Source organism: Aotus nancymaae, unplaced genomic scaffold, assembly GCF_030222135.1.
Source record: "Aotus nancymaae isolate 86718 unplaced genomic scaffold, 86718_ANA_hifiasm-v0.15.2.pri h1tg000010l, whole genome shotgun sequence".
Classification (NCBI taxonomy): Eukaryota; Metazoa; Chordata; class Mammalia; order Primates; family Aotidae; genus Aotus; species Aotus nancymaae.
Genome location: NW_026988421.1, coordinates 61,613,059 through 62,186,291, shown reverse-complemented (window position 1 = coordinate 62,186,291; position 573,233 = coordinate 61,613,059). Strand labels below are relative to the sequence as shown.

Here is a 573,233-nt window from a genome sequence, read left to right as displayed (position 1 = left end):
GTGGTGTTGTAATTCTTATTGTTTTGTAGTGTCGTCTAGTTCTGCCACTAAACTGATTTCTAAACCTGCCAATGGCACAACTGGGAGTGGTGGCTGATGCCTACAACCACAACACTTTGGGAGACCAAGGTGGGAGGATTGCTTGTGACCAGGAGTTTGAGACCAGCCTGGACAACATGGTGAGATGCCCCCATCTTTTTTTAAAAAAAATAGCAGGGCTTGGTGATATGCACCTATAGTCCTAGCTAGTTGGGAGGCAGAGATGGAAGGATTACTTGAAGCTAGGAGTTCAAGGTTCAGCAGCAACTTTCAAATCCCCAAAGCAACAGTCTTTCTCAGTCCTCTGCTCCTCACCTCCCTGCAGCACTGGGCCGTGCAGCCCAAGCCCTCCACAGACGCCTTCCAGGCCCCTGCCCTCTGTGAACAGCTGCCTTCTCCTCTCTCACTCCTAGCTCTCACCTTCAGACTTCCCTCTGGCCTCCCTCCTCTGACCTTGCCACTTCTGATGTGTGCACTGTCTCCCCCAACACGAAATTATTCTTGTTTGTTGTGTTTCCACCCACAGTCTCTGACCCATGAGGCTCCAGCCCAGAGCTCCAGCCCTGCCCCCTCTCTGGGGCTCCAGACCTCTATTCCCAAGGCTTTGCTGGACAGCGATGAATGAATGTCTGCTTGACCTCGTTCCCAGCATAGCCTAAATCTTCCTCCTTTTTATCCATCCCTAGAACAGCAAGTCCTCCTGCTAGCTCAATCCCTGCATGGGGCATAGCCACATCTCTCATGCCCAGTATCTCTCCCTGATCCTTTCCTCTTCCATCCCCACATCAATGTCCAAGCCCTGAAGAGTCGATTTCAGATGTATCTTCTTGAGTCTGTCTCTTTTCTGTTTCCTCTATGACTACCTAATCAGGCCCTATCTTCTTCACATAGATGTCAAAAGGGCTTTCTTGTGGGTCTTTCCATGACGTAATAGCTATATTCGTTGGCTATGGAGTTAGAATTCTAATTCAGCCACTTAGTAGCTGTATGACCTTCGGCAACTTCTTTAACTTCTCTTTGCCTTAGTTTCCTCATCTTTAAAATGAGGCTGTTAAAAGGTGTGTGCGTGTGTGTGTGTGTGTGTGTGTGTGTGAAAGAGAGAGTGTGTGAGAGAGAGAATGTGTGTGTGTGAAAGGGAGTGTGTGTGAAAGAGAGAGACAGAGAGAGAGTGTGTGTGTGAAAGAGAAGGTTCAATAAGTAACGGAAAGTTCCTAGAAGAAAAAGTGATAGTTCTTTGGGCCACTGCTATTCTGCCCTAACAGTTCAATTACTGGGACAGTCACTCGAACTTTAACAGAATGAAACATTCATGAAAATGAAAAATTTTTACAAAATCTCATAGGACTCCCCCAAATTTATCTCTCATGGGAATAAACATATTTAATTACATATATAATCATATATATTTATATAATTATATATAATATAACCATATATAATTGTACATTTATATATACTTATAATACATTATATAGTATATAATATATAATATATACTTATATACGGTATATATTTATATATTGTTATATACTATATATTTATGTTATATATAATATACTATATGATTATATATATTTTTCATTTTCATGGAAAAAATATTTTTTTGAGACAGTATCTTTCTCTGTTACCCAGACTGAAGTGCAGTGGTGCAATTATGGCTCACTGCATCCTTGACCTCCTGGGCTCAAGTGATCCTCTCATCTTAGACTCTTGAGTAGCTGGGACCAGAAGTGCATGCCACCAACCCAGCTAATTAAAAATTTTTTTTGTAGACACTGGGCTTTGCTGGTCTCGAACTCCTGGCTTTAAGTGATCCTCCTGCCTTGACCTCCCAGAGTGTTAGGATTACAGGCGTGAGCCACCTACCTTGCCTATTTAATGCCATATTAATAAATCACATATTAGCGTGTAATTTGAGATTGGAAAGAATGAGTCACTGATCTTGTAAATAAAAAGTTCTGGCACAAACATATTATCTGTTTGGCAAACTTATGTCTCCGTATTTTATAATTAGGTCCATGACTCCTTTTCCTCATATGAAGCTAATTTTACTATCAAGTTCAAAGTAAATCTTGCTTTCAAAACAGTAAAGGCTTTCAGTTTGTGTTGAAGTTCAGATAACTGGTTGTTTCAAACATAACTTTTAAGTAACCAATAATAAAATAGGTTATATCAAGTGGATATCCAAATACTGATGCCATAACAAAATGCTATCTCTTTATAAATTTTATAGATGCTTTAAGATAGAATTCACTTCATCTAACTGTTTTTCAAGGCTGCAGACAACTTAACTCAGAGTTTCCTGGGGAAGCTTATTAAACACTCAGGTTCCTGAGTCCTGTTCATGGAGATTCTGTTCCTACGGATCCAAGTTGAGGTCCACTAGCCAACATTTGTTGAAAGGCTTTATAGGCATTACGAGGCCTGCCAGGGTTAGAAAACAGCAAAGTTAGTCCAACCTTCAACTCAGTCCAGAATTCCTTCATTTCACAACCCTAACAAATTGTCACTTACATGTGCTTTGAGCTCTTCCAGAGGGGCGATCCATCTCCATGTAGTTTGTTAACCTTTATTAGAAAGGCCTGCTTGTCAATAGCTTTTGTTTACAATAAACTGAAATGGGTCTGCCAGGATCTGTCCTCTGGCATAACAAGGATTATTATATATGAAAGCCCTTCATGTATTGTAATATGGCTTTCAGGCTCCCTACGAGTCTTCTACATTTAAACAAGTGGTTTCCACAAATAGTTGCTCACGTATTCTTTATCATCCAAGTTATGCCTACACCCTACTGTATCATCCACACATTCTTTCCAGGGCTCTCCCCTCTACGAGTGCTGGACTAAGATCCATAAACCAGCTCATGAGCCACTTGACCCTGCAGAGAAATGATGTAACATGAGCCCATATTAAACTGTACATGCCCTATAGTGGTAGCTCTCAAATTCCAATATGCCAACGATACCACAATGTGAAGAAATTGCCACAGTCCCTGGGGAAATGAGAAATAAATAAGGACAATATGGATACATTTATTTGATCTAAAAGATGGTTCTTTCTTCTTATATTATGTCCTGCCTAGGCTTTTTCAAAATTTAATTTAAAAAATGAGACTATAAGAATAATGGATAGTTTGTTTGGTGCATTTGTTTTTTGTTATAATGAAACAACCGCAGCTGGGCATGTGCCTCATGTCTGTAATCCCAGCACTTTGGGAGGCCGAGGCGGGTGGATCACGAGGTCAGGAGTTTGAGACCGGCCTGACCAACATGGTGAAACCCTGTCTCTACTAAAAATACAAAAATCAGCTAGTTGTGGTGGTGTGCGTCTGTAATCCCAGCTACTCAGGAGGCTGAGGCAGGAGAATCGCTTGAACGTGAGAGAGGTTGCAGTGGGCTGAGATCACACCACTGCACTCCAGCCTGGGTGACAGAGTGAGACTCTGTCTCAAAAAAAAATAAATAAAAATAAAACATCAACAATCCTGTGTTGATGAGCCCTGTTTCTTTTAGAATTGTACTGGTCCATGAAGATAAAAATCTGGAAACCACTCCCCTAGCCTTGCCTCCTTTGCTGCTATACCAGTGTTCTCTAATCCAACCCTTGCTTCTTGAACAGCCATCACATCTCAAGATGCTGTGATTCACAAATCATTTTTAAAAAGAAAGAAAGAAAATGTGATGGTTCTATTTTAAGTCTAAACATTCTTCTTCTTCTTTTTCCAGGTCGCCTTGTGTTCAGTTCCTTTACCCCAAAGTGCTTCTCCATAACATCACTCCCTTGCTCAGGGGTTTTCAAAAGGTTGCCATGACCTACTGTGAGCCATTGTTTCAGTTATGGTCTCCAATATATAATAATCCTTGTCATGCCAGAGGACAGATCCTGGCAGACCCATTTCAGTTTATTGTAAACAAAAGCTATTGACAAGCAGGCCTTTCCAACAAAGGTTAACAAACTACATGGAGATGGATCGCCTCTCTGGAAGAGCTCAAAGCACATGTAAGTGACAATTTGTTAGGGATGTGAAATGAAGGGATTCTGGACTGAGTTGAAGGTTGGACTAACTTTGCTGTTTTCTAACCTTGGCAGGCCTCGTAATGCCTGTAAAGCCTTTCAACAAACGTTGGCTACTGGACCTCAACTTGGATCCGTAGGAACAGAATCTCCATGAACAGGACTCAGGAACCTGAGTGTTTAATAAGCCCCCCCAGGAAACTCTGAGTTAAGTTGTCTGCAGCCTTGAAAAACAGTTAGATGAAGTGAATTCTATCTTAAAGCATCTATGATGAATTCTATCTTAAAGCATCTATAAAATTTATAAAGAGATAGCATTTTGTTATGGCATCAGTATTTGGATATCCACTTGATATAACCTATTTTATTATTGGTTACTTAAAAGTTGTGTTTGAAACATTAATAATATTGTTTGTTTGTTTATGACAGAGTCTCACTCTGTTGCCCAGGCTGGAGTGCAGTGACGTTGGCTCACTGCAGTGACGAGTGCAGTGATCATGGCTCACTGCAGCCTCAACCTCCCTGGGCTCAAGTGATCCTCCCATCTCAGCCTCTCAAGTACCTGGGACTCAGACTTATGTTACTATGCTCAGCTAATTTTTGTATATTTTGTAGAGATGGAGTTTTGCCATGTTGCCCTGTCCGGGCTCCAATTCCTGGTCTCAAACTATCTTCCCACATTGCACTGCCAAAGTGCTGGGATTACAGGCATGAACCACTCAGCTGGGCCTTTTTTTTTTTTTTTTCTTGGACAGGGTCTCACTCTGTCACCCAGGCTGGCTCTGCACCCTCAACCTCCCTGGGCTCAAGTGATCTGCCCACCTCAGCTTCCAGAGTAGCTGAGACTACAGGCACACACAACCACGCTGGGATAATTTTTTAATTTTTTTGTATTTTTAGTAGAGACAGGGTTTTGCCATGTTGCCCAGGCTGGTCTCGAACTCCTGGGCTCAAGCAATCTGCTACCCCGGCTTCCCTAAGTGCTGAGATTTACAGGTGTGAGCCACTGCACTAGGCTCAGGCCCTATTTTTCTTTCTTTTTTTTTTCTTTTGTGAGACACAGGGTCTCACTCTGTCACCCAGGCTGGAATGCAGTGGCACAATCTCAACTCACTGCAACCTCTGCTGCCTGGGTTCAAGCATTTCTCATGCCTCAGCCTCCTGAGTAGCTGGGACTACAGGTGTGTGCCACCACTCCCGGCTAATATTTGTATTTTTAGTAGAGATGGGGTTTCACCGTGTTGGCCAGGCTGGTCTGGGACTCCTGACCTCATGTGATCCGCCCACCTCGGCCTCCCAAAGTGCTAGGATTACAGGTGTGAGCCATTGTGCCCAATCAAAGCCCTATTTTTTTTTTTTTTGAGATGGAATCTCGCTGTGTTGCCCAGGCTGGAGTGCACTGGCATGATCTCTGCTCACTGCAACCTCTGCCTCCTGGGTTCAAGTGATTCTCATGCCTCAGCCTCGCAAGTGACTGGGATTACAGGCGTGGGCTACAACACTCAACTAATTTTTATAATTTTAGCAGAGACAAGGTTTCACCATGTTGGCCAGGCTGGTCCCAAACTCCTGCCCTTAAGTGATCCACGCACCTCAGCCTCCTAAAGTGCTGGGATTACAGGCGTGAGCCACTGTGCCCCAGCCCCAAGGCCCTATTTTTAAGATTATTTTTTATCCATGGCAAATGATACTAGTTTCCACTTGTGTATTGATACACAATTTCTTTTTAAAATAAACTTTAATTTAAAAAGTGAGTTGAAGGAAAAACAAAGTAAATAATACTATAGTGTGTTGGTAAAGCATTTCCTTCAGAAAAAAAAAAAGGTCATGATTTGTAGTGTGTGCTGATTTCTATGGTGTAAGTTTTCCCACCATGCCTATTTCTGGTGATCCAGGTGATGGCACTGTTCCCGGAGCTGGGAAAAGATGGACAGAAATTACTCCAGCTCACCACTGGGGGGCGCTCAGATACAGCAAAAATCAGGAAGATGGACGGCAACAACTGAAGCTTGAGAAAGGCTTTTCGAGTTACCTTTTATTAGAACTGTACTTTCCATAGCACAGCACAAGTGCCTGGAGGGCATTCACTACTTCTTGCTCATTTTTGTAAACCTGCAGCATCTGGCAGGGTAAGAGGGGTGGGCACCCCTCACCAGACTGAACCTTCTGGAAGAGGTACTGGGTGAACTAGTCTGCCTTAGGATGGCAGTGACTTGGAGTCCTGGCTGTTGGTAGCTCAGCTCTAGGGAGAGGTGCGGCCCCAGGTGGAGGACTCAGTGAGAAATAGGATGATGTGGAGCGGGGGTGGGGGGGGGGGTGGGGCTGGTGTCTGACTTACACCTGTGGATGGAAAGTCACAGTTTGTTTTTATTTAAAGGGGCCTGCCTGCCTTCCTCCCTCCCTTCCTCCCTTCCTCCCTTCCTCCCTTCCTTCCTGTAAGGCCAGCTGCCTCGCCGGGAGCTCGGACGCACTCCCCTCCCCGCCTTTTTTTCTGAAAGCTCGGACGTGCTCTGGCATGTTCCCTTCTCCCTTCTCGCACAGCCTGGCTTTCCCTTAAAGAACCCAGTATGCAAGCGGGGTCTTGTGATTCTAGCCAATAGCAGCCGAGTCTTTCTAGCCAATAGCAGCCAAGTCTTTCTAGCCAATAGCAACCGAGTAATTCTAACCAATAGCAGCCAAGTCCTGTATGCAAACAAAGGCTTGTAACCTTACCCAATAGTAGTCCTGCTCTCCCACAACCAATCGAGCTCCTTCACTCCCTATAAAACCCCACGTCTGAGAGGAGTCTGTGAGACTTCTCTGGCCCCTCCTGTTGGATCACAGAACCTCGCCCGGGAGACTGGATAAATTCCTTTATATTGGATCTTCTTGTGTTGGCCTTAGTTTCTTCCTTTTAAACTCGGCAAGAACCTAAGAACAAACCTTACACTTCCTTCCTTTCTTTTTTTGATGGAGTTTTGCTCTTGCTGCTCAGACTAGAGTGCAATGGTGCAATCTTGGTTCACTGCAACTTCCGCCTCCAGGGTTCAAGTGATTCTCCTGCCTCAGCCTCCTGAGTAGATGGGATTACAGGCATGCACCACATGCCCAGCTAATTTTTTGTATTTTTAGTAGAGACGGCGGGGGGGGGCGGTTTCTCCATGTTGGCCAGGCTGGTCTCGAACTCCTGACCTCAGGCAATCCACCCACGTCAACCTCCCAAAGTGCTGGGATTACAGGCATGAACCACCGCACCTTGCAAAGATGCTTTTCTTTCTTTTTTTTGGGCGGGGGGGGGGCAAAACTGTTTATTTGTGTTCTCCCTGTGTGTGTAACTGGGCCCAGGGTGGTTGATCTTTGCCCCAGGCTTTGGCACTTCCAGCCCCAGGAGAGGCGCTGAACCAGAGCTAAGGAATGTGTTCCCGTGGGCAGCCGGGGTCTCTGGTGACTGCAGGTCATTTCCATAGCCCAAGGCTGAAACATCCCTGGGCTCCGGCTGGAGAGGCTGGGCTGGGAGGCTCCGAGGTCACTCGTATTGCAGGAGGGAGAAGAAGGGGACGGGTGCCAGCTTCTCCCTGCCTTTGAGCGAGGTCAGCTCCACCAGGCTCACGCACTCCAGGACCTTGGCCTGCAGGCGGCCCAGCAGCTCACAGGCAGCATGCATGGTTCCTCTAGTGGCCAGCAGGTCATCCACCACGACCACCCTCTGTCCTGGCTCCAGGGTGTCTTTCTGGATTTCCAGGTCAGCCTTTCCGTATTCCAGCATATAGGAGACCCACACAGTGGGGCCTGGCAGCTTCCCTCGCTTTCGGATGAGCATGCAGCCCAGGCCAAGCTCCTGGACCAGGGAGGGGCCAAACAGGAAGCCTCAGGGAGTCTAGGCCTGCGATGTAGTCGATTCGGCCCCGTGGGTCGCCTTCAGGTGTCCCATCATGAGGCCGATGGCGGCGCGGAAGGAGGCGGGGTCCTTCAGGAGGGGCGAGATGTCCCTGAACACCACGTCTGGGGTGGGGAAGTCCGGGAAGCTGCGGATCCGCCGCGCCACCAGCTGCAGCTCGGGGTCCGCCATGCCCGCATGCTCGGCGCCAGCATGGGCAAGGTGCTTTTCTTTCAAGAGGTGTGAGATAAGGTTTTTTTTTTTTTTTTTTTGGAGACCTGGTCTTCCTCCTGGGCTCAAGCTATCCTCCCACCTCAGCCTCCTGAGTAGCTGGGACTACAGGCCCACGCCACCACACCTGTAAAATGCTGACTCATAAAATCATGAACTAAATAAGTAATTGTTGTGTTAAGCCACATCTAAATTTTGGGATGTTTTATTATGCAGGAAACACTGATGGATATAAGCACTGAACATGAGCCAAGCTCTGGTATTTACAATCAGGCAGACTCTTGGGAGAAAAGACTTGTGCAGAGATGATACGATAATGGGTATAATATAGTAAGTTCTCTGGAGAAGCAAACACAGTAGGAATAGAAGAGGTGGCATTTAAGCTAGGGAGGGATCTTGTCTCTGTGGAGTTAGAGGGTCCAGGATGGGGACTGGCTAAGGGAAAGCATGAATGTGGGAAACCCCAGGCTGGGGCCATCAGCCAGCAGTATATACTGAGCCCTTACCATGTGCACAGGAACACTGCACTGGCTGTCTCAGATCTGCATATGAACTAGCAGGGCAGAGAAGACATCCATATGTAAAAGTTGGTGAGAAGTGTCATGCTGGTTTTCACTGAAAACAAGTAGCTATGTGGCTTTGTCTATAGTGACAAGCAGCATCTTGGTTTGGGCAGAAAGGGACTCTATCCATTAGTTATTTATATCTGGTAGTTGGTATATATCTGGCAAGGATATGGTGTTGATGGGTTGAGAGAGGTCTCCATAGTCTTTTTGGGAAGGCACAAGGGGTCAGAAAACATGGCTGCTCAGGTATCCACTTGACTGTTAACCCCTTGAGGCGGGGGAGTCTGTGTCTCATTAATGTTAGTATACCCCAAGACACAGGGCCTTGCATATACTAAGTATTCAGTTTCAAAAGACTTAGTTTGGAGATATTTATCATCCTCTTCTCTTTATTCCTACTAACATATTGCAGTTTTTTCCTAGGGCTGCTATAACAGATTGACATTAACTGGGGGGTGTAAAGCAATAGAAATTTATTCACTCATAGCTCTGGAAGTTATAAGTCGGAAATTAAGGTGTCTGGAGGGTTAATTCCTTTTTGGAGGCTCTGAAGGAGAAATTATTCCATGTCCGTTCCTAGCTTCTGGTCTCTGCTGGCAGTGCTTGGCACTCCTGGCCTTGGAAATGCATCAGCCGATTCCCATTCCCATCATCACAGGTGGTTCTCCCTGTGGTCTCTTCTTCTCTTAAAACTACACCAGTCTCAGTGGATTAGGGACCCACTCTACTTCAGCATGACCTTAACTAGTTACATATACAATGCCCTATTTCCAAATCAAATCACATTCTGATGGACTTTAATATATTGTGGGGAGGAGGGTAGAGAGGACATAATGAAACTCTTAACATCCATCGAGGCCCGAGGGAATGTGTATTCTTTGACTGCCTAGACCCCAGAGGCGGAATTAAATATTCTTTTACTTTGAGAGAGTCTGACTCTGTTGCCCAGGCTGGAGTGCAGTGGCCTGATCTCGGCTCACTGCAACCTCTGCCTCCTGGGTTCAAACGAGTCTCCTGCCTCAGCCTCCCAAGTAGCTGGGATTACAGGAGCGCACCACCACGTCTGGCCAATTTTTGTATTTTTAGTAGAGACGGAGGTTTCGCCATGTTGGCAAGGCTGCTCTCAAACTCCAGACCTCAGGTGATCCATCTGCCTGGGTCTCCAAAAGTGTTGGGATTACAGGCATTAGCCACCGCGCCCCTCCCTCAAGTCATATTTTATACATGAGAATTTTAGGCTTTGGAGATACAGGGCCAAGACACAGGGCCTTGCATATACTAAAAACCTTAATGGGCACCCGAAGTCGTCATAGAAAAAGTTCCCTATTCACCATGTTCACGTGTTTCGAAGTACGCCTGATCTGGCTAATTCAATTCCATTCCTTCGAGAAAAGCCCATCTGGAGCCCCAGTCCTATTGATCCTGGGATGTCCTGCTAGTCTAACTCTGTATCTCCGCCCTCCCAGCGTTCTTCCTCTAGAAGCCGCACACAAAGCCGTTCCTCCCGGCGAACGGGAGCGCGCGGGCTGCCCTTCCGCGCGCACCACACCCGCGCGCGCCAGTCCAGCGTTGATTGGCTGCGCGCAGCCCGGGCCGAGCCTGCTCCCGCCGCGGTGCTGGTCCTGGCGCGGGGATTGGAGGAGCGGCCGCGCGCGCAGATCCTGCAGCCCCGCGCGCCCCGCCCTGCCAGCTAGGAACTCGCCTGGGGCGCCGCCGGCGGCGGAGGGAGCCTGACTGCGCTGCGCAGGGCGCTAGGAGGCATTGTCGCCGTAAGTGGAGCCGAAAGCGGCCCGAAACGGGCCACACTCTTCGTGCCCCGCAAAGTAAACGTAGTCGGAGGCCGAGCGTTGCAGGGGCTGGGGGAGAGGAGGCGAGAAGTGTCCCGGTTTTTGCAGCGTCCCCTCCCCTCCCCCAGGTCACCCGCTGGAAAAGAGCAGCGGTGCACCAGTGGAGGCTCTTGCCGTGCCAGGGTGCCTGGCATGCGCCGGCTCTTGCTTGCCTACTGCGGCTGGACCCCGATGGTTCGGGGGAGTAGGTGCAGCGGTGCCAGGGAATAGGGAGCTCGGAGAAGCGCTCCTAGGCGGGCCTCCTTTCCCCGCGGGAGGCGCCCTTTGCTGGGAGAGGCTCCTGTGCATTTCGTCCCTGAAGCGACACTTTCGGGGTTTGCTTCCGCTCTGGGGAGCTGCAGACGCCTGCTCCAGAGCGTGCCGCTCGGCCTCCGGGCAGCGTGGGAGCCCCCGGCCCTCTGCAATCACTAGCGTTCTCCCTTCTGCCTGCTTTATTCTCCCAGTCCCCGCCTGCCGGGCCAGCGGACGTGGTGCCATTGGCTGCAGGCACCAGGGGTGAGGCGGGTCCTGGCGCACGGGGCGGGGGGACCCTGGCCTGGCCACCGCACTTAGTGCCGGAGGCTCAGTCAGAGGTTCCCTAGATGTTCGTAAGGGAGCGCGCGCTGAGCTTCCCGAACCCGATAGCACAAAAACGAGGCGCCAGCAGGTCCGGCTCACGCCCCAGCAGGCTTCTTTCCCTCTGGTGGGAAAGTGGGTCAACTTTGTTCTGATCTGAAGGGGGCTTTGGGGCTGCTTGGGTCGCTCCTCACCTCCCCACCCACTTCCCGGCTTGGCATGGTCCAGAGCCCAGGCTGGAGCCAGCGGTGGGGCCAGCTTGCACACATGGCTCCGGAGGCTCCGGTTGCTCATCCGAGCCGCTGCCAGGCTCTAAAGTTCCCAACTGACCACACCAGTAACTAAATATAGGAGCAGATGGTGGGGACGGGCTGTCGCAGCGGCTCCTTTGCAGAGGTCTCCGGACTGCAGATAAGGTAGAGTTCTTGCTGGTAAGGGCTGGAGTCGGGCTAGGTCAGGGTTTAAGAAGAATCACCCCTCCCCAAGCCAGCTGAGTCGAGGTGAAACCGGGTTATAGGGACAGGAGGACTGTATTGCCAGCTCCCACAAAGCAGGACAAGGTTTTTGCCTGGCATTAAATTTATTACATCCAAACTTCCTCTCTGCACCTGGTTAATTACCTATTGGTAATGCCTTGGTGTGGAAAACATGATGGTTTGCAAAGTCCTTTCTCAAAAGTTACATATCAGTTACTTTTCACAATAATCCAGCGAGGAAGGTGGTATTTCCATTTTACAAATGGGACTACTCACAACACTGATAACTTTCCAAAACCCTGGATTCCGCTGCCTTCCTCAAAAAACTTCTCTTAGTTCACTACAGAGAAGCAGAGGACAACCTTGTAAGAGGGCAACAGTTTCCTCCCTCAGTAATCTGGGAGCTGACCGGCTCCCTGTCTCTCTTGCTCCTCAACCTCTCTGTGCATCTGCTGCTCAGCCCATCTGTTCGTTCCCCCGATGCCATGTGCCTTCATGCCCCCCTAGGCCTGGCCCTGTAGCCTTACTAGCATCGGGCTCATCCTGCCTCCCAGTGGGAAGCTTGTTGTAATACATACCCTGTCTTTGCCCCTTTACTCTCATTCTGAGGCAACGGGGTTAGGGGTGTGTGGAGAGGGCCATGCCTCGAAGATGTAGGCAGTGTGAGTATGAGCTTTAACCCTGTGCTGAAGTGTGTCTGGGATTTGGAGTGCTTTCCTTGACATTTTCGAAGGCTCACTCTCTAGTGCCTGGGACTGGCTGGGGTGCCCCAAGCAGAGATCTGGCCCACGTGGGCTGATGGTGTCTGTTTCTCCCTTTTGGGACACTGTAGCTCTCCGCTAGCACTACATCTGTGCATGGCACTGACCAGGTACCCCGAGGAGCCCAGGCCTGTCAGCTGGACTTCAAGAAGCAATTCCTCCTTGCTGAGGAAGGGGCAGTTTTAGGTGAAGGGAAGATGGCTTCCTAGCTAGTTAATGAGCGTGGTGATTTTAGGGAGCAGGAATCTTTTGGGAGTCCAGAGCACATTTGTGCTGTACTCAGAGCATCCTCTGGAATAGAAGGGGACCTTCTTCCTATTGAATTGCCCTGACACCTAGAATTTACATGTTGTTTCTATTCCTGTACCTGTGTCCACCCTGACCCACACAATAGGGTGTCTGAACTTGCCACCAGTGGTGAAATTTTTGATCTGACCAGTTTTCATCAGTGGTCTAAGGCAGGAGTCTCCAATCTCTGGGCTGTGGATGGTACAGTCCGTGGCCTGTGAGGAACCTGGCTGCACAGCAGGAGGTGAGCGTTACTGCCTGAGCTCCGCCTCCTGTCAGATCAGTGGCCCCATTTAATTCTCCTAGAAGCCTGAACCCTATTGTGAACTACAAAATGCGATGGATCTAGGTTGTGTGCTCCATATGAGAATCTAATGCCTGATGATCTGAGGTGGAATAGTTTCATCCCGAAACCATCCCCCTCTCCCCCTGAGATGGGAAAAATTGTCTTCCAGGAAGCCTAAAAGGTTGGGGACTGCTGGTCTAAGGCACCACCTCCCCGACCTGGTGGGAGCTAATAGAATTGCAGGCATAGTGCCTGTATTCAGCCCCTGTGATCCTGGGCAGCTTGGTGACTTCCCTTCCTTTCCCTCTCTGCTGTGTGGCCAGGATTGCTTCAGTGCTGTTCTTCAGAAAGCTCTTCCTCATCAGAATGAAAAGTCAGAGCTGTTTTCTGTATTTCTTTCCTCCCTCTTCATTCTTATCCCTTATACCTAGGAGACACTTAGTAAATGTTTGTGATTATTGATGATGAATTGGAGATGGAGAAAGGACAGAGCATGGTATTGTGGAAAGAGTCCTAAGCTGGGACTTAGAAGACCTGGGTTTTTTGTTTTCGTCTAGCTGATTTGCCTCCCCTTTTGGGTCCTCAGCTTTCCCATTCATAAAGGGGTTAGAACAAGTCACCAAGATGGCAGCAACATGGCTATGATTTAGGCTTAGGGGTACGGTCTTCGAGGCAGCATGGTAAAGGTGTTGGGTCCAGTTTGCCACAGTCCTTTCTATTCCCTGCTGCCCTGCTCTGGCTTGCCTTATGCAGGTTGCTCACCTGGCACTGTTAGGCATTTGGATTTTTGACCCTTCTCAATTTAGACAGTGTCTTAGATTTGTTGTAAGAGTCTCTTGACCTGTATTCAGATTTGAAACACAAATGATGTCTGTTGATCATCAGCATTGGGGGATACTAACTGAGCACCTGGGCTCTGTCTGTGGTGAGAAGCACAGTATAGATCTGTTCCCTGCCTCCAAGCTGCCCACAGGCCAGTGGGGGCCACAGGTGTATGTTTGTTTGTTTATTTGTTTATTTTTTGAGACAGAGCCTTGCTCTCGTCGCCCAGGCTGGAGTGCAATGGTGCGATCTCGGCTCACTGCAACCTCCGCCTTCTGGGTTCAAGCAGTTCTCCTGCCTCAGCCTCCCAAGTAGCTGGGATTACAGGCGTGAGCCACCATGTCCGGCTAATTATTATTATTATTTTTGAGACAGAGGTTCGTTCTTACTGCCCAGGCTGGAGTGCAATGGCACGGTCTTGGCTCACTGCAACCTCTGCCTCCTGGGTTCAAGTGATTCTTCTGCCTCAGCCTCCCGAGTAGCTGGGATTACAGGCGCTCGCTACTACACCTGGCTAATTTTTGTATTTTTAGTAGAGATGGGGTTTTACCATGTTGGCCAGGCTGGTCTCGAACTCATGATCCCAGGTGATCCACTCACGTTGGCCTCCCAAAGTGCTAGGATTACAGATGTGAGCCACCGCGCCCAGGTTTTTTTTTTTTTTTTTTTTAGTAGAGATGGGGTTTCACCAAGTTTGTCAGGCTGGTCTCCAACTCCTGACCTAAAGTGATCTGCCTGCCTCAGCCTCCCAAAGTACTAAGATTATAGGCGTGAGCCACCGCACATGGCTGACAAGTGTATATTTAAAAGCTCATAAATAATGGTGACTTGTGCTAAGTCATTAAGTGCTACTGAAACTCAGAGGGGGAAGAGAGAACACTGAGGCAATCAGAGGAGATTTCCTGGAGGTGGAGAGATAGAAATTCCACTCATTCCTCAAAGGTGAGTTCCTAAGTGTTTTGTTCAGAGTCACATGAGTATTAAACTGGGGTTAGATGCTGGTGTTGCATCCACGTGTGCACTGCTTATCCTCTCAACTACCATTTATTGATTATTTACAAGTCCTGGGCTCTGAGCTAGACAGGTATATATGTTTTGTTCAATCCTCATATTAACCTAGCAAGTTGGGTATTACTAGATCTCCTATTCAGATGAAGAAACAGGCTCAGAGTACTTAAGAAACTCTCCCAAGGCTTTTCAGCTAATAAATGGAGGAGTTGAGCATTTGGCCTGTCTCCAAAATCAGTCTTTTCTCACTACACCATGTGCATGTGTCTTAAACCTTTAGTGCCAGCCTCCTTAGTGGAAATGCACACACATATTAAACTCACACTAACTCCTCAAAGCAAATGGGTGGGCTTGGCCAGCCCTGGCTTGGCCTTGCCTGCCCTGCTTGTCCAGTTGAGCACATGGGAACTTTTTCTTGGTGACTGTGAGCTCTTAGCACTGTCCCCATGCCCCTTCTCTCTGCCCTTCTCCTTCTTCTGCCTTTGGCCCTTGGGGTGAGTTCATTGGAGCTCCTTGAGCTGTCTGTGAAGCTGGGACTGGGGTCTAGGGGCAAAGAGGGGTTCTGACCTTGGACTCAAGTTCATTCCTCTCTCCATGGGGTGCTGCAATTGGTGATGTGGGTGATTTTTGTAAAGAAGTGAGCACTGGTTATGGAGCTGGGCTGACCCGATTCTTGCCACTGACTCACTTTGACCTTGGCTAGGTCACCTAGCCCCTCTCTGTGCCCTTGTTTCCTTCTCTGTAATAAACAGGGAGTTGAGGGTGTTTGCAAGTCCTTATATCATTTTGTCTTCCTCACCTTTCTTTCAGCCTCTTCTCCCCTAGTGATCTAATTTCTCTTCTCTCATTTCCATCCCTACCCACTTCCCCTGCTTTTCTTGCAGATAAACTCAGCATCAGGCTGATAATCAGGTCTGCAGGCTAGTACTATAACCTCTCCTTCCTATTGGCACATGGGAAAGGAATTTGTAGAGACCACCCGCCGCCAGTCTATGTGTTCTGATGGGCTCACAGGGCTCTGATTTGCCTTCATATCCCCACTTCCTGCCATGCACAAGGCAGATATGTGTGGGGTGAACAGGGAAGCTGGGGAAATTGTCCTGGGGGTGCATGGATAGGGCACCAGCTCAGAGGCTGTGGGATGGAGGGACAGGTGTCTTTCTCCAGCAGTTGGCTATGCCCTACCTTCTCCCCAGTGCCCGCCTATTAAGTGAATCACAGGCCAGCACACCCATGAGTCCTCATACCTGCCTGGCTGCTGGTTCAGGCCTGGTCCTCGTGTCTGGTGAGGTCACACATGTTGATCCTCCCAGAAAACCAGTAGGACCCAGCTGCCTCCACCCTCTGACTGGCACATCAGTCTGTGCAAAGGCCAAGCTGGACGTGGCCTGAGCTCTGGGCCCTGCAAGAGGAGGTGAGTGGCCTGGAGCCCTCCCTGCAGGCTTCCTGGCAGCCTGAGTCCTGGGGGAGAAGGATGCTGGAGGGGGATGTCTGGGTGGGCCCCTGGCTGGCAGGCGGGCACTTCATGACACTGCGTCTTCCCCAGGCTCAGGCCCTTTTGTGAGCAGCAGACCAGCCTGGGTGCTGGCAGCAGGACATCTGTGTCTGCATGCTGAAGAAGATGGGTGAGGCCGTGGCCAGAGTAGCAAGGAAGGTCAACGAGACGGTGGAGAGCGGCTCTGATACTCTGGGTGAGTGAGGGCAGGGCTTTTCCCAACTTCCCTGGAAGCAGTTGTGAGACCAGCTTAGAAATGAAATAGAAAGAGATGAAAGACACAAGCATCAGTGTGCAACCTCATCCTTAGGGTAAGTGTTTTGTGGAACTTTCATTGCAACAGTTTGTAGTTTGTGTAAGACGTTTCTTACTGTGGGTCCTGGTCAAAGAGGTTTGAAAACCACTGAGTGATGGGACCTGCCTGCTCGTCCTTTGACTGCTGAAGACCTAGTGTGTGTGCCCTTGGACCAGGTGAAAATACAGAGCTGGTCCTGGCCAAGTGGCATCTGTGTGCCGGGCCCTGTGCTGGGCGCCTCCTGAATGTTATCTTGTTAAAGCTTCACAGGCTCCCTGGGGTGAATGATGCTTGCTGGGCATGGCTAGCCTCAGTAATCGCGTGAAGAAGGGTGAAGATGGCAAAATGGGTTTGAGGTTACTTAGCCGAGAGACCCCTTTACACGCCACTGTTTTTTCTTGAATTGTGTCATATATATTATTTGCTTTGAATTGGCCAGGGCATTTTATTCCTTCAATCACCCCAACACTCTCAAGCATTTAGGCAAACGATCCCATTTAATTAAATTCAGCAGATACTTATTGACTGTCCACCAAGTGCAAGGGGCAGCAGGGGATACAGTGCAGTTACCTGTGTGTGTGTGCCTATGTGTGGGTGCTTGTGTTCAAGTGTGTGCGCACACGCGTGTGTGTGTGTGCGTGGGTGCATGTATCTCACCCCTGGAATGCAGGCACCACTGTAGAGGCCTGGAGTGCAGTCCTGCCTTGGGGATAATCTTGCAGATAGGCAGGCAGAATTGAAGTTAGGTACACGGAGAGGAATTTCACAGGCAGGTAGGGGTGTGTGTGCGTGTGCGTATGTGTCTGTCTGTCTCTCTCACAAAGGATTGCTTCCTTCCATGGTGGTTACTGCCTCAGCAAAGTCACAGAGAGAACGCCTTTCCAGTTTCTGCAAGCAGCTGCTCACCAGGTGTGTCTGGACTGCACAGCTCTCTCTGAGACAGAGAGAGGTGGTCCAGGAAGTGGAGAGACACTCAGCCTTCAGGATGCGCTTGATCACTGCTTCTTCCAGGAAGCCCTCTGCCTCACCTCATCCACCCTTTGCCCCCTCCTCCTCTGTATCACCCATTCAGCATCTGTAGAGGGCAGGGACCCTGTGGTTGTTTGCTTCCCCCTACCCTGCCCCACCCCAGAGCCCAGCGCAGTGTCAGGCACTTTGTAAATGTGTGGAAGCGTTTCCTGAGCTTAACTAAGGTGAGAGGCATTTCCTCTCTCAGCAGTCTCACTGAAGATTGTCATTGGTATTGGAGGGAAGCCTTTGGAAGATGCCTTAAGCTAGTGAGCTGATGACCGTGAGCCCTCAGTGAAGGAATTCTGGAATTCTGTACTGGTCAGTAATATGGTTGTTCAAGGCTCTCCACTGATACGGCGGTTGAGAGCTAGGCTTTGAGTCACATGGGCCTGGATTTGAATCCCTACTCTGCCACCCACTTACCTGGTACTGTAGCAGATTGCTTAACCTCTCAGAGCCTCAGTGTCTTCATCTGTAAAATGGGAATGGTAATTGTGTCTACCTCATTAAGGTAATTAAGAGTATTTGGATTGTCTGTAAGGTGTTTGGTATGCAGGGAACTCAGTAAATGGCAGCTATTATTTTTAATTTTTGCTCATTCCCAAAAGCTGGTGGGACCTAAGTCGTTACCCTCGCAAATGTACCTTCTCTGGGTATCAGCCAGCCAGGTCTGTGCTGGGTGTGCTTCTCACTGCTTTCCAATGGAGGGTTCAGTGGAAATCGACAGATCTCTGTGGTGAGTAACGTACCCCTGCTTCAAAATGTCACAAGGGGCTGGGCATGGTGGTGCATGGCTGTAATCTCAGCACTTTGGGAGGCCGAAGCAGGTCGGCCAATTGCTTGGGGCAGGAGTTCAAGACCAGCCTGGCCAACTTACTAAAACATACTAAAAATTCAAAGTTAGCCCGGAGTGGGGGTACACACCTGTAATCCCAGCTACTTGGGAGGCTGAGGCAGGAGAATTGCTTGAACCCAGGAAGTGGGGGTTGCAGTGAGCCGAGATCTTGCCACTGCACTCCAGCTTGGGTGATGGAGCGAGACTCCATCTAAAAACTAAATAAATAAAAGTGTCACGAGAGAGGGACACAGCAGCTCCACTTCATTCAGATATGGTAAGAGTAGAGAGGTGGAGGGGCGGGAAAACTGAATTCTCCCCAGGGGTGTCAGGAAAGCTGCTTAGGGAGTGGGTGCTGTTTGAGAGAGGATGTTTCAGGAGACAGTCACTCCAGGCAGTGGCGGAGGTGTGCCTGAGTTGGAGAGGCCCTGCCCAGTTGCCACAGCAGCACTGGGGCAGGTGGTGAGGGAAGGTGCCCGGCAGGCGGAGAGCCTGGAAGGCTGTGTTGAGAAACCCCTGAACTTCAACCTCTGTGTACTGGAGACTGCAAGGTCAGGTGCCTCTGCAAGGCAGGGGGCATTTCTGTGAGCTGAAGAGTGGGTACCTTGCATCAGGTGAAGTGTGCAGGGTGGCTAGGACAGGGCATGCTGCGACCAGCTCCTCTACACTGCCTGGGGACCATACCCACCAAGGAACCCAAGCAGTCCTCTGGCTGCCCTGCCAGACCACTGCCATGCCTGGGATTGGAACCCTGACTGGCACAAGAGCCTCGGCCCTGTCTCCACCATGCAGCCCTGGGGTGGGTACAGATGTTTGGTGATTGCCAGGGTCATGAGTGCTGTGAAGCTCTAGTCAAGTTGGGAGAACCTTTAGCCATGGTGATCTTGCTTGAAGCTCAAGACTTTCATGTGGAGGGGACTGGGTCTTGAAGTCGTAATTGAATAACGGGGAACCTTTGTACCTATGCAGTGGCCAGAGAAGAAGCAAAATTTCCAACTGGGCCATAGTGGGCACCTGTAATCCTGACCCTTAGAAAATGGAGCTGATCAGGTTCATACAATCTAAGGGGTCTGGGTCAAAGCAGTTATCATGTATTGAGTATCTGATGTATACCAGTTGCTTGGGGGCTCCCAGGAATGTGTGCAGTAGAGTCCTGGACCTGAGACCAGCCCACCACCCACGAGACAGTCTTCAGAGAGCAGTGACACACAGGGTCCATGCTAAGGTGTGTCGGACGGAACACAGGTTGTCCTAATTCAGAGGTGGGAGATATTGCTGGGTATTGAAGTAGTCCAGGAAGGCTTTCTGGAGGAAGAAGTAATTGAATTGAATCATAAAGTAACTATATGGTTCTCACGTAAAATAGCTAAGAATCTGAAGTATCTGAAACACCTAGCACCAGAAAATTGCTTAAATAAATTTGGTTACAGCTATACAATGCTTTTTTTGTTTGTTTTTGTTTTTTTTTTGTTTTGTTTTGTTTTTGAGACAGAGTCTTGGTTGCCCTGTCACCCAGGCTGGAGTGCTGTGGAGCAATCTTGGCTCCTGCAGCTTCCCTCTCCCGGGTTCAAGTGATTCTCCTGCTTCATCCTCCTGAATGACTGGGATTACAGGTGTGTGCCACCATGCCTGCTTAACTTTTGTATTTCTTTTAGTAGAGATGGGGTTTCGCCCTTTTGGCCAAACTGGTCTCGAACTCCTGGCCTCAAGCGATCCACCCGCCTCAGCCCCCTAAAGTGCTGAGAATATAGGCGTGAGCCACTGCGCTCGATCTGTATGATGCTAATTATATAGCCATCAACAATGGTGCGTAGCATTTCATTGTATGATTGAATAAAGACTGGCACATTCTCATATATAATGTGAATCGGAAAAAATCAAGACTGCCAAACCTTATGTAGGGTAAGGTACTAATTATGTTAAACCTGTGCATGTATGTAGGAAAGAAAATGGAAAGAAATCAACCAATATGCAAATGGGAGTTAGAAAATACTACTTTGCATTTTCTAAATGTTCTGTCATGAACCTATTACTCTTAAAATTAGAGAATAGATTTTAGGGAAAGGACCACCTGCCACACGTCCCGACAACAGCTGAGAGTTCAGAGGTTGCTCGTTCTGGAAGCCCAGGCCCCTGGGAGAGGCACAGCCTTCCCTGGCTTTTCCCTTCCTCCTGGGTTCCCTCCTAGGATGGCTCTCCAGAGCCACAGGCGCTGCTGCAGTGGGAGATCCCCTGTAGAGACCGGGCTGGAAGAGCTCAGTTACAGGCTTGCTCTCACCTTACTCAGGCAGGTGACCCTGGTAAGCACTTCTCACGCTCCCCCAGCGTTCATGGGGCACCTCTGGCTACAGCTGGAGCCAGCCCTGCTTCCTCCTGTAACCCGAGGCGAGGATGCCAGCCCTTCTCACTCCACTCCAGGCTTCATCCCCAGAGAGGTGGGCTCCTTTCCATTTAGCCGCTGGGAGGCCCTCAGCTTGAGTTGAAGCTGCTTTCCTCCCAGCCCCACAGCCCTCCTCAGCATCATCTTCTGGAGGCTTCTAAGGAGCAGGCAGAATTGCAAACTGTGCACCAGAGGTGCCTCCCTCCCCTGTGCCAGGCTCTTTCCCTGCCCCTTTTCTATCTCGGCTTCCATGGGTCCTGGACCTCTAAGGGGCTTCCGTCTGTGCCCACCCTTCCCTCCAGCCTGTGGTTGTGGGGCCAATCTTCCCTGCACCCTGCTCCTCTCTGGGTCTTAGGCTTCTAGCTCTGATGTGTGCATGGGGGCTGGCTTTTTTTTTTTTTTGAGATGGAGTTTCGCTTTTGTTGCCAGGCTGGAGTGCAATGGCATGATCTTAGCTCACCACAACCTCTGCCTCCCGGGTTCAAGTGATTCTCCTGCTTCAGCATCCTCAGTAGCTGGATTATAGGCATGAACCACCATGCCTGGCTAATTTTTTGTATTTTTAGTAGAGACAGGGTTTCTCCATGTTGGTCAGGCTGGTCTCGAAATCCCAACCTCAGGTGATCCGGGAGGCTGGCTTTTAAAGAATGATCGTGACTACAGAGGAGTAGGATTTGCAAAGGCCTGGGAGCCTTTCCTCAGGCCTTTTCAAATACTCCCCAAAACTCTCTACCACACATCCCTGTGAGCCCCCAAGCACCTAGTATACAGCAAGTACTCAATACATGCTAACTGCTTATATTTTTGGTAAACTCTGTCTCTATCAAAAATAAAATTTAAAAGATTAGCCAGATGCAGTGGCACACACCTGTAGTGTCAGCTACTTTGGGAGGCTGAGGCAAGAGGATTGCATGACCCCTGGAGGTTGAGGCTGCAGTGAGCCGTGATCAAGCCACTGCACTCCAGCCTGAGTGAAAAAGTTCTATCTAGAAAATCTGATATAATATACTCTACTTCTTCTTTAGCTCCAATAAATCTTTTGTGTCTTACTGAAAAAAAAAATCCGATTTAAGGGAATAATCTTATTGCTTTTTTATGCCCTATTTAAAATTTTTTATTCTTTAATCATTTTAGAAACAGGGTCTTGCACTGTCAAGACTGGAGTGCAGTGGCGCAATCATAGTTCCCTACAGCCTTGAATTCCTGGGCTCAAGTGATCCTCCCACCTCAGCCTCCCAAGTAGTTGAAACTACAGGCACTTGCTACTACATGGGCTAATTTTTAAAATATTTTGTAGAGATGGGGTCTCATATGTTGCCTAGGCGAGGCTCAAACTCCTGGCCTCAAGCTGTCCTCTTTTCTCAGCCTATACTTGTTTTAAAACTGTACTGCTTTTTCTTTTTTTTTGAGATGGAGTCTCGCTCTGTTACTTTAGGCTGGAGTACAGTGGTGTGATCTCAGCTCACTGCAACCTCCACTTCCCAGGTTTGAGCAATTCTCCTGCCTCAGACTCCCAAGTAGCTGGGATTACAGGTGCGTGCCACCACACCTGGCTAATTTTTTGTATTTTTAGTAGAGATGGGGTTTCATCATGTTGGACAGGCTGGTCTTGAACTCCTGGCCTCAAGTGATCCAACCCCCTCAGTCTCCCAAAGTGCTGGGATTACAGGCTTGAACCACTGCACCTGGCCTGCTTTTTCTATAACAGGACATTCTTGGGGGTTTGAGTCTGTTGTTCCTGCTGACTCTAGCTCACAGTAGGTTATTCTGGGTGGACTTTATGTAATAATTTGGACCCTGTGCTCCTGTCTAGTGGACTACCATCTGTGTAATCCTGGGTTGCGGGGCTGTGTCCTCTGGAGGGGTCGTGTTTGCTTTGGTCGGGTGCCTGAGTGTGACCAGCCTAGAAGCACATCTTCTGATAATGTCTCAGCCCTAAGGGTTTCTGTATGTGTATTAAGGGATGTAAATATTCAAACCCTAAATATGAACAGGTCTGTGATTTCAGAATCTTAGTGGAGATTTTTGTTTTTGTTTTTTAAAAATTCACTGCCCAGGCAAAGACAAAACTGCTTTTTGTCTTATCAAGTAGTAGACTTTTATTATTTTATTTTTTATTATAAAGTAGTAGATTTTCTTTTTCTCTGGTTTACCCCTTCACTAAAGGTAGTCCTTCAAAATCCCAGATTTCTGCAGGAGTCTTGGTGTTTAAATCTTAGTCCCTTGGTCCCCCAGACTGTCCTACTTACCCTTGTCTTCCAATTTCTCTAATTTTTTTTTTTTTAATGAGATGGAGTCTCCCTCTGTCACCCAGACTGGAGTGCAGTTGCATGATCTCGGCTCATTGCAACCTCCACCTCCAGGGTTCAAGTGATTCTTCTGCCTCAGCCTCCCCAGTAGCTGGGACTACGGTGCCTGACACTGTGCCCAGCTAATTTTTGTATATTTAGTAGAGACAGGATTTAACCATGTTGATCAGGCTGGTCTTGAACTCCTGACCTCAAGTGATCCACCTGCCTTGGCCTCCCAAAGTGCTGAGATTTGACCTCAAGTGATCCGCCTGCCTTGGCCTTCCAAAGTGCTGGGATTACAGGTGTGAGCCATTGAGCCCAGACTCAGATTCTCTATTTTTGATCTTTTGGACTTACTTTTTTTTTTTTTTTTGAGATGGAGTCTTGCTCTGTTGCCCAGGCTGGAGTGCAGTGGTGTAAATCTTGGCTCACTGCAACCTCTGTCTCCCGGGTTCAAGTGATTCTCCTGCCTCAGCCTCCTGCGTAGCTGGGATTACAGGCACGCATCACCACACCCAGCTAATTTTTGCATATTTAGTAGTGACGGGGTTTCACCATGTTGATCAGTCTGGTCTCAAACTCCTGACCTCGTGATCTGCCAGCCTCGGCCTCCCAAAGTGCTGGGATTACAGGTGTGAGCCACTGCACCTGGCCAACTTGCTCTTATTAAATGCCAGGGATTGTAGCAAACAGTTTGCTGGTTTTGACTCATTTAATCCCCCATGATAACCCTATGGCAAAAGTGATGTTAATACCCCCATTTTACAGATGAGGAAACAAAGGTGTGAGTAGCATCTTTTATCCAGTGTGTGCGTGTGTGTGTGTGTGTGTGTGTATGTGTGTGTGGTTTTTTTTTTTTTTGAGACAGAGTCTCCTGTGGTTCCAGGAGCCCCACAGTTACCAATATTCAAGGATACTCAAGTCCCTTATATAAAGTGGTATAGAATTTGCATGTAACCTACACACATCCTTTTGAATACTTTAAGTCATTTCTAGATTACTTATAATACATGATACAATGTAAATGCTATGTAAATAGTTGTATTGCTTTTTAAAATTTGTATTATTTATTTTCAAATATTTTCTGTGTTTGGTTGAATATATGGATACAAACCGCACAGATATAGAGAGCCAACTGTATATATTAAGTGTATGTTTGACTATAAAAAACGGCCACACTCTTTACCAAAGTGATTGAGAGCTCCAGTTGCTTCACATCCTTTTCAACACTCAATATGGTGTTTAATTATATACATTCTTTAGGGTGTATGTATCTCATTATAGTTTGATTTATTTTTCTTTTTTTATAGTATTAAGAGGTGAATCATTTTAGTTTTAATTTACAGTTCTCTGATGATGAATGAAGGTGAACACTTTTTTTTTTTTTTTTGAGCCAGAGTTTCGCTTCTTCTTACCCAGGCTGGAGTGCAGTAGCGTGATCTCGGCTCATTGCCATCTCCGCCTTGTGGGTACAAGCGATTCTCCTGCCTCAGCCTCCCAAGTAGCTGGGATTACAGGTATGTGCCACCACGCCCAGCTAATTTTTGTATTTTTAGTAGAGATGGGGTTTCACCATGTTGGCCAGGATGGTCTCGAATTCCTGACCTCAGGTGATCTGCCCGCCTCAACCTCCCAAAGTGCTGGGATTACAGGCGTGAGCCACTGCCCCGGCCGATGTTGAACAACTATTCATGTGCTTGTTGGCCATCCATTCATCTTTGATGAAATCGCTATTCACATCTTTTGCCCATTAAAAAAATTGGGTTTTCTTTCTTTTTAGTTTTGTTTTTCAGAGGTGGAGTCTTGGTATGTTGCCCAGGCTGGAGTGCAGTGGCTGTTCACAGGTGCAATTATTGCACACTGCAGCCTGGAACTCCTGGGCTCAAGAGGTCCTCCTGTTTCAGCTTCCAGAGTAGCTGGAACTATAGGTGTGTGCCACCTGCCTGGCTCACATTTTTAATTTTGATGAAATTTAATTTATCATTTTTTCTTTTATAGATGGTACTTTTGGTACTGTATGTGAGAAGTCTTTGGCTAACCCAAGGTCACAAAGATTTTCTTCTATCAGGATCATTTGAGTATTGGTTAAGCATACAGATTCATGGACCCTACTCTAGAACTTTAAAAGTTGAATGTTACCAGTTGGCCTGGGGATCTGCATTTTAGCATGAACTGTGTCTGATTCTTTTCTGCCTTGTATTTTGATAATCACTGGCTTACTAGTTACGATTTGGAGCTTCCTGTCCTGGTGGCTGCCGCGGGGTGGGGCAGGGGCTGGGCTCTGGATGTGCATGTGGGAGATGATGAATGAATATGGACATGGATGTGAGGTGCTCCTGCGGAGGGACCTGAGCAGCTAGGCTGGGAGCTGTGGAATCTAAAGGAGACCAAGGCTAGTGGGAGGGGTGTGTCTGCCTTTCCTCCCGCCAGGCCCACCTGCGCTTTGGCCGAGCACTTGCCTCCTTCTATACTGGCCGACAGATGGCGCCCGGACACAAGCTAAGCTGAGCACCGGAAGCTGAGCCTCGGGACCTGGCCAGGCTGTTGCTGGGTGTGGGCTCCAGGGTCCTGACCAGGGCTCCACTCCCTTCCTGTGTTTATATTCTTGTCCAACCCCTGCAGGGACCTATGTTGCAGCCCCTTTCTAGAACAAGAGTACTCAGGAAGCACTTAATAGATACTCACTGAATCAGAACCTTGTCTTTTTTTGGTTCAGAAACTGCCACTGGATCCTTTTCAAAAAACATACGTTGAGCAGCTGCTGTGTGTGCCCTGCCTGCAGGGCAGTGCATGTGCCCAGGAGTGCCCAGTCTGGAGGGGAGGGAGGCATCTCTCTAGTACACTCTTATATTGAGAGGAGGCAGCCAGGGACTGGAGTGGCTGGCAGCAGCTTTCTGGCCTGGTGGGGTGGTGGTCTTGGCCCTCACTGGGGCTTGCTGACCTATAGTTCCTGGCCCAGAGCTGAGGCTGGCACCTCGTAGGGGTGAGGGGAGTGTGTTTTGCTGTGAGGTCTCCTGGCCTGGCGAGTCCTGAGGGTCAGCCTGGCACAGTCCAGCTCTGAGAGCAGGGAGGAGGGAGTGGGCTCTCACACGGCAGCCCCCAGACGGCTGGGGCTGCCTAGTTGTGTTTGCCACGAGGGCTGAGCCTCAGGTCTGCCATCCTTGGCTCCCTGCCTCTCAGGGGAAGCAGGTGGGAATCTGCCAGGCAGGGGAGGGGGCTGGATGTCCCCAATGCAGGGTCTGTGCTGCTCTCCCAAGGGGACTGAGTTCCCCTGTAAGGAGACAGACCTTTCCCAACTCTGCCTCCTCCGTGGTGTGCTGTGGAGTGGGGTGACTTGGAGCCTTCTGCCTAGCATGCCACCGCTAGATGTGCACTCTGGATTGGGGGTCCTGGGAGGCAGAGAATGACCCTTCTCCATCTCCTCTCCTGTGCCCCCTGGAGAGGGGAGGGCTTTTTTCCCTTGAGGGCTCAGCACCTATTTGAAAGGAAGGCTTTGTATCCCCAGGCAGGCACGTCTCCACCTTGACACTTTTGCTTTTTGAGCAGGGTACTTCTTTGCGGTGGGGGCTGTCCTGTGCTTTGTAAGGTGTTTAGCAACATCCTAGTCTCTACCCACTTGAGGCTGGCTGTCTTAGTCTATTCAGGGCTCTATAGCAAAATGTAAACAGCAGAGATTTATTTCTCACAATTCTGGAGGCTGGGAAGTCCAAGGTCAAGGCAATGGCAGGCTTAGTGTTTGGTGAGGGTCTGCTACCTGGTTCATTAATGAACATCTGTTAATGGCACCTGTTAATGGCAGAGTATCACCCTGTAGGGTGGTGTTCTCAAGAACAAGTCAAGCTTCACCCTTTCCTTACTTACTGTGTGGCTTTGAGCAAGTTCTTAACTTCTCTGGGCTTTTGTTTCCTTATCTACAAAAAGGGACTGATTGCTGCTTTCTTTGCTGGAAGACCTCAGGGCCTGCCCAGGGCTCTTGGCCACATGGCCTCCTCCACTGGGACCAGCTGTGGTCCCTTTAGAGCCATTGGTGGCCACACTGTTAGTATCATCCTGGCTGCTGTTTTTATTTCCTTTTGTATGAATATGTTTGTGATGAGTCATCAGTTAAATTAAAATAATTTAATATTTTATAATTAATATTTAATTTATTATAAAATTTAATATTTTATAATATTTAATAATCCCAAATTGTTGGCTGTGTGTCATTTGATTGTGTTCTGTGCAGGGTTTGCTTTTGATTTTAATTGAATATGGGCTTCTTTTCTTCTTACTGGCTTGCCAGGAAGGAGATTTTTTTTTTTTTTGGAGAGTCCCGAAGTCCATGATAGCACATGCAGTTGTCACCTTGTCATTAGACAAGGGGTCATTAGAATAAATGCAGTTCAGGGGTCCTTTCTCTCCTCCAGGGATGACAGAGCTGAAGCACATCTTTGCCACACATTCTCAAATAAAAACAATATTTTTGCATCCTCATAGTAGCATCTCTTATTTACTGAGCACAAACTACCTGCCAGGCACCGTGCTAAGAGCCTTGCAGACGTTTTATTTCATGCTCAGAACCACCTGTTAGTTGGATCTTGTTGTCCTCATTTCTTTTTGAGGTGTATTCAAATACTGTAAAATTTGCATTTTAAAGTACACAATGCAATGTTTTTTAGTATACTCACAAGATTGTATAACCATCACCTCTGTCTAATTCTAAGCCATTTTCATCACTCTAAAAAGGAACCCCGTACCTGTGAGCAGTCCTTTTCTGTTTCCTGATCTCCTCCCAGCCCCAGGCCATTACCAGTCTACTTTCTGTCTCTATAGATTTGCCTCTTCTGGACATTTTATGTAAATGGAATCATGCAGCATTTGACCTTTTGTGACTGGCTTCCTTCACTTAGCAGAACGTTTTCAAGGTTCATTCATGTTGTAGCCCATGTCAGGATTTCATTCCTTTTTATGGCTGAATAATATTCCATTGAATGGATATATGAAATGTCCTTTATCTATTCATCAGCTGGTGGACATTTGGATTGTCTCCACTTTCAGGCTATTGTGAAAATATTGCTGTGAACATTTACATACAGGTCTTTCTTTTTTTTTTTTTTTTTTGAGACAGAGTCTTATTCTGTCACCCGGACTGGAGTGCAGTGGCACTGTCTCGGCTCACTGCATCTCCGCCTTCCGGGTTCAAGCAATTCTTCTGCCTCAGCCTCCTGAGTAGCAGGGACTATAGGCTTTCTCTGTAGGGCAATCAGATTAGCCACCACTCCCACTAATTTTTGTATTTTTAGTAGAGACGGGGTTTCACCATATTGGCCAGGCTGGTCTTGAACTCCTGATCTCGTGGTCCACCTGCCTCAGCCTCCCAAAGTACTTGGGTTACAGGTGTGAGCCACCATGCCCAGACTGCATACAGGTTTTTGAAAGAGCTCTTTTCCTCACTTTACTGTAGAGGAAACTGAGGTTGGGGTTAAGTAACTTGCCTGAGGTCTCATACCAAGAAAGAGCTGGCCCAAGAAAGAACTCAGTTTAGATTCTGAGAAGAAGATGTTGCTTTCTAGGTCTCTTGTGTGGTTAGAACATATTCTGACTGAGTGGGACAGCCACTGGCTGGAGGGCTCAGTGCTCGGCTTTCTTCTCTGAGGCTGACTCTCGGTAGCACATTATTTCCTAGGGAAGCTGGGGCTTCTGCAGCAGGACGTGAGAAGGCACCTCTGAGATGCAGGATTCGTGTGTGCAGTGTTTGTCAGAGGGGTGTCCACGTAGCCCCTGAACAGTCAGCCGCTCTCCCCAGCAGCTCCCGTGAGCTTTGCCCTGCCAGGACTTTAGCTCTGTTCCCCTGTCCCCATCAATACCCATCTCCACTGATCCAGGTTTTTTGGCATTTGAGGGAAAGCATACTTTACTACATGTTAGGGATGTTCCTTTCTTTAAACTGAAGATATTTGTAAGAAGTCATAAGTGCTTATTGTAAAAATCTTGCACAATATAGAAGTCCATAAAATAGGAAGTGAAAAAAAAATCCCCCTGCACCTATTAGCACATTCAAGTTGAGTGGTTTCCCCCCTGTCTCAGAAGACGCTCCTTCCTGAAGTGCCTTTCTGCCCTTCTCTTCCCGACGACCCACCCAGGCCCAGTAGGTGCTATTGTGGTGGGACGTTCTGGACATGTGGTTCTCAGTGAGCTCTTCCTCCCATGCCCTTTTCTCTATAAGTGGCATGAGACAGGAAACAGGCACAGAAACACTACTCTAGAGATCAAAAGTTAAACACCCAAAAAATCCCCAAAGACCTGAAAGTGGTTGTCCCTGGGGGAGGGGATTTGTCAAGAGGGAGCGGGTCTGGCTGCTTTCTGTCTTAAGCCTTTTAGAGCTAGCCAGCTCTGCAAGCACTACAACAAACAGCTTTGTTAAAGTGATGCCTAATTGTCCCTAGCGATGCACGGCACGGTCCCTTGATGAGCAGTTGTTTTGCTCACTCTGCATCCTGTGTGTCCCTACTTTGGAGAATGAGTGGCATTTCAGAGTCTGGCAGCCCAAGTCACGGGGGTTCCTCTTTGGCAGAGGACTGCCTGAAGAGCCTTTGTTTAGTAGAATCACGTAGTCAGAGGATGTCTGGCCTGGTTGAGACACCAAATCACCTACTCCAAACCCTCATTCTATAGATAAGGGGACAAGGCCCATGAAGAAGTCATGTCTCTGAGCCCCCCTGGCTGATAGTGGAGGGGCTGGGACAAGAATTTGGCCTCTTGAGTTACAGCCCAGGGCGGCCTCCACACCGACGATCACGTGTGCCTCTGAGCACCAGAAGCGTGAACAAAGCAAGAGAAGAGAGTGAAGAGACTCTGTCCTAAAATAGTCTGCTCAGAGGGGAAGCAGGAGGCACCCAGGGCACAGAAAATTTCCATGAGTGAGTAAACCTCACGTCCTTAGGCAGGCAGGAGCAGCCAGCACTCAGTTACTGTCATCATCACCACATTATCATAATCAGTCCAGGAAGCAGCCACAACTGGAGGAAGCCTCGCCCCTCTATGCCAGTGATTCTCCAGCTAAAACACAGATGTCTGGGCCCCACCCCCAGAGTTTCTGATTCTATGGGTCTGGGGTGGTGCCTGAGGATGTGCATTTCTAACAAGTTCTGGTGCGATGCTGATACTGTGGGTCTGGGACCTCCCGCTTGGTGAACCATTGCACTGGACTAGCTGTTGCTACTCAGTGTGGTCCTTGGACCTGCTGGGTGGAAAGGCAGACTTTTAGGCCCCATCCAGACCTGTGGCATCAGAATCTGCACGTTGGCAGTGTCCCCAGGTGGCATACTTTAGTTTGAGCGGTGATGGTATGGTACAGAGTTCACCTGGCTGCACATTAGAATCACCCGGCAGCTTTTACCCTCCCTCCCATTCCCAAGCCCCAGCCCCCACTAATTAAACTGGACTCTCTGTGAGGGAGACTAAGGCATCAAGAGTCTGTAGAGCTCCCAAGGTGCCTCCTGGTTGTGGCCAAGTCCTAGAGTCCACAATGGCAGCTGTGAGGGGCCTTGGAGATGATGAGTTGCAATTTACCAAGATTTGAAAACTAAGGGCATAAGGACCCAAGGTCCCACAGCCAGTAAGTGACAAATCCAGGCTCCTGATACCCTGATGACTCTTTCACCAGCTCTTTCAACTCTAAGTCCCCTTTTATATAGCTGCATGGGAACTGCAATATACCAGTGTTCCCCGAGAACCCATTGTAAATCATGGAGGATCTATCTGCTCATTGGAAACCCACCATCTCCTATTCTATTTCAGCATGGCAGGCCATCCTGAATGCAGGTTACATATTCTAGGGAGACAGTGTAGTATGGTGGTTAAAGCCCAGCTCTACAGCTTACTAACCAAGACCCCTGACTCTGTGTCTTGATTCCTCCTCTATACGACAGGAATAGTAATAATAGTGCCTATCCCGTGGATTATCTGAGGTCAGGAGTTCAAGACCAGCCTAGCCAAGATGGTGAAACCGCGTCTCTACTAAAAATACAAAAATTAGTCGGACATGGTGGTGCATGCCTGTAGTCCCAGCTACTCAAGGGGCTGAGGCAGGAGAATCACTTGAATCCAGGAGGCGGAGGTTGCAGTGAGCCAAGATTACACCACTGCACTCCAGCCTGGGTGACAGAGTGAGACTCCATCTCAAAAAATAAAAATAAAAATAAAAATTAGTGCCCATCTCATGGGGATGTTGTGGGGGTTAACTGAGTTACTGCATGACAATGCTGAGGTCACTAATTGCAGGTAGCAGGCACTTTGTAAATGTTTTTTATTATTTCATTAACTGGTTGACCTTGAATAAGTCATATGACTTTGAACAATTTGTTTAACTTCTCCAAGACTCAGTTTCCTTAACTGTTAAGCAGCGGTAAGCATAGTAGTGACCTATTTACAGGGTGGTTGTGAGGAGTAGAGGGAATTAAAGGTCTGAAGCCCCAGCACAGCTTCTGGGACATACCTGGTGTCAATCAGTGGTGGCTGCAGTTATGTGTTAGAGACTCAACTTTCTCTGCACAGGAGAAAGTTATGGCCGGACCAGAGTGTGAGTTCTGTTGGTCCTGCTCCTCTCACAGGAGCAGCCAGAACCATGGGGACTGAAGTTTCTGGAGATGTTTTCACCTGGAGAAAAGTTGATAGTGTTCTGTGGTTCCCATCAGCTGGGGGATAAGAAGATAGAGGGTTAACAAGTAAAGAGAGTTTCAGTTTCAGAAGATGCAAAAGTCCTGGAGATTGGTTGATTGCACAACAATATAAATATACTTTAAACTATTGAACTGTACATTTAAAAATGGTTAAGATGGCACAATTTAAAAAATGCTTAATTTTTAAACAGAAGGTTCACAGCAAAATTGAGAGTTAAGAATAGACATTTTCCAGTATACTCCCCCCTGCCCGCAAGCATGCATAGTCTTCTCCATGATCAACATCCTCCACCAGAGGGGCATTTTTCCTCCAATTGGTGAACCCACATTGGTGCATCATTGTCACCTGAAGTCCATGCTTCACCTTAGAGTTCACTCCTGGTGTTACACAGCTTGAGGCTCAGATTAATGTATAATGACACATGTCTGCCACCTGTCATTTTCACTGCCTGAGAATCCTCAGTGCTCTGCCTGCTAATCCCTTGCCACCGATAAAATGCTAATTTTTCTTTTTTTGAGATGGAGTTTCACTCCTGTTGCTCAGACTACAGTGCAATGGCGTGATCTTGGCTCACTACAGCTTCTGCCTCCCAGGTTCAAGCGATTCTCCTGCCTCAACCTCCCAAGTAGCTGGGATTATAGGTGTGCACCACCACACCTGGCTAATTTTTGTACTTAAGAGTAGAGACGGGAGTCTCTCCATGTTGGTCAGGCTGGTCTCAAACTCCCAACCTCAGGTGATCCGCCTGCCTCAGCCACCCAAAGTGTTGGGATTATAGGCCTGCGCCACCGCACCTGACTGCTAAATTTTTTTAGCAGTTTTTTAAAGGAGGATTTATTTGACAAGTTTCACTTAGTGCAATATACCTAAAAGGAAGTCATAATACAATGAAAGATCTAAATGACGGCCTCAGAATTTCATACAAATGCCAAGACTAAAATTCTAAAGTGCTGGTATTGCATCTCAAAATTTTCCCATTAACTTAAAAAAAAAAAAAGCTTAATCTTACATGCCTTACAGGTTATTAAAAGAAAATTTAATGAACAAACGTGCCAGATGTTTCCAGACACAGCTCCTATATTGAGTTTAAAAAAAAAATCACTTCTTTCAATATGCATCCTAACAGTGTTCAGTGTAACGTGGCAAGGGTAATATTGAACACAATTCAACTTCTTTCACCTAAATATACTTACTGCTTAAGAACATCCTATAATATAACTAACTTGAGAAAAGCTAGAACTTAACAGTTATAGTTTATTCAGCTTCGCTGTTACATCCTAGATGAGTATTGTGTTCAAACATATTGAGCCTTAAGTCTTCATAACAATCCTGATTTCTACTTAGAGAGTAAGCATAAATCGCAAGCTTGTATTGCAGGAACTGTTAAAGTTTTTTTTTTTTTTTTTAAAGTTGACCAAGAGTCAGTGATTAGGATTGATCAATTACATTTCCCATCCACCACTCATACACTCATATGGGACGTGTTAGATATCCCTCCCGTTCTGTTCATGCCCATAGATGCATGGCTTCCTTGACTGTAGTTGCTGCTATTCATCACTCCTTGGCTGCCTATGCAATGGTTGATTGAAAATCACTGGAGTTTTCCTATAAAACTTGGTCATATCACTTGCTAAATTTTTATGTTATGTATATTTTACCATAATTAAAAAGAAAATGTTACGATGTCCTTTGTCATCATTTATGTAAAGGATTGCCATGCAGAAGAGGGCAGCAGGACTGGTGAGTGGTGGAGGGTGGCAGTTATTAACACAGTTTGTGAAAGAACTGTCTAACAGTTAAACTCATTCTATGGAAGGAGGAGTGAGCCCCCCATCACCAGTGTTGAAGGAGAACTCTATGACCTCAGATGAAGACGTGGAGAGAATATAGGCCTCAGATTGGAGGCTGTGTTACTCAGTGTTTCCCAAGTTTGCCTATTGATAAGAATCACCTGGAGATATTGTTAAAAACAAGTTTCCTGGCACCATCCCAGATCCACTGAGGTAGAATGTCTGGGGGAGGGTGCAAGGACCAGCTTCTTTAGATGATTCTTTTTTTTTGAGACAGGGTCTCACTCTGTTGCCCAGGCTGGAGTGCAGTGGCACAATCATGGCTCACTGCAGCCCTGACTTCCCAGGCTCAAGCAGTCTTCCCACCTCAGCCTGCTGAGTGGCTGGAACTACAGGTGCACACCACCATGACTGGCTAACTTTTAATTTTTTTAGAGACAGGGTCTCACTATGTTGCCCAGGCTGGTTTCAAACTTCTTGGATCAAGCAATCCTCCCACCTCAGTCTCCCAAAGTGCTAGGATTACAGGCGTGAGCCACTGTGCCTCCAGTTGATTCTAACTCGGAAATTTGGCAAATGTGGGCCAAATGACCCCCAGTCTCCTAACCCTAAGATTCCATGGAGAAAGCTTCTCAGTGGGAGTGGGTCACACTGGCCGCAGAGTTCCTCCAGTAGCCTTGGGAGCCTTACTTGTTGGCTAGGTCACAAGCCTATGCGCCTACAGGCCAGAGTCCCTGACACCCTCGCCTCTGGGCTCCGTGACTTGGTTGGCAGGGGAGTCCCTCTACTTCCTACTCTTGGGCCCTGTCACCAGGCCCGCTTCTTGTCAGCGGCTGGCTGGAATCAAAGTTCTGTATTTCTAAGTCACCATGCAAGCTCAACCCGGCTCTCCTGACTTCCAACTGAATGTTTTTCTCTTTCCTGGATTTTGCTCCTTCTGCCCTGGTTCTGCCCACTGGTTACCTTTCATTAGGCATTCATTAGAATTAATGAGATAAGCTTTAATAAAAGACCCAAGTGATTTGAATAAAAGGCTTGTTTATTGACACAAAGTACTGTTCTAATTAGAGGTTTGGGGACATGCAGTTTGGCCTTCTTGCAATAATAATTGTAATTAGGAGGATTATCAGCTTTGTGTTTATTGTACTGCTACTGCCTCCCCCAAGGATCTTTCTGTTCCCTGCTACAGCCCAGGTGTCAGTGGCTGAGGCTGCTGGGGAAAACGATGCTGGAATCTAGCTGCTGTCTACATGGTGCTGGAGGAGCCTGGCATTGTCCCTTGCAGCTAATCACCCACCACGCTATTCCTCATCCCTGTCAGGGTCTGTGGACATGCACCACCACGATGATGCTCATCATTTAGCACTAAATGATTCCAATGACAAGAGCCTTCCTCTTTGAGCATTCATGCAGCAAGGGCGAGGCTCTGGAAACTTGTAGGAGAAGGCAGAGCTCAAGGGGGGAGTCCCAGAGGGGTGACAGTCCTTTGCTCGTGCCATGGCTCACTCCTGAGTTCCCTTCCCTCTATTCTTTTTGTCTGAAGAGCTCTCATCCATCCACCTGAATCTAGGGTGACCCTAAACATCCCAATCTGCCAGTGACTGAGAAGGGCTTCCCCAGGATGCAGGACTTTCAGTGCTAAAATTAGGCAAGTCCTGTTCACCCTACTTGGATCTTTGGTCTTGAATCTTTGCATTCAGATTATTTGATCTTATCCCTCCAGCACCGTGTAGACAGCAGCTAGACTCCAGAGTGCCCTTCCCCAGCAGCCCCAGCCGCTGACCCCTGGGCTGGGAATAGAAAGATCCCTGGGGGAGGCGGTAGCAGTACAATAAACGCAAGGCATGTTACTCCTCCAAAGTATAATTATTACTGCAAGAGGCCAAATGACCATGGACAGTTTACCTATCAACACGGACCTCATTCTGCTGCTGTGGGGGTAACTCAGGCTATTGAAGAAATTAAATCAGTTAATATAGAAAAAGCTCCTAGAACTGTGCCTGGCACATAGCAAATACTCAGTGCTTAGCTGTGTTTGTTTTAATTAATTAATTTATTTATTTATTGAGATGGAGTCTCACTCTGTTGCCCAAGCTGGAGTATAGTGGTACAGTCTCTGCTCACTGCAACCTCTGCTTCCTGGGTTCAAGCAATTCTTCTGCCTCAGCCTCCTGAGTAGCTGGGATTATAGGCATACACCACCATGCCCAGCTACTTTTTGTATTTTTAGTAGAGATGGAGTTTTATCACATTGGCTAGGCTGGTCTCGAACTCCTGACCTCAGGTGATCCACCTGCCTCAGCCTCCCAAAGTGCTGGGATTACAGGCATGAGCCATGACGCCTGGTACTGTGTTTATTAACTTGAATGGGACCTTTGAGATTGCCAGCTCAGCCTCCATCTGGTTTAGGAATTCTCTCTGTGGAGACCCTGCTTGATCATGCTCCATGAAGCAGTCCTCACATCCTCACCCAGGAGCCTTTTCTTTATACCTTGGTGAACTATATACTGTCTGTGCTGAGGACCCATAGAGAATGGGACCTTCTTCATGATATCCCACAGCCACTTGAGGGCAGCGCTCTCCCGTCTGCAGCCTGGATCTTCTCTTCCCTGGGTGGGGCCCCCCTTCCCTAGTGGAACCTGGCCCCCAGTCACATTTTGGCTGTGTTCTCTGGCGGCAGTGCTGTCTGTTTCTATAAACTCAGGGCCCAGCATTGAACTTGGCTCAGCTCATGGGGCTTTCTCCTTCTGCAAACAGGTATAGTGGGTATAGATGGTGCCCAACCTCTGAATTAGACCTGCAGAGGAATTTCCTGAGAACAAAAGGTGACTGGCTCATGCAGAAAGCTGTTGCCTCCTTTCCCCAGAGGGATTGAGGGCTCTGAACTGACAGGGTCTTACAGGAATTTGTAGTCAAGACCTCGGTTTCCCATGGGGGAGCTCAGCATAGACCATTTCTCTGGCCTGGCCTAGAGGCAGGCACCTGGGCATGTTTTTGACTCAAGGGGGCAGTAGAGTGGAATGGTTAGGACCCCTGGCTTCCTGGTCCCCCTAACCTGGGTCCAGATCTCCTCCTCCTCCTCACTTCTAGCTGTATGACCTTGGGCAAGTCACTTTATTACAGTTTCCTGTGTGCAGAGAGGGGACAGTTTGTACTTATAAAGCACATGTGAAATAGTAAATGGTGTTGTTTATGGTTGTTATTATTCCCATCCCCTGTGTGTGGCATCCAGTATGTTGCTCCAGGGGTACAGATGGGAACGTGACTGGGCAAGGTTGAGATTTGCTCCGGGATGTCTGGTACCTGGGTCCCCATTTTCTTGTCCCAGGACCATGGAAAACTTTTCCGGAGATGATGGACCTCTCCTCCCAGTGAGGGTGAGAGTCCACATGCTGTGTCAGGGCTGGTGATGGGGCTGGGATAAGGGGTGTTTGCGTCACATCCCAGCAGGGCCCTTCTGTGGAACTCCTGTATGGCCTTTGCCTTTGGTGGCAGCCGGGCTATCTGGGTAAGAGCTTGGTGGTGCACCCCTCTCACATGTATCCCGGCCTCTGGTGGGCAGTGTAGGGGTCACATAATGGAGGGAACATATGGAGTCCCTGGGGACCAAAAAAAAGTCATATGTAAGTCACAGGATACAGTGCAGATCAGTGCCTGGCACACAGGAGGGCCTTGATAGCTATCTGTGGAGAGTGAATGAAAGAAGCAGGTGTCGCAGGCGACATTCTAGGCCCTCAGCATCCTCTAGTGTTAGAGAAGTGTGGTCTTGCAATGTGCCAGTTGGCCAGATGAAGCTGCAGAGGGCTTGTGTGTTGCTTGTTTTTTATGTGTGTGTATGTTTTTTGTTTTGTTTTGTTTTTTTGAGGTGGAGTCTCCCTCTGTCGCCCAGGCTGGAGTACAGTGGCGTGATCTTGGCTCACTGCAACCTCCGCCTCCTGGGCTCAAGTGATTCTCCCGCCTCAGCCTCCCAAGTAACTGGGATTACAGGCATGCACCACCACACCCAGCTAATTTTTGTATTTTTAGTAGAGATGGGGTTTTACCATGTTGGCCAGGCTGGTCTCGAACTCCTGACCTCAAGTGATCCACCCACCTCGGCATCCCAAGGTGCTGGGATTACAGGTGTGAGCTGATGTGCCTGGCCCTTGTATGTTGCCTAAATCAGAGACTGGAAGGGTGGGTGGTGTGAGATTGGGATGGTGTGTGGATGGCCCAGGTGGTTGGAATGAGACTGTGGGCTGGGCATTTCTGGGCTGATCTACTCCAGAAAGACAGGCTGCTTTGAGGACCCTTGGAAATAACTTGCATGGCTTTATGGCTTTATGGCTTCTTCCTCTGTTGTAAGCATTTTCCTTCCCCTCTGTGGGGAGTGGTGGTGCCTGAAAGCTTCTTTTTACAACTCTGCCCTAGCCCAATGCAGAGTTCCTGTGTTTCTTGGGTCTGTTTTTCCCTATTTCCCTCATTGACAAACAGCTGGCTGCCCTCAATTTATCTGTGAATTTGCCAGGTTGTTTTTTCCAATAAAAGTTAATTTTAGCACTTCAGGAACATGAGGCAGGTGGATCACTTGAGGCGAGGAGTTCAAGACCAGCCTGGGCAGCATGGTGAAACACTGTCTCTACTAAAAATACAAAAATTATCTGGGCATGGTGGTGTGCCCGTGTAGTTCCAGCTACTTGGGAGGCTGAGGTGGGAGAATAGCTTGAGCCCGGGAGGTGAAGGTTACAGTGAGCTGAGACTGCACCACTGCACTCCAGCCTGGGCAGCAGAGCGAGATCCTGTCTCAAAAAGATAGCTAATTTTATGATAAATTAATTTTTTATTTTGAAAGTAAAGTATCTCTATATACAGATACTTGGCAAATGGTTTTATATAAATATAGAACGGTATTTTACTTACTTTGTGTAAAGTAAACAACTGTGAGGGCTATAATTTAGTAACAAATTGCTCAAATTCTTAGAAATAACCACTGTTAGCATTCTGATTATTTTTCTTTCTATTGTCTTTCCCAGGTATGTATCCTTTCATACCTAGTTGGAATTATAGTATGCATATGCTTTTTATGTCCTGCTTCAGAAAAAAACCCTACGCTCTGTAACATGAATGATTCAACAAGAGAAATAGTCAACACATCTGGGTTGATAATGCTATTTAGGGAGCTCTACCACCCTTTGGGAGAAAAAAATGCTAGAATCCAAGTAGAAAAATAGTGAAACATGAATAGGGTTTTCCACAGGGGAAACAAATGGTTAATTGATGTTTATTTTATTTTATTAGAGATAGGGTCTTGCTCTGTTGCCCAGGCTGGAGTGCAGTGATGCAGCCTTGAACTGGGCTCAAGTGATCCTCCCACCTCATCCTCCCGAGTAGCTGGGACTAAACACAGGCACCACCATGTCAAGCCAATTTATTTTATTTATTTTTTTGAGATGGAGTCTGTCACTCTGCGCCCAGGCTGGAGTGCAGTGATGCAATTTTGGGTTCAGGCAATTCTCCCGCCTCAGCCTCCTGAATAGCTAAGATTATAGGCAACTGTCACCATGCCTGGCTAATTTTTGTATTTTTAATAGAGATGGGATTTTATCATGTTGGCCAGGCTGCTCTCAAACTCCTGACTTCAAGTGATGGGATTATAGTGTGAGCCCCCCTCAGAGTGATAGGATTATAGTGTGAGCCCCCCTCAGAGTGATAGGATTATAGTGTGAGCCACCAAGCCCAGCCATATTTTATTTTTTGTAGAGACGGATCTTGCTGTGTTATCCAGGTTGGTTGTGAACTGGCCTCAAGTGATCTTCCAACCTAGGCTTTCCAAAGCCTGGGGGATTACAAGTGTGAGCCACCACACCTAACTGAAAAACAGTTAATTAACCATGTAAGATAATCAGTTTCATTATTGAAAGTATTGCAAATTAAAGCACGGATACCATTTCCCTTGATCAACTTAGCAAGGCTTATTTTCTTTTTAATGATCCAATTATTTGTTGGATAGATTACATGTAAATTGGCATAAATATTCTGGAAAGCAGTCTGGAAACAGATTAGGAGCTTTATATTTGTTTGCTAATTATATTTTTTCATTTGTAAATATCTTACATCTTTTCCTTCTCAAGTGGTCTTAATTTTTTCTTTACTCAATTATATTGAGCATTTTCAGTAATAAAGATGACTCTATGCATCCTACTTACAAATCCCTGTTGTTTGCTTTATTGTTTTTAAGCTTCTAAGTGTTTTACATTTTTTTAATGCAGTTAGTTTTGTTGATCTGTTCCTTTGTGATTCTGTTATACTCCTAGATTTGGGAAGTCATCCTCGCTTAAGAGGTTCTATATGTTCAATTCTGTTTACTTTTGTTTGGTTGGTTTAAAAAAATATTTAAAGTGTAATTCTATCTAGGATGTATTTTGATTCTTAGATTGAATCTTTCTCAGCATTTTTAAGTGGATTCTGATATCAGCTGATCAATCCTTTCTCCCCCAATTTATCTGTGAAGCCTCCTTTAGCATTTATTGAGACACATTATTTCTGGACTATATTTTCTGAACTATATAATTTCTTTCTATGATCTATTTTCCCTTTTGCCCTCTGTTTTAATTATTTTAGTCTTATAATATTGATTATAATCTCACCTTTTTTAGAGATTCTTGCTTACATATTTCCTTAGTTGAACTTTAAAAACATTTAATCAAGTTAGAAAAACCAGTGGGGATTTGGGTAGAAGATATATTCAGCAATATATAAATTAATTTCTTTAAAAAAAAAAAAACAGCATTTCAATATTTTGACTTGTCAGCAAAAGACAGGTTATATCTTCAAATCTGCTTTAAAAAATGTCTTTGTGGGCCAGGCATGGTGGCTCATGCCTATAATCATAGCACTTTGGGAAGCCTAGGTGGGCAGATCACTTGAGCTCAGGAATTCAAGACTAGCCTGAGCAACATGGCAAACCCCATCTCTACAAAAAATAAAAAAATTAACGGGTTTGATGACATGTGCCTGTAGTCCCAGCTACCTGGGAAGCTGAGGTGGGAGGATTGTTTAAGCCCAGGAGTTTGAGGCTGCAGTGAGCCAAGATCACTGCAGTAAGCTGAGATCGTGCCACTGCACTCCAGCCTGGGTGACAGAGTGAGACCCTGTCTCAATAACCAGAACAAAACAAAAACAAATATCTTTGTGAATTTGTCTACTTTTTAAAGATATTGGTCAGATACATTTTCCATTATGCTTATCTGTCTATATTTTATATTGTCGTTAGGCATTGGATCTTTAAAAACTGTATTTTCTTGCTGGTACATAGAAATATTATTGCCTTTCTCATGCTTATTTGATTAGTCATTTTGCTGAGACCATTTTAATTTATGTTGTTTGTCAGATGACTGCTTTGGGTTTCTGAGGTTATACAGCCATTTCATATGCATCTAAGAATCATTTTGTCTGTTTTCAATGTCTGCTTTCTGTTTAATTGGCCAGACCTGACTTTTTTCTTTTCTTTTCTTTTCTTTTCTTTTTCCTTTCCTTTCCTTTTTTTCTTTTCTTTTCTTTCTTTTCTTTTTTCAGACAAGGTCTCACTATCACTCAGGCTGGAGCTCAGAGGCTCACTGCAGCCTTGACCTCCTGGGTTCAAGTGATCTTCCCACCTCAACCCCCCAAGTAGCTGCGACTACAGGCACACACCACCATGCCCAGCTAGTTTTACAGTTTTTAGTAGGGTCTCACTATGTTTCCTAGGCTGGTCTCAAACTCCTGGGCTCAAACAATCCTTCCACCTTGGTCTCCCAAATTACTGCGGACATGAGCCACCATACCCGGGCTGGCAAGATTTTTCACGATGATATTCAGGGATACTGGTGATGAAAGGCATCCTTACTTTGCTCTTTGTATTAAAGGGAAAGCTTCTTCTATTACCTTGATGTTGCTCCTGGAATGTATGATGAGATCTGTCTACTCCTACCCAAAGGGGCTGGTGTAATTCACAACGACCCCAACAAAACTTCTTTCCAAGCCATTCATATGTCTGTTACAAAGCACTAGAGGGCTTGTTGTTGGAAGTATCACTCTCTTTAGAATCCCCAGCTTGCCCCAAACTCTGAGCCCACAGTGCCTGTTTGCTTTCAGCTCAGCCCTTGCTCTCTCTCTTCTGAAAGCCTGACTTTTGGGAACTTGATCCTCTCCGGCAGGACTTAGCACTCTCTCCTGCCACCCCCACCTGCTGATAGAAGAGCTGGTGCTTGACATTGAACAGCCACAGGGCTGGGTTACCAAGTGTAGTCCTGGACTGGAGGAGACATTAACAACACCCCTTATAGGCTGCCTGGCAGAGGAGCCCTGTGGACCGTCAGTCATTGGCCCTTTACCCACCAGTTCCTTCCCCCCCACACCCCCAAACTACCTCTGTGAGGTCAACTTGCCTATGAGCCTGCTGGACTTCTGGTACTATGCTCTGGGGTGGGGTGGGGGGTCTTCCCAGTCCCCTGGGAAAACAACGCAAAAAGGGGTTAATACAATACAGGGTGAAGAGGTCTCATTCACATTATATGAGGCTCAGCTCCTGGAGCAACTGACTGTTTTGGACAGTCAGAGAAGGCTTCATGGAGGAGGTGACATTTGAGCTGGGTCTTGGAGCAAGAGTAGAAGTTCTATGAGAAAGATGAGGGAGAAAGTCTTCAGTTGAGATTATTTCCATGCATTTTGTATTTTTGTTGCTGTTAGGAATAGAATCTTTTAAAACCATATTTTATTGCTGGCATATAGGAATATTAATGAGTTTTGCATATTTATTTTGGAGCAATCTTCAAAGGCTTAGAAGCCTGGAAGAGCCAGGCCTCTTTGGGGAAAAGATGAGAGTTTTCTGAGATAAATGGGGTGGTGCTGTCAGAGTCAACGAGTGCTGCTGGGGTTCAGGGGTTGGGGGCTGACACTAGCAACAGGGGTGACCCAGAAGACTTCTGGAAGAAATGGGATGGAAGCTGGCCTGGAAGCATAAAGAGGCTTTAGTTTGTGTGGGAAGAGGTAAAGTAGAAGGAGAGGTAAAGTGAATGCTACAAATATTGTAGCATTCCTGCTAAGTATCTTCTAGGTGCTTTGTTTTTGTTTGTTTTGTTTTGAGACGGAGTCTCGCTCTGTCACCAGGCTGGAGTGCAGTGGCTCCATCTCGGCTCACTGCAACCTCCGCCTCCCGGATTCAAGCAATCCTCCTGCCTCAGCCTCCTGAGTAGCTGGACTACAGGTAGGCGCCACCACACCCAGCTATTTTTTATACTTTTAGTAGAGATGGGGTTTCGCCGTGTTGGCCAGGATGATCTTGATCTCTTGACCTCATGATCCTCCCGCCTCGGCCTCCCAAAGTGCTGTGATTACAGGTGGGAGCCACTGCGCTTGGCCTAGGTGCTTTGTTAGTCGTTATTTTACTGCTTTTAATTTTTCCCAACAGCTCTGCTAGGCAGATGATAGTACCTTTATTTTACAGTCTAGTGTATACATACCTAGGAGTGAAGTGACTGGGTCACGTGGTAACTATGTGCTCCGTGTTTAACCATTTGAGGAACTGCCTGACTGTTCTGCACAGTGGCTATCTGCTGCTTCTTGCCTTCGGCAAGACAGGACTAGGAAAAAGATAAAACAGAAAGTCTGTGTGAATTGCCTGTTTTCAAAGAAGTAGACTATCGCGAAGCATTCTTTAGACTGCATCTTCGCTGTCAAGTCTTTGATGGTTCTAAAGGGACTTGTGGATTCTGCAGGATCTCAGGGGCACTGCTATGAATGCCGGTGGTCTTGTGCCGGCAGACACAATTCTGGCTAGTGGGCTGTGGCAACAGAGATGGTGCTGGTATAAATCCTTAAGTTCAGGGTGTGAGGAAGGGACAGGTGTGAGTTAATGCCTATGAGGAAGTCTCCTCGAAGATGGAGGGCAAGCTCTGAAGCCTGGTCCAGGGGAGACAGGCGGGAGGGCAAGGTAGCTGGAAGGGGGCATGGAGGTGGGGTCCATGTGAGTCAAGTTTTTGGGTAGCTGTGGCTGATAACTATGGTCTGTCTGTGTTCTTTGACTGCAGACCTGGCCGAGTGCAAGCTGGTCTCCTTTCCCACTGGCATCTACAAGGTCCTGCGGAATGTCTCTGGCCAGATCCACCTCATCACCCTGGCTAACAATGAGCTCAAGTCCCTCACCAGCAAGTTCATGACCACGTTCAGTCAGCTCCAAGGTAGGCCCTGGTCAGCTCCAGTGAGGAGGGCATGGCTAGCCCTCATCCTTCAGGCTCTGACCCTGTCTGGGGAGGGCCACCAGATCCAGTCCATGGTTAGCGACACCCATGAAGTCATTCCCATGGTAGACTTTGAAAATGGACCTGTGTTCTCCCTGCAGCTTGGAGCTCTCTAGGTCACTTCTGCCTCTAGCTGGCTGTGAAGCAGATTGATCAAGGGTCAAGGGTGTGGGTCCTGGAGTGATGCTCTTGTTCTGAACAGACCAGCAGGGGGTTTGGGTCTTAAGGCCCCAGGAGTTGTTATTTCTCAGTAGTCTTGAATGAGCTCCCTTCTCACCTTCCCATCTAGCATTGTTCTCCTGTGTTGCTCTCTCAGTTCAGGAGTGACAGATGCCAGGGATGTTGGCATTTTCTGTGCTGGGCATAAGCAGAGCACATGGATGTGGTGCTTGGCATGGAGGTGGCCCTCATAGATGCTCTAGAAATGATTCCTCTGGATGGACGAGCCGTGTGCCCTGACTGCTGCAATACCTGCCCTCTTCTGCAGAGAGTAGTCCTTCCATCCTTCTACGGGAGGTCACTGCTCTTCAGTGACCCATGTGGCAGAGCTACAGTGTGGGTACCTGTTGTAGATTTCTGAAAGGGTGGAGTGGGAGAATTGCAGGGGACACAGGAAGCCTATGAGGGGCAGATCCTGCTTCATCCCAGACTCACATGGACCCCACCTCCATGCCCTCTTCCAGCCTACTTGCCCTCCCACCTGTCTCCCCCGGACCAGGCTTCAGAGCCTACCCTCCATCTTCTAGGAGACTTCCTCATAGGCATTAACTCACACCTGTCCCTTCCTCACACCCTGAACTTAAGGTACCAGCACCGTCTCTGTTGCCACAGCCCACTAGCCGGAATTGTGTCTGCCGGCACAAGACCACCGGCATTCATAGCAGTGCCCTTGAGACCGTGCAGAATCCACAAGTCCCTTTAGAACCATCAAAGACTTGACAGCGAAGATGCAGTCTAAAGAATGCTTCGCAATAGTCTACTTCTTTGAAAACAGGCAATTCACACGTACTTTGTGGTTTGATCTTCTTCCTAGTCCTATCATGCTGAAGGCAGGCCTCGTACAAGAAGCAGCTGGGAAGCCACCATTCAGAACAGTCAGGCAGTTCCTCAAACGGTTAAACACAAAGTGACCATATGATCCAGTCATTCCACTCCTAGGCATATACCCAAGAGATGTAAAAACATACATCCACGTTGCCGGGCATGGTGACTCATGCCTGTAACCCCAGCACTTTGGGAGGCCAAGGTGGGTGGATCTCACCTTAGATCAGAAGTTCAAGACCAGCCTGGCCAACATGGCAAAACCCTGTCTACTAAGAATACAAAAATTAGCTGGGCGTGGTGGTGGGCGCCTGTAATCCTAACTACTGGGGAAGCTGAGGCAGGAGAATCGTTTGAACCTGGGAGGCGGAGGTTGCAGTGAGCTGAGATCGCGCCATCACACTCCAGCCTGGGTGACAGAGGAAGACTCCATCTCAAAAAAACAAAACAAAAACAAACAAACAAAAACAAAAAAACCCATACTTTCATGCAAAAACACATGACACACTGATATTCATGGCACCATTATTCACCACAGCCTGAAAGCCGGAAAGTGAAAACACCCCAAATGTCCATCAACTGGGAAATGGATCCACAAAATGTTGTCTCCCCATGAAAGGGAATATCATCCAGGATCTGGGAATGCTGTACATGACAGGAATATGAAAAGGGTCTAAGATCCTGTTTAGAGAAAAAAAATATATAAAATGCTGATAGTGCATGAGGGACCTTAGCAAGCCTATCTCATAGGGCTGACTTCAGGCTGGGCAGGCTTCCTGGAGGAGGTGTGGGCATTGGGCACGCCAGAAGGGAGAGGGTGGATGAAGTAGCAAACACAGTGAAGGGACAGTGGCTCAGGAGGAAGCTATAGGCAGGACCTGGAAAGGCCACCACGCAAACAGAAGGACGAGGAGGAGGGATTAGTCTATATAGCTGTTTCTGAGTGAAGCTCACAGAGCTTGTTGCATCTGTGGCTGAAAAGCTAAAATCCTTATGACTTGGGGGACAGGGAGAGGCTCCTAGGGCAAGGATTACTCAGGAACTTTCCAGGCCATGGCTGCCTTTCCAGGCCATCTGTGTTAGTCCAAGGGTCCTTTAGTGCTGTACCCAGCCAATTGGGATTGGATGTTTGCTTTCCCAAGAATAGAATGATTGAAAATGGAGGGTGGGGCTGTATGGGGCTCCCAGGAAGGGCGCAGTCAGGCCCTTTGGGTAAGAGGAGAGCTCACTTGTGCTTTTCCTTCATTCGACATTCCCTGAAACACCTGCTTCTCCCAGACCTGGGTTAGGAGGCTCAGAAACCAAGGCCAGTCCACAAAAGTCTCTCCCTGAGGAGGCCAGGGTTGCAGGACAGATTGTCCTCACCGCTCAGTGCTGTGATACGGGTATGGAGAAAATGCTGGAAGGGACAGCTGGGAAGAGGAATGAATTCTTCCCGAGAGTGGCATGAGTAGGGCCTGGCTGTGGATGCCAGAGCTTTGAAAGTACTTGAACATTTGGGGACTGCCTTGTGAGATGAATAATTAGGCCCTCTCCAGAAGCCACGGGGGAAGGTGCCAGAGAAATGCCACTTAGCCCGGGCATCTGTGGCTACAGAAATGTATTTACGTAGCACCTTCTGGTCAGAAGTCTATTGAAGATGCTGTTTGAACTCCTTCCCTGCCGCCAGTGGCTTCTGACTCCCTCACGCTGCCTCAGATCACAAAGAGAAGGCCAACTGTGCCTGCTAATTGAATTCACAGAGGCAGTGGATTGAAGGATGTGGTGGCCAGCAGGGAGGGGCAGGAGCAGAGCACCCCATTGGATTTTCCCCACAACCCTGAGAGATGGCTCTGGGCCTGAGCCTTTATTGTGGTTTCTCTTTCAAATAGAAAAGCTCTCTTCTTTAATGTGTGAAGGGCCTGGCTGAGCTCAGCAGGCCTTCTGTGTCCTCCTCTGGGTACTTGACAGAGGTGGGCTGCCTTGGTGTGGGGCCGGGGAGGGAACAAGCTGCTTCCTCCCTGCCTACCAAGCTGTCTCCCAGAGCTGCCCTGGGGACTCTTCTGCAAGGCCCAAGGCCCTGGTATGGGTGCATCATCTCTAGGTGATTCCATTCCCTTGAAGTATTTCATCCATTTTATGGAAGGAAAAAACAAGATGTGAGAAAGCCAAGGGCACAAATGGAATTGGTCTGATGGCAGGTGCGCCCTGCAAAGAGTGGGTCCCCATGCCCCGCTGTGGTCTTCTGTCTCTTCTGTTCCTGTAACCCTGATTCCCCTCTTCCTCTAGTCTCAGCTCTTTTTAGTGAGTGTGTCCTGGGACTGCCAGGCCAGAGGTATAGGAGACACACCTATGGCAATAAACAAAGACCACCCAAATAAGAAAAGCAAAGGCTATTTATTCAGAGCTTGTTATAGCGAAGGAGTCAGCCACCATCACTTGTGTTTCGGCAGAGACTCAAAGGCAGGCAAGCGGAGCCGTAGAGTGGAAAAAGGGAAGACCTCAGTTACTCTCTGATTGTTGGCATGGGGGAGTTCTAACTAGAGGCAGAGCATCCTCTGTGATTGATGAGGGTGGCAAGATGGCTTTCTCTGCTTGGTCCTTAATTGGAAGTGGAGACAAAACTCAGGAAGTTGTTAGTTATTAATTGACTCCTGGCCATTTGGGACCCGTTGTTACAGGGATTATAGTTTGGATGATTGCTAGAGATGGCCGTCTGACTTCGGACAAATCTGACGTATGGCAGGCAGGCGTCCTGGTCAGTTACTGTAGATCATGGGTTGTTTCCTGGGCAGGCTTCTGCAGGTTGTGAGTGGAGTTCTGTTTTTATATTTGGCCTGGTCATTGTCTGTTTGTATATTCAGTCTCTCCCACCCCTGCCCATCAACTCAGTCCAGCAGATTCCCAGCAGCATCGGTTTTGGCGTGGCTGTGGGGATGCACAGGTGAGTAATAACAGCAGAGCCCAAATTCACAGGGTGCCCAGCTCTCCCGGCTCCACACTGAGCATTCTCTGTGCATCATGGCATTTAGTCCTGATAGCACCCATGGTCATTTGGGAATGATAAGAAAACTGAGAACTTGACATGGCCCTGGAGGAGACCCATCTTGCAGGGGAGGCAGGTTTATGAGCAGATACAACATCGTAATGTGAGGGGTGGTTCAGCAGACATTTGCCCATGGTCTGTGTGTGTCCAGGCGGTGGAAGTCAGGTCTGCTTTGGATGAGTAGGGAATCAGAAAACCTCCAGAGGAAATGGCTAAAAGCAGGGATTTGACAGATAAGTAGGGGTTTATCGGGTAAATAAGGAGTTTCCAAAGCATCTTTTAGGGACAGTGAAAGATATGTTTGGGAAATAACTAGAAAAATGGCACAAGACTGAGTGTTACACAGCAGAGGACTGATGTGTTGTTAGGGACTGGCTGGAGGGAGTCATCTGCCCGAGCAGGAACGTCTGGGAAGAGTCCTGGGAGGTTGGAAGGGGATAGGTCACGTGGAAAAGGTAGAGAGAAGCATCCTAGCAGGGAGAAGCAGTGTGAGGCCAGGCCGGGAAGGCACGGAATAGGTAGGGCCTCGAAGCCAAGTCATAAGAGAGGTGTGAGCTCCTTCTGCTCTCCAAAGCGATGAGTTCCCTCGCTGGAGAGCCTGGGCCTGGGCCAGGAAGCCAGAGGCTGCTGCTGGGGCTGCTGTAGGTGTAGGGGGGCTTTGACTGGCCAGGAGCAGGCATGTGGGCTTGGGTGGACTGGGGGGTGGGCTGCTCAGGTCAGCTGGCATTAGGTCTCCATGGAGACTTACTGACCCTAAGACCCTGCATCTGGGGTCAACACAGCATCGCAGAGCTGGGCCCAGAGAGCTTGTGAGTCATTGTAGGGGAGCATCCAGCAATGTGGAGTTGAGACGTTCCCTGGGGCTCGCGGCTCATTTTCTTTGGTTTTTCAGCAGCACCAGGCTTCTTTGCCTCTTTGTTTCCCCAAGTGTGTGTTCTTTACACTGTTCCTAACAGGGAGACTCCAGCCAGCTATAAACTCCTGCAGGAAGTGTGGTTTCCTCCTCAAAGCCAGGCACTCCTGGAGGTGGGGAGGACTTCAGAGATGTGCCCAGGGCGAGCTCCACTGCTGCATGGCACTTGCGGGAAGCCTGTCTGCAGAGGGCTCCTGGCTGCTCACCAGCCACACCTTACCCTCCCCACAGGGCTCTCCAGGCAGCAGCTCCTGGTGGCTGCCAGAGAAAATGGGGCAGTTTTCTTTATTATCTCAGCAATTAGGGCAGGCAGGGCTTTATCTTTACCTCTAGCAACCGCCTGGTGCCAGAGGGGGCCACGCCTCAGCCTCAGCTCTATTCAGCACACCTTGGGGAGTGGTTTTCCTACTCCGAGGGTCCTACATTCCTGGTGGCTGGGGGTGGGTGTGGGCAGAGGGCATGGAGAAGCTAGTTTAAAGCAACTGAGTTCATGCTGATAGGCCAGGGTGCTGAGGACGGGGCAGGTCCCTCTGTTCCTCAGGCCATGCCATCACGCCTGCCGCTGCCCATGTGTAGTCAGGAGTCTTAGGCGGTATTTGGGAGTGGGAGGGGGGTGTGCCAGTAAACAGTGTATGTCAGGGCCCCAGAAGGACTTATTATTTTCTTGTGTTCTGGGAAGGGGGTGTCCCCTGGGCATGTTATGTTTCCAAAGTGGGGGAGCAAGGGAGCCGTCCTCAGAAAGACTGTTGGGGTCACAGCATGCTGTTCCTCCCCAACTTCCTACTTCGCTTCAGCCAGCTGGGTTTACTCCTTTTAATAGCTGATGTTACTTAGTGGACAAAAGAGAAAAGAAGAGGGGGGCCCAGGAATGTGCTGGGAGAGCTGGGCAGACATGGCAGCTTTGTGCGGTTGTGAGATGCAGAGGTTTTGGTTGTAGCCCAGGATTAGGCAGATCTAGTCTATCAGAAACACATTTTCTTTCTTTCTTTCTTTTTTTAAGATGGAGTCTCGCTCTGTCACCCAGGCTGGAGTACAGTGGCAGTATCTCCACTCACTGCCACATCCACCTCCCAGGTTCAAGTGATTCTCCTGCCCTAGCCTCCTGGGTAGCTGGAATTACAGGCACCTGCTACCACACCCAACAAATTTTTGTATTTTTAGTAGAGGCATGGTTTCACCATGTTGGCCAGGCTGGGCTCTAACTCCTGGCCACAGATGATCCACCCATCTTGTCCTCCCAAAGTGTTGGGATAGCAGGGCTGAGCCATGGCACCTGGCCAAAAACCAGGCCAGGTTTCTGGTTCCCTCAGTGCAGCCCACCACTGGAATAGTGGGGTTTGGGAGAGTCCATCTCCCCTGAGTTATGCACAGGGGCAGACCCCAATTGCAGATGATCAAGAGTTCCTACCTGATACCGAGGCAGTCACAAGATTGTGGCCTTCTACATTGGTCCTTAAGGGCGTCCCACCGCTGGAGTTACCTGGATGACCTCAGTGAAATAAACGCCAAACTCTGTGTGACCCCTGCATGCCTGCTTCTGGGCAGTGGGTCAGCCCTTCCAGGCAGGGCTAAGGAACCCAAGCGTCGTGGGCTTCAGCATCCTTAGTAGAATCCCAGAGATGGGATCACTGAGGTCAAAGGGCATTTTAAGGCTCTACTATGTACAGCAGAAGAACCACCCATCAGAGACCAACCAACTGACAGAGCTGGAAAAAATAAGTTAAATTCCCTTTGAAGGAGTTGGGGCAGCCTGGAGATGTACTGCTGCTGTGCCAGCAGGAGAGCACCTCTTCCATCCTGTATCTTAACCACCCCTGGAAACCAGCAGACCTCCACAGAGGACATACCTGGAGCACCAGGACAGTGTGGCTCTGAGCCTCTGGTACCTCTGTCCTCCAGGGCCCAAGCTAACACTTCCTGCAACCCTGTGAGGCAGAAGACTTTGCAGTTTCCCTTCACATCCTTCTTCCAAGCTCTATGTGCAGCTTTCCTTTGCTCCCAGCTCTGCGGTTCAGACATTTCCATACCTGTCTCTGCCCTTCTTGCCCATTCCCAGGCATCTCTCTAGTTGCTGTTGATGTCTTTGCCGCACCCACAGAATTCTAAGGCTTCATTTGAAAAATGTATCCTATTTACTTATTTATTTTTGATTAGGCAGTAGATGTACACAATACAATATGTTAAGGATTGAAAGGATAGTAGGGAAAAATAATTCTGCTTTTCTGCTTCTATCCCTAGACATCCAAGTACATGTGCAGAGATGACCTCCGTTACCTGTTCTAGAGATATTCCATGCCTATGTAAATATAAATATACTTAGTAACAGTAACATTTATAATATACCACCATGAATAGGTACTATTGTAAGCAAAGAAAGCGTAAGTAACAAGTAACTTGCCCAAAGTCACACAGCAAGAAAAAAGAGCTACCTTAGTCTTTTTTTTGAAAACAGGTCTCCTTCTGTTACCCAGGCTGGAATGCAGTGGTACAATCTCAGCTCACCAGCCTCTGCCTCCTGGGCTCGAGTGATCTTCCTACCTGAGGCTCCAAACTAGCTGGGACTACACCACACACCATCACACCCAGCTAATTTTTTGTATTAGTTGTAGGAACAGGGTCTTGCCATGTTGCCCAGACTGATCTTGAACTCTAGACTCAAGTGATCTGCCTGTCTTGGCCTCCCAAAGTGTTGGGATTACAGATGTAAGCCACTGCACCTGGCCTGCCTTAGTCTTTTTACCGAGGCGCAATGTTTAGTACTTGTCTTAGTTTGTCTCAGACCTAGGTAAAAGTGCTTTTTCACCCTTTCCCCTTGTCCACCCCCAAGGAGTGACTGTGGCATCTGGAAATGCCCTCTGACCTCTGTGGGCAGCAGCTGTCTCTATGTGAAGTCTCCTCAGCACTGAGCATGGGTGGTTGGAAGGACACTACCCACCTGACCATCTGACTCTGCCCAGGTGGGGAGTCCGTGCACTCAGGGACTGTGATTGCTCATTGACGCAGGGTCAGAGCCGAGGTGCTGATTGAGCTTTGGTGGGCAGGTATTTTTGGAGCTGGCACATTCCTTCGTGCATAGGGGACAGCCAGCCTTGTCTGTCCCCTAATGGGATTGGCAGTTTCTCTCTCGGCTGGTGTTAATCTAAAGCCTCTGAGTCAGCCTTGGCAGTTTTCCAAGATAAGGATGGTACAGGAAGTAATAAGTGGAACTTGGGGAAGAAGAGGTCCATTTAACAGACAGCGGAAACCACAGTTCAGGAGGTGTAATCAATAAGGAAATGTCATGATAGGGGCTGCTCTCAGGCTGGGTACAGCCTTGGGAATGGAATGGAGTGGGGTCTTTTTCCAGAGTCCCGGTCCATCCTAGGAGCCCTGGTTGTTCCACTCTGATCCCTGGTCTGAGTGCAGGAAGAATCTTTGGAACCCCTAATGCAGTCTTCTGGGAGCAGAGGACCTCAACCCTCTCTGTCCAGAAGAGGGGGAAGTGAGACCTTGGGCAGGTGGCCTGGGTGCTGTGACTCCAGGGGTGAGAAGCAAAGCCAGACGTGGCTGTGGCTGTGTTAGGTTGGAAGCCCAACACCCTGGCTGATCCGGTGGCTAGGGCTTCGGCCACACTTTTGTTCTTCCTCTGAACTGGAAGCAATACAGAAAACCTTAAGTGCCCAGTATGGGGCCATATAAGAGATAAAAAGAAAGCCAAGGCATCAGCAGCCTTGCTGGCCCCAGTTGGCCTTTGTGGGCCTCAGTTTCCCTATCTGAGAAATGAGGAAACATCTACTACATTGTGATTTTGTGTGGTTGGAAATAATGCATATAAAGTGTCCTGTGTAGGGTTTGGTGCATGCAAGTGTCTTGATGAACGATGCTTCTGATATGGTGATGGTGAAGACACTGGGAGGCTTAGTTGTAGACATGAGAGGTCACTGGCCAAGTAGTCAGGAAGATGGTCCGGTCATAGGAATCTGTCTCTCCACAAGGAATTTCAGTGCGAACAGAACTGGAGAGATCCCCAAGTCTACGCCTTCACAGATGGGGACCCTGAGGCTCAGAAGGGAGAAGTGGCTTTTCTGATCTGCCTCCAGGCAGATGCAGGGCGAGACCTCAGTTCAGGGTCCCTGGGTCCCCAGTCAGGCTCTTTGCCATGGAAGCAGGTGGTGTGGTCACCTGCTTCTCACCTAATGCTGAGAGGCTGTTTTTAACTGGTTGTATATATATGTATACCCCACCTTACAGCACAGAGGATTTGTGGAGCTTGTGAAGCAGGAAGCTTGGATAGAGCAGTGGACACCATGGTGGGAGCAGAAGCAACTCAGAGACCCCTCTGGGTCATGGCTTCTGAGAAGTGAAGCTGGATGTCTGGGGAGAGAACTTGCTCTCTTGCCGGCCCATCCCACATCAGGATGCATACCCCATTCTGTCCAATTCAAGGCCTTTTTCTGGAATGCTTCCTTCCCATGGTGCTCAGATTTGCTATCTTGAGATTTACTGTAACAATTTTGGTGGAATTTGGCACATACATCGACATTCATAAAGCCCTAGGGGTTGGGCAAGAGGGTTACTGACAGGGGTGGGACATCCATCTCTAGGAACCTGCTCTCTTTGCCTTCCCCTGGGGAGGGGGCCTAGAAGCAGCTCCATGGTTTGGGTCCCACTCACAACCTACCAGGTTTATTATAAACAATTTTATTCTCATAAATTTGACAGCTTAGAAGAAATGGACCATGTTCTTGAAAACCACAAACCACTAAAATTCAGCCAAGATGAAATAGACAACCTGAATAGACCTATGACAATTAAATAAGTGAAATTCATAAACAAAAAATCCCAAAGAAGAAATCTCCAAGCCCAGATGATTGCATTGGAGAATTCTACCAAACATTTAAAATGAGAATTAACATCAATTTTTACACAGCCTCTTCCAGAAAAATAGAAGGGAAGGGCACACTTCCCAACCCATGCTATGAAGCTTATATTACTCTGATATCAAATGTAGACAAAGACAGTACAAAAAATATGGAAAAAAAATTACAGACCAATATCTCCCATGAACATAGGTGGGAAGATTCTCAGCAAAATATTACCTGTCAAATTCAGCAATGTATAAAAAGAATATAAGACATGTGCAAGTGGGATTTACCAATTATTCAGGTGTGCAAGGCTGGGTCCAACTTTAAAAATCAGTCAATATATCTATTATATAAAAAGGCTAGGCTGGGTGTGATGACTCACGCCTGTGATCCTAGCACTTTGAGCTGAGGCTGGTGGATTGCCTGAGCTCAGGAGTTCAAGACAAGCCTGGGCAACATGAGGAAATCCTGTCTCTACTAAAATACAAAAAATTAGCCGGGCATAGTGATGGTGTGCGCCTGTAATCCTGGCTACTCGGGAGGCTGAGGCAGGAGAATTGCTTGAACCTGGGAGGAGGAGGTTGCAGTGAACCAAGATTGCACCACTGCACTCCAGTCTGGATGACAGACTGAGACTCTGTCTCAGAAAAAGCTAAAGAAGAAGAATCATACGATCATATCATTTGACAAAGAAAAAGCATTTGACAGATTTCAGCTCTCAGCACACTAGGCATACAGGGTAACTACTTTTCAACTTGGTAAGGAGCATCTTCAAAAACCCTACGGCTAACATCCAACTTAATGATGAAAGGCTTTCTCCCAGGCTGGGAACAAGGCAGGGATGCTCACTCTCATCCTCAAAGTTCTAACCACTGCAGTAAAACAACAACAACAAGAAGATAGCTCTTCCCTGGGCTTTTGGCAGAACTGGTTTTTTCACCCTGACCTCAAACACCTTCTTAGCATTCTGAAATAACCTTCTTTTCTTGTTTACTATTTCTCCCTGCACTTGTCTGTAAGCTTGTCAAGGGAGGACTCTAGTCTGTGTCATAAGCTATGATTTCCCGCTGTCTAGCAGTGCCTGCCCTGTGGTAGGTGCTGAGTCATATTTGCTGTGTAAGTGGAGGCTGTTTTGGCATCACCGGCTCTGACTTCCTGCAGGCCGTGTGTTAGAGCTGCACTGACCCTCTCTTATTTTCCCTTTTGATTCCTGCTTTCATGTTGGCTTTCAATTTTGTTTCTCCTAGGGTTCCATAATCCAGGCACCAAGTGTCATGGGTCTTGTGTCTCTAACGGAGTCTCGCTCTCACTCTGTCACCCAAGCTGGAGTGCAGTGGTGCAATCTTGGCTCCCTGCAGCCTTCACCTCCCGGGTTCAAGTGATTCTTCTGCCTCAGCCACCCAAGTAGCTGGGATTACAAGTGCGTGCCACCAGGCCTGGCTAATTTTTGTATTTTTAGTAGAGACAGAGTTTCGCCATGTTGCGCAGGCTAGTCTTGAACTCCTGGCCCCAAGTGATCCACCCACCTTGGCATCCCAAAGTGCTGCGATTACGGGGATTACAAGCATGAGCCACTGTGCCTGGCCTTGTTGAGTGTATTAAATTTTCAAAGATTACCCTTTTCTGGCCGGGCGTGGTGGGTCATGCCTGTAATCCTAGCACTTTGGAAGGATAGACTCAGGCCTGAATTGGTTTAATAAAAGGCCATTAAAATTTTTTGAACATGTCAAAAAATTGGGGATAACAAAATCAACCCAGAGGAGATTCTCCCTCCCACCCTCTGGTAGTTATCCTGGTGGCTCTGACGAGCTGTGGGGTCTGGCCCTATAGCATGAGAGCCTGGGCCAGCAGCCTCTGAGATCCCCCAAGTAAATGTGTTGTGCGTCTGTGACACTGGCTGTGTTTATCAGCTTCCTGATGCTTGGTGCTTCAAGCTTAGAGAAATGAACTAAATAAGAACCAAATAGCCAGAGAAAGTGGGCCGTGTTCTCAGCGAAGAACAAAGGTCAGTTCTCAGCGAAGAACAAAGGTCAGTTCCAGGGAAGTGGCTTCTGAGTGACTCTATAAGGCAGCTGCCTCCTGCCTGGAATGTGCTTTTCCCCCAACTCCAGACTGGTATAAAATTCACCTAGGGCCCAGATTCCTCATCTGGCAACAGTGTTCAGAGAGAATTAACTAACATTATTTTCGTGGAATGCAGTAACAACTATTTCCTTCCTTCCTTCCTTCCTTCCTGTCTCCTTCCTTCCTTTCTTTCTTTCTTTCTTTCTTTCTTTCTTTCTTTCTTTCTTTCTTTCTTTCTTTCTCTCTCTCTCTCTTTCTTTTCTTCCTTCCTTTCTTCTTTCTTTCTTCTTTTTCTCCCCCGCTCCCTTCCTCCCCACCTTCTCTCTTTCTTTCTTTCTTCTGTTGATGGAACCTTGGGTTTTGACGTCCCTGAAGATGGAAAAATGGAAGGTAGTCTAGGTCCCCTGCACTATCTATTTGCCTCCTGAGGAGAGAAGAGTCATTATATTTGCTGAGTCACATATTTGCTGAGTGACACAAGGGGCCTCTTGTAGGGACAAAGATAAATCAGATGCAGTTCCTACCTCCCCAGAACCCCAGTGTGCTGGAGCAGGGGACTTGCAGTGGGGCTGGAACCCAGGTGTGTGTGTGTGTGTGTGTGTGTGTGTGTGTGTGTGTGTGTGTGTGTACAAAGAGGCACTGGGAAGCGAGGCAAGGGCTCAGCTTTCACTGTAGGGATACCTGGGAGGGGCTGTGGGGAGCTCAGAGCATCTGCGTTCATTATGGTGCTGTGGAAGAGCAGGGGTGGAGCACTGAGGGAGGGGCAGGGCCAGCTGCAAAATTGGTGGGGCACAGAGAAAAATGATTCCAGAAATCAGGGGTCGTTTTTCTAAAAGTTACATAGGAAGCTTTTTCCTTTCTTTTACAGTCTCTCTCAGCATGTCATGGTGACTTTCATTTACTATTTCATATTTACTACTTTTGAAGATCAACACTTAGCATGAATTTTACCATTTATCTTTATGTTGTGCAATGCCAGTTTTAAGTGCAGTTATCAGAGCATTTAAATCATATGTAGAATCATGAAATTATGTAACTCATATTTTGTGGCTTATTTTCTCCTGAGTAGTCCAGAAGGACAAACTCAAACCAGACTCAGGAAGGTTGGAAGGTGGAAAGGAGGAAGGACAGACGGCCCAGGGGCCCCGTCCATGTTGCAGGGCACCCGTGCAAGCACCCTCAGACCTGACAGCTGCTAGGTTTCTGCTCTTAGCAGATGCTAGAATGGCTGCCTTCTACCCTAGCCTGGGGTGATCTGAGGAAGCTGAGCCAGGTCTTCTCTTTCTAAGAGTCCACCACCCTCAGCCATGGTAGGCAGGCAACTCCAAGGCTCTTAAAACCTGTGCATCAGGACCTGCTCAGTACCTAGGTCCGGAGTGGGTAAGAGGCTCATTCCTGCTAAGCCCCAGGGACCCTAGGTGAGGAGAAGGAGAGCTGCTGCCTGCCTGCTCCACCCTGAGACATGTGGGACACATGTCTGACTCTGACCCTCCGTGCTGAGGTGAAGGCCTGCAGTGCCATGGCAGAGCAGGGATAAGGAGGGGCGGCCAGGTGGGACAGCAGGCCACCATCCTGGGGAGGCAGTAGGAGGTCGGCTCATGTGTGAGCTCAGACTCCATGACTCTAGCTCCACTGACAAAACACAGGTTCAAGGATAATATTGTTAAGACTTTCAAGACGGCTATCCAGGTTATTCCACCCCAAGTGTGGGGCCTTTCTGAGCATGAGACCCTGTGTGAATGCACTGGCCCATGCCCACAAAGCCAGCCCTGGGGAGAAGAACTGGGAGACGTTCTTCAGGTTACTCAGCATTTCTGGGTGTCAGTTTCCCTTGGGTCAGACAGGATGGGGAGAGAGGCACTGTAAGGCCACACATGGATTGGGCTGGGCAGCCTCCGGGGCCTCACCTCCACATCTCCCTGGCATGGTGCTTCACTCGTGTTCACAGACTTAATCCTCCCACAGTCCTGGAGACAGGCATTCTGATGTTAGTTCCTTTCTACAGGTGAGACGATGTCCTTTCTGCGGGGATTAAATAACATCCTAAGGAAGACCAGTGAAAGTAGGGGGCACAGCTGGTGTGCACCCAAGCATGGGGACTCCAGGTCCTCCTCCCATCAGTCCTGGGCTGTGCTTCTCCGCCACCTGCCGCCCTTGCTTCCTGTCCCCCAGCTCTCCTCCCTGCACAGGGCCCTGTGGGCACCTGGCTTCTCTCACTAGATTGAGGCATCTCAGCTTCAGCCCACACTATGTCCAGCCCCATCTCTTGGCACTGCCTCAGCTGGGTTCCCAGCAGAGGGACTCCCCCGGCCCAGCTGCCTTCCCACGCAGGTCTCTGCACAGTTCACTGGCCAGTCTTCAGAGCAGCTGCTATCGGAGCAGGAACCCCCCATGTTGGGTCAGCTGTGATTGGCCAGGAGAGAAGGGGCACATGACACTGAAAGAATGTGACTGCCCCTGGCGGCCCCCTGAGCAGGGAGGGCCATGGAGAGTGGTGTCCCCTAAATGGAGTGTGGGGAGCCCTGAGTGGGAAAGGCTTCCCATCCTGACCTGCCCCATCAGGGCCTGGAGTCGAGGCTTTGTATGAGGGAGGAGCCAGCACCTCCTGACCCCTCACTGAGGCCCAGGCTTCTGCTGGGAGAGCCTTCCATTCCAAAACCAGCAGCAGGTGACCTCAGCTGAAGTGACAGGTGGCAGGCCCTAGGCAGTGGTAGGAGGGTGACCCCTCCTCTAGTGCAAATAAACATGGAATCAGCACTGTGCAGGGCTCTATCTGTGGCTTAGGGCTTCCTCTATGCCCTCCTGGCCCAGGCAGGGTGACAGCCACAGCCGGCAGTCCCTGTGGGCTCGGGTGGCCCCCTCCTCATCCTGTTCTTTCTCCTTCCCTGCATGTGGCAGAGCTCCGTCTGGAGGGAAACTTCCTGCACCGCCTCCCCAGTGAGGTCAGTGCCCTGCAGCACCTCAAGGCCATTGACCTGTCCCGGAACCAGTTCCAGGACTTCCCTGAGCCACTCACTGCCCTGCCAGCGCTGGAGACCATCAACCTGGAGGAGAACGAGATCATAGGTGAGTGGGCCTGGCCCACTCGGCCCTGGGCTGTTGTGCTTGTACAAGGTGCTCATGGGGCACAGGGCTCTGGAGTCGACCTTCACAGGTGGGAGGGGAAGCTTGGGCTGTCTGTCCCACATGCCTGAGCAAAGGGCCTGGGGCCTGGGAAGGTAGACATTTTGAGGCACTGTCGCCTACCTGTTGCTGGGTGGGACACTGGCTTTTCCTGGCAGGTGGATGGCCTCGGCTTTCACCACTGTGCAGCTCTAAACTAGCTGGGCCACTAGGGGCCACAAGCCCTCCCTCTCTGGGACTCTCCTGCCAGCCTAGGTGGTCTCAGACCCTTCGGCTCTGGCCCTCTGTGTGCTTTCTCCTCCCCAAGTCCCCTGCCTTCACCGAGACCTCTTCACAGGGGTGAGCAGGGCCCACTAGAGACTACCACATTCAGCTCAGCCACTCTGTGCCTTCCAGGACAAACACGCTGCTCCCTGTCGGCCCAGCCCACCAGGGCTCTCACTACCAGGGAACCAGGGGTCTGATAGGTGCCTTCTGCAAACAGCAGACCCCAGGAGGGTGGGTTCTGTTGAGGTCAGGAAGCGGCCCCTCCTTCCTGTTGCAGCAATGATGTACCTCCTGTCTCATCAGGACCTCAGAGAGCCGAGCCTCAGCTCCAGCTAGTGGTCCCACCTGCCCAGAGAACCTGGGCACTGGGCGGGGTCTCTGTGTGCCCCCGCTCCTGCAGCGCCTTCCTTCGGTGGCTCCGCCCCAGTTCACCCTCTCTCACATGACCTCTAATGTGGATGCTGTTCTAATGCCAGTGATATTCATAATAAACCCCTTCAGTTATGCTTTCATTTTGACAAGCCCTTTTATAGTCATTATCCCATTTGATGAAAAGCAACAGCCTCCTAGTAGTTTGGACCCAGCTACTGGGGCATGGCCTGCCTCATGTGGAGGCAAGTGCCCATCTGTCAGGGGTGCTGCAGGCAGGACTCTGGCCCTGGCTGGGTGGGAGGCAGGGCCAGCTGACCTTTGAGGTTCTGGGTCTTTTCTTAGACAGATGAATCAACCAAGGACCAAACACATCATGAGAGAACATCGGGTTGCATAATGAGACTCATAGTGCCAGGACAGGTATGTGATTCCAGAACAGCCCTGTGCCCAGGATGGACTTCTCTTGCCTGGACTCTGGGGAGCCCCTGGAGGTGGGCTCTGGTTCAGTCTTGGGTTCCCAAGACCAGAGTCCTCAAGCAGCTTGCCCCTGGATTGGCTCCTGGGTCACTGGGGCTTCTGAGCAGTCTTTAAGCAGAAGGAGCCTGTCCAGAAGTGCCTTGGACTGCACGGCTCTCCCTGCTGCGCTGTACTGCTCACCCAGGGCCTCGCTTCTGAGCCCTTTGCCTCCTGCATTCCTGGCCAGGCCTTTCTTGCCTGGGTCCTTCCTTTCCTGTCTCTATTCATTTTGACCCTTCCTGATGCCTTCACTTCCTTCTGCTGCTCATCCAAATGGGGCAGTAACTGAGCAAGACCAGAGCTGGGTGTGTAGCTGGTAGACAGGTGGTTCTCACCAGCATTGGCCGTGGCTTCCCCACATCCTAACTGTGGCCTTGGAAGGTTCACAGCAGCTGTGTGAGTCTCAGCGCCCTCTCATCTTTCAAATGAAGCTTGTCCCCCACCCCTAGAAGGTGGTTTGAGATAGGAAGGTGGCTTTTCTGCAGGTAGGGGAGCAAGTCAAGTGGGTACCTATGTCAGCTGCAGTCCAAGAAGGGACTTGTACCAAAGTGGGCAGGAAGGGTGGCCCAGATCTCCTGGTCCTTCGCCTTCTAAAAGGTTGACAATATTTCTTAGCAGGCACAGCCACAGAGCAAAGATCGGCTGTTTTGGCTCCTCTTGCAAAGATATACCCCCACTTTTCTGAAGAACGATAATAATAATTTCTACATGTGGAAGCATCTTACGTCTTACCGAGAATGGTCATGTGTAGTCCCACATCCACAGGATGATGGTCTCCCTTTGACACAGGTAGAAACTGATGCTCTAAGCCTTCATGGCCAAGTGCCTGTCACACACCTGGCCAGGTAAGACACATCAGCGACTGGGCTGTGTTTCCCAGTCAGTTCAGCCCCAGACAGAGCCCCTGCTGCCCGGCCTCGGCCAGGCCTGGGTGATACGGAGTTGCCAGGGGCTGCCCCTGTCCAGGAGGGGCTCCTGGATAACCCCAAGTCAGCTGCTCCTGAAAAAGCTTGACTGATCCCAGGGCTCTGTCCAATACAGGAGGCCTTGGTGGTTCTTCTCCTGCCCCCGATCTGGAGAGGGGCATATGGAGGCAGCCACTGTTCCCTTGCTGGTGTCTCCCTGCTTCTATTCGCTACTGCTCCCAGATCCATCCAAGTTACTTGGGTGGCTTCTCAACTCCCAAACTGGCAGGAGGGCCAGGCCACAGCCTTCATCCCCAGGCTGGAGGGAGGTGAGAACGAAAGGGCCTGCAGGAGGAAGGAGGGGCTGCGGTTACAATGAAGAAGGTAGGGCTGCAGGGTCTTCCATTAGGGAAATAGCTCTGCACTCTTCGCTGCTTGTAGCTGAGCTCCTGCAGCACCTCACTGGGATAGTTATAGAAGTTTATGGTGCCTTCAGAGTGGCTTATTTTTTCCTTTCAGAATGCTTAGAGGGTGGTGGAAAAATAAATCAAAATTTCTATGAGAAATCAATTCAAGATTATTAAAGTAGCCTTTAAAGTTTTAGTAAGTAGAGAACAGGCAGCTCTGAAACAAGCCCCCAAGTGAACTATAAGGACAGCCACCCTAAAGGGACCTCCCCCAAAGTGGCCCCAGCCTGGCGCTGGAAAGACCTGGGGGCTCTCAGCATCCAGGCAGCTGCCAGGATCAACTCAGTCATCCTCTTGTTTCCAAATAGAGCTGCCACCTGATCTTCCTCCACCCTCTGAGCCATTCTCAGGGAGAGAAGGAGAGAGGCGTGGGATCTCAACAGGGCATGCAGGCTGAGAGGGATAAGATTACTCTGCTCTCTGATGCCAACCACTGGGAGGTAGTACCTGACCTTGGTGCTCACAGGTAGCTAAATGCCCTCAGGTCAGGTCTGCATGGCACTTGGATGCCCTTGTTTCTACCTGGATCACACAGCCCTCTGGTCTACATGTTTGACCCTTCTCTGCCCTCCTCACCTCTGCCAGCATCGGGCCTGGTATATGGCATACAGCAGGTGCTCAGCTGTGTAGGAGCATCATGTAGAGCAGGAATTCCAAAGCCTTGAAGCTCCTCTGAAATAACTGAGACATGATAGGGCAGAGTTTTCAAGTTGCATACTATAACCTGCTGGTGAGTTGTTAAGTCAGTGGGTGAAGACCAGCAATTTTTTAATGCAATAAAATAGAAAATGTCAGAGTACAATATCACATATAAAATGGTAATTACTATGTTGTAGCTTTTAATTTCACTTTCATCACATATAAAATGGTAATTACTATGTTGGAACTTTTAATTTCAGTTTTACTATGTGCATGCACAGATATAGATAGATAGATGATAGATAGATAGAGATATACTGGGACGTGATGAAAAATGGTTATTTTTTACTCTTAGTCATGATGAAAAATTACTGAAAACTACTCCTATGAGTTGTCCTGCAGAGATTTGGGAGTCTGTTCTCAGCCACATCAGCCACCTGTCCTCCCCAGCTCATGCCCCAACCACATTATCAGACTTCCTCCTCTCGTCCCTCCCCTTCACCCACCCTGCATGGCCCATGTTTTCAGTCTGGAAGTCTTTTCTCATGTCTTACATTTTCTCTGCCTGTGACCAAATCCTGAGTCTGGGCCTGGTTCAGGTGAAAGGGAAGCAGAGTGGGTCAAGGGCCCTCTCCCTCTCCCAGCTGACTCCCTGGCAGACACACAGCTGCAGGTGTCTCCCACCCAGAGGAGAGGCTTCCAGGGTCCTTGGTGACTGGCCTGCCAGGACACAGATGTTTAGACACTCCCAGGAGGGAGGAAAGTGTTTGTAACTTAGATTATTTGTTCAGACAACAGGCATTTATAAGTTTCTGGAAAATGAGATAGTTCCTGTATTTTTCAAATCAGAAAGTGGCGTATGGAAGTTTTTAAGTATTTATAAATAAGACCACCTGGGAAATGTCATCTCTGGAGAAGGAGGGGCTACGGAGATGCAAGTCTCGACCTCAGGTTGCTTACAGATATTAGTGTCAGCAAACACTAGACGGCTAGATAGCACCTGGCCACAGGTGTAGGGGAGGGCTGATGTACTGTGGAGAGCTAGGGAGAGGACTCTCAGTGGGAGGGAGGGTGGCTGTCCTTGTGTCCTTATGGGAGGGTTTCTAAGGAGATGGATGTGAACGATGACATGGGGACGTGATGGGTGGAGACGGTGAGCTCGCTCACCCCAGTAGCCAACACGTGTGGCTTGAACGTAGCCACACACGTGGATGCAGGGGCATTAGGGCCTCGCCACTGTCTCACCACCAGTACTTGGTGCTGCATAGCCATTCAGTCCTGGATCATGTGGGGTGGAAGACAAAAATCACGTATTTGAGAGACGATTTTGCCAAGTAAGAGACTATTATTTCAGTTAAGCTGGAATTTTAACTTTCTGTAACCCTCAGTTCTCTGGGTTTTTTTGTTTTGTTTTGTTTTGTTTTTCTCTATGCACCTACTGATCCAGAGAGCACAAGAGATTAGAGGAAAACAAGTCTTTTGTTAAGAATTTAAGCTGGGCGTGGTGGCTCATGCCTGGAATCCCAGCACTTTGGCAGGCCAGGGTGGGAGAATTGCTGGAGCCCAGAGGTTGAGACCAGTCTGGGCAACATGACGAAACCCCATCTCTACAAAAAAATACAAAAATTAGCTGGGCGTGGTAGTGTGAACCTGTAGTTCCAGCTACTTGGGAGGCTGAGGTGGGAGAATCAATTGAGCCTGGGAGGTTGAGGTTGCAGTGAGCCGTGATTGTACCACTGCACTCCAGCCTGGGCCACAGAGTGAGACCCTGTCTCAAAAAACAGAAACAAATAAAACAGAATTGATTACATAGAGTAACAACACTTTTTTTTTTCCTTTGAGATGGGGTCTTGCTCTGTCACACAACCTGGAGTGCAGTGGCATGATCTTGGCTCACTGCAACCTCGACTTCCCAGGCTCAAGTGATCCTCAGCCTCTCAAGTAGCTGGAACCACAGGTGCACACCTCCATGCCTGGCTAATTTTTGTATTTTTGGTAGAGATGGGTTTTTGCCATGTTGCCCAGGCTGGTTTCAAATCCCTGAGCTCAAGTGACCCACCTGCCTCGACCTCCCAAAATGCTGGGATTACAGGCATGAGCCACTGTGCCTGGCCAATAGCACTTTTTTTTTTTTTTGAGACAGAGTTTCGCTCTTGTTACCCAGGCTGTAGTGCAATGGCATGATCTCGGCTCACCGCAACCTCCGCCTCCTGGGTTCAGGCAATTCTCCTGCCTCAGCCTCCTGAGTAGCTGGGATTACAGGTACGCACCACTGTGCCCAGCTAATTTTTTGTATTTTTAGTAGAAACAGGGTTTCACCATGTTGACCAGGATGGTCTCGATCTCTTGACCTCGTGATCCATCTGCCTCGGCCTCCCAAAGTGCTGGGATTACAGGCGTGAGCCACCGCGCCCGGCCAATAGCACTTTTAAGACGAAAAGTATCTGTGTCACATAGGATGCTTTGGGCTGCATTTACTTAATTCTGCCCTTGTCCTGTTTCACCTCTTACTATCCCTGCTGATATTTCTCAAAGTGTGGTCCCAGGACCAGCAATAACAGCACCGCTAAAAAAACTGGTTAGCGATGTACATTCTCTGGCCTTGCCCCAGACCTAGATCAGAAACTCTGGGCAGGGGGCAGCAGTCTGTTGTACTACCCGCCCCCATACCCCTTGCCTTCTGATTCACATGCATGCTGAAGCCTGAGAAGCTCTGCCTGGGCTCTCGATTCTCAAAGTGTCATCCATAGGTCAGCAGCATGGGCATCCTAGAAGCCTATTAGAGATGCAGAACCTTAGGTTTCACTTCACATCTCCTGAGTCAGAATCTGCCCCTGAGCAAGAACACCAGGTGATTTGTTTGTATAATAAGTCTTCATTTAATGAGCACTGTGCCAAGGCCTGGCCTGCTACCCATCCTGTAGATGCACCAACCCTCAGTAGAATAGGGTCAGCCGGAACTAGGGAATCTTGGCCAAAACAAGTGCTTCTGGACCCAAAGCTCTGTCTCCTGCCAGACAGGACAGTGGCATAGTGGGAGGCTTTAGACCTCCCAGCTTGCCAGGGAGGGTGCCTTGACCTGCCAGTGCCAGATGCCCTCAGCACTTCCTCTGGGCTCACAAGGCAGATGGAACCATGGTCACAAAAGGCTTCTCAGTGTCCCCCAGCACTGCCTACCTGTCTTCAGCTTGGATGACACAGAGAAGGAGACCCCTGACTGGGCCTGGGGACTCATGCCTGTAATCCCAGCAGTTTGTGAGGCCAAGGCAGGAGGATCGCTTGAGGCCAGGAGTGCGAAACCAGCCTGAGCAACATAATGAAGCCCCAATCTCTCCAAAAAAAAAAAATTAAAAACAATTAGCCAGGCATGGTGGCACATACCTGTAGTCCAAGCTACTCAGGAGACTGAGGCAAGAGGAGTGCTTGAGCCAGGAGTTCAAGGCTGCAATGAAGTATGATTGTATCACTGTACTCCAGTCTGGGTGACAGAGGGAGACCCTGTCTCAACAACAACAAAAAAGAAAAAAGAAAGGGAGACTCCCATGGTGATAGCAGAAGCAGAGCAGAAGCCAGGGCTCACTCTTACACCTGCTTCTGCTTCTCTCCTGATGACCTGTGGCCCCCTACAGGATAGCAAGCCTCTGAGTCAAACTCCGCTCAACCTGACCACTTTCCACATTCAACCTGTCCTCCTTTGCCTGTCCTCCCTCCCTTAACCTCCCTTTCTCAGAGTTTTGTAGCAAGAAAGGCAAACGTCTGAAGCCCCACACACATCATTAGCGTGAGCAGGCCTCCTCTCTGCGAGCTTCCATTTCCTCATCTGCAGAGTGGGGAGGACAGTGCCACCCGCTGGAATCAGTCTGGAGGCAGTGTCACTGTGATCACCTCCTGCCGCTCAACCCACCTGGAGTCCTGACCACATGCTGCCTGCTCAGTCCTCGCCGTCTAACCCACAGGGCCACTTGTTGCATATACTTCTTGCACACACCCAGGGGCCAGGACAGAGGAAGCAGAGGGCACTGTTCAGAGGTGTAATGGAGGCTAACCAATGGCTACAGGGTCCAGGGCCAGGGGCAGGTGGCCAGGGAAGGTTTGCTGCAGTTGGCCTTCTGGAACACTCTGAGCGGCCAGCCCCCAGCAGAGTTGTGTCATGCCTTCCCTGGTCCCCCAGAGCTGACCCCAACCTTCCTTCTCCTCATGCACACACTTGGAAGAATGCTGCTCTGTCATTTCAGGTCTCAGTCTTGGGTCCCATTGTGACTCACAGAGAGGGGACAAATAATTTCTGCAGAGAAGGGAGCTGACAGGTGAGGAATCCCCACTTACCACTGTAAGGATGATGCAAAGGATGTTGCGAGGGGGGGCTGCAAATCTGTGTCTGAGTCCCACCTTCAGCACCATCTGTGTGAGGTCGATTAACTGGAAACAGAGACCTAGTTTCCTATCTGAAAAATAGGAAGATAGTCCTTCCCTATGTCCTCACAGCCCTCTCCAGAGGATAACATGAAATTAATGCACGCACCACATTTTATAAAGCATGAAGTCCTTCATGGACTTCCAGGAGATTGTTGACCCTCCCTCCATGTAAGTGTCTGCATATGTAAAGGGACCCCCTACATCCTGGTTGGGTAGATGATGATGACTAACCTTCCCATGCCTGATACCTCCTGGTTATAAAGCGCCTTCCCCCACTGTGTGTCCCCTAATCTCCCAGACACCTGATCAGGAAGTATAGGAAACAGAAACCATGCGGGCATTTTAAGTAAAAAGGGCTTCATGGGGACTTAGGTTCTTACAAAAGCCTGGACGGTGTTGGCAGTGGGTGAGGCTGGGCTGCCAATTGTCACTCTCAGAGTACCGCTGATGAGAGTGAGTTAGTCCCTCCATAGTCAGGAAGCGGAGAGCAGGAGGCCACAGTGGAACTGGTGAGCTCAAGTAATTCTGCAGGACTGCCAAGGAGGGATTGGGGGCCTGGACCCTGAGATGCTAAGGCAGAAACCCACCCCCTGCCCCCTCTGGGGCACTGACTGGCCAACCCTGACTGCAGGGGATCAAGAAAGTGTGGGTTTATGTTTCCAGCAAGTTGTTCAATCGCTTAGTGTCTCCATTTCCTTCTCTGGACAATACTGGATTAAATGAGAATACTGGATTAAGTGAGTCAGTCTATGCAGCGCACTGCGAACCATGCTGACGTGCAGTGAGCTCTCTGTATGGTGGTAGTTGTGCTGTAAGAATATAAGGGGTGGCTCAGACAAGGGCTTGCGGATATAATCATGGTCTGTTAGAGCTGGGCAAGACCTTGGTGAGTTGCCCAAGATCTCAGAGTGACCCTGGTGTATCATGGAAAGATTAGACACAGTAACTGGGCGGTATAGAATGGCAGGCCGGCTGCAAGGGACTGACAGTGCTGGGTGGCAGGGAGTCCTTCCTCCTTCCCTTGCTCCCTCTCTTCCTTACCACATCTGTAAACGGGATTTGAGATGGCCACTTAGTATCTAGAAGAGGGAGCAATCGTGATGCACAGCCTTCAAGCCTGGCAAGAATTTGACTAGGCAGGGGCCCTCTGGGCTGGCACATCTGGGAGGACAAAGTCAAACCCGTGGCACTCCTCTCCTGCGCCTGGATCTGGGGCTGCAAGCCCATCTGGAGGGATGCTGATTTGTTCCCTCCCTGGGCATGGAGTTTGGATTGCCCCCTGAGCACAGCCAGCTTCTCAGAGTCTGAGCCTTGCCTGGACTCCTGTGTGCTGTGTGTCACAAGCCCCATGAAAGGATGACTTGCCCTCCGAGGTGGTAGCTTCCTGCCTTCTGCCCCGCATGCCCTTGCTTGGTGTCTGCAGAGTTCTGAGTTGTGTTCATAGGCATCGAGCAGTAGAGGCAGGCATTGATTATGTTAGCAAGCACTTGGGAGGTAGTCATTAGACAAACAGTGCAGGGAGCGCTTGCCAGCTCTGCAGCCTCACCGAGGGAGAGGCTGGGAGTAAACAAACAGGTGTCAAAGGCAATTAGGGCAAATTAGACATGGCCCCCAGACATGAGGGTTTTGGAAGCTGTTTGCAGCCTTTGCCCCACGTGTATGCACCTGCAGGGAGGTAGCAAGCCACACACTTGGTCTCTTCCCAGATGGCATTCTGTGTGCCAATCACTGTGTGGTGAAGCCTGGATGAACCAAAGCCACCAATTCTCCAGGCTGTTGTTGGTGCTCTGCTGCTAGCACACAGGTCAACAGCTAGAAGTTCTTTGACCCCTGTTTAAAACATAACAAAAAGGCCGGGCATGGTGGTTTATGCCTGTAATCTCAGCATTTTGGGAGGCTGAGGTGGGTGGATCACTTGAGGTCAGGAGTTTAAGACTGGCCTGGCCAACGTGGTGAAACCCTGTCTCTCTACTAAAAATATAAAAATTAGCCAGGTATGGTGGCAGATGCCTGTAATCCCAGCTACTCAGGAGGCTGAGGCAGGAAAATTTCTTGAACCCAGGAGGCAGAGGTTGCAGTTAGCCAAGATCACACCACTGCACTCCAGCCTGGGTGACAGAGCGACACTGTGTCTCAAAAATAAATAAACAAACACAATAAAAGGCTTCCTCCAGGCTCCACTTACTGCCACTCTCCACTACTGACTGTCCCTGTCTCTGTCCAGAGTGCTGGAGAGCCACCTAATGCCCTGGATCTCCAAGCCCAGCCTTGCAAGGATGCCTTCTCTAAGGAATAAAAGGCTTGTGTGGATATGGACATGGATATGTAACCATAATGGGTTTGTTTCCCGATGCACTCAGCAAGCCAGTATGCAGAGACACCGGGTTGCAGCAGAGAAAGAGGTTTAATCAAAAGGTCACTGAACGAAGGCATCAGAGGACACCTCAAATCTATTGCCCCAAGGAATTTGGAATTAGAGTTTTTAACAGTTTTGGAGTGGGCCAAAGTGTGGAGTTCATTGACTGGTGGAAGAGTGCAGGGTGAGGTCATGGGACAGGGAGAGGAAGCAGCTGTGCTTTCATGCTCATCCTGATCCTCTGTGGGGGCCTCCAAACTGGTTGCTAGAATTGGGGGTCTGAAAAACATCTTAAACTACCCTGCAGCAAAAAGTCATGATTCTAATGTTAGAGATCCTGTCCATAGGAACAACGGGGACGTGAATCGACTTGTAAACAGTCTTTGGACCCTAATGTCAGAAATCCTATCTACAGGAACAACTGGGATGCAAATGGTCGGGATCTCGTGCTGTGTGACTTTCAGCAACAAGGAAATGGGCCAAAGTACAGCACGATTAATGCTTAATTATAACTGTTTTTCAATCCAGAATGTGGCATGCAATTCTTGTCAGCCCTCTGGGGGCACTTTTGGATTCAGGCATTGAATGAAGGGAGACGTTCCTTCATTCACCAGTTGCTGTTTTTAACTAAGCGATTTACTTTGTGCTAGAGCTGAGCTGCAGTGAGCTGGAGACGCAAATAGAACAAACACACTACTTGCTCTCATGGAGCTCCTGGCATCGTCCCGTGCACTAGTGACCATTCGCTGCACACCCAGCTCTTCTCTAAGCACTTTTCAGGGATGCTTTTATTTAATCCTCATGACAACCATATGAGGCAGATACTATTTTTCTCTTGAGGTGAGAAAACTGAGGCACAGGGAGATTAAATAACTCGGCCAGGATCACTCCATCCAAGCCAGGGTTCCAACTCAAGCAGTCTCGCTACAGAGTCCCAGCTATTCAGGAAAGTGCTTTGCATGGGGAGAGATTTTTGCACATAGCTATATGGGTAGAAAGCCATAGGAACATTGTGGCTGAAGTGCACAACTTTGGAAGGAAGGAAACACCTTTGGGGTGGAGAGAACAGTATAAGGTAATGAGGCAGGTTTCCCCAGGCCAAGTAGGCAGTCAGCCCCGCTCCTGCTAGCTCCAGTCAACTCTGGAAGTCAGGGGCAGGGGCGGGGTGGCACCCAGAATGGAAGTGCTGTGTGAGCATTTTCACCAGATTCTCATTAATCTTCACCAAAAGGACCAGTGGTACCCAAACTAGCTGTGCATTCAAATCATCGAGCAGGCTTTTAAAACTCCGTATCCTGACCACACTCCATGCCAATTAAATCAGAGTCTCTGATGGTGGGATTTGGGCTTCATGGTTTTTTAAAGCTCTCAATGTAGTTGCCCAGTGGTTTCTTCTTGCCTACTGCCCAGGAAAGCCAATTCATTGAGAGCAGCAAGTTTTGCAACAAAGAAAGAGTTTAATAATCACAGGGCCAGCCAAGCCAGAGGATGGGAGAGAATTCTTAAATCAGCCTTCTTGAGAATTTAGAGGCTAGGATTTTTTAAGGATAGTTTGTTGGGCAGGGGGCTAGGGAATGGGGAATGCTGATTGGTTGGGTTGGGGATGAAGTCATAGGGGGTTGAAGCTGTCTTCTTGTGCTGAGTCAGTTCCTGGTTGGGGTCACAAGACCAGTTGAGCCAGTTTCTTAGTATGGGTTACTGGTTGAGATGGTTTGGCTGTGTTCTCACACAAATCTCATCTTGAATTGTCGCTTCCATAATTCCTATGTGTTGTGGGAGGGACCCAGTGGGAGATAATTGAATTATGGGGGGTGTTTTCCCCCATACTTTTCTCATGGTAATAAATAAGTCTCATGAGATCTGATGGTTTTATAAGGGGTTTCCCCTTTTACTTGGCTCTCATTCTCTCTTGCCTGCTACAAGGTAAGATGTGCCTTTCACCTTCCGCCATGATTGTGAGGCCTCCCCAGCCACATGGAACTGTGAGTTCATTAAACCTCTTTTTCTTTATAAATTACCCAACCTCTGGTGTATCTTCATCGGCAGCGTAAACACAGACTAATACGCTGGTCCAGGTGGTGCCAGCTGGTCCATCAGAATGCAGAGTCTGAGAGATAGTCCAAACACCAATCATAGGTTTTGCAGTTGTGATGTTATCTGTAGGAGCAGTTGGGGAGGTTAGGATTCTTGTGACCCCCAGCTCCATGACTTCAGAACCATAATTCTAACCTTGTGGCTAACTTAGTTTTACAAAGGTGGCCCCTGAGCAAGGACGGAGTTAGTTTTGGGAAAGGGCTGTTATTGTCTTTGTTTTAAGGTTAAGCTATAAACTAAATTCCTCCCATAGTTAGCTTGGCTTATGCTCAAGAATGATCAAGGACAGCTTGTGAGTTTACAATCAAGATGGAGTCAGCTATGTCAGATTTCTCTCCCTGTCGTAATTTTGTAGAGGCAGCTTTATTCAGATGATTCCAGTGTGCGGGCTAGATAGAACCACTGAACTAGACCAGAACTTCTGACAAACCTTCTGCCCCAGGTGAACACCACCAACTCCGAGGCAGGAAACATGGGCACATGAAGGGGACAACAAAGTTGTCATTCTTTTCTGAGGCTCTTCCCAGAGCACCTTAACCAAAGCAGAGGAACTAAGAGAGGCCTGAGAGCAGCCTGTGGGAGGGCACAGGCCTTCCAGTGGCCAGAGTGCAGGAGGGAGGAGGAGGGAGGATGCAGAGGACGAGGAGGATGAAGGTCAGGCATGGACCCAGCAGTTTCAGCTACTTATTTGGCTGTCTCCAGAGTGGTCGATAAGACTGAGTCATTTCTGCAGAAAACTGTTATGATCTGGCTTTGATTCCATGTCAGATCAGGGTGCAGGGGAGTCTTTGGAGGGAAAGGATGTGGCAGGTGGCCCCCTTGATGCTCATTAGCCCACCCTTGCTGGCCAACCTGGGGCACAGAGGAGGAATCAAAGCCAAGGGTTTTTCTCCTTTGCTTTTCTTTCCCTGCAGCTCATATTTAAGGAGAGAAAAATGTCTCTTAAGTTCATTAGTAGATTCTTAAAACAACCCCATGCTTCCTATCCTAACAATGGGAGTGTCTGCCATACTTTCTGCACCTCACTAACCCCATCCTCCCTGGAGAGCACCAATGGTCCCACCCCACAGATCATGAGGTGGAAGGACGGTCTTAAAGATGAAAGATTGAGGTTCAGAGACGTGAAGGGACTTGCCTGAGGGTGCACAGCTTAAAATGGCAGTGCCAAAATTAGGGCCTGAATCCCTATCCCTGTTCACCCTGTCAAATGGCCCTTCGTCAGCAGGGGACTCAGAAGTCCAGTCCACCCAGCAAGAACTCAGTCTGCAAGATTGTCAAGGCTGTGCAGTGTGCTCCTGGCTCTCTGAGGGCTGGAGCTGTTCTATTTCTGTTTGCTTCAGCACCACCCCTGCCAGGATGCCCAGTCCAGGGCCCTGTGGAGGTAGGGAAGGCTCAGCCCCTGCCCATCTGGCTCTGCCCAGCAGGGTGTGGTGTAGTGGTCTGAGAGGGGTGTGTGTGTGTGTGTGTGTGTGTGTGTGTGTGTGTGTGTGTGTGTGTGGTCCCGGAGCCTTCCTGCTGCAGCATGACCCCCCTGTCCCCTCCAGGTTGCCGCAGTCTGCTTGCTTGTCTCGTGGCATTTTGAGAGGGGTGTGCAGCTCGGCACAGCACAGCAGGGCGTCCTTGATCTTAGTTGTTTTTGTGTCCAGACACCAGAGCTGCCTTGAGGCTGAGATGTGGGGCCAGGGCTGACCTGGATTCTCCAGCAATGCTGGAATCAGAGGCCAGCCAGCTCTTCTGGTTACTTCTGTGCTAGGCGCTTACTGCCCCAACACTTACTTGGGTTCCGACCCCCTCCTTCTCGACACAGGATTCCACTCTGGGCACCACATTGGATGAGGAAAGCACTCAGGAGCCATCGTTTGTAATCATCCTGCTTCTCAGCCGGTCTCACTAATATGAGACAAGTTTACCTGTCAATAGCACTAACAATTAGCAAGACGGGGGCAAGCTGACCTTGGGGAGGTAATTTTCTGTAAACACTGCCCATTCTGCTTCTATTATTACTGATTAAACTTCCCACAGACATAGATGGGAGTCCAGGGTGGCTGTCTGCGGTGGGAGGAGGGCCAGACAGGGCATGGTTTCATTCTGCTTGAGGTTTTTGTCCTGCCACAGGCCACTGAGTCCTTGACTTTAGTCCCCACCTAAGACATGAGGCCTTGCAACAGAAGCCTATACACTTGGGGGCCATGGGAAAGGTAAAGGAACATTCCTCTGCCTTCATAAAAGGATTATAGAATCTCACATTCCTACATTCTACAGTCATAGTCTAAAAGAGATGAAGTAACCCCAGAATGCCCTGTAGACTCAAAGACTGTCTTTATTTGGAATAGTAGAATGTTGGAGGCTGGTTGCAGTGGCTCACACCTGTAATCCCAGCACTTTAGGAGGCTGAGGCAGGTGGATCACTTGAGGTCAGGAGTTTGAAACCAGCCTGGCCAACATGGTGAATCCCCGTCTCTACTAAAAATGCAAAAATTAGCCAGCTGTGGTGGCATGCGTCTGTAATTCCAGCTACTTGGGAGGCTGAGGCAGAAGAGTCTCTTGAACCTGGGAGGTAGAGGTTGCAGTGAGCCAAGATCATGCCACTGCACTCCAGCCTGGGCAGCAGAGCAAGACCCTGTCTCAAAAAAAAAAAAAAGAAAGAAAGTGGAACATTAAAAACAACCTGAATGTCCAACAACAGGAACAGGAGCCAAAGTGGTACATCCATCCCATGGACTACGATGCAGCCATAGAAAGTCACCAATTTGTAACCTGAAAAGATATTTACAGTGTGTCATGAAGAACAGCATGTCATGACACGCTATCTGGAGGCCATTTGGAGATATATATGTGTGTGAGTATATATGTATATGTACACTAACACATTAAACAGTGGGGAAGGCCATATCCAAGACATTAACAGTGATTCATTCTAGATTGGTGGGACGTGATGAGTTTGCTTTTGCTCATCAATATCTTTGCATTTTCTAAATTAGATTACTAGTGCCAAAAGGGAAGATTAGGATAAGTATCTTATCATAGCCTTGGTCCACAGAGGCCTGGCCCTAACTGACAAATGTGCACAGAATGCGTGAGGCCGGGGAATGGGCTCCAACTCTTGAGTGTAGCTGTGGTCACTGAGTTGATTAAGCAGCGTTGATGGTGGATCTGTTGTGTGGTCAGCTCAGGGTGGTCTCAGCCTGAAGGGACTCATGGTCTAGTTCAAAAGGTTAGACATTCATTCATCCAACAGATATGGAGCACCCCATGGGCACTGTGCTTGGTGGCACATTTACAGGAGTGAACAGATATATTCACAGGATGCGGAGCATGGTGCATGATACGAGTGTGGTAGAAAGAAAGTGTTCACAGACTTTGGAGGGGAATGAAGGGGAGTGGCAAAGGAAGCAGCCCTTGAGCTGGGGTTTGGGGAGCAGCAGGATGCAGTGAGTGGTGATGGGAGCATGGCCCGTGCTACTGAGGCAAAGCTGAGGTCCCGTTTCTCTCCAGGTACAACAGAGTCCAGAGACCACTGTGCTGCTGAAGTGCTGTTTCGCCTCAGGACATTTATTTAACCTCTCCAAGCCTCAGTTTCCCCATCCACAAAATGCAGATCATTTCATATTCTCCTCTGCAGCCTCCAGCTATCTGCCTCTCTTGTTAGGATGCCGTGGGCGTAAATGATCTTTCAGCTTTTCCCGGAAATTCCCAGTTGCCTTCCTGGGCTTGTCACTTGCTAGCTTGACTGCTCTGGTACATTGGTTCCACGAGCTTTGGCGTGTTTCATGGCCCCATCGCTCCTTCCTCTAAGCTGCTCAAATGACTTTTGCAGTTAAATTAGGGGAAAGAGCTATACCTAATCCCTGCTCTGTGCCTGTGAAAGCTATTACTGGCCTTCAGCAGGGTGAATGCTGCTGAATTCAGAGAATGCCACAGACCCCGGAGAGGCCAGCTCTGTGGCAGACATGGAAACAACAAGCTGAGACCCCGGCAGTGCTGCTCCCACTAGGCCTGGAGTCATGGAGATGTGCTCCAGGCAGGGCTGCAGCGGGTCTTCCTGCCGTGCCCAGTAAGCCTGTGGCAGCAGCATGACAGGGGGACCCCCCCTCCCACCCTCAGGAGCTACTGTGTGGGCTGCTGTGTAGGCCACTGGTCTTCCCAGCTGAGGGACAGACGAGACAGAGTTCAGAGTTGGGAGGGTTCTTAGCCAGCTTCTGTTCAGCCTCCTCTGGAGAAACTGGGGCAGGACCAGGGGTCCTTAGTCATGGATGGGGAGAAGGGGTGACAGCAGCTCTGAGCCCCCATTTCTGAAGTGGGGATATCTGGACAACTGAGCTTGTGATCTCTCACCCACAGTCCAGCCCTTACCGAATCACTCAGCAAAACTTGCCTGTCATTGTTATCTTCTGGGTGCCAGGGGCCAGTGCAAGGGCCAAGACCAGGTTCTGGCCTTGGCCTTGCCCCTCTGCATTGTGGGCTGAAGCATATGGGCTTTGGGATTGGGAACTGTCCTGCCTCCACCACTTACTGGCTTGGCGACCCTGGGCATGAAGAAACTGAGACTCAAGTTTCTTTACCTGGGAAATGGATCATTGTGAGGAACCGTCTAATGTGGGCCTCAAACATCAGTTCCCAGAAGCAGCCCCCTTTGCTGGGCCCATTTAGACAAAGGTAATGTCTATACCGCCTTGCACCTTGATTTCCTTCTGTGTCTAATGGGAGTTGATGGCCCATGAAATAAAAGCCAAGTGCAAGGGGTCTTTCTTATTCTGGGTGATCAGGGGCAGAGGGGAAGACATCTGTACCCCTGCCCACCTGCTGTCTGTGCCGCTGGGGAATGGCTGCAACAGAGATGCTGAATGTGACGATGTGCAAGAGTCCAAGGAGTTAGCCCTTTTCTTCCCAGCCATTATTAATTATTAGCAGGGAAAATGGGGCCCTGCTTGAAAAAAGAGATTCAAGAACTACTGTAGGCAGCACCTTCCTTTAGCCCCGACGCCCTGCAAGGGGCCGGGAGGAGGGAGGCCAGGCTGCTGGCAGCTGTGTGGTGTGACATTTGCACCCGCGTGAACTCCAGAGAAGGCGAAGGAGGTGAGTGGCCACTCCTATTGCCTGTTCTTGCTTTCCTCTTCTCCCAGGAGTCACGTCTGCTCATAACCCTGCCTTCTGAAAACAGCCTATCTCTGCGTCTTTTCCTGCCCAAGCCTCCATTTGCCATGGACTCCCAGCCTCTCCCACCCCTCCTTGCTGGCTCGCAAACTGTCACATGGTTCGTGCTCCAGGCAGGTGGTGACCATCCTCCCACCCCTGGCTGCCTTATAGCCAATCTTCTTGTTGGGGACACAGCTCCTGGATTAAACATTTCCTTTGTTCCCCAGCATTCAAAGCCATAGACTGGGCCCCTGGTCTCATACGCAAAGCCTGCCTTCATGGAACTGAGAGGGCAGGTCACCCCAGAGTCTAAGGGTGGGTGAGCTCCTCCTGTTAGGGAATCTGGCTGCCTGTTTACAGGGCCTGGGGACTCCTGCATAGCGCTCCTCTGTGGTCAAGAGTCTTCTCTGTCTCTTTGTCAGCCCTGCCACCCACTGGCTGGGTGACCCCAGGCAAAATTACTTCCTCCCACCGAGCCTGGGTTTTCACAACTTTGAGGACCCTCCTGCCTCCCGTGGTCTCTCTGCCATGATCTGTACAGCTTCTTGTCAATGGCCCATGAATATAAATGTGTCCATGAACTTTCTAGTTGGTGTTCTCAGCGGAGGCCAATCTGGGGCTTTGGCCTTCTGTGAGGGGCTCCAGGAGCCACAGGAGAAATCTGAGGCTCAGTCCTTGTTCTTTTCTATGTGAGCTGACATCCAGGTTATCTCGGGGGAGAACTCAGACTGAGACTCTGCTGGCCAAGCTCTGTGGGCTTGTCCCCAGGGATCTGGGCTGCTGCTCAATGGATGCAGTCCCCAGAGCAGTGGCAGGGAGCTGGGGACCTGTACTAGCTAGACACATGTTGCTGGAGCACTGTGCTGGTGTACGGTGTGCAGGCGTCCTGTCAACTTCTCAGGCTTCCCTGCAAGGTGGGCAGTGTGACCCCATTTTACAGGTGGGAAAGCTCAGGTGCAGGGATCCTGTCTGAGGCACCACAGTCACTGCAAAACCAGGCATATCCTTCTGACTCCAGAGCTTGTTCATCTTAAAACCACCACCCACCCCCTCCTAACTATCACATGAAGCAAAGGACCTGGGGGCCTTGACCTAAAGAAGTGGTGGTGTTTTCTAAGCTCCAGGCTTCAGAAGTGTCATGGACAAGAAGGGATAGGTTTGTTCTGTGCTGTGACCCACAGCAGAACAAGGAGGCCTGGAAAATTCCAGAACCAATTTGAGAACATCTCCAGGAAACCCTGTCTCTCAGGACAGGTCAGCAGGGAAATGCCTGCCATGGGGACCTTATGGGGCCCAGAGAGTCCGTGACTCCTGCATTGTGCCCTCTGGCTTCTGCTGGGGGTGAGGTCCCTGGCTGTGGAGGGACTGGCTGGGTAGTCCAGGGAGTGGTGAGCGTCCTGGTCAGATAAAGCCAGACACTGCTGCTGGGTCCCGGAGATCCCTGCAAGAAGACTGTTTTCTCTCTCTCTTATCTAAAAGAGCTCCTTGAAAGGCTGCCATAGCTGGGTGTGGTGGAGATGCGAGGTGGGAAGGCCACCTGAGAGGTGGAATGAAGAGCATGGGCTCTGGGGCAGCTGGCCTGGCTTCAGGGCCTGGCTTCAGAGCCTGTCTCCAGCACTTCCTGGCTGGGTGTCTATTCTTGGGCAAGGACTTAACTTCACATTTCATCTTCCTCGTCTATAAGATGGAGATAACGATAGTACTCGGCTCATGCAGCTCTTGTGAGGATTAAACAAACTGAAGAACTTCAGTCAGTAAGCACTCAACATGCGTTACCTAAAAAGCCATCATGAACGACAAACGTGGCGCAGCACAGAGATTCCAGAGGCTCACATCCCTGCAAACTCCCGCTTTTAGCCTGGCAGACAGCTTTGGGGAGAAGAGGCCCCTGGGATCTCCCATGGGTGCTAAGCCCTCTGCCAATTCAGGTTGCTTTCTCTGCCTTTGAGTTGCTTTCTCCCTTCCCATGCCCACCACGTCGGGCATGGACATTGGACATTGGACACTAGGACATGATGTGACATGTGGGCAAATTTTGGCCCCAGCTCTGTGCCCTTCAGCATCAGTCTTTTCCGAGCCTCAGTTTCCTCCTCTGTAAAGTGGGCAGAGGAGCACCTGTACTGCTTCTACCCTCATGACCATGGGGAGGATCAAACATGGAGGTGCTTTATAAAGTCAAGTGTGCATCTGCACATACAAGGGGCTGTCCCAAATCAGTGGCCTCCCATCCCCTTCTCCCCAGGAGAGCTGGCGTGGAGCCACATTCCAGTTGCCAAGCCCAGAGGAGAGGAGAGTATCTGTCTTCGGGGGATGCAGTTGTGTGGGCTCTTTCCGGAGCATAGGGAGCAGAGCTGTCCTCCCTCCTTCCGGGGTTGTGGAACCCATTCCTCACTGCAGGGCTCAAGGCATGGTAAAGGAGGAGACTGCAGAAACCTTGCTGAAGGTCAGGGCTCTGTGTCTGGCAGCCTGGAGGGGGGCCGGGCCTCTGGACAGGTCCAAGCAGCCTCTTTGAAAGCTTTTGTCGGAGGAAGGTTGGGAAGCTCCCAGGGAGACTCAACAGGAATTAGAGAGCAGTTAGTGGAGGTGTATACACATATCCTTAGACAGAGCAATGAGTCCTGCTTCTGGGCATACATCCAAAGACTTTCCCACATTGGCTCCTAAGGACAGATAGAGGCCACTTGAGTGTCATCGCTGGCACAGTAGAGAGGTAGAGTGTGGTGGGCACACAGCATGGTATACTAGGCAGCAGTCACAAGCAGATGGATTCGATGTACACAGGCCTGGTGGATGGATTGTAAAATGTGGCTTGTTCAGTCACACTGGTACTATTGGGCACTGATACCCTTCCCCATTGAAAAGAACCAGGACTTCTTGGAGAAGTGACTGATTCCAGGGCTGGGAACAGGGAAGGCTCAAGATATGTCTTCCTAGAAAGTCAGGCAGTACATCTGAAAAGTGCTGGAGCCATGTCAAAACTGGCTCCCACTGGTCAAATCTAGACAATTTGAGCATCAGAATTGTAAGGAGCCAGCCCCCACACCCCACCCATGGGTAACCTGAGTTCGGTGGTGACAAAGGAATGAGAAAAAGACAGATTAAGAATGAAAGTGGGACCAGGGGACCATCACTTGTAATGGAGGCAGTGAAGGCCCCAAGCTCTGGTTTCCACAATATTTATTGAACACAACCACTTTTATCTATAGTGCAGGTGGTAGGGTGAATTGGTCAAGGGAAGGCTGTTCATCAAACATAAAATTGATAGCAGTGGTGGTTTATGTGAGTTTCTCATGAGCTAAAAGCATATGTTTATCAATAGACGGTGCAGCTGATGGGAGTGGGCTTAGCAAGGAGCCAACATGTCTGGTTAGATTCCAGTGCTTCAAGGGAGTGTTATGTCCTTGGGCACTATGTTTAGAATATCAGAGCTTAGGTCACTCTGTTCCTGGGAACATGCTGGCATAGAGAGGCCTTCCTCTCTAGAGGCCTCCGTGGCCTTCCGCAGTTTATTGTTCCTGATTTCTTTTATACATTACTTATAACTAGTTTATGTAGGCACACTCTAAACCCTTCCTCCATTGCTGCCTCCCCCGACACAGAATAATGAAGTACAATAATGAATTGTAAATCCCTAGAAACATAGGAGTCTATATTGATAATAGATAAATGGAAGAGAAGTAGAATGCTGAGGACTGATGACACTGGAAAATCATTTTGCAGCCATCATAAAGATCAGGTCAGGTGGGAATCTTTAGTGGATGCTAAATCTAAAGGTGATGAATGCTACATGTTGGTGAGAACCAACGTTTGGGATATTTGCACGCACTTAAGATGTGTCCCCACAGACTTCTTGTTAGTTGCAAGGGAGAAAAAAAAAACACAACAGTAATTATATAGTAGAGAAAGCAAGTAACACATTGATCGAGTGATCAAAAGTAACAATAAAGATGATCTTGGCGTGCCTCTGACGTGATGCCCCAGGAAGGACATTTACCTGTGTGAAATCTCGGTCGAATCATGACGAAACACCAGACAAACACAAAATGAGGAACTTTTAAAAAGGGAGAGGGGTAGGGCACTACTCCTCCAATGTCAACGTCATGAAAGAAAAAGGAGCCCAGAGTTAGAAGTAAATGCAATCCTTGATTCCAGACTGGTTCTGGTACTAGAGGGGGATGTCCTGTACAGGATGTTAGGACACCTGACCACACTGAACTGTGGGCCCTGGGTTAGATACACATTCTACCAGTGTCAGCACCTGGAACCCATAACTGCACTGTGGTTATATAAGTAAGAGAGTGTCCCAGTTCCTAGGAAATACACACTGAGGGCCATAATGTATGTGTGGTACACTCAAATGATTCAGGAATAAAGTGTGTGTGTCTGTGTGGAGAGAGAGAGAGAGAAACAGAAAATGCATGCACAAATGATAGAGCAAATAGGATAAAATGGTAACAATTGGTGAATCCAGCTAAAGGGCATCTGGTATCTTTGCTACTGTTTTTATTTTTAGTTTTGCAACATTTTATACACTTGAAATTATTTCCAAATGAAAAAGGGAGGGGGGAAGAGACTTAAGACAATAATATTCAACTTTCCTGAGTAAAAAAAGTTTCAGACTCTCTCAAACCTAAAGTCCTAAAAACATTTAAAGCGCGGCCCATGCTATGTAGTTCCATTTATATGAAGGTCAGGAATAGACTGAATTAATGATGAGGAAGATCGGGGGGTATAAACTGGAAAGGGGCACAAGGAAACTCTATTGGGGGGTTCCTGAAATGTTTTCTATTTTTATCTGGGCGAGGGTCACAGACATCTGCAGATACACCCAGAACAATGGAAAGCAGGGTCTCGAAGAGATATTGGCACACTCACGTTCACAGCAGCATTATTCATCATAGCCAAGCGAGGGAAGCAACCCAGGTGACCGTTGACAGGTGAACCTCAAGGTTCATTCACATTATGGCGTGTGTCTGAAGTTTCTTCCTTTTTATTTATTTATAAATGGAGTTTCCTTGTTGCCCAGGCTGGAGTACAATGGCGCAATCTTGGCGCACTGCAACCTCCGCCTCCCAGGTTCAAGCAGTTCTCCTTCCTCAGCATCTCAAGTAGCTGGGATTATAGGCACCTGCCACCATGCCTGGCTAATTTTGTGTATTTCGTAGAAACGGGGTTTCACCATGTTGGCCAGGCTGGTCTCAAACTCCTGACCTCAGGTGATCCACCCGCTTGGACCTCCCAAAGTGCTGGGATTATAGGCATGAACCACTGCGCCTGGTGTTTCTTCCTTTTCAAGGCTGAATAATCCTGCATTATCAATGCCACATGCCATAACGTGGATGAGCCTTGAGGACATTATGCCCAGTGGCATAAGCCCATCACAAAAAGACAAATACTCTATGATTCCACTTATGTGAGGTACCTAGAGTAGTCAAATTTATAAAGACAGAAAGTAGAGCGGTGGTTGCCAGGTGCTGGGAGGAGGGAGGATAGGGAGTTCTTGTTTAAATGGGTATAGAGTTTCAGTTTTGCAAGATAGTGTTCTGGAGATTGGTTGTACAGCAGTGCAAATGTACTTCATGCTCCTCAACTGTACACTTAAAAATGGTTAGGATGGTAAATTTATTTGATTTTACCACAACTAAAAATTAAAAATAAATTACAAAGAAGATTGTTACTGGTGCTTAGTTAAAAATGCATATATAAAGAAGTGGCCGGAGATCTATAGCACAGATCTCAAGTAAAATATGTGCATAATATTCACCAGTGTGTTCTAAAATTAGAAACAAAACAACCACAGAAACAAACCCCCCACCAACTCTGGCCAATAGTTGGTGCCCAGGAGAGGAGAGGAGCTGGCTCTTGTCGTCACTATTGGCCTGAGGTTGTGTAGGACTCCATGGGGTGAGGTCTGGCCCCATCCTGTGCTGGGGTGGGAGGTTTTATGGGATCTGGCTGCTCACAGAGTTGGATCAGGGGAGAGCAGATGCAGCCAGAGCCTCAGCCTGGATAGAGGGCTTGCATCGAGGCAAGCGTCCTATTCTTGTCTGAGTGATCCTAAAGGTTAGGTGGGAGGAACAGGTTACTGAGTATTAATATAGCTGCTGCCTTATTGTGGTCCTTTAAAAAAAATTGAGGTGAAATTCACATAACATAAAATGAACCACTTAAATTAACCACTTAAAGTGTACAGTTCATTGGCATTTAGGACATTCACAGTGTTGTGCAATCATCACCTCTATCTAATTCCAAAATATTTTTGTCACCCCAAAGGAGTCCCCATTCCCTTTAAGCAGTCACTCCCCAATTTAATTCTGTTTGAGGAAAGATTAGTTATTTCCATTTTCAAGATTACAAGGTACAGGGAAGTAGTAAACATTTTTAGGTGATAAAACTTGGGCATCAGCTCAGGGCTGTCTGTTACATTTCATGTCTATGACACTAGGCTGCGCCGCCTCTTCAATTACAACTGAGAATATTGGACCTGGAATTAATTAGTAGATCACTACGATCTTTATATTTTTTACAATGTGGCATTTCTGATGAGTGTTGGCAAATACCCTAGTATCTTTATGTCAGTTAGGTGGATGACAGCTTGAAACTTGATTTCCATATTCTACACATTAAATTTTGGAAACTAGAGCTGGGACAGGAGATATGTTTGTTTTGATTCCAGAGAACATTCCATCTCTAAGTGATGATCCAACATAGTCTGGAACTTCCCAGATAGCTCTTCTGGAGCAATAGTAGAGGTAGGGCACATTATCAAGAGTCCTGATAAATTCAAAGTAACTAACCTCCCTTAGATAGACCCAAGATAGTCATGTCTGCTTCTTTGGGGACTCTTTAGGGGTATGATGGAGCAGTTGACATGATATAGAATGGCATTCCCATAGTTAAGAAGAATTTCCATAGGCCACTGTATCCAGCTTCCTCTCTCTTGGCTAAAATATTCTTTATGCACACAATAGTCTTTGTTTTTTAATAGCTTTATTGAGATATACTTCACATACTATACAGTTCACCCATTTAAAGTATGCAATTTAGTGGTTTTTGGCATATTACATTATTTTTAAATTGTGATAAATATATATAACATAAAATTTGCTATTTTAACATTTTTTTTTTAAAGAAATAGAGACTGGGGTCTCACTATGTTGCCCATCCTGGTTTCGAACTCCTGGGCTCAAGTGATTCTCCCACCTTAGCCTCCTGACTAGCTGAGACTATAGCCCAGCTGACTTTAACCATTTTTAAGCATACTGAGTGGCATTAATTACTTTCACCATGTTGTGCAACCATCACCACTATCTATTTCCAAAATATTTTCATCACCCCAACAGAATCTGTCGCTATTAAGCAGTAACTCCCTACTGCCCTTTCTCCTCCTCCCTAGTAACCTCTGTTCTGCTTTCTGTTTCTATCAATTTAACTGCTCTATGTACGTCACATAAGTGGAGTCATGCGTTATCTCTCTTTTTGTGCCTGCCTTTCTTTCTTTAGCACAATGTTTTTAAGGTTCATCCATGGCATAGCCTGTATCAGAATTTCATTCCTTTAAATAGCTGCATAGTATTCCATTATATGTATATACCATTTTGTTTATCCATTCATCCATTGGCAGACATTTGACTATTGTAAATGATGCTGCAATGAACATTAGTGTAAAACTGTTTGTTTGAATACCAGTTTTTAATTATTTCTGTTCTACCTATGAGTAAAATTGCTGGGTTATATGGTAATCCTACGTTTGACTTTTTGAAGCAGCTGATTCTTATATTTTAGGATGCTTTCATCCATGTGGTTGTCATATCCTGGTGGGCCTGATGGCCCCTCGCAGAGGGCTGGGCACCAGGAGCTGAGCCCACGTGCAGTGGGTCCTGGGGAGCTGCCCCTCACCATCATGTGCTCAGAGTCCTCCTGGCCCATTGTCCTTCTTTTCTGTCTGGTTGGCCCCCACCTCTCTAACCTGTCCATTCTGTCCCCAACAGATGTGCCCGTGGAGAAGCTGGCCGCCATGCCAGCCTTGCGCAGCATCAACCTCCGCTTCAACCCACTCAATGCCGAGGTGCGCGTGATCGCCCCGCCGCTCATCAAGTTTGACATGCTCATGTCTCCGGAGGGCGCAAGAGCCCCCCTACCTTAGGCCACCCTCCTCATGCCCACCCAGCAAGGGACAGAGGCCACTGGCCTGTCACCCTGGAAGGGAGGGAGGCCCATGGGAGGCCAAGCTTGCGGGCTGGGTGTGGGTGGGCCGATCAGCAAGTGGTGGGTAGGGTGCAACCGGTCTGGATAGATAGCTTACAACAGTAGTGGGCTCTGGAATGCCCAAGGGAAGAGGCAAGATGGGGCCTGCCACCTGGACTCTGGGCACTTACAGCTGCTATGCAAGCTCAGGCAGATCTCCTGCCTTCTCTGCGTCTTGTCACTTGAAAAAAGGGACCTTGGAAAAGGTCCCTACAAAAAGGCAGGGACCCTTTACCTCCTTTGGGCTCCCTCGAGGTTTTTAAGCAGTATGTGCCTCCAAGTTACCTCCAGATCAGCAGGCACAGGTGGGCATTGCTGGGTATTTTCTGGACCCCTGCGGGTTTGAGGCCTTGTTTTTAGTGCTGAGTGCCAGTTGCTGTCCTGAGAAGAGAAGACAACCCCCATCTATTTATTGCTTCCTGAGAACTGACCTGGATGTGGCCCTCTGCAGGGCCCGGTCTTCACCCCTGTGGTCCCTGGACTGGGAGGAGCCTCAGCTAGGAGTCCTGCGAGAGCTGTGGCGGGGCAAGAACATTCATGTAGGAGCCCGAGGACCAGCAGGCTGGGAATGGGGAGCAAGTCATGTCAGCTTTGTCCTTCCTGACAGTTAACAAATTGGCGAGGTGGGAAGTCCTGAGTGCTCCGTCCCTCTGTAGCGTCACCCCTGAGCTGTGGGAGAGGTGGCCCAGAGAACGGCAGAGCCATTTGCACCTGTGGCTCTGGTCTGAAGTGATCAGATGGCCACCCTCGCCTCAGTCCCATCTAGCAGCAGCCTGGCTGCCTTGTCAGGGCCCCTGGGGGCAGAACACGGTGTGAATCACCGAATTTGTAGCCAGCCAGTTCCCAGGCCAACACCCAAACCCCTGATGACCTAGTCCTTTTAAGGACTCAACCTGGCATCTTAGGGTATGATGAGGCAACAGGGTGACCAGCTGTCCTGGTTTTCCAGGATGTGGAACTTTCAGTGCTAAAACTGGGATAGTACCCAGCAAGTGGGAATGGCTGGTCCCCTACCAGGAGAACGCCTGGGGCTTTTTCTTCCTGAGAACACCTGTGGCTTAAAGACTGCTTGGTCCTCAGGCATCTACCTCCCATTTCTCTCATGTGTGGAGCAAGCTGACTCAGTGCCCCAGACCCCATCTGATCTGCACCTTTGTTTGAATCTCTTGAGGCACCTGGGCTTGAGGCAAAGCCAGGCCACCCAATCCTGCATTCTGTGGATGAGTGGCCACTTTAGCACTCCTAGGGCTAAGATGTTAAGAGCTGAGATCACTGCTCAGAGCAGTAATCCCTGCTCAGAAAGCTCCCAGTTCTCCTGTCCCTGCCCAGGTCTCCTGTCTCTTGGTAAGGAGCTGACAGGTTGGGCCACTGTTGGGCTATCACTGAGCTCTCAGTATCTCAAGAAACTGTTCATTCTGCTCATATCACAAGGCCTGGTTGGTCAAACTCTGGGCAAAGAGTTTTCAGGATGAGGAGGTTAAGACAGGATCTCCAGAGCTACCGAGTTCATCTGTGGGTGTTGGGGGCAAGTTGGGGCTGAAGTCCTGTTCAGGCTATGCTGGCCCCACCTGCCTTGTGACCTGGACAGGGTTTCTCCCTGTTGAAGAAGAGGCATGCTTCTCTGATGTGCACAAAGGCAGTGTATGACCAGAGCCTTGCAACTCACAGTGTGGTCTGTGGACCGGCAGTGGCAGTGTCCCCTGGGAGCTTGTTAGGAATGCAGAGTCCAGGCCTCACCCTAGACCTCCCGACTCAGACCCTGCATTTTAGCAGGACCCCCAGCTGATTCCCATAAGCACTTTAGAGTTTGAGAAGCAAGAACCGAGGCTGGGGATATCCTCCGAGGAGAGGGTGAAGGTTCTCTCAGTTCTCCCCCTGCCACTTCCAGGGATCCGAGCCTGTGCTCAGCCTCCTCCTTAACCAGCCCTGAGAGACCCTTGGCCTGTTAGATTGTTCCAGAGTCTGTGTGGCACTCCCAAAGAAGGGAGTGACCTGCAGTCACCAGGAGATGAGGGTTAGGTGTGCCTGGCCCTTTGGACCTGGCCTTTCTGGTTAACCCCTGCATGCCAAGCTGTCTGCTGACCCAGGTCCTCACCTCAGGCCTCTGAAGGGGCAGCTTCTGGAAGTTGTTTTCTCCTCTGCTTGGAGAGTTTGCCCTTGCCTCTCGGGGAAAGCGTGGGCAGCCACGGCAGCCCCCAAATCAGAGCTCACAGTGAGTGAGCCCCTTAGCTTTAGTCTGCAATAAAGAATGCATTGGTTTCATCTGCCTGGTTGGTGTTTAATTCATTCTCACTGTACAGACCTCCTACAGCCTGGGCGTCAAACCAGCCCACATGCAAGAGGGGTGCCCTCTTGTTGAAAGCATGAGGTAGAGAAGGCTAGACTGGGATGAAACATGGATTAGTCACAGGTGGGCACAGGTGCAGCCAAGCAGAATTGGTGCGTGCCCCCCAGCTGCTCTGCTGCAGGATGGCTAAACGTCAGGGGGAAACTGTGCATCTGGGAAAGGATGAAGAGACCTGCTATCTCCAAATTTCTCCCTTATTGGTGCCAGAAATTACTTCTTTAGTCATTTGTTCTGCTGAGTCCATGGTTCTTAAAGAGGGGTCTCTGGGCCAGTAGCATCAGCAGCATCAGCAGCACCAGGAAGTTGGTTAGAAATACAAATTCTTGGCCGGGTGTGGTGGCTCACGCCTGTAATCCAAGCACTTTGGAGGCCAAGGTGGGCAGATCACCTGAGGTTGGGAGTTCAAGACCAGCCTGACCAACATGGTGAAACCCCGTCTTTTCAAAAAAAAAAAAGAAAAGAAATACAAATTCTTGACCCCACACCAGATGTGCAGAATCTGAAATCGGGAGTGGGGCCCAGCATTCTGTCTTAACAAACGCTCTGTGTGGTTCTGACGCTTGCTAGAGAACTGCTGCTCTGGGTTCAATGTTAAAGTCAGGGTTTGCTTTTTTCTAAGTCTGAGAGGCCAACTTAAGTTTGCCTTGAGTTTTAGGCCAGGTACTCCCCTGAGTAGCTGGGATTACAGGAGCCCGCCACCACGCCTGGCTAATTTTGTATTTTTAGTAAAAACGGAGTTTCACCATGTTGGCCAGGCTGGTCTTGAACTCCTGACCTTAGGTGATCCACCCACCTCAGCCTCCCAAAGTGCTGGGATTACAGGCATGAGCCACTGCTCCCGGCTGATCCATTATTTTTATTTAACAAACATACATAGAGCTTAGTGGGTACCAGGCAGTGTCTTAGTGTGTTATAGATATTAACTCATTTAATCCCTGTAACAATCCTAGCTAGCTTTGGGATTTGGACAAATCTCTTCCTTTCCAGGCCCTGTTTCCTGTTTGTAAAACTAAGGGGCTACACCAGGAGACCCCCAAGGGCCTTTCCGGAACTCATATGGTCACTATTTCTCAGCTCCTGAAGGCCCTGTGATCACTTTTAACTGTCCCCTGTGGATTAGCCTGGACTCAGGCCGCTGGCCTCCCCACCCCAAAGGCCAGTGGTCAGAGAGAGGACTCCCACCTGCGTAGTTTCCTGTTGAAGAATCCCTCGCCAAAAACATCACCAGATCCACCTGTTAATCAGGCAAAGCGGATCCTATCCTTCCCTCTCCACCTTTTTCCTAGGGTGTCAGACTGGGGAAGGCAGTCAGGAAGTGACGAGAGATTTCAGTCTGGTTTTAGGTGGGACTTTCAATGCAGGGAAGGAAGCCTCAATTAGGATTGGGTAAAGATCAGGATGTAGTTTAGGATCAGTGGACACAGCAAGGGGGGATTTTGAGGCAAAGGGTTCCAAGAGTCTTGGAGCGTAAACTCTCTTGTGATTAAGAGTTGAGCAGTTTGATGTTGCTGTAAATGATTCCTTCGGAGAGCTCCTGGAATGAACAATAAAGTTATTTACAACTTTTTCTTCCTGGGCAACAGTTTTCTGGACTCGTACTGCTAAGCTGGAAAAGACGGTGGAATAATGTAGACGGGAAGCTGTGTGGGGCTACAGGGTTCTGATGGTAGTCTCCTCCAAGTACTGCATTGTACCCCAGAGCCCTGCTTTGGATCTGCTCTTCACATGAGATGTGCCCGTCCCTTTGCAGAAAGCCAGACCTGGAAAGCGAGCAGCAGTTCTGGGCAAGGCAAGAATTGGCAGCTACCCCAGAAGGCTTCGGCAGAGCCCTGAGCCAGATATGAAGGCCAGGAAGGGCAGGCCTGGGGGAAGGGCGTGACTCAGGCAACTGGGCAGGAAAACCTCTCTGGCCCATGAGCAGCCAGGCCGTGCTCTGACTGTGTCTCCAGGCCAGGCAGGCTGGATCCATGCCTGAGAAAAGGGACACAGCCCAGCTGCGTTAGGTCCAAGCAAGAGCACCCCTGGAGCTCCTAGTGTATCAGCACCAGGCAGGCACTGGTATGTGGTTTTGTTTTGGGTTTTTTGGTTTTTGGTTTTTGGTTTTTTTTGACATGGAGTCTTGCTCTGTCACCCAGGCTGGAGTGCAGTGGCACGTTCTTGGCTCACTGCAACCTCTGCCTCCCGAGTTCAAGTGATTCTCCTGTCTCAGCCTCCCGAGTAGCTGAGAGTACAGGTGTGCACCACCATGCACTACTAATTTTTGTATTTTTTTTAGTAGAGACAGGGTTTCACCATGTTGGCCAGGGTGGTCTCGAACTCTTGACTTCAGGTGATCCACCCACCTCAGCCTCCCAAAGGGTTGGGATTACAGGTGTGAGCCACTGCTCCCGGCCTGTGTGTTTCTCATTTACTGTTAACATCACCCTTCTTGCTGCCCACTCTATGGATGAAGAAACAGGCTTAGCACATGCCTAGGAAGGAGCAGAGCTGGGGTTGGTTCAAACTGGTTTGCTTTGCTGCTGTGAGCCCCGGGCCTCTCAGGAGGCCAGCTTGGACTGAAGTGTTTGATCACTTTCTTCAGCTGACATGGTCCTTCTTCCAACCCATTCCAGTGAAAAGGCCTCTTTGAGCCCTCACTTTCCTTATCTATAAAGTAGATGCCAACACTGCCTTCCCTAATGCCATAGGGTTAAGAACGGGTGACAAAGGTAAGTGCATCAGCATGGTGCCCATTTCACACACCAGTTTCCTCTCTTATGCCCACCCTTGTGTGGGCACAGCCTTTAATACCCAGATAAGAACCTCGCCTCTCTTAGGACCGTGCAGAGCTGCATGCCACACATACCTGAAGCTCATCTGACCAATGGGAGATTTAGCCCCGCAGAGGATGAGAAAACTGGCAGGTCCCTGCTTCCTTCATAGTTCAGGAATCTGCAAAGGCTCTGTCAGGGATGATGAAGCACTCAAGGTGTTGGCTGAGAGCCAACTGGAGCCTGCGCTACCCTATGTGTGTACCCCAAGTTGATGCCAGCAGAAGCACCGGGCACCCGGCTTCCTGCAGCTGGGAAGCACTTAAGTTGGGGTGCCTTCCAGGATGGACTCTGCAGGACTGCATCAGTGCATGACTCCAAGGGGTGACACTCACACTGCAGTCTCAGTAACTGACACCATTTGCATAGAAAACTGTGGATGGGCTACCTGTCACTGTGCAAGGGCTGGTGCTGCATCTCTGGGATATTTGCAAGAGAACCAATCATGGGAGCTTTCTGAAATGCAGATTACCAGGCCAACATGAGCCCCATTACACCAGACTCTGGAAGCAGGACCTATACCTCTGTACCTTAAAGGGTCCCTGCTCACCCTTCACACTGCACCCAGAGGGTCCTTCTAGATCCTGTCTCATCTGGTCCAAGTCCTGCCATGGCTCTCCACTTCCTTCAGCATAAAAGCCAACGCCTTACCATGGTCTTCAAGTCTGGAGTCATCCGCCCTCTGTTACTTCTGTGGTCTCTTTCGTACCAGACACCCTGGCTTCCAGCTGGTCCTCCAACACCCTATGTATGTTCACACATCTCAGGGCCTTCACATTTCTCCCCACAGCCACTCACACACCCACCAGATATTCCCATGGCCAACTCCCTTATTTCCTTCAAGCCTACTCAAACCAAGGCCTGCCCTCAACACCCTACTGCTGTCTGCCCCATTGCACTTCTGTCACTTTTATCCCCTTAATCTGCTTACCTTTTCCTTTATCATCTATAGTGCTTCTCTAACATACTCTATGATTTACTTCTATCTATTGCTTCTTGTCTGTCTACTCTCGCTAGAATAAAATTCCTATGAAGGAGGGATCTTTGTCCTTCTTGGTCTCTGCTGTGTCCTCAGCACCTGGAGCGATGCCTGGTCCACAGTGGGCACACATGTATTTACTGAATGACTGAATGGACAGATGGTTGATGTGCACTGATGCCTGGGGGCCTCAGCTTGTGAAAGAACTGCCATCTGACATCCACCTACCAGCCCAAGCTCAGGTCCCATATTCAATGCCTGTGCTCACCAGCAGAGTTTGCTTCCATAGGTCTGAAAAACAGCAGGAAATCTTCCTCACTTTGGTCTTTCCAGGCACTCGCAGGTCATGGTATTGTGGCTGGGGCTTTTCCTAAGTGAAGTGGCCAGGAGTCTGTATATGACCTGAGTGAGAACAGACAGTCCCCAATGCTGTCCCTTAGCCTGCCACTGTGCCTGAAAGCCCCCCAGGATGAGACTGCTGCTGTTGATAAGGCATTGCCCTGTCCATGTGATCTTATTTTAATCCCCTGCCACGATTCAGAAGGGAATTCCTAGTGGACCAGGCCCTTGCTACCCAAAGTGTGGACCTCAGACAATCAGCATCAACAGCACCTGGGAGTGTGTTAGAACTGTAGTGCCAGCCAGGTGTGGCTCACGCCTGTAATCCCAGCACTTTGGGAAGCCGAGGTGGGTGGGTCACTTGAGGTCAGGAGTTCGAGATCAGCCTGGCCAACATGGTGAAACCCTGTCTCTACTAAAAATACAAAAAATTAGCCGGACGTGGTGGTGAGTGCCTATAATCCCAGGTACTCGGGAGGCTGAGGCAGGAGAATCACTGGAACCCAGGAGGCAGAGGTTGTGGTAAGCCGGGATAATGCCACTGCACTCCAGCCTGGGTGACAGACTCCATCTCAAAAAAAAAAAAAAAAAAAACAAAGACAAGAGCCACCCAAAGCTTGAGGAGAAAGGCAAAAACCAGAGGTGTCAAAAAGAGCAGAGGAAGTGAAAAGCATCAGTAAAAATCTGTGCTAGCAGCTCACACTGTGTCTGCAACCACACTAAGTGCTCTCCACTTCTCACCTCGTTTAACCCTTACAGCAACACGGGAGGCAGCTACTATTATCTCGATTATATAGATGAAGAAACTGGGGAGAGGAGGTGGACAACCTGGCCAAGAGCAGACATTAGACAGGTTGGGGGTGGGGGGGGTGCAATTCAGATTCAATTCAGATCCAAATTCAGCCTTTTTTTTTTTTTAAGAAACAGAGTCTCACTGTGTTGCCCAGGCTAGAGGATAGTGGCACAATCTCACTGCATCCTCGAATTCCTGGGCCCAAATGATCCTCCTGCCTCAGCCTCCCCAGTAGTGGTGACTACACGCATGTGCCATCATGCCCAGCTAACTTTTAAATTTTTTTGTAGAGATGGAGTCCTGCTATGTTGTCTAGGCTGGTCTCAAACTCTTGGCCTCAAGAGATCCTCCTGCCTCAGCTTCCAAAGCACTGGGATTACAGGTGTGAGCCACCATACCCAGCCTCAAATCCAGAGCGGAGTCCGTGTCTCGTAGAATTGGTGTCCAGAGCCCAGGAAATGGTTTACAGAAGACCCTACCTAAGCTGGAGGAGGCCCCAGGGCAGCTGCAGCTATCCCAGATAACTGCACGCCTCTTCCCAAGAGACTTTACCACCTTCCCACCACCTTGTAGAGATGTGTTTTTCCTGACACAGTGGACTCAATCCTTCTTGACCTAGTAGTGCCCACCCCAGAAGCTGTCATTGCCCTTGCCCAGGATGTGGAACCCTAGCCAGAGAGCTGGACTTCCTCAGGACGTCGCAGTCTGCCTCAGGAAGACTCCCTGCATGCGGATTCACCAGAGAAGGTGGGCTGTCCGAGGGAAAAAGTTCTGCTCCAAACCTCTTCTGCTTCATAAATGGGAACACCGAGTTCCAGAGGGAATGTTCCACAGTGTTCCAAGATCAAGTGGAGCGACCCACCCAAGGATGTACAGGGACTTGGTGGAACCCAGACGAATGCCCAGGTTTCCTGGCTGCATGTCCCGGGTTCTTTCTGTGGATCTCACTGGACGCTGGGGTTTGGGAGCTCCTCTATGTGGCACTCCTGGCATCTCCTCCATGGCCACTGCTGCCCTAGCTGTGCTGTGGAAGTGAGTCAGCGATTGGAACACTCACTTGTCATTTATTAATGCAGATAATGACGCTGACCTGCTTCCCTAGGGAGAGCTGACTAATAAGCATTTTAAAAGCTTTTGAAGCGACTGCTCCTCAGAGGCTGGTTAAGGAGGCGGAGGGATGCCTCCTGGCTCCTAGGAAGGGACCCCACTCCTGCCTAGGCCTTAGCCTCTCTGCAGCTCCCCTGGCCTTGCTTTTTAAGAGGACAGTCTCTCCTTTCACATCACCATAAACAAACATGCTGAAAATGCTGGGGATGTGCTGGGGGTCTGACTCCAGGAGCCATATTTTCACCCCATAGAGACCCCCTTCGCTGTGGAGTCTGAGCCTTTTCAAAATGGTAGCTACACCAATGGCCTTCCTTGCCCCAAAGGCCTGTTTCCATTTCCAGCCAGGGATGATAGACTGAGTTTCCCATGGGAGATGCCTGGCTTCCCCACCACAGGAGAGCTATCCCACAGGGCTCTCTTGGGCTTCATGCCAACCCTTCTCCCGGGGGCCTTCCAACCCTCTTAGGCATCTCAGAACACGACTCCAACTCTGCTTAGAGAATGAGGAGTGTGTGTGAGGCCAACACAGGCTGTGTGGACTCCGTCAACACCCGCAGAGGGCCTGTGACCAGGGAGGATGCCAGGACGGGCCCTGCTGCTGTGCAAGAGAAAGGTCTCTGCTCTTGGAGGGTGTTCGGGACTGAATGTGTCCCTCAAAATTCCTATGTGGAAACCCTAACCCCACAATGTGACTGGAGATAGGGTTAGGATTAGGATTAGTGTCCTTATAAAGAAGACACCAGAATGCGCTCTCTCTCTCTCTCTCTCATACACACACACACACCACACACACACACACACACACACACACACCGAGAAAGTGCCGTGGGAGGACACGGTGGGAAGGGGTGTCTACAAGTCAGGAAGAGCGCCCTCAGTTTCAGAATCTTGATCCAGGACTCTCAGCTTCCAGAACCATGAGAAAAAAATTTCTTTTTTTTTTTTACCCCCCAGCCTGTGGTATTTTGTCATAGCAGCCCAAACAGACTAATGCAGAGTGGGAGGCTCACAGGCTAGCCAGAGAGACAGCCGTGGGAAGAGAAATATGACTGGACTGTCCTAGACAGTAATTCTGAAATCTTGCTGCACATTGGAGTCACCTGAGAATCTTTAAAAACTCCTGATCTGGGGCCGGGTGCAGTGGCTCATGCCTATAATCCCAGCTCTTGAGAAATATCGAGTTTATGAACATCGATGAATGCTGAGTGATGATAGAATATATTGTTTGCTAGGAAGAACGATGGCAAGGAAAACCTAGCCGGCCCGCTCCCCAAGTGGAAAACCACTGGGGGCATTCCAAAGTGGTAAAACAATGTATAAATATCGGACACCAGTTAAAACAATTCTTTGCGCTATCGGCCCCTGCCCCGGGGCTCCCTCGTGGAGAACACCTTTTAGTTTGTCTGTAGTCAGTGGTAAGTGGGAAACAGCTGCCTACTTGGAATATTTTTGAGTTATGAGAAAATACAGAACACCTGTTTGTTAATAATAATCACCTGTGCAGAGAGAATAACTACGTGGATCAGACTCTGCTCCGGGCCTTCAGCCTGGAATGCTGGCAGCCCCCGAGGCTCTCAGCTCCGTAGGCTGCTGGCCCCCTGGATAGACCCACTTTGCTGTTCTGTCTGGGTGTCTGCCTCTCATTGTCTTCAGCGCCACCTGGGCAGGGGTCTCTCTGGCCGAGCTGGTACTTGATACCCAAAACTTTGGGAGGCTGAGGCAGGTGGATCACTTGAGGTCAGAAGTTCAAGACTAGTCTAGGCAAAATGGTGAAACACCGTCTCTACTAAAAATACAAAAATTAGCTGGGCATGGTGATGCATGCCTGTAATCCTGGCTACTTTGAAGGCTGAGACAGGAGAATCACTTGAGCCCAGGAGGTGGAGGTTGCAGTGAGCCAAGATCACACCACTGTATTTCAGGGAGACAGAGCAAGACTGTTTAAAAACAAACAAAAAACTGATCTGGGTTTCACACTGAGACATTCTGATTTTACTGGTATGGGGTGTGATGGCTTCATGTCTCCCCAGGAGATTCTAAAGTGCATCAGAGTTTGGGAATCACTGGTCTAAGAGCTATTCTAGAGATGTGGGAGCAGAGAGGATGGGACAAGAGACAGGCTGATTGGCAGGCGAGGAGGGGGACAGGAGAGAGAGCACCAAAAGATAGCTAGATAGAACGCATGGCACATGACAAGCCATGGAGCAGTTAGCGGATCTGCAACTAACCAGTCTCCCGCAGTTAAGCACGAGTTCTGTGAGACCAGGACCCTTGTGGCAGGTGGAAAGCCAAGAAGGGTTGGAGCAGTGATTCTCTATCTTGCCTGCCCGTCAGAGTCGCCTGGAGAGTTTTGAAAAAGCACTGATGTGTAGGCCCTGTCCAAACAGAGATGAATACAGTGGAATTGGTCTGATTCCATAGAGTCGAGTGAGCTTCAATTAGCCTGCATTAGAGGTTCAGTGCCAGTGATTTTTCTTAAAGCTCCCCTATATGATTCTAATATGCAGCCAGGATTGAGAACTCCTGGTCTTTAGAGATGTTAAGAAGTTGCAAGAGGGTTTTGAGCGAAATTCTACTCACAGATCTATTGTTTGGTCTGTACCATGTTTCAAAATAATTGTGAATTTGTTTCCCAACATTTTTAAATTGGGAGCTGAAATTCTTAATGAAAAATATCTGGAGGCCAGGCATGCTGGCTCACCCCTGTAATCCCAGTGCTTTAGGAGGCTGAGGCAGGCAGATTACTTGAGATCAGGAGTTTGAGACCAGGCTGGCCAATATGGTGAAACCCTGTCTGTACTAAAAATACAAAAATTAGCCAGGTGTGGTGGCAAGTGCCTGTAGTACCAGCTACTTGGGAGGCTGAGGCAGGAGAATCACTTGAGCCTGGGAGGTAGTAATTGCAGTGAGCCAAGATGGCACCAATGCACTCCAGCCTGGGCAACAGAGCGAGACTCTGTCTCAAAAGAAAAGAAAAAGAAAAATACCTGGATTTCTGGCTTTCTATTGTCCCCTTTGACTGCCCTCACTACTCCCGAGAAAGTCTGATTCTGAGATCACTCTCTTTTCCTCCTCCACCGCTCCTTTTAGATGCTTCTCCAAGCAGGTGTCCACATGGATTTCAGTGGGCACAGGAGGCTTTTCCCCCTTTAAAGAACTTCTCAATTCCACTTTCTTCCTGCCACCTCCTCGCATCCAGCTTTTCAGATGGAAATCAGTTTCTAGGATGGTGAGGCTTTCTGCAAAAAGCCTCCCTAGGCACAGCATGTGAACCCAGCAGTAGCTGTTGGAGGTGGGATGGGATGGGGAGCAGCTTCCCTGAGGATGAAGGTCCAAGTCAAGCTCTTGGCCAGAATGCATGCAGCTGGAAACCCTGCAGGCCAAGGAAGTGGTGAGGCTCCTCAAGACAGACAGGGATTGCTTCTACATCTTGGATGGGTACACCCTTAGCTTTCTCAAATGCTCTCCCAAAGGGCCAAAAAAGTTGAGGGAGGCAGGCCTAAGGTACAGCACAGCCAGTCCCAAGGAGTGCAGGGGAGTGTTCTTAGCCTCTCTGCTCCACTACAGCTATATTATATTGGGTAAGCCATTTGCGTTGATGTCTGCATCTGTAATATAGGAGCAATGGTGACTTGTTTGACCGAAAGACTCTGCATCCAAAGTTCAAGGCAGAGAAGCGCCCCAGACCTGCAGTCAGGTGAACTTTGGAGAAAAGCGTGATCTACAGTGGAGAATAATGTTGCTTCAGGTTTCCTGGGAGCTGCTTTGGGGTAGGGAGGTGTCTTGGTTCGCTAGGGCTGCCATAACAAAATGCCACAGACTGGGTGGCCTAAACCAGCAGTCTCCAACCTTTTTGGCACCAGAGACTGGTTTTGTGGAAGACAATTTTTCCACAGACAGAGGGTGGAGCTGATGGTTTGGGGATAAAATTCTTCCTCCTTAGATCATCAGGCATTAAGATTCTCACAACAAGCATGCACCCTAGGTCCCTTGCATGTGCAGTTCCCAATCGGGTTCACGATCCTATGAGAATCTAATGCTGCTGCTGATCTGACAGGAGGCGGGGCTCAGGCGGGAATGTTCACTCCCCTGATGCTCACCTCCTACTCTGTGGCACAGTTCCTAACAGGCTGTGAATCAGGGGTTGGGGCTTCCACAACAAAAATTTGGGGACCCCTGGCTTAAACAGCAACAATTTATTTTCTCACAGTTCTGGAAGTTTAGAGTCCAAGATCAAGGTGCTGAAAGACTTGGTTTCTCCTGAGGCCTCTGTCCTCGGCTTGCAGAGAACTGCCTGCTCACTGTGGCCTCATATGGCCTTTCTTCTGTGCATGTAAATTCCTCGTGTCTCCTCCTTCTCCTTCTCCTCCTCCTCCTCCTCCTTCTTCTTTCCTTGAGACAGGGTCTTGCTCTGTCACCCAGGCTAGAGTGTAGTGGTGTGATGTCAGCTCACTGCAGCCTCTGCCCCCTGGGCTCAAGTGATCCTTCCACCTCAGCCTCCTGAGTAACTGGAACTACAGGCACACAACACCACACCTGGCTATTGTTTTTTTCATTTTTTTTTTTTTTTTTTTTTTATAGAGACAGAGTTTTGCCATATTGCCCAGGCTGGTCTTGAACTCCTGGGCTCAAGTGATCCACCTGCTTCGGCCTCCCAAAGTGCTGGGATTGCAGGCGTCAGCCACCACACCCAGCCTTTTTCTCTTCTTATACAGATACCACCCTTATGTCATTAGGGCCTCACTCTTAAGACCTGATTTAACCCTAATTACTTACCAAAGGTCCTATCTCCAAATATAGTCACATTGTGGAGTTAGGAATTCGACATTGCAATTTTAGGGGGACATAGTTCAGTCCACAACAGGAGGAGAAAGAGAGGGGGCACTTTTCTTTATCTGCATGGAGAGACGTTTACCCAATCTGTCTGTTTGGCCTCCACCCATGACTTTTGGATAAGGAAGGGCACTGTATTTAGCGGCCTGTGATTTTATATAGTACTTCTTCTCAAGACACAGCAGCTTTGAGAAGAAGTACTCTACATCCCATTTACAGATGAGGAAAATGAGGTGTATTCATCCATTTTCACACTGCTATAAAGAAATACCTGAGACTGGGTGATTTATAAAGAAAAAGAGTAATGGACTCACAGTTCCACATGGCTGGGGAGGACTCACAATCATGGTGGAAGGTGAAGGAGGAGCAAAGTCACGTCTTACATGGTGGCAGGCAAGAGAGTGTGTGCAGGGGAACTGCCCTTTATAAAACTGCCAGATCTCATGAGACTTATTTACTATCATGAGAACAGCATGGGAGAAACCCACCCCATGATTCAATTATCTTCCACCTGGTCCCTCCCACAACACATGGGGATTATGGGAGCTATAATTCAAGATGAGATTTGGATGGGGACACAGTCAAACTGTATCAGAGGGCTTAAGTGACTTACCCTGGGTCACACAGCTAACAAACAGTAGAGATAGAATTTACACCCAGACACACTGCCCTGCCTGCTCTCCAAGGCTAGATCCACTGAATTTGTTTTGTCTGGTAGCACTTGGACTTGACACTGTAGGAAGGTTTTGATAGCAGAAGAAAAATGTCTGTAGAAGAGGAGGGAGAAGGAAGAAAAAGGCTCTGTGATCTGGAACTCCTCAAATAAAAAAGACGGTAGAACAATTGACCACAAAGCACTAGAATGATGTGGCTGCTTAGGAAAAAAGGAAGGAAAGGAAGAAAGTGGAAAAATAGGCCGGGCGTGGAGGCTCATGCCTGTAATCCCAGCACTTTAGGAGGGAGCGAATCACGAAGTCAGGAGTTCGAGACCAGCCTGACCAACGTGGTGAAACTCTGTCTCTACTAAAAATACAAATATTAGCCAGGCATGGTGGTGCTTGCCTGTAATCCCAGCTACTCAGGAGGCTGAGGCAGGAGAATTGCTTGAACTTGGTAGGCGGAGGTTGCAGTGAGCCGAGATCATGCCACTGCACTCCAGCCTAGGTAACACAGTGAGACTCTGTCTCAAAAAAAAAAAAAAGTGTAAAAGTGAGGCTGCATTATTCAAAGTCTAGTGCCCTGGCCAGGTGCTGTGGCTCAAGCCTGTAATCCCAGCACTTTGGGAGGCCAAGGCGGATGGACCTCTTGACGTCAGGAGTTCAAGCCCAGTCTGGCCAACATGGTGAAATCCTTTCTCTACTAAAAAAAAAAATTAGTCTGGTTCGGTGGTGGGCACCTATAATCCCAGCTACTAGGGAGGCTGAGACAGGAGAATCGCTTGAACCCAGGAGGCAGAGGTTGCAGTGAGCTGAGATCGTGCCACTGCACTACAGCCTGGGTGACAGTGTGAGACCTTGTCTCAAAAACAAAACAAAAGAAACAACTTTTAAAACAAAGTCTATTGCCTCAGTAATTATAGCTCATATTTATTGAGTACCTACAATGTTCCAGGCACTGTTGTCAGGGCTTTACATCTATTAACTCATCTAATTCTCATAACCCTACATGGTAGACAGTATTATCCCTATTTTGTAAATGAGAGGAAATCGAGGCACAAAGACATATAACTTTCCCAAAGCACACCAACTCTAAATGGCAGTGCTAGACTATTCAGACTTTACAGCACAGTGCCTCAAACTTTGCATTGCTCAAGGTGGCTTAATACGACCTGACACACTTCTGGGTTTTATCAGAGGGACTTCAAGAAATGTGAGCACTTCTACAGGAAGATGGACTCAAGATAGTGATGAGATGAGTAATATTTCTTTCATACTGTCTATATGCAAAGCACTGTTCCACGTGTTTTATACATAGTAACTGCTTTAATCTTCACAACTATAGGAGATAAGTGCCATTATTATGCCTATTTTACAGATGAAGAGAGTGAGGCAAGTCACAGATGGAAAAAAGCCCAGTGAAATTCTTGAGTTTCTCCAGTAGAACAGCAGAGTTGAAGGAACAACTTTCCTCCCTCCTGACCTCTGAAGGGCTGCCCTAGGGGAAGAGAGAAGGATGTGACGGCAGAAGTACCCATTGCTGGGGATACTTCTTGCTGGGGATTAGGGTCAGGATGCCTGCTCTGGGTCGGCATTAGACTCAGTGACCTCTAAGGACCTTCTGCCCATTGCTCAGGACAGAGGAGGAACTAGGGAAAGAAGTGAGACTAGGAAGAATCCCGATGCCAACTGCTTCCTGTTTCCAGAGAGCAAACTCCTGACTCCTAAAAAAGGAAGGAACAGACCATTTACTTTCTTTCATCTGCCTAGAACATGGGATCTTTTTTTAAAAAAAGATGTACTTGGGAGGCTGAGGCAGAGAATCGCTTGAACCCAGGAGGCAGAGGTTGCAGTGAGCCAAGATTGCACCACTGCACTCCAGCCTGGGGGACAGAGCGAGACTCTGTCTCAAAAAAAAAAAAAAAAAAAAAAAAAAGATGGTGCATAGTAGGTGTATATATTTATGGGGTACATGAGGTGTTTTGATACAGGCACGCAATGTGAAATAAGCACATCATGGAGAATAGATTCGTGGAGAGTCCATGCCTTCAAACATTAATCCTTTGAGTTACAAACAATCTAATTAAACTTTTTAAGTTATTATGGACTTTAGTCACCCTATGTGCTATTAAATAGTAGGTCTTATTCATTCTTTCTAGCTGTTTTTTTTGTGCCCATTAACCATCCCCATCCTCCCACTGCCCTTCCTTGCTTCTGGTAACTGTGCTTCTACTATGCCCATGAGTCCAATTGTTTTGATTTTTAGATCTCACAAATAAGAAAATGCAATGTTTGTCTTTCTATGTCTGGCTTATTTCACTTAACACAATGATTTCCAGTTCCATCCATGTTGCAAATAACTGGATCTCATTCTTGTTTATGGCTGAATAGTACCCCCATGTGTACATGTACCACATTTTCTTTATCCATTCATCTGCCGATGGACACTTAGGTTGCTTCCAAATCTTAGCATTGTAAACAGTGTTGCAACAAACACAGGCGTGCAGATAGAACCTGGGATCTTTATTCATGTGGCAAAAATTTATGGTGGTGTCTGCTGGGTGCTGGGTGTCTGACAGGGGCTGGAGATGAGTAGCTTCCAATTCAGGTCCAGGAACCATTTGTTGAGCAGCTACTATGGGCTGGGCTGAAACTTTGGCATTACATTTACTCCCCTCAAACCCATTTTACAAATGCAGAAACAGACTTAGGTGCAGGTATTATTATAATAAGAAACTTTTCCAAGGGTACCCCCTGGTGAGTGCCTGAACTGGTCTCCCCGCCCCCCGCCTCCCTCCTGAAGCCCTCCTGTTTTCACAGCTCTACCTTTCATGCCCTTCTCAGGAAGATCCAGGGTATTGGACCCCAGGCTGAGGTGGGCAAAGATGAGGAGGGGGGACAGAGGCTGGCATGTGGGGTACGGGAGATTCGCGCGGAAAAACGGGAGCGGCTGCAAGGGCTGCAGTGGGCAGAGAAGTGTGTCCCCTGCTTCGGAGGGGCGATCGGGCTCTGTGGAGGGAGCGCCCTGCGGGAGACGGTCCGGGGAGCTGTGCGGGCACAGGTACGCGGGTGCCATGACGACTGCGCCGCACGAGCCCCCTCCTTCTCCTGGCCGGGAGGCGCGAAGCGGCGGGTGGCTGAGCCAGGCGGGCAGCAGCGCTGTGCGGGAGCCGGTCAGTCCGAGGGGAGGGAAACTGGCCAGGGTCTGGGGCCTGGGAGCGCATGCCCCCTGCCCACTCCCCGCCCGCCTCTTCCCGGACCGGACCGACCTGACCTGCCAAGAGCGCAGAGGCAGGGGCGCGGGCCCGCACCCAAGTGCCGGCAGACTGTCCCTCGCCCACCGGCCCGAAGGGGCCCGCTGCCTCCAGCCATCGGATACCGCTGGAGCCCGCAACAGGGGGCAGCATGGAGGGTGAGTGGTCCCAGGGCTGGGGGCCAGCGGTGGGGTGGGGTACCGACTCTGGGGCATGGGGCTGAGGGAGAGAAGAGGGGCCAGGCGGCTGATCACCCATGGCTGTCCAGAGCCAGACAATGTGACACTCCGTGTGTGACAGAGACAAAGACACTGAGAGAGGGAGAGAGATACCTGGGGTGCCCATGTGTTCATGAGGTGTGTGTGTGCGTGTGTGAGAGAGAGAGAGACAGACAGACAGAGACAGACAGAAAGAGACAGAGGGAGAGAAAGACCTGGGGGTGCTCTGTATTCATGTTGTGCATGTTTGTGTGTGTGTGTGTGTGTGTGTGTGTGTGACAGAGAGACAGAGACATAGAGACAGACACTGAGAGAGAGACAAAGACTTGGGGTGCCTCTGTAATGTTGTGCATGCGTGTGTGTGTGTGTGTGAGAGAGAGACAGACAGAGACAGAGAGAGACCGAGAAAGGCTCGGGGGTGCCTCTGTATTCATGTTGTGCCTCTGTGTGTGTGTGTGTGTGTGTGTGTATGTGTGTGTGTGTGAGAGAGAGAGAGAAACAGAGACAGAGAAAGACCTGGGGGTGCCTCTGTATTCGTGTTGTGCATATGTGTGTGCATGTATGTGTACAAGAGATGTGTGTACACACACATACGCACACAGAAAGAGAGAGACCTAGAAATGCCTCTATGTCCCTGTTGAGTGTTTGCACACACACAGTCCCTGCTGTCTGGGCAGAGAATCATCTGAGACCAGGTACAGAGGTGAGGACAGCTTGGTTATTAGCTTCAGAGGAATTGTCACCGACTTTGCCTGCTTAAAGGAGTAGAGGTTGTGGGGGAGATGGGATTCTAGAGGTGATATCCTCCATGCAGAGAGAATTTCTCTCCCTAGGGAAAGGAGAGTGAACTATGGACCTCACCTTCAGAATTTTAAGGGATAGTGGCCCCCAAGGCATAAGGCTACCTGCTCCCACCTTACCAGAACCTTTTCTCAGCCATTGTGGACAAGGGGAACCATGTTTAGGCTGACAAACTGGAAAACCAAGGGCTGGTCCACTGTCTTGCTGGGTGTCTTTGAGATGGTGCCTGAACCTCTCTGTGCCACTGGTCACCCATCTGTCAAATGGGGGAACTTAACATTCAGGTGGCTTCACAGGGTGCCTGTGAAGTTAAAATAAGATGTGTTGTATGACACGCCAGTATAAGACAGCTGCTTTAAGAGGTAATAAACCCCCAAAATTCCAACTAGTAATTTCAAACACTGCTGTTAAAAAAGAAAATTGAATTTTATAGAAAATCTTGTGAGGCTGCACTTGTAGTTTTCCAGTGAGCCAGGGTGTGAAAAGCACGCACACGAAAGAGGCAAGAAGGAATCAATAATCCCAGAGGAATCTGGAAGATTGGCAGGATCTGTAAGAATGGCGTTAGCAAAGCGCTGAAGTCCAGTGAACAGAAGTCAGGGGAAATTGGCAAAGACAAGAGCAAAGAGCTTTCAAAATCTAAGTAAGAATAACAGGAAGGAATCTGCTCTGGCTTGGGCTCGAAGGCAGGCAGACAGAGCAAGGCGGAGGCTATTTTACTTCAAGTTGTGGAATAAAGACATAAGGAGGAAATTGAGACCCAAGATAGTCCAGTGATAGGAAGAAAACATCAAGCCACCTACAACACGCTCACTCACTGCACCCCAGACATATGACATCCCAGGGACCCAGAGGTATTTACAGATGTAATCATCACTTTCGAGGAAATTACACAGAATGAAGGAAGTGCCAGAAAACAGAAGATGGGCGAATGTCCTGATTTTCAAAAAAGGGAGGAAATGCAGATTTTTTATTTAAAAAACCTCTACACTGCTAAGATTAGTATTGACCTCTATTAAAATTCCAGAAGAAATTACCAAGCAGTGTGTACACTTAGGAGATAATAAAGCACTCGCACAGCTCAGAATTTTTCGAAATTCCGAGCTATACACTTGCAAAGATGTTTGCCTGACCATGTTCATCGCAGTGCAAAATTGGAAACCACCTAGATATCCATAAACTAAGTAAATTTATTTAATTTACTTACGAGACACACCTGCCATGACATACTATGCAGACATTAAAAACTGTGCTTAGAATTTTCTTTATTGACATGGAAATCTGTTCGCTACCTACTGTGAGTAATTAAAAAAAAAGTTTTTGAATGCATGTGTAGTGATGATCTCCTTTATGCACAATTACGTAGGTTTATTATTGGAAATATGCATATATACATATACAAGTATATAATGCAAAGAGGTGGTCACTAACATCTTTGTTTGATTCTCCTGCTTCTGAAGCAGACTCCAAGACAAAAGCTTGGGTAGAGGGAGTTTATTTGGGAGATGATGCCGGGCAGTGGAAGCGAGGGAATGAGGAGAGTGAGATAAAGAGGCCGGGTGCAGGGTCTTACGCCTGTAATCCCAGCACTTTGGGAGGCCGGGATGGGAGGATCACGAGGTCAAGAGACCAAGACCATCCTGGCCAACATGGTGAAACCCCATCTCTACTAAAAATACAAAAATTAGCTGGGCGTGGTGGCGTGCACCTGTAGTCCCGCTACTCGGGAGGCTGAGGCAGGAGAATCGCTTGAACCCAGGAAGCGGAGGTTACAGTGAGGCCAGATCACGCCACTGCATTTCAGCCTGGTGACAGAATGAGACTCTGTCTCAAAAAAGGGTGGTGGGGGAAAGGCAAGAAATGGGTGCATTAATGAGCTGGTTTTAGCTGCAGGCAACTGGGAGTTCTATCCTGCTAGAGACACTCTGAGAAAAGTGCAGAGTGAACCCGAGTTTACCCACCTGAGAGGTGGCGTTGGCTGCTTCCCCTCCCCACTGGCTGAGGGTTGCCCCACTCCTGCAGTTTTGGGCTGTCCCTGTTTGTGACTTCAGAGAAAGCAGAGTAGAGAGACTCCCAGGTGCAGATGTGGTGGGGTGCTGAAAATTCGAGGAACCATTCATCCCGGCTGAAATCTTTGGGCCAAGAAGATGTGGCAGGCAGAGAGCATCACAAACACAGGGCGTATCTCTGAATGTGAGGATTCTGTCATATTTACTCTCTCTTTCATGGTGCTCAGAATTTTTTGTTGCTGTTGTTGTTTGAGAAGGAGTCTCGCCCTATCCCCCAGGCTGGACTTCATTGGCACGATCTCAGCTCACTACAACCTCGCCTCCCGGGTTCAAGCAATTCTCCTGCCTCAGCCTCCTGAGTAGCTGGGATTACAGGCATGTGCCACCACACTTCACTAATTTTTGTGTTTTTAGTAGAGACGGGGTTTCACCATGTTAGTCAGGCTGGCCTCAAACTCCTGATCTCGTGATCCACCTGCCTCGGCCTCCCAAAGTGCTGAGTTACAGGCGTGAGCCACCGTGCCCGGCCTAGGATTCTTTTACAATAAGCACAACAAAACAAAAAAGCATTTCAAAAAGAAAGAAAATAATGTATTGTTCATTAGGAGTCTATATTAGTACTCACTGAGAACAAATCCAGGAGCTCAAACAACTCAACAACAAGAAAACAAAAAACCCAATTAAAACATGATAAGGGATCTGAATAGACATTTCTCGAAAGAAGACATACAAATGGCTAACAGGTATATGAAAAAATGCTCAATATCACTAACGATTAGGAAAATGCAAGTTAAAACTGCAATGAGACATCATCTCATACCTGTCAGAATGGATTTTACCAAAAAAGACGAAAGATAAGTGTTGGCAGAGAGAAGAGAGAACCCTTGTGTGCTGTTGGTGGGAGTGTACTAAGTTAGCATGGCCATTATGGAGAACAGTTTGGAGCTTCCTCGCAAAACTAAAAATAGAATTACCATAGGATGGAGCAGGCTCATTTCTGGGTACTTACCCCAAAATTTGAAATTAGTTACTTGAAGAAATGTCTGAACCTCACGTTTATTGCAGCGCTATCCACAATAGCCAGGCTATGGAATTCACCTAAGTGTATATCAGTAGATGAATGGATGAGGAAAATGAGGTATGTATACACAATGGAATCCTATTCAGCCTTTAAAACGACAGAATTGTGTCATTTAAAACAACATGGACAAAATTGGAGAACGTTATACTACATAAAATAAGTCAGACACAGAAAGACAAATACCACATGTTCTCACTTATATATTGAATCTAGAACAATAGAACTCATAGAAGCAGAGAGTAGAATGGCTCTGGAGTTGGGGAGAATGGGGTGATGGTGGTCAAAGAGTACAAAATCTCAGTTAGACAGAAGGAATAGTTTTCTTTTTATTGCACAGCATGGTGCATAGAGTTAATAATAGAGTATTGTACATTTCAAAATTGCCAAGATGGCTGGGTGCAGTGGCTCATGCTTGTAATCTGAGCACTTTGGGAGGCCAAAGTGGGCAGACCATTTGAGGTCATGAGTTTGAGGTCAGCCTGGCCAACATGGTGAAACCTCATCTCTATTAAAAATACAAAAATCAGCTGGGTGTGGTGGCACACACCTATAATCCCAACTACTCGGGAGACTGAGGCAGGATAACTGCTTGAGCCCGGGAGGTGGAGGTTGTGGTGAGCTGAGATCGTACCACTGCACTCCAGCCTGGGTGACAGAGCAAGACTCTGCCTCAAAAAAAAAAAAAAAAAAAAAAAAAAGATTGAGGCTGGGTACAGTGGCTCATGCCTGTAATCCCAGCACTTTGGGAGGCTGAGGTGGGTGGATCACCTGAGATCAGGGGTTTAAGACCAGCCTGGTCAACATGGTGAAGCTCTGTTCCCTAAAAATACAAAAATTAGCTGGGTGTGGTGGTATACATCTATAATCCCAGCTACCTAGGAGGCTGAGGCATGAGAATCGCTTAAACCCAGGAGGCTGAGGTTGCAGTGATCCAAGATCTCTGCACTCCAGCTTGGGCAACAGAGTGAGACCCTTAAATCTTACTTAAAAAAAGCAAAAACTAAAACAAAAACTAAATTTCAGATGTTTTCATCACAAAAAATAGGTATTTGTTGGATATGTTAACTGACTTGATTTAATGACTCCACTTTGTATTCATAAATTATACCGTCGCTTTGTATCCTCAAAGTTTATATAATTATAAATTGTCAATTTACAATAAAAAACTTAAAACTTATTTTAAATCTATAAAAAATAAAAATCAAGTCAATACCATTTGGAGCAACTGTTCATGAGACACCACTGGTTGGTAAACGTTTCTATAACTCCATCCAGCTATTAATTTTATATAGCTATTCACAAAGCGTGCATGTTTTACTAAATAGTATTTTCGAAACAGAAGAACAAATCAAGCTAAATCTACTGAATTTCCTCTTCCAGAATGGGTTTCTGAGAGGAAAAAAGATGAATACAAAAGTTCAGCAGGATACTGTCAAGATCTCTCAGAAAAACCTTGTGGCTTGATTGAGAGCCGTGGGAGGGATGCTGGAGGACCAAAACGGGGGCCTCATGAAAGGCTTGATAGCAGCCTACGGCTCCCTAGAAATCCAACCCTGACATGACATTAAGAATTTAGAGGGAAAATAAAAGGTGTGCTTATCAAATCTGTGGATAGGAACCATAACACCCACAAGGCAATAAAGTCAAGATTTAAGGTTATCTCAACATAACAAAATGCTGGATTAAAACCAAGAAAGTGAATGGTACATGTAAGTGAAATGTAAAGTCCTGAATCTAGATCTCAAAAAAATTAATGGCATATATTTAAGATGGGGGAGATCTGGTTTATATTCTTGAGGAAAGTTATAGGGTAGGGTGGGGGTGGGTAGGGGAGGTACCAAAATGGGCTGACCATGAGATAGGCCTGGAGTGCCTCTTGCTGGATATGCTGGGATGTTGGGGTGGGGAGAGGGGGATGATTCTGGGGACAGGGGCTCACTGTTGTTCTGGCTCCTGGGAGCAGAACTGGGACCTGTGGAGGGCAAGTTACAGTAAGACAATTCAACCCAATCTCAGGAAGAACTTTCTATCACTCAGGGTTGATCTAGCATCTATCTCCTCACCAGTTCCCATATCCAGCTTGAGGAAGTGGGGGCTGACAGGTCTGATGACAGACTAGGGGACAGAAGAGAGAATTATTGGGTGGCTGGATGAAAACGATGGCCTGGAGGGGTCTCTGAGGGCCCAGACACCTTCACCCAACACCTAGAGATAGGCACTACAGTCCGCCAAGCCCCCTGCAGAGGTGCTGCGGTCAACCAGGCGGTAACCCTCATTTGCCTTCCTCACTTGGTGCTTGAGTGTGATGTTATGCTTTGGGACAAGTCAGCAGAAGGGCAACAAATCAGATCCATTCCCCAGCCCAAACCCAGCCCAACCCCAGCCTTTCCGGGAGCCCCCAGGGGCCTCCACAGCTGCCTACCCAGGCTGGAAGTTCTGTGGCTGAGAGAAGCCCAAAGGCTGGGAGGATATACACCCACACTGGCTGGAAGTGGGCACAGCTGTGGGGAGGTGGCCATGTGGGGAAGGGGATCACTGGAGAGAAGAGGGGACAGGAGCATACCAGCTGGTGTCCCTCCAGCACAGGACACAGTAGATCTTAGCGGTCCAGGTGGATGCCACTTTTTCATATACCCCTTGGAAATGGTGCTGCCAGAGTCTCTGTGCACTGTCCTTTCCCACAAAGCATATCATCATCCTGGGGCTGCCCACCCAGCCTGGGAGTTGAGCAGGGAGACAACATCACCCCCATTTAGTAGATGATAAGACTGAGGCCCAGGAGGCACAGATTGCCCTGGTTTGAACTACAGCAGGTCTGCACAAATGGTCTAGATTCTGGGGACACTGTGGGGCTGCAGCCTCTATGAAGTCTAGCTTTCTAGCTTTGTCCTGAAGACCTTCCACACCTTCCTGTCTTACTGCGAGGGGAGAATGGGAGGGGCCTCAGCTGCTGCTGGGGAAGCAGAGGCCAGATGGGTGTAGGCCTGGTTCTCACTGGGTCCATAATCTGTTTGATGGCAATCTGTCCTGCTTCCAGCAATGAGTTGAGGAGATATACTTACAATAAGTATTTCTACTACAATCATTGGGTGGCCCATTGTACTGTAAAAACCCTGGGCTATTAGAGCCAGCAGGTCTATGAAGGCAGCTGCTCAACCCTGAGTTAACAAATGAAGAAATTGAAGCACAGTGAGTGGAACTGACAACACAGCTAACTTCAATCAGATCTCTTTAAGACACAAACATAAAGAATTAGCTTGTAATCACAGCACTTTGGGAAGCTTAGGTGGATGGATCACCTGAGGTCAGGAGTTTGAGACCAGTCTGGCCAACATGGTGAAAGCCATCTTTACTAAAAACACAAAAATTAGCTGGGCATGATGGTGGGCACCTGTAATCCCAGCTGCTTGGGAGGCTGAGGCAGGAGAATTCCTTGAACCTGGGAGGTGGAGGTCACAGTGAACCCAGATCACGCCTCTGCACTCCACCCTGAGCAACAGAATGAGACTCCATCTCCAAAAAAAAAAGGATAAAAACATAAAGAATATCTCTCATGCTTAAAAGCTTTTTGTAGCTCTCTCGTTAATAACTGAAATTGCATCATTAGAGCGTTCCTTTTTCTAATTTAATGTCTGACTCCTTTTGAAATGCAAAAGCCCAAAAGAGACACAGCACTTCGTTATAAGTCATTTCCTCATCCATGTGAACAAGTTTATCAGAATATTTCCTAAAAGAAGATTCTGCTAGGGATGGGGAGGGAGAGAACATAAGTAACCTAGGACTCCAAGAGGTGATGCCTCGTTAGGAAGTAACAGATCTCAAAGGGGTTAAGTGTCCTCTTCTATAACTTCTCAGTTGAGCCCAGAGTGACCCTGGTTCTGCCTCTGGTCACTGTGTGCCTGCTTCTTCAGGCAAGGTTTTAGATGATATATGCACTATTCATACAGTGTCAGCTTTGTAGCAGAAGCCTCAGGAAGGCAAAGTTCCCTCCAAATCAAAGATCCCTAATTGCTGCTAATGGACCCTAGAGGTCTTTATATGTGACCTGATGATACCCAAAGAGGATGAGAAAACGGTTGGAGGTGGCAGAGCCTGAGGAGAAGCTCAGACTCAGAACAGGTCTCCTGGCTTATTTGATGCACCCTGAATCCCAGAGCCAACCAAAACCTAGAGGTCCCCACTACTGCACCCTGTATTCTGAGAGCAAGTCTCTTTTGGTCTTTGAGTTTTGATTTTCCTGTGAAATGAAGGTAATTCTCCTTTCCTCGTCAGAGATAACTTGATGTTTTACAAAACATATTTCAATCATAATGGAAATATTGTCTGATAGAGTCTATGGGATACAGCTAAAGCAATGCTTCTAGGAGGATTTATGGCCTTTAGTACCTAACTTACTTATCAACATTCATTAAACATCTTTATGTTCTAGGCCCTGTGCCAGAAAATGAGGAGCATTTTGAGCTGAACAAGGCATGTTTTCTACCCTTAAGACATTTCTAGTTTAATTAAAAGAAAAAAAATCTCTACGCTTAGCTGAAGCAGGAAGTGAAATGTGACCAGCCCTGCAGGCAAACTGAACCTGCGGACCTTGAGGAAGCAGACAGCCATTGAACCCAGAAAGGAGCTTCAGGGCATATGTTTAGCCTTCCCGAGAGAGAGAGGGAAATCTCTACCTGCCCCCTTTACTTTCCCCTCTTCTCCCACCTTAAGCCTCTTCTACCTCCACCTTCCAAGGCCTGGAATTCTTTTAAATGGACTGAGAGTATAGGCTCAGTATGTGATAAAAGCAGTTCAGTTTTCACTGTGAGGGAAATGACTTGTATCAGAACCTTTTCTGAAAACAAGTTTTGATGGGTAAAACCAGAGACCTCCTGGAGGACACAAGGAGATATAAAAAGGCCCCAGAGTAGAAGTATAAAGTTGGGCTCATTTGGGGGCTTCTGATGACTGTATTAGCAACTCAGCCCTCAAAATCTTTGGCCTTTGCCAACCCAAATGATTCTTGGAAGGGCAACCTGCTCTCACTCACCAAAAAGAGGCCAGGCTTGCAAAATCCATGTTGCTGTGGTGGGTGTCTGGGGTGGATGGGCTTTGGTTCCGCCTGCAAGAGGAAGTGTAGGAGGTTGCAGGTCTCAAGAGGCCTTCTTCCTCCTAGATCCCCTGCCACATCCACTTTTACTCTCGTAAGCAGTGCTAAGAAAGGTTTTGCCAAGGCTTGCTTCCCTAGGAACAAACCCAAATGAACTGAAACCACACTGCGACCTCTCGGTTCCCCACCGCTGCCTGGCAGACAGCTAATGCAGTCAATAAGCAGTCTGGAGTTCTGCAATGCCCTTTGTAATTTACTCTGCTGTCTCTCTGAATGTATTAACAACCCCATGAGGTTGGGAGAGGCAAGAAGCCCAGGTCTTCCACATTTGAAAGCCAAGGAGAACACAGGGATGAAGTAGATCTTCCCAGTTTTCTTGGGAATACCAAGGGGTGACATGGGAGCTTAGGGCCTACTATCATCAGTCTCCCAGCCACACCAAACTATACCTCTCTTTAAAAACTGTACAAAAGCAGCTTTAAGACAAGTTCCCAAGCTTCTCCTCCAAACCAAATTTCCCAATCCCCCAACCTCTCTTTTTTTTCTTTTTTCAAGATGGAGTCTCACTCTGTCGCCCAGGCTGGAGTGCAGTGGTGCAATATCAGCTCACTGCAACCTCTGCCTCCCAGGTTCAAGCGATTCTCCTGCCTCAGCCTCCCAAGTAGCTGGAATTACAGGCGCCTGCCACCACACCCGGCTAATTTTTGTATTTTTAGAAGAGACAAAGTTTCACCTTGTTGGCCAGACTGATCTCGAACACCTGACCTGGTGATTCGCCTCCCTCAGTCTCCCAGAGTGCTGGGATTATAGGCATGAGCCACTGTGCCTGGCCTCCAACCTCTTATATGCAGTCAGTGACCAGTCATGCTTTCTGATTCCCAGATCAGTGTCCTTTCCCTTCTGCATCAGTATAGTCTCTGAAAGGTTACGTGGCCTGTTAAGAGACATCATGTGGGATGATGTTGGGGAGGGAGGTGGGCGCAAACATCTAGGGAACAGGAACCTTGGGGGTCTGTGGTGCTACCCCTACCCATCTCTACCACTTTCTCTGACCCTGAGATTCTGAACCTGGACTCTGCAGACCCACAGGAGGTCCATGGATGACTAATTTTAATCCCCTTGTATTCGCCAAGACACTAGGGTTACAAGCAATATAGAAACGAGTGCTGGGTGACCAAACCAACACTGGGAATCCATTGGAAGGGTGTGGGGAGGTCATCCAAGGGATGGAAAAGCTGTATTACAAAGACTCAGAGGCAAATCCAAAGCAGATGGCATCTGATTGGCATCCTCTGGCCAGGGGTTGGTGCAGACTCCTGATGGACAGTCCCTCAAAAGCTGCATGTGAGGAGGAGGCTGACTCCCCAGGGGAAAAATCAGTACTCTAGAAAGAACGGGTCATGGATGCAGGGTGAGCCCAAACCATGATACTCAACATTCCCCTGAAAGTGAGTGTCAATATCCAAGGCTATTTTTGGGACAGATTGCTTTTGGAGACCATAAATTCCTCCAGACAGGAACCATTTATTGGCATAACAAAAGGAAGCCCTAGGAAAGCATCTGTGAAGGAATCAAAATGCATCAGGGACTCAAAGAATTTGGTGAACCCCGCAAAATGTGGGGTTCAGCCGCACTAAACCTGACTGTGAGTGCCCGGAGGGCAGGGACTGTATGGTTCAGTGGTTCTCAAATCTGGCTACACATGGAAATCACCAGGGGAGTTTTTTTGAAAAATACCAGTGCCTGAACAACCCCATCCCCACCCCATCACCCATACCTCCCTACCACCTTCTAGAGATTCTGATCCAGTTGGAAGGGGCAGGATCTGTATTGTTAAAATCCAGGTGATTTTGATGAGTCAGGGCCAAGAACCAGTGACATCGTCAGTATTTTATCTCAGCTATCAGAGTTTCCTTCTGATTAGAAAGGTTAAATGCAAGCTAGAAAAACTGAAAATAAAAATCACTTGAGGAAATACCACCCCTTGTGGACAAACACTGTTATTTTTTCTGTCATCTACAGTTCACATAAACATATGCTTTTTATACAGAATATGGACTTACAATGCATGTACGTACCATTTTTAGGGGGTGGGGGCAGAGTCTCACTCTGTCACCCAGGCTGGAGTGCAGTGGCACGTACCTTGGCTGACTGCAACCTCTGCCTCCTGGGTTCAAGCACTTCTCTGCCTCAGCTGGGATTATAGGTGCCCGCCACTACGCCTAACTTTTGTATTTTTAGTAGAGATGAGTTTCACCATCCTGGCCAGGCTGGTCTTGAACTCCTGACCCTGTGATCCACCCACCTCGGCCTCCCAAAGTGCATGGATTACAGGGGTGAGCCACTGCGCCTGACTGTTCATACTATTTTGTAACCATTGCAATGTCCCATGGTCAGTACTTTCCCTCTCACCCTGAGACCTCTCACTCTGTTCCTTAGGGTAATTATGAGAAGTGGAATGGCTGGATCTGGGGGCGGGTTCCTCACTAGCGCTCTGGACGGATGTGCCTTGACTGCGAAGAGCTAATTTGTTGTCCCCCAACCCCACGCCCCTCCCTACAGGGCACAGCTATGCTCTGGCCCTTAGTGAACACTTCAATCATTGCCAGTCTGATGAAAAGTTTAACCTAAAATTCATTTAAAATTGCATTGCTCGGGATTGATCCAAGATGGCCGCTTAGGAGGAACTCGGGAATGCAGCTCCGAGAGAAAGCACAGAGGGTGAGTGGACGCCGTATTTCCAGACTGATTTTTACTGCCCACAGAACAGGAGATTCACACGCAGAGAAGCCACACGGGTCGCCAGCGCTGCTGGCGCCGCTGGCTTGAACGGCGCAGCCGCTGGGCCGGCACCCTGAGGCAACGGCTCACTGTATAAAGTGAGAGAGTCTGAGTCCCCTATAAGCCAGCAAGGGGAGCTGAAACGGGGAGCCAGGCCAGCGCCACGAATCTCAGAGCCGCGGCTTTAGCCAACGCAGCGGCTCCGGAGGCAGATCGGATGAGACGGTGTCCCCTCTTACCCAGCAAGAAGACCTGAAACACAACTGAAACCGGGACGGTCCAGCTCTGTGGAGGAGGGGCGTTCTCTATAGGCACCCTGCTGTTCTGTACCAAGGCAATCCGCCACTACAGAGACTCCGTCACTACAGGGGCGGGCCAACATAGCGGAAGCAGTTCTAACTACACCCAGAAGTTCACACGGAAGCTGGGTGGAGCCCACAGCAGCTTAGCGAAGCCTCTGCAACCTGAGTGTGACTAGGCTGCCACCTTGTGGGCAGGGAAAACAGCAACCGCACAGGGGAACATCAGAAAACAGTAACTCCCTGGGACAGAACACCTCGGGGGAAGAGCAGGGGGTTTATGAGTTCTGCCACAGCAGACTTAAAATTACCAAAATCAGAAAGACAACAACTACAAAGTCAGCAGGTGGAAAAATCCACAAAGATGGGAAGAAACCAGCGCAAAAAGGATGAAAACACCCAAAACCAGAACACTTCTCCTCCTACAAGGGATCACAACTCCCCACCAGCAAGGGAACAAGACTGGACGGAGAATGAGTGTGAAGAAATGACAGAATCAGCTTTCAGAAAGTGGATAATAAGAAACTTCCGTGAGCTAAAAGAACATGTTCTAACCCAATGCAAAGAAACTAAGAACCTTGAAAAAAGACTTGACGAAATGCTAACAAGAATGGACAACTTAGAGAGGAATATGAGCGAATTGATGGAGCTGAAAAACACAACACGAGAACTTCGTGAAGCATGCACAAGTTTCAACAGCCGAATTGACCAAGCAGAAGAAAGGATATCAGAGGTCGAAGATCAACTCAATGAAATAAAACGAGAAGGCAAGATTAGAGAAAACAGGGTAAAAAGGAATGAACAAAGTCAACAAGAAATATGGGACTATGTGAAAAGACCTAATCTACGTTTGATAGGTGTACCTGAATGTGACGAAGAGAATGCATCCAAGCTGGAAAATACTCTTCAGGATATTATCCAGGAAAACTTCCCCAACCTAACAAGGCAGGCCGAGATTCAAGTCCAGGAAATACAGAGAACACCACAAAGATACTCCTCTAGAAGAGCAACCCCAAGACACATAATCATCAGATTCACCAGGGTTGAAATGAAGGAGAAAATACTAAGGGCAGCCAGAGAGAAAGGTCGGGTTACCCACAAAGGGAAGCCCATCAGACTCACTGCAGATCTCTCAGCAGAAACCCTACAGGCCAGAAGAGAGTGGGGGCCGATATTCAACATCCTTAAGGAAAAGAACTTTCAACCCAGAATTTCGTATCCAGCCAAACTAAGCTTCATAAGTGAAGGAAAAATAAAATCCTTTGTGAACAAGCAAGAACTCAGAGAGTTCATCACCACCAGACCAGCTCTACAAGAGCTCCTGAAGGAGGCACTACACATAGAAAAGAACAACCAGTACCAGCCACTCCAAAAACACACGAAAAGGTAAAGAGCATCAACACAATGAAGAATCTGCATCAACCAAAGGGCAAAACAGCCACCTAGCACCAAAATGACAGGATTGAATTCACACATAACAATATTAACCCTAAATGTAAACGGACTAAATGCCCCAATCAAAAGACACAGACTGGCGAATTGGATAAAAAGCCAAAACCCATCAGTGTGCTGTATCCAGGAAACCCATCTCGCATGCAAGGATACACAAAGGCTCAAAATAAAGGGATGGAGGAAGATTTACCAAGCAAATGGAGAGCAAAAAAAAGCAGGAGTTGCAATTCTCATCTCTGATAAAATAGACTTTAAAGCAACAAAGATCAAAAGAGACAAAGAAGGACATTACATAATGGTAAAAGGATCAATGCAGCAAGAAGAGCTAACGATCCTAAATATATATGCACCTAATACAGGAGCACCCAGATACATAAGGCAAGTTCTTAAAGACTTACAAAGAGACTTAGACTCCCACACAATAATAGTGGGAGACTTCAACACACCACTGTCAATATTAGACAGATCAACGAGACAGAAAATTAACAAGGATATCCAGGACTTGAACTCAGACCTGGAACAAGCAAACCTAATAGACATTTACAGAACTCTCCACCCCAAATCCACAGAATATACATTCTTCTCAGCACCACATCACACCTACTCTAAAATTGACCACATAATTGGAAGTAAATCACTCCTCAGCAAATGCAAAAGAACGGAAACCATAACAAACAGTCTCTCAGACCACAGTGCAATCAAGTTAGAACTCAGAATTCAGAAACCAACCCAGAACCGCACATCCTCATGGAAAATGAACAACTTTCTCCTGAATGTTGACTGGATAAACAATGAAATGAAGGCAGAAATAAAGACGTTCTTCGAAACCAACGAGAATGAAGACACCACATACCAGAATCTCTGGGACACATTTAAAGCAGTCTCTAGAGGAAAATATATAGCAATAAGTGCCCACATGAGAAGAAAGGAGAGATCTAAAATTGACACCCTATCGTCAAAATTGAAAGAGCTAGAGGAGCAAGATCAAAAAAACTCAAAACCTAGCAGAAGACAAGAAATAACTAAGATCAAAGCAGAATTGAAGGAGATAGAGACACGAAAAACCCTTCAAAAAATCAATAAATCCAGGAGCTGGTTTTTTGAGAAGATCAACAAAATAGACAGACCACTAGCCAGACTAATAAAAAAGAAAAGAGAGAATAACCAAATAGATGCAATAAAAAATGACAAAGGCGATATCACCACAGATGCCACAGAAATTCAAACCATCATCAGAGATTATTACAAACAACTCTATGCACATAAATTAGAAAACCTGGAGGAAATGGATAAATTCCTGGACAGCTGCCTCCTGCCAAGCCTAAACCAGGAAGAAGTCGAAACCCTGAATAGACCAATAACAAGGTCTGAAGTCGAGGCAGCAATTAAGAGCCTACCACCCAAAAAAAGCCCAGGCCCAGATGGGTTCACAGCCGAATTCTACCAGACATACAAAGAGGAACTGATACCATTCCTACTGAAACTATTCCAAATAATCCAAAAAGAGGGAATCCTTCCCAAATCATTTTATGAGACCAACATCATCCTAATACCAAAACCTGGCAGAGACTCAACAAGAAAAGAAAACTACAGGCCAATATCCATGATGAACATAGATGCAAAAATCTTCAATAAAATAATGGCAAGCCGATTACAACAGCACATCAAAAAGCTTATCCACCATGATCAAGTAGGATTCATCCCGGGGATGCAAGGCTGGTTCAATATACGCAAGTCTATAAATGTAATTCACCACATAAACAGAACCAAAGACAAAAACCACATGATTATCTCAATTGATGCAGAGAAGGCCTTCGACAAAATTCAACAGCCCTTTATGCTAAAAACCCTCAATAAACTAGGTATCGATGGAACGTATCTCAAAATAATAAAAGCTATTTACGACAAACCGACAGCCAATATCATACTGAACGGGCAAAAACTGGAAGCATTCCCTTTGAAATCTGGCACTAGACAAGGATGCCCTCTCTCACCACTCCTATTCAATATAGTACTGGAAGTTCTAGCCAGAGCAATCAGGCAAGAAAAAGAAATAAAGGGTATTCAATTAGGAAAGGAGGAAGTCAAATTGTCTCTATTTGCAGACGACATGATTGTATATCTAGAAGACCCTATCACCTCAGCCCAAAAGCTCCTGAAACTGATAAGCAACTTCAGCAAAGTCTCAGGATACAAAATCAATGTGCAAAAATCACAAGCGTTCCTATACACCAATAACAGACTTAAAGAGAGCCAAATCAAGAACGAACTGCCATTCACAATCGCTACAAAGAGAATAAAATACCTAGGAATACAACTAACAAGGAATGTAAAGGACCTCTTCAAGGAGAACTACAAATCACTGCTCAACGAAATAAGAGAGGACACAAACAGATGGAGAAACATTCCATGTTCATGGTTAGGAAGAATTAATATCGTGAAAATGGCCATACTGCCCAAAGTAATATACAGATTCAATGCTATCCCCATCAAGCTACCAATGACCTTCTTCACAGAACTGGAAAAAACCACCTTAAACTTCATATGGAACCAAAAGAGAGCCCGCATAGCCAAGTCAATTCTAAGCAAAAAGAACAAAGCAGGAGGCATCACACTACCAGACATCAAACTCTACTACAAGGCTACAGTAATCAAAACAGCATGGTACTGGTACCAAAACAGAGATATAGACCAATGGAACAGAACAGAGGCATCGGAGGCAACACAACATATCTACAACCACCTGATCTTTGACAAACCCGATAAAAACAAGCAATGGGGAAAGGATTCCCTGTTCAATAAGTGGTGTTGGGAAAACTGGCTAGCCATATGCAGAAAGCAGAAAATGGACCCCTTCCTGACACCTTACACTAAAATTGACTCCAGATGGATTAAAGACTTAAACATAAGACCTAACACCATAAAAACACTAGAAGGAAACCTAGGCAAAACCATTCAGGACATAGGCGTAGGCAAGGACTTCATGACCAAAACACCAAAAGCATTGGCAACAAAAGCCAAAATAGACAAATGGGACCTAATCAAACTCCACAGCTTCTGCACAGCAAAAGAAACAGTCAATAGAGTGAATCGGCAACCAACAGAATGGGAAAAAATTTTTGCAGCCTACCCATCTGACAAAGGGCTGATATCCAGAATTTACAACGAGCTAAAAAAGATTTACAAGAAAAAAACAAACAAGCCCATTCAAAAGTGGGCGAAGGACATGAACAGATACTTTACAAAAGAAGACATACATGAGGCCAACAAGCATATGAAAAAATGCTCATCATCACTGGCCATTAGAGAAATGCAAATCAAAACTACATTGAGATACCATCTCACACCAGTTAGAATGGCAATCATTAAAAAATCTGGAGACAACAGATGCTGGAGAGGATGTGGAGAAATAGGAACACTTTTACACTGTTGGTGGGAGTGTAAATTAGTTCAACCATTGTGGAAAACAGTGTGGCGATTCCTCAAGGACCTAGAAATAGAAATTCCATTTGACCCAGCAATCCCATTACTGGGCATATATCCAAAGGATTATAAATCGTTCTACTATAAGGACACATGCACACGAATGTTCATTGCAGCACAGTTTACAATAGCAAAGACCTGGAACCAACCCAAATGCCCATTGATGATAGACTGGACAGGAAAAATGTGGCACATATACACCATGGAATATTATGCAGCCATTAAAAACGAGGAGTTCGCGTCCTTTGTAGGGACATGGATGAACCTGGAAAACATCATTCTCAGCAAACTGACACAAGAACACAAAATCAAACACCACATGTTCTCACTCATAGGCGGGTGTTGAACAAGGAGAACACATGGACACAGGGAGGGGAGCACTATACATGGGGGTCTGTTGTGGGGGAGTGGGGGGGACAGCGGGGGGGTGGGGAATTGGGGAGGGATAGCATGGGGAGAAATGCCAGATATGGGTGAAGGGGAGGAAGGCAGCAAATCACACTGCCACGTATGCACCTAAGCAACAACCTTGCATGTTTTTCACATGTACCCCAAAACCTAAAATGCAATAAAAAAAAAAAATAAATAAAATAAAAAAAAAAAAAAAAAAAAAAAAATTGCATTGCTCAGATTACAAATGAACTTGGACTTCTTGTTTTGTATAGTTAGCAGCCATCAATCCTGTTCGTGCTGCATGTACTTGGCAGCCCTGCGTTGTGTTCTTCAGCTGGTCCAGAGCCGCTCCACCCAGGCCTGGGTTCACTGGCAGCCTCTCAGGAAGACTTGGAGCACCCATTTGTTCCCAGGATCAACAAGCAGATGGTAAAAAAGATGAAGCCATCAGTGGGAGGCCTGTGAACTCAGGGAAACACCCAGACTGATTCTGGGTTAAGCTCATTCATTTAGGGATTCTTCTCTTTCTTTTCTTTTCTTTTTTTTCTCTCTCTCATTCTTTTTTTTTTTTTTTTTTTTTTTGGCAAAGTCTTGCTTTGTTGCCCAGGCTGGCAAGCAGTGGCATGATCTTGGCTCGCTACAACCTCCACTTCCCAGTTCAGGTGATTCTCCTGCCTCAGCCTCCCAAGTAGCTGGGATTACAGGCATGTGCCACCACACCCAGCTAGTATTTGTATTTTTAGTAGAGACGGGGTTTCACCATGTTGACCAGGCTGGTCTTGAACTCCTGACCTCAGGTGATCCGCTCACCTTGGCCTCCCAAAGTGCTAGGATTACAGGTGTGAGCCACCCTGCCTGGTCAGGGATTGTTTTTTTATTTGCACTTCTTTTAGGCTTGTAGGGAGGCCCACACCAAGAGTATTATAAAAACATTATGCTCACATCCATTGTGTGGCTTAAAACTATCAGCACCGCTGCTGCTGCCTCACACCGTGCCATGTGTACGATGTGCTCTCAGTTCCCACACGTTGTCTCATTGAATCCTTGCCACAGCCCTTCTTTGGTAGGTGTTCATTTATCTCCATTTTATCATCTGGTTTCCAGGGAGATGATATGACCTACCCTAGGTCACACCCAGAAAATGTCTGTTTTTCTGTTTTCTTTTCTTTCTTTTTCTTTGAGACAGAGTCTTGCTCTGTCACCCAGGCTGGAGTGCAGTGGTGTAATCACAGCTCATTGCAGCCTTGACTTCTCAGGCTTAAGTGATCTCCCACCTTAACCTCCTGAGTAGCTGGGACTACAGGCAATGGCTATGATCCTGACTCACTGCAACCTGCCTCAGCCTCCAACCCTCATTGCATTTCCAATACAATCCACTCTCCTTAGCAGGGCCTCTGAAACACTGCATGGTCTGTTCCCTGTTGACATCTCTCTGGCCTCACTCAGTGCCACTCTCCCCTTTGCCCATTAAGCTCTGGTCACTTTGCCATCCACTTAGCTCCTCACACACTCCTGCTTCTTCCAACCCCAGGGCCTTTGCCTGCTCCTTCTTTTAGCTCTCTGTGGGAAGACAGCATTTATGTGTAATGGGCTGAGGCAGGTGGATCACCTGAGGTCAGGAGTTTGAGACCAGACTGGCCAACATGGTGAAACACTGTTTCTACTAAAAATACAAAATTAGCCAGATGTGGTGGCATGCACCTGTAATCCCAGCTACTCGGGAGGCTGAGGTAGGAGAATCACTTGAACCCGAGAGGCAGAGGCTGCAGTGAGCCAAGATCGCAGCCACTGCACTCCGGTCTGGGCCACAGGAGCGAAATTTTGTCTTAAAAAAAAAAAAAAAAAGCAATGAGGGGTCTAGGCAATAATCCTTAGTGTCCGCTGAAAATACTGTTAAAAACTCATGGCACAGTGGCTCATGCCTGTAATCTTAGCACTTTGGGAGGCCAAGACAGGAGGATTGCTTAAGCTTAGGAGTTCAAGACCAGCCTGGGCAACATAGTGAGACCTCATCTCTACAAAATAGCCTTAAATTAACCCAGCTTGATGGTGCATGTCTATAGTCCCAGCTACTCAGGAGGCTGAGGCAGGAGGATTGCTTAAGCCCAGGAGGCGGAGGTACCTCACCTGAGTCCCCTAATTGAGCCTAGCACCACAAAGAGAAAGGCCACTGGATATAATCTGATCGAGACTCTAGATCTGACTACCAAGTACAGGGGACAGAGAGCAGAACATGTAAAATGACATCATGAGGGAGCAATTAGCAAAATCCAGTCTGTAGAAGATCCACAAATCAATGACAGTCCATATGACAAATATGCTGCAGAGGGGAAAAGAGACAGAGGGAAAACCTGTGAACTAAAAGAGACTTCGGTGTCACATTGACCAAATGCAATATGGGGATGGTGGTAGATTTTATCATAATGGACCCTAATGAATCACAAATTCCATGTCCACACCTCTTCTGCAATGTCATGTTGCTTTCTTTCCTATCAAGAGGTGAAACTATTTCTCTACTGGCTTGAAACCGGGCATTCCTCATGACTTGCTTTGGCCAATAGAATGTGACAGAGATGATGTGAAAATTCCAGAATCTAGGTCTTAAGAAGCTTGTAGCTTCTTCTCTTGCTCTCTCGGAACCCTGAGACCAGTGTTCTCTGAAGAAGCCACACAAGCTTCCTGGAGGATGAGAGGCTATGTAGAGAACAGGAACATCCCAGCCAATTGCCAGCACTAATCACCAGCCATGTGAAGGACATCTTGGACCTCCCAGCTGAGCCAGCAGATAACTGCAGCAGCTGCACGAGTGTCCCAAGAGAGAAGAACTATGAAGATTGCCAAGCCACAGTGCCATACCATTAAATTTTGGGGTGGTTCATGACATAATAATAGGTAATAGAAACAGAAATCTTGCTTGGATCCTCACTCAAACAAACCAACTATTTAAAAAGTTATGAAACAATCAGGAAATTTTGCTGGATGCTGGATATTTAATGCCATAATGACATATTGTTAATTTTGTTAGGTTTGATGATGGACATCACATTTTTCACTTTTTTTAGTATTTATTTATTTATTTATTTGAGATGGAGTCTCACTCTACCACGCAGGCTGGAGTGCAATGGTGCGATCTCGGCTCATTGCAACCTCTGCCTCCTGGATTCAAGCAATTCTCCTGCCTCAGCCTCCTGAGTAGCTGGGATTATAAGTGCCCACGGCCATGCCTGACCAATGTTTTGTATTTTCAGGAGAGACAGGGTTTCACCATGTTCGCCAGGCTAGTCTTGAACTCCTGACCTCAGGTGGTCTACCTGCCTCGGCCTCCTAATGTGCTGGGATTACAGGCGTGAGCCACCATGCCTGGCTGAGTCCTTATTTTTTAAAGGTACAAACTGAAACTTTTATGGATGAAGAGAAGTAATTTCTGGTATTTGCTTCAAATAATCCAAAGAGAAGTGGGGATGTGGATGAAACAACTCCAGGCCTCAAGCTGATAATTGTTGAAAGCAGATGATGTATACATGGGGGTTCTTTATATGAATCTCTCTAATAACAGCTCATTAAACTTTATATTCTTGTGTATGTTTATTATAATACTCTCTCTTCTACATGTTAGACATTTTCCATATTAAAATAAAGGTGTTTGAGTGCAATTGGAAGTCCTTGGAAGCCCTAAGCTTGGGAGTATCATCTCTCATCACGCACAGGAAGCTTGCAGCTTCTCTGCCTCCCAGCACAGTCCCTCTGCCCCATCCCAACACTCACTGCAGTGCCCCCTCCTGTTCCCTGCAGCCCCGATGGTGCCAGCTCACTGGCCCTGCTTCCACGAGGACCTCTAGCCTCCTGGCCCCCAGCCTCCAATGAGCCTCCAGGCCAGTGGCTGAGTTCTGGATGTGACAAAAAGATTCCAGAGGGACTCTTCATCCCCTGGAACAGGCCACATTCAGTCCCAGAGGAAGGGAGGAGGAGCAGGAGGAGAGTTTATGAGACAACATCATGAGTCACCCCAACTAATGACTTCCCAGAAGAGCTATGGTTGGACACTGAGTCTTCCCTTCGAAACAAGGCTGAGGAAGGACACACCAAAGCCTGGTCCTTATTCAGAGACACACAGAGCAGGGCCAGCTCGGCTGCAGCCTCACTGTGGGACCTTGAGCAAGCCATGGAACCTCTCTGACCTTCATTTCAAATGAAGCTAACACCTCAGGGGAATTCAGTAAGGGTTTTTATTTTATTTTATTTTATTTTACTTTTTTTTTTCTTTGCTCTGGTCAAGATGGCATCAATGAGGGTTTTTAAAAAATACAAAAGAAAACAAATGAGGCTAATACCTAATGACTTACATCATGGGCTGGCTCAGAGAGCTAAATAAAATAGTAGATGTGGAAGTGCTTTGTTAAATGCTATACAGGAGGAACAGCTGATCACAGGACAGGAGGAGGCGAAGGTCGAGCAGGAGCCTCTGTTTTGGATGCTCTACTGAATGTGATGTGCCTCTGTTCCTTAGCCCTGGTTCCGAGTCCCCTTTCTCTACTGCCTTCTTGCCTTTCTCAACTAAAGTTCCATGGAGGAGATGAAGAGGAACGACATCAGAGACTTTGAGAGTGTAATAATTGGGTCGCAGCAGAAAACAAATGGTATACTCAGAAAGAGTTTAACTAAATAGAGTTTAATGGTAGAGGGGAGGAGTAAGAGAACCAGCTAGAAACAGTGAAGCACCCAGGGACTCACAACCACAGGAAGCAGTTACCATTTGCGGGCCTGTGAGTGAAGGAGAGGGAACAGTGTTACTGTAGTCAGGTGAGGGCTAGAGCCACGGAAGGGGAGTCACCCATAGGAGCAGGCTGTGGCCACAGGAAAAAACAGCTGCTGGCAGAACTGGGCCAGGCAGGAAGGGAATCAGAAGACAAATACCCTGACCTTTCTGCTCCTGCCCTCTCATCTCCTTCAGTGCCTGGTATTGGCTGAACACAGCTAGAAGTCAGAAGACAAGGGAACCAGGGCAATGCAGTACTTAGAGGTTAGCCTCTGGGGCATATAGCAGGGCCAAGAAAGTTGGAACCTAAATGGGGTGGGAGAGTTAATAAAGAATGACCAACATTGGGGAATGAGTTATGGGCAAGACAGGCATGAAATACAAGACCAGGGTTTGAAAATCTTGATCAAACAAGGCTGAAAGACTTGGATCAGTGCATCCAGTTGCAACTGGAGCTGGGTACGTGCTTAGGGGACCAGGGCACGGTTAAGATTTGGTACACGAAGAATCTCACCAGTGGTGAGAAATTAGTAAACTCTTCTTTGCCTAAGGTCCTGACCCATATATTTCTTTGGTCCTAGGGGAGCCCTCCCAGCCTCCCAACAGCAGTTGGCCCCTAAGTCAGAATGGGACTAATGCTGAGGCCACCCTGGCTGCGAACCTCACCTTCTCCTCCTACTACCAGCACACCTCCCCTGTGGCAGCCATGTTCATTGTGGCCTATGCGCTCATCTTCCTGCTCTGCATGGTGGGCAACGCCCTGGTCTGTTTCATCGTGCTCAAGAACCGGCACATGCGCACCGTCACCAACATGTTCATCCTCAACCTGGCTGTCAGTGACCTGCTGGTGGGCATCTTCTGCATGCCCACCACCCTTGTGGACAACCTCATCACTGGTGAGTGTGGACAGTCCGCAGCAGGAGTGTCCCCCATCCCCACTTCAGCTTCTCAGCTAAGGCTGGAAATCGAAGCTTGGAAGGCAGACATCATTGCTGAGCTGGCCTCTTGGCCATGCGTGGTCTCAAACTCTCAAGGTAGTCTTAGGGCTGAGGAGTTAGACTAAATAAGAAATAAGAGATATAACAATTCCCCACTTTCTTTGTGCCTGGCATGATGTTACTTACTCTTCACGCATTATCTTAATTCATCCTCACAACAATCCAATGAAGTAGAGTTTATGGTCATCCCCATTTTATGGAAGAGGAAACGTACATGCTCAGAGTGACTAAGAAACTGGTCCGTAGTCACACAGCTAATAGGTGTCAAGGTCCACATTCTCACACCCATACTTCTAATTACTGTATTATACCATTCAGTCTCACTCTCTCATGGAGCTCCCAAGGGCAGAAATAGAGCCAGTGGGAGAAGTGTAAGGGAGACAGGTTTCCTCTGAATCGGAAACTAAAAATTCGCTCATTTGAACTGGGAATTGAGCAGGGCACAGAAGAGAGTCCTGCCTTGTAAGTAATGAGCTCTCTGAACCTTGGAGTGTCCAAGCAGGGACTGACTGGCCACTCAGTGGACCACCTGACCTCTAAATTCCTGCATCTGCAGATGTCAGAATAGGGCCATATACTCTCTACTCTCTCATGCAACTGGCCTTTCTTGTTTCAGAATCAAGGTTCCACCAACCTGAGACTCCTGGCGAGGGACTGGTTTTCAGAGCTATGGAGACCCCCAGAGGTCTGAGCCTGCAGATTCTGAGCTCAGAGCTCAGAGCTCCCAGCAGCTCACTAGTCCTCAGGATCCAGAGCCTAGACAGCCCCATTCGAAGTGACTTCACTGACTTGGAGCAGGGGGAGCTACAGCCTGCATTTCTGTAGGTTCTTGGAACCAGGAATTGAAGCCAGTGCAGAGTCAGCTCCCCTCCACAGTACCGGCTGTGTCCGGTGGAACCGTTACCCACTGCTGAGTCCCAGCTTCCTTTGCCGATGAGGAATATAAACTGCATCCCCTTCCTTTCCAACACTAGACACACACATGTGTACTCAGACACACATGTGCAGAGATGCATACATGCATGCACATAAACATGCATACCAGTCAACAGTGATATGGTGAGGTCATGAGCTGGTTAAGTTGGTGTCTGTCCGTCTTTTTCATATACTCATATTTTAAAAATTGTTTGAATAAATAAAACATTTAGATGATTCAATAGTCAAAGCTACCAAAGTTCTCCAGTGCAAAATCTCCCTTCTACCCCTGTCCTCTGGCCTCCCAGCTCCTCTCCCTCCTGGGAGGTGACCAATTGTTGCCAGTTTCTTGTGTCTCTTTCAAAAAATATTTTATGTGAGTGCAAGCAAATTAAAGATATGCTAAGTTTCCGAACAGTCGGTCCCGTACTTATACTTCCCATCCAACACCACTTAAAAATATATCATGTATACTGTAAATAAGATTCATTAAAATCAACTTACATGTTGTTAGCCCCTATTAATAGATAAAAGAGTTTCTCATTCTTTTCACCTACTGCTAGAATTCCATTGTATGGATGTACTACAATTTATTTTGATGTGTATTTATGTTGTTTCTAATAGAATCTTCTGCAATTAAATAAAACTTCACGTAGCTTCACTCTTTTCCTTCCGTCCTTCCTTCCTTTCTTCCTTCCTTCTTTTTTTCTCTTTTCTTTTCTTTCTCACTCTGTGGCCCAGGCTGAAGTGCAGTGGCACAATCTCGGCTCACTACAGCCTCTGCCTCCCAAGTTCAAGCGATTCTCCTGCCTCAGCCTCCTGAATTACAGGTGCATGCCACCATGCCCAGCTAATTTTTGTATTTTTAGTAGAGATGGGGTTTCACCATGTTGTCCAGGCTGGTCTTGAATTCCTGACCTCAAGTGACCCACCTGCCTTGGCCTCCCAAAGTGCTGGGATTACAGGCATGAGCCACTACGGCTGACTAATTTTTCTATTTTTTGAAGAGATGGGGTTTTGCCATGTTACCCAGGCTTGTCTCAAACTCCTGGGTTCAAGTCATCTGCCCGCCTCGGCCTCCCAAAGTTCTGGGATTATGGGAGTGAGGCACCATGCCTAGTTTTTCTTCTTGTCTTTCTTTTTGTTTTGTTTTGTGTTGGTTTTTTTTTTTTTTTTAACTCACATACAGAAAGTCGAATCATTCATTCAGTCCAGTTCATGGCACTACATGATTTCACTCTGTTGCAAAGCTCTTCTTTTATTTTTATTTATTTATTTCCTTCTATATACCTATTCCACTTCACATCTCTTCTCTGACCCATAGGCAGCCATTCTGTTACATTTCTGTCTTTTGTATGCATTCTTAGAAAATGTGCTGTCAATGTATGCATGTTTTACATGTAAATAGTGTTAAGATATAATTTAACATACGTTAAAATCTGCTTTTTTAAGTATATAGTTCCACAAGGATTTTTTGTTGTTGTTGCTTTTTAAAAAGACTCTGTCACCAGGGCTGGAGTGCAGTGGCGAGATCATAGCTCGCTGTCTCCTCTAACTCCTGGCCTCAAAGATCTTCCCACCTCAGCCTCCCCCATAGCTGGGACTACAGACATTGTGCCACAATGTGTGGCTAATTTTTTTTTAAATTTTTTGTTTTCATAGAGCCAGAGTCTCACTATATTACCCAGGCTGGCCTTGAATTCCTGGGCTCAATCGATCCTCCTGCTTCTTCCTCCCAAAGTGCTAGGATTACTATGCCTGACTGAGAATAGTATTTAGAAGCCAAGATCTGGGTTCTAGATGTGCTCATGGCTACTGGGGTGTCATTGCTTCTAGGTGCTCTCCAGGGACAGAGCTAGGAAATACAAGTATACTAACAGAAATATTTAACACACATAACTTTATTTCTGTATCTGACCATCTGTATGTGTATTAACACGAGTTTAGACTGATACTTCTGATTCCAACCCACTGTCACAGATTCATTTGAACTTTCCCTCTTCCTTATTGGTAACTTCTTTTTCAGGCAGTGAGAAATCTAGCTGTATTTATCTACAATAGATTTACTTATTTGTTCAATCTTAGTATACACATAAGGTAGTTTCATTACTGCTACCATACTTCTGTGATTGAGGTTTGCCTGATGTTTTCCCATAATTAGATCCAGTTGATTACATTTTGTCAAGAGTACCACAAATATATTAATGACAGTATGGAATTTGTTTACAGTTCTTTTTGCTGTTATAGTATACAGTCAAAATACTGCTTTCCAAAGTTACTTCAGTTAGTCTGTTTCTTCTTCACCCCTTCAATGTGAATATGATTCAATTTAAATACAATATTATTCATTTGTAGTACAATTAGTCTTATTTGTTAATGTTTATATTTCACTTTGGGTCCTCTCTCCCCAACCACATCCTGATAGATGTTGATTATTTATTTTTTGGGTAAATGAAACATTGCCATGATTCTAAAAAGTCAGAACCATACAGAGATATACTCAGAGAGACATCACTCTCATTATCTCAACTATCCCATTCATCCATTATTTCTACCCAATTCTTATCTTCTCTCTGTATAGATAGCTAATCTTATTATTCTGATTTATCTTTTCTGTAACTTTGGTACAATGAGAAAATAAGCATATATTTTCTTAATTTCTTTTTTCTTACATGAAGGGGGTAATATCCTATAGACAGTCTTAATACTTTGCTTTCTGCACTTAGCCGTACATCCTGGAAGTCATTTCATATCAGTTCCTAGGGGTCTTCCTCAGTCTTTGTTGCAGCTGTTTAATACTCTACAAATGGATGTATCATAGTTTATTCAACCATTTCTTCACATGAGGATTTAGATTGTTTCTATTATTTTGCAATTACAAACAATGCTACAATGGATAACCTTGTACATATGTATTTTTATCGTTGGAGGTATATTTAGGCTAGAGTACAAGAGTAAGATTGCTGCTGAGAGCAGTGACTCACGCCTGTAATCCCAGCACTTTGGGAGGCCAAGGCAGGTGAATCACTTGAGCCCAGGAGTTTGAGATCAACCTGGGCAACATGGCCAAACCTTGTCTCTACAAAAATAATACAAAAATTAGCTGGGCATAGTGGCACACACCTGTAGTCCCAGCCACTGGGGAGACTAGGGTGGGAGGATCATCTGAATCCAGGAGGTCGAGGCTGCAGTGAGCCATGATCATGCCACTGCCTAAGTGACAGAGTAAGACCCTGCCTCAAAAGCAGAAAACAAAAGTGAGATTTCCAGATCAAAAGGTAAATGCTTATGTAGCTTGTTATGTACCCCAATTCCCCTCCATAAAGTCTGTATCAGTTTGCATTCCTACTAGCAATGTCTGATAGAGCCTATTTCTCCATAACCTTGCTGTGGCCATTTGTATTTTTCTAATTATGAATGAGGTATGAACATATTTTAAAAAAAATTTTGGTAGAGACAGGGTCTCACTATATTGCCCAGGCTGGTCTCGAACTCCTGGGCTCAAGCAATCCTCCTGCCTTGGCCTCACAAAGTGCTGGGATTATAGGCATGAGCCACCATGCCCAGCCTGAACTTCTCAAGTTGCTTATATCTTTTCACACTTCCATCAAGTTTTTAGTTCTTTGTCCCTCAATTTTTATGAGTTCTTCATACATTTGGGGTAAAAGCTCTTTGTCTGTGATATATTATAATACAAATATCTTCTCAATTTGTTGGTTATCTTTGACTTTGTTTACAGAAATTTTTGCTACGCAATAAAAAATTTTAATAATTATCTTTTTTTTTCTTGAGATGGAGTCTTGCTCTCTCACCCAGGCTGGGATGCAGTGGCACGATTTCCCTCACTGGGTTCAAGTGATTCTCCTGCCTCAGCCTCCCGAGTAGCTGGGATTACAGGAGCCCGCCAGCACTCAGCTAAAATTTTTTTATGTAGACACACTTATCAATCTCTTTTTATAATGGCCTCTGGATTCTGAAACATAATTAGAAAGCCTTTCCCTACACATAAGTTAAAAACAACTCACCTGTTTTTTTCTAGTACTTGTACAATGTCTGTTTTTACATTTAGATTCCTATTCCACTTGTAGTTTATTCTTGTGTATGGTGTGAGATATGGATCTAATTTTATCTTTTTCCAGATGGCTACCCAGATGATGCAGCACCATTTATTAAAAAGTCAATCTTTGTCACCGTGGTTTCAGATGCTACCTTCATCATGTACTAAGTTTCTGCTGTACCTGGGTCTATTGCTGGGCTTTGTAGCCTATTCTACTGATTTATTCATCTGTTCATGCACTAGTAGCATACTGTTTTAATTATAGAGGTCTGATAGAATATATTTTTATTTTATTGAGACAGGGTCTTACTCTGTTACCCTGGCTGAGTGCAGTGGTATGATCATGGCTCACTGCTGCCTCAACTTCCCAGGCTCAAAGGATCCTCCCACCTCTCAGCCTCCCGAGTAGCTGGGACTACAGGCAGGTGCCACCACACCTGGATAATATTTTATATTTTTTTGTAGAAATGGGGTTTCACCATGTTGGCCAGGCTGGTCTCAAACTCCTGAGCTCAAGCTATTTACCCACCTTGGCCTCCCAAAGTGCTGAGATTACAGGGGTGAACCACTGCGTTTGGCCTTGATAGTATATTTTAATGTCTGCTTGGTCTATTTCCCTTTTGTGTTTTTTCTATGCCAGGATTTTCCTGTACCAGAATTTTCCTGGTTACATTGTTAATTTAAATGAATGGTTTGTGTCATAGATCTCATTCTATTTCTTCTTTTTTTTTTTTTGTGCTAAGCCTTCTATTCATGTTGCCTTGTGGACAACTGACCTGTGGCTTCTAGCCGCTACCTTGTACTCCGCGGTGTGTGTCTACCACATTTAACCTCCAGTCTCCCAGGGGTGGGCACCAGGATGGCCTCTCCCTAGCAGTGAGGGCCAGTTGTGGACATTTCTTCTCAAGTGATAACATATTGGTAGTTTGAACTTTGCCGTGTAGGGAGGCTTATACCACAGAAACTGGCAAATGCAACAAACCAGGTTTTTTGTTTTGTTTAACTTAAAATTTGTTTTGTTTTCTTGTTGGTTTTTATTTTTTGTTTTTTAAGAGCTGATTTACTGGCATACCACTCCAACTCCATCATTATAAATAACCTGGCAGTGGACACATTTATGGGTCCTGCAGGAATGTCTTCAAGGATATGAACTCAGGAGAGGAACTGCTGGGTCCAAGAGTTTGCACATTCAGTTTTCCAAGTAGAACCACTCCGTTTTCTATGGCAGTGTTAACTTCCCATGACACTGAAACTCCCCAGCACCTAGACCTGACTGACACCACTAATCCATATTGATTTGGGGGCAGAGATACTGTACATTAATCTCCCCTTAATTAATTTTTTCATTTGTAAAACTGGTATGATAATAGCAGGGCTGTTGTGAGGATTGAGTGAGACAGCGCTTGTACTTGTAAGCGTGCAGGCAGAAAGTCAACATAATTGGTAGAAAGAGGGCTACAGGCTCCAGAGGAGACTCCTGTCTCATGCACGAAAGACAAGAATAAGGTGGGCCCCCAGGTCTAGAGGGGCAGAGACACCAGGCTGCTACCAAGACAGCCTCAGGAACAAAGCTGTGACCAGTGATGTGGTTACAGTCCCGAGAGCAGGTGGGGCCCAGGTCTCCTGACAAAGGAGAAGCCCAGGATGTGGGGGCTGGAGCTGCCCATACCTCTCCCTATCTGGGAGAGGTATTGATTGATTTGTCCTAGTGGTTCTCAACTATAGCTGCCACCTGAATCCTCTGGGTTGATTTTTAAAATACTGATGGAGAGCCAGGAGTGGTGGGGTGCACCTGTAATCGCAGCTACTTAGGAAGGTGAGGCAAGAGGATCATTGAGCCCAGGAGTTAGAGACCAGCTTGGACAACATAGCAAAATCCCATCTTAAAAAACAAAACAAAACAAAAAAAAAACTGATGTGAGCTGGGCACAGTGGCTCATGCTTACAATTCTATCACTTTGGGAGGCTGAAGCAGGAGGATTGCTTCAGCCCAGGAGTTCAAGACTAGCCTGGACAACATAGCAAGATCCCATCTCTACAAAAAATAAAAAGCTGAGTGTGGTGGCATATGCCTATGGTTCCAGCTACTCAGGAGGCTAAGGTAGTAGAATTGCTTGAGCCCAGGAAGTTGAGGCTTCAGTGAGCTATGATCACACCATTGTACTCCAGCCTGGGTGACAGAGCGAGATCCTATCTCAAATAAAACAAAACAACTGTTGTCTGGGTCCTACCTCTAGAGATTCTGATTGTAATTGGCCTGGCATGGGTCTGAGCGTTTGTTCTTTGCAAAGCTCTCCAGGTGACTCTTGTGAGCAGCCAGTGTCGAGAACCACTGGCCGAGATCCTGAGACAGGGCTATGGGAGCAGACAGCCAGGCAGGGCTGGATGGTCTAAAGCTCATGGAGATAAATCACTGGTCAACACAAAGAAAATCTCACTAATACTGGTGACCTGTGAACAACATGGGTTTGAACAGCATGGGTCCATTTATATGAGGGTTTTTTTCAACCAAATGCAAATTAAAAATACAGTATTCCCAGGATGCAAAACCTATGTATATTAGCCCATTCTCATGCTGCTATAAGGACATACCTGAGACTGGGTAATACCGGGGGGAAAGAGGTTTAATTGACTTACAGTTCTGCAGGGATGGGAAGGCCTCAGGAAACTTATAATCACAAGGCAGCAGGAGAGAAGAATGAGAACTGAGCGAAGGGAGAAGCCCCTTATAAAACCATTAGATCTCGCGAGAACTTGCCATCACAAAAATAGCATGGGGGAAACCACCCCCATGATTCAATTACCTCCCACTGGGTCCTTCCCGTGACTCATGGGGATTATGGGAACTACAATTCAAGATGAGATTTGGGTAGGTATACAGCCAAACCATATCACCGTATATATACAGAGGACTGCCTTTTTATATACACAGGTTCTGCAAGGCTGACTACAGGACTTGATTATGTGTGGATTTTGGAATACTTGGGGGTCCTAGAATCAATGCCCTATATAAACAGGGCTCAGAGGGGACCTGGCTTGGAGGACTTGTGGTCTCTGGCTCTTGATGTGAGCCTCTCTCACTCTGTGGGGTCCTTTGTCATTGCAGGATGGCCCTTCGACAATGCCACATGCAAGATGAGCGGCTTGGTACAGGGTATGTCTGTGTCAGCTTCCGTTTTCACGCTGGTGGCCATTGCTGTGGAAAGGTAAGAGGTTTCCTGGCTGGATTATCCCTGGGCCAACTAGGGCCTGGCATCAAGAGGAGCCACTGTCTCTAATGCTGGGTTGGCTGGAAGGCTGGGGCTGCACTGTGGTAAGTGGGGCTAACTCCTCAGCCATAAAGAGAAGCGCTGTGGGCCCAGCTGCCCTTTTCCTAAACTTGGGGGACCAGATGAGGACACCACCACCTCCTTCTGGAAGGCCTGAAGGCAGCCTTAGTTGGCTTTCGTCGGGATTCCTGGGGCCTGTGAGGAGCTTGAGAGCAGTTCTCATTTCCTGAGTGTCGAGAATCTTGCCACCCTTGTGAGAGCCAGGAGAGCCAGGGCTAAGGGAGCCAGCTTATGGGTGGGCCTCTGTATGGCTGGGAAGGAAGGGTCTCTCCTTGCGTCTTACTCTCCCCAGACTGGCTCCTTGCTGGTCCCCGGCAGCCCAGGCCATACTCAATCCCCATCTCCACCCCTTCTGGTCTTTCGGCCTCACATTCCATCAGATTCTCTGGTTAAGTCTATGAGTCTGTCATGTGGCCAGAGGTATGGAGCAGATCCAGGGACAAGGAGGCTTTGCAATCAATAAAGCCCTGAACCCAGGAGTCCTCCGTGTTGCACTGTGTGAGTTCTCCTCCCCACAGCATTGTTAGTGGTGGAAGGGTGCCCTCTGGGTGCTTCACCCCAGGGAAGGGTGGGCAGGCAATCAGTTGGAGGTATGCTCATTCCTGCCTAGGTGTATCCTGTTGGGTGGGTCCCCTGATTACTCTAAGCCTCTGTAGTCTCGTCTATAAATGGTAGCTATCCTACAGGATGGTTGGGAGGCTTCAGTAAGCTCCTGTTTATAAAAGCTTATGCACAGTTCCTGGCATAGAGTCCAAATGTCAGTTGCTAATAGTATTTTATTTCTTCTGCACACCCATCCCCTCCTCCTTGTTCTCTCCCCAGCATGGGCATTTCTTAGCCCTGCCCTTTGTACAATCTAGTGTTCACATTGTGTCTCCACCTCAAGCCCAGTTTTTTGTAACCCAGTGATGTAGGCAGTTGGAGTGATAAGGTGGGTTCTACTCTCCACAAGGTCACTAACTAGCTGGGTGATCAGAAGTCCCTTCCCTTCATTTACCTTTGTTTTGTTATCATTGTTGAATGAAATGAGAGTGTACGACTTCTCTCAGTGGTGTTTGCAGTATTCTTCAAGTCCCACCTCATCCAGGAAGCCTTCCTGGATTACCCCAAGATTCTCCTCCACCCATTTACTGCTATTGCACTCATAGCCAGTACTACATGCTTTAAGAATTATTTATTTTCTGGAGATTTCTTTTCTTTTCTTTTTTTTTTTTTTTTTTGGAGACAGAGTCTTGCTGCATTGTCCAGGCTGGAGGGCCGTGGCCATCTCGGCTCACTGCAACCTCCACCTCCTGAGTTGAAGCCATTCTTGCGCCTCAGCCTCTAGGGTAGCTGGGATTACAGGCATGCACCACTATGCATGGCTAATTTTTGTATTTTTAGTAGAGATGGGGTTTCACCATGTTGGCCAGGCTGGTCTTGAACTCCTGGCTTCAAGTGATCTGCCGTCCTCAGCCTCCCAAAGTGCTAGGATTACAGGCATGAGCCACTATTCTCTGGAGCTTTCTTGAGAGTGTGAAGTATGAAGCCAGTAGGTCAGAGTCTTATAGGTTGAGACAACAAGGTTTGAGTCAGGCTATGGGAGAGGTAAAGGTCAGGCTCTCAGGCCAAAAAAAAGTGTAGTTTGGCAGAAGGGCAGGACACAGTGTAATGAATTGGGCAGGACACTTGACTGAGCGTCAGCTCTAGACCTACGTTCCAGGGCAGGCTCTGACTCTCAATAGCCATGTGACCATAAGAACCCCTCTGGGCAAGGTTTCCCCTCCATTAAACAAGTAAGGTTGACTGGACATTCTTCAGGTTTCTATTTTCTGGCATCAGTAGATGACAGAAGCCATTCTGGGGAGTAGGAGCCCCTCTTTATTCTATTAAGCATTCATAATGTCTCAAGAAGTGTGGCGAGTGTCATCTCAATCTTCACAAGTACCACACAGAGTAGGTCATACTATTGGCCTCATTTTAAGATAAGGAAACTAAGGCTCAGAAAGTATTTTGAGTAACTTGCCCTCTGGTCATTCCTGCATTTATCTAACCACACTTAGGAATGTTGAGATTAAAAGTCATAGCACCTGCCCTCAAAGAGCTTGCAGAGAGCAGTCGTCTTGGAACCACACTGCAGAGAGGTTTCTACCTCCACCTACAGCAGCAGTTCTCAACTCTAGTTGCATAGTAGACTTCTCCCAGGAGCGTTTTAAAATTTTTTTGAGACAAGGTCTTGCTCGGTTGCATAGGCTAGAGCAAAGTGGTGTGATCATGGCTCACTGCAGTCTCAACCTCCTGGGCTCAAGTGATTCTCCTGCCTCAGCCTCCTGTGTAGCTGGGAGTATAGTCAAGCATTCCCTTGCCTGGTTAATTTTTTGAGATAGGGTTTTACCATGTTTCCCAGGCTGGTCTCCAACTCCTGGGTTGAAGTGATCCTCCTACCTTGGCTTCCCAAAGTGCTGGGATTATAAGCATGAACCATGGCACCTGACCCCAGGAGCTTTAAAAACAAAAACAACAAATAATGCTAAAACTACTTTCCAGACTAATTAGGATGGAATCCTTGGCCTGGAGGAATAGGCATGGGTTTTATTTCTGTTGTTGAAATGCTTCAGGAGAGTCTCACATACATGGAGGGTTTCCAGTTTCCTTATCTGTAAATAAAGATTGTAATAACTATCTTAAAGGCCTTATCTTTAAAACATAATAAAGTGTGTGATAACTGATGCTGAGTTGTCCTCATGAGGAAATGGTGCAGACCTGTCCTTGCATGGTGGAGATACTGATACTGACTTTGGCCAAGATGTCATAGGGACAGCCTGACATGTAGTCTCTACATCTGCCCTCCTGAGGTTTTCTGGAGAATCTATAAACAGAAACTGTATTATTCGACGCACCTAATCATTCTTCTGAAGGACAGACTGCACATCCTGATTACTCTGCTAGCTGCCAGCTAATCAGTTTACCACCAAAATTACATAAATGACCTCTTGCAGAGGCTCACACCTGTAATCCCAGAACTTTGGGAGGCCGAAGTTGGAGGATCACTTGAGCCCAGGACTTTGAGACTAGATGGCAACATAGTGAGACCTCATCTCTACATAATTTAAAAAAATTAGCCAGGCGTGGCAGTGCATTCCTGTGGTTCCAGTCAGGAGGCTGAAGTGGGAGGATTGCTGGAGTCCAGGAGGTGGAGGCTGCAGAGAGCCGTAATGGCACCACTGCACTCCAGCCTGGATGACAGAGAGAGACCCTGTCTCAGGAAAAAAAAAAAAAGAAAAGAAAAGAAAAGAAAAGAAAAAAGGAGAAAAGTGGAAAGGTGCACACAGGATTCATTGTTCTCATACGGTCCTCCTCTCCTCTCATAAATCCTGTAGCTGCCTTTGTTCTTTGACTACTCAGCCAATTCGCGTCTGAGCTGTTCTTAGACGCTGCTTTAGTGAAGGACAAATGCCCCCATGCCGCCCGCCCTTCCCTCGCGGGACCCCACGTCTCTCTCCCCCGCCCGCAGGTTCCGCTGCATCGTGCACCCTTTCCGCGAGAAGCTGACCCTGCGGAAGGCGCTAGTCACCATCGCCGTCATCTGGGCCCTGGCGCTGCTTATCATGTGTCCCTCAGCCGTCACGCTGACCGTCACCCGTGAGGAGCACCACTTCATGGTGGACGCCCGCAACCGCGCCTACCCTCTCTACTCGTGCTGGGAGGCCTGGCCCGAGAAGGGCATGCGCAGGGTCTACACCACCGTGCTCTTCTCGCACATCTACCTGGCGCCGCTGGCGCTCATTGTGGTCATGTACGCCCGCATCGCGCGCAAGATCTGCCAGGCCCCGGGCCCGGCCCGCGGGGACAAGGAGGCGACTGACCGGCGCGCGGCGCGGCGCAGGGCGCGCGTGGTGCACATGCTGGTCATGGTGGCGCTGTTCTTCACGCTGTCTTGGCTGCCGCTCTGGTCGCTGCTGCTGCTCGTCGACTACGGGCAGCTCAGCGCGCCGCAGCTGCACCTGGTCACCGTCTACGCCTTCCCCTTCGCGCACTGGCTGGCCTTCTTCAACAGCAGCGCCAACCCCATCATCTACGGCTACTTCAACGAGAACTTCCGCCGCGGCTTCCAGGCCGCCTTCCGTGCCCGCCTCTGCCCGCGCCCGTGGGGGAGCCACAAGGGGGCCTACTCCAAGCGGCCCGCGCCTCTGAGCAGGCGGGTCTTCGTGATGGTGCGGCCCAGCGACTCGGGGCTGCCCTCTGAGTCGGGCCTGAGCAGTGGGGCTCCCAGGCCCAGCCGCCTCCCGCTGCGGAATGCGCGGGTGGCCCACGATGGCTTGCCCGGGGAAGGGCCCGGCTGCTCCCACCTGCCCCTCACCATTCCAGCCTGGGATATCTGAGGTGGTCCAGGGAGGGCGGGCCCCTTCCTGGGGGCCCCGACTGGACACGAGATACACGCATGCGACATTGGCATGGTGTGATTAGGAGGGGATGCATGGTGCCTCCCTCTCCAGAGCCAGGCAGTGATGGGCAGCTGCTGGTGATGTCTTCCCTGCTGCCTTCACCCACAGCACAGGGAAATGCGGAGGACAGGAAGGAGCCAATTTGCCCCAAAACCCTTCTGTGTGGTGGGCTTGACAAACATCATCTCATTCAATTGTCACAACGCTTTGGAGATAGGTTTTCTTCTCCTCCTACAGATGCAAAAACTGAGGCCTGGAGGGAAGACGTGACTCGTCCAAAGTTCTCAGGTGGAAATGGCATGCCAGCCTATCTGATTCCAGCGCCTGTGTGGTTTTTATCGTCTCCAGCTGGCTCCAAAAGGGCCGGGTGAGGTAGAACACCATGAACTCAGTAAGTCCTAATTAGGCAACTAGGAAGAGGTGAAAAGCAAAGCCGGTCTATCCCTTGATGCTTTGTGTCCACGTGTGGGAGTCCCTCATGTTCTGTTACTGAAGCCACTCCCCTTGATCCTTTTCTGGAAGAACATGATGTGCCCTTCCTGCCGTCTCTAATGTGTTGGTTTGTCTTGTTTGTTCCAAGAAGTTCCAAGAGGCCATTGTCCTCAGAGCTGAACAGCTTCAGAACGAGCCTCGGGAAGGCTGCCTCAGTTGCAGGGCACTCTAGGTCTTGCCCTCTGAGTCTAGAGAACAGCGGAGGGACTCCCACTTCCATCGTCCAGACCCAGGCAAGAACTTACAATGCTACAGGCAGCTGCAGGGCCAGGGGAGGTGTCCCTGTACTTACTCAAAGACAAGGAGGAAGGGGACACACAGTATGCATTTTCCGCATTGGGAAACACATCTACTCACTGGGACTGAAAGTACAAAGCCTTGTCCAAGGTCTCTCTCCTCCCTGCTTCCTGGGAGGGAGAAGCTGGTCAACTGAAGCTGCAGCCAGAGTGCCCTCTGGGGACTCCTGAAGGACACACACTAAACTCCTCCCTCACACAAATGACTTGTGTACCCTAAAGAGGTACCCGGAGAGCCCCGTTTACTCTGGCTTTCTCCCAGCACCCCCGCATCAACTTGAAGAAATGTGGCTTCTCTCCAGGAGACGGGAGGACGTGGGATTGCCTGGGGGGGTCCTTTCACAGGCCCCCTCATATGGCAGTTAACTGGATATTTCCCCCAACCTATAGAAAACACAGTGTTGCTAGAAATTTAGTAAACGAAAAAGAAAAGTTTCCAGGGGTCAGGGCTCTGAGGCTCTGTTCCCTTCACTGACACACGATGACTGTTTACTGTTTGCTGCACTCTGAGTTCCAAGTACAGGGGCAGAAGCAAATTCCTAAGCAGTTGTACAATACATTCTTCAAGTATGTCCCCAGACACTGTCTCATTTAGTCCATACTAATGAGGTTGAAGGAGATTGAATATTATTGTCATTTCACAAAGTGACTGAAGCTCAAAGGGGCCAAGTTCCCAGGGCCACAGACGGGCAGGATTTAGATGAAAATTTGTCTTCTGATTGTTCTTCCCACCCTGCATGCTGCATGCTGCCTTTCAAGGAACGTGGACATGATCAGAGAACTGAAAATTTCCCCAAAGATTTTTTGCCTGACAGTGAACCAGAATGCCCACTCCTGGTGCCCAAGCTATTGGTCTGTAAAAGAAATCTATCGTGTTTACTCTTGTAATCTCTGAGCTGTTCTTACCCTTGTGCTGAGCAGGCTGCCAAGAGCCATCATGACCCTGTCCTGGTTCTGGGGCTGATGGATGAGAGGCTCAGAGAGGGTGTGCCATCCTGCCCCTCAGTGATATTACAGCTAGTGCCGTGCATTTCTGGTACTGTTTCAGTGTCATGTGGCCAGAGAGTTCCCGGCTGGTTCTGGGCTATTTATTCTGAAGGAGTCTGACTCCAGGCTCTAAAAGTAGGCCAGAGAAAGCACCATTTCAAACCCCAAATGCCTATCCCTATGGCTGGGGGGAAACGGTCTGAAGACGCCATCCGGCATCTCCTCTGGGGCATATTAGCATAGCCTCTTCGAGTACAAAATCAGCATTTGAGGCTGGGGGCAGGTGCGGATACCAAGACACTCACTCAAGCCAGCCTTTCCATCACATCTCCTTTGTCTTCCCTGAAAAATGCCATGCTTTGAAAGGTTATAATTGCCCAGAAAACTCCTGTGTGGCTCACAATTCACATATTTTGCTGTTACTTTTGTTTCTTCTAAAAAATTAATCAGAGGCTATATCTTCCCATTTGCATATGAATGATAATGGGCGTGACTTCACACTTTAATGAAGAGATGCTGTGGATATATGGGGAGTTTGTTTCTTTGTGGATGTGGTTAAATATACACAATGTAAAATTTACCACTTTGCCCATTTTTAAGTGTACACATCTGGAATTAAATATATTCACAGTGTTGTGTACCCATTACCACTGTCTTATTTTCAGAACCTTTTTATCATCCCAAACTGCAACTCTGTACCCATACACAGTATCACCCCATCCCTTCTCCCAGCCCCTAGTAAGTACTATTCTACTTTCTGCCTGTGAATTTGACCACTCAAGAGGAATCATACAATATTATCCTTTTTGACTGGCTTCTTTCACTTAGCATAATATCTTCAAGGTTCATCCATGTTGCGGCATGTGTCAGAGATTTCTTTCATTTTAAAAGCTGAATCATAGCCCATTGTCTAGATAGTCCCCATTTTGTTTATCCATTCATCCATCAGTGGGCACCTAGGTCGTTTCTACCCTTTGGCTACTGTGAATAATGTATGGAGTTTTTAGATGCTGGAAATAGTTCCTGACAACAGTGCCTGTGTGAACCCTGAGGACAGAGACCCTAGGTTGGGAACCAGGGTCTCTCCCAGCTTACCATTTATGGGTGACAAAACAGAGGCTTCCAGGACAGCTGTGATGTGTCTCACTCCCCTCATGCCCACCCTAGTTGCTCTGGGCTTCTGCTGGTCTTTACTGCTTGACTAGAGTGGCTACAAAATTGTATGTTTCTTCCGTGGGATGTTTTTATGAAGCTATTTTATAATTATAGATTTGCTATCCTCACTGGATTCCTATGTTCTGACACCTGGACTCTGTCGGGGCTTTGTGCAGCCAAGGCACCCAAGGGAAGTGGTGTGGACCATTCCTGACGCGCCATCCTCCACCTCCAGGTTGGCTGGGTCTCCTAAGGTGACTGCCCTTTCATAAGCGGAAAGTTCAGAGATGAATGGGATGTGTGATGGGGGAAAAGGGCCAGAGGCCTGTTGACACTGAGCATCCCCACCCAGAGGGCCTCCTGGAGGGACTCTGTGTCCTGTCCTGCCATGTGCAGCATGAGTGGTCACCCTCATCGTGGGTCTCCACTGATGAATGGCCTCTTGACTTTACTAAGACCACGCAGCACCCAACAGACCAATGTGAGCTGGAGGCGGATGCCCGGCCTGGACCCCACAAACCACAGTCTGCCCGGCCGTGTGCTGAAGAGTCTCTCTTGGGGCCTGGAGGACGCATGAGTTGATTTGCGTTGGAATGGAGGGCAAAGTTGGCAAAGGAAGACGAGAGCCCCCTATCATTAGTCTACTGTGTATTCATCCAGAAAGCAAGGTGAGAGCCAAGCCCAGGGCTGGATGGACAAAGCATTGCTATTAAGCTCTGCACCTTTTTGCCTCCTTTTCCTCAGCTCACCCCTCAGAAATGCCACTGATGAAAGATAGATGAGAAGGAGGCAGCCTAAATGGGCTTCATTACAACAAACAATGTTGAATGAACAATGCATTCCTTGTTGAATAACCCAATTATTTACGATTGTGGCATTTTATTGTTGTTTTTCTCTCTCTCTACAAAAGCCCTACATAATTATTGTGGAAATTTTACAAGATTTCAATAAGCAAAGACAAGAAAACGAAAAGCACCCAAATCCTACCACAAGAGATAAGCATAGAGTCCTCTTCTGTGCATATATCTCTCAATATATTTAACATTCTTGGAACAGCTTTATTGAGGCATAACTTACATATGAAAAAATTCACCCATCTTCGGTGTACTGCTTGATGAGTTTTAACAATTGTATACAGTTATGTCACCACCACACTGAAGATATTTCCATCATCCTAAAATGTTTCCTTGTGCTAATTTATAGTCAATTATTCCCCGCAAGCTCCTGATTCCAGAAAACAGTGATCCAATTTCAGAATGTCATATAGATGGAATCAGACAGTTTGCAGCTGAGTCTGGTTTCTTTCATTTAAAATGATGTCTGCAAGATTCCTTCATGCTGTAGCATGTATCAGTAGTTTTGCCTTTTGATTGCTGAGTTCTATTCCACTGTATGGACAGATCACATTTTGTCTATCCATTCATCAGTTGATAGACATTTGTTTTCGCCAGTTTTTGGCTCTTATGAATAATGATGCTATAAACATTCCTTATATGTACAAGTCCTTATATGTCTATGTATGTATGTTTTCCATTTTCTTAGGTGGATACCTAGGATTGAGATCGATGGGTCGCACGGTCTGTGTATAATCTAACTGTGTAAGAAACTGCCAAAGTGTTTTCCAAAGTCGTTGTACCATTTTGCACTCCCACCATGAGTGTTTGAATGTTCCGGTTATTCTACGTCCTTGCCAACACTTAGCAGTATCAGCCTTTTGAATATTTCTGGGCCATCTGGACGTGGTGGCTCACACTTGTAATCCCAGCACTTTGGGAGGCCCAGGCTGGTGGATCACCTGAGATCAGGAGTAGAGATAGTGAAACCCTATCTCTACTAAAAATATAAAAATTAGCCAGGTGTGGCGGTGCACACCTGTAGTCCCAGCACTTGGAGGCTGAAACATGAGAATCACTTAACCTGGGAGGCGGAGGTTGTGGTGAGACGAATTGGGTCACTGCACTCCAGCCTGGGTGACACAGCAAGACTCTGTCTCAAAAAAAAAAGAGGAAATTTTCCCTGATGACTAGTGATGCTGGGCATCTTTTTGTGTGCTTATTGGCCATTCTTACATCTTTTATTGTAAAGTATCTTCAAATCTCTTTTTAAAACGTGATTTTGGCTGAGCACAGTGGCTCACGCCTGTAATCCCAGCACTTTGGGAGGCTGAGGCGGGAGGATCACCTGAGGTCAGGAGCTCGAGACCAGCTTGGCCAACATGGTGAAACCGAAACCCCATCTTTACCAAACATACGAAAATTAGCTGGGTGTGGTAGTATGCACCTGTAATCCCAGCTACTTGGGAGGCTGAGGCAGGAAAATCACTTGAACCCAGGAGGTGGAGGTTGCAGTGAGCCGAGATGGTGCTGCTGTACTCCAGCCTAGGTGACAGAGTGAGACTCCATCTCAAAAAATAATAATAATGATAAAAACATGATTTTATTATAGAAACTTTAGCACAAAAATTTGCCCTAAATCTAAGAGGTATTTTTTGTGTGTGAACAGATGACTTTTTTTTTTTGAGATGGAGTCTCTCTTTTGTCGCCCAGGCTGGAGTGCAATGATGTGATCTCAGCTTACTGCAACCTCCGCCTCCCAAGTTCAAACGATTCTCCTGCCTCAGTCTCCTGAGTAGCTGGGATTCCAGGCGCCCGCCACAACGCTCAACTAGCTTTTGTATTTTTAGTAGGGTTTCACCATGTTGGCCAGGCTAGTCTCGAACTCCTGACCTCAGGTGATCTGCCCGCCTCGGCCACCCAAAGTGCTGGGATTACAGGTGTGAGCCACCATGCCCAGTCAATGATTTAAAAATTCATTAAGAATGGGCCTAAAGCAAAATAAGAGGATATAGTGTGATAGAAGAAGGAGGGCTATTTGAATAGAAGGCTAGGAATGGCCACTGTGAGGAGGTGATATTTGACTGCAGATATGAAGTGAGAGGGGGAGCCATGTGAATAGCTGGGAAAAAAACAAACCCAGACAGAGAGAGCATCATGTGCAAAGGTCCTGAGGTAGGAGTGGGATAACTGAAAAAGGAATTAGTAGATATCAAAATACTATTGAATTTCAATAATTAAATTTCTGGTTAACCCAAAAAATGTACTCAGTGTCTATTAAAAGCCAGGCATAGGCGAGGCATGGGGGCTCACGCCTGTAATCCCAGCACTTTGGGAGGCCAAGATGGATCACTTGAAGTCAGGACTTGAAGACCAGCCTGGCCAACATAGTGAAACCTCATCTCTACTAAAAATACAAAAATTAGCCGACATGGTGGCAAGCACCTGTAACCCCAGCTACTTGGGAGGCTGAGGCAGGAAAATCGCTTGAATCTGGGAGGCAGAGGTTGCAGTGAGACAAGATAGTGCCACTGCACCCTAGCCTGGGGGGCAGAGTGAGACTCCACCTCAAAAAAAAAAAAGCCAGGCATAGATAGTACTACATACTTTCTGTTATTTATTTCTCACAATGGACCATAAGCTCCATGAAGACAGTAACTATGTTCACTTTTACCTTTGTGGATTCAGCTAGGATATTGCCTGGTGCATAGGAGGCACTTAATAAATGTCTGTTGCATGAATGAAGTAATGAACTAAGCAGGTGTTTATTATTATTCCCATACTATAGATTGGAAAAGCAAGGTCCAAAGAAGTAAAGTAAATTACTCTAGGTTATGTAACTAGGAGGTCCTGAAGGTGAGACTCAAACCTTAGTCTATCTGACCACAAAGCCCAGGTTTTTGCCATTCCCCAAGCTACTGTGCTCTCTCCTTCCTACATCTGGGAAACTGAGGTTCAAAGTGAAAGAAAGAGGCTTTATGGAGGTCTCCCATAATTCTAAAAATAAAACCAGCCAGCCACAGGCTCCAGGCTGCTGTTTTGGCCGTGAGACACATTTACATCACTTTCAATGGCTTCCAAAGATTTGGGATAGAAGGAATACCAGCAGTTTAGGTAAAAGGTTTAAATTTAGTTTGACTCAATACCACATCAAGCCCTCAAAGCAGCCACGGGCTCCCCTGACCTGTGGTCACTGAAGGAGCAAAAGCTGCTAACTGGCTGTAGAGTCCTGCCTTGAGTTGTTTGTGTTCTCCTGCTAGCTGCAATGCCCAGGCCTGTGAATCCTGTCACCAACAAATGATGCTGTGGTCATGCACAAGCAACCAAATTAATGTGGGTGGAAAAACCCAAGCTTAGTGATTTGGGCAAATTAGTTTATCTGTCACATAGCCAGTGGTGGTGTTAAATCACTCTCTGTTTGAGGAGTAATCACTCTCCCCCCATCACCACCCTCTCTGTCTTCCTTTCTGTGTGGAAGTTAGAACAGCCAAGTCAATCTGTTTCAGTGACTGAGCGATCTACATTTCTGTGTTTTGACTGCCCCCCAGGAGAAGTATTTTGTGTACCGTGTTTTGTTTATCCAGAGTGCTGTTTCTGAAGCCACCTCTAATGATCATAATCACCTCTTTAATTCTTCTCTTGTCCACGTCTTTGCAAAATGATTCTGTTACCTATGCTATAAATTATGGAAAATAAACTCATAATAAAAGAGTTGTTTACTTTTTACTTTCCATTGCATTCGTAGTTTTTCCCTTTTGCTTCCTGCTGTGAATGAATTTTCAGGCAAAATAGCGATCCTTTCAAAAAAGGTTGACAGTAACAATGTTACCACTAACATAACTGCAGTATTTCCATTTTGCGGATGGGTGATTAACTTGCATGGAGGTGAAGGCATTATTATTGAGTTTCCCACAGCTCCTAAGTGTTGACAGCAAAACAACATTTTAGGCTTTGTGGATTGCAATCCAGTGTTCTTAACACTACACCAAATTACCTGTTTTGTTAACTCCACCTTTATACATGTTCTGACAGTTTAGGTGAAACTTAATTCTAGTATGTTAACACAAACTCAGCATACTTAGTGTTTACTAAGTGTGGGAATGTTGGTCCTCTCTACGTCCAGTGGAGAGACAGAAAAGATAGTCCAGTGAGCAGAGACAGCAAAGAGAAAAACCTACAATCAGGTACCATCGTTGGCCAAAAAAGTCAAGGAACAGCCAGAGAGGTGTCAGAAAAGGGTTCCCATAAGAAGCTTGAAATAAGTCTTAGAGACTGAGTTAGGGACCACCACATAGAGTGGAGGGTTTGAAACAGGAAAGTCATGCATGGAGACCTTCGTCTTTTAGAGCTCATGTTGGCAGCATGTAGAGAACACTAAAGGGAAAGGGAGCTGGAGGCCAGTAAGGCAAGAGGTATGTGCAGGAATTCAGGTGAGAAATCTGGGATTGGCTAAGGCAATAGGGATAGAGAAGAAACAACAAGTTCAAGAGATGTTTGGGATATCAGTTCAATGGCTGGCCTGGAAGGCTGTGGGAGGAGGGGTCATCACCTATGGTGCTTTTAGTTGCCAGTAAGAGAAACTTGACTCAAACTGGCTTAAACTAAAAAGAATATAATGGCTGACATAACAGCTAAGTGCAGAGGATTGGTTGGTCCAGGGGCTTAACAACGCCTTCAGGGACCCAGGTCATCTCCACTCCTCTGCTCTGCCATCTACTGTGTTACCTTCATCCTCGGTCTGGCTTCCCTCATGGTGTAGAATGTGGCCACTAGCAATCCAAGCTTCTTGCTTCCTTGTTTACATCGACTCAGAGAAGAGGGGAGGGAACAGGAATCTCTATCATCATTAATTTCTCTAAGAGCAAGCAGTGGCAAACTCTCAACGTCTCAAATGATTAGGTCCCTAAGGCCAGGGGAATGCCACATTCTGAATATCATGCTCTGGGATGGAGTTCCTGAACAGTTAATGAGGATGAGATTACAATAATTTGGACAAATCAGTGCCCACCCTGGACCTAGAGTCAATCTTCAATTTAATTAGTCTGGGGAGAGGGTGAAAGGCTGTTGAGAAGTTGGTTCCATTAGAATGTTTTTCAGCTGCAAGAAACAGAATACCCTGAATCAAACTGGTTTAAACACAATACACAACAAAGTCAATTTATTATCTCACATGATGAGACCTGAGGCAGGGAAGCTCCAGGATTGTTCATTCAGCAGTTTAGTGACACCATCAAGAGTCAAGATTTTCCCACTATGCACTTCATTGTCGATGTATCAATACTACCTAAGTCTACATCTCCTCCAGCTTGTAAGGCAGTGGTTGGCAAATTTCTGTGACAATGTCCAGTGGAAGAAGAGCGGGCCTCTTCCTATGTATCTCTTACAGAAGCAAGAGAGCCTTTCCCAGAAGCCTCTTTCACAACTTCCCTTACATTGCTACGGCCAGAACTGTGTCACATACTCATGGCCAAACCAGTCATGGGCATGAGGAATGAAACAACTGTGAGGAACTTAGAATGATCAGGATCCTCCCACGGGGTTGGGGGTGGCACCGAGTTAGGGGTAGGTGGATGCACGTCTCTGAGCAGAGTCCTGTTAGAAAGGAGGAAGGGAGAGCGAACAGGTTTTGGATGCACCACCAGTGGCTGCTGCAGAGGTCAACCAGGAAGAACCCAGAGGAACTTCCGGGTTGGCTGACTGGGCAGATACTGCATCATGAACTGAGATAGAAGACTCTAGGGAGAGATGGTAAATTCACTTTTGAACTGGGGGAAGGGGTTGTTTGTTACCACGATATTATCTAGAAAAACTGTCTAATCGAGCAATTGGTGCCAAGAACAGAATGCTGTCCTAAAATGTGTTTTGTTGGCTGTGGGGCCCAGTGGTCGGCAGCAAGGAAAATGTAGCCTTTGATCACCTAGAAGACAGACAATATACCAAATAGCTTGTGATTTTAGGCAGAGATGTGGGAAACAGATGATTACAAGTGTGACTTGGTTGCTTTTAGCTGTGCTTGACAGCATTCTACAATAAATAGATGAACTCAGGAAAGAACTGGGTGTTTTGTAAGCAGGGATGAAAGGAAAAAGAAAGAATCCAGAAGTTCCAGGGTTGACAGATGCAACTGTTGCTCCTCTCCAACCAATAAAGGTAGAGATTGAGAAATGCTTTGATTTACGAAGCTAATTAAATCTCAGCTTAAAACTTAGCCTTGGGACAGACCAAGGGCCTGAGTAATACCTCCTAGTAAGTCCTTTGTTGGATAAAATGCCTCAGGGAAAACAGACCAAAGGCATGGTCCTCCCATGGAGGCCTGATAAGTTCAAGTTACCTTCATAATTATGCTCAGAAGGCAAAGAAGTATATGTGTGGTGATTGACACACGGTGCTGACTAGAATCAGACAGGCAAAGCACTATCCAAGCTTTCAGGAGCGTTGTGAAGCCAAAGACACACCAGCCTGGCTTAAAGGGGACTATGACTATTGGGAAGAAACCTTTGGGCTCTGAAATTTCTGTGGGCAGGAAGGAGGCTGAGAAAGCACTCAGTCCTCATGGAGTGGATATTTTCTGTAATAGTTGTGGCCGAGAAGGATAATGCAGAGGGTAAAGGAGCCCTGAAGAATGATAAGAGGCGGCTACTTCCAGGTAGCTGAACTGGGACCAAATGAAAAAACATTTCCTAGACCCAGAAAGATTTGGAATTCTAAGAACCAGTGATGTTCTTTCTGTTTATGAATACGAGTGTTAATTTCAGTGCTTATTCTGTCTTTGTTTGACCATTGCATATCAGCTATAGACGTGAGGTAGGGAGATCCCTTCTCTATAAAATATAAAAGATTAGCTGAGTGTGGTGGCGTGCACCTGTGGTCCCAGCTACTTGAGAGGGTGAGGTGGGAGGATCACATGAGCTTGGGAGGTTGAGGCTGCAATAAGCTGAGATTGTGTCATTGTGCTCCAGTCTAGGTGACAGAGTGAGAGCCTATCTCAAAAACAACAAAAAAAAGATATAGATGTGGGGGTGATAGGCAACATTTGCTTGTTTTTAAGTTCATACATCTCTGGATGAAGAGGAGCAGTATCTGGACATAATGTGGAAATTATCATGAGATACTAAACTTGATACCATGATTGTTTGAGACTCTTGGGCATCATTCTTTAGGGAGAGTGAATGTGTTTTTCCTGCTAAAAGGGAGAAATGAACATTTCTGTAACTAAGAAGGTGGACCGTAATAGAGGGCATTCCTGTTCCCAGTTAATTGCTTCTCTCCTTGTGGGAGGATTATACAGTCCTAAACATGGTTACACATTTGCAGTTCCCCCAGAGGAGGAGTATTCGTATGTCCATGCCCAAAGTCATAGGACTTTGTGGATAGAATGAGTGAAAGTGACATATACCATTTCTGAGCAAAAGCTGGTGAGCCATTGTGTGGTTTGCCATTTCTTTTTCCCTCTGCAGCAAGGCCAAGATGGAGGATACTACTTCAGCCTGAGCTGAAAATAGGAAGACAGCTGGGGCAGAACCACAACTGGCCCATTGTCACCACTGTGTAACCTCAACAAGAAATATGTGTTCATTCTTATAAACAAATGAGATTTTTTAATACTGTTTGTTACAGCAGCATAAACAGGTAAAAGTTGACTAACACAGCTGGCTTCCATTGGGGCCTAGCCAGTGGAGACACAGGCAGGAGATCGGAGGAGTGGTTGAGGAAGGGAAGGGGCATGTCTCCCTTCCCTTTCTGCCCTGAGCAGCATCTCCAGCAGCAACTCTGTACAGACGAACAGGCCCACTGTGCAGCCAGCTCTACCCAGAGCCCCTGCACACCTCCCTTTGCGTGACTCTGCCTCTTCCTCCCATCTCTCCAGCCTAGAGATGATAGTGGCTTTCTGCCGTCACCAATTTCTATTTGGTTGCTCAACTCTTCTGTTACCCATTGACCAATTCCCTGCCTTAAAGTTCCTATCTTTAACGCTTTGAGTAGTTTTTGTTTCTCTGGTTGACTTTAGCTGATACACCACCCTATGTACAAATTTTGGAGTAATTTAATCTCAGATGTCTCAAACTTTTTGTTTGTTTGGAAAAAAAAATGTAACTGCTTTGATAATTTTTTTTAACCATCTTAACCATTTTTAAATGTACAGCTCAGCGGCATGATGAACACTCATATTGTGAACCATCACCACCATCCATCTCCAGAACTTTTTTCATCTTTCTTTTTTTCTTTTTTGAGACAGAGTCTCGCTCTGTCACCTAGACTAGAGTGCAGTGGCACAATATTGGCTCACTGCAACGTCTGCCTCCTGGGTTAAAGTGATTTTCCTGCCTCAGCCTCCTGAGTAGCTGGGACTACAGGTGCATACACTAGGCCTGGCTAATTTTTTGTATTTTTAGTAGAGATAGGGTTTTGCCATGTTGGCCGGGCTGGTCTTAAACCCCTAACCTTAAGTGATCCAACTGCCTCGGCCTCCCAAAGTGCTGGGATTATAGGCGTGAGCCACTGCACCCTGCCTCCAGAATTTTTTCATCTTCCCAAACTGAAACTCCACATCCATTAAACAATAACTCCTTTTCCCTCTTTCCTTCTAGGCCCTAACAACCACTGTTCTTCTTTCTCTCTATAAATTTCACTATTCTAGGTACCTCATGTAAGTGGAAGCACACACTACTGGCCCTTTTCTTGTTTGGCTTATTTTATTGATCATAATAATAGATTTCAATATAGATTTGAAAGTTTTCATGTTATAGGACCTGTAGGTGGTAGCTGACACCAAAGACATACATGAGATAACCTAGACAGAGAGTATCTCTCTAGAGAGACAGAACATGAGAAATAAGAAAGACAATGATGATTAAGATGATGAAATGTCCTCATTAGTATAGTGGTGAGAAAAAAAAAAGATGATGAAATGAAGAAGGCTGAGAGGGAGAATGAGAAATGAGTAGCAAAGAACATGAGAAGAGAATGTATTCATGGCCAGGCTCAGTGGCTCATGCCTATAATCCCAGCACTTTGGGAGGCCGAGGTAGGTGGATCACTTGAGGCCAGGCCAACATGGCGAAGGTTCATGTCTTCAAGATACATCCATGTAACTTTTTCAAGCTTCCAGTCTATCTTAGCCAAGATATTTTTGGTTTCAAGTCATAGAAACCTTCCATTTAACAGGTTTAAACTATAAGGAATTTATTATCTAATGAGACAAGAAGTTCAGAGTAAAAGTAGTTCCAGGGCCAGTTAAGTCAGTAGCTCAAAAATATCTTAAGAATGTATGTTGGCTGGACGCGGTGGCTCACGCCTGTAATCCCAACGCTTTGGGAGGCCGAGGTAGGTGGATCACAAGGTCAAGAGATCGAGACCATCCTGGCCAACATGATGAAACCCCGTCTCTACTAAAAAATCCAAAAAAAATTAGCTGGTCATGGTGGTGTGCACCTGTAGTCCCAGCTACTCAGGAGGCTGAGGCAGGAGAATCACTTGAACCCGGGAGGCGGAGGTTGCAGTGAGCTGAGATCACGCCACTGCACTCCAGCCTGGTGACAGAGCGAGGCTCCATCTAAAAAAGAAAAAAAAGGAACATAAGTTATTTCTACCTTTCTGTTTTGCTGATCTCTACATGGCAGCTTGGTTTCCAGGCAAACTCTCCTTATGGTGGAGATCTCATAAGAAAACTGCCACTGTTAGCCATTTGTATTAATCAGCTCTTGCTAGATTATGGTGCTATAATGAACAACCCCCAAATCTCTGTGACTTTAAACAAGCATCCAGAATGGTACTCTTTTTAAGATGAAGTAAAAATGTTCCAGAAACCCTCTAGCAGCCTTCCCTTCATCTCAATGGACAGTACTGTATCACATTTACATGACTGAAAAAAATCACTGGCAATCATGATTGTCTTTGCTCATGTAAAACTCATTCCTTGAAGAGGAAGAAAGGGCTGGCTGTCCTGAAGCAAAGGTGTGCACAGAAGAGTAACCTCTTTTTATTTTACTTTATTTATATATTTATTATTTTATTTAATTTTGAGACAGTTTTTGCTCTTGTTGCCCAGGCTCGAGTGCAATAGCATGATCTTGGCTCACTGCAACCTCTGCCTCGTGGGTTCAAACGATTCTCCTGCCTTAGGCTCCTGAGTAGCTGGGATTACAAACATGTGCCAACACGCCCAGCTAATTTTTGTATTCTTAGTAGAGATGGGGTTTCACCATGTTGGCTAGGTTGGTCTTGAACTCCTGACCTCAGGTGATCTGTCTTCCTTAGCCTCCCAAAGTGCTGGGATTACAGGCGTGAGCCACCGCACCCTGTTTCTTGAACAAAATCAGGATTCTGTTAGAAAAGAGAAGGTAATACAGCCATTGGGCAGAGAACTAGCAGTGTTTGGTATAATACCCTCCGTTTCACCTAGACTCTCTTAGTAAATGACACACCATTCAACTCAACCAGTTGTTGTAGACAGAAACCTGGGACTCATCCTCGAATCTCCACCTCTCTCATCTTCCACTCTATTCAACCAATAATTCCATTGATTCTACCTCAAACACAGCTCTGTAATCAGCCTTCTCTTTTGCCACCCAAGTTCAGGATGCCACCATCATCTTTCAACTGGGACCCTGCAGTGGACTGCATTGGTCTCCCTGCCTCTAGTCTTACTAAACCTCAATCCAAATTCCAAGCTGCTAATAGTACCTTTTCTTAATGCAATTCTGGTCGTTATTTTCCCATTAAAACCCCTTCTTGGGGCTGGGTGCGGTGGTTCATGCCTGTAATCCCAGCACTTTGGGAGGCTGAGGTGAACAAATCATTTGAGGCCAGGAGTTTGAGACCAGCCTGGCCAACATGGTAAAACTCCGTTTCTACTAAAAATACAAAAATTAGCTGGGCATGGTAGTGCATGCCTGTGATTCCAGCTACTCAAGAGGCTGAGGTATAAGAATCAGTTGAACCTGGAAGGTGGAGGTTGCAGTGAGCCAAGATCACACCACTGCACTCCAGCCTAGGTGACAGAACAAGACTCTGTCTCAAAAAAAAAAAAGAAGAAGAGAAAGTAGTCAAAAACTAAAGAAGGAAATTAGAGGCACTCAACAGGGTCACCCAACAGGGTCACCCACAAAGGGGACAGGGTATGGACTAAAAAGTGCCACTAGATTTGGTCACTGAGCGAGAAAGATAGTATTTGAGAAGATTTGGACTCCTTTGTTAAACTAATATACTTAAGAAGGTATTTTCCACCTTTTCATTAATTCCTCCACCCATTTGTCCAGCAAAGATTCACTAAACATCTACTCAAGGCTGTGTACTGTGCTAGGCCCTAGGGAGACATAAGTTGACCAATGTCCTTTTGGGCTCACTATACTTGCCTGCAAAAGAAAGTTACAATGCACCAGGGCTGGGTGTTTTACAAGCTGGTACTGACTGGCTCTCTGAATACATTCAATGAAACAAGTGCCAGTGTGCAAGTCCAAAAGTCAATGAGACTTAATCGTCTTGCTCTGAGGTGGCAGGAGGCAAAGGGAAAGTGTGTGCAGAACATTATTGCATTATTGCTATCTTGATAAGTCAGTTACAGATGAGAGTCTGGGTTTTTCCAAGAAAATTGGTTCCATCTGCTCAAAGGCAGAAAAGTGATAGAGCAGTTAATCAAAAGAGCATCCCCTTAAAATATTCTCTGAACTTACTTTTTTTTTTTGAAACGGAGTCTCGCTCTGTCACCCAGGCTGGAATGCATTGGTGTGATCTCAGCTCACTGCAACCTTCACCTCCTGGGTTCGAGCATTCTCTTGCCTCAGCCTCCCGAGTAGCTGGGATTATAGGCACATGCCACCACACCTAGCTAATTTGTATTTTTAGTATGGATGGGGTTTCACTATGTCGGCTAGGCTGGTCTCGAACACCCGCCTCGACCTCCCAAAGTGCTGGGATTAAAGGCCTAAGTCACTGCGCCTGGCCTTGACCCTAATTATTGACAAACTACTTATTTGTCAAATTATTGCTTCACTAATTTTTTTTCCTGCCCTTCTGATCTAACTGCAGTAAAACAGTGTGGTGTAATGTTCAAAAAATCAGTGAATCACAGCCTTCTGAAAATGAATGGGTATCAGTGGGGTTTGGGAGTTGGATGGAGACAAAGGGAGGGACACCATAACTAATTGGAGACCTTACTACATTTTCATTTAATATTCATTTTTTACAATAGACATTATTTTGAAAAAAGTTTAATTCAAAATGTCATTAAGGCACATTATCTTTAATAGTCTGGAAAAACAGTTATTTAAAAAAATCCTGGCCATCAATTAAAAAAAAAAATAAAACTAGGCATTCTTTGAAATGTGAATCATAATTTCCTAATTTATATTGAGGATTTTGGATATACTTTTTTTTTTGGATATACTTTTTTTTTAAAACATGTATGCCTGGGAAGGTAAGTGATGCAAATATTTGCCCACTGCCTCAATCAGACTTTAGTTTTTGGGGTCTGGCCTGATATGATGGAACATAAACAGGAAAACAAGCTCAGAGGAGCCTATCCCTGAAAGCAATCCCTTACGGGACTCTAGCTCACGCCTGGCCCTTCCCAGTGCTTCCATCTGAAGCCCCTGGGGACCCAGGTGGGTTAAGGTGGGGGAGGGGGGATCGTAAATCCTCCCCCACTGGGAAGGGTGACAGTAACAACTTCCAGAGTGTTTACAAAGAGCCAGGCTCAGATCCGAGCCCTTGGCGTGTATTAACTCGGGTAATCATCCCAACAATTCATGAAATAGTTACTATTAATATCTTCGTTTACCAGATAAGCAACGGAGTCAGAGTGGTTATAGAAAGTGGAGGAGTGGGTACCTTATTGGTAGCCACCAGGGGTGTTAGTAACATGTCTCAACTTTGTTAAAACGGATCAGAAAAATGCTCACCTTTAAGACCGCAAGCAGGGCCTGTCTAGGGAAGAGGTGACTTATCAATGATCTTTTAGATAAGGAATAGATCTGCGGGGAGGCGTGTGTAAGAATCAAAAGTGAGTTCCCTGTGTGCGTGGTCGGCGGTCAACTCCTAGCTGGTCCAAGCTGAGAGCTTGAGAGTTTGCCCTCCAAGGTGAAAGCCCAAAGCCAAAGGAACAGAGAGAGCCAATTCCGGCGGCAGCCACGTGGCCCAGTCTACGAGCCAGGGTGGCCGTCGCGGAGGCGGGGCCCGAGGGGCGGTGCTGGGGAGTGCTGACGCCCGGGCCGGGCGGAGTGCGCCTGCGCACGGGGTGGGCTGGGCGGGGGTGGGAACGCGAGCGGAGCCGTATTAACGAAGCTCCCCGCCCCGCCCGCCAGGCCAGTGCTCTCAGTGCGCAGGCGTAGAGCTCTCTCCTTGTCAGTCGGCGCCGCGTGAGGGCTGGTGGCTCTGTGGCAGCTGCGGCTACTGGACTACGGCACCATGAGCGGCTTCAGCACCGAGGAGCGCGCCGCGCCCTTCTCCCTGGAGTACCGAGTCTTCCTCAGTGAGTGTCTGCAGCTAACGGACCCTCCCCTCCCGTCCGCCCATTCATTCCCGGGCCTCTCCTCTCCGGGAGGGTGCGGCCCGCGCTCGGTCCCAGGTCTCCGACGCGGGCCCAGCTCCTCGGACGCGTCTTAGGTCCTGGCCGGCCTCGCATTGCCCACTTGTCGCCGGCGGGGATCGCCTCCGCCATCCCTCCCCGCTGAACGGAAAGAGTCCCTTTCTCACGCTTCGGGGTACTCAAACCTGGGCCCAGCTAGTTTTGCAGGTGTCCGGCTCGGGCAGGGTCTGAAGGGAAAAGGAAATCACCGACCCACCCTAGAAAGGTGCCTGGAGGAAACATAATCTCCGTGAAAGGATTGCTCAGTTTGGAGGAACGGCGACTCAGGGGGGCAGTGATTTCCTAAAGACCTTAATTCTGCCGCCGTAGCTCAGATTATCGGCGCTGAGCGGAGCCAAGTCCATCCCCTCGTTTTACAGACGGGGAAACCGAGGCCCGGATCGGGAGCCGTCTGTGAAGGCGCTGGACCGGCCCTCCAGTCCCCGGTAACGCTCCTGCTTCTCCGCCGCCTGTTTTCTCTTAGCGTTGATGCTGGGAATGCTCCTTATGAAACAGAAAGCTGTTCCCCGCAAATCAAACAGATGACGTCAATCTGGAAGCATGACTGAGAAAGTGCCAAGTTTTTACCTTGTGCAGGATTCGGCGTCTAAGGGGGTACCTACCCCAGGTCCTGCACCCAAGGCTGCACGTGGAAGCCGGGAGGCTGCAGGCTGGCGCCCTCTACGCCCCTAATCGCCGCCACCTTTTTTCTTTACCTTGTAGGTAGAGCAAAGCTACGTGGGGATTTTCTTTATCCTATTACTCCCTCCACCCCCAGCTACTAGGAGTAGATCTTGGGAGATAACCGAGGCAGTGGTCTATGTATCACCAAAGGCGCTTCTATTTTAATCTCTTTACAGTTTTATTTGGAAGGAAATGGGCAGATGCCTCAAACTCTGGGTTGGTGAAGCGGGGAGTAGAGGGGACCAATGGGAATAGGCATTGAAGGAACAAAGCTCCTAGCAAAAAGAGCCTGGTGTGGGAGGAAAAGGAAAGTGAACCGTAAAGCTCACACATCTAGCTGAAGGTTAAAATATCAGATACAGTCCAGGAAGGTGAGAACTACCCCCACTCTCCATTTTATTTAATTTTGCAATGAAACAGCAAGGTCAGTGCAGTAACTTTTGACTAATAGTTCATAGAACTGTTTTTTTGGAAATAGTGTTGACTTCAGAATTTCTCTGTAGGAATGGCTTACAGAGGTGACTGTCTGATTTGAAGGTGAGCGGTGGATCTTCAAGCTATATATGAGCAAACACACTGCTTTTACTTAGATTATTTATTTGCAATGAGTATTTGGTGGCCGTTATGGGAGACCAGAGCTACTCCTAGACTTTGACACTGGCTGAAGTAACTGTTTTTATCAAGTAGAACTCTCTGGAACTTGAGAAATAATAATTAGAATCCACTATCTAGTTATCAAATTTTAAGGGCTTTATCCTTCCTTAATAAAAATAAACTTTTTTTAGCTTTATAATGTTATATTTGTCAATTTCTTTAAAACGGATAAAGGGTTGGGCAGACTGCAAAGTCACAATTGACCCCGAAGGGACTTTTATAGGATTACGAGTGGTCACTGTTCTATTTTTCCTATTGCACTTTGATTTTTCTTTGTTTTTGAGACAGAGTCTGGCCCTGTTGCCCAGGCTGGAGTGCAGTGGTGCAATCTCCGCTCACTGCAACTTCCGCCTCCCAGGTTCAAGTGATTCTTCTGCCTCAGCCTCCCAAGTAGCTGAAATTACAAGCACTTGCCACCATGTGGGTAATTTTTGTATTTTTAGTAGAGACAGGGTTCCACCATGTTGGCCAGGCTGGTCTCAGCCTCCTGACCTCTGGTGATCCACCTACTTCAGCCTCCCAAAGTGCTGGGATTACAGGCGTGAGCCACCACACCTGGCCTCCACTTTGATTTTTAAACTTGAAGGGATGCGATATAGACAGTCCGTAGGTTTTCTGAAGAATACTGAGGAAGTTTTAAAATTACTTTTTGGCTATAGTTAGGCCTCTATAATATATTACTAATATATATCCAGAATATAATAGAAATTATTTGTGAAGGTGTTTGTTGCAACTTGATTATCCTTAAAGAAAGTCATAATCTAAGATGGTTGTCTCTGTCTTCCCAGAACACCACTTTTAGCTACATTGTTTATAATTTAGCAAAATGGTCCCCTCCCTTCCTCCCAAGTACTTCATAATAGTTGTGTAAACTGTTAACTGATATAAGTTCAGTCCAAAACAATTACATCGTCCAAAACAATTTCCTTTTGTGTATTAGGTAGTCTCTGCTGTCAGTATAGAAATTAGTACTTATTAGATGCCTACAGAGTGCGTAGGATGTAAACCCAGCCTAGCCTGGGAGTGCAGTGAGGAGAAGTGAAGTATACAACCAGATTTTCTGGTGTGAGAATAGTATCTTGGTATAAAAAAATGTGTACTGATTGGGTGTGGTGGCTCACCCTGTAATTCCAGCCCTATGGGAGGCCAAGGTGGGCAGACTGCTTTGAGCTCAGGAGTTGGAGACCAGCCCAGGGAACATGGGAACACCCCGTCTCTACAAAAAATACAGAAATTAGCCAGGCTCAGAAGCTCGCGCCTGTAGTTCCAGCTACTCAGGAGGTTGAGGCTGGAGGATCACTTGAGCCTCCAAAAGGGAAGCAGGGGTGGCAGTGGGCCAAGATCACACCATTGTACACTATCCTGGATGTCAGAGTAAGAGACCCTATCTCAAAAAAAAAAGTATACTATGTGCATTTAGCAATACAATGAATTACAGTAATAACTTTTTCTAATTTATTTTGCAGAAAATGAGAAAGGACAATATATATCTCCATTTCATGATATTCCAATTTATGCAGATGAGGTAAGACATCCTTGTCTTTTGGACATAGTCTCTTTACTCAGATCAGCTAGTTCTACATATTAATTTTCTTACATGTCTTTCAACAAGTGCTTAAAATGCCTCGTTGTGGTGTGAGTTAAAGGTTCATTGATTAGGCCGGGGGCAGTGGCTCATGCCTCTAATCCCAGCATTTTGGGAGGCTGAGGTGGGTAGATGGCTTGAGGCCAGAAGTTCGAGAACATCCTGGGCAACATGGCAAAACCCTGTCTCTACAAAATAATAAAACAATTAGCCAGGCATGGTGGCATGTGCCTGTAGTCTCAGCGACTTGGAAGGCTGAGGTTGGAGGATCGCTTGTGCCTGGGAGGCAGAGGTTGCAGTGAGCCGAGATTGCACCACTGCACTCCAGCTTGAGTGACAGAGCGATACCCTGTCTCAAAAAAAAGGTCCATTGACTAAATAAGAAATTAGTCTTAAAACTAGATTATTTAGTTAAAGAAGCAAATATAATTTGGGGAAGGAGAGAAAGAATAAAAGCAAAAGTAAGCTGTCTTGGTAAAAAAAAAAAAAATTACATTGGTCCTTTTTGTATGTGTATTTGGAACTAAAATCTTAATACTTCATTAGTGGTTTTAAAATAAACCAGGTAGCCAGCACAGAATTTTGGCTGTGGGATCTTTATTAAATGGTAAAAAGAAACTGGATTATTCATAATGAGTATAGGAAAATTTAGCCATGGGCTAGTACAGTTAAGATTTGTGCAATTAACATAGTGTTAATAAAGGTAGGCACACAGACTTCTAAAAGGAAATAGCTGTTCATGTATACACCAGCAAGAAGAAACCTAACTTTAGCACAGATTGGTAGGTTTACCACAAATTGGTAAAAATCTTTACTTTTCTAGGGGAAAACAAGTCTATGACTATATACACCAGAATAGCTGAGTGTGGGGTGATTGTAATCCCACTTGGGAGGCTGTGCTGGGAGAAGCACTTGAGCCCAGGAGTTTGAGACCAGACTGGCAACATAGCATGACCCTGTCTCAGAAAAATAAATAATAATAAAAAATATATATCAAAATATTTATGATTCGTGGGACTGCCACCCTTGGTTTTATTTTCATTTTTGTCTTTTTATATTGTCTAATCTTTTTACAAAGAACATGTGTTATAAGTACAACTTTAAACAGTCATTTTAAAAAATGCATCTCTTCTTAGCCTCCTTTCCAATGGAAGCAGTTTGTACTGTATTTCTCAACTTGACACTAGAACAAATATCTTATTCTTTTTATACCTTTACATTTTTTTCCTTCAGTAAGGAAATTTGATTCACATTGAGTACAAAAATTTTTGAGTTGTAGAAGTTACATAGGTTATTGACTTTCCTTAGCTAGATGTCAGTACACAGCACACGTGAACATCACTTTCCAATGCACATCTAGAATAATAGTAAAGATGAAATTTTGTTCTTCTGTGTGCTGTCTTACTGTTTTTCTGGGCGTGACTATTAGACAGAAATAGATAAATTTGTTGCATTTCTACCAGGAAGTTTGCTGCAGTTCTGTACTGCCAGAAATTCCAATTTTTGCATTGCTTACGAGGAACCTGCCTGGGCAAGACTCCAATTAGAGGCAATGGAGCAAACAGCCCCAGGCCAATTATGTGCCACAAGTACAGGAGGGACCTCAAATTGGCATGTGTTTTTCCTGTGGGAATATCAGAGTTGTATTTATTCACAAACTTGAATTTGTTACATCCGATTTCCTGAGAGTTGATACAAACTACAGAATCTTCCCCTCTTGAATTGGCCCCATTAGGTTGGCTTGAATTATCTGCTTGTTGTATAATAGTATATATATATATATCATATTGTAGCATCTCAAACCATTTTGAGCAATGAAGAGGTATAAAATGATGACCCTAAGTTTACTGATAATACCCTGCCATACAGGTGTGCTCAGGAGGGAAAACATTTCCTTGAAATAGAGCTGTTTTCACAGTGTTCTTAAGTCACTGGACAGTATTCCAGCCAAGGACCAGATGATCATAGATGTTTTGGTACCTACTCTTATTGCTGCTTCAAGTTATTCCAAAATAGGAAACAGGCTACATTTTGGTATCCTGTTAAGTGTGTTCACTCAGATTACTCTGGGACACTGAAGTCTTATAAGGGACTGGTCTATAAAGTGGATTACTCAAATGAAGACTCTGCTCTTGGCCCACCCTGTCCCAGCTCAAAAACACAAGCTCTTATGACTCTGGATTTTACCAGTGGTCTAGACCTCAGTGGATCTTGGACAGAAGCCTTCCTGCCTGAGAGGCCGGAAGGAATTCGTTATGTTGTTTTGTTTTTAAGGAAGTTACTTGTTTAAAACATAAATGAAGGTGTGGTAGACATCATTCTGGATTATAGCTTTAAAAAAAAATCCGATTAACTTGAGTGTTTTTCTTTTTTATAAAAAATCCATTGTGATTAAGTTTACATAAATACATTCTCATGGGCTTCGCCTTAGACTTTATTCCTAATATGATCAGTCATCTGAGGGATAATAATGAGGGAATGTCATGATCAAGTGAGCATGTGCCTTTAACACATCTCAGTCAGCTCAACTAAGGAAAAATGTCCAAAGGCTCATATCCATATCAGGCCTTTTTTTTTTTTTTTTTTTTTTTTGAGACAGATTCTCTTTGTCACCCAGTCTGGAGTGCAGTGGCATGATCATGGCTTACTGCAGCTTCAACCTCCCAGGCACAAGTGGTCCTCCTGCCCCAGCTTCCTGGGACCACAGGCACACACTAACATGCCCAGCTAATTTTTCTATTTTTTGTAGAGATGGGGTTTCCCTATGTGCCCAGGTGGTTTTGAACTCCTGGGTTCAAGCGATCTGCCCATCTTAGCCTCCCAAAGTGCTGGGATTATAGGCGTGAGCCACTGTGCCCAACCCATATCAGGACCTTTTAATGTGGATATTCAGTTTGGCATATACCATTAGGTAATCAGTCCAGCCTGTTCTGGAAAATCTTTTGCCTCGGGTACTCTGCTTTGTCCACATCCAGTGGGTAAAGAAGGTAAAAGCAAGGGCTTTCTGGATGTTTTTAAATTGTAGGGATGTCCTTTGCTCTGAGTCAATTTTAGGATCAAATATAAAAGCATCTATAGCTCAGAGTATCTTCTAGCATAGAACTTTTAAGATACCAGAAATTTTAAAAATCCAAAACAGCATAAACAGTATGAAACACTGAGCATATAAACGCTTTCTCTAAATCTTAAAGTGCTCAGATATCATGACCTGATTTTTTAATTTTAGAAATCAGATATTTTTCTATTCTATATCTTAAACTTTCATATTAATTCTAGTTCTGACAATGTAGGGTGCTTTTTTAATTCAGGTGATTGTTGGGAGCATATAGAAGCATATATAAATATGGAATATGTGTTTCTTTTTTTCTCTTCTGAAAGAAAGTCAAGCCTCTAATCAAACAGATTGATGCTTCAGAAACTTCACAGAATATTATCTGCAATTTGGCATAAATGCATTTTTCTTGTGAAAGTTTTCATGGTCAAAATTATTAGACATTGCAAATCAGAAAAGTTTTGACAACTGGAAATGCAGACCCTTTTGCTTGATTTTATAAAGAGAGGAAAATAAACAGATTATGGTTAGAATATCTGTTTTCAAAATTTAGTCATCATAAAGCTTATCTGAAGAGAAAAAAATTGGCAAAAATAGCAGCTTTTTCTTTCTCTCTTTTGAGACAGGGTCTCACTCTGTCACCCAGGCTGGAGTGTAGTGGCATGATATCGCCTCACTGCAGTCTCCACCTCCTGGTCTCATGCAGCCCTCCCACCTCAGCCTCCTGAGTAGCTGAGACTACAGGTGCGCACCACCATACCTGGCTAATTTTTTTTTTTGTATTTGTAGAGACGGGCTTTCGCTGGTCTCAAAGTCCTGAGCTGAAACAATCTGCCCACCTCAGCTCCCAAAGTGGTGGGATTTCAGGCATGAGCTACCACACATGGCCAGCAACTATTCTTAATTATGACATGACAAGTTATTGCCCTACACAGGTACATATGGTAGTGTGTAGTAGCAAATACAGGCATTTGTTTGAGTTGCTATGAGCAGAAAACCTATGTAACTGGAAAACAAATGAGTATTACTAAAAGTTTTGTGTGTATGTCTTTTAATTTTTTTTTACTTTAATAAGTTAATGATCTCCCTTGGAATTTTAACGCAATTTGTTGAACAAATGTTTTTTGGGTTGGTGTAAATCATGTCTTTCTTTGCTAAGTTACAATTCTAAATGAATAAGGGGCACAACAGTGAAGTCTGATCATCATATTTCCTTCTGTTAGCTTCTCAAATAGACTTTTGTCATTGCCAATGAAATAATTCAGGAATCCATATGCTTTTAACAACTTAAAGTATATCCTTCAATAATCATATAACCAACTTTACAGCCAAAACTTAAGAGTTAAGAGCCATTGTCATTTGGTGAGCAGTGAATAAAATAAAATAATCTTGAAAATGGTGAAATTTTGTATACCTTTCTGAAAGCATCTTTATGGGGATGGAACATTTTCTTTTAACTATGTGAGCTCTTAACATTTCCTTTTAACTATATGAGCTCTTCTGATAGGGATTTTGTACTCTAAATCTAGAAGTTATAGTCGAGAAGTTAATTTAAAAAAAAAAAAGGTAAAGCTTGGTTTGTATTAGCTTCTTGCTTTATGTCTATTCTCTAGATAAATTTAGAAGAAAATTCTCTCTCCCTCCACTGTTTCTTCTCCAAATTTTATTGCAAAACAATAAAGATAAGGAAATGGGGGGTGGCCTGGGTGCCGTGGCTCATGCCCGTAATTCTAGCACTCTGAGATGCCTAGGCAGACGAATTGCTTGAGCTCAGTTCAAGACCAGCCTCAGCAACATAGTGAAACCCTGTCTTTACAAAAAAAAAAAAAAAAAAAAATTTAGCTGGGTGTGGTGGCAGGTGCCTGTAGTCCCAGCTACTCAGGAGGGCTGAGATATGAGGATTACTTGAGCCCTGGAGAAGGAGGTTGCATTGAGCTGAGACCATGCCACTGCACTTCAGCCTGGGTGACAGAGTGAGACTCTGTCTCAAAAAAAAAAAGTAATGGGATCAGAGGATGATTTTTGTGTTTCTTTCGAACGCTGATATTTACTTGATTTCTGAAGTTATCTAGAGAAACACATGATAAGTGAACTTGAAAATGCTGATGTTGGCCACTTGTGTAATTCTGTAGTATAGTTCATCGTATTTACCAAATCCAGGGTTAGAAATAAGTCTCAATAAGGACACATTGAACTTTACTGCTAAGATTTAAAGATGAGATGTGATTAAATTAAGAGCATGTTCCTTAAATATGTACTTCACTGTGTTACTAATAACAGCCTACCAAATGGCCATAGCCTATTTATTAATAAATGACTTGTCAGACTACTGAGTTGTTCCACAAGAACCCTAACCAGTTTGGAGATGAGACTGGCCCTCACCATACTACTATAATATTCCTGTTTAATTAGTGAAGTTATAAGCCTAACCAAGATACAGGAGATAGTTCTTCTATTCCTGAAACATTTTGATTTTAAATCTTTTTGATTAATGGAGTGATATAATATAGACTTGTTGAGTTTCCAATTTCCTTAGAATTTGGACATCTTTAAGATTTTGTTGTAATATCTTGACTACTTGATAAAATGATTATAAATCTGGGAAGTGAAATAGACATTTATTTATTTATTTATTTATTTAGAGACAGGGTCTGTCTATGTTGCTCATACTGGTCTTGAACTCCTGGCCTCAAGTGATCTTCCTGCCTCAGCCTCCCAAAGTGCTGGGATTACAGGCGTGAGCCACCACATCTGGCTTGAAATAGACAGTTTTGTTTCTGACTTTGGGAAGTCGGAGCGAAAGTTATAGTTTGCTTTTTCCCATATGCCCCACTGGTTTATCAGCAGGGTAATTACTGGGTTTGTCAAAATCATCCCTCTAGAGAGACTAACTTCCTTCTTTTCTGAAACTGTAAAGTGAGCTGAGAGCTCTGACACCAGAGCACTGACTGAGGCTCAAAAGCATGGTAGGATTGGAGGATGGAAATCCTAGCAATGGGGATAACAAGACAGTAAATACAAGATCCAGCTAAGTAACAGTTGAAACCAGTTGGGATTAAAGAAAGTAGGAATGAATTTATAACTGGTAGTACTTTCTTAAAATCAGTATTTTTTAAGTGTATGAATATTAGAATCATTAGAATGCATAAAACAGTAATAGTTTTTATAGCAACAGCGTTGCTATAAAATTCGTTGACTTTCTCATATCAGTTGCCCTGAAAAATCCTAAATTATCACTGTTGTTCACCTAGTGGCAACTCTTTGAATTGTAACCAGGATGTCTAGAAGTAAGTTGTTCTTCAGTAGTAATTCCTGCTAAAGTATGTGGGACAACTTCTCCTTTTTAAATACCAAAGTATTTACAAACATCCTCTTTTATGTTAATTACTGATGGAGAAAATGGTGACTAAAGGCTACTACAAATTCATTGTTTTAAATAGTAAGTACAGAGCTGGGCAGGATGGCTTGCACCTGTAATCCCAGCTACGAGGGAGGCATAGGCAGGAGGATTGCTTAAGGCTAGGAACTGGAGACCAGCCTGCTCAACATATTGTGACTTCATCTCCAAAAACATAATTTAAAAACAATTAGCCAGGTGTGAGAGTACATATCTGTAGGCCCAGCTACTCAGGAGGTCAAGGCAGGAAGATCGTTTGAGACCAGGAATTGGAGGCTGTAGTGAGCTATGATCGTATGACTGTACTCCAGCCTGAGTGACAGAGTGAGACCTCATCTCTCTCTTCTTTTAAATTTTTTTAAGAGATGGGGGTCTTGCTGTGTTGGTCAGGTTGATCTTGAACTCTTGGTCTCAAGCAGTCCTCCCACCTCAGCTTCCCAAAGTGCTAGGATTATAGGCGTTAGTCGCCACCCCTGGCTAAGACCTCATCTCTTTTTTTAAAAAAAGGAAGTAATTACTACCACATCTACATGCATTTGAAAGTGTGCTAAATATTGATTTTACAGACAAGTCACTCATCCCAAGCTGTAGCCTGAGGCCTACAAGCTGGAAGTACCTGATTTGGAAATCCAACTCTTAGGGAGTTAAAAGAACTTTTATTTTATTCATTGCTAGTCTTTAGAGCCTAGAAAAGTGCCTGGCACTTCCTGGTGGTCCACAACAAATACTTGTCGAAAAAAGAATCTATGAATTGACTCTGGCTTTTGCAGGTACTCCTTGCTGCTTTTCGCCCAGCTAATTTCTAAAATGCACCAGACCTTCAAGCTTTTGTTGGCAGTAGAATTTCTTACCATTTCCTGAAGGATGTTTTCTTCCTTGTTATTTTTTTCCTTCCCATTAATTATGTAGGTTTGTGTTATTAGGTAATATTATTTTGAGGGTCTATACATATTTGTCATTTAATGCCATCAAAGTGTTGAATATAGTTTCCAAACTTTGAATTAGTTATTTCAGCTCTATTTGCTATGTTTTTCTTGAAGCAGTGATTTGGTGGCATTTCAACAAAATTAACAACTAACCTTGGCGAGCTCTTCAGTTGATCTTTCATGTCGTAACAGCTCCATCTTGTGAATCTTTAGGGTACTACTGCTGAAAACTGAAAGCCCCGACTTGTTCTTTTCACAGACGTACACTGATGTCTCATTTTTACACCTGAGCAGTGGTACTAGATAGACACAATTCTTGAAAACTTAGTGGGTAAGGTGAAATTTAGTCAAAGATTGGTTCTGAGGTTTTTCTTTTTTTCTTTTTGAGACAAAATCTTACTCTGTTGCCCAAGCTGGAGTGCAGTAGTACAATTTCGGCTCACTGCAACCTCCACCTCCTAGGTTCAAGTGATTCTCCTGCCTCGGCCTCTTGAGTAGCTGGGATTACAAGCATGTGCCACCATGCCCAGCTAATTTTTGAATTTTTAGTAGAGATGAGGTTTCACTGTGTTGGCCAGGATGATCTTGAACTCCTGACCTCATGATCTGCCTGCCTTGGCCTCCCAAACTGCTGGGATTACTGGCGTAAGCCACTGCACCCAGCCTGCTTCTGAGGTTTTCTACCCAGTATAAACAATTAGTGTTACATTTTCTAAACCATCTGGTTATTTCAGAGAGATACAGGGATAGAGCAGTTTCTCCAGTCCTGAATTTAAGTAATATTTCCATTCTTTTGGTTTTTATGTTTTATTGGGTAGGTACAGTGTCAGGAGGCTTGGAGCAGAAACCCATGGATGCTTTAGTTCTCTGTGGTTTCAGCAGGAACTTAAAATGACAGAAGTTTTACACTTTTGAATTGAAATCAGTGTAGTTTTTCTGCTTAGTTAAAAGTGGCCGGGCGTGGTGGCTCTCACCTGTAATCCCAGCACTTTGGAAGGCTGAGGTGGGTGGATCACGAGATCAGGAGTTCAAGACCATCCTGACCAACATGGTGAAATCCTGTCTCTACTAAAAATAAAAAAAAATTAGTTGGGCGTGGTGGCACGCACCTGTAATCCCATTGTGTTTTTAAACTACGCATCTGGGAACTTACCCCCTTAGTATATCATCCGTTTTATAGTAGTCGATTTAAGGCTATAAGCCAATTACAATAGAAATATCATTGATTAAATTCCTTTTAGAACATATTCTCTTATCTTCAAGGTTAAAATCCTTTTGAGAGGGGATTTATTTCTAAAAACAGCCAAATTGGGAGAATAATGTAGGCAATGAAGCCGATGAGTTTTGTTTGACACTAAAACATCAAACATGGTCATACATGGTCATATAAAGTATAACCAAGTAATTAGGCTGACTTGGAGTTTGTCTCATAAACCGTCTCTGAAATAGAAGCTCCAAAAACATTTTGAGTAATTGCAGTGTCTCTGAAGGAAATAACACTGACCCTTGGAGAGTGTTTTGAAAATGGCCTTCTTCAGAGATACAGGTTCTGTTGTGTTTATTTTGGAACTGCTTCTTTCCTTCCTAGGAGCATTCTTTCCACTCTCAATTTTTATTATGAAAAATTTAAAGCAAACAGAAAAGTTAAAAGATTTATATAGTAAGTTGGCTGGGTGAGGTGGCTCACGCCTGTAATCCCAGCACTTTGGGAGGTGGAGGCAGGAAGATCACTTGAGGTCAGGAGTTTGAGACCAGCCTGGGCAACATGGTAAGACCTTGTCTCTACAAAAAAATTTAAAAGTAAAAGTAAAAAATTAAAAAGAACTATACAGTAAGCAATCATATAGTGACTCACCTTGATTCTATAATTAATATTTTCCTATAATTGCATTATTCCTTCATCCATCATTCTCTTTTTGGATGCATTTGGTTCAAAGTCCAGTTGACTTCAAAGATCTGATACAATGAACAGTTTAACTTTGGAAGAAATAGGGCATGCTCCCACAGAGAACAAACTGGCTCCTGTGACCATCTCACCTTCTCTTTGTTTTTTCAGGGTGTGTTCCACATGGTAGTTGAAGTACCACGCTGGTCTAATGCAAAAATGGAGGTAATATTTCACCTTACATTTGAGTCAGACTTAGGATATTGGTTTTGATCTAGTCACACTGACTTGATCAAGGATGAACCATCTGAACTCCAGGGTTTTCTCTGTCTGGTCCCAGTCTATTTCCTAGTTGTATCTCCCATTGCCTACCAGTCTTCCCCTTGGGCTCCAGCTGAACTAAACTATTACAAATATACCTCCATCTTTCCTTTCCAACATTTTCGCTTCCAATGTTCCCAAAGCCTAGAATTAACGTTTTCTCCTTTTATTATCTTTAAGTCCATCACTGACTCCTCCTTAGTCACCCAGCCACAAATAATCTTATTGGAATTTCAGTTGCGTTGTGTTAGTTTCTTTCTGATGATACCTACCGTCATTGCCTTTTTGTTATGGATATTTATAACATTTTATATCACAAACTCTTTTACAGTAGTCACATGTTTTGTGTAATAAATACCCAAGTATTTGAATAATTTTAAATTCTGTAAAGGAAAGCTGAAATTGGATATTTATTTTGCCCTTTTAATAAAAATTATGGTATTTTTATTACTCAAATGTTAGAATTTATTCCAGCTAATTTTAGTTTGCTTTCTAGGATTAGTAAATGTTCTTTTTCCCTTCTTGATAGTTCCCGTATACCTCACTTAAACTTTCCACTTAGTGACTGATTATGGAAGCACCTTTAGTTCAACTATGAAAGTGTTAGGGATAAAATACATCATTAAAGTGGAATTAGGGAACATAGATACCATAATTCATTTCCTTAGATCCTTATTTGAATAGTATTTCACATCCAAATATGCAACCATTTGAAATTTTTTATTTCAGATTGCAACAAAGGACCCTTTAAACCCCATTAAACAAGATGTGAAAAAAGGAAAACTTCGTTATGTTGCGAATTTGTTCCCGTATAAAGGATACATCTGGAACTATGGTGCCATCCCTCAGGTATGTCTTCATGCAACTGCTGACAATGTACTTTTTAGCTTACTAAATATTAACTTACTGCTATTAGTAAAAAAGATTTAAATACCTGTGGAGAGTTTTTACTACAGTAGATTTTAGAAAACATAAGAAGGGATAATTAACTCAAGATAAACTGAAAGGTAAATATTTACATTGTTTAAATTCCGATTTGAACATGTATTCTTTTCTGAAATATTTCTTCTTTCTATGCGCTGGTTATAAGCTATATAAATTCTCTACGGACTCAGTTGCAAGTCTATTCAGTCAAGAAAGAGTGTATGGTAGTAGTCAAAAGCACTGATTTTTGGTATCAGACAGACCAGAGTTCAAATCCCAAGATGGCCACTTCCTAGCTTATCTAACTTGCCTCCCTTTCTTTCTCCTTCAGACGTTAGTATCACCGCCCTGAGATATTCATAGTATGTAGTTGGTATGGTTATTTCAAAAACTAAAGCACTTCACACCTGCACACACAAGCTTTCATAGCTGCTGACTTTTATGTTTAGAGTCCTGATTCCCTTTTCTTCAGGTCAAGCTCTTTGTGGTAAAGTAATGAGGGGAACCTGTTTTCTTAAATAGTCACCACCTTGAGGAGGGGCATTGTTTACCTATTTATTCCCTGCACAATGTCAGTATTTAGAAGGTTCTTATTTAATATTTTGAGTGAAGAATCACTAGAATCTTGTCTATAATGAATAAATTCTGGTTTGGCTAGGCCAATGCTATGGCACTTATAATTTAATGCTGTGACACTAATTAAATATTCAGTTTAACTTTTTCCTCTTGATAAATGGTATGTTTTTTATTAACCATGAGGTCTGTTAAATGGAACCTACTGTGAAACAACCTATAAGATAGTAGAACATAGGTCCGGCCCATCTAGCTAGTTAGGTAAACACAAAGTCATTTGTTTGTCTTAATTACAGTGTTCACCTTATACTTCAATTGATTTGTTAATAGTATTTAGCCTTGATATATCATCTGTAGGAGAACATTGCTGAAATACTACTCTTCTGTGGGTTGGATTGTGTTTTGTTAATGTTGGATTTGTTAGATGTGATCTTCCTTTATCCCCCTTCTCATTTATCTCTTTGCCTTTACTCTAGCTTAGTAGACAAACAAATCTAAGTAATGTGTTCCAGTTGGAGGAAGAAAGAACCAATGCAACAGCTACATTTTAAATCTAATATCCTGGTTAGCACAGGCTATCAGTTATTTTATGAGATGTTCTGCAAGGACTCCGGCTTACAATTTAGGAAGGAAAGAAAACCAGTCATGTAAAGCTCCAGAAAATCCTGATTAAACTTTTCAGTCTTAGCTCCTGATCAGTGATGATACTTTTAATATCAGGACATGACCTTTTGGCTGGGTGTGGTGGCTCACACCTGTAATCCCAGAACTTTGGGAGGCCAAGGCGGGAGGATCACCTGAGGTCAGGAGTTCAAGACCAGCCTGGCCAACATGGTGAAACCCAATCTCTACTAAAAATACAAAAATTAGCCAGGTGTGGTGGCACACACCTGTAATCCCAGCTGCTCAGGAGGCTGAGACAGGGGAATCACCTGAACCCAGGAGGTTGAGGTTACAGTGAGCCAAGATTGCGCCACTGCACTCCTTCCAGTCTGGGCAAAAGAGCAAGACTCTGTCTCCAAAAAAAAAAAGTAACTTTTCCATTTTACTATTATTGACTACCTACTTCTGTTTTGGGAATTTATTATAAAGAAAGTCTAAGACCAAGTGCAGTGCCTTATGCAAAAAAAAGAAAAAAACCACACATTTTTGTTTGTTTTGTTTTTTGTGGGGTTTTTTTTTTTTTTTTTGAGATGGAGCCTCGCTCTGTTGCCCAGGCTGGAGTGCAGTGGTGTGATCTGAGCTCACTGCAGCCTCTGCTTCCTGGGTTCAAGTGATTCTCCTGCCTCAGCCTCCTGAGTAATTGGGATTACAGGCACACGCCACCACACCTGGCTAATTTTTGTATTTTTAATAGATACGGGGTTTCACCATATTGGCTAGGCTGGTCTTGAACTCTTGACCTCATGTGATCCACCCGCCTCAGCCTCCCAAAGTGTGGGGATTACAGGCATGAGCTACCGCACCCAGCCTAAAACCACACATTTTTAAAGTAAATGTTTGGGTCTATATTTGTGTTTCCCTGTTGTCTCAGTTATTAAGCAGTTGTTTTTTGTTGTTTTAAATAGGATCATTCATTATTTGTTTTAAAGCTTAGATTTAGTTTAGTATTATATGTATAATGGGAGCTCCAGCATTTAATTGAAAATATTGTGTGTAGTTAAGATTCTGAAATGCAAAGAACTAAAACAATGAGAAAAAAATAGCTGAAGAGTCATAGGATGTTATCTGTTATTCTCAACACGATCCATTTTGTCAGTATGTATAGGAACAATATACACTAAGTCTGATTTTTTTTAGACTTGGGAAGACCCAGGGCACAATGATAAACATACCGGCTGTTGTGGTGACAATGACCCAATTGATGTGTGTGAAATTGGAGGCAAGGTAATGAAATGTGACATTTTTTTTTCTTTAGTGTTGGGATATTAATAAAGTATAACAAAGTTCATACTTTAAAAAATATTGTGAATAAAATACATGAATTTTAGTGAAATAATGATACCTCTTTGGATATTAGAGGCTTCTGTTGCATTTTAATAATTTGTATATTATAATTTGTACATTTAAACCTAGTCTGGAAAAAATGTGTGTGTGCATGTATGATTGAACATATATCTAGAAGAACTGGACATGGTCTGCATTGCTTTAGAAGGTGGATAATTAGTCAATAAGTGAAAGATACCAAGAGGGAAATTCCCTCTCAGTACATGGCAAACCTTGCCTAACAATTTAGAATGATCAGTAAATATTGACTCAAACCAAATAACCTCATGAGTTGGAGATTCTTGGTAGTAATTCCTCCATCAAGTAGGGTTGTTCTTAGATTCTGATTATAGTTATTTCTTTATGTCTTTCTCAGGCTCAGAGAAATAGTCAACAACTAAAAACAAAGTTATCATTTTGTTTTTTAAGTCATAAAGTTTTTAAGTCATTGTATAACTTGCTTAACTCAATGGCTTTTATAAAAGGTAAAGCATGTTAAGATACGTATTTGAGATTATGGAGGACTTATTCTTCAGTATAATCAGCGATAATGCAAACAACATTGATTACCTTGAGCTACGTACTGGTTTCCCTATGACCTATAAGAAAATAGGACCTGTCAGTTCTATTTTCAACTTTAATAGGACCAATGGAGCATTTACTCACCTAGGTTTTGGCTTAAAACTCACCTATAAAATTGGCTTAAAGGAACAACCTTCAGGTAAGTTCACAAAAACCTGGCCTCTTTCTTATTCCGTAAGTTAGCCAAGTAAAACTTTCTTCTAGAGTTTTGTTCCATAATATTGTCCTGACTTTGGCTATTGACTCTCAGGTATGTGCAAGAGGTGAAATAATTGGCGTGAAAGTTCTAGGCATATTGGCTATGATTGATGAAGGGGAAACCGACTGGAAAGTCATTGCCATTAATGTGGATGATCCTGATGCAGCCAATTACAATGGTAAGAAAATTGGAAGAGTCTGAAGTCTTTCTAATTAATTCATAAGCACCACCAAACCTAACCTGTAAGGACAGAATTGTAAGCCCATACCTTCAAACCGTTCAAGGATGGAGGAGCAAAGCACCGGACAAGCATTATTTCTATGACTGCGCTTGTAATTAACTAAGTAAACTTTATCCTTCATTCCAGGAAAGAAAAAACATTTAATTGAGATATTCACGTATCAAAAAGTCACCATTGTAAAATGTCCAATTCAGTGGTTTTTAGTATATTCACTAAGTTATACAACCATCACCACTCTCTCATTGCAGAACATTTCATCAGCCCAAAAGAAAATCCTGTGTCCATGGGCAATCACTCCCATCCCCCTTCCCTCAGTCCCTGGTGACTGCCAATCTACTTTGTCCCTATGGATTTACCTATGCTGTCATTTCATATAAATGGCATCATATAGGTGGCCTCTGTGTCTGGTTTATTTCACTTAGTGAAATAAGTGTTTTTAAGGGTCATCCATATCGTAGCATGTATCAGCACTTCATTTCCTTTTTTTTTTTTGGTGGTAGTAAAATTTACATAACATAAAATTCACCATTTTAATTAAAGTGTACAATTCAGTGGCATTTGATTCATTCACAAGGTTGTGTAGCCATTGCCACTAGTTCAAGTCATTCCCTATGCCCTCCTCCTCTCAGGCCCTGGCAATCACTCATCTGCTTTTTGTCATTATAGATTTGGCGATTCTACCTATTCTAGGTATCTCATATACATGGACTGGTACAATATGTGGATTTTTTTTGTTGTTTGTTCCTGGCTTCTTTCACTTAATATAATGTTTTCTAGGTTCATCCATATTGCATATTGTAGCATCTGTCAGTACTCCTTTTTATGGCTGAATATTATTCCATTGTGTGTATACACTACCTTTTGTTTATCCATTCATCAGTTGATGGACATTTGGGTTGTTTTGGCTGTATAATGCTATACTGACATAAATAAATAATTGAATAAACAAACAAATGAGGAAGAATAGACAAATCTCAAAGCAGAAGAATTCCAAATAATTTATGTAGATACTCCATTCTCATGGAGGTGGAGTGCCCCCCAACTCCTTAATTGTGAGTTGTGCATGGTGACTTCCTTCCAAAGAATACAGTGTGGGTGAGGGAGAGGAGAGGATGACTTTATGGCAGAGAAACCTGACAAACACTGCCTCAGCCAGGTGATGGAGGTCAATATCAGCAGTGATAAGAGTCACCTTGAGAGTGTGTTCCCACAAAATGATGTGATGTATATTGCGTGTGTGTGAATTCATTGGAGAAGGACTGGAAGAATGCCAGTCCTTTAATGTTTCATTTCAATTTTGAAAGGTGAGAGTGCGTTCACACCATCTGTTTACTACTTGGTGGTATGGCTCTGTTCTTTTGATCAATGTGTGCATATACTTCTTATACAAGAGAACATGGCATGCCGTGGCCACAATTAGTGAAGCCAAGCCCATCGCTCTGTCAGCACGAATTTACTAAGGCACTATTTCCCTGCAGTTGAGGTGATTAGAACCCTGAAAACTTTCTCGAGGTGGCTGATCCCATGGTGCAAGTAGTGTGCAGCTTTCTGTAAATGTCAACCTAAGGCAATGTCTATTGTTGATACTATCGCTTGCCCCTGTGCCATCTCTTCCATTTGCTGTCCCTGAGTTGTATGCATATAACAGAATGTTAAACTTAAGTGTTTTCCTGAGTTCTGTGAACCATTTTAGCAAGTTAGGGAGCCTGGGAGAGAACTGTGGAAACCCGAAATTTATAGCCGATCAGTGAAAAGTACAGGAGGCATCTGAAGCAGGGCAGTCTTGTGAGACTGAGCCCCTAACCTTTGAGATCTGATGCTAACTCCAGGTAGATAGAATCACACTGAATTACTGAGCACCCAGTTGGTGTCTGAATAATTGGAGACTTGGTTCTTGGTATTGGAAAACATCAACATTTGCATGTTGGATTTCTGGATTTCCAAGTTATTTCTACATCAGGTGACTCTTTTTATGTAAATTATAAGTTCTTTGAAATTTACTAGTGTTTAAACATTTTCCAGTGCATTCTGTAAGGTTTTCATAATTTTAGTGATATTATGATCATAGAATGCATGCTCTTCTTTATGCAGATTATAAATGGATTAAAGGAACGTCATCTTTTAAAAATATCAATAAGCTTCTTTTGCTGTTGAATGTATTTCTCTTCCTCATAATACTTTTCCTAACTGACTTTTTAGCATGTGTATCTCTGCTTGCACTGCAGGAGTTTGTTGTTTAAAGTGCAGTTTGATGACATTAAGGCTAGCCATTGTTGATGGCTATACAGAAACTTAAAAGTTTTTTAAGAAGTACACTTTGTGTTAGCCAGAACTAAAGTATTGTTATGTACGATGCCTGTACTATCCAGCAAAGTCTAGTCACATTTAACATGTAAACCATCAATGGATATCAATCTAACACATTTTTCTTATCTTTTAGTATGTCATAGAGTTGTGATCCTCTGACATGTAGCCTTTGCCTCTGGGCCAGGGATAGTAGCTCAAGCCTGTAATCCCAGTGCTTTGGGAAGCCAAGGCAGGAGGATTGCTTGAGCCCAGAAGTTTGAGACCAGCCTGGGCAACACGACGAGATCACATCTCTGCAAAATATTTAAAAATTAGCTGGGCGTGTGCATGCTTATAGTCTCAGCTACTCAGGAGGCTGAGGTGAGAGGATCGCCTGAGCTCCGGAGGTCAAGGCTGCAGTGAGCCATGTTCGTGCCACTGCACTCCAGCCTGGGCAACAGAATGAGACCCTGTCTCTGAAAAAAAAAAAGATAACCTCTGTCTTTTTCAGTATCTTGTACGCTTCTTATAGGAATTATGTACACTTGCCAAACTGGTTCTTTCATTATGTTGCCACCAGCTGTTTGCTCTTACCTAACAGAGATTACTATGGTACTGATCATTCTCTGTACTTAATGTCAGAGCTATTCTGAACACTACATGATTTCCTTTCAATGTGTATGTGTATGGCTTCTCTTCTCAACAAGGGGCTTCGCTCCAACATAATCTTGAACTCCATAATAAGTCATTCCACAACTCTTTCAAAATAAGTACTTGGAATTTTTGTTGAAAGTATAATTTATGCATCTTGAAATCTGCTTGTTCTCTTCTTTCTTTTTTTTAAAGTCATTCTCACTGTCATCTTATGTTTTTTCTCTTCTTAGATATCAATGATGTCAAACGGCTGAAACCTGGCTACTTAGAAGCTACCGTCGACTGGTTTAGAAGGTATAAGGTTCCTGATGGAAAACCAGAAAATGAGTTTGCTTTTAACGCAGAATTTAAAGATAAGGTAATATGTCATTCAGAACCGTAGTTTTAGGCTCATTTGTATTGAGACTTATAATTTAACCATATTGTTGCCATCTAAAGATTTATAAAACAGAAGTCTGAAAACAACACAGTCTTGGTGTTTATTTATTCACTTTAATGTTCTCTTCTGTTTTTAGTACAAGAAAATGATTCAAAAGAGACAAAGCATCAGGCTTTAGGGAAATGTTGATAATAGAAAAAGAATACCCTGTTATCATTGTAATGCAAATCTCTTCAAATTATAGGACTTTGCAATTGATATTATTAAAAGCACTCACAACCATTGGAAAGCATTAGTGACTAAGAAAACAGATGGAAAAGGAATTAGTTGGTAAGTGTAAACACTTTGCATGTTTAACACACAAAGCACAAAAGGTTTTAATAATCATGACACTGTACTGTTACTTTCACTTAGAAAAGAGATACAAGGCTGTGTGTGGTGGCTCACACCTGTCATTCTAGCACTTTGGGAGGCCAAGGTGGACGGATCGCTTGAGCCCAGGAGTTGAAGACCAGCCTGGGCAACATGGAGAAACCCTGTCTCAGCTAAAAGTACAAAAATTAGCTGTGCATCGTGGTACACACCTGTAGTCCCAGCTACCTGGGAGGCTGAGGTAGGAGGATCACCTGAGCCTGAGGAGGTTGAAGCTGCAGTGAGCTGTGAACACAACACTGTCCTCCAGCCTTGGTGACAGAGCAAGACTCAGTCTCAAAAAAAAAAGAGTATGATAAAATCCTAATGTACAAAAAATAATTCTCCCAGAAACTTTCTATTCTGTGTCAGGTTAATTTCCTATAAACCAAAAACATTTTCCTTCCACAAACAGAAGAAAAATGGAAAAGAGTTATACATTTATGTAAAATGTACAATCCTACGAGTTGACGTTTGGCTGGGTGCTATGGCTCATTCCTGTAATTCAAGCACTTTAGGAGGCTGAGGCAGGAGGATCACTTGAACTTAGGAGTTGGAGACTGGTGGGGGCAACATAGCAAGACCTCATCTGTAACAAAAATTAAAAACATTAGCCAGGTGTGGTGGCGCTTGCCTGTAGCAAGGCTGAGGTGGGAGGATCACTTGAGCCCTGGAGATCGAGGCTGCAGTGAGTGATGATTACACTACTGCACTTCAGCTGGGGCAACTGAGCAAGACCCTGTCTCAAAAGAAAAAAAATGTGGAAAAAGATTTGGCTTTTAAGTTAACTTCTCTATTTTGTGGCATCTTATAAGTTCTATGAAAATGGTCTTTAATGTATATTAAATAACAGGTAAGCAAAGATGATTTCATTTTTCATTTTGATGGGCTATTTCTAATTGGGCACTATGTTAATACTATAATGATCAATATATAGGAAAACTTGAACTATGGATAAACAAAATGTATTTTTTTTTTTTGAGACGGAGTTTCGCTTTTGTTACCCAGGCTGGAGTGCAATGGCGCTATCTCGGCTCACCGCAACCTCCGCCTCCTGGGTTCAGGCAATTCTCCTGCCTCAGCCTCCTGAACAAAATGTATTTTTAAAACATAATCCATATTTTAGATTTAAGTGGGCTAAAAAAACAAAAAACAAATTAGAATTATAATATATATACAACTTGTCTTATGATTTTTAAAATTTAACACTATATATAAGCATTTCCTCATGTCATTAAAAATAAAAGTTTTTTTTCTCCCGCCCAGGCTAAAGTGCAGTGTTACTACAATAGCTCATTGTAACTTCAAAGAAGTGTTCCTCTGTCTCAGCCTCCCAAGTAGCTGGGACTACAGGCATGCGTGACCACTCCAGATGATTTTTATTTATTTTAATTAATTAATTTTTTTTTTGAGACAGAGTTTTGCTCTGTTGTCCAGTGGTACGATCTCGGCTCACTGCAACCTCTACCTCCTGGGTTCAAGCAGTTCTCCTGCCTCAGCCTCCTAAGTAGCTGGGACTACAGGTGTGCACTACCATGCCCAGCTAATTTTTGTATTTTTAGTACAGATAGGGTTTCATGATGTTAGCCAGGATGATCTCGATCTCTTGACCTTGTGATCTGCCCACCTTGGCCTCCCAAAGTGTGGGGATTATAGTTTTGAGTCACTGCACCTGGCCAACTATGAGCTTTTTAAAAGGTTTTGGATAAATTTTACCAAATTATTTTTCAGAAATGTTTGAACCAGGACTGCTGCCAGAAGTGTCTGTTTCAGATGTCTCACCAACACTACAAGAACTGGGTTTTTTTGTTTGTTTGTTTCATTTTTTTTTTCCAATTAGGAAAGATATGTTTCTCATTTTAATTTGCATTTCTCAGCTATTTCAGTGAGAATTACAAAGCACTCAATCTCAGGTTCTTAAATCTGAACTTAAGATATTTGAATAAAATTGATCACAAGAATAGCTATGCCTTGGCAAAATGAATAATTGGAATGTTCGATATAGGTGAAAACGCTTTTGACTAAACTAAACTTGAATGATAACTGGTCAACCACTTTCAACTTATTTTTTAACCCCTAAGAGAGAATTTTTGCTATTTTGTCTTATGACTACTTTTGTTTTATTTAATAGCATGAATACAACTGTGTCTGAGAGCCCCTTCAAGTGTGATCCTGATGCTGCCAGAGCCATTGTGGATGCTGTATGTAAAAGTTTCCTTAAAAAAAAAATACCTAGTTGCTAAAAACTTTGATGCCAAACGAGGAGAGGAAGTACTTGTTTCGACAAATACTTGAGTGCCTTTTGTATACATGTTACTGTGTGAAGTCTTGAAATTAGAAACCATGAACACATATAAGTGGACATTTGACTGAGGGAGAAGCTGAAGGAGTGATTCTAATCAATCATAAGTTGGACAGATAGCAAGGTAGTACAATTTGTAAAAATCAGAATGGTTCCAAATGTATAAAGTAACTCGTGTGCCCATGACCCATCATAAGCCATTTCCACAAAAGAACCATGGGAATTTACTTGACTTGGTTATAGCAAGGACTGAGGAAGTTATCAAGTTTTAGGTAGCATTGCAGGAATGATTTATAATCTAAGAAAGACTTTCATGTGAGGTAGTAAAAGCACCTGTCAAAGCAATAATTTTGTTTTTGTACTATTTTTAATTATTTGGTTTGGATTAACCAAAATATTGAATGAGATCATCTTAAATTATTTTCATTTATACTATTAAATAAGGAAAACAAAAGAAAATGAGGTCTGACTTTTTTCCTGCCTTGTAAATGGAGTAGAACAAGGAAAAAAGGACAATTTAATGATGAAGCCAGTACATTTAGATTTATCTTTATTTATGTATGAATCCTGACAAAGTTGAGATTAATAAGAAAAATTGTAAGGGAAAAGCCAATGGTTAACTATTATAATTTTTCAGTGAGAACACTTTGCCCATATTTTATAAATATGTGTGTATATATAAAATTGTTATATATGCGTAAATCAGTTTTTATTTCAAAAAAATTAATTATTCTGTGTATCATAAAAAGTCAAGCGACTTGAATTTGTTAGCATTTCAGTGGTAGAGCAAACTTTCTATTATTCCTACATATTATAAATTATGTTTAGATTCTAAAATTTAGAATAGTCTTCAGATTTTTAAAAATTTTTAAAAATTTTTGTCAGTATGCCTTTTTAGCTTTTTTAAAAATGAGATTAGACTAACAGATTTTAATATTTTATATTTTAGTTACCACCACCATGTGAATCTGCCTGCACAGTACCAACAGATGGTAAGGTTTCTATTCCAGTAAAATTTCATTAAAAATTACATACATGTATGGAAAAATGGCATTACTTTCATTTGTAGTTGACAAATGATAATTATATATATTTATGGGATACAGTGATATTTTGATACATGTTTACCATGTGGAATGATTAAATCAGGCTAATTAAAAAATCCATCACCTCACATACTTAATCATTATTTGGTATGTGGTAAAAACATTTGAAATCTACTCTTAGCAATTTTGAAATAGACATTTAGTGCAACAGACTGCTAAAGCTTATTCCTTCTGTCTAACTAAAACTTGGTACCCTTTGACCATCACCTTCCTGGTTCCCCATCCTTCAGCTCCTGGCAACCACCATTCTACTTTCTGCCTCTATGAGTTTGCCTTTTATATTCCAAATATAAATGAGATCATGTGGTATTTGTCTTTCTGTGCCTGGCTTGCTTTTTGTTTTGACACAGAGTCTCTGTCACCTAGGCTGGAGTGCATGGGCGCAGTGACAGCTCACTGTACCCTCAACCTCCCCAGGTTCAAGTGATTTTCCCATCTCAGCTTCCCAAATAGATGGGACTGCAGACACATGCCACCATAAACCTGTCTAATTTTTTTATATTTTGTACAGACAGGGTTTCACCATGTTGTCCAAGCTTTTCTCAAACCAGGTCTCGAACCAGGCTGGTCTTGAACCCTGATTGGGCAGGGTTTTGCCATGTCGCCCAGGCTGGCAATCCACCCACTTAGTCCTCCCAGAGTGCTAGGATTACAGGCATGAGCCACTGCACCCAGCCACATACATATTATTAACATACCACATACACAGGAAGAGCGGGAAGGAGGGTGAGAAGAGATACATTTTTAGAGTTCTGTAGTGTACATGGGAAGGAAGATTAGCTGCTACATATCACTTTTAGTGCCATACTGTATCATAGTGGTTTCCAAACCATGACCCATTGTGCCCCTCTGAGTTCCATGGAGGTGCCTGTTGGACACTGGAGAGGACTGTGAGTGGACCGGCCTCCACATCCCCATCTGGCCACAGGCTGCTTCACCCAGAAAACAGTTCTATTTTCCTTAGATGTTAGAATTCTCTGTAAGATTTTTCTGGTAAGAAAATGATTCTGTCACTTAAAAAAACAAGTTCGATGGCTGGGTATGATGCCTCACGCCTCTAATCCCAACACTTTGGAAGGCTGAGGCAGGTGGATCACATGAGCCTAGGAGTTTGAGACCAGCCTGGCCAAGCTGGAGAAACTCTGTCTCTATAAAAAAATACAAAAATTAGCCAGACGTGGTGGCATGCATCTAAAATGCCAGCTGCTCAGGAGACCAAGGCACGAGAATTTCTTGAACTCAGGAGGTGGAGGTTGGAGTGAGCCATGATTGCTGCCACTGCAGCAACCGCCCGGGCAACAGAGCCAGACCCTGTCTCAAAAAAAAAAAAAAATTTGAAAATCACACTATACAATTAACATGGAGTATAAGGAAGCCCAAAAGAAAACAGCTGCATTTGCTGTAGAGAAACTTTGTCTATCTGTTAATTTTCAGGTAATTCATAGTAGGATTAATTAAAGCAAGTATATTAGTCTTTCTGTATGTATGTTAGGTGTAATTTTAATTCTTAACAGGAATTCTAATTTGTTTTCTTTTCTCTGAATACAGTGGATAAGTGGTTCCATCAACAGAAAAATTAATGAGATTTCTCTGGAATATAAGCTGATATTACTGTATCGTATTCATCTGGATGTATTCGATGTAAAAGCAGTAGCTTTTCAAAGCTTTAAATTTGTAGAACTCATCTAACTAAAGTAACTTCTGCTGCGACCTGACCAATCAATACACTCAGAATGTTATCCATCTAAAGCATTTTTCATATCTCAACTAAGATAACTTTTAGCACATGCTTAAATATCAAAGCTGTTGTCATTTGGAAGTACTTGTGAATAGATGTGCAAGGTGAATGCATATTGGATGTATATGTTACCACGTTAGGAAATAAAATTATTTTGCTGAAACTTGGTTTAGTGTATTTTTATTTTAATCTGGAGCCAGCATTAAGTAGATATGGGTACATTTTGGTGTTTGTTTTCTGTTGATGGTCTTATAATTCAAATTTATAATTATTAGACAAAAATTGGGTTTTTGGGGGGAACCTGAGAATGAAATCCCTTATATTTATAGTACTTTTGATACTATATACTCTAGTACCTAAGTCCTAGCATACCATCCTAAAACAAAAGCTTTTAAATTTATATCCCATTAGCAGAAAGCACAATGTTGCTCACCCTTTGAAATTATATATTAATAGTTATTTTTTTACTTCTTCAGTCAACTAATTGGAACCTTAAGTTATTTACATTATATTCTAAGTTATCAGCTGCACAGACCAGAGTTTGAATGCCAGCCCATCTTCTTGCTAGCTCTGTAATCTTAAATCAGTTACCAACCACTCAACTTCACTTTTCTCATCTGTGAAACAGACATTATTCATGTAATGGCATGTAGTATACATTCAGATTTTTTTTTTTTTTTTTTGAGACAGGATCTCACTCTGTCACCCAGGCTGGAGTGCAGTCAAGTGATCTTGGCTCACTGCAACCTCTGCCTCCTGGGTTCAAGCGATTCTCCTGCCTCAGCCTCCCAAATAGCTGGGAATACAGGCATGCATCACCACACCCAGCTAATTTTTGCATTTTTAGTAGAGACGGGGTTTCACCATGTTGGCCAGGCTGGTCTCAAACTCCTGTCCACAAGTGATCCACCTGCCTCAGCCTCCCAAAGTGCTGGGATTAGAGATGTGAGCCATTCAGATTTTTTTAAATGAAACTTCTTTTAGATGAATATAGATTCACCTGTAGTTCTAAAAAAAATTCAGAGATAATTCAAATAATTCTGTACACCTTACCCTGTTTCCCCTAAAAGTAACATTTTGTAAAACTGTAGTATAACAACTAGGACATTAATAAAATCCACCAATCTTATTCAGACTTCCTAGTTTTACTTGTATTAATGAATATTTGTATGGTGTATTCTATACAAGTCTATAGTTTAATCACCTATGTAAGTGTATGTATCCTATAAGATACTGAACAGTTTCAACACCACAAGATCTCTCATGTTCCCCTTTCATAAACGCACCCATCTCCCTCCTGTCTTCCCCACACCACCGTCCTTAACCCCTGGCAACCACTAATCTGTCCTCCATTTGTCTGTGATTTTGTCATTTCAAGAATATTGTATAAATGGAATCATACAGTTTGTAACCTTTTGGGATTGGCTTTTCACTCAGTGTAATTCCCTGGTATTCCTTCAAATTGCTGCATATGTCAGTATTTCATTCTTTTTATTCATTCCTTTTTATCGCTATTTTCCATGATATGTATTTGTGTTACTTGCTGAAGGGCATCTGGGCTATATCGATCCACTGTTTGGCTACTACAAATAAAGCCACAATGAACATTTTTGTACATGTTTTCATGTAAATATAGAACATTTTCATTTCTCTCAGATCTCTAGCAGTATAATTGCTGAGTCACATGATAGATGCATGTTTTATCAGAAGGTACCAAACTTTTAGAGTTGTGGTCCCATTTTACATTCCCAACAGCAATGTCAGAGTGATTCAAGTTTTTCACATCCTTACCAGCATTTGGTTTGTCTTTTTTTTTTTTTTTTTTTTGAGACAGGGTCTCACTGTCAACAGGCTGGAATGCAATGGCACGATCTTGGCTCACTGCAACCTCCACCTCCCAGGCTCAAGCAATCCTCCTGCCTCAGTTTCCCAAGTAGCTGGCACTACAGGTGTGCGCCATAATGCCCAGCAAAATTTTGTAGAGATGGGGTTTCACCATGTTACCTAGGCTGATCTTGAACTCCTGGGCACAAGTGACCTGTCTGCCTCAGCCTTCCAAAGTGCTGCTGGAATTACAAGCATGAGCTGCCCTGCCGGGCCTACTATATTTTATTTTAGCCATTCTGTTGGGTGTGTAGTAATATGTCATTGTAGTTTTAATTTGCAATTCTCTAATAGCTAATAATGTTAAACATCTTTTCATGTGTTTATTTGCCATCTGTATATCCTGTTTGGTGAAATGTCTGTTCATGTCATACTCATTTTAAAAATTGCATAGTTACATTTTTAACTGTTATGTTTTGGAGTCCTGCAGAGCTCAGATATGTGGCTTGCAAATACTTTTTCTCAGTCTGTAACTTGTTCTTTTATTTTTCACATGCTCTTTCATAGAGCAAAATCTTTTAATTTTTAAAAAGACCAACTTAACTACATTTTCCTCTTATGGATCATGCTTTTGATATCAAGTTAGAACTCTGCCTACCCCTAGATCACAAAGATTTTCTCCTGTGTTTTTCTCTAAAAATTTTATAGCTTAAAGTTTTACATTTAAGCCTATGACTCATTTTGAGGTTTTTTTTTTTTTTTTTTTTTTTGAGATGGAGTTTACCTCTTGTTGCCCAGGCTGGAGTGCAATGGCACAATCTTGGCTCACCACAACCTCTGTCTTTTGGGTTCAAGTGATTCTCCTTCCTCAGCCTCCCAAGTGGCTGGGATTACCATGTTGTTCAGGCTGGTCTCAAATTCCCAACCTCAGGTGATCCACCCGCCTTGGCCTCCCAAAGTGTGGGATTACAGGCGTGAGCCACCACACCCGGCCAAGTTTATTTTTATATAAGGTTTATGGTTTAAGTCCAGGTTCATCTTTTCCTGTGGAAGTCCAGTTGCTCCAATGCCATTTTTTTGAAAGCTTATTCTTCCATTGAATTGGTTCGCATGATGCTTGTCAAATATCTGTTGAGCATATTTGTGTGGACCTATTTCTGGGTCCTCTGTCTCATTCCATTGATCTGTATGTCTGACCCTTTGCCGATACCTGCTGTCTTGATGACTATAGTTACATGGTAAGCCTTAAAATCAAATAGATTCTTCCCACTTTATTCTTTTTTGCCAAGATTGTTTAACTAGGGCCTGTACCTCTTCATATATATTTTAGAATAAGTTTTGGCTATGTCTGTTGTCTATGCCTGCAAAAAAATCTTACAGGGATTTTAGTATGCATTGCATTAAATCTATAGATCAATTTTAGTCATGTGTTTAGACATCTCCTAATGTGTTTCTGTTACTAATTTCTAGTTTGGCTCCATTATGGTCAGAGAACACACTATCATTTTGATTCTTTTATTTAGGTTGTTTGATGGTCTGTCCAGGATACTCATGGGTGCATGTGTTTTGTAATTGTTGGGTAGCGTGTTCTGTCAGTGAGATACTGTTAGTTTATGTGTTGTTCAGATCTTCTATACCCTTGCTGATTTTCTCTCTAGTAGTTCTATCCGTTACTGAAATGGTGGTGTTGAAGTCCCCAATTTTAACTGTAAAGGTGTTTGAACTTTTAGCTCTATCAGTTTTTGTTTAATGTATTTTGAGGCTCTGTTGTTTGGTTAGTACATTTTGGGATCCTATATCTTCTGGTGGATTGAACTTTCTGTCATTACGTAATGCCCCACTTTGTCACTAGTAATTTTCTTTGCTCTGGAGTCTACTTTATCAGATATTAATATAGCTACTCCTGCTTTTTGAAAAAAATAGCTAATGTTGGCATGGTATATTTTTTCTTTCCTTTTACTTTCAACTTATTTATATTGAATTTGAAGTAGGTTTCTTGTAAGCAGCATAAAAGCTGTCTTTTTTTGTTTTTAAATCCGCACTGACTCCTTTGCCCCAGAAGTACTCACAGCGGGGGAGGCTTCTGGGCCCTTTCCTGAGCAGTGGTTCCTTTCAGTCCAACATCTTAGCAAAGCTGCAGTGGTTGCTGCTGATCTCTAAGCTTTGCAATGCCTCCCAAGGACGACAAGAAGAAGAAAGATGCCAGAAAGTCAACCAAGAAAGACAAAGACCCAGTGAACAGATCTGGGGGCAAGGCTAAAAGTAGTTCAAAGGCAAAGTTTGGGACAAGCTCAATGACCTAGTTTTGTTTGACAAAGCTATCTATGACAACCTATAAGGAAGATCCCAACTATAAGCTTATGACCCCAACTGTGGTCTCTGAGAGACTGAAGATTCAAGCTTCCTTGGCCAGGGGCTTTTTAGTAAAGGACTTATCAAACTGGTTTCAAAGTACAGAGCTCAAGAGTTTACACCAGAAATACCAAGGGTAGAGATGCTCCAGCTGCTGGTGAAGATGCATGGGCAGGTCCAATCACCTGTATGTTTGGAAATATGAAACTTTACTAAATCAAAAAGAAAAGGAAAATCCATGCTGCCAATCTGTCTTTGGATTGGTATATTGGCATCATTTACATTTTAGGTAATGATGGATATGTTAGCACTTTATCCTGTGAGATTTGCCTATCATCTTGGATCTGTAGGTTTGTGTCTTTTGCCAGATTTGGGGGCTTTTTAGCCACTTCTTCAAATACTTTTTTTTTTTTTTTTTTTTTTTTTTGAGAGAGTCTCATTCTGTTGTCCAAGCTGGAGTGCAATGGTGCTATCTCGGCTCACTGCAGCTTGGTCCTTCAGGCTCAAGCGATACTCCCACCTCAGTCTCCCAAGTAGCTGAAATTACAGACATGTGCCAACACGTCTAGCTCATTTTTGTATCTTTAGTAGAAACGGGGTTTCACCATGTTGGCCAGGCTGGTTTCCAACTCCTGACCTCAGGCCATCCGCCTGACTAGGCCTCCCAAAGTGCTGGGATTATAGGCATGAGCCACTGGGCCTGGCTTCAAATACTCTTTTTGTCCTACTTTCTCCTCTGTTTCTGCGACTCTGATATGAATGTTAGATCTTTTGTTATTGTCCCTTGGGTCAGGAGCTTCTGTTCTTTTTCTTTTTCGCCTGGCTGAGTTCTATTGTTCTGTCTTTATGTTCATTGATTCTATCCTCTGTCACCTCTACTATTGAGCCCATGCAGTGAGTGCTTAAAATTTCCATTATATTTTTCAGTTATCTGATTTTCTTTTATTTATTTATTTATTTATTACTTTCTATAACCAATTGTCTATTAAGTTCTGTGGTTTTCATTTGAATCCTTTTTATAATTTCCATTTCTGAGGATTTTGTTTCTTAATTTGTTTCTACCGTATTTCTAATTGACAGTCAGTGCACTTTTAAGACAGTTGCTTTAAAATCCGTATCAGGATTCACCTCAGTGTTGGCATCTGTTGATTGCCATTTCTCATATGAATTGTGATTTTCTTGGTTCTTAGTATGATGGGTGGTTTTCAGTGATATTGGAGGCATTTTATTGATTAGGTTGAGAGACCATAGGTCCTATTTAAACCTTTTGCTTTAGCAGCCAGCACCTGTTTAGCTTTCGCACCTAGGATGGTCTACAGTTGTGGTCTGTGGTTCCAGTGGTGATTTAGTTTTCAGCAGCTTTGCAGTGTTATCTTGGTCTGCTTGGTTTATCCAGTGCTGCTGGGGCTCCTGTTGGTTCCTGCTGGTGCTCCCTGAGGGGGCTCATTGTTGTCTCTTAGTGATGGAAGGCGGCATCCCTCAACTGGTTCCCCACCCCTGCTGCCCTAGTGTCTGAGTGGGGGAGAGAGTCTTGGTCCACAGGAATGAAGAAGCTTCCTGAAGCTTTAGGCCACTTGCTGTAGCTTGGTCTTTCCTTCAGGCTCAGCCTGCCCACCTACCTGCCTCAGTAGCTCTTGATGGAAAAGGTGTCTCAGGGCTTGCAGGGAGAAGGGTCCCTCCCCGGATGCCTGTTTTTGGCCGAGCTCCCAGTTGATCTCCCTTTCCAGTGGTGTCCACTTCACCAGAACGAACCTCATTTGATCCAGGGGAGGAATGAGCCTTCTGTTGCTAGGTTGAGGGTCAGGAAGCTGGGTGACAGGACGCATGTGCCTTGCTGCGTGCTGTGCCTCTGGTCCTAGGGTCCCAAACCAGTTTGCCCTCTTATTACCTTTCAGAGTTCTTTGGTTGTCTCTCTTGCCATTTCCAGGGTTTACAGTGTGCTTAGCATGGAGAAGCAGGGAAAAAGAGATCCATGCACCTTGTCACCAATATTAATTTTTATTTTTTGAGACTTACTCTGTTACCTGGGTTGGAGTACAATGGCATGATTGCAGCTCACTGTAGCCTCAACCTCCTCAGCTCAAGCAGTTCTCCTGCTTCAGCCTCCTGAGAAGCTGAGACTACAGACACATGCCACCACCCTTAGCTATTTTGGATAGAAATGGGGTTTTACCATGTGGCCCAGACTGGTCTTGAATCCCTGGGTTTAAGCAATCTGCCTACCTAAGCCTCCCAAAGTTCTGGGTCTACAGGTGTGAGCCACCACACCAAGCCCATATTCAGATTTTCTTTTTTTTTGAGATAGAGTGTCATTCTGCCACCCAGGCTGGACTGCAGTGGTGCAATCTTGGCTCACTGCAAACTCCACCTCCCAGGTTTAAGCAATTCTCCTGCTTCAACCTCCTGAGTAGCTGGGATTACAGGTGCCTGCCAACACACCCGGTTAATTTTTGTATTTTTAGGACAGATGGGGTTTCACCATATTGGCCTGGCTGGTCTCAAACTCCTGACATCAAGTGATCTGCCAGCCTCCGCTTCCCAAAGTGGTGGGATTACAGCCATGAGCCACCACGTCCAGCCTGGATTTTAATAATATTTTTCTTATTCCTTTTGTAAGTGCTTCTATTTTTAAATGATGTCTCGATCATTGTAATATGTGATTTCTAAAATGATTTATTTTTGTGGGGGTAGAAATCAGTTTTCTAATGATGATTATACAATGTGAGAAACTTCACACATTGTCCCACTAGATAGGAATTACTCACCCATATGAAAAGGAAAGAGGATGGAATAGTGCAGGAGGAAACATTAGCAATAGTTCTGTGCAAGATCCCCTGTAGAAAGCTGTCGCTCCTCTGTGAAAGCAAGGCAATGTATAATATTCGTGTATTTGTTTGCTAGTGCTGCCATAAAAAGTGGCAAATAATGCATTAAACAACAGAAACTTATTGTCTCATAGTTCTGAAGGCTAGAAGTCAGAGACCAAGGTGCTGACAGGCCATGTTCCCTCTGAAGGGACTGGGGAAGGGTCTGTTTCAGGCCTCTCCTGCCTTCTGGTGGTTGCTGGATTGCGGCAGCAGAACTCCAGTCTTCACGTAGCCTTTCTCTGTGTGCCTGTCTGTGTTTAAATTTCCCTTTTTTATAAGGACATCAGACATATTGCATTAGGGGTCCATCCTACTCCAGCGTGACCTTATCTTTTGTTCTGTTTTTGAGACAGTGTTGCTCTGAGGCCCAGGCTGGAGTGCAGTGGTGTGATCTTGGCTCACTGCAACCTCTGCCTCCTGGATTCAAGTGATTTTCCTGCCTCAGCCTCCTGACTAGCTGGGATTACAGGCGCCCGCCACCATGCCCTGCTAATTTTTGAATTTTAAGTAGAGATGGGGTTTCACCATGTTGGCCAGGCTGGTCTTGAACTCCCAGGCTCAAGTAATCCACCCACCTCGACCTCCCAAAGTGCTGGGATTACACGCGTGAGCCACTGCACCCGGCCCCCCATGACCTTATCTTAACTAATTACATCTGCAATGACCATTTCCAAACAAGGGTCACATTCATATTTCTAAGTGCTTCTATTTTTAAATGATGCCGCAGTCATTATATTTTTTATTCTCTTTTTCTTTTTCTGAGACAGAGTCTCGCTCTGTCTCCCAGGCTGGAGTGCAGTGGTATGATCTCAGCTCACTGCAACCTCTACCTCCTGGGTTCAAGCAATTCTTCTTGCCTCAGCCTCCTGAGTAGCCAGGACTACAGGTGTGTGCCACCACGCCCAGCTAGTTTTTGTATTTTTAGTAAAGATGGGGCTTTCACCATGTTAGCCAGGCTGGTCTCGAACTCCTGACCTCGTGATCTGCCTGCCTCTGCCTCCCAAAGTGCTGGGATTACAGACATGAGCCACTGTGCCGGCCGCCTCAGTCATTATAATGTGTAATTTCTAAAGTGATTTATTTTTGTTGGGGTAAGAAATTCATTTTCCAAACCAAACATTCTACGTTCTCACTTATAAGTGAGAGTTAAGCTATGAGGATGCAAAAGCTTGAGAATGACACAATAGACTGGGGACTCAAGGGGTAAAGGGTGGGAGAGGGGCGAGGGATAAAAGACCACAAATTGAGTGCAGTGTATACTACCCAAATCACCGCTTAAGAACTTACTCATGTAACCAAACACTACCCGTTCCCCAATAATCTATGGAAATAAAAAAAAATTTTTTTAAAGAATTTCATAATACAATTGCAAGTATTAACAGCAAAATAGACCAAGCTGAGGGAAGAATCTCAGAGCCTAAAGACCGGTTCTCCAAATTAACTCAGTCAGACAAAAATAAAGAAAAAAATGAATGAACAAAACCTCTGAGAAATACGGGATTTTGTAAAGAGATCAAATCTATGACTCATTGGCATCCCTGAAAGAGAGGGTGAGAAAAGAAGCAACTTGGAAAACATTGGAGGATATGGTTTACAAAACTTTCCCCAACCCCCAAGAGAAGCCAACATTCAAACTCAGGAAATGTAAAGAATCCTTGTGAGATACTACGCAAGACGACCATCCCCAAAACACATAGTCCTCAGATTCTCCAAATCCTCAGAATCTCCAGGGTCGACATGAAAGAAAAAATACTAAAGGCAGCTAGAAAGAAGGGGCAAGTCGCCTACAAAGGGAACCTCATCAGGCTAACGGTGAACTTTCCAGCAGAAGCCCTACAAGGCAGAAAAGATTGGGGGCCTACATTCAGCATCCTTATAGAAAAGAATTCGGCTGGGTGTGGTGGCTCACGCCTGTAATCTCAGCACTTTGGGAGTCTGAGGTGGGGGATCACGAGGTCAGGAGTTTGAGACCAGCCTGATCAACATGGTGAAACCCTGTCTCTACTAAAAATACAAAAATTAGCTGGGTGTAGTGGTTCACACCTGTAATCCCAGCTACCTAGGAGGCTGAAGCAGGAGAATTGCTTGAATCTGGGAGGCACAGGTTGTAGTGAGCCGAGATCGAGCCACTGCACTCCAGCCTGGGCAACAGAGCAAGACTCCGTCTCCAAAATAAAAAATAAAAAATAAAAGAAAAGAAATTCATTTTCTGAAACAGAGTCACAGGCTGGGCACAGTGGCTCACGCCTGTAATCCCAGCACTTTGGGAGGCTGAGGCAGGTGGATCACCTGAGGTCAGGAGTTTAAGACCAACCTGGCCAACATAGTGAAACCCTGTTTATACTAAAAATACGAAAAAATTAGCTGGACGTGGTGGCAGGCACTTGTAATCTCAGCTACTCAGGAGGCTGAGGCAAAAGAATCGCTTGAACCTGGGAGGTGGAGGTTGCAGTGAGCCGAGATTGCACCACTACATTCCAGCCTGGACGACAACAGCAAGACTCAGTCTCAGAAAAAGAGAGTTCACAAACACCTCACATTCTGAGGTGCTAGGGATTAAGACTTCAACATGAATTTTTGTGGGATGCAACAACACATAACTCTCAAAGAGAAGCTTTGGGTGTTTGGAAAGTTCTTTATTTCATCATTGACGCTAGTAAAAAGTTATCTGGGTACTAGAGTCAAAATATATTTTAACTCCTGGCACAGCCCTCTTAGAAACACTTCTTGAGATGTGAGTTTTCCAGGCACTGTTTTAGACACTGGGGATATAGTGTTGAGCAAGACAGACAAGGTCACCCTGACGGTAGGGTGGGCTTGGTTATGCTCAGCAATCCCCCCAAATCTCAACAGCTTAAGGAAGCAAAAGTTGATTCCTCAGTCACATGAAGTCGGCTCTGCTGTGGGTACCTGTTCCCCTGTGATAGCTTAGCATCGCACCTCTGCGGTAACATGTGCTTTCTCATGTTGATCAGCCTCTCGGAGGAAGAAAGTGGTGGAGTCTTGCACTGGTAATTAGGTGCTTCTGCCCAGAAGTGATGTACATCACAGACTTTTCACTGGCTAGAGCAAGCTGAATGACCACGCCTGACCTCAAGGTGGTAGGGAAGTGCGGTCTTACCATGGACCAAAGGAAATGGTGAGAGTGCCAGGTCTTTTGACACATTATCTCAGTTAACACAGAGAGAAATAAGCTATTTATTTATTTATCAGCTATACAGTGTTTTGCTCTGATGCCCAGGCTGGAGTTCTGTGGTGTAATCATAGCTCATTGCAGCCTCGAGCTCCTGGGCCCAAGCAATCCTCCCACCTCAGCCTCCCAAATAGGTGGGACTACAGGCATGCACCACCATGCCTGGCTAAATTTTAAATTTTTTTGTAGGGATGGGGTCTTACTATATTACCCAGGCTGATCTCAAACCTCAAACTCCCGGGCTCAAGTAATCCTCCCACCCACCTCAGCCGCCCAAAGTGCTGGGTTTACAGGCATGAGCTACCATATCCAGCCTCTTTTAAGTTTATAATTTTTTTTGTAATAAGAAAAAGATGCAGAGAACCTAAGTAATTTAGCCAAAATCACTTAAATGTATCCTAAGTCAGTAAGTGGCTGAAGCAGGACTTAGACCCAGGTCATCTGACCTTGAGACCAGGGATTTTCCTACCAGCTTTATGTTATTTGTCTACCTTCACAATTGTTATTAGTGGGTATTTAACATGTCTGGCCTTTAGTTTTCCCAACTGCATCACAGGGTTGTCAGGAACATATGTGAAGGAGCTTGCCCACTCTCCATGTCATGGTGGGTGTCCAGTGAAGGCCGGTTGTTTGTAGTTGTGATCTCATGGCAATTTGCACAGCATTCTTGTTAACGCAAAAGTAAATTCCTTTCTGCCTTGAGACTCCCAGGAAGCAGTAGGAGCAGCTTTTTCTAAATGTAAAGAACTTTATGTGCAAAAGCACAAGTTAGGCCCTGGTAGAGTAAATATGCTTATCAGATTGAACATAATTGCCATCAGAGCTGCAGCATATGCAGGCCTGACTCTTAGTGTGATCGATGCATTTTCTTCCCCCAGGTGAGTAAACCCGATGCATTGGCCTGGTTATGTAAGGGGTCTGAATGAGAACCCAAATCACTCACCACTGTGCCCAGGCCTGCACGTGCTGCAGCTCTGATGGCAATTATGTTCAATCTGATAAGCATATTTGCTCTACCAGGGCCTAACTTGTGCTTTTGCACATAAAGTTCTTTACATTTAGAAAAAGCTCCTCCTACTGCTTCCTGGGAGTCTCAAGGCAGAAAGGAATTTACTTTTGTGTTAACAAGAATGCTGTGCAAATTGCCATGGTGGAAAAGTTTTTGTGAGTTATAAATCTGAATCAATTGCTATTTAGTTCATTGCTACCTCTGTTGATCTTTGAGGTCTTTCCCTAATTGTTACAAAACCTTTACATTAACAAGAATAAGGTTAAACTTACCGGGAATAAGGTTAAACAATGAGAATCACAAGGTTATGTGGCAATCTGAACCTAAAAAGAAGCCCGAGAGCAATTTGGTAATATCTGTGAAAAATTCAAATTCATACTTAACCTTTGACTCAGCAATTCTAAGAATTCATTCTGCAGAACAGTCAACCAAACACATAGTATACGGCAGCTTTGTTTGTAACAGCAAAGTCTGGAAAAGTAGCTAAATGCCCCATATAGGAATGGCTGAATCTGTTACCCATACCCACAGCAGTTAAAGAGTGAGGCCACTGCATAGACTGATGTGGAAAAGATGTTCAAAATATATAAGTGAGGAGAGAAAACAGCAGTGCTCTATAGTGGTAAACTATGACCTGCGGGCCAAATCCAGCCTGCTGCCTTTTTGTAAATAAAATGTTATTAGAACACAGCCAACATCTTTTCATTTATAAATTGTCTGTGGCTGCCTTCCGTCTACAATGGAATGTTCAGTAGTTGGGACAGAGACCACATGGCCCCCAAAACCAAAAATATTTATTATTTGTCTGTTTACAGAAAACAGTTTCCGATCCTTCCTCTATCCTACAATCCTTGTGTTTTTTGCAAAGGGAGCATATGGAGAAAAGACATATATCAATAGATATGCTTCTACGAGCATAGACAATTTCTGGAGGAGGAAATCCAAAACCACAGTTAACACCGAGCACCTCTGGGGAGTGGGACTGTGGAGTAAGCAAGGAAGAGATGGGCTCAGAGAGTTTCCTTCTACTTTAAAAGCTTCTGTACTCTTTGAATTATTTTTTCTAAAAACATTATGTTGCCCAGGCTGGTCTCAAAATCCTGGCTTCAAGCAATCCTCTCACCTCTTAGCCTCCTAAAGTGCTGGGATTACAGATGTGCGCCCCCATGTCTACCCTAAAACTGCAAATTCTTTCACTGCTTCCTGGAAGCAAATAACTATTTGCTTCTTTTATTTCTTCCTTGGGGCAAATAGTTGTGTACCAATATATCACCATAATTCAGTATTCATGAAGGAAAACAAGCACATTACTGGAGTTTGTTGAGAACTCAAATTCAGTATTCTACTAAATCAAGCTAGCTGTTACATGATAACTGGCAATTTTATAAAGCTTCTTCATTTAGTATTTTTTTTTAAATTTTCCTTTTTTGCATGGAGGTAGTTGGAATTTCTGCAGTTTGAGGAATGACGGTTTTATTATTGTTGCATCCTCAGTGCTTCTTGAGTTGGCTGGAGACCTCAACTAATGTTTTTTTAATTAGGAATCATGATGAACTTAGTGTCATTATTATCAACATAGTGTATTGTAGGTGTTAGGTTCACCTGGTAATGTGAACAGATGTGTCTTTGCATCAACTGTATTTTTGACCTGTAATGTTCCTGATGACTAGATTTTTTTCAACCATCTTAACCATTTTGAAGTGTCCAATGACTAGTACTTTTAATATATGTTTGCATCCTGGTACAAATATGAATCATCCATAACCCTAGCACCAAGAGAGATCATAGTCCTCTCCCCCAACTCTGCCTGTACGTGGAATTCCATTACTATTACGGGTTCTTTTTCTTCTGGACAACAGGGAGATGTAGCATAAGTTATCCTCTATCATCTTTGTCCTGCTTTAAGAAGATCAGCTGGGCCGGGCACGGTAGGTCACGCCTGTAATCCCAGCACTTTGAGAGGCTGAGGCAGGTAGATCACGAGGTCAGGAGTTTGAGACCAGCCTGGCCAACATAGTGAAAACCTGTCTCTACTAAAAATACAAAAATTAGCTGGGCGTGGTGGCAGGCACCTGTACTCCCAGCTACTCAGGAGGCTGAGGCAGGAGAATTGCTTGAACTTGGGAGGCAGAGCTTGCAGTGAGCTGTGAGCTGAGGTTATGCCACTGCACTCCAGCCTGGGTGACACAGTAAGACTCCATCTCAAAAAAAAAAAAAAAAAAAAGAAGGAAGAAGAAGAAGACAACTAGCTGGAGTTACCTGGTGTGCTTGGGCAGGAGGATTTCTGCAGTCCAGTTTACCCAGGAGTAAGGGCTGATTGCTTCCCACGATGCAGGACTTTTAGTTTTAACATAACTCGAGGCTGGGTTCGGTGGCTCACATCTGTAATCCCAGAACTTTGGGAGGCTGAGGCAGGAGGATCACTTGAGCTCCGGCCTCCAGCTTGGGTAACATAGCGAGACCCCATCTCTAGAAAAAATTAAACAATTAGCCAGGCATGGTGGCATGTGCCTGTGGTCCCAGCTACTCAGGAGGCTGAGGCAGGAGAATTGCTTGCACCTAGGATGTTGAGGCTGCAGTGAGCCATGATTGCACCACTGCACTCCAGCCTGGGCAATAGAGCGAAACTGTCTCAAAAACAAAGATGAAAACAAAAAACCTGAAAAATTATGTGTGCAACAATGCCTGTTTCACCCATTTTACAGTGGGTACACTGTGGTCTAGGGCATTTATCAATTTGCTCAAGCCTTTTGGTAAGCAGAGTTTGCAGCTTTTCTGAGAATCTGCTTGCATGCTCCCACCTTCCCCAGCCTCCCAAGCCATCCTGTGGTTCAGACACCCCCACCTGGTGCAGCCAGGCTCTCAACAAAGCCAGTAATCCAATGCGTTAGCTTGCACTGGGGTAAACCTGTTTCTCCAGGATGCACAAAGGGTTCCAGGCCCCATGGACACAGCCTCCCTGGTTTAGCTAAATCTGGTGAGAAACCTCAGAAATGGCCTGACCCCTTTCTGTGACTGGACAGGATTCAAATTCAACATCCAAGATCCCCAGTGAGCTTGCCCACTCAGCTTCCTGAGTATTGCTGGAGTGCCAGGTGCTACTTTAATTTCTGCATGTATTTTAGTCTATTTCTGTGCTTTGCTCTGTTCCATTGTGTTTTGTGTGTGTGTGTCTGTGTGTGCACGCACCTGTTTTAATTACTGAGGTTCTATAAAGTTTTAATATCTAACAGGGTTAGTTCCCACCTCCTTGTTCTTCATTTTGAGAGCCTGTTTCTGGACTAGTCTTGTTTAGTTTTCTATAGGAATTTTAGGAACCAATAGGGTAATTAAAACCAAAAAACTAAACCACACAAGATCTATCAATCCTATTAGTACTTTTATTGGGATTATGTTAAATTTTACTTAAGGAGAACTGAGATGTTCATGAATCCACAGTCGTCATTCACCTTTCTATTAGACTGTTTTATTTGTAAGATGGGAGTAATAATACCAGTCTTGTAGGAGTGTCCTCAGAATTAAATGAGAAAATGCATGCGAAATAGACTGGGGGCGAACACGTTGCTTTGCCACTTAGCTGTGTGAACTTGGGCCTGGTAGGCTATTCTGAACATTGCTTTCTCATTTGTCAAGGATAGATATAATTTGCATCTGCTTCACAGGACTGTAATGAGGGTGAAATCAGACGAAGTGTGCCAGTACCCAGTAATCTGCCTGGAACATAAGTGCGCAATAAATAGCTGTTTTTCTAAAACATAGGCCACCCCAGGGCAAGGGAAGTGGACTTAAGACAAAGCAGCTTGGCGTGGTGGCTCACGCCTGTAATCCCAGCACTTTGGGAGGCCGAGGTGGGAGGTCAGGAGCCTAGTTCGACCAGCCTGGCCAGCGTGGTGAAACCCTGTCGCTACTAAAATTACAAAAAATTAGCGGAGCGTGGTGGCAGATGCCTGTAATCCCAGGTACTGGGGAGTCTGAGGCAGGAGAATCGCTTGAATCCGGGAAGTGGAGGTTGCAGTGAGCCAAGATCGCGCCACTGCACTCCAGCCTGGGCGACAAAATGAGACTCGTCTCAAACAAACAAACAAAAGAACGAAAAGAAAAGAAAGTAAAAGAAAAGAGCTTGGAGGGATCCACCTCAAGTGCAAGGCCCCAAAGTCAACTCATCTTTCCCAGAACCTATGTCATCGTCGGTTCCCACTTCCGACTTTCCCGGTGCGTCTGGGAAGGGAAACTGCGATTTCAAGGGTCCCAGGCCGTTCAGGGACGCCAGGACCCAGCCCCGGCCCAGGGGGCCCGGCGCTGCCACGTCTCGCACGGTCAGTCCGTCGGACGGAGGCAGGCGGGGCCAAGGCAGTGCCCGACCCAGAGCGCGATCCGTCATGCCTTACGCCGGCCATTCTGCGGCCCGAGTCGCTGGTGTGGTGGCACCGGGGCAGAGAAGCGTGACTCTACGAGGGGGCGGGGCCAAGTACGCGCCCGGAAGTCCCGGGGAGGGGTGTGACGTACATCCGGCGAGTAGCTGGCGGACCCGAGTGCTGCTGGTTAGTGTTCTCTGAGGGAGGGCTTGAGCCACTAGCCGTTTTGCCGAAGGAGCCCCTCAGGCCGTGAGTCGGGGGGCGCGTTGGGGAGGGGAGTTGGGGCCCGAGAGGCTAGGGCGGAAGGCGGGGAGGTCGGGGCGGAGGCCGGTCCTGGCGGGATTGGGGGGGGAAGTGACACGCAGGCGGTTCTGTGGGGCCGCTGGCTGATTCTGGGCGGGGACGGGCCGACTCGGCCGGATCTGCTCCGTCCCTTGCTGTCGTCTTTGACCTGGGGTCCCGCTCGGGGGTCTTGCAGCTGCTGATCCGGATAACAGTTTCTTGTCTGTACCGTGCGCTCCGGTTTACGAAACGGCTCCATGTTCTCTGTCTCGGAAGAGCCTCACAGCCCTGGGTGAGGCGGGTGGGAACCCTTGATGATTATCCCTGTTTTATAGACTCGGGGTCTGAGGCTGGCCAAGCCTCCCCAGTTAGTGTGAGCGCTTGAACCTGGTCTACAGGCTCTTAGTCCAGGGCTTTCCCTCAAGTCAGCACTCGGTTGTCGTCCGATGGCTTGGGTCGAACCCTGTATTTTCTCATTCCACCTTCCCCTTTGCTCCTGTCTGGTCTCTGCATGGAAAAATGTCCTCCTGTGCATTTGACATAGATTAGCGTTTTCTTCACGATTCTAGCCAGTGGTTCAGGAGCATCTTTATCCTGATTCCATCTGCTTCAGTTGCGACAGGGGCTTAGGGAGATTTGCCATGGGGCTGACCTTTGACATTTACCCCGCCGCTAACCAGAGTTAGCTAAAAGCTGGCCACTTACTACCCAAAATCTGCCTGGAATGGCGTCTTAAAGTTGCCCTGAGTATGTATAAGAAGGAATGTGTAAATTTTTAAATTGGCTAATGATCAGATTGGTGCACTTTCTTTTTCTGTTAACATTTGTTTGAATCATTTAGCCCTGGAATTTCCAAGTTTTGATTTTGGGTACATTAGCAGTATTTTGTTGATAGTTTAGAGAACTACCTTAAATTTTAGATTACTCTAACTTCCCATAAGGTGGTAGAATGGACCAAGAATAGAAAATAAATAGAATGCTAGTTAGAAAACACCATTCAAAAGATGTGATGAGTTATAAGGAAGAGAACTTCAGAAGATCATCCCGTGTAGCTGGTGGGTTAAAGAAGTTTTAGGATTTTTCTTTTTCCAGCAATTTTGTGATTTGGGTTTGAATTTTATGTACTGTTAACAGGAAAATCGTAGGCTTTGGTGTTAGATAGAGATGAGGGTGTAAGCCCTGGCACTATTACTTTTTCAGTTGGGCAGTCTTAAACGACTCAGCAAAACTAGGAGTATCCTAATCTTCATCTTGTTAAATGAGGCCAGTGATCCCTGCCTGATAGTGTTGGTGTGAGGATGAAATCAGATGTACAAGTACTGTACACACTGTAAAACTACTGATGAGTTGATGCAAATCCTGAGATCTTAAGGAGAGAGGAGCCACCAAGGCCATTTTCACCTATTGAGGAGGCTGAGATGAGAGGATCTCTTGAGCCTGGGAGGTTGAGGCTGCAGTGTGAGCCATGATGGCAACACTGCACTTCAGTCTGGGAGAGACAGAGTCTTGGTCTGTCTCAAAAAAAGAGGGGTGGGGGGCATTTTCTTAACTTTGGGTAGCAGTACAACCCAACTCTTTGGGTCTAGTAATTACTATTTTTAACTCACCTGAAGAGTTTCTTCAGTTGACCTCCCCTCTGATCACTCCTTTATAATCCAACGCTTCTATATACATTTGTACTACACTGGTTTGCAGTCAACACTTTACAGACTTTTAAAAAATGTTTACATCACTTTAGAAGTATTTTCAACTAGATGAATTCTGCAAAGGTGAAAAGGAGAAAATGCCACAATTCAAATAATTTTCATGGCAATTGAACTACTTTAATTTTCCATTTTATTTTCCCTTGACAATCCTGCTTTGAAGCCATTTCCTTTGGAACACACAAATCAGCAGCAGCCAGGACTTAGCTACTTGGCTGCTTTAATTCCCTCCAAAATGATCTGAGTGGCCATGACCTTAATGAGGGGTGTGCTCTAAAGATGAACTGCGCTTCTCCAAGCAGTAGATTGGGAAAAGTATAGGAGGATGTCTGGTTTGAGAGAGTTGCAGAGGAAAGGCACTTTGTTCTTTTACTTATTTACAGCAAATGGAAATTTAAGCACAGGAGCTTTATTAAGTATATTTAAGTCATTGGACTCCTTAAAGTGCAGACTAAATTTCCAGACAACACTATTAGATAATGTGCTAAATGTGGTCTGTCTTGCAGCTGAAATACATTTAAATGTTACCGAAAAGGCCAAAAAAAAAAAAAAAAATCACCTCATTAGTATTTTTTCATAAAAGCTTAGTATGTGCCTCCACCCAAACTGCCAAACTCTATTTGGCTCTCATTGGTAAGAACCATGAAAACTAAACATTAATTAGGCCCTAAAATTTATAAATTAGGCCATGGGCCTGATAAAAAAAATCCAGTAATTGGATGAAAAACGTACCATCTTTACTTTTCAATTTACTCTCTTTTTTTTTGAGATGGAGTCTTGCTCCGTCACCCAGGCTGGAGTATCCATGGTGTGATCTCAGCTCACTGCAACCTCCACCTCCTGGGTTCAAGCAATTCTCCTACCTCAGCCTCCTGTGTAGCTGGGATTACAGGTGCGTGTCACCACGCCCAGCTGTTCAATATATTCTTCATCTGGCATTCTTTGAATGAATGTAATGGGATTTTTTGTGGGTAACCCTTTTAATGATTACTGTTCAAGGATTTGATTGCAGTTGGTCATATCTAGTATAAAGCCCTGTGTTCAGATGCTCCTGCTGATGGAGAGGAGTAAAAGTGGGGACCTTCCATTTTTCTGCACCATATCTGAGATGCTTAGGCAAAAATTTAGCATGACCAGGCAATGCTGAGAAACCTTGAGACCCACCAATGTGTCTAGATCCTGTTCTCTCAGTTTCACTCAGAGGTCCTTTTGCTTATTACCAATATATGTAGACCTTTTAGTAGCTTTTGATAACTATGGGATACAATAGAAAAAATATTTTTAATATATCAGTACTGGTTAAGCTATTTACTTGCTTGGGAACTTATTGCTATATCCTGAACAAGTATTCTTTTTTTTGTTTGTTTTTTGTTTTTGAGACAGGGTCTTGCTCTGCCACGCAAGCTGGGATGCAGTGACACAATCATAGTTCACGGCAGCCTCGAATTCCTGGGCTCAAGCAATCCTCTTGTCTCAGCCTCCCAAGTAACTGAAACTACAAGCACACACCACCATGCCTGGCTAATTGAAAAAAAATTTTTTTTGCAGCGATGGGGTCTCTCTATGTTACCTACACTGGTCTTGAACTTCTGAGGTCAGGGAGGGATCCCCCACCCCAGCCTCCCAAAATGCTGGGATTACAGTTGTGAGTCACAGGTGCCCAGCCTGAATAAGTATTCTTATTTTAAGGAAATCTATTTGTAAAATGAGTTAGGGTATGATTATTCACACATGAAAAGATTCTCTTCTTATCCCTTAATTGTTCTCTAAAATAGTGATGTCATTTCTTTTTATAAGTTGAGACCTGTATCTGCAAAAATGGTTAAATATTGTTTGAGATAGCATTGGCAAATGGAGCAGGGCAAGTGGTGCCAGCCAGTAGAATTTTGGGTGACTTCTGTTTTTTAGAGCTGTTTACAGGATAGATTAATATGCTTTTAATTCAAATCAATATGCTTTTCATTCTTATTTTCTGCTTAGTACATCTAAGTGGCATTTTGATTCAGCTTATTGATGAGACTGATTCACATTATTGATGAGACTGATTTCCTAGAGGTGTTCCCCACTGGAAGACACAGTGGTGTGTCTAGGGAATGTGAATGAACCGCTGCCTGGAGGAGTGAGTCATGCAGTAAAAAAAAAAAAGTATAGGCATACCTCGGATATATTGTGAGTTCGGTTCCAAACTACTGAAATAAAACAAGTACAATAAAGCAAGTAACATGAATATTTTGGTTTCCCAGTACACATAAAAGTTATGTTTATACTATATTATAGTCTGTTAAGTGTACAGTAGCATTATGTCTTAGAAAATACGTATCTTGTGGCTAAAAAGTACTAACAAGCATCTGAGCCTTCTGAGTCATAATCTTTTTGCTGGTGGAGGATCTTGCCTCCGTGTTGATCCACGATTGATGGCTGTTGACTGATCAGGTTGGTGATTGCTAAAGGGTAGGGTGGCTGTGGCAATTTCTTAAAATAAGACAACAGTGAAGTTTGTTGCATCAGCTGATACTTGTTTTAAAGATAAGATTTCTCTGTAGCATGCAGTGCTGTTCAATAGCATTTTACTCATAGCAGAATTTCTTTCAAAATTAGAATCAGTCCTCTCAAACCCTGCTGCTGCTCAAGTAAGTTTATATAAACTTAAGTAAGTTTTTGTAGTTTTCTGAATCATTGATGTCATTTCAACAGTGTTCATAGCATCTTCACCAGGATTAGATTTCATCTCAAAAAAAACAACAACAACACTTTTTTTGCTCATCCGTAAGAAGCATCTCCTCATCCATAAAAGTTTGATCATGAAATTACAGCAATTGTCACATCTTCGGGCTCTACTTCTAATTCCAGTTCTCTTGATGTTTCTACCATATCTACAGTTACTTCCTCCTCCGAAGTCTTGAACTCCTCAGATTCATCCAAGAGGGTTGGAATCACTGTCTTCCAAACTCCTGTTAATATTGATATTTTGACCTCTTCCCATGAATCATACTGTTCCTAATGGTACCTAGAGTGATGACTCTTTTCCAGAAGGTTTTCTGTTTACTTTGCCTAGATCCAGTAGAGAAATCAGTCTATGGCATTGATAGTTTTGTGAAATATATTACTTAAATGAAAGACTAGCAAGTTGAAAATACTCCTTGATCCATGGGATGCAGAATGGATGTTGTTAGTAGACATTAAAACAACATTAACCTCAGCCAGGCGTGGTGGCTCATGCCTGTAATCCCAGCACTTTGGGAGGCCAAGGCGGATGGACCATGAGGTCAGGAGTTGGAGACCAGCCTGACCAACCTGACCAATATGGTGAAACCCTGTCTACTAAAAATACAAAAATTAGCCAGGCGTTGTGCGCCTGTAATCCCAGCTACTTAGGAGACTGAGGCAGAAGAATTGCTTGAACCCGGGAGGCGGAGGTTGTAGTGAGCCGAGATTGCACCACAGCACTCCAGCCTGCCAGACTGGCGACAGAGTGAGACTCCATCTCAAAAAAACCCCACCAGCCAAAGAAAAAACATTAACCTGTTTGTGCATCTCCATCAAAGCGCATGGGTGAGCAGGTGTGTTGTCAATGAACAGTAAAATCTTGAAAGAAATCTTTTTTTCTGAGCAGTAGGTCTTCACAGTGGGCTTAAAATATTTAGTAAACCATGCTGTAAACAGATGTGTGGTAGGCAGAGTAGATTTAATATAATTCTTTTATCATATTTTTTATTGGAAAACAAATATACAACTTGGAATGGATTTGCACCTGTTCTGCAGTAGTGCAATTTTTTTTTGAGACGGAGATTCACTCTTGTTGCCCAGGCTGGAGTGCAATGGCGCAATATCAGCTCACTGCAACCTCTGCCTCCTGGGTTCAAGCGATTCTCCTGCCTCAGCCTCCCAAGTAGCTGGGATTACAGGTGCACACCACCACGCCCAGCTAATTTTGTATTTTTAGTAGAGACGGGGTTTCTCCATGTTGATCAGGCTGGTCTCAAACTCCTGACCTCTGGTGATCCACCCACCTCGGCCTTCCATGGTGCTGGGATTACAGGCGTGAGCCAGTAGTGAAATTTTTAAGTACATATTGTTGACTGTCCATAGTCCATGCAGAGTTACAACTCCACACTTCAACAACATGCTGACAATTCCTAAAGAAAACTACCTTGCCGGGCGTGGCGGGTCACCCCTGTAATCCCAGCACTCTGGGAGGCCGAGGCGGGCGGATCACAAGGTCAAGAGATCGAGACCATCCTGGTCAACATAGTGAAACCCCGTCTCTACTAAAATATAAAAATTAGCTGGGCATGGTGGCACATGTCTGTAGTCCTAGCTACTCGGGAGGCTGAGGCAGGAGAATTGCTTGAACCCGGGAGGTGGAGGTTGCAGTGAGCCGAGATCGAGCCACTGCCCTCCAGCCTGGTGCCTGGTGACAAAGAGAGACTGTCTCAAAAAAGAAAAAAAAGAAAAGAAAACTACTTTAAAAAAAGGTGTAACCCAGATGTTCCCTTATTTGACCAACTCCATCTAAGTTTAGATGTGCAGAAGGGCTTAGATATATCTAGAGTAAGCCACATACAACATGTTACTTCATCAGTTTTCTAAAATAAGGTTTCAGGGCAGTGACAGTAGGACAAGGGAAGAAAACATGGAGGAATGAAGTTCTAATTACTATGCATGCATTTTTTTTTTTTTTTTTTTACAGTAGGGAGAAACCTTTTATAGATAAGTTACAAAATGCAAATAAACAATTTTGTACAAGAAATTTAACATATTCTGTACAAGATGTTCACTTTGCTGTCATCATTTGTACAAACTCTATAGTTTACTTGACCATCACCATCAATATCTGCTTCCCTGATCATTTCATCAACTTCTTCATCGGTAACTTCACTCTTAAGGTTTGTCATCACATTGCTAAGTTCTGCAGCACGAATATAGCCATTGCCATCCTTATCAAACACATAGAATGCTTCTCTGATTTTTTTCTTCACTGTGTCTTTCATTTTTCTTCCTTCATTGTTAGAAATTCAGGGAAGTCAGTTGTGCCATTCCCATCAGCATCTACTTCATTAATCATGTGCTGTAACTTTGCTTCTGTGTGAGTCTGCCTGATACCTCATTACAGTTCCCAATTCATTGTTGTTGTAGTTCCATCACCATCTTTGTCAAATAATGAAAAAACTTCTTTTAATTCTGCAACCTGCTTTTTAGTCAGCTGGTCAGCCATGCTGCAAGTGCTGCTGGTTTCCAAGATGCAGCCACACAACCACTCTGCTCACTTACTCGCTCCACTTGGACTGATTTAGTGTAATTTTAAGGGCCTTAGGATTTTCAGAATATAAATGAACATTGGCTTCAACTTAAAGTCACCTTGCATTAGCCCCTAACAAGAGAGTCAGCTTATCGCTTGAAGCTTTTAAGCCAAGCATTGACATCTCTGCTAAGCATTGACATCTCCCCTCTAGCTATGAAAGCCCTAGATGGCTTTTCTAATAGAAGGCTCATATGCCTACATTGAAAATGTGTTGTTTAGTGTACCCACCCACCTTCATCACTATCTTGCTGCACCTGCTACATCAGCACTTGCTTTTTTACCTTGCGTTTTTATTTTTTATTTTATTTCATTTTTATCAGCAGTAAAGCTGTTTCATTTTCTTGATGTTCATGGGTTCATTGGAGTAGCACTTTTAATTTTCTTCAAGAACTTTTCCTTTGCATTTACAACTTGGGTAACTGTTGGGTGCAAGAGGCCTAGCTTCTGGCTTATCTCAGGTTTTGATATGTCTTCCTCACTAAGTTTAATCATTTCTAACTTTTGATTTCAAGGAAGAGACCTGTTACTTTCACATGGAGAATAGGGAGGCCTGGGATGGGGGCAGGATCGTAGGGGGAGCCATTAAGTTTGCTGTCTTCCGTGGTTGTAGTTTGTGGCACAACAAAGCAATTATAATAGTAATACCAAAGGTCACTGATCATAGATCACCATGACAGAAATAAGAATAATGAAAAAGTTTGAAATATTGTGTGAGAATTACCAACATGTGACACAGAGACAAAAGGAACACATGCTGTTAGAAAATGGTACTGATACACTTACTCAACTCAGGGTTGCCTCAAACCTTCAGTTTGTAAAAAAACCAAAATACCTCAGTATTCACAAAGCATAACTAAATGAGTTATGCCTGTATATTTTTAACTCCTAGTTCTCTGAGTATCATAGATCAAAAACTATTTGGAAACCAGTCATTTTTGCACATGTGAGGATTCTAGAGACTTTCCTTCAGGTGCAAAATCTGTCTCAAGAAAGATAAGAAGAATATTAGTTTCTCTTTGCTTTCTTGTTTCTTTCTTTTTTTATTTTGAGATAGGGTCTCCCTCTGTTGTCCAAGCGAGTACATTGGCACCATCATACCTCACTGCTGCCTCAAACCCCTGGGTTCAAGTAATCCTTCTGTGTCATCCTCCTGAGTAGCTGGGGCTGTTGGTGTGGGTCACTATGCTCAGCTAATTTTTTAGTTATTTGTAGAGATCGAGTCTTGCTTTTGTGCCCAGGCCAATCTTGAACTCCTGGGCTCAGGTGATCCTCCTGCCTTGGCCTCCCAAAGTGCTGGGATTCCCAGTGTGAGCCACTGTGCCCGGCTTGCTTTCATATGCCTGAAACATGGGACCGTAAATGTGCATCAGGGCTAGTGAACAAGAATTAACCTCTCCACAACCGTACTGTCATTCAGAAAGCTAATGTTTGGTACTTTCATATTTTATACAGGTAGTAAGCATTAATAATGTCTTTCATCTTTGAATGGATCTACAATGGCTTCAGCAGTGTGCTCCAGTTCCTAGGTAAAGTCATTTCCTTGAAATAGGTTTCAAAGTTTGTGCATGTCCTTCAATAACTTAAATACAAGTAGGCTTTGGTATGTAGAGAGCAAATGTGCTAACAATTTTTTTTCTCTTTAGGACTCTACAAGAAATCTGGAAAACTTGTATTCTTGGGTTTGGACAATGCAGGCAAAACCACTCTACTTCACATGCTCAAAGATGACAGATTGGGCCAACATGTTCCAACACTACATCCGAGTAGGTTTGAAAATATCAGGTGACCTTTTGATTTTTGAAGGTCAGTGCTAGGCTTAGAGGATAAATCCCTAGTTGATGGAGTTCTTTTATTAACTTAAGTCCCAAAAGCCAGCTCAAATGAAAAAGTTCCCTGTCAGACACACTCAGGTTATGTATTTATAGATCTAAACCTCTGGAACTTTGTCACTGTCTGTTGCCACTGGTCCTGTAAAGGGGCAAATCTCCTATATCTGCTTCTAAGAAGCAGAAAACAGCTTGGATAAAAAGAAACCTTTGGCTTTTAGAATAGTTTAAGAACATTTTCACCCTTGTATTTCTTTTCTTTGTTGGGGATGGGGCGTTGCCTGGGCTGGTCTCAAAACTGGGCTCAGGTTATCCTCCTGCCTCTGCCTCCCGAGTAGCTGTACCTACAGGCGGGTGCCACCACACCTAACTTCTTGTATCTTTTTCTTTACAAGGCGAAAGCATTGGTATTGGCTTATAGTACTAGTAGTTGGGCCTTGTTGGATTGACAGGTTTATTTCTTCTTTTTGAACAATTTTTCAGCATCAGAAGAGCTAACAATTGCTGGAATGACCTTTACAACTTTTGATCTTGGTGGGCACGAGCAAGGTAAGCAATGACTCAGCGGAAAGGATGGTATCTATTTAATGATTCTTTTTGTGCCCCTCAGCTCCTTTTAAAAGCAGTATGTCATTTTTACCTTTTAAATTACTTACGTTTTAGAATTAGGATCTTATTACTTCAGTGAAGTTGTTTTATTCATTTATTTTTAAATAATTTCAAACTTGTCAAAAATTGTATAAAAAATACACAGAAGTCACTTCACCTATACCTTTTGTCCAAATTTGTTAGTCACCTCTATATAATACATATTAATGCTTATTTTTTTATGAACTGTTTGTGACCATGTCATGCCCCTTTACTCTTTAATACTTTAGTGGTGTTTTCTGAGAACAAAGATATTTCCTTGTATATAATCATAATAGTTATCAAATCCAGGACATTTTATTTTTATCCACTCTGTATTTCCTGGTTTTTTTGGTCAGTTGTCTTGAAAATCTTTTTTATTTTCGTCTTGACCAGGTATATAGTGTCATATATTATATTTAGATATCAAGTCATTTTTGCATCCTTTATTCAATGAAGTGAAAGTTTGTAGGAAATTAGCTTAAATATTTGTAATTTCAGACTTGTTAAAAGTTGCAAAAGGGACTGTGTGATTACTCTGATGTAAGTTGATATTTTGTATACTCTACCCCTTTGGGACAGTTGGTGGAACATTTCCTTCTACCTTTTTGCTTTCCTCAGAAGTGCTTTTTGCCTTATTCAGGCTGTATCTGTTTGGTTTTCAGATTCCTATCAGGTGTTTTAGACACATACAGAGTGGCCATCTTTATCTGATGGGCATTCAGTTCACATCTGACAAGACCCTAGATATAGGAGTAAAACATTTAAGATGCAAGAATAAATATTCTGGGAAGGTAGAGAAAAGAAACTATTGAGACGCTGTCAGATTTACTCACTCGTTATTAAATTGAGTGGAGAAATCTCGTTTTGAAACATTAGATTGAGCTAATACAGTTTTTTTTCTTTTTTTTGAGATGGGGTCTTGCTCTGTTGCCCAGGCTGGAGTACAGTGGCATAATCTTGGCGTACTGCAACCTCTACCTCCTGGGCTCAAAGCAGTCCTCCCACCTCAGCCTCCTGAGTAGCTGGGACCACAGGTGCGCTCTACTATGCCCAGCTAATTTTTGTATTTTCTGTAGAGATGGGGTTTCTGCCATGTTGCCCAGGCTGGTTTTGAACTCCTGAGCTCAAGCGATTCACCTGCCTCAGCCTCCTAAATTACTGGGATTATGGATATGAGCCACTGTGCCCAACCTAATACAGTTTTAAAAAAATGTACAGTAAAATACAACATGGGTCATTTCTAGTTGTTAAGTCTAATAATTTTATAGTCAGTGATTTCATTAACATATAATTACATTTTAATTAATATTTATGCCCTGAAAAATCATGTATATTATGATCATAATTACATAAAATGCCAGTAAAGAAAAAAGATTGGGGCCAGGCGCAGTGGATTACACCTGTAATCCCAGCACTTTGAGAGGCCAAGGCAGGCAGATCACCTGAGGTTGGGAGTTCAAGACCAGCCTGACCAAGATCGAGAAACCCTCTCTCTACTAAAAATACAAAATTAGCCAGGCGTGGTGGCGCATGCCTGTAATCCCAGCTACTCGGGAGGCTGAGGCAGGAGAATCACTTGAACCCTGGAGGCAGAGGTTGCGGTGAGCTGAGATCATGCCATTGCACTCCAGCCTGGGCAACAAGAGCGAAACTCCATGTCAAAAGAAAAAAAGATTGGAAGAAAATATCAAAATATTGACAAGGGGTGTGTTTTGATGGAGGGAGTATAAATGATTTTGTTTCCTTTTTTCTGTAAGGAGCTTGTATTTTTTTCATTTGGGTAAGAATGGGTGAATGGAGAGTCTTTCTGCTTCTTCCACAAAAGGATTTGTAACTGCTTACAAATTTAAATTCAGAGCAAGATAAGACTGAGCCTAGACCATCTGGAGAACGCAGAAGGAACAGACACCAGATGGTTTTACATACCTGAACTGGGAATTGTAGATTATTTGGTGTGATAAATTTAGGTTTCAGGTTTGTTAAAAGTAAGAAGGGAAATGTGTTGATATATTTAGTTTTTTTTTATTTGACTGAGGAAAATCTACTTAACAAAAACACTTTTATATAATAACCTAGCCACCATTTTATAGAAGTTACTAAAATACTGTGTATCTGGAGGTTTCCTTTTTTTTTTCTTTTTTGTATAACTTAAAAAAAAATTTAACTTATAAAAGCAGAGCAGGTTTGATGTAACAAAATCAGTATAGAACTATGGAAAGTAAAATGGAAGTTTCCTTCAGCCTCTTTTTCCTAGCTCCACTCTTTAAAGGTAACTGATGTAGAGATGCTTCTTTATTCATTACATTGCAAGGGCTAGAAATGAATGGCTTAGAAATGATAGTACAATTAAATCACTGCTTCCCAGCCTTTATTGTTTCATGTCACAAGCAGAAAAAAGTACTATTTCTAAGGCATGCTGCGTTAAATATGGTAGGCTGAGATAACTGGCCTGGGGCCTTGAACCACTGGTCAGACCCAGTCCCCCAAGGGCTGAGCAGAGGAGTGTGTCAAGATACCTACATACAAGTTGGTTAGAAACTAACTGGGACTAAAGTTACATGAACAAGTAATTTGTATCCTGATGTTTTAACTCAGAGGTTGCAAACTAAACTTGGCTCCAGGGACAAGGCAAGTCATTTAAGTAAGTAAAATTGGCTGGCTGTAAGACAGCAGGGAAATTTTGTCAAACAAAAGTATTCAGACATAATCTGAAGGTGGCAGTCACTGCTTAGATCCAGCATGTGGATACGTAGGCATGGGATTGCCAGATGTTGCAGTTTTTCAAGAAAGGCAGAAACTCTGATTTTCAAATTTATAAAAACCATGAACCATCAGTTTGCATTTTGGCGAGTACTTGGAGAAACCCATAAAAATGTCTAATCTTACTGAAACCTGACCAAGATTTGTCCATTTTATAGACCATTAGGTTATTCATTTTCACAATGTATATTTTTTACTGATGCAGCTACAAACTTTGTCTTTTAGCACGTCGGGTTTGGAAAAACTATCTCCCAGCAATTAATGGGATTGTCTTTCTGGTGGACTGTGCAGATCATTCTCGCCTCATGGAATCCAAAGTTGAGCTTAATGTATGTTTATGTATTTTGTCCTTTTTTGGCCTCTCTTTTTTTTTTTTTTAAGGAATATAGCTTAGTAGTGCTAATGATTAGTCATTCCAGTTAACATTTGGCAAAAAGACCTAGTTGCAGGAGGAAAATATTTTAAATCTAAGGCATTGCTTGTCCATGTCCTGAGAAAACTCAGCTCAAACTTGAATAAATTAACTGTTGTTTCTATCATACAGTGACTGTATGGCTCAGTTTGCTCAGGATACTCCTCATTTATGCCTGTTGTCCCAGCATAATTAGTAGTGTTCCATTTCATGAGTCACAAACAGTAATTCTTTATAATTAGTGTTGACGTAGTGAAAGCCTAAAAGAGATAGTAGAATTCTTTACATTCTTGAATCTGCATTTTCAGTTTGTGCCTACCCATGCTCCCTCTGAATGACTTGCCAGACCTTCCTGGTTTGTTCTCAGTCTTCAATTTTGGTTGCATGCATCCTTTGATACTATCAAGGACTCACTTTCATGTTTTTTCTTTTGTCAACGTTGCATTTTGATGGTTTCTATACTATTGGCTTTGTTATCCCTGCTCTCTACCCTGTATCTCTTCTTTCTCTTTGATTTATAACTTCTTGCATTCTTGTTCCGGGCAACTTGAACCTGTCTTGAATTTATTTCTAAGTATGTTTCCCAGATCTGTAGCTCTAGCCTCATGTAGAATTGCCTGCCAGGCAATCTTTACCTTGCTTTTTTTTTTTTTTTTTTTTTTTAAATAGACAGGATCTTGCTCTGTTTCCCAGACTGGAGTCCAATGGTGCGATCACAACTCACTGTAACCTCAGACTTCTGGGCTCAAGTGATCTTCCTGCCTCAGCCTCCCAAGTAGCTAGGACTACAGGCATATACCACCACACCCAGCTAATTTTTAAAAAAATATTTTTGTAGAGACAGGATGTCTCATTATGTTACCCAGACTGGTCTCAATCTCCTGGCTTCAGGTGATCCACTGACTCAGCCTCATGAGGTGCTGGGATTACAGGCATGAGCCACTATGCATGGTCTCCATTCTCGTTGTTTAAACTCCTCTCTTCACACTTGATTTTGGACCTATCTTTCCGGCTGATGCTTCTGTCTCTCTGAGAAGCACTAGTTCCTCTGGTTAGTCCTTAAATGTTGGTATTCTCCAGAGTCTACTTTCTCCCAGGCTGGTCTCATCTACTCCCATTCCTTCATAAGACCCATGCCTTAGGTATTTCCTGGGTGGCAAAGTGCCTATCTGTGAGGGAATATCCAAATTCATCACAGTTTAAAAAATTAAGGGTATGCAGTGCAAGAGCAACTCGGGTAGCTGGAGTTTCTCTATAATCTCCTTTTAGTTTTTCAGTTTGAGTTTTGAGAGTGTAGTGAGCACGCTCAACAGTAGTTTGACCTGTTGGATTATATGGAATGTCTGTAGTATGTACAATAGCAAAAGTTGTACAAAATTGAGTAAAAATAACAGAAGTATAGTCAGGACCATTATTTGTTTTAAGACAATGAGGCAGACCAAGGATAGTGAAGGCAGCAAGGCAAAAATTACATGTTTGGCCGCTTTCCCTGAGAGCGGCTGGGTGAAAATAAAACCAGAATAAGTATCCACCAGCACATGTAAATATTGCAAACGGCCAAAAGAGGGTATATGAGTTACATCCATTTGTTACAAGGTGTTTGGCTTAAGACCTCTGAGGTTTATAGCTACATTTTGAACTGGGAGGAAAGTTTGGCAGGCAGAGTAAGTTTTAGCAATCTGTCTAGCCTGCTGTCTGGTAAGTGAAAACTGTGCAGAGCACTAGTGTTTTGATGAAATGTTGCGTGGGATTTCTTTGCCTGGGAAACAGGTGAACCCACTAGACAGCGGGGAGACAAGATTGTCTACAGCTGCATTATCTTTCTTCAGGGGACCTGGGAAATTCGAATGTGATCTGGTATGTCCATTAAATATAGGATACTTTTGCTGGTGGAGCATGCACTGCAGAATCGTAAATATTTGAAAAATCTCTTCTGAGGCAGAGGCAATGAGAGCCATTTCTAAATGTTGAATGGCTCCCACCACGTACTTGCTGACTGAGTAGATATTAACTGCTTGTGAGTGATCTCTGAGAACCATATACTGAGCAGAAGTAAATGGGGTGGCCTCCACCTGAGAGCTGCCTGTCATAAAATACCTGACTTGTCCTAAACGGCTATCATTAGGAAACACTAATTGAACTAAAGGAACTGGCTTAGTTTGGACAATTTTAGGAAAAATAAATGGATATTGTTGTGCAAATGAAAGTATTTAAATGAAGGACAATGACATGCTATCTGTCCTGTAAAATCTGCAAAGGCTAGTCCCCGGTCCTGAGCAAATGGCCACAGCCATGATTGTTGAGTGCTGTTATATGGCACAATGACTATATTGGGGTCTTGACCAAAGATCTGATAGCATCGCTCTCTACCCTTAGCTATTAGAGAAGCAACTGTTGAATAGTAAGGTGTTAAAGACTTAGGTGAGGTGTTAGCCAAATGTAACCACTCCATAAGGGAGTCTTTCTGCCACAGCACTGTAGTGGGTGTATGAGCGAGCAGTCTGTAAGATAATTAGATCTAAGGGAAGCTGTGGGTTAATGCAAGTTAACTGAGCCTGAACTATGGCTTCTTTTAACTGTTTAAGAGCAAGTTTTGCTGGTTCAGTTAAAGTTCTAGAGGAAGTAGGGTCAGGATCACCCTGCAAAATAGTAAAAAGTGGTGTTAATTGGCCAGTAGTCAATTTTAGCATAGGGCGAAGCCAATAAATGTCTCCAAGGAGTTTTTGAAAATTATATAAAGTATGTAAACAGTCCCGGTGAATTTGCAGCCTCTGAGGATGAATAGTGCGACCAGAAATGATTGTTCCTAGATATTTAAAAGGAGCCAATTTTTGTACTTTTTTTGGTGTCACCATCAGACCAGACTAAGGGCCAATTCTAAGTCCCCAAAAATTTGCCCTAAAGTTTCTTCAGATGAATGTGCCACAAGAATATCATCTGTATAATGAATGATATATGCTGATTTGTATTTTTGTCTAGTAGATTTTAAAGCAACTGCCACAAAGGACTGACATAAAGTTGGGCTGTTAGCTGTTCCTTGAGGAAGTACTTGCCAACAATACCATTTAATAGGCACTTGAAAATTTGTGGAAGGTACCGAGAATGCAAAACGTTTCGGGTCATCTGGATGCAAGGGAATGCATCTTTAAGATCCAGAACCAAAAGATGATAATCTAACGGAATAGTAGTTGGAGTGGGTAAACCTGGTTGCAGAGCACTCATGCGCTGCATTGTGGCATTAATGGCTTGTAAATTTTGTAATAATTTCCATTTGTCTGGACTAAAATTTCATCTGTGTAATCAGTATTTATAATTCCAGGTACTAAAAAATTTTTTTGAAGTAAGACTATTATGCCCAACAAGCATCCCCACAGTTCCAGAAGGCAGTGGTCCCCTCTCACTGCCCTGTATTCTCGGGTGAAATGTCCCTTTTTGCCACACTGGAAACAAGTTTTAGATTTCTTTTTAGGACGTTGTCCTGGAAGTTTACCCTGAAGAGCAGAGGCTAAAGTCAGTTTTTGGACATATGCCGGACCAACCTTTGCACAAAGGCAAATGAAGTCATTTAGAGTAGGCTTAGCCTTGTAAGGTCTCAAAGTGGCTTGGCATGTTTTGTTGGCATTTTAAAAAGCCATTTGCTTTGCTAACACATTGCCGGCTTCTGGGTCAGCTATAGCCATTCTACTGCCTGAAGCAGGCGGGCAATAAAGTCTGCATATGGTTCCTCTGGTCCCTGGATAATTTTACTAGGTTCCTGGGACTTTTTACCTTTGGCTGGAAGAACCCTCCAAACCCGTGTAGCACAAATATTTATTTGCCGATAAGCCTCTAAAGGATAGCCAAGCTGATTTTGTAAGGGCTCAAAATTTTCACTACCCACTAACACATCCATAGATACATTTACACCATGAGCTGTATTGCGCTCAACCTGCTGGCTACATCTATCAGAGTAATCAGATTTCCATGTTAGATAATCTCCTGGATCCAAGCATGCTTTTGCAAGGTTATACCAATCCTTAGGGGCCAAGGCGTCATTGGCCAAGGCATCCAAGAGAGTTACCACAAATAGGGAAGTAGGTCCATAAGAGGCTGAAGTTGTTTTAAATCTCTGAGTAATTTAAAAGACAAAGGATCGTGCTGTCTCAGCATCTGTCCAGGATCTGGAGGTACTAGCACAGGGCATACTTGAAACCCTCAACCACCTCTCCTTGTGTCATTGCCCCACGTAAAGCAGCCTGCAGGGGGCAGATCTTAAAAGGAGTTATATTGTGTCCCTTGCGTTTTCCTTGTACAAGCCCTCTGGACTTTGGGTCTGCAAAGTTAAGAGCTGCAAATGTTTGAGGCCAACAGTCTTGCTCCTCTCTAGTTATTTCATCCTCTAATTTTTGTTGATGCTCTGGGGGCAGGGGCTTTTCTGAGCCATCTCCATCACCCTCTTCAAAAGAGGAGGCAGTTTTAAGTAAGTCTTGGGGTGGCGGAGGGAAGTCCATATGTGGGGCAGAAAACTCAGCTGCCTTGGCACTTTCACTTGTCTCCTGGCCTTTAAGAGATACCGAGATAGCCTGAACTCCCCTCAGTGTTTTAGAGCAGTAATACAATTCTGTTGGTCTGAATATCCTGAGGTTAAGTGATAATAAAATATTGCACCAACACGATAAAGAAAATCACAGTTTAAACAGAATTACTGAAGAAGTGTTTTCTTTAAACTTGTCTGCCTCATGTTGGCAGTCTAAAGCATCCCTAATCAAAGACCAAATAGTAAAAGTATAAACCGGCATCATCTGAGGTCCCTCAGCTGTGTGTTTGTTGTGTAACTGCTGTCCTACTCTCATCCAAGTAGCTAAACTAACCGTGTCCTGTTCTGGAAACCACGGGCAAATCTGCTGCACAAATTTTAGAAAATTTTCTAGCTGCTCTTTATGTACACAACATTTTCTGCCCCTAAGGAGGGCGAGCAGCACTTTTACATATAACGAACTATCACTAGACAAAGAATTGCCTGCTTAGCCCTTGGTGAAAAATCTAATCCACTCACCCTTTATACCCAGGTCTGGTGAGCGTCCCCTCACCTTACTCTCTTTTGGTTCCCGTGCTCAGGTCCCTGTTCGGGCGCCATGTCTGGCATGCACTGCATCCCGCGCTGCACAAGGGTTCAAAGACCTAAGAGGGAACGGCAGGTGATAAGAAAGACATACAGACAGACATATATAAAGCTGGGCCAGGTGGTCCAAAAAGCTGATGATGTCAGTCTCTTCGGCCCTGTCCTGCCTCTGAGTAGTACTTTACTTTGTATTTCACAAAGCACATAGCAGACAGAGGGTGCAGTTACCCAGAACAGCCTGTGGTTATAATTCTCATACTTGTGTTAACATACCTCAGCTAACGACTATCTTGCAGCAAGGTCAGTGAAAGCTGGTTATCTTTTGCTAGGTCCGACTGCTCTTCTCCAAGACACACACATTCCCCTATTATGGTTTCACTTCTCTGAAGTTCACCCAAAGTTCAGAACAGCCTTGCTGCTGATCCCCCCAGAGTGGGTGGGCTACTCTGGCTCTCTATACCCACCCACCACCTACCTGGACATGCAGTCCAGAAATCTGAATATAGATCCCACCATGACCCTGATATGCACTGTAATGCTAGAAGGAACTTTCTCAGACTTGTCAGTGCCTTACTTAATATCCTTTGATACTTCTTTTCAGGATGAAATCTACAAATCTTTTGCATAGCATGTAAGATCATTCATGATGCTCCCTCTGTTTCTTTTTACTGCCTACCTTGAACTACATTCCAAAAAAACAACTTAGCCGTCCTTGAATATGCACAACTAGCTACTGCCTGGCTTTTTCACCTGTATCTCTCCTCAACCCTCACTTTGTCAGCAAATTTTAAAATACCCTGTAGGAGATAGAGTTCAGATGTGACTGCTTGTGGTAAGCCTTCACTGACCTCTGAGACTGTGTTAGACTCCCACCTTACCAATATCTGTTGTCTTTACTGATTTTCTTACAGTTTTCTCTCATTGGACTATGAATTAACGTAATAGGGACTGTGTCTTGTTTCTTTGTGAAACCCCTGCACCTAGCAAAGCATTAGATACATGATGTACTTTGTTATTGCTTAATGAATAAAGGACATTCTTACTCTTATTTTGTCTAACATTTCCTGGAATTCAAGATGGGCAAAGCACATTCTTCTCTATCTCTTCAACTCTGCTTTCCCCCTCAGCTTTCCTGTTGGTGACAACTCGATTCCCATGCTTGAAATCTGATCTGTGCCTTTTTTGACTCATTTGTCTTTTTTTTTTAATATCATTTAGACATTGGTCTCTTCAATTCTTTCTTCAAAATGCCTCCCGCACTATTCATTAAATGCTCTACCTTAGGCTACATCATCACCTCTTACATGAACACCACAGATAGATACTATTTGTGAATTCATTATACTGAAAAATAAGATTTTATTCACTAACTTCTGGATTTGTGGTCTTTAGGATTTATTGCAGCTCACTTCTCACACTGGCACCATAATGTGAGTCATCTCTTCCCATCTGTTTACTTTGTTGCTACATGTCTATATAAATGCTAGAATCCAGCCATGCAGTACTGTGTGGCTTCCTGAATTCTTGTCCTACCACAAAGCTGTTGTTTATGTTCTTCCTTCTCCTTTACACCTATCCAAACCCTGTCCTTCCTTTAGATCCCTGTTTAGGTTGCAGATCTTTGCTGAGACTCTGCTCAAGCCCAAAATTGCCATTTTTTTTCCCTGAACTTGTCTTAGTGTTAATATTCTGTCCCCATTCATTGTGATACTTACCCACTATGTTGTGTTCTTGGCTTTGTTAACATAAATGTGGCTAGGGGTAGTGACTTATGCCTGTAATCCCAGCACTTAGGGAGGCTGAGGTTGGTGGATCACTTGAGGCCAGGAGTTTGAGACCAGCCTGGCCAACGTGGTGAAATCCCGTCTCTACTAAAAATACAAAAATTAGCCAAGAGTGGTGGCGCATGTCTGTAGTCCAAGCTACTCAGGAGGCTGAGGTGGGAGAATTGCTTGAACCTGGGAGTCAGAGGTTGCAGTGAGCTGAGATTTAAAAAAAAGCCATAAATGTGAACCTAGAGTAAGGATTTTTTTGAGGGCAGGAATGTGTCTTTCCCTTCCTTTTGTGTCCTCAGTGCCTGAGGTAGTTACCCTTCCTATTGTATTCCTCTCAATGCCTGAGAAAGTTCTTTGCACACACTGGGACTTGGTGAATATGGGACTTGGTGAATACTTGGGCAGTTCCTGTAGTCATCTTTGAGGCTCTGTAGCCAGAGCATTCATCCTTGTAGGACTGTGCTGAGGGACATCCTGAGGATAGTTTGTGGCTGAGGATAGTTTGAGATTAACTCAAAAGTTAAGGGTGGGGCAGTTCTGCTGCCTTGTAAATAAATAGGCTAAAGTTGCAACTGTTTTGAGGCACTTAGGGGATTTTTACCTAATATCATGGGTTGTGACCTGATTTTCACTTTACATTAATGCCTTAAAAGATTAGTGGAAGTCAGAGTTTTCTTTATCTGGTAGACTTTTGTAGATTCCTTAGTTTTTTGGTTTTTTTTTTTTTTAATTTTTAGGCTTTAATGACTGATGAAACAATATCCAATGTGCCAATCCTTATCTTGGGTAACAAAATTGACAGAACAGATGCAATCAGTGAAGAAAAACTCCGTGAAATATTTGGGCTTTATGGACAGACCACAGGAAAGGTAAGAGAAAAATCTTTAGGTGACATATAAAGGACATTTACAGTTTTTAAAACATGATGTTTCGCTACCTAGATTACCCTTTTCTTTTAAAGGTTTAAAGAGGCGTAGAATTTGTTTTACTGTGGGTATTTTTTAAACTCACTAGAGGCAGGAGGGTGTTCTTTAACATTTTACATGGCATTCATTCATCGGGTATTTGAGGAAGAAGGAAATGGTAGAAAAGGCAAACTTACTCTTTTTAGAGTTTATTATTATCTTTCAAATCTGATTCTGAGAAATTGCTTTTGAAATAGCCCTTCTTAGCCAGAAAACAATTTTTTTTGGGTGGGAGATTGCAGGTTATGAAGAAGAATAATCATCTCAATCACTTTCCAAGCATTGAAATCAAAGCACTTGATGATATTATCCTCAGTGCTTCTTGCTGAGAGAGGTAGGACTGTTAGCCCCACTTTGCAGAGGCAGAAACAGAGAGTGATTTGTTCAGGTCTACACAGCAAGTCAGTGATAAAACCAGGAAAAGAACTTGAGTCTTCCAAGTCAGTAGATTTTACTGTCTTCATTTGGAAGGAGGACTCCTGTAGAAAAGCAGGCTTGAGAGAGAGAAAACCTAGATCAGATAAGGTTAAGTGGGAATGTTTCTTTTCTTTTTAGCTTGGGGTTTTGGCATATTTAGTTTTTAAAAATCTTTGTTGTCTGTGATCTGTGATAGCTTTCTGACTTTTTTACATGGTTCCTTAGTCTTACCTCTTCTTGATTATCTGCTTCTTTATAGAAATACTTCGTTTCTTTCATTTAATTTCTCCTGTTTTGCATGAGTGTTAAATATACATGAATTCTTCATTTCCTCAGTGCCACCTGTTATGAGTGTTTATTTCTGCATGCTTTTGTTTTGAGAATATCCTTATTTCTAAAGGAAATATCCTTATTTCCTTTTCTGCATCAGAGAGCGTGCTGGTTCCGTAAGTCCCAGTGGCTTTTTTCTTGGTATGCTTCCATAACTTTCCAGATGAATGTTGGGTGTTCAAAGCAAATGCTCTTCAGAGAGAGAGAGAGGCTGGGAATAGAACCGTGCTGCTTATTCTATCCTGAAAACAAGAAGCCTGGGGAAGTCATCTATATGGCCTCGATCACATTTCTGTAATTAATACCTACTTATATTTGCTTTTAAGGAATGGATAAACTGATTGTAGAGATCATCCTTTCAATTTCTTCCACTACAGAGATGCTAACAGTCCTTTCTCCGTTTTGCCTCCTTTAGGGGAATGTGACCCTGAAGGAGCTGAATGCTCGCCCCATGGAAGTGTTCATGTGCAGTGTGCTCAAGAGGCAAGGCTACGGCGAGGGTTTCCGCTGGCTCTCCCAGTATATTGACTGATGTTTGGACAGTGAAAATAAAAGAGTTTTACTTCTCTGGACTGATCCTATTCACAGCTTCCTCATGAACTTTTCTAATAGAACAAGGAAAGCTCTCCAACCATGTATGGCGTTGAGAAGCCAAGAGTCTCTGTCAACTCTCTCATTGCCCAGTGGTGACATGTGCTCTTCTCCACACTGTTGGGAGGTAATGCTGCCCCACGTGCTGGTTCAGGTCAGTATCCCGGGACTTGGAAGCTGGCAGGATTTGCCGGGTAAAGCTGTGTGCCATCATGGGGCACCTGAAAAGAAAAACACGTCTCACCACTGTGGTTGATTTCAAAAGAAAGTGCTTCTATTTTTTAAAGAAAGTGTTGTTAATGTAATTGGTATCCCTCCTAACTTTTTGAGTTCACAATTTACTTGGTCCAGAGTTTTCTATTCTTTTTTTTTTTAAACTAATTAATGACATTTAGATACTTCGTACAATTATGAACAGATACACATTGGAGGCCAGAGCTTATTTGGGTGAACTTACTCCTACTGAGTTAGCAGGTTTGTGAGAGAAGCTCCCCTGAGCTCACCTATCTCTCTGACTGCCTTGGAGTAGGCGGCATTACCTTGTGCACAGAAAACTAGAAAAGGGGCAGAACCCTGGCCTTGCAGTTGTGGCAGGTTTCCACTGTGGTAAGCTAGGGTCATTCCTCATCAAGGAATGTGTAGCAGATTGTTCACTGTGGAGGAGTTAATTATAGAGGGGGTTATTGTTATTATTCTTATGAAGTTACAGATTTCAGCCACTCTTTGCTTTTATACTTTTGTGAAATTTAACTTTTCTCTGTGGCACCTTCGTTTTTCATTTTCAGTTATAAAAAGTTACTTTCACCTCATAAAAGTTGAGAACATCTCTCATGTCACATACTGCAGGTGCGTCAGTTGCACAGATTCTAGGAGGATATTTTTCTGAATAGGAAGACAGGACAAAGTTAACAGCTTAAGGGCTCTTAATTCTGTGAGTTGAGGACTTAAAAGTATTGTAGCACTTGTTTGGATCCAGGAAACATGTATTCAATGGGCTTTAAAATTTCCATTTGCAGAATTTGGTCTCTGGCTGTTCCTGAGCTCTTTTTCTTACATTTTTTCTCCTTAGATACCTATTTTGTTGGTGTTTAAAGGTTAACCTCTGCAGCTTTTCCAGGTTTGTTTGGCTTGCTTTCTTTCCTTTCCTTTTCCTTTTCTTTTTCCTTTTCCTTTTCTGTATGAAATTGTCTTTCTCCATTGCAGAAATAAGCCTGGGGAAACACTACCCAAAAACTTTCTGTAGAGCTGTTCCTTTGGTGGCAGCATCACTTATTGGCAGTAAACATTCAGTATAAAAGCACCAGCATCCCTACTAGGGTGATGAGGATTAATTTTATAGCATTCCATTTTCCTAGTGCCACATGTGAAATTGGATTTTGATAATCTTAACCTGTATTCTACCCTTGTAGTTAAAGATCAAAAGATCAATTTCTTAGGAAAAGATTGGAGGTAAGAGATGAAAAGTTGGGAGATTGTCTTTATTCTAATGTGAGGGTAGAGAAAATTGGATAACATTACTGGGGTGAGAGAGGTATCGTTCTTTAGTGGGAGTTCTCATTCTTATTCTCCAGTACTGACTTGTTGGGAAAGCATACTTTTTCACTGCCAGGTACCGAATGCAGAGGCTCAGTGAAGTATATGTGTGGGAAGCGCATGCATTTCATTTATTAGCAAGCATAGCTGGATTAAGACAAAATTGTTGGTTTGGAAAGGGGTTAAAGCCTTAAGTGAACAAATCTAGCTAACAGTGAATGAAATAGGTAGTTACTTGCATATTTTTAATTTCCTTTGGTTAAAGGTTCCCCATACTTCTCTATTCAGAGACATGAGAAGTATGAGTCCTTCAGTGTTAGTTTTTTTTTCCCCTTATTTGTCCCTTGTCACTTTGTTGCAAGCTAGAAATCTGTGGGTTATACATAGGGCAGCTCTTTGTGAAAGTGGTTTATTCCACTGGAGAAAGGGGATTGAAAATCAGAACCAGTGTATTTCTTGCCCCACGGAACACTATTCCGAATAATAAGATAGCTGAAAGAAGCTGCTGTGGGGAGCTCGACTCCAGACACAGAATCAGCACCTTGTACAGGAATTCCCATGAATTACGACTTCTCATTCTGTTTTATCAGAGTGCATATATGTCCTATTTCAGGAAAAGTAAAACAGTCATTTACAAAAGAAAGTCAATCTGTATCCTAAGCATTTTAATAAAAAGTTAAAAGAAATGTATGGTTTTCTTTCTTCTTTTTTTTTTTGCATTGGTTTGTTCTGAGTTCTGAGTTTGAACAATGCCATTTGTTTAGGGAGGGATCTGAAAGTTCCCTACATAGAGGAAGAGACATTTCGGGTGCATGTGAGATATTTGAATTTTGCCACCAGGAGGGGGAAAGAGGCTGGAGCACTAGAGGTAATAGATTTAGTACTATTTGAGAGATTTGGAACATGCTGTGGACCCAGGGTTGTTGGTCATCTCTGCAGCAGGATGGGGATGCCAGATGTTTGAGCAAAATCTCTTATTAACATGCTAGCAAGGACTAGCTCTAGTTTAGCTATGTGTCACTCATTTTACACAAAATTAGAATTGGCTGAGGTAAATGGGTTGCCTGAGCTCAGGAGTTTGAGACCAGCCTGGGCAACATGGTAAAACCCTATCTCTACTAAAACAAAAAATTAGCTGGCATGGTAGTACATGCCTCTAGTCCCAGCTACTTGGGAGGCTGAGGTGGGAGAATTGTTTGAACCTGGGAGGTAGAGGTTGGAGTGAGCTGAGATTGTGCCACTGCACTCCTGCCTGGGTGACAGAGCAAGACTCTGTCTCAAAAAAAAAAAAAAAAAAAAAAAAAAAAAATGCTACATCTGGCAAAATGGGAATTTTCTAGTGCATTTAGTAAGCTTGTAGGAAGCCTTGGTTTTAGAAAGCTTCAAATGAGATCATAAAGCTAAAGTACTAGGACAAACAGTGGGAAACAGTGCAACTAGTTCTTCTCAACTAAGTATTAAAGTATTGGAGGTGTCCTCTTGTCTTTGTTACTATGAAAGGATGCTATGGGTTGTATGGGCAAATGGGTTGGTTTTGTTTGAGGCGGAGTGGAACATGAGATTAAAGGCTCAGTCACTGAGCCTAGCACTCAACAGGTCTTACCTTGGCTGTTCTGGCTGTGACTTGGGACTTTGTACCATGATCTGCTGTAGACACTAAAAAACCCAGTGCCTAACAGTTCATGCTGGAGTCTTGAGCATTACTGAGGGAGAATCACTTTTAGAGAGAGAGGTTTTTTTTTTTTTTTTTTTTTTTTTAGTTCGCTCTGTTGTCTCGCACTGTCACCCAGGCTGGAGTGCAGTGGTATGTACATAGCTCACTGCAGCCTTGACTTCCTGGGCTCAAGTGATCCTCCCATCTCAGCCTCCCAAGTAGCTGGGACCACAGGTACGCACCACCACACTTGGCTAATTTTTAAAATTTTTCTAGAGTTAAGGTCTCACTATGTTGCTCAGGCTGGTCTCAAAACTCCTGGGCTCAGGAAATCCTCCTACCTCAGCCTCCCAATGTGCTGGGATTCCAAGTATGAGCCCCTGTGGTTCACCAAGAGAAAAACTCTTAATTGCTAGAAAGTTGAGATAAAGAAATTTTGCTGTGATCAAGCCATCTTCGGTGTCATAGAACCAAAATAAGACTGCCTGCTATGGAAGATGGCCTAATTTTAGTCCTGCCTCATACTATCATGGATAATCGTTTTCCTTTCTCTAGCAGGTTTGTGCCACTGGGAGTACTGGGAGCATTATCCCATGTTGTGCTGGGGTTTACCAAGCAGTGTTAACTTTATTTAAAGAATTCAGGCAAAAGATTAGAGAACTTAAGTAGCAATTGAATATTTTTTCATTAATGTTGGTAGTATACTATAGTAACCTTAATAAAAATTAATGTGTATTTTATCAATACAGTGATAAAGCAGACCTTTGTAAACTGTCTAGCTGTGGTGACTGATTTGAGGATATCATGAAGCTCCCCCTCCCCCCGGATATAGTCGTTGATCCTCTTCTGTCCTAAAGGGTACTTCTTTGGAAAAGTAGAGAAGTTTTACGTTAGTATACACTAGGGATGGTAAACTATGCCTTGTGCGTCATAACTGGCCTGCTACCTGTGTTTGTATGGCCTGTGAGCTAAGAAAGCTTTTTACACATTTAAATGGTTGGAAAATGCAACTTCATCAGAGAACACGAACCAGAGGGGAATAAATAAATAAAATGGTTGGAAAAAATTTGAAGAATGCTATTTTTGGACACGGAAAAATTATATGAAATTCAAATTTCAATTTAACTGTATATTGGAACACAGCCACCGCCATTCCTTTAGCTTTTGTATGCAACAGCTGCAGAGTTGGGTATTTGAGACTGATTGTATGGTCCTCCAAACTGGAACTGTTTCCATTCTGGCCTTCTACATAAAAGTATTTGGACCCTGGCCTAGATAAATCCTGGCTGGTGGTTATAAATGTTATGTGAAAATGTGCACACTGCAAAATATAGGGCGATATGATTAAAATTCTTGATTTCAGTTCTTCATCATAGTCGACTTAAAGGGCAATTTAATTTACAGCAAATCCAGTTTCTCTGTGTTGAGGCTTTAGCAGCAAAATATCTTAGGAGTAATCTTGAGAGTTCATGCCCCTTAATGGACTGCTATACGGTTTACTTTCCGATTTTCCAAAATACTTAATTGGCCAGGGATTTCTTGGTCCATATTATCCCAGGGGTCAGAGGCTGAAGGTCGCCTACCTGGGCAGATGCTAACAGGTACTGTCATGGCCTGGGCAAATCTAGCTATGTCAGCGCTAGTTTCTATTCCCTTTCCCGCAGCCCAGCAAACAAAAGACTAGGCTTGAAGGGACCCGCCCTTCTCTCCCCCAATTCCTCGTGACGCCGCTCGCGCGTTACTCTCCCCGGAGCTCATCCGGGGGTATGAGGCAGAGGCTACGTCCCACAGGTTGGACGAACCTACGAGGGCGGGGAAAGGAGGATCAGAATCGGCAGCCAATCAGGGCTCGGCACAAGCCCAGCCAATCGGGTCGGGTCAGTTGGGGCTTAGCCAATCGAGCTCGATGAGGAAGACCTGAGTCGGAGCTTGCGCCTCTCGCGTCCAGCTGTGGGTGGCGCTAGGTCCGTACAGCCGACCGAGTCGGGGTCGTAGCTGGGTGGCTCGCTGTTTCTCGGAAAAGCCCCCGAGTGTCCAGTCTAGAGGCCATGGGGAGGCAGTGGGGGTCTGCCATGAGGACAGCGGAACAGGCGGGCTGCGTGGTGAGCGCCTCCCGGGCCGGACAACCCGAGGCGGGCCCGTGGAGCTGCAGCGGGGTGATCCTGAGCCGTAGCCCGGGCCTGGTGCTGTGCCACGGGGGCATCTTCGCCCCCTTCCTGCGAGCCGGCCGGGAGGTCCTGACCGCGGCCGGCGCCGTCTTCCTGCCTGGCGACAGTTGCAGCGATGATCTGCGCCTGCACGTGCAGTGGGCCCCAACGGCCGCGGGTCCCGTGGGCGGCGTAGAGCGGGGCAGCTCCGGGCTGTGCACGCCCCAGTGCGCGGGCCTCGAGCCCGGCCCACCTGCCTCGCCCCGCAGGCGGCTCCGGCAGTCCCCGCTTCCCGCCGAGCTGCTGCTGCTGCTGAGCTGCCCCGCCTTCTGGGCCCACTTCGCGCGCCTCTTCGGGGACGAGACAGCGGAACAGTGGCGTTTCGCGAGCGTGGCGTCGCATGATGAAGTGTCGGAGGACGATGAGGAGGATCAACTGAGAGCGCTGGGCTGGTTCGCGCTGCTGGGAGTGAGGCTAGGCCAGGAGGAGGCGGAGGAGGAGCGCGGGCCAGCAGTGGCGGTGGCGCCTCTCGGGGCCGTGCCCAAGGGCGCGCCGTTGCTGGTCTGCGGCTCCCCGTTCGGGGCCTTCTGCCCCGACATCTTTCTCAACACACTGAGCCGCGGGGTGCTCAGCAACGTGGCCGGCCCGCTGCTGCTCACCGACGCGCGCTGCCTGCCCGGCACGGAGGGCGGCGGCGTGTTCACCGCGCGGCCCTCGGGGACGCTGGTGGCTCTGGTGGCGGCACCGCTCTGCTGGAAGTCCCGCGAATGGGTGGGCCTCACGCTGCTCTGCGCTGCCGCCCCGCTCCTCCGCGCTGTCCGCGCCGCGCTCGGCCGCCTGTTCCCCAGCACCGCTGCCCTGGCCGCCCTCCTGCCGCCAGAGGTGGGCGTCCCTTGGGGCCTGCCCCTCCGAGACCCCGGGCCCCCGTGGGCAGCCGCGGCTGTGTTGGTGGAGTGCGGCACCGTATGGGGCTCTGGAGTGGCTGTGGCTCCCCGCCTTGTAGTGACCTGCCGGCACGTGTCCCCTCGGGAGGCAGCCAGGGTCCTGGTGCGCTCCACGCCCCCCAAGTAAGCCCGCAGGGCAGACCCCACGCCCCCTTTCCAGGTCTCAGGTCTGGGTGCAAGCCTTTTTGTGTCACGCGGATGCTTTGGGCGTGTAGTGGGTAGAGACCTGGAACCTTCCCCTCATTCTTTATACCCAGAATCCCTGTCGGGGAGTATCTAGGGCAAGATGTCAAGCTCCAAGCAGCTCTGGATTTGGGTACTGTGGGACACCCTGAATCCGGAACTGGACATCTTTGAGCTCGCCTCAAAGTCTGAGTTCCTTCTGGGTAGCTTCTCTGTCTCATAGCCCTGCACCCTATATCCCACTGTTCTCTGACCCTTTGAACAGAGATCCCCTAACCTTGCAGCTTCTCTGAAAGTGATAAGGTCCCAGAGGCCCAGGCTCATTACCTCCTGGGATAATGAGATAGATTTGTTAATTTTAATCATCTTTTAGAGCTTAGCCAGAGTTTCCCTTCAGAATGAAAAACCGAATGTGGGTTTCTACCTAATCAAAATGTAGGGGGATGGCCCAGGCAACTGTTTGTGGTTCAACCCACCCTTGCTGACCAGTTCTTTCTAAATCTCTTTCCTGAATCCCCAAGTTTAGCCCGGTGTGGGCAACACAGCCCAGTTTGCCATAGGTGTCCCCACTGGTGGCCTGTGGGACAGCTATGACTTTAAAGGGAAGACTGATGAAGGTTTCCCTATGGTGTGCGGCCCCCCAGATTCCTCTCATTCCCCACACATTCCCCTTGCTCCTAAGGAGACCACCAGCTCTGTTGGAAGCTACCCCTACAGAGTGTAGTGGGACACCCCTGTCTGATCTTGGGCCAGTCAGTCTGTCTAAGCTGCCTCCCTGGGAGTTGATGCCAAATGTCTTGGAACAGAGCCTGCCACGCAGTGTGCTACAAAAGTGCTAGCATCTATGTAAATAGGGACCCAGGGGGGTAAAACCCCACCAAACTGATGGGATTGTTATGGGTATCAACAAGGCAGTGAAGGAAAGTATTATGTTCGCTCTGGCTCCTCCCACTGTCTGACGTTGGGAATGTTACTCGGTGTCTCTGGGCCTCAGTTATACCACCTAAAATGGAGAGAATGCCAGTGCCCAGTTTATAGGGTCAGAGGACTAAATAAAGTGATGTCCACAAAGCATTAACACCAAACCTGACCCACAGTGCTCACTGTCCGTGTTGCTTATCGGGGTGAGGTACAGGAAGCTTTATAGAAGCAGCACAGTTTGTCAACCACCTTTGGAGATACCACAGAATGGTGACGTGACTTGCCCAGAGTTGCCTGGCTGGTCGATTTCAGGGCTGATACCGAGATCTTCTGACTCCAAGTTCGTGACGTTTACTGTCACTCTCAGCTCCTTGATTTCCCCCAACTACTGAGGGGTCAGAAAGCTAGCCTGTCATTTGTTTCCCTTGCTGCCAGGAGTGTGGCCATCTGGGGCCGTGTGGTGTTTGCCACTCAGGAGACATGTCCCTATGACATAGCAGTTGTGAGCCTGGAGGAAGACCTGGAGGATGTTCCCATCCCTGTGCCCGCTGAGCACTTCCATGAAGGTAAAGGACAAAGGGCATAGCCTGAAGGAGGGCCCTCTGGGCTAGGGTGGGCCTCAGGAAGTAGAATCTGTTGGGTGTTCTCACAATGTCCAGTCCCCCGGACCAGCCCCCTCCCCACCCCAGCTGACTTACGAAGTCATGGTGGCATTGGTCAGGGTCCTCCGAGGCCTCCCTTCTTATGCTGGTGGAGGATGTGGAGTACCCTGTGAAGGATAAAGCACGCCCCTTCCCTGAGTGCCTGCAGCAATGTAGTGTGAGGGTGCTGGACCCAATTTGGGGTTTCTTAACACATCAGGCTGGTCAGAAAGGCATGTGGCACTTTCAAGGCTCCTGGGGCATGATTTGGGTAAAAGGCTTTGTGATGCTGCCACATTAAGTACCAATGTCACACTCCTTGGAGGCAGTGTTACGATATGGCGATGAAGGGTCCAGGGGCTCTAGATGGGCATCTTTCCTCTGCCACTTACTAGGTCCATGTCCTTGGACAGACTAGTTAACTGTTTTCTGCCTCATTTGCCATGTCTTTGCCATGGTGCTAATACATCCTACTTCTGGGTGTTGTGAGTGCTGGGTGTGACGTTGCCTATAAAGCACTTAGCCCCAGGTCCTGCACTTGGAAAAGGAAGGTGATGGCTGTCTTATAGCCGTCATCACCATTTCTTTTCACCAAGAGACTTCTTAGGAGTCTCAGGAGGAGATGGATGTGAATTCCACAAACATTTATTGAGCATGTAGCTAGGTGTTAGGAACTTCTAAAAGTCACTGCCTCATCTATCCAGGAAATGAGGACTGGGGAACAGCCTGCTGCTCAGGAGAAGTGATCGTGCAGATACAGCGCTAGGAGCTCAGTGGAGTTCCCAGCCTCTTCCAGCTGGGGACCTGCCTGGGAAGGCTCTCTGGAGGCAGGAGTATCTGAGCAGAAACTTGAAGGGTGAAGAGGGTAGGGATTGGGGTTAGGGAGTGTGAGTCCTGCTATAACACAGGTGTCCCCAGCTTCACCCTCCTTCCCTCCCTGGCAGGTGAAGCTGTGAGTGTGGTGGGCTTCGGCGTCTTTGGCCAGGCTTGCGGGCCCTCAGTGACGTCAGGCATCCTGTCGGCTGTGGTGCAGGTGGATGGCACGCCCGTGATGCTGCAGACCACATGCGCTGTGCATGGTGGCTCCAGTGGGGGACCCCTCTTCTCCAGCCACTCAGGGAACCTCCTTGGTAACCAGCTCCTTGGCCCCCTCCCATCCTTCCACTTGCTAGAACCTCAGTCCCACCCCGTGAGTGCTTGTGGCCAGTCCCAATGCACCCTCTGTCTGGGAAAATGATGGGCATTATGAGTGAGCTAGCCAGGGTTTGCAGGTTGTTCTGCTCCTGAAGGTGGCGAGGGAGAGATGCTGAACTGGGAGGAAAGAGATCTGGCCTCTGGTCCCTTCTCTGCCACTAATCCACTGTGTGATCTTAGGTAAGTCACTTAATCTGGTTTGATCTGTGAAATTCAGGAGTTGGATTAGTCCAAGGGTCACAGACTCAAAAGCTAACAGAGGCTGGAAAGGTAAAGCAAATGAATAAGAGAAGACAACAGGGAGGGGAGGGATCAGTGCTAGACTGGAGCGCACTCGACTTGGCTGCAGCAGACTGTGGCCATGAAGGAGGATGGGCCTAATGTTGACTGGTATTCAGATATTTCACAAAACGTGTAAATCTTAAAAAAAAAAAATACTTGTAGCTGTTAAATCGATCAATTTTTAAATTTTGGTAACAAGTTTTTAAAAAACAGTCTGTTATCAAAAAAGAAGAAAAAATATGAGTTCACCTAGAAACCTCCAACTCCATCCAGTCCAGTCTAACTCTCGCTTGTCTCCTCTTTCTCCTGTAGTGAGAAACCTTGCTTTTGCTGTCTACAATATGTTTACTTATTTGTTCCACCCTAGTGTACAAGTAAAGTTATATTTGCATAACTTTCATATATCTCCTCTAAACATTTAGTACTTACAAAGAGGAAATATTAGAGCCATAAGTAATATTTAGAGCCGTAAGTCTAGGCCTGGTGTGGTAGCTCATGGCAGTAATCCCAACACTTCGGGAGGCTGAGGCAAGAGGATCACTTGAACCGGGAGTTCAAGACTAGCCTGGGTAACATAGTGAGACCCTGTCTCTATTTTTATTTTTTAAAAAATATTTTTTAAATTAAAGAAAGGAAAATATAAGTCTGCCATGGAGAGGCCTGGCAGATACCACCTCAGCCAAGTGATTAAGGTTAACATCACAAGTACTCCATACAGACATCAGACAGCTGATGCCCTGGGAAGGACACATGGCTTTTATGGTATTCTTCCCAATAATGCATAACCTTAAATGATTAAAAGTAATGGCAAAACAAAAGTATAACAAAAACCACAATCACTTTTGCACCAACCCAACAGTTGTGAGAAAACATTAGGTAGACCTCAACTGAAGGTTGTTCTCTAAAATCACTGACCCGAGCTGGACATGGTAGTATGTGCCTGTAGTCCTGGCTATGCCGGAGGCTGAAGTGGGAAGATCACTTGAGCCCAGGAGTTCAAGGCTGCAGTGAACTATGGTCACTATTGCATTCCAGGCTGTGTGACAGAGTAAGACCTCATCTCAAAAATATAAATTGTATATTTATTAAAAAAAAAAAAAAGCGAGATATGGTGGCTTCCACTTGTAATTCTAGCACTTTTGGAGGCCAGGGTGGGAGGATTGCTTGAGTGTGGGAATTCAAGACCAAGCTGGACAACCATAGTGAGGCCCCGTCTCCACAAAATATTTTAGGGAGGCTGAAGTGGGAGGATCACATAAGCCAAGGAGGTTGAGGTTGCAGTGAGCTATGATCCCACCACTGCACTCTAGCGTGGCAATAGTGAGGCCTTGGCTCCAAAACAACAACAAAAAAAGACTATAAATAAATTAAAATAACCTGCAGTCTTAAGAATGTCAAGGCCATGAAAGATAAGGAAAGACTGAGGAACTGACCTAAATTGGAGGAGATTTGGGAGCTGTGACAGCTAAATGCAATATGGAGTCCTAGATTGGATGCTGGAACTGAAAACAGACATCAGTGGAAATGCTAGAGCAACTCATGCCAATGAGTTCTGTATTTCACTTAACAGTATGTACCAAGGTAAATTTTTTGGTTTTGATACGTATTTTTTGGTGACATAAGATATGAACATACAAGAAATCTGGTCGAAGGATATATAGAATTCTTCACTATTCAAGCAGAAATTATCTTTAAAAAACTACACACACGGCCGGCTGTGGTGGCTCATGCCTGTAATCCCAGCACTTTGGGAGGCTGAGGTGAGTGAATCACAAGGTCAGGAGTTCGAGACCATCCTGACTAACACAGTGAAACCCGCCTCTACTAAAAATACAAAAAATTAGCTGGGCATGGCAGCAGATGCCTGTAATCCCAGCTACTCAGGAGGCTGAGGCAGGAGAATTGCTTAAACCTGGGAGGCAGAGGTTTCAGTGAGCCAAGATGGTGCCACTGCATTCCAGCCTGGGCGATAGAGCAAGATTCCGTCTCAAAAAAAAAAACAACCACACATCCATGCACCAAGCAGGCCAAGCAAGACATGTCTGTGGGTCTGGTTGATTTATTCATTCATTCACAACCCTTGGTTGAGAGCTTAACTTGGTGCAAGTACTGGAAGACTGAATGACCAAAACCCCAAAGTCCTGCCCTCATGGAGCTGACACTAGGTGGAGAGAAAGATAACAAAATAAGTGAACTATCTAGTGTGTTAGATACTGAGAGTGTTAGGGAGAATGTAAAGCCAGGAAGGGGTGTGGGCAGCAGGTGTTCATGTCTAGAAGCTCAGCGTCTGTCACCGTAGGGGGTGGTTTCCAGCCCTAGCAGGCCCTGGGAGCTCCAGAATGGATGGAGATGGTTGGATGGAGATGGCTCACATCCTCTTTTGCTCTCTGACTCTTCAACAGGCATAATCGCCAGCAACACCCGGGACAATAGCACAGGGGCCACCTACCCCCACCTGAACTTCAGCATTCCCATCACGGTGCTCCAGCCCGCACTGCAGCACTACAGCCAGACCCACAACCTGGGTGGCCTCCGTGAGCTGGACCGCGCCGCTGAGCCAGTCAGGGTGGTATGGCGGCTGCAGCGGCCCCTGGCAGAGGCCCCGCGGAGCAAGCTCTGAGGCTCTGTCACCTCCTCTGGAAAGAAGAGTGACCTTTTTCTGCTGTAGGAAGTGATGTTGAGGTAATTGTGGCCCCAGAATCCATGGCCCAGCTCCTGAAGGGGCCTCGGCTGCCTCTCATCTCCAGCCACTGCCTGCAGTCTGGGCTCTGGGCCCTGGGGCAAACTTCTCTTCAGCCCCCTGGGTCCTTAACCTGGCAGCCCGTTTTGGGGTGCTTTCTTGAGCCCCTAGTTCTCTGTCCCCTAGCACTAGACTCAGCTTGTTTTTCCTTCTGGGGAGCCCACTCCAACTGCACAGACATTCTGGGCCTGATAGGTAGATGCTGGCCGGAAGGCAGGCCTGTGCCTGGGTTTGCATCTGTTCCCCTGAGGGCCACTGGCCTCCTGGAGCTTCACTGGGGCTTTGGCTCCCATCTGCCTCACAGTCAGAGTCAAGGCTGACAGAGGACTCTGCTTCCTTGGTATATCTCAGCAGAAACCCTGCTCTGAAGACCAGAGACAGAAGGGACAGAAACAGGAGTGCCTCCTGCTGTGCTAGGCCTGTGGGCAGTGCAGGCGGGTCCCCGAAGGTCAGCACTCTTGGGTCTTCAGGGACCCTCTGACACTGTGCCTTCATTTTCCAGCCCACAGCCTGGGTCTCAGGGATCTTCAGGGGTAGAACATGTGTGGTTGGGGCTTGGGAATAAACATGAACTATTGAAAAAACCTCTATATATCAAATTCTTTTTTTCAGGGGTTGAATTGGGAATAGGCAAGCGCCAGGCAAAGAAACACATTCTTTCCTTTTTTTTTTTTTTTTTTTTTTTTTAAGAGCTTTGGTCTTGCTCTCTCACCCAGGCTGGAGTGCAGTGGTGCAGTCATAGCTCACTGCAGCCTCAAACTTCTGGGTGCCAGGGGTCCTCTTGCCTCAGCCTCCTGAGTAACTGGGACTACAGTCGCACACCACCAGGCCTGGCTACTTTTTGATCTTTTTGTAGAAATGGGTTATTGCTTTGTTGCCCATGCTGGTCTCAGCCTCCTGGTTTCAAGCAGTCCTTCTGCCTCAGCTTCCCAAAGTGCTGGGATTACAGGTGTGAGCCACTGTGTCCGGCCCAGAAATGCACCCTTTCTGTGCTATTTTCTCAGCAGGGTTGGTGCTCATGGGATACTCTCCTGCCAGGCTGGCCCTCATAGCTGGTCATATGTCAGTCAGAGCTGGATGGGGCTTGCAGGTCCCAGAAGGTGGTGGTCTTGGCCTGGCAGCAGGTGCTTAAATAATATCTGGGGTGGGTGGGAGCTGGGGAGTTCAAGGGTGAATGAGGCCAGGCCAACCCCCAGGAGCTGAGTCCAACTCTGAATCAGGAATGTGCAGTGTGCCCAGGACCCTGCATGTGCAGGCCCTCAAGAATGATCTCCACTGGCAGGCTGAAAGCCCTGTGAGGGGCAGCTGGGGGCAGAGCCCATGCAGGGAGCATGCCTAGGAGTCCTTTGCTTCCTGAGTGCTGAGTGCCAGTGCTGGGTGTGGTGATATGATATATATTGGTTTCCATCCAGGGTTCCTGACTCGTAACTCCCATAGCCCTTGTTCTAGTCTTTGGTTAGAATATTGGGTATGTTAGGGCTCAGGGGCAGGCCTCTGACCTCTGGCCATCCTTTCCCTAATGTTTGCCCACCTGTTTACGGTGGGTCCTAAAGACCTTCCCATGAGAGGGACCGAATCTCGGGGGAAGGAATGCTGATGTCATGAGGACAGGGTTCAGAGAGCTTCCAGATAGCTGAACACTTGGCGGTTCCTGGAGTGTGGGGTGCCCAGGGAGGGCACGGAAGCTCCGCACCACTTCCCCTTCCCTTGTACCTTGCCTTATGTGCGTCTCCTCATCTGTATCCTTTGCGATACCCTTTATAATAAACTGGTAACCATAAGTAAGGGGGGTCTGAGTTCTGTGATCCACTCAAGCAAATTAAACCCAAAGAGGAGGCTGTGCGAACCTCAACTTGAAACCAGTTGGTCAGAAGTTCTGGAGACCCAGACTTGTACCTGGTGTGGTTGAGGGGAGCCGTCTTGGAGACTGAACCCTCAACCTGTGGGATTTGACAATGTCTCTGGATAGATAGTGTTGGAACTGAATTAAAGAACACCCAGCTGGTGTCCACTGCTTGTTGGTGGGGAAACCCCACTCATGTTTAGGCACTGAAGTCTTCTGTGTTGATGATTGTGATGGCCTAAGAGTAGGGGAAAAACACAATTTGAGGAGAGTTTTTCCTAAAACACAGGGCAATCACAGACCACTCCTGGGATGGTTGTTTTTCCCTTTACAGGTGAGGAATGGGTCTAGAGGGCATGGCTAGTTTAAGAGAAGTTCTACAGTAAGTTAAAGGTAGCAGAGCCCTAGATCTGAGAAGGAGGGGATTTATTCTAGCACATGTGGAAACTGGTATGGTTTGGCTGTGTCCTCACCCAAATCTTATTGTGGATTGTAACTCCCAGCATTCCCACATCGTGGGAGGAACTCAGTGGGAGGTAATTGAATCGTGGGGCTGGGTTTTCCCTGTGCTGTTCTTATGATAGTGAATATGTCTCACAGATGTGATGGTTTTAAAAGCGGGAGTTTCCCTGCACAAGCGCTCTCTTTCTTTCCTTGCTGCCATTTATGTAAGACGTGACTTGCTCATCCTTACCTTCCGCCATGATTGGGAGGCCTCTGCAGCCATGTGGAACTGTAAGCCCATTAAGCCTCTTTTTCATCCCAGTCTCAGGTATGTCTTTATCAGCAGCGTGAAAACAGCCTAATACAGGTACCAAGGCACCCACAGGCTCCTCTGGGGAGGCTGATGTGTCAGCCCTGCAATGAGCAGGGAAGCTCTGTCCAGGGAAGAATATGTCTGGGGGCCCAGCAGGGGTGGGTCAGGTAAGGCTTCATCAAGGTGATTCAGGCTCTGAACCATGAAAAGAGAGTTCAGAGTTTACCAAGTGGACTGGAAACAGGGAGAGTGTTCCAGGCTGAGAGTGGCAGGAGCTGGGACGAGGAAGTGTGGCACAACTTGCTTGTTTTACACGTGCTAAATGGAGAGAAAACTGGAATAGTGCAAGGCAGGCCCAGGGACCAGCTACAATGACCTTGGTGAGAGAGAATATGGCTGAGGCAGGACTGGTGGGCGTGGGGAGATCAAGTGACAACACAGGAGGTAGAACTGACGAGCTCCCTCATTTGAGACCAGGTGCTGTGTCTCACGCATGTAATCCCAGAACTTTGGGAGGCTTGAACCCAGGAGTTTGAGACCAGCCTAGGCAACATAGCAAGACCCTGTCTCTTCAAAAAAAATACAAAATATTAGCCAGGTATGGTGGTGCACACCTGTGGTCTCAGCTACTTGGTAGGCTGAGGTGGGAGGATGGCTTGAGCATGGGATTTCGATCATGCCACTGCACTCCAGCCAGGGTGACAGGGAGACCCTGTCTCTAAAAAAGAAAAAAATCTAATTTGGGACCATGCGTGGCACCCGCTTGCCATATCCTGTTAGTCTGGTCCCTGGATGCCTATGTGGAGAAAGACAGCCTCATTAACCAGTCCACTGGCCTGGAACTGATGCCCTAGTGAGAAACACACTTCTGTTGTATTTGAGCCATTACGTTTGGAGTCTATTGTTCATAGCAGCAGAACTTACCTTCACTGATATCTGGGAGCACTATACCAAACCATGTGTTGGGGGAGAGAAGAAGAAAGGAGGATATTCCTCTCTTCTTTGAAGCTTACAAATTTAGCTGGAACTATGTATGGAAAAGGAGAACATTTACCGGGCTCTTCAGATCTAAGAGTTGCCTGTTCTTTACGTGGGGATACTGCCTCTGTTTCTCTGGGCTCCTGAGATGACCCCAGTACCTTGGAGCTCCTCCAGTCCTGGGAGCCAGCAGAAAAGCCACCTGTTTTCTGGAAGGAAGTGCCCGCAGGCCTGGCTGAGCTCATTACAGCAGACAGCCAGCAACTCTTCCTCCTCTTGGATTCTGTCATGTTCGACAATCTGCCTGCTGTCCCCACTAACCATCAAAGTTCCATGGAATGGACTTGCCACTGTTTCAGCATCCTAACCACCACACTTTCCTGCTACCTCTGGCACTTGGAAATTGAGAGACAAAAGCCCTTTGTTAGGCAGCAAGCTTTGATTATCAGTTCCAAAGCTATGGGCACTGCTGGGTGGGACCAGAGGAGTGGTGTGTGGTGAGCTGCCTGGAGGGGTTGCATGAGACCCTGTATGGAGGTGTCTTTTAGTTGGAGGTGTCTTCTGGTTACCAAGAAAGTATTGAGTGATAATCAGAAAAACTCCTTCGTTTTCATGGTTTGTTACTTTGTAGCAGGTCTAATGTTTTTTGTAGAGACAGGGTTTCACTATGTTGGCCAGGCTGGTATCAAACTCTTGATCTCAGGTGATCTGCCTGCCTTGGCCTCCCAAAGTGCTGGGATTACAGATGTGAGCCACTGTGCCTGGCCCTTATCCACAACTCTTAAGGTAGGTGCTAATATTTGCAATAAGTAGATGGAGATGGCTTATCTTTCACTGAGTTAGCTTGATCTGATTTGAGATGGCAATACACTGCCTTCCAGGTCATTGTCCTGCCTTGGGTCTTTGCACATTCAGACCATACTTCTTTCCTCTTTACCTAAATCTAACTCTCATCTTTGGAGAGAGGTATTTGCACCCTTCTTTTGCCCCCAGTCTTTTTTTTATTTTTTATTTTCATTTCATTTATTATTATTATTGAAACAGAATCTCGCTGTCACCCAGGCTGGAGTGCAGTGGTGTGATGATGGTTCACTGCAGCCTTAAACTCCTGGACTCAAGCAATCCTCCCACTTCAGGTTCCGGAGAACCTGGGACTGCAGGTGTGCGCCATCATGCCCAGCTAATTTTTGTAGGTCTCACTTTGTTGCCCAGGCTGGTCTCCAACTCCTGGACTCAAGCGATCCTCCAGCCTTGGCCTCCCAAAATGCTGGGACTATAGGCATGAGCCGCCGTGCCTGGTCATGCCCGATGTTTCTTACTGCAGTTGCTGATACGTGGTTTTTGTTTTTTCTATACATCTGTGTTTTGGTGGTGTGTTTCTGTCTTTTCCCAGACTGTCGCCTCCCCAAAAGCAGGAACCTTGTCTGTTTTCGCCTCCACGTTATCCCCGCAACACCTCGCACAGTGCCTGGCAAACGTAGGAGCGCAACAGGGTTTGCAGAATTATCACGTGTATGTCTGAAGGAAGGAGGCTGGCAGTGTGCCCAAGGTGTGAGGGTAGTCTCGCTCTCTAAGCTCCAGTGGCTTTAAAGTTGTCTTCGAGAAAGAGGGACAGGGGGACACTTGTTTTCCTTCCTTCCTTCCCTCCCTCACTTTCTTTTCTTTCTTTCTCTCTTTCTTTTTGCTGTCAAATATTTTGAAAGGACACTTTGAGCCAAGTCTGAGTGGCTCGGGCAGGGCTGGGGCGCGGGTGCTGGCAGGCACCGGAGAGGTGACATCTGGCCCTGGGAGGATTTGTTTCAAAGTTCGAGGCTGTTTGCTCGGGGTCAAGGTCAGTCCAGCGGGCGTTCGGGGACCAGCCCTGGCGTGCCAGGACCGTTTCCGGGGCCCGGCCGGGGCGTTGCCGCGGGGTCTGGGGCCGGCGCAAGTGCTGAGTCACACCCCGCCCGGTAGCGCCTCGGGCCGGCAGCTCCGGAAGACGACGAAGAGGGAGCGGGAGCGGGAAGAGCGGCCGGAGCCGAAGCCGGAGCCGGAGCCGGAGTGCGCGGGCGCCACCGGCAGGTGAGGTCGCGCCGCAGGGCGGGCTCTCCACATTTCGGGCGCCCCGGTCGGGACGAGGACCCGGAAGAGGGGCGCGCGGATCGGGGGCCGGGCGCACGCAGCATCCGGCGTGGGGAGGTCGGTGCGCGCGGTTGTGGAGCTGCGAGGAGCGGGATACTCGGCTCAGGCCCCTTCATCTCCGTGATCCGTAGAAAACGCAACGGGGAAATTTGCTCCCGGCCGAGGACAGGAGCCCTCGTTTGGCCCCTAAATCCCAGCTAAGTTTTCCTAAGGAAGATGGGCTTAGGCAGGAAAGGGCCAACCGGAGAAGAGGGAACATGGGGCAGGTGTAACCTGGATCCTGCTAGGACCCTCCAAGGGTCCGCTGGGTAGAAGCTGCCGGTCCAGACAGAAGCAAGTGTGAGAGGACTGGGAGAAATCTCATTCTCTAAGAGGAAAGGGACTGGAGTTACACCAGTGCCCACAGGCTCGTGGCGGGGGTGGGGTGGGGGGGGTGCACTAGGAGGTCTACTTCTCCCCTCCCGAAGCCCTGGGTGCTGCAGGGACAAGGACCAGCGGTGGGTAAACTAACTCTGATGGGACGCGTGCAGTCGACCTGGAACGGAATCAGTGGGCGATATTGGGGCTCTCCTTCCAACACCACCTGATCAACACACCCTGCCTTTCTCTACAATGAGAGTCTTTTTGACCCTGGAATTTAAGGTGAGGGTGGGGAGGGGTAAGGTCTCTTGGGAGCTGATGCTTCTGTAGGACAGGCGTAGGCAGAGGGTCAGACATAGTTTGGGATGGGACTTCCAGGTTTCGGGACTCTGCGCTTGTGTTCAAAAGCCAGTATCCGGTTCCAGTATGCGTGCATCCGCTTGCCAGAGAGCCCCGGGACCTCAGATCCCACCTCCCTCACCCTAGCACCTAGAGAGGAGTTCTCCAAGGAGTCCAATGTGTCGCCAAGTAGGGCACTGGGCCCCAGCCAGGGTGGGGTCTTGCTCAGGACTACCCAGCCCAGAAGTGATGGGCTGGGCAGGCGGATGGACTCCAGGGCCAGCCTGGCTTTTGTCTGGTGATTAAGTGAAGCCAGCATCCAGGTGCAGGTGGTGGGCAGACCGTGGGGACCACTAAGTAACAGATGAGATGAGATGGACAAGTTGCTTGGCCTAGGTTTTCTGTGCAGGAGTGAATATGACATCCAAATGAACCTGTCTGCCCCAGAGCTGCCCTCTCCTAGGAATAAAAGGAGGCTGCCTCCCTTCAGGCTTTGAGTCCCTTTTCAGAAATTCGTCTTTTAGGGGTTATATTCTTCAAGTAGTCCCTGAGGGGCTGGCCAGGGAGTATCCTAGGGAGGGAGGCCTCCCAACCCTCTCCATCCTGCTCTGTCCCCCAGGTGGAGGGAACGTCCATGGCTCTGTGAGTCGTGTCTTAGTGGCCTTCTCATCTGGGACGGCCACTCTGGGAACGTGGCTTCCCAGAGGCTAATGTTGAAACCTACCCTCTGCGTGAACCATGATGACTCAAAAAGCATCGTGTTTTCTTTGTAATCTCTGTGAAGCAATACTGGAGCAATTGTGGGATGACATTCTTGCTTTGATCAGAGCCCACATGGTTCCCGCTGCGTGTCTTCTGAGGCACGACCTCTCAACAGCTTTGGCATACATGTGACTTCCTGGTTTTTCAGTAGAGTCCTATGGGCTGCTTATTGTGGAAGGAGAATACCCGGGATCAGGGTGGATGCTCCTGGCAGAGAAAACAGGATTGACTGAGCAAATTTTTGTGTAAATCATATTTTGTGTGTGTGTGCACGTGCGTGTGTGTTGTGGGAGCGAGCAAAGGTAAAGTTACTGAGGAGTTGCTGGACAATCAACAACTTAGTTTGTTCTGTTCTCTTAGGCCTTCTTTTAGGCTAACATTCCTGAACCTAGACAGACGTAGTTAAGATTCTCTGTGATTCCCACTGGGGGTTTGGCATTCAGTTCAAAATCAGAGGGTGGATTTGGCAGTTCCTCAAAAAGTTAAACTTTGAGTTACCATATGACCCAGCAATTCCAAACCTAGTTATATACTAAAGAGGGTTAAAGACCAGATCACACAAAAAACCTGTACATTATTCATATAGTCAAAAGGTAGAAACAACCCAAGTTCTTAATTACAGCCTATGAGATCAATAATGGACTGTTATTCAGCCATAAAAAGAAATGAAGCACTGATACATGCTACAACTCAGATGAACCTGAAAACATTATGATCAGTGAAAAAAGCCACATAGTGTATAATTCCATTTACATGAATTGTCTTGAATAGATAAATCTATAGAGACAGAAAGAACAGGGTTAGGGTTGCTGGGGTGCAGGGTTTATTTTGTGGGTAATGGAAGTGTTCTGGAATTAGATAGTTGTGATGGTTGCACAACCTGGTGAGTACCCTAAAACCCACTGAACTTAATCTCTTTTTTTTTAATTTTAGATTTTAAAAAAATTTTTCTTTTGAGACAGAGTCTTGCTCTGGCACCCAGGCTGGAGTGCAGTGGCACGATCATGGCTCATTGTAACCTCTACCTCCTAGGCTCAAGCAATCCTCCCACCTCAGCCTCCTGAGTAGCAAGGACCACAGGCATGAGCCACCATGCCTGGCTAATTTTTTGTATTTTTTGTAGAGATGGGTTTTACCATGTTGCCCAGGTTGGTCTTGAACTCTAGAGCTCAAGCAATCTGCTTGCCTTGGCCTCCCAAGATGTTGGGATTACAGGTCTGAGCCAGCCTGCATCTCATTTTTTTTTTTTAAAGATGGGGTCTCGCCTAGGCTGAAGTGCAGTGGTGTAATCATAGCTCACTGTGAACTTACATCTTAAGTGGTAAATTGTATATGTGAATTCTATTTTGATTTAAAAAATTAGGTGGTAAGCTGACTGTCCTGTTTTAAAAGACTTATTATTTCTGCAAAAATGATATACCTTGTTTGAAACAATTCAAACAATACAAAAGCTTAAGGAAGAAAATAAAAACATCATCTGTGATCGCTATTAGCATTCTGGTTCAGAGAACAGATTTGATGTGTTGAGAATTGAACTTCGGCAAGTTGTTGAACTTTTTTCCAAAATAAGGAGAAAAAACTCGCATGTTAAATGAGAAGATATGGATAAAAGTACAACAAATGCTAACTGCTGTAATCATTACATGTATATGTGTGTACATACTGAGGTGCATGTGTCTTATTGCCCGTAAATGGGATTAGGTTTTACATGCGGTTCTGTGGCCTGACTTTTTGGGACCAGGCAAACTAATCTCCAGTATAAAATGTATCTAATAAATGGCTGCTGTGTATTCACTGCTACTGTGCACCAGGCACCATGCTGAAAACCCTTTACATAAATGATCTCATTGAATCTTCTCCACAACTCAAAATCACAGTGTGTCACACCTGTAATTCCAGTGCTTTGGGAGGCTAAGGCAGGAGGATCCTTTGAGGGGCTAGGAGTTCAAGATCAGCCTGGGCAACATAGTGGGACCCTCATCTCTACAAAAAAATTAAAAAAAAAAAAATTAGCCAGCCTGGGAGTTCAAGGTTATAATGAGTTATGATCGTGCCACTGCACTCTGGCCTGGGCGATAGAGTAAGACCCTGTCCCTAAGAAAATTAAAAATCAGTAAATAAATATTGCCTGACTTTTTCTTGTCTTGTCTTTTTTCTTTCTTTCTTTTTGTTTTTTCTTTTCTTTTCTTTCTTCCTTTCTTTTTCTTTCTTTCCTTTCTCTCTCTCTCTCTCTCTGTCTCTCTCTTTCTCTCTCTTCTTTCCTTTTTGACAGGGTCTCACATTGTTGCCCAGGCTGGAGGGCAACGGTGTGATCATAGCTCACTGCAGCCTCAAACTCCTGGGTTCAAGCAGTCCTCCTGCCTTGGTTTCCCAAAGTGCTAGGATTATAGGCAGGAGCCACCACACCCGGCCCTTGACTGACTTTTTCACAGACAGACTTTTTGTATAAACACAACATTCACAGGCTGGGCACAGTGGCTCACACCTGTAATCCCAGCACTTTGGGAGGCCAAAGCAGGCCGATCACTTGAGGTCAGGAGTTCGAGAGCAGTCTGACCAACATGGTGACAGCATCCTGTCTCTACTAAAAATACAAAAAAAAAAAATTAGCTGGGCCTGGTGGCACATGCCTGTAGTTTCAGCTGCTTGGGAGGCTGAGGCAGGAGAATGGCTTGAAGTCAGGAGGCAGACATTGCAGTGAGCCGAGATTGAGCCACTGCATTCCAGCCTGGGCGACAGAGCGAGACTCCATCTCAAAAAACAAAACAAAACAAACCAGAACATCACTCACCCTTTAATACCGACTGGCTCCATAGTATTGCACTGTAGGGGTTTATAACAGTTTATCCTATAGTCTTTCATTGGTGCATTGATTGATGGAGTGTCACACAGATGGAGGTTTGCACAGCACCACTGCTATCTTAGAACATATAACTGGACATCCACTAATTCTATACGTGCATTTCCATCACCCACAGTGTGTGTGGCTGGAAATGCAGCTCCACCTTAAGCCCTTGGTTTAGGTATCTGCCCAAGTAGGTCATGGCCAAGCAGAGGGGAGTTCACTGTCCTCTGGGGCCAGGCAAGAACCGACACTGGCAGAGCCAAGGAGAGCTGGTGTGTCCAACAGTATTGGGCAAGTAGCTGCCAAAGAGGAAGGGTGAAGTGTGCTGGAGAGTCACTGGCCTCCCTCTTCCACAAGTAAGGGTGGCAGGGGTCAGTAGAGGAGAGAGAAGAGAGCAGATTGCAGGAGAGGCCTCAGGCAGCATGGAGAGGAAAAGCGCCTCCCCTCCCTGGCCCTGCTCTGGCCTGGGTGTGCCCTTAGGCCCCAGGCCCTTTGCAGGGAACGCCAGATAAGCAATTTGCCTTCATTGGGTGAGGCACGAATTTGCCCTTTCCGGGAAGCAGGTTGATTATCCTAGGGGGCTCAAGGGCTTGGCCCCTCTGGCCAACTCATTGGCCCTGAGGTCCACTCTGAGGTCACTAGACTTTCTTACCCAGGAAGAGTAAGAGACCCCATGAAGGGCCCTGGGGAGGCTTATATGCCCACCTGGTTGTTAAAGCTGCCCTGGCATGGCAGGCTGTCTATCTGTGCCAGCCCTGTAACCTGCCCTCCAAGCCTCTCCACCTTCTGCCACAAGTGCCCTGAACTCCACCTGCCCCCTCCTTCCTGCCACTGGGCCTCTGGCCCAAGTTGTTACCTCTGCTAGGAAGGCCCCTGATCTCAGATCTTTTTCAGGGCTCTAGGCTGTTCTCTTTGAGTGTCGCTGGGTGGTCCAGTGTTACCTGACACACAGGGGACTCCCCTATCCCTATCCCCAGCAAGCCGTGTAGCCCCTCTTGGGGGCCATGCCCAGCTAGCTTGGAAGTGGGGCTTTCTGAGTGTTTTCTTGACCTCATCCATGGCTGACAGCCCCAAGGGCAGGACCCGGCACGGAGAGGTCCACGCTGCCGGGCCTGGCGAAACATGCCACCCACGGGCCTGCCTTATCACTGCCTACCTTCTCAGGCCCTGCTCAGCACCTGGTGTTCACTGCTACCTCTTGCTGGGCCTGGGCCCTCCTGGGTCCTGGTCCCCAGGAGACCTTCCCTTCTGGCCCAGTTGACAGATTCAGTGTAAGGTAGGCTCACGGGATTGGCTCTGGGCAACCCTTCTGAGGGCTTAAGAGGAACCAAAGTGACCCTGCCTGTTGGGGGGTTTGTCCTGGGTCCTATCACTGCCAGGGCTCAGCTTTCTCATCTGTAAAATGGGTGGAATGTCCAAGCCTCAATGCTTTGGGGACAATTTGACCCATGAGAAATGACTTCAAATCCCCTCCAGTCTGTTGTGTCAGTACCCTCCCTCCGCTATACCTTCCTCCCCCAGGGAAGAAGTTAGGCAGCGGGCATTTGAACACCAATGGGAATAGTGCCCAGAGTTCTAACCAAAAGCTGCCCCCATAAATGTGGGATGATTTGGGGACTGTCTTGGGGAACCACCACCATGTCTTGGAAACCAGTGTGTACGAGGACATCTCAGGATATTATAGCTGGTCGGGCCGTATAGTACCCTCCCATTATAGGGGGAAAATTGCATCCCAGAGAGGGAAGGGGTTGTGCCCCAGGCCTGCACAGATGATCAGAGCAGTGCAGTGGCCTTCCAGTGGCCTCGGGTCCCAGATGAGCTGGAACACACTTCCTTATGAGGCTGTTCAGTGGCTTGATGTCTATCCTTCAAGGTTGACCTCAGAGTACTTGAGTACTTCCTCCTTTGTTGACACCCCCTCCCATCCCCCTTCCTGAAACCCACAGCAGCTGTTGAGCCTGTCTGGCTGCTGTTTAGTGTGAGTTTTGTTTCTTTTCTCAGCATCTGCCCGTAGCAGCCTGGCTTATTTCTGCCTCTCTTTAGGGCTCAGCACAGACCAGGAGGAGGGTTGATTGCCTGTCACCTCTCAGGGTCTCAGCTGCAGTCAAGAGTGCCCCTCAATGGGCTGGGTGTCTCCTCTGACGCCAGCAGCCCTCTGCATGCCTGAGGCCCACACTGCAAGCATCCTTCTTTGGGGTTCTGCTGGGCTGGAGACAAGACTCCTGATATAGCCTCAGGAGGGCAGACTCCAGGATGCACCAGGTGACCCTGTTTACCAGCCTTCCAGGCTGGCTTGGGGAGCCCAGGCAACTGCTGCTGTAGGGGCCAAGGCTGTTGAGTTGGATAAAAGGCATACAAATTTATTCAATGTGTATATACAGGAGACTTCAGAAGGAAGACCCAACCCCCTAAAGAGGTACAGAAGCTTATATACCATCTTCAGGTCATACAAAGAATTGGGGGCTGGGTATGGTGGCTCATGCCTATCCCAGCACTTTGGGAGGTTGAGGTGGGAGGATCACTTGAGCCCAGGAGTTCGAGACCAGACTGGGCAACATGGGGAGACCAGCTGCTGCAGGGCGGCGAGGTGAGTGAGGGCCAGCCTGGCTGCCAGCTGGCTTAAGGGCTCTCTGCAGGGCCTGGGCAAGATCCTCCACGTCAAGAGAGAGCTAGGCTGGTGCAGTGGCTCACACCTGTAATCCTAGCACTTTGGGAGGCCAAGGCGGGCAGATCACCTGAGATCAGGAGTTTGAGACCCCATCTCTACCAATATTTATTATTTTTATTATTTTATTTTTTTGAGATAGAGTCTAACTCTGTGGCCCAGGCTGGAGTGCAGTGGCACAGTCATGGCTCACTGCAGCCTTGACCTCCCGGGCTCAAGTTTATCTTCTCACCTCAGCCTCCCAGTTAACTGCGACTACAGGTGCACATCACCACACCTGGCTAATAGTTGTTGTTGTTGTAGACACAGAGTCTCTCTCTGTTACCCAGGCTGGTCTGGAACTCCTGGGCTCAAAAGATCCTCCTGCCTCAGCCTCCCAAAGTGCTGGGATTACAGGAGTGAACTGCTGCACCCAGCCCCATCTGTACAAGCAACTTAAAAATTAGCCAGGCATTGTAGCACATGCCAGTGGCCCCTGCTTGCTACTCCTTTATCACAGCCTTAGTTCACACCACATTTGTCTTAGTCTGTTTTCTGCTGCTACAGCAGAATACCACAAACTAGGTCATTATAGTGAATAGAAATGTCTTGGCTTATAGTTCTGGAGGCTGAGAAGTCCAAGATCAAGGGCCCAGTGTCTGGTGAGGGCCTTCATCCTGAGTCATCCCATGGTGGAAGGCAAAAGAGAGTGAGAGAGCAAGAGCTTGAACTTGCAGCCTCAGAGGCCTTTTTATAATTGGCATTAATCCATTCATGAGGGTGGAGACCTCATGACCCGATCACCTCTGATTAGGCTGCACCTCTCAACACTGATGCTTTTTGGGAGACATACTCAAATCCTAGCCACAGAATTTTGCAGGATTCTTGTCGTAACCTGCTAATTGGCCTCCTTAGACCTGGAGCGCCAGTTGGTGACCTATGAGCTGGGCCGAATCTGGTTGTAGTGTTTGCTTAGTGCAGTGCTTGAAGACTGTTTTTTTGTTGTTTCTTTAGTTTAGATGTGACCTATGCTTGCCAGTTCCCACCAGGTGTGCCCACTGTTTCTTGTTATTGTGCCTCTGCCCAGCTTCCCACATCGCTGACATTGCCCACCTGGTTCTTTGACTTTGCAAGCTCTGTTCTTATAAGGGCAGGGACCAGATCTGCCTGTCTGATCAGAGGATCCACAACACAGAGCATGTCAAAAAGGAGGAGTTCAGTTCATACATGTTGTTGAGTGAACATTACTCCCCTCTTCAAAAGTCTTTTTTTCCCTCCTGTCCCACTGCAACCTCTCCCAAAAGTCTTTGATGAAATATATCGAGTAAAAAACAAATGTGCAGAACAATTGTTTAATAGGTACAAAAACGAATCATGATTATAGGTGCATAAACTATTTCTGGAAGGAGTCATCCAAACTTGGTAACAGTGGGTGCCTCTGGAGAAGGGAACTGGGTGTTTGGGGGATGGGCTGGACGTGGGACACCCCTTTGTTCCTTCTGAATTTAATTCAGATTTTATAAAATTGGAGTTGCATTAATCAAAGATTTACCTCATCTAAAAGGGTCAATTCATGGTATTTGGGGCCTCTCTCACCGTGGGCCCTCCAGCCCTCCCAGCCGCCCTGACTCTGCTGTGCTCACCTCTTCCTTCCCACCAGTGCCTGATTCGAGATGGGGTCCCAGGTCTCGGTGGAATCGGGAGCTCTGCACGTGGTGATTGTGGGTGGGGGCTTCGGCGGGATCGCAGCGGCCAGCCAGCTGCAGGCGTTGCACATCCCCTTCACGCTGGTGGACATGAAGGACTCCTTCCACCACAATGTGGCCGCCCTCCGAGCCTCAGTGGAGAGAGGTAACGTGCTCTGGCTGGGCTGTCTCTGTGAAGGTGGTCTCGTCTCCGCTCTGGGGCATGATTTTAGGGCTAGGGGTGGTTCTCTCCACTTGGGGCAAAATGCCTCCATTCCACTATTAGACAAGTTCTGGAGAATCTCAAGGTCTTTGGTCTTAAGTATCCACCATAATGAGACCCTAGAAGTAGAAGCTTGACTTAATCGGAGGGTCTGAGGCCCAGATTGGTGCTTTAGGAGGCAGGGGTACCCCAGGCATACCTGCCAGCCCAACTCTTTGGCCAAGGACACCCCTGTTGGTATGCAGCTCATGAAAGGTTCTGAGTCACTCTGGCTTCCTGTGGGCAGCCTAGCTCTGCCCTATGACCTCTTCTGTGTCCCTTCCCCAGGATTCGCCAAAAAGACATTCATTTCTTACTCGGTGACTTTTAAGGACAACTTCCGGCAGGGCCATGTGGTGGGGATAGACCTGAAGAACCAGACGGTGCTGCTGCAGGGTGGCGAGGTGAGTGAGGGTCGGCCTGGCTGCCAGCTGGCCCAAGGGCCCTCTGCAGGGCCTGGGCAGGATCCTCCAGGGTCAAGAGAGAGCTAGGCTGGCGTGGTGGCTCACACCTGTAATCCCAGCACTTTGGGAGGCCAAGGCGGGCAGATCACCTGAGATCAGGAGATTGAGACCAGCCTGGCCCACATGGCAAAACCCTGTCTCTACTGAAAATACAAAAATTAGCCAGGCACAGTGGTGGGTGCATGTAATCTCAGCTACCCAGGAGGCTGAGGCAGGAGAATTGCTTGAATTCAGGAGGCGGAGGTTGCAGTAAGCTGAAATCACACCACTTCACTCCAACCTGGGCGACAGAGTGAGGCTCAATCTCAAAAAAAAAAAAAAAGAGAGAGAGAGAGAATGCTGTCTGTGAGCCCTAAGCCCTGGTTGGTGCTGGGCAGATAGTGGGTTCCTCATAAACAAAGGCTTGACCACAGCAACCACAAGAATGTGATGACAGATATTTCTTGTGTAATTCCTTCATGCCAGGCCCTATTTGTAGCCTTTACATAAATCTCATGAGTGTTGACTGTGCCTCTATGGGGAAGGTGGTATAACTTCATTTTACAGAGAGGCTAAAGGGTTAAATGGCTTGCTTAAGATCCCATAGCTGGTAAGTGATTGAACCGGGATTTGAACCCACGCAATTTTAGCCCAGTGCCCATGCTCTAAATGCCAGTGTCCCAGATGAGTCCCAGGCCTGGCCAGCCCTCAGCTCTGTCTAGAACAAAAAGTTAGGCACACATGTGGTCTCACGTGGATCGGGGCGTCACGGGGCAGAGGTTTCCCTTCACTCATCTGTGTGTTCCCCCACCTCACATGTGCAGCGTGGAGCCTGGCACACACCTGCCATGACTTGCGCTCCATCAACAAGCTGCCACCAGCTCAGGATGAGTGTCGTGTCCAGCTCAGGCCCTCTTGGTGTTTGAGGCTAAGGGGGCATTGACAAAAGGAGACACAATTCCTTTCCTCGATGAGTATGTGATTTAGTGTGGCCCAGTCCTTGAATTAATGGGGCCAGATGGTTCCCCTGGTTGGAAAGATTACTGAGTGTCTCCTAGTCCTGCAGTTTCTGGCCATGTGTTTTGGAGCCCTGGAAGGTTCCATGAGGGAATCTTGGGGGTCCAGGGGGAAGTGGGGGCTGAGTGAAGTCCAGGCCCTACAGCCCCTCCCATTGGAGCAGCTCTGTTTTGTCAACTTTATATATTTAGGCTCCAAACAAGATTTCATTTTCTTTGTTTAAAATATTTTTTATTATTTATTAAAAAAAAGTTTTTTTTGAGACGGAGTCTGTCTCCCAGGCTGGAGTACAATGGCACGATCTTGACTCACTGCAACCTCTGCCTCCCGGGTTCAAGTGATTCTCCTGCTTCAGCCTCCCGAGTAGTTGGGACTATAGTAACCCGCCACCAAGCCTGGCTAATTTTTTTTATTTTTAGTAGAGACTGGGTTTCACCATGTTGGTAGTGGGGTGTCTTGAACTCCTGACCTCAGCTGATCTGCCCGCCTTGGCTTCCCAAAGTGCTGGGATTGCAGGTATGAGCCACCACACCTGGCCTAACAATTTTTTTATTTTTAATTTTTAAGATGGGGTCTTGCTAATGTTGCTCAGGCTGGAAGGCAGTGGCTGTTCACAGGTGTGATCCTGCTACTGATCAGTCTTTCTTTCCCTTCTCTTTCTGGCGGAGTCAGAGGAGGGTTCTTTTAAAACACCTGGGAGGTTCTGAGCTAACTCCAGCGGGCCACCAGAGCCATCCAGCATGGCAGTGGGAGGGGCAGCCTGAAGGCAGGAGGCAGGGCCACAGGATCAGACACTGCCTGCTGGAGTTAGCTCAGAACCTCCCAGGTATTTTAAAAGAACCCTCCTCCTGCCTCCGCCAGAAAGAGAAGGGAAAGAAAGACTGATCAGTAGCAGGATCACACCTGTGAACAGCCACTGCCTTCCAGCCTGAGCAACATTACCAAGGTTCTCCAGGCAGGAAGTAAACTCTGCTTCCTGAGGTCTTTCCCCAGGTTCTCGTGCCATCCCTTGAGCTAACCAGTGTGGTGGTTTTGCCCCCTCCCACGGGGGCTGCCTCGGATTCCTAGAGGGGCCTTTTCACCTGGTTTGCCCGGCTGGCAGGCCCGAGTAGGATGCAGAGGCCTAGGCCTGCCCTGCCCTACCCTCATCTTGTTTTTTTGGTGGTTGTTTTTTTTTGGTCTCTCTCAGGCCCTGCCCTTCTCGCATCTTATCCTGGCCACGGGCAGCACTGGGCCCTTCCCGGGCAAGTTTAATGAAGTTTCCAGCCAGCAGGCCGCTATCCAGGCCTATGAGGACATGGTGAGGCAGGTGAGCTGTGCGCTGAAGGCATGGGGCAGTGCAGGCAGATGGGAGGACAGCCGTGGGGATGCCTAGGCCCGCAGCCGGGAGGCCACGAGGGTGTTCAGAGCTGCTGGCTATAGCCATAGAGATGGAGAGTCACTAGGAAGAGACTGGCCTGGGAAGAAACCTTGAACTTGCTGCTGGAGCCACGATGTGAGCACCCCAGACCTGCTTATGCTGCCCTTGGTATGTTTCTGACTTGCCTCTCCCGGGGCTTTTCACGGGTCCCCTCCATTCCGGTTTGCACGAGGCTCGTGTTTTGTAGAGTAGGCTTAGATCCACGATCTCAGTCAGTTTCCACAGCGATCCTGCAAGGTAGGTGGGAGGAAGCGCATTTGAACCCAAAACGTGGAAAGGGTTCTCTGCCCTCCTTTGGCTCAGGAAACCACACCGCAGGCTGAACCAGCAGACAGGGATAAATGCTCAGGTGTGGTTCATATGGCCCTCTGTTTCACGTGTCCTCTTCTCCAGGTCCAGCGCTCACGATTCATCGTGGTGGTGGGAGGAGGCTCAGCTGGAGTGGAGATGGCAGCAGAGATTAAAACGGAATATCCTGAGAAAGAGGTGGGGGAGGCTGCCTTGCCTTGGAACTCTAAGTGGTTGGCTTTTTTCTGCATTATCTTAGGAACATCAGGAATTTGCTCAGGGCAGGGAAGGCTGGATCTCTACTCACCTAAACTGGGAGTGTGTATTTCTGTCTTGTGTCAAGGTGCGATTCTACAGGGGATTTTTTCTTCAGAGCCGGGATACTGCAGCACCTGACCTTACGGAGCTGCTCAGAATGTGTCCTCTCTCAAGGGGAGGTCCTGCCCTCTGCTCAACCCAGAGGATCAAGCCCAGGGGTGATACCTTGCAAAAGCCGAACTTCTGTGTCGCCTTAAGAATTCAGGCCTTTGTGATATAAATGTATATTTGATTACCTCTTCTTGCTGACAACCAGCTTGGACAAAGACACCTTCAGCTGTTGCTTTGGTCTCTGCCTGATATGGTAGCTCCTGCTCTGAGCAGCCCCCTCTCTGCCCACGCTGGGAAATGGCTGAACAGACTGCCTTCTGCCCATGGGTGGGAACGGGGAGGGGGCATTAGCCTGCCCTGTTGCTTTCTCCTGCTCAAAGGACAGAGATCCTACCTGGCAACCTAGGGGGAAAGAGGGAATCCTGGCACCCTGTCCCGGCTTGGCAAGGGCTGAGTGATGAGCGTCATTGCAGGTCCTCTAGGCGAGAGCTGGCTTGCAGTTGAAGCCAGATCAGCTTCTGAGAGCCACATGGGGCCTGTGAATGGTTCTTTTTTCCTCAGGGAAAGGCAGCTTGGTTTTGAAAAGAAAAATCAATATAGGATAATTTAATTATATGGCTGTTCTCTGACAAATTGTTGGAAATTATGATGAGTGATTGATATAGTTACAATTCATTTGTTTTGATTTATGAGGGTTCTGTAGGGAAAAACCAAACTGTTTTTTTCCCTACTCACTCCACACTGGGATGAGATGTGTGGGTTTTTCCCTCTACTGATCAATTCTCTGACACCAGCTGGGTGTCCCACAGTTCAATTCAATTCTGACACTCCCTGGTGTCAGTGCAGACCCCACAGGTCAAGGGCTCAGTCCCATGATCCTGCCCTGACTTCAGACACCAGTTGCAAGTCCATAGGTCTCCAGCTTACCCACGTTTCTGTCTTGGGTACAAGATGGAGATTCTCATGACCCTCTCCTTGGGTTAAATAATATGCTAGAGCAGCTGATGGAAGCCAGGAAGACAGTTTATTTTACTGTTGCTGATTTGTTACAAAGGATTCTTTTTTTTTTTTTTTTTGAGATGGAGTCTCCCTCTGTTGCCCAGGCTGGAGTGCAGTGGTGCAATCTTGGCTCACTGCAATCTCTGCCTCCTGGGTTCAAGCAATTCTCCTGCCTCAGCTTCCCTGAGTAGCTGGGACTACAGGCGCGCACCACCATGTCCACCTAATTTTTTTTGTATTTTTAGTAGAGATAAGGTTTCACCATGTTGGCCAGGCTGATCTGGAACTCCTGACTTCAGGTTCCGATGCACCCACCTCGGCCTCCCAAAGTGCTGGGATTACAGGCGTGAGCCACTGCGCCCGGCCACAAAGGATGTTTTAAAAGATAAAAATGAATATTCAGAAGAAGAGGCACATAGGGCATGGTCTAGAAGGGTCCTGAGCACAGCGGCTTCTGTCCCCGTGGAGTTGGGGTGCAGCACTCTCTTTGCATGTGGACATGTTCACCAACCTGGAAGGTCTCTGAACCCCGAGCTTTAGGGATTTTTATGGAGGCTTCATCAGGTAGGCAAGTTTGATTATAAACTCAATCTCGAGCCCCTCTTGTCCCTGAGACTGAAAGTTCCAGGCTTCTAATCCTGGCTTGGTCTCTCTGGTGACCAGCGATCATCCAGGAGCCCATCAGGAGTAGCTTCATTAGAACAAAAGATGCTCCCATCACTCAGGAACATCCAAGAAGTTAGGAGCTCTGTGTCGGACCCGCCCATCACTCAGGACATCACCAAGATCTCAGGCACTCTGTGTCAAGAACCGGCATCGAGGACCAAATATTAGAACAAATGATTCTTAGTACCCCAATTTACAAGGGGTTTAAGAGCTCTGCATCAGGATCTGGGGGCAGAGACCAATATATACATTTCTTTTTATTTCACAGGGGTCCAACTAGTCTGAAGTAGTAAATAAGTTCAAGTAATTCAGTAAAATATCCACATGTTTAGGATTAGTAGACAGTAAGGGCAGTAGCAGCCACCCTTTATTAAGGACTTAATATGTGCTGAGTTACGTGCTTTATACATGTATTTTTGCTCATCATTACGTAATTCCTATGAGTGGGGCTATTGTGCCCATGTTAGTGAGCCTTTGGGAGGTTTCCAAGTGAGTATCACAGATGGAATTTCAGCCCAGCAATTTGATATCAAATCCCAGGCTTTGAACATGACTGCAACATGAGGTGCCTGGGACGCCCCCCTGTGTTGTCCCAGACAGCAAGTAGACATGCCTGGAAGCACTAATTTTAAACCAGTTTTAATGTTGACATTAAAGATTGACTGTTAGGATGTCCATGGCTTGCATAATTATAAACGCCCAAGGATGCTTGAAGATCATTTTCCAGGCGGCCCTAGCTCAAGTGTAGGTTGTGACACATTGGCATATTGGTAGTCCTCTGGCCTGGGCGTGGCAGGAGGGTACTGAAAGAGTCCTAGCCTTGAACATGTGGGCCTAAGCCCAGCTCACCACTAATTGGTTCTGGCATTGGACAGATTACTTCTCTGGAGGCTCAGTTTCCTCATCTGTAACCTGGAGGTAGGAGTGGAAGTGGACGTTTGTGCAGTGTTTGTGTTTGAAGACTTGGGGGCTCCTTCTCAGGCCCTGTGGTCGTTTTGTCCCCAGGTCACTCTGATTCACTCCCAAGTGCTCCTGGCTGACAAGGAGCTCCTGCCCTCCGTCCGGCAGGAAGTGAAGGAGATCCTCCTCCGGAAGGGCGTGCAGCTGCTGCTGAGTATGTGCACCCTCACCTCCCTCCCTGCCCCGCCCCGCCTGGTGACTTGTGGCTTGGAGGCTTGGTCACTGCCTCCAGCAGAAGGGTGGCTACAGTCCACCCCAGGCTCTTTTTTCCACTGTGTCCTGGGGTAGAGCATGGAGCACTCAGAAGTGGCTGTCAGCATCAAAGCCCACCTGAGCTTTGTCCAGCTGGAAGTTGTGCCCGTCCCCGGGAGGGCCTGGTACTTAACAGGATTTCATTGTCCTTGTTATTGGTTTGGATGCAGTGCAGATGGTGGGATGCCTGTCTGCTGAATGATTTTCTTAAGTGCATTTGAAGAATTTGCCCTGAATATGAAATCTCCGTGGTTGAGGGAATAGGCTTATTGGTTTATGTTTTGAGAGTGGTGAGGAGTGTTGCCTTCATGCAGAGCAGGGGACGAGACCCACTCAGCACATGCTAGAGAGTGTGGTTCTCTTCCAGTGCTGAGGCTTCCACACTCACTTCATTGCATGGGGCCCTAGCCTCCTCGAGGTGTGCAGGAGGGTGAGGTGTCTGCCCTGTGAAGGGCCCACACGGCTGCCTCAGCCTCCTTGGGGTACCTGGCTGTGGAGTGCTGCTGTCACTGTCACTTTAGGCAGTGAGTGCAATGAGCTGGCCCCTCTTTCTCTGGCTTTCCCCTTTGTCATGGTGCACTTGGAGCGCTCATCCTGCCTAGTTAGGATGGCATGGTTGGCACTCAGAGAGGCACGTCTGAGGTCTCCCATTGAATAGCATTTCCCAGAACTTCTTGGGAAACAGTCTCGCTTCCCTCCAGGGGCTTCTTGGAAACTTTCTCCAGCTGGACCCCTCGGGCCAGATGTCCAGTTCAGTTTTGTGGGGCATAGAGTGGACTGAGGGAGGGGCAGGGTGGGAAGACGGGGTGGAGCCATTGCCCAGTTGGGCCCCAGAGGTCCAGGCCCTCCCCAGGGTCAGCCTTGGCTTGAGGCCCAGTCTCAATGGGGTGCCTGCCCCCACCAGCCTCCTGGTCATGGAACCCCCTTCTAGGTGAGCGGGTGAACAATCTGGAGGAGCTGCCTCTCAATGAGTATCGAGAGTACATCAAAGTGCAGACAGACAAAGGCACGGAGGTGGCCACCAACCTGGTGATTCTCTGCACCGGCATCAAGATCAACAGCTCCGCCTACCGCAGCGCGTTTGGTGAGTAGGTGCCCAGCCGGGCCTCCCCCGTGCCTCCTTGCTCTCCAGCACCCGCTGAATTCCCTGTAGTGCTTGCCCCTAGGAGTCCACACCTCGCTGCCTACCCCCTTTCTTCCCAGCAGCTCAGACTTTAAATTCAATGAGGGTCTACCCTTGCCGAGCTCTCCTCAGCTGTGACAATGTCTCGGCTCCAGGTGGCCAAGGTGACCGGCATCTTCTGAAATTAGGGCTGCCTCCTAGTGGTAAGAGATGGGAATGGGCTCCAGGGAGATGAGCAAGGTTGGTGTTCTGTTTCTTTCCCGCTCGCTCACCTGGGTACAGCGGAAATTCAGGGTCAGGCCTTCCTCTCTTGGCAGGTGTGCCGCTGACCCCAAATCCAGATCCAAACATTTAGTCTCTTGAGCTTGGATTTATTGGGGAGTGGGGTTGATAACATGGCCTCATTTCTTAAAGCTCAGTATTTGTGTATTTAGCGGACTGGAGGTGGCAGAGGTGGACTGATGTGTGTTTAAGCCTCTATTTGTGAGTAGGAGACTCAGTGGCCAGGCCCAGTGGTTGCTTTGTGTCCTCAGGTCCCCGTCATTTACTCTCAAATGCCCTTCCCTGACAAGAAGCTCCTGCCTTGTATCCAGCAGGAAGTAATGATCCAATCCCAGGAAAAGAAAGCCGGTCCAGGCCTGTGTAGTGATGGGATTCAGGGCTTATAATGGACAGAGATCCCAGAAATTAAGACCTAATTGTCCTAATGTTGTGTTTTCAAATACAAGTTTTTAAAAAGTCCCTTTAAAAAAGCAGTTTGTCATTTATTAAAGCTCTGCATTTATTTTTAATGCTTCAGTTTTGTTTTTTACTTTTTGAGACAGAGTCTGGCTCTGTCATCCAGGCTGGAGTGCAGTGGTGTGATCTTGGCTGACTGCAACCTCCACCTCCTGGGTTCAAGCAACTCTCATGCCTCAGCTTCCTGAATATCTGGGATTACAGCTGTACACCACCAAGCCCAGCTAATTTTTGTATTTTTAGTAGAGATGGGGTTTCATTGAGTTGGCCAGGCTGGTCTCGAGCTCCTGGCCTCAAGTGATCCACCTGCCTTGGCCTCCCAAAGACCTGGGATTATAGGTGTGAGCCACCATACCTGGCTTGCATTCATTTTTTAAATCTCACCTGCATTCAAAAGTAAATTGAAGACTCAGCAAATCATTGTAACTTGCATAGAGTTATGTACATTGTGTTGACCTATTTCCACCCTGGCATCAGCAACCTTGCCTCTGTGAGGAGGAGACTTCAGGCGGGAATAAATTAGCTGGGCGGGTGGCCTCTAGAGCAGGCACCTCCAGGGGTGGTCATGCCTCAGGAGGGTGACCTGACCAGCACCCATTGACCAACGCCTAGAGCTCGCCCTCACCAGCTCCTGGTGGCCACTTACCACAGCAGCTCAATGCCTTGGTTTTGGTGTCATCTCTCCTGGCAGAGAACAGACTGGCCAGCAGTGGTGCTCTGAGAGTGAACGAGCACCTCCAGGTGGAGGGTCACAGCAACGTCTACGCCATCGGTGACTGTGCCGACCTGAGAACGCCCAAGATGGCCTATCTTGCTGGCCTCCACGCCAACATCGCCGTGGCCAACATTGTCAACTCCGTGAAGCAGCGACCTCTCCAGGCCTACAAGCCGGGTAAGAGAGGCCCCATGTGCTTTGCAGTTTTAAGAGAGTTTTAGGCTAGACATGGGGAAGCGTTTTTGGGCTATCAGATACCTGGCCACTAGAACAAGTTCTCCAAGCTGGTGATGGAAACATCCCTCTAGAGCTCTTTAAAAATAAATCAGAGCCTCACCCACCTTCCTAAAGCGATTTCACATTTCCTGGCCCTGAGTCCGAAGGCCTCGGGAAGGATTGGCGCTCTGGGAGGTGCAGCCCCAGGAGGTTCAGTGAGGTTCTGGTTGTTTCTGTGTCTCTGCTCGCAGGTGCACTGACGTTCCTCCTGTCCATGGGGAGAAATGATGGCGTGGGCCAGATCAGTGGCTTCTATGTGGGCCGGCTCATGGTTCGGCTGGCCAAGAGCCGGGACCTGTTCATTTCTACAAGCTGGAAAACCATGAAGCAGTCTCCACCCTGATGGGGAGGCCGGGCGGGAGGTGAGCTACTGCAGCAGGTGGGTGAACGGACTGCTGGGCGCATGGTACCCGCCTGGCAAGTGCTAGAACTAATGCTTTTCTTCTAGAATAAGATGCCAATGATGTGCTGGCCAGAAATGCAACTTGTATAAAACAAAAATGGGAGAGAAAGAGGCATTAAACAAATTCCCCCTTAGAGGATTCTTTCTGGGTTTCGAAGGTGTGCTTGCAGCAGTACCCACCGAGTGGCTCATGCGTGCTGGCTGCATGGTGCTGGGGAGGCCACAGCTAGCCTTCACTCTGTACCTGGCTCCTCTGGGCTATGCATGCATGTGCACTTGTGTGCATGTGTTTGTGGTCATAATGTGTGTCATTTAGAACTCTCAGAGCAGGGCAGAGAGCTGGGCTCTGGTAGCCAGTGTCTGTCTGTGACAGCAGGAAAGAGAGCTGCACATTCAGAACAAAGGAAGGACCTGAGGTGGAGAGACGCCCTGCACCCCAAACCTCTGCTGTCACACAGTGGGGGAGCCCATACATTCTGCAACAACCAGGAGGAGTTCACAGGAGCCTCGTTTTCAACTCCCTAACTGCTGCATATTCCCCATACTCCTTAGGCCTCATGGCCTCCCTACATTTCCATTTTTGTTTGTTTATTTATTTTTCAGACAGACAATTTATTTATTTATTTTTGAGACAGTCTTGCTCTGTCACCCAGGCTGGAGTCCAGTGGGACGATCTTGGCTCACTGCAACCTCCGCCTCCCAGGTTCACATGATTCTCCTGCCTCAACCTCCTGAGTAGCTGGGACTACAGGCACACACCACCACATCTGGCTAATTTTTGTATATTTTTAGTAGAGATGGGGTTTCACTATGTTGTCCAGACTGGTCTCGAACTCCAGACCTCAGGTGATCCACTCATCTTGGCCTCCCAAAGTGCTGGGATTACAGGCCTAAGCCACTACGGCCAGCACATTTCCACTTTTAGATCCTAACTCCATGCCATAGGTTACATTTAAGAAGAAAGAGCTAGCCAGAGGTTCCCTTCTGGTTATGCCACCCTGACAGAGTGTGTTTTTACACAGCTAGCAGGGTTGAGACTGCAGCCTGGCTTGCCAGCCACTGGAGGTGTTTAGGGAAGGGCAGATAATGTGACTCTTTGCGGGTGCCATCTGCTTACCCATTAGTGAACAGAAGGGGGTTCTGTGGGTGACCCTCAGCGTCTTTCTAGGTTACTCGTGGGCAGATTTATAAGTGACAAAACTCCAGCTGATGCTGGGGACAGGGAGAGGGCCCCTGAGGGACTTTGTCGTTTTGTGCTTCTGGTTTCCTCACCAACCCCAGCGTCACTTGTCTGGAGGCCCAGCCGGGCACTAATGTCTGCCACCAACTATGTTATGGTATATAAATGACTCCTCTATTTGGGAGAGATCTTCCAATCCGGAGGAGCCCTTCTTGGACGGCCTAGGTGAAATCTGCATAGCAGAAGTGATCGGTGAGGTCATCTGAATAGATTCAGGCCCCACCTCCCCACCCTGCTCCTCCCTGCTCCCTTTTGATGGTGGCCTCTGGGTACTAGGACAGAGTCCTTGGGACACCAGCCTCCCTGGGGTTCTCAGCCCATCCTGTTGGGGCTGTCGTCCAGGCCTAAGTGAGTCGTGTGCCTCTCTCAGAGGATGGTTGTTTCCCCGGCAGCTTCGTCCAAGGATCTGTCTTTATGGACCACGAAGGGAGGCCCACCTTCCCGGAGGCAGGACCTGCAGCCTGGGGCTATGGGGCTATCTGACCTGGGGCCCAGTGAGGTGGGAATCCTGGCATGTGAGTGACAGGTCTTGTTCTGTTGACTTACAATATTCTAGAGGGACCTACGCGTAGGGACACAGTTTTCCGAAAGGAGGAAAATGTTGCAATAAAAGAATATGTTGTAAGAAAGACACTGGATCTTTTATTTTTTCCTCTCATTTTCTTTTTCTTTAAAAAACAAAACGAAACCAAAAAAAGCCTGAAGCAAAATCTTTTTAGGAGTGGTTACAGATATTATAGGGGTGGGGGCGGGGGGACTAAAACAAAAGAGAAAAGCACCAGTGAGATCTTCCCATTTTCTTCTCTCTGCCACGGAACACGCACACCAATAGAGCCCAGGTCACTTATATGCCCTCTTCCCTTGGAAAAAGGAGGAACAGAAGATTTAAGAATTTTTTCTTGTGTGAGTGTGTGTAAAAGTCAATGCTATAAATCTAAAACGAGGTCTGTTTTTTTAAAAAAGTTCTAAAACAACAGGAGAAAAACACATGGACAGAAACCCCTTGCGGAGACCTGCTTCCTTATGGATGGAGGCTCTTTTGGGGGAGAGTGTGAAGGGCAGAGGGCTCCCTGCACCGGCAGGACCTGCCCTGCCCTCTACTCCCCCCGACGTCACCCATCATCTCTCCTTTTAAAAAGCAAAACCCCACTCTCCGGACCCAGGGGCGTCCTCCGATCCCTGCTGGAAAGTGCAGTGGCTACTTGGCGTCGAGCTTGGCCATCTCCTGCACGTAGATGCCGATGCTCTCGCTGTCGAAGAGCAGGAAGTACACGTTCTTCAGCGAGGACGCGCTCGAGTCGTCAAAGTGGGCTGAGATGGCTTTGAGGGTCACCTGGGCCGCGGTCTGTTTGGGAAAGCAGTTTCTGTGCCAAAGCAAAAGAAGAGCTGATGTCATTTTGGTCCCTGGGACCCATGGGAGCATGAAGTGCCTTTGTTTTTATGGAGTGGGGCCTGGCTGTGTGCAGGGCTGGTCCATGCATGATCTCCTTTGACCCTAGCCAAAGGGACAGACGGGGTGGCCTGGAGGGGGCCATGTTGCCCCACTTTATAGGTGTCACACTTACTCGGAGAGATACAATGATTTAATTAACTAATTCATTTATTTTGAGACGGAGTCTCTCTCTGTCACCCAGGCTGGAGTGGTGGCACAATCTTGGCTCACTGCAACTTCTGCCTCCGTGATTCTCCTGCCTCAGCCTCCCGAGTAGCTGGGACTACAGGTGCATGCCACCACACCTGGCTAATTTTTATATTTTTAGTAGAGATGGGGTTTCACCTTGTTGGTCAGGCTGGTCTTGAACTCCTGACCTCAGGTGATCTGCCAGCCTTGGCCTCCCCAAGTGCTGGGATTACAGGCGTGAGCCACCGTGCCCAGCCAAGCACAATGATTTTAGTCAAGGTCATAGGGCTGGCCAAGTGAAGAGTGCCCTGTATTTTATCTTTTATTAAAAATTTTTTAATTAGTTATTTTTTTTAGAGGCAAGGTCTTGCTTTGTCACTCAGGCTAGAGTGCAATGGTGTGATCATAGTTCATTGCAGCTTTGAACCTCTGGGATCAAGCTATCTGCCTCCTGCCTCAGCCTCCTATGTAGTTGGGACTATAGGTGTGTGCCTCCATGCGTGGCTAAATTTTTTTATTTTTAATTTTTTGTACAGACAGGTCTTGTTGTCCAGGGTGATCTCAAACTCCTGGCCTCAAGTGATGCTTCTGCCTCAGCCTCCCAGAGCTGTTGGATTTACAGGCGTGAGCCACCATGCCAGCTCCCTGTATCTGCATCTATGTCACCTAACCAAGTCAAGCTTGGCTTTAAAAATGCTAGCCATTCAGCATTAAAAATGGCTGGTCTTCAGAAAAGTAAACAAATTTTATTAGCTCCCTCCAAACTGGTTCATATGCTAACCAGATTGCTTAGTGAAGTGCAAAAATGTATGCTCCAAAACCTGTCTTCATAAATCCTTTTTTATGCACTTAATATTTCATAGGCACAGCCCCATGTCATTTCAGCATTGTGACTCTGGGTGGGTTGATGAAAGTTTGTTAAAGGCCTCAGGTGCCAGGGAGCTATTGATAGTGCCATCCACTGGGCTGGGGCACAGCACCAGCTTCTGGGGACACAGCCAGAGTGGTCGTTAGGGGTCAGTCACAAAGACCCCTGGGGCAGGTCCAGGAGGGTGCCTGTTAATAGGGATTCTTCCCGCTCGTATGTAGTCCAGCACAGAACAGCACTGCCAAAGTCCCACCAGTGAATGAAGGCATCTCACAGCATCTCTGGGCCTGGCCTGTTGAGACTCAATGCTGCTGGCCTAGGTTGAGATATGATTTCAGCAGGAACCTAGATCTCATTATTTTCCTCTTGGCCTTCCCAGGACACAGCTATAAACCATAGCTATATTATAAAGGGGCAGCTCTCAAGATGAGAGGGTGTTCAAAATTAAAGCAATAGATTGGCTAGGGGCATGAAGGGAGAGGATACGTTGTATGTGAGAACAGATATCCTCATTACTTATCTGAAACAATGCCCAGCTGGGATCTGTGACAATCCAGTCATTCCCCAACCTCCTCTTCAGCAATCCCTTAGGGACAGACTTTCATTTCTCTGGGTGCATTCGTCAAAGCCTCGAACTCCCAGAGCAGCAACGGAATTCCCCGGGGATTCTGGAGCCAGAGGTTGGAGATAGGAGGCCTGAGATTCTGCATTCTAACCTCGGTCACCGCTGCCTGCCTATGGACCACACTTTGACTAGCAAGGCCTTTGAGCCTGGTGTTTTCTGATCATGTGTCCTAGACATGGACAGCTGGTAGGAATATGGACTCTGAACCTGGAAGCCTCTCAAAAAATAACACACCAGCTTGCCTCTTCCTCCCGCTCCTCCCCTGGGCTGCCTTCCTCCCTGGGCTTTAACATCAAGGAGGCAGTGGGGCTGGCCCCAGCCAGGGAAGACCTGCTGCCTACGAGCCAGTGGGCTTGCTTCCCCGTGGGTTCTGAAGGATGAAAACTGGGTTTCTTGTCTCCTGGTCAGCATGCTTGGCTGTGCTGGCAGCCCTTGGTCATATCCAGATCAGATGTAAGTAGGGGGGCAGCTGATTTCCAGGGAAAAGGCTGGAAGAATCAACTCAGGGGAACTTCATCTTTTTTTTGGTTTTTTTTTTGAGATGGAGTCTTGCTCTGTCGCCCAGGCGGGAGTGCAGTGGTGCGATCTCGGCTCACTGCAACCTCTGCCTCCTGGATTCAAGCGATTCTCCTGCCTCAGCCTCCTGAGCAGCTGAGACTACATGCCCAGCTAATTTTTGTATTTTTAGTAGAGACGGGGTTTCACCATGTTGGCCAGGCTGGTCTTAAACTCCTGACATCGGCCTCCCAAAGTGCTGGTATTATGGGCGTGAGCCACCGTGACTAGTGGGGAGTGCATCTTACCTGCCGCTGGGGAAAGGCGGGAACGCGACGGACTTTAGTTTCTTGTCCTCCGCTGCTGACAGGCAGTTTTTGATGGTCTCTTCAAGTTGTTCTTCGCATTTGTCGGAACCCCACTGAGGGATGTGACAGTGGATGACAAATTTGGCTGCGAGTCCACTGGATTGGCTGACGGCGGCTGGGACACAGGAGAGAAAATGCCGCAGGTTATTTCCCAAGGTTTCCTAGGTTATAGCCTAACCCCATTGTGTACCCGTTAGATCCGTGGGAGACAAGGCAGTGAAAGACACGTTGGCTGGGCAGCACCCCGTGCTTCTGATGTGGACTGTGTTTAACAGAGAACAAGAGCTGGGTTGGATCACTTTGCACAGTTGGCACAGCTTTGGGTAGAGGCGATTACATCACTTTCATATGGTCGGCCAACTAGTGCCTGGGCTAGGCTACCTCCTCACAATGGTTCCTAAAGGGACACATCAAATCCTCTGTGGTGGCTGCGGTAGGTAAAGTGATGGCATCCCAAAACATCCACATCCTAATCCCTGGAACCTGTGGATGTTCCCTTACATGGCAAAAGGGACTTTGCAGAGCTGATAAGTTAGGGATCTTGAGATGGGGAGATGACCCTGGACTGTCTGGGTGAGCCTGGGGCCTCATAAGAGGGAGGCAAGAGGGTCAAAGGCAGGAGAAGGCCGTGTGATGATGGAAACGGGGGTTGGAGCGATGTAGCCAGGAGCCAAGGAATGCTGCTGCCTAAAAGCTGGAAAAGGCAAGGGAGGGACCCTTCCCTGAGCCTCCAGAAGGAGCCAGTCCTGCCAACGCCTGGATCTTAGGCTCCTAAAACTCACTGTGGACTTCCGGCCTCCAGAACTGTAAGAAGATAAATTTGTGTTGTTTGAAGCTATGGACTTTGTGGTAACTTGTTACAGTAGCCACAGGAAATGAATACAGTGGCATTTATTTTTTTTATTACTTTTTTGAGACAGAGTCTTGTTCTGTCACCCAGGTTGGAGTGCAGTGATGCCATCTCAGCTCACTGCAATCTCTGCCTCCTGGGTTCAAGTGATTCCCCTGTCTCGGGCACCCAACGTGCCAGGATTACAGGTATGACCCACCACACCTGGCCTATAGTGGCTTTTAAAAACTAGACATGCCTGGGCCCCACCCCACAAGCTCCTGACTCTGTAGGTCTGGTGTAGGGGCTTACGCTTATGTGATTTCAGGACCGTCTATGAGTTGAGAACCACAGAACTTGATTATATAGTTACTTGGACATGGATTGCCATTTGATGATCTCTACATGCCCTGCAGAGAGTGGTTTCAAAAGTGGGTTGTGAAATTGAATTAGGCCAGCCTTGTCTCAAACTTTCAATCATACTCCTTTGTTTTACTGTTTTACTCCCCTAAACATGGTTCCTATCGGTGACAGAGTTGATAAACCCCGTGGCTACTAAGCTGGAGGGAAATCCCTGTGGCCGTTGGTCCCCAGGGGAGCAGTTCTCTTGGATCTGCCTGGGCTAGCTGCAGCTTCAGCCACCAGCTCCGTGCCTCCACGCTGCCCTGCACCCTGTGCCTCTCCAGGAACCCAGGAACCGGCATAGCAAGGGTCTGTGGCCACTAGGGGCAGCGCTTGTAACAGTAATGTGTGTCTACCGTATTCCAGAGCTATGCGTGGGGTTGGAGTGAAAGATGGACTGGAAATCTATGGCGGCCACCTAGTTTATGATAAGTGTTTCCTGGCAATGTCCAGTGTCAGGGAGCACGGACTGCACTTCCTCGCATGGGTGGAATCCAAATCCAAGGGACCCCTTCATCCATCAGGGGAGGCTGTAGGCTCCTTGCCTTCCAGTGCCTGGCGGGGGCACAGCATCATCACACATGAATGCCTGAGTGCAGGACTCAGGCCACACAATACAGCGAGGTCCTGGGCAGGGCCCACCATGCATGTTGACTCTATAACCGTGTATATTTGTGCACCAGAAGCAGGGTGTCTCTCTGGCCTGAACAATGATGCCCCTCAAACTGGGGCTGCTCTGCTGAGAACCAGGGGCCCTGGGGATGGGCCTTGCTTGCGACGTGCGATTTTCCCGAGCTTCTGGCTGCTACTGCATGCTGGACAGAGTTGGCTTGTCACAGTCATGGCTGATTTATTTCATATGTTTTAAAACTATAATCATGTTACTAGCAGAATGGTATTAATCCTCTAATGTAAAGTCTTATTATTTTTGAGATAGAGTCTCCCTCTGTCGCCCAGGCTGGAGTGCAGGTGCAATCACAGCTCACTGCAAACTCCACCTCCCAGGTTCAAGTGATTTGATTCTCCTGCCTCAGCTTCCTGAGTAGCTGGGATTACAGACGCCTGCCACTATGCCTGGCTAATTCTTTGTAGAGATGGGGTTTCACCATGTTGGCCAAGTTGGTCTTGAACTCCTCACCTCAAGTGATCCACCCACCTCAGCCTCCCAAAGTGCTGGGATTATAGGTGTGAGCCACTGTACCCGGCCAAAAGTCATTTTTAAATAAAAGGAATATGTTCCTATTGGCAATGTCAAACATCCAATCAGGGAAAAAATGACTTTCAAGGTAGCGCATGATGACATTTCAGTCCAAAACCAAGTATTTTCACGGCAACTGGAAATGGAAAAGGTGGCTTGTAGCCGTAATGCTTCGTAATGTTCTCTAGAGGTGTTGAGGATGGGGGCCAAGTTATTACAAGGGTTGGGACCCCAGTATTTGGTATAAGCACCTATCCACATAATGACTGGGGGCATTCTCTTACCTAATGTGATGTCGCCTGGTGAAGACCTGCATTCTGAGGGTGGCAGTGCTGCTGCTAGGACCTTCTAGAACCTTCCCTCAGGTGAGCCATCACAGTTCTTGGAGTCACTACAGCAAAAGGGGACTCTAGGGTGGCCCCTTGTCCTGCTGAGAGGCTGCTACTGCTGATCCCTGGTTTCAGTGACACTGTGGGTTTTCTTTCAATGGTGCCTCAGTTTCCCACAATGGCCTCTCTTCTTCCTGCCTGTCTGGGCCCAGTGTTCTCTCTCCTGCAGCCACAGCTCCTAAGCAGCCATCCACAAGCCATTTTCCTCCTTAGCTTTCAACAGGGACCTGTACCTCATTACCTTTCTGGTGCCCCAGGGCTAACGTGTGTCCAGTAAAATGGTCATTCACTCCTGAAACCTGATTCCCCTTTCCCCCTCTCTGTCACTGCAGACACCAGTCAGTTTCCTCTGTCTTGTCTCATTCCAGGCCCATGTACTTCATTTTCACCCTCACTCCACTCCCACCCTCATCCAATACTGCTTTCTCGATGGTCTTCGGGCCCCCAGCCTCCTTCTGCTAAATCATCCTCCATATGGTTGCTAGAGTCAGGTTCCTTAACCTCCACATTTAAACTCAGAATCTGCAACTGCTCCTGATTGAGGACCTGGCCTTACAGTCAGGCTGCCTTCAGGGTCTGGCCCTCTCCCCTTGGAGTCTGTGCATTTCTTGCTTCTTCTGGATGCCTGGTCATCCTCCAGCCAGTGGGCTCAGTCCCCTGCACACACTGGGTCTGGCTGCACCTCTGTCTCCACACCCCTCTGTCCCTACTCCCTCACCCGTTCTCTTTGGGCCTCTGCAATGCAATTCAGCAGCCAGTTGTGCTAAGTGATGTACGGTGCTACGCTGGGCTCCCTCCCTGCTTGTAAAGTTCAGGAGTGTTCAGGGCTTATGTTTACATCCACATCCCAATGCCTGCGCCCTACAGCGCACACTGTAGATGCTTAACATGAACTGCTTCTGCCCAGATGATGTCTTCACTGAAACACTTTTGTGTTCCTTGCTGCTGCCTGGCTCCTACCACAGTGACTGGCAGGCAGGTGCTCAAATATTCAACAAATGAATGAAAGGCCTGACTTTTCATCAGTTTGCTCAGCCTGGAAACTCTGGCCCTACCCTTAGCTCCAGCTTCTGCCGCCCTGAACATGCAGCATCACTGCCTCTCACTGGCTCTGCTCCTGAAATATTTTCTTGATCCACCCTCCTCCACCCCCTGCCACAGGGTGGACCTGCACTGCAGTTGATCTGTTTTAACCATGTTAAGATGCACTTTTTTTTTTTTGTTTAAACATTTTAATATTGTTGAAATCAGGAAGCATCTTAGAATGGCTGTCAGCCTAGGGCTGAGTTCTTCCAGAAAGAAATTATATTTCCTTCTGTGTCACCTGCAGACACTATCAAACTAAGGCTATGTCCCACTCTCTCCTCTGCCTGCGGCTTTGAGCAGCAGTGGATCTGGCTGCAAACCTTCAGTAGCACTGGCTTGTGGTTCAAATTTTTTTTATTTTTGAGATGGAGTCTTACTCTGTTGCCTAGGCTGGAGTGCAATGACACGATCTTGGCTTCCTGCAACCTCCGCCTCCTGGGTTGAAGTGATTCTCCTGCTTCAGCCTCCCGAATAGCTGGGATTACAAGCACATGCCACCATGCCCGGCTCATTTTTGTATTTTTAGTAGAGACGGGATTTCACCATGTTGGCCAGGCTGGTCTTGAATTCCCGACCTCAGGTGATCTGTCTGTGCCTCTGCCTCTCAAAGTGCTGGCTATTACAGACGTGAGCCACTGTGACTGGCCAAATTCTTTAGTGAGCCTTTTTTTTGGCCCTTGTCCATTGGATGCCCAGGTCAAGATATTTGCTGCTCCTTTCTGCATGGTGGGTTCATGTCTTGCTTGCGGTTATACTGAATGTGCCCCTGCTTTATGTGGGGCCTATTAGATACCTTGTTTTGGAAAATTTAATCTTTCTTAGTGGTACATACAATAAGAGTGTATCTTACAACTGATGGCGTTTTTAAATGAAATGCAATGTGGTGAACTGTCTCCCCTTCTCCATTTTCCCCAGGGTGCAACCACTGGCTGGCCCCAGACCATGGCTTCTTACCCCTAACATACCTGCAACCATTTCTTAGCTCAAAATTGTGTCCTGCGGTCCTCTCCTTCCTTCTAGGTTCAGGTCTGTTTCTTTACACAGCCTTTTGTATGCCTTCCAGCTAGTGTGTGGATTGCTGCCTCTCAGCTCTGCATGTCTGAAAAAACATCTTTTGTCCTCATTCTTGAATGCTAATGTAGCAACATGTGGAATTCTTGGTTGACAGTTATCTTTTTTCCCCTCAGTGCTTTGAAGCTACTTCTTTCCTGTCGCCAAACATCTTTTTTTGCTGATGAGAAGTCTGCCGTCACTAGAAGAACCATCATTTCTTTACAAATGATCTGCCGCTCCTCTCTGGTTACTTTGAAGGTTTCTTTTGATTTTTGAATTTCTGAGGCTTTACCACAACACTCCAGGTTTTGGATTTATTTTCATGCATTTTGCTTGATATTTTCAGCTTAAGGGCTCATGTTTCATTCTGGAAAATTCTCAGCTATGATCTCCTTAAACACTGCTTCTCTACTTTCTATTTTCTGCCTTTGGAACTCTGTTTAGAAGTGTGTTGGTGCTGGGCACGGTGGCTCCTGCCTATAATCCTAGCACTTTGGGAGGCTGAGGTTGGAGGATCACTTGAGCCCAGCAGTTTGAGATCAACCTGGGCAACATAGCAAGACCCCATCTCTATTTAAAAAATAATTTTAAAAAGAAGTGTGTTGGAGCCTCTCATTCTGTGTAGAGCAGCTATTTTTCTCTCCTTTGCACCCTATCAGGCAGTTTCTGGGGATCCTTCCCCACACCCAGGCCCCCAGTCCAGATGCGGTCTTAGATGCCTGATTCGGGGCTTGGTCTCATAGTTATATTGGAGATGTGGAGGACCCAAACATTGATTCAGTGGGCAATGTGGCCCTAAGCTTGGGTGAGGGGCTCTCTTCTCCCTTCTGCTATCCTAGAAAGACAGATTTTACACAAGTTGTAGCCCTGGGCGGTGGCCAGAGCTTTGGCTTCCTGTAAAGGTGCAAGAGTCTCATGCAGCCCCTTGCTTTGAGCAGTGAGCCGAGCCCTCTTTATACGTGAAGCAACTCTGCATCTTACAAACCTGGAGGCCAGGCCTGGGGCGGCGGCCTCCTGGAAGTGCTGCTGCAGCTCTCCTGTCTCTATCTACAGAGGCTTATCTTGTATTTGAGTGTGGCTCGGTCTTACAGTTTTTACAAAGACACTGCATCTATTACTGCTATGCCCATAGGGAGTGGTGGGTGCAGATTTAAAGTGTGGGCTCTTGTTCTTTCCTGGACTAGAAGACCCCATTACTCTTATAACAAGTCTAATCAGGACAGCCCCCTACCTTGCTTCCAAGGGCCAGCGTGTCCATATAGGGTCAGATCCAGACCTCTTCGCGCAGCCCATAGGCCCGGCCTCATCCTGGCTGCTGTTCCTTTCCTCCCACGTGCTGACCCGAGACTCCCTGCTCATGCAAGACCCGTGTCTTCTCGTACGCAGTGCTCCTATTGCCCTCCGCATCCCACGCCCATGGGGTCTCCAGCCTCACTGCAGTCCTCCCACACTCCCCCACGCTGAGGTCATGCTCCTGCTCCGTGCCCTATTTATGCGTCTGAGGGCAGCAGTGGGTTTTATTTTCCTCTGAAGCCCTGCAGCACTTGGCACTGACTGAGGGTACAAGGGTGAACTGACTGGGAGTCATGTGGGTGGGAACATGGATCTGAGGTTGGATCCACCGGTCAAAATTGTTGCCTCATAGACTGGACAACAGATGTTCAAATAAAAACATGTATTGCAGCTCTATTCACAATCACCAAAGGTGGAAACAGCCCAAATGTCCATCAGTAGATGAATGGTTAAAAAATGTAGCTGGGCGCGGTGGCTCACTCCTGTAATCCCAGCACTTTAGGAGGCCGAGGTGGGTGGATCACGAGGTCAAGAGATCGAGACCATCCTGGCCAACATGGTGAAACCCCGTCTCTACTAAAAATACAAAAATTAGCCAGGCGTTTGGCATGCGCCTGTAGTCCCAGCTACTTGGGAGGCTGAGGCAGAAGAATTGCTTGAACCCAGGAGGCGGAGGTTGTGGTGAGCCGAAACTGTGCCACTGTGCTCCAGCCTGGCAACAGAGCAAGACTCCATCTCAAAAAAAAAAAAAAAAGGAATATTATTCAGTCATGAAAAGGAACAAGTACTGACACATGCTACAGTATGGATGAACTTTGAAAAACAATGTTAATTGAGAGAAGCCAGACATAAAAGTCATATATTGTGTGATTCCATTTATATGAAAAGTCCAGAATAGGCAAATCCATAGAGACAGAAAGTAGATTAGTGCTTGCCAGGGCCCGAGGAGGCACTGGGCATGACTGCTTAATGCTTAGGGGATTTCTGAGTGAGGTGCTATCAAAGCTCTGGACTAGGTAGTGGTGATGGTTGCACAACATTGTAAAAGTACTTAATGGCACTGAATTACATGCTTTAATATAGTTCCAGTGGGCGTGTGCAGTGGCTTATGCCTGTAATCCCAGCACTTTGGGAGGCCAATGCAGGTGGATCACTTGAGATTAGGAGTTTGAGACCAGCCTGGCCAACATGGTGAAACCCCGTCTCTACTAAAATACAAACACTAGCCAGGCATGGTGGCATGTGCCTGTAATTCTAGCAACTCAGGAGGCTGAGGCACGAGAATTGTTTGAACCTAGGAGGCGGAGGTTGCAGTGAGCTGAGATCGCACCACTGCACTCCAGCCTGGGTGACGGAGTGAGACTCTGTCTCAAAAACATAAACAGAAACAAGAAAACAATAGTTGCAGCGGTAAATCCTAGGTATGTGTATTTTATGGCACACATGCAAAATTCACCCAATGGCTCTAGATCATTTTGAGGGATCTGATGCAAATTGACTTGAATTATTCAGACGTATTGCAGTTCCTGGGACATCTGAAAGGATATCCATGGGCCTGCTCAGATGACCTGAGGTGCTAAAATAGCTTTCTGATTAGTTATGACATACTTTGTCTCATAAGCTGAATAGGCATGAGGCACGTGAGGCTGGAGATTCCAGAGAGGAGGGTGAGGCCATGCTGGAGACAGGAGCCCAATTCCACACTTACCTTCAGCGACTTCCAAAGGGCCTTGGGATTTGCGAAGCTCCTTTACCGTTTCCAAGAACTCTTTCCCCCCAGCCTTTTCCAAGGCTTTACCTGCAAAGGAGAGCAATGGGAAGCCACTGTGGTTGTTCTTTCAATGGAATAATACTGTGTGACGTAGTTGTAGCAGGCCAGGAGAAAAAAAGCACTGTTAGAAACCGGGAGTTGACCTCCCAATTGTTATCCTGGTTTGCCAGTGGTCACTGGAGGCAGGGGTCTCTGGGCTGCCGTCTAGCAGACTTAGATTAGCAAGCTTTTATAAAGGATCTTGTAAGGGGTGACTTGGCCATAAAGCAGTCTCATGGGCTGAGTCCTGTAGATGATTTAAAAACAAAACAACAAAAAACTGACACTTGAGTGTTGTGCCCTACAGTCTTAGTATTCATGTTGAGAGCTCTGGAGTCCTGGTCCCATCGCAGTGCCAGCAACATACTGTAAGTGCTTGGAGTCAAAGGGCAGACACAGGCCCAGGGCAGCCTGGCATGCTGTCCCCCCAACCTCATGCTGTTCTCAATGGAGAAATGCAGAGAGGCTAATCTCTAAGGACTTTCCTGCCAGGAGATGCCCTTGGCCTTTGATGTCGGGGAATGCCCTACTTTTTATTTTCTTTTCCTACCTCAGCTCTTGCTTCTACACAGGCCAAGGGGAACCCCTGGGAGATGACAGGATGCCACCACTGACCCTGCAGGAACCCCGCCTGCGTGCACCTGTGCATCCCGCTCTCCTGTCTCTGAGATGACATGGGTGTTTTGTCCAGACTGGGATGACTGCTGCTTTGGGGCAGCAGATGAGGTGTTTTTCAGGTGTTTTCATCTTCTAATGAACTTGGTGATCTGGATGTCTAGGGCAAGTCTCAGCTCTCTCTTTATGAACCATCACCATTATTCTTGTTCAGTTCAGAGTCTTCCCCAGGGCCTGGTGGTGATGCTTCCCACACCACAACTACAAGTGTCTATTCCAGTGGTCACTGAACACTGGGGGAGGGTGTATGGAGGGGGTTTCTTCGTTAAAGTGCTTGGATTTCCATGATGCAACTGGGAAATGGAGATTGTGCATCATACCCAGTACCTCTGAGACTCCTTTCTGGCCCCCAGACTCCTGGACACTGTTGATTTATTGAGTCCAGAAGCCTGGAGAAGGCGGGGTAACTGAAGCTGGCAGCCCGTTCATGTTGAGAAGCAGGAGGCTAGGTCTATACTGCTGCCCTCTGTATTCAGGTCAACGGCCAAATGGGAATGTGTAGAAGGGGAATCCACCCTCCTCACTGAAGGCTTTTAAGAAAAAAGCAGCCTGGAGAGAGGTATCTCTCTACAGAAGCATTCCAGAGAAGAAAAGAAGTAGTGCTAGAATGAGAATACCACAGCTTTACAACTCCTAATGAATGGTGGAATCTGGAGAAGAGGCATCAGTGGCCACCAGCATCACACGAAGACAGACAACCAGGCATGATACGCCTCCTGAGGCATGAGCGCTCGCCACTGACCAGGGAGTCTTGGCAAAGTTTCAAACCTACGCCTCATGAAACCTCTAGATCCAACTACTGAGTTGTAAAAAAACAAAGAAACATGTTTCATGATGCCAGGAGGATGTAATCAACAAAATCTGGACTGTGTGAAACCCCACAGGGCAAATGGCCCGGCTTCCTCAACAAATGAATTGCAAAGAAATAAGAATGAAATAGAGGTGAAGGGGGAGCCTATGGTATAAGAGACTTCTCAACCAACTGCCGTGTGTGGACTTATTTGGATCCTAAATCAAATAAACAAATTTTCTTTTTTTCTTCCTTTCTCCCTTCCTTCCTTCTTTCTTTCTCTCTCTCTCTTTCTTTCTTTTTCTCCTCTCCCTCTCCCTCTCTTTCTTTCTTTCATGAGACAAGGTCTCACTCTGTGGCCCAGGCTGGACTGTAGTGGCAAGATCCCAGCTCACTGCAGCCTGAAACTCCTGGGCGATCCTCCCACCTCAGCCTCTCACTGTAGCTGGGACCACAAGCATGTGCTACCATGCCTGGCTAATTTTTATATTTTTTGTAGATGTAGGGTTTCGCCATGGGCCCAGGTTGGTCTGGAACTTCTGAGCTCAAATGGTCCACCCACCTCAGCCTCCCAAAATGCTGGGATTACAGAAGGGAGCCACTGTACTTGCCCTCCCCACTTTTAAAATAAGAAATGGATGCCTGTAATCCCAGCACTTTGGGAGGCCGAGGCGGGTGGATCACGAGGTCAAGAGATCGAGACCATCCTGGTCAACATGGTGAAACCCCGTCTCTACTAAAAATACAAAAAATTAGCTGGGCATGGTGGCGCGTGCCTGTAATCCCAGCTACTCGGGAGGCTGAGGCAGGAGAATTGCCTGAACCCAGGAGGCGGAGGTTGCGGTGAGCCGAGATCGCACCATTGCATTCCAGCCTGGGTAACAAGAGCGAAACTCCGACTCAAAAAAAAAAAAAAAAAAGAAATGGGGGTCCCACTATATTTATTGTCCATGCTGGTCTCAAACTCCTGGGCTCAAGCGATCCTCCTGCCTCAGCTTCCCAAGTAGCTGGGACTACAGGATTGTGCTACTGTGCCTGGTTTAAACAAATATTTAAAAAACTTGACATTTATGATGTAACTGGAATGGGAACACTGGTAATTTGCTGATATTGCTATCTTTTTTAAGGTATGATAATGGTATTGCGCCTGTGTTGTTAAAAAACTGCCCTTATCTTCTAGAGATCATTGTGAAATATTCACAGATGACGTGTGGAAGTATGTGGAAGGGGTAAGATCTGAAACAAATGTGGCCATGGGTGCTGATTATTGCATCTGGTTGTGTAGGGTTTCATGATACTTTTCTGCTGTTCTTGTGTATGCTCAACTTTTTCCACAATAACATAATGTTTTGAAAAGAGTAAGGGGGGCCTTGGCTGTGGGATGGCTAGTTTGGGTGATGGTGGTGGAGAATGGAGTCATCATGGGAGGGACTCCTCCTAACACAGCAGCAATAAAACACCTGTCAATTACTAACTACCTCAGAGCCCAGCACTGCGCTAGGCCCATCCGTGTATCCTCGATTTCATCTTCTCAGCACCCCTATGGACAGGTACTATTGTTATCTTCCCTTACAGAGGGAAACAAAGGTTCAGGGAGGTCTAGAAACCTGCCAAAGCTCACACAGCTAGGAAGCAATTCAGAAAAGCTGGGACAGTCCAGGCAGGCTGACCTGGAACCTGCCCTCTTAACCACCTGGCTGCCTTTGGCCCATTTCTCCTCCCAAGACCCTGAAGAGGTTGGCCTTAGAATCCACTGCTGAGATCTGAGCATGAATTTTTGCTCTCAGACCAGTTTTCTTTCTACTCTGCCACCATGCCAATTAATAAAAGAAGCATATTGTTTTTATTACATAAAAATTTAAATACTACAGAAATGTGTGAAGTATGAACACTGCAGTGTCAGTGAGAGGCAGGACACCTATTAAAAGAGCTCCAGATGATGGCCACTAGAGGGCGTCCTTCCATGGAGAGTGGAAGGAGACCTGTTTCTCTGTAACGCTCTTTCTTCAGGGCTGTCCTAGCTGCTTTTCAGCACAGCAAGTGGCCTCTGAGGTCAGGAGGACACCCTGAGTGAGCCCAGCTGCCTGGGACCCCTAGTGCTACCACCCAGGGCTGAACTACTAGCATCTACCTCAAATCGCCTCCCTCACAGGTAAGCCCTGTGCCCTAGGGACAAAGCCCCTTCTGTGCCAACTACCCTTCCCATGGAGAGTTTAAGGCAGTTCTGCCTGGTAAAATGGATGGGATGCGGACTGTTGCATGCTGTTATTTCCAGCGCCCATAACAGCTTGAGCTCCCAAGCTCCTCCATCCTGCCTAGTAACAGCTCCCCCTGCCACTCGTGGGACAGGGGGCAAAGCACAGGCAAAATAACTCAGTGCTCATAGCTTAATGGACAACCGAATTTTTTCTAGATGTCCATCTCCCTTTTATCAATAGCATTCTCAGTATTGAAGCTTATGATATATGTAAACATGTACAACAATATTTACAGTAGCACTATTCACTATAGCCCAAACTGGAAACCACCCCAAATGTCATCCGTGGTAGAATAGATAAATAAACTTTCATTATTTATACCATGTCATACTACAGAGCAAGGAAATGAATGAATACAACCATACTCAACAACGTGGATAGATTTCACAATACTAAGTTGAGCAAAAGGAGTCAGACCCAGAAGAGGACATGATTTCATCTAAACAAAATTCAAGACAGATGTGAAACCCATCTCTGCTTTTAGAAGACAAGACAGTGGTTACTCTTGGAAGAGATACTGCCTGGGAGTGGGGGCTGAGGAGGACTTCTGGGGTGCTGGTAAGGGTCTGCTTCAGGATCTTGGTGCTGGTTACAAAGTGGGGTCTACTTTGAGAAAAATTCATCAAGCTGTACAGTAATGATTTGCTTTTGCACAATACCCAGATAAAAATTTCAGAAAAATACATGCAGAATTAAAACAAAGTTCGCTTCTCTCTATTGAAGCTGTTCAACTATACTTAGAGACAGAGTTTGACATGGGAACCCAGCAATGGGACAGCCAGTTGACAATGACCAGCTTCATAAGAACTTGCCTCAACGGTGGCCTATTCTATGGCACTTCTACTGAAGTCTCAGGACCTTACCTATATCTTCTTTGAGGTCAATTTCGGCTGTGGTTGGATGGACAATGCCCTCCACTCTCATGGAGCCAATATGGCTGATGTCACTCTGGGTTAAGGACAGCTACATTAGGAAGAAAAGATGGAGAATGTGGAAAAGATAAAATCCTGTTGAAAATCCTTATGTTTTACCTGCATTTATTAATGCTCTTTCATTATTCATACTCAATGTCAACATAAGGCTGCACAGAGAGTGACAACCTCCAGTTTCCCAGGTGTCTGATTTGCAATAAGCTCTTTGAGCTCAGTGGATTTGCTTTTTACTTTGGGGCTGGCAGCATCAACAAATCCATTTCCTCTTCCCTGGAACAGGAACAGGAACAGGACCTCCCCTCTCTTTCTTTCTTTCCCTTACATCTCAGGCCTTTGGTTCCCAGCCCTGGTGGCCTTGGTTTTTGGTGATGCATCCTCTGAGCAGCCCCTGCAAGGAAACCCAGGGCTTGCTCTCTCTTCTCCCCTCAGCACCCTGCATTCTCCCTAGAGGAGCACAAAATTTGTGGGGCAGGGGTCTGAAGCCAATAACCTTGCTGGAGAGAAGCAATGGGCTCTGGGATCCTGGCTTGGGTGTGTCTGGCTCCCTTGCCCTTTGGAGACCACAGTCTTGGGGCTACCCTTGGGAAATGCTACCCTATGTGTTCATAGTAGAGTGGAATGGAGGGCATTCTCCATTGTTGGTCTGTGTGAGCAAGACCTTTATGTTCCCCTAGCTAAGTGAGAGAAAGCTAATCATCATGTAACAGTGAACAGGCCTGAGACGGGGCATAAATTCCACTCTTTGTTTCCCTGCTTTCATCAGTGATGTATTAGTAACCGGCCACACCGATGCTCTTCTTAGAACATGCTCTTCCCAGTTCTTTGAATGGAGACTTACTATGGTGTCAGGATGGAAACATTCAGCTACCAGAGATATGATTAATGGACTCTTTCCTTGGGTGTCTTATTTCAGCCCCAGTTGACTTGGTAGATAAATTGTCTGCTCAGTAAACTTTACACTAGTAGGAATGAATTATTTGCATGTCTGGCTGGGCTGCTGTTGTGTTGCTGAAGACTGTTCAAATGTATAGCCCTGTTTGTTTTCTTTCTAGAGCCTAGGAAGGCAGGCAGACTAAATTATTGGCAAATAATTCATTTCTAATACCAAGAATGTTCGGGAAACATATATTTCTATTTCCTTTCTTTGATAAATTACATTGTACCATGTAAGATGGGCCTCTCAGAAGCTGTTTGAGAAAGTTAGCGATGGATTTTTTTTGGCAGATGTAGAAATAACTGGGGTGTGGGGAATTCCCAGCAAAACCAGTAATGCCATCCTATCTACTGACCAGAAAGAGCGTCTATGCTTACCCTTGTCTGACCAATGCTAGCATTAACAATTCTCAGCAAAAAAGAGCTCGTTCACTCTCACAATGCTGACACTGCCACAGCTCTTTAGTTTAAAAATGAATAATTCAAGACTGCAGTGAAAGTCGTTATTAGGGAGGCGAGGGAGGCACCATAGCTTGTAAACAGCAGGTTACAAAAATACACTAGTGTTTTAATACAGCACAGTGCAATTCTCCTTGTTACCTTCTGTCCCAGAACAAGGCTCTTAGAAGACAGAATGGTGAATCCATCCCCCGGCCCGTCTTCAGAGGTGGAATTTGAAGTTCCTTCTTTATCACTGTCCTTTGGTTTGGACTGTTGGTAAAAATCAGAAGGCCAGATGAGAACCAATCCAGAAAAAGCCTGAGCTGCCTCTATTAAGCGCTTCTCATGGCTGTCACCAAGTTGAACATGAAAGGAAGCGGCTAGACGATGGGTTCTGCTGTTTCTTCATGGAAGGAAGCAAAAGTCAGCAATAAAGGAAAGAAGGGGGTACTGCAAAATAGCCAAATAGAAAGTGTGTAAAGGGCTCACTCGTCCCTGTGGTCCTCACCTACCCCTGTGCACCAGTACGTTGTCTTTGCTCTTTTTTTTTTTTTTTTGAGACAGAGTCTTGCTCTGTTGCTCAGGCTGGAGTGCAGTGGCATGATCTTGGCTCACTGCACACTCTGCCTCCCGGGTTCAAGCAATTCTCCGCCTCAGCCTTCCGAGTAGCTGGGATTACAGGTACCTGTCACCATGTCCGGGTGATTTTTGTATGTTTAGTAGAGATGGGGTTTCACAGTTTTGGCCAGGATGGTCTCGATCTCTTGACCTTGTGATCCGCCTGCCTCTGCCTCCCAAAGTGCTGGGATTACAGGCATGAGCCACTGTGCCTGGCCTGTCCTTGCTCTTTTTAATGCCTGCAGCTCATGACCACAGGCATCCGAGCCGAGGGGGCCATTGATACCTCCTTTATCCCCAGGATTTCTCAGGCACAGAGGCAGCGTGGAACGAAACACCCACAACTTCTACAGCAACAGCAGGGCTGTCCAACAGAACTTTCTGCGATCATGGGAATAGTCTGTCTGTGATCCTCAATAAATGTGGCTAAGCGCTTGAAATGTGGCTGATGCAATCAAGGAGCTGAATTTTAAATTTGATTTAGTTTTAATTCAAATCTAAATAGCCTTGGCTGGGTGCCTTGGCTCACGCCTGTAATTCCAATGCTTTGGGAAGCTGAGGCAGGAGGTGGCTTGAGCCCAGGAGTTTGAGGCTATAGTGAGCTATGATCTTGCCACTGCATTCCTGCACTCCAGCCTGGGTGATAGAGTGAGACCCCTGTCTCTTAAAAAAGCCACATGTGACCAGTGGTTACTGTCCTGGGCAACATAGGAAAACATTATTCTACCAGTGGCATCTCTGAGCTAAGCTACCTCGTGTATCACACTATCCTAAACACCCGAAATTCCACTGGTGGCACCCAGGACACTGCCTGCAGGAGACTAGAGACTGTTTGGAAGGCAGCACGGAGCTCTGCAGAGACATAAAACGCGGTTCCAGGCTATCATCTCTCACTTCAGATTTGCTAGGGGTAGTAAAAGAGATCTGAAAACCATCCCTGCTTTGGGTTTGGAAATCTAGAGATGACCCTGTTTCATGATTTCAGCTCTAACCTCAAAGGCCCTTTATTCTTTTACCTGGACATTCTTGTCATTTTCTCCCAGCACCAAGCTACAAGAGTCCTCGGCCCTTCAGAGGTGCCTGCTATGCTGTCACTGTTTCATCTTTAAACTTCCCTCCTGTTGTGTGAGTGTCTTAGTGTCTGTCTGGGCTGCTCTAATAAAATGCCATAGGCTGGCTGGGTGGCTCACAAACAACAGAAACCTCTTTCTTTCTTTTTCTTGGAGACGGGGTCTTGTGCTGTCACCCAGGCTCGAGTGCAGTGGTGCCATCATGGCTCACTGCAGCCTCTAACTCCTGGGCTCAAGACATCCTCCTGTCTTGGCCTCCCAAAGTGTTCGGATTACAGGCATGAGCCACTGTGCCTGGCCCAGAAACCCATTTCTCATAGTTCTGGAGGCAGGAAGTCTTTGGTGCAGGTAGATTCCGTGTCTGGCAAGGGCTCGCTTCCTGGTAGAGGACACCTTCTAGCTGTGTCCTCACATGGCAGAAGGGTTTCTCTGCCTCCCTCAGGCCTCTTTTATAAAGGGACTGTTCCCATTCGTGAGGACTCTGCCCTTATGATCTAGTCACCTCTCAAAGGCCTCACCTCATAATCCTGTACCCCTGAGGTTAGGTTTCAACATATGAATTGTGGGAGAACACGGACCTTCAGACCATCGCAGTGGAGTGCCTGGCTCAGGACATGCGGCCTTGGCTCACCTTTTTGGATGTCCGTGGTTTGGCAGCCTTGGACTTCTTCCCCCCCTTCTTGCCTGACGTGGCCTTCCTGCCTCTTTTCTCTGGGGGTGGGGAGAGGATCGTTTCCGACTTGCCTTTGGTCCCTCGCTTTTTGGCCAGCAGTTCGGGGTGAATTCTGGGCAGCACGCCTCCACTGGCGATGGTCACTCCTTTTAGCAGCTGAAGAGAGAAACGCATGCACTCATGTAGCAAACAGCTTGCTAGTTATCGATTTAATACAGTTCTTTTTTTTGAGACAGAGCCTCACTCTGTCACCCAGGCTGGAGTGCAGTGGCGCAATCTCGGCTCACTGTAGCCTCTGCCTCCGGGTTCAAGGCATTCTCCTGCCTTAACCTCTCAAGCAGCTGAGATTACAGGTGCCCGCCACCACAGCTGTAGTAGAGATGGGATTTTGCCATGTTGGTCAGGCTGGTCTCGAACTCCTAACCTCAGGTGATCTGCCTGCCTCAGCCTCCCAAGTACTGGGATTACAGGCGTGAGCCACCACACTTGGCCTGGATTTCATACAGTTCTAGTGGTTAAAAGTGGCCTCTGCTTTCCTAAAGAAACTGCATAATACACCAGTTAATTGGCCTTTCCCTCTTTCAGTTGTCGAGCATTTCTCTGTAGGGTAACAAGGCATCCTGTGATGTACAGAAAGCAAAGCAAAACAAAACAAAGCAAAATAGAAGGGATATAGAAGTTGAAACCAGGGATGTTGCCCAGGGTTCTGGAATTCCAGATGCAGCAGAGGATAAAGAGCTCCCCATGTGGGGAGCGCAGCTTGAGAAAATGAGGTTCAAAGGTCATTGCAAAGACTAGACCCAGTTAATGAGAGACCAGTGGTCTCTGCAACCTTGCACATACATTCCATCAGTAAAGTATATCTGGCCGTGCTCCTCTCCATCAACATATGTTTATTTATTGGTAAAGAACATATATGTACTACTCCACTAAAATATTCTGCAGATTCTAAACCAACACTACCCCAAGCATGGTCTGTGACCATGGCTCACCCCTGAACTGGTAGTTACCCATCAGTGACAAGAGAAGTATAGTCAGCATCTAGAAACTTCCATAGCAGACTGACAGTTACTGTTTACCTATAGAATCTGATCACAAAAAATTGTGGTTTGTAGTTTGCTTTTTAATTTTTCGAGTAATTTTTATTACGTTTTTGGAAATCATCAGTCTGTGACGGATTGACCATAAAAATGGCTTCTTTACTAAAGTTTGACAAGAAAGAGATTAGAAAATAAAGATAAATGAAACAGAAATAAAAATTCTTATACTATTTACCTACCACCTTACATATACTGTGGGCAAAGAGGCGATATTCACTTGACTTTGGAGTCAGTTTCAGAATATAAAGGGTCAGTTCTAAAATATAAAGAAAGAGTCTTCTGCCTTCATCAGAAAAAACTGTCGACCAAGTTTGGGTGAAGAAAGTGAAGAGAATAACTAACATTTGTGCCACAACTTCTTCAGCAACACACAGAACTTATCTTTAAAGAGAAGAGAAAGGTCTGGGAAGACCTAGAATATCTAATGAGATCTATGCCAGATGCAATTTTATTTCGAATGTGAATGATAGAGCTAGCAGAATTTGTTCTTTTATATGGCCTGACATTTTTAATATAAATGTAATTGGGAACTATAGCAGGAGTGACTCACGGCCAGCCAGCCCCACACGTTAGTATGTTTGGCGAACCTATTCTGTGGCTTCTCTCAATGCTTCAGACATACCTGGTTCAGCTCCTCATCATTGGCAACTGCCAGCAAGATGTGTCGCGGGGCTATCCGGGCCTTCTTGTTGTCCCTTGCGGCATTCCCAGCCAATTCTAGAATTTCCGCTGAAATTACAAGGAGGCGTTAACAGGCAATCACAGAATGGGGTCTGAGCTAAAGCTTTTCTTTAGAGATGGTCTTCAAGTTTGATCACATTTATTCATTTGTGATTTCTATGTATCGGCCTGGAAAGAAATGCAGGAAGCATAAAAGAACTCAGGTTCCTATGTAGTCCCAGGTACTCAGGAGGCTGAGGCAGGAGGATCACTTGAGCCCAGCCAGGAGTTCAAGGCTGCGGTGAGCTATGACTGTGCCACTGCACCCCAGCCTGGGCAACAGAGTGAGATCCTGTCTCTAAAAAAAGAAAAACTTAAAAAAATTTAAGAAAAGAAAAAATAGGTCACAGAGAAGTAAGCTATTTAGCAAGATGTCATACGGTCCTGTGGCAAAGCCTCCTGATTTATCCTCAGCATCAGTTCTCCCTCTTCCTCTTCTTCCTTGGTGCAGGACTTCTGATTTTTTTGCCCAGCCCATAACCACAGGAAGGAAGACTGTATTTCCCTTGATAAGTGGGGTTCTGTGGCCAGTATTTGGCGAACGAAGGCAAGCCATTGTATTGTCTGGTCCTTCAGGGACATGTCAATGAAGGGGCTGTGCCCTTCTTTCCTTTCTACTGGTGGGCTGAGGACATGCTGGCTGGAATTTGAACAGCCCTCTTTGACCAAGAAGAGGAAGTTGTGCACTATAGAGCAAGGGCACAGAAGGAAACTGAGTTTCCACCAAGGCAGACTGTCTTTTCCAGACTTCTTTTGTATGAGAGTGAAATAAACTCTCTTGTTGAAGCCACTGTCTATAGAAGTGAATCCTGACCAATACAGAATCCTATTACAGAACCTAAATTCCTCTCTCTGAAGAGAACAGTGACGTAGGTAAAGTCCGTTCTGGGTACCCACTGGGACCTCTCTTAGACCCTCTTTTTCCTCTTTGCTCAGTGCCCTAGGTCCTTCCCGTCCTAGAAGAAAAGTAGATGGAAGGACTGACTTATACTGTGGGACGAGGAAATGCTTACCCCAAAAAGTGAATTCCTAAAGGGAATGCTCACAAGACCTGTGTGGGAAAGCAGGCAGCCCGGGTGTCTTCCACATAATTCCCCCAAACTGCAGCATGGCTGACTTTAACAAACACACCACTTGGCAAATGTGAAAAAGTTGATAAGAAGAAATTTTCCTAAAGCTATTTCACATGCTACTAAAACCTTGGAGTAAAAAAAAAATCTGTATCTGTAGAACTGGTTCTACTATCTATATGCTTTCCCCCATCTTCTTCTGTTTTATTTTGTTATTTCTCTTTCTTTTTCAATTTTAGAAGGATGTTCCACTAAATCAAATTTGCCTTCAAAAGTATGAATGAGCCTTTAAAGAAAAATTCCTTCCCTTAGAAAGTTAAAGGCAACATGCCAATGTGCTGTCTCACTGATAATGAGGGGGAAAAGTGTGTGTGTGTGCATGAATGTATTGTGTGTGTGTAAGTGTGCAGGGAGGCCTACGTGTGTGTGTGCATGTAGGTATGTGCTTAGAGGATACCCTGACACAATCGCACAAATACTAAGCCCTAAAATTAACAGATGACTTTTTATGAGTCTCTACAATCAACCTAATTTCAAATAAAAGAGCACATGAAATTGCCATCATTCATAAAATCTATGGCAATAACAAAAACTTGGCATAAGTATGCCATATTAACTAAGCAAATGTGATTAACAAAAAAATTAGAATAAAATAAACATTACAGTGAAATATTTGTAGGCATTTCCATAAAGAAAAGTGCTAAATCGCCGTAAATTCATTCTCACATCTTTTCCAGATTATCAAGCAATGAATATTGTGTTTACCAACAATTCATGTATACAGTGACCATGTTTTCCGAATCAAAGATTGGGGCCCTAAAATTTGAGAGGCATGAGCATGCTTGTTGGGACAGTGTGATAGGGTATTTTAAATTAACGCTGTCTGTGAACCTACAGGTTATATTGGAAAAATGAAATTAATACTGTATGCGATAACCAGGCTTGCTGCATTCAAGCTGTTGTCCAATTCTTGCTTTCTCTTCAAAAGGATGCCCATTAAAAGGAAATGGAGGCTGGGCGTGGTGGCTCATGCCTGTAATCCCAGCACCTTGGGAGGCAGAGGCAGGTGGATCACCTGAGGTCAGGCATTCAAGACCAGCCTGACCAACATGGTGAAACCGTGTCGCTACTAAAAATACAAAAATCAGCTGTGCATGGTGGCAGGCACCTGTAATCCCAGCTATTCGGGAGGCTGATGCAGGAGAATCACTGGAACCTAGGAGGTGGAGGTTGCAGTGAGCCGAGATTGCACCATTGTCCTCCAGCCTCGGCAACAAGAACAAAATGAAATGGAGTGGCTGGGAATGGTGGCTGATGCCTGTAATTCCAGCAATTTGGGAGGCAGAGGCGAGCGGATCACCTGAGGTCAGGAGTTCGAGACCAGCTTGGCCAACATGGTGAAACCCTGTCTCTACTAAAAATACAAAAATTAGCCAGGCTTGGTGGCGTGAAGCTGTAATCCCAGCTGCTTAGGACACTGAGGCAGGGTAATTGCTTGAACCTGGGAGGTGAAGAGGTGGAGGCTGCAGTGAGCCAAGATCAGGCCACTGCATTCCAGCCTGGGTAAGAGTGAGATTCTGTTTCAAAAAAAAAAAAAAAAAGAAAAGAAAAGAGAATTATAAAGCTTTCAGATAGACTTTATTTATTTTTTGAGACAGGGTCTCACTCTGTCACCCAGGTTGGAGTGCAGTGATGTGATCATAGTTCACTGCAGCCTTAACCTCCTGGACTCAAGTGATCCTCCCTTCTCAGCCTCCTCAGTAGCTGGGATCACAGGCTTGTGTTATCACATCAGGCTAATTATTAATTTTTTTTTTTTGTAGAGAACAGAGTTTCACTTCTTTGTCCAGGCTGGTCTCAAACTCCCGGGCTCAAGTGGTCCTCTCACTTTAGCTTCCCCAAGTGTTGGGATTTCCAGGTGTGAGCCCCTGTTCCCGGCAGGCTTGCTTTATGGCTCTAGATTAAAACATGCAGCTCCCCGTTGTGCACAGTGAAGGGAAGTGTGTTGCACCTGCTCATCTCAAGGGACTCTTATTTCTGGGGTACACCTGGGAGGAAGAAGCACTCCCCTCATCCTTTTTTCTAGTTGCGTTTGGGGATTAATGAGCCTCCCAATTTTAAGCTTCCGTGCAACTGAATTGAATTTAGCATCCTGGATCATTACTTTCCTGCCTCCTGTTACCTGCATTTAGAGGGAAAAGTTAAGCGTCCTCCCCAAGTTCATCAAATTAACTGTCAGCATAAGAGACAGGGCTAATGGGAAGCACTACGTATTTGGAGTCTTCAGGAAGCCCCTGAAGGTCAGATTATTTTCACTTGACAGACAGATGCACAGATACTAGATTCATAGACGAAAAATCTGCTGGAATCAAATGCAGTAGAGGACGAGACTGAAGGTAGAGACTCAGTACGCAGCACAATTCAGGGAATGCAGACGATACTTGGGGCACATGCAACTGGGCTCTTAAACCCTTTTGAAATGATTTATAAGAAAGAAAACCTTGATTCTGTGTTCTAATGCAAAAGCAGTGGTAGAACTCTTTTATTTTTTTTCTTATCGAGGAAAAGCTAATACCTCACAGAAAATCTGCATCAAATAGTTCTTATCTCTTTCGAATGTTTAGTCTGGACATCCTTGAGACATGGACATCACCATTTAAATGTTTGTAATAACATTAATTATTAGCCAGGCACAGGGCTCATGCCTATAACCCCAGCACTTTGGGAGACTGAGGTGGGAGGATTGCTTGAGCTCAGGAGTTCAAGGCTGCAGTGAGCTGTGATGGTGCCACTGCACTGCAGCCTGGGTGACAGAGGACCCTGCCTAAAAAAAAAAAGAAATTCAAAGCAAATGAAACAAGAAAAACATTGATCATCATTAATAGTTTCAAATGTTATTATGGCAAACATGGTCCCATGAACTATAAAAGTTATTATGGCAAATATAGTCCCATGAATTATAAAAGTTTGCTACATGCTTGAGTGATTTTATTGATCTTGGGGATTTCATTAATCCTGCCAAATCCTCATATTGGCAATCAATAGGAAAACTGGATTTACACAGCACTGATTTACTCTACTGCAAATGTTGTGGGAAGACCATAATTTCCTTAAGTAGTGGGGACTTCTATAGCAAACCCCTCACTTCTAACAATAGTAACCATCTGGAATACAGCTGAGTACTGAGTAGTAAAAAGAATTTCTTTAGCCAAAAGTGATGCTGTAAAGCTCATACACGTTATTTTGGAAGAGTCCACGTCCTTTCATTTTCTATACAATTTAAACCAATAGTGGATATTCCAGCCCACAGAAGATGGGAAATAACACATTAATTTTAGGGTTGGGACAGGGGAGGTGGAGTGACCAAGACTCTCTCCTTCCCAGGTCTTTTCTTCCTTGTCCACTTGCCCACCGATTGGCGGTGCCCCTGGGGTTCTGCCTGTGTCTTCTGCTCTGCTAGGGCCATGAAATCTGAGGAAAATCCCATCGGACTCATGGCTCCAGCTTCTGTCCACCTGCCTCTACTACAGAATCTGTACCATCAGCCCTGCCATGATATCACCCAGATGGCCTCGCTTGGGGGCTTCACAGGTAAAGCAAACATCACATTCCCCAAATCAAAATCATTTCCCCAAACCTGCTTTTCCCATCGCCCTTGGAACTAGCAGCTCCATCCATACATGGCTCCTACCAGAGACCTGGGAGTCATTCCCTATCCTTCCCTCTCCCACTCCCCATCTCCTTCCAGTCACCACCTGGGGTCCATCCAGCCTCATCAATCTCACATCCTTTTGGCCTTCTTGTTGCCATTGCCTGAGTTAAAGCTCTCTTCTCTTTTAGCCCAGGTAATTGTAGTGGGTGTCTAGATGGTTTCCCCATCCCTAGTTTTGTTGTTCTCCAGATCTATGCCAGCAAGGCCACTGGTGACCTAATAGGTACCTTTGTGCAAATTAAAAATGATGCTCCTGGCCGGGTGTGGTCCCAGCATTTTGGGAGGCAGAGGCAGGCAGACTGCTTGAGCTCAGGAGTTCAAGACCAGCCTGGGCAACATGGCGAAACCCCATCTTTACAAAAATTACAAAAATTAGCTGGGCTTGGTGGTATGTGCCTGTAGTCCCAGCTACTTAGGGGGCTGAGGTGGAAGGATTTCTTGAGCTCAGGAGATCTAGGCTGCAGTGAGCTGTGATCATGCTACTGCACGCCAGCCTGGGCAACAAAGACCCACACTGCCTCTAAAAAAAGAAAGAAAAGACATTCCTGCCTCAAGATACTTTTTATATTTAGAGACAGGGTCTTGCTCTGTTGCCCAGGCTGGAATGCAGTGTTGCTATCCAGGCTCACTGCAGCTTCAACCTTCTGGGCTCAAGTGATTCTCCCACCTGAGCCTCTGAGTAGCTGGGATTGCAGAGGTGAGCCACAATGCCTAGCAAGATGCTTTACTTTCTGGATTTTGTTAGAGCAAAACTCTTTACTACCATCTGCTGGAAATTCTCATAATAAATACGTGCATCTTTGTAGTTTAGGATTTGAACGATATTCCCTTAAATGTATGTTCTTGTGCAGCATACAATCTGTACAGCCACATGTACTGGTGGTCAAAGTAATCTTTTAAAAACACAAATGCAGTAAATGAAATCATTAGATAAGAAAATTTTTGGTGTTAAGTGGTGAGACCCAATTATCTGGAAATGACATGTAAATGACAAGCGTCCATGTTACACAGTGATTTCATGGGATGCCCTGAAATTCAACCGCATTTTAGGACCTACTTGTTCCATCAGTTGAAAATGCATTACATTACAGAACACGTTCTCATCATCAAAATGATTACAAACAATTCCTTCTCAATATCTTGCATTTACATCATATCTACTGTCAGTACATACAAAATGCTATTGCAGAATTGGGAGCTTGCTTTTTCAGTCCATTTTTCCTCACTTACATTGGAGATGTGAACTGAGCCAACATGATCACAATACCACAGATCAAGACACTGAAGCAGGAACGTGATGACCATTCTGGGAGGCGAGCATGCTCAGGTCAATGGGGCATTCTAGATGAGCAGTTGAGCATGCCTTCTTTGCGGGGCTGTGCACCCTCCTTCAACAGGTTGGCACTAGAGACACCGTGGTTCTAGCCCCATGATAACATGTGAACCCGGGGCAAGCCAGACAACCAGTCCAGAGAATCAGGTGAGGCAGACTGCTGTCTCTCGCCCAGGGTTGCTGAGAATTTGTGCCCTCCTTTTTTGACTGTATTGTCCCCAACCTTCTCTTCCTGGCTATTCCTGTGGCCCCGGGTTGCCTTTCTGAGGCAGTGTGTGGCTCTCTCCCTTCAGAAACTACAGACATGAATCTGAGAGGAGTGGTAGACTGGCCAAAGGAAGCCCACCGATGGTGGCTCATTGGCCCCCAAGGCATCAGTAGGAGAATCCAGTTCATGTGGGGGTGAAGAGCACGGCTTGCCACAGAGATTTGGGTGGGAGAGCAGAATGGAATACTGTCACTTATGGCTTGTGTAATGAGGGTCACTTAGAAAGGCTGTGCTGTGTGTGGGAGGAAGATGTGGGAGGCACGTGTCTCCCAGGGGCACACTGCAGTGTCTGCATCAGTTCCAAGAAGCCCTTCTCCTTCTAGGAGCTGGAGGAGGTGCCTCCCCACCTGGTCCAGGCCTTCCAGCCAGCTCTGGAGACCCCGGGGCCCAGCTTTCCCACCAGGCTCATTGTCTCTGTGTCTCCAGCTCGCTCCCTCCTGCAGGGGCTACAGCTTGTTGGTGCTGGGAATCCCTCTGGTAGTCTGGGGAGGCGCAACGACGTCTCAGAGCAAAGCATTTGATTTTTTAAAAGAGGTAAAACAAACATAACATACATTTACCATTTAGCCATTTTAAAGGATACGATTCGATGGCATTAAGTATATTCACAATGTTGTGCAACCATAACTGTCCATTTCCAGAACTTTTTCTTCATCCCAAATGGAAACTCTGTACCCACTAAACAGTAACTCATCATTTCTCCCTCCTTCTCCTCAGCCCCTGGTAACCTCTATCCTACGTTTTGTGGCTGAATTCACCTCTTCTAGGTGAATCACCTACTCTGAGTATGGCCTATAAATAGAATAATACAACATTGCGCTACTGTGTCTGCCATCCTTCATACGCGTGTTTTCAAGGTTCTTCCAGGTTGTAGCATGTACCAGAATTTTATTCCTTTTTGAAGTATCATGGCTGAATAATAGCCCGTTGTATGTATATACCACATTTTGCTTATCCATTCTTCTGTCGACCGACACTGGGTTGCTTCCACCTTTCAGCTGTTGTGAATAACGCTGCTAAGAACACAGTTGCACAAGTATCTGTTTGAGTCTCTGCTTCCAATTCTCTTGGGTATATAACTAGGAATGGAATTGCTTGGTTGTATTGGTGATTCTAGGTTTAACTTTTTGAGGAATCACCAAATTGTTATCCACAGTGGCTGCACCATGTTTTAGAAATAAACTTTTATTTTTATTTTTTAATCTTTGTGAGTACATAGTAATTGTGTATATGTATGGGGTACATAGATATTTTGATACAGGCATTAAATGTGTAATAATCACCTCGTGGAAAATGGGGTTTCCTTCTCCTCAAGCATTTATCCTTTGTGCTACAAACCATCCAATTATATTCTTAGTTATTTAAAAATGTACAATTAAATTATTTTTACTCCAGGCTGCAGCATTTTACATGTCATTCATTCATAAGATCTAGTGGCAGCTCTAATCACTACTTTGAGTGTGAAGAGCTCCCCACCCCCTTTGTCTCTCGGTCCACACCTCCTACTTCTCAACTCACTGTGGTTTGGTTCTGACCACCCACACTGTCCTTGCCAAAGTCGCCATGACCCTGAGGTGGCTAGATCTGTTGTCCTTGTCTGGTTTTATCAGCGTGACCCTTAGGGGCTCCTGCCCTCCCCTCCCTTCCCTTGGCCTCTGATGCATCACATGCTCACATCTTTCCTCCTTGCCCTCTGGCTTTCCTCAGCCTCCTTTGCCATCCTTTCCATCTCTCCCTGGCCCACTGGTCACACTGGTGTCACTCATGCTGGGTCTAGTGCTCTCTCTGGGTGACCTCCCTCACTTCCACTGCCTTAACATACAGATGTGAACCCCCAGCCCACAGCTCCCTCCTGAGCTCCCGAGATACCTACAGGGTCTTCACTCAATAACAGCAATAGCTGCATGTATGGAGTTGCTCACATGTGCCGAGTGGTGCTAAGCACTTTCCATGAATTATTTTATGCAGTCCTCACAATAACATCATGAGTGGTAAAGCAATGGGCCTGAGGGTTCACAGCTGATATGTGGCAGAACCAGAATCTAGGTTCAGCTGGCTGGATCCAGCATTTCTGTCTACTCTGCTCTTCTGGACATCTTTGTTTTTTGAGAGACAGGGCCTTGCTTTGTCACCCAGGCTGAGGAGTACAGTGGTGCAATCATAGCTCACTGCTGCCTCGAATTCCTAGGCTCAAAGAATCCTCCCATCTCAGTTTCCTGAGCAGCTGGGACTATAGAAACATGCCACCACACCCAGTTAATTCTTTTTTTTTTTTTTTTTTTGAGATGGAATTTTGCTCTTGCTGCCCAGGCTGGAGTGCAATGGTGTGATCTCAGCTCACTGCGACCTCCACCTCCCAGGTTTGAGTGATTCTTCTGCCTCAGCTTCCCAAGTAACTGGGATTACAGGCATGGATCTTCATGTCCAGCTGACTTTTGTAATTTTAGTGGAGATGGGGTTTCACCATGTTGGTCAGGCTAGTCTTGAACTTCTGACCTCAGGTGATCCACTAGCCTCTGCCTCCTAAAGTGCTGGGATTACAGGTGTGAGTCACCGTGCCTGGCCCACACCTGGTTTTTAAATTTTTTGTAGAGATGAGGTCTCACCATCTTGCCCAGGCTGGTTTGGAACTCCTGGACTCAAATGGTCCTCCCACTTTGGCCTCCCATAGTGTTGAGATTACAGGCATGAGCACTCTGCCCAGCCCTCTTGGACATCTTATAGACACCAAAGCTCAACAGGTCCCAAATTGAGCCCCTCCTGCTACAGCCTGGTTCTCATCCATTGCTCCCTACTTCAGCTGCAAGCACCATTCTCCATCCACTAGCTGCCTTGCTCTCTTCTCCTTCTTTCTTGGCCTGACTTCCTATACCCATTTCCTACTCCTCTTGTCTCCAAGTCCACAGGTCCACTTCTCAACTCATGGCAGTGTGGCCTGAAAGAAAGCAGCTAGTCCACACCTGCAAGATTTGTGTCATCCTTGACACCCCTCCCTGAGGAGCTAACCCATTATGGAGCGGAGCTGACTCCACCCTCCAGAGAGTACCCAGATTTTCCATTTCCTCTCACCATCCTCACTGTGCACCCTTGGTCCTGGCCACTGTCAGTTCTTTACAAAGTGATACTAAACTCCACTGGTCTCTTGGAATCTGATCTTGCTCCTTGACAACTGTTCACTACCTAAAGCCAGATGCCCTGCAGATGCTACCTCCTCCCTTTGATGCCTCCTCTGCTGTGTGTGTGTGTGTGTGCGTGCGTGCACGTGTGCACACACCCTTAATGTGGCCTTCAAGGGCTGTCACAGTCTAGCCCCTGCTGCCCTGCCCCCGTCTCATCTCTCACCCCTCCCATTTCCAAGCTCTGATCCAGGCACATTAGAAATGGCCACACACCGCGTGCCTTTAATCCCAGCTACTCAGGAGGCTGAGGCAGGAGAATTGCCTGAACCCAGGAGGCGGAGGTCGCGCCATTGCACTCCAGCCTGGGTAACAAGAGCGAAACTCCGTCTCAAATAAAAAAAAAAAAGAAATGGCCACACACGAGGATCACAAGGTCAAGAGATCGAGACCATCCTGGCCAACATGGTGAAACCCTGTCTCTACTAAAAAGTACAAAAATTAGCTGGGCGTGGTGGTGTGCGCCTGTAGTCCCAGCTACTCGGGAGGCTGAGGCAGAATTGCTTGAACCTGGGAGGGGGAGGTTGCAGTGAGCCAAGATTGCGCCACTGCACTCCAGCCTGGCACCTGGTGACAGAGCAAGACTCTATCTCAAAAAAAAAAAAAAAGAAAAGAAATGGCCACACACTCCTTTAAACTTGGAGTCTTCTCTCTTATTCCCCAGCTTCCTCACCATCTTCCCCTAGTTCACCGCCCCCATCTGAATCTGGCTGACTCCCTTCCCCAGCTGGATGGCCATCAGAATCATTTGGGGAAGCTTTTAAGAATCTTGATGCACAGAAAATACCCCAGAATCTCTCAGGGGTGGGACCCAGTCATCAGGATCTGAAATCGATTGATAAGAGAAAATACAGGGTTGACAACCTGGTTTAGGTCTTAACAACCCTTGCATTATATTAGGCAGCCCTTCCCCCACCTCGTGCTTCCCGAAGCTCCTCTCATTCCCTGCTGGACAACACCTGATCTTACTGTGAGGCGTTTCATTCTTGTCCTCCCCACTAGGCTGTAAGCCCAGCAAGGGGCAGGACCAACCTGGCCTCTTTTCTGCTCTATCTTCAAGGCCTGAATGATCCAAATGAGGCACACGGTCTAGATTTGTTTCATGAATGTGGAAGTCATTTCAAGGGTGACAGGAAGCTTCCACACTTTGACCTAAACAAAATCAATGAATACCTCTTTAAAAAACAAATAACAACAAAAAAACAGACTAAAATCTCCCATGGCACTTACTCAACAGTAGCTTGCAATTCCATTAATATGATTCATTCCTTTGGATTAAAATGCTTTATCTCATTAAAATGCAAATTCAGCCTGAAGATACACCACCTTAATGGAATTAGTCATTTATACTTTGTCCTGAATGATTTTATCAGCTTTTTTTTTTTTTTTTGAGACGGAGTTTCTCTCTTGTTACCCAGGCTGGAGTGCAATGGCGCAATCTCGGCTCACCGCAACCTCCGCCTCCTGGGTTCAGGCAATTCTCCTGCCTCAGCCTCCTGAGTAGCTGGGATTACAGGCACGCGCCACCATGCCCAGCTAATTTTTTGTATTTTTAGTAGAGACGGGGTTTCACCATGTTGACCAGGATGGTCTCGATCTCTTGACCTTGTGATCCACCCGCCTCTGCCTCCCAAAGTGCTGGGATTACAGGCGTGAGCCACCGCGCCCGGCCTTATCAGCTCTTAATAGACGGGGGAGAAGAATTACCACTTATTGAGTGCATCCTATGTGCCAGGTGTTTCACACATATTAGCTCATTGAATGAGGTTAAATGAGCTAGTTCTGGAAACAACTGAAGCTCAGAGAGGTTAGGATAACACAGCTGGTCAATGAGTCATCCCGACTGGAACTGACAACTGAGCCTGCGCTCTCTCAGCGCCTGCCTTCCTTTGGAGGAGAGAAAAGGCACAGAGAAGGGAGAAAAAATACACAGAGGACAGGTCTGGGCCTCAGGAGACCAATGTCACCTCCTCCTCCTCCACGTGGCCCAGGACGGTGTTGGACACTGGGACTGGCCGGGGGCAGAAGGACTTTGGCAATGGCACCCTTGCAGGTGCTCATCCTCTCCACATTCAACCTGTCGTATAAACGGCCCAGTTCTACTGTGGGGACTCTGCCTAAGGACCTAATGTGTGCGCTGATGTGGAGATGCTCAGCAAACGCTCTTGGAATGGATGAATGAACAGGAACAGGTAAGCTTCGTCTATCTCACACCTCTGAACCAAAGGGTAACAGAGATGCCAGGGATTCCAAAGGCCAGATTTTGTATATGCGCTGGTTTAGACTTTTGCCAAATGGAGGCACAAGAAGTACTTATTTTTATCACACAAACATTAGGGCAGCATAGTGCAGCCAAACTGCCTGGCTCGAGGTGGAGGGCCCTAGGGGAGTCCTAGTTCCCCATCTGGAAGCTGTGGGATCTTTGAGTGACTCAGTGTCTTCCAGTCTGAGTGGTGACACACACCTAACAGGTTGTTTTGAAGCTTCATAAACCCTTCTCAGAGTCTGTCCTCTCCCTCCCTCAGCTGGGAGGTTTTCCCATCAGATTCCTCGGCCTCACTCCAGACTCAGTGAATCAGACCCTTTGAGAGTGTATCCGAGAACTTCCATTTTATTTATTTTTATTTTTTTATTTTTTGAGACAGAGTCTAGTTCTGTTGCTCAGGGTGGAGTGCAGTGGTGTGGTCTTGGCTCACTGCAACCTCCGCCTCCTGGGTTCAAGTGATTTTCCTGTCTCAGCCTCCCAAGTTGCTGGGATTACAGGTGCGTGCCTGGCTAACTTTTGTATTTTTAGTAGAGATGGGATGTCACCATGTTGGCCAAACTGGTCTCAAACTCCTGACTTCAGGTGATCCACCTGCCTCAGCTTCCCAACGTGCTGGGATTACAGGGGTAAGCCACCACACCTGATGGGAGCTTACATTTTAAACAAGCATTCCCCACATCTTTTGGCTTGAGGCTAAAAGACCGGCTACAATCTTGCTATTCATCATCTGGTCCCTGGACCAGCAGCATTAGCATCACCTGAGGTATGCTGTCTCAGGTCCCACCCTGTCCTTGTCAACAAGATGCCTGGGTGACCCCACTTTGAAAAGCATTGATTTTCAGAGCCCTCCAGCTCTCCCCAACCTCCTAAAGGAGTGAAGGACTTTTAGCTCAGAGGCAAGCTTTCATTTCATAAGAGGAAGGCTCACGATGCAGAGGTCTGCCTGATGGAAGCTTTGAGGGGAGGACATTTCCATGCATAGATCAAGGAAAACCTTTCACCAATCAATGCTGGTTGGTGAGCGATGGGAACTAAGAGGGCAGAGCAGGACTGAGCATCTAAAGAGGAAGAACCAGCAGAAAAGAGGAACCTGGGGATAGAAGAGAGGACCAGCCCTGCCACAGTCCAGGGGATTTCATGAGTGAGGCTCGCCTCCCCAGTGTTAGACAGTTTGGGGAGGTTTGCTTTTTAACCTGGCAGAACTCCCAAGGGACTTAACCTTGTTAACCCTGGTGTCTAGACCTTGAGCAAAGTCAGAGACATTGTTGCTTGTGGCTGTTACCCAACAAGGGACTAAATCACACTTACTGTATAAATACATACATTTGAGACGGAGTCTCACTCCTGTTGCCCAGGCTGGAGTGCAATGGCACGATCTCAGCTCACCGCAACCTCTGCCTCCCGGGTTCAAGTGATTCTCCTGCCTCAGCCTCCCGAGTAGCTGGGATTACAGGGATGTGTCACCACACCCAACTAATTTTGTATTTTTAGTAGAGATGGGGTTTCTCCATGTTGGTCAGGCTGGTCTTGAACTCCCAATCTCAGGTGATCTGCCCCCTCAGCCTCCCAAAGTGCTGAGATTACAAGGGTGAGCCACCACGCCCGGCTGTATGTGTGTGTGTGTGTGTGTGTGTGTGTGTGTGTGTGTGTGTGTATATATATTATATTTTTAATTTACAAATATTTCTAAAAAGCACCCCTGATATTGTAAAGTTTGGTTTCTGTTTATGACATAAGAGAACAACAACAAAAAAGCTAAAGAGAAAGTTCCCAAGATAAAAAACACACACAGCAAAATCTCATCTTCCAGTAAAAAATTAACTTTAACAACAAATGTGGGAAACTATTTTCTGTGTACCACTGTTAGATGAGAATCACCTCAGTGAAGGAGAGAAAAATTAGAACATTACATCGGCTTCATGGCAGCACCCGAAGATGCTTTTGATGATCAGATAAATGTTATTTATGGACACTGAGTCCTAGTTTAAATATACCAGGAAAACTGATGTTTAATGAGCAATTTGGTGTAAAAAGACTCCCTTTTACAAAATGAATGTCAACTCCCCCATTCTCCCTGCAGTTTCTTTTCTTCAGGAGCTTGGATATTTATATATTGCATTTGCTTACAGCAAGACACATCTTTTGCAGCACTGGTCTAGGAGAGCCACTGACTTGATTGTGGGTTCTCTGCCTTCCATGCTGATCATCTGTCCTTCCTATGCCTCTTCTCTCCCCTAAAGCCTGCAGAAGTTGATTTTAGCCAAGCAGGCCACTTGCAACCCTGTCACCACCCACAGTAGCTTTGAGCAATTCAGAACATTCCTCCCCAGCCTGCGAGGGGGACCCAGGAGAGAGTGGGGACCTGGGAGCAGGCAGTTACCTCTGCGTGTCCTCATTACCTGCCAGGTACTCAATGACTGCCGCCATGTAGACAGGGGCACCCACGCTGATCCGGTACTTGAACGTCCCTTTCTTCAGATAACGCATCAGCCTCCCCACTGGGAAGATGACACCTGCCCTGGCTGAACGGGACAGCTTGGACATTTTCTTCTTCCCACTCCGGCCCGACATCTTGCCTCAGTTTCCCTCTCAGCTTGCTGACACCGTGGCCTCCCGGCACTAATATAATGCTGAAAAGGAAAAAAGGAAAGAAGAGAGTTGAGGAAGGGTAGTTGGCAAACATCTTGGGCACAGTGGCATGGCCCTTGGGCATCACTGTGACACCTCTGACTGCCTCGGGGAGGCAGCTGAAACCTGGCTGCTACTCTAGGTGCAAGAGGCACGGAGTCAGGCATGGAATCTCTGAAGGGCATGGGCAAGCCCACCCACAAACATCCCTCCCTCACCAAGGCAGCCTGACCTCAAGAGGAGAAGCCACAGAAAACTGTCACTGAATAGAGAGGTCTTGGTCCTGTGGTCAGCTGAACAATGATTCCCAAAGATGTCCATTTCCTCATCCCCAGAACCTGTGACTGTTATATGACAGAGGCTTTGCAGATGGAAGTAAGCTAAGGGTCTTGAGATGGGGAGATTATCTCGGATTATCTGGTTGGGCCTAACGTAATTGCCAGGGTCCTTAGAAGAGGGATGCAGGGGGTCAGAGAGAGCAGTAAGATGTGAGAACAGAAGGAAAAGGATTCTCCCCTCAAAGCTGCCAGAAGGAATTGGTCCTGCCGATACCTTGACTTTAGCCCAGTAAGACTGATTTTGCACTTCCGACCCTGAACTATAAGGGAATACATTTGTATTGTATTAAATCACTGTTTGGGGTAATTTGTTCCAGCAACAACAAGAAAACTATTACAATTCCTCTTGGCCTATATGACTTTGCCCATTATAAAGACATACCTGAGACTGAGCAACTTACAAAGAAAAAGAGTTCAATGGACCCACAGTTCCATGTGGCTGGGGAGGCCTCACAATCATGGTGGAAAGTAAAAGGCACGTCTTACATTGGTACCAGGCAAGAGAAAGAATGAGAACTAAGCGAGAGGGGAAACCCCTTATAAAACCATCAAATCCCGTGAGACTTATTCACTACCACGAGAACAGTATGGGGGAAACTGCCCCTGTGATTTAATTATCTCCCATGGGGTCCCTCCCATAACATGTGGGAATTATGGGAGCAACAATTCAAGATGAGCTTTGGGTGGGGACACAGCCAAATCATATCAGTTAGGTTTGACAGACATAACTGAGAGCTGATGTGTATTTCTCAGACACTTTTCTAACTCCTGCAATAATGTAGCACTCTTAGAAATGGAAACAGGCCAGAAGAGGCAGTTTTACTGAATACGCGTGGCATGCAAACATAGCAGATGAAAAGCCAGAGTGCAGCCTGAGTTTCTGTTCCTTGGAATGAGGAATCCAGGTTGATTTTGGGGAGAAACTTCAGAGTCTGCACAAACAGGTGAAGTGAATTCAGCACAAGGAACTAACAGACAAACATTCACTGTTGCTTAAGGAAGCTATCTCTTGTGTGAAGATAAAATAATTACATATTCCTGGACAGAGTCTTTGTAAGCCCACCCACAATCTAGAAAATTGTAGAATTTGGGTGGGCTTGATCTGTTGGTTGACAGAGTATTGTAACTGACAAATGGAATATGATCTTCAGTAAGTAAAAGCAAATTACAAGGGAGAAACGGTCAAGAGCAAAAAAGCAAAGAAAAGGAAAAAGACATTTTCTAGGAAATGTGTTAATATATCAAAGCTCTCTTCCTCAAGGGCAACGGCATTCCCAGGGGCCATTTCCTCTGGAGATGAAAAATGAGAAAGTCAGAAACAAATTGAAATTGGTTCTATCTGTTGATCCTGGTTAGGTCATCATACCAACAGGCGAGATGGTAAAGGAAAGGAAGGCCCACGAAAGTCCCAAAAATATGACGGAAGAAGGCACTAAATGAATGCTTGGCTAATATGAAATAGATATAAACCAGGATTTACTTAATAAACAGATTTTATTGAACAGATTTCAATTTTCTAAAGCATCTGATAACTCCATTACGACCAAGGAGACTATAAAAAGCTCTGAAATTAGCAACAAACCCCTTTTTCAACAGCCACCTATCCCTGAGGTGAATGAGTCAAGTTGGGGCATTTTATTATATACTTTATATACATTATTTAAAATGCTCAAATGTACTTACTACTCTCTACTCCCCTATTTTATATTTTATATGTCATTTTGCCATCAAAGGATGTAGCTATTCATCAGTTAGGTACAAGCAAAGATGAGAAAAGTGCCTTAGACTATTATCCTTTTGACAGCAAGGGGGAAGGATCAGACGCCATGTTGTTTTATCATGTTGTTTCTTCATCTGGAAGAAATAAGATCTCCCACATTTGCTGTGCTGCTGCTGTCTGTGGCTGCTCACTCTCATACCTCCACTTGTAGAGGTTTTCTCTGAGGAAGCAAGCAACTATGTGTTAGGTAAATGTATGGAGGGCCTGCTATTAGTCAGCACTGTGGCAGGAAAGGGGAAAGAGACAGCAATGCTAAGTGGTTCCTGTCCTCACACAGCACATGTTTGCTATCTGGGTTGTGGTGCTCTAAATGGAGGTGGCTCTTGCTATAGTGGAAGGAGCCCAGGACTGGGGAACTGAAGTCCTGAGCATAGCCCCACTTCTACATAACTACAGTCATGCACCCCACAATGACTGCACATATGATGGTGGTCCGGTAAGGTCCTAATGGAGCTGGAAAATTCCTATGACCTAGTGACATCTTTTTTTTTTTTGAGATAGAGTCTTGCTCTGTTCCCCAGACTGGCGTGCAGTGGTGCGATCTCAGCTCACTGCAACCTCCGCCTCCCAGGTTCAAGCGATTCTCCTGCCTCAGCCTTCTGAGTAGGTGGGACTATAGGCTTGCATCACCACGCCTGGCTAATTTTCATATTTTTACTAGAGATGAGGTTTCACTATGTTAGCCAGGCTGGTCTTTAACTCCTGACCTCAAGTGATCCACCATCTTTAGCCTCCCAAAGTGCTGGGATTACAGGTGTGAGCCACTGCATCTGGACAACCTAGTGACATATTAATGGCGTAGCACAATGCCTTACTCACGTGTTTGTGGTGACACTGATGTAAACAAACCTGTGCTGCCAGCTGTATAAAAGCTTAGCTCACATAATTATGTATAGTACATAATACTTGATGACAAATGACTATGTTACTAGTACTCCTTCTACTTATTTAAAACAAAGTTATCTGTAAATCAGCCTCAAATGGGTCGTTCAGGAGGTATTCCAGAAGGAGGCATTATTATTACAGGAGATGACAGCTCCGTGGGTGTTACTGTCCCTAAACACTTTTCAGTGGACAAGACGTGAAGGTGGAAGACAGTGTTATTGATGACCCTGACTCTGTGTAGGCCTAGGCTAATGTTTGTGTGTCTTATTTTTTTTTATCAAAAGTTAAAAAAAGTAAAAAAAAGTTTTTTTTTTTTTAATAGAAAAGCGGTTATAGAGTAAGGCTATAAAGAAGGAAAATATGTGTAGCTGTACAATGCATTTGTGCTTTCAGATAAGTGTTATTACAAAAGAGTCAAAAAGTTTGAAAAGTTTATAAAGTAAAAAAATTACAGTAAGCTAAGGTTAATTTATTACTGAAGGAAAATATTCTCTTTTAAAGCGTAGCTGGCCGAGCATGGTGGCTCATGCCTGTAATCTTGGCACTTTGGGAGGCTGAGGCAGGCAGATCATGAGGTCAGGAGTTTGAGACCAGCCTGGCCAACATGGTGAAACCAGTCTCTACTAAAAATACAAAATTAGGCGGGTGTGGTGGCATGCGCCTGTAATCCCAGCTACTTGGGAGGCTGAGGCAGAATTGTTTGAACCCAGGAGGTGGAGATTGCAGTAAGCTGAGATCATGCCATTGCACTCCAGCCTGGGTGACAGGGCAAAACTCCATCTCAAAAAAAAAAAAAAATTTAGCTTACATGTACAGTGTTTATAAAGTCTACGGTAGTGTACAATAATGTCCCAGGCCATCACATTCACTCACCACTCACTCACTGACTCACCCAGAGTACTTCTAGACTTGCAAGCTCTATTCATAGCAAGGGACCTATACATGTGTACTACTGTTTACATTTTCTACTGTATTTTGCTGTGTCTTTTCTAAGTTTAGAGACACAAAAACTTACCATTGTGTTACCATTGCCTGCAGTATTCAGTACAGTAACGTGTTGAGCAGGTTTGCAGCCCAGAAGCAATAGGTCATATGATCATAGCCTAGGAGTGCAGGAGGCTGCGCCATCTAGGTTTCTGGAGTCCATTCTATGCTGTTTGCACAATGACAAAATCACCTAATGATGCATTTCTCAGAATGTATCCCTGTTGTTAAGTGGTGCGTGACTGTAGTTATGTGAGCTTCACATGTATTTGTTTGGGCCTCAGTGGCCTCATCTGGAAAACAGGGGAGGTTGCTAACATCCTTAAAGTCATTCTGCTCTTAAACCACCTGATTTTTCTGAATGGCCCTTTTCCATGATTTTGGTAGAGAAGCTTAGGCTCTTTAAGCAGTCAGTTCTAAAGACTTAAGAGTCTATGCAGGCTCATAAAGGTGCATTAGTGACCCTCCTAAGCCAATTATGTGCTTTTCTCAGTTAATGGTAAGTGGGATTGGAAGATGATTAGTAAGTCTTGTTGTCAAGAAAACCACCCGAAAAGCCCATCACAGGGTGGACGTGCTCTGTGAATATGGTGTATGCTGGCTGGTCTTAATCTCGCCCTATCATGCTTCCACCAGAGAATGCTGCATGAAGTACAAACACCACAAGGGCAGGGACACCCCCCCGTGTACACACACACACACACACACACACTTCTCAAACAAAACAGCCAGAGAATGACTAGGTGTGCGTGATAAAGCCACCTAGGGACTTTCCCACTATTAGCCAAGAGAAGTCACAAATTGCCCTAAAAATTGGAAATTAGGACTAGGAGTAGAAGAAAAGCAAGTGACTTAAGGGGACAGATGCCTAAAACATTCATGAAGAGGCCGGGCATGGTGGCTCATGCCTGTAATCCCTGCACTTTGGGAGGCCGAGGCGGGTGGATCACCTGAGGTCAGGAGTTCGAGACAGGCCTGGCCAACATGATGAAACCCCATCTCTACGAAAAATACAAAAAATTAACCGGGCATGGTGGTGGGTACCTGTAACCTCAGGTACCCTGGAGGCTGAGGCAGGAGAATTGCTTGAACCCAGGAGGCGGAGGTTGCAGTGAGCCAAGATCGGGCCACTGCACTCCAGCCTGGGCAACAAGAGCAAAACACTCCGTCTCAAACACACACCACACACACACACACACACACACACACACACACACACACACACTCATGAAGATAAATAGCCAAGTAAGGAAAATCAAAGTAGGAACAAGTAGAGAAACATACCAGCTACACATTGTAAAAAAGTACCTAAATGTAAGAATCATCCCGAACATGGTACTTTATAACAAGGTTTTCTCTCTATGGCTTCCAGACTTTCCTCTAGGTAAGGGCCTTAGAGGAAATCCACCTGGGTGGGGGCGCAGCTCCTTCTGAAGTCTAAGTGTGAGATGAATTGACTTATACATGTGCTTTTAGCAGGACTGGAGAGTTCTCCTTGCCTGCCAAACCCATCTTTTCAGGTCTTGTGTGGGGTTTAAGCAGCCAGGCACCTTCTCCCAGGCCCTCCTGGGGACTCAGGGCTGTAAGGCCCCTGTACACTGACAGCAGGAATCAGACCACATCCAGGAATCCCTAGGGGAAGCAAGGAGGGGCCGATGGAGCTACATCTACCAGAGCCCACCCACCTCAGCCCAGCAGGAAGTGCTGAGCCTCTGGGACCACTCCAGAGAAGACACTGCTTTCTAAAGACCACCTCTTCCCTAAGCCTGAGCTGGATTCTGCCTGGCTTTACGATAAATTATAACCCTGAACTTCCTTCTTGCCACCGTTTTCCCCAACTCTATTCTGTTTTGGGAAGTCAGGAGTCAAAAACTTGAATGAGTTTTTATCCACATCCTGGGAATTTGAGTCTTGGTGTAGGTCTACAGTCTAAAGAGAAAAGAATTATTGCAAGGTGAAAATTTGTTTCCTTCGGACTAGTACTTAAATGTTTACATTTATTTACCTCTGCTCTAAGATAATTTTGCTCTGATTAGGCAAAGCTTAAGGACTATGATACACTGTTTACACGTTTGGAGAGAGAATATGGCTGGACGTGGCTCTTGGTGTGCTCAGACACACCGTGTGGGCGCCCCCTGGAGGTCGCGCGGCTCTGTTCGGGTGGCCCCATCCTCCCAGATGCACGTGGGATATAGAGAAAACCAGACACTCTGTACCTGCAATGCACCTATCCTTTCATAGCGGAAAGATCAAGGTATACAGTCTCGTAATTACTGGCAGGGTGGATCAGAGCATTTTAAGCACGTTAACGGTGGGAAGCAGAGAGGTAAAACTCCAGACTCAAAGAAGAAGAGCGAGAATACAGGGCTCCTGCTTGTTCCCCGCCCCCCACCAACTCCCCCAGGAGAAGAGCAGCTGGAAGCACATTGCTGGTATTGTGTGCTGGGGAAGAGGGCGTTTTCAGACTCTCTTGTTTCAGAATTTATTTCCAAGTTTGGCTTTTAAGCCCATAATAACACCAACAGGTTAGATTTTATAGATGACACCGGGTAAATATGAAATTGCTGCATTGACTCAGACATGGGCAATAAACTCACACCAGACTATTCAAATAACTACCGTATTTCACTGATTTTATGATGCACTTTGATTTTTTAACATTTTACTGTCTCTAGAAGTCAGTATGCATCTTGCAATCGATACCATCATAGATTCAACGTAAGACAGTATTTATGGAGCATTTATTATTGAACAAGAAACTACATTAGATGTTAAATTTACATGACCCTTGTCCTATAATATTTTCCAATGAAGTTGCCTGACAGACAAAACGAAGTTTCAAATAGATGTTAGAGCCATGGTTCCCAAACTGTGCACCAGGGTACACAGGGGCAATCAGCAAACCCACAGAAGCACTACAGGAAGGTTTAAGCTTTCCCTTGAAAACAGCTATAGTTGGCCTCTATGGAACCCCACCACTACCAACTCCCAATGGCTTCAGTTTCAACAGTAGGGTACACTAAGTTCCTTTTGATGATACCATTTGTTTTTCTTGCAAAGCTGGATTTTTGACTGTTGCTGTGATTAACAGCAAGTGTTGGGTGAAAGTGAATACAGAACAGAAAATGAGGGTGTCCAATCTGACTCCAAGCCTGAGTACCTATGCAGTGCCCAACAGCTGTACACATCCTACTTGTAATTCATTGTAGTTATATAAGAATAGAATAAAAATACTTTTTTCTTTTAATTCATATGTATTATTTTCCCAAACAGCTAGTACAATGTTAGAACATGAATACTTGCTAAGTTGTTTGGGTCTAACACTTCATAAATGGAACACACAGGCATTTCCTCTGCCCTAGTGGTATCAAGAACACGCTGGAGACACTAAACTCTGAGCAAGTGAGGGAATTTCTGTGTCAGGGCCCACCACCAACAAGCTGAAACCTACTTCTGTCTTCCTCAAGATTACCCTGAAGCAAGGAAAAAAAGAAAGGTAAAGAAGTTATTTAAATATTTTGAGCTTATCTTTAAATCTAAGGAATATTTGCACATAATAAGAAAAAGCAAAAAGGAGTGAAAATGTATAAAATGAAAAGCAACAGTTTCTCACTCATCTGTCTCATTTATAGAGACAAGTACCGGCGACAAGTGTTAATTTCAGGTCTAGTGGCTACCTCCAAAACTCTCATGTCTATTCCCTAATTGTTGACCTGTTTTCACTTCTAGACAGTCTCTATCTGTGCCTTACCCTACACCTTCCTCCTCCCTTTTCAATTGTTGACAGTTATCTTTCTAGTTTTATTTCCTCCATTGATTGCCTTGGAAACTTTAAGTAACATTGTACACTCCAATCCCTGTTTCTCACGTCATCAACTTTGGACATTATCTCTCATGTCATCATATGAGACGAGGATATGAGCCCCCTAATCTTTCCCTGGTCCTCTCCTCCCTACATCACCTCCCTAAGCTCTACTTCATCTTCTATATTTTCTGTTGTTCTAGTTCATAACATTTATATTTTATTCTATAATCACAATAAAATCATCCACATTTTGACTCTAGATTTATTTTGAAAGTTAAATGCCATTTACATGGTTAAGACTTTCTAAATGTTGTTCCCTGCAGTTGAGTATAGTGCTAGGATCACATTTGTAAATATTCTTTGCAGAATCAAGTGTGATGCTAGCATCACAGTTCCTTCCTGTGGTCCAGCACTGGAATCCTTGAGTCCTCATGTAAAGATGAATTTTTTTGTTGTTCTGAAAACCTGATCAAAATCATTCCGCATTTTCTGTGACTTCACATTTGGACCACATCTTTCTTGCATAGCTTCCTCTCTAACCCTGAAGTTACTAATTATAGTTGATTCTCAATATGTAGGGTAGTTATGTTCTACAAAGTAGCCAGAAACACAGAATTAGTAAAAACTGAAAAATTGCTCTTAGGGGAAATACAGAGTTAGGCTCCTGCAAGCCTCTGGTCACAACATTTCATCAGCTGATCAATACTTAACCTTGTTTCATGTGTGTTTGTGTTCAGGACACCTTGTTTAATAGATATTGTTGATTCATTAACATTGAGCTCATGGCCAATAGCACTGTAACACGTGCCTGAATGAAGCTTACACATCATGGCCTTCTTGCACTTAGGAATGCTAGCTATCACTTCAGCACTACACCTGGGGGCCATTCTAAACAGCAAAATCACCACAAAAAAAAAAAAAAAAAAGCACAAACATGCAAAAAACATGGCACTAAATAGGGCATGGAAAGGGCACTAGATTGTAGTATGAGCTGAAACAAGAAGGCAGTCACCTGGTGCAACCTCAGCTGGGAAGGTGTGCTTGTGGCAACTAAGAGGTTTGCTGCTCTGTGCATGTGCATGTCCTAGAATGACCAGGAAAGTGCCGCAAGTATTGATTTGGGGTTCCAAATACATTTAGCACGTACGCAAATTCACAAATGTAGAATCCACAAATAGGAATACGGACTGTATTTTTCTGCGTTGACAAAAGATGCTCCTTTACCATGTCCTCAAAATCACTCAGCTTCTCAATTATATTGTTCTTTGCAGAGGCCCCGTTCTTCCCAGAGAACCCTTTGCAGAGGAGTTATTCTCAAAGCCCTCTGACCTCCAGCTCCAATTTGTAATGGGAGTTGTTTTAGCCAGCGATCATCCTGGGACTGGTCTTTCTGGGATCTATCCTCTCTGTTCATCCTTGGCCCTATGACTTCCTCTTTCTTGGTTTTCTCCCTTGTTTTGTTGGTATCCACCTGAGGTAACTCTTCAAAAACAGGACAGGGAAGTAAACTTTCTTTCTTTCTTAGTAAATTCTTCCCTTCCCTTTTCTTTCTCTCTCTCTCTTCCTTGCCTCCCTCCCTTCCTAGCCTGCCTGCCTTCTTCCCTCCCTCCCTTCCTGCCTCCCTTTTCTTTTCTCTTTTCCTTCCTTCCTTCTTTCCTTCCTTCCTTCTCTTTCTCTCTCTCTTTCTTACATTCTTTTTCTTTCTTTCTTTCCTTCTTTCTTTCTTTCACTTTTACCTCCTGGCCTGAAGCAATCCTCTACCTCAGCCTCCTGAATAGCTAGGACTACAGGTGTGCACCACACCCAGTTATTTTTTTCTGTTTGTACTTCTTTGTAGAGTTGGGTGTCTCACTATGTTGCCCAGGCTGGTCTGGAAGTCCTGGCCTCAAGAGATCCTCCCACCTCAGCCTCCCAAAGTGTTGGCATTACAGGTATGAGCCAACACATCTGGCCTAAACTTTGTTTTCTTACACAAACAGAACTACCTTATTTGAGTGATCTTTAGGTTATCATTTAGTGGGGGATTATAATTTTTAGTGTCAAAATCATTTTGCTTCAATATTTTGAAGTCATTGCCAAGCCCTCTTCGCCCTGCTCAGCATTTGGCAATAAGTTGGTTCAACCTGAAAACTTACGATTTTTATAACATGGAATTTTTTTTCTATTATGTATTTGATTATCCCTCCCCACTTAGCCCACTGCCAATTTCTTTATTTCTCCCAATACTCCATTTATTTGTCTCTTACTGAGATTCCTGTAAACCAGGTATTAGATCTCCTGGATTAATATTCCAAGTCTCTTATTTTTTTTCTTCTATTTTTTTCTTCAGTCTTTATCTAATTTTGGTAATCATATTTTTAATTTCCAAGAGCTCTTTTTTGTTCTCCAATTATTCCTTTTTTATAGCATTCTGTTCTCTTATGAATGCACCATGCTTTCAAATCTCTCTGAAACGAATTATATATTGAATTTATATTCTGTTCTCTAAATTGTTTTATCAGGCAATTGTTCTATTTATTGATTGGTTGATTTTCATCTTTCCCTTTCACGTTGGCTTTTCTTAAATGTCTGGTGATCTTTGGTTATGCATTTGTATTTAAGAATGAAGGACAAGGCTGGGCGCAGTGGCTCATGCCTGTAATCCCAGCACTTTGGGAGGCCAAGGTGGGCAGATCACTTGAGGTAAGGAGTTTAGACCAGCTGGGCCAAATGGTGAAACCCAGTCTCTACTAAAATTACAAAAATTAGCGGGGCTTGGAGGCCTGTAATCCCAGCTACTCCGGAGGCTGAGGCAGGAGAATTGCTTGAACCTGGAAGGCAGAGGTTGCAGTGAGCCAAGATCGTGCCACTGCAATGATCTTTTTTCAAGTACTCCAGCCTGGGCAACAAAGTGAGACTCCGTCTCAAAAAAAAAAAAAAAAAAAAAAAAAAAAAAGAGAATGAAGGACAAGGTTGATGATTATAGGCAGATAGAAGAGCTTCCTTCAACCATTGTTTGGTAGGCATGCTTCCTGTTTGGGACCTCTGGGTGTGTGTGCAGGGCATGCCAATTAGCAGGCATGGCTTTAGGGTGTCCAGTTAGTAGCTAGTTAGCTGCATTAGTTAATTTTCACGCTGCTGATAAAGACACACCCGAAACTGGGGAATAAAAGAGGCTTCATTGGACTTACAGTTCCACATGGCTAGGGAGGCCTCAGAATTATGGCGGGAGGCAAAAGGCACATCTTACATGGCAGCAGCAAGAGGAAAATGAGAGGAAGCAGAAGCAGAAACCTTTGATATCTATCAGGTCTCGTGAGACGTATTCACTATTATGGGAATAGCACAGGAAATTCCAGCCCCTGTGATTCAGTCACCTCCCCCTGGGTCCCTCCCACAACATGTGGAATTCTGGGAGATACAATTCAAGTTGAGATGTTGGTGGGGACACAGCCAAAGCATATCAGCAGGCATAGCTTTAGGGTGTCCAGTTAGGAACTGAGAACCCCCAAATGTCAGAATGAGGAAGGAACTTTATTTTGTGGAGTGATACCCATCCTAGAAATTCTAGATGTACCTTGTAGTTTTTTTATTTTTATATTTTTTAAGATGAAGTTTGCTCTTGTTGCCCAGGCTGGAGTGCAGTGGCTGATCTCAGCTCACTGCAACCTCCATCCCTCCAACCCCCCGGCCCCGTTCAAGTGATTCTCCTGCCTCAGTCTCCCGAGTAGCTGGGACTACAGGTGCCTGCCACCACACCTGGCTAATTTTTGGATTTTGGTAGAGACAGGGTTTTGCCATGTTGGCCAGGTTGGTCTTGAACTCCTGACCTCAGGTGATCTGCCCTCCTGGGCCTCCCAAAGTGCTGGGATTACAGACATGAGCCACCTGGCAAGTTTCTTGTAGTTGTTTTATTGCTTTAGAAAACTCTCAGATTGTTAGTTTAAGGGCTAAACACCAAATTGCTGGGAACTCTTCCAGTAGTATAGGAGGGAGAAAGGACAATTCACAGAGCTGTCCTGGAGACAGACCTTCAGTGAGTCCCCACTTCTCACCCTCCCCACCTTCCCTGCAGTTCCCTCTTGCTTTTGCTCTCAGTTGTGGCTTCCCCTGTGACATACATATGCTCTTATGCACTTTCAGTCTTCTGGAAATTTCTTGAAATCTCCCATCTGCTGATGGCTACCACCACCAGCCCCTGGCCCTTTGTTATTGTTTATTTTATCTGTACTTCTTTACTATTATTTCTGTGGCTCTGGAGAGGATGGGGTTGAAAGAAAGCACATGTGCTCAGTCCATCATTGTGAACTGGAAACTGAAAATGTCATTTTAACAAACCTCATTTGTGGATCAGCCTAGAAATGAGTATGCTGCTGAAGAGAAATAGTTCAACTGTTTTATAATTGAGTAATAATGTCATGTTAAAAAGTTAAGATCACCCTCATCACCAGGTGAGTCACTGACAACTAACGGATCTTGAGATAATTGAAGAATATAAAATTTTGCATCAAGAGATGATAAAGAGTCCTTAATAAAATAGAATCCAACTCAGTGTGTCTGTATTTGCACAATTGCAGCATGTGAGATTCCCATAAACAATATTTAAAATTAAACTGTGATCCCAGGGGGAGCAGAGGAAAGACAGGAGACCCCTTGGCACGTGCCCTTATTGAATGAGTTGGTTTTGGTGAGAAACAGGAAACTACTTAACACCCTATGGCTTTCATCAAAAGACAAAATAGTCTGGTTTCTTTAAACCAATATTTTCTTTTTATTCAAATAATTTCTTTTTCAAACATAAAGAGTTGATAACCAGTGAGCCATATTTTACACCTCAACTTCTCAACATGTTAGTTTTTTTGTAAACTGAGGAGGGCTGCAGCAAACCCTTGGCCGCCAGCAAGGTAAGGTGGGCCATTAGACGCCTCCAGCGTCCTGGTGTTTTATTTTAATTTTTTTGTTTCTGTTAATTTTTTTATTTGGTTACATGAGTAAGTTCTTTAGTGGTGATTTGTGAGATTTTGGTGCACTGAACCCGATTTGTAGTCTTTTATCCCTCACCCCCTTCCCCCCTTTCCCGTGAGTCCCCAAAGTCTATTGTGTCATTCTGATGCCTTTACACCCTCATAGCTTAGCTCCCACTTATGAGTGAGAACATACAACAGCATCCTGACTTAAATGACCATTTTTTTCTACAGTCAAGCTTCTGCAAGGAGCCTTTTAAAAAGAGAGAGCAGTCAGTAATTTGAGGATTGGGAGCTGTAATTATAGGCCAGGGTGTCACAGGTGGGGTTTGGTCTTACCAATGAATCACCTTGACAAAGGATCTAGAATCACAAGACAGCTTATTTTAAAGCACTCTTTCGGGATCATTCTCTTCAGAAGTATGCAAATCAAAATGCTTTCATCATACATTATTTTAAATCTAGAAATAAGAGACCTTAGAGCTTTTTAATGATGGAATTGAAATTAAAAAAAAAAATTTAAACATTGTTTTCATGAACATGAAATTCACAGTGTCATCCCTAATGGACTCGTGTACTGTTTTAAAATTGCTGAAATTTATTCAATTTATTCATTTTTATCCCTGTATTGTGCTTCAGAATATTTTATATTGTAAATATTTATGAAAAGTGATAGAGACCCTGCAATGAAGCATCTTTGCTCTGTCAGTTCAGAATAATCCTTTGGGAGAATAAATTGAGATGAAATAAAACAAAACTAGGTAGGAAATGAGGGCATTCAATATAAATATATTAGCTATACATAGAAATATATTTTAAAGGGTATGAAAAAAATCTTAGCTTCCCACCTAATAGAGTTTGACTGTATTTTGGTGTGTTACCCTAAGTACTGTATTAAAATAATAATAGTTTGTTAGCATTATTTGGTAGCTGTAAAAACCATTTTCAGTAATACGAGCTAAATCACTGGGTCTATTACACTTCCATTTATGAACTCCAAGGGCAAATCATTATTGTACAAGTAATACTTTCCAAACCATTTTCTTTCAAGGCCACCTTTAAGTGAATGAGAATAGTCAATAATTTTATCGTCCTATATGTTAAAGCACATTAACAATTTATAGTGTAAAGGGCTATATCAAATACAGCTTCATCAAAATGACATGCCGATCAAATTAACCAAATTAACCAACCATGAATGTTAGAACCAAGCATTAATCCAATTTATTTAAATTATGCTATTGGATAACAAATCATTCCCTTTTAAAAAAGTATTTCAAGTCTCGTCGTGGAGCGGGAAGTAAGACTGCAGGCACATTCTTTGTAACCCAGAGGCAGAGCATGTGCCATCACTCTAGAGGAGTGGGGACAATGGGTGGCGGCATTTATGGGGCCGATTTAGGATAGCTGTTGCTACTGCAGGATACTGAGACATTTTAACATGCTTTGTTGTCTCTGCTGAACTTGAGCTATGGTTTTAAAAGAGAGAAAAGCAGAAGTTGTTGATCTATACTGTAGGTTGTTTCTTTATTATTAGCCTTATGCTATTTTCTAATATAAATATGTTTGGCCACCTGCGGTACTTGGATGAGATACGAATAAACATAATTTTAGTTTTCTTCGACTCTGGGTTAGCAATGCATTCCTGAAGAAAACCAACCAGAAAATGAACCAGTTTGCCTTCCCAAATGCATTCATTCACAGAAAACAAAACAAAAACACCCGCACTGGGTCCAGCCTGGTCTTTTCTTGTCTTTTTGTTCTTTGAGGCTTGACAAATAGGAACAGTGGGATTCCCATAAACAATATTTAAAATTATACTGGGATCCCGGGAGGGAGGAGAGGAAAGAAAGAAAAACCTCTTAGTACATGCCCTTGTTGAATGAATTGCTTTTGGGGAGAAAGAATAAGCTTTATGTAACATGCTCATGGCCTTCATAAAAAGACAAGGTAGTCTGGGTTCTTTAAACCAGTAATTTTCTTTTTTTTTAGACAGGGTCTCTGACACCCAGGCTGGAGTGCAGTGGCCCAATCACAGCTTACTGCAGCCTTGACCTCCTAAGCTCAAATAGTCCTTCTACCTTAGCTTCCAAAAGTGCTGAGATTATAGGCATGAGCCACTGAGTCTGGCTTGACCAGTATTTTCTTTTAATTTAAATAAACTCTTTATCAATATAATAGTAGGAAAACTATCTTGTTTTCTGCAAATCTAATAGATCCAAATTAGTAGTGCAGTTTATAGTTATAAGCAGTGCCTTCTTTACTTCTCCGAGCAGGGCACTGGCTTTGTCTGAGCCAAGATAACTTCCCAGGTGGGAGTGGGGGTGTGTAGGAGCACCCTTAGGGGCTAGGTGAATGTTTCAGTACCAGAGAGGAGCTGGGCTGTACACCTTGGTGTGCCTGATCCACCAGGGGCTTCCAGAGACATCCGTGTTTGCTAAGCAACTCAGTACATCAGTGGGGCCAGTTGTCTGCTCTCAAAGCTAGAGCAACAGACTGTTCTGGAACCCCTCTTCCTCCATCCCTTCCTCTGCCTGCACCTCCCTACCCAGTTTTTCTTGCTGTCTGTCTTTTTTTCTTTTTCTTTTTTTTGACGGAGTCTCACTCTGTCTCCTAGGCTGGAGTGCAGTGGTGAGATCTTGGCTCACTGCAACTTCTGCCTCCCTGGTTCAAGCGATTCTCCTGCCTCAGCCTCCCAAGTAGCTGGGATTACAGATGCCCACCACTGCGCCCTGCTGATTTTTGTATTTTTAGTAGAGATAGCGTTTCACTATGTTGGCTAGCTGGTCTCCAACTCCTGACTTCAAGTGATCTGCCCGCCTCAGCCTCCCAAACTGCTGGGATTATAGTCGTGAGCCACCATGCACGGCCTTGCTGTCGGTGCAGGACTGACAGCAGGTGGCTGCACTGTGGGAAAAATGGCTTGGGTCTTTTGCTGCATTTCTGTGTTCTGTGCTGTTGACAGGCAGTGCTGCTCCCTGGTTATGCATGTGTGGGTCCCCTGTAGCTCCCAGACCCGGCATGTTGTATCAGCTGCTTCAGCTAAGGGCTACCACTGGCCACACCATACCACACCATCCTCTCTGTGGGTGTAACCTGCCACTGGTCACACCACGCCATCCCCTCTGTGGGTGAAACCTGCCAAAGTTCAAGGGGGCATCAAGGTGGTAGAATGGAAGATGCGGTGGACCATAGGGAGGGAGTCTTCAGTTTGGCTGTGACTAGCTGTGGCCTGTAGGCAAATCTGTAGACCTTTTAGGGCTTTCACTTTTGCTTGAACAAAAATTTGTAGGAGGCCAGACATGGTGGCTCACGCCTGTAATCCCAGCACTTTGGAAGGCGGATACGGGAGGATCACTTGAGGTCAGGAGTTTAAGACCAGCCTGGCCAACATGGTGAAACCCTGTCTCTACTGAAAATACAAAAATAAGCCCAGTGTGGTGGTGCACATCTGTAATCCCAGCTACTTAGGAGGCTGAGGCAGGAGAATCACTGAACCCAGGAGTCAGAGGTTGCAGTAAGCCGAGAACACACCATTGCATTCCAGCCTGTGCAACAGAGTGAGACTCTGTCTCAAAAAAAAAAAAAAATATTTTTTGGAAGCTCCAATATATAAGACAGATGGAAGGGGAGCTGTCCTGGCTGGAGTGGGCGGGTGCCTGGGAACTTCAACAGCTTGGTCCCCACCTTTCCTGCCTTGGGGCTCCAAGGAGTGCTGGCTTCTGTGGGGCCCCACCTGAGCACCCTTGCACCTGCTCACCTCTGAGGTCCTCTCCAACCTGTAAGATGCTCAAAATATGTCCCCTCTGAGCCCCACCTGTCATTTACATTCACAGAGATGGAGCAACCAGTAAGTAATATCCACAGGATCTTTCCTTTGAAGTCGCTATTTCATCACCCAGGATAACCATAGAAAAGAAAAACTGGACCTGAGAAAATCTGCTTGATTTTTCTATCTAGGACTGCCTTTTCTCCACCCCAAGACAATAATCTACATTGTTTACCACGGAACAGCTGAGGTGAAAATTCAGTTTAGTGGTGATGGGGCAGGTGTGGGGGACTTAGGTCAATGATCACTTCATTGAAATTCTGCAAGAAAGCTCAATTTGGAAGTTTACCAACCCAGTGAATTACCACCTGACCTAAACGTTTATGTGGCATATTGCATAAGTTATTGGGGTTTGCCTCTTTGTGGTCTACCACCACTGTTTAATTTTAATGGTCTTATTGAGCAGTGAAGGCAGCAATGCAAAATACAAGTTACAAAATTCTGGGTGTGTATACACACACACACACACACACACACACACACACACACCCCATTGTCAGTGCCAGCCCAGCCAACACAGGGCCTGGGTTCCAGGTTACGTTTGATTTTATCTTATCCTGCTTTTATCCTGTTGTCATAGAAATATCCCAAATTTAGGCATCTAAACTCTATCATCAGGACTGCCTTTCATATCCAGAAACAACCCCCAAATCTTTGACCAGATCATGTGTTGTAACTTTGAGTGAGGAAACGTGGTCAGTGTCTCTAACTCTTCTGACATCACCGAATCAGCTGGAGTAAATGTCTGTACCCCGGTAGTCTAAGCGTATTTCCACACACATTTCTGTCAAAGCATGAGAATTTTGACTTGAATTACTTACTCCATTCCAAGACCAAATTGGCAATGCCAGTCAAATAAATCGGGAAAAGTATGATGGATGGTGAGATGGATAAATGAACAGTAAGGGCTTCAGAGAAACCACCAAATTTATCTTATTTAATACTTTGTGACAAGACAGTTTAAAATACAGAGTTCTGTGGCTCAGTCTCATATTCTTCCTTTCATTTGTCATAGTCGGATAAAGTAGTGAAACAAATAAGTCTTGAAAATAAAAATTTGCATACACAAATATTAAGCTGAATATCGTCTGAGAATCATTGGAAAGCTAGCAGCTCCTTGCTCTTACCATGTGGGCATAAGGATGTAGGGCTTTGGGGTCAGGCTGCCTGGTATGGAGTCCCTTGTGTGGTGACTTTGGGCATGTTCTTCAGCCCCCCTTTTCTTTTTCCTGAGATGGGTGTAGTTCTATTATAGTACCTACTTATAGGACTGCTGTCAGAATTAAATGAGTTAATACATGTAAGGTGCTTGAACAGTACCTGGCGGGTAGTAGACATTTAATAAGCATTAACTACTGTGATTTATTTCCACAAAAGAAACCATTATGGAGAACTATTTTCATGAAATGCAGTCTGACATTTTCTTGGGCATATTTCTGCCTCTTTGTCCCTCCGTTTCAAAACCAACTGCTACAATTACTATGGTGTTTGAGGTTGTGTGTGTGAGGAGCAGGTGTAAAGGGGTAGTAATGAAAGTTTAACTCTAGAAAACGCCGAGAGCCATCATCTGCTGAGAACCCTCATGATGGCAAATAGTTTTGTTTTTCCCAAGGCTGGGCACTTTCAGATCCCCTCGGTCTAATCCTGTATTCTCCAAATTCCATCTGCCTGGTAATTCATAGTCATTGCAATGTTGGAAATCACAGGATTTCACAAAATCATACCTAAAACTGAAAGGGACTTGAGTGATCAATCATTTAGCACTCTCCCACCCCCCAAATATAGCTACAACGAAAGGAATGGCTTGGAAGGGAGTGTGCTCATTGAATTACTTGTCCATGGACTGTGAGACCAGACTAGAAACAGCCCCCTTACCCCAATTGCTGCAACTGAGCTGTACTTCCGACATGCTGTTTCATGTTTTACCCCCAGATGCCACCTAGCATTTAGTGTTAGGTCACATTCATATTCAATAAATATTCCTTCAATAAGGGTATGAATAAATGAAACCAGCCTTAAATATTTTGTTTTACAAAGTCCCTTTTGTGATTTTTTTTTGGGGAAAAAAATTATCCTCCCAAAGACTTATCTTTTCCTCCAATCTGATTCCCAATATACATCCCAGTGTATATTGGGGAAAAAATTATATCTTCAAGCTTTCACTATATTCCTTTTAAAAACATGATCTTCCAATACCATAGTAGAACTCACATATTTCTCCACTGGTTTGTTTTTTTCTTTCTTCTAAATATCTAATTTAAGATAGGCACAGACTCATGCAATAAAAAAACATTGTGAGGGTTCTTTTTGTTCGCCCTTCAAACTGAACCTTGGCAGGGTGGGCCAGGCAGGGACTCTCAGCCTTGCAAGAGAATCTCATAATCATGTTAAAGAAAGAGGACTAGCTGGAACACAGGATCGACATCAAGCTTCCTTCCGCTTGCCTGGCTCCCTCACCCTTCTGCATCCAAATCCTGCCACGTTCCCTACGAAGCCTAGCCCAACACCCTCCCTTCAAGTCCAAAACTCTCTTCTCCCTTTACAAATTGTTGTAGTAATGTTTTTGTGACTTTCATTACGTATTATCAATCACTTTTAAATTATTACTTGTATTAGTTATCCAAGCAAGACATACATTAATTCAAATTACAGAACTTGGCTGGGCACGGTGGCACACGCCTGTAATCCCAGCACTTTGGGAGGCTGAGGTGGGCAGATTGCCTGAGCTCAGGAGTTCAGGGCTATCCTGGCAACATGGTGAAAACCCATCTCTACTAAAATACAAAAAATAAGCCGGAACTGGTGGCACAAGCCTGTAGTCCCAGCTACTGGGGAGACTGAGGCAGGAGACAGAGGTTGCAGTGAGCTGAGACTGCGCCACTGCACTCCAGCCTGGGGAACAGAGCGAGACTCCATCTCAACAAAACAAAACAAACAAAAAAACAAATTATAGAACTTCAAATGTTATAACAATGGTTATGGATGGGTATTAAAGATATGGCTAAAGCCCTTCCTGACAATTCCTCTAGTTCTTGTCTCTTTTAATGGGCATCTTCTACACTTTTTCTGTCCATTTTGTATGCATTTTTACTTGTAGAAATTTATAATTTTATTTTGTTTTTATAGCAATAGTACCGTATAGTATGTACTATTCTGCAAATTTGCTTTTTTCATTAATAGTCTATCTTGGTGATCTTTTTCTGTTTTGATACATATAGATCTGCTTCATTCTTTTGAACTGCTGCCTAATATTCTAGAAGACAGATGCACCAGAGTTTAGCCATTCCCTGTTGATGGCTGTTAGGCTGTTTTCTACTTCAGAACTACCAAAATTGCAAGGAACACCCTTATACATGCTGAGCTCGTGTATGCCTCCTCCTTTGGGTGACATACCGAGAAATGGAATGCTGGGTCACAGAATGTGCATATTATTAATTTTATAGTGCCAAACTGCCCTCCCAATTGGTTATATCAATTTACACATCAGTCAGCAGTATAGGAGACTACCGGTTTTCCCACTAGCTTGCCAAAATCACTTTTTACCTTGTTTTACCTGCATGTATATTTTATCTCCTCGGCTTGGGGTTGTAACCTTTATGAGAGAGGGGCCCGTGACTCCCTCATATTTTATTTCATTTCTTTCCCTATCTAGAGATGTTTAAGAATTGGTGTATACTCAAGTCTGAGACAGGAGGATCCCTTGAACCCAGGAGTTTGAGACCAGTCTGAGCAATATAGCAAGACACCCCCATCTCAAAACAATAACAACAAAACAAACAACAAAAGAATTGGAGCTCAGTAAGTGTTTGTTGAAATGTTCTCTAACCACGAGTTCTTTGTTAATCTCTGTGCAACATACTTTCCATTTACCAAGACTGCATCTAACTTGGAGGCTATTTCTTAAGGTTGAAAAACATTCTTAAGAAAGTTGGCTGAATTTTTGCACATCCCTCCCCTGAACAAATTACAGATATCTTTCATTTAAAGTTGCCTAAGACAGGTCTCACCTCCTGTTCTGCTGGCAGGAGGCAGTGAAAACAGATGTGGTGGTTTCAGACAATAGCTAGCAGGGTGTCCCACCCACTGGGAAACGGCAGACCAGAGGCGCCTTAAAAACCCTGGGAACCAGACAGAGGATGGAATGGAGAGTGAGTAGGGTCAGAGTGCTTGGGGCATTCTGGATCCAAAGAGGTAATTTCTTTTATGGAGTTTTGATTAGAGGAAACCACTAATAATGTGCAAAGTTTGACGATTAATTAACGGATCCAGGTGAGGTGTAACTATGGTAGGGTAGGAAAAACGGGACAAGAGGAGAACTGGGCATATTTTAAAAGGAAATTTGGCTACAGGAAAGAGGGGTTATGAAGATGTGAATTATGCAACTCAAAGTTTTCCACCGCGAAGCACCTCATATATTTATATGATAATCTTAGGCTAAAATAATTCTAAAAATCACCAGCATGTTTCCAAATCTTGGAGCTCTGAACATTTAGTTTGAAAATACGAAGAGTTTTAAAACGGATTGAGAATTATGTAGCTTAGTTTGTGGTTCAGAATATCACAGACGAAGACACGTTTCTCGATCTTAGTAATGCTTTCTTTTTCTCTCACCTATTGAACCGTTTCAGTAGCAACTGTGGAACCCAGGGAGGGGACAATTGGATTTCAAAACACAAATGAGAAAAGTGAGGAAACCATTTGGTGGTGGATTGACTGTCCCTAGGGGATCCCCGGGTCTGTGGGGCTTAGAACTGGGCTCTTGTTTTGAATTTCCCTGAGCTGGACAGAGGCTGGATGGTCACTTCTGTCCCAGCACTGCTGTGATAGGTGAACTGGCCTTATAATCAGGGCTGCGGAGCTGCGGCTCCCCATCGCACCCCCTCAAACACTCAGGGCCCCGCGCTTTTGGTTTCTCAGCCCATTTCTTCTGGCCCCTTTCTTCCCTTCACTCATCCAGGGCCGTTGCCAAAAAACCCAGGCAAGGATCAGGCCTCAGTCAGGCCCATGGTGGCCCCTTGCAGGCGACGGGAAACTCCTGGAGGAGGCTCATTTGGCCCTTGGGAACCAATGCCCCTTTGGCCATTGTTGTAAGGAACAAAGAGGGCAGGAGCCGAGGGCGCCCCCCTGAGGAAAGGCGGGGGAGGACACCCACGGGTGATCAGGGGTGGGCTGCCCGGGCTGGGGTGCACCGGGGCTGCAGGCTGGAAGCTGCGGGAGGGAGGCAGGGCTGGTCCCCACCCGCCGCGCCCCGCCAGCGAGACGCACGGCGCCCGGATCCCGGCAGAGCCCTTTCCAGCGCCGCAGCCAGTTTACTTTTATTCCCTTTTCCCTTATTTTTATTATTATTATTTTTTCCCGCGCAAAGCGAGAGCCAGACTACCCGGGCGAGCCACGGCGGGGCCGCCATTTCCCGGTGAAAGCGCAGCGCGCGTCGGCACCGGGCGCCCCGGAAAGGGAACCGGAGGGGAGTGCCCGGCCCCGCACCCTCTTCCGCGCTGGCCCCGGGGCGCACGCCCGCCCGCAGCGTGAGGGTGTAGGCGCAGCAGCCCCCGGACCTCGCCCCACCGCCCGGCGTCCCCGGCCTGACCTTCCCCGGGCTGCCCTCCCTCGGACCCGGGTCCCTTCCCTCCGCCCGGCTGCTCCGCGCCCCCTCCATTGTCAGCCCGGAGCCGCCGGCGCCCTGCCTGGGCACCCTCTAAGGCTCCCGAGCGGCCTTCCCCGGGCTCCCTCGGGCCCTGCGCAGCCCCTCACCCCTCGCCCAGTGCCCCTCGGCGGCCGGGCTCCTCTCTCCTCCTGCTCCTGCGCCCCAAACTCCGCATTCCCAGGAGCCCTTAGCTTCCTCCGGGTCCAGCCTCGCCCGGGGCCAGCCGCTGAGCCCAGCGTCCCTCCTCCTTCCCTTCCTCATTGCCCTCGATGCCCCCGGCCCCTCGCTGGCCTCAGGAATTTGACCACTTCTTTAGCAGCCCCCCTTTAATCTCCCAAAGCAGCAAGTTGGGCGCATGGATTTACAAATTTGTTTTTGCAGGAGGTGGGTCGGCTATCGGGGGTGCGCCCGCAGGGGCTCGGGGGAGAGGCAGGGGTGGTTCTCTCTGGCCCCTGCACTGCCCCGGTGGCGCGTTTTGTTTCCAGACCCCGGAGCCCCCAAACAATAATGCCATAGCCATGGCGGGCTCACCTGGTGCTGCGCCGCCTGCTTCGGGCGCCCGGTGCCCTCTGCGCGCCCCTCCCCGGGCGCAGGTTCGGCCCGCGCGGCGCCGGTGCCGGGCAGGACTCTTTGCCTTTCTTTGGGTTCTATCTGTGCGTGTCAATGGCGGCAAGCGGCAGTTCTCTGGGCCGCGGATAGTAGCGGGGGGGAGGAGGAGGAGGGAGAAGGGATTGCTCCTTCTCCACATAACCACCTCTAGGAGGAGTCGCTCAGCCTCATCCCCCGCCAGCCCAGGCTCCGCGACGGGTCCGGGGCTTTCGGTGGGGCTTGATGAGCTATTGTCCTTCAGGAGCATTAATGGTGAAACCGCGCGGCCTCCCCGTACTTGGCCGATCTGTGGGAAGCGAGGAGGGCCGCTTGCTAAGATGAAGCTTTCCCCAGAGCTGGGCACAGACGCGCTATGTTCACGATCCAGTCTCCTGTTAGCAGGATCCACCTTTGGTGGGAGAAGGTGGCGTGGGCGTTCATCTGACAGCTCTGGGGAGAGCCTTAGAAGGGGAAAGCGAAAAATGCCACCTTCTATATTTTTATGTCCTTAAATAATAACAAGTACATTAATGTTTGTGTCCACCACTGGGAAGAGAGCATAGGGCGGCCACAGCCACAAGAACTGAGAATTTATATCCATGCCTGTAGGCTTTTTAGAAATTAAGACCGATTTAGAATCCAGTGTTGCATAATATTTGGAGAGGCAGATGTATGTTTTGGTGGATGAGACTGTGTGTATGGGCATAATTTTTAATTGGGTTGCTTTACAGGGTGTTAATTTGTAATATCCCAACGGGTATTTAGATGAGCGCGAGGCTGTTGTCTTCAGGACCAGTTTTTATCAGTTTCTAGAAAATGCATCTTTATGGGGGTGTGGTGGATACTATCCGGTGTGATAACGGGGATTAGCGGTTCCTGTGCTCCTACTGGAAGCCAGTCTCGGCTTTGTATTGTGAGATGTTGGCCAGGGCTCCATGGCTGGAGGGGAGTCAAAAGAATGTGTTTATTTCAGTGGGAAATGCTAACTTGCTGTGGACCATCCAGGATTCCTCTGATTTCTCCTTCAGTCAAAGGATTGTGAGAGGCAACATTTTGATCTCTGCCAAAAAGAGAAACCGGTGAAAACAGAATTCTCCAGCCTTGGCCAAATGGATGATTTTTAAAGCTGTTACATTTGGTAACATTTGTGTATATTTGCTGGTACAAACCTGTAGCTATTTAGGCAGCGAGGACTTTGGGGTGACTGAAAGCCTCCCAGTGCCTGAGTGGGAAGAACCCATGCCCATCACCCACTAGTTAATCATGGTTATTGCTGGCATTTATAGATAGCGAGTTAGGTTTAGAACATGTGCGTTTTAAAGTGTGTTTGCTGAGAAATCAGCCATCTTTCTCTCTGACTTCCTACAAATCATGCGTATATCATCAGCATATAAATAAAACTCTATTTCAGTCTCCTATGGCTTCTCAAACTCCTCTAGACTCAACAGTCTCTGTTTCTTGGGGCTTCCTTTACTCTTTTCCTATGCCTTTCACACCCTCTGTGTATGACTCCCGGTTCTTTGTCTTGGAAGGTATTTTCCAGGTCGGATATCCAGTCAGGATGGTCCTCTTTCCCCAAGATGTATGTTTAAAGGGTTTCACATGGTGCCCTGGAACATCCCATAATGATGTCCTTTCCCACTCCTAGAGAAAGTGCCTATCTCTCTTCTTATACATTCAGGTGTCTATTCTTCACCAGAAATAACCTTCAGGCCAACATTCAAGAGAGTTCAGGAGTTTTCTGCGAGTGCTTGAAAAATACCCGTACTCTGTCATCCAGTCAGCCAGGCTGACTGAAATATAGTTGAATAATTCATCAGTAGATATTAGATTCACATTCTCCCTGTAATTTCCCAATAAAAGTGGCATATGTGGTCATTTTTATGTGAATTTTATATAACAATTCATCCTAGCATTTTGTTATGTGCTATCCTGAGAGAAGCCGAACCTAGGAAATTTACCAGTCAAGATTCTCCCATTTCATACTGGTTGGTTTCTTCAGACAGATGATGCTGTCACAACTCAGAAAATCAAGGAGAGTGTCAGCTTCATAATACTCTGGTTCTTAGAATAAAAGGGTCTTAGAATTCACCTAGTCCAAACCTTTGTTGTAGGAAGAAATCTGGTATTTGGATGGGTGAAGTGACTTAGCCATGGCCACGCAGGACATTAGTGGGAGATCCTCCAATGCATGTCTAGATACCCAGTCAATGCAGCTTCTACCAATTCCAAACTTTTCAGGATGTACAAGGGACAAATATGCCACTTAATATGCAGATCTAATTGAATTATGTATGTTTAATACTGAACATTTAACACATAAAAATTTGACACTGAGATGGTGTCATATAATATTATATAAAATTAAAATACATTTAAAGTAGTCAACATGATCATAAGTTGATGAGTAATCTAGAGTTCTGCAGTGGCTGTAGCTTGGGGAATCCTGACAAGCTGAATAATAAAGGATGATAAGACCTTACACTTACTGAATGTTTACTACGTGCACTGTACTAAGCACTTTATCCTTACTAACTTACTTAACCCTTTCAACACTTGTATGGGATAAGCACTATTTTCTCCTTTTTACAGACTAACTGAGGCAGGGAGTGGATGAGAAACTTTCCCACAGTTATAGAGTCAGGAAGTGGCAGGTCCATGCCCTTAATCAATGCCTTAATCTGAAGGTGGTGAAGTGCATTTGCTTTAAGCAAAGGAATTTTGCACTCAGTCACATGATCTGAGTCTAAGTGGGGGAGCCCCTCGGGCCCCTCCCAATAAATGTCCTCAAGGAGTCAGCAAACAGCCTAATTACAGGAGGGTTGGTTGATTACAGTTGCACTGAAAACATTTTCTTAACCCTTGACCTGTATGTGTGCATAATATTATGAATACAGGTATTGATTGTGAGCTGGCTCCAGTACAACAAAGATGTCTTTAATAATTTTATTGAGATGCAGGATGAAGTGCTTCTCCATTTAGAGACAGGCATGTAGCATAATTTAGAGATGAAAAAAAAATCAAAAGTATCGTCATCCAACCAGATTTGTGTCCTTTTGGGTTGCTAGTAATTTATCCACAAAATCATCTATTTCAAAAATAGCTTCATTGATTTGCCCCCAAAACCTTTTTCTTTTTCATGACCCAAATTTGTGATGTTATATAAATTCAGTGAACTTTTATTTTCCATGATTAGTTATAAACTAGTTTATGATGCATATTATAATTTGTGATCATTTTACTCTTCTAGGATCTTAGTAATTTCCTGACTTTGCCTCTTCTAGAAGTACTACATGCATGCAGGTATGTATTTATGTCTGTATGTTAAGTATATGTGTAAGATTTGTAGATCTGAATTGATTTTATTTGGAAATTTCAGATCTTCTTTGAAATAACCTGAGATTCCCTGGGAGTATCATAGAAACAGATGGAAATCATTGGTTTATGTCCTTCTTTGGATGTAAGTTAGGAACTCTAGACACTGTATTAATTTTATCAAGGCACCAACTGGTATAACCTAAATAGCAACGTGGGAGCTTGAGGTTATGAATGCAGACAAAGCACCAGGCTAAACAGTATTCCACCATGGGAAAGGATAAACACAGCTTCCAAAAGGTACCTTATAGCTAGGAACATGCTAGGCAATTTGACACACAATTTTTTTTTTAAACTGGAAACTTGTAAAGTCTTTCTGTTGTTATATTTTGAATAGTGAACATGATTGATGTGAAACTTCTATTTCCTTGATCACAACTGATGACTTTAGGATCTTAATCATGTGTGGAGGGGAAATAATGTCCTTAAAGAAAGGACACACAGGCAGTCATTAGGCCAACAAAGACTGCACTTAGAATTTCTCGATAAAATGAATGTCTTGGTCTCCTAACAAAAGAAACATTTTACTAGTCCTGGTTCTTAAAAACAATAACAAACTATGTCTTTTTTGATACTAAGACCTGACCATTTGGTTCTGGGAAAGGGGATTTTCTTGAGTGGGTATGTGTGTGTTTAGATGCATACTTAGGTATATACATTTATATATGAATCAAGAAATATTTGATGCATATGTTACATGTGTATACTTTGTAAAATGAGTAATGACTGAGATTCCAGTTTGCTCAGAGTAAGGACTGGTTTGGATTTTAAAGGAATTTACCGAACGTTTAGCATTTAACCGATGAACTATATTGTAAAAGAAAATGAAGTGTTTCAGGTTTTTAAGGCAAATACACTGTCAGCCCCAATTATGCAAAGTTGTGGTTAGGAAAATAAGGCACGTGGTGTCATTACATTTAATGGAAACAGAGCCCAGGGCTAAGGGGAGTGTGCCAGTTGGTAACTTGCTCTGATTGGTAATGGAGTTCTCTGGGAGATCATCCTGTTACCTCCAGGCAGAGTTCTTTGCAACAATTGTGATGGGAAGTGGCAGCAAGCATCCAGAGAGTTTGGACTTTAGCATCTGTGTTGGCAGATCTGTGCAATGTGACCTCACACCTAAACAAAATTGCTCTTTACAGTTTAGGCCCAGTCTGGAGAATGGGGGCATTGATTTTCCAAATCCACAAATGCAGAATACCATAGTGAAACTATAATTTATTTATACAAATGGTGTGTTTTTACAAAGGCCATCTGTCAGTTGACTCTCTGATCTAAAACAAATCTGTTTGTTCCCCCAGAAGAAATAACATGTCTGTTGAAAAAAGATTTATGGACGACAGGCTGCCCGATCCACCAGCCATTGGTATAATAGTAACTATTTATGATATATTTACTTCTAAAGGAGTGCCGCGAGTGGAAACTATTACTTGTAAAGTATGGTAATTAATTTTTCATTACTTCAAAGCCAAGAAATGGAGCCCACTTGCATTTATTAAGATTGCTGCATGAGAAACGTGTTTCTTCTGGGGAAAAAAAATCTAAGTAAAGCATTCATAGAGCTGTGGCTCTGTGATAACTTACTGTTCTGATTGGGTAGATATGAGCCCATGGAGTTGATCTCAAGCTTTTGATTATTTTCTGGAGGACAAGGGGACAAATCACTCTTCAATGACCATGGCTACTTTAGGCACACGGATGGCCCTCATTAAAAATTAGAATTTTCTATCAATACTAAAAGAAAAGAAGATTTTAGGCTAGGAGAAATAGAAATGGAAAAGAAGGGAAGGCTCCCTGCCCTATCTCCACCTCTCCCTAGCCCCCAACCCCTGCCACAAAGGAGATACTCAAACTATCTATTTATTCCTGGAATCCCACCCCCAGCTTTATTGAGGTATAATTGACAGATAAAATTGTATAGTATACCCTCTATATCTATGCGTTTTGTATCCATGGATTCAACCAACCATGGTTTGAAAATGTAGTTAGGCCTGTAATAGTTGCATCTGTGCTGAACTTGTAAGGGACTTTTTCCTTGTCATTATTCCCTAAACAATACAGTATTACAGCTATTTACATACAATTTGCATTATATTAGGTATTATAAGTAATCAAGAGATAATTTAAAGTATATGGGAAGATGGGCATAGGTTACATGCAAATACAGACCATTTTATATAAGAGACTTGAGCATCCTCGGATTTGGTGTCTGCAGAAGTTTCTGGAACCAATCCCCTGTGGATACTGAGGGACAACTGTACGCATTTAAGGGATACAGTGCGATGCTTTCATATACATATATGTTGTGAAATGATTGTCACAATCATTAACACATTGGTTGCTTTACATAGTTACCATTGTGTGTGTGTGTTGAGGACATTTAAGACCTACTCTCTCAGCAAACTTCAAGTATACCATACGATATTATTAACTCTAGTCACCATGTTGTACATTAGATCCCCAGAACATGTTCCTCTTATAACTGAAAGTTTTTTCTCTTTGACCAACATCTTTTCATTTCCCTCAATTCCCAGCGCTTGGAAACCACCATTCTACTCTGTTTCTTTGAATTTGACCTTTCTAGATTCCACATGTGAGTGAGCTTATACATTTCTCTTTCCTATCTGACTTGTTTCACTTAGCATAATGCTCTCAAGTCCATCCGTGTTGTCACCAATGGCAGGATTTCCTTCTTTTTAATGACTATATAATGGCAAAAACTGCAATTACTTTTGCACCAACCTAATATAACCACACACACATACACCCACACACCCACACACACATTTTTTTAATCCATTAATTCATCATTGGACACTGAAGTTGTTCCTATGTCCTGGCTATAGTGAATAATGTGGCAATGACCATAGAAGTGCAGATATAATCTGAAGCTACTGTTTTCACTTTGTTAGGGTATACACCCAGAGGATGGGTTGCTAGACCATAAGATAGTTCTATTTTCAATATTTTGGGGAACCTCCATACTGTCTTCTATTCTGGCCCTATCAAATTTCATTTTCACCAATAGCATACAGGGTCCCTTTTCTCCATATCCTTGTCAATGCTTTTAATCTTGTCTTTTTGATAACCACTAGCCTAACAGATGTGAGGTGGTATCTCTTTGTAGTTTTGATCGGCATTTCCCTGACAACTAGCGATGCTAAGCACCTTTCATGTACCTGTTGGCCATTTGTCCCTCTTTGGAACAATGTCTATTCAGGTCATTTGCCCCTTTTTAAATGAGGTTTTTTGTTTGTTTGTTTGTTTGTTTGCTATTGAGTTGTATGAAAAGTTCCTGATTATTTTGGATATTAAATCCTAATGAGATATATGGTTTGCAAATATTTTCCCCATTTCATAAGTTACCTTTTCATTTTGTTGATTGTTCCTTTGCTGTGCAGAAGATTTTTAGTTTGATGCCATTCCATTTGTTTATTTATTTTTTGTTGCCTCTGCTTTTGGGGTTATATCCAAAAAAATCATTTCTTATACATGTGTTCAAGGAGCTTTTTCCTAGGATTATTCTACATGTTTACAGTTCAGGTCTTACATATAAGTCTTTAATCTATTTCAAGTTAATTTTTGTGAGTGGTGTAAGATAGAAGCTCAATTTCATTCTTTTGCATGTGGATATCCAGTTTTTCCTACACCATTTATTGAAGAGATTGTCCTTCCCCTCATTGTGTATTCTGGGCACTTTTGTTAAAGATTAGTTTACTGTACTAAGTATTTAATTATTTATTTTGGAATATTTGTTTTTGAATGGGACTTAATATTTCTCCAGTACATATTCTCTTCCAGAGGCTTGGCTAGGTCACAGGAGAGGTACAAAAACCCATGCTTTCTTCTCTCTGGAAACTTGCAGTCTACCTGATAACTCAGGGCTTGGTGATAGGTGGACAAATCCCCTTGCAGTTGTCATGAAAAGTGGTTAACAAGAGTCAGTAGTTCTCTCCAAGCATCTTTGTTAACACTTATTTTTACACTTTGCTTTTCTGAAGCATTCTTAAGACCAGCTAAACCCGGTTTCTTCCTTAGATGTTTTATTATATTTGCTTTTTATTTATTTTTGCCTTTAAAATATTTAAAAACATAAGTAATACTTGAACATGGTACAAAGGTAGACAGTCCAAGGGGCTCTTTCTCTTATGTCTCTGTATTAGGTCATTCTTGGATTGCTATTAAGAAATACCTGAGGATGGGTAATTTATAAAGAAAAGAGATTGCAGTATTTATAATAGCAAAGATTTGGAACCAACCCAAATGCCCATCAATGATAGACTAGATAAAGAAAGTGTGGCACATATACACCCTGGAATGCTATGCAGCCATAAAAAAGAATGAGTTCACGTCCTTTGCAGTGACATGGATGAAGCTGGAAGCCATCATTCTCAGCAAACTAACACGGGAACAGAAATCCAAATACTGCATGTTCTCACTCATAAATGGGAGTTGAACAATAACACCTGGACATAGGGAGGGGAACATCAAACACCAGGGCCTGTTGGGGAATGGGAGAGGGGAGAGGAGAGGGAGAGCATTAGGATAAATACCTAATGCATTTGGAGCTTAAAACCTAGAGGGCAAGTTGATAGGTGCAGCAAACCACCATGGCACATGTATACCTATGGAACAAACCTGCATGTTCTACACATGTATCCCAGAACTTAAGGTAAAATAAAAAATAAAAGATTTAACTGGCTCATGGTTCTACAGGCTATACAAGCATGGAGCCCACATCGCTTTGCTTCTGGGAAGGCCTCAGGGAGCTTTCACTCCTGGCAGAAGGTGAAGCAGGCGCTCATGTATCACATGGCAAAAGCAGGAGCAAGAGAGGGTGGGGAGGTGCCACACACTTGTAAACGACCAGATCTCATGAGAACTCACTCACTATCTTGAAGACAGCACCAGGCCATGAAGGACCTGCCCTAAGGCCCAAACACCTCTCACCAGGTCCCACCTCTTGCACTGGGGATTACAGTTCAACATGAGATTTGGGAAGGGACAAATATCCAAACTATATCAGTCTCCCAGGCAGCCAGTTGTCCTTTTTAAGGTGACCAAAGTTCGCAGTTTCTTCTATGTTCTGAGCGCATATTTTTCTCCCATATTTCTCCCTGTGAACAGAGGTCTTATTTTTCTTCTCTGGGGGATTTTGGGGGAGTCTTAAGATTTGAATCCCTCAAGAGACAGATTCTAAGACAGCATATTTACTTCCTTTCTGTGAGGTCTCAGGCAAAAGAGTGGATAGAGAGGCTCAGAGTACTTGGTGAAGGTATGGTGTGGGATCTCCTGCCAGGGATGCAAAATGAAAAATCTCCATGTCCAGATCTAGAAATCCTGCCAAGTACCTGCCAACCCATGGCATAAATTGAAGCTCATATGAGGCGCCACCCAGGGACACAGCTGATACTGAAATACGTTTTAGGTCTCAGGCTTATAGTTCTCAAGATAAGAGGACCCTTCCTTTCTTCCTAATACATCTTTGTGAATGCCCAAGTGCAATTCTGCTTTATTTTTCAAAAATGCCTCCCAGTAGTGGTGCCAGAGATGAAGTAGCACTGTCCAGGATGCCCATTTTATGGACAAGTCTCAGGACAGTTGGACTAAGCCTGTGGGCCCCCAAGCTCCCTGCTGCAAAAAGCGTCAGAAATGATGTGATGGATGCTGGCTGGGATCACATCCAAAGTCATGTCTACCTGGGACCTTTGAAGCATGGGGTTCACAGGCAGGGTCATCTGTATCTGGAGTACTGCTCTCTAGTTTGGGCTGCCAACCTTTCTATCTGGGGTCTGGGCCTCAGCTCAGCCCTTGGGGGATCTGAGGGTGGTAAGCCAGGGCATTCACTGCCCTGGAGCTGCAGGGACAGGAGATTGATGTGGCTAAGGCACCCTGGGAGCATGGGTTTCAGAAATAATGGGGATGGGAGGCAGCTAATGGCTTCCTGCAGCCATTCAGCTGTGGCTTCTCCATATTTACTGCAGATATGGGTCTCAGCAACTTCTCTACCTCCACCCTGTTTCTACTTTTCATACAGGATTTTCTATCTCTATTCCTGGGCCTCCACACACCACTGCCCACCTCACAGAATTGGTCTTTTGGTTTTATTTGGGTTCGGGAAGAGTATTCAGATGAGAGAGGAGAGAGTTCACATTAAAGGAAGCTCAGCCATTCACACCTTTGCTACCATATAGGTCCCTGCCTCCCTCCTTTCCCTCCCTCCCTCCCTCCCTCCCTCCCTCCCTCCCTCCCTCCCTCCCTCCCTCCCTCCTTCCTTCCTTCCTTCCTTCCTTCCTTCCTTCCTTCCCATTATTAGGGCTCTTGGACACTTAAAGGTCCACTGAGATCTGTTAGGACTTTTGGAAGATACTAAGTGTCTGAAATATTGAGTATATGTGGATTTCTGTTGAAAAGATCCATCTTATGCTTTCTTTTGGCAGGTTCTTAAAGGGATTTCCACTACTTGAGGTAGCTAATCATTCCATCTTCTTGTCTTTCCCCAGGCTCCCATTGTGTGTGTGTGTGTGTGTGTGTGTGTGTGTGTGTGTGTGTGTGTGTGTTTGAGAAGGAGTCTTACTCTGTCACCCAGGCTGGAGTGCAGTGCCTCACTGCAACCTCCTTCTGTGTTCAAGTGATTCTCCTGCCTCAGCCTCCCAAGTAGCTGCAACAACAGGCGCACACCATCACGCCCAGCAAATTTTTGTATTTTTAGTAGAGATGGGGTTTTGCCATACTGGCCAGGCTGGTTCGAACACTTGACTTCAGGTGATCCACCTGCCTCGGCCTCCCAGAGTGCTAGGATTACAGGCATGAGCCATCATGCCTAGCCTTTCCAGGCTCCCATTCTTACTGGCAGAGCCCTAGTTCCTTTGTTATGTGCTCTGAGAAACTTCATTCCTCCCTTTACAGCAGAGATGGATGAATTTTTTCCATAAAGGGCCAGATTGTGAATATTTTAGACTTGTGAGCCAAGAGGCAAAATTATGTAAGTTCTTCTATTACAAGAGAAGAAAAATTTCTACCATTTTACCATTTTGATTAATAAAATTCTAAATATAATAATAATAATGAGTACAATTTTTTTTGTTATACAGGCCTATTAATGAGAAGAATGGAGTCCTATTTTAGGGGTTATAGCATTTTTCTTAATTGGAAGTCAAATTTATTGTTTGCTATCATCAAAACTGATCAGAAATGTTCATTATTGTTGATCAGTCAGGAAATTTGGTATAACATATCTCTTAATTAGAAGTCAAATTTAGTGTTCACTATCATCAAAACTGATCATAAATGTTCATCTATTAATGTTGACCAGTAATGAATTTTGTATATTAAATTTTTAAAAATAAAATGTGAATTTTACCTAATATTTATGTGTCATCAAATATTATTTGTTTTTTTTTCTATTTTTAATTAATTTTTAATTATTTTTGGAGACAGGGTCTTGCTTTGTCACCCAGGCTGGAATGCAGTGGCATGATCATGGCTCACTGCAGCTTTGACCTCCTGGACTCAAGTGATCCTCCCACCTCAGCCCCCTGAGTAGCTGGGACCATAGGCATGGCCATGTAGTATACTATACTTCCCATTTTGTCCAACATTTGTTTTTCCTGAAAATAATAATTGCCTTTTCTGCCCTATGGCTTAACTGTCTTTGTGCTTTTTGGCAAATCCTGTTCACAACCTCCCAGGCCATGTAATGCTAGAGATAACTTTGCCTAGTAATATTGCTACACTGCTGCCATACAACTGTGCATGGGTGATGCCTGTCATTTTCGATATAACTGTGAACAGTGTAGCAAGATGGAGCTGTGGTGTGGTATGAAATTGTACCCCTGACCTAGATGTTAGATCCTGCAACTTACGCAAGGTGGTTTTGCAATCATGTATAGTAATGATGTTGAAGTTTCAGGGTGACCAGACTAGAAGCAGGAGAGACATTGCAAGTGCCCCTTTAGGCTTCCTGCAGGATGTCACTGTAGGCAAGTAGAAGGTCTTCACCACCTTGAGCATACCTCCTGTGAGGACCTGGAGATTTGAGGAGCCACCCTCATTCCTTATCCCAAACAACTGACATCTTTCTTTCCTTCATTCCTGGCAGCATATCCTTTCACAGCTTGCTACAGTGAAATGTTGCTTATATTAGTTGTTTGTTTGTTTTTTGAGACAAGTCTCCTTCTGTCACCCAAGCTGGAGTGCAGTGGTGCAATCTCAACTCACTGCAACCTTGGTCTCCTGGGTTCGAGCAATTTGCCTGCCTTGGCCTCCCAAAGTGATGGGATTATAGGCATGAGCCACCGCGACTGGCCCCAAATCATGCTCTTAAAGGCAAGAGGAATATGACAATAGAGGTGAGCTAGCCTCAACCATGCAGAAGAGAATGGCATCCTGGGAAGGCTGAGCACCAAAAGGGTAGGATTATGAGTTTTCAACATTGAGGGGGTACCCTACTGGCCTTGACTTTTTTTTTTTTTTAAAGAGATAGCGTCTTGCTATGTTGTTCAGGCTGCCCTAGACCTCCTGGCCTCCAGCAATTCTCCCACCCTGCCTCCCAAAGTGCTGGGATTACAAGTGTGAACCACTGTGCCTGGCCACCTTGGCCTTCTAATGCTTCTTGTCATATGGAAGAGAAGTACAACTCAATTTTATTTCATTCATTATCAGTAGAATCTGCAACCTGACTAATCCATTACATGAGATTAATCTGCCATGGTTTACTGGAGGAGATCCTTCATTACATGTAGAATAAACATTTCTTGTCTTTTTCACATAAGGAAAATAAAAGCCTCCGAAATGATAAACAGTGGAGGAAGAAACACGTCTCTCAGTTGGATGAATAGGTGAGCTCTTGACATGCTCCCATACTTCCAATTTATTTTAGTTTTATTTGCATGGTTCATGGAAGGAAGAATGAGCTTAGAAACTAAAGACTCAGTTGTAGTTTTGGCTCTTCCACTGTGTGACCTTGGGCAACTAATAGACTCTCTCTGAGTCTGAGTTTTATTATCTATAAAATGATAATAGCTATCTCTTAACCAGAGGGGGGTTGTATACCAAATTCTGCTTTTGTAATAATGTCTTTAAATATTTGCTTTACAATGAATCTAAAATTAATCATTAAAATGAATGATATTTATTTTACTTAAAATGAATGGCATTTAATATATAAACTTACATGTATTATAAAAATACTGATGGGCCGGGTGCAGTGGCTCATGCCTGTAATTCCAGCACTTTGAGAAGCTGAGGTGAATAGATCACTTGAGTTCAGAAGTTCGAGGTAAGCCAGGGCAACACAGGGAAACCCCATCTCTATAAAAAAAAAGAAAACAAAATAAAAAATATTGATAGCTGTTATTTATTATACATGCTCCATGTGTCAGGACCTGCAAAGCACTTTAATAATGGTAGTGATGCTGATGTTATAAGTTGTTATTGCATACTTGCTGTATGCTGTATACCGCACTAACTGCTTTATGTATATTAGCTTATATACTTCTTACATCAATCCCTTATGATGTTCTGTTATTAAGACCACTTTACAGGGAGGAAAGTGAGACCTGCAGTGGTTATGTGATTTGTCTAAGACAATGATTCATATCCATGTGCAGGCTGACTTTATGCTGCTATGTTGCTTTCTCTTCACCTTTTATAAAATGGTTTATATTACTTAAAAACATTTTTTTAAGAGACAGAGTCTTGTTATGTTGCCCCATGATAGAGTGCAGTGGTGCAATCGTGGCTCACTGCAGCCTCGAATTCCTGGGCTCAAGCTATTCTCCCACCTCAGCCTCCCGAGTGGCTAGGCTACAGGCTGTATTTCTTTTTAAATAAAAAATTTATCATGAAAATCGGCAGGTAAGATTAGGGAATCATAAACTGGACCTTCAACAAAATTTGCCTCTAACTTGAAACTTACTGTTTTGAAACCTTGGCCATGACAACTTAGAGTCATGGAAGGGATGTAGGGTCATCCAGTTTAACCCCTACCCAGTGTGGAAATTCCATCTGTGATAACCTGGAAAGATGGTCACCCTCCTCTGTTTTAACACCTCACTGGCTGAGCTTTCACTGCTTTTTTAGTGCCTATGCCACTGTTGGAAAATCTCAACAATGTTGGTTTTCAAATTCAAGCCCCTGTGTTTCTTGCTGCCTTTGCAAAGTTAAAACCATCAAGTGGTAGCAAATCTCTCCCTGGCTCTCATCCCTCTTTCTTCTTTGTCCCCCAGCCCCTTTGATAGAAAATTCCATGAAGAGAATGGCATTCAAGTTGAATGTGGAAGGCTGCATGGGATTTCAGTAGGTGGAGATGGGAGAAGGCAGGATGAGTCAGAGGCTGGAAGTTGTCCAGGTGGGGGTGTGGCCGGTATGCCAGCCTAGCAGTTTGTTCAGTGCCTGAGAATGGGTTCACAAGAAGGTATCTTTGGAATGGCAGGCTGAGGACTTAATATGGGAAATTGTGAATAGACTCCAAAGTGATTCAACTAAGAATTTTTGCAATTGTGCTTTATGTTGAGAAGTTAACACAGCCCAATTGCCTTATTTACACAGGCTTATTTTCATAAAAAGGTACTTGCTGTGGTCCGAATGTTTGTATTCCCCAGAATTCATATGTTGAAACCTAACCTCCAATGCAATAGTACTAAAAGAGGTGGGGTTTTTAGGAGGTGATTAGATCATAAGGATGGAGCCCTCATCAATGGGATTAGTGCCCTAATGAAGAAGGCTGGAGGAAGCTTGTCTTCTGCCATATGAGGATGCAGCAAGAAGGTGCTATCTCTGATGAGTAAGCCCTCACCAGACACTGAAGCTTGTGGCACCTTGATATTAGACATCCTAGCCTCCAGAACTGTGAACAATACATTTCTATTGTTTATAAATTACCTAGTCTAAGGTACAGTCATGCCCCCATATCTGTGGATTCTGCATCTGTGGATTCAAGTAACCATGGATCAAAAATATTTGGAAAAATGGTTGCATCTGTACTGAACATGTACAGAATTTTCTTGTCATTATTCCCTAGACAACACAGTATCATGACCATTTACATAGCATTTAAATTGTATTTGGTTTTATAAGTAATCTAGAGACAATTTAAATTACATGAAAGGATGTGTGTAGGCTATATGCAAATACTATACCATTTTATAGCAGGGACTTGAGCAGCACCAAGTTTTGGTATCCACAGGAGGTTCTGGAACCAGTCCGCCATGGATATCAAGGGATGAGTGCATTTTGTTATAGCTGCTCAAAAGGACTAAGACAATACTCTTCCAAGAGGCATGTTAAGTAGATTTACTGATGAGCTGATGAGTTATCTGTACAAGGTTGCAGCAGCCGTCCCTTGCGTCAGGTTTTGTCAGGAGGTGTGCTGCCTGTCTCTCTGATTGTTCATTTCTTCTAGCTCATTTCATGAGAGTATTCTTCACTTCGTTTTGTGTTGCTGATCATGAAATTGAATGTTTCCCATTATATGCCAGGTGAGCAAGAAGAACCTTACTTAGAGCCAGAGGGGAAGGTCACAATTAAGTTCTTTAAGAACTTTCAAAAAGACATCCCTGAAGAATGGCTATGACAGCTGCTGCTCATTGAGATTAGGAACCATTGGCTTGAAACCAGCTAGTGCTGAACAGCGGGACTTCCTGCTCTGCTCCAGTGTTTATTTCATTCCACAGTGGCTGCCGAAATGCAGCCTCTAGGAATCCTGCTTTAAATGTGCCCCTGGAGATCCTGGGCTATTAAGGGTTATTGCTAGTGGTCCTCTGTCTGGGAAATGATTCCGGTTCTACATTATACATCTTTGAGTTGGCTTAAAGCACTGCATATGTTAATACAAAGTGTTGCAGTGATGTATATGTTTGTTCTGGAAACCGATATAGTCATTTTTCAGGAAAATTATGTTGGGGATATTGTGGCCCATAACCCAAAGAAGCAAATGTTCACCCATCAGATTTTTTCTTTTTAGAATAAACTCTTAAAGTAACTCTCACGTGTACATGTTTCTACTTTCCAAGCAGAATGAACATCCAGATAAGCTTTAGCTCACACCGATATACCCTTAAAATGGTTATATCTATTAATGATTCAGTTAAATTAATAGCCCCCCAATGCCTCTTTTGGAACTATTTTCAATTTTATTTTTTTAATTTATTGTTTCTTTCTTTATTTGTAGAGATAGGGTCTTGCTTTGTTGCCCAGGCTAGTCTCAAACTCCTGGCTTCAAGAGATCCTTCTGCTTCAGCCTCCCAAAGTGCTGGGATTATAGGTGTTAGCCACTGCACCAGCCTAAAATTTTCTTATACTGTTTAAAGGTTAGATAAAATCCTAATTTTTGAATTTTGTTAACATGAAAGAGACCTTGAATTATATATACTTAGAATACGTGACATCCCATGTACCATACTACACTTCTTTTCACATTTGTAAATTAAAAAAAAAATCAATAATCAAGCGAGGCATTCTTACCCCCCTCTCCCTTTGCTAATCTTTAGAATGCATGTGGTGTTTTTTTGGGAACTATAACAGGGCTGGTATTCTATATGGCTAGCCTTACTTGACCCAACCCTAGCCATTCACAAACAATGGATATTCATGGTATATTTTTCACTTTCCTGCTTGCTCTCTGAGGAATTAATCATGCAGTAGGCTATGTCTTTATCAGGTCCTCTGATTTCTAGTTAAACCTGGTATTTTCCTTGTGGTGATATTCCCTCCTTTGAGATTCAGCCTTTTGCTGATGCTAAAGGTTTGTGGCAGTCTTCATTTAGGCTTGTTCTTATTTTTGGATACAGCTAATGTAGGCATAAGGTTTCTGTCAGATGAAATTTAGAGGCACTCTATATTTCTGTTTAGAATATTAAAAAACAGGGCTGTTTCTACAGCATTTGTAAATGCAGCACCTCCTTGCTAACAAAACAATCACAAGATCCTCTGAACCATGCAGTCTCCCAAAGAAATCTCCAGGGTAGCAGATTGCAAACTCTGGCTTTGAGATAACTGTTCTTCACCTCCCATCTCTCTGCTAAAGATTATTATCAGCTAGAACAAGAAGTTCTTTAAAAGTGTAATTGTAGCTGCTTTTATTTTGATTCGGTACATAAAATTTTAATTATTTAATTATTATTATTATTATTTTAGAGATAAGGTCTTGCTCTGTTGCCCAGGCTGGAGTGCAGTGGTGCAATCATAGCTCTCTGCAACCTTGAGTTCCTGGGATCAAGCGATCTTAACTCAGCCTCCTGAGAAACTGAGACTACAAGCATGTACTACTGCATCTGGCTAATATTTTTATTTTTATTTTTTGAGATGGAGTCTCACTGTGTTACTCAGGCTGGAGTGCAGTGGTGCAATCTCGGTTTACTACAATCTCCACCTCCCAGGTTCAAGAAATTCTCCTGCCTCAGCCTCCCGAGTAGCTAGGATTACAGACATGCACCACCATGTCCAGCTAATTTTTAATATATTTTTTAGTAGAGACGGGGTTTCCCCATGTTGGCCAGGCTGGTCTTGAATTCCTGACCTCAAGTGATCTGCCTGCCTCGGTCTCCCAGAGTGCTGGGATTACAGGCATGAGCCACCGCACCCAGCCAATATTTTTATTTTTTGTAGAGATGGGGTCTCATTTGTTGCCCAGGCTGGTCTCAAAGTTCTGGCTTCAAGTGATCTTCCCACCTTGGCTTCCCAAGGTGCTGAAATTAGAGGCATAAGCTACTGTGCCTACTGTACACAATTAAAAAGAAACGCCCATAAGTTCCTAAATTCTAGTTGCTAGCACATACCACAGAACAATGCTGTTAGGGATGGGAAGGACTGATGTAAAAATGAAAGCAAAGAAGCCAAGGTAGTGAAGTGAATGCAAAGGTATAAATTTTGTTCCCAGGGAAACATATACAATGAAAGTATTTTCATTGAGAATATTTGTTTTTACTTATTTTTCCTCATTACAAGAGTCAATAATATTTATATAGGCATTTTGGAGAAAATAGAAAAGTAGTCTTCATCCTCAGTCTCAATACCCATGTAATAACTACTGTTAATCTTATTTCATATCCTTTCTGTATTTTTTTTTTACACATCTATATAGTTCACAAAAAAAGTATGGCTTAACATGAGTTATCACAAGATGAACACACTTGTAACCAATACCCACAAGGTGAACACATTTGTAACCAACACCCACATAAAGAAATAGAATGTTGTCAACCATTCCAGGAAGTCCTGAATCTGCCCTATCACCAGCTCAAACCATCTGACTTCCCACACAAGTAATCACTGCTTTGACTTTTATCATAGGTTAACATTTTATCATTTATAACTTCTACATATGTTATAGGCCCTGTCATACATTGTTATTATTTTTTCTTTAAACTGTCACTTATCTCTTAAAGAGATTTTTAAAAACCACTTTTATGTTTACCCACGTATTAACTGTTTCTAGTGGTCTTCATTTCTTTGTATTGATCAGATTTCTGTTATAACTGTATTTGTGCCAGAAGGACTTTAACATTTCCTGAAGTGCAGGTCTATAGCTACAGTTTTCTATACCTGAAAAAGTCTTTATTTCACTTTTGTTTTTGTAAGATTTTTGCTGGGTATAAAATTACAGGATGATAGTTTTTTTTCCTCCTCTAGTACTTAAAAATTGTTGTTTCATTGTCTGCTGGGTTGTATTATTTTCAAGATATATTTATTATCAAGAAGTCAGTTGTATTCTTATCTTTGTTTCTTTTCCTTGTATAACATTTTATCTCTCTCACTGGTGTTAAGCAATTTGACTATGATATGCCTTGGCAGAGTTTCTTGTGCTTTGGGTTCATTGAGCTTTTTGGATTTGTGAGTTCAGTATTGTGACCAAACTTGAAAAAATTTCAGCCATTATTTCTTTAAAAAATGTTTTAAAAATCTCTTATGTTGTAGTTTTCATCTCTAGAAATTCATTTGGAACTTTATAAAAGGTTTATCTTTCATATCTCTATATGCTCAATCTTCCTTCTGCCTCATTGAATATATGGACTATAATTATAATTGTTTTATGTCCTTATCTTCTAATTCTATCATGTTTTGGTGTCATTTTCTCTATCTACTCATTATGGAAACAGTTTAATTATTTTGATGCTTGGTTTTAAGCTTTGTTAGGGGTATCAGACCAGCCTTTGTTCTAGGGCTGATTTTGCCTCACTACTCAATGCCTCATGAATTTTGAGGTTGTCCACCTTGGTAGATAAGACTATGGACTTTTTCTGGTTCTGTGCAAGCTCCAGAAATGTTTATCTTTCTTATTTTGAGTGATTCTTTTCCAAGCTTTGTGTAGTTTCCTTACAGACACGAGCTGATGAATACTCAATGGGTGCCCCATGCACATCTCTGGAGCTCTCTCTGGGCACCTCTCTCCTCACCAGTACTTTGCTTGGTGGACCCTAGCCACAGGACCTCCATGAACTCCCAGCTTTGCCTTCTCAACTCAGGGAGACTGTTGGGTCCCCCTTCTCTGTGTTCTGGCCTGAATATTCTCTCCAGGGAGTAAGCTGGAGCAATTTTAGAACTCACATCATTTGTTACCCCTCTCTCAGGGATCACTTATTTGAAGCCAGATACCCAATGTCTGAAAACAGAGATTTGTGGTTTTTTCCACATATTTGATCTAGTATTTTAGTTCTTTTGGGCAGGAGAGTAATCTGGTCCTCGTGTTACATCCTTATCAGAAGTAGAAGTCTTTATCCTGACTTTTACAGTGATTACTTCCTTATGTCACTTTATAGTTTTTTTTTTTTTTTTTTTTTTTTTTTTTTTCCTGAGACAGAGTCTTGCTCTGTCAGCCAGGCTGGAGTGCAGTGGTGCAGTCTTGGCTCATCTCAACCTCCACCTCCCGGGTTTAAGCAATTCTGCCTCAGCCTTCCAAGTAGCTGGGATTACAGGCGTCCACCACTGCGCCTGGCTAATTTTTGTATTTTTAGTAGAGATGGGGTTTTGCCATGTTGGTCAGGCCAGTTTTGAACTCCTAACCTCAGGTGATTCACCTGCCTCGGCCTCCCAAAGTGCTGGGATTACAGGCGTGAGCCACCACACCCGGCTTTCTTTGTAATTTTATCACCTCAGTGTACATTTTTAGACTCTATGGTTTAGTCTTGCCTACTAAAAATTATTATATATCTTTTAAGTCTCTCAATATACAGAATCCTTCTCCACCCCTTTGTTTTTCTTTCATTTTATCTATTGAAGAATTATGTACCGTTTGACCTATAGTTTCCCACTGTCTGGAATTTGCTGATGCACATTTGTGGTGCAGTTCAACACATTGTTCCAGTCTTTTGTATTTCTTGCAAATGAGCAGCTGAATTCAGAGGTTTGATCAGACTTGGGTTCAATACCTTTGGCAGGACTGCAGGGCTGCTGTGCTCTTTCATCAGGAGGCATATAATTTCTGATTGTCTCTCTTTTTGTAATACTAGCAGCCATTAATTCTACATGCCTACATTTATTAATTCATTGGGGAGTGCAAAATGATGGTATTTGAATTTTTAAATTTTTTCATTTATTAGATAGAGTACCTTTATAAAGAGACACATATCCTCGTTAGTATTTGATTACCCGTGGTACGGTTTATACGGAAAGGCAGAATAAATGCTCCATTTAAGAAAATGAATTGGTTTCATATCAGTCTCTCAAGATTACCCATTAGTTTTTTAAAAATCATTTTAAATATCATTATTAACTAATTGATTGATGGGTTTTAATCAATTGCAATTATTATCCTTTAGAAGCTCAAATTGTCCCATCTCTGGGTGACGGGAACCTCTTCAAGTTGACACTGAGTTCTTGTTACACCTTAGTAACTTGGTAACTCCCTCTTATCCAATATAAGAAGATGCTCCAGGCCCATCTTCCATATTTTCTGCCCCATATCAGGAATCAACAATTTCCCCAAGAGGTCTTAGCTTTATTTAGTGGAAAATAGTATTTCAACAAATCTGGGTGCTAGGGGTAATCAGCGCTATTAGGTTGGTCATCATCTTCAGGCTCCTTTAGTGAACAGAACTAAGATGTTATATGTATGTGTACGTACGTTTTTTCTTTGAAAAGAAAATACATTTGGGAAACCAAGGTGGTTGGTGCCTGAGCTCAGGAGTTCAAGATCAGCCTGGGCAACATGGAGAAACCCTGTTTCTACTTAGTACAAAAAATTAGCCAGGCGTGGTGGTGTGTGCCTGTAATCCCAGCTACTTGGGAGGCTGAGGCAGGAGAATCGCTGGAACCTGGAGCGAGACTCCATCTTAAAAACCAACCAAACAAACAGAATAATAAAATACAGTTACACATCACTTAAATGATGGGATACATTCTGAGAAATGAGTTGTTAGGCAATTTCATCACTGTGTGAACATCACAGAGTGTACTTACACAAACCTAGATGGTATAGCCTAGGTTTGGACATATCACATACCTAGACTATGTGATATGGACGCATGTCTAGGTCGTATGATATGTCCTAATACTCCTGAGCTGCAAACCTATACAATATGGTACTGTACTGAGTACTGTAGGCGGTAAGGTTTCTGTATCTAGACATAGAAAAAGTACAGTAGAAATATGATATGAAACTCCATTATAATCTCCTGGGACAATCGTTACACATGTGGTCTGTTGTTGACCAAAACATTGTTATGTAGTGCATGACTGTATCTTATAAGTTCAGATTGATACATCTAATTCATAACCACAGTTATAAAATTCAACCTCTTCTATATCACATTTGCACCTCCTTTCTTTTACACCAAGAATCTTGTTTCTTAAGAACATAGACATGATAGAATTCGAATATGTCATAATTAATAATTTACTTCATCCCATGTTTACATTAAATAATCTCAGAGTAATAGTAATACCACTGTCACAAATATTATTACTGAAAGCAGTTAAAATACATTTTTGTGGCCAGGCGCGGTGTCTCACGCCTGTAATCCCAGCACTTTGGGAGGCTGAGGCAGGTGGATCATGAGGTCAGGAGTTAGAGACCAATGTAGTGAAACCCCGTCTCTACAAAAATAAGCCGGGTGTGGTGGCACACACCTGCAGTCCCAGCTACTGGAGGCTGAAGCAGGAGAATCGTTTCAACCTGGGAGACGGAGATTGCAGTGAGCTGAGACCATGCCATTGCACTCCAGCCTGGGTGACAGAGTGAGACTCCATCTGAAAAAAAAAAAAAATTTTTTTTTTGCATACTATATCCTTATTCTACTCCCATTTAAGAATAATTATCTACATTGTTTGAACACCAGCCATTGCATACTATAATCTCCTTTTAGCTCTCATTTAGCTTAGTTATGTAACTAATACTGTAACTACATATTTATGTAACTAATACTGTAACTGCATGTTTATTACTCATCACCAGTCTTTATTTTAAATGTTTCTTTAGTCATTTTGCATGGCTGAAGCTCATTCTGTAGTATATTTCTCTAAAAGGGCTCATGAGACCAGCATTCCCTATTTTTTTGCATATGTTAATAACAGTTTATGCCCTTTGCCCTTGAATGTCAGTTTTACTGCATATAAAATCCTTGGCTTGCATTTTCTTTCTATGAGTATCTTAAATATGTGCTTCAGGATAATCTAATTTTCTTTCTCTTACAACTCATTCACTGTTTGTTTGTATGTCAAAGGATTTTTCTTTTTTTCTTTAAAGTCTAGTAATTTTATTTGAAAATTTTGTGATATTGGTCATTCTGGGTCAATATTCTCAGGTACATGGTTTTTGTTTGTTTCTTTGTTTTTTGGATATTTTTGTTGTTGTTTTTGAGACAGGGTCTTGCTCTGTCACCCAGGCTCGAGTGCAGTGGCATGGTCTCGGCTTTCTGCAACTCTGCATCCCAGGCTCAAGCAAGCCTCCCACCTCAGCCTCCTGAGTAGCTGGGACCACAGGCATGCACCATCATGTGTGGCTCTTTTTTGTATTTTTGCAGAGACAGGGTTTCACCATGTTGACCAGGCTGGTTTTCAACTCCTGGACTCAAGTGATCTTCTCACCTCAGCCTCCTAAAGTGCTGGGATTACAGGTATGAGCCATCATGCCTGGCCTACATGGTGTGTTAATTTTTTTTTTTAATTTTAAAATATTACTGGCGCATAATAGTTATATATGTTCATGGGGCACATGTGATGTCCTGATGCAGGTATACATTGCGTAGCAATCACATCAGAGTAATTGGGGTATCCATTACCTTAGCATTTATTGTTTCTTTGTGTTAGGAACATTTCAATTCTACTCTTTTAGTTATTTTTAAGTACACAATAATTTATTATTGACTATAATCACCCTGTTGTACTATCAACTACTAGATCTTATTCATTTTATCTAACTTTTTTTTTTGCACCCAACATGGCATGTTATTTTAAAATGTAGTTTCAGAACTTTTATTTTAAATTTTGAAGGAAGTTTTCTTAACTTATAGTATTTTGGCATTTGTTTTGTTCTTAATTTTCTTCTTTGGAGACTCCTATTAGCCATATTTTGAGTCTTCTTTGACTGTCTTCAATATTTGTTAGTTTCTCTCTCGTCATTTAAATCATTTGAAAATTTCTTTTAAAAATAGACTTTATTAAAACTTTTATTATTTATAAATTTCAATAGGTTTTCTGGGGACAAGTGGTGTTTGGTTACATGAATAAGTTCTTTAGTGGTGATTTCAGAGATTTTGGTGCACCCATCACTCGAGCAGTGTACACTGTACCCAATGTGTAGTCATTTTTGTTTATCCCTCACCCTCTTCTCACCCTTCCCTCCAAATCCCCAAAGTCTATTGTATCATTCTTATGCCTTTGAGTCCTCATAGCTTAGCTCCCACTTAAGAGTGAGAACATACGATGCTTGGTTTTCCATTCCTGATTTACTTCACTTAGAATAATGGCTTCCAATTCCATCCAGTTTGCTGCAAATTATTTAATTCCTTCTCATGACTGAGTAGTAGTTCATGGTGTGTGTGTGTGTGTGTTTGTGTATATATATATATATTTGTGTATATATTTAAGTGTATATACATACACACACACACACAACATTTTCTTTATCCACTCATTAATAGACATTTGGGCTGCTTCCATATTTTTGCAATTGTGAAATGTGCTGTTATAAACATGCATGTGCAAGTATCCTATTCCATATAATGACTTCTTTTCCTCTGGGTAGGATTGCTGGATCAAATGGTACATCTACTTTTAGTTCTTTAAGTAATCTCCACACTTTTTTCCATAGTGGTTGTACTAGTTTACATTCCCAACCTTGTGTTCCCTTTTTACCACATTCACACCAACATTTATTATTTCTTAATTTTTTGATTATGGCCATTATTACAGGAATAAGGTGGTATTTCATTGTGGTTTTGATTTGCAATTCCCTGATCATTAGTGATGTTGAGCATTTTTTTTCCATATGTTTGTTGGCCGTTAGTATGTGTTCTTTTGAGGATTGTCTATTCCTATCCTTAGCCCATTTTTTTGATAGAATTCTTTGTTTTTTCTTGCTGATTTGAGTTCCTTGTAGATTCTGGATATAGTCCTTTGTCAGATGTAAAAATTTAGCCCTTTGTCAGATGTATAGATTGTGAAGATTTTCTCCCACTCTACAGGTTGTCTGTTTACTCTGTCGATTATCTCTTTTGCTGCACAGAAGCTTTTTAGTTTAATTAAGTTCCATCTACTTATCTTTCTGTTTGTGTTTGCTTTTGGCTTCTTGGTCATGAAATCTTTGCCTAAGCCAATGTCTAGAAGGGTTTTTTCAATGTTATCTTCTAGAACTTTTATGGTTTCATGCCTTAGATGTAAGTATTTGCTCCATCTTCATGATTTTATATAAGGTGAGAGATGAGGATCCACTTTCATTCTTCTACATGTCTTGCCAATTATCCCAGCACCATTTTTAAAATAGGGTGTCCTTTCCCCACTTTACATTTTTGTTTGCTTTGTCAAAGATCAGTTGGCTATAAGTATTTGGCTTTATTTCTGGGTTCTCTATGGTGTTCCATTGATCTATGTGCCATTTTTATACCAGTACCATGCTGTTTTGGTGACTATGGCCTTATAATATAGTTTGAAGTTGGGTAATGTGATGCCTCCTCATTTGTTCTTTTTGCCAAGTCTTACTTTGGCTATGTGGGCTCTATCTTGGTTCCATGTGAATTTTAGGATCATTTTTTCTAGTTATGTGAAGAATGATGGTGGTATTTTGATAAGACTTGCACTGAATTTGTAGATTCAGTAAGCAGTATGGTTATTTTCAGAATTTTGATTCTACCCAACCAAGAGCATGGGATTTGTAGTTTTCTTTGTAGATGTCTTTCATCTCTTTGGTTAGGTATATTCCTAAGTATTTTATTTTTTCGAGTCCTTAATTTGATTCTCAGCTTGATTGCTGTTGGTGTATAGTAATGATATTGATTTTTGTACATCAATTTTGTATCCTGAAACTTTACTGAATTCATTTATCCGTCCTAGAAGCTGTTTGAATGAGTCTCTAGGGTTTTCTAGGTATGTAATTGTATCATCGATGAACAGCAACAGTTTGACTTCCTCTTTACTGATTTGGATGCCCTTTATTTCTTTCTCTTTTTGGTTGTTCTAGCTAGGACTTCCAGTAGTACATTGAATAAAAGTGGTGAAAGTGGGCATCCTTGTCTTGTTTCAGTTCTCAGAGGGAATACTTTAAACTTTTCCCCATTCAGTATAATGTTGGCTGTGGGTTTGTCATAGATGGCTTTTATTACCTTAAGGTATATCCCTTGTATGCCAAATTTACTGAGGATTTTTGTCATAAAGTGATGCTGGATTTTGTCAAAAGCTTTTTCTGTGTCTATTGAGATGATCATGTGGTTTTTGTTTTTAATTCTGTTTATATGGTGTATCACATTTATCAACTTGCATATGTTAAACCATCCCTGCATCCCTGGTATAAAACCCACTTGATCATGGTGTATAATCTTTTTGATATGCTGTTGTATTTGGTTAGCCAGTATTTTGTTGAGGATTTTTTGCATCTGTGTTCATCAGGGATATTGGTCTTTAGTTTTTTGTTGTTGTTGTATGGCCTTTACTGGTTTTGGTATTAAGGTGATACTGGCTTCATAGAATGATTTAGGGAGGATTCCTTCTTTCTCTGTCTTTTGGAATAGTATCAATAAGATGAGTACCGTTTGGGGATCCAAGATGGCTGATTAGGAGCAGCTCAGGATTGCAGCTCCCAGTGAAACTGTGGAGGGTGAGTGGACGCGGCATTTCCAGGTGGATTTTTATTGCCCACAGACCAGGAGATTCCCAGGCGGAGGAGCCCCATGGGTCGCCAGCATAGCTGGTTTGACGGCCCAGCTGTTTTGCCGGCACCCCAGCGTGGCGGTTCTCCGTACAAAATACACGGGTCTGGGTGCTGTTTTAGCTGGCAATTGGAGCTCCAGGAAGGCAGAGTCACCCATTCATCTGATTAAAAAGGGGACTGAGACAGGGAGCCAGGCCAGGAGATTCCCGGGCAAAAAAGCACTATGAATCTCAGCGCCACTGTTTCAGCCAGCACGGTGGGTCGCCACATGGGAAATCACACAGATCCCGGCGCCTTTGCAACAGGCAACTGGAACACCTGGGAGACAGTCAGCCGTTCAACTAAAAAAGAAAAAGGCTCTGAGGCAGGGAGCTAGGTGATCAGGCTCGACTGGTCCCACCCCCACAAAAAAACAGCAATTGGAAACACTCTGGATTGAGAGTTTCACAGCAAGCACAGCTGAACCTGGGATGGTCCAGCTCTGTTGGGGAGGGGCATCGGCCATTACCGAGGCAGTCCACCACTACGGAGGTAGTTTGCCATTGCTGAGGCAACCCGCCATTGCTGAGTCAGGCTGCCATTACAGAGAGAGTCTGCCATTATAGAGGTGGGCTGCCATTGCCGAGGCAGTTCTAACTACACCCGTATAAACAGGACTGCAGGGAAGTTACATGGCAGCTGGGTGGAGCCCACAGCAGCTCAGCAAAGCCTCTGCAGGCAGACAGTGACTAGGCTGCCTCCTTGCTGGGCAGGGCAGCCCTGAAAAAAGGCAGCAGCACAACAGAAACTCATAAATAAAGCCCTAACTCACTGGGACAGGACACCTGGGGGGAAAAAAAAGAGGGGGGGTTTATGAGTTCTGCTGCAGCAGACTAAAACTTATCTGCCCAGCAGCTCTGAATGAACAATGGAGCTCACAGCTCAGCACTTGAGCTCCTATAAAGGACAGACTGTCTCCTCAAGCAGCTCCCTGACCCCCGTATATCCAAAGAGTCACCTCATAAAGGAGAGCTCAGACTGGCATCTGGTGGGTATCCTTCCTGGGACAAAGATAGCAGAAGAAGAAACTGGCAGCAACCCTTACTGTTCTGCAGCCAATGCAGGTGATCCCCAGGCAAGCAGGGCCTGGAGTGGACCTCATCAGTCCTACAGCAGAGGGGCCAGACTGTTAGAAGGAAAACTAAGAAACAGAAAGAAATAACTTCATCATCAACAAACTGGACGTCCACTCAGAGACCCAATCTGAAAATCAACATCTACAAAGATGACAGGTGGATAAATCCACAAAGATGAGAAGAAACCAGTGCAAAAAGGATGAAAACACCCGAAACCAGGACGCCTCTCCTCCTACAAGGGATCACATCTCCTCACCAGCAGGGGAACAAGGCTGGATAGAGAATGAGTGTGATGAATTGACAGAATCAGGCTTCAGAAGGTGGGTAATAAGAAACTTCTGTGAGCTAAAAGAACATATTCTAACCCAATGCAAAGAAACTAAGAACCTTGAAAAAAGATTTGATGAAATGCTAACGAGAATAAACAACTTAGAGAGGAACATAAATGAATTGATGGAGCTGAAAAACACAACACGAGAACTTCACAAAGCATACACAAGTTTCAACAGCGAAACTGACCAAGCAGAAGAAAGGATATCAGAGGTCAAAGATCAACTCAATGAAATAAAATAAGGCAAGATTAGAGAAAAAAGGGTAAAAAGGAATGAACAAACTCTCCAAGAAATATGGGACTATGTGAAAAGACCTAATCTATGTTTGATAGGTGTACCTGAATGTGACGAAGAGAATGAATCCAAGCTGGTAAATACTCTTCAGGATATTATCCAGGAAAACTTCCCCAACCTAGCAAGGCAGGCCAATATTGAAATCCAGGAAATACAGAGAACACCACAAAGATATTCCTCAAGAAGAGCAACGCCAAGGCACATAATCTTCAGATTCACCAGGGTTGAAATGAAGGAGAAAATGCTAAGGGCAGCCAGAGACAAAGGTTGGGTTACCCACAAAGGGAAGCCCATCAGACTAACAGCAGATCTCTCAGCAGAAACCCTACCAGCCAGAAGAGAGTGGGGGTCAATAGTCAACATCCTTTAAGAAAAGAACTTTCAACCCAGAATTTCATATCCAGCCAAACTAAGCTTCATAAGTGAAGGAAAATTAAAATCCTTTGTGAACAAGCAAGTACTCAGAGATTTCATCACCACCAGGCCTCCTGCCTTACAAGAGCTCCTGAAAGAGGCACTAAACATAGAAAAGAACAACCAGTACCAGCCACTCCAAAAACATACCAAATGGTAAAGAGCATCAACACAATGAAGAATCTGCATCAACCAACAGGCAAAACAGCCAACTAGCATCAAAATGGCAGGATCAAATTCACACATAACAGTATAAACCCTAAATGTAAATGGGCTAAATGCCCCAATCAAAAGACACAGACTGGCAAATTGGATAAAAAGCCAAAACCCATCAGTGTGATGTATCCAGGAAACCAATCTCACATGCAAGGATACACAAAGGCTCAAAATAAAGGGATGGAGGAAGATTTACCAAGCAAATGGAGAAGAAAAAAAAGCAGGAGTTGCAATTCTTATCTCTGATAAAATAGACTTTAAACCAACAAAGATCAAAAGAGACAAAGAAGGACATTACATAATGGTAAAATGATCAAGGCAACAAGAAGAGCTAACAATCCTAAATATATACGCACCCAATACAGGAGCACCCAGATGCATAAGGCAAGTTCTTAATGGCTTACAAAAAGATGTAGACTCCCATACAGTAGTAGTGGGAGACTTTAACACCCCATTGTCCATATTAGACAGATCAACAAGACAGAAAATTAACAAGGATATCCAGGACTTGAACTCAGACCTGGACCAAGCAAACCTAGTAGACATTTACAGAACTCTTCACCCCAAATCCAGAGAATATACATTGTTCTCTGCACCACATCTTACCTACTCTAAAATTGACCACATAATTGGAAGTAAATCACTCCTCAGCAAATGGAAAAGAAAGGAAATCATAACAAACAGTCTCTCAGACCACAGTGCAATCAAGTTAGAACTCAAAATTCAGAAACTAACTCAGAACCACACAGCTTCATGGAAACTGAACAACTGGCCCTTGAATGTTGACTGGATAAACAATGAAATGAAAGCGGAAATAAAGATGTTCTTCAAAACCAACGTGAATGAAGACACAACATGCCAGAATCTCTGGGACACTTTTAAAGCAGTCTCTAGAGGAAAATATATAGCAATAAATGCCCACATGAGAAGCAAGGAGAGATCTAAAATTGACACCCTATCGTCAAGATTGGAAGAGCTAGAGGAGCAAGATCAAAAAAACTCAAAACCTAGCAGAAGACAAGAAATAACTAAGATCAGAGCAGAACTGAAGGAGATAGAGACAAAAAACCCTTCAAAAAATCAATAAATCCAGGAGCTGGTTTTTTGAAAAGATCAATAAAATAGACCACTAGCCAGATTAATAAAAAAGAAAAGTTAGAATAAACAAATAGATGCAATAAAAAACTATAAAGGGGATATCACCACAGATTCTACAGAAATTCAAACCATCATCAGAGATTATTTTTATTTATTTTTTATTTTTTTAATTGCATTTTAGGTTTTGGGGTACATGTGAAAAACGTGCAAGGTTGTTGCATAGGTGCGTACATGGCAGTGTGATTTTCTGATTTTCTGCCTTCCTCCCCTTCACCTATATCTGGCATTTCTCCCCATGCTATCTCTACCCAAATCCCCACCCCCCGCTGTCCCCCCCACTCCCCCCAACAGACCCCAGTGTATAGTGCTCCCCTCCCTGTGTCCATGTGTTCCCATTATTCAATACCCATCTATGAGTGAGAACATGCGATGTTTGATTTTGTGTTCTTGTGTCAGTTTGCTGAGAATGATGGTTTCCAGGTTCATCCATGTCCCTACAAAGGACGCGAACTCATCGTTTTTGATGGCTGCATAATATTCCATGGTGTGTATGTGCCACATTTTTCCTGTCCAGTCTATCATCGATGGGCATTTGGGTTGGTTCCAGGTCTTTGCTATTGTAAACTGTGCTGCAATGAACATTCGTGTGCATGTGTCCTTATAGTAGAACGATTTATAATCCTTTGGATATATACCCAGTAATGGGATTGCTGGGTCAAATGGAATTTCTATTCCTAGGTCCTTGAGGAATGGCCACACTGTCTTCCACAATGGTTGAACTAATTTACACTCCCACCAACAGTGTAAAAGTGTTCCTATTTCTCCACATCCTCTCCAGCATCTGTTGTCTCCAGATTTTTTAATGATCGCCATTCTAACTGGCATGAAATGGTATCTCAATGTAGTTTTGATTTGCATTTCTCTGATGACCAGTGATGATGAGCATTTTTTCATATGCTTCTTGGCCTCATGTATGTCTTCTTTTGTAAAGTATCTGTTCATATCCTTTGCCCATTTTTGAATGGGCTTGTTTGATTTTTTCTTGTCAATCTGTTTTAGTTCATTGTAAATTCTGGATATCAGCCCTTTGTCAGATGGGTAAGCTGCAAAAATTTTTTCCCATTCTGTTGGTTGCCGATTCACTCTATTGACTGTTTTTTTTTTTGCCATGCAGAAGCTGTGGAGTTTGATTAGGTCCCATTTGTCTATTTTGACTTTTGTTGCCAATGCTTTTGGTGTTTTGGTCATGAAGTACTTGCCTATGCCTATGTCCTGAATGGTTTTGCCTAGGTTTTCTTCTAGGGTTTTTATGGTGTTAGGTCTTATGTTTAAGTCTTTAATCCATCTGGAGTTAATTTTAGTGTAAGGTGTCAGGAAGGGGTCCAGTTTCTACTTTCTGCATATGGCGAGCCAATTTTCCCAACACCACTTATTAAACAGGGAATCCTTTTCCCATTGCTTGTTTTTATCAGGTTTGTCAAACATCAGATGGTTGTAGATGTGTTGTGTTGCCACCGAGGCTTCTGTTCTGTTCCATTGGTCTATATCTCTGTTTTGGTACCAGTGCCATGCTGTTTTGATTACTGTAGCCTTGTAGTATAGTTTGATGTCCGGTAGTGTGATGCCTCCCACTTTGCTCTTTTTGCTTAGAATTGACTTGGCTGTGCGGGCTCTCTTTTGGTTCCGTATGAAGTTTAAGGTGTTTTTTTCCAGTTCTGTGAAGAAGGTCATTGGTAGCTTGATGGGGATAGCGTTGAATCTGTAAATTACTTTGGGCAGTGTGGCCATTTTCACGATATTGATTCTTCCTAACCATGAACATGGAATGTTTCTCCATCTGTTTGTGTCCTCTCTTATTTCGTTGAGCAGTGGTTTGTAGTTCTCCTTGAAGAGGTCCTTTACGCTCCTTGTTAGTTGTATTCCTAGGTATTTTATTCTCTTTGTAGCAATTGTGAATGGCAGTTTGTTCTTGATTTGGCTCTCTTTAAGTCTGTTATTGGTGCATAGGAATGCTTGTGATTTTTGCACATTGATTTTGTATTCTGAGACTTTGCTGAAGTTGCTTATCAGTTTCAGGAGATTTTGGGCTGAGATGATGGGGTCTTCTAGATATACAATCATGTCGTCTGCAAATAGAGACAATTTGACTTCCTCCTTTCCTATTTGAATACCCTTTATTTCTTTTTCTTGTCTGATTGCTCTGGCTAGAACTTCCAGTACTATATTGAATAGGAGTGGTTAAAGAGGGCATCCTTGTCTGGTGCCAGATTTCAAAGGGAATGCTTCCAGTTTTTGCTCATTCAGTATGATATTGGCTGTTGGTTTGTTGTAAATAGCTTTTATTATTTTGAGATACGTTCTGTCAATACCTAGTTTATTGGGGGTTTTTAGCATAAAGGGCTGTTGAATTTTGTTGAAGGCCTTCTCTGCATCAACTGAGATAATCATGTGGTTTTTGTCTTTGTTTCTGTTTATGTGGTGAATTACATTTATAGACTTGCATATATTGAACCAGCCTTGCATCCCTGGGATGAATCCTACTTGATCATGGTGGATAAGCTTTTTGATGTGCTGTTGCAATGGGTTTGCCAGTATTTTATTGAAGATTTTTGTATCTATGTTCATCATGGATATTGGCCTGAAGTTTTCTTTTCTTGCTGAGTCTCTGCCAGGTTTTGGTATCAGGATGATGTTGGTCTCATAAAATGATTTGGGCAGGATTCCCTCTTTTTGGATCATTTTGAATAGTTTCAGAAGGAATGGTACCAGTTCCTCTTTGTATGTCTGGTAAAATTCGGCTGTGAACCCATCTGGGCCTGGGCTTTTTTTGGGTGGTAGACTCTTAATTGCTGCCTCGACTTCAGACCTTCTTATTGATCTGTTCAGAGTTTCGACTTCTTCCTGGTTTAGGCTTGGGAGGAGGCAACTGTCCAGGAATTTATCCATTTCTTCCAAGTTTTCTAGTTTATGTGCATAGAGTTGTTTGTAATAATCTCTGATTATAGTTTGAATTTCTGTGGCATCTGTGGTGATATCCCCTTTATTATTTTTTATTGCATCTATTTGGTTATTCTCTCTTTTCTTTTTTATTAATCTGGCTAGTGGTCTGTCTATTTTGTTTACTTTTCAAAAAATCAGCTCCTGGATTTATTGATTTTTTGAAGGGTTTTTCATGTCTCTATCTCCTTCAATTCTGCTTTGATCTTAGTTATTTCTTGTCTTCTGCTAGGTTTTGAGTTTTTTTGATCTTGCTCCTCTAGCTGTTCCAATTTTGATGATAAGGCGTCAATTTTAGATCTCTCCTTTCTTCTCATGTGGGCACTTATTGCTATATATTTTCCTCTAGAGACTGCTTTAAATTTGTCCCAGGGATTCTGGTATGTGGTGTCTTCATTCTCGTTGGTTTTGAAGAACATCCTTATTTCTGCCTTCATTTCATTGTTTATCCAGTCAACTTTCAAGAGAAAGTTGTTCAGTTTCCATGAAGCTGTGCGGTTCTGGGTTGGTTTCTGAATTCTGAGTTCTAACTTGGTTGCACTGTGGTCTGAGAGACTGTTTGTTATGATTTCCTTTCTTTTCCATTTGCTGAGGAGTGATTTACTTCCAATTATGTGGTCAATTTTAGAGTAGGTGTGATGTGGTGCTGAGAAGAATGTATATTCTCTGGATATGGGGTGGAGAGTTCTGTAAATGTCTACTAGGTTTGCTTGGTCCAGGTCTGAGTTCAAGTCCTGGATATCCTTGTTAATTTTCTGTCTTGTTGATCTGTCTAATATGGACAATGGTGTGTTGAAGTCTCCCACTATTATTCTGTGGGAGTCTAAGTCTCTTTGTAAGTCTTTAAGAACTTGCCTTATGTATCTGGGTCCTCCTGTATTGGGTGCATATATATTTAGGATCGTTAGCTCTTCTTGTTGCCTTGATCCTTTTACCATTATGTAATGTCCCTCTTTGTTTCTTTCGATCTTTGTTGGTTTAAAGTCTATTTTATCAGAGATAAGAATAGCAACTCCTGCTTTTTTTTGCTCTCCGTTTGCTTGGTAAATCTTCCTCCATCCCTTTATTTTGAGCCTTTGTGTATTCTTGCATGTGAGATTGGTTTCCTGGATACATCACACTGATGGGTTTTGGCTTTTTATCCAATTTGCCAGTCTGTGTCTTTTGATTGGGGCATTTAGTCCATTTACGTTTAGGGTTAATATTGTTATGTGTGAATTTGATCCTGCCATTTTGATACTAGCCGGATGTTTTGTCCGTTGGTTGATACAGATTCTTCATTGTGTTGATGCTCTTTACCATTTGGTATGTTTTTGGAGTGGCTGGTACTGGTTGTTCTTTTCTATGTGTAGTGCCTCCTTCAGCAGCTCTTGTAAAGCTGGTCTGGTGGTGATGAAATCTCTGAGTACTTGCTTGTTCACAAAGGATTTTAATTTTCCTTCACTTATGAAGCTTAGTTTGGCTGGATATGAAATTCTGGGTTGAAAGTTCTTTTCTTAAAGGATGTTGAATATCGGCCCCCACTCTCTTCTGGCCTGTAGGGTTTCTGCTGAGAGATCTGCTGTTAGTCTGATGGGCTTCCCTTTGTGGGTAACTCAACCTTTGTCTCTGGCTGCCCTTAGCATTTTCTCCTTCATTTCAACCCTGGCGAATCTGAAGATTATGTGCCTTGGGGTTGCTCTTCTTGAGGAATATCTTTGTGGTGTTCTCTGTATTTCCTGGACTTGAATATTGGCCTGCCTTGCTAGGTTGGGGAAGTTTTCCTGGATAATATCCTGAAGAGTATTTTCCATCTTGGATGCATTCTCTTCGTCACATTCAGGTACACCTATCAAACGTAGATTAGGTCTTTTCACATAGTCCCATATTTCTTGTTGACTTTGTTCATTCCTTTTTACCCTGTTTTCTCTAATCTTGCCTTCTCATTTTATTTCATTGAGTTGATCTTCGACCTCTGATATCCTTTCTTCTGCTTGGTCAATTCAGCTGTTGAAACTTGTTCATGCTTCACGAAGTTCTTGTGTTGTGTTTTTCAGCTCCATCAATTCACTCATATTTCTTTCTAAGTTGTTCATTCTCGTTAGCATTTCGTCAAGTCTTTTTTCAAGGTTCTTAGTTTCTTTGCATTGGGTTAGAACATGTTCTTTTAGCTCATGGAAGTTTCTTATCCACTTTCTGAAAGCTGATTCTGTCATTTCATCACACTCATTCTCCATACAGTCTTGTTCCCTTGCTGGTGAGAAGTTGTGCTCCCTTGTAGGAGGAGAGGTGTTCTGGTTTCGGGTGTTTTCATCCTTTTTGTGCTGGTTTCTTTCCATCTTTGTGGATTTATCCACCTGTTGACTTTGTAGTTGTTGACTTTCTGGTTTTTGGTAATTTTAAGTCTGCAGCAGCAGAACTCATAAACCCCCTTTTCTTCCCCCCAGGTGTTCTGTCCCAGGGAGTTAGGGCTTTATGATTTTCTGCTGTCCTGCTGCTGTTTTCCCTGCCCACAGGGTGGCAGCCTAGTCACACTCAGCCTGCAGAGGTTTCGGTGAGCTGCTTTGGGCTCTGCCCAGCTTCCGTGTGAACTTCCCTGCAGTCCTGTTTATATGGGTGTAGTTAGAACTGCCTCTGCTATGTTGGCCCACCCCTGTAGTGATGGAGTCTCTGTAGTGGCGGGCTGCCTTGGTTACGGCAGATTGCCCTGGGTGCCTCTGTAATGGAGGACGCCCATCCTCCACAGAGCTGTACCGTCCTCGGTTCAGTTGTGTTTCCCATGGCGCTTTTCTGGCCCAGGAATCTCCTGGCTTGATTCCCTGTTTCAACTCTCCTTGCTGGCTTAGAGGGGACTCAGTCTCACTCACTCTGCACAGGGAGCTGCTGCCCCAGGTTGCAGGCCAAGCGGCCATGCCGATCAAACCAGCAGTGCTGTCGACCCGTGGGTCTCCTCCCCCTTTGAATCTCCTGGTCTGTGGGCAGTAAAAATCCATCTGGAAATGCAGTGTCCACTCACCATCTGTGCTTTCTCTCAGAGCTGCAATCCTGAGTTCCTCCTAAACGGCCCTCTTGGATTTTCTCCCATCATCAGAGATTATTAGAAACAACTCTATGCACTTAAACTAGTAAACCTGGAGAAATGGATAAATTCCTGGACACTTGCATCCTCCGAAGCCTAAACCAGGAAGAAGTTGAAACCCTGAATAGACCAACAACAAGGTCTGAAATTGAGGCAGCAATTAAGAACCTACCACCCAAAAAAAGCCCAGGTCCAGATGGGTTCACAGCTGAATTCTACCAGACATACAGAGAGGAGCTGGTACCACTCCTTCTGAAACTATTCCAAATAATCCAAAAAGAGGGAATCCTTCCAAAATCATTTTATGAGACCAACATCATCCTGATACCAAAACCCGGCAGAGACTCAGCAAGAAAAGAAAACTTCAGGCCAATATACATGATGAACATAGATACAAAAATCTTCAATAAAATACTGGCAAACCAATTGCAACAGCACATCAAAAAGCTTATCCACCGTGATCAAGTAGGACTCATCCCGGGGATGCAAGGCTGGTTCAGCATATGCAAGTCTATAAATGTAATCCACCACATAAACAGAGTCAATGACAAAAACCACATGATTATCTCAGTTGATGCAGAGAAGACCTTCAACAAAATTCAACAGCCCTTCATGCTAAAAACTCTCAGTAAACTAGGTATTGACGGAATGTATCTCAAAATAATAAAAGCTGTTTATGAGAGACCAACAGCCAATATCATACTGAATGGGCAAAACTGGAAGCATCCCCTTTGAAATCTGGCACCAGACAAGGATGCCCTCTTTAACCACTCCTATTCAATATAGTACTGGAAGTTCTAGTCAGATCAATCAGGCAAGAAAAAGAAAGAAAGCGTATTCAACTAGGAAAGGAGGAAGTCAAATTGTCTCTATTTGCTGACAACATGATTGTATATCTAGAAGACCCCATCGTCTCAGCCCCAAATCTCTTGATACTGATAAGCAACTTCAGCAAAGTCTCAGGATACAAAATCAGTGTGCAGAAATCACAAGTGTTCCTATACACCAATAACAGACTTAAAGAGAGTCAAATCAAGAATGAACTGCAAGTCACAGTTGCTACAAAGAGAATAAAATACCTAGGAATACAATTAACAAGGAGCGTAAAGGACTTCTTCAAGGAAAACTACAAACCATTGCTCAACGAAATAAGGGAGGACACAAACAGATGGAGAAACATTCCATGTTCATGGTTAAGAAGAATCGATATTGTGAAAATGGCCATACTGCCCAAAGTAATTTACAGATTCAATGCTAACCCCATCAAGCTACCAATGACCTTCTTCACAGAACTGGAAAAAAACACCTTAAACTTCATATGGAACCAAAAGAGAGCCTGCATAGCCAAGTCAATTCTAAGCAAAAAGAACAAAGCTGGAAGCATCACATTACCGGACTTCAAACTATACTACAAAGCTACAGTAATCAAAACAGCATGGTACTGGTACCAAAACAGAGATATAGACCAATGAAACAGAACAGAGGCCTCGGAGGCAACACAACACATCTACAACCATCCGATCTTTGACAAACCTGACAAAAACAAACAATGGGGAAAGGAGTCCCTGTTTAATAAATGGTGTTTGGGAAATTGGCTAGCCATGTGCAGAAAGTAGAAACTGGACCCCTTCCTGACACCTTACACTAAAATTAACTCCAGATGGATTAAAGACTTAAACATAAGACCTAACACCATAAAAACCCTAGAAGAAAATCTAAATAAAACCATTCAGGACATAGGCGTAGGCAAGGACTTCATGACCAAAACACCAAAAGCATTGTCAACAAAAGCCAAAATAGACAAATGGGACCTAATCAAACTCCACAGCTTCTGCACAGCAAAAGAAACAGTCATTAGAGTGAATTGCCAACCAACAGAATGGGAAAAAATTTTTGCAATCTACTCATCTGACAAACGGCTGATATCCAGAATCTACAAAGAACTAAAACAGATTTACAAGAAAAAAAACAAACAAGCCCATTCAAAAATGGGCGAAGGATATGAACAGATACTTTACAAAAGAAGACATACATGAGGCCAACAAACATATGAAAAAATGCTCATCATCTGTGGTTATTAGAGAAATGCAAATCAAAACTACATTGAGATACCATCTCACGCCAGTTAGAATGGCGATCATTAAAAAATCTGGAGACAACAGATGCTGGAGAGGATGTGGAGAAATAGGAACACTTTTACACTGTTGGTGGGAGTGTAAATTAGTTCAACCATTGTGGAAGACAGTGTGGCCATTCCTCAAGGACTTAGAAATAGAAATTCTATTTGACCCAGCAATCCTATTACTGGGTATATAGCCAAAGGATTATAAATCGTTCTACTATAAGGACACATGCATACGAATGCTCATTGCAGCACAGTTTGCAATAGCAAAGACCTGGAACCAATCCAAATGCCCATCGATGATAGACTGGACAGGAAAAATGTGGCACATATACACCATGGAATATTATGCAGCCATCAAAAACAATGAGTTTGTGTCCTTTGTATAGACATGGATGAACCCAGAAACCATCATTCTCAGCAAACTGGCACAAGAACAGAAAATCAAACACCACATGTTCTCACTGATAGGTGGGTGTTGAACAATGAGAACACATGGACACAGGGAGGGGAGCATCACACACTGGGGTCTGTCAGGGGGAAATATGGGAGGGACAGCAGGGAGTGGGGGAGCTGGGGATAGATAGCAAGGGGAGAAATGCCAGATATATGTGATGGGGAGGAAGGCAGCAAATCACACTGCCATGTGTGTACCTATGCAACAATCTTGCATGTTCTTCACATGTACCCCAAAACCTAAAATGCAATAAAAAATAAAATCAAATAATAAAAAAAAGATGAGTACCCATTCTTTTTTGAATGTCTGAAAGAATTCATCTGTAAATCCATCTGATCCTGGACTCTTTTTGCTGGCAATTTTTGAAATTACGATTTCAATCTTGCTGCTTGTTCCAAGTTTCTGTTTTTCTTCCTGGTTTAATCTAGGACGATTGTATATCTCCAAGAATTTATTAATCTTCTCTAGATTTTCTGGTTTGTATGTGTTTAGGTATTCATAGTAGCCTTCAATGATCTTTTGTATTCTGTGGTATGTGTTGTAATATTTCCTATTTCATTTCTAATTGAGTTTATCTTCTCTCTTCTTTTCTTGGCTAATCTTGCTAATGTTGTATCAATTTTATCTTTTCAAAAAACCAACTTTTTGTCTTATTTATCTTTTGCATTGTTTATTTTGTTTCAATCTCGTTTGGTTCTTTTCTGATCTTTGCTATTTCTTTTCTTCTGCTGGGTTTGGGTTTGGTTTGTTCTTGTTTCTCTAGTTCCTTGAGGTGCGACCTTGGATTGTCTATTTGTGCTCTTTTAGACTTTCTGATGTAGGCATGCTATGCTATGAACCTTCCTCTTAGCACTGCTTTTGCTGTATTTCAGAGGTTTTGATAGATTGTATCACCGTTATTGTTCAGTTCAAAGAATTTTTAAATTTCCTTCCTGATTTCATTGTTGACCCACGGAGCATTCAGGAGCACGTTATTTAATTTCCATATACTTGTGTGGTTTTGAGGATTCTTTTTGGAGTTTATTTCCAATTTTATTCTAGTGTTGTCTGAGAGAGTGCTTGATATAATTTTTTTAATTGTACTTTAGGTTCTGGGGTATGTGTGCAGATCATGCTATAATTTTAATTTTCTTAGATTTATTGAGAGTTGTTTTGTGGCTCATCATATGGTCTATCTTGGAGAATGTTTCATCTACTTGTGAATAGTATGTTATTCTGTAGTTGTTGGGTGGAGTGTTCTGTAAACGTCTGTCAAGTTTATTTGTTTTAGGGTATAGTTTAAGTCCATTGTTTCTTTGTTGACTTTTTGTCTTGATGACCTGTCTAGTGCTGTCAGTGGAGTGTTGACGTTCCCCCTATTATTGTGTTGCTGTCTATCTCATTTCTTAGGTATAGTAGTAATTGTTTTAGAAATTTAGGACCTCCAGTGTTAGGTGCATATATATTTAGGATTGTGGTATTTTCCTGTTGCACCAGTCCTTTTATCATTATATAATGTCCCTCTTTGTCTTTTTAAACTGTTGTTGTTTTAAAGTCTGTTTTGTCTAATATAAGAATAGCTACTCCTCCTTGCTTTTGGTGTCCATTTGCATGGGATATCTTTTTCCACCCCTTCACCTTAAGTTTATGTGAGTCCTTATGTGTTAGGTGAGTCTCTTGAAGACAGCAGATACTTGATTGGTGAATTCTTATCCATTCTGCCATTCTGTATCCTGTAAGTGGAGCATTTAGGTCATTTACATTCAAAAATAGTATTGAGATATGAGGTACAATTCTATTCATTGTACTGTTTGTTACCTGAATACCTTGGTTTTATTCATTGTGTTTTTTTTTATAGGTTCTGTGAAATTAGTGCTTTAAAGAGTTTCTATTTTGGTGTATTTCAAGGATTTGTTTCAAGATTTAGAGTTCATTTTTAGCAGTTCTTGTAGTCTGGCTTAGTAGTGGTGAATTCTCTCAGCATTTGTTTGTCTGAAAAAGACTGTATCTTTCCTTCATTTATGAAGCTTAGTTTTGCTGGATACAACATTCTTGGCTGATAATTATTTTGTTTAAGGAGGCTAAAGATAGGACCCAAATCCCTTCTAGCTTGTAGGATTTCTGCTGAGAAATCTGATGTTAATCTGATAGGTTTTCCTTTATAGATTACCCAATACTTTTGCCTCACAGCTCTTAAGATTCTTTTGTCTGTCTTGACTTTAGATAACCTGATGACTATGTGCCTAGGTGAAGATCTTTTTGTAATGAATTTTCCTGGTGTTCTTTGACCTTCTTGTATTTGGGCATCTAGATCTCTAGCAAGACCAGGGAAGTTTTCCTCAATTATTCCCTCAACTATGTTTTCCAAACTTTTAGATTTCTTGTCTTCCTTGGGAACACCACTTGTTCTTAGGTTTGGTCATTTAACATAATCTCAAACTTCTTGGAGGCTTTGTTCAGTTTTAAAATTCTTTTTTCTTTGTGTTTGTCAGGGGGTTAAGTTGAAAGCCTTGTCTTTGAGCTCTGAAATTCTACTACTTATTTGATTATATTGTTGAGACTTTCCAGTGTATTTTACATTTCTCTAAGTATGTCCTTCATTCTAAAAGTTGTGATTGTTTTTTATTTATGCTATCTATTTCCCTGGAGATTTTTCTGCCCATATGATGTAACATTTTAAAACTTTCTTTAAGTTGGTATTTACCTTTCTCTGGTGCCTCCTTGAGTAGCTTAATAATTGACCTTCTGAATTCTTTTTCTGGCAATTTAAATATTTCTTTTTCTTTTGGATCCATTGCTGGTGAGTTTAGTGTAACATTTTGCGGGTGTTAAAGAACCTTGTTTTGTCATACTACCAGATTTTTTTTTTCTGGTTTCTTCTCATTTGGGGAGACTATGTCAGAGGGAAGACCTGGGGCTCAAGGACTGCTGTTCAGATTCTTTTGTCCCACAGGGTGCTCCCTTGATGTGGTGCTCTCCCCCTTCCCCTAGAAGTGGGGCTTTCTGAGAGCCAAACTGTAGTGATTGTTATTTCTCTTCTGGGTCTAGCCACCCAGTGGAGCTGCTGGGCTCCAGGCTGGTACTGGGGAGTGTCTGCAGAGTCCTGTAATGTGTCTTCAGGTCTTTCAGCTGTGGATACTGGCACCTGCTCTGGTGAAGGTGGCGGGGGAGTGAAGTGGACTGTGTGAGGGTCCTTGGTTGCATTTTTGTTTGGTATGCTGGTTTTGAATTGGTTGACCTTTAGCCAGGAGGTGGCACTTTCAAGAGAGCATCATCTGTGGTACTGTAGAGAGGATACAAGTTTACCCTAGGGTTACCTGGATGAGTATTTGAGTTTCTCAGGCGATGAGCAGGGTCATAGAGCTCCCAAGAGATTATGTACTTTGTCTTCTGCTACCAGGGCAAGTAGAGAAAGCACCCAGGTCGAGACAGGGTTAGTTGTGTCTGAGCTCAGACTCTCATTGGATGGGGCTTGCTGTCACTGCTGTGGGGAATGAGGATGTGGTTCTCAGGCCAATGGAGTTATGTTCCCAGGGGGATTATGGCTGCCTCTGCTGTGTCATACAGGTCACCAGGGAAGTGGGGGATAGCCAACAGTGACAGGTGTCACCCAACTCCCATGAAACTGGAAAGTGTGATCTCACTGTCAGCATGCTCCTCCACCAGCATGAAGTTTATTTCCAAGCAGCAGGTGCAGGGCTGAGAACTTTTCCCAGGCTACAAGTCTCCCTGCTGAGAACACAAGCAAGGCTTTCAGGTTTTGTACCTCCCTGCCTGCCACAACTTCTATGCTTGTATCTGCACTCTTATTTGACCCCTTCCCCAGATTCTGTCCAGGAAACTTCACGTTCAGTAGAAATTGTTATAAAATTTAACTGGAAGTTTCTTTCTCCCTGTGGTCTTTCCTCAATTCTTTGGCAGCCCTCCCCAAGGACTCCTGCAAGATAAAGACAGAAATGGCCTCCCTGGGGACTGAGAGTGCCCACAGTGCTCTTCCCACTGCTTTCTTTACCCCTATATTTTGTGTGGCTCTCTAAATTTGTCTCAGTTCTAGGTAAGGTCAAACCCTTCTCTTATGATCTGGACCTTCACATACCCTGACTGGGGAACATGTTTGGGTGCAGACATTCATCCTCTCACACTTTGGCACTCACAATTTATTGGCTGTCTCATGGAGACTGCAGTGGCAAGCTGCTTCCTTCAGAGGGCCTGTGGATTCTCTCAGTTATCCTGGTATTTTCCTGCAGTAGTTCTTGGAGCAAAAGTTCGTGATGTGAGTCTCCATATGCTGCTTTGTCTGTCTGATGGGAGCTGCAAATTAGTCCTGCCTCTTATCTGCCATTTTCAAACTTTATTTTTTTTAGGGTGGTTTTAGGGTAAAAGAAAAATGATAGGAAAGTACAGAGAGTTCCCACTTATGCCCCTTCTTATCCCATGTATCCTCCCTCACTAAGAACATCAGCACTGGAGTGGTATATTTGTTACACTTGATGAAGCTACTTCAACACTTTGTTATCACCTGTAGTCCACAGTTTACTTTAGGGTTCACTCTTGATGTTGTCCATTTATGGGTCCTAACAAATGTGTAATTCCATATATCCACTATTATAGCATTATACAGAACAGTTCACTGTTCCCCAAATCTGTACTATGCCTATTCATCCTTCCCTTTCTCCCTCCCCTCTAACTCCTGGTGATCACTGATCTTTTTACTGTATTCATAGTGCTGTCCCTTCCAGAATGTCATTAGTTGGAACCATATACTATGTTGCCTTTTCAGATTGGCTTCATTCACTTAATAAAATACATTTAAGATTCTTTCATGTCTTTTCATGTCTTGATGGCTCATTAATTTTTAGTGCTGAATAATATTCCCTTGTAAGGATGTGCCACAGTTTATTTATCTATTCATCTACTGAAGGACATCTTGGTTGCTTCCCAGTTTTGACAGTTATGCACAAAGCTGCTATAAACATTGGTGTGTAGATTTTTGTGTAGACATATGTTTTAAACTCATTTGAGTAAATAACCAAGGAGTGTAATTGCTGGCTTGTATGGTAAGAGTATGTTTAGTTTTGTATGAAACTGCCACACTGTCTTCCAAAGTGGCTGTACCATTTTGTGTTCCAGACAGCAATGAATGTTTCTGTTGCTCCACATCCTTGCCAGCATTTGGTGTGTTTTTTTCCATTCCAATAGAGGTGTAGTAGTATCTCATTGTTTTAATTTGCAATTCTCTAGTGACATATGATGTGGAGCATCTTTTCGTATGCATATTGGCCATCTGTATATCTTATTTGGTGATGCATCTTCAGGTCTTTTGCCAATTTTTAAATCGAGTTTCCTTCCTTCCTTCCTTCCTTCCTTCCTTCCTTCCTTCCTTCCTTCATCCTTCCTTCCTTCCCTCCCTCTCTCTTTTCTTTCTTTCTTTCTCTTTCTTCTTTTTCTTCTTCTCTTTCTTCCTCTCTTTCTTCTTCTCTCTCTCCCTCCCCTTCCCTTCCCTTCCCTTCCCTTCCGTTCCCTTGAGATGAAGTCTTGCTATGTTTCCCAGGCTGGTTTTGAACTCCTGGGCTCAAGCAATTCTCTCACCAGCTTCCCAAAGAGCTGGAATTACAGGCATGAACCACCATGCCTTGCCCAATGTTCATTTTCTTATTGGTGAGTTTTTTCTCAATTTTAAAATTGTGTTAAAATACACAGAAGATAAAATTTGCCATCTGCACCATTTTAAGTGCATAGTTCTGTGGTATTAAATATATTCATATTGTTGTGCAACCACTAGCAAGATTCATTCTAGAGCTTTTCCATCTTGCAAAACTAAAACTCTATATCCATTAAACAATAACACCCTATTCCCCACACTCCTCAGTTTCTGGCAACCACTGTTCTACTTTCTGTCTCTATGAATTTGGCTACTCTAGATAGCTCATATAAGTGGAATCATACAGTATTAGTCTCTTTGTGACTTCAGTTCTTTTAGGTATATACCCAGGAATGGAATTGCTGGATCACATGGTAATTCTATTTTATTTTTTTGAGGAACTGCCATACCATTTTCTATAGTGGCTGTGGCGTATACATTTACATTTCCACCAGTAGTCCACAAGGGTTCCAATTTCACTAACACTTAGTATTTTCAGATCTTCTAAATAGTAGCCATCCTAATGGGTATGAGGTGATATCTCATAGTTTTGATTTGCCTTTTCTTAATGATTTGTGATGTTGAACATCTTTTCATGTGGTTATTAGTCATTTTATACTTTCTTTGGAGAAATGTCTATTCAACTCCTTTGTCCATTTGTGAATTGGGATTTTTTTGTTGTTGTTAAAATTTAGGAGTTCTGTAGATATTCTGGATATTAATCCTTTATCAGACATAAGATTTGCAAATATTGTCTATCACTTTGTAGGTTGTCTTCTTTTTTGATAGTGTGTTTATATGCATAACATTAAAACATTTTTATAAAATCTAATTTGTCTATTTTTTTCTTTTGTAGCCTATGTCTTTGGTGTCATATCCAAGAAATCACTGCCAAATCTGATGTCATGCAGATTGTGCCCTGTGTTTTCTTCTAAGAGTTTTATAGCTTTATGTGTTATGTTTAGATCTTTGATTCATCTTGAGTTAATTTTTATATAGTGTTAAGTGTTCAACTTCATTCTTTTACAAGTGAATATCAAGTTTTTCTGTAACTATTTGTTGAAAAGATTGTTGCCTTCCTAATTGAAAGGTCTTGACATCCTTGTCAAAAATCACTTGGCCATATACGTGTGTGTGTGTGTAGGAAATAGAATAGAGGTGTGTGCGTGTGTGTGTGTGTGTAGGAAATAGAATAGAGAGCCCAGAAATATACACTCATGTATATATATGAAATATACCCTCATATATATATGTGTGTGTGTGTGTATGTGTGTAGGAAATAGAATAGAGAGCCCAGAAATATATCCTCATTTATATATATGAACTATGCCCTCATATATGTGTGTGCGCGCGTGTGTGTGTGTGTGTGTGTGTGTGTGTAGGAAATAGAATAGAGAGCCCAGAAATATACCCTCATGTATATCCTGCCTCAGTCTCCTGAGTAGCTGGGATTACAGGCTCAAGCAATCCTCCCACCTCAGCCTCCCAAAGTGCTGAGATTACAGGCAGGAGCCATCATGTTTAGCTTTCAATTTCTTTAATAGATACAGCCCTATACAGATTGTCTATTTCTTTTTGTATGAGTTTTGGCAGATTATGTCTTTCAGGGAATTATTGTTCTATTTCATCTGGGTTAGCATTTGTAGACATAGATTTTTTTTGTAGTATTCCTTTATTATCTTTTCATGTCCATGGGCTCTGTGGTGATGTCCCATCCTTCATTTCTGATATTAGTAATTTATGTCTTATCTCTATTTTTTCTTAGAGGTGTATCAATTTGATTGATTATTTCAGAGAACCAGCCTGAGGTTTTATTGATTTTTATCTATTGATTTTCTGTTTCAATTTCATTTATTTTTGCTCTAATTTTTATTGTTTCTCTTCTTCTGCCTACAATGGATTTAATTTCCTCTTCTAGTTTCCTAAGATGGATGTTTAGATTATCGATTTTAGATATCTCTTTTTTTTCTAATATATGCATCAAATGCTTACATTTCTCTTTATACGCTACTTTTGCTGCACCATACAAATTTTGATAAGTTGTATTTTCATTTAGTTCAAGTGTATTTAAATTTCTCCTGAGATTTCTCCTTTGGCCCATGTGTTACTTAGAAATATGTTGTTGGCTAGGCACAGTGGCTCACACTTGTAATCCCCGCACCTTGGATGGCCAAGGTGGGACAATCACTTCAGCCCAGAAGTTCAAGACCAGCTTTGGCAACATATGGAGACTACATTTCTACACACACACACACAAGCTGGATTTGGTGGCACACACCTGTGGTCCCAGCTATTCAGGAGGCTGAGGTGGGAAAATTGCTTGAGCCCAGGAGGTTGAGGTTGCAGTGAGTCATGGTTGCACTACCACACTCCAGCCTGCATAACAGAGTAAGACCCTGTCTAAAAAAAAAAAAAGTAGTGTGTTATTTAATGTACAAATATTTCTGTTATTAATTTCTAGTTCAATTTAATTACATGCAGTCTGGGAGTATATACACTGTATGATTTTTCCTCCTTTAAATTTGTGAAGGTGTATTTTATGGTTCAGAATGTGGGGCTAAGTGAATGTTTCATGTGAGATTGAGAATAATGCATAGTCTGGTATTGTTGGATAAAGTATTCTATAGATGTCAATTATATCCAGTTTATCAATGGTCTTGTTGAATTCAGCTATGTCCTTATGATTTTCTGCCTGCTGGATCTGTTCATTACTGGTAGAGGAGTATTAAAGTCTCTAACTGGGGAGAGAGATCCAAGATGGCTGATGATTAGCAGCTCGGGCACGTACCTCCCAGTGAAAGCGCAAAGAACGAGAGGACGCCACACTTTCAGACGAATATTAGTTGCTCACGGACCACGAGATTCCCAGTGGAGGAGCTCCACGGGTCGCCAGGGCGACTCTTGTGGCCGGCGTGGCGGTTTTGCTGGTGCCTTAGCACGCCAGTTCTTGGTGCAGAGTCCGGATATTCCCGGGCAGAAAAGCACCATCAATCTTAACACCGCTCTTTTGGCCGGCTCAGTGGATTTCTCAGATTTCGGCGCAGGGAATCAACAAGTTGGACGTCAGAGACCCAGTTAGAAAGTCGGTAATTATAAAGACGATAGACGGACAAATATATAATGAAGGGAAGAAACCAGCGTAAAAAGGTAGAGAATACTCAAAATCAGAATGCCTCTCCCTCTACAGGGGATTGCAATTCCTCATCAGTAACGGAACAAGGCTTAATAGATTACACCGGTATTCCAATAACAGAAGCAGGTTTCCAAACGTGGGTGATAAGAAACTTCTGTGAATTAAAAGAACTTATTCTAACCCAATGCAAAGAAACTAAGAACCTTGAAAAAAGGTTTAACGAAATGTTAATGAGAATGGACAATTTAGAGAAGAATATAAGTGAATTGATGGAGCTGAAAAACACAACACGAGAACTTCGCGAAGCATGCACAAGTTTAAACAGGCGAATTGATCAAGCGGAAGGAAGGCTATCAGAAGTCGAGGACCAGCTCAGTGAAATGAAACGAGAAGACAAAAATGCAGAAAAAAGGATGAAAAGGAATGAGCAAAGTCTCCAGGAAATATGGGACTATGTGAAAAGACCTAATTTACGTTTGATAGGTGTACCTGAATGTGATGAAGAGAATGAATCCAAGTTGGAAAATACTCTTCAGGATATCATTCAGGAAAATTTTCCCAACCTGGCAAGGCAGGGTAATATTCAACTCCAGGTAATACAGAGAACACCACAAAGATATTCTTCAAGAAGACCAACCCCAAGGCACATAATTGCCAGATTTATTAGGGTTGAAATGAAGGAGAAAATACTAAGGGTAGCCAGAGAGAAAGGTCAGGTTACCCATAAAGGGAAACCTATCAGACTTACAGCAGATCTCTCAGCAGAAACCCTACAAGCCAGAAAAGAGTGGGGACCAATATTTAACATCCTTAAAGAAAAGAACTTTCAACCCAGAATTTCCTATCCAGCCAAACTAAGCTTTATGTGCGAAGGAAAAATTAAATCTTTTGCGAACAAACAAGTACTTAGAGAGTTCACCACCACCAGGCCTGCTTTACAAGAGCTTCTGAAAGAAGCACTATACATATAAAGGAACAACCAATATCAGCCTTTCCAAAAATATATCAAAAAGCAAAGAACTTTAACACAATAAAAAATTCACATCAACTAATGGGCAAAACAGCCAGCTAGCATCAAATGCTGGTATTAAACTTACATATATTTTAATTGGATAAAAAGCCAAAACCCATCGGTATGCTGCATCCGGGCCCATCTTACATGAAACAATACACAAAGACTCAGAGAGAAGGAGGAAGATTTACCAATTGAACAGAGAGTAAAAATAAACTAATAAACAAAAAGCAGCAGATGCAATTCTCACCTCTGATAAAGTAGACTTTAAAGCAACAAAGATCAAAAGAGGCGAGGAATGACATTACATAATGGCAAAAGGATCAATGCAACAAGAAGAGCTAACGATTCTATAGATCAACGAGATAGAAAATTAACAAGGATATTCAGAACTTGAACTCAGACCCGGAACAAGTAAACTTAATAAATATTTATAGTACTCTCCACTTCAAATACACAAAACATACATTACCACCTCACACCTATTCCAAAGGTGACTATATAATTGGAAGTAAATCACTCCTCAGTAATCGCATAGCATTTCATAGGTTTAAATTAAATATTGGTTGGCTGTTTGTTTGTTATCTTCTTCTCTTACTCCTTCCTGATTACATCATTAAGTATAATTATCAGTATAAAAGAGGTTTTCAATACCCATTACTAAATTGCATTCTAGCCTGGGCAAGAAAGCAATACTCCCATTCTCTCTCCCTCTTTCTTTTCCTTCTCCCTCCTCCCCATTCTCTCTCTCTCTTTCTCTTCCTTTTTTCTCCTTCCTATTCTCTCTCTCTCTAAAAAAAAAAAAAACAAAAAAAAAAACAAAAAAAAAAACAGTGTATCTATATTTCCACATCTTTTCATTTGTTCTAATTATGATAATTTCTGAGCAACTAATATTGGTAATAATACATAATATCAACTGAAAATTCTTCCATGTTGCCAAAGGGACTAATTACTAAATCTATGCTGTAATGTCTGTTGGAAAATTTGCTTTAGAGACTAATTCTTCAGGGGATAACTCCTCAGCAGTGATGTTTGTGTATTAATACCCTGTTATGAAACACTTTTGTGAGCCAAGCTGGGAATTGGAAGAAGGGGAGGTGAAAATTCTCTTGACACCTCTTCCAGACACTTTGTAAAGCTCTAGGCAGTATCAAAAGAGACATCTTAAACAAACAAGCCTTACCACAAAGGGTCAGGGCATAGAGAGACCAAATGGAAAGAGACAGCTCAGCAGCCTTGGACTAAAGGGCAAATATTTCAGAGGCTATGGATTTGATTATGTCAGAGATAGACCCATGGCACTTTTTGCAGCAGACAGATGCCACAGCAAGATACACTCACAGACTGAAAGTTTCCCCAGGATGGAGAAGCCCAAAATTCAATTCTGTTTTAAATAAGTTGAGGTGTTGTTACAACAAGAGCATACTGTCACTTTAAATGTAAGTTTCTGACAAATGGGGGTCTTCACAAGCTAAAGCAGTGCTGTCCAACAGATTTCTCTGATGATAGACATGCTCCATATCTTCAATGTCCAATATGGTAGGCACTAACCATGTGTGGCTACAGAGCACTTGAAATGTGGCTAGTGCAATGAAGAACTGAATTTCAATTTAATTTTAATTAATTTAAATAAAAGCCACATATGGCTAGTGGCTACTGTATTAGACAATGCAGGAAAAGGCTTAAGGCACCCTTTGAGAAAATGATCCAAGCGGTTATCATAAGAAAATCTTATATATGTTTTGACCATCTTGAAAAATACTTTCTCTGTGCCCTCCCAACCAAAAACACACACACACACCATTTGTAAGAAGTCACTACATCAGAAACCACAAATAGAACAATGCTTCTCAAATCTTAGCATCCATCAGGATCGCTGGGGGTCTTGTTAAAAAAAAAAAAAAAAAAAAAAAATAAAAATAAAGTCTCTAACTGTAGTAGTAGTGGATTCATCTATTTCTTCTTGCAGTTCTATAAGTTTTTGTCTTATGTATTTTGATACTGTGTTGTTAGGCTCTTATGCCTTAAGGGTTGTTTGTATTCTTGGAGAATTGACCCCTATATCATTATGTAATCTCCCTCTCATTACTGGTAGAGGAGTATTAAAGTCTCTTAACTGTAGTAGTATTGGATTCATCTATTTCTTCTTGCAGTTCTATAAGTTTTTGTCTTATGTATTTTGATACTGTGTTGTAAGGCTCTTATGCCTTAAGGGTTGTTTGTATTCTTGGAGAATTGACCCCTATATCATTATGTAATCCCCCTCTTTAACCCTGGTAATTTTTCTAGCTCTGAAGTCTCCTCTGTCTGAAAATATAGCTACTTCAGCTTTCTTTTGTTAGTGTTAACATTGTATATCTCTCTCCATTCCTTTACTTTAAAAAATGTTTTAAGTTTGATAAAGAGTACACATTGCCCAGCTTAGTGGTGTGTGCCTGTAATATCAGCTACTTGGAAGCTTGAGCTCAGGAGTTTGAGACCAGCCTGAGCAACATAGTGAGACCCTGTCTTTAACTAACTAACTATTTAACTAACTAACTAACTAACTACATTAAAATATCCACACAACATAAAATGTAGCACCTTAACCACTTTTTTTTAAATTGCATTTTAGGTTTTGGGGTACATGTGAAAAACATGCAAGATTGTTGCATAGGTGCATACGTGGCAGTGTGATTTGCTGCCTTCCTCCCCTTCACCTATATCTGGCATTTCTCCCCATGCTATCTCTCCCCAACTCCCCACCCCCTGCTGTCCCCCCCATTCCCCCCCAACAGACCCCAGTGTATAGTGCTCCCCTCCCTGTGTCCATGTGTTCCCATTGTTCAACACCCGTCTATGAGTGAGAACATGCGATGTTTGATTTTGTGTTCTTGTGTAAGTTTGCTGAGAATGATGGTTTCCAGGTTCATCCATGTCCCTACAAAGGACACGAACTCATCGTTTTTGATGGCTGCATAATATTCCATGGTGTATATGTGCCACATTTTTCCTGTCCAGTCTATCATCGATGGGCATTTGGGTTGGTTCCAGGTCTTTGCTATTGTAAATTGTGCTGCAATGAACATTTGTGTGCATGTGTCCTTATAGTAGAATGATTTATAATCCTTTGGATATATACCCAGTAATAGGATTGCTGGGTCAAATGGAATTTCTATTTCTAGGTCCTGAGGAATGGCCACACTGTCTTCCACAATGGTTGAACTAATTTACACTCCCACCAACAGTGTAAAAGTGATCCTATTTCTCTACATCCTCTCCAGCATCTGTTGTCTCCAGATTTTTTAATGATTGCTGTTCTAACTGGCGTGAGATGGTATCTCAATGTAGTTTTGATTTGCATTTCTCTAATGACCAGTGATGATGAGCATTTTTTCATATGCTTGTTGGCCTCATGTATGTCTTCTTTTGTAAAGTATCTGTTCATATCCTTCACCCATTTTTGAATGGGCTTGTTTGTTTTTTTCTTGTCAATCTGTTTTAGTTCATTGTAAATTCTGGATATCAGCCCTTTGTCAGATGGGTAGGCTGCAAAAATTTTTTCCTATTCTGTTGGTTGCCAATTCACTCTATTGACTGTTTCTTTCACCGTGCAGAAGCTGTGGAGTTTGATTAGGTCCCATTTGTCTATTTTGGCTTTTGTTGCCAATGCTTTTGGTGTTTTGGTCATGAAGTCCTTGCCTACACCTATGTCCTGAATGGTTTTTGCCTAGGTTTTCTTCTAGGGTTTTTATGGTGTTAGGTCTTATGTTTAAGTCTTTAATCCATCTGGAGTTAATTTTAGTGTAAGGTGTCAGGAAGGGGTCCAGTTTCTGCTTTCTGCATATGGCTAGCCAGTTTTCCCAACACCACTTATTAAATGGAATCCTTTCCCCATTGCTTGTTTTTATCAGATTTGTCAAAGATTGGATGGTTGTAGATGTGTTGTGTTGCCTCCGAGGCCTCTGTTCTGTTCCATTGGTCTATATCTCTGTTTTGGTACCAGTACCATGCTGTTTTGATTACTGTAGCCTTGTAGTATAGTTTGAAATCTGGTAGTGTGATGCCTCCTGCTTTGTTCTTTTTGCTTAGAATTGACTTGGCTATGCGGGCTCTCTTTTAGTTCCATATGAAGTTTAAGGTGTTTTTTTCCAGTTCTGTGAAGAAGGTCATTGGTAGCTTGATGGGGATAGCGTTGAATCTGTAAATTACTTTGGGCAGTATGGCCATTTTCACGATATTAATTCTTCCTAACCATGAACATGGAATGTTTCTCCATCTGTTTGTGTCCTCTCTTATTTTGTTGAGCAGTGGTTTGTAGTTCTCCTTGAAGAGGTCCTTTACATTCCTTGTTAGTTGTACTCCTAGGTATTTTATTCTCTTTGTAGCAATTGTGAATGGCAGTTCGTTCTTGATTTGGCTCTCTTTAAGTCTGTTATTGGTGTATAGGAACGCTTGTGATTTTTGCACATTGATTTTGTATCCTGAGACTTTGCTGAAGTTGCTTATCAGTTTCAGGAGATTTTGGGCTGAGATGATCGGGTCTTTTAGATATACAATCATGTTGTCAGCAAATAGAGACAATTTGACTTCCTCCTTTCCTATTTGAATACCCTTTATTTCTTTTTCTTGCCTGATTGCTGTGGCTAGAACTTCCAGTACTATATTCAATAGGAGTGGTGAGAGAGGGCATCCTTGTCTAGTGCCAGATTTCAAAGGGAATGCTTCCAGTTTTTGCCCATTCAGTATGATATGGCTGTTGGTTTGTCATAAATAGCTTTTATTATTTTGAGATACGTTCTGTCGATACCTAGTTTATTGGGGGTTTTTAGCATAAAGGGCTGTTGAATTTTGTCGAAGGCCTTCTCTGCATCAATTGAGATAATCATGTGGTTTTTGTCTTTGATTCTGTTTATGTGGTGAATTACATTTATAGACTTGCATATATTGAACCAGCCTTGCATCCCCGGGATGAATCCTACTTGATCATGGTGGATAAACTTTTTGATGTGCTGTTGTAATCGGCTTGCCAGTATTTTATTGACGATTTTTGAATCTATATTCATCATGGATATTGGCCTGTAGTTTTTTTTTTCTTGTTGAGTCTCTGCCGGGTTTTGGTATCAGGATGATGTTGGTCTCATAAAATGATTTGGGCAGGATTCCCTCTTTTTGGATCATTTTGAATAGTTTCAGAATGAGTGGTACCAGTTCCTCTTTGTATGTCTGGTAGAATTCAGCTGTGAACCCATCTGGACCTGGGCTTTTTTTGGGTGGTAGGCTGTTAATTGCTGCCTCGACTTCAGAACTTGTTATTGGTCTATTCAGGGTTTCAACTTCTTCCTGGTTTAGGCTTGGGAGGAGGCAACTGTCCAGGAATTTATCCATTTCTTCTAAGTTTTCTAGTTTATGTGCATAGAGTTGTTTGTAATAATCTCTGATGATGGTTTCAATTTCTGTGGCATCTGTGGTGATATCCCCTTTATCATTTTTTTATTGCATCTATTTGGTTATTCTCTCTTTTCTTTTTTATTAATCTGGCTAGTGGTCTGTCTATTTTGTTGATCTTTTCAAAAAACCAGCTCCTGGATTTATTGATTTTTTGAAGGGTTTTTAGTGTCTCTGTCTCCTTCAATTCTGCTTTGATCTTAGTTGTTTCTTGTCTTCTGCTAGGTTTTGAGTTTTTTTGATCTTGCTCCTCTAGCTCTTCCAATTTTGACGATAGAGTGTCAATTTTAGATCTCTCCTTGCTTCTCATGTGGGCATTTATTGCTATATATTTTCCTCTAGAGACTGCTTTAAATGTGTCCCAGGGATTCTGGTATGTGGTGTCTTCATTCTCGTTGGTTTTGAAGAACATCTTTATTTCTGCTTTCATTTCCTTGTTTATCCAGTCAACATTCAGGAGAAAGTTGTTCAGTTTCCATGAAGCTGTGTGGTTCTGGGTTGGTTTCTGAATTCTGAGTTCTAACTTGATTGCACTGTGGTCTGAGAGACTGTTTGTTATGGGTTCTGTTCTTTTGCATTTGCTGAGGAGTGATTTACTTCCAATTATGTGGTCAATTTTAGAGTAGGTGTGATGTGGTGCTGAGAAGAATGTATATTCTCTGGATATGGGGTGGAGAGTTCTGTAAATGTCTACTAGGTTTGCTTGGTCCAGGTCTGAGATCAAGTCCTGGATATCTTTGTTAATTTTCTGTCTCGTTGATCTGTCTAATATTGACAATGGTGTGTTGAAGTCTCCCACTATTATTGTGTGGGAGCCTAAGTCTCTTTGTAAGTCATTAAGAACTTGCCTTATGTATCTGGGTCCTCCTGTATTGGGTGCATATATATTTAGGATCATTAGCTCTTCTTGTTGCATTGATCCTTTTACCATTATGTAATGTCCTTCTTTGTCTCTTTTGATCTTTGTTGGCTTAAAGTCTATTTTATCAGAGATGAGAATTGCAACTCCTGCTTTTTTTTGCTCTCCATTTGCTTGGTAAATCTTCCTCCATCCCTTTATTTTGAGCCTTTGTGTATCTTTGCATGTGAGATGGGTTTCCTGGATACAGCACACTGATGGGTTTTGGCTTTTTATCCAATTTGCCAATCTGTGTCTTTTGATTGGGGCATTTAGTCCATTTACGTTTAGGGTTAATATTGTTATGTGTGAATTTGATCCTGCCATTTTGATACTAGCCGGCTGTTTTGCCCGTTGGTTGATGCAGATTCTTCATTGTGTTGATGCTCTTTACCATTTCCTGTGTTTTTGGAGTGGCTGGTACTGGTTGTTCTTTTCTATGTGTAGTGCCTCTTTCAGGAGCTCTTGTAAAGCCGGTCTGGTGGTGATGAAATCTCTGAGTACTTGCTTGTTCACAAAGGATTTTAATTTTCCTTCACTTATGAAGCTTAGTTTGGCTGGATATGAAATTCTGGGTTGAAAGTTCTTTTCTTAAAGGATGTTGAATATTGGCCCCCACTCTCTTCTGGCTTGTAGGGTTTCTGCTGAGAGATATGCTGTGATTCTGATGGGCTTCCCTTTGTGAGTAACCCAAACTTTCTCTCTGGCTGCCCTTAGTATTTTCTCCTTCATTTCAACCCTGGTGAATCTGAAGATTATGTGCCTTGGCGTTGCTCTTCTAGAGGAATATCTTTGTGGTGTTCTCTGTATTTCCTGGACTTGAATATTGGCCTGCCTTGCTAGGTTGGGGAAGTTTTCCTGGATAATATCCTGAAGAGCATTTTCCAGCTTGGATGCATTCTCTTCATCACATTCATGTACACCTATCAAACGTAGATTAGGTCTTTTCACATAGTCCTATATTTCTTGTTGACTTTGTTCATTCCTTTTTACCCTGTTTTCTCTAATCTTGCCTTCTCGTTTTATTTCATTGAGTTGATCTTTGACCTCTGATATTCCTCTCTTCTGCTTGGTCAATTCGGCTGTTGAAACTTGTGCATGCTTTGCTAAGTTCTCATGTTGTGTTTTTCAGCTCCATCTATTCACTCATATTCCTCTCTAAGTTGTCCATTCTCGTTAGCATTTCGTCAAGTCTTTTTTTCAAGGTTCTTAGTTTCTTTGCATTGGGTTAGAACATGTTCTTTTAGCTCATGGAAGTTTCTTATTATCCACTTTCTGAAGGCTGATTCTGTCAATTCATCACACTCATGCTCCATCCAGTCTTGTTCCCTTGCTGGTGAGAAGCTGTGATCCCTTGTAGGAGCAGAGGTGTTCTGGTTTTGGGTGTTTTCATCCTTTTTGTGCTGGTTTCTTCCCATCTTTGTGGATTTATCTACCTGTCGACTTTGTAGTTGTTGACTTTCTGATTTTGGTAAGTTTAAGTCTGCAGCAGCAGAACTCATTAACCCCCCCTTTTTTCCCCCAGGTGTCCTGTCCCAGGGAGCTAGGGTTTTATGAGTTTCCGCTGTGCTGCTGCCATTTTCCCTGCCCACAAGGAGTCAGCCTAGTCACTCTCAGCCTGCAGAGGCTTTGCTGAGCTGCTGTGGGCTCTGCCCAGCTGCCATGTGAACTTCTCTGCAGTCCTGTTTATATGGGTGTAGTTAGAACTGCTTCCGCTATGTTGGCCCACCTCTGTAGTGACGGACTCTCTCTGTAATGGCGGGTTGCCTTGGTGATGGCAGGTTGCCTCAGGAACTGCAGGCCTCCTCCGTAATGGCGGACACCCCTCCTCCACAGAGCTAGACCATTCCAGGTTCAGTTGTGCTTGCCGTGAAACTCTCAACCCAGAGCGTTTCCAATGCTGTTTTTTTGTTTTTGCTTTTGTGGGGGTGGGACCTGCTGGGCCTGGTCACCTGGCTCCCTGCCTCAGAGCCTTTTGTTTTTTAGTTGAACGGTCGGCTCTCTACCAGGTGACCTGGTCACCTGTTGAATAGGCGCCGGGATCTGTGTGATTTCCCATGCGGTGACACACTGCACCGGCTGAAACCACGGCTCCTAGATTTGTGGTGCTTTTTTGCCCGGGAATCTCCTGGCCTGGCTCCCTGCTTCAGCTCCCCTTGCTGGCTAAGAGGGGACACAGTCTTGTTTACTCTGCACAGGGAGCTGCTGCGCAGGCTGAAACTGCGGCTCTGAGATTCATGGCACTTTTTGCCCGGGAATCTCCTGGCCTGGCTCCCTGTTTCAGCTCCCCTTGCTGGTTAAGAGGGGACACAGTTTCGTTTACTCTGCACTGGGAGCCACTGCGCCGGCTGAAACCACAGCTCTGAGATTCGTGGCACTTTTTTGCCCAGGAATCTCCTGGCCTGGCTCCCCGTTTCAGCTCACCTTGCTGGCTAAGAGGGGACACAGTCTAGTTTACTCTGCACTGGGAACCCCTGCGCCAGGGTGCAGGCCAAACAGCCGCGCCGGCCAAAACAGCTGCACTGGTGACCCGTGGGGCTCCTCTGCCTGTGAATCTCCTGGTCTGTGGGCAGTAAAAATCCGTCTGGAAATGCGGCGTCCACTCACCCTCTGCGCTTTCACTTGGACCTGCAATCCTGAGCTCTTCCTAACTGGCCATCTTGGATCTCTCCACCTTAACCACTTTTAAGTGTACAGTTTATTATTTATCCATTCTCCCATTGATGGACATCTTAATTGCTTCTGCCTCTTGGCTGCCATAAATAATGCTGCTATGAACATGGGTGCATAAATATCTCTTCAAAATCTTGCTTTTAATTCTTTTGGATTTAGATAATCTCAGAAGTGGATCGTATGATAGTTCTATTTCTAATTTTTTGAGGACCCATCACACTGTTTTCAATAGTGGCTATACCATATTACATTCCCACCAACAGTGCACAAGGGCTCCAGTTTTTCCACATCCTCATGACCATTAATTATTTTCTGTTTCTTTTTTAAAAGTAGCCATCCTAATGAATGTGGGGTGGTATCTCATTGCGGCTGTGATTTTCCTTATAACTGTTTCTTTTAAAACTGTTATACTTGTTTTAAAACTTTTAAGTGTTTGCCCTAGAGTAATAATTTACTAAGATGATATTCACATGTCCGAGAAGCATATTTAAAAAAATTTTGAACATCATATAAAAAGATGATCTTTTTAATATGCTTCTCGAACATGTGAATATCATTTTTGGAGAAATACCTATTAATATCGTTTGGCCATTTTAAGATAAGTTCTTTTTGTTGTTGTTGTTGTTATGTCTTTATATATTGTGGGTATCAACCTCCTATTCATATATAATTTGGAAATATTCTCTAGATTGTGTCTTTTGAAATATGATGTTTTCAAGCTGGATGTAGTACCATTTATCTATTTTTTGCCTTCGTTGCATGTTCTCTTGGTGTCATATCAAAGAAATCATTGACAAACCCATCTATTCCTTTACTTTTAATCTATATGAATCTTTACATTTAAAGTGGGTTTCTTGTAGACAACATACAGTTGTGTCTTGTTTTTTGATCCACTCTGACACTCTTTGTCTTTTAATTGGCGAATTTAGACCACTAACAATTTAATGTGATTATTGATATAATTGGGCTCATATCTAGCATATTTGTTACTGTGTGCTATTTGTCACCTTGGTTCTTTGTCTTTATTTTTGTTTGCAACTGTTTCTGCCTTTTGTGGTTTTAATAGAGCATCTTATATGATTCCATTTTTTTCTTTTTCAGCATATCAATTATACTTGTTTTTAAAACTTTTTCAGTGGTTGTCCTAGAATTTGTCATATGCATTTACAACTAAGCCAAGTTCACTTTCAAATAACTCTATACCATTTTATGGATACTGCAAATATTTTATAATAACTGAGTATTCTTATTTTCTCCTCTTGTATTATTGCTGTCATTCATTTCACTTATACATAAGCTATGATCACCAAATGCATTGTTACAATTATTATAGTGAACAAACTGTTACCTGTTAAATAAATTAATAAAAATGTTTTTAATTTTACCTTTACACTTATCTATTCTCTAATGCTCTTTCTTTTTTATATACACATCTGAGTTTCTCACCTACATAATTTTTCTTTTCTTTGAAGAACTTTTAACATTTCTCACAAGGTAGTTCTACTGCTAACAAATTCCTTCAATTTTATTTGTCTAAGAAAGTATTTTTCCTATTTCTCATTCACTTTTTAAAGATAATTTTGTAGAATACAGAATTCTAAGCTGCTGCTTTTCATTTCCTCAACTCTTTAAATTTTTTACTCTACTACTCTACTCTCTAATTTGCCTGCATGGTTTTGCAAAGCTGGATGCAATTCTTTGCTTCTTTATAGATAAGGTGTTCCCCCTGCAACCCTCCCAACATCTTCCTGCAGTTTGAATATAATATACCTACATGTCATTTTTGGAGGCATTTACTCTTCTTGGTGTTCTCTGAACTTCCTGGATTTGTGGTTTGGTGTCTGAAATTAATTTGGGGGAAATTCTTAATAATTATTGTTTCAAATATTTTTTCTGTTCGTTTCTCATTTTCTTCTTCTCTGGAATTCCTATTCTGGCATGCAGTCCCACAGTTCTTGTAAACTCTGTTCCATTTTTTCTCCCAGTCCTTTATCTCTTTGCTTCTCAGTTTCAGAAGTTTCTATTGGTACATTCTCAGCTACAGAGATTTTTTTTCCAGTCTACTAATGAATCCATCAAAGGCACTCTTCATTTCTGTTTTTGATTGCTAACATTTCATTTTTGCTCTTTCTCAGAAGATCAGTATCTCTGCCTACATTACCCACCTGTTCTTGCATGTTGTCTACTTTTGCCATTAGTTCATTTAACATATTAATCATAGCTGTTTTAATTAATGGTCTGATAATTCCAACATTCTTGACATTCCTGGGTTTGGTTCTGGTGTTTACTTTGTTTCTCCAACTGTTTATATGCTTACATTTTATTTTGTCCCCACCCCACCCCACTTTTAGGCTGTTATAAATAATGCTGCCATGAACATTTGTGTACGCATTTTTATGTCAGTGTATATTTCATCTCTCTTGCATATATACCTAGGAGTGGAATTACCAGGTATATGGTAACTTTATCCTCTTGAGAAACTATCAGACTGTTTTCTAAAGCAGTGGCACTATTTTACATCCAATCAGCAGGGTATGAAGTTTTCAATTTCTCCTCATCACGCCAACCCTTGTAATTATAGATCTTTTAAATTATAGCCATTCTAATTGTATAAAATAGAATCTCATTATGACTTTGATTTCCATTTCCCTGATGGCTAATGATGTTGACCATCTTGTCATGCACTTATTGGCATTTGTATGTCTTTTTTAGAAAAATGTGTATTGAGATCCTTTTAATACCTTTTATTTGGTTTATGTGTCTTTTTTTAAATCATTGAATTCTAAGAGTTCTTCATATAGTCTAGATAAAAGTCTGATTAGAGAGACATACAATTTGCAAATATTTTCTTTCACTCTCTGCTCGTCTTTTTTCTTTCTTTTCTTTTCTTTCTTTCTTTTCTTTTCTGACAGTCTTACTCTGTCGTCCAGGCTGGAGGGTCGTGGTGTGATTTTGGCTCATGGCAACCTCTACCTCCTAGGTTCAAGGAATTCTCCTGCCTCAGTCTCCCAAGTAGCTGGAATTACAGACATGTGCCACCACACCTGGCTAATTTTTGTATTTTTAATAGAGACAGGGTTTCACTATGTTTGCCAAGCTGGTCTTCAACTCCTGGCCTCAAGCAATCCACCTGCCTTGGCTTCCCAAGTGCTGAGATTACAGGTGTCAGCCACCACTCCTGGCTATCTATTTCACTTTCTTGATGGTATCTTTTGAAGCACAAAGTTTGGTATCCTTTGAAGCATGAAGATTTTAAATTGTGATAAAATTCAATTTATTCTTCTTTTGTTGCTTGTGTTTTAAATGTTATATCTAAGAAAGCTTTGCCTAAATGAAGGTCATGAATACTTTTCCCTATATTTCTTCTAAGATTTTATAGCTTTAGTTCTCACATTTAGTTTTATGGTCCATTTTGCATGTTTTTATGTGTGTGTGTATGGTGTGTGGGAGAAGTCCACATTTATTCTTTTGCATGTAGATATGCAGTTGTTGGAGCACCAGTTTTTGAAGACCATCTTTCCCCCTTGAACTGTCTTGGTACACTTGTCTAAAATCAATGGGTATGAGGTTTTATTTTTAGATTCTCAATTCTATCTATTGATTTATAGGCGTATCCTTGTGCTAATACCAACCTGTCTCAATTACTCTAGTAAGTTTTGAAATTGGGAAGCATAAGTCTTCCAACTTTGTTTTCCTTTGAAAAATAATTTTGACTATTGTAGATCTTTTGAATTTGCCTATGAATTTGAATTTGCTGTGTTTTTTGTAAATTTAGAAACTTTTATGCTTCAAAGGATACCATCAAGAAAGTGAAAAAGACAGAACAGAGAGTGAAAGAAAATATTTGCAAATTATGTGTCTAATCAGAGACTTTATTTAGAATATATGAAGAACTCTCACAACTCAATAATTAAAAAAAAGACACATAAACAAATTAAAAGGCGGTCAAAGGACCTCAATACACATTTTTCCAAAAAACACATACAAATGTGTGCATGACAAGATGCTCAACATCATTAACCATCAGGGAAATGCAAATCAAAGCCACAGTGAGATTCTGTTTCATACCACTAGAATGGCTATAAATCAAAAGATGGATAATTATTAATAAAAGAACTCATAAGATAAGGAAAAATTGGAACCTTCACACACTGCTGATTGGAATGTAAAGTGGTCCACTTCAGAAAACAGTCTGATAATTTTTCAAGAGGATAAACATAAAGTTACCATATGCCTGCTTGTAAGGGTTATTGGGTTCTTGCTGAGTTTAAAATGAAGAAACTGAGGCCAGCACAAGAAGATCCAATGCGAATTTATTCCACTCCTGGGTGAGGTTCTGCAGTCTGACAGGAGGGGCCGGAGAAGTTGCATGGACTCCTCTCAGACATGGGGTTTTATAGGGAGCAGGTAAGCTTGCTGTTGGCAGGTAGGCAGGGTTTGAATGCTATTGGGTAGATTTACAAGACTCGACTGCTATTGGGTAGATTTACAAGACTCGACTGCTATTGGGTAGCTAAGACTCAAATGCTATTGGGTAGATTTACAAGACTTCTTTTGCATTTTGGCAGGGTTCTTTAAGGGAGGGCTAGGCTGTGTGAGGGGGTGGGCGTGCCTGAGCTCCCGGCGAGGCAACCAGCCTTACATTCCGACCTTTTGATGATATAGGATGCCACTCTTTCTGGCTACTTCCTGCTTAATAGGGGCGGAGTGAGGGGGACAGGTCAGTTGGCTGGTGCCTCCACTGAGAATCGGACGTAGGGATGAAGCAGCATTTGGTTAACAGCCACTCATCCAGTTTCTCACATACGAGCTTGTAGGAACCTGAGAAGGAAAGGGGCCATTAATATTAGTAAACAGATTATGATGATAGGAGTGATGATAGGGGTTAGCCAGGTAAGCATGGGAGAATGCCACCAGCTTAAAGGCGAGACTGCTGTATTTCACTTTTTTTTTTGAGACGGAGTTTCACTCTTGTTACCCAGACTGGAGTGCAATGGCACGATCTTGGCTCACCGCAACCTCCGCCTCCTGGGTTCAGGCAATTCTCCTGCCTCAGCCTCCTGAGTAGCTGGGATTACAGGCACGCGCCACCGTGCCCAGCTAATTTTTTGTATTTTTAGTAGAAACGGGGTTTCACCATGTTGACCAGGATGGTCTCGATCTCTTGACCTCATGATCCACCCGCCTCTGCCTCCCAAAGTGCTGGGATTACAGGCATGAGCCACCGCGCCCGGCCCTGTATTTCACTTTTTATGGAGGTCTTCCTGGAGGTGGTGGAGAGTGTTGATGTTTTCCTCTATTAGGCCTGATTCATTGATGTAATAGCAGCACTGTTCCTGGAGAAATAGACAGGTGTCTCCTTTTTCTGCCATTAGTAGGTCAAGGGCCCATCGGTTTTGGAGAGTTACCTGGGCCAATGACGTGATTTGTCACTGGAGGGAGGCCAGGGAGGTGGCTGATGCTTCAATGGCCACACAGAGCTTGTCTTTCAGTTGAGTGGCTGAAGTGACACTGTAGCCCATTGCTCTGTTTCCTATTCCAGCAGCTGTTAAAGAGGATGCTAAAGAGATGCTGACTACTATTGGGAGGAAGAGAGCTTATTTGTTTCAGCGAACAGGGGGAGATGTAAGGAGGGATAGGAGCTCGGCTTGCCCATATACCTTCAACTGTGGGACTAGAGTAACAGGCACACACTGGGAGGCGAGGGAGGCATTTATAACCTTGGTTAAGTCGCATTACACCAAAAGTATTCTCTTGGAGGCGCATAAAGGGTGGATCTTACTTTTACAGTTGTGTTGCAGCTGGAGCTGTTGGTTGTTCTGTAGCAGAGAAAGAGCTTTTGGGAGTGCACCTTGAACAGCGGGATACCCATTAGGGTGGTGTCAGGTCCCGTAGATGATCATAACAGGTTGAACCCAGTCTGGAGGGGAACTGCGGCTAAGGGGAGTTTGTTAAGGGAGGCACATAAAAGCAATTAGTGAAGTTTATGGCTTCAACTAGTGTTAACCAAGAGAAAGGTTGGGGGTTGTTGCACTTTCATTATTACTCTTATTATTATCACTGTTATTACTACAACCTTTATCATCACCACCTTCAGCATCATCACCTTTACCATCACTACCATTACCATCATTACCATTACCATAACCTTCATTATGATCACCACTTTCACCATCATCACCATCGCCTCCATTATCACCTTTACCCTTTACCATCACTTTCATCACCACCTTCATCATCACCTTCATCATCACCTTCATCATTACCTTCATCATCATGTTCATCATCACCTTCATCATCATTACTACTTTCATTACCACCACCATTATTAATAGTCACCTCATCTCGAGGGCCTGAGTTGGTTAGTTAAGGTGGCCTCATTCTGTAGGTCCATCAGGGAGGTGACGTGCCTCGAGGGTGGCTGAATCTGTGACTACTACATAGGCCGCTTTTTGTCACCCCTCGGCTGTCACTATTGAACTCCCATTTACATAAAAGGTAAGGTCTGGGCTAGAGAGAGGAAGGTTAGACAGGCCCTCCTGAGGTGTAACAAATGTATCTATTAGTTTAGGACAGGAATGGGCTGGGGATGGGGAATGGGATGGAAGGGGAAACAAAGTAGCTGGGTTGAGTGGAGAATTGAGATGAAGTCTGACTGAAGGATTTTCAATAAAGAGTAGATGAGACTGGGCGTAGGGTCGGTTAGGAGGGGCAGTAGGAGGTGAGTGGGTGATGAGTTTGAGTATGGGGGGCCAGTATGTTGGAGAGTGGCCCCACAGTCTGGAGAATATCTCATCCTAACAGGGGAACTAGGCATGAGGGTATGATTAGAAAAGAGTGAGAAGAGGGGTGTCCCTCGAGGACACAGGCTAAAGGATGGGTTTGATTAGGACAGGAAGGCCTTCCATCAATTCCCATGACTGAGACCTGGGAAGGTATGCTAGGTCCTGAGTAGGAAGGCAATACAGAATAGGTAGCTCTCATATCCACTAAGAAGGAAGTGGACTTACCCGCTACCTGCAGCGTTACCCTGGGCTCAGCAAGGGTGATGGGGGTCCTTGAGTCTGGGCTGTGTCAGTCGTCCAGAAGTCTGAGCAGTTTAGGCGAAGGGATTATCTCCTGCTGACCGGCCTGCCCCTCACATAGAGGTGCGGGGGGTGGACCCATAGTCCGGGATGGGCAATCAACCATCCAGTGTCCAGCCTGTTTGCAGCTTGGGCAGGGTCCAAGAGGTGGATGAGGACAGGGGCACTACCGTGCCTAATGTCCCTCTTGACCACATCTGAAACAGGGTCCAGGTGGGGCCCTTGAAGCATTTCGGAAGGGTTTCAATGGACCTCCCCCACCGGATGTTTGGTGGGCTGCTGGCCTCAGGGCTGCTACAAGAGCTCAGATTTGGAGGCCTACCTTCTGTTGTAGGTGGACCTGTCGGGTGGCCTCAGCCTTGTCCTCTCAGCCATTAAAAACTTTAAATGCCATGTTTACCAGGTGCCGTATGGGAGTTTGGGGGCCCTCGTCAGCTATTTTAAGTTTCCTCCTTGTATCAGCCACCTACTAGGAAATGAAGTGGGTGACTAGGACTGTAGCTCCCGCTAAGGAGGCTGGATCCAGCCAGGTATGGAGGATCATAGCATTAGTCAATCGGTCAAGGAAGGCGACTGGGTTTTCATCAGGTCCCTGAGTTATTTCCCTCAATCTGTCATCATTAACTACCTTCTGGGCTGTGCTTTGCATGCCCGCTAGGAGGCACTGTAGCATTTAGTCTCAGCGGCGGCGGCCATCTCGACCAGTCTGATAGTCCCAATTAAGGTCAGCCTCAGGGACCACTGCCGCGCCTACCGGCATCTGGTTGTTGGTCAGGTGTACCTGATCAGCATGTGCCCGGGCTGCTGTAAAGATCTGGTCATGCTCGTCTGGGGTGAGGGTGGAGGATAGGATTACATATGTGTCTGATAGATTGGAGAGGGAGAAGGGAATGTGCACTTGGACTATGCCCTCTACTCTGGCCACCTCACGGAGGGGGCAAAGGAGGGAGGTTTTGTCGTAGGGAGCACAGCGCGAGTGGGTGTGAGCACTAACAGGAGAGGCCAGGTTGGGATCAGGAGGGGGAGGAGCTGAGGGGGGTTGAGGTCTGTCATAGGGCGGAGGATTATTGGGTCAGGCAGGTGGAAAGGAGAGTTCCTCAGGCATGTCGGGGTCAGAAAAGGAAGAGGAGGAGGGTGGAGGGGCTAAGGGCGAAGAGGAGGTTTCTTTGGCTAGGAGCACCTGGGCGGTGGTACAAGAGGAGCAGAGGGTGGGGCAGGAACCAGGATACCAGAAAACCTGCATGTAGGGGATCTCTGTCCATTTACTGTTCTTTTCACAAAAGTTATCTAAGTCTGTCATGACATTGAAGTCGAATGTGCCCTCCAGAGGCCACTTAGACTGGTTGTCTAGAGGGTACTGTGGCCAGGCTACAGTGGAAAGGAAGAGCAGCTTTTTCTTTTTTATGGAAAGACCCAGTTTGAGTAAATTTTGGACTAGGCATCCTAATGGTGACTTGGGGTCTAAGCGGGACTCCTGATTCCCCATAGTTGGCTTTTGTGGGGCAGTCGGGGGCGAGGAAGGGATAGGAACAGGTATTACACCCAACATGGCCAGAAGTGTTCCTTTCCCAGAGGAGGTGGCTGAGAAAACCCACAGGTTACAATGATTATAATCAGGAGGAAAACAAAAAGAGACAGGGCTAGGGCTATCTGCCACATGGAAAATTAGAGGCTACAATAAAGACAGTCCTACATATATGAGTGACAGACAAAGGGTGGGTGCCCCCCAGATGGGAGACCAGTCTGATGCCTTCTCGGCCACATCCCCGAAGGGATATTTCAGGGGCGTCTTGGCTAAGGTGTACCCATATGACCACCAGGCCTGCACCACAGAACCTTCAGTCCAGAGGTGAATCACCGTTATGCCTTATGACGTCCCTGTGGAACTGCAGGTTGAGGGCCACACAAGCCCCGTAGCTGTTAGGCCATGGGACTACACATAAACTCACTCACTCATGCACTCACATTGGGCTCAGGAAGAGAAACTAAAGGTACAGTTACTCCATAAAGTGGGAAATGGCTGTTATCTAGAGAGAGAGATATAGAGATAGAGAGAGAGTTAAGAGCGGGAAGCGGCCGCCATCTTAGAAGTGGGGAATGGCCGCCATCTTAAGAGAAATGGCTGCCATCTTAAGAGAGAGAAAGAGAGTTAAGAGAGAAACTGAAAGTACAGTTATACAGTTACTTAATTAACGGGAGCTTTTATGCCAATGGGCTGGTTTGAAATAAAGGTTTTGGTGGTGTAAGCCAGGGGGTTTGCTCTGCCATGAGGCAGGGCTTGGGTTTAATGGGGCTTCTGATTACCCACACCTCAGTCGCTGGTGTGGAGGTGGTTGGAAGAGCGGCTCAGTGTCCCAGGCCACGCAACCAAGCACCAGAGAATAGAGGGTTCAGGAAAGTGGGGACGTCTCCCTCAAAATCCTGACCCTGAGAAACCCCTCACGGGGAGAAGACAAGAGTGTAGGGACGTCTCCTCTACACTCAGGTCCTCGAGAAGCCGGAGTCCCGGACTCATGGCGGGAAGCCGGGGTCCTGGACCCACAGCGAGAATCCCTGATGCTGCAGCAATTACGAGCAGGGACTCTACGAGGCAAGCAGCGGGTGGGGTAGTGGGCAACGGAAGTCTTACCTTGTGGTGGAACAGCGGCTCCCCGGTCTGGCTTTGAGTGGAGGAGTCAGTTTCCCCCAGGAGGGGTCTTACAACTCCCCCTGGGTTTCGGCACCACTTGTAAGGGTTATTGGGTTCTTGCCGAGTTTAAAATGAAGAAACTGAGGCCAGCACAAGAAGATCCAATGCGAATTTATTCCACTCCCAGGTGAGGTTCTGCGGCCCGACAGGAGGGGCTGGAGAAGTCACACGGACTCCTCTCAGATGTGGGGTTTTATAGGGAGCAGGCAAGCTTGCTATTGGCAGGTAGGCAGGGTTTGAATGCTATTGGGTAGATTTACAAGATTCGACTGCTATTGGGTAGCTAAGACTCGAACGCTATTGGGTAGATTTACAAGACTTCTTTTGCATTTTGGCAGGGTTCTTTAAGGGAGGGCTAGGCTGTGTGAGGGGGGTGGGCGTGTCTGAGCTCCCGGAGAGGGAGGGGGTATGTCCAAGCTCCCGGCAAGGCAACCGGCCTTACACTAGTAATTCCACTACTGGGTATATACATAAGAGAAATGAAATAGACATCCACACAAAAATTTGTATACAAGTTTTCATAGCAGCATTTTTTTATGGTAGCCAATTGTGCTATGAGATGTCTAGGTGTGGATCTCTGCATTTATTCTATTTGGAGTTCTTTGAACTTTTGGATATATAGATTAATACTGGTTTTCATCAAATTTGAAAATTTTTGCCATTTTTAAAAGAATTTTTATGCCATTTTCTCTCTCTTCTCTTATTTATCATATGTTGATGCAATTAAAGGTGTCCCAAATTCTCTGAGTCTTTGTTCATTTTTCTTCACAAGTTTTCTCTGTTCTTGAGATTGCACAAGCTCTATTTGTCTACTTAACATTCTCTGATTCTTTATTCTGCTAGGTTAAATCTACTGTTATACCTCTTCAGTGAATTTTAAATTTCAGTTATTGTACTTTTCAACTCAAAAGTTTCCCTTTGGTTCTTTTTTGTACTTTGTATCTCTTCATTGGTATTCTCTATGTGATGAGACATTGTCATCATACTTTCCTTTACTTCTTTAGCATGGCTTTCTTTTGTTCTTTAAACGTATTTGTAATGGCTACTTTAAGTCTTTGTGTGTTAAGTGTGGCCTCTGGGCTCTCCCACAGGCAGTTTCTGTTGCCTGACTTTTCCCCTCAGGTATGGGTCACACCTTCCAGTTTGCCTGTCTCATAATTTCTTGTTAAAAGCTGGGAATTTTATATATTATTTTGTAGCAATTCTGCATAACAGATCCTTCTTGAGTTTGTTGTTGTTGCATTTTTCTTGTTATTTGTTATTCATTTGGCTGGACTATCTTAGTAAAGTCTGTTTTCCCACAGCTAAAGTCTTTGATGTCTCTCCTCAGAGGGTGCAGGCTTAGTCACCTGGGAATAAATAGTTTTAGCAGGGCTGTCTCTGTCTCTTTTTCTCATTTCTTTTTTACACTGTCTGCCTCTGTTGGTATCACACCCAGATATGGGGCTCCACTGTTAGCTAATTCCCCCATTTAGTTTTTGGCAATGTCCTAGGCCATAAATTGCTCCATAGTTTTATTCAATTAAATTTTAACTCACTGTCTGGGTGCAGTAGCTCATGCCTGTAATCCCAACACTTTGGGAGGCCAAGGTGGGTGGATCACTTGAGTTCAGGTGTTTCAGATCAACCCGACCAACATGGTGAAACCCTGTCTCTACTAAAGCTACAAAAATCAGCTGGGCATGGTGGTCTGGGCTTGTAATCCCAGCTACTTTGGAGTTGAGACAGGAGAATCACTTGAACTTGTGAGGCAGAGGTTGCAGTGGGCCAAGGTGGTGCCATTGCACTCCAGCCTGGGTGACAGAGTGAGACTCTCTCTCAAAAAAAAAAAATAAAAAAATAAACTTCTTTGCAGGAGTAGTTTTTGAGGCCAATCTCTGAGATTTGCTCTGATCTCAGGAAGACTCTTAGCTGTCTCAATTCATGACACTGTTTGGTAAACTAGCTGGACTATAGTTTAGCTTGCTGTTCTCATGGAACTGCCAACCTTTCCTTAATTGCTTACCACCAAAACCTCCACTGTTTTTGAGAGACCCCTTAGCTGAACTTCCCTACATTCTTTTCCAAAAAGTCAGTTCCTTTGGAAAGTGCTTTGGAGCTCTCTGTTCTTGTAATCTGCCTTGTCTTCTGGGCAGAATCTCTGAGCCACCATTCTGGAGCTGGAAGCAGGGACGGTAGCCCATTTCTCTTGCAGTGACACTTTGGTTGAAGAGTAGGGCACTGGGCTAGGGCAGTTGTAACTTCTGGTCTTCTTGGCCTCCCTTTCCTGGCAGGGACACTCTGAATGGTCTGAGGTGAGAGTGATCCAGAGCCTAGTATTCACAGCCTGCTGTTCCTGGTGTTGAACCTCTGCTTTACCTGTAGGGTCTGGGTGAAGGAAGGGAGCCTCCAGCTTGTCAGCTGTACTTGCCCAGAATTTAGACTTTGCAACATGGAGCTGGGAGGATGAGAAATGTTGTCTGCTTGCCTCCCCTAGGTATATAGTGGGGCCCTTGAGTGGGAACTGAGGGAAGAGGGAATCTGTCTTCTAGGCCACATCGGCTCATAGTGGAGCTTCCATTACCCTGAGCTGTCAGGGAAGGGTGGATAGAGGGTGGGTCATGGCTGAAGTGCCACAGACTTGCTATTTCTGCTATGATTTAGTAGAATTTCTTGAATAAAGATCTCTTTACTTGCTATATTCCATTAAGAACATTTCCAGATAATTTAAATGGTTGCTTTTTCTTGTAATTTTCACCAATTATGAAAAATTCTGTGGTGGTTTCACTGTGGGGCAGGTCTGTGAAGCTCCTCACAATGCCATTTCCATTTAGAAGTGGAATCACTAGTTCAAGTTAAAGTTTGTGTCTAATAACTCAAATATTTGAATTTCCTGTTTGTTTCTGTTGTTTTTGCTTTTGTCTTGATTTTTAGTCAATATTATTATTTTTCTCTGCTTGGTTATCTTTGATGAAATGCCCAACATCACATACAAAAATTTTAGAGATAAATTGTGTCTCTAGATGATTTAATTTCCTTCCAAAGAGAATTTACTTTTGCTTCTGGCAAGCAGACTGGTGGCAGATAACCTTAGTTCAATTAGAGATTGAAAGCCAGGCATGGTGCCTCATGCCTGTAATCCCAGCATATTGGGAAGCTGATGTGGGTGGATCATTTGAGGTCAGGTTTTCAAGACTGGCCTGGCCAACATGGTGAAACTCCGTTTCTACTGAAAGTACAAAAATTAGCCAGGTGTGGTGGGTGCCTGTAATCCCAGCTACTAGGGAGGCTGAGGCAGGAGAATCGCTTGAACCTGGGAGGCAGAGGTTGCAGTGAGTGGAGATGACACCACAGCACACCAGCCTGGGCAACAGAGTGAGACTCTGCCTCTAAATAAATAAATAAAATAAAAATTAAAAACAATTAAGAGATTGATATGATTAAAAGGTAGTTGTGATGGTTAATTGTACATGTCAACTTGATGGCTTAAGGGATGACCACTTAGCTGGCAAAACATTATTTCTGGGTATGTTTGTGAGGGTGCTTCCAGACTCAAACTGCAGCTTGCACCATTGACCCCCCTGGTTCTCAGGCCTTTGGACTTGTCCTAAATTACATCATTAGGTTTCCTAGTTCTTTGTCTTGCTGATGACAGATTATGGGAATTTTCAGTCTCTATAATTATGTGAGCCAGTTCCTACAACAAATTTCCGTCTGTCTGTCTGTCTGTCTGTCTGTCTGTCTATCTATCTATCTATCTATCTACTTATCTATCTATCTATGTATCTACCTACCTACCTACCTATCTATCTACTATTAGTTCTGTGGTTATTTATTTATCTTCTGAGACAGGGTCTTGATCTTACACTCAGGCTGGAATACAGTGGTGCGAACACAGCTCACTGCAGCCTTGACCTCCTGGGCTCAAGTGATCTGCCTTCCTCAGCTTCCCTAGTAGCTGGGACCACAGATGCAGACCCCCAAGCCTTGCTAATTAAAAAGTTTTTGTAGAGGCAGGGTCTCACCATGTTGCCCAGGCTGGTCTTGAACTCCTGGCTTCAAGTAACCACCCCCCACCTCAGCCTCCCAGCACTTTGGGAGGCCAAGGCAAGTGGATCACTTGAGGTCAGGAGTTTGAACCTCCACCTCCTGGGTTCAAGTGATTCTTGTGCCTCAGCCACCTGAATAGCTAGGATTACAGGTATGCACCACCATGCCCACTAATTTTTGTGTTTTTAGTAGAGGAAAGGTTTCACCATGTTTGTCAGGCCAGTCTCAGATAACTGACCTTGGCCTTGGCCTCCCAAAGTGCTGAGATTCACCTGTGAGCCACCGTGCCTGCCCACATTCTTGTACCTATATTCTTATGGGCCAATTCTTTTTCTTCTTGTAAGGTAGAGTCCTATAAGTGGGACTGTTGAGTGAAGTGTATGTGCATTTTGAAAGTCAAAAGCTATTGTCAGATAACTTAAAAAATGCTGGAGAATGTCAAACTTTACTTAGCAAAGTATGATAATGCCTGTTTCCCTGAGTCCTTGCCAGTGCCACAGGAGCTGTTGCAGCCTTCTCTCAGCTTGGCATGAGAAAGAGCCTGCAACACTTTAACCTGGGTAAGCTTCCAAGAGGTCCGTGGGTAGTGAAGGTGGAGGAGGTAGAGAGAGGATACCTCAAGAGGGATATGTTGGACTACTTCTAACTGGGCAAGTGGTTCTTCGTATAATTAATTCTGAAAAGGGAAAGAGAAAATTTGTAGAGTTTGTGAAGCAGGTGTTGTCAGTTGTGGAAGATCTCCTTCATACTAAAGTTTGGATCTATTCGTCTTTCAAAGTCTATGCTTTTAAGTCATGCACCAGGTGTCAATTGGTTCATAACCATAATTCCAAGGCCCCATTAAGGTGATTCTAGCAGCTGTTAACTTTTTCTGGAATTGTTGGAACTTTAATTCAGTTAATTCAGTTTTGGCCTTATTCTTTGAGTTCACCTCTCAATTCTTATTCTCAAAGGGACTGACTTTGGTAACTATTCTCTCTGGCTTAGGCTCAAGACCTTCCCCTTTCAGAATGTAGATCTTGTTCTTCTCTCCCAGTTTTTTACTCTCTTGGGCTGTGAACCTTGATTACAATATGTTGGCCACTCCCTAAGTTCTATTCCTGGCCCACTTATGATGAGCTGGGGTTGGAGGGGAATAACCATCTAGATGATGCAGGGCAGGTTTGCTTTAAAATCAGGGCTTAGCCTGGGAGGGTTCTTGGCTTTGCCCAGGAAAGAATTCAAGGATGAGCTGGTGGTATTAGACAGCAGCATTTATTGAAGCAGCAGCAGCAGAAGTACCACTCCTTGTGGAGCAGGGCTACCCCATAGGCAGTGTGCCCAGAGCAGCAGCTCAGAGGCAGCTCTGTAGTCATGTTTATACCCACTTTTAATTATATGCAAATTAAGGGGCAGAGAATGCAGAAATTTCTAGAAAAAGGGTGCTAACTTCTGTGTCATCAGGTCACTGCCTTGGAAAGGGATGGTAAGTTCTGGGTGTTGCCATAACAATAGCAAACTGACATGTGTCTTATGGAGAGGTGCTTCTGCCCTTTCTCTGTTTTAGCCAGTCCTCAATTTGGTCTGGTGTTGGAGCCCTACTTTCTCAGTCGAGTCCCATCTCCTACCCCTTACCTGTTGAAACCTGTCTTTCATTTGTTATAATGGAAGATAGCACGGGAAGTTAAGAAGAAGATGCATTATAAAGATGAGTGTTGTCTTGAGAATATTCATATGTAAAACTAACATTGATGTTTTTGAATGAATGGTAAGGAAATGGAGAGAACTGGCTGATGACCAGTAAGATAATGAAACTGTGAGTTTCAAGCAGAGCGCGTTTAGTGGGAAAAAAAAAAGTTATATTGGGCAACATTTTGCAGCTTATTTTGATAGTTTTTAAATTAGAGGAAATGCAGTAGATGTTATATGCGTAAATGTTAGCAACACATTTCAAACAGTGTTTGAAAATTTTACTAGTGAAATTTAAGATGGCTTGGAATTAGAAACAGTCACATGGTTTGCAATCTGCTTAAAAGACTGCAAATTGCAAATGGTATTGTTTGGTAGTTGGCTGAGAACCTTAACAGAGGTTGTAGAGTCTGAAAATTATTGCTGGCATCTATAATTCTTAAGAAAAATGTCTTGGAATTTCAGGAGTTTCTAAGCAGTGTATTTGTAAGAAAAGAAATCGTTTCTGTCCTCTGGGGAATCTCAAAGTGCTGAGAGCTGACTTCTTAACAAAGTGGTAGAAGTGGACAGTGCTTTATGGAGACAGACATTTTATGTTCAGCTGTAGCAACCAGCCTGGCTTTAAGAGATCTCTGTAGCAATTAATTCTCTTTGTGGTGGCTGATTGCTTCCTTCTCTGTGTGTTGTAGGGATTTAGAAAGGTTTTCCTATAAAATAGGGTTGTCTGTATTCCAAATCCTTGTGGGTTATTTTACGTAAATTATTCCATTCATTTTCTTGAATAACTTTTGGTATTGTTTGCCTGTTGTATTGATGTTATTTTCAATGATTAAAAGCAACACAATTTTAGGCTGTGTGCAATGGCTCACATATCCCAGGACTTTGGGAAGTTGAAGTGGGTGGATCACTTGAGGCCAGGAGTTTGAGACCAGCCTGAGCAACATGGTGAAACCCTGTTTCTACAAAAAATACAAACATAGCTGGGTGTGGTGACCACACACCTGAAGTACCAGCTACCTGGGGGGCTGAGACAGGAGAACTGCTTGAGCCCAGGAAATTGAGACTGCAGTTAGCTATGATCACACCACCTCACTCCAGCCTGGGTGACAGAGAGACCCTGTCTCAAACAAAAAACAACAACAAAAAACCCCCCACAATTTTGATATTCAGGAATGGACTGCATTCTGTTTTTTAATTTCCCCCAGAATGAAAATGTTTGACAGATTTCCTCTGGGAGTGCACTTATCTGGTTAATCTGAGCACAGTTTATTAAAGGAAGAAGATTACAAAGTTTTTTAGATCTCATGCCTCCAAATTTGATTCCAAGAAAATGCCTCCCATTCCACATTTCTAATAGAAGAGATATCATGATTACATATATATATAAAATACACAAATATATATATTTCAAAGTTTCAATAAAAGCAACTTCTGGAACCATTGGTTAGAATTTGTCTGTTTTATTGTAGTATACAATACCTCTGTATTCCAGGGATATTGTTTCCCACTTATTTCTGCCTTTTCCCCTGCTCTGCCTCTGATTTTTATCTATTCTTAGAGCAATCTTAAAGGATATAGTGACCAAAAAAAAAAAAAAAAAATCATAATCCCATCACTTTACCTCAGAAACATTCAGGGAGCTACACTTTTTTTTGAGTTACATTTGTTCACTTTGTCCGTATCTAATTAGAGTTTACAGTTTTGTGTCTTGCTTTTTTTATTCCACTTAAAACCGTCAAGAACATTTCCTCATGTAGCTACAAAGTCTGTCGTCGTCATCTTTATCATCACCACATGGTTTTAAGATTAAATGATAATCTAAAAAGATGAAATAGCAAATTGACTTAACCGCTTTGTGGAAAGCATCCTAAAATGCAGTAGAAATGTCCTCACCCTTTCCTCTAAAGGTACATAGGTCTGTTGGTTTCTATTCAGAAGGGCACAACTATTTTTTCAGGAAGTGAGTTGGAGAAATACCAGGCATTCAGTCAGTTTACTGTCTAGCTCAGAGAAAATTTTTTAAAAAATTTATTCCAAAAACAAACTATTGCAGAAAATTTGGAGAGAAAAATCAGTTTTAATTTCACCATTGATATACCATTGTATTATTTCTTTTCACTTTTGTTTTTTTATTAGTATACTCTCCTTCCCCAATTTGGTTTCTTTTTGTTCCTTGCCTTTTGTTTTTTAAAAAAGTAGAAGAATACATGAGAACATTCTTACTGTAAAATATTAAAATAATTATTAAGTGGAGAAGAAATAATGAAGTTCCCCTTCTTTCTAGCACACTCATTTCTCTGCTCTAGTGATAAGTTACTGCTGTTTGGTGAGCATAAGTCCCATTTTATTTCCTTGCAGTTTCATATATATTAGTATATATACAACTATTTCTTATCCTACGAATAGGATCATTTGTATATTATTGCGTATCTTGCTCTTCCAGTTTATGGTATATCCTAGAGCTAGTTTCCTATTAGTACTACCTTTTTCTCTTTTATAGCCATTTAGAAATCTATAGAAGTTGTTATGTCAGAATTTAAGGTTATTTCCTCTGTTGATGGACATTTAAGTTTCTTTTTTTTTTCCTGTAACAGGCAATGATGCAATGAGTACTCCTGTGCATTCTTCTTTAGAACAAGTGTAAGGATTCCTATGTGGTAAATCTCTTTAAACAGAATTTAAGGTTCATGTGGTAAATATGTTAAGTTCGAGAGATATTGCCAAACTGTCTTGAACTTACGCCCTCTGTAATAGTATGTTGGGATATTTGTTTCCTTTTATTCTTGCCAATTTTCATACTATAAAACTTAAACATTTTTGATAATCTGATTGGAAATGCTTTTTTATTGTTTTAATTTACTTTTCTTTGCATTATGGTAGATACCTCTAATGGTCCTCTGTTACCAACCTTCTTCTTTTCAGTGGTTAAAGACTACATTTCCTAGCTGCCTTTGCAGCTTGGTGTGGTCATGTGACTTAGTTCAGGCCAATGCAGGGAAAGCAAAAGTGGTGTATGGACTTGCCTTGTTATTCCCCTCTTCCTCTTTCCAGCAGCTGGAAAAGTGCTAACCAGAGCATTGTTGAAGGCCATATGTAAGAACAGCAAAGCTTCCCTACCAGCCCAAGTGACTGTTTTGTGGCACAGAGCCCATCTATTATGTGAGAGAGCAATAAGTATCTTTTTTTTTTTCCCTAAGAGACTGGAGTCCCGCTGTATTACCCAGGCTGACCTTGAATTCCTGGCCTAAAGCAATCCCCCCACCTCAGTCTTCCAAGTAGCTGGGACTACAGGTGTATGCCACCATGCCTAGCTCGATAAACATCTATTTTTATTGAGTCCCTGTGTAAGATCTTTTTCTTATAGCAGCTTATATTCTGTACTAAATTATACACGCATTTTTTTCAAATGTATTGGACATTTACACTTTTTCTTTATTTGCTTGTTCAAACCATTTGCTTGTTTTTCAGTTAGGTTTTGCTTTTTGCATATTTTAATGGATTTCTTCAAGTATTTTGGAAATTTCTTTATTTTTAAAATGTTATAATACTTTTTTTTTGTTTGTCTTCAACTTTATGGTGTCTTTCCAGAGAGAACAGTTACATTTTTTTTAAAAAAAGCATGTGTTAAATCTTTTAGTTGATTATTTTTTTAAATTAGAAAAATAATTTTTTAAATTTAAATTTTTAAATTTTTAAATTAAGGAAATGGTAAGATATCCTAAGCAGTTGAAAGGATAATCCAACAGACATATTTATATATCAGAAATATTGAAATGAACGTGCCAATGGAAAAATAAATGGCTTTCTGGACAATGGAAGAGGCAAATCAATGGAATCTTCATTGAATATAATTTATTTTCATATTTATACAAGAATTATTTTGGATTAATATCAGTTATCTACAACTTACAGAGTTGTAAAGTTGCTCAAAGGCAATGATAGGGTTAGATTTAGATTACCTGGAAGTGTACACTAAAAATGTATAGCTTTTCATTAGAGACACCAAGTCCTCTTTTCTGCCTGTTCCAAAGTTCCTTACATTGTCACATTCTGGTTGATAGGTTGCCTCCATCTCTGATTATTTTCTGTAGATTTGTGAATCTTTTTTCCTCAAGCTGCAGATTGAGCGTCTCTATCTTGTACTATTTTTGACTCCCCCATTTTCCAAATATAGTATTAGAAGAAAAACTGGTGCTTCTTAACTATAATACTTAGTGTAATTAACTTACCGAAACTGGAAGTTATTGGTCAACCACAATGACTGTTTGATCTTCATGACGTGTTCCAACAACATGCATGCATGTTTTACGATGCATTTTTTACCACGCATTCATAGTTTAAAAATGCCCTTGAAGCGTCTATGGAAAGTGAAATTTTAAATTTTAATGAGGTCAACTCTGTAAATCTTATATACTTTATGACATCTACATTTTATGTGTTCTTAGAAAAAACTATTCTACTCTAGAATTATAATCTTTTTCTTTCCCCTAGTAGATTTTTTTTTCAAAACATTGTCTTAATCCCTTTGGAGTTCATTTTGGAAAAGATATGAAATAAGGGGTAATTTTATTTTACTTTTACAAATATTTATTTATTGTAGCACTAGTTATTGAATAGTTCATCCTTCTTCACTGACTCAAAATGCCAACATTTTGTATAGTAACCACTCACATTTATACATGGATTTGTTTCTGGAATATCTCTTCTAGTCCACTACTTATTTGTCTTAGATTGAGCTATCAATAGTCTGTTACTTAGATATTTTTACTTATGAAAAATTTCAAGCATACATAAAATAAATAGTACCATAAATACAATATATTGCTATCTCAGTTTAAGAAATTATCAACATTTCCTAACACTTGCTTACTCTATCGCTTTTCTCTCTGGTTGCTGTATTGTTTAAAAGCACATCTCAGACATCGTGCCATTTGACCCCTGAGAGCTTCCGTATACAGCTCTGAAATAAAAAATTACGGCATTTTCCTATGTAACTATAATACCATTATCATCTCTGAAAAATTGAGAGTAACTCTTTAATGTTATTGAAGGTCCTACCTCTGTTCAGAGTCCTCTGTTATAATACACTATTTTAAATATCTGTCTCGATATAGTATGCTTTTATACCTTGCAGGGCAAGTCTCCCTTGCACTAGTCTTCTAACAACATTTATTTGCTCTTCTCACATATTATTTTGTCTGTGAGAAAATTATTCCCAATTACTCTGTCAAATTTCATAACAAGTTCTGTAGAAATTTTGCTTCAAATTACATTAAATTTATAATGTGATTTGTGGGAGTTTTGACAGCTTTACAGTGTTGATTCAATTGATTCAGAAACATAATGTCTCTCCATTTATTTCGGTCTTCTTTCATGACTTCATAAAGAGTTAGAGTTCTTTTTCATAGGCAGGTTATATTTACTTCCGTTTGCCTCCTCTGTGTTCTTCCATTTCTCTTGCCTTCTTTTGGATTACATAAAAACTCTTTAGATTTCTACTTTATCTATTGACTTTTTAGCTATACCTCTTTATATTACATTTTTTACTCTTTGTATTACTTTTTAAATAGTTCCTCTAGGGCTTACAACATACATCTTCAAATCTTCACAGTTGGAGTATTGTACTACTACAACTAATTGGAGTTAGTATTGTACTACTTTACATAAACCCTAAAATCTTGCAACTGTATAGACCCAATTATGCCTTCTCATCCATTATGCTCTATAGTTCTCATATGTGTTGCCTTTACATATGTTATGGATCCCATGTCATCGTTTTTAAAACAGTTTTTTGTAGTTGAAAAAATAAGAGAAAAATATGTTATATTTACCTAGATATTTGCTGTTTTCAATGCTTGTCATTAATTCCTGAAGATCTAAATTTTCATTTCATTTGGAATCATTTTTTTCCTTTAGCATTTCTTATAACGTGATTCTGTTGGTTCTTAGTTTCTTTCTTTCTTTTGTTCTTTTCCTTTTTTTTTTCTTTTGAGACAGGGTCTTGCTCTGTTGGCCAGGCTGGAGTGCAGTGACACGATCACAGGCAGTCTTGAAACTTCTGGGCTCTGGCAGTCCTCCTACCTCAGCCTGCTGAGTAGTTGGGACCACAGATGTGTGCCACCATGTCCAGCTAATTAAAAATTTTTTTTTTTGTAGAGATAGGGTCTCCCTGTGTTGCCTAGGCTGGTCTTGAACTTCTGGGCTCAAGTCATCCTTTTCCCTGGGCATCCCAAACTGCTGGGATTACAGGTGTGAGCTACCATGCCTGATTTTTAGTTTTCTTTTATCTGAAAATTTCTGTTTTCATTTTCGTGATGACATGATGAATATTATAGAATATTTCACTTGACGTGATGAATATTATAGAATTATTGGTTGACAGATTTTTCTGAAATATTTTAAACATATTGTTGCATTGTCTTTTCGCCTTTATGATTTATGATGTTAGCAGTCATTCAAATAATTATTCAATTACATATGTGTCATCTGTATCTGGTCACTTTAAAAATTTTATTTTATTTTATTTTTGATTTGCAGAAGGTTGATTATGTCTTCCTAGGTGTGGATTTCTTTGTTCTTTTTGAGATGCATTGAGCTTCTTGAATATATAAATTTACTTCTTTTATCATATTAGAGAAAATTTTGGTCATAATTTCTTCAAATATTTTTTCTGCTCCATTCTCTCTTCTTTTGTGCAACTCCAATTACAAGGATGTTAAACCTTTTGATATAGTCCCACATATCACGAAGTCTCTGTTCATTAAAAATGTTTTTCTCTGTGCTCTTCAGATTGTATAATTCTGCCGATCTGTTTTTAAGCTCATTGATGTTTTTGTCCATCTTCTTCAATTTGCTGCAATTATTTTCTAGATATTGTATTATTGAGGTTTAGTATTTCCATTTGGGTTTTTTTTTGTAGTTTTTATTTCTCTGCTCAGATTTTCTATCTTTTCATTTGTTGTGAGCATATTTTCCTTTATACCCTTGAGCATAGTTATAATAGCTTTTTAAAAAATCCTTTCTTGCTAATTTAAACATCTGGGTTATCTTGGGGTTGCTTTGTATTTATCAACTATTCTGATGAGAATGAGCCACATTTTCTGTTTATCAAGAAACAGAATATACTTGATACTTTGGGTATCAAGTAATTTTCTATTGTCTATTGGCATTATAAATGCTATGCTATGGAGATCTAGATTTTGTTATAATACTATGAAGAAACTTGATGTTATTGTCTTAGCAAGCAATGTATTTGGTTTGACTCAAATTATAAACATCATTTCCTTGTGTCTTTGATTAAATTTCAGTTTAGTTCTTTTAGCCTTAGCTGGCTGCTGAAGTCTGTCCACATACACATACGTGTGGTCCAAGGGTTAGCCAGGGATTTAAGTAGAGTTTATAAACAAAAGTTAGGGCACCACCCTGTGACTCTTTTCTGGTATTACTGCCTCACTTTATTATAGTAGTTTGCTATAATTGTCCTGAACTCTGTCTTCTAGTTTTTCAACTCAGAAAAACTGCAATTTTTATGTTTTAGTCACCCTGAATGGCATAGAGTGAGGCCTGCTGTCAGCCTAGAAGCCATGAAAATGTGAAACTCACCCAGTGTCATTCCTATATTTTAACTGTCAACTCCGCTTCAAAATCTAGCTGCTTTTGGTCTTTTCCCAGAGCCTTCAAGTATTTGTTTTTTTCATATTTTGTCCAAAGTTTATTGTTTTACCTGTGGAAGGGTTGGTTCATTAAGAGCTTACTTGGTCATTATCAGAAGAAGCTGGAGTTCCAAATTTCTTGTTTGGTTAATTGCTAGAGCCTTCCTTCTTCCCTCCCTCCCTCCCTCCCTCCCTCCTTCCTTCCTTCCTTCCTTTCATATTGTTATCTCTTTTTGTTTACTTACTCTGAGAGAGGTAGATGAAAAGTATCCCATTATGACACAGCATAGTGACTCACACCTATAAACTCAGTACTTTGGGAGGCAAGGCAGAAGAATTGCTTGAGCCTAGGGGTTCAAGACCAGCCCAGGCAACATAGTGAGACCTGTCTCTACAAAAAGTTAAACAAAATTAGCCAGGTGTGGTGGCTCACACCTGTGGTCCTAGCTACTCTGGAGGCTGAGGTGGGAGAATTACCTGAGCCAGGGAGGTTGAGGCTGCAGTTACAGTGTGGGTGATTCAGCAAGATCCTGTCTCAAAAAAATACATAAAATCCATGTTGTAACATGGATCAGAACTTCATTGCTTTTTTTTTTTTGGCTGAATAATATTCTACTGTGTGGCTATACTGTATTTTGTTTATTCATTCATTAGTTGATAGGTATTTGGGTCATTTATACTTTTTTTTTTTTTTTTTTGAAATAAGAGTCCTGGTCTGTCACCCAGGGTGGAGTGCAATGGTGCAATCTCAGTTCACTACAACATTTCCTGGGTTCAAGTGATTCTCGGCCTCAGCCTCCTGAGTAGCTGGAACTACAGGCATGTGCCACCATGCCTGGCTATTTTTGTTTTTGTGTATTTTTTAGTAGAGATGGGGTTTCACCATGTTGGCCAGGCTAGTCTCGAACTCCTGACCTCAGTTGATCCACCTGCCTCGGCCTCCCAAAGTGCTGGTATTAACAGACATAAGTCACCTTGGCCGGCCTGTTTATACTTTTTAAATACTATGAGTAATGCTGCTGTGAACATTAGTGTGCAAGTTTTCACATGAACATGTTTTAATTTCTGTTTCACATACCTGGGGTGGAATTTCTGGGCCATCCGATAACTCTATGCTTAACTGTTTTTTTTGAGACAAGGTCTCACTTTCTCACCTAGGCTGGAGTGCAGTGGCATGGACATGACTCACTGCAGCCCCAACCTCCTGTGCTCAAGTGCTCCTCCCGCCTCAGCCTCCTGAGTAGCTGGGACTACAGGCATGCACCACCATGCTCAGCTAATTCTTAACACTTTTCTGTAGAGATGTAGTCTCACCATGCTGCCCAGGCTGGTCTTGGACTTCTGGCCTCAAGTGATCCTCATGCCTTGGCCTCCCAAAGTATATGGATTAACTTTTTGAGGAACTGCTAAACTGTTTTTTAAAGTGTTTGCACCATTTCACATTCTCATCAGCAGTTTATTAGGGTTCCAGATTTTTACATATCCTTGATTTTCATTTTTTTGTTCTGTCTTGTTTTTCCAGATTTTTTATTATAGCTATCCTAGTGGGTGTGGAGTGGTATCTCATTGTGGTTTTGATTTGCATTTTCATAATGGTTAATGATGTAGAACATCTTTAAATGTGCTTATTGACCATTTGTATATCATCTTTGGAGAAATGTCTATTAAAATTCTTTACCAAGTTTTGAATTAAGTTATTTGTTTTTTTTGAAGAGTTCTTTAGTTCTTTTTTTTCAGTATTGTTTTAGCTATTCTGTGTTCCTTGCATTTCCATATGCATTTTAGTATCAGCCTATCAATTTCTACAATTTCTATAGCTGGGATTTTGACAAGAATTGCATTGAATATACAAATCAAATTAGGGAATATTGCCATCATAACAAGCTTAAGTCTTCTAATCTGTGAACACAACTATCTTTCCATTATTTAGGTCTTTAATATTTTTCAATGTTTTGCAGTTTTCAATGTATGAGCCTTGCTCTTTTTGTTTAATTTATTTCTAAGATTGAATTCTTTTTAAAACTACTGTGAATGTAATTGATTTTCATATATTAAGCCAATCTTACATTCTGTGATAAATCTCATTTGGTCATATTGTATAATTTTTAAAAATATGTTGCTGGATTCAATTTGCTAGTATCATATTGAGGATTTTTGCATCTATAGTCATAAGGAATTTTGATCTACAGTTTTCTTTTTTCAGTAATGTCTTTGGTTTTGGGACTAGCAAACTACTAACCTCATAGAATAAGCTAAGAAGGGTTCCTTTTCCTCCCCCTCCCCCTCCTTCCCTTTCCCTCCCCGCCCCCCTCCTCCTCTTTCTTAGTTCCTCCTCCTCCTTCTTCTTCCTCTTTCTCTTCTTCCTCCTCCTCCCCTTCCCTTTCCCCTCCTTCTCCTCTTCCTCCTTCTCCTCCTCCTCCTTCTCCTCCTCCTTCTCCTCCTCCTTCTCCTCCTCCTTCTCCTCCTCCTTCTCCTCCTCCTTCTCCTCCTCCTTCTCCTCCTCCTTCTCCTCCTCATTCCTCTCCTCCTCCTCTTCCTCCTCCTCTTCCTCCTCCTTCCTCTCCTCCTCCTCCTCCTTCTTCTTGATGGTGCCTTGCTATGTTGCATAGCCTGCTTTTGAACTTTTGACCTCAAGCAACCCTCCTGCTTCAGTCTTCTAAAGTGTTAGGATCACAGGTGTGAGCACTGCCTAAATTCAAGGTTATTATTGATTGGTAAGGACTTATTCCTGCTATTTTGTTAACTGTTTTCCAGTTGTTTTGTAGATCCTTGATTTTTCTTATATTTTTGTTGTTTACCTTTGTGCTTTGGCGGTGGTGTTTTTTTCCTGTGGTATTGAGCTTTGTTTCCTTTTTCTTTCTCATTTTTGTAACTGTTGTAATTTATTTCTTTGTGGTTACCATGGGGTAACATAAAGAGTCTTATAGTTATAACAGACTATTTTAAGCTGATAGTTATAACAGACTATTTTAACCTAACTTTGGTTGCTTACAAATACTCTGGACATCCCCCCTTCCTCTTACAATTTCTATTTTTGCTGCCTTAATTTATATATTTATCTGTTGTGTGTTATCTAGTCACTAATTGTAGTGTTTTTTTTGATCATTTTGAATTCAAACTTCCATACTAGAGAATTGAAAGATTTACATAGCACTATTATAGCATTAGGGTATTCTGCATTTGATTATGAATTTACCTCTACTGGTAAGTTTTATATTTTCATGTGTTTTCATAATTGTAATTATCATCCTTTGTTTCCAGTTGTAGCACTTTCTTAAGCAGTTCTTTTAATTCTACTTATTATGAATTCCCTCAGCTTTTGCTTGTCTGGGAAATACTTAATTTTTCCTTCATTTCAGAAGCATAGTTTTGTTGTATATAGTAATCTTGGTTGGTGGACTTTTTTTTCTTTTCATTTTTTTTTTCTTAGACAGAGTCTCACTTTGTCATCAGGCTGGAGTGCAGTGGCAAGATCTTGGCTCACTGCAACCTCTGCCTCCTGGGTTCAAGTGATTCTCCCAACCTCAGCCTCCCAAGTAGCTGGGACTACAGATATGCACCACCATACCTAGCTAATTTTTGTATTTTTTTTGTAGAGATGGGGGTTTTACCAAGCTAGTCTCAAATGGGGGTTGCCCAAGCTAGTCTCAAATTCCTGGCCTTAGCCTACCTTGGCCTTCCAAAGTGCTGGAATTACAGGTGTGAGCCACCACACCTGGCCAACAGTTATTTTTCTTTGAGCACTTTGAAACATTCTCTCCTAGCCTGCAAGGTTTCTGCTGAGAATTATTCTGCAGATAGTCTAATGGGAATGCTTTTCTCTCATAGCTTTTAGAATTCTTTGTGCCTTTTTTTCTTAAGTTTAGAAGCAGAGGTATAATAGGCAGAAGAAAGAGAAAAGAGAACAGCTCTCTCTCTACTGAGAAAGAGGGGCTTCAGGGAGGAAAAGGCCAGCCAGTGGTGGAATTCCCCAGATTTTATAGGAAGGCTTGAAGGGTCAGTGTCTGATTTATGTAGGGCCCACAGATTAATTCCCTGAAGTGTAAAACTTCCCACACACTGCATACATGAAGGGGATGGGAGATGTGGTGGTTGCTTACAGCAAAGGAGGAATTATGATAGGAAAGTTGGAGATACTGTTGCTGGACACCCTATTGGTTGGTCAGAGGCTAGGGTCAGTCCAGAAGCCTCTGGATAACACCAGTGGGTAACCCCAGCCAGAAATCCTCAGTTGCCCTAGGACCTCTTCCAGCCCCATGTGACAGCAATGTTCTCCATGAAAGGAAGGTGGTTCAAACATGGCCAATATGCCCAGAAACTTGTGAATACTAGGGGATTCTCCATGTTCTCCCCAGCAAGCCTCACATCCAAGTCTTTAAGAATGGCAGCCATGCTAATTATATTCTTGAAAGGCTGAAAGATGCCTGCTATTGATTTTATTTGGTTTAAAATGAAGGTCTAGAGTCCCAGAATGAATGGACAGAGTGGGAGTCCTATCCTGTTCTCACTGTTTTGATGAATGTTGTACCTTAGAATCCTGGACAAGCCTCTAGTATGAAGCAGCTTCATCATTTGGGGTAAATACTTGGGGTTTGTTGTCTCATGCCAAGAAAATTTAGGACACGAACATACACGAGGAGTTTAGGGGTGGAGTTTTAATAACCAGAAGAAAGAGACAGGAGAACAGCTATCTCTCTAGTGAGAGAGAGGGGCTTCTGAGAGGAAAACATCCCTTTTTGTGACTTTTGTCAGTTTGATTATAATGTGCCTTGGAGAGGATCTTTTTGGGCTGAATCTAGCTGGTGTCTTTGAGCTTCCTGGATCTGGATATCCATATCTCTTCCAAGACTTGGGAACTTTTTAGCTATTACTTTGTTAAACAGGTTTTTTTGTGTCTTAACCTTTTCTCCTTCTGACACCTCTATAATGTGAATTTTTATATGTTTAATGGTGTCCTATAACTCCCATAGGCTTTTTTATTGTTCTTTTTTTCCCCCCTCTCTCACTGGGTTGTTTTGAGAGACCTGTTTTCAAGTTCAGAAATTCTTATTTTCTGCTTGAGCTAGTCTGTTGTTGAAACTCTCAATTGTGTTTTATATTTCATTTATTGAGTTCTTCAGGTCCAAAAATTACTGTTTGATTCTTTTTAATGATAGCTCTCCCTTTGTTGAATTTCTTATTCAGATCATGAATTGCTTTCCTGATTTTATTGAGTTGTCTGTATTCTATTGTATCTCACTAATATTCCTTAATATCATTATTTTGAATTCCTTTTTGAGTATTTTGTAAATATCCATTTCTTCAAGGCCTGTTACTAGAAACTTATACTGTTCTTTTTTTAATATTTCTTGTGTTCCTATGTTGATATCTGTGCACCTAGTGGAACAGTTGCTTTTTCCAATTCGCTAGACTTGCTTTTACAGGTAGAGACTTGCTTTTATAGGGAGAGACTTTTCCTAGATGGGCTCTCGGGTGTTGACTGGGCATTGTGTTAGCTTTGGATCTGGGTGGACTCAGTACTGTGGTCCCTCTGTGTGTGTGTGTGTGTTTTTTTTTTCCTGCTGTAATCTCATTAGTGATGTCTCTGATTGCCTCAGTGACTTAAACTACAGATGTTTGTGATGGCAGTGGCATGGTTTTGCTGGAGGGTGGGGAGTCTAGGCAGATTTTAGGTTAGGCATGTTTGAGCATGGTAGGCCAGCAGACTGTGTGATGGGCTTTTTAGGGAGGCTTTTCATGCTGCCAGCCTTGCTGTCAACCTAGGCACCTACAGGTGCAGCAGTCTAGCCAGCTATGCAGTGGGCTGTCTGGGAAGGTAGGGCCACTGCTATGCCAGCTATACAGCTGAGCATGAGTGCATGCTAGTGTGGCAGGCTGGTTGGTCTCTCTGTGAGGTTGGGCTGCTGCTTCACTGGCTGTCAGGCTTGGCATGGATATGTGCAGGCACAGCAGGTTTGCCAGCTGTACAGCACAACTCTGTAGGTGTGGCAGGCTGGCTGCTTGATCAGTGGCTTTCCTACTATACAGGTTCACCTGTTCCCTGGGATTGGGGTGGGAAGGGGTGTTCTGTAGGTTTGACAACCAGAGTCTCTCTCATTCCATTGATTCTAGGTTCCATGCAGCTGGGGTTATGGTGTTACAGTCACCTATGTAAATATGGTGGAATGATAACAGGGTCTCATTGATGGAGAAAGGCAGTGGCCATTAGCCCCCAGGGCAGGATGCACTCTAGCAGTGTGTCCGGGTTGAAGATGGCACCATGTCATAGCAGCTCAGGCTGTGGGGACAGCTAGTGTACAACTTGGGCTCTTCCTCCAGGGCAGTGCAGCCACAGAAACTTCTAGAACTCCCCAAACTGGATCCAGGGCCTGTGAGGACTGGGAGACTCTTCTCTAGCAAGGACTGCTGGTGTCTGCAGTGGCTATGAGGACCACTAGGAATTTCCAACTTACCTTCTCTCTGTAAGAAAAAATACCCCCTGACTCCTAGCCAATCCTGATGGGGGAGATAGTGCTTCAGTTGCAGAGTGTGCCACTCCCTTCTCTATGGTGCTATCCTGGGCTTCCATGCTCCATGGGGTTGTCCTATCCTTAGGTGCTCTTCAGCATACTTCTTTAGTCACTCCTGTTGTTTATTCATTGTTTTGGTCCCTTTTCGTCAGACATAAAAAGTGCCAGGCAACTCTAGCCAGCCATCTTGCTGACATCAGGGATATAATTGCCATATCTTCTTGATGGATTGGCTCTTTTATTATTTTAAAATGTTCTTCTTTGCCCCTAGTAACAAGTTTTGTCTTAAAGTTTGTTTTGTCTAATATGAGCGATAGCCACTCGAGTTTTCTTTAGATTATCATTTGTTGTATTTGTGTCTCTTAAATTCAAAATATATCTCTTATAAATTACATATAGTTAGATCATATTTTTATTCATTCTGATGATCTCTGTGTTTTGATTGGTGTGTTTAATCCATTTACATCTAATGTAATTGATAAGGTACTATTTAAATCTGCCTCTTTGCCATTCTTTCTTTCTTTCTTTCTTTCTTTCTTTTTGAGATGGAGTCTCACTCTATCGCCCAGGCTGGAGTGCAATGGCACAATCTCAGCTCACTGCGACCTCCCCCTCCTGGGTTCAAGTGATTCTCCTGTCTCAGCCTCCTGAGTAGCTGGGATTACAGGTACCCGCCATCATGCCTGGCTAATTTTTGTATTTTTCAATGGGGTTTCACCATATTGGCCAGGCTGGTCTTGGCCATTATTTCTTTATATATGCTTTCAGTTCATTTCTCTTCCTTCTTCTCAGATTCCCAGTATGCATGTATTGGTTTTCTTGATGATTTCCCACATGTCCCTGAGGCTTGTTTAGTTTTATTCAATGCCTTTTCTTTCTGTTCCTCAGACTGAATAACCTCAGTTGAACTATCTTCAAGTTTGCCGATTCTGTCTTCTGAATGCTCATATATGCTATTTAACCTGTTTAATGAAATTTTCAATTCAGTTGTATTTTCTTTCTTTTTTTTGAGATGGAGTCTTGCCCTGTCACCCAGGTTGGAGTGCAGTGGTGTGATTTTGGCTCACTGCAACCTCTGCCTCCCAGGTTCAAGTGATTCTCCTGCCTCAGTCATCCAAGTAGCTGGGACTACAAGCATCTGCCACCATGCTTAGCTAATTTTTGTATTTTTAGTAGAGACAGGGTTTCACCATGTTGGCCAGGGTGGTCTGGAACTCCTAGCCTCAAGTGATCTGCCTGCTTTGGCCTCCCAAAGTGCTGAGATTACAGGTGTGAGCCACTGCACCTGGTTCAGTGGTATTTTATTAACCTTAGAATTTCTAGTTGTTCCGTTTTATAATTTCTATCAATTTATTCATATTCTCTTTACAGTGAGATAGTAGTCTCATATTTTCCTTTATCTTTGCCTATGGTTTACTTTTTTTTGAGCATATCTAAAATAATGATTTTAATGTCTTTGTCTAGTAAGTCCAGTATCTGGCTTCCACAAAGATAGTTTCTGTTACCTGCTTTTTTCTTGTATGTAGGCTTGCTTTCTTTTTGTATATTTTAAAATTTTAATCGAAACAACACACCATATAATATTAAGTGTCATCTCTGGGAATCAGATTCTTTCTTCTCCCTTCCCCCTCCATGATTTTCTGTCCTTGCTATTTGTTGTTGTTATTGTTTTCTTTTGATAGTGACTTTCTTGAGGTAATTCTGTAATGACTTTATTTTTCATCATGTGGAAGTCTCTGCTCAGTTAACTTAGACATCAGCTAATGATTACACAGAGAGTTCCTTAAATGACTAGAACAAATAAGTCTCCCATTCTTTGCCAAGAGGCTCTGTGTGCATATTGAGGTATGCCTTTAACACTCAGCCAGGGATGACAACTCTTGCTTAGTGTTCACTTATTGTTTGCGTAGGTCCTCAAGGTCAGCCAGAGGTGATAGCCTAGGGCTTTCTCAGATATTTCCTGAGCATGCCCACAGCCCTGTACATGCGTATGTTTTTCTAGATTACTGGGAGTATGTTGGAGTTTTAAAAAGAATCACCATGGATATATCATTTCTCAGATTTTCCCTGTAAACGTTTTGGTTGGACTATTGTCTGTCCCAGCTATTACCCACCACCCAGGCAGCCACAATATTAAATAGTCACTGCTGTTTGTGTCTGACAAATTCTCCTGGAGAAGAGGCTGTTTACATTGGATTAACCCTGATCCAGGTCAAATAAGATAAGTCTTGTGAATAGGATCTTCCAGGGAATGACCAACGCTTTAAGTAATGATAATTCTCTGGAAACATGGCCTTGAATGAGCTCCAACGTGGTTCTGCCTTCCACATAACTGCCTTCCCTCCTGCACCCCACTTCCTGCCCAACTCCAGGGCATCTGGCTGCCAGGCTGCCAGTTTCACATTTTCTTTTTTCTTTTTTTATCAGTATTTTGGTTTTAATTCAAAATTTTAAAAGACATTCTAAAACTGAGATGGAAACCATATCAAAATCATGACTGTACATTGTGAAAAACTGAAAACCATCTAAATGTCCAATAATATAGATTGGTTACAGTGTAAGGCTACTGCTGAGCTGAGGAGGGTGCATGGAAATAGGCATGTTAAAACTCCACAAAGCTCTCTGTTCTTACCAAGTTTCTTGAATAAATGCTCCCTGGATTGCTGTCTTTCATTAGTTTCTAGATTTCTGAAAAAGTCGATTCTGACCATTTTTGCCATGTTTTAGTTGATTTTATGGAGGAGAGAATGTTCAGAACTCCCTACTGCTTCATTTGTGCTGATGTCACCCTGAATATCTTTAAATTTTAGCACATGGAATCTCCTCTGTATGTCTACAGTTAATCAGTATTTCTCTCTTCCTCTTAGTCAAAATAATGAATAAACTAGATATGATTTTACTTTCTCTCCCCAGGTCTCTGCCACTTTCCTTACTGAGACTACTTGGGATTTTTGTTTCTTCTAGATTCTTTCAATAAAACAACAATTATTTAGGCTTAGCTATACATTTTACCCATTTCTATGGATGTAATAGTTTTTTGTATCTCATGTCTTCTTATTTGCTCAAGTACATTTTCTAGCATTAATTTCAGTGAGAATTTATGGCTAAAGAAATATTCTAAGTCCTGCAGTATGAACATGGTTTCATTTTGTTATAGTACTTAAATAGTTGATTGAATATACAATTTAGGTTCAAAATTATTTTGTCTTAGAATGTTGAAATTATTTCTACACTATCTTTTTAATATATTTTTGGAAATAATTTCAAACACAAGAAATAGTTATAGCAGTGTAGCATGAGTTAGGAAAGTGATCTCTTTGTAATTGGAGTTATCCAAACCAATCACTCTCCAATTCCCACATTAAAATCTTACTTCTGAGAGAGCACACAGCAGTATAATTTCCAATTATACATACAGACTGTCAACAGCTACCATAGTCACAGCATATTAAAGACACCAATGGCCACAATATATACCAGCTATCAATGTAGATTGTGATAGAATCAGAAAAGATTTAGAATTCAATGTCTTCACTTTTATGAAGAAGAGGCCTTGGGAGATGAAGGACTGGTGAAGGCATGTACCTTGTTAGTGCCACAGCCACATAACTTCTTAGGGTCATAGCCACATCTTGAATTAACATTCTGACTTATTATTTTAACTTGAAATGATCCAGTAATGCTAAGAAAATCACTGTTTTCTTAGTAATGGCAAGAGTACAATGGCCATATTAATTAAATTAATGCTGAAAAAATGGGGAGGGAGACATAGTTCATGTCTCCAGGACTAAGATGCTATGATTCTGCCAGCCCAATTAAAAGAAGCAGGTGGATGATATGCATGAAGTATCATTGGATAGGCCTCTGTAGGGTCAGGAGGGAGACTGCATGGGGCTGTACAAGGTCACCAGAGAGACTGCAGTTCATTATTCTAAGAGCATCTTAGTTGTTGGCACATTGAATTAAGAGGCCAGTAGCAAAGATGTTCATCCCAGTTAACAGCCACAAATGTGAGAGATTAGGGGTCTTTAATTCAGAGGAAAGACTCCAGCCATATAAACATAGAGATTTATTACTCACCCAGTGATGAGTGCTATGAAATCTGGAGTCAGCATCCTTCACTACATCTGCTTTTGATCAGCTCTTCGGAGTTAGTTATTTATGTCAAGAGTTCTTAGCTCCAAGCTAAGTAGGGGTGGGGTTTGGGATGGAGACAGTGAATAGACAGAGGAAAAGGGCTCCGAAAATTCAGAGGTCAGAGGGTTAACACTCAAATACAGGGCTCCATCAACATCTGCCCAGGGGTTTTTCTGATTATATGTTTACCAGTCTAATATATGAATTGAAAAGGATGGTGTGTTTTAATGTCTGTGAAATAAGTCTACGTATTAAATAAGGCAGAGCGTTGCTTTACAATTGTAGGAAAAAAATTCTATGCTTTAAGGGAAAATGATGCCACATCTGTAGCATATCCTTCTGGGGTATCAGGTTCTATAATGTTCATTGTCTTTGAGCTATTTTGCAGCCCCTTCTAACTTGTAGGTAACTGATAGTTATATAAATTACATACTGCTGATAGTGATAATTGACTTTATTTCCATTTGCAGTTCATCTCAACCTTCCTTTACTGCTTATAATTTGTGCTTGTTTGATTTTTCCTTTGGACCAGTAGAAACATCTGTCTGGTTCCCTCATCATATGAGTCAAATAAAATCTTTAACATGTGTTCATTTTTATAACTGTGTAAGAGTATGATTTTACCTTTTCCTGAACATTATCTTTTAGCACAAAATCTTTCCAAATCCTGATTGTTGGTGGAAAGATTCAGCCACTTGATTCTCCTGTCTTTCCAAGATTTGGTTACCCAGATCAATTTTCTGGAGACTTTTAAACTAGAACTTTTAAACATCAATCATTTAAAACAAAACACAGTTGAAATTATTTTTTAATGTCATTTTCTGAATTGTTGGGTTAATTAATTGGAAATCACAGGGCTGTGTATTTAAGATACCTTCTTGTTTTACCAATTCTGCATCAAGGATCTGATAGAAGTTGAGGGCTGGCAGTGGGAAAGGAAAAATCCAGGAAAGAGAAAGTGGAAAACGTGCTTTTAAATGCTCAGTGCTAGCATTTCACAGAAGGAAGGGCTCATGATCATGCTTAATGGAAGACTCAGACCTGGAACCCACTTCTTCAGGGTCCAAGTCCCACCCTGCTTCTCAGAAAAGGAGGAGAGATGGAAGCTTTTACTTTTACAACACAACTATCCTCATCCACAGCCAAGATCCCCAAACTCTATAGTGCAATTCCTGTATTTCTGATGGTCTCAGGAGAAGATGGAGGGCCTGTATGTGGCTGAGAGATGAAAACCCAAGTTCCCTTCCACCTGCCCTCCATGTCCCTCATTCTGAGCTGCAGGTGGAACCACACCCTGAGAAGGGGTATATGGTCTCTTTATCCCTAGCTGTTTTTCTCATGAGCTGGAGGGCCCATGATTTTGAATGATACTGGATGAGTCACATGAATTCTCGGTCTCTCATCTGTAAGATGCAAGGGGTGCAGATAATCGTTAAGGCTTCTTTCTACTCTGACATGGCAAGAATCCAAAGTCAAGCCTTTTGGTCTGTTGAAGTGTGAAGCAAACGCTAGTCATTGTGGCTTTCCTTTGAGTTGAATTGGTTCCGTTTGTTGATTTACAAAGGAGAAGAAGGCATTTCTCAGTTTGATGTGTTTATATAGGTGAATTGCTTGGATCCAAAGTAGAGTTTGCCTGGGACATTCCTTGGGATTCCTTCCCCCTTTGGATGGATTGCCAGTTACCACATCATTTGATTACATTTCTGCCTCTGTGAAAGCCTTCACTGTGGAATGTTAGGCACTGATGAAGAAATTTTGGTCAAAGCAAGAACACACTCAAACTTAAGTATTTCATTAAAAACTGTTGAAAATTGTTTCTTTCCCAGTGCTCTTGAAGGTCATAAGATCATTATGAGTATTAATCATAGACCTTTAGAAGTACCAGTAGGATAAGTTAACTTGACATTCAATTTCTTTTTGGTTTTGTCTCAAAATAGAATTCAAGCAAAATAAAATAATTAAACAGAAATTTCCTATATATAAAAATTGCATCCCTCAGCCAATGGACACCATGACAGTTAAGACTTAGTAATTCCATGCCTTTGAGTACAGCTTTTTGCTTTCACAGCATTGTGCATCTGTTACCTTATTGAGTTTTAAAACAACGATGGCAGCTGTTTTCAGTTTTAGGTGAAGCACCAAGAGATTAAGTGACTTAGTCAGGGCCCCACATCTGTTCATGAAAAAGTCAGAGCTAAAACCCACTCTCCTGACCCTTCATTTTTTTCCTCTTATATGGCACCATCTTACTTCCATTAGTTAGAAATGAAGTTTCTCTTTAATCATGAAACTCTTTCCCTTCTGAAGGGCAGTAGAGGTATATAATTTCTAAAAAAAAAAAAAAAAAAAAAAAGATACAGATGATTTGTAATTTATTACTTGGATCAACTTCCATTTTAGAAAAGACAGAAACAAAAAATATAGTTAATATTTACATTTTTTACAATGAAAAGTATTTACATCATAGAGAAGAAGTACAAAACGGCATATAAAACTCTAGGACAACACAAACAGCAAGGACTACAATTTCAGCAAAAAATTATCTGTCCTTTTTTTTCCCTTATAAGTTGAAGTGCGTCAGACTGTTTTCTAACCATTTGGCTAATTTAGCCAGTTCCTGCTTCATCTTTTTCATTTGATGGCTTTTCCAAAAGAGCATTAGTAATTGATCTTCCCACATCACTCTTTTGAGTTCACCTTTGATCTTTAGGGTACCTATTACATTACTGTGGTTCAAGTCATTGGCCCCTGTGGTTCCCAGTGGGTAAGACCTCCTACTTAAAAGGGCAGTTGTGTTCATTTGCTAAAATCCTCCACATCTGGGCAGTAGCAAAGCTGTATTTCAAAGAATAGACTGATTTGTTCAGCTAAGCCTTTTCATACAGAATATTTGAGTTGCAGTGAAGGTCTAGCCCTGTATTTTATAGGACCAAGGCCCAGAATGGCTGTCATTGCACCAGTGACAGACCTGGAACCAGAACCTGGAACCAGTCTTCTGTCTCTCCTGCAGGGACCTCACCCTGCTGTCACAGTGCCCGGGATGGATGTGTTCAGGTCAGGGAGAAAGGTCTCTTCTAAACTGAGACCACACTGCCTGTCTCTGTGTGTGCTGCCTCACTGGTGAGCAGGGCCTGGGTCAACAGATATTTCTAGAATTCCAGGTTGAAGTCTACCTGGAGGTGGAAAAGTGGGAAGCAAGACGTTTCAAACAGATGCAGCTATTGGCTAGCTGGAGAGTCTGTCCCCCACTGCCAAAACACTTGAGGAGCCATTTGTGAAGCCATCTACTCAGTAGGTTCTTAGCAAACTGTGGCCTCTTGGGGTGTTTTTCCTGCTATTCACTCTCAGCCTGGAAGTTAGCAAAATGGACAGAAGATGCCACTGTCAAGGGAAATATCTATCTTTGATCTGGTATATTCAGGCATTGGCAAACCGAATCACAGGCAATTAAAAATTAAAGTCAGAAATGGAAAGGACAGAATAGTTCAGCAGAGAACCAAGTTTTGTTGAAATAGCACCTGTTAATTGGAAGAAAACCATATAGGTAGCATTTAAGAGGATGAAATTTTAAAGTCAAAGAGTTTACAGCTTAAACAAAGCACTTTCCTATGTCTATATACACAAATAACTAATGTACTTTCAAAATATCCAAGGTGATTAAAAAAATAGTGTGCACCAGAAGAAAATATTCAACATTAAGAATGGTAACAGAATCAGGGTGATTAAGGATCACAATAAAAATAGAGACAGAACTTGAAACACCAAAGTATGTCAAAAAGTATTTACATACATGAAGTTAGAAACAGCACAACATATATAAAGTGGGTGTGAAGAATTAAACATTTCTGAATTATCTGAAGGCTATGAGAAGGAAGAGAAACTGTTTTATAATTAAGCTCATCATGGAGATAAAATACTGTACATTTAAATATTGTACACGAAATGCACCAAATAACAAGAAAAAAGTTTAAACAAAAGAGCTAAGGTATCAAATATGTAAAATCCCATTGCTTTAATAAACAGATAAGATCGTCCTGGGCTGTTGTGGAAGTTTGCAATGTTCAGTTGGGCAGAAAGGAAGCATTAAGAAGAAGGGAACCAGACACCTTCCCTTAGGATTCTTTTCCTGGCAAAATGCTATTTTTGCTAAATTGCTGAAATATGATATGAGATTCTATAATCTTTCTTATGGAGAAAGCTCTGAAAGTTATAGACTAATTAAAATTCCTTGGAGCCCCCTTTTTAGATTATCAGCCCACAAGGCCATGGGACGATTATGTGCTCGGTGGAGTCTGGCATAACAGACTATAGAAGTTATGGATTGCTGGAGAAAAACTGTGGTTCAAGGCACAGGGATTACGCACAGGAGGGGTCCCTTTGGTCAGTACCAAGAGGCCAGGGCCATGGGAGGCCACAGAGACCACTATGCTCTGGGATTACTACCACTCAGGGGAATGCCACTCTGGGATTGCCGGGCTCCACAGAGGGCTTCTCCCTCCTATGGTCAGCAGCCTGGTGTGGACGGGCTGGGGGCTATGGGCACTGACGTTCAACATCACACGTATTTGAAGAACCCTATGTGAGTGCCTCAGGACCTGGGGAGAGACACCCACCCAAGTAGCTATTTCAGAAAACAGCTGGAGAAACCAGACTTCCTTGAGGGCTCCTCTCTAAGTGGGGAGGGACATCTTTGGTTGATATTGTTAATATTTTGACAGGGAGACTGAAGGCTGTGTCTTGACATAGAAGCGGCCAGTTCCTGTGAGTTTGTGTGCCAGAACAGCATATTTTGTTGCCAAGTAGTATAGGAGGACATTGCTCTGTTCTGTCTCTACCCCTGCTGGGTGAGGGCTCATGTGACACCTGTTTTAACATGGTCCCTGCACAGCCATATTCCCAGAGACATCACTCCATCCTGCATGAACCTGTGGTAACACCACAGAAAACACAGGTGCTGATTTTCTCTTCAACACAATCCATAAACTCTTTTGGCAACAGAACCACTTAGAGATTGCCATTTTTATCCTGATCATTCCAGAGCGTATACACTGAACTCCAATGGCCTCAGTGATGGGAACCCTGTAGACCCCTGATCATTCATGGGAAATATCGGTGGGGAATCTTTTCTTAGGGTCTTGGATGGCCATGGAACTTGCTTGCTTACTTATGGGCTAAACCATAAACTAAAGAAATTGGTTAAGAAAAAGATGAGTTCTATATTCTGCCATAAATACCAGGCACCCTGCTTCTCTGGTTGTCTCATTACTCATTAGGGATCTAATCCCAGATTCCAACAAGCCATGCACTGAAGGGAAGCCAAGTGCATTCCCCCCAGAAGGAAAGAGCATTTCTGGAAGCACTTGCTGGGCTTCCCAGCATGGGGAATGGTAGCCCTTCTTTGTTCACTGTAACTTTCCGCCCAGGTTTGGTGGAGGAAGGGTGGGTATCAACTCAGGCCTGAGCCAGAACATCTCTTTAAGTCAACAAAATCCAAGAGGCATAAGGAAAAGTGTGTTTGATTTACAGAAAAGTTACTGAGTTATAGAAGTAACAGAAAAGTTACTGAGTTATAAAGCTCCAAGTATGACACCTGGTCTTCTTTCGTTTTAAAGACAAGGAAGCAGAGTCCATCCCTTTGCACTGTCGGTGGCTGCCTCCCTCCTGAGCTGAGTGTGTCACAGGCCTGTGCTGAGGAGTTTGCTCTGACATGTTGGACTGGAAACCAACAGGAAATCCTAGACACTTTGCTTATGACTATGAAGCCAAAAAATACGAAAAGAAACCCAAAACATTTCTTCACCTGTAGGACCTAATAACAGTGTTTTATCAGATTTAGAAAATAAACTAAAACTAAAATTTTAGAAATGCACATTTTTCCTCTTAGAGGGAACTTACTAAGATATCTGTCAAAGAATCTATTTAAATGAAAGGCACCAGGAGTGTTTGACAGGAAAACAAAGCTGTCACACAGGCTGACAAGATTGTGGAAGTTTTCTCCCTGCGTGTTGTTTTGCAGAGGTGAGCTATGATAGTGATCAGTCGGCTGCGCTGAAAGAAGTGTCAGGAGGTCTTGCGGGTAGAGGGAATGGGCATGGGGATGGGAATGGAGACAGAAAGAGATGGAGACAAGAACAAGGAGGGAGCCCAGGGGTCTGGGGGTGAGGAGCAGATAAGAGAGTATTGAAAAATGAAGAAAACAGAGAAATAGGACGGATGCAGGAGAAAGGGATAAGAAATTGTCAGGGGACACCGAAAGGAAATGAGACTGTGCTAGGGAGAGCTATGGCCAAGGAGCCATCAGAGCTGAAGGGCTGGGGTCAGATTCCGTGAGCCCAGAGTTTGCTCCAGACCTTTGGAGGACATTTGGTAATGTGCCAACAAGCACCAAGAAGGTAGAAGACTCCGAAGCTCTCCCACCATCTGCTAGGTACGAGGAGACGTGAGCCACGGGCTCCCTAGGGATGTGAACATGGCACACACAGAGAAGGTGACTGAGCCGCCGGCCCGGAAAGGCCTGAGTGTTGGGAAATTACTTATTTTTGGTAAGAGGCATGAGGGTGTACGGAGGGCTGTGGCGGAGGTCAGGTTGGGGCATGTATGTGGTTGGGAAGCCTTAGGTGAGGAGCAGGGGAGGCCTCACTTTGGGGACTTACCACCAGATGACCTCACGGGGGGCGCTTCTGTCCCAAAGGAGAGTTCAGGGGAAACAACTTTTTAAAAGTCAGAGGAAACATACAACAGTTAGAAAAATGAAGACATCTTGCCTTTACATTAAAATGGAAATGATAAATAAACTTGAACCTTTAGCAAACTGTATGCAGATAAATGTTTTCTTCTTCCATACAAAAGACCCACTGCCTGCAGTATGGACAGATCCTTAACAAAAATAACTACCACAAGAAAAAAAGTAATGAGTTTGTGCTTTCATCATCTAGGGGTTACTCTGGAAAATCTTTTTCTCCTAATGCTGAATCTGTGGAACCAGTAGGATCAGCGGTGACTGTCATTATGCAATTCTGAAAATTAGGTTCTGCCTTACTTTTATATATATATACATACATATATATATACTTTTTTTTATTATTTTTATTTTGAGATGGAGTCTCACTCTGTTGCCCAGGCTGGAGTGCAATGGTACCATCTCGGCTTACTGCAACTTCCACCTCCTGGGTTCAAGTGATTCTCCTGCCTCAGCCTCCTGAGTAACTGGGATTACAGGCACACGCCACCACACCTGGCTAATTTTTTGTATTTTCAGTAGAGACGGGGTTTCGCCATGTTGACTAGGCTGGTTTCAAACTCCTGTCCTCAAGTGATCCACCCGTCTTGGCCTCCCAAAGTGCTAGGATTACAGGCTTGAGCCACCACGCCCGGCCTGACTTTTAAGAGTACATGAAATCCTCCATTAACCGGGCTGAAGTTTGCCACAAGACACAATGAAATAGAACTTTTTCCACTGAGATACTGAGATAATGACATTTAAACTTAAGACGTCAGATTGATCACGTGGGGAGTCTGCCCAGCACATCTACAAGGGCACAGGGGAGCAGGAGAAAGAAGGAGGGAGGTGGGGGCAGGACCAGGATGGAGGAAAGGTCATAGGCTGGAGTGCTCTGAAGAGAAAAACCTCACTTAACCAGCAATATGGGGAACTGACATTTTAAAGCAAAAATAATTTGTTCTAAGTTGCTGATTTTTCTATGATTAAGGGAAAAAAACCCCTTATGAACATTTATGGAATTTAATTTGAAAAAGCAACTTCCTAGGTCCATCCTCATGTCTTCTCCCAAGCTGGCCACCATTTCCACATCTTCACTATTCAGTGTCCACAATGTGTATGAGTCAGGCCTTCTTCACGGCTCCAAGGAGGGCCTCTTTGAACCTAATTGTACCAGAAATTTTAATGAACCATTCCTCAGTGATTCCATTTAATTGAGGTTTGTCTATGAAAAACAAGTGTTTTTTCTTTTTTTTCTGAACAGCAAACACTAACAAGGGTATTGTCTAGTCTTTGCATGGCTCTTTACCATGTTCCAAGTGCTTCCACAGAGATAGCCCTCACGTCACCTGGGAAGTAGGCAGTGCCTGGCCCAGGTCATACATGAGAGACTGGAGGCTCAGCGCGTGGGAGGCACTTGCTAAGGTCACTCTGCTGGCCTGCTGCGGGCTGTGCAAGCACCCGATCTCCTTACTCCCATCCTGGCCCGAGTGCTTTCCCATTGGCTGGGGAGTTGCAGGCAGGTTTATTTTGGCAGACTTTGCAATAAAATGCTTTGTCTTTGGAATGAGTGGAGTACAAGAAACATGTCTCTTAGCAAGCAGTTTCACTGCATTTGTAATCTTACAGTGAGCCCTGGGACTGGGCTGAGTCTTCTTAGGAGGTGGCTGTGATGGGTCTGTCTTCCTCGACTGTTGTAGGTTTAGAGCGGGGTGGCTTGCTGGCAGAAGATGAAGACCATTTGACTATATACAAATGGACAGGATCCTGTGAGTCATCTGAAGTCATCAAACCCATTCACATGTGTGTCATTTTAAATAGGGATGCCTTTTATTTCTGCCATGCCCTGGGAAGGGCAGGAGGGTTGGGCAACTGGCTAACTTGGCTATGAAAAAGTCTCTAAGTTCGTACTGAGCCTCACATCACATCTGGAGCAACATCTGGGCGCATTAGCGATGACTTTTGGTGCATCCAGTCATGCACATGCGCCCTTGACCCCAAGCAGAGCCGCGATGGACCTGTGCAATTTGTTTGCAGCCTTGGACATACTGCTCCTCCCCGTGTAATGAGGCTGCTCTTCCTACTTTACAATTAGCACCAAAAGAGAAGAGAGACATGAAGTTATCAAATGAAGATCAGGAGGGTACTTTAACCCACAAGCCTTGTGGGCCAGAGAGTATGAATGGGAGAAAAAACGAGACTTGTGCTAAAGCAATTTCTCTAACCCACCAGGGTCGAGGAAAGATGTGATTATGAATTTAAAGTCAGAATCCCATAATTTAAAGTCAAATCACCAGAATGGCCTGGTGACCCTGGTGATCCAGCCTCTCCATTTTAAAAGAGTCTTGGGGAAAAATTCCTTCCAAATGTTTGTTTATTCAAGATTTTTCTTTCCTTTGAATGTCCCCTGCCCTTCATTTCTGCCTTCTGCTGGCCTGTCTGTCCTCCCTTCAGGGAGCATTGTCATTTGTGTTCTGATTATATCCCATTCCCAGAGGTGCCTGGAGGTGAGAACAGAGGCGTGTTCACCTTTGTTCTCCACACAATGTCCACCTGGCCCTGTGGACACCTGAGACCGTGGGTGAATGGCTGCACTCTAAGGCAGCAGGAGGGGTTGAGCTGTTGCCAGAGCTTGGCCTGGAAGGGCTGGAGGATTACGTGGGTATTGGGTCATTGTTACTGTGACCACCTTACTTACTTGCAAGGTGTCCTGGATAGAACAAGAAAATATGGTCATTCTATTCACTGAAGAAGTAGGCAGCAGATGGTTTGAGTGGCATGATAAAGGGAGATGTAAGGTGTTAATTTCCAGCCACTGTTCCCTTAACAATCTTGCTAAAGGAAGAGGGTGTACTTCAGACCCTGATAGCTGCCTCCCTCCGTGCTGGTTTAGTACTGGCTGGGGCACCTCTGGGCGCTGGACTAGATGGGTGAGGCTCCTGGCTCTGAAGACCAGCTCAGGCGCCAGGCATGGCCACCAAGTCTTGCTTGCAGGCTTCTCTCTTCCACTACGTTGTGTTTCCATCCTTTCTAAGACAAACGCTCCTTGCTTTTCCAGCTTGGTACATTTGTCTGCTTATGACACCGGAAAGAGCCCAGGAAGTAACAGGGTTGATGGTGGCAGCACCAAAGGAAGTTGAAGGACAGGTGGGAGAGGTGACAGCTGTCTGGCCTGCCTCGGGAGGAGGTTTTCCAAGTCAGAGCAGGATGGTGTGTACAGCCCCTTCTGCAGAGAGCTTGCTCACAGAACCACAATCCTCCATGAGCAAGAGGAGTCCAAGAGCCTTCGAAAGAGCAGCAACAGCAGAGGGCCCTGGCGGGGGCCGCAGCAGACACCTCAGCAGGCCACAAGAGCGAGAGGGGTGCGGGTGTGGGTGCCTTGGTTTTCCTGGCTGTAGCCCTTGGAGAGGACAGAGACCCATCCATGCACACCCGAGGTCGCATCACACCCTGATCACCCCCTCAAACCAGGTACACCCTGGGAGGAATCGGCCGGTGACCCTCTGTCCAGGGGCAGCTTCTCCACCTCCTTCCTCCTCTGAGGCAAGGCGCTTTCCCCAAGACTCTGGGCTTGCCAGCTTCACTTCTTGGCAACTAACAAACGACTCTGGCCCTTGAGGAGGCATAGAGAAGGGGCATTTGAGAAGGAAAGGCTCTGGTGATGGGCACATCCGGGGGTGCCTCCCTGGCCAGGACATCCCCACCCCCAGCCGCTGGCGGCCAGACTCCCAGCCCCTCACAGTTGGGAGGTGCCCTCTCTACCCTCTTCCTTCTATTGCCATCTCACTTGCCCATCGCCTTCCCACTTGTCCTTCCTGACATGAGAAGTGAGCATGGCCCAGGCTTGAGCTCACTGGAAGATTCTATTGAGGAAAGGAGCTTGAGCCCAGGATGGGGACTGCCTGTGTGCAGGCCTATCTCCTCCGTCTCTGCTTCATAATGTCCCTCCCAGCTGGCTTAGTCCTCTGCTCTTTCTGTCCCCATTGGCCACTGCAGGAGCTTCTGTCCTCTGCACCCCTGCCCTCGCTGGCTGTACCCCTCACTTAGCACTTAGCACACTCGTCCCTGATGGGTGTGCTCCTGATGGCTCTGGTGAAGCTCCTGGAGGCTGGATGGGTGTGCTGTTGGGTGTGCTCTGGTGAAGCTCCTAGAGGAACTGGGTCTTACAGTCCTAGGGGCCACTTCCTTCTCCTTTCTAGCCTGGCAGGAAGCACAGTGTCTGCCCACAGCAGGTGCTTAGCAAAGCTGGCTGATAACTCAGGAGATGGTAGATGTGTATGAGCCTGGATCGATGGCTGGATTGTAGGGGAGACACTGAGCTAGGTCTCTCCAGCGCCTGTGAGTAAGAAAGTCCCTGTCCTCTGAGAGTTCACTATCAAATAGGGAAGAGCCCCTTTGCACACTCTCACATAAGGTGGAGGAAGAAAAGAACACTGAGTTCCAGGTGTTGCAGGGAGGAGAGACTCTACCAACTAAGGAGCCCAGAACCAGCTCTCCAGGGCCATGGGATCTGAGCTGGGCTTGAAAGGAGACAGATAAGAAGCAATAGCATCTCCAGCCAAGGGCCCGGCTTGAGCAAGCCTGTGGAGGGGCAGCAGAGTGTGTGCACAGGGTGCGTGGCAGGCCCAAGAAAGGAGGTGGGCCCTCTGGGGAAGGCCCCGGGGGTGAGGGGGGCAGTGGCCCTCTATCTCTGCCTGAGTCTCCTTCCACAGGTGCTTGGCTGTTTCTCAGAGCTGAGCTTTTCTAGCAGCCAGAGGTCACTTTGCATGTGGATGGCAGTGAATTCTGCCTGAGTGGCTAAGATGAGGCTCCCTTCCCTGCACCATCCTCCCGCTTCCTTCACTATAGTGAGGGGCATCCTGCTTCAGCCACCCCTTGGGAGTTCTGCTCCCTTGAGAGGCGGATAGCTGCTCCTTCCCTTGCTTTCCCTCTTGGTTCCACAGTTTGGTATGGTGTCCTCTTTTCTGAAGGTTCACAGGGAGCCTGCTCTTTGCTTTTGAAATGATGTGGAGTCTTGGGGACTTGACGTCTCAAGCTAGCTGAAAATGTGTCCAAGTCCAGGGCAAGGGGGAGGACACGCTGGGGGAGTGTGTGAGGTGGTGCATGGGAGGGACACAGAGGGCTTGAGAGGAGGGAGGTGGGAGGGCCTCCCCATGCCAGTGCAGCGTCCCTGAACGTTTGTGGGGCTTGGGGATTCCCACGTGTGCCAGGTGGTCAGCGCCGTATTGCTTTCTCTCTGATACATCCTCAGTGTCGAGACCAATGTGAGAAACAACCTCTACAGCGTTCTTGCCCTAAGGAAAGTGACCCTAACTACCCTACTCCTGGGTGGCACAGGTCCACTCGAAGTTTTGTTATTCGGAGTTACATAGCACACACATGCCGCACACGGTTTTGCAAAACCAATGCCATGCATAATATTGTCACAGACAAATAACTCTAGGTGGCGGGGGCCATGGAATGCTTCAGCATCCACAATCCTCCCAGGAGGTGACCTGCCCATGGGGCCAGAGGGCCTTAGGGTGTCGGAGCTGGAAAGTTTTATGGAGGTCACCCATGTCTAGTTTCTTTACTTGACGCTTGGGGAAACTGAGACCTGGAGTAAGGTGCCCAAGGCCACATTGCGAGGTAATGGTAGAGAAAGAACTAGAAGCTGAGTCTCTGGACTTGCTGGCCAGTGCCCTCCTCCTCTTATGGGCTGACGCCAACCCTCCCCAGCTCCATCCTATCCCATTCTGCCAGGGGAAGGCAGGGCTGGGGAAGGGAGGGCAGCACAGGGTGGGGCTAAGATGGGGCGGTGTGGGAATGTGTGGAAGGAGCCTCCTCTTCCCTCAGCAAGGTATGGCTTCCCTTGGTTCACATGGCCACAGCCACATAAGTCTTAGCCTTCGGGAGAGGCACCATTCGGGCCCAGAAGACCCGGTCACACTGCCACCCATGGGGTACTGGCTAGTCTTTGCAGGTATCCAGGTGGACAATGCTGGACATGTGTCTTGCTGTGCCAGAGCACAGAGCCACATGTACTGGAACCAGAGAGTGAATCTCAGGAGATAAACGGCCTTAAGACCCAGCGCCTTGCAATTTACAAAGAACTTTTACCAAATGCTCAGTGGGCAGGGCTGGGTGCATCTCTGGTTCCCTGGGCAGGCAGTTCTCGCCAGGAGGTGCTACAAGTCCTCTAAAACAGAGAGCGTGTCTTTCTCCTCTGCAAGCCCTCTGTGGCACCTGCCCCTCGGGTTGGCCTTTTCCTGGTCCCTCCTGCAACGTGCCTGCATCTCGCATTCCATCACTAGATTGTTTCTTCTCGCCTGGGTGTCCTGGTCTGCTGGGCGTTAGTACAGACTCCCAGCTACTGTGCAAATGCTTTGACCATGTGTCTCCCTACTTCTCATCTCTCTCTACTGCATCGGACACACAGCCAAGATTCAAGTGGGGAGGCTCGGAGGCAGGGGCCTGCAATCAGGAGCCTGGGGTGCAGTCCGGTGACAGGGCGGGGTCCTGGCTGAGCATTACAGCAGCAACAACCGTGTGGAGACAATGTGCTTACACACGCGGGACTAAGCCTCGGGGACTGCAGTCCACTGGGCAGGGCATTGTGGGCTCTGAAACAGGGCAGAGCCTTTTTTTTTTTCTGTGACCACCAGGCGGCATGAAGTGATGTGTGCGACCCCGCCTCAGTTACGGCAAGGACCTTCGCCCATCCCCTGGGCTTCCCAGCCACCACTGTCTCCTCTCTACTTGTAAAGTTGTCTTTACACACATTTCTATTTTATTATGTAGATTCTTGTGACTTTGAATCCTTCGTGGCAGTAGCTGAGGTGTTCTAAGTAAATGAATAACCCCAGGACTGGAACAAAAGAGGTTTCTCTGCCCAGTTACCCAGGATATTCAGCTAACACTGAATCCCCGCTTCCCAGGCTCCAGTGAATGCTCTACTCTGTTCTGAGATAATCAGCGAGCTATGATTGCCCCAGCCAGAGCCTGAAAGGGAATCAGGCCAGGAGTTAGAAGAACGGGGTCACACCCTGATTGCTCGGGACCTTGGCTGGGAGGGGAGGAGTGTGGCCTGGAGATGGGAACACCCGCAGTGAGGGTGACTGAATTCTAAGGGGCAGAGGATTTGGGCTGGACTGCATTATGACTTTTGGGGTTCCTGGGCAGTTTTGCCTTCCTCCATTAAAAAATATAAAAAGTTATTTTTTTTAATTAAAAAAATTATATCTGTATTTTTTGAGACAGAGTTTCGCTCTTGTTGCACAGGCTAGAGTGCAATGGTGTGATCTCGGCTCACTGCAACCTCTGCCTCCCAGGTTCAAGCGATTCTCCTGCCTCAGACTCCAGAGTAGCTGGAATTACAGGCATGCACCACCACACCCGGCTAATTTTGTATTTTTAGTAAAGACGGGGTTTCTCCACGTTGGTCAGGCCAGTCAAAAAATTGTATTTTACAATTGTGCTGGTAGACAAAAACAATCCTGGCTGGATTCATTGTAATATATTCATTTTTTTCTTTTAAATGTAGAAAGGTGAAAATTAAAATAGTTTTGTGGCCTCTAAAATTACTCTGTGGCTGCTGGAGAAGTCCCTGGGCTACAGGGCCATGAGAATTGGCCCGGGGCAAGAAGTATCACTGGGTTCAGATGAGCCCTGTTTGTGTCCACAGAGATCAACTCTTGTTCACTACTGCGTGGCCTCACTTTTCTTTTTCTTTCCTTGGTGTTTTTTTTTTTTTTTTTTTAAGACAGGGTCAAATTTTGTTGCCCAGGCTGGAGTGCAGTGGTTCGATCATAGCTCACTGCAGCCTCAAACTCCCAGGCTCAAGCAATCCTCCCACCTCAGCCTCTGGAGTAGCTGGGACTACAGGCAAGTGCCACCAAGCTTGGCTGAATTTCTAAAAATGTTTTTGTAGAGATGAGGGTCTAGCGATGTTACCCAGACTCGGTTCACTTTTCAAATGAGGAAGCCAAGACTTAGAGGAGGAAGTTGTCCAAGTTCCAAGCTAACCTGGTGACGTTTGGAGTAAGAATGTCGATATAGTCCTTTTGGGTCTGAGCTGCATGTGATTTCATTACCGTGAGTGCTTGTGAGTGTGACCTCATCCCCACACATGGCAGGGGTGTGTGTCTAATGACTGTGAAGCCCACTAATTTAGGGTTTTGTGTGACAGCATGTGGACAGAATCTGGGGTTAAATTTCCCCTTGTGCTGTCTAAGAAGAAAGGATGTATAAAGAAAATGTAAAATGTAAACCAGATGGGGATGTAGTGAATTACTGGAGTAATTTGTTGTTTTCAAGCTTTTAGAAGCACGAATTTATGTTGTCAAACAGCTAACAATAAACCTAGATGTTACACCATAGGAAAGACTTAGGTAGTCATTAAAACCAGTTTCCTGAGACCTTTTCTAAGCAATGCACTAAATATGGAAAACAATACAACCTTATTTTTAAAAAAATAAAAACAACTTCAGATTGACCCAGCCCACGCCCAGATCTATGCATGTTTTGTGAATACCCTAGGCTGGAGTGGAGCCTCAGATGAGGCAAAGCTCCTTCAACTGCTAGTTGTGAGTGAACCCACCAACTCATAATCAGGTCAATGGCCATGATTAGCAATAGCGGCGACTAGGGATTGTAGCTCAAAGCAAAACAAACAAACAAACAAAAACCCACCATAACCCAACAGAAAAGAGCAAATGGCTCCTTTGAAACCCTGGGGGCCCTTAGCACAACTGAATGCTCACACAGTAAGCACCGTGCTAAACTTGGGATCTGTAACAGCATACGTTGCTCGATAGAGTCCCCCTTCTCCCTTTGTTGAACTTCACATTTCAAAACTTTACTCCATACTTCTGAGGACCCCTACTTCTGGGACTTCCTGCTTTCACAGGAGAGAATGTATTTAATATAATGATTAATCAAGATCATGAATTGCCATGTTTCATTTTTTTAATAATGAAAATCCACAAGGGTTTAAAATATTCTTAGACACACCTAGCTTGGCAAATATGAGGGACCTCTACATTTGTGTGAATTCACACATGAGCTAGCCAGCACTTCAGTTCTGGCTGGCCCCCTTTGGCACCAGGACACAATAATTTATTAAGCTTCAATACTTAATAAGTGTGCACAAATATCATGCAGACATTACGACCATACTCACAAACAAAAAGTGTATTAGAGACATAGACTTATGCAAAACATCTTGTAAACAAAAGGGAAGAGGTTGGTATTTTCTGTACAAAATATGCAGGTTTTTCTTTTTTAATAATCTGTAAGAGGCATCATACTTCTGGCATTTTCAAAAAGTGAAAACTGTATAAAAATAAATATTCTATGTACAAACACACACAGGCCAATCCAAGGTTAGAGGCATCACTGCAAAACAAAAACAAAACAATGTTCTGTTAGTTTCAGTGGGTCTGCAGAGGTTTATTTATTTCCTTTGTAGGAAGGGAGGCAAATCTTGTCCTGGGTTGGATGGGAGTTCCGGACAGGGAAACTGTGGGAACCATGAGCCCCTAGGTGGAAGAAACTGGTGGCTACCTTAGCTCCCTGAGGGCAGGAAACCAAGTTCACCTCTCTGTTCACCTTTGTGGTCACTAGAGGGCACTCTTTTTCTCTGCTGGCTTTGGAGGCCTGACTTGTAACGACTGCATCGTCCCAGATTAGACTTAGGCTGTGAATGAATAGTCATGAAGGTCTCCGGTTGCTTCTCCAAGACATTGCAGCTCTTGGTAGTGGCTGTTCTTCCCCTGCTAAGCTCAACCATTTCTATCTCCTAACCACTGGCAGCAACCTTAAAGAGGAATTTTTTTTAGGGGGCAAGGGTTTGGAGGTCTTGTTCGACACACCTTTGACCTGCTTTTGTGGTGTTTTAACTAGATCTAGGTGGAGCTCGGTAGGAGGACGAGGACAGGCTCCAGGGACAGATTCTGGGAGGCATCTCTCTTGAGTGTTGAACTTTTCCTACTTGGGTTAGGGGGCGCTTTAGGTACCCAGGCAAGAAGGTGTTCAACATTGGCCTGGGGTCTTGGTGGTTTCACCACTTTTACCCAACCCAGTGCACTAATGAGATTCTGGGCATCTTAGCACAGGGGAGCTTGTTCATCTCATAGTAAGTGTGACTATTCTGTCACTGGAACGGGACTGGATTCGTTGAGCACAGACTCTTGAACAGGTTGGAGTCTCCAGCCCCTTAATGAGGATGAACCTTGAGACAACGGTGGTGGGGGGTTGGTGAGAAGATTTGGAGTGAGAGGCAAGGTGGAGGGAGATGGCATGGGGCAGCATAGCAGCCGCCGCTATTGCTGGGGACCAAGGCGGGGCTTCTGGGTTAGTCAGCAAGCAGATGGCCCCTGTCAGCCTGGGCAGCCCTGCGCTCTGGGGATCCATGGTTGACTGGGGTGATCACGTGCAAGGGCACAGCCCTGTGCTGTCAGACTGATGACAAATGATGGCAAATGCCAAGGGCAGTGTGAATCAGTGAAAACTCATTGTTGGTAGGAACTCTGGGAGCCCAGGAGAGATTGCGCTGCAGGTCACATGTATGGTGGCATGAAGCTCTGCCAGCTTAAATACAAGGGGAGTGGTAGAGTGGTGAGTAGCACAGCCCCTATGGGAGGCACAGTAGCATGTGAGATCAGAATGTAAGCAACTGAGACGTCCTACATCTAAGACACGTCCTCATGTGTCATAAACGACCTCAGAGGAACTCTATGAGTATAGCTGATTGATGTCTAAGGTAAAAACATGATCTGGAACTTCTTGGGGAAGTTCCTTGGGGGAAAGACACTATGTACATTGAACACACAAAGCATAAAGATGTCACCTGTGCGGCTGCATGGACATTCCGCGTAGGGTCTGCTGATGCCTTAAGCATTTTAAAATGTTCTTTAAGAGTGTGCAGTGTATGGGATGTTTAATGGGCATCCTGCCTTTGAGACAGTGCCTTTTTGACCTATGTCTCGCTGCCTCATCTGTAACAAGGCAGAATGGAAATTGTGGGAACTGTATGGCACTGCTGAGAATGGAGCCCCAATGCTAATCGATGGGAAACCTTACCTTGTTCCAGCAGCCCTGGACTGGTAAGCCGTCTTCGCCCTGCAAGGAAAGAGGAAGGCAGAGGGCTCAGACTACCTGTGACAGTCCACCAAGTGGGCAGGACAGGGGTAACAAGGGCCACACACATTTTGGCAGCTGATCAGGATGTGGCCCACCCACTCTTGTCTATTTCTTTTCTCTACTCCAGGTCAGAACCTCAGAAGGAGGTGGAAACAAATTTGGCTGTTTTCCCATTGGCTAAGGTCACATGCAGCCACAGTGCAAGCCAATAGGGACTGTCCTCGCCTGCGGGACCAGCAAGCAGAGATGTCCTTGTGTGCCATGAAGGAACAGTCTCTGCGCTGGCCCTGTGGAGTGCTGGCTGCTCATGGGCAAGCCACTCAGCACGAGGGGGCCTCAGCTTCCTCCTCCATAAAACCTGGGCAAGGGCAGTTGCTTGAAGTGACCTCTAAGGGCCCTCCCAGCCCTCTCATTCTCTTATTTGTCTCTTTTCCTAAGCAGAGGGAGGAGGACATGTAGACAGTCTCTCTTTGATGATGAACCCTGGGGTGGGGTGAGGGGCATGAAGGGACAGGCAGCCTCATGGGTATTGCAGCACAGCCCTGAGATGCCTTTGGCAAGAAGACAATGGTTCCTGGCAAAGTCTAGCCTTTGTTGGGAATTTGGGGGTGCAGTGCGGTAGCAGCGCAGGAATCAACTGCACACTGTCAGTCTCCTGTGTTGGTAACAACCATGCAGCCCATTTAGCCTCGAGATGTTCATGTTCCGCCCTCAGTGATAGAAACCTTCCCGAGTCTTCTCAGGCCCTCATCTCCCCTCCTCACTGGCATACCCTTTGGGCGATCTAGAAATCTAGAGACCAGGTGGAGAAGGTGAGGCTGGGCCAAGGGCAAAGATCTGGTTCTCAGTCCAAGTCTGCTAGACAGGCAGGACAGACAAGGAGATGGCCACGGGGCTCCAGAAGACTGGAGCAAGTGCTCAGTCCTGAGGGAGCTTGCGGAATGGGAGTCCTCTGCTGTCCTGGTCTAATGTCATCCACCCACGCCAGGAGCTGAAACCACTTATCACTTGGCATTCAGCAGGGATTGGTCCCAATATGGAGAGCCTAGGAAGTCTGGTTATCTTATGGTAAAAATCACCATCAATAGCTACCCCTATCCCCCAAGTCCATAATAACACAGAGGAGGAGGCAGAGTGAGAAACAACAGGGGGAAGACACTTCTCCAGTAAAAGTAAAAGAAAAATGACATATTGATATGGGATGTTACGGAAGAAAATGCCATTTTACATGGAGAGTCAAATCAGGGTGACCTTCATTTTCCCCTCTGGGTTGGGGATTGCAGGGGGAGGTGGTGCATTCCACAGTTTCAGGGTGACCCTATGCCCCTTCCCCAGCCTGCCATACTGCGGTGTGACACACATCACATGGATGCTGGGAGGGAGAGGAGCCTCTGCGGGCCTGAGTGGCATTCCCGTTGGCACATGGATGGTGGCAGCGGGTATGGAGGACAGGGCAGGCAGAGAATGAAAATAATGTATGGTGAGGAGCAGAGAGGCCAAGGCAGCTGCTGGCAGAACTAAAGGTGACTGGATTGTGGGAGGGGATTGTGGCTGAGGGAAGACCTGGCTGGTGCTCAAGGGAGGTGCTTTGATGGGACCAGAAAGTCCCGGTTGAGAAAGGTGCCCATGCCGGCTGCATGCGGGAAGTCTTGAATGGCAAAGGTGCATGTACAGGCTGCATTCAAGAAGTCTGGGTGGAGAAAGGTGCCTGGGCAGGCTGTATGCATGGGGTTTGGCAGGACCGTCAGGGACATGAAGCATGCTACCTGCCCGCTTGCTCTGCACTCTACTTTTGTTGCATGCACTCTACTTTTGTTGCATACACTCCTCCTAAAAAGTCCCTAACGCCATTCAAGGGGCTCTACAGCCACCTCTCAGGGTCACACAGCATAATTTCTTATATCTTTTCCTCTTTTGTCAAAGAGAATTCCTGTGTGAACCCAGGGTGGGGATGTGAAGCCCCAAATTCTCATTTATTACTGGTACGATAAAATAACTCTTGAACTCCAAACCTATCGGGGAAATCTGGGGAGACCAGTAAAGTGCTCCCTTCTGCTTCTTTTGCAATAAGAGGATCAGCATGGAGGCTTAGACTGTCCATGCCAGAGAGGGACCAGGCAGGCAGGAATAAACTGCTACCACTTAGCCTGGGACGTGCTTGGAAGAGGGGTCCTTAGCTGTCTCCCTTCGTTCTCCTTAACTATATTCTCAACCTTTCCATCTCTCTCAGACTCTTCAGTAAGAAGCCATCTGACCATGAAAGAAAGGGACAAGGAAAGGTCTGGTACTGTCTTTGGAGATTTAAGCAAAAAGAACAAACCCTTTAGGATCTGAAAATCTAATCCTGGACCATTGGACCATCCCTAGTTCTGATGGTGTCACCTGGACAGTGACCCATGACCCAACCTGGAAAAATAAGCAGGTGGCTCCTTCTCCGCCTCACTTCTAGAGCTTCTCAGTCTATTCTGTTGGTAATCATGCCCTTCTGTCCCTCAAATCATGTGATGGAGGGGGCAGGGGATACAGGGCTGACTCAAGCATCTCATTCACATATTTTGCTAGATGTTCAGCCCGTGCATTCTGAACTAACTGCACTGCCTCAAGGAAAAGAAGTCATGGTTCTGAGAACTAGTCCAGAGAACCCACTTTCCTAGGTGGGGTCTCTGGCAGCTTTGTCTAGAATCAGTTTGGAGATGAGTATCAGAGGCAGCCAAAGCCAGCTTCAGGGTCGGAGGGCTGGCTCACATCAGGTGGATGTGCATTAGAAGTAGCTGCAGCAGGAAGCCAGGAAACATCCGGGTAAACTTCGCATGCAAGAGGGTGGCATGGCTGGGAGCCCCCAGAGTACCAGCCAAGGTGGGGTGACCCTTGGTGTCTACAGAGTGAAGAAGTGGGATGTGGAGACAGGGAGGATGGAAAGGAGTGTGGAGGGTGGCTGGGGAGGCACGCCGTATGAGTCACACACGTGGGGAAGCCCAAATTGGCCATGCAGGCAAGCAAGAGCGATGCCATACCAATGGGCACAGGGCATCCAGTCCGTCCAGCCCTGGTAACCCCGGATCCCCTTTCTCTCCTTTAAAACCTCGGTGTCCCTGTTCATAAAACCAACCACGATGATTATTCAGGTAAAGGCTGGCCAGCTCCAACCATGGAGTGGAGAGGCCCAGTCCTACCCTGGCCAGGATGCAGGACCCTTGAGATATCTACAAACAGGGGCTAAATCCCAGGTGATCCCCCGTCTCCCAAATCCAGCTTTTGTGCTGTCTTTGTGCTCTGGAGAGTTCAGCTTTACATCTGTACAACCTGCCCCCTCTCCATTAATCTCCCGCTCTTTACAGACTCACTTAGTATAAACACAGACAAACTTCAACTTAGTGCATCATAGTTATTAGAACCTTTAAATGGATTGAAAGGCACCGGAGAAACCCAGCAGATGTGCATGATCATTCACTGTTGGCTCTTTTGAGAAGGCTTCCCGTGGGGTGTCTGTCTACCGATTCTGGTCTGCAGCTTTAAAGGTTTTAGCTGGATGGCTGATGAGCATTGGGAGGCTGTGCATTAGAAGCCCCTCATCTAGCCTTGCTCTGCCCAGTTTTGAGCATCAGTGGCCCTGAGGAGATGCTAACTCTGGTTCCTGCATCCTGACCGAGTGAGGATTCAGACAGCTTGAATGGCCAGCCCACAGAGGTGGCCACAAAACAAAGAAGGCAAATCCGTGGCTCACAAATGCTACACTGGCTTCCAAAGCCATCCTTGAGCTAAGATCTGAGGCCTTCCCCGAAAATCCCTTTCCTAGTGGTGTCTTCACTTCCACACATCAATTGTTCTGCATCTTCAAAGGCAAAGGATTCAAAGGCAAGGGATTTAGCCAGAATTACTTGCAGCTGTGGTTATAAAGCAACTCCAACAGCAGGCAGAATTTCATTGGTAAAATGAACAGATAGATTCTGGTAGCATTGGTATAGACATTTGGTTCTCATCTTAGTTTATTTGCCTTCTTTGTTTCCAACTTGCAAACCTCAAGGACAAAAACCAGAACAAGTGATAAACAAAAACATACCAACGGGCAGGGGGCATCTAATCCAGGCGCTCCTTGGTCTCCCTTATCCCCTTTAGGCCCTCTAGAGCCTTTCTTCCCCCTCTCCCCCTGGAAATAATGGTTTAGTCCGAGAAAAAAAACATCAAAACTTTAGGAACATTCATGTGTTAAGGTTAGAGACAGAAAAAGAAAAATACAATTAAAGAGGGAAAAAGAGATGCTTTTAATTAGGATATTCTCCCCAACAGGATTTGGAGTCAATACCCACCTCCTCCCCATCCCCAGGCCCCTGAGAATTTGGCTAAGGTGGGTGGGAGAGGGAGGGGAGGATGGCAGCAGGGCTCAGAGCTGCAGGTGGAGGGAACCACAGATGGAAGATTTTGGTGGCCAGTTTTGCTAACACTAAGCCCAGGGTGGGTCTGTGTGGAACACGGTGGCTAGGGACCAACTTCCTTCTCTTCGAGGGTCTATTTTGAAAGGCTATGGGCTGACAACTTTTTTCCCCAATTAATGTTTATCTCTTCGACATTCTACTAGGAAGCAAGGTGATTTTGCTTGGAGCCCTGGGGTGTGTGTGAACATAGCATGTATGAGCATATGCACATATGTGCTTGTGCACGTGTGTATATGTGAGTGTACAAGTGTGTCATTGTGTGTATATGTGTGTATATGTGTGCATGCACATGTATGAGTGTGTTGGTATGTGCTTGGGCACATGAACACGTGTGTGTTTGTATGCATGTGTGTCCATGTGCACATTGTGCACATATGTGTGTGTCCAGGGCTCATGGATGGCCTCTGGTTCTCAGCTGGGTTCTCCTGTTCTATGTGTATCTTGCTCCATCTTCGTCAGTTATTTGTATATGAATGTGTTGGTTTAAGGAATTCATTTGTTTCTGAAAAGCTGCAGTAAACATCATTTTTCTAAGTTGAATTCTATTTTGTATGTGTCAGAGTCCATTTAAAGAAGGGCTGTGGGGAATTCTTTTTAAAAGTGAAGCATCACCTCTTTAATGAATTTGCATTTGCATTTTTATATGTGTGTTTCCTAAAAAGGGGGTTCAGTGTGCCCGTAGGAAGTCTTCCTGGGAGCTCCTCTCCTCTCTGGAGGGGGATTATCTAATTCTTGGGGACTTCACCAGTGTCGCTCCAGGATGACTTTGAAGGCTGGGCACCATGTTAGTCAGAACAAAGGCTTGAAGTCACAGTTGGTTCCGACAGCAGCATGACTTTGTGAAGCTACTTCTTTGAGCCTTCGTTTCCTTACTTGTAAAATGGGTACAATAACACCTGCCTCAAAAATTTGTTCTGAGGCTGGGCAAAGTGGTTCATGTCTGTAATCCCAGCAGTTTGGGAGGCCAAGGCAGGAGGATTGCTTGAGGCCAGGAGTTCAAGGCCAGCCTGGACAACAAAGCAAGACCCCATTTTTGCAAAGAATAAAAAAATTGGGTGTGGTGACATATCCCTGTAGTCCTAGCTTCTCAGGAGTCTGAGGCAGGAAGACCACTTAAGCCAAGGACAGGAGTTTGAGGCAGCTGTGAACTACTACACTCTAGCCTGGGCAATAGAGCAAGACTCTGCCTGAAAAAACAGTTGTGAGGTGTTTGTGCACATTAAATGCTTAATAATGGCACACAGAATGTACACAGAAAATGATAGGTGCTTCATAATGATAATAATGATTATGATTTCTTTTTAGCTAGTATAGGAGCCAAAGGTTGAGGTCAGAGGTTGTCATGTGCGGTGTTCCTGCAGTGGAAGGCTGCAGGGTAGAAATTCCTTAGAGGAAGGCAGAGGATAAGAATATTTTTGGCTGGGTGTGGTGGCTCATGCCTGTAATCCCAGCACTTTGGTAGGCTGAGGTGGGTGGATCACCTGAGATCAGGAGTTTGAGACCAGTGTGGCCAACATGGCGAAACCCTGTCTCTACTAAAATTACAAAAATTAGCTGGGTATGGTGATGGGCACCTGTAATCCCAGGTACTCGGGAGGCTGAGGCAGGAGAATCACTTGAACCCAGGAGGCAGAGATTGCAGTGAGCTGAGATCTTGACACTGCACTCCAGCCTGGGAGACAGAGTGAGACTCTGTTTCAAACAAACAAAAGAATATTTCTGGTGTTCCTTCAGTTCTTTGGAAATTATGCAAATTTCTCGATTCCAGAGGTTGTCTGCAACCAGTGCATTATTCTAAATGAATTTTCTAAAAATGCAAATCCTTACTTAGAAATGGACGTGTGTTTAAGATGACATATGTATGCACATATTAGGTATATTTCCATCAGCCTGAAATTTTGTCTGCCAATAAGAACATCATGCCACAAATCATCCCCAAGGGGCAAACCAGCAAAACCACTAGCTATTTGGCGGGGGAAGCCATCTGATAAACTCTCCCAGGGTGTGGCCACTCATTCTCTGGGTCTTGAGCAGTTTTCTAATGAAGAAGATGGGCAAATCTGCCAGAGTGGGGAATCCCAAGTCCAGGATACCCCGGGGGTAACAGCGGGTTAGCGTGTTCCAGATTTTCACAGCGGGTAACGGATACTATGGGGTGTTGTATTCTAAAAATCTGGGCAATTGCCCCAAATCAGGTGTCATTTGAGGCTACTGGAGTAGTAGCATCACCTGCAGTCTCCCTCCCTCCCACCCCCAGAGAGTGACACAAAAGAGACCCTGGCAAAGAGGGAACCCTAGTTGGTAAGGGAGAAAGGGGTGAATAAAGTCAAGGAGCAAAGGCTTCTTAAAAACATGGGTAAATGTATGACAGTGGACTTCGGAGGAGATGAATGGAAAGCTGGTGAGGGGGAAGGGAAAGGATGAAGGACATGGGATTATTATAACGGAATGAACATATCAGGGGCAGAAGGAGTAAAGGAAGAGGCCAAAAGAGATAGTGGAAGAGGAAGAGGTGAGGAGGCAAGACGGACTTAGGAAGCAAGACACACATGCACACACACATGCACACGCACCCACACACATGCACATACATATGTGTGCACACACACACACATGCGTGCACCCCCCCCCCCCAAAGTTGGGCATCTCAGAGAGCAGAAGCAGCCTCACTGCATACACGCAGACCTTTTCAGCTGGCTGGTTTGCAGGCAGTCCCACAGTAACCCCTGATTTTCCTGATGATGATTAAATTGCCAGATTCATGCCACCCTTTATCCTTTGACTGATTTCTTATCCTAAAGGTGGCTCCTGGGCCAAATTCATAGAGCTACTTAGGGGAAGGGAAGCTACTTAGTGACAAGGTCAGGATATTCTTTCCACTGGTGTGTATGCTTAGAAAGCTCCTGGTTTGGGGCTCTGGGCCTTTGCCCCCCATGACAAGGACCTTCCTTCCATGAACAGGAGGAGGCTCTGGGACCATCCTTTGGTGGGACATGGAGAAAAACACTTTTAAGGTTGTATCTTGGTTCACTGTGAGATAAAACAACAAATCTCTGGGCCAGGCACGGTGGCTCCTGGCTGTAATTCCAGCACTTTGGGAGGCCGAGGTAGGCAGATCACTTGAGGTCAGGAGTTCGAAACCAGCCTGGCCAACATGGTGAAACCCTGTCTCTACTAAAGCTACAAAAAATTAGCTGAGTGTGGTGGCACACACCTGTAATCCCAGCTACTCAGTAGGCTGAGGTGGGAGAATCACTGGAACCTGGGAGTCGGAGGTTGCAGTGAGTGGAGATCACACCACTGCACTCCAGCCTGGGAGACAGAGCAAGACTCCATCTCAAAAAACAAACAAAAAACCACCAAAAACCAAATCTCTGATGGGGTGCATGCAGTGAAGCATGATGTGCACAAAGTTTGGGGGTTGCCCTATTGGCAGCCACCCTCCAAAACCCAGGTGGGGTAGGGGGATTTGAACATCTGTAGCTTTCCCTTCACAGGTGACCATGAAGCTTCTAATCAGAATGTTGTTTGTTTTGGCCCTTCTGGCGTTTTACCTTGATCAAAGTGTCAATACTCTGGCATAACTCCTCTATCAACCCCAAAACTGTCCCTGGTGGAGCAAGCACTGACTTTCTCAGGCCTTTCTTTGTTTTGGAGGCATCATTACCAAGCTCTCACATCTCCCCGCAAAGTGCTATTAGGGCTGGTGGTATAAAAAAGTCAGAATGGGGGTGGGGTACAGTGGCTCATGCCTGTAATCCCAGCACTTTGGGAGGCTGAGGTGGGCGGATCATGAGGTCAGAAGATGGAGACCATCTGGCCAACATGGTGAAACCCCATCTCTACTAAAATACAAAAAATTAGCCGGGCGTGGTGGCACGTGCTTGTAGTCCCAGCTACTCAGGAGGCTGAGGCAGGGGAATCGCTTGAGCCTGGGAGGCAGAGGTTGCAGTGAGCCGAGATCATGCCACTGCACTCCAGCCTGGCAACAGAGCAAGATACTGTTTCAAAGAAAAAATAAAAAAGGTCAGAATGGGGAGGCAAGATTGAGGATGGACTCTTCCAGGACATTCGCACATCCTGAAAGTCAAATTCCTGGAATGAAGAGAACAAGCCCCACCTTGAGTTGGAAACATGCTCTCTGGGAATAAGTCCATTGGCTCTTTATGGTATGCTCAAAAGAAGGTGCCTGCAAACTTACTGTTTTCTGAAGCTGACTTTTGCTAAGTGACACATTCCTAATTTGTAAATGGGATAGAGGAAAGTGTGTCAAACATCAGGAAAGGGAGAGGGATGAGAAATACTTTCCCACTGATTCCTGGGGCCTCAGTGGATGACTCGACAACCTCGGTTCCTGCAGCATCAGAGCCACCAGCCCCCGCCTCCCTCTGTGACAAGGGTACTTGTCTTGTCTCCACCTCTCCAGCAACACGGTCATCGTGCCTTGAAGGATCAATTTTGCAGCCTTCAAACTGCTCAGCGCCTCAAGCCAACTGAAAGAGTCTTAAGAAGGAGGTTTAGAAAATACTAATTGAATATAATAAAAAAAACTAGAACACGTCAGAATGACATTTGAAAGGAAGTTAGTTAGTATGCCAATGAAGAGGTGGAATGATCAAAGATTTTAGAGGCCTGAATCCTTTGATGCCACACTGAGTAAAGTCCTTCCCAGTGTGCCTTGGAGCATTGGGAAGCAGGTCTGTTTATTCTGGCGGTTTCCAGGCCTGGTCTTGCCGTGGCCAGGGGTGGCGCTGCCGCTCCCTCTTGTTTACAGAAGATGCGGGACAAACTGAGTTGCTTTTGACCTGCTGCTGGTGAAGAGCACTTAGGAGAATGGGAGTGCTCAGTAAATAGATCTTGAATTGAAGGGAGTGAAATTCACTCTTGCCAGATAGAAGCATAGGCGTTCTGGCACACTCCGTGCATGAACATGGTATCAGTGGGCAAAGATCAGCCACAAGACCTGGGTTCTGGAGACCTTGTGCTCTGCCTCTAACTCTCCATGGGAACCCAGGACATGTAATCATTGTTCTGGGCCCTGTTTCTCCATCTGTTCCTTCCATTTCTTCTCCACTAAGTGCCTTGGATTTTATGACCCGCCAGAAGACACACTTGGCCTCTAGGGCGTGTGCCCCCCCACTCCACAGAGCCCCATGATGGGGCAGCAGATGAGACCCTCGAGGGGAACCCAAAGGCCATCTCTTGGTCAGATGTAGTTAAATTCTCCCTGCTGGGCCCACATGCTGAAGGCCGTGGCAGGTGTCACACCCCGTCACATGGCTGTGGGTGCCGTGGGCATTTGGTAAGTGTGTCCTGGTGAAGGTGGCAGAAACCAAAGGGACAGCAAGGGCCTGAGAAGGTGCAAGTCCTTTCAGAGCTCTGCCGACTCTTTCCAAGAGAAATACTGGCGGTAATATTTTTTTAAAAGGGTTGGCTGCTTCCAATAGCGGTCTGCTTGTTCTTGGAGCTGGAATTTAGTTTCTGTCTCACTGGTGGCCTGGAATGCCTGGCAAAACTAAGTTTCAGAAGGCGAGGACAGGGTAGCAATGGATCTAAAATGATCATTTAGGGGCCCATTATCAGGGCAACCTAGAAAGAGCTGGACGCATGGCTCTTGTAGCTGGTGGCAATGCTAAGCTGGTGGCCGCCGTGGGACTCAGTCCCTCCTCGTGGTGTGGAAAAATACATTCTTCCATTCAAGGATCAGGCCCCAGGCTCCCTGCAAACCACAGGTTAAGGCCCTCCTTGTAAAACCTTTCAATTGAGGATGGTTTATCAGGCAAAACTGTGTTTGCCATGTTGGTCAGGAATCACCGATGGATCATTCTACCCCATCATGAAGACATTAGTAACCGGAGCCCGAATGTGGAGTCTCATACTCACCCGGTTTCCCTTGTCCCCGGGTGGTCCATGTAAACCCTGCGAGGGATCAGAGGAACAAAGGCATGTTAGTGCGGAGACACAGGGCGCTCTGCAGTGCTGCCTTCAGGCTCATAAAACTCTCCCTGCTGCTTCACTCCTCAGAGACAGGTTCAATTATTCCCATTATACAGAAGCGGGATGGAGAAGCAAACCACTCAGAAAACTTGACCTAGAGGCGAATGAAGAATTCTGGGCAAAGCCAAGAACACAGTTCTAGTTTTCTCGCCTCTGCAGCCCAGGTCCTGGCCTGTGGCTGGGTTCTCCCGAGGTCACTACCGCAGGTGATGGGTGAGTTCTGAGGATGCGCTTGCCAGGGCAAGGAGTGCTCTTAGCAGAGGGGAGTCCCCAGGGCTCTCCTGCCAGGCTCTTGCTAGACCCTCTTTTCAATATTTTAGCTGGGGGAATTTAGCACAACACAAGACTGGCCCAGATGTGCATACCTGGCCAAAACACACAGCCTCCAGCGGATGGGAAACTAAAGTGCAGGCTCTTGCAGGCAGACACCCAATTTCTATAACAAAGCGGTGGGAAAGGATGCTGCCATGGAAAGCCAGGTCTCCCCCACAAGGCCCGGCTCCCCTGGGAAGCTGCTCCACTCATGAAGCCTCTCCTCCTATCACAGGGGTCTGAATTTGATTCTGCCCCTCCTGAGGGCAGGGGCCATGGCACACTCATGGCTGAGGTCAGGCTGCACTTAACACAGTGGGAGGAGCTCTCATCCCATCACAGGGTCCGCATGGCAGAGGCTCTGGTGCCCTCACAGTGCAGTGCCTGGCAGGACGTGCTAGCCCATCATCCGTTGCCTCTTGGCAGCTTCCTCTGTCACAGAAATGAGAGTTCTCCCTGGGCCCTAGAATTGTGCTGCAGGCCCTGGGTGTTTCTAATGGGGACAGGAATGAGCGAAGAGGAACCTCTGATCCCAAGAGACTCACAGGAAGCCCAGCTGCTCCCGTTGGTCCTGTCATCCCAGGGTCTCCTTTGCTGCCCTGAAATGGGAGAGAGAAACGCATGAATCCTCCTAGACGTGGTAACAACCTTCCTTGCTGTTTTCTACTTTGGTATGAAACACAGGAGACCTCTCCAGTCCCCTCAAGAGCCCTCCAGGAAGCAAAGGCTGTGGGAAAGGGGTGCTGCTGATGCGAACACTGCCCTGGGGAGGGGGCTCAGAAGCCCCCCTCTCTCTCCCTCCAGTAGAGCCTATCCCCCAATCCCCCCTAGAATGACCCATGGTGTCCTGGGCCTGGCTAGCCTGAGGCAGAAGCAGGGAAGAGGAAAGCAGAGCAGGAAGGCAGGGGAAGAGAAAGGGAAGAGAAAGAGCTTTACTTTCTGCTCCAGAGCCTCAAGGGTCACCCCTCAGAGCAGCCTCCTGGTTTCCCCAAGCTGGTGGTCACAGAGAAGCCTGCACCCTCTGCAGAAGCTCCCACCCTCCCCACCTGAGACAGAGCCAGCAGGTGGGCAGATGGAGAGCACAGGGAGCTGTCCACGCAGGCAGAGAACTCGATGGATGCCCACGCAGGGACCTCCGAGCCCTGAGTGTGTAGAAGCCAGGGGCTGGCTGGGAGGAGCCGATATGGAAAGACACACAGCTCCCCTGCCTCCACTCAGCCAACGCCCTCACCCTCACCCTCGGACATGCCCATTCCAGCAGGACAAGGCTGGAGCTTCTGAGTCCTATGACGTGGACATGGCCAACATCCCTGGACAGCGACTATGGGAGCCTGGCCTATGACTCTGGCCTCCTGACTTCTTGCTGTCCTCCAGCATTTGTCTAAATACCACCTGGCCCTCTGTTCCATGCTGTTTCCCTAAATTATTACAAACTTTAGGCATGTCCAGTGACAATGGCACCCAGGGCCTTGCCAGGCTGAACCTGAGAAGGATACAAGGTGACCAGAAACTAAAGTGGAGGTAGCTCTCTAATTCCTTTTTTTCTTTCCCTCCTTTTTTTTTTTTTTTTTTTTAAATAGAGATGAGGTCTTGCTCTGTCTCCCAGGCTGGAGTGCAGTAGTACAGTCACTGCAGCCTCAACTTCCCGGGCTCAACTGATCCTCCTGCCTCAGCCTCCCAAAGAGCTAGGACTAGAGGTGCACACCACCATGCCTGGCTAATTAAAAAATGCTTTTTTGTAGAGTCGGAGTCTCACTATGTTGTCCAGGCTGGTCTCAGACTCCTGAGTGCCAGTGATCCTCTCACCCTGGCCTCCCAGAGTGCTGGAATTCCAGGTGTGAGCTAATGTGCCCCACCTCTCTGTCTCCTTGATCCCTCCAAGTCTCTGTCCACTCATAGCTACACAACCAGCCCCCCTGTCCCAGGCTGCTGTGAGGATGACCAGGAGAAGAGACAGAAGAAGGAAGGCATGAGGGCTGAGACCCCTGGTCTTGGGGGTCCCAGGCCTGCCCCTGCCTCCAGGCTGCCCCAGCCCCTGGCTCACTGACACTCACCCTCTCGCCTTTTGGTCCCGCTGGGCCTGGAACTCCAATTGGTCCTGGAGTACCCTGGGGAGGGGAAGGAAAGCAGAGGTGAGGTCCCCACACGCTGGGGAGCCCTGGGTGCCCCACCCGACACCTGGAGATGAGCAAGGTCCCAGGCCCAGTTTTCAGGGTTGGCGAGGCCAGGCTCATTCAGGGCAGTCATTCAACTGGGCTGTGATCCTCTTTGGGTTCAGGGCCTGTGGGGGAGACAGCACCTCCCCATGCCTCAGAGCCAGATTCATGGACTGAAACCCTTTTGCTTCACACCCAAGCTTGCCAAGGCTGAAAACGGTGGGAGAATGATTGCTTAGTTTTGCTCCCAGAAGCACTTGGGAGGGAGTGGACCCATCCCAGGGCAGGGGCTGGCACCCTCTTTGCTGTTGCAGCTCCACATGCAGGAGGGTCTTCATGCCACAGAGATGGATGCGAACGCACACACAGGGGCAGGCGAGGGAGGGTCGTTCAGCCAACGCCCACCCCACCCGCCCACCGCAGACCCATAGCCCTGGCCTCAGCCTCTGGCCAGGGTCTCCTCACCCCACTGGCAGGCCTGTGAAACCAACTGGATCGAGGGGGAATTAGGATGCCTCAATGTCTGCACTGACACTGGCCTGGCAGGGAGGCGTGTCATGAGCTCTGCTAGCCCAGGGCTGGGGGTGCTGGGGCCATCGGAGCCCATGGCTTAGACATGGAGCATTAGGGCTTGCTCTGGCCTTATCCAACATCTTCCCAGGTTCCCAGTTCACAGCCTGGCCAGACCAAGTCTCTAGTTCAGTGTCTCCTATTGTCAGCCTCAGATGAGGACAGGAGGAGTGGGGCTGAGCTGTGGGCAGTTTCCAGTGCTCTGAATGTAGATGTGAAAGGTGGGGCGTGACTTACTTCACATGAGACAAAGAGGGGAGTAAGGAGTCCTCAGGGCTCCCTTAGCAACCATGAGGGAGGAAGGAAGGCTGTGCACATCTGTAAGAGCACAGTAGAATAAAAAAGGAGGCCGCATGCGGTGGCTCACGCCTGTAATCCCAGCACTTTGGGAGGCCGAAGTCAGGAGTTCAAGACCAGTCTGGCCGACATGGCGAAGCCCTGTCTCTACTAAAAATACAAAAATTAGCTGGGCATGGTGGGAGGCACCTGTAATCCCAGCTACTTGGGAGGCTAAGGCAGGAGAACTGCTTGATCCCCAGAGGTGGAGGTTGCAGTGAGCAGATTGCACCATTGCACTCCAGCCTGGGTGACACAGTGGGATTCTGTCTCAAAAAGAAAAAGAAAAAGAAAAAGGAGTGAGCTCGGGCCAATGGTTTGGCAAAGGGCTGTGGAGTCACATGGCTGGCCTTGCCTCAGAGGCCTACAAACTCCTGGGTATTGGAGAAGCTCCTTAGCCTTGCCGAGTGTCAGTTTCCCCGTCTGTACCACGCGTGTCTGCCTCCTCGACTGTGCCAGGTTTCCATGCGTGAATGCATGGCGAGCATTTGGTGCTGAGCCTGACCTGTAGGAAGTGCCCAGTAAATGTTAATATTGGCAGGGCAGGCTTATCTTTTCCCCCCACATTTTCCCTTAAAGTTAGGATACTAATTTTATGAGGAAAATAAAGCCTCAGCTCCAAAGAGACAGAGTATATGAATTTGTACTGCTTCTCTCCGTCTGACATAAATGGGAGAAGCCACTGAGCGGGAAGTCTTGGTTTCTGCAATTGCAGCCACAGATCATCCCTGAGCCCTGCCTGGGCACTTGAGACAGGTGTGCTAGGTGGGGGAGGATGGAGAGGGAGGGACTGTGGTGAAGGAGCAGAGCCATGATAATGCCTGGCAGCCGGGACATGCTCTCTGCACGTAAGGGTTTAGGGTGTGAACTCCAACAGCGCAGGGAGGTGGGGGGCTCTGAAGAAGTCTGTCATCTTGGGCAAGCCATGCCACCTCCTCTTATTTATGAGGGCACAGAATAGGCATTCAGTAGGACAGGGCTCTCACGGGGGTCACTCTTGACCCTCCTACCTCTAAAAGCTCTGGGCTTCTGTTGGTGCCAGTTTCAGTGCCCCGGGCCCCCTGGGAAGACCCGTGAGCCTTGCTTCAGCATGTCCCCTAAGCTCCACACATGAACCCTGGCAAGGCATCGCCTCCCCTGAGGGTGGCTCCAGCCAGCTCACTAGAACTCCGTCTTCATACAGGCCTTGGGCAGATGTGGCCTTGAAAACACTCTGAAGGGTGGAGCAGGGCCTCCTTGGCTGGAAGGGGCTGGGCATACAGAGCTTTCGTGATAGCTCAGGGACTCGAGACTTGAGGACGAGTGAGCTGAACACTTTGGGAAGGTTGACCTCACAGCGGGGTCAGGGGAGGGATCGGAAGGTGGACAGGAGGGATGTTTTCTCTGATCCTTCAGTTGTTAGTCGGAAGCAGAAGGGCCATGTGCTTTCTAGTTAAGAGTCAATGATGCCTGTTTTCTGGAATCAGAAAGAACAGAGGAGGAGAAGACCCAAGTGTACCTTACTTGCTCTGTAATGAACCCCCTTGCTGGGTTGCAGGGTGGCTGTGGTGTAAGGCAGTGCAAGGGTGGTTAGAATGTGTGTAAGACACAGATCTGGGACTGGCTTCTGTGCTCCTACAGGCTACTCCTGTCTTCACCCTTCAAAGGTGAGGACTCCTGTCCCACTCCCCCACACACCCAACTGATGGCTGCACAAGATTAGGGAGCCCCATGGGAAGACAGGAGGTGGACAGAGCTCACAGCATGACGACAACACAGCATGACGGGCACACACAGACACTGGTGTGTTTGCTGGGGAGAGGCCATGGCTCAAGGCCCCAGGGCTGGGCACCCAGGCTGGACTCAGCATTCCTTTGGAATCAGGAGCGGTGCTGCTGCAGTGGCCTCCCACCCCACACCTGGCAGGTTTGAGGTCCCTGGGTGTATTCTGTGGACAGGGGCATTCAGATGAAGGCCAGTCATATTTGGTCAAGAGGCCAGAAAAGGCACTTCAGAGCCTCAATGGCACCTTTCTGGTGTCGGAGGTGGGACAAGGCATGATTCACTGGGAAAACGAGGCCAAGTGGGACAGACAAAAGGGATCACAGGCCAGGTGTGGGGTGGGGTGGGGTGAGGGGTGATGGAGAAGTGACACTCACCGGTGGCCCAGGCCTGCCGTCCAAACCTGAAGCTCCCTGGACGAAGGGCACAGTTTGACCAAAAGAAGGGGAAGAGAGGATTGGGAGGGAGAAAAAGGGAACAATGGGGAGGGAAGAGGTGAGTAAAGCAGTGACTCTGGACAGACATAAATGCTGGTAATCAAACACAACCGGAGAAATAAGCTTGGGAGGACAGGGGATGGTATTTACATGGAAACCAACGAAAACATGGAGACACTGAAGGCGGTGGCCGGCCGCTGAGCAGGCTGGGTGGAGGTCGGTGCAGACGGCCACTTGCTCCTCCTGCCCCTGTTTCTCCTCTCTCCCTTTATTCCCTCTCAGAAACCCCTCTCGCTTCAGTGTTGTGCAGAAAGGGATACAGAAAGGAATACTTGGAGAGATGTCTTGGAATCAGAGCTGTGCACCCATCTTTCACTGGGGAGGGGCCCCAGGTGAGGACAGTTCTCCCAGCTACTTTGCATTCCTGTTTGGATCAGGCCATGCTGGGGTGCCCCTGAGGGTCTCAGCCTGGGTGACAGCACCCAATTGTGAAATTTGGGTAGAAGTTGGTCTGTTTACCCTTCAGCCTGGGGGAATGAGTTGGGCCTTAGATGATATTACAAATGACACCTGACATTTCTCTGGCACTTTACGATCTGAGAGCCTCAAGCTAAACTCGATCCATTCATACGCTCCCAGACAAGGGCTGTTGTCTAGGAAAAGGCTTTGGAGGCAGCGGACTGGGACAGAGGTCTAAGGCTACGTATTCCCCGGAGCAAATGGACAGCAGGTAGGAAGCTACTGAGACCCATCTGCTATCAGCACCCTTGCTTGCTCTCGCTGTCCAGTGAAACATGTGTTGCAGGGCAGTGGTGGGGGTGGGGGCGGGGGGGCTCCTGCTCCATTCCTGGGTTATTAAGCTGCCTCTGAAACTCACCCAGGAAAACCTATGGACCCTCTTCTAATGATTCCAATGTGACAAGTCAGGGAGAAGGCAGCGGCAATACTCTGGCCAGATGAGGACTGAGTGCTTGCAAACTGCTTCCAACTGAGTCTCAGCCTCAGGATTTCAAACGTAGAGGGAAGTCCCTGGAAGAGGGAGGCAACAAGCTGCTTTCTCATGGAAAAGGTGTTGGGTAGAAGGACTCTGCAGGGACTCTTCTCAGATTTAGGACCATACGATTCTGGGACAGACCTTGACTCACTGGGCTAGAGAGCTGTGGTTCTCAGCCCTGGCTACACATTAGAATCTCCTTGGGGCAATGTTAAGTAAAACAGATGCCTGGGTCCCACCCTGTCCCAGCACGATTCAGTCAGATCTCCAAGAGTGAAGCTTGTGGTGATGGTAAGTTTTAAAATCTCCCAGGGGATTCCAGTGCACAGCCAGCATTGAGAACCACTTCTGCAGGGCAAATAGGGGGAACGCTCCAGGATGTACCTGGAGAAACAGGCTGCTACTATGTAGAATAAAATATCCAGGTGAAGCCTGGAAACAGAATTGTAGCTAAATATCCACGTACATTTAAAAAATGCAGCATTAAATCTCAGTTGTCTTGAGAGGTCTGGAGCAGAAGGCACGAATTAGAGGCTCTCAGGCCATATGTGGGCCACTGACATATTTTGTACATTCTGCAGTGTTGCAAATAATTTTGATCTAATGTTAGAAAATGGAAAGATTTCACATAAAACGCCAGATGTTCAGCTTCCTTTGAAAAATAGGAAGACCCAGAAATACCAGCTCCGCCTTCCTCCAAGGCAACAGTCAGCTAGGCTAAGAAGGGACGGCTCCCCTTAAGAAGGATACATGATCTCTCTAGTGCATCACAGTCCCCTCCACTCCCTAGTGTCTCCCTCAGGCTTGTGTTAGTTGTCTTGTATGAATATGCTTGTTCTGTTGTTTACTTTTAAAAAAAATGATTTCTCTCCATGCCTCTATCAAAAGTGGGAAAATTAATGATAGACTAGGTACTTGGTCTTTCTTCTGGCACTTTCCTTGTTTATATTAATATTTCCTGTTTGGTCTCTGTTCCTTTTGCATTTCAACCCCTGACTGAATTCTCCAGTGTTCATCAAGGTTGTTGGGGCCCTGAGTGTGGATAAGGAGAGGTTTGTGGTTGAGTGGGGCAGGAAGCCTCTTTAATAGTAAAGAGTACTTAATCATTCTGAACATAGCTTAAGACATGGGAAAATGCCCACTACAGTCATCGGTTTTCTGTAGTCTGTCAAGCGAATCTGCTTCTTAAATATTCCTACCTCGAATGCATTCATGAGGGTATAATTATACCTCTTGCATTTGCTGTTTGGTTGCTGTGATTGTATTAACCAGGCCTTCAAGCTCTGCCAAGCAGGGGTAACTGGGCTTCACATTGTTTCTCTACTCTTTATGGCTACCTGGGGTGGGAGCTGGCCTTGAGCCCAGGACAAAGGAAGCCTGAGTGGCTGGAAGGAGCTGCTTTGCAAGGCCGTGGTCTCAGAGCAGCCTCTGGCTTGGCTGCCAACTTTGTGTGTGACCTCCAATGACCCACTGTCTTCTCTGACCATCAGTGAAATGATGAGATGGATCACTAACATCCCTTCCAGCTCTTGAAAACAAAACCAGAAGAATGCCAACCTCAGTGCAGGGTTAGGGGACATGGAGCCCAGGCTCCAGAGAGGGTGGTGGGATGTGCTGACCTGTACACAGGTGAGGCGGTGAAGAGGCCATCAGCCCTATTCAGCCCAGCCCCATATCAGGACATGCGAACACCTTCTGAGCAGCTCCCCACCTCTGACTTGGGGACTCTTGCTCTGGGCAGGCTGAAATCAGAGATCTCCAGGAACCCAGGAGATGAATGGCCTTGGCCTGCTGGGACCACAAAGTCTGACTTTGTGCCTTTCTGCTATGACCAGTGCTTAAGAGCGGAGAGCAGGAGTTGTCTTGGGGTCCCTCTGGGAAAATGGACTGTCATGGAGACCATCTCCTTGTCCCACTGCATCCAAACCCTCCAAACCTGGCCCCCATAAAGGCAGCAGGCTTTGATTACCTCTGAACCAGGCTCAAGCAGGGCCTGAAGCTATTCTCAGGCCACTTCCAGCCCCCCATCTTGGTATCCTTTGGGGTGGGGGAGCCTGTCTTCTTTCTTTCCCCAGCACCCAGGTGGGGCTGGGCCCAGAGGAGGAAGAGAATCAGAGCCTGGGGTCTTGCCCAGGTGGGAAAGCCAAACCACTTGGAGCTCTGGATGTTCAGACTCTGGAACCTTAGCTTTCCAGTGGCTGTCTCCTGGTCCCAGCTGACACCCCGGCCCATCAAACCCTCCAGTCTTGCTGGGTCCGAGGTACTTACGGGTAGTCCCAGGGGACCACGGTCTCCTTTTTCTCCCTGGACGCCTTTCTCTCCTTTTGCTCCATCTAGTCCTGCTTCCCCCTGGAGGAAAGGGAGAGGGGAAGAGATCACACAAGGGCATGTCCCAGACAACTCATTCTTGCATTCTGGGATCCTGGAGACTGGGGTGGCATTTGTAGAGGAGGGAGGGGCCAGAGGTGGTGGGCTGGCTATACCAAGAATCCCTGAATTCTTAGCCTACTCCCACCTCAGTTAGTAGCCCCTGTATCCTGTGGGAGCTTTGAGAGCCCCACAGGGAAAAGGAATACCTAGGTGGCGTGGGGACAAACCCACAGGTCAGGGTTTGGCACAGGTGCCCATCTGCATGGCAGGAGAACGGGAACCTTACAGAAACTTGCTGGCAGATGCCCGAGATGCTACCACCAGAGCCCTGAGGCTCACAACCTAGCCCAGAAGTCTCTTAAATACCAGGCCATGAGGAAAGGGCCACTGTCATACCGACAGCCTCCAGCCCCCTTATCCATTTGAAATGCTTGAGGGGAGACCAGGATAGCCCAGTGCAGAGTCCCCCCAAGCTTGACCTGGGGAGGGGTCCCACCCTGTTTCTATCTCTCTCCCACCTATACTCAGCATGAGTGAAGGGGCTGGGGCAGATTTAATGGGAAAAGGATTTTAACCATTGGCTAAGAATCTAACCTGTCACTTTGTGGAGTGACGGATGAGAAACTTCGGAAGCTAAAGCACACCACGTGTCAACGATAGATGCTAAAGGGAACCTAGGACTTCATCTGCCCTGACCAGACTCCCTTGGTGGGGGTGTCACATGATGCCTTTTAGGAAAAAGGGTCAGCTGGTCTCGGGTGCACTTGCCCTCTTTTCTACTAGCACTGAGGCAGCGCCTGTCACATGACTTCTTACCTTTGGTCCAGGAATACCTTGAAGCCCCTGCATTTGGAATAAAACAAGGCGTATTAGAACTGCATTTCTGGTTAACACAACTGCCTTGTCCACAAACGGACCACAGAAGAGCAAGGGTTTGGGGTACAGAGTGTGGTTTGGGGTCACTGCCCATGAGCAGTAGAAGGAAATGCTAAGTGGGGGTTATGCTTGGGGCTTCCTGGGGAATAGTCTGAGCCAGTCTTCCCCAGCCAGGGGCTCACAAAAAATCTCTTTGTGGTCCCCATGGTTGACCCAGAGTCTCATGAAAGGAAGATGCAGAGGTAACACAGCAAATGTTAAATTAATACATGCAAAGTGCTTGGAACAGTGTCTGGCATCCAGTAAGTTTCAGTAAACTTTGGTTACTGTCATTCCTGCTGCTACTTCTACCGTCCACAATAGAGGACACACAGCGCCTTGAGGACCACGAACCACGCAGAGGTATGGACCAGCATCTATTGCTTCAGGGTGCTTGGGGGCCCTCTAGGGGCAATGCACAGGGGTCCCATGGTTTCATTTCTGTAGCCAAGGAAAGCCAATCCAGTGGGGCTGGATCACTTTCTCTCTCTTTCCCTTTCTTTCTTTCTTCTTTCTTTTTCTTCTTTTCAGGGTCTCACTCTGCTTGCCCAGGTTTGGAGTGCTTGGAGTGCAGTTCTGTGATCTTGGCTCACTGCAGCCTCAACCTCCAGGGTCCAGGTGATTCTCACCTTAGCCTCCTGAGTAGCTGGGATTACAGATATGTGCCACCACTCCCAGCTAATTTTTTGTATTTTTAGTAGAGAAAGGGTTTCACTATGTTGCCCAGGCTGGTCTCAAGCTTTTGGACTCAAGTGATCCACCTGCCTTGGCCTACCAGAGTGCCAGATTGGTATCACGTGCGTGAGCCACTGTGCCAAGCCAATGGGTCACTTTGAAACGAGGAATGGGAGAAGCAGATGTTTCATGGCAAAGGGTGAGGTAAATGTTGGACAGAGCTTAAAGACAAGGGACCCTGGGGCTGCCCTGCCAGTCAGCTATTTCCAGGAAACCAAGCAATGCCTGGGCTCCTTGGTGCCCCTAGGATGCTGCTATTTAACATGGGAAGGAAGAGGAACGGGGAGGGGTTTGTAGACCAGAAAATCCCTCCCTGGGAGGAAGAAGTCATAGTGACTAAGGCTGAGGTTGAGTCCAGTGATTGCCATGGAGAGGGGACGTTAGTGGACTGACCACTGACAAACCCTCTAAACTTACCAGAGGTCCAGGAGGCCCCTCTGGCCCTGGAGGCCCAGGAACCTAGAAGCCAAAGGGGAGCCCTGTTATACTTGAAGTAGCCCTCCCTCCTGACAGGGACTCGGGTCCAGCTGGAGGCTGCAAGGCCACAGGAGGACATGGCTGCCTACTGGAGGTCAGCCAGTGAGTGCCCAACACAGCATCCCCCCAAAAAGGCTCAGAACAGGTCAAAATCTCATAGCAAACTGGTGGCCTGCTCAGTGTTGAAAAAAAAATTCCCAGGGAATTTTCCTAAAGATCTATTCTTCCAGGTTTTTCTTGGAAACAACAACCCAGAAGATCAGCAGCACTAGGCTCTCGTTCACGCATTGCAACAATTGCCTGGAGTGGAATAAGAGCTTTCCCCTCTAGGTGGGGCCTGCCATCTTCAGTTTACCAGTCCCCACCATTCCCTATCGTCTTTGACTCAGAGCTCTTGCAGTCATTTGTTGCATGCCTGCCCCTTGTAGACATTTGAACTTGAGACTCTTGGCTTAGAGAAACAGAGACTGGTGATCTGGAAGGTGGGAAGACTGAAGTGTTCCTGATGATTATCCCTCAAGTCCCCAAGGTTTGTCACAGACAAGATGGGGACTGCTGGCCTCTGTTTCCCTTGGAGCAGATGCAGATTGTGGTGGAGGAGATTCTGACTGGACAGTGAGGATGGAGGAGCTCAGGCTATCTCCTCTATGGAGTGTGGTGCCTATTGCATAGATAGTGTTCTGTCTCTGATGAGCACAAACATCCATTTGTCCACAGGTGGCCATTGCTGGCTCCTTCTGAGCTGTTCACCCCACCTCAGCTTCAGGGCTCTCCTTAGGTGCCTCATCTTCCCAGGGGTAGGATTCCCTGGAGTGTGGCCAGGGCAGTGACTCCCCTGGCAGGCCATGACAGAGGGCACCCCTACACTGGGCAGAGAGGAGGTCCCCATTGTTTCCTGGACCTGTGGACTTTTCTGCTCCATCACAGTATCATTATGGGGAACACAATCTTTGGAAGCTCTGCCTTCTTAAACAAAAGCTTACCATTTTTAATAAAAGTTTACCATTTTAATTCTTATTATAAATAAGTGGTTTACGTATTCCTAATCATGGTATTGGTTATACAAATCTCTACATGTATTCACATTGACAGAACTGGCCACACTCCTGAAGAAGTCAGTTTTACCTATGTGTCAATTTAAAAAATAATAAAACGGTTTCAGATAGTTAAACACTTTTTTGGTGTATCAGAAGTGCTTGAATATATATATATACTTTTGATATTCATATATAATATGCATATAATTATATATACATATATGTATATGCTTATGATTTCAAATATATACAAAATTTGGTTTTCTACTCTTTTTCACTTAATGTGAAACCGATTTTTCCATTTTTTAATTTGTTCTCCACCAGCTTCCTGGTAATGGTGCTGTGCTATTCATTGAGTGGAATGAAAATGAGTCGTTACATAGCCAGGACGTCGGAAAAGTGCTCAGATGTGGTGACTATTATTACTATTAGTATTATTACCATATATTATTTAATCCTTTCCTTCCTGATAGAAATGTAGGCTGTTTCTAATTTTTATTTTAAATACTTCTGGGAGGGACAGGGTGTGTATAATGCTTTTCCTGGATGCAAATCATTTCTAGGAGACTATCCATTTCTAAACAAGTACCATACGCATTGTACAAGCATCAGGTCTGTTTCACTAAATTCAGACAGGGTGTGGCAAGGTGAACCCCGCTGGGGACTGAAGGTTTGGGGTCTCTCCCATGGGTCTGAGGTGCTACTTGGGTGCCCAGACCCTTCCATCAAACATCCTGCGTCGCATGCACCATCGATCTCTGTTGCTTTCTTGGTTCTTGCCCCTAAGACTACAGATATGGCTGATTCTCTGCTGTCTTTTGAAAACCCTGCCTCCATCCTGACTGCTTCTTACTCAGCTGTTCTGTCTTCTCTTCCTTTCACCACCTCACTTCTTCTCAGAATAATCCCTGTCTATCTGGAAAGTCTACCTCTGAAACTCTGTGGCAAACTCCTACAAAGGCATCAAGACCCTGCCCATGTAGACTTCTTTTGGGATGCTTGCTGGATTCCCTAAGTTGCCCGCATGCTAGTGCCCATTACGGGGCACCGTGAACTGTGGAGGGATGGTTCTGTTTATTTTCTTTCTTTCTTTTTATTTTCTTTTATGTTCGTTTTGAGGCAGAGTCTCACTCTGTTGCCCATGCTGGAGTGCAGTGGCGCAATCCCGGCTCACTGCAACTTTTGCCTCCTGGGTTCAAGCAGTTCTCCTGCCTCAGCCTCCCAAGTAGCTGGGATTACAGGTGCCCGCCACCACACCTGACTAATTTTGTATTTTTAGTAGAGACGGGGTTTCACCATGTTGGCCAGGCTGGTCTCAAACTCCTGATCTCAGGTGGATTTGCCCGCCTCAGCCTCCCAAAGTGCTGGGATTACAGGCGTGAGGCACCGTGTCTGGCAAGTTCTGTTTATTTTCGTATCTCCAGCCTCTAACACCAGGACGGAAGCATGGGAGATGCTCTGTGAAGGTTAGTGAGAGACGTGGTTAATGGGAAGGTTGGAGCAGTCCCAAGGCTCAGTGCCTGACCCACGGCGCTCAGTAAACGTGAATGTCAGCCACTTGCAAGCTGCATTCTAAAGCACAGAAATACTGTGCATTCTGCAGAGACTGTCATCATTTGATGAGTCTCTGTCAAATTATGTCCCATGTCTCTCTGTTCCTGGATTGCCCTTCTACCCGGCTTCTCCTTTTTCTCCCTGTGGGCACAAAACACCACTGCATGAATGCCAGTCCTTGGGAAAGCCTGGGCACAGACGCACCCTCAGATCTGTGATAAACTAGACTGGGACTTGACTGGCCTAGGTGTCAGCAAGGAACATCGTGGAGGATGTGGAGGTGTCAGCCTGTGGGACAGAAGACTGGGCAGGGACTATCATCAGTGTCTTGAAGAATCTGAGGCTCTAGTACAGGGGATGGGAGGCTGATACTCTCTATGGACTCTGCAGTGGACAGGCCTTAGGGTGACCTGTGACTTGTTTCTTGGCTGTGGAGTAAGGCACATGACAAAAGTGATGGGACCTCACTTCTATGATGATGCCACAGATTACAACATATGTGACATACAGATGGTGACATATGTGAAGATTATGTTACATGAACACAAAAACACACATGCACACAGCTCTGTCTTGCTAGCACTAGACGCTAGAGAGACCTTGCCACTGGCATTGGCCTTGAAGAAGCCAGTTGCTATACTGTGAACTGTCTCCTGTGGTGGGGGTTGGGGTGGGGCGCACGTGGCAGGAACTGTAGGTGGCCTCTAGGAAGTGAGTTCTGTTCCAGCAAGGAACTGGATTCTGTCAGTGCCAGTGAGCTTGGAATGGGATCTCTAGCTCCATATGAGAATACAGTTGGCTGACACATTAATTGCAGTCTCATGAGACCACAGGCAGGGGACCTAACTAGAATGTGCCTGAACTCCTGACCCACAGAAACTGTGTGCCAATAAATGTGTACTGTCTTAAGCTGCTACCTTTGCAGTGATTAGTTATACAGCAGTAGATAATGAATATGGCTCCAGAGGCCAGAGCTGCTCAGGGGTCAACTCGGGGAGGCTGACAAGGGAGCTTCCACACCACATCCAGGAGCTCCCTCTCCATCCTGGGGCTGCCCCACTGTGCAGTGGACAGGTCGGGAGGCAGCGAGCTGCTTCCTTGTGCCGACTGAGTGAGGGAGTCCTGCACTGGGTCAGACTTGGGACTGTTGACTTCTGAGGCTCTTTCCACTTCCTAGAGGAGAATGCTGAGCCTAAGATTCTAGCACCTTCAAAATAGGTTGGTGCTTCTAGAGGCCATCAGACTGTGAGTCAAGGAAGCTGCAACCTCTGTTCACACTCAAATGCAGTAGCAGATCCATGTTTAAGAGGATCCCCCTCAACCCAGGCTGGGTAGCCAGGCTTGGGGTTAGGGTAGCCTTGTCACAGTGCCAGGTACCCGCTAGGCTGGTGGCCCCAGGGAGGACCTTCATCTGTGGCTGCCTGCAGACAACCTGGACACCCAGCCCTCTGGCCTCACTGTAAACCCCAGGGGCCCAGTTGGATTAGGCAGTCCTGCCACTCTGGGTCTGCCTTGGCCACTAAGTTCTCCTTTTCTCTCCAGTTGGGAGGTCTAGACCCTACAGATTGACAAAAATCTCTGTTTGTTAGTGGAGCTCACGGTGGCCTTGCTGAGTGTCTGTGACCAACTGTGGCATGCACACGATGCGGCTCCCTTGCTCCAAGGGTAGGTGTCTAGGATGGCACCCATTTCACAGATGGAAACCACTGAGACTCAGAGAAGGCTCCCAAGTCAAGTGGGCAGCCTAGTGGACTGGGCGAAGTCCCCATTTCTGTACATGCAACCTCTCCTGGGTATAGGGCTTCTGCATACTTTCCGAAGAGGCAGCTTTAAACCATGACTTGATCTTTTCCCCAACAATTCAGTGAGATATCCAGGGAAGACATTATCATCACCATTTTAGAGATGAGGAGATGCAAGGCTCTGCAAGGCTCAGTGCTTTCCCAAGGATACAGATGACAGAGCAGGACTCAGGTCTCCTGAGTCAGGAAACGGGTCTTCATAAAGTGAGTGACTTGAGGGAAAGCCAAGTGAATCCCCCACCCCTAAGTCCTGGCCCCAGGTTTCTAGTTCATGTAGCTGCTGGCTGGCACCATGCAAAGTGCAAAGCCCTGCAAAGCTGGTGTCATGCTTGGGAGTGGTGTATGCACGGAAGGGCAGTCAGCCCTGCCACTCACCGGCAAGCCTGCTTGTCCTGTCTCCCCTTTCTCCCCCTTCTCTCCTGGGCTCCCTGGGTTCCCGTTTTCTCCCTTCATTCCTGGAGGTCCATCCTTTCCTGGGGGGCCTTGGGGACCAGGAGGGCCCATGTCTCCTGGTTTACCGCGAGGTCCCTTTAGAAAATAGCAACAACGCTTCTTAGACATATTAATGGAGAAAAGAGGAGAGAGGGAGAGAGAATAGAAAAGTCCAAAGGCCTTGGCTCTTTGGTGCTTGATGGGGGCAGGCACAGAGAGCCCAGCCGGGATCTGCCTGGCTCCTCCTGGGGCTTGCAGGGTGGGCCCCTCTCCCCGCCCCTTCCCATCTCCCCTTGCCCACTGGGCTCACACCAGGGCCAGATCTAGAGCCTTCCTGCCCCCAGGGCCAGGACTGTCTTCAGAGTTTTGACTGGAGGATGTCTGTTCATACCTTTTCCCCATCGTGTCCTGGAGGGCCTGGCAGTCCAATCTCCCCCTGTAGCCAGAACAACTAAAGGTGACTCTCCAGGCAGAGACCATAGCAGCCACCAGTTACGCATTGCTTAGTGCACCCAGCGTCCCTCTCCACACTCCCCCGTAGAGTCTGCTCATTTAGTTCTCACCGTGTTCCTGGGAGGTATTAACTTGCATTGCCTCTCTTCTACAGACAGGACCCCAAAGCACAGAGCTGTGTGCCTGAGGCCCACAGTGAGTGAACTGGGGAGCCAGCATCCCAGTCCAGGTGCTCTAGCTCCATGTCCGTGTTTTAGCTACAACCTTGCACTACTGCCTCTGAGAGCCCTGGGCTCCCTGGCTCACATGCAGAAGGGTTCTCGCCTTCAGGTCTCCTCTAAAGGCAGAACCCCTGCCCTGGCTGCTTCACAGGAGCTCCCTTCCTCTTCACACACGCCAAGCCCCTTCTTTGGGTCAGGTGGAGAGTTAAGGGAGGTGGCAAAATGATGTAGGTCCCCTACCCAGAGAAGCAGAGGAAAGGGCAGAGAATTCTGCCTGATAGATCGGGGGAGGCTTCAAGGAGGAGGTGGTCTTTGAATTGGGCTTGAAAGATGAGAAGGGCTTTGAAAGAAAGGGAAGGGGGAAAGAGACTTTCAGGGAAGAGCACCTCATGCGTGGGAGACAGAGGGGCAGACCTTCTGAGAAAAACACAGAGTGGGTGGAGTGTAAGAGGAAAGCAAGGGCAGGAAGCAAGGGAGGAGGGTTGGGGAGAGGCTCAAATGCTGAGGTCCCTGATGGCGCCCTCACTCCTGCTGTGGGTCTGGTTGAAGCAAGGGCAGGGGTGTGTCTAGACCCAGGCCCCACGGCATCAGAAGGCTCTGTGAATTACAGGAGCCCAAGCAGATGGCAAGGGGAGGACAGAAGGGCCACAGCGGCTGGGAGGTGGGTGGGCGGGGCCCTCGATGCTTTGAAGCAGCAGGAGGGTGGTCGTGCTGGGAAGGTGAGAGGGTCGCAGGACGAGGGGAAGCCCTGGGGTCGCTGTCCATGCAAGGTCTTCACCCCCTTTGTCAAGACAAGATTTACCTTCTGGCCTGGAATCCCTGGAGCTCCAGGTGGGCCGATTTGCCCAGGAAGACCAGGAGGCCCCTAGGAAAGAAGGGAAAGACACATGGAAGAACTGTCCCACCGAGGAGGGTGGCCTGTCCCCAGGGGGCTGGATGTGGAGGCTGGCTTGTAGAGACAAGTTGTTTTCAAGCATTTCTCCAGTGATAGAAACATATTTTTTGCAAAGAAAATAACATGGGGAAACCCAAAATGCAAAACATACAAGCACCAAGTGTGACTGGGTTGAAGTGCAGGTGGGGTTTGGAGAGCCACGCCCAATTCCCTCTCCCGCTCCTTCTCTCTAGGGTCCCTCTGGCGGCCCTTTGGGCTCCAAGAAGCTAAGTCTGACCTTCCCGAATAATGACTTAAACATGTCTCCAGGAAACAACCCAAATGCCCATCAACAGGGGAATGCATGGTACATCCATACAATGAAATACTACTCAGCAGAGAAAAAGAACCAAGTGCTGATGACATGGGTGCATCTCAAACACACTCTGCTGAGCAAAGGCAGCCAGACACAGGCGACTGCATACCGTGTGATTCCAGTTATATGAAACTCTAGGAGAGACGAAAGACACATCTAATCTGCAGTGACAGAAGTGATGGCAGAGCAGTGGTGACCTGGGGCTGGGAAGGACTCCCAAGGTGCATGAAGGAACTTTCTAGAGTGATTGGTTGTGGATACCTGGGTATTTACACTTATCAAAACTCATCAAACTCTACACCTAAAATTAGTACCTTTTATTATACATAAGTTATACCTCAAGGTTGATTTTAAAAGAAAAAATGTTTCTGGGAAAGTTTTATTTCCAATAGCTATTTCACATTATTATCATTATTAAGACAGAGTCTTACTCTGTCACCCAGGCTGGAGTGCAGTGGTGCGATCTCAACTCACTACAAGCTCCGCCTCCTGGGTTCAAGTGATTCTTGTGCCTCAGCCTCCTGAGTAGCTGGGATTATGGCACCTGCCACCACGCCTGGCTGATTTTTGTATTTTTAGTAGAGATGGGGTTTCACCATGTTGGCCAGGCTGGTCTTGAACTCCTGACCTCAAGTGATCCACCCACCTCAGCATCCCAAAGTGCTGGGATTACAGGCGTGAGCCACTGCACCCTGCCAAATAATATATTTCAATGACTCCAAATGAAGCTCATTGATTCCAGAACCATGTCACTGATAGCAGTTTCTGAGATTGGGATATCATACAAGTGGTGTTTGATTGTGAGTTTGTGCCATCCCTAAATGTGTTCGGTGGCTCTTAGCCATGAAAAAATATTAGGTGAATTGAAATTTCAGTAGTCAGAGAACCTCATGATCTCTCCTCCTCCACCTTACAAGTTAAACTAATTGGTGGTCATTTTAACTACAAATATTTACCAAGAGCCTGTCACTGGTAGGCACCTGTACAAAACCCAAGCTTGAAATTCCCTGGTTTTCCAAGTGCAGATAATGAAACTGATTTCCAGGAAAGGGGGATAGTTGGAAGGTTGCTACTAGTTTTTCGGGGTAATGGATTTAATTAGCTAAAAGTTGGGAAAAAAGAAAAACACTAAAAACCTCCTCTTCTCTACTACTATTTCCTTGACACAGCTGTAAACAAAACCCAGCATTTGTATTGTCACCAGAGAGCACAGTTGTATTGGTGAAGAGCCTTTACACAGAGGACAGCCATGACCCAGGACACGGGCAGCTCTCGAGGCCCTCCCAGCAGTCCTGACCCGTCACCTCCAGCTCAGATCATCGTCTGCCCCAACACTGCCGGATCACCCGTGATCTGCAGCCCAGTGCTTGCATTCTGGAGGGAGCACTCACGTCCTTGCTTGCCAGCTGCCGTCCCAGCCCCCCGCCCAGTGCTCAAGGAAATCCAGGAGGAGCGAGACTTACCATCAAGGCCAGCGTCCGGATCTCCTAAAAAAGCAACACCACACAATCAGTTGAAGAGCAAATCAAGAGCCAACTGTAAGGTTTGGTTCTCACTGCACAGTCATGGAAACATGGGGGCTGGGCCCCTCAAAGGAGCACGGGAGGAGGGGGACCCTCACAGGTAGGCTCCACAGCCCCCAGACTCACCCCACCCCCACCTCCACCCCTCGCTGAGGTTTGTAGTCACTGGACAGAAAATACGCAGCATCTCCTAAGCATGATAATACTCTGAGGCTGTCCTACAAGGGACTCAGGCATGCCCTAAATGGACGACAACCTTTACTTCACTTTATTGAAAGGGAAGGAAGTACCACCTCTTACTGTTTCTAGTCACCTTCTGAGGACCTGCCCTTGGTCTTTGCTCTGCTCCCAGAACCCCGCACCTCCCTTTAAACAGACACAGTATAGCAAAATACAGAGCCGCTCAAAAAATAGATCAGAGAGATGACTGTTGGCTTTCAAAGAGAATTTTACACCTTGTAAATGGAGTCACACATGGACACAGACTCCTTTGAAGAAGTGGTTCTTGAGTGGGGGCAATTTCTTCCCACAAGGGACAATAGGTTGTGTCTGGAGACACAGTTTGTTGTCATAGCTGAGGCTGGGGTGCTACTGGCGTCTGGTGGGTAGACACCAGGGACGCTGCTGCACATCCCACAAGATACAGGACCATCTCTCCTCCCACCACATGTCAACAGTGCCAAGGCTGAGAAACCCTGCTTTAAAGGGTGGGGAGCGGGAGCTTGTGACCTTGAAACAGGATTAAATTCACACTAAAGGAGATGTGTTCCAGGAAGATTTTCTACTGTGTGAAAGGGGGTTAGGCATGCACTAAAGAAATGGGGCCCCAGTACCCTGGATGGGCTGCACCCTGCAGGGTGCCAGGATAATTCCACTGTGGCTCTCAGGTACCCAGAGGCAGGATAACTGGCCAGCTGGCCCCAGACAGAGAGCCCAGCCACCTGGGGCCATTTGCCAGGAGGCTACACAGTGGGAGGTCAAAGAAGAGGAAGCGACTCTTCTGGCATTGCTGCCTGAGGGCCTGAGGGCAGGGCCCCTACTCCACTGTGTGGAAGAGCCCCCTGATTAGGGCATGGTGCAGAGCCCTGAGGCCCATGAGGATATCGGCTTCGGGGCTGGACCCCTGCTCACCTGGAGAGCCTCATTGATGTTTCCATTGTAATCCACCATCTCTCCTTTTCCTGGTTCTCCCTTGGAGCCCTAGAAGGCAAATGAGATCTCAACCCAGGGCCTGGACCAGGAGGGCTGGGAGGGCAACCGTAGCCTGCTCTCTATCAGCCCATACTGGCTGCACCAGGCTGTACACAGGTGGACCCAGAAGAGCCAGTGGGGCCCTGAGGATTCCAAACACTTTCAGAGGATGCTCAGGGACTGCAGAACAAATTGAGAAGACTCCATGTGAGAAGTCTAGGCCAGGCTGACCTGGGAAGGTTCAGTCCACCTAGGCTGCCAGTCAGACCTCCCACCTGAGGGTAGAATACTCTTACCCTCCTTCCCCCTCAAGACCCCGAGGTCAAGCCTGTGAAAGGCAGATAAAAACTCAGGACTCCAGTTCACTCTGGCAAAAGAGAAAAAGTTCAGCTGAAAGCTGAGTCATGCAAGAAGCTGCTTTTCCTTTTGTTCCTAAGCAGAGAGCTACAGATAAAGTTCAAATATCCCCACAGGTCGCTGCTCCGTGCTCACCTTAGCTCATGTAAAGTGCCGATTTACTGAGCGTGAGGCTAATACATAGAACTGACTACTCCCCTACTTGCTCCTTTTCCCTGGCCACGTGCGGATTACCATACCCTTCCTCTTTCCCCTCCTGCCTGCTTTTTCCCTTTAAATACTGAAGCCCTCTAAATCATCTTTGGCAAAAGGCACAGACCTGTACCTGTCTCTTGGGCATGCGCCCTTAATCTTGGCAAAATAAATTTCTAAATGTTAATTGAGACCTGTCTCAGAGGCTTTTTGATTTACCAGCCAGTTCTTGCTGTGACTCCAGGGGAGAGAGGCACATACCTTGGGGCCAGCTGGTCCTGGTTCTCCAGCTGCTCCCGTTTCTCCAGCTGCTCCAGGCTCCCCCTGTTGCATGAAAAATTGGAGTGACGTGGGGATAAGGTTGGTACAGAGAACCTGATGTCCCCAGAGAGGCCACGTGTTAAGGGCCAGGAGGCTCATCTTAGCTCTTAGTCCACAGAAGAGCAGGTTCTGCCCCTTCAGGAGACATCCCGGGAACACCCACCCACACTCCTCTCTCCCTTTGAGCTCCTCTGCGCTGCCTCCCAGTTCAGACTCGGTGACGTTTTTTTCTATTCTGTGTTTGTTGTTAGTGACTCCCCTTTGTCTCTCTCACTTTTCCCCAGTCCCCTAAGTCAGCTGCCTCCATGGGATCAGGGTCATTTGCTTCTCTTTAATTCCATTCTGCTCAGGTATCCAGCGCTCAGCAACTTTTTGCCAATTGTCTGAGCGTCAGTTACGATCGAGAGCCCACGTGGTTCTTTTACTGCCCACTCTACTTGTGAAAGACCCAGAGTGCCGAGGGAGACATGGAGGGTCAGGAAGGTCTCAGGAGGATATGGGTGTATGAGCACCCACCTCCTAGAGTGGGTGGGTGGAAGGATTTCTTCCTGTTGCAAACAGTACAGAGCTATGGGGAAAAAATGAAAAAGCAGTGTAACTTGTGAAAAACCAAGCGCAGTTTCAATTTTTCTGGGATAATTGAAGACAATTGACAAAAATCAAGTTAGAAAGTAAAAATAAACAAAACAGGAACCCTTTGGTGTGACTCCTGATGACCCTGCTCACAGGACATGGGGTCACTGCCACCTCTGGGTATCCCACCCTCTTTCTCCTCCACTGCCACAGCGCTTGAGTCACTGTGAACTCATGAGGGATGCTGCAGCCTTTCATAGGGAGTAGCTGGAGAGAAGCAAGAACACCTTGTTTACCAGTGGCTGAGGAAGCGCTGTGTCACTTCCTGGTCAAGTGTCTCATTCCTAGACTGACTTTTGCATGGCTGCTGTCTCAGTGGATGGCTCTCTAAAGCTCAAGCCAACCATGAAATAGGGAAGCCAGGGGTCATGGCCAGTCAGCCTTGTGCTCTGAGGGCTAGCCCTAGGGTGGGCTGGGATGATTCTTGACCTCCCAAGCTGACCCCCATCTTGCAGCTCTGGAATGTGGGAGGGGGGTATCTCTGTACCTTGTCTCCTTGCTGCCCTGGGGGGCCAACCTGGCCATCGACACCTGCTTCTCCCTGGGGGAGAGGAGAGAGTTGGGATGAAGGCATGCTGGGCACCTGGACAGCTGCTTATGGGGGAAAAGATGGCCTTGTTGCTCATGCCCTGGGTGTTGCCTGTGGGCCTCTCTTTCCCCGATGGCTTCTGCGCCTCCCACTGTTCCACCTCCCTGACTCCTATCCACCCTTGGGCCCAGCCTGAATCTCGCTTCCTCTGGAAGCCCACCCCCGTTTTCCTCCCCAGCATTCTGTACCCTTTACCAGTGTCCACTCTGCCCTGCCAGGCCCTCCTATGCCCATGCAGAGCCCAGCCCACGGCAGGTGGGTGTGGGCAGAATGCACGAATGTATTGCTCCAGATCATGTAGAGTAATGCATGCTTTCCTTCTGAGCTAACAAAGAGACCCCTTCATTTCTCAGTGCTGCTAAAGCAAACCAATAGGAGGCATCTACTCTGGGAAATCCAAATCTTACCATGGCACTTTTCAAGCAGCAAAAGGAAAGTGAGGGCTGTGCCCATTTGCAGCTGCCCCCACTGCTGCCACCTACCAGATGTGCTGGTGCTAGGTGAGGCCCAGCTGATAACTGACCTGCAACCTATTCAGAGCCAAGGTGGGGGGCTCCTTGGCTGTCCTAAGGCCCTGAAGCCATTGGTTCCTCGCTCAGTTACAGCATAGCCATTGAGGGCCTGCAGCCATTGGGCCCAGGCTCAGCCACATCAGAGTCATCTGAGTCAATGGGACCATCCATCTGCCCCATCTGCTTGGAAGCAGGACCTGGGTCCAAATGACCTTTTTGGAATCCATGTGGAAAACCACACATCTGGAGCAGGGGAAGGCTAGAGAAGGTGGGATGTCCAGGATGTAGAGTCCCCGAGAACAGGCTGAAGATAAAGGCCCCAGGCAAACACCTCCCGACACTGACTCCAGGGAACACTCACCTTTGGCCCTGGGGGCCCAGGGAGCCCTGGAGGGCCCGGTTCCCCTCTGCCTCCTCCAATGGAGTTGCCAGCATCGCCTTTCTCTCCCTGGGGGTGGAAGGTGGAGTTAGCATCCCTGGTGTGGAGGAAGGTCTAGACTGAGCTCCGGAGGGACACTATGGGCTGTGGGCCCCAGGATGTCTGGGGACCAGGGGCCTTCAGAACCCCAGCCTGGTCTGATGCAGCTGTGGGATTTGAGGAGACATTGGAAGTGTTTACTGAAGGGCAACAGTTTTAGAGCTGACACAAAGGACCCTTCACAGCTGGGTCTGCAGCAGTGTTTCTCAAAGTTATTCCATGGAACACTGCTCAGTGGGTTAAGAATATTCAAAATGTGGAATAACGTTGTTATTGGTGGCCAAACTATGTTAAGAAATGCAGCATTAAATAAGGCTTTGCAGACCCCATCACTGCAGGTGCTGAGGCCTCTAACAGGCTGAGGGGCACTGTGACTTTCCGAGGGGCCCATCTTATTATACACACCTCCCCTAACCTATTTGGCCTCATCTTTTTAAATTTTTTTCAAATGAAATATCTTACACAGCTCATGAACTGTGGGATGCATTTGCAGAGGTGGTACAAAGAATTCTGACCAGGTCATCGCTACCAAATTCTTTACATTTTATTTTTGCCAATCAGGGCCTGCCTATGGCACCTGTCCCCTGACAAACAGAATCTGGCTGTGTTCCAACTGCCTTTCCCACAGTCTGGGAGACAGACACATCCAATGCTGGGGCTCGTGTGGATGTGCAGGGCTGTGTATGGGATGTGGGTGACAAAGAACCTGAACCCTCCATTCAGAGCGACACCTACCTTCTGCCCCAAGAGGCCAGGAAGCCCAGGGGAGCCTGCAGCCCCCTTCTCACCCTGCAGGGAGATGCAGACAGTGGGGGTTAGGAAGAGTTTCTGCAGCAGGTTTGGAAAGCCGCCAACCCCATGGCTTAGGGCCTTGCCTTCCCTTGCTCCTGCCCCCTGCCCCTGCCCTAGCTGGCTTTCCAAAAAGCTCTACCTCCCCTCAGCCCCGATCCCGGCTGGCTACTTCTCTGGGCCACTTCACACTGGTGACACCTGCATGACTTCTTTCCTCACTCCCATGTGACCCAGGCCCTTGTCACTCATGCTGGGGAGAAGTGACATGGGCCACAGATCATAACAAAGGCCAGAAGCATCTAGTGCGTCCTGAGGGTCTCCTGGGAGAGGTGAGCAGTTCCGAATGCCAGTGGTTGGGCAAGCGATTCCTTTTCACCACTCTGCTCTTCTTTAGATTCTTAATGCTTAGCAACTAAGGGCCCCCAGTCTTTTCTGGCACCCCCTCTCTGTCTCTAGCTATAACCAGCTCACTGTATTTGGACATAGGGTCATTGCAAATGTAATGAGTTAGGATGAGGTCACACTGGAGTAGGGTGAGACCCTATCCAACGTGCTGATGTCCTTATTAAAGGGAGAAATTTGGGCACAGACATGCACACAGGGAAATGCCATGTGGAGATGGAGGCAGAGATTGGGGTGCTGTGTCTATAAGCCAGGGAATGCCAAAGACTGCAGCAGGCACCAGAAGCCAGGAGAGAGGCCTGGAGCAATCTCCCCCTCGGCCCTCAGACAGAACACACCCTGCTAACACCTTGCTTTTGGACTTCCAGCTTCCAGAACCATGGGACAATAAATTTCTGCTGCTCAAACCACCCAGCCTGTGGTACCACAGCCCTAGCAAAATAGTACACTTCCCTTCCTGGCTCCTTCCACTATGGAAGAACTCTTTTTTTCCCCCATGACATGAATCAAAGAGTCCCTTAGAGATACTGAACCCCATTCTCATTTCACAGATTTGGCGAGGGAAGCCCCAAGAGGTTATGTGGCCAACCCCTTACTGAGTCAGTGGCAGAGGTGGGTCGAGCCCCTGTCTCCTTGATCCTCTGCCTTCTAGGACACACAGGCTTCACAGAGCATCTGTCTTGGTCAGCTCAGGAGCCATAACAAACTCTATAGTCTGGGTGGCTTTGCCAGTAGAAATGTATTTTCTTGCAGTTCTAGAAGCTGGAAGTCTGAGATCAGGAGCCAGTATGGCCAGGTTCTGGTGAGAGCCCTCTTCCTGGCTTGAAGACGACAGCCTTCTTGCCATGTTCTCATGGCAAGAAGAAAGGTCTTTCAAAGGCCTCTCTCTGGTTCCCTTTTTCTAGGGCTGCCAATCCCATTGGATTAGGGCCTCACTCTTACGGCCTCATTTAACTTTAATGACCTCCCCAAGTCCCTATCTAAATACAGCCACACTGAAGGCGAGGGCTTCAACATATGGCTCTGGGAGGGACATATTCAGTGCATAGCAGTGTCCAATATCAGGTGAATGCCCAAGAGCACCCCACCAGCAGGGCGGGGGTATCAGGTCAGCACAAGAAGCTTCGCTCCCTTTGGCCCTGGGGAGAGGCAGCTCTCCGGTATAATAATGTGAGCTGAGGGCTCTGGGCTTATAATTTGGTCAGATGTCTCAATGAACATTCCAGCTGGAGCCACAAAAGGTGCCAAACTGTCTTTGGGTGATGCCTCCTTGCCACCTGCCCCGGGGTAGCAGCTGAATGGTGAAGTGGCCCAAGGCTGGCCAGGAGGTGTTGTGGAGGGCCAGGCAGAGGTCCTGGCAGTGGGAGGGAGCCCCCGCTGCCCTGTCTTTCCTGGGCTGCTCCTGTAGATGCGCTTATTCTGGGCATCCTTCAGAAGCAGGGCAGGTGGAGAAGGAAAGGATTCGGGTCCTGACCTATGGAGATCCTTGGGGGAGCAGGAGTGGAGGGAGGCAGTTTCCTCCTTCTGCTGGGCTTTCTGCTGGGTAATCAAGGCTCCCCAGGAGAGTGGGTATGCTCTTGAGTGTGGGTTTCTGAAGCTTGGCCAGGCCATCCCGCCACTCCCCTCGTTCCAGGACACATGCGCCAACAGCATGCTGCAGGCGACACACCAGCCAGAGGATGGGCAGGGAGCAGGGGACCGGCCAAGCCAGGACGAGGGGGCACACGCTCAAATACATGATATCCTACCCTCTGCCCCCTTTTTCCCAGCAAACCTGGGGGCCCCGGCTTCCCTTCTGCTCCTGGGTCTCCCTTTGGGGTAAGAAGAGAAAGTCACTGATAAGAAGGTGGGGCAGGGAGTGAGGGGTAGGACGGGCAGTGATTATTGACCAGCATTTCCAGAACACTTGTCCCTTAAGCTGTTCTCTAAAAAAGGGTGTTCTGGTCAAAAAAGTTTTGAAAATGCCACATAAGATATTTCCTTTTGAGAGTTCCTCAATGCATATTTAGCAAATTAAAGGTTCTGAGAAGGTCTGCAGCAAAGAAACCTGTGTAATATTTTTAACCTAGTATTTCTCAAAATTATTTGACAGTGGAAATTTTTTTCTTGTCACATCTCTTACTGTCACACAAGAGAGAAAGGGAGCCCTGAAGGTGCAGGGGACAAGAGTCACTGCCTGCTGCAGCTGGCATGCCTGCAGGTCAGGACCCAGGGAGGGGGAGGCATTTGCAGTGTGCTCCTGACCAGTGGGCCCTTCTCTGCTCAGCCAGGTCCCCAGCCCCAGGCCAGCCTCACGGGGACTAAAAGCAAAACAGCAGCAGCCCCTCCCACCTCTGCCCCATGACTGATGCTCCGTGCAGCTCAGAACATTCTCCCTGCATCAGTACCTTGGTTCCAGGGATCCCTGGCTCACCCTGTGTGGAAAAAGAGAAACAAATGTGAGAGACTGTAAAAGCAGAAAGAAATGACAAATGAGCAAGGCACCTGTTGGTTGTCAGGGGGAGAGTCAGGGTGGGGTTAGTGAAACATCTGGCCAGCCCTGGCTTTTCTCTGTTCCAGCATCAGGCCCCAGGCCAAAGGAGGCCTATCAGGCTTCTGATCCTTAGAGGGTCCTACTCTTCCCTGAGGTGAGGGGTGTGGCAGGTGGGCGCGTAAGTGAGGCAGCCCAGGAGGAAGGAGAAGAAGGAATGGGTATTTGGTTTGGACATGGTGCTCCCTGCAAGTGGACCTGCTGTGAAGATTGACTTTGAGCACTTGTTTTTCCAGGCAGTCCTCACGTCTGCCGGCCAACCAAATGGGCAGTTAGGGTGGGGTTTGGAGAAGAACTCCTGCTGTCTCTGAAGCTTTGGAAACATATAGCTGCTGAATTACAGAACATAAAGGAAAGATCTGGGCTGCCTTCCTGCCGACTTGGTGCACTGGCAGGCTAGTGAGAACTTCGGTCGAGGCAGGAAACCTTCGCTACTTACTTGCAAGGCTTAGTTACACATCTGTGGCTCAAGGGTATGCACCTGGCACAAATGTTACTTTAAGAAAAGTGTTTCCAAATCCTGCCTGCCCCCTCTTTGCTCTGGTAGTTACCCCACTGAGCCTACAATTCCCAGCTCTGACCTCTCACATCTCTCCCACCTGTCCCTGATGTGCTGGTTACAACAGTCCACTGACCTTCATCCCAGCCACAGCGATTCCGGGAGTCCCCTGGAAGACAGAAAAAAAAAAGGTCTGAAGATGTTCTGCAGCGAGGGGACAGCAGCGGGGCGGTACGGAGCAGTGGACAGCCTCCCCATGGTGAAATGGGAAGGAGGACCACTCACTCACTCCTCCCAACCCCCGACCACCAACCCTGCCCTGGGAGGTGCAGGCGCTGAGCTGACACCTTGAGAATGGATCTGGAGGAAGGGGCTTTGTACAGCTCAGCCTGCAGGTCTCCCTGGGCTTCCCAACCACCTGAGCAGCTCCTGGCCTCTCCTGGGCCGCACAGCAGGGAGTGTGGGGCACTAGATGGGGCTTGAAGGGGGACCTTCGTTGGAATATGAAAGGAGGAGGAGGAGATAGGAAGGGAGAGGGCAGGAGGTTGGAAAGCCACGGGAGAGTGGAGCAAAGACAAAGTAAAGGGGCTGATTTCACCAGGGACAGCCACCCTCAGTGTTTGATTGACATTACCCTCCCATGAGCTCTGTGCATCTCTACCCTCACAGACTGGGGAGTGGCTGGAGTGAATCCTGTTTTCATATATCCCAAGGCCACCTACTTTGAAGGATATATGATGCCCAAAGTGTCCCTTAGCAAATCCCAAGTGGAGGCGATTTTGGGGGATCCTTCCTCTCCACTTGGGTTTTAGGAATGCAGTGGAGCTAGGGGTACTTGGGATGGCTTTTAATGACCCAGAGATGCCCAGGAGGCTGCCTACATCAGGGGGCACTCATAAGAGACCACAGTGCTGCAGCTGGGAGGGCCAGGGCAGGCAGAAGGAGGCCCAGAGAGCTGGGACTCCAGAGGGTCCCTGAACCTGGGAAGAGAGGGGGCGGGGCCTTTGGGCTGCCTGAATGTGGGGAAGGGGAAGGTACCTTGGCTCCATGCTTGCCTGGCATCCCTGGCATGCCCCGTTCTCCCTAGAGGACAAAATAAGAGAAAGGACGAGGAGAGGACCAGACTCAGGGCCTGTCAGCCTGCAGGGATGCGGGTGAGAATGGCTAGTCTGGAGGCTGGGATGGCTGTTCCTTTCACGCTGAGCTCTGAGGACCTTACCCTGGCGGCAGCCATGTGGGCCCCTGCCCTCAGCTATGTGAACTTGCAGGAGGGTCCAAGTTACAGGTCACAGAGCAGAAAAGGCCCCCAGAGAGAGAGGCCCACCTAGAGGAATGCAAGTTCAGCAAGGGAAGGTGACTTGCTTGAGATCTACCTACCACTCCACGGTTGAGAGCTGTACCTGGAACCTGGGCTGTGGGGTGGGACCAGGGGCAGGAGCCCCCCATTGGTCGCTTACCTACTGCATACCTTCCCTCCCGTCCCTGCCTCCTTTTCACTCCAGCAGCTTTGCTAGGATGGTACCTTCTGGCTGTGCCAGACAGGGGCTCTCTTCTCTCTTCATCTGGGGTTCCTTTCCCTTCCAAGTCCCCAGAGTCTAACTCTTCTCAAAGGCATGCACCCCTGCCTATTTCTCTGCACCCTATTTCTGACCCTACTTGTCCGGAGGCACAGGTAGGGTCACCTGACCTTTGTTGCTTCTCTGGGATAGTGTGGGCTCTGCTCTACCACCTCAGCACTGCCCCATCTTTATGTTCAACCTCTTCTCTTTTTTTGAGATGGAGTCTCGCTCTGTCGCCCAGGCTGGAGTGCAATGGCGCCATCTCAGCTCACTGCAACCTCCACCTCCTAGGTTCAAGCGATTCCCCTGTCTCTGCCTCCCAAGTAGCTGGGATTACAGGTGCACACTACCACGTCCAGCTAATTTTTGTATTTTTAGTAGAGATGGGGTTTCACTATATTGGCCAGACTGGCCTCAAATTCCTGACCTTGTGATCTGCCCGCCTTGGCTTCCTAAAGTGCTGGGATTACAGGCATGAGCCACTGCACTCAGCCCATGTTCAACCTCTTTATCTCCCCATGAAAATGCCAAATCTATGAGAGCAGGGTGAGATCAGGAAGAAGGACACACCACAAGGAGGTGGAGTTGGAGATGACAGCCAGTGACAAATGGGAGGCCAAGAGCAGGTAAGTCAGGACTATCACCGGCTACATCAGGGGAGGAGGGAGGGCAGCTCCTGGCTCCATAGCACGAAGCCCTAGCTGGGACCGGGATGGTGTCCAGCAACAGGTGACAGTGGCCAGCCTGCTGCGCTTCCTCCATCTGAAGGCCAGCGCTGTGGATGGGCAACACAGAGGCTGACAGTCCTGCTCCCAGTCCAGCTGCCCCATTGGGTGTGACTGCTGTGGCTGCCAGGCCAGGCTGCAGTTCCCATTGGCTTAAAGACAGAGGGGACCTGGTGTTCCCTGGCTTCCCTCTCAGCTGTCCATGCTCTCCCTTGCCTGCCATCTACAGGAGGTTCTGGTCCACCCTCCTTGCCAAGGCTAGAGTCCTTCCACCCTCTTCCTCCATGATGGGTCTTCCATGCAAGTGTGCACTTCAGCTTCCTAACACGCAGGCTGGATAGCGAGACCCCTGCCTTAAAACATCCCTGGCCTCATGTTGACAGTGGGAAAAGGACCAGGTTCCTGAGCATGACGTTCTGACCTCTGCTTCCTTTCCAGCCTCATCACCTGATATGGGGTGCACCAACTAGTATCTGTGTCCCTGAAACCACCACCAATTTCCATGGTTCTGTCCTTCTACCATTTCTTCAACTTAAAACCCTTCATCGTTTGGCATCTTGGTCGATAAAGCAGCCAGAGTTTCTCTGGTGCCCTGGGCTGAACTGCCCTCACACACTGACCCCCGCACCCCTATGGACCACAGACCTGAGGGCCTCTGAATAGAGAGCGGCTCTGTCCAGCTTTCAGCCTGCAGAGGCTGTTTGATGGGAGTGGGGCCCTTTGATCTCTTCTGTGAAGCTTTTGGTATCCTCTCTAACCCAGCACTGCATCCTCAATGCGGCAGGGACCACTTAGCATTTGTAATCTGCACACACAAATTTATGTCTGCCTGACATGGCTTCACCTTTATCCTCTTTGGGTCAAGTCTCTACATTCTACAAAAGGCCTAGAATCTTTAGTTCCCAATGCCAGCGCCCTCTCTCAGCCTGACCCCACCAGTGACCCCGAACCACAGGTGAGATGGCAGAGTTAAACTCAGGAAGTGATCATGGCAGAAAATCCAGTGCCCTGGGCCTGCCCTAGCCATTAATTTCCTTCTTGTGGGACTGAGAGAGAAGGGCACAGCCATTTACTGCAGCTGTCACTTGTCTGTGCTGGGCTGAAAAGCTTTACAACCTTCCTCTATTGCATCTCCCACAATCCGTTCCAGTGTGGCAGTGGACGTTACTCTTGTTCCACAGGGAAGCGAACTGTGGCTCGCAGAGCCCAGGTGCGATTGCCAAGGTGATGCAGCCCAGGGCTTTGGACAGTTTCTTGTCTGTTATGCCAAGGTGCTCATTTCTCTCAGCCAACCCAAATATTAGATGGACTGATGCTCTATCTGCTTCCATCAAACAGCCTTTGCAGGCTGAAAGCAGGGTAGAGCCTCTCTGCTTGAGGAGGTCCTTAGGTCTGTGACCTATAGGGGTGCAGAGGTCAGTGTGTGAAGGCAGCTCAGCCGGGGTGCCCAGAAAAGCTCAGGGTGGGGCACTGCCTGTGTGCATTGCTGCTCTGAGGCCGGCAGAGGGCGCGGCAGCCCCTCTTCTGAAGTCTGGCCACTCCGGCCACAGCAGTCTCCAAGCCCTCTCAGTAGCACCAGCTGAGGGCTCCTGTCATTCTTTCCTTTGGAGGATCCCCTGCTAACATTCTGAATGAACAAACCAGTTTGACTCAGTACAGAGGCCCCACAGTCCCCTGTTGTGGGTGCAGGTGGGAGGTCAGCTTGGGAGTCCTTGACTATTCAGAGCCCCCCTCCCCCATCATCCCTCTCTTCCAGTTTCTCTGTCTTTTCTCTTGCTTTTCCCCAATGCCCCCACCCTCCTCTTCCCACCTCCATTTCACAGAGCCTGGCTGGGAGTGCACGTGACCACTGCCACTTTCTCCCACTGGTTGCAAAGTGAGGTTAGATCAGATATCTTCCATCCACTGCCGCTCCTCGGGCTCTTCCCCCCCACCCCAGCCCTGTCTCTGCTTGCCTGCATGGCCCTTAGGAAGGGGAGAGGCCAAAGCTGGAGAGGTGGCACTTGGCTTGGTTGGCAGCTCCAGAAAAAGGCTCTGTGGAAGAGGGCCTCTTAGCTTTGGTTAAGAATGCAGCTCCAGGAGTGGCCTCAGCAGGTCTCTGCTCTCCCCTCCCCCTGCCCACAGGGGTGCTCCTACAGGGAGGAGGTGGAGTCTGCTTCAAGCTTGTCTCTGAGCTTCCGGAAGAAACTGTGCAGAGGAAAACCCCGGAGCGTGAGGTTCTCCAGGCTAATTGGGGTTGTCCTCAGCCCCTGTTGATGTGAGTGTGTAAAGACACAATCAGGCACTCAGGGGAAATCAGAGCCCCGGGAGCCTCCTCAGGAGGCAGCCCTCCTTGTTAGGGTGGCTGACCTTCGCCCCTTCCCTCCCCTCTGGGTCAATTCTCTTAATTCCGCAAATGACCCAGGCTCCCCTGATCCCCATGGCAGGGTCTCCCTCCCTCCCACCCCCTTGCTGGGCAGGAAGCAGGGGCACCCCCACTGGCCTCCCCCAGCTGACCTTGCTCTGCCGATCACTCCACTCTCATTAGGCTCACTCCTCGGGGCTTGTCTCCTGGGACCTGCCCCAGCCTGACCTCTGAACTGGGGAACTGGGCTTCTTCTAAAGCAGAAAACATTTGTTCCTGGATGATGGGTGAGGTGACAGTCATTATCAAGGACTCCAGCGTCGCTGTGGCCGGGGACCATGTGCAGGAGACAGGAGGTGGGGCGGGGTGGGGGTGGTTATTGCCAGAGGAGGATGGTGGCCCACGTCTGTTCAGAGGGCTGCTCCTTGGGGCATGTCTTTGTGAGAGCCTGTCTAGAGGCTCCTTCTTTTCTAATTCCTCTCTTAGGTTTTCCTATTTGAAAAGTTTATTAGGAATTACGCTCAGTATACATCCACTCACTCATTACTGTCTTCGTTTTTGGAGGACCTGTCTCTCTCAGTCCAGTGAAGTCCATAGGCCTCAATTTACCTCCTCTACCTCTGCCCTCCCTCATCTTCCCAGCAGGGACTCAGAGGTTCCCCTGGGGGCTCTCAGCCGCCTTACTTGGGCTGGGCAAGTGGGTGCTCTGAGCCTCACAAAAGGTCTCGGCCATGTGCATGGAGTGATGGCAGAATCTGTGACTCCCGGGCCAACATGCAGCCACCCCTCTGCAAGGCTGGCTTTTAAACCTCAGTGCCAAGAACCAATGCAGGAAGGGGTAGATTGTAGTCACTGTGGCTGAGAAGGCTCTGGGGGAGCACAAGTGAGTAGAGAGGTATTTGCTTTGAATGACCTTAAATGCCTGTCCCATCCCTGACTTTGAGGCTGCCACTCAGACTCCCCAGCTGGACCCTGCACCTGAGAACAACACAGCATTGATAGGTCCTCTGTTCTGGCCCTAGCTTCCAGGTGGGAGGATGCATCCTTTACAGAGATGATGGAATGGAAGCGAGCTCCTTGGAGAATAAGCCAGCCATGCTCGGATCCTGTGGGAGTGGTGATTTACTATTGGTTGAACAAGCTGAGCAGGGACTTGCCAAGAAAGCACAGTCTGGAGGGAGGAAGGGGGCTTCAAGGTCAGCTCCCAGTCAAACCAAGGTCAGGCCAGGGAAGCTAGGGGAAATAAATGAATCTCCCTAAGATTAGGCCTAGGTTCTGCCGAAGCCAGGTCTGGGTTGGAAAGCCCTGGGCGAATGCATCTGGGCTCACAGGCTCTTTGTTCTCTGCAGGGGAGGAGGAAGGCCTGCCTGAGAGTGTGGAGTGTTTGGGGGTGGGGGAAGGGGGCAGGCAGTGGACGGCTCAGGCCTCAAGCCTCAAGCCTGGACCAGGGTCTTTTCCCTAGGCCAGAAAAGCTGGGTGTAGAGGGCTAATGTGTTTCTCCCCATAAGGAGTTCCCAGGTCTTCCTTCCGGGAAAAAGGCAGCTCAGTTCCTGCTTCCCTGCCCAAGCCAACTTCCACACCAGAGGACCGGAACCGTGGAAATCCCAGGTCCTCTGGTAATTAGGGCCGGCAGGAAGTGATCCGGGGAATTACCGGGGTCGGGTGCCCCACTGAAGGCTAGGGCTTTGGAAGGGCGGCTGGTTTGTAATCTCAATTTGAGATCGGTTGATTTTGTAGTTAGTTCCAAAAAGAAAAGTCAGCTCTAATTAATCTTGGACTTTGGAGTGCAGGGAAAACAGAGACCAGAGTGCTCAGGGCGGGGGCTGGGGTCACACAAGGTCTCAGATCTGAGGCCCAGGTCTTAGTTTTCTTATCTGCTTTAATGTGAATGTTCTGGATGTCCCTACTAGGATTTCATGGCTTTCAAAGAAAATGCCATCCCCACACTAGCAAGCTCCTGCGTATACGGCTTCCATCTGCACAGAGCGTTCTGTGGGAGTGGGAACAGCATGGGAACAGCATGGGAATGGCATGGGAAGCCTGGGGCTATTCAGGTCCTGCAGGAGCCGGAGGGGTGCAGGAAGGTTTCAGGAATAGCTGACGCGGCAGGTTGGGGCAAGCGCCTCCTCCAGGCTTTTTTTGGGAGTCCTGAGACCATCCCAACTCCCCCAGGCACTCATTTGGGTGGAGTCAGTGCCAATGGGCAAAGCACTCCACTTCCTTAGTTCTTTGACAAGAGCCAACTACCCCTCGTTCTCTGCCTTGGACTCTCCAGACACTGCTCCCAGAGGCTCAGAGAAAGGCCTGAATCCAGCCAGCTCTTACAAGAATGCAAACAGATCAATTGCCACCTCCTTTCCTTTCATTTATGGAGGGGTTTGGGGGAAGGTCTACTGGAAATCATCCTGGGGCCTCCCAGGGCTGCTAAGAGGCAGACAGTAAGTCATTGAGAACAAGGCTTTGGATCACACAGACCTGGCTTCTTTATTTCCTAGCTGTGGACCTTGGGGAAAATGGTCTCTGTGAACCTCAGTTTGCTCATCCATAAGTTGGGAATTGAGTAAAACCTATCTTACAGGGTTGTTACAAGGATTCAGTAAGTTGATGGATGCAAAGTGCCTCGTACACAGCCTGGCTTGTTGAAGAGGCCAGTGGTAAGATAGTTAAAATTGGACAAGTTATCATTCTACCGAAGTGTAGGGCCCTTGCTCTGGCTGGCAGATCGGCATCCTCATGCCCTTTGGCAGAAGGATTGAGGAGGGGCAAGGAGAAGGGCCGGCACGGCCACAGAATGACGGCTGAGATGTCTGTGTAGGTGGGCTTCTGTCCCCATGCCCTTCCCCAGCCCTCTAGCTATCTCATCATAGGGCCCAGCCCATCTCCTCCGAGGGGAATCCCTGTTTCTGGGGAGCCCCACAGGCCTCCAGCAGGGGTAACTGTAGTCGTAAGCTGCTCTAGCCTGAAGCCCTCATGTTCCTCCTCTGGCATGAAACCCACAGCCTGAAAGAAGGGAATGTGTGCTTCAGCCACAGCCCTTCATGCAAACCCTGAGACTTAACATCCAGACCACCACAGGCATCAGATGCGCCCCCACAGCGAGCCAGACAGACCAGCTCTGGTGTACTTAGAGATAAGCTCTCACCAGGTTTTGTGATCCACATTCTATCGACAATACTCGTCAATCCTCTTGAAAGAGAGCCAAGGTTGTAATGTTTTAAACTCGCTTTGCATCTTGCAATGTATTTAAAGTAGATGAGTGTCATAAATTTGTATCAAATAGATACCACATGGGTACACAACAATACTCGCAGTGTCTAGGCAGGAGGGCTGGCCCTGATTGGGGCAGGGGGCAGCACAGGGGCTACTGGCCACACTGGGCTTTGATCTCAAGGCACTGGTGGAGAAGCCTGGCTTGCTGGTCTGGCTGGCCTTTGAGAGGATGCCAGGCCCAGTCCAGCTGCCGGGGGTGGTGGTGGACATTAGTGAACTTCACTGGCTGAGAGCCTGTGGTGTGAGAAAGGTGTCCCCACATGTGGGTCAGATCTCTGGGATAAAGCAAGGGAGCTCATGTGGGTGGCCCATCAGTTACCTCACAGGTGCTGCTCACATCCTGACCTCAAGAGGCAGTCACATGGCCCCTGTCTCAGCTTGGCATCCCCACCTGCTGGCACTGTTCCTCCCCAGGGTGGTAGGGGAAGGCAAACTCATCTTCCCAGCCCCTGTGACCAAGCCACCCTTCATGTTAGTGCTTCCTCCCTGGGCCTTACTCCAAGCAGAGAGCAGAGAGTGGAGAAGAGAATAAAAGAGAGGACCTGATGGGCAAAAGAAGGGAGGGGGGATAGCCCTCCACATCCCAGAGAAACCATTAGTAGGTGGAGGTTGGGAGGGATTGGTCTGTGCAGTTAGCTTAGCCTCTGGTGAGCCCCCTGAGCAGACATTCAACTTCTGCACCAGGGCACAAAGACAGGTTGGCCACAGGGCCTGGACCTATGAGATCTGGTTTCCAATTCCAGCATGGTTGTTTACCAGCTGTGCAACCTTGGGCAAAGTATTAACCTCCCTGAGCTTCTCATTTATACAGTCAGGATAATGAGCTCCAACCACTGAGCCATGGTAAGAACCGAATAAGGTGGAATAAATGAACTTTCTAAACTAGAGATGTGAAATATTGCTGCACTTGTCACTGGGCACCAAAACAAAAAGTCGCTTCATCTCAAGATTCAGAGGGAAAACCTAACTTCTGCCTGATCATGGTGATCACTGGGGTCAAGACACCTGCTGTCCCAGTGAGCCTGGGGCAGTGAGACAGGCATTTGTAGCCTCCCAAGGAATGACCTCCAGTCCCTGGTGGCGGGCCGTCTTCTGCTGGTCATAGTTCTCAGTGCCAGCCCTCTGGCCTCTGGCAGACTTGGAGGCAGTGGAGAGTTGGTGGCAAGATGAGGGACCCAGCAGAGTGAAGGCCAGCACAGAGGAAAGGGAGCCCAGACCAGCCATGGGCTGCTGCCTTTGCAAGGCTAGTGGCTCCAGTGGCACCTACTGAAAAGACTCAGCAACAGGTTGGGAGCTTGGAGGCAGTGGCAACTTCCAGTGACCCAGAGAGGCAGTGATGGGTGTGATGGTCTCACAGCCCCTCCAGATTCCAGGAGAAGAGGCCACTGGAGAAGAGCAGAGAGGGTGGTGTGGTGGAGAAAGAAGGACTGGGAGGCAAGAGGCCAGCACGAAGGGAAGGGTCTTCTCCTCAGTTCCCTGTGAGACCGAGGAGTGGGGATGCTTCTGACAAGCCCTGGATGTGGATGGAGAAAACACGGACGAAGGTTCACGGAGACAGAGCCTCCTCTCAAGGCCAGGGCTCGAGGCTGGGAGCTGCTCCTCTCTTAAGGGTATGGAGCCAACTCTGTCCACATAAAGCCATGGCTTCCCTGAGCTGGAAGGGATTTTAATCCAGTTTCCCAGCTGATATAGACACTTCTCTAAACACATCCCGGACCCGTCATTATCGAGCCTCTAATCGAACACCTTTGGTTACCAGAATTTTCTCCCTTCCTCCCAAGGCATCTGGCCATTAGGAAGCTCCCTCTTCTGGAGCTGGAATTGCTCTTCTTGTAGGGTTTACTCATTGACACTTGCTCTACTTCTTTGGCATTTGTACAAGAAGTGTGATCCCTCTTCCATGCTGGAGCAGGGCGGCTCTGAGCAAACTTCCCGCTTCCTGGGGATAGGAAGTACTCCCCCATAAGCAGGACTACACAGGTCTTCTCTGCAAATCCAGTGTAGCCCTACAATCTGAGTCTAGGATCACCACTCTCCTGGGATCAGGCCCTCTAGTATAAGGACACCCTAACCCTAAGCAGAGGAGTCTCCGTCCTCAGGACAGCAGACCCCATGCTCCTTTCTGGATGAATCACTCTTCCAGCCTGCAGCAGAATGCAGACATCTTTCATGGTATGATGCCAGCCAAGGGCATTGCCATGATGCCTGGATCCTCTGCTGCCCCGCAACCCCTCCACGGCTTGAAAGAGCTGGCACAGCTGCTAATGAAAAACTGACCCCACATTGCACCAGGAGGCAGTAAATTTTATGAGTCTGTGTGAGTGGATAGAGGCAACTGCGGGGGCTGATTTCCACTTCCTGACACAATACAAATGTCTTAGTTTATGTAGAACTAATTAAAGATCTCTCAGGTCTTGCCATTTCATTCACCAAGCACCCATAAAGCCATGTGGTGATGGCAGTCGCCTGACTGCAGCGTGCGAGGAATGTGCTTCGCCAGGAGTGATTCTTCTCTTCCCAACCTTCCTCCCCCTCCTGCTGCTGCCTTTCCTTCTGCCTCTTTTCTCCTCCTAGAAGGCTCTAGTGGCTTCCCAGCCAGGGTCTGGAGGGCAGGGATGGGCTCCTTACAGCCGGTGGTACCATGGGAAGGACCCAGACCTGGAATTGAACTCCTGCTCTGCCACTTATGAGCCAGGAGACTTTGGGCAAGCTCCAGTGCTGTGGTTTGAATGTGTCCCCCGTAGCTCTTGTGCTGGAAACTTAATCCCCAGTGAAACAGTGTGGAGAGGTGGGACCTTTAAGAAGTGATTAGGTTATGACAGTTCTGCCCTCATGAATACATTCATGTTGCTGTCATGGGAGTGGGATAGTTATTGTGGGAGTGGGATAGTTATCATGAGTTAGTTATTGTGGACGTGAATTAGTTATTGCAAGAGTGGGTTGGTTATTGTTGGAATGGGTTAGTTATTGTGGGAGTGAATTAGTTATTGTGGGAGTGAATTAGTTATTGTGGGAATGAGTTTGCTATTGTGAGAGTGGGTTGGTTATTGTGGGAGTGGGTTAATTATGTGGGAGAAGATTTGTTATCATGGGAACGTGTTTGTGATTGAAAGACTAGGTTAGTTATTGTGGGAGTGGGTTAGTTATCATGGGAATGGGTTTGGATTGCTGGAGTGGATTAGTTATCATGGGAGTGGGTTAGTTATTATGGAGTGGGTTAGTTATTATGGAGTGGGTTAGTTATCATGGGAGTAAGTTAGTTATCCTGGGAGTGGGTTATTGTGGGAGTGGGTTAGTTATTGTGGGAGTGAGTTAGTTATCATGGGAGTGGGTTAGTTATTATGGAGTGGGTTAGTTATCATGGGAGCGAGTTAGTTATCATGGGAGTGGGTTAGTTATTGTGAGAGTGGGTTAGTTATTATGGGAGTGGGTTAGTTATCATGGATGTGGGTTATTGTGGGAGTGGGTTAGTTATTGTGGGAGTGAGTTAGTTATCATGGGAGTGGGTTAGTTATTATGGAGTGGGTTAGTTATCATGGGAGCGAGTTAGTTATCATGGGAGTGGGTTAGTTATTGTGAGAGTGGGTTAGTTATTATGGGAGTGGGTTAGTTATCATGGATGTGGGTTATTGTGGGAGTGGGTTAGTTATTGTGGGAGTAAGTTAGTTATCATGGGAGTGAGTTAGTTATCATGGGAGTGGGTTAGTTATTGTGAGAGTGGGTTAGTTATTATGGGAGTGGGTTAGTTATCATGGATGTGGGTTATTGTGGGAGTGGGCTAGTTATTGTGGGAGTGAGTTAGTTATCATGGGAGTGGGTTAGTTATTGCGGGTTAGTTATTGGGTTTGTGGTTGCGAGAGTGGGTTTGTTATCAAAGTGAGCCCAGGTATCTCTTGCTCGTGTTCTCTTGTCCTCTCCTGCCCTTCCGCTGTCTACCATGGGATGACACAAGAAGATCCTCACCAGATGTGGGCCCCTCGACCTTGGGCTTCCCAGCCTCCACAATGGTAAGAAATCAGTTTCTTTTCTTTATAAATTACTCAGTCTGTGGTGTTCTGTTATAGCAACATGCAATGGACTAACACACACAGTTTTCTGATTTGTTAAATAGGAGAATAGTCATACCAGCCACATAGAGTGTTAAAAATAATGCAGGTTGTGTTGAAAGACTGCCTGGACCACAGCACATGTTAAGTAGTGACTACCATAAACTTATTATTGCTATTACAGTTATTGTAATGACTGCTTCTGGGTCTTTGCTCAAATTGTTTACCTATGTAAAATATTGTTTGCTTTCAGATTTGCTGGTTGAAAGCTCACAGTGGTAGATTAAAAGTAGCCACAAGGCTGGCCGCGGTGGCTCATGCCTGTAATTCCAGCACTTTGGGAGGCTGAGGTGGGCGGATCACGAGGTCAGGAGATCAAGACCATCCTGGCCAACATGGTGTAACCCCGTCTCTACTAAAAATACAAAAAAGCTGGGCATGGTGGCCCATGCCTGTATTCCCAGCTACTCAGGAGGCTGAGGCAGGAAAATCGCTTGAACCCAGGAGATGGAGTTTGCAGTGAGCCCAGATTGTGCCACTGCACTCCAGCCTGGCGACAGAGCGAGACTTCGTCTCAAAAAAGAAAAAAAAGAAAGAAAAGGCCACAAATCCTTTCTACTCCTCCAATGAAGAAGTAGAGCCTAAGACTCTTCCCACACTGATGCACTTGACTTGGTCATGTGACTTGCTTCAACCAATAAGACATTAGGAAATGTGATGCAAGTAGATCCGTGAAAAGTCCTTATGCACTGGGACCTGCCCATTTTGAATGCTGCCCTGGACCTGCTGTGCCGTAAGGAAGTCTGTCTAGCTTCCTGGAGGATAAAGAGGCCATGTGAAGAACAAGGGACCCCAGCCCACAGCCAGCATTGGCCACCAGACATGTGAATGGGGCCATCTTGCCCCCTCTCACACTTCCATCTGTCATTTGGTATGACTGCATGAGTGAAGCCAGGTGAGATTAGCAGAATTCCCAGATTGTCAATCCACAGAATTGTAAGAGAGAGTCGGTAAACTTGGAATAGTTTGTTACGCAGCGACAGATAACTGATACATTCACCCATTCATCAAGGTTGAGTTCTTCAGCTGTCTTGTCCCAGAATATTTCCGAGACTTCTCTCAACCTGAAATTTGTCTCTCCACCTCCTGTAATCACACAGTACCTTGTAATGGTAGCACTTAATAAAGTCTGCCTTCACTGAGGTTATTTGTGCAGGAATGCTTCTGACTCTGGCCTGTGAGAGCTGGACCCCTCCACGTCCTACATCCTTGCTCAGCACAGAACTCTGCCTAGGTGGATCCTAGTAGTCTGGCTCCTACTTATCAGGAGCTTGGGGCGCCAGTGAGAACCTGGCCTGCCTCAGTACAGGCACAGCCACCTAGGTTGGCAGGGAGAGACCCTCTTGGGTCTGAGGTCCAGTAGGCCACGGATTTGTCTAAAGTCCTGCCCCACTTGGGTCCTCCCCCTCCATCTTACCTTCCGGCCGTGGTAGCCCTGGATCCCTGGATCTCCCTGAGGAAACAAAGAGAAGGCCATAAGAGCTTTTTATTTCCCCGCCAAACTTTGACTTGTGCTGTTCCCTACACAAGACTATCCCTCTTCCTCTCAATGACTCCGAGTCCCACTGCCCCTTCAACACCCATCTCCAGCCTTCCCAGGAGCAACAGCCCTTAGCTTCCTCTGAGGCCAACACAGATGGTTCTACTCTTGAGAACAAACTCCACTTTGCAGAGGCTGAGGAATGGTGGGAAGACTCACTTGGGTAGAGTCCCAGGAGACCTGACTCTGTTGAACATGGATGAACAAGTCTCTTTCCCCCAGGGCTCTTAGCTTCTGCATTCATAAAATAGTTGGGCACAATCAGTGCTTGGCATCTTCTTGTCCCCAGAGCCCCAGGGTCCCCAGCTTCAAAGGGAGAGCCTGTTTGACACTGTGGGCTTCTGGGTGAGGGTTCACAGGAGACTGGATGACCCTAGAGGTCTCTTCCCATTCTGACACCTTACAAAATACCATTTTATTGGGATATCGTGATGGTGTTCTGAGCATGAGCTTACAGTTTCCAGCTAGATGCTATGCTCCTTGGAGGGTGGACTGTGCCTTCAATGCCAGCCCGTAGCACCTGCTTCATTGGCCTGAGCACACAAGAGGTGCAATTCTTATTGGAACCAAATTAGTTCCTAAGAGAAGGGTAGTGTTTTGGAACTTGGTCAAGCTTGATTCATCTCTCAGCTGAGACCCCTCTCCTCTTCTGGCTCAGTCACCTTCTGTGCTGCCTCCCCTTCCCTCCTGCAGGGAATTCTCCCACCTGTTCAATGCATCACCCAGAAGGACACTCACCTTTGGTCCAGGAGGCCCAGGTAAGCCCTGTGTAAGCAAAAAAAAAAGGTGAGTGGAACTGGTTTCCATTGGTAAATGGTTGGGGCTAGCCATACTTACAGTGGACCCTGGGGGAAGAGTAGCCCCTAATAGCTATGGCGAAAGAATGGGCATGCTACCCAACAGCTCTAGGGGATCCCAGAAGGGGATCTGAAACCTGCTGAGGGCACGTGGGGATAACAGGCTTATGTCCCTCTTTGCAGTCATGTGGGCGTCATGGACAACTCTGCTGTGTGCGCTCATGGAAAGTAGGTCAGCAGCATCATGCTGAATTGAGTGTGGTTTTGTCCAGATCCTCACTCACCCACCTCCTAACTGGAGCCCCTCCCTAGAAAGCCAGCCTTGCCCAGCAGAGCCTTGGTTTTGCCCTTGGTCCTGCCTGATGGCAGAGGGGCCCTCTGTCTCCTCCTGCCCAGGGTACTGTGGGCATGGCAGCTGGCCACAGTGAGGTGGTGTGAGCTGAGGGAGAGGCCAGGGAAGGCTGGCTCCACCGCAGCCTCGTGTGTAGATGTGGACAGCAAGCGTGGGCTGGAGAAAGCCTTGATGCCTGAGTGGTCTGTTGCAATTGGTTTAAAAAACATGCTCTCTGGTTTTCTTTTTCCTTTGGTTGTTGTTGTTGTTATAAACAACCCAACAAAGAAAACCACCTGGCGTGGGTTCAGTAAGCGAGAACCCAATGTGTTGGGAGGGGTGGGGTGGAAAGGGCGGCGGTCAGCAAAAAGTGAATTTTGAGCACTTTTTCGCTTTCTTGGCTTAGTTTGGTTGAATTTCCTGTTTCCCTTTCTTTCAGGTTTTCTCATCTAAAAACTGGTGGAAATAAGATAAATCCCCCTCTCTGGGGTGCTGGGGAGAAGTTGGGGAAAAATTTAAAATTCACTGCAGGGGTCAAACATTGCAGGGGTCACCGTGCTGGCCTTCCCAGCCAAGGTGGGTGCCCTGCTGGGACATGGCTGTTGTCCAGCCCAGGGAGCCCCTAGAACAGGCTTCGAGATTGAAAGCTGGGCAGCCAAGGGGTCCAGACATGCAACCAGGCCATCTAGAATGTGGCCGCATACACAGAGGACTGTTCGTTGGGGACGTTCTGGCCTAGCGATTCCACCTCTGGGACTCTGTTCCAGCAAAACTATCAGAGATACAAATAAACATTGTTTCTTTGTCGATGTTCCACTCTTTTCATAATGAATTTATGGTGCTTTTGTGGTAAGAAGGAAAAACAGGTTTGTTTTGGTTTTTCTACCATGTGGGAAAAACGTGATTAAAAAGGCATTTTGCCCTTTGCCTGCCTCTCCAATACCATTAGTCTTATGGGTTGGTGGAAGCCCCGTTTTCTCTGAAGTCTGGATACCCACCAAGTTATTCTGTCCTGGGGCTTTGTTGTACTAAATTGGGCTGGGAAAGAGTGGAGTCTTAGCTAGGGCTTGATCATGGGTGACTTGGTGACCACCGGGCTTGACCTGTCACTTGAATGTGGTCCAGTCTGGAGAGGTGCCAGTTGGCCTCTCTGGAGCCCTCCAGGCAGTAGCCCTGCAGGCCCTGCAGGCTTGACACATCCTCAGGCTTGGCATGGGGCTCTCAGCTGACTGGACCTTCAGCTCAGCTGGCAGGTAGCCCAGCAGTGTGAAACCCACACACACCCCTGGAAGGCCTGATCATTGGGGTGCCAGGTAGTTGGCTGAAACCTCCATACCTCCTTCAAAATCCACTGCCCCTGACTCAGGTTTTCCTAAGGTGCTCAGGGAGAGCCATCAGAGGTGCCCTTGGGAATTCTCTTTCCAAATTCCCCTCTGCTGGGGCTAGGAATGGGGCAGTCCATTAGTGGTCTCCTCCCTGGAAGGCAGGGGACATGTCCCGAGCTGTGTTTCAGAGCCAGAGTGCAACAGATGGTGAGTGTGATGGGAAGGAGTAGCCCCTTGTGTGCTTCACCCACATCCAATGGCCTTGCCAAGATATTTCTGCCTTTTTTAGGGGACCCACTGTCTATTCAAAGTTAGGAGACTTCCAGAGAATTCTTGGGACAAGTCTTGAAGAAGAGAGGAAGGGGATACTTACGGGTGGCCCCATAGGCCCTGGCAGTCCTGGGTGCCCCAGAGGTCCACTTGGTCCAGGGGGTCCTGGGGGCCCTGGTGGACCTTGGATGCTGGCCTGGCTCTGTTCACCCTGAGGTTTGTGAAAACGAATGTTAGAGGGAAGGCCCTCAGAGCTGCAGACCGGCTCCCTCCCTACTGCCATGCACCCCGTGAAGGCCTGCTGTGATTTCTGCTGGGAAGGCAGTGGTGATGGGGGGGAAGATGGTGGCATGATGGTGATGATGCTGTGGTGCTGGTGATGACATGCAGGGCTGGTGGCAGGGAGAAGAAGGCCAAGACATTAGGTCCCCAAAGGTGGGGCTTCCAAAGAGGACTTGCTGCACAGAGCAGCCACATAGAGAGACGTTCTGCAGGTGGCAGAGGCAGAGGAGTGGGTGAGAGATAGCCCCTGGCCCAACCAAAGGCCTGCGCCCACCCTGGCCAGATGGCCTGAATCTTTGGCCTGGGCTTACATCTGTCACCTTCCCTGTGTGGCGAGGCACACGGTCTCCCCAAGCCCCAGCCTCTCAGCCACAGAATGGGAACAATAGCCCTCATCTCCTGTCTCAGCTTTTTGCTGTTTTGACTATCTGCCCCAGAGGATCAAATGGGATCCTTAGGTCAAAGCCCATGGAATTTTGTTTGGCTCACTAAACAACCGAGCAAGAGACTTTACGTACAAAATTTGGACTGGTGGCTTCTGATGAAACACTGGGGACCCTGGCTGTGCTGGGCCCACATTCCTATGTCCAAGGAGTGGCTGACCTTTAAGTGGGGCCTGAGTTCTCTGGCTGCTTTTGTCCTCTCCCTCCTACCCCTTGTCACACACAGCCTGCTTCTGTTACTTAGGGGATCTACCTGGCCTCAGAGGGTAGTTGAGCCTCGGTTTCGTTGAAAGAGTTTGGAAGCTGTGTGGAAGTGCTTTATGCTGTGTGGGGAGGCTGTTATCATTCCCTTGTCTCCTCAGCCACCTGCTCTGAGCCCAGCCTGCACCACACACCATGCCTGTCCCCAGAGTGGACTGTGAGCCCAGGGAGGTAGGGATGGCATCACATTCCCCTGGGAGGAGGAGACGGCCTGGTACTCATGACCCAGATCTCAGGGCAGGGGCAAGGCAGAGTCATCCTGGATCTAAACCAACTTTGGTTCCCTGGTTTATTATTTTCTGTTTTTGTTTGTTTGTTTTGATGGAGTTTCACTCTTTGTTGCCCAAGCTGGAGTGCAGTGGCATGATCTCGGCTTACCACAACCTCCACCTGCCGGATTCAAGCGATTCTCCTGCCTCAGCCTCCCGAATAGCTGGGATTACAGGTGCATGCCACCATGCCCAGCTAATTTTTGTATTTTTAGTAGAAACGGGGTTTCACCATGTTGGTCAGGCTGGTCTCAAACTCCTGACCTCATGATCCAACTACCTTGTCCTCTCAAAGTGTTGGGATTACAGGCGTGAGCCACGGTGCCCAGCCTGGTTCATTATTTGATAAATGACCTCTTGGGTCAATCTGGGCTTAGCTCTTGTGAGGAGGGGCCCATCCCTGCAGATGGGCTGAAGCAGAACTTCCTGGCAGGTGTGGGAGCTCCGGGCTGGATGCTGGGGGATGCAGGTGGCTGGGGTTCCAGGCCGGCCCACCTTTCTCAGAGGATCTCAGCAAGCCCCTATGACACACTGGGTCTCCTGCTTCCTCATGTGAGGAGGGCAGCTGATGATGCTTGCTGCAAACTCTAGAGGGAAGCCATGGTGATAAACGGGAGTGTACAACCTGGGAATGAGAAATGTAAGCTTTCAGCAAGACCTGCTGGCACCAGCTTTCGGCTGGAACACCTGTGGGCAGATGGCATCCAGCAGCATCACTCTGGGATCCAGGCCTTATCCTGCCACACTCTCTGAGAAGCCACTTTAGGGGTCAGGGTGTCAGTGGCAGAGGAGGCAGGTGCTGAAATCACTTTGGCAGCTGCCCTGCCTGCAGGTCCCCTACCCGGCTGCATGCTGGTCATTGATAAGTCTCAGGCGGCACTGTCTCTTCTGAACCGAGGAAGGCTTCACTAAGCCTCAGGCCTTAAGGGGGGACCAGTGCAGCCTCCTTTTCAACTACATTAAATCTGATTCAGCTGCTTGGGTCCCGGAACCTCCTCAGAATTCTGTACTTTGTGTGTTTATATTTTCATGGTGTTTCTACATTCACAAGATGGGGGAGGCTTAGTCTGAAGCAAACTCCCGAGGTCCTTTCTGACTGTGAAATTCTAGAATCTTCACAACGTCATAAGTCTTACGTTGCAGAAGAGAAAACTGAAGCTCTAAGAAGTTGAATTCCCTGATCAAAATCACACGGGAATTCAGGGTGGTGCCAGGACCCCAACTTGGAACTTCAGACTCTTCCTGTTCTTTCCAAAGAAGTCCCCAGCAGAAAGGGCTCACCGTCTACTCTTTCTGCACTTTGGAAATAACCTCCAGCGCCATCTGCCAAGCACATCATATCTCATGTAAAGTTTCCTTTTTCAGTGAATCTTAGACCCAATGTTTAAGCGGCTTGCAGAGCCTGTAAAATCAATATTGGTTTATTGATAGGAAATGGACAAACATTTTTATGTCCCATCATGGCCGACAGTGTAAAAAACCTGATTCTGGAGGCAGAGTCTGCAGCAGGCAGCTCAGAGGTACCTTGTCTTCTTTCTCTACTTTGGACAGCAGGTCAGGGTAGTACAAAAAGTTCTGGCTTAACCTCTTGCTCTTGAAAAGGGCGGCAGTAACGTGCAGCAGCCAGGACGGAATCCTGCACCCCTCTCAATTTCTTCCTTTGCAAAGCGGGGATAATGAGGTGGCTGGTGTGGGGAATGCATGAGATAATTTGCGTAGAATTCTCACAACAATGCCTGGAACCCAGCAAGAGCTCAACAAAGAACAGCTGATACAGCTAAGGCCTGGAGGTCGCCGTTGGGGCCCCGGAGAGCGGCTATTCTGAGAGTGTGGACGCAGCTCTCCTGAAACAGGGTCCGGTACAGGCTGGGGTGGGTGACAGGGGTGGGCCTGGTGCTTCTCCGAGCTGCCAGCGGGCCTCCAGAGTAACCATGCTCCAGTGAGCACTCGGGCGCATGGAGGCTCTCGAGGATTTGGCTGGCGTAAGGTGATACATGGCCTGCAGGCTCGGGTGGCACTGAAGTCACGTGTCCCTCTGTATTTTTAGCTGTTAATTGGAGGGAGTTTTCAGCCTTGTTCAATCAGGTGCCTAAACATCCAGGTCCTTGGGCTCCTGAATGTTGAGTCAGGCCGGATGGTGACTCGAGGCTTTACGGTCAGGCTTTAGAAAGCAGGTCAGAGCCCTGCCACTGCTAGTGTCCCTGTGCCGGACGGGGGAACCCAGTGCAGTGTGAGAAAGGCGAGGAACACGGCAGGCCACTCGGCCTGGAATCAAGCTGTGGTGTCTTGAGGAGCAGCGGCCTGATGGCTTTGCTGTTTGTGATCTGCCCCTGTCCCACCTCCTTGAGCTCAGAAGGCAGGAAGAAGGAAGCAGTTGCCCACAACGTTGGCTGCGGACTACATTCCCTCCACAGATTCCCTTCCCTTGCTCCCCAAACTCAGGTTACAAGGGGTCAGATGCTAAGCAGTCTACTCTTCTAAGCAGAGAGGAGTTAGGTCCAGCCGAGAGAGCCCTGGATGGAGGGTCTGAAGACCTGACTTCAATTCCAATTCTGTTTCAATGCCAGTTTCAATTCTGCCTCTTACTGTTAGTATAATCTTGGGCAAATCAATTCACTTCTCTGAGCCTCAGTTTCCTTATCTCCAAAATATGGATACTAGTAATAATAACTGCTAACAATTATGTTTCTTAAACTGTGCCAGGAACTATTCCAAGTGCTTTACATATCAACAAAAGCCCTATGAAATAGACACCATTATTATCCGTATTTTATAGATGAGAAAGCTGGGGCACAGAGAGGTCAAGTAACTTGTCCCAAATCACACAGCTAGTTACAGGCAGAGAGACTGGGTACAAATTTCTGCTCTGCAATGCACTGGCTGTGTGACCTTGGCAACTTGGTTAACCTCTCTGAGCCTTGATTTCCTCATCTGTGAAATAAGGATGATCATGCCTAATTCATTAAACTGTTGGAGAATTAAATATAACCAGGTGTGTGAAATGGGTAACAGGGTGCCTGGCACACACTGACAGCTCTTGTTGGTGGCTGTTACGAGTAATCATTGTGTGGTGGTAGTTGTGAGTCTCCTGAGGTGTGTGTGTATTTCCATGTCTATGGCATACGTGGACCTATTTTTGTCTAATTTAATTTCACTGAATTGGAGTGAGGTTCTGGCTTTGTCTACAGCCCCAGCAGGTTTGCCAGGCCCCTCAGGAAAGCCACACATGGTCTGGACAAACGGGAAGTGTCTACCTGGAACGTCCGCCTTTTTATGACCGGGGGTGGAGCCAGTCGCACTGAATTGAGGAGAGGCAGCAGCTGAGGAGAAAGATGAGTTGGAGGGCCAGAGGGCAAAGGCCAAAGATCCCAGTATTCAGATCGATGCCGAAAGTCGCCAGGAGGGCAGGGCAGCCGAGAGGGACCAGAGCAGAGGAAGAGAGAAGAGAGATTAGCATGCACATGAGCAGCGGGAGGAAGGAGTGGACAGAGTACTCTCCTGGCTTGAGGGTGCAGAGCGGAGCTTGTCCTTGGATGGCACAGCTGTCCCTTGGGAGGAGCTGTGGCCATCACCCGGCCTCGCACTCCAGGTCAGAGTTTGGGGTGCTGGCCAGCAGCCCCCGGAATGGGACAGTGCCCCCTGCCATGGCCAGGCTTGCCCTCTGTGGCCATGCTGGGCTGCAGAGGCTACTGGACATGCAGTCTAACATTGCACTGCTGGCCCCACCCGTCCCTGCTCGCTGGACAGAAGGGAGCCGACTCAGAGGCTCTGGCCGGGGAGCCACCAGGCCAGCAAAATTGATACTTGAAGCTGGGCTGGTGTGCGGCTGGTGGGTTCTTTTTTTGGTTGAGCAAGAAAGGCTGGTGTCAGCACATCTGGGAGGATGGTCAAGGGCAGTGCCAAGCCCGGCTCCTTGGGCTGAGCTGGCTGAGGGTGCGGCCAGTGTGGGCACATGCTAAGTGCTGCTGAGGGCTCACCCTGGGGCTGGAGGGCCTGGAAAATAGAGGCTGGGCAAAGATGCCTCCAGAAAGTTCAACCACGTTTTTGAGGGAGGCAACTTGCCATCCTATTATCTAATGTGATTTTCATTTCTGGAAATTCTTGCAGCTTCCAGTCCCTCTACCGATTGAATCCGAGCAACCCGTGGCTTTAGGAGGTCCTTAGAGCCCACGTGAAAATAAAAAGATGGCATATACTGTCATCAGCCGCTTGTTTTTGAAAGCACTTAAAGCACAAGCGACTCCCAGGATGAGCATTACGAATCAGGAGCTGCTTGGGCTGCGAGTGTGCCCAGCTGGGGATCGGGAGCCCAAGTGTGGCCTTTCCAGGTTGCAGCTGCTGCCTTCTGGGGCAGCGGTCGCACACAGAGCTCCACCTGCTCCCGCTGCCAGGGCCTGGGGATGTGCAATGTTGGGCTGTATGTTCAGGAAGCCTCTCAGGGGAGAGGGGCCAGGAGACCTTCCGGAACCTACAAACCTTCAGGGAAATTATCTGGCTGGAGCGCAGAGCTGCTGGCATGCTGCTTAGGCACTCCTAGTTTGGGAGGGGATGGAGTTGGCAGAGACAGGGCAACAGGGAACATGAGGGAGAGCCCACAGACACCAGCTCCCCTGCTCCCCACCCCTCTCCTCTCCCTTCTTGGGGAAGCCACAGGCTGGAATGGAGGAAGAGTCACCTGAATCTCTTGGTGTCTTCTGGGCCTCGAGACCTGCCACCCCAACCCTGCCTGCAGACCTCTTGGAAAGCCAACAGATCTCTAGAAGCCCTCTGATTTTCTACCCTCTTTAAATAAACTTGCTCTGCCCCTCAGCTGGGACCCCAAATCTACTCCCCCACCCCACACCTGACATGTTCCCCAGAATGCCACTGTCAGGAGGCCCTGTTTCACTGCACCCTGTGGCCAGGGGTCTTCTCCAACCTTCTGTCACTACGCCCTTCCCTGTCCTTGCGTTGGGCTGAGGGGCAGAGAGCCCTGTACCCACCCCACCCCAAGCACTCACTAAGGACAGGTGACACACTACCAAAGCCTCTGCTGTTGTGTTGTCTTTTGTGCTGGGGGATGTTGTCTTTCTTTCGGGTAACATAACAATCCTGTGAGCCCATCGTTTCAAATAAACACAGCTGACCTTCTATTATTGTATCAGGATCAGGCTGCCTGGAACACTAGGGCCCCTGCATCCCTGGAGCACGTGCCGCTGACGGGCTGGCTCTGCACTGCTGCCGGCCTGCCTGCCTCCCTCAGCCCAGGCCCAGCACTGCCGCAGCCTCAAACCCATCCCAGCCTCTCACGTACCAGGCTCACAGTGGTTCCCTTGCCCAGGAATCCAGAGCTCAGGCCTGCCTTCCAGCCTTCCGAGGGTCTGGGCAGAGGCTGGACCCTGTTAGCATGGCCCTCCTGACAGCCTTCTAGAGTCAAGCTAACGCTGAGCCTTGCTTATGTCTGTCGCCGCTCCCAAAATCCCACTACCTGGACTGGCTGGCAGAAGTGGGCAGCCAGGGAAGCTGAGCACCATGAGGCATGTGACAGAGGGGAGGGACACCTGAAGATGCCCATCCTCCATCCCTGCTGTCCAGGTCTGGGAGCAACGAGGCCGATCCACAAAATGGGGGCATTTTTTTTGGGCCCAGCTCACTGGGGCTCCTGCTGGAGGAAGCTGTGCATATCTTGCTCTCCCCTGTCCCAAGTTGGACCCTGCTGCTGGAACACAAGTGTGAAGGTTCCTAACAGGACAGCAGCAGTCTTTTGGGTTCTGTATCTTGGGGTGGAGCAAGGAAAAGGAAGGAGCAGGTGGGGGTGGGCAGAGCAACCATCTCAGCCTGAAATTCCCACCCTGCTTAGAGAAGGGCTTCCTCTGATCTTAAAGAGGCCAAGGAGAGACTTTATCCTTGAATTGCTACAGTCAGTCCCTGATTATCTCCCATTATTGAGGTTTGGATCTGAAATACCATCATCTGATACAATGACTAATCTCAAAGTCCCACTTTTTTGGCCACGGCTACGCTACCAGACACCCCCCTTCCTCCCCCCCACCACTTGCTGGATGGGTGGGGAGTCAAACAGACTCACACAATCCGTGCTGCCTCGGAGGGCAATGTGCAGAGGAGCCACAGAGCTCCAGACGCACAGCAAGAGCCTCCAACATGCCGAGTCGGACGTACATACAAAGGGGCAGATGTACAGACACGCACAGGTGATGAGCGGCTCCACACGGCACGTGGCCAGAAAAACACATCAGCTGCTCCCGCCAGACACACCGCCACCCCAATCCCCGCTCTTTGACGAGCTGAGTGCAGAGGGCACTGGGTACTCCTGTTCCTCCACACTCTGTTAGGAACTGGAGACCCCAGGGAGATGAGCCTGGGCTGGGGGCTACAACCTGGGGATGGATTAAAGGGCTCTGCTCAGTTTTAGGGGTTCACTTACCCGGTGTGGGTACTCTCCACACTGACCCTGGGAAGGAGAGGGAAGGGGAAAGGGGTGTTAGGCACTTGCTGGGGCACCTGTCTCTCAGGCACCCCCAGGGCTTCAGGACATGCCTCACATCTCATCACTCACCAGCCCTTCTGCTCTAGTTTTGTTCTGAGCCCTCCGAGGCAGAACTAAGTCCCTCCCTTGCCCCTGGCAAGCAGCAGGGAAGAAACTTCCAGGGCCTGCCTGGAAGTGGCCCCATGGAGCCGAGGGGCGAGGCTTCGCTTTACACCAGTTGCCATGTGGCAGAGTCGGGAGTTATGCTCCATGCCTAGCTAAAGGTTGACCCTCTATGCAAGTCCACCTGACAGCCCTGAACAGGAGCCCCTGGATGGGAGCAGCTGGCACCGTGGGGATCCCCAAGCCACCTTCTCTGAGCTGGGAGTGTCAGGCCCCTGTACCGGCCACCTAGGGGCAAGCACAGCAGAGTCTCTATCAGAAATTCAACAACACAGAGAGGGCGGGAGGCCAGGCCAGTGGTTTACAGATTGATGCTTCAGAATCCCAGAGGCTCATGGAGGTGTCAGGGAACACCGTGGGGTGACAGCTGGGAGGGGCCAGAAAGAGGCCGAAGAGGGCCAGGCTCCAGGAGGACCCCTGGAAAAAGATGTCACCTGGGCCAGGCTCCAAGAGGAACCCTCACTCCAAGAAAAAGATGTCACCAGGAACGGCGTCAACTGAATCTATTATGCCGCCCCTCAGGGTCTGTCAATTAAAACTAAAGTTTGAAAATAACCACTATTGACCCCTTTCTGCCGGTTGGGAGGCCATTTCCTGAGATGGCACCTCTAGGAAACCTCCATTGCTCTTACCTTTTCTCCTTTTTGTCCCTGAGGTCCCTACAAAGAGACGGAGATGAGAGAGTTAGAAACCAAAGCTAAGGTCACAGCCATCCAAAGCTTCTCTGCTGGGAAGTAGAAGGATGAGGTACCAACCGGCTGTCCTGGGGGCCCTGTCAGACCCTGTGGGAAGCAAACACACACAGGTCAGTGGGCAGACAGAAGACGACCGACTGGGGACACCTGCCTGGGTAGAGATTGGGGCTTTTCAGAATGCCCGGAATCCCGAGGGCTGAGCTCTGCCAGCCATGGCCAGGTCTTCCCATGCCCACCACGTTCAAGGTGGTGTGGCCTCATCTGCAGAGCATCAGCTTCTTCACCCCCCAGTGGGCAGGACTAGGGGCTGTGATGAAGGACAGATGGCATCTTTCATCCATTCCTCCAACCACCAGCATCTCATGGGCCAGCTATGGAGGGGCTGCACCTAGATGTCAGGGAGTTTTCTGCTCCATGGGACACCCTGCCTCTTGCACACCAAGCCTCTGGGAGATACTAGTGCATTCCATCTCCTGCCTCCCAGGCTGCAGTGAAGCCCACTGAACCAGAGAGGTTCTGGCCTGGGGGGCTGGGCCAGTGTCTCAGACACTGGGAGCCTTGGAGAAACCTTCAGCAAAAAAAAGGAAGCAGGAAATTGGCAACTGAAGCCATGTTCTGGACTTCTTCAAGGAATATAAGGGGCCTTGGCTGGGCGCGGTGGCTCACGCCCTTAATCTCAGCACTTTGGGAGGCCGAGGCGGGCGGATCACCTGAGGTCAGGAGTCTGAGACCAGACTGACCAACATGGAGAAATGCTGTCTCTACTAAAAATACAAAAATTAGCTGGGCATGGTGGCACATCCCTGTAATCCCAGCTACTTGGGAGGCTGAGGCAGGAGAATCGCTTGAACCCAGGAGGTGAAGGTTGCATGAGCTGAGATCGCACCCTGCACTCCAACCCGGGCAACAAGAGTGAGACTCAATCTTAAAAAAAAAGAGGGGTTGGTTTTGAGATTTGCTTCAAGGCTGTCTTGTCCGCACAGGGCCAGGAAAGGAGCCGGGGTCGGGAGGGACCCTTGCTGTCTGAGGAGGGCCCAGCACACCCTGGCTATCTTAGTAGGGTGCACTCAGGCTGGTATGGGGGGAAGAGGAGAAAACAAATGCCTTATGAGTTGAGGATCCACTCTTAGGCTGGCTCTTCAGGTGTGTGTCTGTGAGGGAGATGCTCGTGTCTGCTCCAGCTCCCGAGCGGGGTGACAGAGACAAGGCCCCGTGGCTTAGCAAATGGTGGCACTGGGACAGGAGCCCAGGTTTGTCTGATTGCCAACGTCCAGCTGTTTCCACTCCACCAAATGCTCAGAACTGGGCCAAACCTTGGGAGTCAGAGCTTCTAGACTTGGCTAGAGCCATTAGCCCATCCCTTTGAACCACCATCTTGGGGCCTGTGAGGACCCACCTGCTGGACCAGTCTCTCTGAGGTCTGAAGCACTGCAGATCCCCATGGGCGGGTCCATCTGGGAGGTGGCCGCAGCATGCTGTGATATGCAAGAGCCTTGCTCCTGCTCCCGACTTGCCAACTGGGCCACCTCCAAACTGGGAAACTCCCAAGAGCATCATTGGAAGGGAGAAGTGGCCTTTGGGACCATCCATATGGCACTCCCAGCCCACGTGGCTGGCCAAGTATTTATTTTTTAGTGTTTTATTGAGACAGGGTCTCGTTCTATTGCCCAGACTGGAGTGTAGTGGTGCAACCTCAGCTCACTGCAGCCTCTGCCTCCTGGGTTCACGTGATCTTCCCACCTCTGCCTCACAACTGGCTGGTACTATAGGCACACACCACCATGCTGGCTAACTTTTCTATTTTTTTTTTTTTTTTATGTAGAGACAGGGTTTTGCCATGGTGCCCAGGCTGCTCTCAGACTCCCAGACTCAAACAATCTGCCTGTGTTGGCCTCCCAAAGTGCTGGGATTACAGGTGTGAGCCACTGTGCTCAGCCTGGCAGAGTGTTTAGAGTGAAGTTTTGCTGCACGTGATTCATCTGGCAGGAAACCCAGGCCGAGACCACAGGTGACCAGGTCATCCTCTGTCAGGATAGACATATAGGTGTGATGGGGGAGAGGCAGGTGGAGTTTCAGGACTGCAGAGACTTGACAATTGAGACCAGACATCCCAAGCAGTGGCCCAGGGGACAGTTGTGGTCTCATAGGGATTTCATTTGTCCCACATGATTTTATTTCAACTAGTTGCCAACACTTAAGAGCAAGCAGAGTGCAAATAAAAATCTGGATTTCAAGTTTCTCTTAATTATGCCAAGGCCCAAAACCACACGGCACCAGTAATCTCCAGCCGGGCAGCGCCCGCCCCTTTAAGGGCCATGGCCACGGCTGACGTGCTCAGCACTTGCCACCAGCCCTCCACTAACCACCACTGAAGCACAGCTAAGGCGCCTGACTGCTTCTCGTGTGCCAGGCGTGTTCTGAGTGCTCCTCGCTCTTCCGACAGCCCTGTGGGTGAGTTTGGACTCAGTCCAGGCCCTGCTTTACAGCCCTTATGTCATTCCTGAGTCTCAGACCCCCCGTCCTGTCTACCCTGCAGCTGCACATTGTACAACTGTGTCTTCCCAACACCTCAACATCTTATTTCAGGTTCTTGGGAATAATGTGAAGTGGGTAAGGTACAGGGGACTCCCTTTCAACAAGTGAGGACACAGGTTAAACGCATGAGGGCGAGTGCCAGTGCCCTAGTAGGACACCAGCAGAGGGGACAGCATCTGGGGTGGAAGATGAACAGATGAAGAACAGACCAAGGTAATGAAGCTGGACAGTGGTGGGCAACTAACAGCTTGGGTCCCCATGCCAAGCCAAACAGGAGTCGCATGGCTCTGTGGCCTGTCAGATTTGATGAGGCAGGCAGGGGACCGATCCCACTGATGTCGGCTCATGGGAGAGGGGGCGGGCCTGCCTTTTCTGTTGAGTTAGCTCTCATCCCCGAACAGACGGGTGGTCAAGAGCATGGGGCAGAGGAACGGTGTGGGCAGGGTGAGGGCAGGAAGAGGGGCCCCATGGAAGGACCCTGGAGGAAGGGTCCCTTTCCTCTAGGACAAAGTGCCGGCAGCTGAGAGGAGGTGTGATTGAGGGGTAAGACCCCACTGCATGGGTCTGAATCTCAGCTCTGGTATTTAGGAGCTTTGTGACCTCAGGCAATGCACTTCAACACTCTGTGCCTCAATTTCCCCTCTTGTGAAGTGGGGATAAGCTGTTATGAGGATGACAGAATGGTGCCTATAGGATGACCATTATTATTACTTCTGGGGGACCATGGGCTACCTTAGGGTAGCATAAGGCTGCCAGAGAGGGAAAAAGGGCAGGGGATGGGGGCTGAAGGGGTAAGTGCCCCAAACCCTTTATGGCTCTGTAACAATGTGGCATGGCAGTTTATTCCTGCCTCCATCCCCACTACACCATGCATGTGCACAGCATGCCTAGGAACGGGCTCGGGGCAGGAGGAAAGTGCATTTGCAGTGGAGGCAGCTGTGATGGAGAGGAAACCTTGCTGGGGGTCCTGGATTCCAATGTCAGTTCTTCCACCCACTGCCTCCTCTCCCCATGCCTTCCTGGGAGTTTCTGTTTGGAGGTTGGGCCAGTTGGCAAGTCGGAAGCAGGAGAAAGGGCTTCCCCTCCACATCACAGCACCCTGTGGCCACCGCCCAGATGGATCTGCCCAGGGAACTGGAGTGCTTCAGGCCCCAAAAAGGTGGAGAAACAACAGTTGCTACCGGCCAGGTGTGCACGCTCTCTGGATCTCCCATCCTCATGCTTCAGATGGAGAAGCCCCTGCCCATCTCTCCTCCCTGAACATTGATATGAGGATCCAGGGCATGTGGCTTACATAGCTAGGGAGTGACCAGCACGGGCAGCCACTCCTGCTGTCCCTGCGGGACCTGCTTTGCAGTGCTTGGCTGTGCCTGTGAGGCCAGGCCAACCCCCACCCATCTCGAGAAGGCAGGAAATCTGGGCTCTTACCATCTCCCCCTTTGGTCCTGGGTGACCCTAGAAGGAGAAGAGGGTGAGTACCAGCTGTGCTGTTTGTGGCCCAGATGTTCCATCCCCTGCCCCCCATGCCCCTCCCTGTCCCCCATGCTCCTTCCTGCCCCCTGGGCTCCATTTGTGCCTTCTGGCTTGTGTACTCCTTCACCCAGTCCCTAAGGCAAGGTTATTTGCTCACTGCCCCTCACTGGGCCTCACTAGCAGCTGCCTGCCCTTCAGAGAGCAGAGGTTGGGGTAGTCTCCTTGGACCCCGACCCTCACCCCATCCACATATCCAGGGTAGTTTTGGGGGATCCCTGGCTCTGTGACATGAGTGGAAATGATTGCCAGTGCCCCTCGGCTGCACTTAGCTTGCTGGTCTTTAGTTGGGGAGTGACTGGGCGGTACTAGAGTCCCTCAACTGAGAGAGGCGAGTGGTGGGGCCAGGCGTGGCTGTGTGTGGGGCCGCATTCCATCCACCCTGAGGGCTTTGGATGAGTCATGCTCCCTTCCAGCTGACTTGACCCTAGGACTGGGGAGGGGACTCCTTCCCCCAATGAACATTTGTGTCAGGAGATCAAGTCCAAAGGATTGAAATGAATGAAGAGAGGAGCTATGGCGGGAAGCAGTCTTCACATGGACTTGAACACAGGTGTGGGGTCTCAATCGGGGAGGGAGACCTGGATCTTGAGGACAGGGCCATGGGAGACACAGGTGCTACGGAGCAGGGGCAGGAGTGTGCACAAGTGGACAGACTCCTTAGGCCAGCGACTTCACCTCTGCAGCCTCCACTCTCCTCACTGCCTCCTGGCCTCACCCCACCCCACCCAGAATCACCCATTCCAGGGATGGCTCTCTCCTGGGCTCTGAAAGCCAAGCTGAGCAGCTGGGGACCTGTGCCCTTGGGAAGGCCACTGGGGTCAGGGGTAACTTAGAGGGCCCCCTCCTCCTCCCACTAGTGACAACCTTCAGCCCCAGGACTTTTCTTTCTAAGTAAAGCATCTTCCAAGGAGCCAGGGTCTTGCAGAAGGACCAAGAGATATAGGATCACTGACCTGCAGTGAGGAGGAGGAGCGGGCCCACTTACCGGTTTGCCATCCAGCCCAATGGGACCCTGAAACCAGAAAGGCCAGATGTAAAGACTGAGCATCACGTGGCTCCTCCCAAAGAGGCTGCCTGGGCAGTGGGGAAAAGCACAGATTCTGGATTCAAGGCCCTGCTTGACCGCATACGTGTTATGTGACCATGGGTAAGCCTAGGCCTCAATTTCCCATCCCAAAATGGGGCTGAGAGAAATATAACGTTCTATGAAGGGTCCTTGTGAGGAGGGAATGAAATGCTGGATGCCAGGGGCACAGCTCAAGAGAGAACCCAATGGGTGGCCTCCCCATTAATATCAAAGACGTCACCCTTGCCCTGAGTGCAGAGGGGGTGATGTGTCCCTAGAAATCAGGGTCTGGCCTGCACTGAGGCCGGGAAAAAAGGGGAACTGCTCCCTCTGCTCTGCCTGTCAGAACCTATCTTAGGCCCCGTAGGCAGAGGTCAAGGACACCCAGGTGGCCACCCCTCTGCTGGATCCACCCACTGCTGGATCTCCTCTCAAAGCCTGGGCACAGGCTGAGCTGCAGGGTGATCTCCTGCAGGGCATCGTCCATTCCATATTCCCAGGTCATGCTGGGGTTTATCAGCCTGTGATTTCACTCGCCTGAAGCTGGTCCTGCTGCCCCTTATTTGTGTATTTGCTTCCCTGTATTTATTCCTTGCACCATGACCTGACTGCTGAGCTACTGTCCTGAGTTGGTGTCCATGAATGGCTGCAGAAGCAGGTCCTCAATGACCAGGGTTTGGGAGGGAAAGAGTGGAACCAGGGCTGACCTCAGATGAAGTTTAACCTAATCAGGCCTACAGACCACCTGGGACACAGCTAACTTCAGCCTTCTCCACTTACCGGAAATCCAGGAAAACCTCGAGTGCCTGGTTGACCCTGAAAAAAAAAAAACAAAAAACAGGAGACAAGTAAGGTTGAGCAAGGAGGAGATGCAGCCAATCCCTAGCCCTCCACTTCATCTGTGCTCCCATCCCTCTCACTCTGTGTGATTGTCCTTGGGGGACACTCACTGTGGTTAGCAGATTGGGAGGGAAGATGGAGAATGAGGAAATGGAACATCATAGGAAATCTCCTGCGGGGTCTGGGGGTGGGAAAGGAACAGGAAGGGGCCAGTGTCCTTTGGGTCTACTTCTGGGAAGTGGCCCTGGAGAGCTCCTCACCACTGTGGATGTGTGGCTTGTAAACAGACGCATGGGACAGCAAGGACAGCAGACACTCAGCCCACAGCACACTGAACTTCTGGACTGTGATCATCTAAGCCCTTTTTTTATTTACACGGTCATTGCTCATGGCCACTTAGGATGGTTTGGATATCAGAACTTGACCTTCAAAATGTGTGTTTTTAGCTAGAAAAGGTCAGATTGCTCCTGTTCCTCTCACCCTGGCCAGCAGGCTTCTCCAGCAGTTGGACAATGTCTGAGCATCCCCTAATCTTTGTGGGATGCAGATCAATCCATGCTCATTTTCCTGGAGGTGCAGAGCACAACACAAATAAATATTTAGGGTGGAGACTAGAAGCAGGTTCACTGGTCACAGTCCAGTGGTTTATGATCAAGATTCAGGACAAAGGGGATGTGCTGAGATTAGAAGAAGCACAAGGCTGAGATGATGCAGGGCTGAGGAGGGATGACCAGGAGGTCAAGGGTGATGGAGAGCTAAGAAACGTGAGTCTTGTCACCCCCTTTCTCAAGGACCAGCAAGGGCTCCCTTCTACCATGTTCAAGGCCATACCTCAATTCCATCCCGATCAACCATGTTAAGTTCCTTTCCGGCCACATATTTCCATCTATTCTCTGCTCAGACACACTGGCTCACCTGCCATTCACCAAACAAACATGCCCAGTTCTCAGCTTGGGGTCTCCTTTGGCTGACACGGTCACAATCTCTTCCCAAGCATGGGCTTTCTAGACTGGCAGACTAAATTCTAATCCTGCCTCCAACTATGGCTGTGTGACCCTGAGCAGGTTGTCTAACCTCCCAGAGCCTCACTTTCCTCATCTATAATATAGAGATAACCAGAGATAACAGTATAACCCCATAGGATCATCAAATTAAATTTAATTATGTTTGTTAATGCTATTGAAATGGTAGCTGCCATCATCAGACACTTGTTGAATTGAACTAAACAGGGAAGCTCCAGAATAGAGCAAGGTTGCTGCTGGGCTCAATATGTCCTGGGATCAATGAAAGTTTGTCCTTGTCAAACAGCAAGTTTTAGAATCAGATCCTCTCCAGAAGATTTCTCTGGATTCATCTACTACGACCCTAAAACATCTCCAGGCTGCTAGGGTCCTCCTTGAAGCCGTGAACACAAGTGCCCAGTGGCCTGTGCTCAGGGAACGCATCAGCTGGGTGGGATGGGCACCCTGCCATCAGGGTGGGTGCCCTGGTTCAACAGGGAGTGAGTTGAAGTCTTCCGCAGGCTTAGGATGGGCTTGTGGCAGCCATCCAAAAGGGCACGAGGGAGGAGATCCCATTCATCTATCGGAAGGGGCCCTGGCTTTTCTCCTCTCAAGGATAAGTGATGCTAAGAATAGACCAAGGAGAAAACCCGGAAACCATGCAATGTCATCTCTGAAACCTCCCAGTGTAAACTTTCTGTAAACTACTCTGCACACCAAGCGGCCTGAAGGAAAGGTCAGGAGGAGAGGATTTCAAGAAACATCTTCAGTCTCTTTAGGGACAATGTTTACGTGGTAGGGATAATCACACAGTTTGCTAATTACAGAGCCCGCCCTGGTAGCAGGATGCATCTCTCCAACCCAGGACCAAATCCAGGGCTAACCAAGGCTTTTTCAGATATCTTGGGAAGGCTGTTGTCATGGACCAAGTGGAAACTGGGATGCCACTTTCTGGAGAGGCTGGGCCTGGGAAAGGCATTTGGGGAGACTTGGAAGTAGACTTTAATTTATATCTCTTCAATTATATCCTGAGGTTAGACATCGCTTCCAATGTTTCTCTGCCTGTTTCCGTTTACCGGTGTTTTCTGCTAGGTTGTTTTTTTCCTACTGATCTGAGTGAAGCTCTTTGTCAAAAATAAGTCTCTGATAATCATATATGTGGTGACTATTCTTTCTAATTTGGCATTTGTCTTTGATTTTGTTTCTGGTATGTTTTATATTTATATAGACAAACTTAATCTTCTCCTATGGCATTTGGGTTTTATGCCATGTTGAAAAGGGCCTTCCCCGTTCAGAATTATGAAAAGTTCACTCATGCTTTGTCTTTGTATTTTATGGTTTCCGGTTTTATATCTAAATATTTTGTTCATCTGGAAATTATTCTGACATAACAAATAAATTGGCGTTAATAATAAAAAAACTGACAACTGTCTTTCATTTTACCTTTTTTAGGTGGCTTATTGGTTGCCCCAGCATCATTTCTTGAACAATTGATCTTGCTCCTCCTATTGTGACATGAAGCCTTTATCACGTACCAAATGGACACATGCATTCGGCTTTATTTCTGCCCTCCCTATTCTGTTCTGTTCATATGTTTATTTAGATTGTCCTGTTTTTATAACACGTTTTGGTATCTAGTAGAATTTTGTTGGATTCCCAATCTCATGAAAAATGGACAGAGATTAGGATCACATTAAATGCATAAAAAATAGATGTATTTGTACATTAATTCATGGTTTACTATTACACCCTTCTGTAGCAGAACAAGGGAAATAAGCTTCACACTGATCTCTGAAATCTTCTCCCTTAATTCAAGGTCAGAGCAAAAAGGGAGCCAAAGGGGGTCCCCACTTCTGAAAGTGGACCCTACTCCTTCCTGCCTTTCTCCTACTGGCAAATACACAGACAGAAGGTTCTTGTTGGGAAAAACCCATCAGGAAGTCCCCCTTCTCTTATTTGACCCGAGAGACGGTCAGTTGTGTCTCTGCCCAGGGGCTGCCTCATTCTACCTCCCTCATTCCAAGTCAGTACCAACAAGACTCCATGCTGGTAAATGTTCAACCATTAGCTGGGTGGGGGAGGGTGGAGAGGAGAGCCCTGCATTGCACAGCATTTGCCAATGTCTGTGGTGTAAATACACCTACCATAGCTGATTTCAAGCTACCAACATGAGGTCACTGAACACAGTTGGGAGGAGGTGAGGTGTGCATGGTCCACTCTTGCCAGGGATGGCTGGAGCCACTGGGTGATGGGGGTCAAAGTCAGAGGCTGCTGGGCCTGGTTAAGATTCCTGGTATGATAAGGAAGCCAGCTCCGGCAGACCACATGCTCTGACCTCCAGCAGCAGATGACCGTTCCTGTTGGACATTTGGCATCTCTAAGTCATCACGCTCAAATTAAACTCATCTCCCCTGGTAAAGGAGATGAGTTTCCTTTACCAGGGGAGATGAGTTTAATTCCTTCTGGGGAAGGGGACTCTGTTACTCAAGTCAGAAATGTGGCATCATCTTGAGCTCCTGCTTCTCCCTCAATCGCCGTTTTTTATCATCACTAAATCCTCCAATTCCATCTCCAAAACAGTTTGAAAGTCCAGCCCTCCTAGCCAGCCCACCAATTCTACTCCAATCCAGGACTTGGCTGTTGCAAGTGCCTTCCGGCCAGCCTTCCACTGCAGCCTCTTCTAAATATGCTGCATGCTGGGCCTTCTAAAACCTTTTAAACTGCAAATCTGGCTATGTACTACATCAGCCTAACACAACCTACAGGCTCTTCACACCCTCAGGACGAAGCCCAACCCCTGACCATAATGTAAGGGCTTCTCACTGGTTCTTGACTGCAGTTATTATCCCCCACTCCAGGAAGCCTTCCTGCCTGCCCTCCTCCCCCAAGTCTGGTGCCTCCTCCTTGTCCCACAGCTCTCTAACCATCCCCTGGCTTAGTACTTGCTGTCTGCACTGTCATGGATTATGTGCTTGCTGGTCTCTCCCACTAGGTCGTGTACCCAGAGGGCAAGCTGACTGAGGTCAGGTTTCCACTGTCTACGCAGCACCTAGCAGGCACTGGGGCTCTTAACAAATATGAATGGAGTGAATTACACACTCAGTAGGTGTGTCTACCTGGTGTGGGGTGGCTCCTAGTGGATGAAGACTGGAAGTTCAGGTATCTCCTGGCCCCAGAAGAGAAGCTGGGGAGCTCAGAGAGGGAATGGGCCCCCTTTGAGATGGGGCATTTCTTAGGACTGGCAGATCCCCTGCCCAGGGCCTGCTGGGCCTGCCAGCATCTCGGGGATCCAGCCTCCCCCTCGGTTTAATGAGGCTCCCTTAAAGTCAACATGCCCCAACACTGTACTCCAGCTTGCTTCATTAGAAAGTGTACCCTCCTCCAAAGTGCTTGGAGGGGTCCCCCCTTTGCTTGGACCATTTATCAAGCTTCAAGAGGGGAGGCAGGTGGCCCCTGAGAGTGGCAAGGCTGGTTCTTATTAGCAGCATCTATCCTGGACCCTTCCTGGCTGAGTGGAAAGCTACACGTTCTCCATCATCCCTGGCCGCCACCAAGGGCGCCCACTTGACCTCTACCCATTAATGACTAAATGGACTCTTTGTCTTCCCCCATCCCTGCTCCTGTTAGCTCAGGGCAGCTTCCTGGAAGGAGCTGAGGGCGTTGCCCCTGCTGTCCAGTGGGGAATAAGCAGGGATGGCTGCAGTCACTGGGTGATGGGGGCCAAAGTCAGAGGATGCTGGGCCTGGTTAAGATCCCTGGTATGATAACACCTTTCCTGGTGCCAATGTAGACACCCGCCTGGAGGATTTTCTTTCTCCTGAAGTAAATATCCTTTTAAACAGTAGCATTTCAAACGCGGAACAGGGGGTTGAGGTAAGAATGCAGGCTTTGAGATGAGGCTGACCTGGCCAAACCCAAGCTCGGGAACTTAGTAGTTGGGTGACCACAGGTTAGGAAACTGTTTTCTCCTCTGTAGAATGGGCTGGTGGGTCCTGCTTTATAGCTGTGAAGGAGACCTACTATGTGATAGGTGCCTGGGAGACAGACGCTCTCACTGCTACCTGAACAGAAGGTGCTTTTCACCATTCGAGTTAAATCCAGTGCAGTAGGTATGTTTCTGATTAGGTATGTGTGCTGGGCTGAGGCCAGGAGGAGCAGAGGCCAACGATTGCCCTGAACACGTCTCCAGCAGTGGAGATTTTCCGTAACTTTTCGGTAGCCTGTTGACATAATTTGCCAAAAGCGTGTTAGAGGACCAGTGGGATCCACACAACAGAACGTCTGTAGCCAGACCGGAAGGCAGACAGAGACGGCGGCCCAGGGTAGGGCCTGTGTGCTGTGTTACTCCCTGTCCTCCTAACACACCAGGCTCGGTCCTCTATGTTCCAACTGGGAGGACTGACTGTCTTCTGTTTCTACGACCTTCCCATCACCACCTTCATCAGGACCAACTCGGCCAGGGCATTGGCGCTGCACCTCCTCCAGTACACAGGAGGCCCGAAGCCCATGGGGCAGCCACTGTGTTAGCCCAGGGGCATGTGCCACAGTGACATCAGGCCTGGCCAGTCCATGGTGGCAGCAGGGGTCAGAAGCAGACTGGAGCCACATGGCCTGGCTGAATGCTGAGCTAGCAGTGTGGCCACACGCCAGCCCTGTGGCTTTGGGCAAGTCACTCAGCCTCTCTGTGCCTGTTTTCTCATCTGTGAAATGGAGGCGATCACAGTCCCTACGTCATGGAGTTCTTATGAGGATTAAGTGAGTGACTATGTGTAGAAGTCTTAAGATACGGCCACCACAGAGGAAGTGTGAAGCATGGTCATTATGGTTTGAGCCCAGAAGAAAACCTTGCCGTGAAGGCCATGTCTACTAAGTCCTGGGCCGTCCAAGTGCTGCCTCTGACCCAGCCCCTGACCTGTCTGCCAGCCTGGCTCTCCCGTCCCTGCTCTCCCTCCCAAACTGGCTCCACCTCTCAGCTGCCTGCACTGGCCACAACCCTTTGCTTGGCATTCAGCTCACTGTGGGCCCCTTCTCTTGGATGTAACTTAGCCATTTGTTCTCCGCCCTCTCTCTCTCTGTGTGGGTCTCAGTCTCCCAGAGGCTAGCCCTCCACTCCCACCCCTCACTGAGCACGGCGGGTCTGGAAAAGTCCAGAAGGTGGAGTCAGCAGCCTGCTGTGCTGCTGTGGTGAGGCCAGGGCTCCTTGGTTCTAATCCCACCCAGCCTCTATATGGGAGACCTCTTCCCCTCTCTGAGCCTCAGTTTCCCTTTCTGAGAGGGCTTCGTTAGACCATTTCTGGGATCCTTTCACCCTGACATGTAGTGATTTTATTACAGCCCCGTGGTTCAGCACTCTGGGAAAATAACAAGCCCTTCCTCCCACAGCCTTGATATCTTGCTGGCTTCATCTCACCTGCACCCCTGTTTCAGTCCCTAAGGAAGCACATCTGAGGGGAGCCTCAAGGGTTTTCTCAGGCTCCCAGCCAAGGGGTAGAGGGTGCTATGAACATACAGGACCCAGCACTGCACACAGAGGCATCCAAGAGGGTGAGTGCAGGCGGGGTCTCTGGCAAGACCAGGAGTGCGTGCCTGGGTCAGTGAACCCCAACTTATATCTGCTCCGTGGGCTTCCAGAAACAAAGGCTTGTTCCTGGGAAAGCCAGATCACCCCATCCGGAGGAGAGTGAGCCCTTTCTCCCTTCTGTCTATAAACAGCAGGTCCGCCTCACAGCTGCTGTAGCTTCGTGGCTAGAGGGCAGGTCCCTCAGAACCTCCCAGGGGGCTGTAATTTAGGTATATTTAGTCAGGCCACTTTCCTTAACATCAACATCAGCACGGAGGCCTGGTTGGGCTGACCACATCACATGTGGTGGCCTCCCCACCCAGGGGCACAGCCGCCCTCGCTGTCCCCTCATCCCCAGCCTAAAGGCCCTTTTCATCAACTCACCCATCCCCTCCACACCCCGAAGAAGAGCAAAAACAACTTACAGGGGGGCCGCGGGGACCAGTGATGGACAGCCCAGCGTCTCCGGGGGATCCCTGCAGGGAGAGAGGAAGGGGGAGAGGGAGCGAGGGGCAGGGAGTATGGGAAGAGGAGCCGGAAAGAGAGGAGCCAAAGGGAAGGAGCTGGCAGGGGGCGGGAGCAAGATGCTGGCCCCATGGGACAGAAGGAGGAGGCCAGGGGACATGGAGGGCCATGAGGGGATCAGCAGAGGCAACACAGAGGGCATGGGGGCACAGGGGCACAGAGGGAGCATTCGGGACAGGTTGGGAAGGGCAGGTAGTGGGGGGAAGCAGCAGGAGGGAAAGGAGAAGAGGTGTCAGCGAGAGCACAGGACGTGGGGTTCCGGGGAAACAGGGTGGTGGGATCCCAGGCCGGGGAAGCAAGGAGGATAGGATCCATTGGAGTGGCAGGAAACAGGGAGGCACAGGGAGAGAGGGGAGACTTAGCAAGGGTGCCCAGTCCCAAGCCTCTCCCTGGCCCAGCCCGGGACGCTTTCCAGCCCTCCAAATACCCATCTGGCTGCACACCCTGTGGCTAGCAAACAGGGATCTGCCTGAGAAGGGGGCTGTGACAACAGAGGGTGGGGACACAAGCAACATGCGTGCTGTGTGGACCCAGCATCTCTGACCCTGAAAGGCTGAGCTGCCTCAAATTTCCTAGTCCCGGTTTCAGAATGACACGGAGGGGTGAAGGTTGGGGCAGAATTGTCAGCTCTGAAAGGATGGCAGATGCTGCTGAATGAGGAGCTCAGAGTGCTGTCAAGGCTGGCTGAGCTAGCTGGACAAGTGCCATGTGTATCCCCAAGTTCAAGGTCTTACTCTGCCAGGAAAGTCACAAAACCTCTCTGAGCCCACACCTCCTCTGTGAATAGGGATGCCGAGAGCGGCTCTGCTGCCCTTATGGAAAACGCATTTTGGAAAATGTCATGCCTCACACGCAGGGGAGGTGTGATTTCAAATTAGCCACTGTTTATGTCATGGCAATGATACAATAATTTTTATACAAGGCAGTGTAGTGTCATGGTTAAGAGCCAGAATGTGGCTGGGCATGGTGGCTCACGCCTGTGATCTCAGCACTTTGGGAGGCTGAGGTGGGCGGATCATGAGGTCAGGAGATCGAGACCCTTCTTGCTAATGTGGTGAAATCCCATCTCTATTAAAAATACAAAAAAATTAGCCAGGCATGGTGGCATGCGCCCATAGTGCCAGCTACTCGGGAAGCTGAGGCAGGAGAATCCCTTGAACCCAGGAGGCGGAGGTTGCAGTGAGCCGAGATCATGATACTGCACTCCAGCCTGGTCAACAGAGCGAGACTCCTCCAAAAAAAAAAAAAAAAAAATAGCCAGCATGCCTGGGTTTGAAGCCCAGCTCTGCTAGCCACCAGCTGTGTGACCTTGGGAAAGCGACTTAATGTCCCCATGCCTGTTTTCTCTTCTGTGAGGCTACAGATAGCACCTGTCTCATAGGGTGGATGTGAAGATGTCACGTGATAATGTGAAGAACTTAAAACAATGCATGGTCCATGGAAGGGGTGATGTGTCTTTCTCCTTGGTGGTTTACCCCCTGCCAATGTGGAGCTAACAGTCTAGTTCCATTCTGGGGACAGAATAGCATGGTAGCTAGGGGCCCTAGCCTTGGAGTCAGACAAACTGGGGCACCTCTCCAGCTCTGCCACATTCTAGCTGTGTGACCCGGAGCATGTGACTTGGCCTCTCATCCGTGCCTCATGTAAATGGGAATGTTAAAGCTTCCCTGGAAAGGTTGTCAGTGCTAGTTTGGAAAACAGACAACATACTTAAAACTGCACCTGACACAGTTTGTGTTTAACACATGGCAGCTGTATTGTAATTGTTGAGGTTGTTATTTAGGAGACGGAAAACTAAGACTGTATTACAGGCAGGGAAGTATGGAGCTGGGCACCAGGAGACCTGGCTTGGAGCCCCTGCTCATCACGATTGCTGTGTGACCTTGGGTGAGCCCTGGGCCTTCCTTGGGCGTCAGATGAGGTTCCTCATCTGTAGGGTGAGCTCGTTAGAAGTGTTGTGCTCGGCCAGGTGTGGTGGCTCATGCCTGTAATCCCATCACTTTGGGAGGCTGTGGAGGATGGATCGCCTGAGGTCAGGAGTTCAAGACCAGCCTGGCCAATGTGGTGAAACCCTGTCTCTACTAAAAATGCAAAAATTATTTGGGCATAGTGGCAGGTGCCTGTAATCCCAGCTACTTGGGAGACTGAGGCTTGAACCCAAGAGATGGAAGTTGCAGTGAGTTGAGATCGTGCCACTGCACTCCAGCCTGGGTGACAGAGCGAGATTCTCTCTCAAAAAATAAAAAAAAGGTGTTGTGTTCAGAAATCTCTCAAGAACTCCCCAGGGCTGATGTTCCAGGATGGCTTCTGGGGTTATGACTTCTCAGGGGGACTCTACTCCATAACCTCGGGGGTCCCCCTGGGCAGTTCCAGCTACACTAAATTGCAATTGGCCAGAGCAGTGAGGCCACATGCCATCAGGGCAGGGCAGGGAGACCCACTCAGCTGGGAAAGCTGGGACTGCCGCCCAGGAATCCCAAGACTGCTGCCCGATGGGATGGAAGCTGTTAGGAAACTGGGCCGTGAGAGGCTGTGAGGGCAGCAGGCCCTGCCAGCACCCTCTGCTGGGGCTTTCATCGGGGGAGGAGGGTGGAGAGGCTCCACGTCAAGAGTCCACCTGGAGGAGGAGGCTGGGTGCAGGGCAGAAGGGGAAAGAGTGGACTCACCTTCTCGCCTGGTTGACCCTTTACTCCCTGGGGCAGCCACATGCAACACAGGGTGCAGGAAGAGAGAAGGAGGGAGAGAAAAAAGAGGAGATGAGAAAGAGGCACCCACACGAGAATCCATGTTCATGGCACAACCAAACAGAAGAAATCACCATGAAATAAGAAACAAAACAAAACACAGATGCTGACACATGACAGGTCCACGTCCAACGAGCACAGCATGTGGCATGTGGAAGCGGCCACTCCAGACCAGATAACTGAGAAACAGCGGCTGGGGCTGCAAGAGGCCCTCTTGAGGCATGTGTCTGTCTGTCTGTCTGTCTGTCTGTCTGTCTGTCTGTCTGTCTGTCTGTCTGTGTGTGTGTGTGTGTGTGTGTGTGAGAGAGAGAGAGAGAGAGAGAGAGAGAGAGAGAGAGCACGAGCGCACCAGATGATGGAAGAGAGACAGACAGAGATAGAGAAAAGAGAACAAGGTCCCACCTAAGTCAAGAAGTCTTCCCCAGCTGGGCACGGTGGCTCACACCTGTAATCCCAGCACTTGCAGAGGCTGAGGAAGGTGGATTACAGGGTTAGGAGGTCAAGACCAGCCTGACCAACGTGGTGAAATCCCATCTCTACTAAAAATACAAAAACAATAGCCAGGTACAGTGGCAGGAGCCTGTAATCTCAGCTCCTCAGGAGGCTGAGGCAGGAGAACAGCCTGAACCCAGGGGGTGGAGGTTGCAGTGAGCCAAGATTGTGCCACTGCACTCCAGCCTGGGAGACAGAGTGAGGCTCCATCTCAAAACAAACAAACAAACAAAAAACAGAAATCTTCTCCAGAAGCCATGGCCCCAGCTGGTCAGGGTGGCGATGGGGGAGAACGGCCCCAGGGCTGTGTTGTGACCTGGTGTCTAGGAGGTTTGCATGTCCAGCCGAACACCAAAGCTGGTGTAACAAAGCTTTGCAAAGCTCGACAAGCCCAGAGTCCTTGGGGCTGGCCAGGCAAGGTGGAGGGAGGGGGCATGGAGAAACACAGGAGGCCAGAAGGCAGGACACACACCTCTGGAAGGATGGAGCATGGGTCAGTGAGGCAGCAGAGGTGGGTTAGGAGGCCAAGGGTCCCTTGCAATCACAGTGACCAGTAGATGGACAGGCCAATGGCGCCACCTCTGGTAAACCCCAGGGATGACCCAGGCATGTCACACCTACTGGCCATCTCACTCCTAATCAGGTGGCTCATGCCAGGACCCCTCCTGGGCAGCCAAACGGGCCCATTGTCACATTTAAAATAGCACCAGCAGCCAGAGTGGCTTGAAAATAAGCCTGCCAAGAAGGAAGTAGGGTGACCTCCTGCAGCTTCCTTCCTTCCCCCCCTGCTATGGAGCACAACACAGCTCAGGCGGACACTTCCTGGGGGGAGGTGTCCACAGGGCCCAAGAAGGAGGGAAGGAGGGGGAGGCCTGGAGCTGCCACTTTGCATTTTGCAGGCTTCCCTGTGGGCTGGTCTCTGCACTCAGGGAAGAAGCTCCTGAAACTTGCCTACTGGGAGCAGGAACCTTGGGGTCCCACAATTGGCTTGGGTACAAAACCCAACTCCACCCTATCTCAGGTGCAGCGAGTCTCAACATCTTCACCCGGAAGACAGGGGCTTAGAGGGCAATGGTGGCGCAGGTGCCTGGCTCAGGCCATCGAAAAAGGATGGCTGAATCATGTTTCCCTGCTCTGTACAGAACCTCTGACGGCTTGGGTGGACTCAGGATCTGGAGTTAGAGAATGGAAGAAAAGAGACAGGGCCAGGCAGCAATTTCACTATGCTCTGGTCTGGGAAGTGGTGGGAGAGATTTACGTGGGGCGGCCCAGGGCTCCCAGCCTCTATGCCTTGATAGACAGGCCTTGAGTGGGCCCTGGAGAGAGCTCTGTGACATGGAACACTTGCCCTGAACTCTAAAATATCCCAGGCCTCTGGGGCTTCATTCTAAGGATCAGACCCTTCTCAGAGCTGCAAGGCCAATGGGGGTGGGTGGTGAGCGGTGAGATCCTAATATTGTCAGGATCAAGAGCGCAGGTTTGGAGTTGGGCTGTCTGAGTTCAGATTCCTGCTCAGCCACTTCCTATGTGACCTTGGGAAGGACATTTAACTTCTGAACCTCAGTTTTCTCATCTGAAAAGTGGGGGTGGAAACTGTGCCTACCTCATGCAGTTCTTGTGAAGCCTGAGTAAGCTAACATATGGAAGGATCTTAGCACAATGCCAGCAAGCAGTTAGCACTAGCAAGGGTCAGCTATCCTTTGAATGCCTTTTCTCAACCTCTGAGCACCAGCAGGCTCACACCAGGCATGCAAATTCACACAAGGATGCCACACTCACTCCTAGAGCCAATCCCATGAGATGCTGAGGCAAAGCTGAGAATGACATGGGGGTGGTCAGGAGTCCTGGGGAGCCAGGTGGAGGCGAAGGCTGACGGCTGATGGCTGATGGGAAGTTAGGAGTCACACCAGGAGAGCAGCTGAGGTTGTGTCCCAGCCGAGGCTGGGGAGTGGTGAGGGTGGGGCATGGCCATCACTACCTTAGGCTACTTATAGCCCTTTGCAGACACTGAGGGCCTGCTGCTGGCCTTCCCATTCCTGGGAAACACCCTTTTCATCAAACATTCTCATTTCCCCTTCTCCATCTTCATTTTCCAGCAGGAAACATGGAATGTTTTAACTCTCAGCCTCCTCGTGAGGACTTGGAGCTTCCACCTGGAACCAAGCCCTGTCTTCACCATCCCTTAGTGCATCTCTGTGTACAGAGAAGAACTCTGGGAACCCTGGCTCCACCGAGGGGTAGTTGCAGGAGCAGCTGTGCATCTGAGGGTGAACTGCCAGCCTTTGGGGACAGAGTGGGAGTCCTCCCAGTGTCGAGGCTCAGTTCGTTCCTCCCCGGGTTCCCAGCAGGTGACTGGCAAAGGGCTTTGTTCATGCAACTTTGTTGGGTGTGTCCTTTACTGTGGCAGCTCTCTGGAGAGTAAAGCCATATTGTGGGGTCTGAAGGACTAGAATAAAACTTTCCTTCTCCTTCCTTGTCCCTCTCTGAAGCACACTGGGGCCTGGGGAAGGGAAAATGCTGACCCTCTCCTTGGGGCTGGGGCAGACAGCACATTGCCATTATTTAGAGGACAGGCCAGCATGGAGAAGCAAGCAATGGCCACCTGAGCAGGTGCAAACGGGCTAACTCACCACACGTCCAGGCATCCCAATGGCACCTTTGTCCCCCTGATGATGAAGGAGGCAGAAACAATCAGATGTGGTTGGAACCAGGCTAGCATGTGAAGGATCCCACAGGCAAGCTGTGCACCTCATTTAGGGCACAGCTAACCCAGTTTGCAGCTGGGACGACATCCTGTATGATGCCCAAGCATCATGCAGGTGCACTACCTATGCAGCCCCCAAACACTATTCAGCAAGTGGCCACTGCTATGGCTATGTGTACTTAGGCATGAGTGTTGTGGAAAGAGCACTGAAGGAGGAGTCTGGTCCTAGCCTGGGCCTCAGTTTCCCTAGGCCCATTCAAGGCACTTGCTCCCTTAGACTTCACTATTGCATCGATTCCAGCAATGGCCAGGATGTGCCTCATCTTTATCACGCACAACTTCAAGGCCCAGAGCAGGGTGACTGGCAGCTCCCATGTGACAGACGGATGAATCACTTTCCTCGGTCTGTCTCTGCCAGGGCTGGAGAGCAGTGCTCCTCCCCAGCCCCTGGTTTGAGAAGGCAACAACTGGAGTCTTTCTCCACTCCTCCTTCCTCGCGGCCACCTCCAGTACTGACAGGAAGGACCAAGAGCCATGTGGATTCAGCTGAACCACGAGCTGCAGATGCTCCAAGGGAAATGCTTTGTTTTGTAGCCAGGGGTTACATCTTCTTACTCTGGAAATCTGCTTATTAAGTTTTGTTCCTCCCCCTTTTGGCAGAAAATATTTTTTTGCACTCACATGCATGCAGACATCATAAAACCTGGGGTGGGGCCTAGAGCTTGCTATGAGCCGAAGGATGGAAAGCAATAGGGTGTGGAGATTAAGGTGGTTTGTCTGGTCTGCTGGGCAGGAGGGGACTGCACGGGCATTTCTGAGGCGACTCTGCATCTGCTAACCCCACTGAGGCACAACGCCTTGAGGAACAATGAACATCCACAATGTATGTGGGACTTACCTGAGAGAAGCAACCATTTCTGAAATTAGGCTCTTAAAATTCACATATATGGTCAAGACCAATGGTGGCTTTGAGTAAAATGTTCCACTTTTGCTAATGAACGGCAGGGTAGCAGTGCAGATTAGAAGCACCGACTCTTCCCTTAACCTCCTTGAGTGTCAATTCTGTTGAGTGGGGGTGATAAGAGCTTCTCTCTCATGGGATTGCTGGGAAGATGCCATGTGATGCTGTCTCTGAGAAGCGTGTGGCCCCTGCCTGGCCTTTGGTGTTGAGTAAATGGCATCTGCTCATGTCAAGCCTAGCACAGCCGTGGGCAGGTAAATTTCATCAGCATGTCTGCATGCCACACCTTTTGCTTTGTGCACCAGGGGCTCACATCCACAGTCCTTCTGAGGGTTACTCCTAGGTCCCTTCACACGGAAGCATCAACAGGACCATGACCCACAGATCTGAAACTGGCTCTGCCTGCGAAGGACACCAGGCCAGGGCTGGCCATCGGCTGTGGCAGCCCCATGGTCCACTCACTCTTGGGCTTTTCAATGATATTTCAGGATGTGTGTTTTGGTTTCTTTTTCATTTCTTTTTTGAAACTAATGCTCTTTGCAGTCCTGGCCATAAAATGCTTGGGTTAGGGATGGGTGTGGAATGGCCAGAGACTGGAAACTATGTGCAGCAGCCCCTGCTCTGTGAATTGCCCCCTAAATGCTTTTTAAAGGTGGATGTTGTCAGAAAAAACAAAGTCTGCCCACATTCCCCTCGGTCATCTGATGTTTCCCCTCCTTGGATTTCATGGGACCGATTCACCCGTCCTCCTCTGCACTGGGGCTCTTACTGGGAGAGTTTCCATTTGCAAGTCTGAACATTCTCCCATATGCATTTCATTAAGACAGCCACTGCTAGGCATGAATTCTAGAAGCTGTTGGATTCGTCCAAAGATTACAGTATAATCCATGTCTAAAAGGGGAGTCATTAGGTAAGAGGGATGCACAGAAGGGTCTGGAATCTCATGGATGTGGTCTTGGTACAGAGAGACAGGGCAGACTGGTGCCAGCCCCAGGCCGGGGTGCCCTTCATACCCGATCCCAGACCCCTAACCGGCCACAGCATCTTGCCTGGGTCACTCCCCATCTGAGGTCCCACGGTACATATATCCAGTATTCAACTCATCCATGCCCCGGGCTGGACTCCACAGAGCAATGTCTTAGAAGGCTCTAAAGACGGTTTTCGAAGGTGGAGCACAGACCACAAGCAACAGCAGAATGGAATGGCGTGTGATGATATGGGTCTCTAACAGCTCCCCACCCGAAGCTTGGACAGATGGACGAAGTATTTTACCTTCCTGAGTCTCATGTATAAAACAGATTTACAATCGTACCCATTTCACCGAGGTGCTGAACAAGCCAAATGTGTGAAAGGGGATAAATGCAGTGCCTGGCTCCTCTTACGGTTTCAGTAAGTGATGGCTATCTCTTTTGTCCCCGCGTCTCCATGGTTACTTGGGCGCTCCTTTGCACTGGGGCTCTTACTAGGAGAGTTCCCATTTGCAAGTCTGAACATTCCCCCACAGTCCCTAGAATTGGGACATGGTAATTGAGGGAAAACAAAGTTTTTGAGTCCACTGTCTTACCAGCAGGCATAGGAGAACAGTAATTTGAATGTCAGCTGGTGTGCAGGGGGATAGTCAGTGTGCCCATGGGCTGCCTGTCCCTGCAGCCACCCATGGTAGGGCCATCAGTCTGGAAGTCAGTCCCAGCTTTGGAAGGGGCTGCATGCTGCGATTTGTCTGCCGGGGGCCCCAGGAGGGGTACTAAGGTCTGCAGCTGAAGATGCCCCAGTAGGGTCCTCTCTAGATATCAAAGGAGGAAGGAGCTGAAGTGGCTTCACACTAAGCTATACAGATCAGGGACTCTGGAGTATGGCCTGTCACCCAGATACACCTGGAGAAAAACCAGCCACCCAACCTAGCCAGTCCTCAGACCGATAAGGAGCACGTAAAAGAGGCACAAAGGAAAAAAGAAACAAAAATTACTTACTGGGAGTCCAGGCCTTCCAGTGGGACCCTGAAATGAAGAGTGAAGTTGACATAGGTCAGGCAGGGTATTGTAACACCTAACTGTCAAACACTATCCCAACCAGCTGTGTGACCTCGGCAAACCACTTAGCAAGCCACTTGGGTGAGCCATGGTTATTTTATGAACAAAATGATGGAAGAGACTTGATTGCTAAGGCTCATGAAGCTCCCTTCCATTTCTGGCTCTGAAGTTAGCCCACCTGTGTTCACCTCTTGGCTCTGCCACTTACTACTTGGAAAACCTCCAGCAAGTGTCTTGGTCTCCCTGTCCCTTGGTGTTCTCATCTTGAAAATGGAAGAATAATCATTACCTATCTGTTAGGATCAAATGGGAGAATGTTCGTAAAGCTCTGAGCCCAGCGGCTGACATACAGCAAGTGCTAAATAAATGCAGCTACTACCATGATTATTAGAAGAGGACCCGCCAGGGATGTGCGTGGGGCTGGCCTCGGTTTCTCCCTTCAGAGACCTGCTCCCACATCCGGTTTCTCTCCTTCCAGACATCCCGCTCTTCCCATAAGCCGAAGGCAGAACCAGGAGTGGGTCTTGGGGAGTTCCCTGGGAGACAAGTCAATCCTTGAAGGGCTGCTGAGAAAAGTTCAGGCAGCGCCAGGAATAAGTCACCCCTTCTAACCCTTGTTCCTGAGGACATCCCCTCAGCGGTGATGTAGTGACACCTGCCAGTTGGGGGGTCCTTGGGCAATGTGGGGCTACAGGCTTCATGGGGACAGGACTGGCCGCCATCCCGGTCATGTTGGTTTTGCTCCATTGCACTAAAATGTGAGCTCCTGAGGCAGGGACTTTCCTGTTTCATTTACTGTGTCCCCAGTGCCTCAGCAATGTGGAGCTCTCAATAGTCCTCAAGACACATTAACTAAGGAATCAATCTGCCTGCAGATGCCAGAACCTGGCAACACTCCTGCTTTCCCAGGCCCCCACAAGGACAGCCCAGGCCCTGCGTCCCTAAAACCAGAACTTTAATGCTGAACCAATGCCCTCTTCTTCTTGCTTCTAAACTGCCTGCCCCCTAACGTCACAGAGTGGGCTGAGAAGTGGGCCAGTGGCCTCCCAATCCCCCCGAAAATGTTTCTTGGAATGAAATGGGGTAGAAATAAATAAAGTAACAAATTCATTAATAAAAATTCACAAAATCATAACTTCTTCCTTCAAATGTAATGTTTATCCAGCCACTTGAGAGGCTGAGGCAGGAGGTTGGTTTGAGGTTAGGAGTTCATGACCAGCTTGGGCAACATAGCAAAACCCCGTCTCTTTAAAAAAGAGAAAAAAAAAATTTAAAAATTAGCAGGTATAGTCTAGCCTGTAGTCCTAGCCAGTTGGGAGGCTGAGGCAGGAGGGTCACTTGAGCCCATGAGGTTGAGGCTTCAGTGAGCTATGATCATACTACTGCACCCCAACCTGGGTGAGAGAGTGAGACCCTGCCTCTAAAATAGAAAAAAATTAAACGGTTGCAAAAAATCCTCAGGGATCATCTAGGGAAGCCTCATGCTTTCAGGAGCAAATGAATTAATATATTCCAACTAAAAATATACATATATGTAGCACACACACACATACTCCCTACAACACTCATATGAGGAAGATACTATTTCTAATTTTACAGATGAGGGGACTGAGGCAGAGAGAGGTTAAGTAACTTGCTGAGGTCACACAGCAAAAAGTGGCAGTGCCAGGATTTGATTGCAGTTGGTCTGGCCCCACAGCCCAGGCTCGCAATCACTGTTACACTGCCTCCATAAAAACATAGCAGTGTCTAACACATAGTAAGTGTTAGCTACTATTTCGGCAAGGATCATATTCAACCAGGCCTGGCAGCTGCCGGCAAATATTTCCCTATATTCCTTCAGAGAAATATACATCCCTATTTCCCTTGGTCATCTGTTTTCAGTCTCACAGTTCCCAGCATTAAGAAATTCTCCCTTAAATAGAATCCAGGGATGGCCAACGGATGTCAGCTTAAGCACTGATGCCAATGGATTGGGAGTAATTGACTAATGGGTTATGTTAAAAAGCCTCCTAATTGATTAGCAATGTCTGCCAGGGGCATGACAGATGGGCAGTGGTGGCTGCAATTTGCTTCCACCTAAATGGTTTCTGCTGCAGCTTTAATCCATCCTGCACAGTTGTGTTCTCCAGGCACTGGCTGAGCTTGTGCCCACAGGAACCTGGGTCTTCCTGTTGGAGGATAGAGCCAGCCCCCAGGATACACCCAGAGGGCAGCAGACAGGCATCTCAGACCCCATCTCTCTGGTCACCAGCATTCTTCTTTTGCAGGAACCAGAGAGAATAGGGCTGAGGAGGTGATTCTTACCCTGGCCAGCTTCCCATTTCTTTCTCCTCCTGCCTTGTGGTTTCAGCAAGCACTGGGCAAAGGTAAAGGGCTTCTCTTCTGCGCTGGGTTCAGAATGTGCGGAAAGCTACCTGGGCCTTTATCCTTCACTCTGTGGGCAGAGACTGAGACTCATCCCCTCCACCTCATGGGCCCCTTCAGCACAGACCCAAAGGGGTCTGTGAACAGTCCCCAGGTCGGGCCAGCACAAGGTCTCAGAATTCGAATTTCCTATTGAGGGAAGGACCCTCAAGTCAGGCAGGAACTCAGAGCTGTCCTGGCCCTGAGGGTTAGGTGTGTGCAGGAGGCCCCAAGAAAGGGTGGGCGCAGTTGAGGGCTCTTGTGGCTTCCTTGGAATAAGGCAGGGAAAATAAGCCCATTTCCAACAGGTGAAAGCTCTCTATGGCAGAGTTTATTTTGGAAGATGGATAATGAGAATTAAGATCTGACACCCCAAACATGCCGTAATAAATCATCCCTCCTTTCAAGCAATGACATGACAGGCCTTGCCTCACTGTGACATGTCGGGGGGCATGGGATCCTCAGCTTGGGTGCAAGGCCTTTCAGGGGACAAATGGAGTATTCAATAATGGCCTTTACTAAAAATTAGGCAGGCAGCTCCCACAGGTACAGATCAAGTGGAAAACCGCTATGGAAATGACTTCTCCAAGGAAGGGATGATGATAGGGTTGAATTCGGCAACCTTGAGAAAGATCTGATGTGAGGGCTGGGCCCTTTCAACTCCTTTCTCCAGCTCCCCCAGCGCCCTCTGGTCTTTTGTTGGGATATGAAAGACAGGTGCTCCTGTTCTCTGGATCCATTACTTCAGGGAGGCAGTCTCCTTGGGCTCTTCTCAGGTTCTCTGGAAGGCTCCACTCCCCGCCCCACCCTGGGCTTCCTAGCAAGGCCGGGAAGGAGCTAGGCACGCTGCCTGTAATTACTGCTGTCTCCCAGTCTAGCCGGCTGACCCGCTCTCTCTTACATAACCATGGCCACCGCCACCACCTGCCCAAAGTGACTTCGCCAGAATGGAGCTACCCACTCAGGGATGTGGACATGAGTCCTCCGGAGCAGATCACACTTGGAGCCAGCTGGGTGACCTGTTTTCTGAGACCTTTCAAGGAGCAGAACTGAGGAGAGATGACCTCTTTTCTTCTAATACCTGGTGCTTTTTTTTTTTTTGACTCCAGTTGTTTCTTCGGGGCACAAAGGAACTGAGCTAATTAGAGCGAAAGCCACCCTTTCAGATTGAAATGTGGGGCCTGCTTTGCCCTGGGGGCAGCCACTGTCTTGCCCTGGAGGGGTGCAGAGGTGGGTGAAAAGCAAAATGGTGGCCTCCTCCCCCCAAGCAGAATTCTGGAGGGACCCCTCAGGAGCCCACACAGGGTCCCCCAAGACAGCGGGGGCCCAGCTTTCAGTGCCCATACCCGGAACCCCGTTACCAGCAGGTGACACAGGCCTTTCAGATGCATGAGACCCACGGCTTGAGTACTTACAGGAGGTCCTGAAAGAGAGGGAAAAATGCCTGGGTCAGTGTCATTGCTGCAGGGGGCAGGGGGGAGGCTGTCTGGGAAGCAGTGTCCAAGAAGTCTTCAGTGGAGGGGTTTCCATCGGGTCTTCGAAGATTGTCTTTTCCTGGCCCACTTTCACCAATACAATCTCTTCCCTCTTTATTTCATCTCCATACTTTCATAATTGGATGAGAAATGCAGAGGTCAGCGCCCCAGGCTCATCCCTGCTGGGGACCTGCCGGTGACCCTTCTGCCTCGCTTCCTACCCTACAAAATGGGCTCTTCAGGACCCGCCTGAACTTGTGTACAAGGCTGCTTTGCAGAACACAGTATGGTGGGCACTGAAGCACACTGAGAAAGGTGGAAATAACAGACCCTGCAAAGATGAGGGTTGTTAGCACGCCCCTGTGCGTAGTGTGCCACGCCAGGGAGGGGCAGCAGACAGGCAGGGGCGGGCGCGGCTGCTCACGGTGCACCCTGACTGAGGCCCATTGGCCGAGCCTGGTTTCTGTTTAACAGTGAGTTAGGCACACCACCCCTCCAGGGTCTGCCACCCACAGCCTCTTTCTCAAAGCCCCCTCTCGGGCTCCGGCCCCACCCTCCTCCATGCCTCTCTCTGTTCCTTTCTCTTCCTGGTGTCCACTCCCTGTCTCCCTCCCATGGCCGCAGCAGCAGACCTATCTCATTACTGGCAACAGCCAAGAATGACAAATTCAAGTGTTCCGAGAGGGAGAAAAAAGGAGTAGGGGTGAGGAGGAGGAGGGAAGGTTTAGAAAAGCAGCCCCAGAAAGATAGGGAAGGAAAGGCACTTCTGCGGAACATGAGCCACGAAACCCCCACGGCCCGCCCGCCCCAGTGATTCCCAGCTGGGCCTGGTGCGTCTGCCCGGCCCCCAGTGCCCTGGCCACGTTAACTCAGCTGCGACTCCTGTTGCTTCTTTTATGCTCGGCCAATAAAGGCTCCTATGTTTCCCCGTGCTCCTCCCGTTCCCAGAGCCGGCTTCCTTCTCTCCTCCTTCATCTGTCCGTTCCCTGCCCTGGTCACCATTCAGGAAGAAACAGCCTCTTTCATGCTGGCCTCTGTCAAGCCATCATGTTAAGGGGGAACAAAATGTTTTAAATTAAAAGCAACAGAAAAAGTCAAGAGGTGTAGCACCTGGGTGAGCAAGCCCCAGGCCTCAGGCTTGCATGCAGGGCCCAGAACACGTGGGAGGGAGCACCGGGCAGGGGGAGCATCTGGGACCCATTAGGCTGAGGGGCAGAGGAATGTCACCCAGAATCTGAAAATATCCCGGAGTGCAGCCTGCCAGAGGGGCCAGCCCAGCTGGGGAGTCTGTGCTTCCCAGAGGGGGGAGGTGTCCCCTGCATGAGAAGCAGGCTGGTGACAAAATTCAGCCTGTGGCAATTTTGGGATGGTTCAGCCACATGGAAAGCAGATGACTTGCGCCTGCCAGGCCTGACAGGGCCCTGGCTCCCACTATGGCAGGCTCTGGTGAGGCCCCCAGTTACCCAGGCTGGAGCTCTGAGATGTCCCAAGTGACACAGGCTGGAACTCTGAGGGCAGCCCTGCCTGTTGTTCGCAGTCTCGGCTGCATAAGTGTCACCAGATACAGCCAGGTAGCTGGCACAAGACTTGACACTCAGCCCGGTGGCCGAAGAGCAGTTTGCTGGGTCCACCCATGGGGGATATTAATTCGACTGAAGATTTTGGGGGTTTTTACATTACTACCACCATCATCACTGCACACACCTTTATGGTCCTCATTAGGTGCCAGGCACAATTCGAGGTGTTTTCCATTATGCAGTAGGTTCTATCATTCCCGCCTTGCAGATGAGGAAACTGAGACAGGGGAACTTTGAGCGACTCCCCAGGGTCATGCAGCTAGTGAATGGGAGCACCTTGGACTCTTCTCTACAGTGCCTCTCCCCCCGTCTCTCGCTCAGAAAGCAACCTACCCCTGACCCCGCAGTTGCCTGCAGACCCAGTCCTCTCCAGTCCTTCCCCTGGGATGCCTGTCATGGTCAGCCTCCAGCCCCCTTCTCTGACTCAGCCCTCTCATCTGTCTTTTACAGGTGCCTTTGTCTTACGCAAGGGAATTTGGCTCTGCCAAGCTGTTCCAGGCTGCCACTCCCCATCCCTGTCCCTTACGGGGACTTCAGAAGCAGGAAAATCCTCTTTGTGAGCTAATGCTGTGCCATAGGAAGGGAAAGAGATATAGGGGTGCTATAAAAGAAGGCTTTCCCCTGTTAAGGATGGTCCTCATGGGTCCCCCTGGAAAATCTTCGGGTGCCTTGGGAAGCCCAACCGCCATCCTGCCCTTGCCAACTTTCATGCAACGGGCCTGTATTGGGACAGCCCTGGGATTTCAAGCAGATGCTTCCCCTGATGCTGTGTTCATTGCTTGGCAGCTCTAAGATGCTGGGGAGCTGATGGCTTTGCAAAATCTAGCAGTGCCTGGATGTCACTTGTTGCTCTTCCATGTGGGCCACTTGGCTGTGCCCATCACCCTGGCCAGGCATCAAAGGATGGAGTCACCCCAAGGCATTACCAAGTCCCCACAGTACAGATGGAGAAAGAGAGGCCCAGGGAGATTCATGACCATCCAGGGCCACTTTGTGGGCAGGTGGTGGGGGTGGGACCAGCACTCAGTCTCCTTACTCCCCATCCTGGTGTCTTCCTAACAGCACACACCGTATCTCATGACCTGTGCAGTTGATCCTGCCGAGGTACAGCCCACACTACCACATCTTGAGGGAGGAGGAAGATACCTGGACTCCACCCACGCACCTGCTGCTTCCTCAGGAGGACACCTGTTTCTTGCAGCAGGGAGAACTATGAAGATTGTCCCAGTGCCCTCAGGTGGGCTGAGCCGCCCGCAAGCAGGGCTGTCAGGGGAGGGTCACAGCAGCCATCCAGGGTGGGGCCATTCTGCCTGAGACCTCCCTGCTGATGTCTGTCACCACCGCCTCAGCTTCCTGCTAAGGCCACTACTGTTCTCCCCCGGGGTTTGACCCACCTCCTCTAAGCAAGGCAGCCATGCTCCCCCAAAATGGACACATAGAGATGGACCCCCATGAAGAATTCTGGGGTAGCATTGTGGGTTGGGACTTTTTTTCCAACCACTTTTTGTATGTTCATTCATTCAACAAACACTTAACAATGCCTACTGTGTGTGAGTCACCGTGCTGGGCTGCGGCTCTCTAAAGATGAATCAAGTATAGTCATTGTCCTCTGAGGAAGGAAAACTTCATTTTTTAAGCACTTATTATCTACCAGGCCTGATGCAAAGCTCTGATGATAAGAGATGAATAATTCATTTCCTTCTGCTGAGAAGCCAACAGTTTCCTACGTTAGAAAGCTGGAGGAATTCCAGAGATGAGAACTAAAACAAACATGAGGGTTTAAGCGAGAAAGCTTTGCTGTAGGAGGATTCATTTTTTCATTCCTTCATTAATTCAATCGGCATCATTTACTGAGTGCCCGTTATGCAGCAGACATAGGACACAGTGCTAAGTATGGTAACTATCACACCACACTTCATCTTTACAACAACCTTGTGAGGTTGGCGTTATCACCCCTTCCATAGACTTGGAACCTGAGGCTTAGAGGTTAAGCAACCTGCCTAAGGTGGTCACTTTGCTCTTAAGTGATGGCATCTGATTCTTAAAGTTTTTAAACTTTAATTTAATTATTATTATTTTTTGAGATAGGATCTCACTCTGTTGCCCAGGCTGGAGTACAGTGGTGCAATCACAGCTCACTGCAGCATGAACCTCCCTGGGCTCAGGCAATCTTCCCACCTCAGCCTCCCGAGTAGCTGAGACCACACACCGCGCCTGGCTAATTTCCGCATTTTTTGTAAGGATGGAGTTTTGCTATGTTGCCCAGGCTGGTTTCAAACTCCTGAGCTTAAGCTATCTGCCTGCCTCAGCCTCCCAGAATGCTGGGACTACATGCGTGAGTCACCGCGCCCGGCGTAATTTTATTGTTTAGCTTTTATTTCCATACAGTAGAGCTTGGATTTGAACCTGGTCTCTCCTGCCCCACAGCCTGTGTTCTCCTGGCTGGAGATCACAAAGTTCTCAGGGGTGAAAAGGTCAGCTGGGCCCTCAGCCCCTTCTAAAGTGGGCAGGTAAGTCACCTCCCCATCATCCCTGGACTTGCTCCCACCCAGTCGCTGGACCCAGTCCTGGTCCTGAACAGGGGGCGTCAAGAGTGGCAGGGTGCTCCCAAGTTCAGCATCATCTGAACCATCTTCTGACCCTGCTGTGCTGCTGGGCTCCCAGCAGCTGGGGTCCTAGCCCCCACTCACTCCTCCTGGTGCCTGCTGCCAGGCTGCCTGTAGCCGACCACCTGCCCCCAGCTCTGCCACGTGCCCAACCCACCCATCTCTGCCAAGACAGGTGTTCTGCCTCATGGGCTCCCCTCAGACCTCGGGTGACTGGTGATATCAGATACACTCTGCCTGCTGGAGCAGGGGTTCTCAGCTTGGAGGGGATTTGGCTTTCCAGGGAATAGTTGACAGTGTCTGGAGACATTTTTGATTTCATAACTGGGAGGCTTCTACTGGTCTCTAGTGGGTACAGGCCAGGGATGCTGCTAAAAAGACAGTGCACAGAGCCTTCTACCCAGACTTGTCTGGTCCCACATGTGAATAGTGTTGAGGATGAGAAACCCTGTACTGGACTAACGGCACCAGACCTGCCTCGGGGCTCTCCCTGTGCCTCAGTCCCTATGACGCACGCCGTCACCCATGCCCCAGCCCTTGCCGACCTGTGGTTTGCCAACTCTTGGGATCTCATTCTTCTACAGTTTGGCCTGTTCCACCTCCAACCAAGACCTCATCAGGACAAATAGTAATTTGTGTGTTACTCATCTATTGAGCATGTACTCTGCCTGACACTATGCTAAGACCCGTATGTACCTTATTTCACTCGGTCTGCCCAACAATCCAGTGAAGAAGTTATGATGGTTATTGTTCCCACTCTACAGATGGAAAAGCTGAGGCCAAGACAGTTTATGGTGTATTCAAGGTTGCAAAACACATGCGTCACTGGGCTGGTACTTGGCCCCAGGTCTGCCTGCCTCCCAGGACCATGGGCTCCTGAAGCTTGAAGGAGGCACACAGAGAAATGAAATGAGCAGCCTCTGCCTCAAAGAGCAGTAAAGAAGGGAAACACGAGTAGCTTTAAAAACCATGGAAAGGGCCGGGTATGGTGGCTCAAGCCTGTAATCCCAGCACTTAGGGAGGCCAAGGCGGGTGGATCACGAGGTCAGGAGATTGAGACTGTTCTGGCCAGTATAGTGAAACTCCATCTCTACTAAAAATACACAAAAATTAGCCAGGTGCGGTGGCACATGCCTGTAATCTCAGCTACTCAGGAGGCTGAGGCAGGAGAATTGCTTGAACCCAGGAGGTAGAGGTTGCAGTGAGCCGAGATGGCACCACTGCACTCCAGCCTGGGCAACAGAGCGAGAGTCCATCTCAAAAAAAAAAAAACAATAGAAAGCAATTTGTTGGGGGCAGGCCTGTGAAGGGAAACTGGTAAGCTTTCAGGCAGTCTCTGTCTTCTGGGGTTAACCTCAAAAGAACACCCAAGCCCTGTCTCGTACAGCCCTACGGTCCAAACCCTGACTTTCTAGGAGGGGCTGAGGCAGATTTCTGGGGTAGACCATCTGAATTTATTTGATGTCCTGGGAGCCTGGCTGACAAATCATGCTTTGTGACTGACAAAGCACTTCCTTAAATGATAGTCCACCACAACCCAACTCCCATTTTATAGATGAGAAAACTGAGGATCTGAGAAGGATGTAACTTGTCTGTTATTCACGGCTGGTAAACGAGCATGAATCCTGGTCTAGTGCTCTTCGCAGAACAGCCCACCATAAGCAGAGCTGTGAGAAGCTTTAACGTCTGACTACTCAGACAGAGCCAGCTTGTGCCGTCTTGCAAGAGCCGACTGTGTGCATCTCTTCCTAACTTGGCACTCACTGACTTCACACTGGCAGCTGGAAATTGGCCGTGGTGGGAGTATTCACACCACGGAAATTGGCAAAAGCTACAAAGCAGCCCCATCTTACCCCAAGAGTCAGTTCTTAAACATTTGCTAGCACGCCACGACTCACATCTGTCCTAGGATGACGTCTCTCGGCCACAAGACATCCCTAGCCCTTTCCAGGTCAGGTTGATGGGGAATAACAGGTTCTGGGAGAAGTGGGCGGCAGTTTAAATCACACACACCTATAGTCTCTCTTCCTGCACTCATGGCTGACTTTGATAATCAACCACAGATCCTTAATGAGCCTAGACAAGGTTTCACAATTCTTTGCAACACAGCCACTATCAATCAGCAGAAATTGGCACGTGATATGGAACCTATTAGTCATCCTGGAAACTAGAGCCATCTGGAGGTGAGACTCGGGAAGCAAGTAGACGAAGCAGGAGGACCCGTTTACAACTAATCAGGCAGGACTGGGTCTAGCCTTGGGGAGTGGCAGAGACAGAGGTGGAGAGGCTGGGTGTCCCAGACTCCCCAGACAGGTCTCATACCAGGTGTAAGGACTAGCATTGATTGCAGCTCTCTGCCATCCCGGTCCAGCTGCTAAGGTTGGCAGAGAGACTGGGAGGTGTGGGCAAGGAAGGGACAGGAGCCAGTAAGAGCCCCTCCAGCTTAGTTCATGCCCTGGCCCCAGAAGGTCCTCAGAGGACCCCACATTACTAGCTGTGCCACTGCCACCCCGGGATCCACCCGAGCGCATGCTTCCCGTAGATTCCATGGAAGCGGACTTCACGCCAGGCAGCCTGGCAGGGCTGTTGGTCTGGCTCCAGGGGCTTCTTGGCTAACCCCTCCTTTCAATCTGGAGGTGCTCCCTTCACTTCCTTGCTCCCTGCCTTGTTTTGCAAGTGCCTGAGGGCCGGTAGGATGGGGGAGGCTCAGATGCCTGGCTCAGCACCAGGGCAACTCCTGTCTGTGGGCATGGGTACCAGACCCTCTTGGTTACCTACTCTGCATCCATTCTCCCTTTCTCCTCCCAACAGAACCCTCATGTCCCTCTGGCCTCCTCTCTTTCCCCATGCAGTCCTGTGTTTCCAGGGAAGCCAGTCCCCAGCCTAGTTAGCAATGGGTGAGGGTAGATGCCTGGGGCCAGGAGCCCTTGTGGAGATGGCTCTGGTGGGAGTCGATTTGAGCAGGCAGGGGAACAGGAGATCCCCTTACCACCCCTGAAGCTCCTTCGATGCCAGAGTCCCACATCCCTTGGAATGGGGGATAGCGGTCCCCATGCTCAAGAAAATGGCCACAGAAGGCTGCAGGCAAGGAGGGCATGGAGGACCTGGCTGCAGGGTTCTGCCTAGGGGGATGGAGGGTGATGCCCAGCCCCTGGCAAGAGGAACAACAACCCAGACAGAAGATGGCACCAGGCCACCCCCGTGCCCCTCCCCAGCCCAGCTGTAATTCTGGGTGAATGAAAGGGAGAGAGGGGAATGGTGTCTCGACAGATGATGAGGGCCTGAAAGGCTAAGGGTTGAGCAGGAAGTGACTGAGTTCCCCATAATTGCTTTTCTCATTCTTCAGCAGAAGGCAGGTGCTTGGAAGCACGGCTCAGTGCGGTATGAGGGGTAAAGAAGTTTGTGTCCTGGCATAGAGAGCTGTGTTCCCCTCATGCCCACTTTCAACACCTGCTCAACACCAGCTATGCATGACTGCTGTGCAGGAAGCTGTAAAGGTCACCAGCTGTCCCTGACCTTAGGGGCTTCCTTTCTAGCCCAGGAGACCCCCATCTGAGTCCCCTGACACTTCATCCTGAGGCTAGGGACTGTGGCAGCTTTTCCCCGGAGCAGGGCTCATCTGCTGGTCATCATGCCTACTGCTTCCTGCAGACTGAGGCTGGGAGGCCCAGAGTGAGACTGTAGCCCCACACTACCCTCCAGGTGCAGGCTCCCTAACTCTGCCTCCTGTCCAGCTCAGAGCTGCTTTGCTACTGGTCTTGGGATGAAGCTGGCCCCACGTGGGTCCCCACTCCCAAGCGAGCTCCTGCCTGGGGCACTCTGTGGCTGACATTCAGCCCTTCTTCCTTCAGGAAGGTTTTACCTTTTCTCATTTGAGCCACAAAACAGCCCTGAAAGGCCTGGAGTAGAAGTCAGCAGCCCCATTTTCTGAGTGAGGGACTGAGATGCCGAAAGAAGATGTGCTGTCTGGAAACTCGCACAGAATATTCCCGAACTCCTGTCTCCTCTGGCTGCAGCCCTCTGGGCAGCTCCTCTGCCTGTGGCTCTGAGCCTTGTGACCAGCGACTGGACTGGGAGGGGCAATTGGTCCTGACAAGACCCTTGACTGCCAGCCCCAGCCCCGGAGTCCCAAGCCGGGGCTGCTTTCTTCCACTGAGATGTCACTCAGGTCCCTGAAGGAAGACAAGGAGTCTCCGGGCATCGCACCTCTGACCCGAGACTTCTTCCTGACACCGGATCTCACTCATGTTCCTGTGCAAGGCCCTGCCTGGGGCAGCTCAAACATCACAACATGGCTCTGCTGGCCACGGCCCTGCGAGGTGGCTGCTGGAGGAGCAGAGAGGAGGGGCTGGTGAAGGGTCACAGCCCCAGACAGACCCACGCCGAATGCCACCCCTCAGAGGCCTGTGAGGGGCTGCAGGCTTCCTAGGTCTTGCTTTGACAACCAGGCCTGTATCTCTGAAGGAAGAGCTTTTTAATTTTAAAGTCATTGTGGTTTTTGCCATTAAAAGGAATGTCAAAACCGCTATTACATTTGCACCAGCCTAATATGAATAACCCATTTTGGTCTGGCATCATGCTAACCTGTAACCAGGGCCAAGCATCTTACACATCATATTATTTTCTCTTCACAGTAGCCCTAGGAGGTGACTGTACAAGGTGTGCTATTGGCCACACCTAACAGAGGAGGAAACTGAACCACAGAGCGGTCAAAATTCTGGCCGATAGTCATACAACTGAAATCCAGGTATGCCCTAAGCCCCAGTGACACGCTTTGTCTCACTGCCCCGACAGGCAGGTTCGGTGCTATTATGGACCATTTTGCAGACAGGGCTCTTGTGGCTGTGCGGAGAAGTTAAGCGATTTGCCCAAGGTCACACAGCTGGTAAGCTGGCAGAGCCGCATTTGGAATCAGCTACACCCTAAAGCTTTCTTTCTTAACCTTTACATTTATTGCTTCAGCTGCAAAAGCAAATTAAGAGCCAACAAGACTTAGTGGTGGGGGGAGATGGTTAGACTGCTGAGAAGGAAAACTTGCCATGAGTCCTGTCAGGTGCCTTTGAGGACCACGTGGCCTCATCCCTGGGCTAAGTTCAGACCCCACTCATCTCTTTCCTGAAACTGGCTCCCAGAGTCCCCCACTGAGGACTGATCACAAACCCCGTCCAGACACTGCCCATCTTAGGAGGAACTACAAACAGACAGAGTCTCGTGCTTTCACTGTTCTTCCTTTTATTTAGAAGGAATGGGGAACTGCCCAGAATCCTGGACAAGAGCATAGGCTTTGTAGCCAAACAGCCACAGGTTTGAATCTCCACTTTACTACCTACTAGCTGTGTGACTTTGGGCAAGCTGCTTAACCTCTCTGATCCCAGTATCCTCTGTAAAATGGGGGTAATAAGAGTATATGTACCTCACTGGATTTGGGTAGTAAATGAGATAACATGAGTAAGATATTCAGCACTGTCCCTGGCTCAGAGTAAGCAGCTATGACAGTAGTATGGTTAAGAAATCAGAAATAATGGCATCCAATCCCAGAAGCGCATGATACAGCCCTTGGTGTTCTAACCAGAAGGATGGCTAAGAAGAGCTCTTCTCATGTGCCAGGCACCAATCTTAACGCTTCACAGGTATTACCATATTAAACCCTTATAAGCCTTTTAAGGTGGACCTCAGGAGACTGAGACACAGAGGGGCAGCATCTCCTGCTTTGCGTCCCAAGCTGGTGAGGGCCAGGCTGACTCTAGGGCAGCAGTCTCTAACCTTTGTGTCACCAGGGACTGATTTCCTAGAAGACAATTTTTCGGGGTGGGAGCAGCGGGTTCAGGATGAAACTGTTCCACCTTGGCGCATAGGAGTACGCAACCTGGATCCCTCAAATGCACAGTTCCCAATAGGGTTCTCGCTCCTGTGAGAATCTGATGCCGCCACTGATGACAGGAGGCAGAGCAGTGGGGGGAGCAGCTGTCAATTCAGAGGAAGCTTCGCTTGCCGGTCTGCCGCTCACCTCCTGCTGTGCGACCCGGTTCTTAACAGGCCATTGATTGGTACTGGTCCATGTTAATCACCCTTTAATCACCCTGTTGCCCTGCCTCTCAGATGAGGCCTTGAAATCCTGGAACCCACAAAGAACACAGGCAGGGCTCAGGGTGAGCTGAGCTAAGCAGAGCAGGCTGGACAGGAATGGGTGACCATTTGAGTGAAATAGTACAGATTTAAGCCACCAGCTTTGAACTGTGGGGACAAATTGCACATTTTCTTACTTCCTTCGGCCCCTGTCACTTCCAGGGTGGGGTCAGAATCCTAAAAGTCCTGAGTGAGGAAACGCTGGGGGTAGGTCTTGCTGGTAGAGATTACAGTACCAATTTTGCAGATTCAGGCCAAGGGTGGGCATTGTTCTCAGGCTGAAGAGTTTCCTGGCCAGGCCTCTAGCACAGGACGGAGGGGCTGGGCTGCCACACACAGATAGGGACAGTGGGCCCAGGGAAGATGGAGAGGTTCTCTATCAAGTTGGCCCTTGTGTGGGCGAGGTGGAAGTCAGTCAGGGTGGGCCTTGCTCAGCGCACTCTACTGGCTCTGACCCCTCAACTCTATTTTGATAACAACCTGGAGTCTCAGGGTCTCCACACTTGAACTTGTCACCCTTGACTGAGTCTCGCAGAAACAGTGAGATCCTCCCACAAGACCTGGAGATATCTTCACGAGGGGAGGGATGTCCTGCTCCATCCCCAGCCCCTCACCTCGGGCCCTTCCCAGGAAATTAGCAATTGTGCAAGCCTTGCTCCCTTTTCTACATTCAAAAGGCATCGACAGTTCTCCAGTGGAGGTTGCAGTATGTACACCACGGCTTCACATCATCTCCTCCACGCAGTTGACTTTGATTCACCACAAGGCACGACATGAAAATACTCAGTGAATGATGGTTCTCATTTCTATGTGTGGATGGCACTTCCATGTTCCATGTCCATGTTTTTCTGCCTTGTCTTTTGTTAGACTGTAAGATTTATGATGGGCACATTCATTCTTTAGTCACTACTCCAAGAGGAGTTGAGGGAGATTAGGTGCAACAAACTCCAATGCCTACAAGGAGCCAGGCAGATAAACATGAATGAATGAAGTAGGCCAGGTGTAGTGCAATAGGGCATGGTGGAGACTGAGGCAGAGTGCTGAGGGCTTGCCTGTGTGCTTAAAATGGATTGGATACCCCTCAGCTGCAACCAAGTATTTCCAGTTGAGGATGCAGACCTACTATTGCCAGATCTTGAAACTATTCAAGAAAAGCTGAGAATCAGATATTTTCTGCAAAATCTTCTCATTACTAAATGCTGATACTAATTTAAGAACATTTAAAAACTACTCTGCAGGCCAAGCAAAGCCTGTGAAAGAGCTGTATTTGGTCCTCAAGCTGCTAATTTGCAATACCCAATCTCTGGGGACCTTCCAGGCCTGAACTGCTCCAATTCTGCAGCCCAGAACTTCTGGCCCAGAGTGTGGGCTCAGTCAATCCTTGCTGAATGCATGAATAGGTGATTAAATGAATGGAGGGGTGGGCCCGCTGGCTATCATCTGAACTGCAGATCTCTGAAGGAGCAATGTCATAACAGTGTTTGGATGTTGAACTTGCATTTGAGAGTTAGCTTTGACCAAGAGTGGAATTGTTTGGGCAGACCACCTTCAAGAGTGCTTGCATCCCTCCCTCTTGCCTTCCTCCTTCTACTGGGCATGGAAGCCCAGAGCTGAAGACAAGCCCTACACAAGTCCCCCGCCCCAGGATGTCAGGTGAGTTAGGAGGCTGCTTCCCTCAGGCCTGGAGATAAAGCAGGACTACGTGGAGGAGTGACAGGGAATAATTAACAATTAGTAAGGTACTTAATCACCCCTGGATATCTATTTTTCTTAAATCTTACTGTAAATTGCATATACAGCAATTAGCAATTAGCAAATGTTACTAGTTCATTATAACATGGAGTGTTTTAACTTACAATAGCACAGTCAAGTGAAACATCAATTTGTCCCAGTCTTTCAATGAATCCTGTCTCAAGCAGCTGTGTCATTAGTCCGGGGAGGGCATGGTGAAGGCGTGCATGCGTAACTGTGGGCCAGGGAGAAATAAAGAAACACACAGCCTCATGGGCAGCAGCCTGGCAGCTTCCATGCCTCCTGGCTGAACGGCAGCACCAAACCCTCCAAACATCACAGGTGGCCAGGATAACAGCTACCCTAACACCTACCGTGTGCCAGCAGTAGACTGGGCACTGTCTGTTTACTATTTTTAATTGTTATAACTCAGCCTATCTGAGTTCTAACTTACAGATGTAAACACCCAGGCTCTGTAGGTTACACAGATTGCCCAAGGTCAAATAGTAAGTAAAGGATGGAGCAGGGATTTTTGCCTGGGTCTATGAGACGGCAAAGTCCATCCTCTTTCCAGACCAGCACACAGCCTGGAGAACTGGGAGCCTCCGCTTTTCCTTACACACACGACAAAGCTGTTTGGTACCTAAGGTTCTCCAGGGAAGCACTGGCAGGGTTGAGATGAAAGCCCAGATATCTGAGCCCTGCGTTGAGTACCCGTCTATTTTGGAATTGCAAATACCACAGGACATATACCATTCCTCTATCTAGGGACCATGGCAGACATAACTGATCTATTTCAGTGCTGTTTGTTTCTTGCACTTTTTGGCCACCACAACCAATCAATGGCTTCCCAAAGTGTTTGGATTACAGGCGTGAGCCACAACACCCAGCTAAAACCACTGTATTTTGAACAGAAAGGACCTTAAGCATGTGACAGGAGAAGGGGCAAAGATCAAACAAAAGGATGAAGTGGGGTTCTACCGTCTCACACACCAGACCAGAGAGGCTGACGATTGAGGCCCGGGCTGCACAAGAGCTGTGTGGCCTCTTGTGTACGCCGTGGGGATGTGGGGTGCCTGGGAGACAGAGGAGTCCTGAAACTGGATCCATCTGAGCTGAGAAGAGTGGAAACACTTTGGATCTTACATTTGGCTTTGCTTTAAAACATTTTTTTGGTTTGTTTTTCTGACATGTATTTATTGTTCAAACAGCTCTGTAAGAACATGAAAGGACATTTTGTGAAAGAAAGGCCATCATACCTAATCCCCACCCCTGCTCTCACACAACTGTTTCCATTTTCTCTTCTCCCCTCTGATCCTCGTCCACACGCATACCTATGTTCGCAGAGCAGAAATCAGTGTGCACGGAATATGGTCCGCTGCTTCCTTCATTTACCATGACAACCAGACACGTTCCTGCTTCAGGGCAGCCTTGGAAGTGACATCTGTAAAGTGGCCGCATTTAAAGATCATACACCATCATTTACCTTTGAGTTGGTTACTAGATCATGAAGTTTCTATGTGTTTTATATTCTATGCTGCCTGAATTTCTTTGTGCATCTAGCAGTTTTCTTTTCTTTTTTTTTTTCCTTTTGAGACAGAGTCTCACTTTGTCACCTGGGCTGGAGTGCCATGGCATGATCTCAGCTCACTGCAACCTCTGCCTCCCAGGCTCAAGCTATTCTCCTGCCTCAGCCTCCCCAGTAGCTGGGATTACAGGCACCCGGCCACATGCCCAGCTAATTTTTTTTTTTTGTATTTTTAGTAGAGATGGGGTTTCACCATGTTGGCCAGGCTGGTCTCAAACTCCTGACCTTGTGATTCGCCCACCACAGCCTCCCAAAGTGCTGGGATTACAGGTGTGAGCCACCGCACCTGGCCATATCTAGCAGTTTTCTTTTGATAAATTGTTTTCTGGGCCTAAAGGAGAGAGCCTATGTGAAACCTTTGTATGAACGTCGTTATGGTTTTTGACACCTGCGTTGATCTCACATATATAAAGTCTTGAAAGTTTTGAGAGCATCGTACTTCCCTAGATCCTATGGCAATCATAGAAGGGCCATGTGTTTCCTTGTAGAATGAGGAATCGGAGGCTGGAAGGTTAAGAAACTGACTCCAGGTGACCCAGTAGAAAAGAGGCCTCACTAGAAATGGCAATTGTGTTTCAGGCTTCTGTGCAAAGTTCTCTCACACCTAGAAGCCTGGGGTGCTTGGTGGGGGATGGGACATAGGGGGGTGCAATGTCCATAGGAAATGGAAACAGCAGGACCAAAAGGAGGATGAGGCCTCTCTGGTGGCATCCCCTCCTCACAGAATGTCCCTTCCAGACAGAAGGCCGTGCTTGACTTTTTAATTAAGAGAAGATGCTTTTTAGAGGGAGCAGGGACACCCTGGGGAGACCAGGCTGTGTTAGCAGATGCTGATCGCTAGGAAGATCTCTCCCTGTTGCTGGGCTGCACAGAGCCCCCTCCATGCTCCCCTGCAGCTGGACAGCCCCAGGCGAGGCCTCTGCTGGGGCAGCCACGTGGGTGTCAGAGCTCTGTGCAGAGAAAAAGGCTGAGTGGTCTCCACAGCTCTGGTCCCTTTCTGTCAAGGCACTGGGAAAGCCCCAGCCCCAGCCCCAGCCCCAGTGATGGGCGGAGTCCACCTTGGCCACTACAACATTCACTGCCTAGGAGAAGGGTTTGCCAAGTTTGCCCAGCGAGGCCCATTCCTCTCCCCTCCCAGCACACTGGGGTCTCCCTAAATGGGACAAGTAACCTGCAGGCCACACTCAGCACCACCCTTGTCCTTGTCCCCAGCCCACCATTCCAACCAGGAGTTCCATGGGGCTACAGGGCTGATGCCCACACCCAAGATCAGAAGGCTTCCTGGGTCCACAGCAGCCCAACAACCCCACCCTGCTGTCTTAGCCAGATTGGCAGTCAAGGGCCATATACTGAGCCGTTGCTCAATACGTCTGGCACTGCTCTATTTGGTGCTGGGACTACAGAGGTAGAAAAGACATCTTCCAGCAGGTGACCTTGGGCAAGTCCACCTCTGAGCTTTATGGGGACAAAAGCTGCAAAATGGGGACAAAGCAGCACTTATCTCATAGGAGAGTTGAAGGGATTAGATGAGGTAATATAAGTGAAGTGATAAACCAGTACCTGACACATAAGTGCTATACAAATATTGGCTTATGTATTATTATTTCTAGCTGCAGGTGACAGACAATAAACAGAAATAAATAAATGGGAAAAATTTACACACTGATGACTGTGAAGAAGGTGTTACAATATGCAAATATAGTGGACGGGGCTGGAATTTGGGAAAATGCTTTAGCTTGGATGACTGAGGAAGGCCTTTCTGAGGAGGTGATGTTGGAGTCGAAACCTAGATAATGAGGAGGCAGCACGAGAAGATCCAAGGGATGGTCACTGCACACCAGCACAGCAAGTGCAAAGGCCCTGGGGTGGGAAATAGAAAAAAGGCCTCTGTGGCTGGAGCTGTGGCTAGGAGCAGTAGCTGCTAGCCACCTGTGGCCCTTAAAATAAAATTGAAATGGCCAGGAGTGGTGGCTTGGACCTGTAATCCCAGCACTTTGGGAGGCCAAGGTGGGCCGATCACCTAAGGTCAGAAGTTCGAGACCAGCCTGGCCAATGTGGCAAAACCCCATCTCTACTAAAAATACAGAAATTAGCTGGGATGGTGGTCCAAGCCTGTAATAACTACTTGGGAGGCTGAGGCAGGAAGTCCACTTGAATTCGGGAGGCAGAAGTTGTAGTGGGCTGAGATTGTGCCACTGCACTCTAGCTGGGTGACAGAGCGAGACTCTATCTCAAAACAAAACAAAACAAAAAAAATGATAGAAATAAAATTAAAAATTCAGTTCAGTTCCTCAGCCTCATTGACCACATTTCAAGGGTTCAATAGCCACACATAGCTGTGGCCACTGTATTAGACAGTGCAGATAGAAAATATTTCATCCTGGCAGAAAGTTCAATTAAGCAGCTCTGCCCTGGAGTTTCAGGAGAAGAAGAGAAATGAACATGAAATGAAGCAGGAAAGGCAGGCAGGGGCCAGACCTCAAGGGATCTTGAAGGCCAGGGCAGAGAGGAGCTTGGCATTTTTCCCAAGAGCATTGGGAAACCTTTGGGGTATCCAGACTTTGGCAAAATTATTTTAGCTCAGGGGTGCAGGGGGAGCTCCCTTCCTGATTCCCCTGATTCTCCCACTTCTCTGAACCTGAGAAATCTTCAGAAATCAGAGCCAAAGGTGAACAGATGTATTCACTGAGCCCAACACTCCCGTTTTCTCAAACCTACAGTTGTGAAGTGTATACAGGAATGCCCCAGAAACTCTCAGGACCTTGCATTATCTTGAGGGATGCATGGCTCCTCTTAGTGAAGGCAGAGATGGAGGCCTGGTCTCAGGAACCCTGGCCTATGTTCTGACCCCTGTCGAAAGGCCCCTGTAGTGCCTGCGGTGTTGTGCCATCCAGATTCTCCTTTAGAGAATGAAGGACTTGTCCCCCCAGACGCTAGGGTGCTGTCTGCAGATAGCTCTCGGGCATCAGTCCTCTGCAGGAATGCCTTGGCTGAAAAGAGCTACCTTGTCCATGACCCCCTCTCATGGCCTGGCCCCCATGCCCAACTTGGGGCAACTCTGAGGGGCCATCCCAGTTCCAGAGCTACCTGGGTAGGCTGAGGCCATCACTGAGACATGGCACGTCTTCCTTTGCCCAGATCTACTGCCTTCCCCTTCTGTCTCTTCCCCTTCCCTGGCTTCCCCTTTCAATGGTATGTATGTAGAGAGCCTGGTAGCTGACAGACAGTTTCTCTGGGAACTGGGTCTGCCTCAGCCTCACTCAGCATTACAAGGAGAACAGCCCCACCCCTTCGTCCATTGGTAAAGACAGTACTAAGGAGGGCACTACCCTGAGCAGCTGGTAGAAACCCCTCAGCAGGCAGCGTCCTCCAGATGCCAGAGGCTGCTGGCAGGCCCCTGCATTAGACACATGCCATGCGGTAAGAAACCCTGTTTCTCGAGGCAGTTTAATGTGGCTCCAGGTCCTCTCCCGATGTCTGTTAAGAGGATTGTTACCCTCATCCCACTAGAGACAGGGCTGAGGCTTTGAAAGAACCCAACTTCCTATAGCTTCTTGATGCCAGAGCTGGGATTTGAACCCAGATCTTGTGGATTCCAGAATCTGCCTTTTGCCCTGTACTGTAATGTGCCACACAGTATAAACTCACCTAGAGTTCCAAACTCAGGGATTTTAGGAGTTAATGTACACATTCATTTTAGAAACATGGATATTTGGATCTCGTCTGCCTTTGCCGGAGTCACGAACCAAAGTGATCAGTGCCTCCCTCCACCTCCAGCTCACCCAGTCGGAGTTTTATGGCGCCAGGGCAGCCACCAGCTAATGTCTGTCACGGTCACTGCGTGTCCAGGCTCTCTCCACAAATCCTGCTTTGATGTGCTAACAGCTCCTAATGGGGACAATGGCTAATAAATCATTAAGAGGAGCCCTGGAAGACCAACTCATCTTGCTCTCCTGACCTCTGACCTCACTTGGGAGCTGGCCATGGGGCCAGCCCTGTTTCAGCCCCATCCCAGGAGGCGCTGGGTTCAGGGAAGCTGGAATCAGTTGGGTAGCCCACACCAGGCGGGGAGGTCTGGAAAGGGGCCAGGGACATTGTGACTTCTGCAGATGGGAAAAAAAACACCTGTAAAGGAGTCACCGAGGGAATTGCGGTAGAGGTCTGCGCTGGGGACAGGTGGAGGCAGCCTGGGAAGATAGCGGGAGCCACCATCCTTGTCTGCAACCCCGGAACACAACAGAAGACTACACACAGTTAGCTCCGCATGCCATGAGGGTCAGGGAGTCCTGCAGAATTGGGGCCGGGGTAAGATCAAAAGGAGATGTGAAAAAGAAGGAAACAATATCCTCTCTATTTATTAAGAACAAATAAAAATAAAAACGTGCCATTATGTGGGAATCATACTACCACCCTCCCCAGAGACCAAGCAGAGGGCTGCTGAGCCAGCTGCTGACTGCAGACCCTGGGCCTCCATGACGGGCAGTGGGAAATGATCAGGGAACACAGCAGCTGGGCCTCTGCAACAGCCCCCAGGCCCCTCCTGGAGGAAGTGGGAAAGAGATTGAAGGGGAGGGCAGCCACTTCTGTCTCTGATGGGACAGAATAACAGAGCTGAGACCTGAAAGTGACCTTCTATTGTTTAGCATCAGAAACCTGTTCTCTGTAAGCACTGTGATGTCAGAACCTTTGAAAAATCTAAGACATTAAAAAAAATAGTTTAAACACTCCTCTTTGGGTTTAGTAAAATTGTTAAGAGAATTCTAGCCTGTCTGAGCCGGAGGGGAAGTGGAAATGAATTGCCCACATGGGTCAGGTGGAGCGGGGGGTGTCAAGGCACACTGGGTATCTGAGAACAGAGGCGGCAGCAGGAAATCCCATGGGGACAGCATCACAGAAGCAAAGGCAGGCTGCAGCCCTGGGCTGTGCAAATATCCACGCTACATAGCACCTGGGCCACAAAGAGAAGGTGAGTTGTGGAGGGGACTCTTAGGCCGGTGACTGCGTGGCCCTCACTTGTCCTTAAGTGACCCACTTGGTGCCTGCTGCTCTTCTGTGGGGAATGCTTCTATTTGCTTTCATAAGGGAAGGGCATCCCTTTCTGGTCCAATGAAACATCCTTGTCCCTTTGCCCCCAGAAAGACACAGCAGAAGTCTGGGGTGGGGAAGACAGGTGAGTTAGGCTACAGGTGAGAGGAAGCTGTGTGGGTCCTCTCACACCTGCTGGCTGTTGTTGCTCTCACTCAGTAGTGTTTTGCTTCCACACTGAGCAATCCTCTGTATCAGAGGTTTTCTCAGGGGTATCCTTGGGGATGAGCTTTGGAGCCAAACAGACCTAGGTTCAGATCCCAGGAACTCTTACTAGCTCCGGAGCCCCTTCATTTCTCTGAGCCTCAGTCTCTTTATAAAGCAGAACTAATAATACCAGCTTGCAAGGCTGTTGGAGACATATACACATATGTAAGGGTCTTGCACTTAATAAGCACTCAGGAAATGGCAGCTTTGCTTCTTATTACTAAGCCACCCTGTGGGTACAGGATGATTTTAATTCGGTTCAGGCCGGCAGCTTGCTCACATTTCGTCAGCAACCTCAGCTGGACTGCTTTGTGATACTCGGATCAGATATGGTCGTCTGACCCATCTTCCTGGAAGCTTCTGCAACTGTCCTGACCCCTCCCCCAGGGCCCCTCTGTCTCAGCCGGTCCCAGTGGCTTCTTCACCTCTGTGACTTGGAGGTCTTCAACAAATGACCAGAGACTCCATCTGGCCAGACAACCCCCATTCTAGGGACTCAGGCAAGCTGGGAAGAGGAAGGAGGTGGGCCAGGGGGCAAGAAGGGCAGTTTCCTGCCTGTGTTCCAAGCATGCTGGGTCTCAGAAGGGTCTCATGCCTTCAGGTCAGGGTCCAGCCCTTTGCAGGAAGGGGAACTCCTCCCTCCCAGACCAGCCCCGCACCCACTAAGGACCTTGACGGCAGATCTTTAGGTTTCTTTGCTGTTTCTGTGGGGCCATAGATGGGAAGGAAAAAGAGAGTGATTCAGAGCCTTTCCTCTGCCGCTCTGGAGGGAGGCCCTTGTCCCTTCCTCCCAGGGCTTCTAATCCCTCCGACAGCAAACACCAGTCCTCCCAAGCTGAGATGCTGCAGAGCCGGAGGCTTATATACAGACCCCATTATTTATTGGGAGGCTTAGAGCCAGGACGAGGTCTGTAGGCCACAGCCACATTCTCTTCTGTCCTGGCTCTTCTCACCTGTATTGTAAGCCTGGAGGCAAGGAGAAAGAGCAGGAGGAGAGAGAGAGTGGGGAGAGAGATGAGGGGAGGGGAAGGAGATGACTCCCGTGCTGAGGGTCCACTCTGTGCCTGGTCCTATAAGAGATGTTTGCAGGGGTGACCTCATTTAGTAGATCACAGTAGGTCATTTTTACCTAATGTGTGTGCATGTGTGAGCAGTTCAGAAACGTGTGTTTTGGAGACAGAAGGGTATGGTGGTCAACAGCAACAGTTTGGACAATGGTCCACATCCCAGCACTGACTCAAATGGTCACACCCCTGCTGCTGCCTTTGTATTCAGATACCCAGGGTGCCTTGACACCCCCGTGCTCCACCTGACACATGTGGGAAATTCATCTCCACCTCCCCTCCGGCTAAGACAGGCTGGACTTCTCTTAACAATTTTACCAAACCCAAAGAGAAGTGTTTAAACCATTTTTTATATGTATAAAAGGCTCCAAAGCTCATCCCCGAGGATACCCCTGAGAAAACCTCCAATACAGAGGATTGCTCTGTGGGTGAGCAAAACATTACCTCAATTTTCTCATCAGTAAAATGGGCATAAGAATTTCTAGCTCTTAGAGTTCTGAAGGAGCTGGGGTCAGTCCCTAAGCATGCAGCCTGGCACCCCGTAAAGCTTTAAGTAGATGGAAGCTATAATGCGGAGGAAGAGAAGGAAGAGGCTGAAGAGAGACACAACAGAGAAGATGAAGCAGCAGGCGAGGGTCAAGAAAGAGTGTCCCTCTCTCTGCTGGGTTCCACCTGGGATTTGGCTAACTTCAGTTTTCTAGCAGCACCCTGGGGTGAGCCCCTAATGAGGGCAGTGGCTCCCACTGGGATGCACCCCCACTTGAATGGGGGTTCTAAGCTGCCAAGCCTCAGGCTCAGCTGCAGCCGCAGCCACTACTCCTGTCCCATGTGCCTGCACACCCAGGCTCACCAGCAGCCACTGCAGAGGAAGGAACTCCAGGGAAACTTCCTCTGCCCCTGTGGAGATTTGGTCCCTCCTGGGGCTCCCCTCTGAGAATCAAAAGCACCCTGTGTCTTTAAGGAGGCACCTATTGGGAGCACAGGAGGGAGGAAGGTTAAGACGATTAGCTGGTGCTAACAAATTTAGGATGTGGAAGAAGTCTTTTCTTGGCTGTCCATCAAAGGAAGGATTGAATGTCCCTGAGCTTGGAAAGAGCAGAAGAAGGGGAGGGCAGGGTGGGGGAGGGGAGCAGAAGGGTGTTCTGAGCTCACCAGCTGAGCCTTCTCCCTGCATGTGCCTTCCCGGTGCACTGGGGGTGTGCAGGAGTTGGGTGGACAGGCGTGCTGGGGCTGGCCATCTGTCCCAGCACTGGCATCCCCATCAGCCTGTCTGTCTGTCACAGCCCCTACCCCCAACCCCAACCCCAGCTCGGGTTATGTCCAAGCAGCTGGGCTGAAAAGTGATCCTGGAGGCAGAGGCCCTTCCTGTTGATTAGGAACCAGGACGCTCTCCCTTAGCCCCTTCAGTGCCACCAGACCCCTCCTCATCTAGGACCCTGTTCTGGGGCCATCCCCAGCCCCTTGTTACCGAGGGCTGGGCTTCTCTTCCTCTGGTTTCCTCTCTTGGTTAAGAGAGACATGCATGGCCTCCCAGAGAGATCACAAACTACTCACAACATCCTTCATAAAAGTTTATTTCCGGCATAGGCTGGAAGGAGAGAGGGCACGGGAACCGTGTCATGTCCAGGAATGGTTCATTCAGAACTGCCTGGGCACTGACTCTGTGCCAGGCCTTGCGCCAGGCCTGGGGAAACAGACAGCAAGGCACTATCCCTGTCCCTGTCTCCACCGCAGCTCCTGCCCCCAGGAAACCCCTGTCTAGTGGAGGGAAAAAGATGCAAACAAAAAGATATGCTAAAGTGAAATGTAGCAGTTCCATGACTTTCTGAACTCATTGAGCAAAAGGATTACCGGACTGCTATCTAAATGCAGATTTCCAGACCACAGGATTGGAGATTCTGATGCTGTAGGTCTAACCTGGGCATCTGCATTTTCAGCTGAGCAGGTGATTCCGCTGCAGGTGAGGTCCGAATTGATTTGAAAAAAGACCGAAATGTCTTTTTCCAAATCAGGAAGCAGGGTTACTGCTAAGAGGGGATACAGGGATCTTGTGGGAGACAAGAAACACTTCCCAGGGAGGCACCTGAGGCTGATTTACTGGGGAAGGGACTGCACACTGGGACAGGGGAAGGAGTGACGCAGGCTAGTGGGTTGGGGATGCCTACTTTGGTACAGCTGGGGGGTGGGGGTATTCAGGGAGTGTAAGAAAAGAGTACAAGAGCTGGTGTGGTGGCTCACGCCTGTAATCCCAGCACTTTGGGAGGCCGAGGCGTGTGGATCATCTGAGATCAGGAGTTCAAGACCAGCCTGGCCAACATGGTGAAACCCTGTCTTTACTAAAAATACAAAAATTAGCCGGGTGTGGTGGTAGGCGCCTGTAATACCAGCTACTTGGGAGGCTAAGGCAGGAGAATCACTTGAACCTGGGAGGAGGAGGTTGTAGTGAGCTGAGATCACGTCACTGCATTCCAGCCTGGGTGACATAGTGAGACTCTGTCTCAAAAAAAAAAAAGAAAAAGAAACAAGAAGAGGACAAGGCTGAGCAAAAAGGCACAGTGAAGTCTTGGAGGCATTTGGAGGGTGTCAGATGTCAAGCAAGGTAGGTCTGGATGGGTTTTACCTCTATAGGATAGAGAATCCTGTAACTAGTTAGGTACAGGACCTTAACACAGTACGGTTCTCTTGCTGGCCTTTCCGGCAGCTCCTACTTATCTCTCAAGGTCCTTAGGAAAAGTCACCTCCTGGATTTCTCAAAACAGAGCCCAGGTTCTCCAGAGCAAAACCACTGCAGACAGTAAATCAACTCAGGAGCAAAGCTCAATTCCATCTACCTCCCCAGTGCTGCTGTAATTGACAGTCTGGGGCGGCACCTCTCCAGTTTGCATTACCAACCACATGTACTTTACGGTTTCAAAAATCCTTGAAGGCAGGTGAAGTATGAAGGGCCAACATGATTTTAGGAACCTTTATTTAAGTTCTACTCAGACAGGTCAGCCAACACTTCCCTTCTCCACGACAAAAGCAAGGCTATGTGTCGTCACCATGCCAACATTGCTAGTTAATCCTTCTCTAGAGTCACTTTGTGCTTGTTATTGTTCTAAACACACCACTGTATTAACTCTTTTAATGCTCACAATGGCCCAAGGAAGTGGCTGCTATTATTATCCTATTTTACAGGTGGGAAACTGAGGCACAAAGTTAGACCAGCTTATGTTTGTGATGGAAGCATGTTCTCATTTCATCTCTCTTTATCTCCACAGGCTTGCTAGGGGCCAAGGTGAGAAGCAGGTGAAGTGTGAGCAGGCAGGAGGCACAGGGAGGTCGGATAACTTGCCCAGAATTACAGTTATGAGCTTCCTTCCACTGGCTGAGCCCACAAATACTTAGGGAGTGTCTGGCATTTGCTGAGTACTGGGCTTGTGGCCCATCCTCCGCGCACAGCCACACTGAGCTGGCCATCGTTTCCAAGCACAGAGAACTTTTCAGGCCCCTCCTGTCAGCCCATGCTGTTCCCTTTGTTTGGAATGTCCTTCTGCTCTCTCCAACTCAAATCCTACACCTCCTTCAAGAAGAGCAGGCTGGGCACGGTGGCTCATGCCTATAAGCCCAGTACTTTGGGAGGCTGAGGCGGGCCTGAGTTCAGGAGTTCAAGACCACCCTAGTTAACAAGGTAAAACCCTGTCTATACCAAAATACAAAAAAAATTAGCCGGACATGGTGGCAGGTGCCTGTAATCCCAGCTACTCAGGAGGCTGAGGTGGAAGAATCACTTGAACCCAGGAGGTAGAGGTTGCAGTGAGCCAAGATCATGGCACTGCACTCCAGCCTGGGTGACAGAGCAAGACTTCATCTGAAAAAAACAAAAACAAAAACAAGCAACAACAAAAAAAAAGATAATCGAGATAATCTAGAGCAAATGCCACCTCTCTGGAAGCCTCAGGGTTTGCTATTCCTTTCCTTTTTCTTGCGACTCTCCTTGGGTGTTTTCTGCATTCTATGCTTTGTGCATCTCTGCTGGAGGATAAAGATCATATATTGTTTGACTTTGTGACATACCACAAACCTACCATAATGCCTGGCCCAGAGCAGATGATAACAGCACCTGCCCTACAGCAGGTGATCAACACCTTCTTATTGATAAATAAATCCAGGTGCACAGCTGCCTAACTCTAGCACCTTTTTATTGGGCTGAAGCACCTCTTGTCATGGACGCAGCAGGACACTGAAAATTACACGGAAGCAAATGGACTTCACCAACCCCATCACCACCATCACCATCATAGCAAACATTAGTTGAGAACTTAATATGTGTTGGGTGCTATGCCAGGTTGCTTTATGTACATTATCTCATTTAATCCTTACCACAATCCATAGAACAAGTCTTCTCATTATTCTCATTTTGTAGATCAAAGCTGTTGGGTAGAACATTTTGCTTAATGGAAATGTTCTGTGTCCAATACAGGAGCCACTAGCCACAGGAACGCTTGAAATACAGCTGGTGTCACTGATCTATTGCATTTTAAATTTTATTTAATTTGAATTAATTTAAATATAGAGTCACATGTGGTTAGTGGCAGTCATAATGGACACTGCAGCATGGATGAAAAAAGACCGTAGGGGTTGAAAACTTTGCCCAAGAGGCCACAGCTGACAAGTGACAAAGGCAGGATTCGAACCCAGGGTTGCCTGAATCTGAAACCCAGATTTTGCACTCTTACCCTTTAATTCCACCTTGTCTTCTCACTCCTAGGCTGTGGGTGGAGGGAGAGAGTTTAACATCATCACACCAGCTATTATGTGGGCCAATGGCCTCTGCGTGGAAGCGGAATTTACTGACCACTTGAGCAGCACGACACGGTGAGAATCTGACCTCCCTGGGCCCCCTCTCTTGCTATGGCGGTGGGTGCTGGAGGAGATGACCCCCATCCTCCAGCACCGACAGCCTAGGGGCCATGATTTCCTTGCAGAAGGCCTTCAGTCACAGGCTCCACAGCCGGAGAACATAAACAGTTTACTCTTACTGCGTTTCTGCAGCCCAGGCAACCTGGAAGATTAACCTTACTTGGTCCTGACACCAACTTCCACAAGTGTAGACCCGAGGCATGTAAAGGCTGCTGCTCTGGCGTAAATGCTGCTGACGGGCCACTGTGAGGACCCTATCTGAAACCCTCACACGGCGGAACCCAGCAGACTCGGCAGGGAGCTGGGCTCTACTCCTCAAAGGAGCAACCTCTGTGTGAAACAGTCCTCATCCGATGGGTGCTTGTGCTGACGCTGGCCCTTGGCAGCACACTGAGGCCAGCATCTGGGCATTCACAGCCTGTCCTGGCTACTGGACACAAGAGTGTAGTGTACACTACATCCTCATGGAGCATGGCTGTACCAAATGCCCAGGAAAGCTATCGCTGAAGCCCAGCCCTCGCCTTTGGGCAGGAATGATGTTAGTGCCAGAATGAGCATGGGCAGATCAATGCTTTGGAGTAGGGGAGGTCCTTGGAGATGTATGACCTGGAGTTGGGAGTAGGGCTATAGAGGCTACAGAATGTGGACATCCTATAAGGGCTTAGCTTCAAGGCAGCTGGTTGTTTCTGCTCTATACAGAAGCCCGGTGTATTAGTTCATTTTTACGCTGCTGATAAAGACATACCTGAGACTAGGTAATTTATAAAGAGAAAGAGGTTTAATGGACTCACAGTTCTACACTGTTGGGGAGGCCTCACAATCCTGGTGGAAAACGAAAGGCACGTCTTATGTGGTGCCAGGCGAGAGGGAAATGAGAATCAAGCGAAAGGGGTTTCCCCTTATGAAACCATCAGATTTCGTGAGACTTATTCACTACCACAAGAGCACTATGGAGGAAATCACCCCCACGAGTCAGTGATCTGCCACCAGGTCCCTCCCACAACATGTGGGAGTTATGGGAGCTACAATTCAAGATGAGATTTGATGGGAACACAGCCACACCATATCAGCCAGTCTGAGCTTTCATAATACCAGTCTGCTTAGGTCACAGCCCTGCTCAATACTCTTTGGTGGCTCCCCACTGCTCTTAGGATAAAGAGCAAAGCCTTAGCGTGGTCCATGAAGCCCTGTGCATTCCAACCGAATCTCATCTCATACCAGCCTCTGCCCCGAAGCTCCCTGCCCAGGCCACACTGCTCCTGCTTCAGCTCCTTACCCTCCGCTTCCCACTGCAGGGTCTCTGCCCTTGCCGTTCCCTCCACCTGGAACCCTTTCCCTGCCCTTTGCCTGATCAATTCCTACTCCCTTGCCAGATCTCTGCTCAAGGACCTTCCTCAGAGAGGCCTCCCCAGGCCTCCCTGACTGAGGATTTTTTTCTAGTTTCTCATGAAACCTCGCATTGCCTTTTGGTGGTGCTGATTGCTACTGCAATTTTACATTTGCTGGAGCAATCGGTGGAGGCTGTCTTCCTGACTGAACTGTAAGTTCCAACAGGGCAGGGGTCATGTCTTGCTCACCCTTGGGTTGCCAGCACCTAGCAAAGGCATGGCATGGAGTGAGTGCTCAATAATATGTGTCGAATGCACACATGAATGACGCTGTGATTTTGTGTATGGCAATTTCATTCTCTGAGCCTGACACCTTAAATGATTACTGAAGAGCATTTACTGTGTGCGGGGTACTGGGAAGACACAGAGCTAACTGTCCACAGGGGAGACAGATGTGTAACTAGGCCCTGATGACACAGCGGGATGGGTTCATGCTTGGAGGCCAGGCTGGGTCTAAGGAAGCTTTTGGTGGTGGCAGGTGACCTGAAACTGGGGAGGTGGGGGCAGGGGTGGGAATCAGGGATGACTAGGAATTTACAACTAAGGCCAAATCAGAAGGGTCAGGGAGAGTTAACAGGCAAAAGTGGAGAAGAGGTGCTCCTGGTAGAGGGAAGAGCAGGGATGAAGGTTGGTGATGACAGCCTTGCTCCTAAGCCTCAGGCTGGCTGGCTGTGCTGCAGGGAGGCTAGGGAGGTGGGGCTGGGGGCAGTGGGGAGGGGTGGGGCTGGAGGCAGTGGGGAGGGATGGGGCTGGGGGCAGTGGGGAGGGGTGGGGCTGGGGGCAGTGGGGAGGGATGGGTTGGGGCAGTGGGGAGGGTTGGGATTGGGGGCAGTGGGGAGGGATGGGGTTGGGGGCAGCGGGGAGGGATGGGGTTGGGGGCAGTGGGAAGGGTGAGATTGGGGGCAGCGGGGAGGGGTGGGGTTGGGGGCAGCGGGGAGGGGTGGGGTTGGGAGCAGTGGGAAGGGTGAGATTGGGGGCAGCAGGGAGGGATGGGATTGGGGGCAGCAGGGAGGGATGGGGTTGGGGGCAGTGGGAAGGGTGAGATTGGGGGCAGCGGGGAGGGGTGGGGTTGGGGGCAGTGGGAAGGGTGAGATTGGGGGCAGCGGGGAGGGGTGGGGTTGGGGGCAGCGGGGAAGGGTGAGATTGGGGGCAGCGGGGAGGGATGGGGTTGAGGGCAGCGGGGAGGGATGGGGTTGGGGGCAGCGGGGAGGGATGGGGTTGGGGGCAGCGAGAAGAGTGAGATTGGGGGCAGCGGGAAGGGGTGGGGTTGGGGCAGCGGGGAAGGGTGAGATTGGGGGCAGCGGGGAGGGATGGGGTTGGGGGCAGCGGGGAAGGGTGAGATTGGGGGCAGCGGGGAGGGATGGGGTTGAGGGCAGCGGGGAGGGATGGGGTTGGGGGCAGCGGGGAGGGATGGGGTTGGGGGCAGCGGGAAGAGTGAGATTGGGGCAGCGGGAAGGGGTGGGGTTGGGGCAGCGGGGAAGGGTGAGATTGGGGGCAGCGGGGAGGGGTGGGATTGGGGGCAGCGGGGAGGGATGGGGCCGGGAGCAGTGGCGAGGGGTGGGGTTGGGGGCAGTGGGGAGGGGTGGGATTGGGGGCAGCGGGGAGGGATGGGGCTGGGAGCAGTGGCGAGGGGTGGGGTTGGGGGCAGTGGGGAGGGGTGGGGCTGGGGGCAGTGGGGAGGGATCAGGCCTGATGGGACGTGCTGGACGTGGGTGGTCATGAAGGCACTGGCGCCACTGCAGGGCTTCAGGCGGAGGGGCGACAGAGGAGTGTCCTCCCAAATGACGGAAGAGGACTGGATGGGGCAGAGCCTGGGGCCCCTTACAGCTCTGGCGCCCAGGGTTCTGAGAGCCACGGGGCAGGGGAACGCTGGGTTGGATTAGGATGGTTCCCGACTCTGTTGCCAGCAGAAGCCTCAAGAGACCAGTTTTCCTCCCTGACGTCAACTCAAAGGTCACACAGATCCCAGGTTTCCTCTCAGGGGCCTTTGAGGGCCCCTCATTTTGTTCTTTTACCCAGATCCCTTAGGAATCCCATGACATTCCCAGCCTGGACCACCTCTTAGGGTAATGAGTCCCCTGAGGTCCTGAGTTGCTGTGAGAAGCAGGACTTCCTTTAATTTGTCCTGAACTTACCTCACTCAAGTTTCAAAGGGAGCCCCATCATCCTAGTATGTCAGGATTTAGTGAGCAACAAAATGAACTGCGAAGCTGCCAAGGTGGGAAGGGGAACTCAGGACATCTGACTCCAGAGGCCCCCGCAGCCAGGCAGACAGGCCACAGGCTCTGCCTCCTCCCTCCAGCCCCTCTCACTCCTCAGCTGGGCAGAAGCTGGTGAACTGGAAGGAGAACTCACTCTAGCAAACGAACTCCACGCTGGGAGATGCGCAACTTACAGGACCCCAAGTCACCGATTCACCGGGCTCCTTTGGTGCCACTGGCTGTCCCTCCAGCCCTGTCCCCCTCTCTCCAGGAGACTTGCCCCTGACCCCCAGCACCTGAGCTAAGCATTCTGCAGCTCTGGCAGCTTCCCAGCCCAGCGCAGTCAGCAGCTCAAGTCAAGAAGCCTTCAGCTCTGCCTGGCTTCTCTCCGTCTCTCACCCGACAGCTGGCCCATCAGCATGGGCTGCCAGCGCCTCCTCTAGCACACGCCCCAAGTCTGCACACTCTCCCCATCTTCTCTGTCACCACCTCTCACCTGGACACCACAATTGTCAGGACACCTACTGGCTCCTCTCCTCTCCGCCTCTGTAACCATTCTCTGCCAGTGTCGAGAGGACCAGAAAATGTGGCCTAGAGCCTGTGTCTAAAATCTTCTAAAATCTTCCTCCTAAAATCTTCCTGTGGCTTCCTGGCTCACTGAGAGTGAAATGTACAAATGCCACAGGCCAGAGTCACCCAAGGCACCACAGGACTGCCCCGCACCCCCCTGAGCTCTCTCTCTGCTCTTTCCCTGTCACTGTTTTCACCTGGCCACTCTGACCGTCTTTCTCTTCTTCAGACACGCCAAGCTTATTCCGACCTCAGGGACTTTGCACCAGTTGTTTCTGCTAACCAGCATGCTCATCCCCCATCCTCTGATTTAATTCTTTAGTCAATTTATCTCATGGACACTCTTCTAGTGCTTTATGCTATGACAGGGTCATGCACAGCACTTCATGGTTGGAACCATCTGTTAACTCTGCGTGGTGGGCTCCCCTTGTCATTCAGATGTCACCTTCTCACAGATAACACTGCCCCCCGCCATGCCATATCAAGGAGCCCCTGGATCATGTAGTCAGCCTTAAATATATACAGTTTTTAATTGTCAATTGTACCTCAGTAAAGCTGAGGGGAAAAATCCTTTAAAATTGTCTTAATTATTTTCTTTGTAACAATTGGTGAATATTTTCTTGTTTATTTCTTCACATGCTTATTTTGTTGATTTCTCTCATTACATTGGTAGCATGAAGAGGTCAAGACCTCTGTCAAGTTGGCCCTCATATCCCTAGAGCTCGGTGCCACGCTCATGACACCCACTCCACAAGTATTTGTTGAATGAACAAATGAATGAATGAATGAATGAATGGGTCACCTTCCCCCTGGAGGCTTCTAAGACCATCACATTCTCCAAACTCCATAGCTGACACATCCAGATTGCAGGATCTAACTGGTGAAATATTTCCTGTGGACACTGCTCAGAGGCCCAATCAGGGCATGGGTTTCTAGAAGACAGGGTCAGGTCTTGTCCATCATCATGTAAATGCAAAAATAACAACTGGCATGTGTCTGGCAAACAGCACTCCACTTTCAAGCTTTCAATGGAGATTCACACGCAGGAATTCACTGCTCTCCCAGCTGCTCAGTGAGGCTGTCTCAGCCCATTTTACAGAAATGAGAGCGGAAGCCCAGAGACTCAGGGCCACACAGTGCACAGAAGCCACAATTCACCCCATTTCCCAAGGCAGATCTGAAACTTTTGTACAAAGGCCTGTATATACCTGCATACCTGGTGCTCTGTATATAGCAGGGGCTCAGTGGAGGTAGCAGCATTTGCTGCAGTCAAAAAGCAGCTTAGAGGAGCCCTCGTCTGAACAAATTCCTCTGGAAAGGGCCAGTCCCCAGGGCAGTGGTGTTTCAGAGGCTCAAGAGGATGGGCAATGTGGGTGGTCAAGAGAGTCCTGGCCTGGGGCTCAGGAGAGCTGGGTACCAGCAGCTCAATACCACCAATTAAACTCCTCCCCATGCCAGGTACTGTACCACATGCTTTACATACATCTCCATCTCAGGACAGTGCATGGAGGTGGAGGTTGCCTTATCCCCATCTTAGAAGAAAGCTGCGGCTCAGAGAGGTCAAGTCATTTGCCCATTGTAACACAGTCGGATCCCAGAACTCAGCCAGCAGACAATGCTGCCTTTGTTAGTCTAGGTGTTTCCAGGAATGACTGGGTGACCCTAGAGGAACCCCTTGTCTTCTCTGGGCCTCAGGCTCTGTCTCTAAAGCCAAGGCTCCCACCAGATCCTGTCTACACCGGTATAGCTTTGACACAAGTGAGGGACCGGGAAGGCACCAGGCAGTGGCTGCTGCTGTCTCCCGTGGCCCCTTGCCACACAAGGAAGGGGCTGCCTAGATGTCTTGGGGCAGGGGCAGAACTTGCCTTGCCCAAGGCATTGTGGGTGGAATGTCCAGGGGTGACCAACCCACAGATCCCGGGCCTCCTGCACTCACGGGACGACAAGACCAGGATGGCATGGCGATGGAGAGGGCTGGGAGCTCCTGGAGCTTCCCAAGATGAAGAAAGTGACTTGTCACATCACAGAGGGCTTTTAAGGTGGGCAAATGCTCTGAGGAACATCCAACCCCACTATAGAGCCGCTAAAATGCACATCAAAAATTGGCCCCAGGTTCAGCTTCCTTTGGATAATGAAATCTGGCTTCTTCTCTGTGTGTTTATTTATTTATTTGGCAGGATCTGTGGTTCCACAGGAACATGATCCCACTGCCTTAGGGGGCTACTCCACCAGGGGGACAGCATGGAGGATGACAAAGAGGGAGGGTCAAGGCCCACTTCCAGCTCCCCAGGGATTCTGCCACCTTCCACAGAAGCAAGGAGAAGAGGCAGTGGGAAAATGCCCCAGGGTAAGCGCAGAAGAGGCTGGATCTGACTTCATCCCTAGAAATAGTTGTGGGTGGTGGCTTCAGGGACCAATCAGATTCAGGGATGTGGCAGCATCTTTTGCTCTCTTTTAATGAACAGCAGTGGTGTCACCTGTCAGGAAGGACAGGCTGTCTAATGGACAGATGAATCCGGAACCAGGTGGCCAGCTTGGCTGGAGCTATTGGCCTCAGAAGGCGTCAGAAGCCTCTGGTGTCAGCTGATACACCAGTGCCTCTGAGTGCCAATCAGTAAAGAATGATACAGCCGGGGCTGATGTGGACAAGCGTTTGGAACTACAACTGTACAGAGACCCACCCATCAGAACCACAGCAGCCAGGATCATTGGTAAGATCCCCCACGGGATGCTGATGGGGCCCCATTGTCCAAATTTCCAAACTCCCTGAGGGAAAGTAAGTTCATTGAGAAGGACTCACATCCAGGTTTCTAAGACTATAGGACAATGAAGAGGACATTCAGGCTGTCAAAGCTCTTGGGCCCTGGGCGCCCTGGAGCCACAGCCCTGGCATGGAGACCCCTCCATGCCCACATACAGGCAGGTCTCAGGAGCACACAGCACAGCTGCCTAGTACATGCTGCCCCTGGGAGGTTGGGACCTGCCCCACCCTCCCTCCAGCCTGTCAGTGTGCCAGGTCACCCCCTGACAGCTCACATAACTATGTGGGGAGCTGGCATCCACTTATACCCCCGCCGCCTGCTGGGCATCTTTCTGTGGCTGGCATTTCCTCCCTAGTTGGGGTTTAAAGGGGCAGGCAGGCAGGCATTGCGGCAGCCTCTGCCCATGCGTGGCCCTCATTCTAGGCTCCAGGAGTTTTACCAGGGTCTCTCCATGAGGATGAGGAGCCAGCCTGACAAGGATGTAGCTCTCTGTGCCCCAGATTTGGCCATCTCCAGCTCTATCAGCCACCTACCTTGCCCACTGGAGACATTCCAACAGTGCCCTGCCTGGCGTACCTGCCACAGACATGTGGCAAAGGCTGGAGGGGTGGGAGGAAGTGAGTTTGTGAAGTGAGCTGGAAAGAGAATGAGCAGCTGGAGCTCTGACCCTCCCCTCCCTCCCCTGCCTATATGTGCCCAGCCAGCTCCTCTTTGCATGGGGGGCCTCTCACCAGGAAGCCGAGTCAGCTGAGCTGTGGGGTTCCTTCTGAGTCCCAGATATGATGTCTCAGGGCCAAATGCCAGCTGCACAAGCCACCATCAACAGTGTGGTTCTTGACCTGTGTCCCTGCCTTCATCCCCACCTTGCTTGGGGCCGACCTCACAGGGGTTGGAATCCTGGAGGATGGTGCCCTAGGACTGTAGCCCATACTGGGCACCGCCCGGCCCCACCAGAGCCCTGGGTCTCTGCAGCAGCCACTGTGTTACCTGTGTGTCTCTTTCCCTGGACTGCGGGCTCTTCTCTGTCTCCTGAGGATGGAGCGTGACACAGAGACAATGCTTAAGAGCTATTGGTGCGTGAGGGAGTGAGAGAGAGGGAGATGGCAGGGGGCCGACAAGGGGACCTTCTGACGCTGCTCTGGTTTGCCCAGACTCAGACCGCTTAAATTCTGACTTCCACACACACTAGCTCTGTGACCTGGGCCATGTTACAGAACCTCTTTGGGCCCCAGTCGTCTGTGGAAATGGAGATAATTATAGTACCTGCCACATGAAGTAATTATGAGGATCAAATGCGACAATGCAATAAAGTGCTTATCACAGTGCCAGGCTCACGGTAAGCCCTTAGTAGATGTTGTCATCATTGCTAATTACCGTCCTCCAGCTTTATCTGACTCCACTCTCCCTGGACCAGCATCACGGCCACTGCCGAGTCCTCAGCTTCCCACTGTGCTCCCTCGGGTCCCTGGGGGGCATCTGCCTTCTGATGTTTCAGAGCTTGTTTCCAGTCCCAACCTGCCACTGTCTAACCCCGTATCCTCAAGCAAAGAATTCTGAGCTTCGGGGTCCTCATCAGGAGAAGGGGGCAGTGTGAGTCCTAAGCTGGAGAGCTGGTGGGAGGGTGCAGTGAGGAGGGCCAGTGTGTGGGGACGAGAGTGCCACTGCCAGCAGAGGCCACCCAAGCCGCCTCAGTGGCTGAACAGGAACTTGCTGGGGAGTAACGGAGTAACGGGAGAGGCTGGCTGGGTTATGACAAGAGTGGGGGTGGTCATCGAGGGACTGGGCAGCCTGGGTGGGTCCAAGAGGAAGCGCCAGCGACTGTATCAGTGAGTCTGGCATGTCCCACCTTCTAGTCCCTTATAACTGCCCAAGCAGAGGTCATGGGCTCTTCCTGCTTGCTGCCCCTTTCCTCCAAAGGAGCATCTGACGTTCCTTTAGCATCACTGTGGCAGAACCTTCTCCTTCAGGGCAGAGCAGGTGGTGGCAAGATCAAGGGATCCTCTGCTGGGTCTGGGGCAGGGAGCTCCTCTGCCCCCAGCAGCCTGGGACAAGCTGCATAGCACCCATGGGTGCTGTGGGAGAGATCGTGAGTCTTGGGTGAAGGGGCAGAGGTCCCTGGGCTCTGGCCCAGACTCTCCTGGGGCAGAAAGTCACCCCTCTTGGTGCTCCCAGCCAGCTCTCCAGCAAGAAACACCCCTGTTCTCTCTCTTCCCTGAGCAGCATCCCTGGCAGATGGCTACAGGTAAGGCCTCTTCCCTGAACGTTGTTTGCAAACCATGGTTACAGGTAAGGCCTTTCTTCTCTTAAGTCCACAAGATCAGAATGGGCTTCTTGCCCATCTCTCCACTGTACGAGCCATTCCAGGGCCTTCAGCACTTCCACGAGGCATCCTGCATCCCCTGCCCTCCAACCTCCAGCTTGTTCAAAACAGAACTTTGATCCTTCCTCTCCAACCTACCCCCCTTCTGCTCTGTCTTGTCCTGAGGGCAAAGGTGCTAGCATTCAAAGTCCTAGGTTCAAGTCCTTGCTGGCTCTGTGTCTTAGCCTGGACCCCAGGCAACCCCTGAACATCTCAGCCTCAGTCTCTTCATTTTTGAAATGTGAATAGCCATAGCCTTACATCACATGGTGCTTGATCAGAATATAAGTGATATTGTATTTAAAGCACAAGATCCAAGATCATCTCTTAAATATATGCCACGATTATTATTGGTTACCTGGGCTCCGAGGCTCACAATTGCCTTGACCCCTCCCCATCCCACAACTAGTAGGTAGCCAGTACTTGCCAATGTTACCTCTGCAACCTCCCTCTCGTCACTCCCCTCACCTGCTTCCTCTGCTGCTCTGTGTCTTCTCTTAGAGCAGGAGTCCCCAAGCCCTGGGCCACAGCCCAGTACTGGACCATGGCCTGTTAAGAACCGGGCCTCATAGCAGGAGGTCAGCAGTGGCATTAGATGCTCACAGGACCATGAACCCGACTGTGGACAGCGCGTGCCAGGGGTCTAGGCTACGTGTTCCTTGTGAGAACCGAACTAACGCTTGCTGATCTGAGGTGGAAGTTTCATCCTGAAACCATCCCCCAACCCTCGTCCGTAGAAAAATTGTCTTCCACGAAACTGGCCCCTGGTGCCAAACAGGTTGGGGAGTGCCGCCTTAGAGAGACCATGGCTGCCCATTCCCGGCTTCTCTGCTGCCCCATTCACCCTCTACACTGAGCTACACACAGCTGGATACATCACATCCCTCTGAGGAACCTTCCATGGATTCCTGCTACCCATCAAATAGAAGCCAGCCTTCGGGGTGGTGTCCAACTCCCTCCGTAGTCTGCCTCCCCAGCCCCCAACTTTTCTTTCCATTTGTACCTCCTACTCCATCCTTCCACATGCACTTACTACAACCACTCCAGACGATTCCTCATTTCCTAGAGTGGGGCTTGGGGGTGTTTGTGGAGAAAACACAGTTGTTCAGGTCTCTATTCTTTATTACGTTGTTTCACTGTTTTAAAATATCCTTATGTACCTTCTCATTTACTGAAATCTTACTTGCCATCAGGGATTGCTTCAAATGCCGCTTCTTCCATGCAGCCTTTCCTGATTCCTCCCTTTGAGAGTAGTCACTCCTTTTCTTGCATTTTCCAAATGAGATGCTTATGCTTCCATTTAGCACTTGTCCAAACCTGGACAGAGGAACTGTGTCTGATCACCTTGCATCCCACGGCACTGGATAGGGCCTGGGGCAGCCATTTACCCACAGGTGGGCCCAGCCTGCTTGCTGATGTAGCCCATGTTCGGCCTGGAGCCCTAAAGAGCACACAGCCAGTCCAGAAGTCTGGCTGCTGCTGCCTGGCCTGGGCTGAGGCAAGGAGCGGGGAGGTGGGGGTTCACTTAACTCCTCTGGCTGCAGTTTCCACCCTCACAGTGCAGATGCTAAGGGAAAGGCTTCTGAAAGGTGAGGGTGTGATACAAACATGTGGAATCATTGCAGGAGTGAATGTCGCCCCCGGGAGCTGGGACAGGATGGTGTCTTTATTCCCTGGGTCTCCTCCACTGGCTTCTCTGAGGTAGGCAGCCTGGCAGAGAGGGAGAATTAACCACACAGTGGGTGCTGCAATCTACCTTCGAGGCACTTGCAGCTGCACCATGTTCTGCTCTCTCCCTGGAGAGTTCCTTGGACAATGGAGTTTCTGCAAAATCCAGAATCACTTCCACCCCAACCACAGCTGCTACAAACGTAGCCCATTCCCTCTGAGGACGCAGAGAGAGGATGCCTGACTCTGTCTGGAGGAAGGTACAAACACAGCCTTCAAGGCAAATCCCACTGTCCAGCAGCTCCTGCTCTACAGGGTGGATGGACGGAGGTGGGTGAAGGAGGGCGAGTCCTTCTTCATAAACCGGGGATTCCGAGGCCCTCTGACACTAAGTATCACCAGCAAGCACCAGTGTCCCCTCCAAGGAAAAATGGTCACCTGCACTTGTAATTCATCCTTCCTCTGTCCTGTCCACAGCCCTTTGTTTATATTCCATAGCACTCAACAAGGCCTACCTTCTACCAAATAACTGGATTCTGCCCCTGTCTAATTCCCCTCCCCTAATAGCCTCCATCCGGAGTTAGATGCGCTACCATTGAGTCACGAGGTCAGCCAAATATCCTCCGTTTGTATCTCCACGGTTGACCAAGAACTTTCACAATAACCCTGTAAGATCCTTATTTACATGTAAGAGCTGGGCAAATGAAAACTCAGGGAGGATAGGTGGCTTTTGCAGTGTTGGAGAGCTAGTCAGAGAGCTGGGATTCCCTGACCCTGTGACAAATGCCACATCACATCCTTGAGGGTGGGTACACCTTTCACCCATCTCTTGCAGTGACTTAGCACAGTGTCTCACAAATACAGCATCCAGCATTTTTCATAGTGTTGGAAGGGCCTAGCCTTCCACAGGGCAGACAGGGAGGCAGGAGTAAGCCAATGCTTTGAGCAGCCAAGCTACATCACCTCATTGCATTCAGTGGCAAGCGTGGCATTGCCTACAGGACCTCACATGGCTGAATGCAACTAGGCAAATGCTATGACCTCCCCTCACAGCCCCGAAGCCCTCTTCCACTCATATCATTATCATCATCATGGCAACTAACAGTCATTTACAGTGTGTGTGTGTCAGCCCAGCATTGAGCCCATCAGCCCAATAAGGTAGGTGCTGTCATTCTTATTTTACATGAGGTCAAGAGAGTAACCTATCCACAGTACCATGACTAATAGGGAGACCTGGGATTTACTGGGAAGTCAGAGCCCACACCTGTAACTGCTGGGTTAGCCTGCCTCTCCTACGGCGGTGGGTATTGCAACTCCTGAAGCCAATCCATTTCTCCTTCCCGCAGACAGCACAGCTCGTGCCCAGGACAATCTTCCTGTCCAATGAGCAAGTCAGAGGCACAAAAGCACATCCTTCACCACCCCTGACACATTTCATACGTAACTTATCACCCTATCACCTCCAGTCCTTCAGGCAAGCACCAGCATCTTCATTTTACAGGAATGGAGACTGATGCTCAGAAAATTAAGAAGCTTACAGGACTGTGAGACTGGCTGCTGGTCTCTCACCAGGGGGTCAAATAGCTACCCCATGGTGAGCTAGTTTTCTAGCTTGAGGAGCTGAGAAAAAGGGCCCCCAGCTGTGTCTGGGAGATTCAAGGAAGACGTCTCAGAGGTAGTGACACTGAGCACGGGCAGAGGAAGAGCAAGGGCACTTCAGAGCACCACAGAGGGGGTCAGGTGTCGGAGTCCAGCTGAGCAGGGCTTGACCCCCTGGACCGGGGTCCTGGCAGGGTTGGAACCACTGCTGCCAGCCCATAGGTGACTGAGGGCGCACACATGGAATTTAGGCAGCAAGCATTGATATATCCTTGCTGGTGGAGACCTTCAATTAGGTACAGAGACAGGCTTGAAGGATTCCTTCAACATCCCTTAATTCAACAATATCCACTCATTAACCCGATGATTTAAAGATGTTTCATCTTGAAATATGTCAGACATTCAGAGAGGTGTAAAAGCAATATAAAGTATTATTTGGCAATAAAAATGAATGAAGTACTGATACATGTTACAGCATGGATAAACCTTGAATACATTATACTAAATCCATAAAGATAGAGAGTAGATTTGTGCTTGCCTGGGGCTGGGGCTGGAGCTGGGAGGGTGGGCGGAAATGGAGGATGGCAGCTAAAAGGAATGAGGTTTCTTTTCAGGGCAATAAAATGTCCTAGAACCGATTGTGATGGCTGCACAACTCTGTCAATGTACGAAAACCCGTCAAATTGTACACTTTAAATCGACCAGTCGTACACGTGAATTACATCCCAATAAAGTTATTACAAAACATGTAGAGTGAGCCTGGCATCCCCACCGCCCAGCCTAATAGCTACCATGTAGCCGAACCTCCTAAGGACCCCAATCTCCACCCATTCCCTCCTCCCCACTGAATCTGATGTTTACCACTTCCATGCATTTCTTTACACGTTCACTCTCTATGCATATCGTTATTGAACATTGTATTGTGTTGTCTTTATGTTTTTAACTTTGGATGAATGACTAACATTGTAAATATTCTCTTGTCGTTTGCTTTTGTCCCTCCAGAGGAGGAGCTCCAGCCATGGAATTGCTGGCTCCGAAGGTCTCATTTACCTGTTTACTGAGTGTGGAATTTCACTGATGAAAGTACTGCAATTTAATACGGCACAACACGTCTCTGCACACGCCTGCTGACACATATTTAGGCTTTTCTTTTCTTTTCCTTTTCTCTTACTACAAATAGCACTGCAGTGAGCACCTCTTCTTCTTTTATGAGCGTTTCTCTCAGAAGTGCCTGGAAGGGAGCCGCTTTATTGGGCATGAATCTTCACTTTACCAGATACTGCCAAATTATTTTTTAGTCATTCACCTTTTTACCTCAGTGAGGAAACCAAAGCCCAGAGAGAGGAGAGCAATCTGCTCAGAGTCCCTCAAGGTCTGGGACTCATTCCCAGTCCAGGGCTCTTCTGGCCTTTCCGGAACCCTCCATTTCCTTATTTTTATTTCCCTACAAATCTCAGCCGACCACCCCAGCGTTATCAGAGCGGATCTAGGAGAAACACATTATCAGCAACGTCCAGGAGGGCTGGGGATCTGGAAGTGCTTTGGGGAGGAAATGGGGAAGAAATGAACTTTGGAGAATTCCACAGGCATTTCTGAAACGCAGAGCCAGAGGGCCTCGAGAGAAGAGGCTCTTCCAGGCGCCGATGGCGGAGCATGTTAGCAGCCACACAGCACCTGGTGTCCCAGCAGCTGTGGCCATTTTGGCCCCACCCACGCCAGGTACCTGAGCCTCCACCCCACGAGGGGCATAGAGAGCTATGGCTGTGGGGGGCAGAGGGTGCTCCTTAAACCCAGGGCCCTCCCCAAGGTGACGGCCAACCTTCCTTGTGGAGCAGGCTGCTTGCCTGAAACGTGGCTGCAATAGCCAAGGAAGGGCCTTCATTTGGAGCCAAGAGTCTGAGCTTTGTGGATTGGCTGATTTATAAAGCACAACGTTGTCTGGCTTGGCCAGGGCTCCCTTCAGCCATAGTCTGTCACTCCAAATGCGGCCAGACAACCAGTAGCACCAGTGCCGCCAGGGAGCCTGCTGAGAATGCAGAAAGGATCATGGTAAGGGGGGTCAGGGCAGGTAGCAAGCCGTGTTAGGAATTCGGGGGCTTTATCCTAACGCTGATGGAAGGTATTGAAGTATTTCAGTTAACCGGAGTTATGCATTAATGCTAAAAATGCCATTCTGGCTTCTGTGTAAAGAAGTGATTGGAGGAGGCCAGTTGGGGGCCAGAGCAATGAATAAGGTGAGACGTGGCAGCAGCCTGAACAAGGGTGATGACAGTGGAGATGAAGGAAATTGACAGAGTGTTTTGAATGGGACTCGGTGATTGATGGGGTATGAGGGAAATGGTGGTGTCCAGCCTGATGCTGCCCAGGTCATGGCTTAGATGCCGGGAGAGGTCAGGAATGTTGAAAAGGACCAGGTTGGGGGAAGATGCTGGCTTTCATCATGTGCCCTTTGAGGATCCAGGCAGAGATGGCAAGGAAGCTGCCCAGTGTGGTTTGTAGGTGAGAAGGCTCTCCCTGGCTGGAAACCCACAAAAGCTACTCTTGCTGTGTAAGAGACTCATATTGCATGCTGTTCTCAAGCACCTAGACCATCTAAAGCAAATGGTTAATGCTCACAGCCAAGGAGAAACCTCTGCAGGTGTATACATCCTGGTCTGTTTGCACTTTTCATTTTAAGACAAATTACTTGTCCCAGTGGGTGGTTTTGCCTGGATTGTACATTGAGCATACACCAGGCATTATGTTAACATACTCATCAAATAGCAGAACTCATGGCCAAGGCCAAGTAGGGAGGAGACGGATGGAAGGAGCTGCAGGGATGATGTAGCTGACACGGAGGGGTCAAGAGTTCATCAGGTAGAAACTGAGAATAAAGATACCAGAACAGCATGAGTCAATGTGTGCAAGTGGGACCTGTAGGGTCCAGCAGGGGAGCAGCCCAGTTTTACTGAAAGAAAAGGAGGACAGCAAGAAGACTGGACAGAGATCAGGCTAGAGAGACAAAGTGAGCTTATCTTTGGAGTGGGGGTTGTGAGCCTGGGGAGCCATGGATGGTTTTTGAGCAGAGGAGTGGAGTTGACAGAACCTGGCTGATGGAGTGCAGTGGGTGAAGGCGAAGGGGGCGCTGATGCTGCTGTTGTGGGTTTGTACCTGAGTGTCTGGGAGGCCAGATGCGACATGTGGTGGGGCTACAAACTCAAGAGGAAGAGATGGGGGTGGGGAGGACTGAGGCTAACATAGCAGGGGAAAGCACACCCCTCTGGCTGCCGCAGAACAAGGGGGAGTCTGAGTATTGACGATTAGAGCAATCAGACAGTAGAGTCTCTTAACAGGCTGGCCCCAGGGGATCTGCTTTAAGGAATAGCAAGAATGACCCAACAGTAGCCCATCAATTACTTGCATGCCAAGCAGGATTTCAGAGCTACCTGAAACAGAATTTCTTTAGTTTAAATATTCTTCCTAAAATAACCATCAACTCTTGAATCTTTTCTTCATCGACGGCAACAAGGGACACTTTAGTCTGCAGATTTCTGAAATAAGCCAATTCTGAATAAGGACCACAAAGAAAGGTGGCTATGGGTCTGCTCTGCTGCAGCACAGGGGAGGTAAAGGAGCCCGGTTTGTGACCAAAGCTCTGGCTACAGATCTTGCCCATGTAAATGTCATGAGGCTGTTGGGGCAAAGTCTGGTGCCAGGGAAAATAGGGCAAGGCTAGCCAGAGAATAGGGTTCAGGATGTGTGGGCATCAGCTCTCACCAGTTATGGAAAAACAACCAAGGCTGGAGAGGCCATTACAACCTGAATATAAATAGCATCTCATGAGAAAATAAAGCCCTAATCATAGGATCACAGACTTTTGATGCTGGGAGGGACTTCTCACCCCTCCAGAACAGCCTCCATATCACTGATAGTTATTGTTCTAGAATACAAATTGGATCAGGTCACATCCCTGCTCCCCAAACCTTCTCTGATGCCACATCATCTCCTGTGAAGACAGCACAGCCAGGGCAGAGGCATTGCTCTCTACCACTCCTGCATCCACAGCAGACATCAATAAGTGATTACCACATTTTCTGCTGAACCTGTATACAGCCTCAGAAACTGACTCAGCACAGCCCTCCAGGCAGTCATTACCAATCAATCACCCTCTGGACAAAATCATTTGCCTCCCACTGGACAGAGAGAGCCAGGCAGCCTCAGCCTGGCCCTTTGCAGGCTTGACTTCTCCTCCCACTCTCATTTCTACTGCTCTGTGCTCCCGATTCCTTCAACTGCCTGCCATCCCCAAACTTACTGCCTTTTTCTCACTCTTCAGAGCCTTTGTTCATGACAGTCCCTCAGCCAGCTTGAAATGTGCTCTGTGCAGTCTGCTAGTTGTTCTTCGATATCTGTTCTCCCACCTGCCATCATAATAAAGTTTTATCTGGGCATATTGACACCCACAAGAAATATTGCCTGGCCTCCCTTCAAACTGGGGCAACCACGTGACTAAGTTCTGGCCAATGGGATGTGAGCAGAAGTGATCTATGTCTCCTTTTTCAATTTTTGCTCTTGAGGGTTTGAGCATATACTCCATTTGTCCCCTTCCCCTTGCATGCTGGTCAGGGGGTGGTGAGAACCGAAGCCTCTGCCAGAGGTGAGGACGGCAGAGCCAGTTCCTAGCCCTGGCCCGCTGGGGAAGGGAGACCTTCACCTCCACCTTGTCTAAGTCCTTGTATTTGGGAGGTCTTTTTATGGTGTCTATGTGGACACGCTATGGAGTCTATGACACCCTAACGACATGCCTTCCTACCTGCTTCTTTGTTCCTTAGGAACAAACTCCAGGGCCACTCCTTGGTGAAGTTCTCCCAGAGCCCCCAGCTCCTTTAGCTCCTGAGTACCTCACATGCACCCCCTCACCGCACACTGACCCAGAAGACGGCTGGGAATCTGAGGGTATTCAAACATTCCAGAGTGTTAGAACTGAACTCCTTCTACTTATTTTTAGTATTTTGAGGAAGGTTACCCATGCACATGAAGTGCTCAGTCCCATGCCTGGCACATAGTAGGTGCTCAGTTAGGACACAGTGTCAGTAACTGCTATTATTTAAAATAGGTTGGGTTTGGTGTTGAGGAGGTTACCGTACCAAGGCATGAGAAGCCTCAGCTGAGTCAGAGAGAGGCTGGCGGGGGAACCCTCTCCCATTAGACTGGCTGAAGGTGACTTCTTTGCTTTCATCCATCCTCTTTGCAGTGCGGTCATGGCGCTAGTGCGCAAGCCTGACCACATCAGCCCCATGCCACCACTGCTGCAGTCCAAGCCCTTTGGCCTGGCAGTCAGGGCATGACTCTGGCCTACTCTTTCCCTTGGAGATGAGGCTCAGACAGTGAAGTGATTTCCTCCAGCAGCTCAGCTGGCCATTCTTCCCTCTGGGTGCAAAAACGTGTCATCCTTCACACTGCCTGCCCCACCCTGGACTTGACACAGGCCAGCCCCACCCAGCCCCAGCGTGGCAGGCCTGAAGTAGCTGCTTCCTTGCTGGCTAGAACCTATAATGTCATGCTCCCCATTTGTTAATGAGAAAAGGGACCGAGAATGGGAAAGTTTCCCTAGTCTTTGTATTTTTCTCACGTGGCCTAGGAAGTCTCACGGTATGTATATCTGTTCCCAAGGCCCTTCTCCTGTCCCACCAGGCCATATGCTTTGCAAATGGCCCACACCTATTCCTCTGAACTTCTGGCAGCCATGACCCTCCTAATTGAGGGTTGACCTTTGGCATCTTTCTCAAGCCTGCAAGCCCATCACTCCCTTGGCAAACAGCTCATGCAGCCCAGAAGCAGGATGCAGGCAGATCTTAGCCAGTAGATGGCTATTTTGGGACAGGGAGGATCCTAGGAGGATGCTGGCAAGGTCAGATAGAAAGAAAAAGAGGCAGATTTTCTGCCCATGATTATGTGTCCCAAGCCTTTTGGGTGCCGCCCAGGGGTCCAAGACTGCCACAGGAAGAACACACCCACCTCAGGACTCAGTCTAGCTGGCCGCAGAGGGCAGGCACGGGTTTGAGGATCTAGGCTTCCATCCCAACGACCACAGCGGGCAGGAAGAATGTGTTTGTTTTGTCCCAATAGCAGTGAATTCAGGATCAGGCAAGATGTGGGGTGGGGTGGGGGATAAGGTGTCTGAAACCAATCAGATGGCAGAGGGAGAACACAAGGAAGAAGCCAGTCATCAGCAATGACTACTGATGCTTTTACTGAATAGTCACAGAGCATCTACTATGTCCAGGGTACAGTATTAGGGGCTGGCAAGACAAGAGTGAATCAAGCTCTGAATTTGCGTGTGGCACTTGACAATTGTATGAGTCCATCTGAAAGGATCAGGAGCCTTAAAGTGGTTTATAAATTCTGATTCTCAGGAAATAATCGGAAATGCACGACGTAAGGACAAGAATGAGAATGATGTTCTCTTTGCAAATCTAAGGATGTTCAAACATTCCAGAGTGTTAGAACTGAACTCCCTTCTACCTATTTTTAATATTTTGAGGGAGGTTACCAATGCACATGAAGTGCTCGATCCTGTGCCTGGCACATAGTAGGTGCTCAATTAGGGCACAGTGGTAGTAACTGCTATTATTTAAAATAGGTTGTGTTTGGTGTTGAGGAGGTCACTGTACCAAGGCATGAGAAGCCTCAGCTGAGTCAGAGAGAGGCTGGGGGACGCAGCAGGACCCAACTCATCCTAGGAGATGTATTTCGCGGTGATTTCATGATGTGAGATGCTTCCATGTAGCCATTCCAGTCCTTCTCTGCCTCAGTTCCAAAAGGCTGGGAGAGCATCTTAGTTCCTCTGATTTTGCCTGAGTTTGGGACCTTCTCTTTAAATTCTTCAGCTGTTGCCCACTGGCTCTGATCTATGCTTTGGGCCAAAGTGCCTTCCGAAAAATTCTCAACATGCAGCGGTATCCCTCCGAGGAGCCCCGGCTCACTCCCTCCATGCCTGGCCAACTCAGTCCCTGCTGCTGCCCCCCACCCCCGACCCTGCAGAAGAACAGTGTCAAGCCCTTTCTTCTCCCCATGGTGTTTCCTCCTCCCCCCACCCTCTGAGCTACGTCATGGTCTTCTCCTCACTGCCCAGGACCCCTGGGTTCCACACAGACTCCCAGCAGGCAGGGAGAAGAGAAGCCCTCTTCCAAGTCCTTTCCCCTCCTGCCACATACCTCCCCGACTCCCAGCCTCCCGGGACTACCTGAGCCAGACTTTCTGAAGCACAGTATTGAAACCTACTGACAGCCACCTACTCTCATGGTGGATAGAACACTTGAAAGCTATCAGATAGCTGATGTGCCTTCCCCAATAAGGCAGAGAAGGGAGAAAGGCAAGGCTCTGCCTGGCTACAAATGTGCCCCCAACACTAGAACATGACATGTGATAAGGGTTTCTGTGCATCTTTGAAGTGCGAGAGGCAGTTGAGAAAATAATAATAATCGTGCTTACTAGGAATCAGAGAAGGTGCTAAGCAGTTTCTAGGATTATCTCATGGAATTTCTACCAGAGACCTGCAAGGCATCTATTGTCCCTGGTTTTCAGACAAGGTAGCTGAGGCACAAGGAGGTTAAATAACTCTCTGAAGTTCATAAGGCTGGTCCATGTTGGAGATGGAATTCGAACCTACACCTTCTGTGGCTCCAAATATCCTCCCCTTAACCGGAATTCTATATACTGAACAAAAATTGGTTGTCATTGCTCAAGAGTTATAAGAGCAGCAGATACAGTCATTGGAAACATAGGCTGCCCCACAAACCCTGATGCAAACCGTCTCTCTGCCCAGGCCTCATCACCCAACCCTCACCTCCACCCCATCTCATTAATCTTGGCATTCTTCTCCCGAAAGCTTTCCCAGACCCCAGGGCCCAATCTTCTGGGCCCAGAGGGAGGGAGGGAGCTTCCCAGGACTTCTGGACACCCTTTTAATTAACCCGGACGACCCTCTTCTCACCAGGTCCAGCTGAATCTTTTCACGGTCTCATTGTCTCCCTGGGAAGCATCCCAGAACTGAGACTCCCACCCCAGCCCATTCACTCTCCTGCAAATGCAGTCCCTCGTTTCCCATATGCTTAACATCTGTCGGCCTCTCTTCCCTGGCTTGGACCTGGGTGAGGGTTACTTGGGCCCCTCAGCTTCTGGGGCCAAAGGAGGGCCTGCCAGAGAGCCCAGTGAGCACCCTGCCAGTGCCACCTGCCACCGTGGGTATCGAGGAGACCACATGCTGAGCTGGCAGAGGCCCGTAGAAGAGCAAAACACTCTGCCATTACTTAAATGTGCTACCCTGTTTCCCCCAACCCTTTTTTAGACCTTCCTTCCCCACCCCTAAGGAGGTACAGCCCATTCTAGTTCCTCAGGAAAACACTGAAACTGTCTCATCTGTCATTCTCATGGCTGAACAATAACAGGCACCTAGAAAATGTCTCATAAGCTGTAAGTTATCATTTGCATTCACAGCAGACAATGCACTTGAACCGAACACACTGCATGGTGCCCAGCAGGTCCTCAGTACGTAGCTGTTACACAGATGAATAGACACAGTTGAGGAGCAGGCCCTAGGATACAGAGGAAAGTGCTAGAATAGACAGGTCAGGGAAGTAGCTGCTTCCTTGCTACACCCATACACAGCTAGTAAGTGGCAAAGCAGATTTCTGTTCTAGATTAGACCAATTCACTGTATTACACAGCATCACCTTGAAACCTTTGGCTTGTGCCTTCATTCCTTGCATGTAAGCGTGTGTGTGTGTGCATGTAGCCTAGAGGCCATATAGTGAACACGCATCACCCAAATCCAGTTAGCTCTAGAAAATAAGGTCTTGGGCAGGCGCAGTGGCTCATGCCTGTAATCCCAGCACTTTGGGAGACTGAGGTGGGCAGATCACCTGAGGTCGGGAGTTCAAGACCAGACTGACCAACATGGAGAAACCCTGTCTCTACTAAAAATACAAAATTAGCTGGATGTAGTGGTGAACACCTGTAATTTCAGCTACTCAGGAGGCTGAGGCAGGAGAATCACTTGAACCCGGGAGGCAGAGGTTGTGGTGAGCTGACATCACCCCATTGCACTCCAGCCTGGGCAACAAGAGTGAAACTCTTGTCTCAAAAAAAAAAAAAAAAAAAAAGAAAGAAAGAAAGAAAGAAAAGAAGGTCTTACAATTATGGGGTCAATCATTTGGGTGACAAACATTTCTGTATACCTGGGAAGCTGGGGACACAATGATGAACACAGCAAGCAAGGTACCTCCCTTTGTGGGGGCCGATGGTTCCTCTGATGCTGCATAGCACTTGATAACTTTCAAAACAGCCATGACCATCATCTTATCTGACTTCACCACAACCTGGTTCAAAGAGTTTCAGACCCATAAAAGACTCTATGAACAAATGATTGGTAGATGGACTGATGGATGTGGGGCAGGCAGGCAAATCAGTGAGTAGATGGAAAGCAACCACAGATACTGTCATTCGCATCTTTCAAATGAAAAGTGATGGCTTGAGTGAGGTGTGGCTAGAGCGTGGCCACCAGGAAGAGCCTCTAGTCTCAGTTCTAGGAACACCCACGCTCTTACCAAGCCCCTAGTAAGAGCCTACTTGACCCTAGTCAACTCTGCAGGCTTATGCTGCACAGGGCAATGTGACAAGGGTCTTACGTAAGGACTCTTACTTGATCCTTGCAACAAAGTTTGCAGCTCCTTACCTGGTGGGCAGTTACATCCTGGAGATGTCTTTGGGGCCTCCCGGCGCCTCCTTGAGTGGAGCTTCCATTTCTGTACAAGGAGACAGACAAGAGGAGTCACCAGGAGCTTGTAGACACCAAGCCCTGGAGAACAGCTGCGGGTTGACGAGGAGGGCAGGAAGAGGGGGAAGGGGCCACATAGGGGGTGCTGGCAGAACTCTTCCTGGATCAAAGACAGGTGGTTAATGGCCTTCCACTGGCCACTGGGCATCTGGGTAATCAGAAGCAGAGAAGAAGGCCCATCCTGGTAATCACAGTGTCTGATGTCTTTGGAGCACTCTTAAAGAAATTAACGCCAACCACAGGACCCTATAAACCAGTTGCATCTTCCTGCCCCTCACACTCATGTGCACAATGACGTGCTTTTCTCAGCTCTCTGCTAACTGTTTCCTGCCTTGGACTGGGCTCCTGATGGACCCCTGGGCAGGGACAGTGCCTTCTGTTCTTTGGTATCCCTTAAAAAGCCAGTATTTGTAGGTGGGGTAGGGGTGCAGGAGTAGGGGGCTGGCCAGGCTCTCTGCACTTCTCCACCAATTCTCTTCCTCATTTCTCTTCAAATCACTGAGCCAGTCTGGAAGGTGCCAGAGAGGTGGGAGCATCAGAGAGGTAGAACACCCCAACTCTCAAGGAGTTATCATGTTCATGGTGGCAAGTGGAGAAGAGCATGCATAAGGACCATGCATGCAGGATGCCCCTGCGTGTCAACTCTGCAGGCTTATGCTGCACAGGGCAATGTGACAAGGGTCTTATGTAAGGATTCTTACTTGATCCTTGCAACAAAGTTGGCCAGGCTAGCCGTTAACAGGGATGCCTCTAGAGCCAAACTGCCTGGGCTAACACACTGTTCCCACACCCTGGGCTAATAACAGTCCTCACTCCATTGGATTACTGTGAGATTGGAAAGATTAAGGCGTAGAAAGAATGGCAACTGATACCCAGGAAGTTCTCAATAAATGTGAGCTATTACCATATTCATTTCACAGGTGAGGAACTTAAAGTACAGAGAGGAGACTGCACCTGGCCAAGGTCAAGGCTGAAGTAAGGAACAGAGCTGGGACTCAAGCCCGCACTCTGTGACGCTCATGCAGCCATTAGAAGCTGGGAGCCCCAAGGCCAAATAGGCCTTTCAATGTGTTTTATTTGGTTCCCACAGTGATCTTTAAATTATGATTATTACTGAATTTGTTGCTAATATTTTGAAGTGGATGGTTTCATGTGCAAATCTGCATTTGTAATTTCTCTCAAAAAACTAACAGAAAGATCTGGCCATACGAAGCCTGCGGACTGGCTGGCCAGGACTGACGGCACCGGATGTACTGTAGTCCCCGCCCTGACAAGGCTGACCAGTTAGGATGACAGCCAGCGCTATCTGCTTCCTCACTACTATGCAATTTTGCCACTCAGGGTGGGCCACAAGAGAGGTGAAGACAATAATGTGGGAGGTGTCATAAAGGTGCTGTCACCTCTGGTTTGGGGGAGTGGAGGGAAAGTCAGGAAGTTTCACAAGGATTCAGAGCAAGTGGAGTGATTTGCTGAGGGTCACAGGGCTGGGATGTGGTGGAACTGAGGTGTGAACTCAGGCCTCCTGGCACAATGCCTGCTCCATCTGCTGGAGAAAGGCGAGTGCAAATGCCTGGGAGGGAACACAATGACAGATGGGGCGGGGGGCTCTGAGAGCAGAAGGGGGCCAAGGTCAAGGCAGATCAGAAAAGGGGAAACACCCCAAAGCAGAGACCCTCACTTAGAAAAGGGAGGCTGAATAACCATTAGGTGGATGGGTGTAGAGGCCCTGTTACAGGCGGGCACAGAGTGTCTGCTGGGCAAACAAATGAACCCCCAGGACAAAGTCTTGGTGATAGCCCCTCTGGTGCCCAGCTCTGAGCCTGGCTCACAAATGCTGCTTTCCTGTAAGGGACTGCACGAATCTGCCTCCACCTCCCTCCCCACCAATCACCTGGGGGCCTGGCGCCCAGAAGGCGTGTGACACAGGTCTGCTGAAGGACAAAGCCAGTCAATGACTGACAAGCCAAGACCAGTGGAGTCGGCGCCATTTTGGCTAAAGGTTGTAACCACTCAGCAGCAGCATGGAGCAAGCTGCCATCACAGCGTTGGGCTGGAGACAGAGCTTGTGGCATGAGTGGGTGGGGCCCCCGATCCATCCCCATGGGACGCACCCCCAGAGGGGCATAACTTCTTGTGGAAGAGAAAATCAATAGAAAAACAAAAAATATGTAGCAGGCAGTAATACATACTGGGAGAAAAATAAAACAGGGCAAGGGGACAGAGAGTGATGGAAGGTGGTTTTTTAACCAGGGGTCACGGAAAGTCTCTCTTTGAGGGAATATTTGAGCAGAGACTCAGAGGAAGGTAAGAAAATGAGTCACGTGGTATCTGGAGGAAGTGCGTTCCAGGCAGAGGGAACGGCAGAGGCTAAGGCCCAGAGACAGGTTGTGCATGGAGCATCTGAGGAATAGGAAGGGGCGTAGTGTGGCTGGAGTGATGTGAGCGAGGACATGGGGTAGGGATGTGGGGGGCAGGAAGGCAGGTCATTAAGGCAGGAGCAGAGACTTTGAATGTGTAACACAGATCCCTGCTACTGGTTCTAGGGCTTGCTGACAGCCATAAAGCTCCACAGCTCGTGGGTGCTGTGGTGGGCTGCCCAGGCTCCCAGGATTAGACCAGTGATTTAGCTGTTGGGAATGTTGGCTGCTGATGGCTGAGACTCTTTCTGGGAGCTGCTCTCAGCTTAAAGATGCTGTCTTGATCAGGATCACACCCTCCCCCAAAGGCAACCCATATTCAATTACTGATAGAGGGGAGGAACACAGACCTGGCCCCTCTGCCTCAACTTGGACTGACTCTAGGGCCACCCCAGCTATGGAGCTCCTATGGGACCAGCTGGGGCCTCTGTCATGACTGCATCACAGCTCAGCCCCTTCTCTGCCCAACCCTTCTTCCCTCACTCCCCCTCCTATGTTAACGCCAATAAGCCATCTACTCATAGCCCTCCACCTTGGAGACTGTTCCCTTGGGCCAACCTAAGACAGACCTGGACATGACTTTCACATTTCCTGAGCCTTCACCTGACCCTCATCACTGCCCTATGCAACAGACAGGCCAGAAGTCAGCCCCATTGTACAATCCAGGAAACTGAGACCCAGAAAGGGAAAGGGAATTGCCTTGAGTAAGTCACAGAGGGCTTAAATTCCATGTCCTCCAACCTCAAGTTCAATGCTTTTCTTCAATCGATCCTGTATTTATTGAGTTTCTACTAATTGTGAGACTGTGCAAAATAGAGAATGAGACACAGTCCATCAGCAAACAGCCAAGCCTAGGATGGGAGAAGCATGTTCAGAGATATCCAGGTGACTGTAGACTTTGCAGGGCCTGGGTGTTGTGTGGGAAGTGGGGGCTGTGAGGGTTAATTTTAATCTGTTAACTTGCCTGAGCTAAGGATGCCCAGATAGCTGAGAAAACATTCTTTCTAGGTATGTGGATTAGCACTGGAATCAGCAGACTCAGGAAAGAAGATCATCCTCACCAGTGTGGGTGGGCATTATCTGATCTGTTGAAGGCCTGAGAAGAACAAGGTAGAGGAAGGGGGATGCTGCTCTCTCTGCTGGAGCTAGACTGTTCATCTTCTGCCCTTGAACATCGACTCTCCCTGCACCACAGCTGGTTCTTGGCCCCTCAGGATTGGACTGGAATTTATGCCATTGGCTCTCCTGGCTCTCAGGCCTTCAGGTTTAGGTGAAACTACACCACTGGCTTTCCTGGGCCTCTTTCTTGCAGATTGTGGGACTTCTCTGTCTCCATAATCACACGAGCCGATCTCTCCTGATAACACTTTCTCTGCATCTATATACAGCCTATTACTTCTGTTTCTCTGGAGAACCCTGCCTAATAACCAGGTCTTATGTGCCCAGGTAAGGAGTCTGGCATGGAGGAACCATTCCAAGGTTTTAAGCAAGGAGGTCATGTGGTCAAATTTGGGTGGTATAAAGGTCACTCCAGCAGCCCGTTAAGTATAGACCAGTGAGACCTCTGGGCCAGAGGATGTCGCAGTCATCACCCAATGAAGAGATGTGGGAGGAAGAAGGAACTGGGCACAGGATGGACTTTGGGTGGTGGTGCGAGCCAGGCTCTGCCTTGGGCAGCCAAGATGCCACCCCTGGGACATAACAGTGGCAAGAGCAGGTTGTGGGAAGGTGACAAGTTTGCAGAGCCCAGCGGAGTGGGCACAGGCAGCTCTGGAGTCTAGGAGAGAAGGCAGGTGAGAAAGGTGGACCCAGAAGTCGGGAGCCTTGATTGGAGGAAATGGAGATATTGGAACAGGCAAAGCCACCACAGACACAGCTAGAGAACCAGCTAAGTTCAAGATGTAGGTATGTTTTCATGGCCTGCCCAGAGTTTCTTTTTAAAGAGTATTAAATCTCAACATCACCACAACCCGTCCACAGTCGAGGCTTCAACACTCTGCCCACAGACCTCAGTTTCCCAAGGACCTAACACCCCAGCCCCAGGGACTCTCGAAGCCCAGAGGACCTTCAACCTGCGGGTCCTACCAGCTTTTTACTGTCCGTCACTGCCATGTGTCACTTCCCTCCGTGCCCAGCTCAAATTCTGTGGCCAGTGGTTATCACCACCCCATCTGCACCCTCCACTGCCTTGACACCCTCCCCCTTCACTAAGCCACAAGCCTGGCTAGATCCAGCATCTCCTCCTACCCCACCCCTGCACATGGGCAGCAGGGTGAAGCGGGAGGAACACACAACCTTGCTGACTGATCTTATTTTAAATGAATGATCCTGATCTCATTTTAAATGCATGATCCTGATCTCACATGGAAACCCAGCAATCATTCTGTGGTTCCCTCGACCCTTCACCATTGCACTGTCCTGGGAGTTTTCACACTTCCTCTCCCCAGACCGCCAACACCACCTCCTCCAACTTCATTGTCAACTAATGACCTTGAGAAGAAAAGCAGGCAGAAGAGGACTTCCAGAGGCAGCCACCATCCCATGTGCCGTCCATCTGCATCTGCGCCTGCCAGCACCCTTCTCTCCTCCTGAGCTCCCCATCTGTGCTCCCACTAGGGCCAACCCCTCCTGTCATCAGCAAGTCCCCTGCCTTCCTGCTTCATCAGTCCCCTCCTCTAGATTGGATTATTTACATCAGGGGCCGGCAAACGTAAATATTTGAGGCTGTATGAGCCACATGATCTCTGCCACACCTACTCAACTCTTCCATCGTAGGCAAAAGCAGCCAGTTTGGAAACAAATCAGCGTGGCTGTGCTCCCATAAAAAAATATATTTTCAAAAACAGGCTGCAAGCTGGATTTAGCTGTAGTTAGCCCACCCTCACGAATCATTATGCAAATATGCAATTGTTCTTCCCAGCATAAAAAAGGAAAAGAAATGAATAATCCTCTTTTGACTCTGGTTAGCTCTTTCCCTTGGAAAACTCCTGGATAACAACCTTTGCTGCCTCCCACGTCTCTCCTGGACCACTCCTACCTGGCTCTTGTCCCTACCGTCCCCCAATGGCTCTCCTGCAGGTTGTCTATGACCTCTGGGTTGCCACACCTGGTGGACAGTCCTCATGCCTCCTCTCAGCCGGGCTGCAGCCTTCGCTCACTTCTCCTCCTCCTTGTAGTGCTTCCTGCACTCTCCCCATTTCCCTTCTGTCACCCTGGCTGTGCCCTCTCAGTCTCGTGCTGGTTCCTTCTTATCTACTTGATGTCCAAATGTTGGAGGTCACAGGGTCCACATCCAGGGTCTCACTCTTTCTGTAAACACTGGCTCCCCAGGGTACCTCATCCGTTCTGATGGCTTTCAAGCCATCTACGCAGATGATGCCCTCCAACCTAGACCTTCCTCCAAAACTCCAGATGCATCTGTCTGGCTGCTGGCTTGACATGGCCATTCATAGGCATCTCAGAATTAGGCAAAACTGAGCTTCTGACAGACTCTCCCACCTCCTCCCTGGACCTGCCCCTACCATCAACTTCCCCATCCCACCAATTGCTCAAAACCTCACCATTATCACTGACGTCTGTTTCTCTCACCCTACACCCATTCCATCAGCAAATCCTGTTCTTTACCTGCCGGACACATCCAAGATCGGACCCCTTCTCACCACCTCCACCAATACCTCCTGGTCCAAACCTCATCATCTCTGGCCTCATTGCTGTGATAACCTTCTAACAAATGCCCAATTTCTGCCTTTGCCCCTGCAGACCATTCTCCACACAGCAGCCAGGGTGATCACACAGGCCTCTGAAGCTCTCACACATGCTGGGCTTTCTTCTACCCCAGGCCCTTCACACTTACTGTGCTCTCTGCCTAGGTGTTCTCTTCCCAGCTACCCATCCTCGTCTCCTGCACTCCCTCCCCCAAATATACGTCCTCCCTCACCACACACCCTTATTTTATTTTCTCCTTAGGATTTTTTCTTTCTTCTGCTTATTTATTTTACGTATTGTCTCTTTGTACCACTAGAATGTAAGTTTAACAAGGACCTGGATACTTTGTTCTGTTCTGTTCTGTTTTATTCACTGGGCCTAAAATAGGGCCTGACACCTAGTAGGTGCTCAGTAAATATTGGTTGTTCACATATCAGGAGATTTCACATCCAGTTCTGATCTCTGCTCTCTCTTGCATGATGGGAGACCTGGCAACACTGGGCATGTGCAATCAGGTGGTGCTGCGTGGTGGTTGCCCCTTTCGGGTGGGTAGATGCCATCTATGCCACCAAGGCACTCTCTCTCCAAAGCCAGCTTCACCTGCTTAGGCCACCAGCCTGTCCCCTTTGACATCTGACTTTGAGACCCATGGTGAGAAGTCCTCACGATGAGGCCCTAGGGTGGACCCCCAGCTACCCTGGGCAGAGAAGACTCCCTGCTTTGCCCCTGCTGGCAGCCAGGGCCTCCTGGAATGCCCTATGTGGCCAGAGCTGAAACATCACCCGCCTGATCAGTCGCAGCTATTAAAATGCCCGTATCAGTATCAAAGGGAAAATGCCAGGCAGCTACTCATTCCCCCCAGAGAATGTGGCTCCAGCCTAGCCTTGGGTTTAGGGGCCACTCCCTCCCTATATCTCAGTCTCAGGGCTCTTAAAGGGCCACAGCTCAACCTGGACCTCTGTAATATGTAGGGTGGGTCCAAGCTGTGGCATAGACACAGCCCAGAGGGAGAGACCAGGTGAGCTCTGCAGCTGTTACTGGAGTCTTGCACCTCCCTTCAGGGGGAATCTACAAAATAGGGATATGATCCACCACCTGCTGCCAGCCCCCTGAGTGCCTACTGAATGAGATAATGCAGAGGAAAGTGCCTGGGAAACCATGGGGCATTTATCCATTTTGGGTTGAATTATTAAACAACATTTAATAATTGTAACAGCTATGCACATTGGACATCATATACCAGCCACAGTGCTAAGCACTTTAGGTGGAAAATAGCATTTAATAATTGATTTTGATATTATTAGTGCATGCCTTCCATTAGAATCCATCTGCCCTTGGAGGCTGAAGTGGGACCCTCTTTTGGGTTGGCACAGATGGACCCCAAACTCCAATGAAGCATCCATTGTAGGCAGAGCTTGGCAGTGTTGAAACTGTATCATATCAGCTTGACTACACTTGGGAGTGCCGGGGCCTTGGGGTCTAGTCCCAACTCTCACACTAACTGTGTACTAAGCAAGCTCTATAATCCTTCTGGACCTTGATTTTCTCATCCATAAAATGGGGATAATCTAAGTTTCTGCTAGACTACACAAGACAGCTGGTAGGATAAAATAAGATGAGGCCAGAAAACAAACAGAGGTGTCCAGATGTGAGGAGGGTGAGCACCTGTTTTGCCAGCTTGTTCTGCCCTTGGTGGCCAGGAGAAGGCCACTTCTTTCTTGAGCTGGTGTCAGGCCTGCCTCCTCCCACTTGCTGTAACGAGGCTGGCCTGGCCCTGCTGCCCTGGCCCTGCAGCGTGCACCGCTGCGACAGGTGGTCAAGTTTCCTGCACTTGCCACGTCCTTCCTCCTCCTGGGAAACTCAGAGCCCTTATTCCAGAAAAAGGGACGGAAGAGTGAGGGTCGAACTGCCTTTTGACCCTGAGAACTAGGAGTTGAAGGAAAAGGAGGTGCCCGCTGAAATGACCACAGCAGGCAAAGCTCTGCACCTGTGCCAGCACTCTGGATCCCGATGCCTGGCACAGGGCGGGGGTTTGATCCCGTCTGCTAGAGCCCTTTTGATCATCCTGCAGCATAACTGCTGCTGGGCTGGCTGCCACGTTACAGACTGAGCTGGCCCTCGGATGTCAGGGACCCAGGTCAGATGTCTTAATCCACACTCGAACCGAATTGCTTACTTTTAGATCTGCCCTCTAGGACTCATCCTTGTGGTCCCAGGAGGAGGTGGGCTTTGAAAGAATCGGGATAAATGGACATGAGGGACAGAGGACATTCCCATGAGGAGACGCAGAGGCAGGACCTGGCTACTCAGTGCTGGCTCCACCGGCTACAGCTCAGGGACCGCAGGAGAGGGCTGGCTCCACAGAAGAGGTTTGTTAAAGGGACAGGCCCACATGTAGCCACATGCCCCAGGGCACAGGCAGCTTGGCAGGGTGAAATCAAAGTGGAGGAAATCAAGACATCCAACCCACACCCACCAAAACTGGACTCGCCCGGGCTGCTCCTGGGGGGGCCTGTGCACTGGGGACTGGGAGGGGGTGCCATGGGGGTGCCTTAGGAGCTGTCTTCTCCCTCCCTCCACGGCTCTCTTCCTGCAGTGGACTTGGCGCCTGATCACAGACTCCCGGGGCCATGAAACAGGGGCCTGAGGGTCCTCCGGATACCACACACTACCTCTGTCTCCCTCTGTCTCCCTGGCTCACCAGAACCACAGACAAATGTGGCCCCAGGCTCCATGGTTCAGGAAAAACGTCAGGGACAGGAGGCACATACCCCTGTGTGAGCTTTGCTGCCTTCATATGAGGAAGTCCTTCCTTCTAGCTAACCCAAGGCCCTGCTGCTGCTACAGGGAGTCAAGGAGCCGGGCCCCCGAACTGAGAACTGACAGCATGGGTGGGAGGCAGATTCGCAAGGGGCCCAGGACCTCAAGGGTGTCAGGGGTTCAGGGGTCATCTCTGGGTCTGGCGCAGGATGAGGCAGGGGGTCCCCACCACAAAAAAGGAAAGAGCAGAGAGTAAGAGTCCTGGGGTGAATGTTGGGGACCTCTTTCCTCCTTTCATGCCTTTCACAAATGGGTATTGTCTATCTACAATGTGCTAGGGGTGAATGTTGGGAGCCTTGCTATGCAAAGCAGACACGGAGGTTACTCCCATGAAGTTTATACTCTAGGGAGGGGAACAGAAGCGTCTGTAAACCACACACATCAATGTGGAGCAGCCACTGTCACCAGAGCTGTGGTCAAAAGGGGCGAGATGCTGAGAGCCAGCTGGGGCATGGGCTAGTCTGGTTCACGGCAGTAAAGTGAGACATGAACCGAGATCTCAAGCCAGGTGAGGGGCCCAGGCACAGGGGAGTGGCTGAAAGCTAAGCTAATAATGCACTTCTTAGAAGACAGGCAAACATCTTGCATGTATTAGGTTGGTGCAAAAATAATTGCAGTTTTTGCCATTAAAAGTAATGGCAATTACTTTTGCACCTGCTTAACGTTAATTCATCCAGCACTCACTACAACCCATTTCATGAGTAAGGAAACTAAGACAGAGAGAGGCCAAGTAAACTGCAAGACAGCACGCAGCCTGGAAGGACAGAGGCAGAATTTGAACCCAGGAAGCCTGGCTCAGAGCCCGCATCTTGACTCTGCCTGTGAGAGGTGAAGCTTGGCTCTTTCAAGGAGATTGGATGATCTATTACTGGAGTACCAGTCACTACGCAAAGCACTTTCTGTCTTAACTTTTTTTTAAATCCTAAAAACAACCCTCATAAGGGTGCTCTTATTATACTCGCTCCTATTTTACAGAGGTACAACCCAAGGCTTAGAGAGCTTGAATACCTTGCCCAAGGTCACATAGCCAGTCGTTAACAGAGCTGGTCTTGAACCCAGCAATCTGGTTCCAGAGTCTGTGCTCCCAGTCACAACAGCGTGCCACCATGTAGCTGGACTCCAGAAGCAAGGGCAGGTGAGCCATGAGGCTGGAGAGGGTGGCCAGGGCTGCACCTGAAGACCACATGCGTCGTATTTAGCAACAGTCTCTAGCCTGAGAGCAACAGGCAGTTACTGAAGAGTTTAAACAGGGAGATGGGGTGATTGCATTTAGTTTTTTAAAAGGTCCCCACTGGCTGCTGTGTGGCTAAGAGAGTCAGAACAGCATGGGTGAGAGCAGATGGGCTAGGGGCAGCTCGGGCTCGGGAGGACAGGCAGGGATGGAGAGGAGAGGACGGGTCTGCAGAGGCTGAGAAGGCGTGGGCAGGAGGGCCGGGGTGGGCGTGACTGGAGGCAGTGTGCTCACACAGGAAGGGATGCTGGTGAGGGGTGGATTTCCTGCTCAGTTTAGACACGTAGAGTTTGAGGTGCTTTCAAGACATGCTGGAGTTGTGGGTTGGTGGGTGAAGAGATGGGCTGGGGCTCTAATGACATTAAGAGCCAGAGATGTCCTACCATGAAACAGTCAGTGACATAAGGTAGTGAGCTTCCATCACTGAGGTGTGTAAGCTTGCTGTAGGAAATTCCTAGAGCAGCGCATGACTTATGAAGGCCCTTCCTGATTCTATGCAGTGGGGTGAGGCTGGAGGTGGCAGGAGTGCCAGTTCGGGGGGAGGTGGATGAAGCTATCCCTGGAAAAGCCCTGGCAAATGCTCCTTTGACCCATCCCCCTTTCTGCATCCCTGTCCCAAGAGGTCACCCTTTCTGGTCTGCCCTACAAGCCACCTTATCAGAGCATGACCCGGTGCAAAAGAGGTGCCTTGACAGAGCATCTGCAGCGTGACAGAGGGCAGCCAGGGCAAAGTCCCTCCATGGCAGAGGCTCAGGCCCCACCACAGCCTCTAGGGGCAGCAAGGTTCTCCTGCTGCAAGCTAAGGAACAGTTAAAGAAACCGAAGCGACTGCAGGGAGGGTGGGGAGGGCAGGAGGAAGAAGCGTGTGGGCAGCGGGAAATGCCTGGGCAAATGCTCAAAGGACAACGACCAAGACTTGAGGAGGCCGGCGAGGCTGGGGCGGGAGTGAGGACGGGAAAGGGCCAAGGAGGCCCAGCCCACGTGGACCCCAGCCATGCGGGGTTTCAGGAAAATCCACAATAGCCGCCAGGCAGGGAGACAAGGGCCCAGTGTCCCCTCAAAGGCCGTGCCCAGCCTCTCCGGCAGGCAGTTCCGCCCCTTTGTGCCTGGCTGGCCCTTCCTCTTTGAAGGACCAGGGGAGCACCCCCTGCCAGCAGTCCCACCCCTTCGGCCACAGACAGCGTCTCTGCAGGGAGACCCCACACCCAGGGCTGTGGATGGGAGAGCGGGAGTGTCAGCAGGGACTGCTGCTGGGGCCTGCCAGCAGGGCAGACCACACTCAGCATAACTGGGACCATGTCCACCCTAGCCTCCCAGACCCAGGCCTCAGTTTCCCTTGGAGAAGCCTGTTGACTTCCCTCCAAGTGAGGGCTCAATAGGCTGTTTCGGGAAGGGGCAGAACTCAACCCAAAGAAGTGGGAGAAGGATTTCTGAGGCTTCCCCTGAAACCTCTCTTCTGGAGGGCAAATCTCAGTTGATTTTGGTTTTGGAAAACAACAGTGAAAAGCCAGCTGCTTACCCTTCAGTAAACCTCCCAGCCTGTCAGGCTGCTCCGTGCCCAGGGAAACTTTTGTCGACATCTCACCATAAGCCTCATCACTGCCCCTCAGCCCCTTGAGCACTGCCTGGGACGTAGGTAAGGGGGTCTGAGTTTCACTGCATAGGAAGCTCTGGGCACTCGGCCACACAAACACTCTCTCTCTCTCTCTCTCTCTCATTATCAGGGCCTGCCAGGCCCAGCTGCAGAACACAATCACCCGTGGAGCTCGTTAGACACCCACGGCCAGGCCTTACCCACAGACAGCTGCAGCAGGTATTGGAAACAATTGGCCTGGTGTGCTTTGAAAGCTCCCCAGGTGATTCTAATGCAACCAGCATCACCTGTGCAAGTGCAAGCCTTTGAGGACATCTGGATCAGATGAGGAGAGCAGAGTAACTTTAAAATGTTTAGTTACTTCAGAACTTTTACTCCTCTCTGGCTCCAGAAGGGAGCATTCAGGCTGCTGATACAAATAAACAGACAGACACTATACAGTAAGGTAGAAGAACAGCAAAGTCAGAGTGATCAAATAGGATCTGGGATTGAGGCTCATACAAAAGCCTTTGCCACTGGCTGAGCCCCAGATTTGCTGCGAAGCTTCCTAATGGCCAGTTCAGAGTCCAAGAGACAAGAACAAACCCATCCATCCTGGGAAGCCCAAGCATTTCAGAGGCCAAGGCTGCTCACCCCCCAGCCTGTCAGGCTGCTCTGTGCACAGGGAGACTGCGCCCTCAGTGAGGCCCTCATTGCACGAGGGCTTCCCTCAGGGTCGTCAGCACCAAGGCCTGACGCAACTAGCAACACTCACAATGTCTTTCTTACAACAAAGATGGTGGTGCAGCCCTGACGCCGAGGCAGTTCAGTAAACGCTGCCTCTGGGAGCCGAACCAAATTCAGCAGATCCCTAGCCCCTGGCTGGTTTGATTGGCCTCAGCAGAGTTAGAGGGGTATGGTACTTCCTACAGACAGGTATATCCTAGTGGCTGAGAGTGCGGGCTCTGGGCCACACTACCGGGTTTCGAGGCCTAGCTCTGCTACTCACTTACTGTGTGACCTTGGGAAAGTTGCTTAACTTCTCTGGGCCTCCATCCTCTCTTCTGTAAGAAGCAAATGGTAACAATAGTAACCACTTCATAGGATTATTGTGAGAATTTAGTGAATCAATGGATGTGAAGGTCTTCGAATAGTCCCCGGTACACAGTGTAAGTATAAGCTCAATACACAGTGCAAACTCAAAAAATATCAGCTACTCATAAAAGTTGTGGACAAGGCACAAGCAGCCCCATATTATCTCCTCCAGTGATAAGAGGGGTGGCAATGGTTACAGTTGCCATTAGCCGAATGATTTCATTTAATCCTACAACAACTCTGTGAGGAGGATGTCATCATCTCCAATTCAGATCAGGGTACTGAGGCTCAGGTCACAGTTAGTGGCCAGGGTTCAAATGCCATGGGGTTGCCTGCTTCACCATTTTGCCACCCCCCGACTCTGTAAAGAAAAACCTTGGCAGGCAGCTGGGGCAGGTAAAAATGAAGTTCCTGACCTTGGGAGTAGAAGATGGGAGGGGGCGGGTCCCCCAGC

At 46.7% G+C, this 573,233-nt stretch overlaps 8 protein-coding genes, 2 long non-coding RNA genes and 3 pseudogenes across 31 annotated transcripts; 8 read left to right on the top strand and 5 right to left on the bottom strand.

Annotated features, from left to right (window-relative positions):
* Positions 1-7,558: 7,558 nt before the first annotated feature.
* On the bottom strand, positions 7,559-8,101 carry LOC105722591 (adenine phosphoribosyltransferase-like; annotated as a pseudogene).
* Positions 8,102-10,399: 2,298 nt separating this feature from the next.
* LRRC20 (leucine rich repeat containing 20) lies at positions 10,400-86,451 on the top strand. Of its 3 annotated transcripts, none has more exons than XM_012460316.2 (5): positions 10,400-10,475; positions 16,296-16,440; positions 43,554-43,703; positions 58,549-58,716; positions 83,933-86,451. In XM_012460316.2, the coding sequence occupies exons 2-5, from the start codon at positions 16,359-16,361 to the stop codon at positions 84,085-84,087; spliced, it is 555 nt and encodes a 184-aa protein (XP_012315739.1). In that variant the 5' UTR covers positions 10,400-10,475; positions 16,296-16,358; the 3' UTR covers positions 84,088-86,451. The 3 variants fall into 3 exon arrangements, with proteins under 3 accessions (XP_012315739.1, XP_012315740.1, XP_012315741.1); XM_012460317.2 differs by lacking the exon at positions 10,400-10,475 and adding an exon at positions 11,192-11,524; XM_012460318.3 differs by lacking the exon at positions 10,400-10,475 and adding an exon at positions 14,414-14,683.
* Positions 86,452-101,111: 14,660 nt separating this feature from the next.
* Positions 101,112-144,880, top strand: NPFFR1 (neuropeptide FF receptor 1). 2 transcript variants are annotated; one of them, XM_012460166.2, is made up of 4 exons: positions 101,112-101,464; positions 124,250-124,564; positions 132,745-132,844; positions 136,461-144,880. In XM_012460166.2, exons 1-4 carry the CDS (start codon positions 101,458-101,460, stop codon positions 137,326-137,328), a joined length of 1,290 nt encoding a protein of 429 aa, XP_012315589.2. In that variant the 5' UTR covers positions 101,112-101,457; the 3' UTR covers positions 137,329-144,880. The 2 variants fall into 2 exon arrangements, with proteins under 2 accessions (XP_012315589.2, XP_012315588.2); XM_012460165.2 differs by lacking the exon at positions 101,112-101,464 and adding an exon at positions 123,477-123,516 and having other exon boundaries at positions 136,461-137,328.
* Positions 144,881-154,455: 9,575 nt separating this feature from the next.
* Positions 154,456-180,766, top strand: PPA1 (inorganic pyrophosphatase 1). The gene is made up of 11 exons (XM_012460320.2): positions 154,456-154,622; positions 157,523-157,581; positions 167,073-167,126; positions 167,952-168,071; positions 170,520-170,606; positions 171,538-171,664; positions 174,898-175,025; positions 175,291-175,376; positions 177,589-177,658; positions 178,709-178,751; positions 180,414-180,766. The coding sequence occupies exons 1-11, from the start codon at positions 154,559-154,561 to the stop codon at positions 180,443-180,445; spliced, it is 870 nt and encodes a 289-aa protein (XP_012315743.1). The 5' UTR covers positions 154,456-154,558; the 3' UTR covers positions 180,446-180,766.
* Positions 180,767-184,588: 3,822 nt separating this feature from the next.
* LOC135273905 (small ribosomal subunit protein eS25-like) lies at positions 184,589-184,995 on the top strand (annotated as a pseudogene).
* Positions 184,996-196,336: 11,341 nt separating this feature from the next.
* On the top strand, positions 196,337-220,516 carry SAR1A (secretion associated Ras related GTPase 1A). 2 transcript variants are annotated; one of them, XM_012460322.3, is made up of 7 exons: positions 196,337-196,389; positions 204,943-205,016; positions 205,134-205,253; positions 205,800-205,865; positions 208,932-209,035; positions 216,732-216,863; positions 218,122-220,516. In XM_012460322.3, exons 2-7 carry the CDS (start codon positions 204,959-204,961, stop codon positions 218,236-218,238), a joined length of 597 nt encoding a protein of 198 aa, XP_012315745.1. In that variant the 5' UTR covers positions 196,337-196,389; positions 204,943-204,958; the 3' UTR covers positions 218,239-220,516. The 2 variants fall into 2 exon arrangements, with proteins under 2 accessions (XP_012315745.1, XP_012315744.1); XM_012460321.3 differs by having other exon boundaries at positions 196,349-196,452.
* On the bottom strand, positions 202,871-203,403 carry LOC105722656 (calmodulin-1-like; annotated as a pseudogene).
* Positions 220,517-223,401: 2,885 nt separating the features above from the next.
* On the top strand, positions 223,402-236,118 carry TYSND1 (trypsin like peroxisomal matrix peptidase 1). Of its 2 annotated transcripts, XR_010341803.1 has the most exons (5): positions 223,402-224,698; positions 226,115-226,245; positions 227,265-227,450; positions 230,199-235,945; positions 236,068-236,118. XR_010341803.1 is itself a non-coding variant. In XM_012460323.2 (4 exons), exons 1-4 carry the CDS (start codon positions 223,533-223,535, stop codon positions 230,414-230,416), a joined length of 1,701 nt encoding a protein of 566 aa, XP_012315746.2. In that variant the 5' UTR covers positions 223,402-223,532; the 3' UTR covers positions 230,417-235,947. The 2 variants fall into 2 exon arrangements, 1 of the variants encoding a protein (XP_012315746.2); XM_012460323.2 differs by lacking the exon at positions 236,068-236,118 and having other exon boundaries at positions 230,199-235,947.
* Positions 236,114-266,034, top strand: AIFM2 (apoptosis inducing factor mitochondria associated 2). 5 transcript variants are annotated; one of them, XM_012460325.2, is made up of 9 exons: positions 236,114-236,175; positions 244,846-245,036; positions 245,421-245,536; positions 247,782-247,901; positions 248,406-248,498; positions 251,340-251,448; positions 252,478-252,630; positions 254,099-254,299; positions 254,590-257,205. In XM_012460325.2, the coding sequence occupies exons 2-9, from the start codon at positions 244,859-244,861 to the stop codon at positions 254,739-254,741; spliced, it is 1,122 nt and encodes a 373-aa protein (XP_012315748.1). In that variant the 5' UTR covers positions 236,114-236,175; positions 244,846-244,858; the 3' UTR covers positions 254,742-257,205. The 5 variants fall into 5 exon arrangements, with proteins under 5 accessions (XP_012315748.1, XP_012315750.1, XP_064230307.1 ...); XM_012460327.3 differs by lacking the exon at positions 236,114-236,175 and adding an exon at positions 236,332-236,877; XM_064374237.1 differs by lacking the exon at positions 236,114-236,175 and adding an exon at positions 265,110-266,034 and having other exon boundaries at positions 241,774-245,036; positions 254,590-254,777.
* On the bottom strand, positions 256,638-315,914 carry LOC105722660 (core histone macro-H2A.2). The gene is made up of 9 exons (XM_021676346.2): positions 315,481-315,914; positions 292,513-292,743; positions 278,191-278,297; positions 276,427-276,624; positions 274,267-274,377; positions 272,665-272,764; positions 267,977-268,066; positions 259,959-260,133; positions 256,638-257,405 (listed from the first exon to the last, which is right to left on the bottom strand). Exons 2-9 carry the CDS (start codon positions 292,682-292,684, stop codon positions 257,240-257,242), a joined length of 1,119 nt encoding a protein of 372 aa, XP_021532021.1. The 5' UTR covers positions 292,685-292,743; positions 315,481-315,914; the 3' UTR covers positions 256,638-257,239.
* On the top strand, positions 313,443-455,373 carry LOC135274013 (uncharacterized). 4 transcript variants are annotated; one of them, XR_010341805.1, is made up of 4 exons: positions 313,443-313,496; positions 318,788-318,840; positions 446,544-446,631; positions 453,101-455,373. It is a non-coding gene; the product is annotated as an uncharacterized LOC135274013 (long non-coding RNA). The 4 variants fall into 4 exon arrangements; XR_010341807.1 differs by lacking the exon at positions 313,443-313,496 and adding an exon at positions 315,246-315,333; XR_010341808.1 differs by lacking the exon at positions 446,544-446,631.
* COL13A1 (collagen type XIII alpha 1 chain) lies at positions 421,503-500,435 on the bottom strand. 10 transcript variants are annotated; one of them, XM_064374223.1, is made up of 32 exons: positions 499,777-500,433; positions 492,731-492,766; positions 491,870-491,896; positions 490,780-490,806; positions 486,877-486,903; positions 486,754-486,780; positions 485,897-485,923; positions 482,727-482,792; positions 478,321-478,428; positions 476,233-476,259; positions 475,372-475,407; positions 462,989-463,033; positions 462,087-462,119; positions 461,309-461,335; positions 458,463-458,516; positions 457,611-457,697; positions 456,636-456,689; positions 455,456-455,518; positions 454,586-454,654; positions 453,395-453,418; positions 451,484-451,546; positions 450,399-450,443; positions 449,951-450,103; positions 443,872-443,898; positions 442,954-443,034; positions 439,632-439,667; positions 436,486-436,539; positions 434,977-435,030; positions 434,006-434,041; positions 427,750-427,836; positions 423,630-423,668; positions 421,503-421,943 (listed from the first exon to the last, which is right to left on the bottom strand). In XM_064374223.1, exons 1-32 carry the CDS (start codon positions 500,389-500,391, stop codon positions 421,941-421,943), a joined length of 2,157 nt encoding a protein of 718 aa, XP_064230293.1. In that variant the 5' UTR covers positions 500,392-500,433; the 3' UTR covers positions 421,503-421,940. The 10 variants fall into 10 exon arrangements, with proteins under 10 accessions (XP_064230293.1, XP_064230294.1, XP_064230299.1 ...); XM_064374224.1 differs by lacking the exon at positions 482,727-482,792 and adding an exon at positions 483,949-484,005 and having other exon boundaries at positions 499,777-500,432; XM_064374229.1 differs by lacking the exon at positions 462,989-463,033.
* A 1,946-nt stretch (positions 500,436-502,381) lies between these two features.
* On the bottom strand, positions 502,382-508,774 carry LOC135274012 (uncharacterized). The gene is made up of 3 exons (XR_010341804.1): positions 508,748-508,774; positions 505,743-505,778; positions 502,382-502,569 (listed from the first exon to the last, which is right to left on the bottom strand). It is a non-coding gene; the product is annotated as an uncharacterized LOC135274012 (long non-coding RNA).
* Positions 508,775-573,233: the final 64,459 nt, after the last annotated feature.

Coding starts and splice junctions, on each gene's coding strand:
- LRRC20 (XM_012460316.2), top strand. CDS start 16,359: ATGCTGAAGAAGATGGGTGAGGCCGTGGCCAGAGTAGCAAGGAAGGTC. Junction 43,704..58,548: donor CACGTTCAGTCAGCTCCAAG/GTAGGCCCTGGT, acceptor TGCATGTGGCAG/AGCTCCGTCTGGAGGGAAAC. Junction 58,717..83,932: donor GGAGGAGAACGAGATCATAG/GTGAGTGGGCCT, acceptor TGTCCCCAACAG/ATGTGCCCGTGGAGAAGCTG.
- NPFFR1 (XM_012460165.2), top strand. CDS start 123,477: ATGGAGGAGATGAAGAGGAACGACATCAGAGACTTTGAGA. Junction 123,517..124,249: donor CGACATCAGAGACTTTGAGA/GTGTAATAATTG, acceptor CTTTGGTCCTAG/GGGAGCCCTCCCAGCCTCCC. Junction 132,845..136,460: donor GTGGCCATTGCTGTGGAAAG/GTAAGAGGTTTC, acceptor CCCCGCCCGCAG/GTTCCGCTGCATCGTGCACC.
- PPA1 (XM_012460320.2), top strand. CDS start 154,559: ATGAGCGGCTTCAGCACCGAGGAGCGCGCCGCGCCCTTCTCCCTGGAG. Junction 170,607..171,537: donor TGTGTGAAATTGGAGGCAAG/GTAATGAAATGT, acceptor ATTGACTCTCAG/GTATGTGCAAGAGGTGAAAT. Junction 171,665..174,897: donor TGATGCAGCCAATTACAATG/GTAAGAAAATTG, acceptor TTCTCTTCTTAG/ATATCAATGATGTCAAACGG.
- SAR1A (XM_012460322.3), top strand. CDS start 204,959: ATGTCTTTCATCTTTGAATGGATCTACAATGGCTTCAGCAGTGTGCTC. Junction 205,254..205,799: donor TGTTCCAACACTACATCCGA/GTAGGTTTGAAA, acceptor ACAATTTTTCAG/CATCAGAAGAGCTAACAATT. Junction 209,036..216,731: donor AATCCAAAGTTGAGCTTAAT/GTATGTTTATGT, acceptor TTTAATTTTTAG/GCTTTAATGACTGATGAAAC.
- TYSND1 (XM_012460323.2), top strand. CDS start 223,533: ATGGGGAGGCAGTGGGGGTCTGCCATGAGGACAGCGGAACAGGCGGGC. Junction 226,246..227,264: donor CGCTGAGCACTTCCATGAAG/GTAAAGGACAAA, acceptor CCTCCCTGGCAG/GTGAAGCTGTGAGTGTGGTG. Junction 227,451..230,198: donor CCACTCAGGGAACCTCCTTG/GTAACCAGCTCC, acceptor ACTCTTCAACAG/GCATAATCGCCAGCAACACC.
- AIFM2 (XM_064374237.1), top strand. CDS start 244,859: ATGGGGTCCCAGGTCTCGGTGGAATCGGGAGCTCTGCACGTGGTGATT. Junction 251,449..252,477: donor GGGCGTGCAGCTGCTGCTGA/GTATGTGCACCC, acceptor ACCCCCTTCTAG/GTGAGCGGGTGAACAATCTG. Junction 252,631..254,098: donor CGCCTACCGCAGCGCGTTTG/GTGAGTAGGTGC, acceptor CTCTCCTGGCAG/AGAACAGACTGGCCAGCAGT.
- LOC105722660 (XM_021676346.2), bottom strand. CDS start 292,684: ATGTCGGGCCGGAGTGGGAAGAAGAAAATGTCCAAGCTGTCCCGTTCA. Junction 274,378..276,426: donor AACCACGGACATCCAAAAAG/GTGAGCCAAGGC, acceptor TTTTACCAACAG/TCCAAACCAAAGGACAGTGA. Junction 272,765..274,266: donor GCCTTGTTCTGGGACAGAAG/GTAACAAGGAGA, acceptor TTCCTAATGTAG/CTGTCCTTAACCCAGAGTGA.
- COL13A1 (XM_064374223.1), bottom strand. CDS start 500,391: ATGTTGCTTGTGTCCCCACCCTCTGTTGTCACAGCCCCCTTCTCAGGC. Junction 462,120..462,988: donor CAGGCAAGCATGGAGCCAAG/GTACCTTCCCCT, acceptor TCTGTCTTCCAG/GGGACTCCCGGAATCGCTGT. Junction 435,031..436,485: donor CGGGACCAAAAGGCGAGAGG/GTGAGTGTCAGT, acceptor CTCCCATTTCAG/GGCAGCAAAGGAGACCCTGG.